This window comes from Castor canadensis, chromosome 9 (assembly GCF_047511655.1).
Source record: "Castor canadensis chromosome 9, mCasCan1.hap1v2, whole genome shotgun sequence".
NCBI classification, from domain to species: Eukaryota; Metazoa; Chordata; class Mammalia; order Rodentia; family Castoridae; genus Castor; species Castor canadensis.
In genome coordinates this window covers 35,830,904-36,407,619 of record NC_133394.1, presented here as the reverse complement: position 1 = coordinate 36,407,619, position 576,716 = coordinate 35,830,904, and the positions used below count along the sequence as shown (strand labels likewise).

Here is a 576,716-nt window from a genome sequence, read left to right as displayed (position 1 = left end):
CTTTCCTGTATCAACTTTAGAGTTTGTGGTCTGATATGAAGATCCTTGATCCATTTTGAGTTAATTTTTGTATAGGGTAATATACATGGATCTAGTTTCAGTTTTTTGCAGACTGCTATCCAGTTTTCACAGCAGTTTTTTTTGAAGAGGCTGCTATTTCTCCATCGTATATTTTTAGCTCCTTTGTCAAAGACAAGTTGGTTATAGTTGTGTGGCTTCATATCTGGGTCCTCTATTCTGTTCCACTGATCTTCATGTCTGTTTTTTTCCCAGTACCATGCTGTTTTTATTGTTATTGCTTTGTAATATAGTTTGAAGTCAGGTATTGTGATACCTCCTGCATTGTTCTTTTGACTGAGTATTGCCTTGGCTATTCGTGGCCTCTTGTGTTTCCATATAAATTTAACAGTAGATTTTTCGATCTCTTTAATGAATGTCATTGGAATTTTGATGTGAATTGCATTAAACATGTAGATTGCTTGTGGGAGTATCGACATTTTTACTATGTTGATTCTACCAATCCATGTGCATGGGAGATCTCTCCACTTTCTATAGTCTTCCTCATTCTCTTTCTTCAGAAGTGTATAGTTTTCCTTGTAGAGGTCTTTCACATCTTTTATTAGGTTTACACGTAGGTATTTGATTTTTTTTGAGGCTATTGTAAATGGAATTGTTTTCATACATTCTTTTTCCATTTGTTCATTGTTAGTGTGTAGAAATGCTAATGGTTTTCTATGTTGATTTTATATCCTGCTACCTTGCTATAGCTATTGATGATGTCTAGAAGCTTCTGAGTAGAGTTTTTTGGTTCTTTAAGGTATAGGATCATGTCATCTGCAAATAGGGATATTTTGACAGTTTCTTTACCTATTTGTATTCCTTTTATTCCTTCTTCTTGCCTAATTGCTCTGGCTAGGAATTCCAGTACTATGTTGAATAGGAGTGGTTATAGTGGGCATCCTTGTCTGGTTCCTGATTTTAGAGGGAATGGTTTCAGTTTTTCTCCATTAAGCATAAATGCTGGCTGTACATTTGTCATATATAGCTTTTATAATGTTGAGGAACTTTCCTTCTATTCCTAGTTTTCTTAGAGCTTTTATCATGAAATGATGTTGGATCTTATCAAAGGTTTTTTCTCCATCTATTGAGATGATCAAGTGGTTTTTGTCTTTGCTTCTGTTAATGTGGTTTATTACGTTTATTGATTTTCGTATGTTGAACCACCCTGCATCCCTGGGATGAAGCCTACTTGGTCGTGGTGAATAATCTTTTTGATGTGTTGTTGAATTCGGTCTGCCATTATTTTATTAAGGATTTTTGCGTCAATGTTCATTAAGGAGATTGGCCTATAGTTCTCCTTTTTGGAGGTGTCTTTGCCTGGTTTTAGGATAAGTGTAATACTGGCTTCATAAAATGTGTTTGGCAGTTTTCCTTTTCTTTCTATTTCGTGGAACAGTTTAAGGAGGGTTGATATCAGTTCTTCTTTAAAGGTCTGTTAGAATTCAGCAGAGAATCCATTAGGTCCTGGACTTTTCTTTTTGGGTAGACTCTTGATTGCTGCTTCAATTTCATTTTGTATTATAGATCTATTCAGGTGATTAATTTCCTCTTGGTTCAGTTTTGGATGAGCATATGTATCTAGAAATCTGTCCATTTCTTTTAGATTTTCAAATTTATTTGAAGATAGGTTCTCAAAGTAGTCTCTGATGATTTCCTTCACTTCCATGGTGTTTGTTGTTATCTCCCCTTTTGCATTCCTAATTCTACTAATTTGGGCTTTTTCTCTCCTCATTTTAGTCAGGTTTGCCAGGGATATGTCGATCTTGTTTATTTTTTCAAAGAACCAACTTTTTGTTTCATTAATTCTTTGTATGGTTTTTTTGGTTTCTATTTCGTTGATTTCAGCTCTTATTTTTAATATTTCTCTCTTTCTATTTGTTTTGGGATTTGCTTGTTCTTGTTTTTCTAGGAGTTTGAGATGTATCATTACGTCATTGATTTGGGATCTTTCAATCTTTTTAATATATGCACTATGGCTGTAAACTTTCCTCTCAGGACTGCCTTTGCTATGTCCCATAGGTTCCGGTAGGTTGTGTTTTCATTTTCATTGACTTCCAGGAACTTTTTAATTTCCTCTTTTATTTCATCGATGATCCGTTGTTCATTAAGTAATGAGTTATTTAGTTTCCAGCTGTTTGCATGTTTTTTGTCTTTACTTTTGTTGTTGAGTTCTACTTTTACTGCATTGTGATCAGATAGTATGCACGGTATAATTTCTATTTTGTTATATTTGCTGAGACTTGCTTTGTGCCCTAGGATATGATCTATTTTGGAGAAGGTTCCATGGGCTGCTGAGAAGAATGTATATTGTGTAGAGGTTGGATCAAATGTTCTGTAGACATCTACTAGGTCCACTTGATCTATTGCATATTTTAGCTCTTGGATTTCTTTATTGAGTTTTTGTTTGGATGACCTATCTATTGATGATAATGGAGTGTTAAAGTCTCCCACAACCACTGTGTTGGCGTTTATATATGCTTTTAGGTCTTTCAGGGTATGTTTGATGAAATTGGGTGCGTTGACATTGGGTGCGTACAGATTGATGATTATTATTTCCTTTTGGTCTATTTCCCCTTTTATTAGTATGGAATGTCCTTCTTTATCTCGTTTGATCAATGTAGGTTTGAAGTCTACTTTGTCAGAGATAAGTATCGCTACTCCTGCTTGTTTTCAGGGGCCATTGGCTTGGTAAATCTTCTTCCAGCCTTTCATCCTAAGCATATGCTTATTTCTGTCAGTGAGATGAGTCTCCTGTAAGCAACAAATTGTTGGATCTTCTTTTTTAATCCATTTTGTCAAACGGTGTCTTTTGATGGGTGAATTAAGTCCGTTAACATTAAGCGTTAGTACTGATAGGTAAGTGGTGATTCCTGCCATTTAGTTGTCTTAGTTGTTTGAAGGTTTGAGTGTGTGTACCTAAGTTGAGGTTACTCTCTACTGTTTTGCTTTTTCTTTTCCCATGGTTTAGTGCTGCCTGCCTTTTCATGGTTAAGTTGGGTGTCACTTTCTGTGTGCAGAATCCCTTAAAGAATCTTTTGTAATGGTGGCTTTGTGGTCACATATTGTTTTAGTTTTTGTTTATCATGGAAGACTTTTATTGCTCCATCTATTTTGAATGATAGCTTTGCTGGGTAGAGTATCCTGGGGTTGAAGTTATTTTCATTCAATGCCCGGAAGATCTCATCCCACGCTCTTCTTGCTTTTAATGTTTCTGTTGAGAAGTCTGCTGTGATTTTGATGGGTTTACCTTTGTATGTTACTTGTTTTTTCTCTCTTACAGCCTTCAATATTCCTTCCTTAGTTTCTGAACTTGTTCTTTTAATGATGATATGTCCTGGGGTAGTTCTATTTTGATCTGGTCTGTTTGGTGTCCTAAAGTCCTCTTGCATCTGTATGGGAATATCTTTCTCTAGATTTGGGAAATTTTCCATTATTATTTTGTTGAATATATTACACATTCCCTTCGCTTGCACCTCTTCTTCTTCGATGCCCATGATTCTCAAGTTTGGTCTTTTGATGGAGTCAGTGAGTTCTTGCATTTTCTTTTCACAGGTCTTGAGTTGTTTAATTAATAGTTCTTTGGTTTTTCCTTTAATTACCATTTCATCTTCAAGTTCTGAGATTCTGTCTTCTGTTTGTTCTATTCTGCTGGATTGGCCTTCCGTTTTGTATTGCAGTTCTGTTTCATTCTTTTTTCTGAGGTTTTCCATATCCTGGCAGTTTTCCTCTTTAATGTCTATTTTTGTCCTGAGTTCATTTATCCATTTATTCATTGTGTTCTCTCTTTCACTTTGGTGTTTATACAGTGCTTCTATGGTTTCCTTTATTTCTTCTTTTGCTTTTTCAAATTCTCTATTTTTATTGTCTTGGAATTTCTTGAGTGTCTCCTGTACATTTTGGTTGACCCTATCCAGTATCATCTCTATAAAATTCTCATTGAGTACTTGTAGTATGTCTTCTTTTAAATTATTCTTGTGGGCTTCATTGGGTCCTTTGGCATAGTTTATCTTCATTTTGTTGGAGTCTGGATCTGAGTTTCTGTTCTCTTCATTCCCCTCTGGTTCCTGTACTAATTTTTTGCTGGGGGGAAACTGGTTTCCCTGTTTTTTCTGTCTTCCCGTCATTGTGTTTGGTGTTGTTACTGTCCCTGTACTGTGTGCAATTAAGTATTTTCTAGCTTGTAATAATAACAATGGTAATATTTAGAATGGAAGGGTGAACTGAGATGGAAAGCAAGAAGTTAAAGAAAAGGGGAAAACAAATATACTGACAAAAGTGAGAAAGCAGAACAAGGTTTCAGATAAGAAAGTTTCAAAGGTATAAACAGGGAGTGTTAGTGTACTAATTGACAGTAAGCTGAACAGACATTAGAGAGACAGAGAGAGGATTGAAAATCAAAGATAAAAAAATAAGTAAATGAAAGAAATGTCTATATATAAAATTGAATTAAAATAAGATGAAAAATAGAAAATTAAAAAAAAAAACTTCCAAGTTTATATGCAATGCAGTTTCAGTCTTAATAATTTGGGTGTCCGTCTCAGTCTCCAGTCCTGGAGATGGTGCCTCAGATGTTGTTCTGTAGTTGTCTCATCAAAGGGGATGCATAAAGTAGAACAAAACTACACACACACACACAAAAAAAAAAGCCCCACCAAGCATCCCAAGTTCAAATGCAATACAGTTTCAGTAAGTTTTTCATCTTGCAGGTGTAATTCGGTTGTTCTCTCATCAAAGGTAGGGAGAAAAAGAAAAAAAAAAAGAGTCTGGAGACAGTTCTGAGAGTGCTATCTGCAACTGTGGCTTGCCTGCCTGCTGCTCTCAGCCTGCTGTAGCTGGCGGTGTTATTTATGCAGATCTCTGGGGTGAACTTAGCACTCACCTGGTCCCACAGGCTTTGTTTTTTCAGAGTTCTCCTGTGCGGGAGCCTCTGCTACAGGCTTTCCCCTTTCCAAGCACTGGGAAAGGTGACACTGCCCCCGCGTTGTCAGGCCTGCGTGTTTACTTACAGTTCATGTGGGAGGTGGGTCTTCCCCCCTCTCCTGTGCAGTTTTCCTCTCACTGCCACTTTCACAAGCTTTCCTGCTCCTGCTTACTGGGCGGTGCTGCTGCTCCTGCCGGCTGCCATGTTTATTTACAGTTCATGTGGGAAGTGGGTCTTCCCTCCTCTCCTGTGGAGTTTTCCTCCCTCTGCCACTCTCACAAGCTTTCCCCCTCCTGGTTGCTGGGTGCGCACCCCGCTCCCGCCAGAGGATCTCCTGCCCACCCAGCTTGTTTATTTACAGTCCCGGGAAGGATTCCCTTCCCCCAATCTTCAGTGTTTAGGGCACCCCACCCTCTTTCCAGCATGTCTTAATTGTTCTTATTGCTTATTACTCAGTTTCTCTTTTTTTCCCCAGGTGGAGGTCAGTCTGTCCAGGGGGCTATGCTGCTCTGGCCCAGGCTTGTCTGTGGGGGTACCACGAAGCTCACCTGGTCCGCACCTTCCCAAGCCGTCTGGGTGCTGGCCACTGGCGGCCCCGGGGGCCCTCCTCGTTTCTCCGTTTAACATGAGGTGGAGATTCTCTGTGCCGGCAGGAGATGTGGAGGGGTCAAAGTTATGCCTTTTCTCAGTGATTATGCCTGCAAAGTGTGTCTCCAGCGTCTCTCCAAGATTTCACTATAGGAGGCTCGCTTTCTGCTTCCTACCTCTAGCTGCCATCTTGCAATCTCCTCCTCTATGCTTTTGCCCTTTGTCTTAAAATATGTTTGTTTCCCATGGTTCTAGAAGTCTGAACTTTGAGTAATGCTCAGAGGTAACAGTTTGTCTTTGTTTCACAGGATGTTACATGACTCACTCATGAAGCTCTACCTGGAGGACTGGTGGAAGGTCACAGTGGCCTTGATCAAACGATGGGAACTTGCACTGGCTATGGACCATGCAGCCTTGGTGTTTTATGCACCTTCTCTCTCTTCTTTTCCCTTGTCTTCTTTTTCTCCTCCCCCTGCCCACCTCTCTCCCTCCTCCTCCTCCTCCTCCTTCTTTTTCTCTCTCTCTCTCTCTCTCTCTCTCTCTCTCTCTCCCTCTCTCTCTCTCTTTTCTCTCTCTCTTTTCTCATCCTTCAGAAACTCTCCTTCCAGGTGGCAATTACTTCCTACTCTTAATCATAATTCCACATATCAAAGGATTATCTATTTTTAATTTTTCATGCATTTAAAGTACTTGTTTTGTTTGTTCACTGTTGTTTTGGTCTTTCAAAAAGCTGGATTTGCTTGTGCATAAAATTAACCAATATAGGTAAATTGCAGACATATTTTACATTTAAATTGGTCCTGTATTACATTGGTTTGGGTTTTGTTTCTCTCTATCAGTATGCATAAATAATGCATACTTGAATCTAGACCCAGAAAATATATTTGTGAATGACATAATTGACTATACTACTTTACCTGATTCTTGGAATTTGGTTTGATAACTTAGTTCACCTTAGGTCAGCAATATAATACCGGCCACTCCTTTGCTCCTTACTCTCCCATTCCAAATACCACATGTCTTACATTCTCAGTAAAAGGCAAAGATAGAGAACCAGCTCACTTGGAAGGGAAATTCAACCTTGACTTCATTCCACTTGACTGACCCTGGTAATTTTTCTAAAACTAATAACTTCACCACAACACAGCAAGCACTATGTTAACATATTTCATATATCACTTCATTTTTTTCAACCTTCATTAATTCTTGGTTATACCTACTTGAAAGATAAAAAGCAATGACTAAAAGTTTAAATGATGTGCATCAGTTCAAGCAGCTAAGCAGCAGAGAAGAGACTTGTATCAGTCTGGGCCTAATGCCCACATACCTTTCACAAAGCAAAAATTCACCTAAGTTAAATAATTCTAGGAATGGAAGGAAATGAGAGCTTTGAAAAGGGAAATAACAAAGGTAGGGAAACCCATCATGCAGCATTTGGACGTGTCCAGGAAATTAAAATAAGAATGTGAACTAAGGCAAAGGTCTAGGGATAGGAAATAAAGGAATTGATAATTTAAAAGAATAAAGTTAAGTGGCTGAATGATGAGATTGAAGTCTATACATTTAATAAGGGTAAAAAAGTGTGTCTATTGTGGAAGGTTATTCTTACATACTTTCTTCCTATAGTAACTCCTATACATTGGCAATGTGACATACTTTGACTGATAGGACATTAACACACGCAATATAAGCAGAGGCCTTAAAAGAACTTTTCTGTCTCAGCTTAACCTATCCTACTGCTTCCTAGCTGCCTTTCTGCTTCTATGTGAACAGTCCAGGCTGATCTCTGACAATGAGACCTTGCCGAGGACAGGCTATCCCAGCTGTGACCAATCATCTCCCAGCTGCCCCAGCTACTGACTGCAGCCATATTAATAACCTGAAGTGAGACTAACAGAAGAATCATTCTCTTGTGCCCAGCCCCACAGCCCAAATTATTGATTCAAAACCATGGGCAAATAAAATGGCTGTTAAGTCCTGAGTTTTAGGATGATTGGCTATACTGTAGTAGTAAGCAGAGATCATTCAATGGTGTATGAATGATCTTGGGGCCTCAAGCTTGCTGGGCAAGCACTCTACCACTTCAGCCATGTCCTCAGCCCTTTTTGCTTTAGCTATTTTTCAAATAGGGTCTTACAGTTTTTTACCTTTGCCAGTCTGAATCACAATCCTCCTACTTAAGTCTTCTGTGTAGCTGGTGTTACAGCTATATACCACCATTCCCTGCTTATTTTTTGAGATGGGGTCTCAGTAGCTTTTGTCCAGGTGGGCCTCAAACTGTGATCCTTCCAATCTCAGCATCCCAAATAGTGGGGATTATGGGCATGGTCCACCACATCTGACCCACTTAATAGATATTTTAAGTGAAAAATTAAATTAGTAAATTGAAAATAAAGAGGTTTCTAGGGGTGTCTCCATAAAGGATGCCAACATAATGATAACCTAGATGTCAGCTGAGATTGACCATACTTACAAGATCTACAATAAGCCTTTTAGACTAGAAATAATATTTGCATCCTATAAAGATTCAAATATTACCTAAAATTGTATGTAAATTCCTGGAGTGAAAGTTCTCCTGTTTATGATTTTTCTGTCTTTAGTCCTCAAAGAGCTTAGCTAATTATGAACGTAAGACTTTACGGAGATTTTTACAAACACACATACACACACACACATACTATGTCCAGAAGTGTGTGTGCACACATATACCTATACAAGATGGAAAAATTAGCTCACAGAATCACATCCATGTATGAAATAGATTTTAGGAAAGATTTGGAGATCAGGGGGAGGTCTCATGGAATAAAACCCCTAAAACTGTCTATTAGATACTACTGTCATCCAAAAGTCATTTTTTCTAAATTTGTAGTCGATGTCATTTTTTGTTTATTAATATTGAAAGGTTAGTTAAGCACATACCTTCATACAATGTGTCTGGTATTATAAAATCAATGAGTTGCTGCTGTGAATGAGGCCGTGGCAATGGAATTAAAATTTTTATTGGATAATTTGCTGGTTTAAATTAAAGATTTTAATAATCTGAGCCTAATGTGTTCATCACTCTGCACATACATCAGGTGCTAATTGTAAAATATATAAATGAATAAACAAATGTCAGTGAGTTTAGAAAAGCCACTGTAATTAAGAAATATACAGCTTCTGCAGAGGAGAAATTTACAGGCATATTCTAAAGCATCTCCTGCAAGTCACCTGAAAACAAGAATCACCCAGGACCCTCATTAAAAATGGAATGTCCCCTAGAAAACCTGGTTTTGATAGACTGGTTGTGTTGGCTTCAGGATTCCATCTTTTTAACAAGTATCCCATGTGATTTATGGTCAAAGAAGATTTGGAAACACTTACAGCATATACTATATGTTTTCTTATGAATTTCTTAAATTGCTGATTTTCTATTTCTCTGTCTCTTCCTGTTGCTTACACTACCCTGTCTGCTAGACTGAACACCTAGCATCTTCACTTCAGCTTATGTCTGCAACACTTGACATTTTGAAACACTAAAATAACCTCCAGACTAATAATCCTTTCCCTAGGCCCTCATGCAGATGTCAAACTAATCTTCCAAAAACACTTCTGTAATTATGTTAATCCCTCATAAAGAAAATGCTGCAGAGCTCAGTTAGCAAGAGTGCAGGCTGTGGGGTGGGCTTCTAGGCTTTGAGTTATAGCCTCCCCACTGGCCTGCTAGCTCTATGAGCTTGGCAAGATTATTTTACTTCTCAGAGCTCTACTACCTTTACCTGTCAAATGCAGACAGTAATCATGCACACCTCTTAAAATTCTACTGATGCATATATGAGATAATCCACGAGCATTGACCCAGGTTTTGACATAGACTAACTGGTCCATAATTTTGACTATTACTATTATGTAGTGAAATAAGAGTGTGAAATATTACTCTTTCTATCTTATTTCCTATGTGTGATTTCCCAGTCAACTGGAGGCATCTACTTTGCCTTAATGAGATTAGATTGTAAAGAAATCAGAATTAAAAGAAACTGTCAGTGTTCAATTTTTGCTCTTTTGGCTCTTCAGCCCATTTCTAAACAAAAAATAGGTTTTTTAAATTGCAGAAGTCAAGATTGTTAAGGAAAGAAAAGATTTAAGAATCAGAAAGGAAGATCCAGAAAGAAAAAGAGCACAAAGTTCATGTTATTAATATAAAGTAAAAAAAAAAGGACAAGGGAAACTTCAGCTATCCTATTCAGGCAAGGTTAAACAAGAATTAGCTAGACAGGGGAGCAAGGAGGAGGTAATGGGATAAGGAATCTGTATATTATCTTTGAAACCTAGAATTAGATGCGGAGGACAAAACCTGAGAACTTCAGAAAGAAGTGCAGAATTGTATCTACAGCCTTCAATCACTATCAGGAACAGCAATGGGGTTAGGAGAGGAGGAGCCAAGGCAAGCCTACTGCCCACCCACAGGAGGAGTCCTGTAGAGTGTGCCTTTGCACCTGCCTGGTGGAGATTTTTCATTAACAACAGTCTGCATGTCTCCCCTGCAGAGGAACTAACAGCAGAAAGAACATCCTCCCACAGCTAGGAATATGCTGGGCTTTCTCTAAACTCTCCCATGAGGACTAACCTTTTTCAACACTCTGGAACATTCATAAGCTTTCCAAAACAAATTGTAGGGAAAGTCTCAGCAATTATGCTTATACTGATAATGGTATAAATCCTACCCCAATTACATTTTATAATTACAGTAATTCCTTGTTGTCTTTTATGCCATATCTAACCCCAGAGCGTCCATAAGTCTGGACTCCAGAGTCAAATTATTTCATATTACTTCCCCTCTCCTCTCCCAGTATAAGTCATCCAACCAAATCAGATCTCCTAATGTGTGAATACTACAATAATGTCAATTAATGTCTCTAATTGTGGTTATGCAGTTTCTGCTTTCTCTATTCAAAACCTACTTATCTTTCAATGTTCACCTTGGTTCCAACATCCTCCACAGATTTCCATAACCAAGCAACTCACTCATTTCTAAGCCACTATTATAATTAGAAACTGTACAGTTAAGTCCTTAAATATATACTGCCTTACATCAACCTCTTTTTGTATTTTGTGTATTTTGTTTTTCTGTCCAAATTACAAGCTTATTAGATACTATACACTATTTGTTTTTGCATGCCATACAATGCAATTCTAAATTCTGAGTTGAATAGGAATCAACTAAATCTGTTGATTAATTGAGCTGTTCTCAATATTATAGGTTTTAACCATGTAAGACCATATGAAATATCTGTTTACCTATATACTAGCAATTAATTTCAAAATTTATACAAAAAATTACATCAATATCCTTTTAATGAGAAGAAAGCACAAATACTAAGCTCTTTGAAGGAAAAATATCTGTAAATACAGCATATTTCTGTACTTTTTATCAAAATGTGTTACATATACTTTTTTATTTCTCTTTCCATAGGCACAAACAAATCCAGAAAAAAAGAGTGTGAAGATAGCTAAATATATTTTCTGACTTACAAAACTATCCACTAGCCATACCCCCACCCATTTGTCATACTGATCCATTCTTTGCTCTATACTTGGTAACACAGAGTCTTTAATATGCTAAAAATTTCATAAAATACTAAAAAATAAAAATCATTTAAAAATAGGGTTAATAAGTAATATATGATACTAATTTTTCTTCTAGGGCTGGTGTACCATTCTACTTACATGCTAGACATAGTTAGTGTGGGTAAGTCAATTATCAGGAAATAAAGATCATAACCCAGTTTTTATTTTTCTAGTTCTGAATAAAGATAAACCATCTTTTCCAGAATATTCTCTGCTACTTCCATTTCATTTTCTCTTCTCCATGTCTTTTATTCCAAACATGAAAAGGAAGATAAATGTAGAGCATACAACTGCACTCGCTCTGTGGTGTGGCATTTGACTCCAAGATACCTGTTCCCATTCCTCTCCTGGTTGTTCAAGTCTACCTTGTCCTGACAGTAAGAACTGATGCCACTGATCAGGGCTGAGGAATATTTCAGTAACATAAATCTCTATAAGGTAGACCAAATCAAGACAACTACAGGTAGTTTTTCCAAAGAAAACCATGCAAACTTATATGTATTTTTTGAGCTGTAATAATAGACTTTAAATAATACATCACTTTTTGTTCCAACTCTAATTTGATCACAATAGTTGTATTCACACACACACACACACACACACACTTTGACAGCCATAGAAATGTGCTACTCATATTTATCTTCCAGAAAGAACTTGCTGTTTAGCCTCAAGGAATGCAATTACTTACCACCTTCAAAATTGACCTCAGCTTTTGAGCACAGGACATACTTCCCCTATAGCTCTCAGTCAACCATTAAGTGTGACATACATGCTAGGGACCTAGTCATTTCTGCCTAACACCAGACTCTACTATAAATCTTTGATGCAGAGTCCAAGACTTAGTCACATCTGTATCAGTCTGGAGTTCTTACTGCCCAACCCTACTACCCTCCCACTTTTTTTTGCAGGTTTTAAATCTGCTTCCTCCTCCCTTTACCTTTCACTAGTTTTACCGGTAAGTTTCTTGGACTGCAAATTTCCAATCAATATCTTCTCTCCAGAGGACCTCAACTGAAGCACACACCAATATTTTATGTTTTGCTCCACAATATATGAGTTAAAATAGTATGTGCATAATGTATAACTGTTGGGGTCAAGTATGAACCCTGGACTGGGAAATAATGGAGCTTCCAGAGCCTCTCCACAGTAGGAGCTTGCAAAGCTTCTCCTACCATATTTTTCCCAGCACCTGGTGTCTTGACCTTTGTTCCTGCATCTCCTTGAAGAAAACAACCTGATGTGTCCACATATCAGCCCCCTGATGCAAAACTAGATAAAGTACCAGAACTGTTTGGAGACTCCCTGATGACAGATTAATCAATACCTTAGATATGGTGTCCTGTGTGCCTTGATGATTCCAGAACTGATGTGTTATAATTAAGCTTCTATAGCCTTAGGAAAATCAGCCCACTAGACCTCATTCCTTTTACCTTATATCTACGAATTATTGAAGCTTGATTTTTACCTGGGTCTTTTCCTTGTACTGACCTATAAAATAAACTCTCTGGCTCAGGTAGGCACTCAATTTTCCCACCAGGAATGTGTAGCCCTCCCGATCCCAGTTTTCTGTTTTATGTTTATGTCTGTATGTCTGTGTGTGTCTTTATTTCTCATTTCCTGTTGCTCCTAGTCAGATTCACACAGCATATCCACACAGGTGGTGGGCAAGTAGTGCTCAATGTTGGGGCCTGACTACAGGAGAACTCATTGGATAAGGTAAGGGAACACTCTCCAAAGGATACATCCACAAGAAAAATAAGGTAAGGGGAGAGCTCATATTGAATATAGTTGGAAGTAATAAATATGAGACAAATTAGATCTAAGAAAAGAGATCCCTATGTACACATGCTTAAAGCTATGCTTAAAACTAGAGGTAGTAAGGTTAAAGCTCACTAACTTGTACAGTCTTTAGATTTTGTTCAGGATACTTGCCCTTGGTTTCCAAAAGAAGGGACAGTTAATTTAGAAACCTGGCAAAAGGTAGGAGAGAGTTCAAGAAACTGCTACATGGCAAAAGAAGCCCAAGGGCATGCCAATTTTTACCTTTGGTATGTGGACTCAAATTCGAGACTGTTTAGACCCTACTCCAATTCATAAAATAAAATTTAGGTCCTCTGAATCTGAACCAGGAGGTTATAAAAAAGTCAGGAAATTGCAGTCATCACAGCTTTAACCAATTTCAGCCCCTATGGCTCCTCCAGCAGGACCCCCACCACCTTTTTTCAAACTTAAGCCACCCCCCACTGACACAGATTCTGAGAATGGGTCTGAGTCAGAAGACAGTGATAATGAGGAAGATTATCAGGATGCTCTGCCTCAACCTTTCAAAAAATCACTTTCAACTATATCCTTTAAAAAGACTCCATTACAACATATGTTGGCATGAAAGTCAGGGGAGGACAACTCTGGTTTTAATATACACCCAGTTTTTGAACAAATTGATGCAGCTGCAGGCAGCCTCAGAGGTATTATGAACCTATTCCATTTAAAACTTTAAAAGAACTCAAGGAAGCTTGTACTATGTACAGGGCTACAGCTCCATGAATGCTGGCTCTGCTTTCCCTCATGATGATTGGATGTCTATTGCTAAAGCTTGTCTTAGCCCTGGGGATTATTCATTATGGAAAACTAGCCATACTGAAATATGTAAAGAACAGGCCACCCACTGTACTGCTCATGGCATACTAATTACTGCTCTTAGGTCAAGATCTCAGTTCCTCTGCCCAATATGTATTAACTCCTGAGATGAGAACTCAGGCAATCCCTGCAGGAGCCTATGGGCCATTTCCAGAAGGGACAGTAGGATTAATTTTGGGAAAAAAATAGTTTGACTTTAAAGGGTCTACAAATACATCCTGGACTTATTGATCACGATTATATGGGAGAACTTAAAATTCTTGCTCAAGCTCCTCAGACTTTTGTGGCTATCACTTCCACAGAGAAGATTGCACAGTTGATAATCTTTCCCAATGTAAGGATAGGAAAAGTGCTCACAGAGACCCCCCAGGAATAAAAATGGTTTGGTCGTCCCGATCATGCTTACTGGGTACAAGTCACTTCTGATACCCTGAGATGAATCTATTTTTAAATGGCAAGCAGTTTATGGGATTGTGAGATACCAGAGCAGATGTTTCTGTAATTGCAGAGTAACATTGGCCATCCACATGGCCTTGTGTTGAGGCTACGACAGATTTAAAAGGTGTTGGCTCTGCTGCAGCTCCTTTACAAAGTGCTTGTGCCATCTCTTGGCATGATGAGGAAGGACATTCTGGCACCTTTTTACCACATGTGCTAAAAGATTTGCCAGTAAATTTATGGGGAAGAGAAGTTTTACAGGAAATGGGAGCTATTTTATATAGCCCCAGTGCTAAGTTTTCATATATGATGTTACAACAGGGTTTTGTTCTTTATAAGGGCCTAGGAAAGAGTCAACAGGGAATAAAGGAACCCATCTCTTCTATGCCCCATCCTCCTCTTATGGGATTTGGATATGAGACATCTCCAACACATTTTTAGAAGGGGCCTGATTAATAACCCCCAACATCGCACAGCTGCTAAAATCACTTGGCTCACTAATGAGCCAATATGAGTAGATCTGTGGCCCCAGCAGGGGAGAAATTAGCAGCAACACAGGCCTTAATTCAGGAACAATTACAAGCAGAACATATAGAAATATCTCATAGTCCATGGAATACACCCATTTTTGTTATTAAGAAAAAATCAGGCAAATGGCATTTGCTATAGGATCTAAGAGCTATCAATAAAGTTATGCAACCAATGGGATCTTTACAACCTGGGCTTCCCTCACCCACTGCCATTCCTCTACAAAATTATCTTTATATTATTGATTTAAAAGATTGCATTTTTACTATTCCATTATGTAAGGAAGACAGAGAAAAATTTGCCTCTTCTGTACCCATTCCTAATCATCAGGCTTCTTGTAAACATTATCAATGGAAGTTTTTGCTTCAGGGCATGGAAAACAACCCTACTATGTGTCAGGAGTCTGTTGCTTCATCTTTAGAGCCTTTAAGACAAAAATTTAATCAGGCTTATATTGTTCCTTATATGGATGATACTTTACTTAGCCACAATGATTTAGACATCCTCCTAAATCTATTAGCTCATGTACCTAAACAATTGCCAAAATGGGGCCTTACTGTAGCTCCAGATAAGATACAAAAACAATCTCCCTTTTCATATTTGGGACAGCTTATTGAGGGATGTGCTATCTGCCCCTGCAAAATAGAAATCCGTAAAGATATTTAAAAACTTTAAATAATTTTCAAAAATTATTAGGAGATATAAATTGGCTGCATCTTCCTTAAAACTTAACACCTGTGAACTATCTCCTCGCTTTAAAACTTTACAGGGAGATACTTAACCATCATCTCCTAGATATCTCACACTGGAGGGTTGTATGACCCTGGGTAAGGTTGAACAAGCTATGTATAACTCTCAGAGAACTTATGTTAATTATTTTCAAACAAAACAGCTTCTTATTTTATCTACTGCAAGTCTACCCACAGGGGTTCTTTGGCAGTCTCAGGGAGTACTAGAGTGGTTACATTTACATCACTCCCCTGCTAGAGTCATCACTCCTTACCATAATATGGTAGCAAAATTAATAGCCATAGGACATTTTCACACTGTACAACTGCTAGGACTAGAAGCATCCCTTATTATTGTCCCATTTACCAAGGAACAATAGGCTTGGTTATGGCACACTGACACCATGTGGCAAAATGCATTAGCAAATTTTACAGGACAGCTTGGAGAACATTTGTCTTCCTATAAACTTCTTAATTTTGCTTCTCAACATGCTTTTATATTTCCTCACAATAGCTGAGAGGATCCCATGCCTCAGGCTCTTGTGACTTTTACTGATGCTTCAGGTTCTGGAAATGCTGCTTACTTTTCCTCTCGAGGACAAAAGGTTGTACAAACTGGTTTTCCCACTGCTCAGTATGCTGAGCTTCAGGCAGTTATATTTGCTTGTCAGGACTTTGCTCATGACCCTTTCAATGTGTACACAGACAGTGCCTATGTATATGGTGTGGTCAAAAGTATTGGACACACCAATGATGAACAGCTTTTTTCATCTCTTCTGTGAGTTAAGGGCTTTATTACAACAACACCAACATCCCTATTTTGTGGGCCATCTCCAGTCTCATTCTGGCCTTCCTGGACCATTGGCAGAGGGCAATTGCCAGGCAGATGCCTTGATTTCTCCATTAATTTTACAGGTGGTACCTCATCACCAGTAAAACAGGCCATACAAAGTCATTCACAGTTCCACCAAAACTCCAGAGCTCTTTGTAAACATTTTCATATCACCTGAGAACAAGCTTGTCAAATTGTTAAATCATGTTCAAAATGTGCTCCTCGTTTGCCTGTGCCCACTAAGGGAGTTAACCCTCATGGTCTTCACCCTCTAACATTATGGCAGATAGATGTTACTCACATTCCATCTTTTCGACGACAGCATTATGTCCATGTTGTTATTGATACTTACTCTGGTTTTGTTTTTGCCTCTCAAAGATCAGGGGAAGCAACACACCATGTCATAGACCACTGTTTGGCTCCCTTTGCAGTGATAGGCAAGCCACTTCACATTAAAACTGATAATGGCCCAGACTATACAACTGCTGCCTTCAAGTACTTTTGTTCCTCCTACCAAATTCTTCATACCACAGATATACCCTGCAATCCACAAGGCTAAGCTATAGTGGAATGGGCTCACCAAACTTTAAAACTTCAATTACAAAGACAAGAAGGGGGAGATAGCTCCCCCACCACTCAAATTAACAAAGCTCTTTTACTTTAAATTTTTTTAATTGCTCTGAATATGGCCTTACTCCAGCTGAAAAACATTGGGAACATCATCATAAACAACATTTGCAACAGGTATTGTGGAGAGATGTAATGACGAGGGCCTGGCAAGGCCCCCGCCCAGTCTTGTTATGGGGCCGAGGCCATGCTGGTATTTTTTTTTTTTTAGTTTTTTTTTTAGTTTTTTTTTTTATTATTTATATGTGCATACAAGGCTTGGGTCATTTCTCCCCCCTGCACCCACCCCCTCCCTTACAACCCACTCTGCCCCCTCCCCTCCCCCCTAACCCCTCAATACCAGCAGAAACTATTTTGCCCTTATTTCTAATTTTGTTGTAGAGAGAGTATAAGCCATAACAGGAAGGAACAAGGGTTTTTGCTGGTTGAGATAAGGATAGCTACACAGGGAGTTGACTCACATTAATTCCCTGTGTGTGTGTATTACCTTCTAGGTTAATTCTTTTTGATCTCACCTTTTCTCTAGTTCCTGGTCCCTTTTCCTATTGGCCTCAGTTGCTTTTAAGGTATCTGCTTTAGTTTCTCTGTGTTAAGGGCAACAAATGCTAACTAAGTTTTTAGGTGTCTTACCTATACTCACCCCTCCCTTGTGTGCTCTCGCTTTTATCATGTGCTCAAAGTCCAATCCCATTGTTGTGTTTGCCTTTGATCCAATGTACACATATGAGGGAGAATATACGACTTTTGGTCTTTTGGGACAGGCTAACCTCACTCAGAATGATGTTCTCCAATTCCATCCATTTACCTGCGAATGATAATATTTCGTTCTCCTTCATGGCTGCATAAAATTCCATTGTGTATAGATACCACATTTTCTTAATCCACTCGTCAGTGGTGGGGCATCTTGCTGTTTCCATAACTTGGCTATTGTGAATAGTGCCGCAATAAACATGGGTGTGCAGGTGCCTCTGGAGTAACCTGTGTCACAGTCTTTTGGGTATATCCCCAAGAGTGGTATTACTGGATCAAATGGTAGATCAATGTCTAGCTTTTTAAGTAGCCTCCAAATTTTTTTCCAAAGTGGATGTACTAGTTTACATTCCCACCAACAGTGTAAGAGGGTTTCTTTTTCCCCCGCATCCTCACCAACACCTGTTGTTCGTGGTGTTGCTGATGATGGCTATTTTAACAGGGGTGAGGTGGAATCTTAGTGTGGTTTTAATTTGCATTTCCTTTATTGCTAGAGATGGTGAGCATTTTTTCATGTGTTTTTTGGCCATTTGAATTTCTTCTTTTGAGAAAGTTCTGTTTAGTTCACTTACCCATTTCTTTATTGGTTCATTAGTTTTGGGAGAATATAGTTTTTTAAGTTCCCTATATATTCTGGTTATCAGTCCTTTGTGTGATGTATAGCTGGCAAATATTTTCTCCCACTCTGTGGGCATTCTCTTCAGTTTAGAGACCATTTCTTTTGATGAACAGAAGCTTTTTAGTTTTATGAGGTCCCATTTATCTATGCTGTCTCTTAGTTGCTGTGCTGCTGGGGTTTCGTTGAGAAAGTTCTTACCTATACCTCCCAACTCCAGAGTATTTCCTACTCTTTCCTGTATCAGCTTTAGAGTTTGTTTTCTGATATTAAGATCCTTGATCCATTTTGAGTTAATATGGTATAAGGTTATATACATGGATCTAGTTTCAGTTTTTTGCAGACTGCTAACCAGTTTTCCCAGCACTTTTTGTTGAAGAGGCTGCTATTTCTCCATCGTATATTTTTAGCTCCTTTGTCAAAGACAAGTTGGTTATACTTGTGTGGCTTCATATCTGGGTCCTCTATTCTGTTCCACTGGTCTTCATGTCTGTTTTTTTCCCAGTACCATGCTGTTTTTATTGTTATTGCTTTGTAATATAGTTTGAAGTCAGGTATTGTGATACCTCCTGCATTATTCTTTTGACTGAGCATTGCCTTGGCTATTCATGGTTTCCTGTGTTTCCATATAAATTTCACGGTAGATTTTTTGATCTCTTTAATAAATGTCATTGGAATTTTGATGGGAATTGCATTAAACATGTAGATTACTTGTGGGAGTATCAACATTTTTACTATATTGATTCTACCAATCCATGAGCATGGGAGATCTCTCCACTTTCTATAGTCTTCCTCATTCTCTTTCTTCAGAAGTGTATAGTTTTCCTTGTAGAGGTCTTTCAGATCTTTTGTTAGGTTTACACGTAGGTATTTGATTTTTTTTGAGGCTATTGTAAATGGAATTCTTTTCATACATTCTTTTTCCATTTGTTCATTATTAGTGTGTAGAAATGCTAATGGTTTTTCTATGTTGATTTTATATCCTGCTACCTTGCTATAGCTATTGATGATGTCTAGAAGCTTCTGAGTAGAGTTTTTTGGGTCTTTAAGGTATAGGATCATGTCATCTGCAAATAGGGATATTTTGACAGTTTCTTTACCTATTTGTATTCCTTTTATTCCTTCTTCTTGCCTAATTGCTCTGGCTAGGAATTCCAGTACTATGTTGAATAGGAGTGGTCATAGTGGGCATCCTTGTCTGGTTCCTGATTTTAGAGGGAATGGTTTCAGTTTTTCTCCATTAGTTATAATGCTGGCTGTACATTTCTCATATATAGCTTTTATAATATTGAGGAACTTTCCTTCTATTCCTAGTTTTCTTAGAGCTTTTATCATGAAATGGTGTTGGATCTTATCAAAGGCTTTTTCTCCATCTATTGAGATGATCAAGTGGTTTTTGTCTTTGCTTCTGTTAATGTGGTTTATTACGTTTATTGATTTTCGTATGTTGAACCACCCTGCATCCCTGGGATGAAGCCTACTTGGTCGTGGTGAATAGTCTTTTTGATGTGTTGTTGAAATCGGTTTGACATTATTTTATTAAGGATTTTTGCGTCAATGTTCATTAAGGAGATTGGCCTATAGTTCTCCTTTTTGGAGGTGTCTTTGCCTGGTTTTAGAATAAGTGTAATACTGGCTTCATAAAATGTGTTTGGCAGTTTTCCTTTTCTTTCTATTTCGTGGAACAGTTTAAGGAGGGTTGATATCAGTTCTTCTTTAAAGGTCTGTTAGAATTCAGCAGAGAATCCATTAGGTCCTGGACTTTTCTTTTTGGGGAGACTCTTGATTGCTGCTTCAATTTCATTTTGTATTATAGATCTATTCAGGTGATTAATTTCCTCTTGGTTCAGTTTTGGATGAGCATATGTATCTAGAAATCTGTCCATTTCTTTTAGATTTTCAAATTTATTTGAAGATAGGTTCTCAAAGTAGTCTCTGATGATTTCCTTCACTTCCATGGTGTTTGTTGTCTCCCCTTTTGCATTCCTAATTCTACTAATTTGGGCTTTTTCTCTCCTCATTTTAGTCAGGTTTGCCAGGGATATGTTGATCTTGTTTATTTTTTCAAAGAACCAACTTTTTGTTTCATTAATTCTTTGTATGGTTTTTTTGGTTTCTATTTCGTTGATTTCAGCTCTTATTTTTATTATTTCTCTCCTTCTATTTGTTTTGGGATTTGCTTGTTCTTGTTTTTCTGGGAGTTTGAGATATATCATTAGGTCATTGGTTTGGGATCTTTCAATCTTTTTAATATATGCACTATGGCTATAAACTTTCCTCTCAGGACTGCCTTTGCTGTGTCCCATAGATTCCGGTAGGTTGTGTTTTCATTTTCATTGACTTCCAGGAACTTTTTAATTTCCTCTTTTATTTCATCGATGATCCATTGTTCATTAAGTAATGAGTTATTTAGTTTCCAGCTGTTTGCATGTTTTTTTGTCTTTACTTTTGTTGTTGAGTTCTACTTTTACTGCATTGTGATCACATAGTATGCACAGTATAATTTCTATTTTCTTATATTTGCTGAGACTTGCTTTGTGCCCTAGATATGATCTATTTTGGAGAAGGTTCCATGAGCTGCTTAGAAGAATGTATATTGTGTAGAAGTTGGATGAAATGTTCTGTAAACATCAAGTTGGTCCATTTGATCTATTGCATATTTTAGCTCTTGGATTTCTTTATTGATTTTTTGTTTGGATGACCTATCTATTGATGATAATGGGGTGTTAAAGTCTCCCACAACCACTGTGTTGGTGTTTATATATGCTTTTAGGTCTTTCAGGGTATGTTTGATGAAATTGGGTGAGTTGACATTGGGTGCATACAGGTTGATAATTACTATTTTCTTTTGGTCTATTTCCCCTTTTATTAGTATGGAATGTCCTTCTTTATCTCATTTGATCAATGTAGGTTTGAAGTCTACTTTGTCAGAGATAAGTATTGCTACTCCTGCCTGTTTTCGGTGGCCACTGGCTTGGTAAATCTTCTTCCAGCCTTTCATCCTTAGCCTATGCTTATTTCTGTCGGTGAGATGGGTCTCCTGTAAGCAACAAATTGTTGGATCTTCCTTTTTAATCCACTTTGTCAAGCAGTGCCTTTTGATGGGTGAATTAAGTCCATTAACATTAAGTGTTAGTACTGATAGGTATGTGGTGATTCCTGTCATTTAGTTGTCTTAGTTGTTTGAAGGTTTGAGTGTGTGTACCTAAGTTGAGGTTACTCTCTACTGTCTTGCTTTTTCTTTTCCTGTGGTTTGGTGCTGCCTGTCTTTTCATGGTTAGGTTGGGTTTCACTTTCTGTGTGCAGAATCCCTTGAAGAATCCTTTGTAGTGATGGCTTTGTGGTCACATATTGTTTTAGTTTCTGCTTATCATGGAAGACTTTTATTGCTCCATCTATTTTGAATGATAGTTTTTCTGGGTAGAGTATCCTGGGGTTGAAGTTATTTTCATTCAGTGCCCGGAAGATCTCACCCCATGCTCTTCTTGCTTTTAATGTTTCTGTTGAGAAGTCTGTTGTGATTTTGATGGGTTTACCTTTGTATGTTACTTGTTTTTTCTCTCTTACAGCCTTCAATATTCTTTCCCTAATATCTGAACTTGTGGTTTTAATGATGATATGTCCTGGGGTAGTTCTATTTCAATCTGGTCTGTTTGGTGTCCTGGAGGCCTCTTGCATCTGTATGGGAATATCTTTCTCTAGATTTGGGAAATTTTCCATTATTATTTTGTTGAGTATATTACGCATTCCCTTCACTTGCACCTCTTCTCCTTCTTTGATGCCCATGATTCTCAAGTTTGGTCTTTTGATGCAGTCAGTGAGTTCTTGCATTTTCTTTTCACAGGTCTTGAGTTGTTTAATTAACAGTTCTTCGGTTTTTCCTTTAATTAGCATTTCAACTTAAAGTTCTGATATTCTGTCTTCTGTTTGTTCTATTCTGCTGGATTGGCCTTCCATTTTGTTTTGCGTTTCTGTTTCATTCTTTTTTCTGAGGTTTTCCATATCCTGGCAGTTTTCCTCTTTAATGTTGTCTATTTTTGTCCTGAGTTCATTTATCTGTTTATTCATCGTGTTCTCTCTTTCAGTTTGGTGTTTATACAGTGCTTCTATGGTTTCCTTTATTTCTTCTTTTGCTTTTTCAAATTCTCCATTTTTTTTTCTTGGAATTTCTTGAGTGTCTCCTGTACATTTTGGTTGACCCTATCCAGTATCATCTCTATAAAGTTCTCATTGAGTACCTGTAGTATGTCTTCTTTTAAATTATTCTTGTGGGCTTCATTGGGTCCTTTGGCATAGTTTACCTTCATTTTGTTGGAGCCTGGATCTGAGTACCTGTTTTCTCCATTCCCCTCTGGTTCCTGTACTAATTTTTTGCTGTGGGGAAACTGGTTTCCCTGTTTTTTCTGTCTTCCCATCTTTGTCTTTGGTTTTGTTACTGTCCCTGTACTGTTGTGTGCAATTAATATTTTCTAGCTTGTAATAATAACAATGGTAATATTTAGAATGGAAGGGTGAGCTGAGATGGAAAGCAAGAAGTTAAAGAAAGGAGGAAAACAAATACACAGAACAGGAGGAGAAAACAGAACAAGGTATCAGACAAGAAATTTCAAAGGTATATTCAGCTTATATTGACAGTAAGCTGAACAGACATTAGGGAGACAGAGAGAGGATTGAAAATAAAAAATAAATAAATAAATAAAGATAAGAATAAAAATAAAAAATAAATAAATGAAAGAAATATCTATATATAAAAATGAATTAAAATAAGATGAAAAATAGAAAATTAAAAAAAAAAAACCAAAAAACCTCCAAGTTCAAATGCAATGAAGTTTCAGTCTTAAAAATTTGGGTGTCTGTCTCAGTCTCCAATCCTGGAGATGGTGCCTCAGATGTTGTTCTGTAGTTGTCTCATCAAAGGGGATGCATAAAGAAGAACAAAACTACACACACCCACTTACAAAAACCCCACCAAGTGTCCCAAGTTCAAATGCAAAACAGTTTCAGTAAGTTTTTCAGCATGCAGGTGTATTTGGTTGTTCTCTCATCAAAGGTAGGGAGAAAAAAAGAAAAAGAAAAAAAGAATCTGGAGACAGTTCTGAGAATGGTATCTGCAGCTGTGGCTTGCCTGCCCGCTGCTGTCAGCCTGCTGTTGCTGGCGGCATTATTTATGCAGATCTCTGGGGTGAGCTTAGCACTCACCTGGCCCTGCAGGCATTGTTTACTCAGAGTTTCCCTGTGAGCAGAATCCCACCTGATGGAGGATGAGAGGAGCCCAAGCCCACTGAAAACCAAACCGAGAGAGATCCTGTCACTGAAAGCAATAAGCAACCACCCTTACCAGTCCTACAAAGGGCAACATCATCACCTTGACAAATGTAGTAAAACAACCTGGAGATCTACTCCCCCATCTTGGGGTCAAATAAAATACTTGGTGGATATGACCAAGAATGCCATTAAGGGGTGGGGACAGGAAAAAACTCCCACTGTTCTTCTGCTAGCTATGATTACCATCATCAGTCAGCAGATAAATGCTACAGAAGCCCAGAACTTTGTACTTTGGGCTTTCGTGCCTCATCCACCTTCATGTGGTTACCTGAAAAAGTCCATCTATATCAGTTTTTACTAATGACTCTGAGCTGGTAGGAAGTCACTCCAATCAATGGACACCTGGTTCCTACTTTCACTGATTATAGTTTTATGGGACAAGCCGTTGCTTTACCCATATGTCTGGGAAATTTGCCTTATTGTCTCCCTCTCATGCCTATTTGGAAAAGTGTTCTATTGTGGAATGGTACTCAGGATCTTGACAAAAAAACTCGAATTTTTCAGCTTTAATGCCAGTGAGCCATATAATGCTACACATTGGCCTCACATTCCCCACTGTCATGACAAACACAAATCCCTGGCACCCCCATAAGGGAACCTCATGGGAACAATGCATACTTGCTTCTCCAATGGCTGTTACTATTACAGGTTACAAGCTTATGTATTGGTCTTATAATGACACTTTTGAAACTAATATTATGGGGTATTGGACCACCACTCTGGTGGGACCAGATAGAGGAACCATTCAATCAGATATATGGAAACTAGGAGCTGCTACTGCTAATATCAATCTAAGGACCCATTCAGGCAGCTCTGTTATTAAAGGATTGCAAAGCTTGTGTTCAACATACTTTTGCTTTAGTGGCTGGATAAATTAACATTTCTAAAACTAGAACTATTTTTGATATCTCTTGTTCTAATTGCAATTTAACTTTATGTGTGGACAATTACATAAATGGCAGCCTACTTATAGTAAAACAAAACCCCTATATCTTGCTACCTACAAATTTCACAGGACAATGGTATCATGATAGAGGACTACAGGTTGTCAAAGACATAAAATCATTATTAGTAAGAGACAAAAGGTGTGTGGGGCTCTTGATAGCAGGCATTGTGGCAGCCATCACTGCTATTGCCACCATGGCTACTGCTGCAGTAGCCCTCTCCCAAAGCATTGAAAATGCTCATTATGTTAACACCTTAACACAAAATGTCAGTTATTCTTTTCAACAGGTTGCTATAGATGAAAAAAATTGATATCTGCTTAAATTCTCTAGAAGCTGCTTTGCTAGCTATGGGAGATGAAGTTCAAATGCTGAAATTCCATCAAGATTTATTGTGACATGCAGGCTTCCACCATATTTGTGTCACTGCAGTGCCTACAATGCCACAGACTTTCCATGGAAACTCCTTAAAGCACACATCATGGGAGCCTGGGAAAATAACAATGACTCCCTTAACCTACAAGCCTTAAGACAGCAAATTTTAGCCATGCAGCAAGCACACAATCAGGTGATTGCTCCTGTGGATACAGCAAAGACTATCTTAGATGAATTACAAGGATTTAACCCTTTAAATACTCTGAAACATTCCTCTGGTGTTTCATTGGCATTGTATTATTAATGATTTGTTGTTTTTGCTTACTTTCAGTTGGAACTCAAAAGGGCAAAAGGCAACTCCTCGGATTAGACATAGAAATGCATTGGGAGCTTTTAAGGAATAGAGTAGGGGGAGATGTTGGGGACCAGGCATGAACCCTGGACTGGGAAATAATGGAGCTTCCAGAGCCTCTCCACAGTAGGAGCTTGCAAAGCTTCTCCTACCATATTTTTCCCAGCACCTGGTGTCTTGACCTTTGTTCCTGCATCTCCTTGAAGAAAACAACCTGATGTGTCCACATACCAGCCCCCTGATACAAAACTAGATAAAGTACCAGAACTGTTTGGAGACTCCCTGATGCCAGATTAATCAATACCTTAGATAAGGTATCCTGTGTGCCTTGATGATTTCAGAACAGATGTGCTGTAATTAAGCTTCTATAACCTTAGGATAATTAGCCCACCAAACCACATTCCTTTCACATTAAATCAAAGAATAGTTGAACCTTGATTTTTTTACCTGAGTCTTTTCCTTGGACTGACCTATTAAAATAAACTCTCTGGCTCAAGTAGGTGCTCAGGTTTCCCACCAGGAAGGTGTAGTCCTCCTGATCCCAGCTTTATGTTCATGCACCATACCTACACAGGTCGTGGGCATTCACCCATACACACAGAAATGCACACACATACACACACATTTACATTTAATTACCTCATACACAGCATGAAGCAAAATTAGTACCATCAGTGTTCAGGACTATCTAGCTCATCTTATACTTTATGTAAGTGGTTTCTAAATGTTTTACTTTTTAGTTAAGAGACAAATTATCACTTCAACAAAGACTAGATCACAATGTTCAGATGTGGAGAAAGAGAGCATAATGAGGAAATTCCCAGCATTGCACAGAAGAGAGTCTTCAGAGGACTATTTTTTGTAATCACTAGCAAGTTGTAAAATGTTTCTCTGTGTGTGTGTGTGTGTGTGTGTGTGTGTGTGTGTGTGTGAATGCCCTGCAGTACATTTTCATTAGGCTCCCAATAAAAAAAAACGACAACATTCATTCCACAGGTCCCTCTTGGGAAAATTGCACTTTTTGCTCTGAGCCATGCTCACTGTTATTAGAAGATGAATACATATATTAAGTCAGTTCTGTTCTCCATAAATGCAATTATTAAAAATGGCATATGGGAATCATTCACTGAACAAAGATCTTGATTTAAAAATGCCTATGCTAAATAAAGTGATTGAAGTAGGTATTTTAAATGTGATTATCAGCATAGGTGATCAGGAGAAATGCAGCCAAATGAAATGCTTTGTTCTTCAAAGCAATCATCTTGTAAAAGTATAATTTATTCTGATGAGGCTATTTTTGATCAGATAGTCTCATCCTTCACTTTTGGCATTATCTTAACATGCAGCTCATAAACTATTCAAGTAAACAATTCACATTACTATATTTTCCACACATTTTTTTAAATCTTCAGATATTTGCCTTATTCTACCACTCACTTCTACATAACTTTTAAGTATTTCAGAAAGTGAAATATACTTCCCAAGAATATAGATATGCAACATTCAAAGGTATGTTTAAAGTATATACTTCCCAGCTGGGCACTGGTGGCTTGCACTTGTAACCCTAGCTATACAAGGGGCAAAGATCAGTAAGATTGTGGTTCAGAAGCCTGGGTAAATAGTTCATGAGACCCTATCTTAAAAATACCCAACACACAGGCCTGGTGGAGTAGCTCAAGTGGTAGAGCACCTGTTATCAGTGTGAGGCCCTCAGTTCAAACCCCAGTACTCCCAAAAAAATAAAAAATAAAATAAAATATGTACTTCCCAAAGCAACTCTTAGACAATGAATTTCAGAAGTTTCAAACAATGGAAGAGTTACTTGAATGAACTAACAATTTGAGACTACTGAAACCATAAAAGAACATGCATTCTTTTTTCTGTTTGCTAATATCTACTTTTCTTACCTCTTAGTGATATGCCATTCATCCACAGACTCTGCTCAAAATATTTACATCCCAATTTTCTCAAAATAATGTTATTCAGATGCCTGAGCCCCTCAATTTATAAACAACAATCTATGAATTGTAGTAAGTTTGGTTCTTTCTTTTAAGTAGTATTTTTGAAGACTCCCTTCCTATTGTATTCACAGGATTAGATGGTCAAATCAAGCTAACATGAATCAGAGATTTTTAACCAGTATCACACTCTGCTACATAATTTTGATTGATTACAAGTATTGAACAGGCACAGAAAGAATTGTTACCTCAAGGGTTTAAGTCCTTCCTTGCTAGTTCAGGCACACTCTCCTCTGAGAAAGAATGAGATCTCTGAAGATTTCATGGTTTAGAAGGCATTTGCCAAAGATCCAAGCCCATAATCACACTTTTGTTTGCCATGGTAGTACTTAACCTAAATGTAAGGTTGAGGGCACTTTAGAAATATTTTCCTCCTACCAAATACCAAAAACCCTGAGGTTTGGTTGATGAGAAGATCCTTCCCCATAATCACTTAACACAATTTTAAGGGTAGGAAAGAGAAGAAAAATAACAGCTCTTGAAATCTAGTCTATCTTACCAGACCTTGAGGTATGGAGTGGTGAGAAACAGAAATGTTGATGTATACCACTTGACCAATAATGGTAGAAAGAAACTTTGTGACTCCCAGTAGTAAAGGAACTAAGACTCACTCTCTGAATAGATAAATCAATAATTTTCTCATAAAGGAATGTATTACAAATTGTGTTTCATTGATTAAAAAATGTCAATATAGGATTCCAAGATGGCGGCTAGAGGGAGGAAGCAGAAAGCAAGCCTCCTATGGTGAAATCTTGGAGAGATGCCAGAGACACACTTTGCAGGCATAATCACTGAGAAAAGGCATAACTTTGACCCCTCCACACTTCCAGCCAGTGCAGAGAATCTCCACTTCACGTTAAACAGAGAAACCAAGAGGGCCCCCGGGCTGCCAGTCGCCAGTGCACAGATGGCTTGGGAAGATGCGGAACAGGTGAGCTTCATGGTACCGTGGTACTCTCACAGACAAGCCTGGGCCAGAGCAGCATAGCCCCATGGACAGACTGAACTCCACCCGGGGAAAAAAAAGAAACTGAGTAATAAGCAATAAGAACAATAAAGACATGCGGGAAAGAGGGTGGGGCGCACTGATCGCTGAAGATTGGGGGAAGGGAATCCTTCCCGGGACTGTAAATAAACAAGCAGGGCAGGCTGGAGAGGCTCCGGTGGGAGTGGGGGCGCGCGCCCAGCAACCAGGAGCAGGAAAGCTTGTGAGAGTGGCGGAGGGAGGAAAACTCCACAGGAGAGGAGGGAAGACCACTTCCCACATGAGCTGTAAACAAACATGGCGGCTGGCAGGAGCAGCAGCATCACTCAGAAATCAGGAGCAGGAAAGCTTGTGAAAGCAGAGGTGGAAGGAGAACTGCACAGGAGAGGGGGGAAGACCCACCTCCCACATGAACTGTAAATAAACACACAGGCCTGACAACGCGGGTGCAGTGTCACCTTTCCCAGTGCTTGGAAAGGGGAAAGCTTGTAGCAGAGGCTCATGCGCAGGAGAACTCTGAACAAACAAAGCCTGCAGGGCCAGGTGAGTGCTAAGCTCACCCCAGAGATCTGCATAAATAACGCCTCCAGCAACAGCAGGCTGTCAGCAGCAGGTAGGCAAGCCACAGTTGCAGACACCATTCCCAGAACTGTCTTCAGACTCTTTTTTTTTTCTTTGTCTCCCTACTTTTGATGGGAGAACAAACAAATTACACCTGCAAGCTGAAAAACTTACTGAAACTGTATTGCATTTGAACTTGGGACACTTGGTGGGGTTTTTTTTTGTGCATGTGGGTGTAGTTTTGTTCTACTTTATGCCTCCCCTTTGATGAGACAACTACAGAACAACATCTGAGGCACCATCTCCAGGATTGGAAACTGAGACTTCACTGCATTTGAACTTGGAGGTTTTTTGGTTTTTTGGTTTTTTTAAATTATCTATTTTTTCATTTTATTTTAATACATTTTTATAAATAGATTTTTCTTTCATTTATTTATTTTTTATTTTTACCTTTTTTTTTTTAGTTTTGATTTTCAATCCTCTCTCTGTCTCTCTAATATCTGTTCGGCTTACTGTTGATTAGTACACAAAAGCTCCCTGTTTATACCTTTGAAACCTTCTTGTCTGATACCTTGTTCTGTTTTCTCACTCCAGTCTGTGTATCTGTTTTTCCCATTTCTTTAATTTCTTGCTTTCCATCTCAGCTCACCCTTCCATTCTAAATATTACCATTGTTATTATTACAAGCTAGAAAATACTTAATTGCACACAGTACAGGGACAGTAACAACACCAAGGAAAATGACGGGAAGACAGAAAAAACAGGGAAACTAGTTTCCCCCCAGCAAAAAAATTAGTACAGGAACCAGAGGGGAATGAAGAAAACAGATACTCAGATCCAGACTCCAACAAATGAAGATAAACTATGCCAAAGGACCCAATGAAGCCCACAAGAATAATTTAAAAGAAGACATACTACAAGTACTCAATGAGAATTTTAGAGATGATACTGGATAGGGTCAACCAAAATGTACAGGAGACACTCAAGAAATTCCAAGACAACAAAAATAGAGAATTTGAAAAAGCAAAAGAAGAAATAAAGGAAACCATAGAAGCACTGTATAAACACCAAAGTGAAAGAAAGAACACAATGAATAAATGGATAAATGAATTCAGGACAAAAATAGACAACATTAAAGAGAAAACCAGCCAGGATATGGAAAACCTCAGAAAAAAGAACAAAACAGAACCACAAAATAAAACAGAAGGCCAATCCAGCAGAATAGAACAAACAGAAGACAGAATATCAGAACTTTAAGTTGAAATGCTAATTAAAGGAAAAACCGAAGAACTGTTAATTAAACAACTCAAGACCTGTGAAAAGAAAATGCAAGAACTCACTGACTGCATCAAAAGACCAAACTTGAGAATCATGGGCATCAAAGAAGGAGAAGAGGTGCAAGTGAAGGGAATGCGTAATATACTCAACAAAATAATAATGGAAAATTTCCCAAATCTAGAGAAAGATATTCCCATACAGATGCAAGAGGCCTCCAGGACACCAAACAGACCAGATCAAAATAGAACTACCCCAGGACATATCATCATTAAAACCACAAGTTCAGATATTAGGGAAAGAATATTGAAGGCTGTAAGAGAGAAAAAACAAGTAACATACAAAGGTAAGCCCATCAAAATCACAGCAGACTTCTCATCAGAAACATTAAAAGCAAGAAGGACGTGGAGTGAGATCTTCCGGGCACTGAATGAAAATAACTTCAACCCCAGGATACTCTACTCAGCAAAACTATCATTCAAAATAGATGGAGCAATAAAAGTCTTCCATGATAAGCAGAAACTAAAACAATATGTGACCACAAAGCCACCACTACAAAGGATTCTTCAAGGGATTCTGCACACAGAAAGTGAAACCCACTTAACCATGAAAAGACAGGCAGAACCAAACCACAGAAAAAGAAAAAGCAAGCCAATAGAGAGCAACCTCAACTTAGGTACACACACTCAAACCTTCAAACAACTAAGACAACTAAATGACAGGAATTACCACATACCTATCAGTACTAACACTTAATGTTAATGGACTTAATTCACCCATCAAAAGGTACCGCTTGACAAAATGGATTAAAAAGGAAGATCCAACAATTTGTTGCTTACAGGAGACCCATCTCACCAACAGAAATAAGCATAGGCTAAGGATGAAAGGCTGGAAGAATATTTACCAAGCCAACTATACATCAGACAAAGGACTGAGAACCAGAATATATAGGGAACTTAAAAAACTAAATTCTCCCAAAACTAATGAACCAATAAAGAAATGGGCAAGTGAACTAAACACAACTTTCTCAAAAGAAGAAATTCAAATGGCCAAAAAACACATGAAAAAATGCTCACCAACTCTAGCAATAAAGGAAATGCAAATTAAAACCATGCTAAGATTCCACCTCACCCCTGTTAGAATAGCCATCATCAGCAACACCACCAACAACAGGTGTTGGCGAGAATTTGGGGAAAAAGGAACCCTCTTACACTGTTGGTGGGAATGTAAACTAGTACAACCACTCTGGAAAAAAATTTGGAGGCTACTTAAAAAACTAGACATTGATCTACCATTTGATCCAGCAATACCACTCTTGGGGATATACCCAAAAGAATGTGACACAGGTTACTCCAGAGGCACCTGCACACCCATGTTAATTGCGGCACTATTCACAATAGCCAAGTTATGGAAACAGCCAAGATGCCCCACCACTGACAAGTGGATTAAGAAAATGTGGTATCTATACACAATGGAATTTTATGCAGCCATGAAGAAGAATGAAATGTTATCATTCACTGGTAAATGGATGGAATTGGAGAACATCATTCTGAGTGAGGTTAGCCTGGCCCAAAAGACCAAAAATCATATGCTTTCCCTCATATGTGGACATTAGATCAAGGGCAAACACAACAATGGGATTGGACTATGAGCACATGATAAAAGCAAGAGCTCACAAGGGAGGGGTGAGGATAGGTAAGACACCTAAAAAACTAGCTAGCATTTATTGCCCTCAACACAGAGAAACAAAAGCAGATCCTTAAAAGCAACTGAGGCCAATAGGAAAAGGGGACCAGGAACTAGAGAAAAGGTTAGATCAAAAAGAATTAACCTAGAAGGTAACACACACACACAGGAAATCAATGTGAGTCAATGCCCTGTATAGCTATCCTTATCTCAACCAGCAAAATCCCTTGTTCCTTCCTATTATTGCTTATACTCTCTCTACAACAAAATTAGAGATAAGGGCAAAATAGTTTCTGCTGGGTATTGAGGGGGTAGGGGGGAGAGGGAGGGGGCGGAGTGGTTGTAAGGGAGGGGGTGGGGGCAGGGGGGTGAAATGACCCAAGCTTTGTATGCACATATGAATAATAGAAGAAAAAAAGTCAATATAATGTGTATGCATATCATACCTGCCAGTAAAGACTTTTATAGAGAAGTATGTACTTATTGCCAAGAAGTCAAGAAGGAATGCAGTTACTTAAGTCTTATTGTAATTTGTCAAATTTCTTCCAATAATTTTCAAGTTTCTATAATATCTAGTCACATAACACCCCAAAATGTGTTCTTTCTGACTTTTTTCACTCATTCTGCTCTGGGCAAACACACCTTAGGGTCCTTGCACTGCCTACTTCCTCCCTCTACATGCATTGCTCTTCTGATGTGTACATGGTTCTTCCCTCAGGATTTTCTCAGGTAGAATTTCCCCAATGGATCCATTCTCGTCATATTCTTTATTTTTTTAAATTATTTTTATTAGCATATGATAGTTATATAGGGGTTTTATCATGACATTTCCATATATACATACAATGTACCACAGTTTGGTTCATCCCCTTCATTATTCTCCCATTTCTGCTACTCCCCTTAAATGACTGGGACAGGTTTCAATGTTCCATATTTATACATATAGAGAAAGTACATAACCATATTCACCCAGACTTTTCTGCCAATTGTCCCAGTATGATTCCTTTCATGCTCAAAAATGTTGTACCCTGGAATACAAATTAGACTGTCACCTAAAAATGGGAGAGCAGCTCTTGCCATCTCACTTATATATCTAAGATATTTGTGCCCTGAACCACACCTTAGAAACCAAAAGCCCAGTGAAGTAAATCAAGATTTAGAAATAAAACTGTTTTACTTTCCTCCTACAGTTCCTTTTCTCTCTTTCCTCTTTCAGACTCCAGTCTATGGCTGAGCTTTTACATAGGTATTTCTTTCTTATTTCAGGAGACATACATGAGCTCATGAGTCCTCCAGTCTGGGTTGCTGGCACAATAATGAATAGACGAACTGTACTTAATTCCTTCTTAAAACAATAGGCTTGCAAAGTCTATACTGTTGTATAACCCTGCTGTTGCATGTGAGAAGCTGAACATTTGGCTTGTGCACCATGTTTTGCCAGAGCTTACTTTGCCTGTTGGACATACTGCAGGGACTAAAACCATAATATTAGTTTTTTCTTAATAACTTTTTCAATCTTACATTAATCCAACTGAGATCTCCTTCAAAGACATTAACTTCAATTACTTAAATACTAAATGCAATAAAGAGTTCTCTTTACATTATAAAGTGAATATATCTTAAGCAGAAGATGAAACCAGAGCTGAGCAGGTGTGAAACTATAAAGAAGATAGCAGTTTGCATGCAGCTCACATCCACACTTCTAGTCAGTATTCTTTTTCCTATTGGTGTATGTTTATCTCCAAGCATCCTTCTGACCATTGCCAAGATAATTATGCTCCTCCCTAACCCATGGTTTTGTTATTGAAAAAGTAATAGGATATTATTTTATTTTTTATTAATATTGGCTCCTCAAAAGTAAGCAATTGAGAATGTTCTAATGAAATAATGGAAAGTACACACTTCAACTTACTATGAGGTTACATCCCAATAAATACATCATACATTGAAAGCATCATAAATGGACAATGAATTTAATACACTACCTACCAAACATCATAGCTTCTCATGATGTTTATAATACACTGAAGAACATCAAAGTTTACCTGTGATCAAGTGTCTGATATAGAACTGCAGCTCCCTACCAGTGCCCACCATGCAAGAGCATATCTTACTGCATTACTGATAGCCCAGGGAAAGACCAAAATTCAAAATTTGAAGTACAGTTTCTTCTGAAGGTGTGTCAGTTCTCGACTTTTATAAAGTCAAAAAATTATAACTAAAACCACTAAGTTGGAGATCATCTGTATATTAAATGTCAGGAAAAAACAAAATTTTAATGAAAGACAATACAGGGATTTTTAGGTTTTTTAATATCATTATTAGAACATAATAGTTGTACAAGGGTTTTGTTATGACATTTCCATATATGCATGCAGTGTACCCTGGTTGGTTCATCCCCTCCATTATTCTACATTCTCCCCCTTCTTAAAATGGTTTCAATAGGTTTCAATGTTCCATATCCACATATTTGTAGGAAATACACAAACCATATTCACCCTCCTTTACTCCCTTATTTACTCTCCTGCTCCTGCTAGTACCTTCCCCTTGACATGACCTGCTGTACAGTCCTGTGCTTCAGTGTTTAAGTGTACGTTCGTTGTTCAGTGGGTTTTGCATTGGTATTTTACCTGTAAATACCAAGTCTAACTCTCACCATTATGCTTTCTTACCCTTTCCCCCTGCCCTGTATTGTCCAACAGTTTTCTGCGTATTTCGTTGTGTCTTGTTCCCATATAGATGTGATATATTTTAATATTATTCACTCTCTATCATTCTCTTCTTTCTCTCTTTCCCTAGTTTCCTCTAACAGTTCCACTTTTGGAAACATGTCATTCATACATTATGCATATATATGTGTATATGTATGTATATGCATCTATAAAATGCTTGTACTTGTATTTGGATCTTCTTCCACATATGAGAGAAAACATGCAACAGTTTTTTTTAAAAATGTATTTTTAGAATTTTTTTCAATTATAGTTCACTTCAGTAATTTTTCTGAGAGACTGAAATCTGGTACCTGGACATTTTCCTGAAAAGATTTTAGCTGCTTCCAACCTTCACAAACACACAAAAATAACAACACACATACACACACAAACCATAACATTAAAATGTATTATCTGTACACATAGAAAGGAGCTAGAAAGTTCTTAGTTGAGTTCCTTTTATGGGCCAAGTGTTCTTATTACATACCTTGGTAAGATCTAGACATGTCAAAATAATAACAAATAAGTAGCAATAACAATTAGCATCCTTCAAGCACTTAACATGCTTAGCATGGACCAAGACCTTCTATGGCATCATGTCACTTAACTGTTACAGCAGCTCTATAGGACACCTGATAAATGATATCATGAAGACTTTGAGAGGCTATCTCAGGATCACACCACTAGTAAGTAGGGCAGCTGGGACTTAAAATCTATGCTACCTTCTTTGAGAGTCTAAAGCCTACCACTAAACCATATTATCTCTCAGGAGAGAAGGAATAGGAAGCAGTCCACCCAGGAAATAAATATCATAGGCAGGGCCAAAATGAACATCAAGTAATATAGATAGAAGCAAGATTCTGAAAGAACTTCCAGGTCAGAAAGCCCAACCTCATAGTTTAATTGCCTGTTCAATAGCTAGGCTCCAACCTCTCTTGTTCTTAAAGAGTCCAGGCCTCAGGGCCACTGAGAGCGAGACAAAGCCATGGCACACACTGTCCTTTTGGCAAATTAAAAGTCTTTTCCCAACTGACCATTACAGTTCCCAATTTCCATTACAGTTCACGGTAGAATCCAGAACTTAGATATTCATCTTCCTAGCACACAAGTACAGGAAGTTACTTGACAGAGTTCTGGTCAAACAGCTATGAGTCAACAAGGGAATTCTAGAAGAGAGTTTCTCAGAAAGGTTTTTATTTGCTGATATTTTTTAAAAAAGGAACACAAGGTCATAAAAGTAAAAGAGGGAGCTGGGTGCTGGTGGCTAACGCCTATAATCCTAGCTACTCAGAGATCAGGAGGATGGCGGTTCAAAGCCAGCCTGGGAAAACAGTTCACACAACCCTATCTTGAAAAAACACATCACAAAAAAAAGGGCTGGTGTAGTGGCTCAAGGTGTAGACCCTGAGTTCAAACCCCAGCACTGCAACAACAAAAAAAGAACTATTAAGACTAAATAACAACAAAAAAAAGACTACTAAGGAGGTAGAAAGGGAAAGGAAAAGAGGGAGGGAGGAAGGAGGATAAAAGGAGTAATTGGGGAGTAACCATGATCAAAATACTTTATAGACATGTATGGAAATGTCATAATGAAACCCCTTACAATGTACAATTTAATATATGCTATTGAAAATATCCAAAAACAAATTTAAAAAGCAATAGAGAGTGCAACTTTCTCCCTCTTCTTCCTCTCTTGAATGTGGGCATAAAACCAGGATTTGCAGCAGCCACTCTGAGTCCATGTGATGATAAATCCAAAGTCAAAAACAATATGCTGAGGATAGTGGAGAGGACTTACAGAGAGAATTTGGATGCCAGGTAACACCCAAGAAAAGCTGACTCAACACCAGCCTTCATTACCTAAAGACTTGTTATATAAGAAAAATAAACCCTATTTGATTAAACCTCTGTTCGCAGCTGAATGTATTCCTAACTGGCATTAGGCCTTAACAAATGGGATCAATTTTTATTACATTTTATCAGAGTAGAATCAGAGGAGTTTCAGCCAAATGATTAATGGATTATTTATTACATCTGCTTCCTCCCTTTTCCACTGAGTAAAGCATTTTGTGAGATTAAAAATATGTCAGTGAGCATAGAAAAACTTTTGGTAGATTATGAATTCTCTTCCATAAGTCAATCTTACAAATACTTTAGGATCTATTTGTATTTCTTCTCCCATAAGACCTTTCAATGTCTTATTTGTCATCATTTTAAAGTTGTGAAAAAAACAATATGGTTTATGCCACATTTCAAAAACAAGTAAAAAAAAAATTGTCCTGGGGATGGGTATGTAGCTCAGTGATAGAGTACATGCTTAGCATGTACGAGACCCTAAGTTTAATGCCCAGCAACACCCTCCCTGAAAAGAAGTGGCTCCTTTCTTTGAAACCAAAAATAAAGATACTGCTTTAAAAAATTCAAATGTTTAGGTTACCATGGTGATTCAACTTTCCAATGCATAAGCTATCTAATTAATTATAAATGTTAAGCATCCACCATAGGTTCACCCATGGACTGAGCTATAGATATAATAAAATGATTTATAGTCATTAAAATGTTTTTATTCACTATTTTATGGCCTGTTCATGTATGTTGATTTGTTACTCGATAATATAGATGTCTGGTACAAAGGTCTTCAAACATAAGAATTGCCTCAAGCACTAAAGAAAGATGTGTATTGCTAGTCTCAAACTCCAAATTCTAATTCAGTGGATCTATGGTAAATTGAGAAATCTGCTTATTTAATAAAGCATGCTAGGAAACAGAGATGGAGTCACAACCAGTGATTTGAACTGAAGAGTTCTGCTGGGCAGGGATAATCTTCCTGTCCTCTGTGTCCAGGAAGAGCCCACTCACTGGATTTACAAGTTGCTATTGAAAAAGAATGTAAGATTTATACATATAGTCTTAAATAAATGAAATGACAATATATATAGTGAAAATGTACAGAGTCTTTGTTTGCTTTTGTTTTGAGGATATTTTCCAGTTTATATTATCATACTCTACTACCATCAAAAGATGTTCAGTATAATACAAGTTCTAACAGCATTTAGAAACATTACAACATGTTCTTTTACACTTATTGATATTTATAGTCCTCACTGATGTTTGTTTGTAATCCTAGTTGTATTAAATTGACATTACAAGCAGAATCTCAGTTTTAATTCTACCCATTCACTTAAAGTTATGATTTTCTTACTGTTGTGTCTGGACACATAAGGCAGATGAATGGGTATCTCATCCCCCATGGAGAGCAATATCATTCCTGCATCCTGAGGAGATGGAGGTCTGCATTCCTGCATCCTAAGGAAAAGATACAGAGTCTGATAGATCTGCCACAGGGCTGATAAGCTAAATGCTCTCAAGATTGTTCCCTTCCCCCAATAAAGGTGCTAACTATACCAGTTTACCTGAGAAAGCCCACGAATCCACTGCCAATGAGAAAAACCCACCTAACCCAGAGTTAGAACGTCCTTAAAAACCCCAGCCTTCACCTGAAAAGTGAGGTGTACTTTACTAATCGCCTAGGCATTTCTCAATACAATCAAGCTGATAGTCAAGATTAACCATCACAGTCACCTAACAAGAAATCTTTTTATTAAGCTTCTATCTTTTAATTAAAAAACAAAAATCACCAGTTAATGTAAGATAATTTGTCAACCCATGAAAAGCAGTAGAAACAAATATTGATTTTTAGAATATCTGACACACTATAATGTGTATGTTTAGTTTTTGAACCAGATTAACCTTTTAGACTACCAGCACCAAACACCTGGCTTTTCTCAGGAAGCTGTGTAGCAAGAAATCTTGATGATAAAATGGTTAATTAGGTATAGGATATATGTAAGAACAATGTAGATATATTAGAAGCATTCCAATATGTTCACAATTTTAAGTCTTTATACCAAATATATAAAAATAACCAAAATATTTATCAATAATAGATATTAAAGAAAGGCCACATTATAAAAATGGTGACAGAAAGGCTGAAACCATTACAAACTGATTGGGAAGACAGCTCAGGGCTGCAGAAACAAAGTTTTTTTTAACATAATCAGATATGTGAAAAGAATAAGGGAAGAATAATTCTGCTTTGAGAACAAATGGTATCCTGCTGATGAATGGCAGTGGGAAAGCAAAACATCTCAGTTTTATCCTTTTTCTGTGTCAATAAGAAAGGTTATGCACAAAGCTGAGGCTATAAAGCCTACTGGTATGTAGGAATCAAAGCCAAGAATAAAAATGCAAGAAAACATTTAGCTCCCTAAAATAAATGTCAGACTCCTGGTTGGGCAAATTATATTTCAGGACTTAGAGAACTTAACAATATCATGAAATCTTTCCCTGTCTTAGTACTTTGGCCACATAATCTACCTTATAGACAACTGAGGAGAAATAGGTTGCACATAGATTTACCATGATTGCCAAGACAAAAGGAAGCATAGGGTAAAATTTAGAATATAATAGTAAATCATTCACAGTTGTCAGATAAAATATATCTGACAGCTTTTCTCATTATTCTTGTGGTGAGACGGATTTCTAAAAAGAGGCAAGGTGCAGTAGCATTAGAGACTCCTTTCTAGACTTGATCAGAGATCATACAGAGAGAAACATCAGCTTTTGCTGGGAGGCAAGAACAGTGTTGAAATAGGGAAGGAAGAGTTGATTCCAACAAACCAAAGCTAGAAGGGGCTCATGCAACCACATGTTGATTCTTGACATTGAGATGCAGACATGAAACAACTTTAACTTTTTTTCAATTTATGATTACATATTCTTTGATGGATTTTTCCTAGTTTTAGACTATATATTTTTTTCATTTTTATTGGTATGTATTCATTGTATGGGGAGATTCATTGGGACAATTCCAAATAGATTCACATTGTACATTGATTAGATCTCTGCCCACCACCTCCCCCTTTGGCCCCTCCCTGCAATTGCAAGAGATTTCATTGTTCTATTTCATATATGCATATGAAATCATCAACCATATTCCTAACCTTCATCTACTCCATTTACCCTTCCCCTCCCACAAGTACCTCCCCCACATACACACTGTACCTATTTTACAGTACTATCTTTTTGTGCACCACATGAGCTTGTCCTATAAACCTTAACTGGAGGTGATGGGAGAGGCCAGAAAAGACAACAGACAGAAGACCAAACACACATAAAGCTGAGGCCAGGTAGGCTGGGCACTCAGATGGAGACACACCAGCCTCCTCAACCTCCAGTGTGTTTATTATATACAGTAGCAACACAAGGTGGAGAGGCAGTTCTCAGGGGAGGGGGCATGGCATTGTAATTCTCAGGAATAGGAGGAACCTGTGACAGCTTTGCTCTGAACATAAACATATTATACTGCATCTTGCCCACTTCTGTAGCTAAGGCTGTGCCTACTCAAGCATGCAATTTATTGGGCATAACTATGCTTGCTCCCTTCTGCATGCCAAATTCAGACGGGCAGCTTATTTGATACACCTGTTGGCTCCCCACACTATCGTTCATTATTAATTCCAAAGTGAATGTTCGAAGGAGTTTGTTGATGTAGATGTATACCCAATGTGAGTATATTTTACTTTGATCAATTCAACCCCTCCCCTCCGATCCCCATCCCCCATTATTCAACAGCTTTCAAAACATATCATTATACCCTTTACCTGCATAGATGTTATGTATTCAATATTGTTGACTATCATTCTTTTTTCCCTTCCCTCTTCCCCTGAGTTCCACAGAGTAGTTCCACTATTACAAACATGTTCTACGTACAAGTTTGTATATGATCATGTTTGGTTTCTTTAGGTGTCTTGGGGGCTGTATGAGAGAGAGAGATACAGGGTGCCTGATGCCAATTTTTAGTGACTTGAGGACATATTTTTCAGAATACAAGATACTCAGTGTCTCTTAGTCTCACTTTGGGCATTAGCACAATTTAAAAACAGAAATCCCTTTATTTTCCTGTTCATGTATCAGTAAGAGCGGCTTTAGAGATGCAATGGGTTTCAATACATCATTTCCTATCAATTTCATTCTTAGGACAAAGGTGATATTCCCCCATAAAAGAAGCTCAATGATTTACCCAGTTCACAGGTGAATGACAAAGCAAGACCTATCTTCTTTGCCATGTTCTTCCCTCTCTGTTATTTAGGATTCTAAATTGTCAGTTGACACCTCCAGTTTCAGTCATGGCACTCCCAAGATCCTTATCCTTAATAATCACCAGATTCAGGAAGAAATCTTCATATATTCACAAAATTCAACATCAAAATCCAAACCAGGTCTGTATCCTGGTCGGCAAAGCTCCCGAAGTGTTTTGCAGTGTCTCAGGCCAAAAACAATGTTGCTGGCTGACCTCTACTAAAACTTCCAAAGGGGAATCTCTCCAAGATGGTGGCTAGAGGGAGGAAGCAGAAAGCGAGCCTCCTATAGTGAAATGTTGGAGAGATGCTGGGGAAACACTTTGCAGGCAAAACCACTGAGAAGAGGCAAAACTTTGACCCCTCCACACCTCCAGCTGACACAGAGAATCTCCACTTCATGTTAAACAGAGAAATAAGGAGGGCCCCTGGGCCACCAGTCACCTGCAACCAGATGGCTTGGGAAGATGCGGACAAGGTGAGTTTTGCAGTATCGCGGTACCCCCACAGACAACCCTGGGCCAGATCAGCATAGCCCCCTGGACAGACTGACCTCCACCCAGGGAAAAAAGAGAAACTGACTAATAAGAAATAAGAACAATAAAGACATGCAGGAAAGAGGGTGGGGTGCACTGAGTGCCAAAGATTGGGGGAAGGGAGTCCTTCCTGGAACTGTAAATAAACAAGCCTGGCAGGCCTAAGAGGCTCCAGCAGGAGCAGGAGTGCATGCCCAGCAACCAGGAGCAGGAAAGCTTGTGACAGTGGCAGAGGGAGGAAAACACCACAGGAGAGAGGGGAAGACCCACTTCCCACATGAGCTGTAAACAAACATGGTGGCTGGCAGGAGCAGCAGCACCGCCCATTAATCAGGAGCAGGAAAGCTTGCAAAAGTGGCGGTGGGAGGAAAACTGCACAGGAGAGGGGAGAAGACCCACTTCCCACATGAACTGTAAATAAACACGCAGGCCTGAGAAAGCAGGTGCAGTGTCACCTTCCCCAGTGTGCTTGGAAAGGGGAAAGCTTGTAGCAGAGGCGCACAGGAAAACTCTGAGTAAACAAAGCCAGCAGGGCCAGGTCAGTGCTAAGCTCACCCATAATGCCTCCAGCAACAGTAGGCTGACAGCACCTAGCAGGCAAGCCACAGCCATAGATACCATTCACAGAACTGTCTCCAGACTTTTTTTTTTTCTTTTTCTCCCTACCTTTGATAAGAGAACAACCGAATTACACCTGCATGCTGAAAAACTTACTAAAACTGTACTACATTTGAACTTGGGACACTTGGTGGGGTTTTGTGTGTGTGTGTGTGTGTGTGTGTGTGTGTGTGTGTGTAGTTTTGTTGTACTTTATGCGTCCCCTTTGATGAGACAACTACAGAACAACATCCTGGGCACCATCTCCAGGATTAGAGACTGAGACGGACACCCAAATTATTAAGACTGAAATTTCATTGCATTTAAACTTGGAGGTTTTTTGGAGGTTTTTTGGGTTTTGGGGGGTTTTTTGTTTTTTTTTAATTTCTATTTTTCATTTTGTTTTATTTTATTTTTATATATGTATACATATTTCTTTCATTTATTTTTTATTTTTATTCTTATCTTTTTTTTTTATTTTTGATTTTCAATCAAGTCTCTGTCTCTCTAATGCCTGTTCAGCTTACTGTCAATTAGTACACTAATGCTCCCTGTTTATACCTTTGAAACTTTCTTGTCGGATTCCTTGTTTTGTTTTCTTCTTCTTGTCTGTTTATTTGTTTTTCCCTTTTCTTTAACTTCTTGCTTTCCATCTCCTCTCACACTTCCATTCTAAATATTACCATTGTTATTATTACAAGCTAGAAAATAATTGCACACAGTACAAGGACAGTAACAACACCAAAGACAATGACAGGAAGACAGAAAAAACAGAGAAACCAGTTTCCCCACAGCAAACAGGAACCAGAGAGGAATGAAGAAAACAGATACTCAGATCCAGACTCCAACAAAATGAAGATAAACTATGCCAAAGGACCCAATAGGCCACAAGAATAATTTAAAAGAAGAAATACTACAGGTACTCAATGAGAATTTTATAGAGATGATACTGGATAGGGTCAACCAAAATGTACAGGAGACACTCAAGAAATTCCAAGACAACAAAAATAGAGAATTTGAAAAAGCAAAAGAAGAAATAAGGAAACAATAGAAGCACTGTATAAACACCAAAGTGAAAGAGAGAACATGATGAATAAACAGATAAATGAACTCAGGACAAAAATAGACAACACTAAAGAGGAAAACAGCCTGGATATGGAAAACCTCAGAAAAAAGAATGAAACAGAACTGCAAAACAAAACGGAAGGCCAATCCAGCAGAATAGAACAAACAGAAGACAGAATCTCAGAACTTGAAGATGAAATGATAATTAAAGGAAAAACCGAAAAACTATTAATTAAACAACTCAAGACCTGTGAAAAGAAAATGCAAGAACTCACTGACTCCATCAAAAGACCAAACTTGAGAATCATGGGCATAGAAGAAGGAGAAGAGGTGCAAGCAAACTTTTTATTTGAAACTTTTTATTAGTGAATATTAATTGTACAAAATAATGGGTTTCATTGTAACATTTGCATACATGCAAATAATGTACTTTGATCATATTCATTCCCCATCACCCTCTCTTATATTCCTTCCTCCTTCCCACTCATCCTCTTCCACTTCCCTAATAGTCCTTCCACTTTCAGATATTTTTTTATCCTATGTATGAGAGAAAACATACAACACTTTTTCTAAGCCTGACTTCTTTTGCTCTATATGATCTCTACTTCTATCCATTTTCCCACAAATGACATGATTGCATTCCTCTTTATGGATGGATAATACTCCATTGTATGTGTATCACATTTTATTTATTAATTCATTCATTGATGAGTAATTTTGCTGATTCTATATCTTGGCTATTGTGAACAGTGCCACAATACATATGGTTTTGTACATTTATCTCTACTATATGCTGGCTTTGATTCCTTTGGTTATATACCCAGGAATGATGTAACAGGATCATGTGGTAGTTTTATTTTTAGTTTTTTGAGGAACCTCCATATTGATTTCAATAATGCTGAACTAATTTACATTCCCACCAATAGTGTATAAGGGTTACACACACACACACACACACACACACACAAACTTGCCAGTCTTTATTGTTTGTTTTCCTAATGACAACCATTTTGACTGGGGTGAGGTGGAATCTCAACTAGATGCAGAATGATTTGTATTTCCCTGCAGTCTAAAGATGTTGAACATTTTTCATGTATTTATTAGCTATTTGTAAGTTCTCACTTGATAAGTATCTGTTCAGTTCATTTGTCCATCTGTTGTTAGATTAGTCATTATTTGGTGTTTAATGATTTTTAGTTCTTTGTATATTCTGGATATTAATCCCCCATCAGATGACTATCTGGCAAATATCTTCTCCCATCTGTGTGTTAGCTGTCTCTTCCCTCTGGTAATTATTTCTTTTGCTGTGAAGAAGCTTTTTAATGTGATACAATCCCATTTGTCAACTCTGGCTATTATTTCTTGGGCTATTGGAGTCCTATTAAGAAAGCCATTGCCTATAACTGTATCTTTCAGTGTTCCCCCTAGCAGTTTCAAAGCTTCAAGTCTTACATTAAGGTCTTTGATCCATTTTGATTTTATTTTTTGTACAGGGTTAGAGATAGAGATGTAGTTGCAGTCTTCTACATGTGGATTTTAATATTTGAAACAAAAAGTTATATATATATGTATATATACCCACCATCCTGTACATTTTTCTATCATGTCTGAATTTCTTCCTATTCTATGTATCTGGATCTACTTTTCTGATTTGGAGCTTACAACAAGATCCAAGAATCCACTAGTCCCCCAAGTCAATGAGACAAATGCAGTCCTGTCAAAAGAATTGCAACAAGAAATTAGAGACATATTCTAAGTATACTTTTGAGGTATCTGGCTTCCTCCCCAATCCTACATGGAACAAAATAAATATATCAGATCATTTTCTGCTTCTGCTATACTCTCCCTATAATGAGGAATAAGTCACAAAGGACAAGGTCCACTCTGACCAATACTAAGAACAAAATGTACCCAGTACTTACCAAAGTGTGAATTGACTTCTAGTGTCACTGAGTGGGGCTACACATTTTTGTATTTTGACAGTAAAAACAAATTTTAAAAAAGAAAAAAAGAGAAGCCAACCAAAGAGGAAGTATCAAGGACACATTTCTTAAAATCTCAAAGCAAATGAATTCTTCCACACTTGCAACTTTTCACTTAAATGCTAATTTGTCCATTATGAGTCCTTACACTGGGTTCCTTTCTTTCTTTTATACATATATATAACATATAGTATATATATTATATATTTATTAGTGTATATTCTTTATACAGGGGTGATTAATAGTGATACTTTCAATTAGTCTTATATTATATATTACTTACATCGGGTGAAGTCCATCAACCATATTCCCTCACCTGAATCTCCTTCATTCACCTTCCCACCCTCCCACCAGTACCCCCACACATACAATGTACCTATTACAGTCCTGTCTTTTGTTATTAATATTTAAGTTGATGTTCAAAAGGGTTTCTCAATGTATCCCCACTGTGTGTCCATTAAACTCCTTCCATTCCTCTCCATTACCCCTTTATCTCCCACCCCCCAATTTTTTCAGCATCTATCAGTACACATCCTTATATCCTCTACCTCCACAGATGTTATGTTTTATGATATTACTGCTGCTCTAAAATTCTCTTTTCCCTTCCCTCTTTCCCTGAATTCCATAGAGTAGTTCCACTATTACAAACATGTTCTATGTCTGAGTTTGTATACGATCATGCTTGTTTTTCTACATATGGTTTTTGACCTATCATCCACATATAAGAGAAAACATGTGGACTTTGTCTTTCTGAGCCTGGCTTACTTTACTTAACATGATGTCCTTCAATTGCATCCATTTATCTTCAAACCACCTCTTTATTCCTTATGGCTAAGTAAAACTCCATTGTATATATATAGTTCATCACAAATAATGGTGTTTGTTTTGTATGACGCCTCAGAAGAGACATGTCATGAGCTTCTATATTAATCCTCAATGTGGTAAGAATGCAATGAATATTAAATATTTGTTAATTAAAAGTGCACTTTTTTGAGTCAAGTGTGAACTTCCTCTTTGGGAAGCACAGAAACAAAGGATTCAAGAATGTATCTGGCAGATAAGTAGTTAAACTTTACCTAATCTACAAAGGCAAAAAATGACAACAATAGGTATTAAAATTGTTACTGCTTCTGATATCATTTCTCAAAACTATCTATTAAAGCCTAAGACCAGAGGCCAGCATCTGTGGTACTGAAAAACTCTATGAACAGCTTTTTACATAAAGTATCCAAATACTCAAAAGTTTTTTTCCAGATTTACCTTTGTGGCCAGTGTAATATTTAATGCTTATTTCACTATTTTATTTCTGAGGCAGGTTACTCAACTGTAATTTTTTGCCTAAATACAAAAGTGGTATAATCTTTCCTTCAGTAATCTTAGGATAAGTGAAAAACGCAAAAAGAAAGACAATTAAAAATATAAGGAGGTTTCAGTTTTCTGAGATCTTTTGCCTAGAATGGTGATTATAGTTAATAATGATGTGATATATGGTTTAAAATTGCCAAGGTAGTAAAATGTAAAGTTGAATGTTAATCAATGAACAGACTGAAGACAGAGGCTAAAAAACAATGAGCCATGTATAGAGTGGACAATAATTACAGAGGAAAAAGGGGTTAGTATGTGTTGGTTTCTATTACACAAGAACTGCTGACTATTACAACAGACACAGGAGAGAATCTGGCAATTTGTCAGTGTTAGAAATATCATTGCACTGCCACAATCACAAATCAGACACGTGCTCAAAAATTTACTTCTGCAGAAGGGTGTGACTCCAACCATAGTCAGGCAAGCAAGCACACCAGGCTGAAGGACCACCTCAGTTTTTATCCCTAATTCAGAACTGCCTCTTGCTCTAAGGAAGGGAGCTCAGGTTCACAGTCATCACAACTGACTAAGGTTGAGGTTTAGGGGAGGACATAGGGGGAAAACAGACATAATTGCAGAGCATGGACACAAAACTTAATTTGGTTGGTGTACTCAAAGACAAAGAAGTGATCCATAAGGTAGGAATTCTAGGATTCTGGGGAAACTGAAGCTTGAAATGACTAACCTGAAATGACAGCAGCAAGTATATAATTAACCCATGGGCTGAGGGGACCTTGAAGCAGTGATTCCTTTGGACAATGATTTTCTTAAAACTAGCAGTTTCAGTTTTAGGACATCTGATGACAAACACTTCTATGCTTAAAAGCAGAAACTTTACAGTTAGGCAATGAGCCACCAGGCAAATAGGCAAGTAGAGAAATTAGCTAATATCCACACTATGACAGGCATATTCCACAGTGTGGTACTAGGTATGGGAGGGAAGGGATCAAACCCATGACCCTGAGATTAAGAGACTCATCCTCTACCAACTGAGCTAGCTCTTTGACAGAAAAGACCCAATTTAGTTGATTCACACAGTCAAGAAGCATGGGCCTTAAAGAACTAAAAAATCTAATCACTTCTAGAAACCAAAGAGTAAGACACAGTCAGAGGTCCAAACTCATTAAGATATAGATTTATGTAGAAGACAGAATAAAGATATTGATTTTTTATAAGACATTGAATTACCTTTATTAGAAAGAAACAAAGAATAAAATAGTGTTGGAGCTTATCAAAGACTTTTTCTGCATCAATTGAGATGATCAAGTGGTTTTTGTTTTTGCTTCTGTTAATGTGGTGTACATTTATTGATTTTCATATGCTGAACCACCCCTGCATTCCTGGGATGAAACCTACTTGGTTGTGGTGAATGATCTTTTTTGATGTGTTGTTGAATTCGGTTTGTCATTATTTTATTGAGGATTTTTGCATCAACGTTCATTAAGGAGATTGGCCTATAGTTCTCCTTTTTGGAGGTGTCTTTGCCTGGTTAAATGCAAATTAAAACCACACTAAGATTCCACCTCATCCCTGTTAGAATAGCCATCAATAGCAACACCACTAACAACAGGTGTTGGTGAGGATGTGGGGAAAAAGGAACCCTCTTACACTGCTGGTGGGAATGTAAACTAGTACAACCACTCTGGAAAAAAAAATTAGAGGCTACTTAAAAATCTAAACATAGATCTACCATTTGATCCAGCAATACCACTCTTGGGGATATACCCAAAAGAATGTGACTCAGGTTACTCCAGAGGCACCTGCACACCCATGTTTATTGCAGCATTATTCACAATAGCCTAGTTATGGAAACAGCCAAGATGCCCCACTACTGACGAATGGATTAAGAAAATGTGATATTTATACACAATGGAATTTTATGCAGCCATGAAGAAGAACGAAATGTTATCATTCGCAGGTAAATGGATGGAATTGGAGAACATCATTCCAGTGAGGTTAGCCTGACCCAAAAGACCAAAAATCATATGTTCTCCCTCATATGCGGACATTAGATGAAGGGCAAACACAACAAGGGCATTGGACTTTGATCACATGATAAACTGAGAGCACACAAGGGAGGTATGAGGATAGGTAAGACACCCAAAAAACTAGATAGCATTTGTTGCCCTCAATGCAGAGAAACTAAAGCAGATACTTTAAAGCAACTGAGGCCAATAGGAAAAGGGGACCAGGAACTGAGAAAAGCTTAGTTTGAGAAGAATCAATTTAGAATGTAACATGTAAGTTCAGGAAAGCAATGTGAGTCAACTCCCTATATAGCTATCCTTATCTCAACTAGTAAAAACCCTTGTTAGTTCCTATTATTGCTTATACTCTCTCTTCAACAAAATTAGAGATAAGGGCAGAATAGTTCCTGCCTGGTAGCAAGGGATAAGGGGGGAAGGGAGGGAGTTGGGGGTTAAGGGACAGTGCAGAGGGAAGGGGGGAGAAATGACCCAAACATTGTATGCACATATGAATAAAATAAAAACTAAAATAAATAAATAAATAAATGGATGGGACTGGAGAACATCATTTTGAGTGAGGTTAGCCTGGCCCAAAAGACCAAAAATCATATGTTCTCCCTCATATGTGGACATTAGATCAAGGATAAACAAAACAAGGGGATTGGACTTTGATCACATGATAAAGCGAGAGCACACAAGGGAGGTATGAGGATAGGTAAGACACCCAAAAAACTAGATAGCATTTGTTGCCCTCAATGCAGAGAAACTAATGCAGATACTTTAAAGTGACAGAAGCCAATAGGAGAAGGAGACCAGGAACTAGAGAAAAGGTTAGTTTGAGAAGAATTAATTTAGAAGGTAACACACATGTACAGGAAAGCAATGCGAATCAACTCCCTGTATAGCTATCCTTATCTCAACTAGCAAAAACCCTTGGTCCTTCCTATTATTGCTTATACTCTCTCTTCAACAAAATTAGAGATAAGGGCAAAATAGTTTTTGCCTGGTAGCGATGGGGTGAGGGGGAGAGGGAAGGGGCAGGATTGGTAAGGGAGGGGGCGGGGGGAAGGGGGGAGAAATGACCCAAACATTGCATGCACATATGAATAAAAGGAAAAAAAAATAGAAGAGAAGACTGTGGAGGAAATAATGCCATGTGTTTATCAAATGACTTTATTCTTCTTCTAAGCATATGGCTAAACCATATTTCAAGTTTCCTTGCATCAAAATGTAGCCTTTAAGAATTTCTCTTTAAAGAGGATGACAGAAGTATATGTCTCAAGCACTTTGAAGCCAATGTGTTTCTCTACACCTTTTTCTCCCTGATGACAGGATGATGCCACTGTAAATTCAAAGCCTATTTTGATTTTGAAGGAGCTTCATAATAAGGAGACCCTAGATTTCTGAATAACTTTGTGGAGTAGAGTTACTGCTCATTCCTTCTTAAACTCCTTACACACAAACTGATCCAAATTATATTGTGAAATGAGGGATAACATTATGTTATGCTTAGTAACCATGATGTTAAGATTATTGAGGTAGGCTAAGACAGGAAAAGTTCAGACTCTTAAAACATATATGACTTAATATTGTTTTTCAGGTAGAACCTTCTTCTCTTTCTCTTAGCCTTCTTTTCAATTGAAAATATGTGCAGATTATTCACACCCTGGCCCAGGGGCAACCTAAACCAACCCATACCCCTCTCCTCCACACTCATCAATTATTAGTGGTTGGGAATCACCAGGTTTCTCTCTTCCTGTAGTGTGAAGGGAACAAATAGTGAGAAGGAATAAACAACTGAAATGGCTCTGGGAATGTAAAGGAAACAAATGACACAAGTAACTTTGTCTTAGATAAAGGAGATGGGAAGGCATTCTTATAGACACACATCTAGAGATAAAACATTTTTTTAAAAACAACCCTTAAGGAAGATAGTGGGTAAAATATATATGGCAGGGTAGTCATAAAATGTATATGGCAGGTTTCAAGGACAGGATGGACTAACAAGGTCTTCTTGAAATGTCCACTCTGATAAGGCAAGATGCTCCTGAAATGTCCAGGCTGGTAAGGATGAAATCAACAAAAAAGTTAATTAGACAATCAATTATAGATCCAGCTTCAAAGTAGAGTAAGGGGAATTGAATATGTTATTGCTATATTATACCTCCTGACCGGGGACAGATAGATCACATCAACCTAGCTAACAACTAAGTCAGTTGCAACACAAAAATGAGATCAGGAAAAGAAATCAGGCAATCAAATCTGCCAACTAGCCAACCAAAAACATAGTTTCAAAGCACCAAGTGGAGCAATGGGAAGAAGAAGGGATGGAAACCACTCTCTTCAAAAAAATAATTCAGTACAGAATTCAGTGGGAAATGAAGAAAATGGACACCCAGTTCCTGATCTCAAGATAAATGTCACTAAGGAATCCAGTGATACCCACAAGAAAACCCTCAAAGCAGAAATCTCTGAGAAATTCATGAAGAAGATCCTAGACATGGTTAACCAGAATGTACAAGATACACTCAAGAAATTTCAAGACACCAAAAATAAAGACTATGAGATGGCACAAAAACAAATACAGGAATTCAGAGGGGAATTCAACAAATATCAAAGTGAAACAAAGTACACTATAAAAAGAGAGATACAGGAATTAAAGAGGACAACACAAATTATATAAGAGGAGTTGAACAAAGATACAGAAAACCTCAGAAGAAAGAATCAAACAGAAATCCTGGAAATAAAAAATCTCTATAGTCAAACAAAAAACACAGTAGAAGGTCACTCCAGCAGACTAGAACAAGTGGAAGACAAAATCTCAGAGCTCAAAGATAAAATAGAAATTAAAGAACAAACAGAAGAAATCTTAGTCAAACAACTCAAGAGCTATGAAACGAATATGCAACAATTCAGCAATTCTATAAAAAGACCAAGCCTGAGAATCATAGGCATTGAAGCAAGAGAAGATGTGCAAGCCAAAAGGATCTGTAACATATTCAATAACAATAACAGAAAATTTCCCAAATCTCAAGAATGTTTTGCCCATTCAGGTACAGGAAGACTCCAGGATACCAAACAGACTTGACCAAAATAGAACCTCCCCATGGCATATTACTAAAACAACAAGAACAAATAATATTGAAGGCTATAAGAGAGAAAAAACAAGTAACATACAAAGGCAAACCCATCAAAATAACAACAATTTCTCAAAGAAATCTTAAAAGCAAGAAGGTCATGGAGTGAGGTATATTGGACGCTGAATGAAAATAAGTTCAGCCATAGGATACTCTATCCAGCAAAACTTTCATTCAAAATTGAGGGAGCAATAAAAATCTTCCATAATAAACAGAATCTAAAACTGTATATGACCACCAAGCTACAACTACAGAAGATTCTACAAACAATTCTACACATAGAAGATGGAAGCAAACAAAACCACAAGAGGATGGGAAATATCAAACCACAGGAAAAGAAAAGACAAGTAATCAGAGAGTAGCATCAACTGGACTGCACACAATCAAACCCTTAAACAACAAAAACAACTAAATGGCAAGAATCACACCATAGCTATCAATATTAACACTGAATGTTAAACAACTCCCCCATCAAAGATACTGCTTGGCAAAATTGATTAAAAAGGAAGATAGGACAATCTGTTGTTTACAAGAGACCCATCTTATTGACAGAAATATCACTGGCTTAGGGTTAAAGGGTGGAAGAAGATTTACCAAGCCCATGGCCCCCCAAAACAGGCAGGAATTGCAATACTTACATCAGACAAAGTAGACTTCAAATTTACATTAGTCAAACAAGATAAAGAAGGACACTTCATACTAATAAAAGGCACAATACATCAAAAGGAAATACAATTATCAACTTATATACACCCAATGTCTGTGCCCCCAATTTTATCAAACATACACTAATGGACTTAAAAGCTCATATACACTCCAATACAGTGATAGTGGGAGACAAATCCCTCTATCACCAAAGAGAGCTCATCCAAATAAATAATCAACAAAGAAATCCTAGAACTAAATGACTCCATAAATCAAATGGATCTAAATGATAGCTACAGAATATTTCATCCAACAACAACACAATATACATTCTTCTCAGCACTCCATGGAACATTCTACAAAACAGATCATATCTTAGCACATGAAGCAAGCCTCAGCAAATATAAGAAAATAGAAATAACCCCTGCATTCTATCTGATCACAATGCATTAAAACTAGAACTCAACAACAATTAAAAAAAAACAACAGAAAACACAAAAATAATTGGGGGTTGAATAACACATATCTCAATGATCAGTGGATCAAAGCAAAAAAAAGAGTGGAAATCAAAAGAATCCTGGAAGTTAATGAAAATGAAAACACAACCTACAGAACCTATGGACACAGCAAAGGCAGTTCTAAGAGTAAAGACATGAGTGTACATATTAAAAACACTGAAAGAACTCAAAAAGACAACCTAAAACTACATCTCAAGCTCCTAGAAAAACAAGAACAAGCAAAACCCAAAACAAGCAGAAGAAGAAAAATAATAAAAATAATGACTGAAATTAATAGAATAGACACCAAAAAAACCATACAAGGAATCAATGAAACAAAAAGCTGGTACTTTGAAAAAATAAACAATATTGAGAAGCCATTTGCAAATCTGACTAAAATGATGAAGGAAAAGACCCAAATTAGTAAAATCAGAAATTAGTAAGAGGAAATAACAACAGACACCAAGGAAATCCAGGGAATCATCAGAGACTACTTTGAGAACATATATTCCAATAAATTGGAAAATCGTGAAGAAATGGACAAATTTCTAGATGCTTATAACCATCCAAAAGTGAACCAAGAGGATGTTAACCACCTAAACAGATCTATAACATGTAAGAAAATTGAAGCAGCAATATAGTATCTCCCAAAAAAGAAAAGTCCTGACAGATTCACCACTGACTTCTACCAGACCTTCAAAGAAGAACTAATACCAACACTCCTTAAACTTTTCCATGAAATAGAAAGGAAGGAATTGCCTAACTCATTCTACGAAGCCAGTATTACATTCACACCAGACAAAAAAGGAGAACTACAGGCCAATCACTTTGATGAACATTGATTCAGTAATCCTCAATAAAATAATGGCAAATCAAATCCAACAACATATCTGAAAGATCATTCACCATAACCAAGTCTGCTTCATCCCAGGGATACAGGGATAGTTCAATATATGCAAATCTATAAATGTAATCAAGCACATTAATAGAAGCAAAGACAAAAACCACTTGATAATCTCAATAGATGCAGAAAAAGCCTTTGACAAGATATACACCACTTCATTATAAAAGCTCTAAGAAAACAAGGAATAGAAGGAATGTACCTCAACATTATGAAGGCTATATGAAGGAGATATATATTATGAAGGCTGTAGCCAACATCATACTTAATGGGGAAAAACTGAAACCATTCCTCCTAAACTCAGGAACAAGACACTGGTGCCCACTATCCCCACTCCTATTCAACATAGTCCTTGAATTCCTAGCCAGAGCAATAAGGCAAGAAGAAGAAATAAAAAGGAATACAAATAGGTAAAGAAATCATCAAAATATCCCTATTTGCAGACAACATTATCCTATACCTCAAAGAACAAAAAAACTCCACCCAAAAACTTCTAGATACCATAAACAGTTTCAGAAATGTATCAGGATACAAAATCAACTTACAAGAATCAGTAGCCTTTCTATACATCAAAAATGAAAACAATTTCATTTACAATAGCCTCAAAAAAAATCAAATACCTAGGAGTAAACTAGAGAATGTAAATGACCTCTACAAAGAGAACTACAAACCATCAAAGAAAGAGATCAAGAAAGACTAAAGATGATGGAAAGACCGCCCATATCCATGGATTGGTAGAATCAACATAGTAAAAATGGCTATACCACCAAAAGCAATCTACATGTACAATGAAATTCCCATCAAAATCCCAATGACATTAATCAAAGAGATTGAAAAATCGACCCTAACATTCATTTGGAAACACAAAAGATGGCAAATAGCCAAGTCAATACTGAGCAAAAGCAGCAATGCTGGAGGTATCACAATACCCGACTTCAAACTCTACTACAGAGCCATAGCAATAAAAACAGCATGGTACTGGCACAAAAACAGATGTGAAGAACTATGGAACAGAATAGAGGACCCAGATATGAATCCACACAGCTATGCCCACCTTATTTTTGACAAAGGTGTCAAAAACATATGATGGAGATAAACCGCCTCTTCAACAAATGTTGCTGGGAAAAAGTGTTTATCTGCCTGCAGAAAATTGAAACTAGATCCATGCCTATCACCCTGCACTAGTATCAACTCAAAATGGATTAAAGACCTTAATATCAGACCCAAAATCTTGCAGATAGTAAATGAAAGAGCAGGGAATACCCTGGAAACAAACAGGATAGGCAAGGACTTCCTCAGTGGAACTCCAACAGCCCAGCAACTAAGAGAATGGGTGGACAAATGGGACTGTATGAAATTAAAAAGCTTCTGCACAACAAAAAAAATGCTCTCTAAATTGAAGAGACCACCCCTCTCCTAGAGTGGGTGAAAATATTTGCTAGCTATACATCAAAGGACCGATAACCAGAATATACAGGGAGCTTCAAAACTAAACTCCCCAAAAATCAATATACTAATAAAGAAATGGGCAACTTAGCTAAACAGAACTTTTTAAAGGAAGAAATCCAAATGGCCAAAAAACACATGGAAAAATGCTCAGTATTCCTGGCCATGAAGGAACTGCAAATCAAAACCACACTAAGATTCCACCTCACCCCTGTTATAATGGCTAGCATCAAGAACACCACCAATAACAAATGTTTAGAAGGATGCGGGTAAAAAGGAACCCTCATACACTGCTGGTGGGAATGTAAGCTAGTACAACCACTTTGTAAAACAATATGGAGGCTCTTTAAAAAAACTAAACATAGATCTTCCATATGATCCAGTAATAGCACTCCTAGGGATATACCCAAAGGAATGTGACTCGGGTTATTACCAAGGCACCTGCACACCCATGTTTATTGCAGTGCTATTCACAATAGCCAAGCTATGGAAACAGCCAAGATGCCCCACTACTGACGAATGGATCAGAAAATGTGGTATTTATACACAATGGAACTTTACTTAGCCACAAAGAAGAATGAAATGTTATCATTCGCAAGAAAATGGATGGAACTGGAAAACATCATCTTAAGTGAAGTTAGCCAGGCTCAGAAGGCCAAAAATCACATGTTCTCCCTCATATGTGGTTTATAGACCCAAAACAAATGTAATAATATTATGGGACATGGGTCACACACTAAGTGGAGAACATGCACGGGAAGAATGGGGAAAGGGAAGGAAACCTAAAACTTGAATGTGGTTGATATGCTCACTATAGAGGAGCAAATAAAGTAATCTTAAACTGGCAGAGGCCACTATGGGAAGGGGACCAGGAAGTAGCCAAGTGGCCTGGTATAGATGAAGCAATGTGGGTTGCAATTCACAAGTGCATGGAAGTAACGCTAGGAATCTGGCTGTATAGCTATCTTTATCTCAAACTACCAAAAATGATATGTCTTTCTTATTATCTCCTATGTTTTCTCTTCAACAAAATCAGAGAACAATAGGGTGGAACAGGTTCTGCCCAGAAGCTGGGGGATGGAGGAGAGGGAGTAGGGTTAGAGGAGGTAGCACAAACAATGTATACACATGTAAGTAAATGCAAAAATGATCAACTAAAAAAAATAAATAAATAAAATATTTTTAAAAAGCAATGTAAAGTAGGGGATGCCCAAGTCAGGCCTTATATTATCTCTTGGACTTTAGCTATTCTATGGCTTGGCTCTTTCAACTGAGTCTCACACATCAAGGTGCACTGCTATCCTTTCAATAAACTTTGTGTTTGCTTTAACTCTTTACTCTGGTCCATCATCAACTGTGCCAGGACACAAACTCAGGAGCAGTACTCCAGTATCAATAGGTTAGCATAGGTTTCAAAAACACCTGGAAATAGGAAGAGGGACCTGTTTTTTTTCTCTCTACTTTTGCCTCGTGAATGTTTGTAACTTTTTCAATAACTTTTAATAAACTCCATTACCTCCCTTACTACACCCATGTGTCCTGCCTGGATGCTTCCCATGTGGGACACAAGAAATTTAGGTATCTTCTGATCAGGGACTACACAAGTCTACAAAATTATGACAGGAGTTTGAATTACTTTCCTGACTAACACAAATGGATACATAGATCATGTTATACATACATAGCAAAACAGCAATGTAAATGGATTAGTTAATGAATTATAGGTGCATATAATATCAAGGGTGAATGTCAGGAACATAATGTTCCCTGGGGAAAAAAAGAGAGATGGGGGGAAAGGGTGGGAGGGAAGGAGAGAGAGAGGAAGGGAGGAAGGGAGGAATGGAGGAAGGAAGGAAGGAAGGAAGGAAGGAAGGAAGGAAGGAAGGAAGGAAGGAAGGAAGGAAGGAAGGAAGGAAGGAAGGAAGGAAGGAAGGAAGGAAGAAAAGAAAGAAAAAAAAGAAAGCTGAAGCAATTCAGTATGGTAGTTATACCAGGGGGCAAAGAAATTATCAAGATTGGGGAGGCAGATTGGTTTATGCTCAAAGATACTGATGATGTTTTATTTCTTAAGCTAGGTATTCTTTGTATTATGAAGTTTTTTAAAATATTACATGGTTTATAAAGAAATTATTTGCTATTCGATCAATAATTACCTTAAAAAACAGAAGATCAATAAAGTTAGTACTAACATTTTGAGATCACAAATATATACTGGTGGGTAAATAAACTGCCCTCATAATATGGAAATCTGTACTTAGCGCTTTAAAAAAATTATACAGGCTTCAAATAGTGCTGCATGTTAAATAAGCTAGCAATCACATTTATGTTCCTCTGGAAAACTGTTAGGCAACTCAAAAAGTGTCTCTAAAAATTAAACCAAAGAATCTGGATAAAACTTTGTTGTAAAATGTGAGGGAAAATATTTAAATTTATTCATTATATATATATGTGTGTGATTTTTACACTTTTTGTGCTGTTCAGTGCTACTTCAAGTTTCTTATAATGAGTATATGTATAATTTTTATAACACCATAATGTCACTGTCTAACAATTCAGAAAACACTGTACCACAATGAATGATCTGGAGCAACTTTAGCCACTTGAAGCTCTGTATCATTTTTGGTTACTGTAATACAACGAACCACCCCCAAACCTGTTAGTTTTAAGTAGGAATATTTTGTTATTTCTTCAGGAGTCTGTGGGTCAACTGGGAAGTTCTACTCATCTGAACATGTTTAGCTAACCATGATGTAACTTGTTCATGCTTGTTCATATGCTGGCAGATCATGGGGCTCGTCACAAATGGATGTCTCAGCCTAGCTCCACTGCCACGGGCTGGCCCTAGCTAATTCTTCTGATAGAGGAAAGTGTCTGCAAAGGCAGTGAAAGTGCAAAGTCTCTTGAGGCCAGGCTCAAGAATTACTTCCACTGAATTCTTTTGACCAAAGCAAGTCAACAGTGTGGTCCAGATTCAAGAGATAATAAAGGAGACTTATGTATGGAAGGGAGGTAATGCCAGCATCAGAACAGAATAATGGGTTGAAGAATTAGGGACATTTGGGGCAATTAGTTTGCCACAGTATTTTAATTTAGTGATTTACTTAAAACAATATTACTAAGCCCTACATTGTGTGTTAGGACTAAAATGTACAGATACCATAGTCAAAGAACTCTGAGAAATAGAAGATACAAACTCAAAAATAATCACACTTAGAAAATAATACGAGTGTATGATGATAAAAATACTTTAAAGGGAATTCTGGAAGTCCAGAATAACCCTAAAATGGCTAGGGAAAAGCAGAAAAAGAAAACAGCTCACAATTTTGTTTTCAGGAACTCCTACCTGACCTATTTCCAAGGTTGCAGACAATATGAAAACACGGAGCTAAAAATAGAGGTGGACTCAGGAGAGAGGAAAGTATAAGCAATTTAAAGTTGTTAGCATATAAAGGAAAGAGGAGATTAGGAAAGATAAGTCTTCAAGTTCATATTTTGGAAAGATTATTGACAGTATTACAGAGGACACAGTTGAGGAGCAAAAAGAGATAGAGAAAACTAGAAGATCAAGTTCATTATGTCCTTTCTCATCATTTTGTTTCATACTCTAAAATCTACTTATGATTATTACTAATTTTCTCTCACTCTCTACTAGAAAATTAACTGTACAAAGGCAAAATTTGTCTTATTTATCAATATATCCCAAACACTATGCAGTACATAATAGACAGCTTATAATAATATTCACAAATAATAATTTTCACTCAATAAATATTGGATGAATAAATCTTAACCTGAGTTCCCCAGAAAACAGACATTAGGCAAAGTAATCTATAAACTCTTTATTGGGTTAGTCAATTCCAGGACATTAAGAGTATGAAACAAGTGAGACAGTAAGCAGTGAAAAATAAACATGAGGTTCCAATTACTGAACTGGCCATAGCTTTAAAGAAAATGCAGGTTGGTTTTTTTTGTCATGAAGAACTTAAACAAGGCTGGCAGAATGACTCGAGTAGAGCATCTGCCTAGCAAGTGTGAGGCCCTGAATTCAAGCTCTAGTACCATCAAAAAAAAAATTTAAAAACTTGTACAAACAGTCTCCATAGAATTGTGCCTTGAAAAGGTTCACTAGGTAAATAACAATGTGATGATTAATTTCATGTGTCAAGTTGACTTAATGTCCATTCCTATTAAAAATACTCAAGAAAATTGAAAGATTGAATATATCCTTAAAATAATAAAATTCACATTTCACAGTCCTCCTGCCAGTATCTTATATAAAGTAAAAACACTTCAGGGAATCTTGTGAAAATCAGGAACAGGACAAGAATGCCTATTATATCCACTGTTATTCACTAAAACACTTGAGCCATCAATTAGAGACATAAAAGCTTTAAAAGAAGAAAATCCATGTTTATTGCCCAATAGCATGATGGTCTGCTTGGAAAACAGTAGAAAAATTAAAACAAAACTAACACAAAAGGACAAAAATAATTCTCCGAGATAGCAAAATATGAACTTAACATGCAAAAATCAATGATCTTTATAAACAAATAACAACAAGTTAAAAGATAAAATTAAATTAAAAGCATAACAAAAAAAGTTTAAATAATTAGAAATAAATTTTATAAGAATTTGCTAATGCCTATACAAAAAATCTTTAAAACCTTCAGAAAGACACAAAATGAAATGATAACAAATGAATATACACTTATTATTTCATATGACAAAACATTATCAAAATGTCAGTTTTCCCCAATTTGATTTTTAAATTTAATTAAATCTCAATAAGAAAAAAACAAAATGGAAGGATTGTAGCTAGAAATGTTGATCATAAAGTCCATGGGAAAAATGCACATATACGTGTAAAAATAGCTAGAAAAACCCAAACTTCAAAATCACTGTGATAGGGCATTAGCCCTCAAAAATGTTAAAACACATTACAAAGCCTTTATAATAAAATGACATAATACTAGAGAAACATATCATAATAAGATCCCAGCTTTTTATTTTTAAATACCACTTCCTACTAAAATAAAATAGGTCTCCTTGGAGAAATGACCAATTTTATGCCTGGGATGTAGAAAGTGTAAGGTTAGCCTAGAACATCTCATTGTGCCACAAAACAAGGATGGTTCATGAAGTAACCAGGGCATGTCACAAGGATGCAGAAACTAGCTTAAATGCCAAGTCATATGTAGCAATAATTAGTAAATAGTAGAGGTGGAATTCAAGCCAAGATAGAAGACTATAAAACTTCAGCTCTGTGTGTGTGTGTGTGTGTGTGTGTGTGTGTGTGTGTGTGTGTGTGTGTTGGAGGGAAGATGGAAGCAAAATCTTCATCTTCCTTGGAAAGAGTAATAACTAATGCCTAAAAATGAAAATGAAATGTTAAATAGTAGCCATTTAAGCATTTTACTAAAAATTTGAAGATTTGTTCCAAAATTGTCAGCTAAAGATGTTTAAAGCAGTTGACTTTAGATACTAGAAAACAGGATGGGGACCAGAACTGATTTTGTTTGTTTTGTTTTGGGCCAGAAGTCTTAAAAAACTATCCTACATTTTAAGATATATGAATTTATAACTAATAAAAGCAAATACAAAAAATTGTAATGATAATCTTTCCTTGGCTCAATCTGTATTTAACTATCCATGTTGCATTCTTACACAGATAAGACTTACTTTACACCTATAATCTATTGAGTTCAGTCTGTGTCCTTAAATTCACTTCTGTTACTTTTTCTGAAAAAAAAATTAGATTTTTAATTACTGATTATGTTAGTCACCTTTCCTTTATTATAATAAAGTACCTAAGATAGTCAGTGTAAAAAAATAGGAAGACTTAGTATGACTCACAGTTTTGCAGGTTTCAGTCCATGGTCTCTTTGTCCTGTTGTTTTGGGCCTATGGCAAGGCAACCATCATGATGGAGGATGCGTGATGGAGCAAACTGAGACTATCATGGTGAAGAGAGAGCAAAAGACCTGTGTCCCACAATTCCCTGTGAAGTTATCAACCTCATGACCATAAACCTCCCACTAGGCCACATCTCTTAAAGGTTCCACCACCTCCAATTAATGCAACATGCTGGGGACCAAGTCTTTTAACACATGGGCCTTCATGGACACTTATCAAAAATAGGAATGATCAAAATTAGGAAGAGATTGGAAGACCACAGTGTGTCATGACATTCCAGTTAGTGGGCACTGCTGTAAAGCAGATGATCTATTTGGTGCTTTCTACTCTCATTTCCTCTTATCCATGGGATGTTCCCTCTGCAACACACTTATCCCCACTTCCTCATGTGTATAACTATTAGCCACAGTTTGACTCTTAGCTTAGATATCACTCTCAGCTTATATATCATTTAGAAAGCTCTCCTACATACATCCTTTGATCCTTGAACACTTTAAAAATTCCTCCACTATGACAATTATTATATCATTACACTAAGCAGTAAATATTTTAGCATATAACTAAAATTTGGGTATGTTGAAAGCAGAATTTGACATGTTTACAGCAGTGTAAGTTGGTGCTTAGCATGACGCCTAACATATAACAAGTACTCCCTAAGTGTTTAATGAAATGAATATGAAAAGATAGATCCCAAAGTGTTTTCCACAGAGGTAATATTCCAGGGCATGTGTTACCACAAGATGTTAAAATTTTATAAAATCATTTGACTAAGGATAAACAACACATATAAAATAGATATGTGAAAATTTGACAGTAGTGATGATTTTCTAAATAAATCCTGAATAGTTGAAGATCAACATTAAGCACTTAGCCTCTCACAGAGGGAGTGGCAACTTCTACTGTCAATTGTTCAAATCCAGTCCAATGATAGTTTTGTAAATAAAGTTTTATTGGAATGAAGCACTTTAATTTACAGAATCTCTATGGCTGCTTTTATGTTACAATGACAGACTTGAGTAATTACAACAGAGACCATATGGCCTAAAAAGTGTAAAATATTTAATAGTTATCCTGTAATGGTTTCCATTTCCACTCCAGTAAAAGGGCCTTTATTGACAAAGACCAAATCTTGTTTGATCCTTTAGTTCCACACTATATTCCATATTTAATCTACTCTTGTCATTTTGTTCCTTGAGTTTTACTTTGTATTTTCACCAAAGAAAGATTGTTCAAGCTATTGAAAGGGGAATGGCATCATCAGAAACACCAACAACAGGTGTTGGTGAGCACGTGGGGAAAAAGGAACCCTCTTACACTGCTGGGGGGAATACAAACTAGTACAATCACTCTGGAAAAAATTTGGAGGCTTCTTAAAAATCTAAACATAGATCTGCCATATGATCCAGCAATACCACTCTTGGGGATATACCCAAAAGAATGTGACACAGGTTACTCCAGAGGCACCTGCACACCCATGTTTATTGCAGCACTACTCCCACAATAGCCCAGTTATGGAAACAGCCAAGATGCCCCACCACTGACGAATGGATTAAGAAAACGTGGTATTTATACACAATGGAGTTTTACACAGCCATGAAGAAGAATGAAATCTTATCATTCACAAGTAAATGGATGGAACTGGAGAACATCATCCTAAGCAAGGTTAGCCAGGCCCAGAAGACCAAAAATCGTATGTTCTCGCTCATATGCGGACTTTAGATCAAGGGCAAACACAACAAGGGGTCTGGACTTTGATCACATGATGAGGCGAGAGCACACAAAGGAGGTATGAGGATAGGTAAGAAACCCAAAAAACAAGAAAGCATTTGATGTCTTCAATGCAAAGGAACTAATGCAGAAACTTTAAAGCAACAGAGGCCAATAGGAGAAGGGGACCAGGAACTAGAGTAAAAGTTAGTTCGAGAAGAATCAATTTAGAATGTAACATGTATGTACAGGAAAGCAATGCGAGGAATCTCCCTGTATAGCTATCCTTATCTCAACTAGCAAAAATCCTTGGTCCTCCTTATTAATGTTTATACTCTCTCTTCAACAAAATTAGAGATAAGGGCAAAACAGTTTCTGCTTGGAAGTGAAGGGGTGTGGGGGGGGAGACGGAGGGGGCAGGGGGAAGGGAGGGAGCAGAGGAAAGGGAAGGGGTTAGGGAAAGGGGGAGAAATTACCCAAACATTGTATGCACATATGAATAAAAGAAATTAAAAAAAAGAAAGGGGAGTGGCAAACAATAATATTTTTTACTACAAATAGAACTAGGAAAAAGAATCTTAAAAAAACAAATGTTAAAATGCAAATTATATGCAATTTCAAGAATTTTAATGAAGTAATTCTGTTGTCAAAATAGAATTTAATTAAGTGCTGATAGATGACCTTAAAAAGCTTACATGCACATAATTAAGGTTTTAGAAAATTTTATTTCATTAGTAAATTCTCTCTCTTTCTTTCTTATATTCAGCAATCATAAACAGTAATGAACTCTAACATTTTTACATAGCTTTTTATCTGATTACAAAAGTAGTCTTTTATTATTTGTGTCTATCTCAGAATATTTGCTTTTACTGGAAAGGCTAGGGCTAATATTTTATTGTGAAACTTAGCAGTGTGGCTACAAATCAGACTCTGCTGATAAGAAAGTTGTGAGAAGACATCTAAATGTTCCAATACTTTCTTTAAGTCTAGATAACAAAGGACTATATGACAGCATATGATTTGATCATTTTATTTTTCTAAAAAATAGAACAATTTACTTAACAAAAACTATCAAATTATTAATATGTATTCACATATTTAAAGTAGAATAGAATTGAAAGAAACCAAACATCTACATATAAATAAACTTTAATAACTAATCACAATTTACAAAAACTGATAAAAATAGAAAAGAATGGTCACACCAGTAAAGAACATACATAATCAGATTGGACAACTATCACTAACCGGAAGTAATGGATGATTACTGTGTGGTTATGTTTCATGGAAACTGATATTGGGCCAATAGAATGGATAATCAATCCTCATGACATGCTCCAGTTGACAAAGCCATCATTGGCAGGTTGGTCTCATATCCTGATCATACAAAAGAAGGTACCTAGTGTCACGTTCATCCTCCTATACTCCATTAATGTGTAAAATATGACAAGTGGGAGACCAATGAGAATAATAAACTTCAATCTCAACATAATGACCATTCTGAAAAATCTTCCCACAGTATTGAATTATTGAACAGGATCTGACATGTGCATGCTGTACTCTTAATTCTCCCTCTAATCCATTCTTCCCACAGTGCTTTTCCATCACGGTCAATGGCAACTTTGTTCTTTAGGCTACTCAGGCCAAACACCTTTGAATCATCCTTGACTCCATTCTCCACCCCATAGCCAACCTCAGCCTGACTGTTTTCCCTGCAAAATATATCCAGGATCTGACCATCTCCATCCTTAGAACCCTAGCAGAAGACACTACTACCTCTGATAATTGTGAAAGGGTTTTCCCTAGTCTCATGACTTCCACCCTTCTGTGCTCATTTCTCCTCACCTAGAATGAATAGATTATTTAAAAGCAAAGGCAGGATTTTTTATAAATTCTTTTGTTGCCTGTCCATCTCACTTACAGTAAAATCAAAGTTATTTTCACTATCCTACCCTCTCTGCAACTCTCCTGTCCTTCTGTTCACTCTGCTCCAGGCACACTGGCCTACTCCCCACTGCATTGTTTCTCAACACATTATGCATGTTCCTTGTGCAAAGCCAGCCCCCTTGCTATCTTCTCCTAGGGATATTCTTCCATCAGATGGCTACATACATAATTGCTAAAGGAATGATATTGGTCAGGTGGAATAAGGCAGCTTTCCATCAACTGTTCAAAAGCAGATTCACTAAGGAAGATTGCAAACCAGAAAAGGCTGGGTCAAGAAGCCTGGGAAATGGGCACTGTCTCCCACAGACAACTTTTAGAGAGAACTAAGGAAAGAATTGCTAAGACTAAATCTATCTTATCAAAAAGAACAATTTTTATTATGACACAACATAACCAAGGGAACAGAAAGACAGCCATGATCTGCCTGCTCAGAGCCAGAGAAGAGAACCTGGAGCTTCCTCTTAATCTAACTTCCCTGTGTTACCTGATTCCTGCAGTATAGAGGGGCAGTCTGGGCAGAGCAGAGGGAAGGATGAGATCTCTAACATATCTAGTACAAAGCACAAGACAATGAACTCAATGTGCAAAACTCAATGAAATCTTTCTCCCAGTGTTCCCTATGCTGTCTGATACTGTTTCCCTGTTAAACATTCCGGAGAGCCTACCTTTGTATAATGGCTGCATCTATGACAAGTTTATAGCTTATTTAAGGCTTTGAGGCTATTTATGAAATATAAGCAATGTGGAAGAATAAGTATTCAGGTGCAGAGGGGAGATTAGAAATAATATATTTCTCCTAACCTAAGATGCACATATATCTGAAATATAGATAAACTTATCAGAATCTAAGGTTGGTACTGCTCACTGCTCTACCGAAAAACATGGAGGCAGAAATTAGTGGAAGGAATTAGACATATTCAAGGATAGCCCTTGAATATCAAATCTCCATCTATACCAAATCTCCATCTTTTCTATATCAAATCTCCATCTTTGGGGAGATAAGGGATACGATGGGCTTTATGTGATACAACTAAGGCAATAGGCAGGCAGTCCCTACACTGGGTGGAGTCGTCATCATCCAGAGATGAGTCTTCTTTCTTATTCTCTGGCAGGAACCACACAATGGACTTTGGTTAGCCAACCAGTACCTAAGAAAGGCCTCTCTTCCTCAAAAAGGATTAGGGAACGTTGCAACTATCAGTTTCAAATGAATTACTGTTATAATATTTCATAAGGTCTTGAGACACTGAAGTCTTAGCTCTCAGACATTAAATTATATACTATCTTAGAACCTCAATATCTTAGGTTCAAATGAAATAGGCTTTTATCAAATTTTGAAGGATCAGCCAGGATCATGAGATGAATTATGCTAATTGAAGCTTTTGTCAGATGCTCACTCACCCTAACCAGAGTGCCTGTTCTGAAGGGGAGCAGAGGCTACTTTCTCAAATCTATCTATTGAAAGGGCCACCTCCCTCAGCATGGAATGTAGGTCACATATCTCAAGTCATCTGTGTCCTGTGGCCTGAAACCAGAATGGGGTTCTAGTAGTAGGTTTGTTTTGACCAAGGCTTAATGCCTATCATAATAAATTCCAGACACCCCAAGTTTGTCAACAATAAACACTTAGGTTTTTGGCATATTGACATCATCTTGTTTCCTTCTCATTATTTAAACCCACACTTTGGAAAGATGATTTAATCATTATGTCATTAACATTTTAAATTGTGTTCCTGACCAGGGTCTTTTAAAGACTACAGAAATAAAACCAAGGATGCAAGCAAGACAGCAGAGTATGACTTTCCAGTGCTCATCCCCTTGCAGAAACATCAATTTGAACAACTATTCGCATGCAGAAATACCTTCACAAGAGCTAGGGAATACCAGGTGAGAGATTACAGCACCTGGTAGTAACACAGAAAAAAAAAAAATATATATATATATATACCAGGGAAGAAAATAATATTATCTTCCATACCTAGAATCTTCCATATTTATTTTCCATACTTCAAATATTCTGAGCTATAAATTTTAGTTTTCATTTACAGTCCTCTCAGGTTAGTTAGAAAGATACCATTATTAAAATTAATGGGCCTATTAAAGCAATTTTTGCTTTTAATAAGATGCTGAAAAAATATTTAACACATTCTAGTATCTGCTTTCAGAAAACATCATTCAATGAGGGAAAAAAAACTCATTTTATACTTATACCTCTCAGTATTTTCAGGACTGCTGTAAGCGGAGGCCTCACAGGGAAATCGCTGCAAAAGAAATAGTGCTGAGAGCACATAAGCCTGGGCAAGCTGAAGTAGAGTCTATGAAAAACTGTTTTCTCTCAGCCTAGTGCTGCCCTCCTGTATTTTGGCAAAGAACTCAGGCAGAGCAGCAATTACAAGATGATTCAGAAGATGGATGCAGCAGTTAAGTCCTGGGCACTAAACATAGGTACAGCTGCCACCACTACTGGGAATTCAGTTTACAATGCAGAAACAGAGGGTTCTACAGAATATTCAGAGGGCACTTGTACCCTGTCAATTTGCTCTTTGAAAAAAATGGTAGCTTCATCTCCTTAAAAAAATCCTTTAAATGTTAATAAAAATCATCATTGCAAATGAATCTTAGAATTATAACTTCTCTGAGTTGTCCAGTGTTGTTCAACTGATAAACAGTTAAAAAACATTTTTTTAATATTAAGTTCGTTAGTGCCATCACATCAGAGCCTCTAGAATGAAGCAAAGAAGCACCAAGGTTAACAGGAGGAAATGACTCATGAATAAACAAAAGTCTTCAAATTGAAGAATGTTCTCATTTGGTGGTTATTCTACAATGTTTTTTAAATAGTGCATCTACCACCATATACTGATTTGCTACATTTAAAAATGAATAAGGCTGGGTGTGGTGGTACATAACTGCAATCCCAGTACTCAGGATGTATAGAAGTATCAAGGTCCAAGGTCATCCAGAAAAAAATGAGAGACCCTATCTGAAAAATAACCTTAATCAAAAAGATCTAGAGCCATGACTCAAGTGGTAGAGTATCTGTCTAGCAATTACAGGACCCTAAGCACAAAACCCAAGTGCCACCAAATAAATAAACAAATATTGAAAAACAAAAATGAGGACCACCAATGTTTCTCTCTTTCTTATTACCTTTCCACAACCTGCCTGCCCTCTACAGAAGGACTAATATCTTGTATGGATTTCATTTAGTTTGACCATTTGCCCTTCATTTGATGACCTACTCCAGTTTCATTCCTTCTGAAATTGTTGTAAGAGAGCAATTCTTGTTTTTCACACAAGGAAATTAGTTTTGAATCAAAACAGTTCTTGAATCAAAATAGTGCTGAGGTTGGACAAAGCAACTCAGGTTCCTATCATAGCCTTTGAAGATAATGTCCACATAAGTCCGGCCAACTAATTTTTAGCTGACAATTTTTCAATGAAAATCATGCTTTCTGATTCACTAGTTAAAAGAAATTTTCCTTGAAGCTCAGAGATTCAGGAAAACCTATAGGACTTAATATGACACTTTTACTAACACAGTCATAGCAGTGCTGTTCCAAAAATATCCCATTTAGAAAAATAAGACTGCCTTCTCCTAAATAACTTCTCTCAGAGGCTTCAACAAGGCAAACCAATTAATAGTATTGCAGAATACTCCTACCAACACTCAAGTCTGACACTTCATTTTTCTTTCTATCTTCTCACCCATCCACTCCCATTTTCAAACTCACAAGTAGACTGTAGTCAAGTTAGGGATCTCAGCTTAATAGCATAAAGCATGGGCTTTGGCTCCCTAGAGATCATTCAGAAAGTTTAGCTATATGGCCACGTAAGGCAAATGTGCGTGTGGTTGTGTTTTCAACATAAAAATTATATTTGACCAGTCATAACTTAATTCTGTTCTGTAGAAAATAGAAATTAATAAGCATTTGTGTAAAGAATTATATATCACAAGATTTTCAAGGCACTAAAAATTTATTGTTTAAGCTGATTAAACCTGAAAAGAGTCAACTATAGACAATAGTAATTACATATCCTGTTTAGCAGTCACAACTTTGTTTATCATTAGATTAGTGGTTCACATGCCAAGAAAACCTTTTCAGAGACATATAAGTAGGCCAGGAGCTCTATGTAAGTAGACATTTTCACAAAACTTCAGCCCCTAGAGCTACTTATAATCGTCCATCTGTAAAAAATACAGCACTCAAGCAATGACATTGTTAAATTTCCAGCTAGTTCCTCACAGAGCTAAATAATGTCATCCCATTGCTGTAGCATTTTGTCAACAAGTTAGTTTCTAAAACCAAGCTGGGTTTTGAAAGGCATTTTTTAGGCGTTTGCATCTTTAAGCTCCTAAGCTCCTAATAGTTTTGAGTGCAATTGACTGCGGGTTGTACAGGCTCTTCAGACAAACAGTAGAAAATAATGCTACTGTCTTCAAGCACAGAAGATAATTCTAGCCTAAAGAAGCAATTCAGTATGAAATAAAAAACACAAACCAAAAATAACCCTAACAAATAAAACTTGGAATATTGCCTAGATGACTTTAATGGTTCTTTCCTCAATAGGTTTCAAAAGACTATTGATCAATACCCTATTTCACTTTGCTTGGCTAGATATAGCTATTTGTTAAAGAAAATTACCATAATCTTCCAGATTATAATTTTTTTTCCAGATTATAATTAAATGATGAGTTATCTTGCTAGAAGTCCACACATTTTCTATCCTTTATACATTCTCAAGTCTTCATTTTTGTAGTGCATGTCCTAGACTTTCTGAAAACTATGACTCACTATAAAACAAAACATTTAACTCTTGCAATTGTCTCTGAAAAAGGACATTAAGAAACAAAACTTCTGTCCATATTCCACCACCTGCAATCTGATTGAACTTAATAATTAGAACTTTTTTAGCTGGTGTACTCTGATTTGTAAGAGGGGGATAAATTTACTTTCCACACAGTTTTTGTAAGTATAGAATGAAATAGAAAACGATGTTCTTTGCAAAGAAGTTTGCAGTGCTATATCAATGTAAATTATTATTTTTCCTAAATATATATAATGAATAAATCACAAACTCTGCATATATATGCTTGTGTTATTCAAATCCAATGTCATAAAAAGCAAATGTCAAATTTTGCCACAGCCATTAGAGTGAAATAGATACTTTCTGGGTCTTCTACGTAAAATTTTGCTAGTCAAAGAAAAATAGGAACAGATTTAGACATATTACGACTATGTTTGTAAAGATATTTGTATTTTTTAAATAAAATCATGATAGGAATAAACATGAAGTTCTGTATGATTTATTTAAAATCAGTCAGATAATCGCAGATGAGTAGAAAGACCTCTTAGGAACCACAGGTCTGTGTCTTCCAAATAAGGAGCAAGGTCTTGAGTGCATTATCTTCAATCATCAGGTCCTCCTAAATATATCTTAAATATGTCTATCTCTCTTCATGCCTTTGAACACTGCTATTATCTGTATTCTTGTTGTTCAGTGTGCCATCATATAAATGATGCAGATACTCAATTCTTTTGAGTCAAGGAAATATGCATTTCCCAAACGTTGCTGTTGTTGGTGTGTCTATTCCAAAAGAATGTATTAAGAATCCCTAGGGCAAATACAGTAATGTGGTTTGACTTGGGTCACATGATAAAGGGAGAGCACACACGGGAAGTATGAGGATAGGTAAGAAACCCAAAACATGATAGTATTTGATGTCCCCACTGCATAGGAACTAATACAGAAACTCTAAAATGACAGAGGTCAATGTGAGAAGGGGATCAGGAACTACTGTAAAGGTCAGTTAGAGATGAATAACTTGGGATGTAACACATCTGTACATGGAAGCAATGCTACTAGGAATCTCCCTGTATAGCTATCCTTGTCTCAACTAGCAAAAACACTTTGTCTTCCTTATTATTGCTTATACCTTCTCTTCAACAAAATTAGAGACAAGGGCAGAACAGATTCTGCCTGGAAGCGAGGGGAGTTGGGGAGGAGAGGGAGGGGAGCAGGAGAAATGACCCAGACAATGCATGCACATATAAATAAATGAATAAAAAAAAGAATCTCTTAATTGCACAGTACTGTACTTCTTGACTCAATTAGGATTGTCTGTTTCAAATTATTCCTCTTCGGATAATCAAATCAATTCATTACCCATGCATAAACCTATACAGAGCTGTATGTCAAGATTACATACAGTATTAGGACTTAATATAGTATATTTAAAGACCAGCATAGTATTCATCTTTATTTGCAAAAAAAATGATATTGTAACATAACATTGGGTATTATTCTCAGGCTCAGTCTTATCATTTGTAAGCACCAGCTCAGCAAATTCTTATTAACCATCCAGGCTAAATATAGAGGAAAAATATGAGTTCTTCTCCAGGTCATCTCAGCCATTCTCTATTTCCATATTCCATATTTTGACCACACAGAAAATTTTTAAGTTTCTCAAATGTGTCATAGTCTCTCCTTGCAAGGTTTTTAGAAAAACTAATGCCTTTCCCTAGACACTCTTTGTCTAAAAGTCATCCTTCAGAGCAATTCACTTTAGTTTGCACATTGTTCATATTTCTTAAAGTCACTCCTCTCAGAAGCCTCACATGGCTATTGTAGAATACATAAGTGCCCTTACATGAGTTCACATTGTATCTTATTTCCTCCAACAGACTTTTCAGAACTACTGTAATACCTTGATTAATTTCTTCCTCCTTCTACTATAATATTCACAAAGTCATGAACCTAAGACAATTTCTGGAAACTATTAGCAGCTCATAGTATTTATTGAATTGAATTAAGACTACAGAGTCCAATATCTACCTCTTCTGTGGATCTTATCTTTTGAGTCTTTGTTATCTCTATCATATATCTTTGTTATCTCATTAATATATATAATAGTGATAACAAATATTGAAAATATTTGACCTTACTTTTGTTTTACTTATTAAGTTTATTGTAGTTTTAGTCTCATATCATTTATTTACAAGCAATAGGACACAATTCTCACTCTATTAATTATTTTCCATGTCTCACAAAATCTGCACAAGATACTGGCCATTAATTAAAGAGACTTTTCCACCAGGAAATGCCCAAATTTATGTCACTAAACGGGTCTCATGAAGATATCAAGGGTACCACTGATGGATGAAATACCTTACAAAGCTCCAGTAACCCCACAATGCTAGTCACTACACTCTCCTACTACACTTCTCATCACTGCTTCCTGTTGCCACTGCCTTACCTCCACCAGAATGTGTTCAAGTTCTTCCTCCTATATATGCCCTGAATTCAAACCCTACCACTACCAACAAAAGAGTTGGAATGAAGAGAACAAAAATGCTATTTTATTGTTTGGTGGTATCTCTCAAAGTGCCCAGAACAGTGTACTGCATACTGTGTAACATGAATGATTCATATTCCAATACAGTAACAGACTTTCAGGAAAAATAGCAAAAAACTCAACAACACAGAGAGAGACTCCAAAAATCCCAGTTGAAAACAGAGTCCAAATTTTATCACAATCCATGTGACCTTTTTATTTATGTCACACCATCTGTGATATTTAAAAAAGAAAAACTAGGCCAATTTAAATGTAGTGCAAAACATGTGAAGGAAAAAGTCTCCTTTCAGTAGCCAGCAGGTGATTGTCTGCTTAGTGGCATGGAATAACAAAATGATTAAAAGACTTCATAAAGAATATTGTAGACATACACAGTATTAGGAAGAAGACATCTGGTGCTCTGCAGATGCCAACCTCAAATCATAGGTCCTCAGACATCTGGTCACCAGTGCCACTCAAAGAAATGACTGGCAGACAGACGTTATAAAATTAGGCCCATTCATCTCTGAAATGTAAGCATTGTACCAAAGAAGTAATGACCAAGAAATTGAAGACAGATTGTATGTAGACATGCAGTCATTTAGTAATAAAACAGTTGTCTCTTTCTACAAGAGCAATTATTTGAATTACAGAATACTGAGTAGACTCTAAAACTTCATTTCACAAAGCAAGGATTAATAAAGAGGCACTGGAGTGGTGTTATTTATGTGAACAGAGGAGAAAGATTTTATTTTCTACCAGAAATATGGAAGTGCTCACATTTGAATGAGCTTCCTGCAGCAGGCTATATAACCTAGCCAGACAAAGAACAATTATATTACTGGCTTGCTTTTTACCTCTAAGCTTGGATATAAAATTTAATCTGTGCAGAATCGATTTCCAAAAAAGAAATACACATAAAAGAGATTACCATGGCTTTTCTTTTCGCACACAAATCTGTTCAATGAAATCTTAATATCTGGTGTCTGGTAATCATTTAGAAAGAAAACTTTAAAAAAGAAAAAATCTTCTCTATACACCAGTTTACGCCATGGTGACAGGGTTTCATGCACAGCTTTTATACAATGGTAGAACTGAGTAATGTTGTCTAAGGTCCTTGAGAAATCTGTCTGTCCCACTTCCCAAGTATTTTTGGAAAGCCATGTCCAAAAAGATAACTGCCAGACGTCTTCTTCAAACTATCTACAATAGAAAAATGCAGTGCCATTAAATAATAGTTTCTTTATTTGTGATCAAAACACTAAATTGAAAAAATTTAGGACATATATTAAATAAGTGAAAGGTATGACTGCCCACAACTTTCACTTTCCCAAAAAAGATTGCTTTAAACAAATGTAATACAAGTGAACATGTTCAAGATGACACCATTTGTACAAAAATTATAATATTGAATATATCTTTATGATTATGCATGGGAGAGACTACTTAGAAGTCCACTGACATCCATTTCTCTTACTTTCTTTATGACTTCTACAAGGCATTAATTTTTGCCTTGGCATATAGCTTTATATCAGAAAAAGAACATTTTTCAGGCTCCCTCACAGATGGGTATGGCCACATAATTATCAAACAACTTGAATAGAGGCAAGTTGTTATTAACAACTTAATAACAACAAGTTATTTAAGTGGCAGGCAGGGTGTGTCATTTTGGCCCCTTCTTAACTTTTTTTCTTCTTCATCTCCCTGCTCCACGGTATGGATGTGATAATCACAATCTTATACCATGGGGATGAGGTACATGCTCTAAGAATGAAAAGGAAGGAATTGTGGAAGGAACATGGTCCTTGTACTACCATGTCGAACTTTTGCAGAAGAAAAGTACATTTGTCTGTTGTTTAAACCAGTTATTATGGGTCTGTATTACTTACTGGCAAACCTAATTTTTTACATGCATGTCGACACCATGTATGTAGCAGCTGTAGCTAGTGGTATAATCTATATCACTGTTCCCCTGGTTTCTTAATAAAAGGAATCATAATTCTGTACTAGAAACAATTTCCTTATACTCAAGGAAATAAATCATTATTGATTAACTATATTCATGTTAATTCCATATCAAGCTGCCAGGTAACCATTTTCTCAACTTTCTTTGTACAAATGTAGCAAATGATACAGTTTTGACCAAGCAGAGGAGACCATGGATGCAGTTATTGTTCTCCCAGATGAAAGCAAGAGTCCTTTCTCAATTCAGCATGTTCCTCCTGCCTGTAGTGTGAGATGGGAAGTCTGCAGGAAGAACAGGCAACATGTAGGGAATAGCACCAGAAGGAGACAGTGTCCTACATGGCTGAGCCTTATCAATAATCCCCAAGATTGCTTGTCTTCCAGCTCCTTGATAATGTGAAATTACATTAAACTAAATGATTCAATCACTGTTGCACAGTATTCAGTTAGAGCAGAAAGCTTCCTTTACTGATATGCATTTTAGTACATTTGTAGAAAAAAATGTTAATAAAGCCATCTTTAGAAATTAGAATTATAGGTAGACTTACCCTTATACTCTTAGTAATGGTTGGATTTGTTTACAACAAATACAAATTACATTATAATAAAATAAATAAAATACTACCTTTATAAGAAAAGTAATAACGAAAAATAGCTGCAGCATCTCTTTAAATATTTGTATACATATTATTTATAGCATTTTGTTTGAAATACTTTGTTTCTATTATCTTTATGATTGAAAATAAGCATTTCCAATGTTTCTGACAGTACCCAGGACCTACCACTTGAACCATATCTCCCAGCCCTTTTTGCTTTAGTTTGTTTTTCAGGTAGCATCTCAGGCTTTTGACCCAGGGCTGGCATCAGACTGCAATCCTCCTCCTCTACCTCTTGTGTAATTGTGATTATAGGCCTGAACAACCATTCCCAGTTTCTTTTCTCAAATAGGATCTTTTAAATATTTTTGCCCAAACTGGCTTTGAACCATGATTCTCCCATCTCTGCCTCCGCCATAGCTGGGAATATATGTGTGCAACACCATGGCTTGCCCTTAAACAACTATTTTGACAGATAATATATCTTAATCTCACAATTATTTCACTAATCAATAAATATCCATTGAATAAATGAGTCATTTTATTTTATATTTTAACACTTATACATTTTGCAGGAAGGGTATGTTATCTGACTACTAAAAATACATCAGCAAAAGAAAAATCTGCAAGATTTAAGACATAGAAATAAGGAACAGAAATCTATCATCATGATTCAAAGACAGCAAGAAATTATCTAATATACTGTCTTCCTAGGACAAGGTATCAACCCTGCAAAAGTAAAAGTTGTGGCTGTCTCAGAGAACATGAATAAGGACAAGATCAGGACTTACCCAAGAGTGGAAGAGGGGGCAAAGAAGAATCCGTACTTGATTATAAGTACATATGATTTAAGCCAGAAGAAAGCAAGCTAATCGATAATTGATTAAAATATAGGAAATAATGTAAGCCAAAAACAGATTAAATTGTGTATCAGGATAAAGAAGAGAAACTGGACAAGTGCTCAGCAGCAGAAATAAGAAGGCTCCAGATGTGGCACAATCCAGTATAGTCTAAAGGCAGAATAGGAATGAGTTGCATAAACCTGGTCCATCTAATACTTCCTTCATATCTGTGCATCCTATCACACCCCAAGAAACTAGAAGCAATTGTTTTGGTAAACTCAATTGTATTCACTTGTATAGGTACATGGTACAAAATTCAAAATGTACAAAAGGGTACCGAGTAAAATGTAAGTCTTCTTCTCTACCTGTTCATAGCTAGCTGGCTTTTTTCCACAACAGCTGTTACCAATTTCTCATATGAATTAAGAAATAGTTGGAAAGACACAATTAGGGTTAAAAAAAAACTTAAATTTTAAAATTGGATTTGGAAGTGAGATTTAAAATGAATTTTCAAAATATCACTATTGTTCATGGATTAAAAGACTTAATATTAAGAGAAAATACTCCCAAGTTGATTTGCAAACTCAGTGCAATCTCTATAAAAACTCCACCTGCTATTTTTGGCAAGAACTGACAAGTCGATACTGATATGCATATGGATTTATAAGGGAAAACAGGATACTTGCAAATAAAAACAAAGTTAGAGACCCATGCTTCCTGACTTCACAGTCAAGCTACTATAATTAAAACTGTGTGGCACTAGACTGAGGATACATATACAAATCAATGAAATAGTATTGAGAGTGAAGGAATAAACCTTGACATTTACATTCAACTTATTTTCTACAGATGTGTAGACATTTTCACTTGCACTTCAATTCAAGGCCATTCATGGAGATATGCCAGGAGCCTGCCCAAGAGATCATCCGGAAGCTGATCCAGTTCCACCTATAGGATCTGAGAGTAGCCATAGTGGATTGCTTACCTTTCTAAGTGCAGCAAAAATATTATTAAAATTTTTATTTGTGGTCTCACTATTCTTGACAGAATGTACTGTGCTCTGGGAAGTTGTGCTGACTGCCCTCCTTTCCTCCCTCTGGCCTTAGCATTCCCATAGCATACAGCCAAGGGCAAAAGTGGTAGTAGTAGCAGTGGCCATGGATGCTCAGTGACTGGTACTTGAGGAAGTGATAAACCCAGACAAAATTCAGTGGAAGACACCATTCTAGAGACTCCCTGACAGATACTATATCCAGCGGGAAATCTCAAAAGGCATGTGAGAAGGCAGCTCTAAAAGATAGAGGGAGTGATTACAAACATGATATTCTCAAGGTATATAGAGGACCAAAAGAGAGTTACCATGTTGGTATTACTTCTTTTGAGAGTAGATATAAGCTTATAAGCTGCTAAATTTCAGACATTCAACTCTGACTCTTAATAATTATACTGCTATTGACAGAAACAAGTCTCATGTTTAAAAATTAAATAAGACAAAATGGACTGTGACTTTTCTGTACATAATCCAATCCTCAGAAACAACATATTGCAGCTAATTTCTAAATGGAAATGTGAAGCATGTGTGTTGGTGAGCACCTGTTCCAGAAGCAGCATGTTAACTGCTTGACCTCATTTAGTTCTGCGTATCAGCCTGAAATGCAACAGGAAGCCCAGAGTAAAGATAATCAGAAGGTTGAGCATGTGGTCTTGTTCTGCAGCTAGGGAATAAATAGCACAGGAGTCAAGAATCTCCTAAATTTCAGCCATTTTTCTCTTTCTAAACAGGAGAGGGAGCAATGTTATCAGAGACCAGATGGTAAAAATTCTAAAATAAAAGACATCATCAAAAGAGCCAAAACAATCTCAAGGAAGAAGCAAAACTGGGGGCACCACATTACCTGATTTCAAAATATAACACAAAGCTATAAGAATCAAAACAGCATGATTCTGGCATCAAAACAAATGCATAAACCAATGAAATAATGAAACACAGTAGGGAACCTGGAAATAAATCTGCATTCATGGTCAACTGTTTTTCACCAAAGATGCCAAGAGTATACAATAGAGGAAGAATAATCTCCTCAATAGATAATGTTGGGAAAAGTATACATCCACATACAAAAGAATAAAATTAGATCTGTATTTTACATTATATAAAAACCAATGTAATAAAAGTTAAATATTTAAACATATGACCTGAAACTGTGCCACTAATAGAACAGAGGGGAAAATCTCCATGACATTGGTTTGGAGAATATTTTTTTTAGATATGACACCAAAAGCACAATCAACAAAAGCAAAAACAGAGGAATAGAATCACATCAAATTAAAAATCTTCTGCACAGCACAGGAAATAGTCAACAAAGAGAAGAGACAACCTATGGAATGGTAAAAAATATTTGCAGACCATCCATCTGACATGGGGTTAATAGCCAAAACATATAAAGAGCTCACACAACTCAGTAGCAAAAATAAATAATCTGATTAAAAACAGGCAAAAACTTGAATAGACATTTCTCAGACAGAGACATACAAATGGCTAACGGGTGCCCAGCATCACTAATGGTCAGGGAAAGGAAAACATTGTGAGAGATCATCTCATACCTGCTGGAATAGCAGTTACGTGACAATAGGTAAACACAGGTGAGAAAGTGCATACTGTATTAACACAAGCATAAGTCAGTACAGCCATTATGGAAGACATTATAGAAAGTCCTTAAAAACTTAAAAATAGATCTACCATGTGATCCAGTAATCCTACTATAGAGTGGACAATCAAAGGAAATGAAATCAGTTTGTTGAAAAGATATCTGCACCTCTATGTTCATTATAGCATTATTCACAATAGCAAAATACTGAATCATCCTAAGTGTCTAGCTGTGGAGAGAGCGGATTACGAAAAGCCTATGAAAACTGGACATGAGCAAGGCAAGATGAGGTTTAATTGCTTTTACCTGTAGGCTGAGATAGGCACAGCCCCAGTCACGAAATAGAAAAAAAGCAGAACAGCTGAATCTCCTAAACTTGGGTTCAAAGAAGCAGAAATGCAGGTTTCTCCTGTTACAATGTCCCTCCCTAAGAGCCGCAGCTCCACCCTGTTTTCTGCTGTTCATGAAAGGTCCGCTGAAGGAGGGCTTGGGTTTTTACTTTTTCCCTTTGGCTTTTGCTTTGGGGAGTTTTTGGAGGCTTTGGCTTTTGCATTGGGCTTTTTGGTATGGGAAGTTTTTGGAAGGGAAAAGAATTACTGAAGGGAAAAGAATTGCAGGGAAATTGCCGAAGGGAAGAGAATGGCTAAAGAGGGATTGATAGAAAGCCTGCACCAAGAACTTTAACATAGGCCTTAGAAAAGAAAGCCAAAGAAAGAACTTTAACATAGGCTTTAGAAGGTAAAGGAAACCCAAAGAGAACATGGGACAGTGCAAGATAGAGGACCAAGACTTTGCAAGTCTGAGCAGCACCGAGGCTTTAAGAAAGCTAAAGAGAGAATGCTAAAGAAAAGCTGCAAGCCTGGGGGGCAAAAAGCAATTAGGCTAAAGATAAGCTAAGAGAAATCATGGGGCAGTGCGAGTCTCAGGAAAGAAGTTGTAAGCAAGGTTTTAAAGATGACTTTAGAAGCAAGGTTTTAAAGAACTGCAAGGAGTAAGACCTTAAAGGATAAAGATAGAGAAAAGAAGCAATTAGGGTTGCACGGCTCCACCCAAGAGCACAACACACCTGACCCCACTTTCTGTCTATCTTGTGTCTTTTCTGAACCTCCAGTCACCCCCAGTTAAGCCCAGTTAGGTTCAGTAATAACCAGGAGCGAGAGAGAAAGCTCACTCTAAGAAGAGAGGGAGCGAGAAACCAGCGCCCCCTCCATCTACCAAAGGATGAATGGATAAGAAAAATGTGGGAAAAGATAAGGAGATGTATGTGTATATATATATATATTTCATATATATATATTTCATATATATATATATATAAAAATACATAAGGGATGGAGGAGAATGATGGAGGGGTGAATTCAACTATGATATATTGTATGAACTTTTGTAAATGTCACAATGTACCCCCAGTACAACAGTAATAAAAATAAAATAATAAAATATATAAAAAAAGAAAATATATACCTCATCTCATATATAATATATATAATGGATATTTATAAAATGGAATACTAATCAATCATTGAAAAAAGAATAAAATACTCTCATTTGAGATATTATGGATGAACCTGGAAGACATTACATTAAGTGAAATAAGCCAAGTACAGAAAGACAACACACTTATACATAGTATCTTTAAAAGCTCAAATTAATAGAAACAGAGTAAAATGCTGTTTTCTAGAAATTGAGGTGGCAGTGGTGAGCATTAAGGAAACCTGGTCAAAGACACATTTCTGTTATACAGGGTATTTAGAGTAAGTTCAAAATAGCTAATGTACAACATAGTGACTACAAATTATAACACTGTATCATACACTTGAAATTTGCTAAGAGTAGATTTTAAGTGTTTTGCCACAAAAAGTGATAAATTTATGAGTATGCCTATGTTAATTAGCTAGATTTAGCCACTCCAAAATGTATACATATATCAAAACAGCAACTTGTACATCATAAATATATAAAATTTTTATTTTTCAGAAAAAGAAACAATGTAGCAAACATCTCCTACAAAGAAAAAAAGTTATAAATAATATTAAATATACCTGCCATTTAATGGATCTGAACATCATACATTTATGTGGCGATATAAGTTCTTTTAGCTTTGAAAAAAAAAGAAGTACATGTTATAAAAAAAAAATCTACAGCTAAATAACTTGAAAACATGGTAGTAAAAATAATGGGCAAATACTTACCTATCAAAGAAAGCCCAAGGGAAAGATGGGTATTGAGGAGAGAATGGGATGAATAATAGTATTCTGTAATGATAAAGGATATAGTCCACATCAGTGCATGAATAGATGATGGATAGATTCATGATGATGATAGAGAGATGATATATAGAGATAGATGAAATAATTATATTTCAAGTAAGTAACATAACTATACCAAAGGGTATGGGAAAGAAAAGTAACCTAAACAACTTTAAAACACATTCTTTTGATTCAATGTCATCAGACAAAAGTGAAAAATAACAACTACTGTATCCAAGTCAGTATATTTGTTACACACAGTAACATGAATCAGCAATTTCTAAACCAGTTTATGTTTGAAAAGGAAGGATTTTAGTGCCTGACCTGTAACCAATTTATCTGTCATTACCAGGAAAAACAAAAGGAAAGAAACGACCCAGACTAATCTCTTTGCAAACATGCTTCTATATAAACTTATGATTTATGTATGAAATTATCTTAGCAGGTAGTTCCTGGTTAAAATTGCTTATGGTAAACAAATCTATAAGCTATGAGTTTGTGAGGGAATGGCCCCTGGAAAATATGCAAGCTGTAAATATCTGAGTAAAACTGGCAATGTTTAGTAACCTGAAATATTCCCTACTGTGTATGTTAGGGGACTATTCAATGATTATCCTACTAAATTACACTTTTTTTCAATAATGGATATTAAACTGATATATGTATAAGGGAGAAGTTAGTGGATTCTCAGTGTAATTAAAACATGGGATCTTAAATAAGTTAACTAACCATGACCTATACCAAAACATGAGAAGCACAATTTTGCTGTTTTATTGCTAGTAATGTTAATATTTTATCTATTTCTGTTATTGAAGATTTTCTAAATAATATAGCTTTGATGTATATTTTAAAAACAAAAAAACCTCTGTAATTATAAAACTTTGAACCAAAAACGTATGGTATTTCAGATCTGAATTGCCAACTCACAGTCAGGCATTTCTAGAGAAGAACTAGAGGCTTAGATCACAAACCTGGAAACTACACTGACAACCAAGTTTTCAAATTATCTATTTCTACATTAAAACTTATTCTAACACGCAACTCCTTAAAAATAATAACCAATTTTGCAATTTTATAACTACAGAATTAAGGCAAGGCTCAGCTGAGTGATTATTCTGCTATAGTTTCCTGGCCTGGGCTAGGCTGGGCTACTGCTCAGGGCACCACTTCCCACATGCCTGGTGCCTTAGTGAGAACCTGTGGAAGGCTGTGTTCAGCAGGGCCCCTCCCTCAGCAGGTGTTTTCTGGCCTCTCCACAGCATTTCTCCAGCAGGTTAAACAGAGCTCTTAAATGAAGACTTAGGGTTTCAACAGCTAGTGTTTCATGAGTCCTGAAGGAAATGCCAGGCTTCCTATGACCTAGCCAGAGATGTCCTAGAAATCACTTTTCACATTCTTTGGATCAAACAAGTCATTAAGGTAGACCCAGATTCAAGGGGAGGAGAGTTAAACTTTATGTCACAAAAGGAGAAGTCGCAAAGCAATTGTAACATCTTTAATCTGTTACAGTAGGCCTCATCTGAAACCAATTAAATCAGAATCCCTTGGAATGACTTATGGTCTAAGTATTATTTCGAAGCTCCCTAAATGGTTCTAATGTGCACATATGGTTTAAATTACTGTACCAAAGTGAATGATACTGGTAATTCCCATGTCATTCATTCTGCCCTAGTCCATTTCTTGTTGTTAATAATTGTTTAGTTATAAGTAAAGGAGGTTTGCTTTTGTATTACAGTTCTGGTTCTAGGTTGAGGGGCTGCAACCAACAAGTGATGGTCTTCTTGCTGACATGATCTCAGGACGATGCAGGACATCACGTGGTGAGAGACAGGAAGCACAAGAGGAACCTGGCTGAATTAAATCTTGTGGCAAATCCATCTCAGGATAACTCATTAATCCATTAATCCACTAACTATGTGAATGGATTAATCCATTCATGAGAGCAGAACATTATCCCATCTCTTGATAATTCATAATGGGGACCAAATTTCCACATGAGTTTCAGAAGGGACAGAACATAGCACACTTCATTTGTTAATACTTGGTAAATTCACTTCAAAAAAACATTTTACTTCTTGTTTCTGCAAAACAACTATTCTAACTAAAGCAAACATTAATATGTGGAAAATCTGAGTGATGTTGATTTTAATATACACCAAGAAAACATTACAAATCTACCTTCGGGAGCCAAGGTTATTTAAGATGATTTTATAGAATTTATGAAAGATTTTGTGTTGATTTAGACTTTCTTTACTTTGCAGGTGTTTCTTATAAATGATTATACTCATTAGGCTTTCTGATCAGTTAAGATAATGCAAAAATAATAATCTGATCCCTGCCTCCCCTATTTGAAGACCATGATTAACCAACTTCTTATAGCCTTTCAAAAGCCATGCCAAGTACTGCTCCAGTTCCATTCTTCTCACTCTCCATCATGTACTTTTCACTACAACTACTGAAATCTACACTATCTCTTGTAAGGTTGAAGTGTCTTTGTGTGTACACTTTCCCAAAGTCTTGAATGTCTTCCACATGCAACTCCCATGACCCCTAACCACCTTCTGATAAGTACTTTACAAGACAACTCTAATACCCTCTTCTTTGTAAAGCCTCTCAAGTCCCCAGCACCCTCACAAACTGCCAGAAAGAGTTGCTTCTTTCTTTGTGTTCTCAAATGTATGCATGAAGAATCACTGTATTAGAATATTCATCTCATAATATTCCAATAATCTTTTTACATGCCTGCCTTTCTCCTAATGTAAACTCCAATTGAGAAGAATGGATCCATTCATTTCCATATGCATATTACTTAGCAAAGTGCCTAATAGATAATGGGTGTTCAATAAATCTCTTATTTCACAGAACTTTTTAAAATATATCAAAATGTTAAAGAATAATCTAGAATTACTGGGTAGTAAATGATTTAATCAGTAGTTACTATGAAGGAAAGGTGACTTTGGATATTTTACAGACCTGTATCTGTGGATGGGTTTCCCACAATCAATATTTACTTTATCCTGGTGTTTTCTATATCTTGACAAATGAAAATCCAAATATCTATGGGATTTTATATAATTCTTTACATCAACATAGCAATTAGACTTTATGGCAAGATCCTTGACTCATAATCCAAATAAGTTTGGAAACAATCCTTACTTCTCCACGGTGTAACAGTTTCTCATGGAGTAATACCTTCCAGGCATATGATCACATGAGTGGTCCAGGAAATAGTCAGGTTCACAACTCTTGCTAATACTTGGATTCCTTAAGTGTGTGATTCTCTTTCCTGCCACACCAGGACAATTAGATATACTCCAGATTTGTACCAGATATCCCAGCCTATTGGTTTTATCAATTCTGTCACACCATTTATACCTAAGGCAAGACTCTGCCTATGATCTAATTTGCCTAGATTTCAGGTAGAATTGCTGAAATGACTTGGCACTAATTAATACAAATACTTTCTGCCATGTACTCTCCCCTGTTGTAATGCTCTCCCAATCACATCCAACTCTCTCTACCTGTCTTACTCAGTGTAGCATCTCTAGGATCAACTACTTTCGCCAACTTCCTCTTCCTCAGTCCCATGCACTGACTTCTCTGCTCATGTTGCTTAGTCAGAGAGTAATTTTATACCCGATGGCACATTTAGAGCCCAACAATACACAAACCAAGCACTAGTCATATTTAGGGTATATAGCATACAACTTAATTCATCCATCAAAGCATGGATCCTTCATTTTTATATAGAGGAATATGTTACAGGAAGATGAAAACTGTGGCGAAGTGGAGTGGAATCCTATGATAGAAATAATAAGACAAGAGAACCATTTTATTTCTAGCCACTAACATGGCCTCGAGATCATCCCTCCATGCCCTACCCCTGGCTATAACAGATTCTAAATATTTTTGCACAGTACTTATATGTGACTTGAGAATTTAAACTATTAAGCCACAAGCCCTACATTCATTACTTCATGCTCATCTGACCTATTAATCATAAGTAGTCAGCAAAGTAATAAAGTATATAATTATTTGGTCTTTTCAATTTTTTGAAAGGAAATCCCTCTTACTATGTCAACGAATAAATCCCTGTCACTGCCCTTATATCTGTGCAATTTAGACAAAATGTCCAAGCAAGGAAAAGATATTATTTCTAACAATTGTCATAGCTAATATTGATTAAACACATATTAGGAAACAGGCATTATTCTATGTAATTCGCAAGTAGGAATACACTTATTTTTCATATGGCCATCTGAGGAAAGCACTGTTATTATCTGTATGTTACATATCAAGAAAGACATAGATGTCTTCATAGCCACACAACTAGAAAATGGCAAAAATGAGAAATAAATCAAGATATAATTGTCTATAATGCACAGTCTGTAGTCTTACTAATTTCAGAAAACATTTTTCCCAACCAGAGAGATTTCTACTTACTGAAAAATTAAATGAAGTGAATTTCCTATGCAAACAATGATGATTGTAACTTATTGAGTGGTTACTATATGACTGACATTGTACCAAGAAGTTTACTTGATATATCTCTTTTAATCCTTACAACACAATGAAGAGGTTATTTTATCTAAATTTTACATATGAGAACTCTGAGAACACATATAGTTCAGTGTCAGTATTATACAAGTCCCTAGACAATACTGTCATTTCAGGAGGGCATACAATTAAGTCATCTTCCTCTAAGCATGATCTATTGACAGTGACAATGGCCCTTACACTCCTAAACTCAGCCTCTTATTTTTTTTTTATTTTGTACAAATTAAACCTGGAACCTCTTAGTCCACCTCATTGCTTCCCTCTCATGTTCTCCCATTCCAAGTCCCTGACCTGATAAAACCCCAACTGCAATGCAAAAATAAAACAAAAAAGATTCACTTCCTTCCTCTGAAATCTTGTAAATTACCAAAGAACAAAAAGATAGATACAAGTGTGATGAGGCACACAAAGTAGTTCAATGTCCTAGGAAGAAACCAAATCGGTTTTTGAAGTCAGGGAACAATTGACTAAATAATTTTTTTCTAAGTAGTTGATATCTAAAGTGAGACAATTAGTTTACAAGCCATAGAAAAAGGGGGAAAGATGAGTTTGATATTAATATCTTATGATAAAAGTTTACTTCTCAGTTGCATAATCTAATCATAAGCAATCTGAGTCTGATCTGTTAGCTTCGCAGAATTGGGAACCTGGGCTTCATCCCTCTTGTTCCTCCTTATTCAACAAACACTTTTGTCCCATTGTCTCAGATGACTCTTCCAGCTCCCATGTCTAGATTTCATCCAAATGCAAAGAGGGGAGAAGTGGAGAGCATAGTCCTCCCCTTTTACTGGAACCACATGGAAATTGCATCACTTCTATTCACATCCTCTTGTCTAGAATCTAGCCACAAGGCCTTACTCAACTTTAAGGGAGGCTGGGGAATAATTTTCAAAGCATTAAACATTACTAAATACTGACCAGGTTCCCAATTAAACACTAATACTCCATTTAGTAAAGGAAGAAGCAAAGAGAAATGACCAACAGAATGTGCAAAACCCCTGACCTAAGAAAAAATGTAGTGAATCCTAGGAACTAAGAAAAGTCTACTAAGAGCTAAGTTGAATGATAAGAGTAGAGCAAGTAGAAAGGGGCTATGGGAAAGGTCTCATAGAACTGGTTCCAGCTCTCTGTTTCTAAATTCTAACTTCTCTGATTTGGAATTTCAATTATCTGCCAGTCTTAAAGTCTGAATTTGTGTCCCAAGTAGCTGTCTTCTCTATGATAAGGGTCTTCCTCAACCCCAACTTGGCAACTAACCTCCATTTGATTGTTAAAGTGCTAATTATAATCCAATTACTTAGACTTTGCTGTTTTTTATCTAGCCCCTCAACCCTACCTAACTCTCCTGGTTAGGAAATTTTCAGAGAAAATGTTGAGACTTGAAAGACACTCCAAAAGTTGTTATCTACATATTACTTCATGAGAGTTAGGCTGGTTATGTATAATTCAGGGCAATGGGTTTTCAGTTGTAAATAAACTATTATCATTTGCATTCTTTAATTTTTTCCACAGCTTAATATCTCATTATTCATGTAATGAGTGATTATGAGAATTCTCTCTCCATGTTCATGCCTCTTTCTTAAACACATGTTCTAGTTGCTGTTCAACTTTCAGAATTATATCTGGATAACTATAAAAAAGAATAGCTACAGAAATTTCCTACAGGTGACCCAGATTGAAAGAAGCAGAAATAACACTCAGGTTTGACAATATTAAAGAAAACTACCCAGGATTCTACATCATAGGAAAAAAATCCAGTATGTACTTTTATGAATACCTTTTTTACATAAGTAATATCATGCCTTATATAGATTTTTGCATGCTGATTTTTGTTGGGAAGGAAGGGGGTGCTGAGTATCAAACTCAGGACCTCGTGCATGCTAGGCAACTATTCAGCCATGGAGCCATATACCCAGTCCCTGTGTCTTGATTTTGCAAACATTTTCTTATCTTTTAGGGATAACTTTGAATTTTGTGTAATAACTTTTAATGTGCCATAATTTACTAATGTGTTTCTTTATTATTGGGCATCAGTGCAGTTTTTGTGTTCTATTGAAAATTCATAATCTAACAATCAATGGTCTTTGGATAGAAATCTGTACAAAAGTTCTTGATCATTTTCTTTGCTGGAATTGTTTGTTCTAATAAATAATACATTTCTTTTTTACAGGTTTTATTAGTTTGTACCTATACTAGCAGTATAAAAATGTTAATTTTTCACTATGCCTTTATCACCCTTACTTTCTAAATAGTTTCTAATTAGATGGGTGAAAACTAAAACCCCCTTGTCTTAATTTGCATATTTTATATTGTTAATGAAATTAGGCTTTTGGAAATGTTCATATATTTAAAAGATATGTGGATGCTTTTTCTACAAGTTGAATATTTGCTTCCCATCTTTTAGGCTGGGAGTGCAGGTTCTTTGTCTTAAGAGCTATTTATTTTGTCATCAATTGTGAATATTTTTCAGATTCTAATTTCAATTTTAATTGTGATTATAGGTCTCAGAATATTAAGAAATTGTTAAACTACTATATGATCAAGCTTATGAATTTTTAACTTTGTGATTTCTTCCATTACCTTAAGCAAATTCTTTTATATCTAGAAATGAGTATTTACTAATATTTTCTCTAGAGTTTTAAAAATTGTTCTCTTCTTAACATTTAGCTCTTTGATACATCTGCAATTTACTTTTGGTGAAGGTGGAACATGTTTTTTTTTTTCCCATTAACTCAATTTTCAATTTCAATTTTCCTTTTGGCTAATAAATATGCAAGAGTAGTGAGAAAATATTATTGCCTCCAAATCACAGAACTAGTAGGCTAGATTTTGAAAACAATAAGTTTTAAATGCAGGCCTGCAGGTCATTATGCTAAATGAAATAAGTCAGACCCAGAAAGACAAATGCTGCATGATCTCAATTATACGTGGAATCTAAGAAATATCAAATTCATAGAAGCAGAGAATAAAATGGTGGTTATCAAGAACAGGGCAAGGAGGAAGTGGGATAATGGCCAAAGAGTAGACAGTTCATTATAAAGGGTGAATACGTTCTAGAGATCTAACATTCAGCATGGTGACTATAATACTGTGTTATGTACTTGAAATTTGCTGAGAGTATAGATAGTATAAATCTTGATGGTTCTCAGCTCATACAAATGATAACTATGTGAGGAAGTGGATATGTTAATTAGCTTGACTGTACTAATCAATATATATATATATATATAAACACATATATATACATACCTATGCATATATCACATTACATACTGTAATTTATACAACTTTTTTCATTTTTAGAACATCAAATTTTAAAACAAATAATCCCAAACATTCCCCAAAGATCACAAAGCATTGAGCAGTTTTATATGGAAGCTACATGTTATATTAATTTGAGCTATTTCAGTACAGGAGAATGAACTATGTCACAACATTACTTCAGTTTTCTCACTCAGACTGTAGAGACACAGCCTCAGAACTGAACTGGAGGTACAGCCTAAGTAGTAGAGCACCTGCTTTGTAAGAGCAAAGCCCTGAGTTCAAGCCCTAGGACCACCAAAAAAAGAGAAAGAACAGTGCCTGTCTTCAAGATAGTTTATCCTAATAGCATATCAAGATGAAGCTAATATTTTGTTGTCATTCCTCCCAGGTATGGTTTCACAATAACAATAAAAGGAATAAAAATCAAAAAATAAATAAATTCTATCCTCGAGCCCTATAAAACTCAAAAGTGCTGCAAAATGGATATCTAAAATACATTCAGAAAAAAAACCACACAAGTGATTCTTAATTCAGAAAGAAAACTGTCAGTAAAAGTGAGTATTTCCTTATTATAAACCATGTTTTTTTTTATAATAACCTCAAATTTTGTTTTGTTTTTATTGGATTAAAAGAACAGCAAGTCTTAGGTTAAGGTTAGAAGCAGAGCCTCAAAAGGAGATTCTTATAAAAGTAATTTATTCATGGAGGTCAAAACAGTCTGAGGGGAACAGGCTACGGCAAAACAGGGAAGCTAAGAGAAGTGGCAGTCTTGGCTGCAGATCAACTTCTGTCTCGCGGCAGGGACCCGAGGAGCATGCATCTCACCACACAGCTGCTACCACCTTGAAACACAGCAGCCAATCCACTGTTCCACTTAGTTACAATCTATGGACCCGGTGGCAGCTTTGAACCCTTAATCAGTTGCTATATGCACAAGAGCCACAAAAGAGAGATTACTACAGCATCCCACTGACTCCACCACAAGCCAATCACTGTTCTCTGAGCCAAGAAAATCCTCCCTGACCAGACTCCAAGGTCATCGCTTAAAGGCATTCTTTTCCAACCTCCCACCCTCATCCCCAGTCCCTTACTCTGTGTGTATGGGATCACACTATCCTCTTTTCTCTATTGTGATACTTACCATATCATATTACAAGAATCTGGGTACATTTCTTTCATCCTGAGAATTTCTGAAAGAAAGCAATTATAACATTCATTTTATATGCTCAATCCTTGGCAGAGTACCTAATACATAAATGGCATTCAATAAATTCTGGTAATCCAAAATTCCTAAATATAAAACCAAAAGAGAAACTATGATGCTGCAAAACTGGGTACCCAGCAATAAAATTTAGGTAGTAGCAAAAGCATCAGAACTACATATGGGTGCCTGAGTATCTCTGGTGGTCAGACTCCAGTACTACCCTGCTCTTAGATCCATAACTCTTCATTAGATCCATAACTCAATTATCTGTGAGTTTTATCTACCCTCTCCTTAAACCAATGGAGCAGCTGCACTGCATTTCCAAGACCATATCTCTCATTGATAAACTACCAAATATTAAAACTAATGACTGCTGCTTTATACCCCATGACTCCATTGCCCCATCTTCTTTATATAAAAATATCATGAGAAATTCAGGATGCCAATTTATATCAGTTAGGCATTGCTGCAAAATAAATCATCTCAAAACTCTGGCTTCAAACAAAAACCATTCATTCTCATGGACACGTTTGCAGATGAGCTGTAGGTCATCATTAAATTTCCAATATATCTAGTCTTAGCTCCTTATTGTGAATTGAGCTCATTTTTCCTACTTGGGCTCTTCTTTGTTTACTTTGTAAATTGTCAGAAAACAAAACTTACAACTGTAAGGAGGTCTACATAGTAATAGTGGCCTAGAAAAAAAGCTCACCTAGCTTGGGGAGTCAGAGAGTACATTTCTAAGAAAACCAGTTTCCTAAACTTAAAATTGTTGACATGCTGAGTACAGTTTTTTGACCATAAACAAGTTAAATTAAAAATCAGCACAAAAGATACATAAATTTTTTCAAATACTTGGAAACAAATGCAGTAACTCATTGGTCAAGGGAGAAATTACAAGGAAATTAACACTTAAAACTAAATGAAAATTTTTAAAACATTTCAAAAGTTGTACAATATATCTATAGCAGTGATGAAAGTAAAATTAATAACTTCAAATGTCTGTAGTATTTCCCAGAACTCAGGAAGCTGAAGCAGGAGGGTCTTGAGTTCAAGGACACACAGATAGCAAGACCCCATCTCAGAGGAAAAAACACAAAATCCATATTAGAAAAGAGAAAAAAAAGGTTTAAAATCAATTATCTTAACTTTCTCCTTAAGAAACTAGAAAAAGATGGGCAAATTTAACTTACAGTGAGAGAAAGGAAATAACCATAGAGCAGAAATCAAGTAAGAGAAGACAAAGAAGAGAAAAAAGTACGAAAAGCAAATTTGGTTCTTTGAAAAAATTCAAAAAATTGCTACATCTGTAGCACAACTTATTTTCATTAGTATATATTGGTTGTCCAACAGGTTTCTTTGTGGTATTTCTGCAACATGCATGCAAATAACATATTTATTACAAAGGTTTTTCTGAATTTGTAACTGGGGTTTTTATTTGTTTCCAGTAAGTTATTGTTCAAATACTGCATACAAATCTGTGGCAAGGGTATAAGTGCATGAATCTTCACTTTTGTGCTTCCTCCCATATATTTTATCTTAGAAAGTCCTTTCCTATCTTAAGATGAACATTTATACCTGTTCTTCTAGTATTTTTATATCGTCTTTATATTTAACTCTTCAGTAGGTCTAGAATTTATTCTGGTGGATAATACAAAATAAAGCTGTAAGTTGATTTATTATCATATCAATTTTCTCTTTGATAGTTTTAAGTCTTAAATGTCCAACTGTTGTGAGAGTATATCATACTTAAAATTAATAAATTTAGATAAATTCAGGAAAGACTCGTGGCAGAATCCATAGACTAAAAACCTTCCAGAAAAGACTTTTCCATCCACTGGTTACTAATGAACAACTGGTTGGGGCAACATTCTAGAGAGTGTGACAGCCTTTTATTCTCTAAGGATCCCACAACACATACTGCAGCTTTAACTGGAAAATGTTATGCCTTGAAATATCTGGGAAAATCTTTTACCTCTAGTTTTTTAAATGATGCAGGTAAATACAGGACTTATAAAATATCATAACATAATTTAAATACCTATCCTATCATAACATTGTTGAAATTTTCTATTTCGCTCAGGCTTAAAGAAACAAACTCAAATAATTACCTAAGTTTTCAGTGGTTTATCTTATTTTGTCAAGCTAAGCTTCATTTTTATTGAAATTCCTATCACATATAATTTTATCATCAGCAAATGGCATATGTCACAAATAAATAAAAATTTTCTGTCCACCTACCCTATGAAAATCATGCTTGAACAGCCAAGAAAGAAAATCACATGAATCATTTTGTATCACTTTTGAGTGCTGTTTTAATAAGGGAGTAGTCCCTATGTGACCTGGATAAATTTGTATGAAGCTCATATCTTCAGCACTTCCTTCAATAGAGAAAAAAGAACACTTAGTATGACTTTTAATATATTAACAGGATACTTGGCAATATTTGTGCTCCTATTATCTTTTCCATTTAGCTAATCAATAGTGTATACCTTATATGGTTAAAAAAAATGTTCTATGTTGACTCATGATTTATTTCCCCTCCTAGTTCTATTTCTCTTCCCTGTCCTTGGAGCAGAGAATTGAATTCAAGAAGCATGACAGGAGGCAGAAGATACAAAAGTCCTGATTTTATCTCTGGCTTTTGTAAAATTTTTTTAAAATTTTTTGTAAAATCCTCAGCCCCAGAGAACCCAGAGGTTTTGAGTTGTGTTGCAGAAAAATTAGTGACCACCTAAGCATGCCCACATCCTAATCCTAGAAATCTATGCTATGTAAATTTATATGACAAAAGGGATTTTTCAAATGTGATCTCATCAAACATCTGGAGATGATAGATGATTCTGGATTATCTGTGTGGGCCCAATATACTCCCAAGAGTTATTATCAGTGAAAGAGAGAGACACGAGTCTATGAGTCAAAGAAGTAAGAAGGAAAACAGTATACTAGTATGGTACATACACTCACAAAAAAACAATTACTGTAGGTAACTCCTTAAAATATCAATTTTTTAAATAAAACCAACAATATAAATGAACAAAAAAAAAGAATTACCTTACAAAGAAAATCCCTAAATTGACTTTAGAATTATAGACTACCAATTTTACTTAAAGCAAGATGCAGCTGTGGAAGCAAGATAATTCCACTAATAAATCACTTTCCAATTCAAATTGCTTTTTCCAGACTCTCTCTGAATTCTACAGTTAACTTGCTATGAAACACAAAAGTGGATGTATTATTTTAAAAAGTGACTTAGTCTGTTTAAGCTGCTATAACAAAATACTTTAGGCTGCCATGGTGGCTCATGCCTATAATCCCAGCAGAGATCGGGGAAGATGGTGGTTCCAGGCCAACCCAAGCAAAAAGGTACTGAGACCCCATTTCCTTTTTTTGGTGACACTGGGGATTGAACCCAGGGCCTCACACTTGCTAGGCAGGCACTCTACCACTTGAACCACTCACCAGCCCCTGAAACTCCATTTCAACATAAAAACTGGGCATGGTGGCACATACCTGTCATCCTAACTGCATAAGAGGTTTAAGTAGGAGGATCTCAGTATAGACCAGCCCAGGCAAATAAACCACAAAACCTTACCTGAAAAATAACTAAAAGCAAACAGGACCGGGGCAGAGATCCTATGTAGCAAGTCCCTGAGTTCGAACCCCAGTACCACCAAAAAAAATATTTTTTCGTGGACTGTGTAATTTATAAACAACAGAATTAATTGCTCACAATTCTGGAGGCTGAAAAGTCCAAGACCAAAGGTGTAGTAAATTTGATATCTGATGTGGGCCTTTTCCTCACCGATGGCACCTCTTTTTCATTCTCACATCGCAGAAAAGATCCAACTAGCATACGGGCCTTTTTTTATTATTATTCATTTGTTCACATGTGTGTACATTGTTTGGGTCATTTCTTCCCCTCCCCCCACCTCCTATTAAGTATGTGCCCAGTAGAGTCACGTGTGTTGAAGGCTTGGTCCCCAGATATTGAAAGGTGATTGGATCATGAAGGTGCTAACTTCATTGACAGGGTAATCCATTGATGAGTTCATACTGAATGGTCTATTAAGAAGTAGTTTATTAGGAAATGGGGCCTGGTTTGAGGAAGTGGGTAAAAGGAAGTAGGTCACTGGAAATGTGTCCATGAAAAATACATCTTGTCCTGGGCCCCTTCCTGTTTCTCTCTCTGCTTCCTGTTTGTCATGAGATGAGCTGCTTTGCTCTATCCAGATGTTCTACCTCACCTCAGGCCCAAAGCAATGGTCTTAAGGGAGAATCATGGACTAAAACTTCTGAAAGCATGAAGCAAAATAAATCCTTCTTGCCTTGAGTTAGTTGTTTTCCCAATGTTTTGTCACAGTGATGAAAAAGTGTCTCTCTCTCTCTCTCTCTCTCTCTCTCTCTCTCTCTCTCTCTCTCTCTCTCTCTCTCTCTCTCCTCTCCCTCCCTCCATCTCCCCCCCACTTTCCTCCCTCCTTTTGATCTTACTTGGCTTCTAGAATTCCAAGTCCCTCTCCCACTTTCCTCCTACCAATGTAGGATGCCCAAGTCATTCATGATTCCTTCAACTAGCTTCATTGTACTCTTTTAGTAGCAGCAACCAGGCTGTATTCCATCATCAGTGATTTCAGCATCATCTCTTTTTGGGGTTTCTCTCTCCAAATCTACCTCTCCCTTTTTATTCTCCAAGTTCTATGAGTTGGCAGTGTTCATCTCTAGGGTATCCTGATGTTCACATTTTTCTCTTTTCTGTCTCTAACACTTGTGTTACTAGTTCCCCAACATAAATCTCTACTGTTGAAATACCATTTCTGTTTTTCTGACTGGTTCTTTACTTTAGTGATATTATCAAGTTTTAGATAGTATCTACACACTATCACTTCCAAATTTATTTCTCTAGATTTTTCATCTCTCCTGAGTTCTAGACTCATATATCCAACTGCCTACTTGAATGTGTATCATTTAATGTTTAACAACTCCCAAACATGACTTTGACTTACCTCCTAAAGCTTGCTTCTTCCTCAATCTTTCCAGCATCCTCTAATGATCCTAAAATTCACCCAGTCGCTCAGGGCAAAAACAAAAAGTCACCTTTGATTTTTCCTTTCACTTTAGAGTTTGCATCCTATTTGTGAACAAGACTTATGGGCCTACCAGCAAAATACGTGATGAGCCAAGATTCCCATCTAGTACAATATACCATCATGTTTTGCTGAAAATTACTTCAGTAGCCTCCTAACTAGCTATATTGCTTCCACTTTTGCTGACATCCGTTTGTTCTCTACAAAAGATTGAATAACTTTATAAAATATAAGTCACATCATATCATTCCCGTATACAGAACAATTCAATGTCTTCCCATAATTTGAGCCATATGTAAAATTCTTAATATTTCTTATATTCTCTATATCATCTGACCATTATTATGTCTCCAAATTTCTCTTCAACTACTTTCCGATTCTCCCTCTCCACTTAAGCTTCACTGCCCCTTGTTCCTTCACCAATAAAGCTGCACCCTCCCTCCCTACACCAAGGCTCTACTCAAAGATCAGCGGAAGAGAGATATTTGCTGATCATTTCAATCTTCTACATCAACACTGCTCTGTCCGATCAACCTATATTCTTTTGCCTTGCTTCATTGTTCTTCCTAGTATTTTTCTCACCAGGCTTTCTGTAACAGATTTGTGCCTTTTAATTTTTTGTTGCCCTCCCACACTGTAAGATTAGTGAGATCAAGGACTTATTTCTTTACTCTCAGCATTTGCAGAATTTATATTATTCCCTCTGTTACTTTCTAGGGGTATGTGTTCTTTTTCTCCACTGGATAAAGAATTAGGAGGCAGGAGAATTATGAGAGAGTTTAGCAAAGATTTATTGTGGAAACAGAAAGTGAAAGTAAAGCAGGAACTTCTCCAGTGAGAAGGGGACCCAGAAACCTAGTAGTCCACTGATGTCCTCCCAGATTTCCCCTTTTAAGATGTTCCCTTTCCTCTTCCCTAGTTGGCATGGGATAGGACCTCCATTTCAATTTGCTGGAGGTTCCAGGCTTCCATCACCCTCTTTCCACATGACTTTCCCTGTTCCTGATTGGATCCCCCGCCTGTGTGCACAAGGGGGAAGTGTCTTTAGGTTCCCTCATCTGTGTACATGAATGCTACACCAGTATCCCAGTGCTAGGGCATGTTGGGAGGAAGAAGCCCCTATGTCACCAGTGCCATGTGGAATCCACCATCTTTCTAACTACCCATATCCTACTTTCTGTCCCTCACCTTAATCTGAATTACTGACTCAGAAAAGGAAGAGAAAAAGGAAGGGAGGGAGGAGGGAGGGAATGCTATGAACATTCATTTAAAAGTCTTATTGTGCTTTCTTTTCTCTTTGTTTATTACCTAGGAATAGAATGGCTGGTTGATAAGTCTGACATTAACAAAGGACTGCCGAACTGTTTATCAAAGTTACTGTACCATTTTTCATTTCCAACAACAGTATTTGAGAGTTTCCTTTGCATATTTGTATTTATCTACATATTTATCATTTCAATTACTTTTCATTTCTTTATGAAAATCCAGTTACTTTTGGTAATTTTTTTCCTTCTGCCTGTGGAGCAGTATTATAACATTCCTTGCAGGTGTAAGTCTGATGCTGTCAAATTCTTTTATTTCTGTACATATGAAAAGTATTTTGGCTTTGCTTTTAAAAGATTTTTTGTTACATATATATACCTACATGGGCAGGGTTTTTTTATTCCTTTCCCTTCAGTACTTTAAAGATATCACTGCACTGTCTTCTACTTTGCATTATTTCTGAAGAAAAGACACTCTATCATTCTTCACTTCTCTATACATGAGTGCCTACTCCACTACTCTGCTGCTTTTACTATTCATCTTATCACTGCTTTTATGCATTTTGATAATGATATTAATGGATCAATTTTTTATGCTTCTTGTGCTTAGTGTTTGTTAATGTTTTTGATCAGTAGGTTAGCATTTATTGAATTTGATTTTTAAAAATTAGCCATTATTTCCACAAATATTTCTTGTGGCCTGATCTTTCACTCCTTTGTTTTGGGAATTCTAATTTTCCATGCATTAGACTACTTGAAGTTGTATTCCAGCTCAATGTAAAAAAAAGTGCCAGTCTTTTTCATCACTGTGTTTCATTTTGGATAGTTTCTCTTGCAGTGTCTTTAAGTCAATTATTCTTTTCTACATGTCTATCCTGCTGTTAATCCAAAGTATGCATCTCAGATCTTGTATTTGGTATCTATAGAAATTTTACTGTGTGGTTTTCTTCAACATCTATTTATTTCCTTAAAATGTTTCTTCCTTCTTCTACTTTCCTCAACATACAGAATACAGTCCTAATAGGATTTTAATGTCCTTGCCTACATCAGCTGTTTCATTTCTAAGTCTGTTTCAATTTATCAATTTTTCTCTCCATCATTGGTTATTCTTTTCTTCCTCTTTGTAAGCCAGACATTGTGAATTTTACTTTGTTGGATGGTAGGTATTTTTGTATTCTTTAAATATTATTGAGCTTTGTTCTGTGACATCAAGTTAGTTGAAAAGTTTGAAGCTTGCTTTCAGGCTTTTGCTTTTTTTTTTTTTTTTGTGGTACTGGGGGCTTGAACTCAGGGTCTTCACCTTGAGCCACTCCACCAGCCCTATTTTTGTGAAGAGTTTTTCGAGATAGAGTCTCTTGAACTATTTGCACAGGCTGGCTTCGAACTGCAATCCTCCTGATCTCTGCCTCCTGAATAGCTAGGATTACAGACGTGAGCCACCAGCTCTCTACTCCACTTTTAGGCAGAAACAGAACAGCTTTCCCTCCAGTGCTAGTTTTGTCCCACCATGGAGAGATTACCTTTCTGAGTTCTCCAATGGCCATGCATTTTTCTACTCTGCCTAGAAAAACATAGACTAATCCCATCTACCTACAACCACAAGGAATTATAACTCTACCTTCTCCCAGTGACTCCTTCCCAGTGTTGAACAATTTCCTCACACCTAAGTGCTGCTCAACACTGCCCTGAACACTCAAGTAGAACCACTGGCAGGTCTCTAGAATTGTATCTCTGTCTGGTGAATTCTACCTGCCCTGACATCCTGCAACTTCTCGACCCTGCTCTCTTCATTCAGAGACCTCTCCAGAATGTGAAAGTGTTTTCCTTGCATGTTCTACAGCATGTAAACTCTCTCCAGGCAACGAGCTAGAGAATCAAAGGCTTATCTCATAATTTCTTTCCCTAACAGATTAATCTTCTGTTGCCTGTGGTCCAGTGTGAAAATTGTTTTATGCTTTGTCCATATTTTAAATTGTTTTAGGCAGGAGGGTAAATCTTCATCATGACTGGAATCTGGAAGTAGGATTAGTAGTGCTTTATGCTAAGACATGGCTTTGAGATTGTATTAGAGAGGACTAGTTTTCCTTTGGAATCTTTGTCAGAAAATATAACAGGCCTAAAAGGGAGCTTGTGTTAGAAGCCTGAACCACCTGTATTTGTACACTACAGCACACACTGGCACTTTAATATACTTTCATTAGCACATCTCACTATATGTGTGTCCTGAAATCCTAAAAGTTAATCTGCTAAGTACCTTTTGTTGTAGCAATTGCTTCCACTCACAACACTTGTCAAACAAAGAATGTTGTCCATGATGCAAATAAAATATCTTAAGTAATATAGAAATATCTTACAAATTTTGAAATAAGCACTTTCTCCTACCTAATACAATTACTGACAAGGCAGAATTATCCACCGATTCAGTGAAACAGATGATTCTTGATTTTTAAGAAAAGCCATATTTATTTTTATTGTTGAAATTGATAGCCTTGGGTTTTTTTAATTAAAAATATATCTAGCACATAATGTAATATATATAATTACATGAGATTTATTTTATAGTCAGATTTCTAACAAGTGGCAATGGACATAACTTTACAAGATAAATAATTTTGCATGCTAATCTTAGAATAACTGGATTATATAAGTAGATTGACCTATAAGAATTTTTTTTGAAACTGGATTTTATGAACTTGTAAAGACTGTTTTTTATCAAAATGGCTATATAGTAACTACAAATCCTTTGTGGAAAAAGAGATGTATAAGTAAATATATAAATTACAAAGGAATTTTTTCTTGGTGTTTATATACATAAAAATCTGTTTATCACACTCAGACCACATATCTTACATATTACTTATTTTTAGAATTTTGATTACTCTTTAGTAAATGTATGTTACTGAAAAATTGAGGTCCCATACACAAGAATTCTAAAAGTCAAATTAGAAGTGGGGAATTGCCTGCCAGTTCTGAATTCACTTACACGCAGACTTGTAAACAAGCATTTTGCATTTTAAAAAGTTAGGAAGGGCAGTAATCATTCAATGAGCAGCAGTCATATTCTACACAACACACGTGGTGAACATGCTGAATATACTTCAGAGTTTGTTTTGAAAATGGCAGTTTGTTTAGTCTGCTTTCTTTTTAATGACATCTTTAATTAAATCCCCTCCCCTTCACTCTGAAATCCAAAACCATATACATTACAATGTGCATTTTCATATAGTTCTTTCAGAAAGCCAAGCATGTCTTCACCACATTGTCCTATCTGACCTTATACCTGCTTTGTAAGATGAATTCAATTTAATTTAAACAATTCTCTTGGGTGCCTATTTCTGCACTGGGTGCTCAGCAGAAATTAATATGATACACAATTTTCCCCTAGGTGATAATAATAGCAACATTTTCTTGAGCATAAAGTGTGCCATATACTGTCAAGTGCTTTGCTTACATTAATTCATTTCCTTCTCGTGACTACAGGTAAAAAATACTAAAGCCTTTAAAACTGTAAACAACTGATTGAAGTCATACAACTGGTGGGAGGTGTAACTGAGCCTTAAATACACTATGATTTGCTGCCCTCTCACCAATACAAATAGACCCATGTATACAAATAACTATACTATAAGGGACGTTTACTTTTCCAAAACACAATAAAAGAAAGTACCATGGAAGCATTAAGGACAGTGAAAAACATTCCTTCTAGGAAGACTGAGAATAACCTTGCCAGAGTGATAGCACTGAACTGAATCCCAAAAGGTAGGACAATCAGCAAACTGAAAGCAAAAGGCATTCCTGGTCAGAGGCTCCTCGAGGTAATTGCCATATCTGCCTTTTTTCTTTTTACACGCAATGCTTTATCTATTACCTATAGTTATATTTTTGCAAAGGATTATACATCCAATGATTTCACTAATGATGCAGTTTATGTCCTCCCATACTGACATAAAAACATGAACATTCCCTAAACACAAAGTTTATATTCACAAATAACTTTCTGTTTAAGATAAAATTTCAATTAATAATCACAATGATAATTTAGTTATTACATGCAAGTCCCATTATGCATCACACTTAAGATGCTTCCATCCATGAAGATTCATTGACATAACTTAAACACTCAGTTTAGTCTAAATGTGCATTTTAAATAAACCCTCAAAATTTTTCAAATGCAGGTGACTTTAGGACTATACTGAAAACAAAATCTAATTCATTTTCAGTCTCAGCATCTCTCTTCACACTTCTTCCTTCCTACAAACTCAAACTTCTCACCCCATGCAGGAAATTCTAAAACTGTAGCCAACCTCCAGCAGGTAGAACTTAAAGAATACCAATCCAATCCTCAGGATTCAGTATCTATCACATTCACTTCTGGCTCAGCCCTCATCTTGCCTTTGAAGTCAGATAACTAGGATATTCTCAGTTCCCATTTTTGTCCCTACAACTACTTCATACCAGTCTTTTCAATGATAATAGACACTGAAAACTCGCCTTTTTCAGAAGGTCTACAAATTAAGTGAACTGGAATCCTTGGTTCTATAAAATCCCTAATAACATCTCTAAAACCAGGAATACTAAATTCTGTATTCTTTCCAAGACCATACCTATGGATGAGCTTTCTATCCTGAGCTTTCTCTCTCTGGCCCAGAATCTAGAAGCCATGGTACAAAATGACATTTTGCATCAAATGTCTCCTTGCCCATACTTTCAAGTGTTTCCTGATTCCAGATTGCCAAACTGTGCTCCACCTCTAAACTGAAGTGCCACCATTCCTTCATTCATTCTGTGCATAGCTATAACCTCCAGCTGACTTTGTTCCCTGTCCTCTCCCCCAACCACCAGGAAATTGAATGTATACCTGTCAGCCAAGGGAAAAATGGCTGGTTTTACATTTTTTTACTTGAAAAGACAGTACTCAAAAATATAAGCATAATCCTAAACAGAAACAAAGGATTATATATCTTTTAGAATTTCCAATAAATCAGGCAATATTTGCTTCCCACAAGAAAAGCCTTTATTGTGCAAGAACAGTATACAATTATAAGTTTTGGTTGTCTTTCAGATGTTAAAATGACTCTTGGAAACATGATGCTCATATGCAAATCTTCTTAATTATAGTATAAATTTCAGGCAGCATTCAGAGGTTGAGCAAGTATCAAGAACCTACATAGCTATAAAAACAACTGATCCACTGACTGATTTTTAAACAAAAAAATGTAAAAATATGTTCTTTTTAAATAACATATTTTATTATAAAAGTAATGCACTCAGACAAAACTTAGAAAATAAATAAAAATTCAAAAGAAATACCCCTTCCACACCCTCACCACAGCTAGTGTTAATATTTTGAGACGTATCCTTCAGTTTTTGCAATATGTTTGCAAAGGCTGAATTTCACTTGAGACCAAACTGATTGATCTTGCCTACCAGAGGAAAAGCTAAACTCAGTTCTAAATGTATCAAAAAGAAAGAAGTATTGACTTCTTCCAATGCTCTTAGACTTCTCAACCATATCAGAAAATAAAATAAAAACCAAGTTTGAGAGGCAAAAGAGTGGGTCCCCAGAAATGAGGAGGTGAAGAATTCAACAAGTGCTCCACATAACGAGTCACACATCAATGATCTGCTACGCACAGTGAACCAAAGCCATTGATAGCACCAGTAAGTAGCACGAGTGAGAACTTCCTCTGCACTCCACTCCTTTCTCCCACCCACATGCACCAACTACAAAAGGACCACAAGTCGGGGCTGGCAAACTGCAGAGACCAAGAAAAGGACAAGGAAGTAAAGCCATCCATATTCCTAATCCCATACATACCAGGCTGCCCACCTGAAAACCACTCAAGCTGAAAGAAGGGAGATTTCATTTTAAATAAAGTTTAGAGCTTTGATTATGAAGACTTCATGTCATATTTTCTACAACAAGATTGTGTTTTGCAACTTAACCAGTTCATTCTTAAGTTTACATTTGGAGAGAAAATTTCCCCCATTAAATTATTTGTGAAATGAAATAAAATTTCATTGTGATTCCATTCCTACAAAATATATCAACTTACTGTGCATGTAAGTATTATATAGATGAACATATTATTTGATATATTTGGTTATTAGGCATATCTTAGAGAAATGGTATGACAATTTGAAACATTTTTCCCCTTATCAACAGATATGTTCTACAACCTTGCTGCTCCAATTGTACCTAGAATATCAGTAGCAACAGCCTGACCTAACAGCTTCTTAGATGTAGACGTCTTCAGACTTTATCATAACATAGTGAGTTTGAGTTTGCATTTAAACAAGATCATGAGTGGTTCACAATTCAGAGGTTTACAAGCATTGACTTGCATCTGAACTGAGCTAATCGCATCTCTTCCCAACCCTGCATTCAGTGGCAGGCTTATTTTGTGAGACCGAAATCAGCCATGGCAGGGTATTTATGTCATGGAAATGATTTAACAGTACAAATCAAACTTGTTTCAGAGCCAGTTGTTAAACGTTTATCAAGATACCACTGATTCACATGCACATCAAAATTTGAGAAGCACTGGTACACAAAATTATTTTTCATGATTGCATAGCAGTGTATTGAGAAAATGCCATAGAAAATTAATCTGTGCTTTTTTGTTGACCTCAGAGTATTTCCATTTTCTGCTATTATAACATGGAAACAGATAGATAGATAGTTATATCCACCCACTTCTCTTATCTCTTTAACATAATTATATTGTGATTGCTGGGTTTTTGTATTGACAATTGCCTTGGTGCGTATTAGCAAATTTCCCCTTGTTTTCATCTTTGCCATTAATCTTTAAGAACTCATTTCTTGGAAATCCCTGAGAAATTGTCTAACTATAAGCCATGGATAGCTACAAGTTGATAGCCCAAAGAACACTGTGTACATTAAGCTTTATTATTTTTGCTTTCTTTGTTTTCTGTTTATTTCATCAGTGATACCATTTTTCTTCAATCTTATGTTTACATCTTTCTCATCCTAGCTCCATCTATCCTTAATCTTACTTTAGATCTCTATAAATTATCAAAAATTATATTTTAAAAGTTGAGTGTGTTTATACTTACTCATTTTGCCTGAAGTCTGTGATTTTGCCATCTGCCCATAATGCTGTCACTCAGGCAATAAAATCTGTTTCAAAGGAAGAAATGTAACAGAGGCTAAAAAATTTCTTCCTGAATGCAGTAACTGAATCCCCACAATAGAAGTCAATTACAAGTTCTTATCTTTGCAATTGAGTCTATTATACTTTATTTTATAATCAAACATATGGTTATAGGCAAATGTCACCCAGTCATCTACATGGTCCCCTACCAAATCCTCTGTGCAAGTGGTCATTATTCCACTACAAAATATTTATCTAGATGTCTGTGATGGTGAAACTCTGCATATTTTTTAAAAATCTGACATGGTAGAACAAAAATATGTGGAATCAAAGAACTTTCAATAGACTATGTCTAGAGACTTTTAAGTAGGAATTTATTCACTCTGTCTGTAACAGTAGAATGTATTTTGTTCAAGTGCACTGTGGTTCATGTTTAATTTCCTTTCTTCCCTGGGAAAATATAAAATTTAGCAGATGTTGAAAGTTTAAAAGTCAGAGGAAATGAAATAGTGCATTTAGCAGTCAGCTCAGAGTATAAAAGAATTATTATCATGGAAGCAAATACACCCACAAAATACCAATGCCTTGGACTTTAGAAGAAAACAATGTAGTTTAATAAATAAAACATACAGGGGGATTTGAAATAGTATTCAAGCCTATCTAAAAGACTCTATGAAAGGACAGGACACAAACCAGATTCACCAATCATTAATGGCATTCAATTATTCCCACAACATCCAAACAATACAATTTAATGCTTCATAGTCAACCCAAGGATTGAAAGTGTACATCTGGGGGAAACAAATGGAGCCATGTATGCTATATTGATTATTCATACTTAAACTAAATAAATTGAAGTAACAAGCTTCAGCAGGTTCTCATCCTGCATTAAGATAAAACAAGATGTCTGACAAATAAAAGAAATAGCATTAAGCCCACAATTTGTTAGCAAATAACAAAATGTGCATTTTAATGGGATTCTAAGGTAATCTGCATACACACTGAAATTTGAGAAGTACAACTCTAAGGTTTACTGAAGGGGTACTTACATTTCTGAACTTCCCTGCAGAGCTGAGCCCCCAACTAAGAAGCAAGATCCACATGAAGAAAAGGTTCCAAATCTGGCACTGATTGGGCTATAACCCAAACTTACTATAAATGCTATTTTTTGACATCTCCCCTAAGGCAAACATTGAGCTACAGGAGCTGAGGGGAGCCTGCCTTCGAAACACAAACATTCTTGTTTATCAATTCACCCTGCAAACATTTGGTAGAAGCAGAAACTCATCCATCAATTTATCAAACGTTTATCAAATACTTACTTGAGTCAGACACAAGTATTACATACAATAAAACCAGTTGTCTAGATAAGCCAATGAGAAAGAAGACTTCATTTCAATTAGCATTTTCAAAAATCAAATTTGAAAAATTCTTAATCATCCAAATGGTTGCATAATTGACCCATAAAGAAATAAAAAGACCAAACCAAAAGAAGGAAAGAAAGAATAAAAAGTGCTTCCTTGCAGAGCTATTATATTTTACAGTGTATTGAGAAAATAAATTAATTTTGAAAAATGTTTTATAATGAAAGATGAAAATGTTAACTGCAAGTGTTTTATGAGCAACAATTTCTAAACAAAACATGCAAATTCTTTCATTTATTTGAATTAGAAAACAATAGCATTCATTATACTTTATAAAATATGAAGCATATATATATATTTGTACTCCAGAACTTTCTAACAATGGATACATTTAATAAACCAAAGAATACCAATTCTTGCTGAGATGAAACAACAAGGTATTAAATGATATAGAAAGTATGAACTATTTCCTCTAGGTCTTATGCTCTTTCCAGTATTAAATGTAAATATTTTTCAAAGCTAGTCGTTCCTTCAGACTGTCAGGAGTTTTATTTTTTTCATTTTGTGATTCCACATGAATCATCTTCACAGAGGCTTTGATTTGCTTCCACAGAGAAATTACACTCCTACCAATGAATACTCTGCTTCTGTAAATGTGAGTTATAGCTCCCAGTGACAGGGTAATTATGAGGAAAAAACATAAAAGGGGATTTTTATCAGTTTTTTAAGTGAGGTTTGGAAAGGAAGAAAGGAATATAAGGCAGTATCTTTGAAACATGCACACAAAACTATATTTAGACATAACTGAAGCAAGAGGTTACAGACTTATGTAAAGTTAATCTCAACCAGCAGAACAAATCAGGCAGGATGCTGACTTATGCTGGCTGCTATTATTCTGCATCCTCTCTCCACTCACTCTAAACACCAAAGCTGGAATGAAATGTTCTTTTTCATGTATAGCATTAAATGCAAGAGATTTTTATTTGTAACCCTTATATATTATATAGGAATTCTAGGAATACAGCACACATTTATTTATCAACATTCATTTATTAACTGTTAATGGAAAGGTTATCAGTGCTATCTACCTCAGTCCTTGTACCCAGCCAAAGAAAAACTTAGGCAAGATGTAAAAATGTAGTGAAAGTGTTAACAGCACTGGTCCAGTTTGTGATAAAAAACTTCCAAGTTGTTTGTTCCTCATGGAAGAATCCATAACAGGACACATGGGTGTAAATAGAGTTTATTAAAAGTTAGGGAAGGGAAATACAAAAGGAGAGCATGGTGGAGCCCAGATGATGGAATATGGAGGCTGAGACAGTGTGCTTCTCTCCCCCAAGTACTTTCAAAACTTATGTTAATCTATGGGAAGGGAGGAACCAGGTGATTCCCATCCAATGATCAATAAGTGGGGAGGGGCATGGGGTGATTCCCAGCCAGGTGAGGACAGTCCCTGACCAATAGTGTGGTCTATTTGAAATGTAATATTTTCCTATGAGTCCCAACTTTCCCTAATTTTAACCTGCCCCAAATTCCCCTTGAGAGACAAGATCCTGAAAAAATTTTTTTGAGGTTGCTGAGGGGCTGCAGTTCTCTTTTCTTCTGAATCTGCTTCTAGCTAACAAGAGGCAGCAGACCCTATGTACAAAGGGAAATTGTCTCTCCTATTTCTTTCCCATGGGACTCATTTTGACGCAAGGTATCTGAATTATTGTCCAGCACAGTCAAGTTGTCTCATGAAGATCTGGGTTGCTCATGGAGATCTCATTCATTTACAGGGATCAATAGCCCTGTTGCATCATGATTTGGGTTCTAAAGGCTTTTATTCAGGAAGAGATAAATCTGGCTTAGAAGGCATGACCCGAACTTGAACATTGACAGGAGCATCAGAAGAGGTCCTGCCAGGTGTAACAGGAAGGATAAAGAATCTAATACTTCATTTTGAAAAGTGACAGAGAGTCATATGGTTATTGTAGTTATTTTTAACTCAGAGGGCCCTCTGTTTGGACTGCCACTGTAATGGGCAGTGAAGGGCTGACTGTTTGGGATAATATCTACATTAGAGGCAAGATGTACCTGGAAAGATGCCAGTCCAATTAGAGGGTAAACATCAATGAGTCCGTTCTGTATAAAAAGAAGACTCACAGTGTTCCTAAGCAGAAGTTAAATACCATTGAAAGTAGAATACGAGAGAGTATAATTAACTCAATACTATTAGAAGGACATATCTGGAGCTAGTAGAAATGGTTATATTGTCTTTGCTTAAACAGAAGGCCTTGGTCAAAGACATAAGTTTGCCTTTTGCCAGAAACCTAGAAGTCTTAAATATTAGAGTATATGCATAAGAGCACCTTTTTAAAATCTCTTGGCTTTGGTTACTTTTAGAGGTCTGGTATAATTGACTCCATCTAGATCTGAGAAGTCTCCTCATTTGTGCAGTCTTTTGAACTGTCTCAGGTGGCTGAATGTCACTTATTCCTCTAAGAAGTTGGGGGATGCCGACCACTTAGGGGTCAGGTTATCTTAAACTTTCCTCTGAACAGTTGTCTCTCAAGATTCTAGCAATTTGGCACTTTTGTTCCCCAGAGCAGGAGTAGCTTCTCCTGGAAAGTCAGATTTTGTCCCATGGAAGAAGGGAGGTAACACGTCAAACAAACCAGACATCAGTGCCAATGAGACCTTTCTGGCCAAATTAAGCAACAAAAAGAATAATTTTTTTAAAATGGCTCTTAGGCTAGGTTTAATTAAATCTAATTACCTGTTCCATAGGGGATGTACTGACACCTTTAAATTGTTGTAAAGTGTCACCAGACAACAGTTGTAAAGCTTACAAGGAATATATAACATGACCCCAATACTTAAGAATTTCTGTCTTGATTGTCAGATAAGCACCTGTCAGAGTCATTTTCCATGGACTTGTCTATGTCCCAGTAGGATTAAAACAGTAATGACAAAACTTAAAGTAACAATTTAGCAATTAAAATAATAGTTTGATTTTAATATAGTTTATTAAACCCCTTACTACAATTTGGACAAGAGGCTAAGACATCCCCTTGGTATAGTGTCTTTTTATAACTCTATTTAGAGGGCTTATATACTTGAAGAACATCAGGAGAGGGGTACCACAGGTTAACATGGTGCACCCGAGAGCCTCAGGCTCCCACCCTCTTCCCCAGTGCCACAAGCCTCTCAGCCTCCAATCTGACACTCCCAGGCTGGCACTGATAGGCAGGACACAGGCTCAAGTCCCTAGTCCCTCTGATAATTAGTGGGTAGGTATAAGTGGCCATGAGAGAAAGACAGGAAAAAATAATTTTAATTTAACTTCCCAAGTCCACTAATTTCTTTTTAAGATCAGGTAGCCATATTCCAGCGGTATACAGGAAGTTCTAAAGTTAGCCATTACCTTAAAGCTTAATTCATTCTCTACTCAAGAGTAATTTACATCCTAAACAACTATGTCTGGAGCAGGGAGGTTTGCATAGATGAATTTAACAAAGCAAACACCCAAACCTAGGAGCTGGACAAAGCAAAGGTTAGGAATTTCAAACAGAAATTCTCCATCAATTAGAGCAAGAGGTAGTAGACTGTTCAATGTCTCTCTTAACAAGACAATGACTCATACTCAGAAAAATCACCCCAGGGGCCAAAAGGACCCACAGCTAAGAGTTTCTTTGTAAATATTTTAACATTAAAACCTGACCCCATTGCTCTCACTTTAGAGACAGCCTGCTTTCAGTCTGTTGAAAGCTTATTCCCTTCTGAACACTTTACCGTCACTTTCATTGAATCTTCTCCTACCAGAGGTAAGGACCGTCAAGAAACACCTGTAAAAACAGTTTTAAGGCCTGGGGTCAGTCAAGTGGGGTGTGCTTCTCACTTGCCCTCCAAGACTCTGCCTAGCAACCCATAGCATGGGACAGGTTAGAGGAATCCAGCCCGAGTGCCTGGGGAGACAACCACCATGACTGATGGCCTCCATGGCTATCATGCCTGCCTGAGCCTGGGGATCAGAGAGGTAGGAGCGAGAAGGGAGAAGAGGGTAGGGTAGGGAGGAGAAGAGAGAAGAGTGCAGACCCATGGCAGCCACAGGAAAGAGGGGTTCATCCTGACCACCCTCTCCACCTGGACCGGATGGCAAACTTGCACACTGTGGCACTGGTCATCCTTGTAGTTCTGCCCTCCCTGACTGTCTACCAGGACGCAGCCACACCAATGTCCTGTGGGTGTGTGTAGGCCCTGCATACCTCATACCATATGGGGGTGGGCCAATAAAGTTTATCCCAGTCATCTCCCAGCAACATGCTCTGGCTAAGAAGCTGATGCACTGCAAGAGGCCTATGCATCAGCAGAGGGTACCACAGGTTAATATGGTGCACCCCTAGTGCAGTGCTTGGTTCCAAAGTAGGAGGGGAGGGTCACAGGACCAAAGGACAGGGAGGGATGGGTTAGAAGAAAACAAATCAATAAACATAGCATCTTAAGATCTTACCCTTTACTCCTGGCTGGCTTCACCCCAAATGTTAACAGCACTGGTCCAGTATGTGACAAAAAGACTTCCAAGTTATTTGTCCCATGTGGAAGAATTCATGGCAGGACATGGTGTAAATGGAGTTTATTAAAAGTTAGGGAAAGGAAATACAAAAGGGGAGCCTGGTTGCCCCAAGTGGAGTCTGGAGGCCAAGAGAGTATGCTTCTCTCCCCCAGGTACATTTAAAATTTACACTAATCTAGGGGAAGGGAGAAAACAGGTGATCCCCATCCAATAATCAATGAGTAGGAGGGGCATGGATGGTTCCCCAACCAGGTGAGAGCAGTTCCCGAGCCAGAGCATGATCAATTTGAGTTTAAGGACTTCCCTTTGCCAGACATGACTTTCATTCCTTCTCTTTTTCTGCCCATTCAAGGAGCCTTGCAGCTTCTTAACATCTCAAAAAGGAAGACAGATACAGAGAGTAACTTCATGTCTCCCTATTCTTAAAATTTTAACAACTAAAAGGAGGCAAGAGGTAAATAGATGCACTGGCATTTTAGCTTTTACTTCCTCATTCCAATGTCTGAGTCTGGCCCTTTTAATATTTACTAACGATAATATAATTTCCCTATCTCCTCATCTATCTATCCTGCCTCACTAACTAGCATGACATCTTGGAAAGAAAAAAGAAAAAAAAATGAAGATTGAAAAAACAAAGTAAATTCCTTCATGATATTTTATTGTTACCTCCCATTCCTAAAAGTCTCAGGTTTTTCAACCATCACCTCTTTGAACTTTTGAAACATATATGTGGTAAAACAATGTTTATATTTAATTGGTGCATTTTTCAATCCTGACTATTCGTTTTGTCCCAAGTTCCTTCCTCTTCTTCAAACAGAATGCCCACTACTTCAAGAAAGGGATTACATCACAGAAGATAATTTTAAAAAAGAAAGTAGTTTATAACTTTGGGTTTTGAAATAACTTTACGAAAATTCTGGCGGAGAAAATACTTTTGAAACAAAAGGGTTTTAAGTTTCTAACACTGAAAGTTTGAAATAGCAAAATCTAAAACTGGATGTATTTGGGGCATAACATTCATGATATAAATAATAAACTTAGGAAAAAAACAGAGATAGTTAAACACTTCATGCCAAACTAGGCAAAAAGTCTTTGGATAGATGGAATAAGAAAGTCAAAGCTACCTAAAAAGTAATTTTTTAACTCTTTGTGTCCCTTACAAGACAGTGTTTTCCTTAGAAGAGTCCTGTACCATGATCCCACTTTCATTATTTGAAGAGAGTAATAGAAAACTGCTAAGTAGAATTAAAATTCTGAAAACAGGAAAAAAAACTATCCATTATCTTCCATGTGATTTGTAGTGTTACTGGATGCTGCTAAGGAGACTCAGGACAGAAGAATCTAGGCACTTGTGTCTTGTAAGAGAAGAATTCAGGCAAGACCCAAAAATGTAGTAAAGTTTATTGAAGATGAGGGAAAGGCACCTCAAAAGATAGCAATGGTGGGCCTAAGCCAGGTAACATAGAAGCTCTGGTCTTTGTTTCAAAGGACAAACAGCAGGAAAAATCTGAGTGGTCTTTGCAGCATAGGCCAGGGTGGTTGACAGGTTTGATTGACAAGGTCTTGTCATCCAATATGGGGCACTCTGTGCATGCACTTATGCTAACTCTTAGGAATTTTAATTACCTGTATGAGGAGTGATCAGTAGTCATGTTTTAAGCAAAGGGCTCAAAGCAGAGGGCGGAATTCCCCCCAAGGCTTCCTGTCTTTGGTGAAACTTACAACTGCAAAGGATTCACAATTAAAAAGAAATTTATAGCTTCAAAGAATGACATTGGGCTGAGATCAAGAGTTTAGCATGAATGCACTGAGAAAAAGTTTCATGGTGCCTGAAAGTCCCAAGGTTTCTTTCCCTATTTACTAACCTGCCTCAGTGTGAGAGGTGCTTAAACTGCTTTTGCTAAGAAGCATGGATTCCTTACTCAGGCCCATGAATTAACTAAAAGCAGGAAAGAAGCATGACATCTCTCCTGCATTTTTTATCTGTCTTTGCTCTAAGCTATTCCCTCTGCAGTCACCTGTAGCCACCTTGGAATCAGGGATGGGCAGGAATGATCCATAACATCTTCACAAAAAGGGACTAAAACTACTCCCAACAATAGGTGCTCCTTTGGATGGACCACCTGCCCAGCTCCAGGTAACAATACTGGATCCTCTTCCAGAACAGAGAGTGACACAATGGCCAACCAGACCACACCTATGACTGAACTGTATGCATACCTTTTGTCCCCTGCCCCCAATTCTTTGTCTATTTAAACCTATAACTCATGTTTATATTCCAAAGATGGATGAAAATGAGATGAGTGCTTACTGTGCCTCTTCAGCGTGTCCCAAGCCACATAATAATCCTCCTTTCTCTGCCTTCACCACACTTCTTTATTTGGCATTTAGGGGCAGGTGCTGGACTTGGCATATGGAATCTCAGGAGTTTGGGCCTTGGATTCAGAACTCCAGCTTCATCAGTAGTATCTGCTCTGTGAAATAAACAGGGCTGTAAAGCCTCAGATTAGGAATGGGTTATCTAGAAATTTAAGTTATGCAGCCTCACAGAACCTTTTAACCTGTGGTTTAGAATTTGTTTTCTGGTATTGATAGGTAGCAGTTAGACATAGCAATAGGCACAAGAGAAGACAGAGAAATTATATTATTTTAATAAATATTTAAAGGATCAGACTCTGACATTAGCAAAGATGGTCAAAATAGCCCCCTTCTATCTTCTGTTATATGCTAATTTATAGAAACAGGGAGACAAAGAGGAGCTACTTGCTTCTGCGTTCCTCTTTGAGATGTTAAGGTGCTGCAAGGATCTTTGGATGGGTAGAGAGTAATGAAAGGGAAGTTCTAAATCATATCTACTCACTCTGTGACTGGGTGTGATTTGGGAGGATGGTCCTCCCCTGCTTTTAACAGCCAGCTCAGCCACCCAGTTCCATTATTCTTGACCACGTGTATTCCCCCAGCTCTCCAGTATAAGACTTGGAGATGGGGACCACCATTTTGAGTTCTTGCTCCCATTTCCTGTGCAGGGGACAGGAAATGTCTCTCTGACTGTGTCCCCCCTGAGTCTGTTAAAAGCATAGTCCTTTCCTAACAAACTTTACTGTTACATTTACTGAATCTTTGAGTCTTGCTTGAATTCTTCTCTTGCTGGATGCAGGAACCAAGGTAATTTTCATGGCCATTTTTCTGGTAATGGTATGACTAAGAATAGTTTGAATATAGGATGAAAGAGGAAGCAGACCTCAGAGATGCAGCCATAGTCTGTGAGAACCAACAACTAGAGGGAGAAAATAACCTAAGAAAGAAACTGAGAATAGTGGAATAGAGGCCATGAAATGACTGAAATCAAGGAGATTTTTCTTCTAGAAAAATCTAATTTTAAACTTTCAGCTTAAATTTCTTGGGATAAAAAATATTCAATCAATAATATCAAAAGATTTGCCAAAGAAGGTTCACATATTGCATCTAGAAGTTGTTGGAATTAAAGACTCTCCAGTGCCAAAAACAGACACATGAGAGACAGAGAAAATCTTAACAAGGCAATTTCTTTTGATCAAAAGGGTGCAAGCATGTATTCACTCCAGCTGAGAGGACCCGTGACCACAAAATGGCCGACAATGGCTTCTTATATCTTTGACACAGTTATACCCGCCCCTTACTTGGGATTTGTACAGGCCAAAAGTTCAGAATCTTTCTCGATTGGCTAAAAGGCTTGGGGGATGGGTAAGGGCACACAATTTGGTGGGCAATTTTCACAGGCGATGGGGCTATACAAGAATCTGGAAGAAGAAACAGAAACCCTTTAAACAATGCAAGTCACCTAAGATGAGGACTTTTAAGTAATCTAAGAGGGTGACAAATACTTGATAGAAAAGATCATTTTGTTTACAAAGTGAGGAGGTTAACAACTCTGATCCCAAAAAAGTAATTATAAAACTAGACAAAAATGTCAAAAACAACCATTTCAACTCCCTTAAAATCAAGCAAAGCCATCTGACAAACTGAGGAGTGTTTATTCATGAAAACTCAGAATCTCAAAAGTAATATGCTAAGTGAAAAAATCCAGACACAAAAGAAAATCCAAATTTAAAGAGACAGAAATCAGATCAGTTGTCTGGGAATAAAAGGGGTAGAATTGGGATTAACTGCAAACGATATCTGAGAATACATGCGGAATGATTCAAAAGTTTTAAGATTAGATTATGGTAATGGATATACAGCTCTACAAACTTTTTAAACATGTCAGACTACACCCTGTCTTTTTCTTGCACTAAAGTAATTCATAGTGCACCCTTACAACATGCACTGACTAGTAATCCTGCCACTTCTCTATTAAACCTCCTTTTTTACTCAGGACAAAAGACTTCATAAGATGTGATGTTGTTACAGAGAAGTAATGACATTTGTTATGCTATTTACAATAAAGACAAGCCAAAAGCCATGAGATATAAGGTCAGGCATAAAGAAGTTATAAATCTGTAAGCTGCGGACCAAATATAGTCCTAGACTTCTTTTGTTTGGCTTATACCATATTTTATTTTTAATATTTTAATAGAATACAACATAAAGTCCATATTTATAATTTCTTTTTAATAGCCAGATTTGTCAGAATGGACTAACATTTTCACAGGACAATTGACATGCAGTTGACCCCAATTTCCAACATTTCCTTTTAGTCTTCTATGAACAACTTCTGTCCTGGCCCACTGCAACTGCCAAACCCAAGGCCAACTAACTGAGGCAGCCAGAAAGCAGGGAAATTTCTTCTCTACTTTTTAACTTCCAGTGATTGTTGACATAACAACAGAAATGACAAAAAAACAAGTTCTTAAGAACACATCAAAAAGTTTATTTAAAAAGCTTATTTTAGTAATAAGAAGGTAAAAAAGTAAGAGGAAACTCTGAGAATCTATGTGAGTTTTAGAATCTAGAAACTTAAGCTTATTTTAGTAATAAGAAGGTAAAAAAGTAAGAGGAAAGTCTGAGAATCTATGTGAGTTTTAGAATCTAGAAACTCTGAGAATCTATGCTAAGTTTTAGAAGAGAGAAACTCTAGTTGAAGAAATTGATAGTAACCATAAAAAGAGAAATAAATCAATTAATATTTCCAGAAAACCAATAAGGTGCAAACATTGGTATGAAATACTGAAAAAAGACCAAGCAAAAGCCTACATCTAAATAAAATTCATGGTCTTGTGCCAAGACTACTAAGTCATGAGCATCAAACCCTTGAGGTAAATCAAGCATTATCAATCAACTAACCCATATTAGTCATTAATAATTAATTAATTGAATCATAACTAACCAACAAAATTATCTTATACATACACACACATTCACAATTTTTAAGTATATGTGCTGATTTTGTGAAAAATAAAAGTCCTTTTTTTAGATGAAACAATGTCATTATATATTTTACCTAGTTACAATGACTTTAGATACAACTACGAAACACATGGAACTGTGAACTTCTTTGTATTACATTGAGTTATACTATAAGGCAGGAATATTCTAACACTGCCTGTAAAGCATTTTAGAGGGAAATTTAGAAGTATTTATTAAAGTTTTGATGTAATTAACTTTCAAAATTTTTACCTCTAGGAATTTATTCTTTATATATTTTTGAATTTTATATATAATATCTCGAACACATAGGTGTTCATTAAATACTGTTTATAATTATGTAATTCAACAAAAAGGTTGAATTCTACTACATGGCAAGGAAGGACAGTGAACTAGGGAATTTCTCCTAGACCCTCCAGAGTCTTCTGAATGTCATAATCAAGGATCTTAACCTTAAGCCAATACAGTAAATCCTGGATATTCCTCCCGACATCATTTGAACATGGTTATGGGCAATGACAACTGTGTATTTCCAATTCTTCCCTTTTCTATTTAATTTTATTATAATTATCTTGGGTGTTTTCTGCTACCAATATGAAGGGGATGCACAGAATGGGAGAAAGTCTTTGCTAGCTACACATCATTCAAGGGACTGATAACCAAATATACAGAGAACTCAAAACACTAAACTTACAAAAAAATCAATGACCTAATAAAGACATGGGAAAATGAACTGAACAGAACTTTTTCAAAGGAAGAAGTCCAAATGGCTAAAAAATACATGAAAAAATGCTCACCATCCCTGCCCATAAAGGAAATGCAAATCAAAACCACACTAAAATTCCACCTCACTTCTGTTAGAATAGCTACCATCAATCAAGAATACCACCAACAACAAATGTTGGGGACGATGTGGGGAAAAAGGAACCCTCACACACTGCTGGTAGGGATGTAAGTTAGTACAACCACTATGGAAAACAATATAGAGACTCTTAAAAAACTAAAACTAGATCTGCCATAAGACTCAGCAATATCACTCCTAGGGTTATACCTGAACAAATGTGAGTCGGGTTACAACAAAGCCATGTTTATTACAGCACTAGTCACAACAGCTAAGCTACGGAAACAGCCATGATGCCCCACTACTGACAAATGGATTAAGAAAATGTGGTGTTTATAAACAATAGAATTTTACTCACAAAGAAAAATGAAATTTTGCCATTTTCAGGTAAATGGATGGAACTGGAGAACATCATCTTAAGTGAAGTTAGCCAGGTTCAGAAGTCCAAAAGCTACATGTTCTCCCTCATATGCAGATTATAGACCTAAAACAAATGCAGCAATATTATGGGACATGGGTCACACTAAGGGGACGCTGCACATGGGAAGGATAGGACAAGGGAAGGAAACCAAAAACTTGAATTTGGTTTATTTGCTCATGATACAGGAATTAATATAGAAATCTTAAACTGGCCAGGGCCACCATGGGAAGGGGACTAGTGAGGAGTAAAGAGGACTGGTAGAGATGAACCAATTGGGGTTGTAATACATATATGCATGATAACAACACAAGAAAACTACCTGTACAGCTATCTTTACCTCAAACTAGTAAAAACACCATGTTTCTCTTTTTATCTTTTTTCTTCTACAAAATCAGAGAACAGAGGGCAGAACAGGCTCTGCCCAGGGAGAGGGATTGGCAATGCTGGGAGTGGGGAGGTGGTGGAGAAAAGGGTAGGAGTATGAATACAGTGCAAATACTGTATGCACTTGTATATAAATGCAAAAATGATAACTGTTGAAATTGTTCCAGGAATCTGGGGAGAGAAGGATGAAAGAGAGCAGTGGAGGGGGTAAATTCAAATATTATATATTTGATACATTGTAATAATCTTTAGAAACACTACAAAGTATCCCCACCCAACACAACAATAAAAAAAAAAAAAGAACCAAATCAATAGCTACCTTTATATTGGCATTCCCAGCCTCCAGAACTTGGAGGAAATAAATTTCTGTTTAGTCAATGGGATGGAAGGCTTGCTGGGGACTAATAACTTATCTTAAGACTACAGGAGCCTCCATATCATTATTCGATGGAAAAGACTTTTTATGAGAATCCTGGAATTTGAAGTAGATGAAATAGTTGAATGAGTCCCTGAAGTTGTCTTTCTTAAAGAGGATAAGCTCTTCAGGTATGACAGGAATACGTATAGAATATTAAGTGACCAAAACAGTCTAAACTACTTAAATTCTCTACTTTTTCATTATTAGCAAACACATTTTTGGAAAAATTGCATTATGTATGTACCCTTTCATTCATACCCTTGCAACTAGAAACCATGTACATTACTCTGGACATTGATATGTACATGTGTATACATATACGTATATGTATATGTAGAGAGATATGTATATATATACATATATGTACATGTAGAGAGAAAGATGTATATACATACATATATGTATATATATATAAAGAAAGAGGTGCAAACGTTTAGGATAGGACTTTGTAAGAGATCTTTAAAAGAAATGCAGATCAGAAGTCACATCAGCAAGACAGCAGAATAGAAAGCTACAAACTTTAATTCCCCCCAAATGACAAAGACTTAAAAGCAGTATACAACCCAAAATAATTTACAACCTTTATGAGAACTCTGTGAACCAGTTAAGAAGTTGGAGTGCTTCAGGCAAGTGCAAAGCCAAGAATACCTGTATTGATGGAGGTAGAAAAGCCTTGAAGCTCACCCACAATAGCACTTACCCCAAGATAGCAGAGCTCAGCTTAGTCAGGAGATATTGCCCAATTCATGGTTACTCCCTAAAGTGGGAAAGTGTGGAACAAACATCCAATGTTTCAGAGCTTTGTGGGACAACCTAAGTGAATATATTCTGTCTTTCCCAACTTGGGGCACCAACATGAAACCAGCATAAATTGGATAACTTGGCATCACTTAAAACAACAAAAAAAGTTAGGAGATTTCTTGCAGCACTGGAAAACTAGCAGTATTATTGACAAACACAAAAAGGACAAAGAAATTATAAGCTCCTAAAAAAGCAACTTAGAAACCCTTCAAAATGGAAAATGATATGTGTAAGCTCAAAGAAGACATATATTGAGAAAAGGTTGGAAAGGCCTCCAGAATCTCTAGCTAGACAACAAAGAGTAAGGCATCAAAGAACAACAACAAAGAAAGAAAAACATGGCCCAATTAAAAGAACAAAGTAAATTTTTAAAAAATGATCATTAGAGGGGTTCAATAAAAGATTTGAACAAGCAAAATAAAGATTCCAGTGAAGATGAAGACATAATTTGAAATTATCAAGTAGGAGAAATGAGAAAAATGAAGAAATCCTAACTTACAGAAAACCAAGTGAATAAATACATTAAATATTATAGTCCTGAAACAAGAGAAAGAATTAAGAGATTATTTTAAGACATAATGGCAGAAAACTTTCAATTTGAGGGAAGAAATGGACATCCAAATTTAAGAACCTCAAAAGATATTAACTGCAAGGAACGCTGACAAGCCAACACCAGATATCTTGTTACCAAACCATCCAAAGACCAAGAAACGTTTTTGAGAGCAGCAAAGGAGAAGCAAGTTGCCACATACCAGGTTAATTCTATAAATTCATTTCTCATCAGAAACTTGACAGGCCAGTAGTAAAAAGTTAAAGTACTGGGAGAAACTGCCAACAACAAATACTATATCCAGCAAAACTGTCTTTCAAATATGAAATAGAAATAAATACACTCTCAGAAACACAAAATCTGAGAGATTTTTAAGACATTAGTTTTGCCTTATAAGAAACACTAGAATGAGTCCTTTAAGATAAATGAAAGGACACTAGAGTGGAACATGAAGGCATAAGAAAATATAAATTTCTACAGTAATGGCAAATATACAGAATCCTATATTCTTTAGTAGTGGTATGTAAAACATTTTGAACTATGGTATAGAGTTTAAGGTATGAAAACATTTTTTTCAAAAATTATAAGCCTGTGTGTTAATCAGAATTCTCCAAAAATAAAACCAATAAGATTTTATTTATTTATTTATTTGTTTGTTTGTTGTAGGAATTGGGTCACATAGTTATAGGGTCTGAGAATACCACAACTGGTTCTCTATAGGCGGAAGAACAAAGAAGGCCATGATTTAATTCAGTTGAACACTTAAGAGACCCATGAAAGCTACTTTTCTGCTTCCATTTGAACCAGGAATGAGCAATCACCAAAGACTGAGTCTGGGCTTTCCAGTCTCCAAACACATGAGAAATAAATATCTGTTGTTTATAAGCCACTCAGTCTGTGTTATTTTGTTATAGCAACTCCAAAAGACTAGGACACCATATTAATAAATTTTTTAAAAGACGTAATTTGTGACATTGATTATACAAACTAGTGAGTGTAGGAAAAAATGATGTACCAATTGTGTACATAATCAAATGTAGTTGTTATTAACTTAAAGTAGATTGTTATAAGATGTTGTGTATAACACCTTAGTAACCACAAAGAAAACACCTATGGAAGAGGTATAAAGGAAAATGAGGGAAAAAAATCAATGCATGTCACTAAAAAAATTAATGAAACAAAGGAAAGCATCCAAAGAGGGGATAAAAGGTCAAAATAACTATAAGATATAAAAAAAAAACCACTAACAAAATGATCATATTAACTCCTTCTCTATCAGTAATTACTTTTTAAAGTTTTACTAGTATAAATTAATTCTACAAAGAGGGTTCATTCTGCCTATTTTCATCCACCTATATAATGTATTTCCATAATATTCAACCCCCCATTAATAACTCTCTCCTTTTCCTACACATTGTTTCCCCCCCACTAAGAAAAACAGTGTCCTTTTACAATCATGTCATATAATCATTTTATTTTAGGTCTACATTCTGCATATGAGCAAAAACATGCAATATTTGTCTTTCTAAACTTGGCTTATCTCACTTAATATAGTGATCTCTAGTTCCATCCATTTTTCTGTAAATGATATAATTTCTTTCTTGTTATGGCTGAATAATAGCCCATTGCATATATGTACTACATTTTCTTTATCCCGTTATCAGTTGTTGGAAACCTATGCTGGATCCATATCCTGACTATTGTAAATAGTGCTGCTATAAACATGGGTGTGAAAATATCTCACTTGTATGTTGATTTACATTCCTTTGGATAAATTCCCAAGAGTGGCATAGCAGGATTAGATGGTACTTCTGTTTTTTAATTTCTTGAGAAAACTTCATACTGATTTCCATGGTGGTTGCACTAATTTACATCCCCAACAACAATGCATAAGGATTCTTCTCCCCCCACATTCTTGTTTGTTTTCTTGATGAGAGCCATTCTGACTGGGGTGTGATTGAATTTCTGTATAGTTTTGATTTGTATCTCCTTTGTGACTAAGTATGTTCAACATTTCTTCATGTATTTATTAGCTATTTGTACTTCTTCTTTTGAGAACTGTCTGATTCATTTGCCCATTTTAATGGGATTATGAGTTCTCTGAGTGACAGTCCTTTGTCTGATGAATAGCTTGCAAATGTTGTTTTTCCCTATTCTGTGGGTTGTCCTTGATTCTGGAAATTGTTTCCTTTGGTGTGCAAAAGCTCTTTAATTTGAGGCGATACTGCTTATCAATTCATGCTCTTATATCCTGAGCAATTGGAGTCCTATTTAGAAAGTAATTGTCTATGCCAGTATTTTCCTGCAGGCATTTCAGATTTCTAGATCCTATATTTAAGTCTTTGAGCCACTGTGAATTGACTTGTATGGGGTAGAAATAGGGTCTAGTTTAAATCTTCTACATGAAAATATCGAATTTTTACAACACCAATTGTCTTTTCTCCAACATGTATTCAATACCTTTGTCAAAAATCAGATGGCTTGAGATATCAAAATGGTGGCTGAGGTGAGAATCAGGTCTCCTAAGTTCCATGACTCCAGAAACCAACTTGAGATGCTGGAGCCCCACTTGGGTAATTCCGATTGCTCCTTGCCAAAACAATAACCACCACCACACTAGGTGCAGATAAAATTCAAACACTGACCCTTAAATCAGCCTTTAATTGTACCTAACAGCCATGAAATTCCACCAGAAATGCATGTCTGTCTCTGGCCTTGAGAAAAAAGCCCCTGGCCACTTCTTTTTTATCTGTCTCTTTTTTCCTTCTCGTTTCTTTTCATTCTTCTCCCAACAAGCAGAAGACTGAGCTTCAATCCAAATCAAACTGTGACATCCTTGACCCTTAGCCCATGGAAAGCCTCCCTACACTGGGTGGAATGATGCCATTTCTCCCTGACAGCTGGCTGAAAAACTGAAAGCCCTAAACAGCAAGCTGTAACCTAACACCAACTTTGCGGGGGGGTCACTGAACATGGCCTGGAGAATGCGGGAGGGACAAAGAGTCAATCTCTCACTGCTGAACTGTCAGTGACATAGCAAGGAACTGAGCTCTCAGCACTGAACTCTCAGTGAAGCATCATAAAGCAGCAAAATCTGAAAGAGGAGGCAGGCTGAAAAGCCAACCACCTAGAGGAACTGCCAGCACCCAGCAGAGATCGGGGGAGTCATAAAGGCTAAGAGAGGGAAACTAACCTTCCAAAGCAGGGCCAGAGGTGGATCCCAGAGCCAAAATGGGGGACAGAGGGCAGTACTCAAAACTGAATTGCCCCACCTTGCTGGGGGGAGAAGCTGACCAATCAGACCTGCAGCTAAAGGATGCCCCAGCTGCAATGTGCTAAAAACAGCTCTGAGCACCCTGCATGAGGTGGCAATTGCACCTCACCTCACAACTCCAACCAACCTTGTGGACAGAAGGTCCAAATACCACTCACAGGCCAGATACCTGGTGAGACCACATCAGAGCTTTTGCTTGAAAACCAATATCAGGATTGAACACCTAAGGAATAACTCCAGGACTATTATTAATAGACTGAACTGAACCAGGTTCTTGAATCTGTTTTTGGTTTTTGGGGTTTTTTTTTTTGTTTTTTGGGGTTTTTTTTTTTTTTGTATATCTTTTTTCTTTCTTTTTCTTTTTTTATTCCTGTATTATTAACTCCACTATTCTCTTATTCCTATTCTAATCCTCTTCACTCTCCATCTTTCTCCTGTACTACAATCCATTATTCTCCCTCCCAATTACTCTTTCTGCCCCTTCTCATCCACTCCTTCCCCTGTCTTCACATTCCCTTCCCATCCTACCCCAGAATGCCACCACAGTACTCCTCCCTCCTACACACTTATGACCTGCTGACTAGCATACAGTACCAACTGTACACAACCACAGCCCCGTGGAATTCCTGACACAAATACCCTCCAATACAACAACAGAAATACACCCAAACACACACAAGGGTCACAAGACTCAGCAGCCTCCATAACTCTTAACCAACCCAAACACTCATTCCCCCCCCCTTTTTAGTGCTACCTTTACTAATTCCCCATAATCTATAACTAGCCTAATAACCATTACCCCCCCCCAACTTTGACTGTTTATACATATTATCATCAAGGGGTTTTCTATAGAATACATTATCAACTGTACTGTACTGGCACTGAACCTGTGAGCTTGTTAATGCTAAATTATACTCCCAGACCATGGTCAAATAGAGCACCTCAACCTAGCTAACAACCAAGTCAGCCATGACACAAATATTAAATCAGGGAAAGACATCAGGCAATCAAGTCCACCAACAAGCATACAAAAAATATAGTGGCACAGCAACAAGTGGAGCAATGGGAAGTAGAAGAAGGGATAGAAATCACACTCCTCAAAAAAATAATTCAATACAGAATTCAGTGGGAAATGAGGAAAATTGGTACCCAGTCCCTGACCTCAACAAAACAACAATAAATGTAACTAAGGAACTCAGCAATGCCCACAAAAACCCTCAAAGTAGAAATCTGGAAAGAAATCTCTGAGAAATTCATGGAGAAGATATTAGACATGTAAAACAGAATGTACAAGATACACTCAAGAAGGTTCAAGAAAAAAACAAAGAACATGAGAACACACAGAAACAAGTAAATGAACTCAGAAAGGACTTCAACAAATACCAAAAGTGAAACAAAGGACACTATAAAAAGAGAGAGATATGAATTAAAGATGACAACAAAAAAATAAAAGAGGAGTTGAACAAAGATATGGAAAACCTCAGAAGAAAGAATCTAACAGAAATCCTAGAAATAAAAAGTCCCTTTAGCCAAACAAAACACAGTGGAAGTCCACTCCAGCAGACTAGAACAAGTGGAAGACAGACTCTCAGAGCTCAAAGATAAAATAGAAATTAAAGAAAAAACAGAAGAAAACTTAGTCAAACAACTCAAGAGCTGTGAAAGGAATATGCAAGAACTCAGCAACTCCATCAAAACACCAAACTTGAGAATCATGGGCATTGAAGAAGGAGAAGACATGCAAGCCAAAGGCATACATAATATATTCAATAAAATAATAACAAAAAATTTCCTCAATCTTGAGAAAGTTTCTCTCATTCAAGTACAGGAAGCCTCCAGGACACCAAAAAGACTTGAAAAAAACAGAACCTCCCCACAGCATATTATCATCAAAACAACAAGCATAGAGAACAGAGAAAGAATAGTGAAGGCTAGAAGAGAAAAAACAAGTAACATATAAAGGCAAATCCATCAAAATAATAGCAGATTTCTCAACAGAAACCTTAAAAGCAAGAAGGGCATGGAATGAAGTATTTTAGGTACTGAATGAAAATAACTTCAACCCTAGGATACTCTACCCAGCAAAATTATCATTCAAAATTGACAGACCAGGAGGCTTGTCAGGATCCAAGATGGTGACCAGAACACAGCCACAGATCTTCTGACCTCCATGATCCAGGGACCTTGATAAGAAGCTGGAGACCTGATTGATTGAGGTAAAACACCACGGAGAGCTGAAACATCAGCACTCAGAATCCCTAGCTCATGGGAGGCCTCTCCACACCACCATATACTAAAAGAATAGCAGGTGTCGCACACTAAGCCCTGCCCCATAGGCCCACTGAGCCGCTGCTCCATATACCCTGGGATCTCTGATCCTCTGGCCCTGCTCCTTTGCCCCACCAGGGCTGTGCTACCCTAAACTCTTACCCCTCAGAACACCAGGATATCCATGGGATGAGCTCTTAAGGCCAGGGATCCACAGACATTTACAATCTCCACCAGGCCACGCAGACCCCCAGGCCTGCACAGACCTGCACAATCTCTGCCAGGCCGCATATCCAAGACCTGCACAGCCCTGCAGGAGCTCCATTTTGCTGGGCTGTGCCCCCCAGCCCTGCACATCTCTGCTTTTCCAGCCATGCCCCTGAGGCCTGAACAGCCCTGCAAGATCTCTGCTCTGCCGGTACATGCCCCCAAGGTCTGTTGTGCTGGAGATACAAACCTGCATGATCTCTGTTCTGCTGGACAGCACCCCACCCCAAGCCTGTCAAGCCAGGGATCCACAGACACACAGGATCTCCACTCCGCAGGCCTGCACCCTTCAGGCACAAGCCCACACTCCAAAGGCCTGCTACTTCACTTCAGCTAAAGGCCTCCACCCGAAGGCCCGTGGGACCCCACCCACCATCCACTTGCCACAGGAAGACTCCAAACCTACCTAAGAGACACACACAGACAGGTCTGGATGCTAAAGAACTAGCATCAGAACAACTAAGACTGCAATTCTACTGGCCCAGAACTGGTGATTTCTTTTTTTCTTCTTCTTCTTTTTTTTTAATTTTTATTTTTTCCCCTTCTTTAAGGGGATTTGCTGCCTGTTTTACTGTTTGACCATCCACGACCTCTACCCTTTTTTTTCTTTTCCTCACTACTCTATTCCTTTTATCTTTACATCTCTCTCTCTTTTTTTATCCTTCTTTATTGGTTTTGTTAGTATTAATACTGTTACCCAGCTAATACTAAGCTACACATAGTTTAGGGATAGAAATGTTACCTATTGGAAATATGGGAAGAAGAAGAAGGGAAGGAAACCATTCCCCCCACAAAAAATAAAGGACTACAGGATTTAGAGCAAAATGAAGAAAATGGATACCCAGACCCAGATTCCAACAAAACAAAGATAAAGTATACCAAGGAACCCAAAAAAGCCCATAAGAACACCCTGAAAGAAGAAATCCTACAAGTAATTAATGAGAATTTCATAGAGCTGCTACTAGACATGGTCAACCAAAACATACAGAAGGCACTCAAGAAATTCCAAGAGGACAAAAATAAAGAATCTGAGAAAACACAAAAACAAATAAATGAAGTAATAGAAGCCCTAAACAAATGCCAAACTGAAACTGAGACCACCACAAACAGAGAGATAAGCAAATTAAGATCAAAAATTGACAATATTAAAGAGGAAGTAACCCATGATATGGAAAACCTCAGAAAAAAGAATGAAACAGAACTACAAAACAAAATGGAAGGCCATTCCAGCAGAATAGAACAAACAGAAGACAGAATCTCAGAACTTCAATATGAAATGGCAATTAAAGGAAAAACTGAAGAACTATTAGGTAAACAACACAAGACCTGTGAAAAGAAAATGCAAGAACTCACTGACTCCATCAAAAGACCAAACCTGAGAATCATGGGCATTGAAGAAGGAGAAGAGGTGCAAGCAAAAGGAATGCATAATATATTGAACAAAATAATAACAGAAAACTTCCCAAATAAAGAAAACTATGCCCATTCAGGTACAGGAAGCCTCCAGAACACCAAACAGACCTGACCAAAATAGAACTACCACACGACATATTATCATTAAAACAACAAGTACAGAAACTAGAGAAAGAGTATTGAAGGCTGAAAGAGAGAAAAAACAAATAACATACAAAGGAAAACCCACCAAAATCATAGCAGACTTCTCAACAGAAACCTTAAAAGCAAGAAGAGCATGGAGTGAGGTCTTCCAAGCACTGAATGAAAATAACTTCAATCCTAGGATACTCTACCCAGCAAAACTATCATTCAAAATAGACGGAACAATAAAAGTCTTCCATGATAAGCAGAAACTAAAACAATATATGACCACCAAGCCACCACTACAAAAGATTCTCCAAGGAATTCTGCACACAGAAAATGAAAGGAAACAAAACCATGAAAGGGCAGGCAATACCAAACCACAGGAGAAGGAAAGGCAAGAAAGCAAAGGGTAATACTGATTCAGCTGCACACAATCAAACTCTTAATCAACAAAGACAACTACATGACAGGGATCACCACGTATTTATCAAAACTAACACTGAGTGTTAATGGACTAAATTCCCCCATCAAAAGACACCGATTGGCAAACTGGATTAAAAAGGAAGATCCAACAATCTTCTGCCTACAGGAGACCCACTTCATCGACAGAAATAAGCACTGGCTGAGAGTGAAAGGCTAGAAGAAGATTTACCAAGTCAGTGGTCCCCGAAAACAGGCAGGGGTAGCAATACTTACCTTGGACAAAGTAGGATTCAAACCTACTTTGATCAAATGAGATAAAGAAGGACACGCCATACTAATAAAAGGGGAAATACACCAAAAAGAAATAACAATTATCAACCCATATGCACCCAACATCAGTGCACCCAATTTCAATCAAACATACTCTGAAGGACCTAAAAACATATATAAACTCGAACACAGTGGTATTTGGAGACTTTAATACCCCCCAATCACCAATAGATAGGTCATCCAAACACAAAATCAATAAAGAAATCCTAGAACTAAATCACACCATTGATCAAATGGACCTAGCTGATGTCTACATAATATTTCATCCAACTTCTGCACAATATACATTCTTCTCAGCAGTCCATGGAACCTTTTCCAAAATTGATCATATCTTAGGGCACAAAGCAAGCCTCAGCAAATATAAGAAAATAGAAATAATCCCATGCATTCTGTCTGACCACAATGCATTAAAACTAAAAATCAACAACAAAAACAGCAGCAAAAAACATGCAAACAATTGGAAGCTGAAAACACATTACTCAACAATGAAGGGGTCACTGATGAAATAAAAAAGGAAATTAAAAGTTTCCTGAAAATTAATGAAAATGAAAACACAACCTACCAGAACCTATGGGACACAGCAAAGGCAGTCCTGAGAGGAAAGTTGATAGCCATGAGTGCATATATCAAAAGGACAGAAAGATCTCAAATCAATGACCTAATGTTACATCTCAAACTCCTAGAAAAACAAGAACAAACAAACCCCAAAACAAGCAGAAGGAAAGAAATAATTAAGATAAGGGCTGAAATCAATGAAATACAAACCAAAAAAACCATACAAAAAATCAACTAAACAAAAAGCTGGTTCTTTGAAAAAATAAACAAGATTGACAGACCCCTGGAAAACCTGACTAAAATGAGGAGAGAAAAAACCCAAATCAGTAAAATCAGAAATTCAAAAGGAGAGATAATAACAACCACAGAAATCCAGGAAATTTTGAAGAAATGGACAGATTTCTAGAAACTTACAACCACCCAAAACTGAACCAAGAGGCTATTAATCACCTGAATAGATCTATAACAGAAAAAGAAATGGAAGCTACCATCAAGAGCCTCCCAGAAAAGAAAAGTCCAGGACCTGACGGACTCACTGCTGAATTCTATCAGACATTTAAGGAAGAACTAATACCAACTCTTCTTAAACTGTTCCACAAAATAGAATGGGAAGGAACACTGCCTAACTCATTTTATGAAGCCAATATTACTCTCATCCCAAAACAAGGCAAAGACACCTCCAAAAAGGAGAACTATAGGTCAATCTCCTTAATGAACATTTATGCAAAAATCCTCAATAAAATAATGGCAAACTGAATCCAATAACACATCAGAAAGATCATTCACCACGACCAAGTTGGTTTCATCCCAGGGATGCAGGGGTGGTTCAATATACACAAATCTATAAATGTAATACAGCACATCAATAGAAGCAAAGACAAAAACCACGTGATCATCTCAATAGATGCAGAAAAAGCCTTCAACAAGATCCAACACCACTTCATGATAAAAGCTCTAAGAAGACTAGGAATAAAAGTAATGTACCTCAACATTGTAAAGGTTATATATGACAAACCTACAGCCAACATCATACTTAATGGTGAAAAACTGAAACCATTCCCCATAAAATCAGGAATGAGACAAGGGTGCCCACTATCTCCACTCCTATTCAACATAGTACTGGAATTTCCAGCCAGAGCAATTAGGCAAGAAGAGGAAATAAAAGGAATGCAAATAGGTAAAGAAACTGTCAAAATATCCTTATTTGCAGATGATATGACCCTATACCTTAAAGATCCAAAAAAGTCAAAACCTCTACCTCACAATAAAACTATTACAGTTACCTATGACCCAAAAAATAGGGGCTATTAAAAGAATGCCAAAGTCAGCATTTTTCCAGAGTTTCCCAATGTGATCCGTTTTAACCCTATTTTCTTTATCCCATTTGCTCACCAGTGCAGGATTTCATTCTAGTTCTTTTACCTAAATTTGTATAACCATATTGAACTTGTTTTATATCAATTTTCCTCTTTGGGTTTCATTGTGAAAACACCCTGAACTTTCTCTTGGCCCTTAGGTGAAATGTTTATACAGCGTTTGGTGATATCCTTTCATAAACTTATGTCTCTGAAAGGATCATGGATATGACACTTCAAGAGAAACTTATTTTGGACAATTAAAATATTTGTGCTTAAAAAATAAAACCCTCCTCTAGGACTGCATCTCATGACCATTTCCTACTCAGACACTATGACCAGGTGTCCCAAGACTCCCTGAGCTGTTGTCCCCAGCAAAGCTCAGTCTCTAACCCTGTTTGGCTGCAGATTTTCATAGCCTGCAGACAGCTCTTGTAAACTGAGCACTCTGCCAGTCCTGTGATATTTCTGAAATGGTCCTCCAACAATGAAACTTGCTCTCACCAGGTTAGGCAGGCTACCAACTGCTTCCTGAGTTCCTGAAAACTGCTTGAAACTTCACAGCTGATTCTCATCAAAAACTCTCTCTCTTTATGACCACCTCTCATAGCCAGCTCCCTTTCAGACACCATGACTAGTTGTCCCAAGACTCCCTGGGCTGTGACTGCTTCTTGTTTACAAGTTCCCTAAGTAATTTAGTCTCAAACATTAGGTCCTCAAGATGGTGCTTTTCCACAGCTCTCTAAGCTATAGGGAAAAATTGTCTTGTCTAATGTTAGCCTGTCATGCTGGGGAGTTTCTGTCCCACCAAATCACCACAATGAGTTTTAAGCTTGTGGGATATGTGGGTTTGTCCCACAGCTAGGCCTGCCAGGCTATCAAGAAGGCCACCTAACTTACTTTGTAATGGAGGCTTCAGCTTCCATCTGAGACAGAGGGCAATGCTGAAGCTGCAAACTGTTTCCTAATTTACCTTGTTGTATTTCTTTTTCCTCATACTTTTCAGCTGCCCTGTCCCTCTTTTGTGGTTCTCAGTGCTCTTCCTTTCTTTCTCTCTTCCAAATATAGTCTCTCCTTTGATACATGACTCATCTCATAACTTCACATCATATAAAAAAATTAACCCAAAATGAACTAAAGACATAAATTAGACTATTTTCCAAGTAGAGAAAGAATATTCGGAATCAAAAAAAGAGGAGACACCACAGCTAAATGAAGAAAAGAAGCCAATTCAAGACTTGGACAAGAAATTCAACAACTTAGATGAAAAAATTTAGCAACCTGGATGAAAAATTCAGCAATGAGATATTCTGAGAAAAAATAATAAGCCCAAAAATTCAAATAAAAACTCAATGAAAAGCATCACAGATAGACTAAACCAGACAGAAAAAAATGTATCAGGGACTGGAAACAGGTTGAGGAATTACTATATTCAGATAACAATAAAGAAGGAAAAGCAATCATGACCACAATATTCAAGACTTCTGGGACATGATTAAGACACCAAACTTATGAATCTGTAATATAAGAAACAGAACCACGATTCAGACTAAAGCCAAAGAACACTTAGTCAAATGAAATTATAGCAGAAAATTTTCTAAATCTAGGAAAAGAAATGAACATCCAAGTAAAGGAAGCACTTAGAATCCCAAATACACATGACCAAAAAAAGAACCTCTCCACATCACATTACAGTTAAAATGGCAAGACTACAGAAAAGAAGGAAGAATACTGAAAACTTCAAGAGAGAAGGATCAAGTTACTTATGAAGGCAAACCTCTAATAATAACAACAGGAACCCCAAACACCAAGAGAACATAGACTGATGTTTCAAGCACTCAAACAAAATAACTGCCAATCAACAGTACTTAAAGAATATCACCAAAGATATCTTTTAAAATTGATGGAAAACTAACGAGCTCCCATCATAATTATAAACTAAAGTAATCCATGACCTCTAAGGCAGCAAAGCAGAAGATACGTAAAAGAATACTACACAAAAAAGAGAAAGAAAGATACAAGCACAAGAGCTCACTAGAAGAGTAAACAAATGAGAATTTGGAAAGAATCAAACTTTATTCACTCAGTAAAACCGCTAAGATGATGAAGAACTTCCCTGATTTCCTTGAACCTGGAAATCATTTCCAACAACTTCCTACATCTGGACTCTGTTATGTAATAAAATTAAGTAAGTTTTTAATTAAAATCCTGATCTTACATAAGCCAATGTAGTTGAATTTTTTTCTATCAAAACCTGAATAAAATTCCTAACCAGTACAATTACTCTTTGGACACCATCCATCTCTTCCTTTCAGACATTATCCTATACAGCCTCTCTTTTCCATCTAGTTTGAGCTTTCCTATTTTCATGTCTTTCTCAACCTCTCGCTACATTCCCTTCTGCTTACACACTTAACTCCCATCTTATTAACTCCCTCCTAGGGAAAAATCTGGGTCTATTTTTAGTATCTACTTTTCTTAGATACCAACATAGAGATTTATACATAAACATAAAATAATTGATACCTTTTAGTTAATGCCTACTATGTTCCAAGAACTGTTCTAGTGTTTCAACCATTTTTCTAGGGGTTTTATTATATTTTCACATTAATCTTCACAACCCTGAATTTATCCCCATAACAAAGGAAAAGTAACTTGACAAAGGTTGTGCAGCTACTGGTTTTGGAGCAAATATTTGAAACCAGATAGTGTAGACATGATTTGTGTGTGTGTGTGTGTGTGTGTGTGTGAGAGAGTGAGTGTGTGTATGTGATGTATATAGGTTACTTAGATTCACAGAGAATTTCTTTCGAAGTATAGAGAAGTTACTCTTCTTCTCATTATAGCTTAACTATGAAGCTTTATACTCACAGATCACAAATGTAAAATAAAAGAGATACTTTCCAGAGAAGAAAACAAGTGGAAATCCCACCATTTCTAGGACAGGAATTGAAGGATTGAAATAAAAATGTCAGTTGCTTGGTCCCTAATCACAACTAACCTTTGGGCCAAATCTTAGAGTAGGAAGCATGCAAATATTTAAGTAGATAAGGGTGACCTTAAAAAACAGGCAGAATTAATAAACCAACTCTAAACTTAGCCTCAGAGATTAAGAACAATGTTTCTTTATTCTGGACGGACATCAAGAGGTTTTTAAAATACTGATGCCCTCCTCTATCTTCAGTGTCTGCCCAGCATAATTTGATCATTGATTCTAAATTACACAATTGTACTGGATATCCAGGACCATGCTGCTAGGAAAAGCCTAACAACTCATCCAAGTTCAGCAGTTCATCCAAGCATATGTCACTGGTGAATCAGGACCAGGACACAGGAAATGAGCCTAAATCAGTAGTCCAAATACACACTGGTATAACCATACCATTTGTGAGGAATCAGAAATTCCCATGTAGCCCTTAATGGCATGAAGAGAGAGCACAAAGAGCCTAATGAAACTGAAACACACACACACACACGTGTGCGCATACAGAGTGTGTGAACCACACTACCACAAATAAAAGCTGTTCTTGGGGTTTCCCCACATATATACCTCCATCCTGAAAGAGGGTCATGAAGAGTCATATTAAAATGAATATTTTTCAGAAAGGCACCAGTGGCTCACACCTATAATGCTAGCTACTTGGGAGGCTGAGATAAGAGGATGGCTGTTCCAGGCCAGCCTGGGCAAAAAGTTATCAGACCCCATCTCAATCAATAGCTGAGCATGATGATTTAGCCCAAGCTACATGTGAAGCTGAGATCAGGAGGGCTGTAGTTCCAGGCTGGTCACTGGCAAAAAAGTTTACAAGACACCATCTTAAATGGAAAAAACCTGGGCATGGTGGCATATGACTGTCATCCCAGTGAGGAAGATCACAGTCCAGTCTGGCCTAGATAAAAAGGAAGACCTTATCTCAAAAACAACAAGATCAAAATGGACTAGAGGTTCAAGTGGTAAATCCTAATAATCCCAAAGTCCTTAGTTCAAATATCAGTACTGTCAAAAAAACTTTTCATTTTCTTTGCATGTCTAAAGTACAGAGTGAAAATATCAATCCCACCAAAAAATGTCTACAATAATATATACCAAGTAGTTTACAGGAGTAAGGTTTTAGATAGTTGAGTTTGAGGACTTTTCTTATTACCATGCCTGCATCCTTACATCTGCCTCTTCTGTTAATATCTACCAAACATCAATGGTCCTTCCATCAGCAATCTTACCACTTGTTCACAAGATTGATCCCTTTGCATTTACCCAAACACATAAATTCCCCTCCTTTCTCCTAGATCAGTATTTTTTCTATCTACCCTGGACATTCTTATCATCATATAAACATGCTGCTATTTCATCTATTATAAAAGAAAGAAGCTCTTTTCCCTTAGCAACTATATGCTTTTCTACATTTCCTTACAGAAAATATCCTCAAAGTTGACTAAGCTCAATGTTTCCAGTTCATCTCCTCCTATGCTCTATGAAAAATCACTTTAATCAAGCTATTACACCAAAAGTGTCTTTGTTTCCACATCACTCCCCCATGCCTGCTTTTGTTAAGTTACAAGTGACCTCCACATCACTGTGTTGGTCAACGTTCAGTCCTCATGCACCTTGAAGAGTCTGCAGCATTTGTGTAGCATTTCTCCCCACCTCCCAACTCCTGAAAACATTTTTCATTTGAATTTGAAGACACTACCTATCTGGTGTTCCTTCTCCCTCTCTGACCAATTCTTCTCAGTCTCCTTGGCTTGTTTTTTCTCCTCAACCTCATTAATCCACTTGTAAAAACTGGAATTCCTAGGGCTCAGTCCTTGGTCTTATTCTCATTTCAGTCTATACTTATTCCCTAGATGACTTTAGCCAGTATCAAGGTTAAAAGTACAGAGTCAACTTTCTATCTCCAGCCTGGGGATATTCTGCCAACACCTACTTTCTTCACCTGGAGATCTGAATGGGCATTTCAAGATGAAATTCTTACTCTTCCCCCTAAAATCTGTTTGATTTGCATCTTCCCCATTTCAGTTATTGGCAGCTCCATTCTTCCAGTTGCACAGTCCAAAAGATAAGAATCGTGCTTGACACTTTCTGTCACATCCCACATCTAGTTTATCTGGAAATCCTGTTGGCCATCTCTTCAAAACACTGGTTTATTCAAAATCCAGATTCACTATAATAACCCTGGTCACCATCATCTTTCACCTTTTAACCATCTCACTGCTTCCACCCAGGCTTCCTACACTCTACTTTCAACTTAAATAACCAGAACTTCTTCTAAATACAAATCAGGACAATCACTTACTCAAACCCTCCAATGGGGCTATCATTCTCCCAGAGTACAATGTCTTAATCTTTATAAGAACCTTGAAGGCTGTATGCTACCTTCATCCCTCATCACTCTGTTCACTTCTCTACTCTTTTACCCATTCTTCCTTCCATTCAATCCTCTTGAGCTATATTGATCCCCTTACAATCCCTACTGCATTCCTGTCTCCTCAGGTCTTTTGCACTAGCTTTTATCTCTTTCCTTCTCCCTGATTATCACATGACACATCCTCAAATCTCCTTTAAACTTTTGCTCAAATGTCACTTCATCAATAGGGTGACATTTGACTACATAATTTAAATTGTCCTCTTCATACCTGCCTTTGTATCTAGATCCTTCCTAGTTTGTCCTATTTTTTCATATCATTTTTCACTCCTATAGCAATTTATTTATTTGTTATTTTATTGTTTATTATCTCTCTCTCTCCATTATAATGTAAGCCTCAAAAAGACAGGAACTTTTGTTGGTTATTCAGTGATGTATTTCCAGCATCAGAACACAACCTGGAATACAATAGGCACTCAACATATATTTGTTGGGTGAATGAATGTGAATACTTCAGATTTACATACAGGCTGATTTTTACAACATTTAATATTTTATAATGATATGTTATATGTGTTCTAACCAAAATAGTTAGAAGCAAATATCAGAATATAGGTAATATTCTAAGCACTGTACATACTTATAACCCCTAGAAAGTTACTTTAACTTCTCTTAGCCTAAATTCCCTATAAATGAAAATCATAATTCTTATGTACATTCTTCCAGCTAGAAAGAGCATAAGAAAAGAAGCACTTCTGGGTGGTATACACTAGAATGTTAGTCAAATGCTCTTGTGTTCTGACCTAAAAACAAGTTTACCATACGATGGATATATGAGTCAAACTTCTACTAAGTTTTGTGTGGTGAATCCTAAGGTATTCTTTGCTCACTTTTCCACACTCAGGTATTCTAAACCCATTCTAAAAATAACAACAAAAAGCATATCTTTCTCAGATTTCTGAATGGTGTTTCTTCCTGAAAAATAAATTTATTTTATACTCAATTAGAAAACAAACACTTACAGCATATTAATTCAACACCCCAAAATTCAAATCAGTTTCTCTAGTTCATTCCATTGTAACATCTAAGTGTATTCACCCAGTCTTGCCTTAAAAGTCTGTTCATTCTCAATCCCCCAAAGAGTGAGGTTTCTCCAGGCCACAGTTTCATCTTTTTATTTGATGACTGATATATTTAATTCTAACTTTTATATTACCTTCCCTATAAAGCTATTATTGTCAAAATGTTTTTAAAAATACCTTTTAAGTTACCATTCAAGGAAGCCTGATAAACAATTTCTTGAGTTGACCCTCAAAAGAAAATTCAACACTGTAAGCAAAAATCAGTCACTTAAAGCATAACAAAGCACAGATAAATAGATAGAGATAGAGTGACATAACCTTAGGTCCACTTACTGTGTTTTTAACCACATAATCAACACTGTAATCACAAGGAAATACCTTACTAAATAAAAGTATTACCCATTCTTTATGTCAAAGTGTTAGCTGAGGAAATGTGAATAAAATGTGATTTGTATTATATTTGCTTACATAAGTAAAGGGAAAACAGAAAAAGAACATAAAACAATATGACAAAAAAGAAACAGAATTGAATTGAATAAGTTTATTTTACCTCCACTGGGAGCATTAAATTCTGAAATAAACATATATTTCTTTATTACATAAATCTCTTTCCCAAAATGAAAATGACCTTAGTACATAATAACTTTATACATTTAAAGTAATAAATCTATTTATCAAATGTATTCATATTCAATGCATTCAATTCAGAACTATTCAACTACAATAACATAATTTTTCAGTACATTTAAAAATAAGTATCTCTGGGCTGGAGCTGTGGCTCAAGTAGTAGATTTCCTGCCTAGCAAACACTAAGCCCTGAGTTAAAGCCCCAATATCACAAATAAAATAAAATTAGATATTCCACTCATGGAACTTTAAATGCATCCTCCTTTTATACAGAACACATTAACTAATGCTAGTATTTCCAATAATGATATTATAAAGTGTATTTGGGAAAAAATAAAACTGTTGACTCAGAGTGTACTGGGAAAAATAAGACTTGGAAATTAAATTAAATGACTGATATAAGTAAAACACCGAGAACAATTGAATTTTAAGGGTATGAAGGGATTTTGGAAACTATTTTGTAGGAAACCACTTCATACTTTCAAAATAAGTTTAGAAACCTTTCAGAGTTCAATTTTATGTGCACAAAACCCTTATGCAACCAGATGGCAGATGAATTTATCTAATATTAATGAACTAAATTGAATTTAAAATGCCCCTGCTGCTACTCTTGAATGAAGTTCTTCCTCTTCTCCAGGGCCAGTGAAATCACTTTATCTGAAGTGTTGTGGCTTCCTTTGTTAACTTGTTTGAAAGTATTTGTGATAAATAGAAATTATACTTGAGATCAGAAAAAGTAAGAAATGTGGCAGCATGCAGCACACCCCTCAGATTGTCCTGCACAAGAGAGCTGCCACGAGGAGTGGATTCTGCTGGAGTTTCCAGTTGGATACCTTCAGGATTCTTTGCAGCATCTAAACTGAGGCCATGCTACCCCCAGCAGTTCCCACCCAATGTCAGTCATGGCAAGGGGAATGGGGCCTGGCCCTTCTGCCCAAGGAGACCCCTCTGTCAGTGCTCTGTGCTCTGGAGTTGCCCCTTGAGCTGACTAAGACGTTCTGGGAGCTCTTCCTGCCCTTTCCTCTTTTTTTCCTTCTCTCTCCTTGCTCCCAGAGCAGCAGCATTTTCTGCTGGTTTTCCCTGCCTGCTCCTGCCTGCACTGCCTTTTACCTTCCCCAGGATATACAGTCAATAAATCTCTCACATTTCTGTCTTAGCATCTGCTCCCTAGAAGACATTGCCTAACACAATTACAGTCCACAAATGCTGATGTTATGATTTATCAAAGATTATCTGATCCCAGACCAAACTCTTAGCATCGCTTTTCAAACTTGGAATAAACCAAAATGAAACAAATTGTTTTATTATGGTGTTGATGAGAACCACAAATCCAGTTTTCTTGCACTGCTTCTACTACTGGAAAAGGGAAATGAGAAATTTACAATTACCAGATCTAACCTTAATATGTAGGGAACTTGAGATAAAAATATAAATATTGGTCTACAAAATACATAATTGAATACTTAAAGATTATAAATGAAACTTATAAACCACTAAATAAAATGCATCCTATATAACCACCTTGACAAATATACCTTTACCAAAACCTGGAAGTATAGGTAAAATTCTGAATTCTTAGATTCCTTAAGAGTTCCATGTCAGATTATAGAGGCTCAGAGAACTCTGTCCTCTTTGCTGTCTTGATCCCACTCTTGCCCAACCTCATTTATTTTCCATCTCTAGTCCATTCTTGCCTAATAAAGAGTCTTGCACATCTGAGTGTGGACTCCATAGCTCATATGTCCAAGCTTTATCTGCATTCTTTCCCACAAAGCTATAGCCTCAGTATAGAAGTGCATCCACTGGTAGATATATCTATCAGAGGAAAAGACCCTGAAAGTGGACTTGAAATCATTTAATTAGAGAATTTCAGAATCAGAGCCCACATAGCTTGATTTAAAGGAGGCATATACACCAAATGGGCTCACCTCTCAAGTGGTTATGTCCACCTGGTCTTGCAGACCCTTAATTCCTTATGAGAACAAATGGCAGGAACAAGACCACAATGGGGCATGATTGCCATAACAAAACACCACAGACTAAGTACTTTAAACAACAGAAATCTATTTTCTCACAACTGAAAGTCCAATATCATGGTGTTGGTGTAGCTGTTTTCACCTGAGACCTCTCTTCTTGGCTCATAGATGGCTGCCTTCTCACTGTGTTCACACATGGTCATCTTTTAGTCTGTTTTTGGTATCCTAATCTCTTCTTATAAGGACACCTGTCATATTAGATTAGAACTTCCCCTAATGACCCCACTCATCCTTAAATACCTTTTTAAAGGTTCTATCCCCACATGCAGTCACATTCTAAGTTACATGGGGTTAGGGTTTCAGCACATGAATTTGGAAGGGACACAACTGAACCCATAGAAATACTCAAAGACAGAACTCCTCTTACTGGGTGTCAGGGTGATAATAGAGTGTACCATATGACCTGAAGAATTTGAGACAGTACCTGAAAAACATACATGAGCCTCATGTGAAGCCACCACAGATATCACACATGTAGTACTTTGATATGTCTACAAAACAAGGTGGGAGGAAGTTGGGAGTTTGACTATGCTAGAAGATCTCCAAATCATGTAACTGAGAATATGCATCTCAATCCTTAACCCCAAATGTCTGTATTTAGCAACATACAAATTGCATCCAACCCAAAAAAGCCTTCTGCATGTTTGATAGATTGAACCAAAGATACTCTGGTTTAATTTCTGGAAAATATGATTTTTGTAAAAAAGCAAAATTACAACCCAGTTGTTAAAAGGGTTATAAAATTATAATATGAGCCCAGATCTTAAAATACTGTTTACTATTGAATGTCTCTCCAATATTTCTCTTGGATTCCTAGAGAGACTTTAACCTACATTTCTTTCAATCTATCACATTGTGAAAGCCCATATGAGAATTACAGAATATGATTTATGCACCAGATATAATATTTCAATGACCCCATTTTTACCTTCTCTCCTCACTTCACTTCCTCAAAGGTAAACAGAATTTCCTTCTAATATTCAATTCTCATCATTAAGCAATTTTCCTCCAAATTTATTTCAATCCTTGTTCAGTTCAATATCAATTTTTTTGTCTTTTTTCAGCAAAAAAAAAGAAAAATACTATCCTCTGCATAGTTAAAATGTTATTAAATTTCTCCTCATTCTTCAGCTTAATAAGAAAAAATAGTTTCCAATAACTGTCATAACCATATATGCTGCAAGATGAAATCATTAAAGAGTACCAAGTAGTCCATCAACTGTGTTTCAGTATCTTTAGTGAAACCACAGATCTACTAGCTTATCATACCAAAGGAAGAGCCACAAAAATCAATCAGATCAAAGATCCAAATTTGGAGCGCACACACACACACACACAAAAACCCCACTAATTAAGGAGTTTCATATAACCTTCCTGAGCAGATGTTTTTGTGCTAAATATTCTAGATATTATAGTTGGAAAACTCTTTAAAAATGAGTTTGGAATTTTATTGTGTACGACCAGTAGGATTGAGTCAAATGGTAAGCGGTAAATAGTAAGTAGCTAGTTTTTGTTTGTTTGTTTGTTTTTGCAGTACTGGGGCTTGAACTCAGAGCCTTCACCTTGAGCCACTCCACCAGCCCTATTTTTGTGAAGTGTATTTTGAGATAAGGTGTCCGGCCTGGCTTTGAACTATGATCCTCCTGATCTCTGATTCCTGAGTAGCTAGGATTACAGGCGTAAGCCACCAGTGCCTGGCTTAAGTAACTAGTTTTATGATGAGTATATGGTGAGGTTAACAAATCAAGATGACACTGGGTAAACAGACTCAAGAGAACACCTCTCTGGTTGTGTTTACTATTATCTCTGCAGGTCCAGGTTCTCAAAACACTAACAATTTTATTCCTTATGCAAGAAAATATATTATTATTACACACTTAAAAGTCATCAAAAAAAAAAACCTTTACAAGCTGCAAAAACATAAAGGAATAGCATAAACCCTTCACTATAAGAATAGCTGAATCCCATGGGAACCCCTGACCTCAAGACAGAAGCAACCCTGCTTCGTGGTTTTCACTACCCAGTACCAGTTAATACCAGTTAAAGGAGGTTGTTTTCAGTGTGGTTTGGGTTTTTAATACTGATTTTGGCTTCATTTTGTCTGTTTGCATGCTTTTGAAGGGATACAATATAGTCAGAACAACAATAACAAAAAAACCAAAAAGCTCACTACTTGGATAGTCATTAACAGAAATGATAGAATGAGCTTTTCAAAACTAAATTTGAAACCCAAACTTTGTGACATGAGAACTGAAGAAATCCTATCAGATTAGTTAGGCATTTTTGTTTGAATTTCAAGTGAACCTAACCAGGATGAATTTTATCCCTTAATACTAAAAGGTTTCTTAAGTGCAGTGCAGGACAAATATCGTAGAAAAGACACTAGAGAATTCAAGAAATGGCAGAAGACTGAAGATTAGCAGGCAAAGTTCTGTCTTCCAAATACACATCCTGGAAACTTGCAGAGTTTTAAAGAATGCATTAACCATGGCAAAAATCTTTAGTAGGGTATGTGAACATTTGTAAATACTAATCATAAACCAGTCTGGCCTTATGAAGAGTAAATCATACAACTCAACTTAATATCATTTTCTGACAGCTAGATTGGCATAAAAGATATTTGGGTTGCAACAAGGCACTTGAAGTTTTTAATGATGTTTAAAAATTAGATGGAGAATTGTTGCCTCAATAATTTACAACTGAGCAAATTAATAACTAGATGAAAAGTGAGAACCAAAGAGTATTGGTTAATAGAACAAATTCAATCATAAGAAATTATCTATGTTACTGCTTTCACATGTGTTTTGAATGGGAAAATTTACTATGTTTTTCAAAGCTTAATAGATGAACAGAACTTGGAGAAATAATTAATATTCTTGGTAATATAATCAGGACCCAAAATATGCAAGGGCCCATACTAATAAATTTAGGGAGAAAAAAATTAAGGAAAAATTTAAATATCACTTACTGGTCCCAAGATTCAAATATACACTAGTGCAAAATTGGGAAACACACTTTACCTCAGCAGTTTCTTTTCCATTCTGGTAAGACCTTTGCCCACATCCTCTAATCCAAGGAGATAAAAATAAAGTGCTGCAGATACCTATAACAAGATGCGTGTGAAGGACCTAAAGCAAATTGGGCTGCTCATGCTGAGAGTCAGTAAGCAACTTTAGTTAACTAAACCAGAAGCCCAAGGTAAAAGGTAAGGAAGAAAAAAAGAGGTAGATTGGAGGAAAAAATAGATGATAATAGTCAGAATATCTGCTAATGCAGGAAACAAGAAGCAGTAAGATTCAGAACAAGGGGAGTAATCATCCTATATCACGTTTCAGTTTTATGATTCTTCTTTTTCAAAAGATAACGGATCTCCTTCAGTCTGAGCTTATTGAGAAAGCCTTGGAAAACATACATTTAGCAGTGCTGAATTTGGTAGCCTGCTATTTTCCTGAATATAAGACAGCTTATTATTTAAATAATAAGAATTAACTTGATCCCCCTCAGAAAATAAAAAATAGTGTAGTCACAGCTCAATTTCACCTATTTGCCCTCCAGACCTTCTTCTGTCCTTCCCTATTCTGATCCTTCCTGGGAGGTCAACTGTCATGGCCTGCAGCAGATTCCTCTGGCTTCCAGTCAGGTTCAATAAACATGAGGCACCAACAAGATAAGAGAAGGCGGGAGGAGAATGAGGTCAACCTTCCCCAACTTCGCCTCTACCAATTCATCCTGTTTGCTTTTGTGCTTTCTTCCCAAATCCAACATATCAGGATCAGGATCTACTCTTTTCCTTAACAGGTGCTTAAGTTGCTTTTGCTAAAAAAAACCACTGACTCCTTACTTCAGTCCATGAAGTAACTAAAAGCAGAATAAAAGCTTAGCATCTGTGCCTTCATTTTTATATCTGTGTCCTTTGCTCTGATCCATTCTCTCCTGCTGTCTCTGTGCAGCCATCATGGAATCCAGGAAGAACAGGACTGATGGATAAACATCTTGTGACAGGAGAAAAAGCTATCCCTACCAGGCTTTGGTGACTTTCATATTGTAACAAGGCTCCACAACAAGGCTGATCAACCCTGAATAATGAGCAACCAGCCCACCTGTCACCTGTGAACACCACCTATGACCACTGGAACACACTCGTGACTGAGACTGTATATATTGCTTCAGCCACCTTTCCCCTCTCCCCTTGTGTCCTATTCTCCCTCCTGTTCTCTGATTTTGTTGAAGAGAAAACATAAGAGAAAATAAGAAAGACATAGCGTTTTTGCAGTTTGAGATGAAGATAGCTGTACAGAGAGATTCCTAGCATTGCTTCCATGCACATATGTATTGCAACCCACTTTGGTTCATTTCTACCAGACCTCTTCACTGCTTCCTAATCCCCTTCCCATGGTGGCCTCTACTAGTTTAAGATTACTGTATTTGCTCCTTTACAGTGAGCACATCAACCACATTCAAGTTTTAGGTTTCCTTCCCTTCCCCTATTCCACCTGTGCATGTTCTCCCCTTAGTGTGTGACCCATGTCCAATAATATTACTGCATTTTTTTCAGGTCTATGATCTGCATATGAGGGAGAACGTGATTTTTGGCCTTCTGAGCCTGGCTAACTTCGGTTAAGATGATGTTTTCCAGTTCCATCCATTTACTTAAAATTGACAAAATTTCATTCTTCTTTGTGGCTGAATAAAATTCCATTGTGTATAAATACCACATTTTCTTAATCAATTTGTCAGTAATAGGACATCTTGGTTGTTTCTCTACCTTGTCTATTGTGAATAGTGCTGCAATAAACATGGGTGTGCAGGTGCCTTTGTAATAACCTGAGTTGCATTCATTCAGATATATCCCTAGGAGTATTATTGTTGGATCATATGGCAGATCGATGTTTAGTTTTCCATATTGTTTTCCAAAGTGGTTGTACTAGCTTACATTCCCACTAACAGTGTATGAGGTTCCTTTTTACCTGCATCCTCTCCAACATTTGTTGTTGGTGGTGTTCTTTTGATAGCTATTCTAACAGGAGTGAGGTGGCATTAGTGTGGTTTTGATTTCCATTCCTTTATGGCCAGGGATGGTGAGCATTTTTCCATGTGTTTTTGTTTGTTTGTTTGTTTGTTTTTTGGCCATTTGGATATCTTCCTTTGAAAAAGTTCTGTTTAATTCAGTTGCCCACTTTTTTACTGGTTCATTGGTTTTTGGGGAGTTTAGTTTTTGAAGCTCCCTGTATATTCTGGTTATCAGTTCCTTGTCTGATACATAGCTAGCATATTTTCTTCCATTCTGTGGGTGGTTTCTTCAATTTAGAGACCATTTCCTTTGTTGTGCACAAGCTTTTTAATTTCATGTTGTCCCATTTGTCCATCCTTTCTCTTAGTTGCTGGGCTGCTGGAGTTCTACTGAGGAAGTCCTTGCCCAGACCCACTGCTTCCAATGTATTCCCTGCTCTTTCCTGTACTAACTGCAAGATTTGGGGTCTGAGATTAAGGTCCTTAATCCACTTTGAGTTGATACTAGTACAGGGTGACAGGGAGGGATCTAGTTTCAGTTTTCTATAGGTAGATGGCCACTTTTCCCAGCAACATTTGTTAAAGAGGCTGGCCTTTCTCCATTGTGTATTTTTGGCGCCTTTGTAAAAAATAAGCTGGGTATAGGTGTGTGGAATTCATATCCAGGTCTTCTATTCTGTTCTGCTGGTCTTAATATCTGTCTTTGTGCTGGTACCATACTGTTTTTATTGCTATGACTCTGTAGTATAGTTTGAAGTCAGGTATTGTGATACCTCCAGCGTTGCTGTTTTTGCTCAGTATTGCCCTGGCTATTCGCAGTCTCTTGCGTTTCTAAACGAACTTTAGGGTAGATTTTTCAATTTCTGTGATGAATGTCATTGGGATTTTGATGGGAATTGCGTTGAAAATGTAGATTGCTTTTGGTGGTGTAGCCATTCATACTATGTTGATTCTGCCAATCCATGAGCATCCGAGATCTTTCCACCTTCTGTAGTCTTCTTTGATTCTTTCTTCAATGGTTTGTAGTTCTCCTTATAGCGGTTACTTACAACCTTTGTTAAATTTATTTCTAGGTATTTGATTTGTTTTTGAGGCTACTGTAAATGGAATTGTTTTCCTACATTCTTTCTCAATTTGTTCATTGTTGGTGAATAGGAAGGCTACTTATTTTTGTAAGTTGATTTTATATCCTGCTACATTGCTGAAGCTGTTTAAAGTTTCTAGGAGTTTTAGAGTGGAGTTTTTTGAGTCTTTGAAGTATAGCATCATGTCATCTGTAAGTAGGGATATTTTGACTATTTCTTTACTTATTTGTATTCCTTTTATTTCTTCTTGCCTTATTGCTCTGGCTAGGAATTCAAGGACTATGTTGAAATAGGAGTGGGGAGAGTGGGCACCCGTGTCTTGCTCCTGAGTTTAGGAGGAATTGTCTCAGTTTTTCCCCATAAAGTATGATGTTGGCTATAGATTTGTCATATATAGCTTTCATAATGTTAAGGTACATTCCTTCTAGTCATAGTTTTCTTAGAGCTTTTATCATGAAATGTTGGTGAATCTTATCAAAGGCTTTTCCTGCATCTATTGAGATAATCAAGTGGTTTTTGTCTTTGCTTCTGTTAATGTGCTGTTTACATTGATTGATTTGCAGAAGTTGAACCACCCCTGCATCCCTGAGATGAAGCTGACTTGGTCATGGTGATTGATCCTTCTGATAAGTTGTTGTATTCAGTCTGCCATTATTTTATTGAGGATATTTTGCATCAATGTTCACTAAGGGGATTGACCTATAGTTCTCCTTTTTGGATGTGTCCTTGTCCAGTTTTGTGATGAGTGTAATACTGGCTTCATAGAATGAGTTAGCAGTGTTTCCTTCCTTTCTATTTTGTGGTAAAGTTTAAGGAGTGTTGGCATTAGTTCTCCTTTGAAGGTCTGCTGGAATTCAGCAGAGAATTCATCAAGTCCTAGAGTTTTCCTTTTTGGGAAATTCTTTATCACTGCTTCAATTTCATGATGCATTATACATCTGTTTAGGTGGTTAATATGCTCTTGGTTCAATTTTGGATAGTCATAAGTATGTAGACCATTTCTTCAAGATTTGCCAATTTATTGGAATATAGGTTCTCAAAGTAGTCTTTGATGAATCTCTGGATTTCCTTGGTGTTTGTTGTTATTTCCCCTTTTTCACTTCTGATTTTACTAATTTGGGTCTTTTCCCTCCTCACTTTAGTCAGATTTGCCAAGGGCTTCTCAATATTGTTTATTTTTTTCAAAGAACCAACTTTTTGTTTTGTTGATTCTTTGTTTAGCTTTTTTTGTCTCTATTTCATTAATTTCATCGCTTAATTTTATTATTTCTCTCCTTCTGCTTGTGTTAGGTTTTGCTTCTTGTTTTTCTAGGAGTTTGAGATATAACATTAGGTCATTTATTTGAGATCTTTTAGTCCTTTTAATATATGCATTCATGGCTATAACCTTTCCTCTTAGAACTGCCTTTCCTATGTATGTTTGATGAAATTGGATGCACTGACAGTAGGTGCACATAGGTTGATAATTGTTACTTCCTTTTGATGTATTATACCTTTTATTAGTATAAATTGTCTTTCGAAGTCTCTTTTGTCTGACATAAGTATTGCTATGCCTGCTTGTTTTCAGAGTCCATTGTCTTGGTACATCTTCTTCCAGCCTTTCACCCTAAGCCAGTGTTTATTTCTGCCAATAAGATGGGTCTCTTATTAACAACAGATTGTCAGATCATCCTTTTTAATCCATTTTGCCAAATGGTGTCTTTTGATGGGGGAGTTGAGTCCATTGACATTCAGTGTTAACATTTATAGGTACGTGGTGCTTCCTGCCATTTAGTTGTTTTTGTTGTTAAAGGATTTGATTGTGTGCAGCCTAATCAGTGCTACTCTCTGATTACTTGTCTTTTCTTCTCCTGTGATTTGGTACTGCCTGTCCTCTCATGGTTTTGTTTGCTTTCATCATCTACGTGAAGAATTCCTTGTAGAATCTTCTTTAGTGATGGCTTGGTGGTCATGTATTGTTTTAGTTTCTGCTCAGTCAATTTTGAATGATAGTTTCACTGGTTAGAGTATCCTAGGGTTGAAGTTATTCTCGTTCAGTGCCTGAGATACCTCACTCTATGCCCTTCTTGCTTTTAAGTTGTCCATTGAGAAATCTGCTGTTATTTTGATGGGTTTGCCTTTATACGTTAGTTGTTTTTTCTCTTATAGCTTTCAGTATTTTTAATCTGTTCTCTGTGCTTGATTTAATGATAACATGCTGTGGCAAGGTTCTAGCTGGTCAAGTCTGATTGGTGTTCTGAAGGCCTCCTGTACCTGAATGGGCAAAACTTTCTTAAGATTGGGGAAGTTTTCTGTTATTATTTTATTGAATATATTACATATACCTTTGGCTTGTACCTCTTCTCCTTCTTCATTGCCTGTGATTCTCAGGTTTGGTGTTTTGATGGAGTTGCTGAGTTCTTGCATATTCCTTTCACAGCTCTTGAGTTGTTTTACTAAGTTCTCTTCTGTTTTTTCTTTAATTTCTATTTTATCTTAGAGCTCTGAGATTCTGTCTTCTACTTGTTCTAGTCTGCTGAAGTGGACTTCTACTGTGTTTTGTTTGACTAAAGGGACTTTTTATTTCCAGGATTTCTCTTTGATTCTTTTTTCTGAGGTTTTCCATATCTTTGTTCAACTCCTGTTTTATATTTTGTGTTGTCTTCTTTAATTCATATATCTCTCTTTTTATAGTATCCTTTGTTTCACTTTGGTACTTTTTGAAGTCCTCTCTAAGTGTATTTGTTTCCATGTCTTAATTTCTTGAGTGCATCTTGTACATTCTGGTTAACCCTGTCTAGTATCTTCTCCATGAATTTCTCAGTGATTCCTTCCAAGATTTCCTCTGTGAGGGTTTTTTGCGGGTGTCACTGAGTTCCTTAGCTACATTTTTCATTGTTTTGTTGAGATCAAGAATTAGTGTCCATTTTCTTCATTTTCCACTGAATCCTGTATTGAATTTTTTTTTTTTTGAGAAGAGTGACTTCCATCCCTTCTTCTACTTCTCATCATTCCAGTTGGTGCTGTATAACTATGTTCTTGATAGGCTAGTTGGTGGTTTCGATTGCCTGTTTTCTTTCCCTGATATAATTTTTGGTTTTGATTGACTTGGTTGTTAGCTATGTTGAGGTACTCTTTCTGTCCCTAGCCTAGATGGGTAATTTAGCAATAACAAATTCACAGGTTCAATGCCAGGTCAGTTGCCCCTTGGTGATAATATCTATAAACAGTAGGAGTTGGGGGAGTAAAGGTTATTAGGCTAAATATAGAAATTTGGGATATTTTGAAGGTGGCACTAAAGGGGGGGGTGGGAAGTGGGGTCGGTGAGTGGGGGGGAAAAGAAAAGGGAGCTGCTGGGTTTTGTGGCCTTTGTGCATGTTTAGGTGTATTTCTATTGTTGTAGTATAAGGTGCTTTATGTCAGGGATTGCAGGGCCTGGGGTTGTTAACAGTTGGTACAGTAGGCTAGTCAGCAGGTGGTGAGTGTGTAGGAGGTGGGGTAGTACAGTGACAGGTTGGGGGAGGATAATAGAGGGAGGTGAAGACAGGGGGAGAGAGTGGATGAGAAAGGGCAGCAAGAGTAGCTGGGAGGGAGAATGATGGATTGTAGCACAGGAAAAGGAGAGAAATTAAGGGGGTATGAATAGGGATAAGAAAATAGTGGTGCTGAAGTTAATAATACAGACAAAAAAAACCCACCAGGTACTGGAACAACAAAAAGTTCAGTCTTTTGTTAAAAGTTCTGGAGTTATTCTTTAGGTGTCCAATCCCGATATTGGCATACAAGCAGGAGCTATGATGTTGTCTCACCAAGGTGACTGGCTTGTGAGTAATATTTTGTTCCTCTGTCCACAGGGTTAGTTACAATTGGGAGATGAGGTAAGTCTGCCAGTTCATCCAGAGTGGTCAGAGCTATTGTTATTTTCACTAGGCAGCAGCTGCATTGCCTTTCAGCTGCAACTCTGTTTGATCAGCTCCTCCCCCAGCAAGGTGGGGCAATTTAGTTTTGAATACTGCCCTCTGTCCTGCAAGATCAGCTCCAGGATCCACCATCTGCCCCACTTTGGGAGTTTGGCTTGTTGCCCCACCCCCACTCTCAGTTGATTTACCCTTTGTTCATTCTGAAGAGTTCAGCACTGAGAGTTAGGCTCCTTGCCTCACTCCCTTCTCTAGGGCAGGTTCAACATTCCACCCCTCACCTCCACTGTTGCTGTTAGATTGCAGCTCACTGTTTATGCTTTTCAGTTTTGTTGGGTGAGTTCAGTCTGCCCAGGGGCTGTGCTGGATTATGTTCCCAGGAAGTGGGTATGGTGCATGATGCTCACCTGTTTGTTCTGCAGATTCACACAAGAAACTTTGAAACTGGCTTATGGGGAGAAATGGCACAGCATAGGGAGGCTTTCCATGGATTAGGGGTTCAGGAAGTCACAGAGTTTGATTTTGATTGATGCTCTGTCTTCTCTTGTTGGGAGAAAAAGAAAAAAAAAAGCTGAAGATTCTTAACAAGCCTTACAGTATGTCTTTCCCTAGGCAGAATGAGATATTAGATGAAAGTTGAAGACCCAGTCTGGCTATATTAGGTCTCCCAGGAAGGAGAGAGATTAGGTATGGGCAGAAACATGCACATCAGTTGCCATTCCAGATTTTGCCCTTTCCTGCATCATGATTAGTAACTTTGTGTTCACATATTCAAAGTGAGAAGGGCATATGTGTAATGTACTCTCTCAATAAGATAAACAGTGCCTAACTTTGCACTAGCTTTGCCCTACTGGACCAGCTAAAGTCAATAGATTCCTTCATTAGCCAGAGTATGGAGAAACTAGGACTCCTGTCTCATCTCTGCACATATTTGACCCAATGCCCCTGTTATTTCTGCTGCCCCATGTTCTAATGATTCCTGCTGCTCACTGTCCCAGAAGAAGCCTCCAACGACCAAGTAAAAGTTTATGCCCTAGGTAGTACAAATGAAATTAAAGTGGCTTCTAAATTGAGGGCAATCCACTACTGGCCTTGTAAGATGTTACAAAGGCAGCCTCAACACTATTGAAAATACTGTTCTTTAAGTTATGTAGGTTCATGTGTTTACTGTCTTACTGTATTCCTCTCCCTTTTTCCACTACATCTGGCTTCTGTCCCTTTGTTTCTCAGCAACCAAAGACTGAAAACTGTACCTGCAGGAGACTCTGCTGGAATTTGGAGAGCGCAGATGAGGCACTGCACTGCACTGCCAATAATTTACAATTAAGGACTCCAGGGCCCTTCTAATATTTCCACCTCAGAGGCATTTTCATGCTGTGTCTTCCCAGACTCCAACTGCACATCTAACAGCAGGGTCTCTACCTCCCTATGCCCCTTTCCTTTATTTATCTCTCATTTCTGGATTACTCACCTCCAATTCTACCCCCCCCAAAAATTATTTCTCAGACCAAGAAGTTTAGCCATCTGTGTCTGACTGCAGGCCAGTGGACCTCATCCTGGTAATCAAATGCATTTATTAAGGAGGCTTCCCTCCTGTGGTGAGGACTTTTATATTTAAACTTAAGAAATACAAATCCTAAACAATGGGGGCAATGTATAATACGTCTAATTGGAATAGTCACTATGAATCCCCTCCCAGATAATGAGTATATTCTAATAAAAATTTATAACATAACAAATCATACCTCCACACTTCTGCTTCTTTTCATAGCACAATGTAGATACCAGGGTTGTTGTACAAGACAACGTGACCCTGGCTTACTGGCCCAATCAATAACATAGACTTTGGATCTCTTAGTACAGCATTCTGCACACAGTGGGCGGTCCATAAATATTGCTGACTGATTGATTCTGGCTTCGGTGATCCAGAGAGCTCACACAGAAGTAAATAGTTTGAGAAGAAAAAAAAACTGTGTTTGGGTTTCAGGCTAATAAGAACTATACCAGCATATCTGACTAGGGAAAAACTTGTTTTAGGCCGGGCGCGGTGGCGCGCGCCTGTAGTCCTAGCTACTCGGGAGGCTGAGGCAGGAGGATCGCTTGAGTCCAGGAGTTCTGGGCTGCAGTGCGCTATGCCGATCGGGTGTCCGCACTAAGTTCGGCATCAATATGGTGACCTCCCGGGAGCGGGGGACCACCAGGTTGCCTAAGGAGGGGTGAACCGGCCCAGGTCGGAAAAACTTGTTTTAGAATGAATTGAATGCAGTTTCACTTTTTGATTTTTAATCTTCAAACTAGTGTTCTCTTTGGGGCTGAATTGTGTCTCACACACACACATACAAATTCATGTGTTCCCCCCACACACACACATACAAATTCATGTGTTCCCCCACAATACCTCAGAAGGAGACTACATTTGAGACAGAATCTTTAAAGAAGTAATTAAGTGAGGGTCTAAGGATGGACCCTGATCCAACAGGATTAGCATTCCTTTAAGAATTCATGCACAGCTATTCACAGAGGAAAGACCATGTGAGGACATCTGCAGAGAGCAGATAGCCATCAATAGGCCAAGAAAAAGAAACCAACATACCAACACCTTGGTCTCCGAATTTTACTCTCTGGAATTGTGAGACAATAAAATTGTGCTGCTTAAGCCAATCAGTCTGTAATATTTCTCACAGCAGCACTGCTAAACTAATACATTGTCTCAACTTTCTAGAACACAGGGTTCTTAATAGGAAGGGAATTTTAAACTTTATAAAAACCTGATGAGTCTCTAGGATCTCTTCCCCTATAATCATCTTATAAGTACAAGACTAAATATTCACACTAACTCTCTGGGACCCTTTGGATCCCAGATCCACGGTTAAGATTCCTTGTGTTCAGGATCACCCAAGGGATATGCATGAAAATTTTGCTGAACACACACTGAAAGATCCATTCACGGTTCACTTAAATCTCAGGTAATTATCATAAAAAGTGCTATCATCACTTTTGCAATAGATAATAAATAATATACAGTTGTCCCTCAATATCTGTAGAGGATTGATTCTAGGATTCCCTATGGATAGCAAAATCTGCAGACAGTAAAATTTCTTGTATAAAATGCTTTATAACCTATACATATCTTTCCATATACTTAAAAGTAGCTCTGGATTATTTAAAATACTTAGCACAAAGTAAATATTTATTGTATTATATTGTTTAGGGAATAATGAGAAGAAAAATCTGTGCATGTTTATTATAGATATAATTTTTTCAAACATTTTTGATCAATGGTTGGTTGAATCTGAGGATACAAAACTCACAGATATGGAACACACAGATACTAAGGCCAACTGTATTCCTTAAATGATTTAATTATATAAGATATCATAAAGGAAAGTAAGAGACATGAAAATAAAATGTGAATATGTTCCAGTAAAGTAGGTTCAGCTGAATAAAGATGGGAGTGGAAGGGTCTATCTAAACAACATGTTATGAGGCAAGGCCTGTCATGGAAACTAGATGATGAGTCGTCTGGGGTGTGAGAGAATAACTTCTAGTAGTAGACAGGAAGCTGAACTATTTGGGCTCTAACATTCACTCTTCAATAGTAGAGTAAATGATATATGCAAAATAAATGCAACTGCATCATTAAGGAACAAACCGATAGGGGAACTCAAAGAAAAGTCTACTTTTAGTGTATGAATGTCTAACTCTGAGTTCCTTGAGCACCTTGCCTTTGTTATCTAGCTGATCACAGAGGTGAAAAGGCAGCATAACCAGTGAAAGGTTAAATCTCAGCAAGCTAAAAGGTGAACTACAGTCAGAAAACAAACTTGCATCTTTGTAGCACAAGCCAACCAGGAAAGAAACCAAAGCTCACATCAATGCTAGTGAGCAAAAAAGGAAGCAATGATCCCTGTGACTTGGCCAGTCGTCTAGGGACTTTCATCTCCACAGCAAGAGACAGCTTGTTCCTGGCTTTTTCCATTTTATGTGAGACGTTTATTGCAGGTTTTTAGTTTTAAACTTAATTTTGAAAAATACCTTGGTCCAGAGTATTTTAACTTGTATGCCATAAGCCATTAATAAATAGAAAGCATCTCCCTTAAGAACAAATGGGAAAAAAATACCATAAAAGTCCAGATGGCTATAATACTTTAAATATTTTTAAACCAAAAATTTTAATTTCCACCGATCAGATAAATTCCCACATTGAAAAAGCAGTTATTTTACTTAAAACAGCAAATTTAGAAATAAATACTATGTGTCAGTGCTTACTAAATTCCACAGATTTTTTTCTTGTTTTCTGAAAGGGAAGACATTTCTTAGGAGGCCAGTTAATATGTTAATATGTGCTAACATTTATCAAAACAGAAGATGTGCTAAACACATTGCTGGTATTTTCTTATGTATTCTTCACAATAAGTCTATGAAATACACATAATAAGAAACTCCAGTTTTTAGAGGAAATAAAGTAAGCACAAAGCAATTAAGCAATTTGCCCAGGATTGCACACAAAACTAAGTTGTAAACCTAGAATTCCCTCCCAAAACATCTAGTTCCAAATAAAACATGATTTATGATGTTCTCTTTAATTCTCCCAGTTCTTGGGGGTATTTTGTTTGATTTGGTTTTCAGGAAATGAGGACCCAGATTTCCTTCAGAAAATTTAAATAATCCTGAGAACAGATGTGAAGGGTAGAAAGTAATTATAAATAAGCAACATGCAAGGCTGGGAATGTAGCTCATTGGTAGAATGTTTGCCTAGCAAGTGCAACGCCCTGATATATAGAGACTAGAAGAAGGTGGGGATGATTTTGTAGCATGAGATTTCCATCATTTTAGGATAAACCATATCATCTTTTCAGCTTTCCTCGAGTAGTGTTCCCTGAGCTATAGTGAGCTCCTCAAAGTTTGCCACCCAGGCATCTCCATTCACTATGCTCCAGAAACTGCTCTGCCCATCAGTCACTGATGTGTTCTGGTGATTCCATCACAAAGTTAAAAGCTCCTCTAACTGCTCATTGGATGCCAGGAAATTTGTCAGTGCCCTCCTCACTGGCCACCATTTAGCCACATTGAGCTATTCCCACTATGGCTAATTTTACTTCAAGATCATGAATCTTCACAGTGCCTTCCCAGAATTACTTATTTTGATCTTATTTCATTCATCCATTGAAATTGTTACTTATGTTTCTTTGTTGAAATTCTGCTTTCTACCCAATTCTCAATGGTCCTGGGGACCAATTTAAAAATCTACTCCAATACTGTGTCTACCTATGCATTTTTATGGTCTTGATAAATAATTAAGTTTAACTTAGTTGCTTGTAATTATCTCTGAGGATTATTGTTTTTCTCTTGCTCTCCTGGAACCACATTCATATTTCTTCTCTCATTGTGTCCTAAATCAAAGTCTCATAATATATTACAGAACTTATGAGACTGTTGTACTTGTGTTTTCCCAACATAGATTTTTCTGGTAGAATTAATCCATGTAAACAAGCATGTACTACATGGAAGGCCAAGATCAGGAAAACTAGGGTTCCAGGCAAGCCAGGCAAATAATTCCCAAGACCCTATCTCAACAGAAAAAAAGCTGGGTGTGATGGCACGTTTGTCATCCCAACAATGGCAGGAAGCATAAAATAAGAGGATTGGGGTCCAGGCTGACCTTGGCAAAAAGTGGGACCCTATTTCCAAAATACCACAGCAAAAAGGGCTGGAGGAAAGGCTCAAGCAGTAGAGTACCTGCCTAGCAAGCACAAAGCCCTGAATTTGAACCCCTTGACTGCCAAAACAACAACTACAAAGCATATTTAAAAAACAACAAACTGGTGTGCAAATTCAAATAAAAATTTCCAAAATACTCAGAGTGTGCCCTGGAGAAACCCTAAAACACCATTCAAAGAAAACAGCTAAAGTTCTCCCAAGTAACAAATTGATACTCTCATTCACCCTAGGTAGTAATGTACAAATTACATTTTATTGGACACGTTGAAAAATGACATGTGCTAGTTTTTATAAAATCAAGACGTCAGCCTTCCTCTTTTGGCCTGAAGGTATATTTTAAAGCAAGAAAATTTTTGATAACCTAACTTAGCCTTAGAGGTTGAATTAGGCAAGAAGATGGCATTTGAACACAAAAAGCACAGAAAGAATTATGGGACCGGTTAAGCAGTCACATAAAGTTTTTCACACCATGATATAAAACCCAATTATAAAATGACAGGCATTTAAATCATCCTGCCTTCAGTGTTTTGGGTTGCACTTATAATATACAAATTCATGTTCTGTCACTGGTATGGAGCAAAAGCTAGCAGTCACCCTTTATAAATTACAAAGCATGCCAGGTAGGAAAAGTAAATAAATTTATCAAGTCAACAAAATTAAGCAAGGGGCAGCGATAAACATATGCTAAGGCTCACTGAGCACAAAAACATATTCCCCAACACATAGGAAGGTTTCAATCATGTATCTTGTCTAATTTAGTGCTATGTTCTTCCAATTGCTCATATCAAAAATTTTACATTTAAATATTTTTTTTGGTGATACTGGGGGTTGAATTCAGGGCACAAGCCCTCCATCATGTCCCCAACCATTTTTGCTTTAGTTATTTTTCAGATAGAGTCTTGCACTTTTTGACCAAGCCAGACTTGAAATGTGATCCTCTGGCACAGCTGTGATTACAGACTTGTACCACTATGCCCAGCTTTTTCTTTAAGGTAGAGTCCTGCTAATTTTTTGCATTGCTGGCCTCAAACTTTGATCTTCCTACCTCTGCCTCTCAAGTAGCTGAGAATATAAGTGTGAGAAAATCTTTTTCTTTATCTCTTTTTTTCTTACCCTCTGCATCCATTGTAGCAATAAATCCTGTGATCACTACTGATAAGATGAATCTTCTTTCTGCTGGCACCACTACTCACCTCACCCATTTTGACACACTTCCATCTCTCATGCAGATTTTTACAATAATATCTATCTTAAATAGTCGCTCTGCTTCCACTCTTACACACTACAGTCGTTCTCAGCAGAGCCAACAATACAATCCTTTTAAGACATAATGAAGATAATATCACTCTTTGCTCATAACTTTCAAGGACTTCCCATCTCATTCATAGTAAACGCTAAAAGATTCACCAAAGCCTGCAGTGTCCAACATTGTCTACCCACCCTCTGCTCCACCATCCACTTCTCTGATCACTTCCTTTATTATTCCACTCAAACCACATTTGCCTCCTTACTGCTCCCCAACATATGTAACTCCTTCCCCTCTGAGAGCATTTGCAAAGTTGTCTTTACTTGGCAGTCTCCGCCCCACACCCACCCCAGATATCTCCATGGCCCTCTCTCTCAATTCCTTTAAATCTAAGTTCAAAAACAAGCAATCAGAGAGGTCTTCATTGCGTATCCTATATAAAATGGAAAGCAGCCCCCTATACTCCATTCTTGCTATCTCGTTCATTGTGATTTGTATTTCTCTATGGACCAATCAGTATATGCATATTTTATATATTTTTTCTTCCTGCCTCGATACAATATAAGCTCCATGAAAGTAGAGACTTGCTTTAATCTAGATCTTCTAACATTTATCCTAAAACACAGCAACATTTCAATAAATACTGTTGAATTAATGAATAAATTCATTCACTTATAAAGGGTAGAGTTTTAATCATTTATGATAACATCCCTGTGGGATTTCAACTAGCATTATTTCCATTTGTGAATAAGAGATGCAATGAACAGAGGAGTTCTAATATCTCTTACAGATTCTCCTTTCAATTTTTTGGGGTACCCAGAATGGGATTTTTGGATCATATGATTGCTCTATTTTTAATTTTTTAGAGAAACCCAATACTATTTTCCATGATGCAGGCACCATTTTACATTGCCACCAACAGTGTAACAGTGTATAAAGGTCCCAATTTCTCCACATTCTTACCAAAACATCTTTGCTTGTCAATCTCTTCATAGACTTACTTGTCATTTGTATATCCTCTTCACTGAAATGTCTCTCCATGTCTTTTTCCTACTTACTTTTATTTTCATGAGGCTATATATATCCCAGGCTGGCCTTGAACTCAGCATGTAGCCCATGCTGACCTGGACCAACCTGTCTCAGCCTCCCAAATGCTGGGATTACAGATGTGTGCCACCATGTCGCTTGATTGTTTCTTAATGTGATATTTTCAGTTTCTTTTATTGTAAAAATGAGTCTTTGGCAAATTTGTCAGGTTTGCAAATGTTTTCTCCCCAAAATCTCCCAAAACTTTGTCCCCAAATTCTTAGAATTTTCTACGTAGACCATCATATAATATGCAAATGATGACATTTTTATTTCCTTTCTGATCTGGATGACTTCTGTTTCCTTTCCTTGCTTATTTCAGAGGAGAAAATCAAAGCTAATGAGTAAATGAAGAGATCTGAATCCCTAGGCTCTAGCTCAGTGCTGAATATATGGTGATAGTAATAATCATCTGTGGATTAGTGAGTAACCAAATGAACATGTTTAAAGATCATATACTCACTGTTCCCCTTCACAGCTTTGACTCCAATGTCCATTTTCACAGTCACTGTCTTAATTATACAAAGTTATCTTGATTCCAAGTCTAGCTAATTCTAACACTATTTGCCACATTTTCCCCTGCACCAAATTTAAGAAAGCAACCCTTGACATGTTTATCACTCTCTCCTTGAAAGTTCTTTGGGCTTGACTTCTAACACGCATTCTCTGGATTTTTCCTCCTACTTCACTGGTCACTCAGAATCTGTTCTTTTGGTTGTCTTCCTCTTATCCATCTTTACATGTTGGTGTGTCTGGGTTTCAGTCCTTATAACCCTTCTGTTTTTCATCTATACTTATTGTCTTGCTAATTTTACTCATCCTTACCCATGTAACACAAATCTTACTGTGACATTTCTGTGCTCAAAATTCAACTATGGCAGAGCAAATTTATACTGTATAGTCACCTTCAAGGCCACGTGATCTGCAACTGCCCTCCACACACACACACACACACACACACACACACACACACACACCCCTCATCTAATCTTTCTTTCTTACTTTACCCACAAAAATCTATATGATATTCTAATATAGCAGTATTTTCTACCTTTGGAGCTACTAATTAGCTTTGAATTCTTTTTCTGTAAGAATAAAATGATACTCACCTTGAATGGATAACATAAAGGCCAAAGAGTAGTACACATAAATTACTTAGAACATAATATGGGTATTCCTTATAATCATGAAAATAAAAAATAAGAAGAGTTCAAAGGCGTGGCTATCCTGCCTGGAAAGCTCTTCACCTACACCTCCTCATTTCTTATAAATCCTTCATTATAATCCCTTTAGGAGTAAGGTTGATGATTGCATTTAAATTTGTAAATTCTATCTCCACTCTATCCAGCAGTCCTTATCACAATTCTCTATTTTTCCCATAGCATTTCTTTCCATCTAATAGTCAATATATTTTCCTCATTTACTTATTTGTTGACATAGTACAATACAAGTCGCATGAATACAAGATTTTTTTTCTCAGTGCTGGGAATCATATTGAAAGCCTTGCACATGGTAGTTGCTAGGCAAGCACTTTACCTCTAAGCTACATCCCCCAGCCCTTGGCATTTTTTTTTTTAAACAAGGTCTTCCTATGTAACCCAGGCTGGCCACAAACTCATAATCCCCCTGCCTCAGCCTCCCAAGTGCTAGGTTTACAAACCTGTGCCACTGTACCTAGCTCAGGGGTTTTTAAAATATGTTTATTGCAATAGTTCTAGTACTTACAATAGAGCCTGGAACATAGTATGTGTTTCTTTCAGTTTCTTTTATTCTAAAAATGAGTCTTTGGCAAATTTTCAGGTTTGCAAATGTTTTCTCCCAAAATCTCCCAAAACTTTGTCCCCAAATTCTTAGAATTTTCTACATAGACCATCATATAATATGCAATGGTGAGAAATATTTATTGAATGAATAAATATATTTTTTAAGATTCCTATTTTTACTGCATTGAAATAATATGAGATCATTTTCCATAAATATTTTCAACGAGTTTATTTGAGTCACTGGAAATTATATGAGAAAAACATGATAAAGAGAAATGTCACAGTCAGGTGCCAGTGGCTCACACCTGTAATCCTAGCTACTCAAGAGGCAGAAATCAGGAGGATTGTGATTCAAAGCCAGCCTGGACAAATAGTTTACAATACTCTATCTTAAAATCACCTAACACACACACAAAAAAAAGAGTGCTAGTGGAGTGGCTCAAGGTGTAGGCCCTGAGTTCAAGCCTCAGGACTGCAAAAAAAAAAAAAAACAAAGGAAATGTCAGTATTCTTAGTCACAGCAAGATTCAGGAAATCAAAAAACAATGTCAGGGACAAATATTAAATAGCAAAGCATAACTAATGTAAAAGCTGCAACTACAATTCATAATCTAATTTTCCAGTCACATATCATTTCAATTTTATATTATAGGAAAGAGACGCTCAGAAAATTCATAATAGAGAAACTGTAGCATAATACCTTTTCTGTCTTTTATTTTATTATGTGAAAAGCATATATAACTAAGAGAATGGAAAATTTTTTTTCCCCAAATCTGTAACTTTTCACCATGGCATAATTCTGGGAATAGAAATAAATGTAGAGACAGACACCCCTTCATTCTGGTGAGGGTTGTTACATCAGTCTGATTTACTGAAAAGAGCATGAGTTTTAGAAGCAGATACATCTGTGTCTGAATCCCAATTCTCTCACTTAGGAGTTTCTAGACAAGCCAGAGAACCTCTCAAATCTTTGGCATCCTCATTTATAAAAACAAGATATGAAATTTGCCTGAGTATTGTCAGGATTAAAGGTACCATATGGAAGTCTCCGGCTCAGACTCAGAGACTCAGTACTCAGTAAGGGTCTCTTTTATTACGGTGAAGATTAAATTCCACAAGAACAGCGCTAAAGGGTGACCTTTGTTATATAAAATTTCTATTACACTAAATACAGCTGACTTCCATTTGTCAATTTCTATACTATGATACTGAAATGGGTCCACATATAAGCATTTTTCTGATCACTTTCTGACAAAATATCTGAAAAAATATCTACCTCAAGGATTTCCTAGCTACCATATTTCTAAAAAGATTTTACTGTGTTCTTTTTAATAGTAGGATTTACTACACTATTATAGTAAATAAGAGTGTGAATACTAAGCCAACGTAGCCAAAATGAACAAACCTTTGAGTGAGCCTGGACAACCCACTTATACACTCTGAATCAGTTTCTTGTTCATAAATGCAGATATTTCCAAGTATTGTTGAGATGGTTAAATGAGAAGATATATGCAGACAGCCTAGAACAAATCCTGGAAGGGATTAAACATTTAATAAATGTTAGCTATTAACACTCTCAAAACATTAACTTTGAAATAACTTTAAAATTTCAAACTTATAATGACCCTTCTATCACCTATTTATTTATGTCATATGTAGGTTGATTCCTAACTCAAAAACTAAAAATTCACAAAACAGTTTCTTATAAATATTATATACAGATCTGTCACCCTTATAAGAATTTTATTCCTAGGGTTAAGGGAAGCAAAATTTTGCACAACAATATGCATAAGGCTAACAATAGTGTAGTATACACTTCAAGAGGCTAGATTGTGTGTGTTATATTTTTACCACAATAAAATAATAAGCAAGGTAAAAAATCCAGGCTTTAACGAAATCTACATATAATTTCTATATTCTCTGTATCAGGTTCTTAAATTCCACCTTATTTTATTTGAAATAATGTGTTTTGGGAAAGTGTTAAAGCTTAATGCCAATTCCCAACAAAATTTAAAACTAAATTATCCACCATATGTTCACCAGGCTAGTCTTATTTATTTCCATTTCCTTCTGAAATGGAAACAGAAGAATCTTAACATTGTGGTTTTGTATTCTTAAAAAGACTTCTGGCAAAATATTTCAAACGATTTTTATGGCTAAAATAGGTAAATGTGACTTACATGAAACTTCTACTTAATTTGCAATAATAGAAAAATGACATCCAAAGCAATGCCACTGCCTATAGCATGCCATGCAGTCTATGAGAGTGCACTCCAGGATTTGTGCACCACACAACCTGTACAACCTAATCAAGAAGCACTGGGATGTGACTTTCTTCACCTTTAAACTTCAAGGGATTTTACCTTGATCACAGGTTTGATGTTAGTCAGTTGCTAATGAGATACAGCAGATTTCAACCCTGGGCTCTTTTCTGTTTAACTTTTTTAAATCAATTACTTGGATGAAAACATACCACACATTCTTAAAAACTTTTCAGCACAAGCACTAGAAAATAGCTAATACGTCAAAAGATAACAAAAATTCAAAAAGATCTGAATAAACAGGATCATTGGTAGATAGAAATTAAAGTGAAATTTAATAGCATGTTTGACATTTTCTACCCTAGGGTGTTTTTAATCAATTGTACTAGTGTTTTAAGGAGTAAACTCAGCTTGGCAGCAGTTTTTATGAAAAACATCTGAGGATCTTAGTTGACTTCAAGTCCAATATGAAACAAAAAGTACAATGGGCTTTGCAAAACAGCTAATGCATTTTAGATGATATTCATGGAATCACATTGTGCAGGAGTGGTATGTTGACAGAACCTGCATATTCTTCATTGGTCAGACTCCTCATGAAACATTGTGTCCTGTTCTGGGAAACAGACAAGAAGATCTAATTAAGAGGGAAAACACAAAACCAGGGTAAAGCTAAATTGCAGACCACTGTATCTTCACAGTTTGTGATTAGACTAACCCAAGTATTTATTTCTTTAATTTTTATCTTTGAGTCAACTAAATTAATTTTTAACTTCAATATATTTTGTTATTTTTATTTTACTTTTTATTATCATATTATTGTTGTACTGGGGATACATTGTGACATTTGCAAAAGTTCTTACAATTTATCATAGTTGACTTCACCCTCAATACATTTTAAATGGAAACCATGTCGCTGACTGATGTAGTTTGAGTGTTTCTTCAAACATTCATGTATTGGAAGCTTACTCCCAAATGTGGTGGTGTTTGAAGGTGGTAGAAACTTTAAGAGGTAGAGCTAGTGAGAGGTAATGAGGTCAGTAGAGACACTTGCTGTTGGAAGGAATTAACATAGTCCTCTTGGGAACCCAGCTAGTTTCTGCAACAGAAGATTGTTATGATAGAACAATCGTGGTCTCTCCCAACTCTCTCAGCTCTTCTGTCACCATGTGATCTCCTCTTGCATGTGTTCTCATCATTATGTCATCCATCATGAGACCCTTAACAAAAAGGCCTGGGTAATCTTGGACTTTTGTCTTTAAAATTGTAAGTGAAATTAACCTCTTTTCTTTATACTTTACTCAGACTCAGGTAGTATGGTCTATCAGTAAAGAAAATGGACTTTTATGCTTTCATAAAAAGAAAGACAGCATCATTTCCCCAAACCAGAAGGTCACCATTGAAAAAGGAATAAAAATGTTGTTGGTATCACTAAGATGGTAGAATAGGCCTCTGGGGGATACTTATCAAAGCCTATATCTGACAATGGTTAAGAGCTAATATTCAAAATATTTGAGAAACTCATACAAATCCATAGCAAAAAAAAACCCATCTGATTAAAAGGTAGACAAAGAGCTGAATAGACATTTTACCAAAGAGAAATTACGAATGCCTAACAAGTACATAAAAAGATGCTCAATATCATTAAGAATGAGGGAAGGGTAAACCAAAACCACAATGAGACATCACTCAGTATCTTTTAGGATGTTAGGATGGCTATTTTCAAAGAGGAAAAAAAGATAAGTATTCACGAGGATGTGCATAGGAGGGAATCCATTTGTACTGTTGGTGGAAATATAAATTGGTAGAATCATTATGGAAAACTGTATGGAATTTCCTTTTAAAATTAAAAATAAGACTCTCATATGAACTATCAATTCTACTTGGTATATATCCAGTGGAAACAAAATCAGCATATTGAAAAGAAAACTTAACTTAAACATTCACTGCAGTGATACTCACAAAGCTAAGACATGAAAACAACCCAAGTGTTCATCAACAGATAACTGGATTTTCAGAAGATGTTTTATACATAGCCACACAGAGATAAATACACACACAAAAAAACATGCACATACTGGGGCATTAGTTAGCCATAAAAAGAAGATAATCTTGCCATTATACATTACATTATGAGATGATAAATGTCAAATATGTAATTTCATCAAACTTGGTGTCTTTACTAATCAGAGAAATTATAAACATTGAAAAATCTTTGATGTGAAGTTATTTAAGACCACATCCATCAGATGCATCATCTAAAATTATCTCCTTTACAAATACTATTGCCTTCACTTTGAGAAACTAAATTTAAACTAAATACACTATTGGACCATTATCATCTGAAGACTGTAATCTGGAGAAAACTAGAAACACTAGTGCAATTTACTAAATGTCAAGGTCCACCCTCCAATTTATTTGTTGAAATCCTAACCTACAATGTGACAGTATTAGAAGGTGAAACCTTCGGGAGAAAATTAGATCATAAAAACAGAGCCCTCTTAAATGGGATTAGGATTCTTACAAGAGTCCAGAGAGTGTTACCGTGTAAGTACACAATGTGAAGTCGGCAGTCTGCAAACCAAAAGAGAACCTTTATTAGAACCTCACATGCAGGAATCTTTACCTTAAACTTCCTACCTCCACAATTATGAGAAAGGAATTTCTACTATCTTTAAGTCACCCAGCCAATGGTAATTTATTATATCAGCGTGGACTGACTAGGACAATAAAAAGGTATTTACAAAGAAATATCTCCTCTGGATGAGTAGAAAAATGGATGTTTGGCAATGGTACTGTCACCTACTGTGATATCTTTGTCCACAGCAACATCTATCATTGAGACATAACACATGGAACAGGATAACTGAGCTGGGATAAAAGAGTAGGGGAAATAGAGTGTTAGGTAATAGGAAGAAGTAAGAATGTCAAAGAAGAAGGCTCATGACTTCTAATCTCTGGTGAGCTTCATCCCTTGACACCACCACCACCCGCTTTCAATCACTCTCTTTATTGTCAATGTAAGTGTTTTTGAAGATTCTAATACACCAATGGAATTTGTTGCCCTCAAATGCCTCAAAACAGCTACTTTTCCAATCCAACATAATATATTGAACCTACCACAGACTAAATAAAGGAAATATAAATTTCTACAGGAGAAAAAATGTCCTAATTTTAAATAACCCTAATGTCTAGTTGTCAGTAGACAAATCAGAGATCTAAGATATGTGAAAACAATCCACAATGATCTAAGGACAGATTTCTTTTTCACAGCAAAGACTCAGCACACCACATCACACACACAATAAAGTGATCAAAATGAATTATCAATTCACTTCAGTACCATGCAAAGAACAACAATGGCTTAATAAAAAACAAGAAATGGTATAAATCAGAAAACAAAGAAAATGGCATTTATTCAATATCTGTTCTACAACAAGGGCTCTTCCATAATTCTCCAACATCCATTAAAGAGTACTATAATTTTTTTAAGCTCTCAATTTACAGAGATTAAGTAATTTGTTCAAGGTCATAGACCTACCTAATAAATGGCAATGTCAGAATTCAACCTAATTGTTTCTGATTTCATCCCACATTCTTTCTATTTATTATATTCAAATATTATGTGCCCTAGAGTTGAAAGTCATAAATTTTAAATTAAGTTTTAATTATAAAAGAGTTCACATATGCAAAAAATATGGAGACTAATTAAGTACATAACCAATGTCACAAACTACATTTAGCAAATATCAAAACTATATCCATTTCACAGGGTGCAGTGGCTCAAACCTGTAATTCTAGCTACTCCAGAGGCTGAGATAAGGAGAAGATTCATGAGGCCAGCCAGGACAAAAAAAAAAATTCCTGAGACTCTATCTCAACCAAAAGCTAGGAGTAGTAGTACCTGTCATCCCAGCTGTGATGGGAAGGTAGAGTAGAAGGATTGCAGTCCAGACCAGCCCAAGCCCGGATCTATTTCAAAATAGACCAAATGAATAAATAAATTTAAAAGGATTAAGTCCATTCCTGACAGGCTGATTTTAGAAAGGAGGAACTTTCACTGATTGGTTGGCTTACAGAAGATTTTTGTTGAGATAAGTTTTCATTCATTGATTAAATGGATTTAAATCCAGTTCTGGTGATTCCATAGCTAATTATTTATACAATGAGCACATTTCAAGTGCAAAGTAGGTCAACAAGTTAGGAACATAGTAAAGAGTGGATACAGCATTCCAAGATCAAAGGCAAAGGCAGAATTCCTTCTTTCTAACAAGGTCAGTCTTTGTTCTCTAAGGCCTTCACATACTTGTGTGAGGCCCATTCACATTATAGACAGCACTCTGTTTTGCTCCGAGTACTAATTTCAATGTTAATCTCATCTAAAATGTACATTCACAGCAACATCTAGACCAGTATTTGGCCAAATATCTGAGTGCCATGGCCTAACCAAATTGACACATGAAATTTACCATAACAAGCAGTAAGCAGGAGCCAGAGCTATAGTTACTATTATGGAAATATACCAGCATTATTAACCATCTCTCTGCTGATGAACTTTAGGTTATTTCACAATTTCTTGATTATAAGTAATGATGCAGTAGCATGCTTGTCCATGTTTGTGTATAAAACTTTCTCTGAAGTATGCATCTGGAAATCAAATTGCTGAATCATAAGAATTACGCATCTTCAATTTTGTAGTAATTACCTTATTGCTCTCCAAATTCATTATGCCAATTTATGCTTCTATTAAACAAGCTTCCCACTTTTTAGTATCTGCCCATCTGAATTCATGATTTCCCCATTACTAATGAGAATAATTTGCATATGATTGGTGGCCATTTCTGCTTGCTCATGTTCAGTCTGCTCATTTTTAAGCTAATTTTATATGAAGACATTCAATAGTTTATAGGCAAAATGTCAAGACCTGAACTAGCAAAGCCTGGTAAGAGTAATCTAATCACAACTCAAAGAAAATTTCATTTCACCAATGCCATTTAGAAAAAAGACATTTATTTCCTCTACCACCACATACATATATCTCTATGAACCCATGCAACAATTTTATATATAAACAGATCTGTAAATCCTGGGCAGCTGACCTTATCTAGCATTTATACTGACACATGTAGTAGATGACCTTTTTTAATATGGCTTCAAATGAGAACTCAAGTCATAACTAATGGTGACCTGAATTTTGAATATCTGAAAGGAGAATTACATGAGGCCAAATTTTAGTTATTTGTGTACAGAGTCCCCAAATTACAATGGTCAATTTATTTTGCAGTATACTGTGATGCTAAGCTACTATATTCAGTAGGCTAGGTATATTTAATGCAGTTTTGACACATGATATTTTTAGCTTATACTAGGTTGTACTGGGACATAACCCCAATGTAAATCAAGCACCGTCTTTGATAATATTTGCCCAAGAGGCATACAAATTGTGGCAGTTAGATGACAGATATTTTTTTAAATGACAGATTGGAGTTGTTCAATAGGTTCTAAGTTACAGTTAGATAGAAAAATAAGCTTTAGTGTTCTATTGCACAGTAGAGTAACTATAGACAACAAAAACCTATATTTTTAAAATATCAGAAAAGATTATGAATATTTCCACTGCAAAGACATGATAAGTGCTTGAGGAGACTGACATATTCACCCCGATTTGAACATTCCACACATGAGACAGCACATGGCACCCAAAAAATATGCACAATGTGTATATGTCAATTTAAATAACAGGAAAAAAATTAGATGCCAGATTGGAAATCAAAGACTTAATCATACTTTGTGATGGCAAAAAATTGTCTCCCAATACCATTCTCTTACCTGTGGCTTTCTTTTTAGGGAGTTGGAGCTATCATCATCTAATTATAAGTTAATCAAACCCCCTATTTTATCTTACCCTATTGTACAAATATCTAAAGGATTGTCTTCCCAGCACCCTTTTTCTAAGAACTCTCTCCCCATATTCATAGTTGATTTTAGAGCCATTACCTTTGCACTACGCAAACCCACCTTCTACATGTAGATAATTGATTTCCATACAGAGGCCTCATCCAGAGAATCCATAACAGATTAGTCCAGAGTAAGAATTTTGCTCTATAGTATACAATGAATCCTTAATCTACAATTTTTTACCTTAGTATTGAGCTTAATTCATTCATCAAGTGCAGACATAAGATGTAAAGAAATCAATAGATAACCGTACTGAAAATAGCCAAGTTTTAGAAAGAAAGGATAGGGAGAAAGAAACAGAAACAGTTGATGCAGGTTCTAGAGCGGCTACACAGCATTCAAATCTCCCATTCTGGCTGCCCCAAGGCTAGTTGCTTTCTAGCCTTGAGTTCCATGGGAATCACTGTATCATTTTACTAAATTTTCCTATTGATTTAAGATAACTTGGCAGTTTTCTTTCTCTTCTAATCAATAGCTTTAACTATACTCCTTAAAGACAGCCACTTTGTGTTATACAGTATGATAGACTATAAGATGTGTATGAAGCACTTGCTGAAAAGTACTTTCTTCTTTTTGCAACACTCATGAATAAAGTTTTACTGGCATACTGCCACACCAACTTGCTTACACAATGTCTTTAATTAGTTACAAACTTCAAATGTGAAGTTGAATAGTGTAGCTGAGACCTGATGACCCGAAAAGTCTAAAATACTTATTATCTGATCCTTGACAAAGAAAGATTTTTTTTAACCCTTATGCCAAAGCAGTGACCAATATGACCAAGAGAAAGAAATGGTAATGACTGGAAAATTTTAAAAATAAGCACATTACTCTTGCCAGGCAAGTTTGCCTTTTTTCTTCCTTATTTTTTTTTTTTTTTAGCTCTCAGCTAAAAATTTCTTCTCTTAACACTTCTTGGGAACTCTCTTGCCAAAGTGTTGAAAAGAGTAGAAGCAACTCTAAGCATCATCCTTTCTACAACAATGTCCAAAAAATGCGCACAAGGCAAGGGTTTTCCTCTCATCCCAACTTTCTTTTTGTCAAGGAGGAAAATCCTTCCCCAAACACCCCTGCCAATTTCACTGTATGTTTTATTAGTCAAACTGGATCATGAATTTATTACTAATCCCATTTCAAGCCGGTAGGAATAAGGCAACTGTGTCAGTAATTAATTTCTTAGCACTAAGCTCCAAATCTAGCCTTCTTGCCCTGCTTTCTCTTATTGGGGCTGGTCCCTGTAGACATCTCTGTTATGTCAAGGAATGTGTCATTTAGCTCAGAGTGAGGTTTCTAGAAGGACACCAGAGCAGACACATTCTTCTAGAGGGTTGTTTTTCAGGCTTTGGCCAGTCTTCACATAAAGAGGCCAGTAAATGTTCCCCTTTTGGCCCTCACCTGCATCCTCTAACAAGTTTCTCTAGCCTCACAGAACCAGCCCTTGAGTTCTAGGGCATCCTGTGGTCAAGATGCCCTAGTATGTTCCTCTGCCACTCCAAAACTAGAGAAGTCAGCTGTAGCTAGCTCTCTGTCAAGTTTCTTAACCACCAGCAGGCAGCATGCTCCTGGCATAACCACTATTTGCTTCAAAGTTCTGAATTACAGGCTTGAAAGGGGAGCCTTTTCTAAGTTCCTTCCTTGTTCAGCTCTCAGTTCAAAGTAATCCTCCTGCAGTTACCACTTTGCTGCTACTTAAAGTCCTCTTTTACACTTTTTAGTTAAAAAACCTTTCTTTATATTACTCCCTCTATAAATTACTGGTACGGCAACTGTCTCCGGCTATATCCTGACTAATTAATTAGCAATTTAGCTTAGTGGAATTAGTTTATTCTCTAAAGCCAGACATGTATTTAACTGAACAAAATCAGAGTACTGTAAGCAAGGAAGGAAGGAGAACAGAGGTTGGCTAAATCTACAGTATTGAGCAAAACATAGAGGTGCACACTTGTAAGCCCAACACTCAGAAGGCAGACACAGGAGGATCATACACCTGAGACCAGCCTCAGCTACAGAGTGAGACCCTGTCTCCAAAAACTAACAAACATGTAGAAAGAAATCTACAGTATTTATCCTCTTTTACCAAATCTAAAATTAAGCCATTGGCGTCCTGTGTTATGTAAGAGCTTCTTTACAGCATGATTATTAGTGGATAAACATTGCCATCCAAGTATTTTTTTATGTTGATGTGTGTGCTTTCTCATCAGAACAGTTTCTTATAAGAATTGTGATGATAAAGTTCAATATAGACTGTGCAATCAAAATCTAATATCTTCCTTAACTTAGCTTTGAATAGATTGAAAAATAATACCAAAAAAGTGAGACACAAAGCAGATCACTAATAAATCTTATGTCAGAGAATGTTACTTATATCTGTATACAAAAGAACTTCTTAAAGCTTATTCTCATATTAAATGAAGTTGACAGTCACAAGTAGCGCTGAACCACTGCAGGCTTCCCTAAATTAGAGCCTGTGCCAGTGATGAAAGATGGGACATGAGAAAACTAAATAGAACACATGCTTCCTACAAGTAGCTGACCTCAAAGACAATGTGAGAAGAAAGCACTAAGTTACACAGACAGTTTTTATCCATGCTCACCAATTAGATAAGTCACTACCTCCCTAGGAAATGAATGAGGTGATGGTGAGTATATTACTCCAAAAGATGTCCAATGGGAAGGAAATGTTGAATTAGTATTTCAAGTTCATATCCTTTGTTTCTCACTGGAAAATAACTTTTATTGAGATTCCACCAGGTGCACAATGTGCTTCTGACATCAAACTCCTTCCTTTGCAATTTTGTCTGATCCAAATACTCAAATGAAAGCTTTCTTCTCCATAGTCTAGAAGTAGCCATGGCCACCCTTGGAGATAGAGTCAATGAAATTAAGATTAATCAGAGCCCATTTGTTGGTCTGTACCAGTAAGGAACTGTGACGTGTTAGCATCCATTATTTACCAATGAGGAAACTGCAGCCAAAAGAATACAAAATAAGAGCACTGTGTATGAAATGAGACAAAGACCATCAACCAATAGTTTACATTCATTTTAGATATGATGGTATAAGTTCACCTTCATTTTTAAAGATATGTAGAAACACACACACACACACACACACACACATACATGCCTATATGGTACCTGGCTAAGGACCTGAGGTTTTATCCAGAGCAGAGAAAAAACAATATATAAGAATTAAACCTTATTGCTAGGCACCAACCAACTCTTGGCATACACAGTGAAGACGGTGCTTGGTAGGAGATCATGTAACCCCTTCCAGACAGGTAGAGAGAGATAAAAAGCCAACACTTACCCCCATACACAATCCAACAAAGCTCTTTATATGTATCTATACATCCTGTCTCATACATGTTCATACACTTCACCTATTTGACAAACAAATTTGAACCAAGTGCACACCTATACTATACATACAGAACAGAGGAAAATTAAAAAATTTTAAATATTTTACTACAAAAGCAGAAGGAACCACAAAAGTAAAAGAATAATGGACTCTGAGTTTCCTTGAGGATAACCGCCTAAAAAAATACCTATTTAGTGCCAATTTCTAAAGGGAAATAAAAATAAGTCCCTTCTTTTAGATAAAGTTCCTGTGATCATAACACTTTGGCGATTTTCTTCCATCCCTGACAGTCTAATTACTTAATCTCAACATATAATTCTATGTATTTTTAGTTCAAGTGGATTTTTTATTTTCCACTATATGAAGGAGTTAATTAATTAAGGACACATTTTACAAATAGTTGATATGTATTCATCTATGCATTCTCACTACTTAATAAACTTGTCATGTTTTAACAAATTTTCTCTCAATGTCCTTCTCAGACTTCAGCTCCCCCCAAACCCAACCTTTGGGGTTACTTCCATCATTTATTCATTCCTTCTTTTAAGCAATATATGCTAAGAACATAGTAGGTGATGAACAAAATGAGAGTATTTAAGAAAGGTTAGAGATTTACCCATCTCTCCTAATTGCCCCACTGCCTTAGAAAGAGTTCTATATGGCATTCTCACAGTACCTGGAGAAATGGTGTCTGGATTCAGGACTGCCAACATTTGGATGAAATTATTCTTCCACTTAACCTAATATCCCCTCAAACTCTGCCCACAGGAAGTCTTTATGATGTAGACTGTGCTGTCCTTATTAAGACAAGCTAAATGAACCACTTCTCATGATCAGAGTGCAAGCTAAGGCATGTTTCCTTTTGTTTTACAACTCAGGTTAAAACCCATCAGGCCCATCTATCTATATGACTTCCCTGGGCTTACATGCATCTCAGTGCAACTATCCTTCCAGGTGCCAGCTATCTTGAATGTGCGGCATTTCCCCCAGAATGTCCAGGACCACTATGACCCTTTTGTCCCATTGATATCCTTCCTAGGAGCCAAGCAGTTTCTCCTTTTCAAACTTTTAAATTTTTAAAAATAATAATTACATACCCTTTCTAAATAGTAGAGTTTTCTACCTGATACCTCCACTTCTATCAAAGATATCATCCATAGCTCCAGAGAAAATGTTCTTACAATGCATATTCTACAAATATAACTTCAAAGCATAATTTTAAGGAGGTATAAAAGTTAGGGGAAAATAAGAGTTAATCTGAATATTTTAGACAAAAACAGAAACAAATGATGTTTTTAAAGACATTTATTATCTTGCATACCAAGAATCTAAACAAAGGAAGCTCTGAACTTTGTAATTAGGTCATCAAGGACTCAGGTCATTTTCATAATACTGAAATTTATTTGCAGTGTGATAATTTTGTATGTCAAACTGATTGGATCATGAGAAGCCAATATATACGATTTCACATTGTTTCTGAGTATCTCTGTGAGTGTGTACCCAGAAGACATAGACATTTGGATTTGGAGACTAAGTAATGCCCTTCCCAAACTGAGTAGGTGCCATCCAATCAACTAAGGGCATGATAAGACAAAAAAGTAAAGGAATGAAAGTTTCACTTGCTCACTCTCTCATGCTTTCTGAATTACACCATCATCTTCTCTCCATGTTTCTGGTTCTCAGGCCTTGAGATGCTGAAATGAATCATCATGGACTCTGACTCTCAGGCCTTCAAACTGCATGTACCACCAAGCCTTCCTGTGGTTGTCAGCTTTCAGAGAATAGATTATGGGACTTCCTGGCCTCCACACTCCACAGTCATATGAACAAACACCTTATAGTACATATATATGTATATACATACATATTCATATTATATGTATATGTAATGTGATGTATATGGCATGTATGATATATTTTCCTATATATAAATTGTATATGTATATCCTATTGCTTTTGTTTCTCTGTAGAAACCTGACTAATACAGATTCCAGTGCCAGGAATGGTTCTAGTGGAGGACAAAATTTTAAACATGTGTTTTATGAATTGGTTCTGTGGTTTTTAGAATTTGCTTTCTAGTCTAATTTGATTTAAAGATTAATGATTCTATTTCCAATAGTAAAAAGAGCTTTGATAAATCATGGCATAACCTGGGAATAAAGATATGCAAAATATCTACATTCAATATCCTTTCTTTTTCTGTTTTTTTCTCCTTTCTTCCTTTCTTCCTTCCTTCCTTCCGTCCTTCCTTCCTTCTTCCTTCCTTCCTTCTTTTCTTTCTTCATTTCTGTAGTTCTGTGGATCAAACCCAGGGCCTCAGGCATGAACTCAACTCTATTCTGAGCTACATCCTCAGCCCCTGAATTGGATAATCTAAATCAACCATTTCTAAGAAGCAAAGAGCTGTGTAACAGGGCATATAATTCTTCTGAGCATGTTTTAAAACCATGATAGTTAGTCATGGTTGTCATCTTTACTTGATTGAGGCATGCCTGGAAAATTGATAAAGCAAAATTCTGGATGTGTCCATGGGTGCATTTCCACAGGCAACTGGCATGAGGAGATATGACCACCGTAAGGGTGGGTGACACCATTCAAAGGCTGGTGGCCTGAATGGAACAAAAGGCAGAAGAAAGGGAAAACTCACATGTGTATACAAGTTTGCCTTTTCTTGGCCCAGTGCATATTTTTTTGCCATCATTATCCATAGACATCAGATTCCAGATTCATCAACCTTTAAGCATGGACTCGCACCAGCAATTTTTCAGAGGGCTTCTAGTCTTTCAGCCTTTGACTTGAGCTGCATCATTGGGTGCTCTTGTTCTGCCAGCCTCTTGGACTGAGCAGCTGCTGCTGTTCCTAGTCCTCCACCCTGCGGGTGGTCATTATGGGGCTAGCCCCAGTTTGTGTAAGCCAATCTAATAAATCCCCTCTTGTAGTTGTGTATACATTCTATTTGCTCTGTTTCTTTGGAGAACTCTAATACATAACTAACTAGTAAAGTAAGGTTAGCTAGTTCCTCCTGATGTTGCGAGATGAAATGGTGAAAGAAAAGGCTGAGCTCAGGGATTCAAATCCCATCTTAAATGCTTTATAAATTACCTGAAATTTGTAAGTTATAAATTTCCTTGTACCTTACAGCTGCAGGGATGAACTTGCTGAAAGTGAAATGCAGCTCTTCTACTGTGACTGATTGAATTCTAACTCAAATTGAACTTGCAGCTTTTCAGAGTGTCCTGAAAGGGACCTATAGGCCTTCATGAGGGTAATGGGGCACTAGGAGAAAGGAAATAAAAGGACTTTTCAGGGATTACTAAAAACTGGCACTGAGATGACATGTTGCAGGAGACCCAACACATCAACATGGCTCTCCAGTCAGAGTAAGGATGATAATGCAGTTTGAGCCCAGGTCTATTTCACAAGGGCCCAGAGGGTTCTTCGAGCCATCCTGTAGTTTGTTCCCCAGTTCTGAGTGCATTATTGGAATAGATACACTCAGCAGCTGGAAGAATCTCCATACTGATTCCTTGAGCTGTGGAGGCTTTTAAAGTAGGAAAGGCCAAGTGGAAGCCACTAGAACTGCCTCTAAGAAAATAGTAAACCAAAGGCAACACTGCATTACTAAAGGGATTGCAGAGATTAGTGCAGCCAATCAGGATTTGAAAGATACCGGGTAGTGATTCACACCACATCCTCATTAAGCTCTCCTATTTGGCCTGTGTAGAACACAGATGGATCTGAAACAATGACCATGGCTTATGTAAGATTAATCAGATTAGTGACTCCCATTGCAGCTGCTATACCAGATGTGGTTTCATTGCTTGAGAAAATTAATGTTTGCCTTGTTATCTGGTATGCAGCTACTGATCTGACAGACTTCTTTTCTTGAAACTTGTTAGTAAAGATCACCATAAGTACTTTACTTTCACATCTCAGGATGCATATCAACCCTCCAGCACTATATCATAATTTAATTCACAGGGATCTTGACTGCCTACCTTTCCCATAGGACCTTGTGAGTAGCAACTACTCTAGACTTAAAGGTAAGACATATCTACATCAAAGGATGGTAAATAAACCTGATCAGAACTCATGGGATCTCTTCCTCAGTTTAATTTCTAAGAGGTCCAATAGTGTGAGACCTATTGAGATTTCCTTTCTGAAATGAAGGATACATTGTTGTATCTGGCCTCTCCTGCAGCCAAGAAAGAGAAACAATGTCTGTGAGCTTCTTTTGATTTTGGAAGCAACACTGAGTGCCCTATTTGGCAGCAGCAGACACTGCAAATGAGTCCTTGATGTAGCGCAATTTCCCAAGGTCCAGCTACCTGGTGGCATCATGATTACATTGGACCGCTTTCATCATGGAAGGGAAATGTTTTGTGCTTACTAAATTTGACACTTTTTCTGAATCTGTATTTGCCTTCCTTGCATAGGAAGTTGTGTCTTCCACTGGGGGAGACAATGGTGATTCCATTGAACTAGAAGTTATGATTGTTGCCTAGCCACATATAGTCCTCATGCCTTTGAATCAACAGGAAAAGGATGGCAGCCAGGCATGGTGGCAGATGCCTGTTTTCCCAGTAGGAGGTATAGGCAGGAGGATTATCAGTTTAAGACCAGCCTGAGCCACATAGGGAGAGTGTGTCTCACAAAACTAAATAAATTAATTAATAAAATACAGGCAAAATCATTAGCAACACCACCAACAACAGGTGTTGGCGAGGATGCGGGGAAAAAGGAACCCTCTTACACTGTTGGTGGGACGTAAACTAGTACAACCACTCTGGAAAAAAATTTGGAGGCTACTTAGAAAGCTAAACATTGATCTACAATTTGATCCAGCAATGCAACTCTTGGAGATATACGCAAAAGACTGTGACACAGGTTATTCCAGAGGCACCTGCACACCCATGTTTATTGCGGCACTATTCACAATAGCCAAATTATGGAAACAGCCAAGATGCCCCACCATTGGCGAATGGATTAAGAAAATGTGATATATGCACACAATGGAATTTTATGCAGCCATGAAGAAGAACGAAATGTTATCATTCACTGGTAAATGGATGGAATTGGAGAACATCATTCTGAGTGAGGTTAGCCTGGTCCAAAAGACCAAAAGTCATATGTTCTCCCTCATATGCAGACATTAGATCAAGGGCAAACACAAAAAGGGGATTGGACTTTGAGCACATGATAAAAATGGGAGCACACAAGGGAGGGGTGAGGATAGGTAAGACACCTAAAAAATTAGCTAGCATTTGTTGCCCTTAACGCAGAGAAACTAAAGCAGATACATTAAAAGCAACTGAGGCCAATAGAAAAAGGGGACCAGGAACTAGAGAAAAGGTGAGATCAAAAAGAATTAACCTAGAAGGTAACACACACGCACAGGAAATTAATGTGAGTCAACTCCCTGTATAGCTATCCTTAGCTCAACTAGCAAAAACACTTGTTCCTTCCTATTATTGCTTATACTCTGTCTTCAACAAAATTAGAGATAAGGGCAAAATAGTTTCTGCCGGGTATTGAGGGGGTGGTGGGGGAGAGAGGAGGTGGAGTGGGTGGTAAGGGAGGGAGGGGCAGGGGGGAGAAATGACCCAAGTATTGTTTGCACATATGAATAATAAAGCAATAAAAAATAAATAAGTAAATAAATAAAATACAGGCAAAGAATAAAGTTACCATCTTGACTGGAGTGATTGATGCTGAAAATTAGGGGAAAATTCAGAATACTACTGCACAACACAGAGAAGGAAGAGTAGGTCTGGAAAACAGGAGATCTCTTAAGGCATCTCTGACTATTCCTATTCCCTGTGAATAAGATCAATGGAAAACTATAACAAGTACAATTCAGGTTGGACAACTAATGACCTAGAGCCTTCAGAAAAAAAGATTTGGGTCATTCTACCAGGCATATGGCCCTGAGCGGCTGGGGTGCTTGCTAAAGGCAAGGTGTATACAGAATAGGTGGTAGAAGAAAATAGTGACATATACCACCTACAACCACATGACCATTTATAGAAATAAAAGAGTATTCTTTTCCTTCCTCTATGTTTCTTTTATCATATAACAAGATTTACTTCAGATCACAGTATTTTAAGTATAGTCATGCACTATATAAGAACGTGCCAAATAAGAACATACACTATGTAAGAACACATAGTAAGAACACTATGTAAGAACATTTTGGTCAACAATGGGCTACATATATAATGGTGGTCCCAAAAAATTACAATGGAGCTGAAAATTTCCTATAACCTAGTGACATCATAGCCATTGTGATGTCATAGAGCAATGCATTACTTACATATTAATGGTAATGCTGCTATCAATGGACCTATTGCTCTGTCAGTCATATGATAGTATAGCACACACAAGGAAAAGTACATAACACTTAATAAAATTAATAAAAGACTGCGTTACCAGTTCATGTATTTTCTGTAACATGCTTTTTATTTTAAAGTGTACTCCTTCTACTTATTTTAAAAAGTGGACTGTAAAACAATATGCCATGTTGTGCCAGCAGCAGTCTTATACATGTCATGACTCACATATCTCTTGATTAAATCAAGAGGGGACATTCACCTGGGCATGGTGGCACTTTCCTGTAATCTCAGCACTTGGGAGGCTAGCATGGGCTGCATAGCAAGACACTGCCTCAAAAAAAAAGAGGTCAACAGTGGTTGACCATGATGGATCTATACCATCTAGTTTTGTGTAAGTAAATTCTATGATGTTTGGTCAATGATGAAATAATCTAATGACACACTTCTCAGAACATATCCCCATTGTTAAGGAATCATGACTACATTGTTAATGTTACATCATAGTATTTAAGGTATAGGATGTCAAGAATAAGCAACACTCAAATAATTTACCTAATTATAGTGCAAGCACTAGAGTGTAAGGACACTGTATCTGAATATTAGTGCTCCCCTCCAAGTTCATATCCTGGAAACTAATACTCAATGTGGAAAATTATGAGGGCTCTATACTCATGGATGAGATTAATATCTGATTCATTTCCTTTTGAAAGAGATCCCTGTGAGTTCCCTTGCCTTTTTCTACTATGTGAAGACAGCATTCATCCCTTCTGCCATGTGGAGGCACATCAAGAAGGTACTATCCTTCTCCTTTTTTTTTTTTTAGGAACCAATAATAGCACAAGGGAGTTCCACTGTGAAAATTTCATAGATGTATGTACTATACTTTGAACAAGTTGACCCCCTCCATTGTATTCCATTCAACTCCCTTTTTATCCCTGCTTTTTAAAGTGTTTGGTGGGTTTCATTATACTACTTTCATATGTATACATGCAATGTGAAGTTCTTCACCTCCCTGTACCCACTTTTATCCCCCTCCCCACTGATTCCACCACTACCTTTGTAGTCCCCCTTTTAATTCATGTCCCATTTTCATTATTATTATCATTATCATTTTAGACCTAGATTCCATGTATGAGCAGAAACACATGATATTTGGATTTTTGAGCTTGGCTTATTTCACTCTAAATGATGCTCTCAAGTTCCATCCATTTTCCTACTAACAACATAATTTCATTTTTCTTTATAAGTGAATAATACTCCATTGTTTATATATACCACATTTTCTTTACTCATTCATTGTTTGTTGGGCATCTAATCTGATTCCACATCTTGGCTATTGTGTATAGTGCTGAAGCAAATATGGTTGTACAGGTATGTCTCTTGTATATTGATATCCACTAAGAAAGCCAGCATCTCTGAAGCAGAGAGTGGGCCCTTGCCCAACATTAAATTTGCTGGTGTTTTTATCTTGGACCCCTTGTCTCCAGAACTATCAGCAATAAATTGCTACTGTTTATAAATTGCTTAGTCAGGGGGTTATGGCACCCTGAGCAGACTAAGAACAGTTATTGCATTTTCAGTTGTACACATTTTCTTTGTGTTAAGCAAATTATGACCTTGTTATTAGGGTTGTTAGAGAGTAAACATAACATAAGAAAATGCATATGAGCGCCATTCTGACAAACACTAGGGATGATTAATTTTATTTGTTACCTTGACTATATCATGGATGCCCAGACATTTGGTTAAACATTACTTTTTGGTGTATTTGTAAGGGTGTATATAGAAAAGATTAGCATTAGAATAAATAGAGTTAATAAATAGGATCACCCCCCCCCAACTAGGGGGAGTGTCACATCTAAATAGAATGTAAAAGAATGGAGGACTTGTACATTCTCTCTTTTTCTCTCTCTCTCTAACTTTTAGTGTTTTCATAACAATGCTGAAGCAAGTAAAAAGAACATAGAGTTGATAAATGTCATATGCTTTATTGTATTTGCAAGTTTCTTGACTAACACACCACAAGCCACACATAATATTTAATCTTTCAAATATTTCACAGAACTAGAAGCTACATTTGGGCAAACAATTTGATAAATGGAAAATTAAGTAGAATTCAAGTTGGATAAAGTATAAATTTTCTTAAAAATAGTTTTTTCATTTAGATAATAGAAATCACACATTCTCATCAGCAATAGGGTTCTAACAAGAAATAAATAACATTTTATTGTATACTAAAAGATTTCATCTTTGCATGTTATAAAGAAAAGTATACATGTTTTCTGCATGGAATGACATTTTTACATAAATATTAAAATTTTCAAAATAATTTCCAGACTTATACTTTCAGGACTTCATTATTTTGAGTATGTGGCTTATAAAATATTTTGATGAGTCACCAATGGCAGCAAAAACTTTATTTATTGGGGGAGGAAGGGGAGGGTAGGGGGCAGAAATGGCCTAAACAACGTATGCACGTGAGTAAATAAATCAAAAAAATAAGTTGTTTACCAATGCCAAAAAAAAATTTGTTTTTTATTTTTATTTTTATTTTTGCATCCATAAATAAGTTAGATGAGATATTATATACTGTCTCTAAATCTGTCAAGTCAGCAGTATAGAAAGTCAATAACAATATTCATTGCAGTGTGCCGAACAGATTCACAGAAAAAAGAAAGAATAAACAAAAGACATCAAAAACACACTGTGGCTTCAGCTGTGAACAGACAGAAAATTATTTTTTAAAACACATAGGGTTTTGGAGAGTGAAGAAGGGAGAATAAAAGCTTCAGCCAGTAGCAGACTATTGGCAGAAACAGCATGATCCTCTGGACATACTCTGGAGGGAAGGGAGAGAAAAGGAAAGGAAAGAAAGAAAAAAGAGAGAGAGGAGAGAGGAGAGGGAGGGAGGGAGGGAGGGAGGGAGAGCAAGAGAGAAAGAAAGAAAGAAAGAAAGAGAGAGAGAGAGAGAGAGAGAGAGAGAGAGAGAGAAAGAAAGAAAGAAAGAAAGAAAGAAAGAAAGAAAGAAAGAAAGAAAGAAAGAAAGAAAGGAAAAAGAAAGAGAGAAAGAAAGAAAGAAAGAAAGAAGAAAAGAAAAGAAATACAATTAATACTAGATTCATTTCCAAGCAGGTTTGCATTCTAACCAGTCAGAGGTCCTGGAGTCTGCACATTGCATAAACACTGGGAAAGTTCTCTCTTCTTCCCAACAAGGCACATTTGTGAGAACCCATTGTATAAAAACCCTGAAGCAGTAGCTTCAGGGGTCAGAAGTCCCTATGTTGTCCAGTCTCTGGGAACACACAGCAAGGATCTGATGGATATTTGTTCACTGAGTGAAGGCCAAGAGAGCTGATTTACCTAGAGGAAAGTCTGAATCAGAAATGTGGAGAGCTCCATGTGGTGGAGAACTGGTCAGAGTCACAAAGGGTACTGGAAGTCACTTCCCAGCCATCTGGGAAGAGCTCCTGGAAGAGAACTAGAGGATAGATACTGCTATGGGGTATGCTCTCCCTCTCCACACAGCACAGCCTCATTTACTAGGTAGACACAAAAGAAAACAGAGGAAGGCAAAATGACCAAAAAAAAAAAAGAAAGAAAGAAAATTGCCCTCATTAGGGAAACAAAACCCAGTCAGCACTGTCTAGAGCTTACATCACAGCCCACAAGATTGCATCCTTAAAGGACTGAAGCCTAAGAGGCCTATCCTCTTTTATCTTATTATTCATTATTTTCCTTGTTTTTCTTATTTTGTTGCTCACATTTCTAGAGAATTTTTAAAGCAGAGTGATGGCTTTAAATAGTCACATATAAATTTTTATATTATTTTATTTGTTTTTGTTGTTCATGTATTCACATGTGCATACATTGTTTGGGTCATTTCTGCACCCCGCCCCCCTTCCCCACCCTTCCCTGCTCAGTTCCAGGCAGGTCCCATTCTGCCCTTATCACTGATTTTGTTGAAGAAAAGACATATGCCTAATAAGAAAGACGATGCATTTTTGCTAGTTGAGTTAAGGATAGCTATACAGAGAGATTCCTACTATTGCTTTCATGTACCCATGTGTTACAACCCAAGTTGATTCATCTCTAACTGATCTTTACACTGGTTCCTGATCCCCTGCTCATGATAACCTGTCATTTTTATATGATTTCTTTTATCCCTCTTCTTTGCTTTAATACGTCCCTTACCTGACTTCTCCATGTAATACCTAATTTCTTTATCCTGACTCCCTGCTCTGCTTTTTTTTTTGTTTTGTTATTGTTTTTTTTTTCTTTTTGGTGGGGGGAGAGTTGTTATTCTTATTGTTTTGGGGAGTGGTTGTCTTGTTTTGTTTTGTTGTACTTTGGGGTTTTTTCATTGTTCTATCTTGAAACAGATTCCCTACATAGGGCCCAGGCTGGCATGGGGCTTGTGGTCTCCTGCCTCTGCCTGTCAAGTGCTGGAACTGTAGATGTGAGCCACCACCCAGCTTTCAATTATTTAATTTTCAATCCTCTGTTCTTCCTAGCTATTTTTTCTCTCCCCCTCCATTTTTATTCTCTTTACTTTAATTATTTCCATTTTTTTTCCTCCCTCTTTCTCTATTACTGTTTCTAAAATTCTTCATTATTGTCAGAGTTTGGGGTTGGTTATTTGCTATATATCATATAGGAATGGAAAGTCACAAGCTTTAAATTTTTATAGGAGACAACTCAATAAGACTTAATTATATATAAAATAAAAGAGATGAGCACCAGATTTCTGAGGGGCAAGTTGCCACATCATAAGAGAACACAAGAGGATATTTGTATGAGAAAATGACTACAGTTTTTAAAAACATGTGTTAAAGAACTGGTAAAAATCAAAGAGAACTATCTACTACATAGGTAGATGCATGGTTCAGGAGCAATTCTAACAGAAGAAATCTATATTACTTTATCCTTTTTTTCTTTAACCCTCACAACAATTTCACAAACCAGTACTAACACCCTAACTTTACAAATGAGGAGGCAATCACTACATTATGTAACAACCAACAAAAAAAATCATGGTTCATAAAGATCTGTCTCAGCCTGCCTCTCAGGTAGAAGTAGGACTGAGAATGTAAACTCCTAATGAAGGTAGTGCCTAATTCTACATAGATGGAAGCAAGAGAAAAAGAGTAATATAATTTTTTAAATAACTATAGATTCGAGGGCTGATATATTAATAAAATAGCACAAATGTGGTACACATCTACATAAAATGTGTGCCAACTGCTTCTGCATGTATCATTTCATTAGATATTTACAAAAGATAACATCATTTCTACCTTACAACAGTAGAGAAGTTAAGTCACACTATTGATAAATTCTAGAGCCACGTTCAGCATTTATTTTTACATCCACTTTTCCTGTTCATTTTACTAAAATAGGCTATCTCTTCATAACAGTACACAAAGTAACCACCATTAAAATCATAGTGAGGATTACAATAATATTTTCTTGGCTCTGAATTGAATCAGGCAAAATGTATAAGCCATATTGGATGTTGACTCATTTCCATTAATTCACTATGAAAAACATCATAGTCGGAATGGAGTTGAAATTAACTTGAGCAACCTTGAAGACCTACTTAGGAAACTTAGAGGGTTTGGGGACACAGGTGGTGCTTTTCCTTCTGCTTCTATTGAAGACCATGATTCTGAAAATGAACACTCAACAGCGGCTGCATAGATTCATAGGAATAGGATTTACTGATTTATAAGTCCTACTGTGCCAGTCTGACGGAGAACATTTAAAAGGGAAATAATGATGTGATCACAGTGTCCCACACATCCCTGACACAGGTGACAAATTCAAACCAATGCCAAGAGATAGCAGTAATGGGGAGTTTCAATTAGCTGAGTGCCTACTAAAAGTCAAATCCTATTTTAAAAAAAAAACTCTGCTTCATATAAATTATAGTCTCTCTCCCTTTTTTGTTTTCTGTTTTGTTATTTTCTTTTGTGGGTTTTGTTTGTTTGGGTTTTTTTATTTTGTTTTGTTTTTGGTTATATCATTCCTTTCTGATAATATCTTCATGTACAAAATTAAATATTTAAGCTGCTATTTCAGTATGCTATTTTGGACTAGTTTGTAATATAAATGTGATACAAATTTAGGTAGGAAATTACCTCATTTCAGAATAAACAAAGAAATACTTGACATATTCAAATGTAGTCAATCACAGATTTAAAATGTGTTGAGAAAAATACCATTATTTAAATTTTTTAAACACAAACATTCAGGAGTGACTAGCTCTAGAAAGACTTAAACTCAGAATGTGCTGAAATTGTGGAAAACCTAAAAAACAAGTGGGAAGGTTTTAATTTAATTTCAAGGAAGTAATAAGTAAGGGATATCCATTTTCCCTGCTAGAGGTAGAAAATAGAAAGTTAATGGATGATAACGGAAAGGTGAAATGGTCCACTAAGTAAATTTTATTTTCATTTTCTCCAAAAAGTACAAACTTTATGAATGTGCTAGCTCTAAAGATTGTCTAGGCTATTTAGGTACCACCTGCAAATTCTGAACAGTTCTGGAGGGCAACAGAAAAACCTACTCTCCAAAGGAAGCAACTCCCATGCTTAAGGATACATGTCCAAAAGAAAAAACATTCCTTTCATTTGAAAAACTAAGCCATTAAGAGCTAATAATTTGATATTATCAACTATCTAGTCAGTATTCAAATATCTCCAATTGTTTTATTTGTGTATTTTTTAGGGTTGGTTTGTCTCCATCAGGAACCAAGCTAGGTACACATATTGCAATTAACAAGTTTCCCAGAATCTCTCTCTTTTTTTGCACTTTATTATAAATAATATATTACATTTTATCACTATATTGATTATCTTTTATTTCCTTCTTTTTTTGACTTGTTTGGAATTTTTTTATTAGGATATATTCATCATACAGCAGGGGTTCACTGTGACAATTCCAAATAGGCTTATATTGTACATTGATTAGATGTCCCCACCATCTCTTCCTCTTAACATCCTCCCCACCCCACTTCAAGAGATTTCATTGTCCTATTTCATATGGGTTATATGAAGTCCACCAACCATGTTCCCTCACCTTAATTTCTTTCATACACAAGTACTCCCACAAGTACTCCCCAATTTTACAGTCCTTTCATTATTTCTAAGTCAGTGCTCAAAGGGGTTTCTTGATATATCCCAGCTGTGATTATTCTGTGATTTTCATTCTATGGTTGTTTCTTTATTAGCTAGAACACTTCGATGAAGAAAGATATCTCTTTGCTGCCCATATAGTCACCCTAAGGGCCCTCTCATAGAAAAGACAAAATGAATTTATTTACCAGGATTTAGAAAACTGAGTTGGGGGCTGGGGTTGCAGGTCAATGGTAGAGCACTTAATCGGAATACTGAGTTTGCTATGTAATATTTTCCAAAGGTAATCAATGAGATTTTTTTTTTAATATGAGCATGAAATGTAACGTTTGATGCCATTATGTCCTTCCCATCATACCTATAATAGCACTTGATAATTTCCTTGTTTTCTGGTATGATAAAAATCTTTCAGGTTTCTTTTGTCCATTTTCTGTGCCATACCTAAAAATACTCATTTCTTTAAGAAGTTCTATTTTATTTTCATAGGACAAAAAATTTTTAGAGACCACAGCTCGAAGTCTCAAGACCTTTTCAGCAGAAAGAGCTAGGAAACACTTGTTTTAATAGCAATCTATCAAGAATTAATATTAACTTTTCCAACCCAATTTAGAATGAACTGTTTTTACTTAGTTTTTTTGTTTTACTTTTACACACCTTTTCTCTTGTACTAAAAAACATTGGTTCCTAACAGCATTAACATAATTACTTATTTGCTTTAGTTTCTTAAAAATAGTATTAAGCTAGGCGCCTGTGGCTCATACCTGTAATCCTGGCCATTCAGGAGGCAGAGAGCAGGAGAATCACAGTTCAAAGCCAGCCCAGGCAAATAGTTCACAAAACTCTATCTCAAAAAAAAAAAAATCACAAAAAAAGGAGCTGGTGGAGTGGCTCCAAGTGTAGACCCTGAGTTCAAGCCCCAGTACCAAAGAGAAAAAAAAAAGAAAATCAATATTATTACTAATAATACCGACTACTGAAAAAAACATTAGTATGTCTTCACAATTCTTTCCTACTTAGGGTATATTCATTAAGGATGTACAGTCAAATTTTTATGACTAAAGTCACTTGCAATATCCATTCTCTGTGTGGTTATCTCACCAACTTAATTAGTTTCACTTTGCTTGCAATTTTTAGAAACTGCTTAGGGGGATTAATTTATTACATAATATATAAAATATTCACTTGGTTCCAAGACCAATCTATAAAATAATAATAATAACTGACATGCCTAGAATTCTGACTTCCATCTCTATTCTTCCATTCTCTATGCATAGTTTTCCAAGAAGAATAATTGTGCCTCCCACAGGACATTAGGCAATGTCGGTTTGTCTCAACACATACTACCAGCAAGTGTACATGGAGGCCAGGGATGCTGACAACCATCCTACCATGCACAACACAGACGTAAAGAATTATGCAGTACCACCTGTTGAGAAACCCTGCTGAACAAGTAACACTTTTTCTTCTCATTTGGAGTTAGTTTTCACTTTTCTAATACAAGCCTTAGATAAAAAGTAAGCATAATGTACAGTTTTCTCCTTGGCTTAGTTTACTTAATAATACATCCTAAAGTGCCCTTCAAAGCAGAATATGGATATATTCTTTAATCCTTTGACAGGAGCACAGTACTATACTATGTGAATGTATCATAGTTTATTCTACTATTTGTCATTCATCAATATTTGGCTATTTTGAGTCTTTTCCTATTGAAAATAGCCCTATAATGAAAAGTTTTCTGTATACATCTTTTTGTATGTCTGCAATGTCTGTATATTTGACAAAGTACGATTGTGAGGTTAAAGAGAACATGCAAGTATAACTTTGACATTTTGTTTTGTTTTATTTTTTATTTATTATACATTAATAATACAAGGGGATTTCACTGTGACAATTCAATACATGTATACAGTGTACCTTGATCAAGTTCACTCTTCCTGTTATATTTCCATTTTCCCTCTTGCTCTTTGCAAATATAACTTTGCTATAAATCACTTAGAACTTCCTGCATTCTGACTACCAATAGAGTATATTATAAAATTTTTGGATTATTGCTTTTCTGATGGTTGAAAAACTGGATGCCCACATAATTTTAATTTTATTTCTCTTACCTGTGAGATTGAATGTCTTTTGGTAAAATTAGGGGCAATAAAATTTCATTATTTCTTTTATTAGCTAACTTCTGACCATTTCTATAGGATTACTGATATTTTCCTAGTGTACTTTCAGAAGCTTTTTGTATATTAGAGACATTAATCCTTTGTGATGTATTTTGCAATGTATTCTCAGTTTATGCTTTTTATTTTAATTTTCTTCTAGTCTTTTCATTAAAAATTTCTTTTGTATGTGCATATTTATGTTATTTCCCTATTTCTTCCAGATTTTTAAAATCTCTTTCAGAAAACTGATCCTGACAAATGATGAAAGTATTCCCCTATATTTTTAGGAAGTATCATGACTTCAGTTTTTAACTTTAACTCTCTGATCCCTTTGGAATAATATCTTCAAGACTAGCACACCAATCATTTCTGTCTTTTCTGGAGTTTTCCTGGAATTCTTGCCTGTCATTCTTCCAAATAAAAATTTTAATCAAGTAATACATCTTAGAAAAAAACTGACCTTAACTTTATTTGGACAGCATTAAATTTAAAATTAGGGAAGGATGTCATTCTTATGCTATCCAATATTTCTTGTCAAAAATATAGCATGCCTTTCCATTTGTCCAAGTGTGATTTTATGCACACTGAGGTGTCTCAATATAGGTTTTCCTCATATAGATTTTGAATATTTCTTACTAAGTTAATCCCTGGTTATTCTACTTCAATTCATTGGTTTTTCCTGTCATAAATAGGATCTTTTGCTCCTATTGTGTCTTCTAACAGGATGTTATATGTAAATATAAATTCTAATGATTTTTGTCCTTAATTATATAACCTACCATTTAACTAAATGTTAGATAAATTTGAGATCAACTAGCATTCACTTATAATGACTGGAAAATGTACAGAGAAACATTGCTTTATTAAGTTTGGGGGTTTTTTATGTTTATCTTAGGTTGATATGGCCTAGGGAAACACAGATTATTATGAATGAGAAGAGCAAAGCAAATGTCATTAAAAAGAAATTAGTCCTAGCCAAAAAAGAGATGGTAAAAAAAAATACCTAGAGGAATCAATCTACTACAAAGATGATAATGCTCTGTCTTGATAGGTTTATGTTTGTCAGTAACATGCATTTGTCAAGACTCATAGAACTGTACACTTAAAATTTTTGCCTTTCACTGCATATAAATTTTACTTCAATAACTGCAAAAAAGAGGGCCTTGTTTCTTCCTTATTTTTATTCTAAACAAATAAATCTATGCTAACATTTATTATTATTTATTGCAATAAATGTATCACTGAAATACATCAAATCAACAGATATATACAGTTAAAATTTTGTACTTCCCCAAGCCTACTTATCTGATGCCAATATTCTGAGATTTTCCTCTCTCTCTCCCTCCCTCCCTCTCTCTCCCTCCCCATCAGAGATTTTTAAAGGAACAAAATGTATCAAAAACTAATACAAAGTTCTTTTCTTTCCCCAACACAATGAATGAGATACCAAGTACACAACTATACAACTACACAACAGTATTTTTTTAACTCTCCATTTTTATTCCATAAATGTTCAATACAAAGAAGCTTCATGCCAACTTTTGCAGAAAACCCTCTGAAAAAATCTCTTTCCTCATTCTTTCTCTTTTATTTCATCATTTCTCCTACTTCTATATCACTAACTCAAGGAATATTTACCTGACTACTTATACCCCTGGAAGAGTATTAGGGAAAATGAAAACTCTGAGAGAAGCAAAAGTAACTAAGGGATAAAGAGAAAGCTAAAAACAACATAGGTCATAATAAAATTATATTATAAGTCCATTATGCAAATATAGTCTGCAATATGATTTCAATTTACTTAACTGTAAATTCAAAATACATAACTGTACCATGGACAGGTAGATACTGATACTTTGAATTCTTTCAACTCACTAGACATCTCAAAATTCTGAATAAGATGAGGCAGACATTATCATAGAATGACTCTCTGTGCTGAAAGTAGTGGATAGACAAATATCTCAATAATTTTAAATTTTATTCTGAGGATTATTAACAATATGTAATGAATATAAATGGTAAGAATCTTGAACATATTTATAAATGGATCATTTGGAGCATTGAGAAAAGAAAATACTACTAGTTGACTTTGATAAGGAACTTAGGAAATTCTTAGTTATTCATATGTTAAGATTTAGAGGTATGAACTGGATAAAATAGCTAGATAGTGTTATTGTTTATTGAAAATAAAAACTAGACTTTTGACTAATAGATTTCAGCCTGATTAATAAACTTCTAGTTTGCTAGACAATTTGCTATACAGTTCTACCCTGGGCTTTGCCCTGTTTGACTTTTTGTTGATAATTTGAATAAAAACATGAAACTCATACTTCTCAAAACTGAGTTTGATGTAAGTATGAAAGAAATTGCTACTTTAATGGGTGATGTTATCTGAATTCAAACTTTTCTTCATAAATTGAAACAAGTTAAAAATCAACAAGGTAAAATTTAAAAGTTAATTTAAAAAATCTGAAACATAAGAACAAAACATAAGTATCTAAGGTACAAAATGAAAAGATATGGACTAACAACACTTCCAGTAAAAAAAAAAAAAGACCAAAGAAACTTTACATGACTAAAGGTAAATTATTAAGTAATAATAACTCGAGATATCTTTTAAAAGTTAATATGCTTCTTCTTTTGCATTAACATGAAGTTAATATCCAGATCAAACACGGTCATAGTACCCAACATTCACTATAACCTAACAATGACCTGCCACAGTAATTGGTTCAATTTTGGATACCAGACCTACAGAAGGACATTAACCAACAATAGTGTGTTGAAAAGACATCAACAAGGACAGTAAAATATGCGGAAACCTTTATCCAAAGTGCTACTTAATGTGAGCTTAATAAGTAAAGTGATTTACCTGGAGAAGCCACAACTTAATATCCAAGGGCTCACATGCAAGAACAAATAAAATATGAGTCATCCAGAAAGAAAGAACAGAATAAATATACTGAAGTTAGTTAAAAGCTGTGCTTATTAGAAATGATTATATGCAACCTTTTAGTATGACACCTTCAGGTCATAAAGAGAGAAGAAAGAAACTGTACTTTAATTTTAGAGATAACACGTTTTGTCGTTCTGTTTAATATGTATCTTTTGATTTATTCATCTGAAGGATGAAAGAAGCATTTGTATCTTTACTTGTATGACCAAGATGTTTTTTTTTGTTGAAACTCCAGTTATATATAAGTCAGCAAGCAAACAGCCTGGTAAAGTCCAGTGTAAGACTGGTAACATAGAAGAACTGTATTATTTAAACCAGTGTTTCTGGACCACAGACAGTAGTACCATATCCCTAGGAGGTATTTGGAGGAACATGAAGATATTTTGATTGTCACAGTAGCTGGGGGATACTGATACTATTTCACAGATGGCACTAGAGATAATACACATCCCGAAAAGCAAGTGAAGCTATTTCTACAACAAAATATTATCCTGCCTAATGCCCCAGTAAGGCACATGTTGAGAAACACTGATATAGACAATGATTGTGTTTGTGGCACACTTTGAATTCTAGAATATTTCACTGCACAAAGGAATGCAATCCTAGCTATACTGGAATTCCCTTGTGCAACCTTTAGCATTAATTTGCTGTTTGAGTAAAAGTGTGAACTTCTACCCATAAATTCACCATACCAAATTCTTATGTGTTCTAGTAAATACAAGTACTTCCCTAATGCCAAATTAATGATATATGCCACTTCTCACGTGCTCTTGTGACAAGTCATGTCACACTCTTCATTGCATCTTTTTTTTTCCAGCTTTATAGAGGTATGATTGACTTCACCACATCTGATGACATGGTGACTGTGGGTCATTGCCAAAATAGTTTCTTTTCCCAGTTGAGCCAAATCTGTTACCATGTTTCTCAGAATTTACAGCATGCATTCCCTGGGAAGCCAACTGATAATTAATAACATATATACCATGTTGTTTGTATTTCACAAACTCACAGACAACTTTCCCAGCTCTTTCTTTTCACATCTCATGCCTTCCTTTAATTTTCTGTTTTACCAAAACAAACATACAAGTTTACAAGTAGGATAATTTATCAGGAATTTTTTTAATTACTACATCTTTTGTTATCTGCATGTTTTTCTAAAGGAAGTATTCACTCATCAGCAGTGATATATATCATTGGTTAGCTCTGCCTTGGACTCCTTCTATCATTTAGTACACACCCAGCTAAAATGGCCTAGGTTAGAATACTAACCAAACTCTTTTTTCATTAGCAGATGGTTTGACAGCTGTTAACATTTGAGGAATCCATTTATTCTTATCCCAGAACATATTGTTTATTGTTATTAAATGCAAAAGGAGGAAATGAAAGAAAATACAGGAGAGAACCAGTGAGCAACATTGTTCTTCAAAGAACTTTCTAGCTTAAACTAAAGAAAGGATTGACAAATGGGACTGTATGAAATTTAAAAGCTTCTGCACAACAAAAGAAATGGTCTCTAAACTGAAGAGGCCACCCACAGAATGGGAGAAAATCTTTTCCAGCTACACATCAGACAAGGGACTGATAAATAGAATATATAAGGAGCTCAAAATAGTACTCCCAAAAAATCAATGACCCAATGAAGAAATTGGCAAAAGAACTGAACAGAGCCTTTTCAAAGGAGGAAGTCCAAATGGCTAAAAAACATATGAAAAAAATGCTCACTATCCCTGGCCATAAAGGAAATGCAAATCAAAACCACACTAAGATTCCACTTCACTCCTGTTAGAATAGCTACCATCAAGAACACCACCAACAACAAATGTTGGCGAGGATGTGGGGGAAAAGGAGCCCTCATACACTGCTAGTGGGAATGTAAGCTAGTACAACCACTATGGAAAACAGTACAGAGGCTCCTCAAAAAACTTAAAAAAGATCTACCATATGATCCAGCAATGCCACTCCTAGGGATATACCTGAAGGAATGTGAGTCAGCTTACAACAAAGGCACCATGTTTATTGCTGCACTATTCAAAATAGCTAAGCTATGGAAATAGCAAAGATGCCCCACTGATGAATGGATTAAGAAAATGTGATATTTACATACAACAGAATTTTCAGCCACAAAGAAGAATGAATTTTTTTCATTTGCAGGTAAATGGATGGAACTGGAGAACATCATCTTAAGTGTAGCTAGTCAGTCTCACAAGGCCAAAAGCTGCATGTTCTCTCTCATATGTGGAATACAGACCTAATACAAATGCAGTAATGTTATGAAATACTGGTCACACTAATGGGAGATCACACACGGGAGGGAGGGGTAGGGTAAAAGAAGGAAACTAAGAGCTTGAGTATGCCTGATGTATTCTCTATACAAGAATGAACATAGAAATCTTTTTTTTTTTCCATTTTTCTTTTATTATTCATATGTGCATACAAGGCTTGGTTTATTTCTCCCCCCTGCCACCCACTCCCTTACCACCCACTCCACCCCCTCCCGCTCCCCCCCTCAATACCCAGCAGAAACTATTTTGCCCTTATCTCTAATTTTGTTGTAGAGAGAGTATAAGCAATAATAGGAAGGAACAAGGGGTTTTGCTGGTTGAGATAAGGATAGCTATACAGGGCATTGACTCACATTGATTTCCTGTGCGTGGGTGTTACCTTCTAGGTTAATTCTTTTTAATCTAACCTTTTCTCTAGTTCCTGGTCCCCTTTTCCTATTGGCCTCAGTTGCTTTAAGGTATCTGCTTTAGTTTCTCTGCATTAAGGGCAACAAATGCTAGCTAGTTTTTTAGGTGTCTTACCTATCCTCACCCCTCCCTTGTGTGCTCTCGCTTTTATCATGTGCTCATAGTCCAATCCCCTTGTTGTGTTTGCCCTTGATCTAATGTCCACATATGAGGGAGAACATACGATTTTTGGTCTTTTGAGCCAGGCTAACCTCACTCAGAATGATGTTCTCCAATTCCATCCATTTACCAGCGAATGATAACATTTCGTTCTTCTTCATGGCTGCATAAAATTCCATTGTGTATAGATACCACATTTTCTTAATCCATTCGTCAGTGCTGGGGCATCTTGGCTGTTTCCATAACTTAGCTATTGTGAATAGTGCCGCAATAAACATGGATGTGCAGGTGCCTCTGGAGTAACAGTCTTTTGGGTATATCCCCAAGAGTGGTATTGCTGGATCAAATGGTAGATCGATGTCCAGCTTTTTAAGTAGCCTCCAAATTTTTTTCCAGAGTGGTTGTACTAGTCTACATTCCCACCAACAGTGTAAGAGGGTTCCTTTTTCCCCCGCATCCTCGCCAACACCTGTTGTTGGTGGTGTTGCTGATGATGGCTGTTCTAACAGGGGTGAGGTGGAATCTTAGTGTGGTTTTAATTTGCATTTCCTTTATTGCTAGAGATGGTGAGCATTTTTTCATGTGTTTTCTGGCCATTTGAATTTCTTCTTTTGAGAAAGTTCTGTTTAGTTCACCTGCCCATTTCTTTATTGGTTCATTAGTTTTGGGAGAATTTAGTTTTTTAAGTTCCCTGTATATTCTGGTTATCAGTCCTTTGTCTGATGTATACTTGGCAAATATTTTCTCCCACTCTGTGGGTGTTCTCTTCAGTTTAGAGACCATTTCTTTTGATGAACAGAAGCTTTTTAGTTTTATGAGGTCCCATTTATCTATGCTATCTCTTAGTTGCTGTGCTGCTGGGGTTTCATTGAGAAAGTTCTTACCTATACCTACTAACTCCAGAGTATTTCCTACTCTTTCTTGTATCAACTTAAGAGTTTGGGGTCTGATATTAAGATCCTTGATCCATTTTGAGTTAATCTTGGTATAGGGTGATATACATGGATCTAGTTTCAGTTTTTTGCAGACTGCTAACCAGTTTTCCCAGCAGTTTTTGTTGAAGAGGCTGCTATTTCTCCATCGTATATTTTTAGCTCCTTTGTCAAAGATAAGTTGCTTATAGTTGTGTGGCTTCATATCTGGATCCTCTATTCTGTTCCACTGGTCTTCATGTCTGTTTTTGTGCCAGTACCATGCTGTTTTTATTATTATTGCTTTGTAATATAGTTTGAAGTCAGGTATTGTGATACCTCCTGCATTGTTCTTTTGACTGAGTATTGGCTTGGCTATTCGTGGCCTCTTGTGTTTCCATATAAATTTAACAGTAGATTTTTCAATCTCTTTGATGAATGTCATTGGAATTTTGATGGGAATTGCATTAAACATGTAGACTACTTTGGGGAGTATCGACATTTTTACTATGTTGATTCTACCAATCCATGAGCATGGGAGATCTCTCCACTTTCTATAGTCTTCCTCAATCTCTTTCTTCAGAAGTGTATAGTTTTCCTTGTAGAGGTCTTTCACATCTTTTGTTAGGTTTACACCTAGGTATTTGATTTTGTTTGAGGCTATTGTAAATGGAATTGTTTTCATACATTCTTTTTCCGTTTGCTCATTGTTAGTGTATAGAAATGCTAATGATTTTTCTATGTTGATTTTATATCCTGCTACCTTGCTATAGCTATTGATGATGTCTAGAAGCTTCTGAGTAGAGTTTTTTGGGTCTTTAAGGTATAGGATCATGTCGTCTGCAAATAGGGATATTTTGACAGTTTCTTTACCTATTTGTATTCCTTTTATTCCTTCTTCTTGCCTAATTGTTCTGGCTAGGAATTCCAGTACTATGTTGAATAGGAGTGGAGATAGTGGGCATCCTTGTCTGGTTCCTGATTTTAGAGGGAATGGTTTTAATTTTTCTCCGTTAAGTATAATGCTGGCTGTAGGTTTGTCATATATAGCTTTTATAATGTTGAGGAACTTTCCTTCTATTCCTAGTTTTCTTAGAGCTTTTATCATGAAATGATGTTGGATCTTATCAAAGTCTTTTTCTGCATCTATTGAGATGATCAAGTGGTTTTTGTCTTTGCTTCTGTTAATGTGGTTTATTACGTTTATTGATTTTCGTATGTTGAACCACCCCTGCATCCCTGGGATGAAGCCTACCTGGTCGTGGTGAATAATCTTTTTGATGTGTTGCTGAATTCGATTTGCCATTATTTTGTTGAGGATTTTTGCATCAATGTTCATTAAGGAGATTGGCCTATAGTTCTCCTTTTTGGAGGTGTCTTTGCCTGGTTTTGGGATAAGTGTAATAGTGGCTTCATAAAATGTGTTTGGCAGTTTTCCTTCCCTTTCTATTTCATGGAACAGTTTAAGGAGGGTTGGTATCAGTTCTTCTTTAACGTTCTGATAGAATTCAGCAGAGAATCCATCAGGTCCTGGACTTTTCTTTTTGGGGAGACTCTTGATTGCTGCTTCAATTTCATTTTGTGTTATAGGTCTATTCAGGTGATTAATTTCCTCTTGGTTCAGTTTTGGATGATCATATGTATCTAGAAATCTGTCCATTTCTTTTAGATTTTCAAATTTATTTGAATATAGGTTCTCAAAGTAGTCTCTGATGATTTCCTGGACTTCCACGGTGTTTGTTGTTATCTCCCCTTTTGCATTCCTGATTCTACTAATTTGGGTTTTTTCTCTCCTCATTTTAGTCAGGTTTGCCAGGGGTCTATCGATCTTGTTTATTTTTTCAAAGAACCAACTTTTTGTTTCATTAATTCTTTGTATGGTTTTTTTGGTTTCTATTTCGTTGATTTCAGCTCTTATTTTTATTATTTCTCTCCTTCTATTTGTTTTGGGATTTGCTTGTTCTTGTTTTTCTAGGAGTTTGAGATGTATCATTAGGTCATTGATTTGGGATCTTTCAATCTTTTTAATATATGCACTCATGGCTATAAACTTTCCTCTCAAGACTGCCTTAGCTGTGTCCCATAGGTTCTGGTAGGTTGTGTTTTCATTTTCATTGACTTCTAGGAACTTTTTAATTTCCTCTTTTATTGCATCGATGATCCATTCTTCATTAAGTAATGAGTTATTTAGTTTCCAGCTGTTTGCATGGTTTTTGTCTTTACTTTTGTTGTTGAGTTCTACTTTTACTGCATTGTGGTCAGATAGTATGCATGGTATTATTTCTATTTTCTTATATTTGCTGAGGCTTGCTTTGTGCCCTAGGATATGATCTATTTTGGAGAAGGTTCCATGGGCTGCTGAGAAGAATGTATATTGTGTAGAGGTTGGATGAAATGTTCTGTAGACATCTACTAGGTCCACTTGATCTATTGCATATTTTAGATCTTGGATTTCTTTATTGAGTTTTTGTTTGGATGACCTATCTATTGATGATAATGGAGTGTTAAAGTCTCCCACGACCACTGTGTTGGCGTTTATATATGCTTTTAGGTCTTTCAGGGTATGTTTGATGAAATTGGGTGCGTTGACATTGGGTGCGTACAGATTGATGATTATTATTTCCTTTTGGTCTATTTCCCCTTTTATTAGTATGGAATGTCCTTCTTTATCTCGTTTGATCAATGTAGGTTTGAAGTCTACTTTGTCAGAGATAAGTATTGCTACTCCTGCTTGTTTTCGGGGGCCATTGGCTTGGTAAATCTTCTTCCAGCCTTTCATCCTAAGCATATGCTTATTTCTGTCAGTGAGATGAGTCTCCTGTAAGCAACAAATTGTTGGATCTTCTTTTTTAATCCATTTTGTCAAACGGTGTCTTTTGATGGGTGAATTAAGTCCATTAACATTAAGTGTTAGTACTGATAGGTATGTGGTGATTCCTGCCATTTAGTTATCTTAGTTGTTTGAAGGTTTGATTGTGTGTACCTAACTTGATGTTACTCTCTACTGTCTTGCTTTTTCTTATCCTGTGGTTTGGTGCTGCCTGCCTTTTCATGGTTAAGTTGGGTGTCACTTTCTGTGTGCAGGATCCCTTGCAGAATCTTTTGTAATGGTGGCTTTGTGGTCACATATTGTTTTAGTTTCTGCTTATCATGGAAGACTTTTATTGCTCCATCTATTTTGAATGATAGCTTTGCTGGGTAGAGTATCCTGGGGTTGAAGTTATTTTCATTCAGTGCCCGGAAGATCTCACCCCACGCTCTTCTTGCTTTTAATGTTTCTGTTGAGAAGTCTGCTGTGATTTTGATGGGTTTACCTTTGTATGTTACTTGTTTTTTCTCTCTTGCAGCCTTCAATATTCTTTCCTTAGTTTCTGAACTTGTTGTTTTAATGATGATATGTCATGGAGTAGTTCTATTTTGATCTGGTCTGTTTGGTGTCCTGGAGGCCTCTTGCATTTGTATGGGAATATCTTTCTCTAGATTTGGGAAATTTTCCGTTATTATTTTGTTGAATATATTACGCATTCCCTTCGCTTGCACCTCTTCTCCTTCTTCGATGCCCATGATTCTCAAGTTTGGTCTTTTGATGGAGTCAGTGAGTTCTTGCATTTTCTTTTCACAGGTCTTGAGTTGTTTAATTAGTAGTTCTTCAGTTTTTCCTTTAATTACCATTTCATCTTCAAGTTCTGAGATTCTGTCTTCTGTTTGTTCTATTCTGCTGGATTGGCCTTCCGTTTTGTTTTGCAGTTCTGTTTCGTTCTTTTTTCTGAGGTTTTCCATATCCTGGCTGTTTTCTTCTTTATTGTGGTCTATTTTTGTCCTGAGTTCATTTATCCATTTATTCATTGTGTTCTCTCTTTCACTTTGGTGTTTATACAGTGCTTCTATGGTTTCCTTTATTTCTTCTTTTGCTTTTTCAAATTCTCTATTTTTATTGTCTTGGAATTTCTTGAGTGTCTCCTGTACATTTTGGTTGACCCTATCCAGTATCATCTCTATAAAATTCTCATTGAGTACTTGTAGTATGTCTTCTTTTAAATTATTCTTGTAGGCTTCATTGGGTCCTTTGGCATAGTTTATCTTCATTTTGTTGGAGTCTGGCTCTGAGTTTCTGTTCTCTTCATTCCCCTCTGGTTCCTGTACTAATTTTTTGCTGTGGGGAAACTCGTTTCCTTGTTTTTTCTGTCTTCCCGTCATTGTCCTTGGTGTTGTTACTGTCCCTGTACTGTGTGTAATTAAGTATTTTCTAGCTTGTAATAATAACAATGGTAATATTGAGAATGGAAGAGTGAGCTGAGATGGAAAGCAAGAAGTTAAAGAAAAGGGGAAAACAAATATACAGACAAGAGGGAGAAAGCAGAACAAGGTATCAGACAAGAGAGTTTCAAAGGTATAAACAGGGAGTGTTAGTGTACTAATTGACAGTAAGCTGAACAGACAATAGAGTGACAGAGAGAGGATTGAAAATCAAAGATAAAAAAAATAAAAAATAAGTATATGAAAGTAATATCTATTTATAAAAATGAATTAAAATAAAATGGAAAATAGAAAATTAAAAAAAACAAAAAAAACCCAAAAAACCAAAAAACTTCCAAGTTTATATGCAATGCAATTTCAGTCTTAATAATTTGGATGTCCGTCTCAATCTCCAGTCCTGGAGTTGGTGCCTCAGATGTTGTTCTGTAGTTGTCTCATCAAAGGGGATGCATAAAGTAGAACAAAACTACACTCACACACACACAGAAGAAAAAAAAAAAAGCCCCACCAAGTGTCCCCAGTTCAAATGCAATACAGTTTCAGTAAGTTTTTCGACTTGCAGGTGTAATTCGGTTGTTCTCTCATCAAAGGTAGGGAGAAAAAGAAAAAAAAAGCATCTGGAGGCAGTTCTGAGAGTGGTATCTGCAACTGTGGCTTGCCTGCCTGCTGCTCTCAGCCTGTAGCTGGCGGCGTTATTTATGCAGATCTCTGGGGTGAGCTTAGCACTCACCTGGTCCCACAGGCTTTGTTTGCTCAGAGTTCTCCTGTGCGGGGGAGGGGGGCCTCTGCTACAGGCTTTTCCCTTTCCAAGCACTGGGAAAGGCGACACTGCCCCGCGTTGTCAGGCCTGCGTGTTTATTTACAGTTCACGTGGGAAGTGGGTCTTCCCTCCTCTCACAAGCGTCCCCGCTCCTGGTTGCTGGCGCGCCCCGCTCCCGCCAGAGCCTGTCCGGCCCGCCCGGCTCGTTTATTTACAGTCCCAGGAAGGATTCCCTTCCCCCAATCTTCAGCGCTCAGGGCGCCCCACCCTCTTTCCAGCGTGTCTTAACTGTTCTTATTGCTTAGTACTCAGTTTCTCTTTTTTTCCCGGGTGGAGGTCAGTCTGTCCAGGGGGCTATGCTGCTCTGGCCCAGGCTTGTCTGTGGGGGAACCGCGGTACCGCGAAGCTCACCTGGTCCGCGTCTTCCCAAGCCGTATGGGTGCCGGCCACTGGCGGCCCGGGGGCCTCCTCGGTTCTCCGTTTAACGTGAAGTGGAGATTCTCTGCGCCGGCTGGAGATGTGGAGGAGTCAAAGTTATGCCTTTTCTCGGTGATTATGCCTGTAAAGTGTGTCTCCAGCGTCTCTCCAAGATTTCACTATAGGAGGGTCGCTTTCTGCTTCCTACCTCTAGCCGCCATCTTGGAATCTTGAACATAGAAATCTTAAACCAGTTGAAACCACCATTAAAAAGGGACTAAGGTAGAATGAAGAAAATTAGAGGAGATAAACCAATTGGGGTTATAATGCACATATACACGGAAATAACAGAAGGAAACTCCCTGTGTAGCTACCGGTATCTCAAATAAGCAAAAAATACCTTGTTTGTCATGTTTTTCTTTTTATCTTTTCTCTTTTTTCATCTACAAAATCAGAGACCAGGAGAGCAGAATAGGTCCTGCAGGGGTTAAGAGGGTGGCAAGGAAAGGGAGCAGGAGGGTGAATACAGTGCAAAAACTGTGTACACATGTGTGTAAATGCAAAAATGATAACTGTTGAAACTATTCCAGGAATCGGGGGAGGGGAGGTAAAGGAGAATGGTGGAAGGGTGAACTCAAGTATGATTTATTTGATACATTGTAAGAACCTCTGTAAATGTCACAATGTACCCCCACCCAGCGCAACAATAAAGGGGGGAAAAAAAAGAACTTTCTAGCTTAAACTATAAGCCATGAAGCCAGTGGAGAGTTAATGAGCTAAAAATTTTGCAATATGGAAGTGGGATGGAGCTGCTCCCTTGCCTACGTATATATGGAGAGACATAAATTATTGACATAAATTGCAGCTGATGCCAACACTGCAAATAGATCTCAGTTGGCAAACTGAGGCCTGTTGACCATGTCCAGACTGCCACCTATTTTCATATGGCCCAGGAACTAAAAATGGTTTTTACATTGTTTAATAATTGAAAAGAAAACAAATGAATAATAAATATTATGTAAATATTAAATGAAATTCATGATTTCATTCTCTATAAATAAATTTTATTGAGACATCATCACACCTATTTATTTATGCATTGTCTTTGCCCACTTCTATACTCAATAGCAGAACTGACTAGTTGCAACTGGGTCTAAATTATGCCAGGTGTGCTGCTGTGTCTGTAATCTCAGCACTCAGGAATCAAAAGCAAGAAAATCATGAGTTCAAGGCCAGCCTGGATTTCACAGTGACACCTGTCTCAAAAACAAAATTTTAAAAAGATTAAAACTTTTTAAAAGTCTAAAGTATCTACTATATGACTTTTTAAAGAAAAAGTAAATGTAAAGAGTATCAGAAGTTTTGTCATGTAAATGGATGCTAAGTGAACCCTTTTTTGAAAGCAGAAGCCGTGGTACAGAAGGCTAGACCTGTGTTCTATTGCTAATCCAATGGCAAATAACCTTCTAAGCTTAGTTTGCTCAACTATGAAACAGAATGAGAACATTTAACTCATCTTTTAAAAAATAAACTATATAACTGAAGTATATTATACACGATATACAAACTGCAAGAGTTACAGCTCAACTAACCTTCACAAAGTGAGCCTACTGTTGCAATCTCCAACAATATCAAGGAATAAAATATTAGCAGCCTCTTCCAAAAATCCCTCAAGCCCCTTTCCAATTTCAGTGATCTTCCCCCAAAGAAAACACTGCCCAAATTTCTGATATTACTGATTTGTTTCTGAACTTTATTAAAATAAATCAAACCATATGCATTTTGGGGTGTCTGGCTTATGCTTAACATTATATTTGGGAGATTTATTCATGTCACGACTGTAGCATTAGTTCTGCTGTATTTCCATGAAAACATCATTTATACATTCTACTATTGATAAGTATTTCATTGGTTCCATTTTTTTGGCCATTGCAAATACTGCTGCCATGAATATCTATCTATCTATCTATCTATCTATCTATCTATCTATCTATATATCTATATATATGTATGTGCATATATGTGTGTGTGTATATGTATATATATTTTATATATATATGTATATATAATACATATATTTGTATATATATACCTAATTGTATATATATATATATATATATATATGTAGAATATGGAGGGTAATGAAAGGGAAGAGTGAAACTCAGAACTCATTCAGCTGACTATCAAAATCAGCAGGCAGAGGTGACTCAGGAGAAGTATTGGCCCATATGACAAGGATGTTCCAGAGGTAGATCAGACATGACTGTATCCAGGACTCCCACTGATAACAGCTTTTATGACTATACTACAATACTGAAATTTGGAAAATTACATTGCCACAAGCTACAGCATTTATTCAGGTTTTACTAAAGTTATGTGTGCTGTGTGTGTATGTGTGTGTGTGTGGTATTCATTACGGAATAAATCTGTCTGACCCCCTCCACCATGAAGATACAGAGCTGTTCCATCACCACAAGGCTTCCTCCCTAACTCTTTCTAAAAACACCCACTACCCCCACCTCCCATCCTTAATATCTGGTAACCATTAATCTTTTCCAGTCTATAATTTTATTTCAAGAATGTTTTATAATTTACATCAGATGGTATTGATTTTTTGCAACTGATTTTTTTCATTCAGCACAATTACCATAAGAACCATCCAAGTTACTGCACGTGACAACAGTTCATTTATATTACTGAATAGTTTTGAATGGCATGTTTATATCACAATTATTTAACTGTGAAGATATTTGTATTCTTTCCAGTTTGGGGCTATTACAGGTAAAGATGCTAAAAACATCCATGAACAGGATTTCATCAAAACTAAGTTTTCATTTCCCTGAAACAAATGCCTAATAATATAATTAAGGGGCTGTATGGTACATTTTCCAGAGTGGCTCTGATGGTTAATTTTGACTGTCAATTTGATTGACTTGGGAAACATCTAAGAAATCAGTAAAGCACACTTCTGGGTATGCCTGTGAGGACATTTCCAGATGGGACTAGATCCAGATGGGAAAGATCCACACTGAATATGGATGGCTCCAATACCAAAGGCTGAGGGCTATGATGTGAGCCTCTCTTCTCTGTCATGTTTTCCCTGCCATGATGGACTGAAACCTCTGAATCCTTGAACCAAAATAAGTCTTCCCTCCCTTACGCTGTTTATGTCAGATATTTGGTCACAATGGCTATACAATTTCACACTCCCACTCTGAAATTGAGCCAATTTCTCTGCATTCTCACCAACATTTAGCAGTACCATCATTTTTAATTATTTGCCACTCTGATAAGTGCAGATATTTTTTGTTGTAGATAGGATCTTGAAAGATACCTCTCATTAATTCTGAAAACTAAACCATTAACAATGATAGAATACTTTTAAAGAAACTGTCAAAATATCCCTATTTGCAGACGACATGATCCTATACCTTAAAGACCCAAAAAACTCTACTCAGAAGCTTCTAGACATCATCAATAGCTATAGCAAAGTAGCAGGATATAAAATCAACATAGAAAAATCATTAGCATTTCTATACACTAACAATGAGCAAACGGAAAAAGAATGTATGAAAACAATTCCATTTACAATAGCCTCAAACAAAATCAAATACCTAGGTGTAAACCTAACAAAAGATGTGAAAGACCTCTACAAGGAAAACTATACACTTCTGAAGAAAGAGATTGAGGAAGACTATAGAAAGTGGAGAGATCTCCCATGCTCATGGATTGGTAGAATCAACATAGTAAAAATGTCTATACTCCCAAAAGTAATCTACATGTTTAATGCAATTCCCATCAAAATTCCAATGACATTCATCAAAGAGATTGAAAAATCTACTGTTAAATTTATATGGAAAAACAAGAGGCCACGAATAGCCAAGGCAATACTCAGTCAAAAGAACAATGCAGGAGGTATCACAATACCTGACTTCAAACTATATTACAAAGCAATAACAATAAAAACAGCATGGTACTGGCACAAAAACAGACATGAAGACCAGTGGAACAGAATAGAGGATCCAGATATGAAGCCACACAACTATGAGCAACTTATCTTTGACAAAGGAGCTAAAAATATACGATGGAGAAATAGCAGCCTCTTCAACAAAAACTGCTGGGAAAACTGGTTAGCAGTCTGCAAAAAACTGAAACTAGATCCATGTATATCACCCTATACCAAGATTAACTCAAAATGGATCAAGGATCTTAATATCAGACCCCAAACTCTTAAGTTGATACAAGAAAGAGTAGGAAATACTCTGGAGTTAGTAGGTATAGGTAAGAACTTTCTCAATGAAACCCCAGCAGCACAGCAACTAAGAGATAGCATAGATAAATGGGACCTCATAAAACTAAAAAGCTTCTGTTCATCAAAAGAAATGGTCTCTAAACTGAAGAGAACACCCACAGAGTGGGAGAAAATATTTGCCAATTATACATCAGACAAAGGACTGATAACCAGAATATACAGGGAACTTAAAAAACTAAATTCTACCAAAACTAATGAACCAATAAAGAAATGGGCATGTGAACTAAACAGAACTTTCTCAAAAGAAGAAATTCAAATGGCCAGAAAACACATGAAAAAATGCTCACCATCTCTAGCAATAAAGGAAATGCAAATTAAAACCACACTAAGATTCCACCTCACCCCTGTTAGAACAGCCATCATCAGCAACACCACCAACAACAGGTGTTGGCGAGGATGCGGGAAAAAGGAACCCTCTTACACTGTTGGTGGGAATGTAGACTAGTACAACCACTCTGGAAAAAAATTTGGAGGCTACTTAAAAAGATGGACATCGATCTACCATTTGATCCAGCAATACCACTCTTGGGGATATACCCAAAAGACTGTTACTCCAGAGGCACCTGCACATCCATGTTTATTGCGGCACTATTCACAATAGCCAAGTTATGGAAACAGCCAAGATGCCCCACCACTGACGAATGGATTAAGAAAATGTGGTATCTATACACAATGGAATTTTATGCAGCCATGAAGAAGAACGAAATGTTATCATTCGCTGGTAAATGGATGGAATTGGAGAACATCATTCTGAGTGAGGTTAGCCTGGCTCAAAAGACCAAAAATCGTATGTTCTCCCTCATATGTGGACATTAGATCAAGGGCAAACACAACAAGGGGATTGGACTATGAGCACATGATAAAAGCGAGAGCACACAAGGGAGGGGTGAGGATAGGTAAGACACCTAAAAAACTAGCTAGCATTTGTTGCCCTTAATGCAGAGAAACTAAAGCAGATACCTTAAAGCAACTGAGGCCAATAGGAAAAGGGGACCAGGTACTAGAGAAAAGGTTAGATCAAAAAGAATTAACCTAGAAGGTAACACCCACGCACAGGAAATCAATGTGAGTCAATGCCCTGTATAGCTATCTTTATCTCAACCAGCAAAACCCCTTGTTCCTTCCTATTATTGCTTATACTCTCTCTACAACAAAATTAGAGATAAGGGCAAAATAGTTTCTGCTGGGTATTGAGGGGGGGAGCGGGAGGGGGTGGAGTGGGTGGTAAGGGAGGGGGTGGGGGCAGGGGGGAGAAATAAACCAAGCCTTGTATGCACATATGAATAATAAAAGAAAAATGAAAAAAAAAAAAAACAATGATAGAATACTTTTAATCTAAAATAAAATGCTTTGTCAGTAGTAATTTTCTTATTTTCTCAATTAACATGTGTGTTCAAAATATGGTCCTTTTTTTAAATGAAAAAGTGTCTATTAGGCATATGCCTTATCTACAGTAAGTGCTAAATTGATGTAAGCTACTAGGGCTAACAGTAGTACAGTATTACAAGTTTTCCATGCTGTAGAGGTACTGTAGGATAAAAATAAGCAATTTCTTACAAACATAATACGTTTCTCAAAATAAATATGTATAATAAACCAAGCTTATTAATTGTGTTGCTTAACTCATATAACCTTCTCAATATTTTTATGCTTGTGAATTTGTCCATTTCTCACTCAAAATTCTCTCAGTGCTTACTTTATATTTCAAGGCTGTATTTCCAGCACATACAAATGATTATTTGTACTGTTCTTTTAGGATCATAGATAGGTTTTTTTATTCCTACTAATATATATTGCCTTAAATTCTATTTTGATGGATATTAATCCTGTCTCACCATTCACTATTGGTTATTGTTAACCTGGTATATATTTTCCCATCCTTTACTCTCAGCCTTCTGCAGGGAGGGTTGTTTTAGATTAGTTTTATGAGCCATATTTCGTTGTTTTATATTTGTATGCAAAGTGATCTCTCTGTTTTCACAAGTGAATTTTTAAAATAATATTTTATATGTCAGGACTTGTTTCTACATTTATTTGATATTTACTTTCTCAGTTTTTCCCTTTCATTCCTTCTTTATGTATGAAAATGGAAAAACAAGACCTGTTGAAACTATCCCAAGAATGCAGAGAAAGAGAATAAATGAGAATGGTAGAGGGGATGAATTCAACTATGATACATTGTAAGAACTTTTGCAAATGTTTCAATGTGCCCCCAGTACAACAATAATATGATGATAAAAAAATAAACAAATAAATCAGCTTTAAAAAAGACAATAACTTAGATTTCTTTGTTAATAAAGAAGAAAATGAGAGAAACTTCCAGACAGATGGAGAGTGACACAAGAATAAGGACAGTTTCTCATATTATGGAAAAGATCTCGTCTTTGTAAACTGAAGGGATAGAGCAATGAGAATTTTTAAAAAAAAAAAAACAAAAAATCTTTGGAAGAATTAAACTTGTAAATGTTAGAAAAAAAATCACAAAAAGTAAAAAAGAAAAGTAATATAATATTTTTAGAACCTCAAAGTGGAGAAAGACTTCCTAAATGTACAAAAATAAAGAAGTCACACATGTAGATACTTTAACAGATAAATGAATGACTGACCAGATGGTAGTATTTGCTAGAAAAGTAGTCCATAATATGTGAGGAATCCCAATACATCAGAAAGAAAAGATAAACAATGCTCATGAAAAAAGTGAGCAAAAGATCAATGGGCCATCCCATCCAAATGGATAATTCAAAAAATAAGATGTAAATAATATCAATAAACAATGAAGGAGGCTCAATCCTACTAGTAGTCAGGGAATTATAAATTAAAGAAATATCTTTTCTATAAAATTGAAGAATAGATGCTTACCAGGGACAAAGGAGGAAAAGTACACCTGTGAAGTTTTTATTATCTAGGCTTAGAAGTGGCTCCCTCACCAAAAGACAGGATGATGGCAATATTGTCCTGCTTTCTGGACAGAAAGAGAAGAATGGATTTTATTGGACCTCCATCAGCCTCTGCCACACTGTAACTACCTGAGATTTTCATTATTTTAAATGACTACATATGTATTTGTGATATACAGTATGATATTTTCAAAAATACACGCACACCGTAGAATGGTTATAGCAAGCTAATTAGTGCATGTATTACATCTTAAACATTTTTTGTGGTAAAAAACAAAGTCTACTTTCTTGTAATTCAAGCTTTTTTGTAAATGAAGACTTCATAGACTTATTGCAGCTGGAAAAAAAACCTTAGAAATACTCTCATCTATGATGACTCACAGAGACAAATAATTTTTCAGTGTGCATAGCTTATAAATGGTGGACTTGGACTGACCCAGGTCAGAATAGTTTTCATGATGTCACTCAAGTCCTCTTCAAAACCATGATTGAAAGGGGAAAAAATATGCCTGTAGTTATTACAAATAGATATCTTCAAACTAAAAATAAGAATTGTACCTTAGAAATTAAGTATTATATCTATCAGACAAAAATGACTCCTATTGAGGGTGACAGCAGGTTACAGATACAGGTTGCAGTTAATTTTATATAAATGTATGAAATAAGTGAGAACTGATAAGTAATTTGAATTGATGTGTGCTTTTAATACCAGGAGCTTCTCCAAACCCTAAAGTATACACCACATTCAGTATCTTCAAGACATTGTCCAAAGTTAGGCCATTACAGTGCCCTCTGCAGTTTGAGCACAAATAACATAGTTTGGAGGGAAAAAATAATAATTAAAACATCAATTAACACACCTCAGAAATTCACTTTCCTTTTTTGAACTGAATTAAAAATTCATAAAAATCACACTTTAAGCAAAGCACACTATGTCATCCTTAGCAGGTACCTGTTTATGTAAAAAAAAAAAAAAGACACACAATATAGCAAAAGATACAAATACATGTGCATATCTATAGATTATTTGGATGAACACTTCAGGAAAAAGGCACAGTTGCCTACAAAGATGCAAACTGGTAATAAGGCTCAATTCTACTATTTGAATTTTTACCACATACATCTATTAACCTCTGTGCCAGTCAGCAGTTCCCTACTAAATACAGAAGTACCCAACTGGCCACTCAATACTGGTGGTCTGCATCTCCCAGTGCCCAGGCCACCGGGTGGGTAGGAACAACCACCGAGTGGTCTTAAGCTATTCTGTACATGCTTAGGCAAAATAGAAAGAAGTTTAACAGAAAATAAATCCCAGTTGAGGGAGAGAACACACTCACATAACTTTTATTATAGAATATTGCTATAATTGCTCTTTTATTAGTTATTGTTAATCTCTTACTATGACTGACTTATAAATTAAAATTTATAATAGTTAATCAGTGAAAAAGTTAACAACCTTCTAAGAAATGGCATTCATCAAAATTTTAAGCCTAGCTTTCTTTCTACAAGTTCCATAACTTCACCCAAGGCATTTAATCTTTGTGCCTTCCCTAATCATTCAATTTAAACTAAAGCATACCTTCTATCATGTTTTTACAAACAGCCCAGCATCTTCACTGTTTAATCATGAAAAAGTAGTCCATACAAGTTGACAGATGGACAAGCTAAACAAATCTTGAATGAACAGACTTTGTTTTAGATACTATTTTTAATCTATAGCTAATGCTATAACTTGAGAGAAATTAGTGTTCACATGGTTAAAATAGCAATACTTATGAAAGAGTATACAATGTAAAGTAAATCTATTTTCCAACTCAGTCCACTCTCTCCAAAAGAAGCTAAGTGTATTCCATATATCTTTTCAAAAATTATGCCAGTGAATATTTATTGAGTGATTGAGTATGCAATTTTTATAACTGAACATTTATGCCAAGCATCTTTCTAAGAATATGGGATAAGGGATAAAAAGTTACATTGCTCACCTCAGAGTTCATATTCTAGTGGGAGGAGACAGATATTATATTCATAAATTAGTTCATATATGTTATTTCTAAAAGTTATAAGTAAAAATTGAAAAGAAGAATAAAGAAACAGAGGCAACAGACAAGGGGATGATATTTTACACAAAGTGGGTGACATTTGAGCAGATATTAGAATCACAGGAAAAGAGGAAAACATGGATAGCTGAGTAAAGCCTACCCACTGGGAAGAACATCCAGTGCAAAGACTATAAGCAGGAGCCTGTGTAGAATTCAACAGGATGTCAAGGGGCCACTGTGACTGGAGTGGAGAAAGCAAAGGGGATAGTGGTAAGAAGCAATGCCATAAGGGCAACAGGGGACAAGACTGGGGACTGGGAGCATAGCTCACTGGCAGAGTGAATGTTAACATATATAAGGCCTTGGGTTTAATGCTAACACCACACAAAATAAAGAAAAGAAAAAAAGAAAAGGATAAGATCTTGTGAAACAACTGAAAGACTTTGAGTTTTATTGTGAGAGAAATCAGGGAGTGGAGGAGAGAGGTGACACTGGGTATCATGACAGAGGAGTGATGTGACCTGACTTACATTTTTAAAGGATCACTCAAATCATTGCATCAAGAATAAATAGACTGGCAGTGAGGGTGGTACAGGAAGACCACCCTCAATGAGTTGAGTTCAATGAGAAATAATATTTTGGACCAGGCAGGCAATACAGAATAAACTCCAGCAGAAGTTGAAATAAATGGTCATATTCTTGAATATTCTCAAGGCAGTCTGAGAGAATTTTTTAGAGACTTGGAATGCAGACTTTGAGAGAAAAGGAAAGGCTGAGCAGCATGGCAGCAGTCTGCAGCATGGCAGCAGTCTGCAGCCTACTTAACCAAAAGGAAGGCTTACCATCAGCTGAGAGGCTGAAAACTGCTGCTGAAGGTTTTTAGGGGAAGGTCATGAACTTGGTATTAGATATTTTAAGTTTACTGTATCTACTAGATACCCAAGACAGATTAAGAAAAGCTAGGCATATGTTTGCTGATGAGACTGCTTTTTTAGAGTGGAGATGATGGGAGACAGAGGGAGCGGCAAGTCGGGAACAGGATCTCCGCACACATGGAGAGATTTTCATAGAGAATAGACGGTTGTTCATCTAGTTACAACCAAAGTCCCTCGGGTTGTGGCTCCACCTCCTCTCTCCATTGCTCCAAATGCCCAAGCCAAAAGGCCTTCCTTCTGTGCCTCAGGACAAAATGAACTCACATAAACCTTGGATTCTTTGACTTGTTTGTCCCTTTATCTGTAAGCTGTGTCCCTTTACCCTCTCAATCTTGGCTAATTTTTATCATATAGGTTTCGCCCTTAGGCTATCTCTAACATCTCTTTTTAACTGGTCCCTCCTCCCATCATAAGATATTTTACTTATTTAGTTTATATAATTATTCTGTATTGCTTATTTCTTTCCATAAAAATATGCTCCATAAGAAACTAGCACTCCTACCTTCACCTTCTCTCTGACTTTTTTTCTCAATACTCATGCCACATGATATGTGTGTGAGTGTGTGTGTGTGTGTGTGTGTGTGTGTGTGTAAAGAGAGAGACAGAGACAGAGAGGCAGAGAGAGAAGTGGAGAGACCAAGACCAAGAGACAGAGAAGAGATATTTTGTGCATTATCCATCTTCCCTAAGAGAATAATTGCTCTGACAGCAGGTAGCAGGTGGTTTGTTTATTCCGTTCACTCTTGTGCCTTCTGAGCCTAGAACCGTATCCGACACAAAGTTGCACAATAGTTCCTGATGCACAAATTTAATGACTCAAATGAAAACATGGATATAGAATCTTCGTTGTTACCTGTATGATGATGATAACAAGGACAGCCATGGCAACAATCATAAGCACAGCTGTGAAAGGCTAATGCCCTTCTCTGCTCTTGAACAAATGCCCTTTTGTCTCATCATAGACTTTCATTAATTACCTGTCCCTTCTTCTGCCTCCTAAGCTCCTTCCCTTCAGCTAAATATATACAATATTTACCCACAATTTCTTTAAAAAATATAAATGAAACACACCTCCCTCAACTCTGTATTATCTTATATATTAGTCATATGTACCAAAGGGAGCAGAGTCAACATTTTTTTTCATTTTTCTTTTATTATTCATATGTGCATACAAGGCTTGGTTCATTTCTCCCCCCTGCCCCCACCCCCTCCCTTACCACGCACTCCACCCCCTCCCGCTCCCCCCCTCAATACCCAGCAGAAACTATTTTGCCCTTATCTCTAATTTTGTTGTAGAGAGAGTATAAGCAATAATAGGAAGGAACAAGGGTTTTTGCTGGTTGAGATAAGGATAGCTATACAGGGAGTTGACTCACATTGATTTCCTGTGCGTGGGTGTTACCTTCTAGGTTAATTCTTTTTGATCTAACCTTTTCTCTAGTTCCTGGTCCCCTTTTCCTATTGGCCTCAGTTGCTTTAAGGTATCTGCTTTAGTTTCTCTGCATTAAGGGCAACAAATGCTAGCTAGTTTTTTAGGTGTCTTACCTATCCTCACCCCTCCCTTGTGTGCTCTCGCTTTTATCATGTGCTCATAGTCCAATCCCCTTGTTGTGTTTGCCCTTGATCTAATGTCCACATATGAGGGAGAACATACGATTTTTGGTCTTTTGAGCCAGGCTAACCTCACTCAGAATGATGTTCTCCAATTCCATCCAGAGTCAACATTTTATTACTGTAACAAATATCTGAGATAAATCAATTTATAAAGAGGGAAGGTTTCTTTGGGCTCATAGTTTTGGAGGTTTCAGTCCACTGTCAGTTGGCCCATTGCTTTGGGACTGTGGTGTAGCAGTACATCATGGTGGGAGTGCATGCCAGAGGAAGCCATCACTTCATGATGGGAGGGGCATGTCCTCAGTGACTTACCTTCCTCTCACTAGGCCCCCACCTCTTAAAGGTTCTACCACCTACCAATAGCACCACAGACTGGGAACCAAGCCTATAACTTATTGGCTATTGGGGGATACTTATCCAAACTACAGCATTTTATTAAATACAGCTAAGTAGCTTCACAGTTTGGCAACAGTAAAAAATAGTCAATATTAGCACATAGGTGGTTAACCAAGACAAATCTTTTTTTTCCAAAATAAATGTTGAATGAGTGCACTTATGTACTAACTAGTTTTTAAATCGAAACTACTTAATATTTATATACTTAAAATATTGTTAATTATAAAATATTATGCAACAAAAGATAGCTATTATCTAACTCTGCAAGAAAATTAAGTATATTCTACATATCTTTCCAGAGACTCTGCATAAACATCTAGATAAATAAATATCTTTTTAAAATGTCAAATTGGTCCATTTTGTGCAAATAATTCTGTACTTTGCATTTCTTCCAGTTTATGAAACATATTGCATAGCTTTCTATAGTACACATGGAGAACTAGATTGTTCCTTTTACTAGCTACGTAGTGAGTCACTGGATATGGATATAATGCCATTGGCATTTAATGTGTTTCTAGTCATTTGTTTTTGTAAACAATGCTGAAATGAATAGGCTTGTAGGTGCATATGTGCTTGTGGGACTGTGTGTATATGCACACTTCTTCAAATATATCTGTATGTAAATTCTTAAAAGTAGAATTGCTGCAATAAAGAACAATTCCTGTTCTCAATAATACCACCAAATGACCTTCCAAAATATTTTTATCAAATAAGTAGTTTTCAACTTCTCCAAGTAATGAACAATTATGAACTGCAAGTCATATTTTGGTAAGGGAAAGTAAATAATTCTTGAGGTGCCCCTAAATCAACCAAGAAAAGGACTAAAAGTTCTCGTAAGGAGGGTGTTAGTACTTTTGTATGACGCATATCTAAATTAACCTTTTTATTTTTGTTTTTGCAGAATTGGGGATGGAACCCAGGGCTTGTGCACGTGAGGCAGGAACTCCACCTATGAACTACATCCCCGGCCCTTGACACATGTCTAAGACAGAGGAAAACTAAACGCTATTTTTGGGAAAAGATTAGAAACACTTTCCGCACTTCCTCAGCTAATAGAAGCTAAACGAGTTTTTCCAGTCTTCGGTAATTCTTTTCTCTACATTCTCACTGCCAATGGTAAACAGAAGTTAAAGAAAAAGAAAAAACCTAAACCCAGAGTTTCTAAAAAGTGCAACGAGCTTCTTATGTTTCCGGACTGGGCAGTGAGTTTGCACTCTTGACCTTTGAGGTTTTTTTCAAAAACTGTTAGAAAAAAAAAAAAACTGTTAGGAGTTTTTTTCAAAAGATTTTAATTCTCTCTTGTTAGTGAAAAAAAATCTATCTCTGCCCAGATTGCTCTACAGAAAGAACGGGGGGACGGTTGTTGAGGATGACTTTTAGGAGGTAATAGTAATTCCATCTACTTGCGCGACAACAGCTCTCCTCCAGCTCCAGGGACAGGGTCGCTGAGGTCTCCCGCTCAACTCTGCAACACGAATCCTTTAAATCCCCCCTGTGCTCTAGAGTTGTGGGCGCGCCTCCGGTCTTCCTCCCCCCACCTCGTGCCGCGGATGGAATGGCCCGTGACGTCACGAGCCCGCGGCTCAATCAGCGGCGGCGTTTGGGAAATTTTAAACTTAAAGGCGGGGCGGCCCCCGCGGTCCTGCTCGGTGGAGGGTTTGCCGCATTTTCCTGGGACACAGCCTGGCGTGATGGCCGAGGAAGCTGCAGTGGCCGTGTGCGTGCGGGTCCGGCCGCTCAATAGCAGGTAGGAGGGCGGGACGGTGGCGGGGTTCCCAGTACGGCTTCCCACCGACGCGGCCTGGCGGGAGGCTGGGTCCCCGACGTTTCCTGGAGCCCCGGCTCCGCTGTCCAGTACCGCGGCGGCTTCCCGGAGTCACTGGGATGTAGTTCAGGGTCACGGTGGTAATGACCCTCCCCTGCCCTGCACTGCCTGCTCCGCATCTGCATGGCCTGGGAAGTCCTGTAGCGTTGGCGTTTCACACCCGACTGGCCAAACACCGGACAGCAAGGACTTGCATTGCATGCAGTAGACACCAGGCTTCGCCCGTCTACTAATTCATCCAATATTTATCAATATTGGGTTTGTTTGTTTGTTTTAAATTGCATTATGATGCACTAAACAAACGCTGCTACATTGTCTTGAGGGAGGAGACAAAAAGCAAAGTAAAAAACAGAATGTTAAGTAGTAATAGGAGCAATAAATGTTATACAGCAGGAAGGGTAATAAGTTTATGGGCTTTGGTGGCCTCCGGCCTTAAAACTCACTTTTTGTGTTTGAAGAAAAAGTGGAAATTTCCTACTAAGAAGCTTATTCTCTAATTTGGGAAAACATTTACATAGAGACCATTACAATACAGTGTGACAAGTGTTAGGTTGAGCAAGTAAAGAGTGTTTGCTAGGGGAGTCTCCCAGAGATGACAGTTTGGGTGGGATAGGATGGTGTTAGGAAAGTCCTGACACTTTTTAATGAATGGAAGAATGGGTAGGTTGCTTAATGGAAGGGAAGTATTCATGCACAGAGAGATTAAATCTGTTGTTTGGAGAAGATTGGTTGATTTAATGTGATTATTAGGGTGTGGGGGGGGAAGTTTAGAGGAAGATCAGGGTTAAGAGAGAAATGACAAGATCTAGGTATATGGTTTCATCTTAAGCACTTCACAATTTTCCAGAAGTTTTTAAGCAATAGGGGCATAATCAGAGTTGCATTTCGAATCTATTCCTCCAGCTCCTGGTACTGGGGAACAAGGAGGGATTGAAGAGCTCTGGAGGAAGCTCTTAAGAGAGGGCAGGTCACTAAACCCCCTTTTAAGAGAGTTGGTCCTTAAATCTTCCAAGATAGCCTTTCCATCTTCCTCTTAAATAAAATTTATCACCATTTTTAAAAGTACTCTTCAGAACATTAAATCTTTTAAATTATCCTTCCTATAACATGACTTCTATGATTAGTTGTACTGTGTTGAAATGCAGTGTTTTTATTCTTTTAGAGAAGAAGAACTTGGCGAAGCTACCCAAGTTTACTGGAAAACGGACAGTAATGTTATTTATCAGGCTGATGGGAGTAAATCCTTCAATTTTGGTAAGCTTATAATAGCGTCAAAAGTTAGCTTGTGCCAGGCCTGGTGGTCTATAATCTTAGCTCTCCGGAGGCTAAGGCAGGAGAATCAAGAGGACAAGGCTAGTGGGCTACATTGCAAGACTCTGTCTCAAAAAAATAAACATAAATAATTTTAAGTCAGCTTGTTACCCTTTTACTATTAAAAATAAAAAAGGCATATCAATAATATTAGATTTGTCATTAACGATCTTTCAGCTCACTGGAAACAAAAAAATTAAATTATCCATCATGTGTGTTAAGTAAGATAATAAACTGATGTTTCAACACAGTTGTAACCATAGTACATTAATGGCTGAAACTAACATGTTCTCTTATTGATTAGTTTATGACCGGAAACTCCAGAAACCCAAAATGTCAAGTCATCTTAAAGAGCTCTCAATTTAGTATACTCTTGACAATTCTTTTATCTTCTTTCTTACTTTTTATTTATTAGTTCATATTGATTGTACAAAGGGTTTTCATTGTGATATTTCCATGTATGTGTATAATGGACTTTGATCAAATTCATCCTGTTACTATTCTTTCATATGCTTCCACTACACCCTTTATTTTTCTTATTTTTTAAACAGTTTTTAATGGGTTCCCTTATTGTATTTTCATACATGCATATAATGTACTTTTTTTTTTGGTGGGACTGGGGCTAAATTCAGGGCTTTGTGCTTGCAAAGCAGACACTGTACAGCTTGAACCATACTTCCAGTTCATTTTGCCCTGGTTATTTTGGAGAGGGGGGACTTCGGAACTATTTGCTTAGACTGGCCTCAAACTATGATCTTCCCATATCTCAGCCTCGCAAGTAGCTAGGATTACAGGTGTGAGCCACTGGCACCCAGTTCCCAGTTATTTTTCACTCCTGATTATTTTAGATCAAACTCTTTAAATAATAAATGGCACAGATATTTCTTTGTCTGCTAACATATAGTAGGATCTCTCCTCAGCTTTTGTGGAGCTTACCATGTGGTAGACATCTTGTGAAGAGATAAACTTTTCAGGAGTTTATAGTGAGGGCTCTCACTTAGTCCAAGTATCCACAAAGGTGCTGCTTCACTAAGACCTGAAGGATTTCTATCCCAAAGGATTTAGAAGCCTAAAAAGTTTTGACTTCATATGTATAGTGTACTGATCACGTGCCAAACACTGGCCTAAGCACTTCATGTATAGTAACTCATTTGATCTTCCTAACAAGTCTGTTGCCTTCCCCATTTTAATGAGGAACTAAAACAAAGAAGGCTGGAATCACATAGTCATGAAATAGAAGAATCTGGCTCCAATCTCTGTTCTAGCCACAGCACTATAATTGCTGCCAAGGTAGCACAAAGCAACAAAGGTCCACTCAACAACCTTCGGAATGAGTGATTAGGTATTACAAAACCAGGGAGTCAACAAATAATATTTTGGTACAGAAAAGTCTAGGAGATAAAATGATTCTCATTAATGACATTAACATAATTTTTTAAAAAGTAAAACAATGTATGTCAGAGATTATAAAAACCAAGTTGCATATGGGGCTGTAGAATCTGACTGGATGCCATCCTGGTTCTACTCTTTATAAGCTCTGTGACTTTGAGAGATTCTTAAGCATTCAGATTCTGGTACTATAAGTGTTTGGTGGATTTGGACTCATCCACCTCCCTGAGATAAATGGCATTAAAGTTTTAATCAACTACCATCTTCCCTCGCTCTGAAATCATAACCCCCCTAAGCAGCCTTTAGATGATGCTTGGGTCTCCCATATGCTTCCATCCTCATGATACAAACAGTATGATCACTGAATTTCTTATATTTTAAGTCCCTCCTCATTTACAAATCTGTTTCCTATGAGCTTTTTCAAATGAGGCCACCACTGAAAGAGCAGCCCATTTTTAGCACACCACACAGACCCTAGAATGATAAATTCACCAGTGCAAGTGCTACCCTAGATTCTGACAACTGGTCATTTCCTATAATACTTTAATTTTTTCAGTGCTTTTCTTTCATATGTCCATATTTCTTGATTTATCTTGAGATATTTACAAAACTTTAAATTTTTCAAATTACGATAATAGTTCACATTTTCCAAGTATCAACCATATGCTTACAGTAATTCTGTAAGAATGATAATATATACCCATTTTATAGATCAGAGGCAGAAACATGCAGACAACCACCCTGGTCAAGGTCACACAGCTTATAAAGGGTAAAACTAGGATTAGCATGCAGACAGTCAAATTCTAGAGCGTCGTATGTAACCAGTATGCCCTTCTGCTTTTTGAAAATATAGGATAGTTGACTTTTGTGTTTTTTATTTGCAAGGACCAACACATTTTACTTTGGGGAAGGATATTTTCAAAAGATAAAGTTGAAAGTACTGTTCTAAAAATGTTTTAATTCAACATCCTGACATTTCTGAGTTATTACTAATTCAGTGAAAACAGTTAATTTGTTTGATTCAGCTTCTGTGTTCTTGTCTTTTCAGATCGTGTCTTTCAAAGTATTGAAACTACTAAAAATGTATATGAAGAAATAGCAGTGCCAATCATCGATTCTGCTATACAAGGCTACAATGGTTTGTATTCCCTTCATGCTGCAAAAGCATTTTAGTCTTGAGTATCTATTCAACAAGTATTAATAGTTTTACTCACTTAGGTTGATATTTAATTTTGTATGTGTGCGTTTTGTATTTACAGGCACTATATTTGCCTATGGGCAGACTGCTTCAGGAAAAACACATACTATGATGGGTTCAGAAGACTGTTTAGGAGTTATACCCAGGGCAATTCATGACATTTTCCAAAAAATTAAGAAGGTAAAATCTTAACTGACCTCCTAGTACATATAGGTAAAAGTTGTGATAATTGGATAGCAGTCTTCGTATTTTCCTCTTATAAAGATGAGAGGAAGTAAATGTATGCTTATCTCTTTGTTTCTCTGGTAAAAGGATAAAGGCATAGCATAGATTCAGTTTTGTCTCCACGAACTTTATAGAGCTTGAAGTTCTTGAGTTCTGCAACAGTTATTCTCCCAACAAAAAGTAGGCTGAATATCTTATCAGAATGGTTAGTTCCACGTTGCCTGTGTAAAAAGTAAACGTAGGTAAAAGAAGGAAAGCAGAAAGAAGTAAAGATATCTGTTATTAGGTTTTATTTTAGTTGGATTATGTAATTCTTCATGACAGCATACTTTTTATTATTTCTGGAACAATTTTTTTTTATCTTTGTATTTATTGTCAGCATAATGCCATGGGTTTTGTTTGCTTGTTTAACAAAGATAACTTTCTTTACCTCTTTAATATTAGCAGATAAACATTCAGTATTAGGTTTTTATTACTGAGTGCTTTATACATTTTTTCTTCCAGTTTCCTGACAGAGAATTTCTCTTACGTGTGTCTTACATGGAGATATACAATGAAACCATTACAGATTTACTCTGCAACACTGAAAAAATGAAACCTTTGATAATTCGGGAAGACATCAATGTGAGTAACAGAATTAAGGTGTCTTTATAACAGACTCACTTAATGGGATTGTTGTGATTATTTGTAAAGTGTGTCCTGTTTATATTCTATGTTTTCGTTTTCTGTCTGGTGTTTTTTTTGTTTTGTTTTGTTTTTTTTAAGTGTTTATAGAGATCCATCTTTTAAGCATGTGCGTAGTTTTAAAATACTGGCAGCCTACAAATAGCAAAATGGAAAGGTCAGGGTAGAATTTGGTTTGCTTTGATGTGTGCAGTAAATTGTGACAATACATAGATGTGCTTGCTACTTTTCTATATAATAGTGGTTCTATTTTTTAACTTCCACAAAAGAATTCTGCAGTAGTTTGCACCTTCTTTTTTCAAAGCATAGTTTGACTGTCTCTCTCTAATCTTTCCATAATTAAAATGGTTTCAGAGAAATGTGTATGTTGCTGATCTCACAGAAGAAGTGGTTTATACATCAGAAATGGCTTTGAAGTGGATCACAAAGGGAGAAAGTAAGGCTATGCTGTGTTTCCTGAAAACATTTATAAAAGCTTTCTTAATCAAAGCAACTTCTTAATTGTTAAGCTAAAATAAAATAGATTTGGGATCATACTTATTATTATTAGGCTAAAATTAAAATTTTATGCTTTCCTTAGACTTTAACATGTGTAATTGAAATGTAACTCATTTTTACAGAGAACAGACACTATGGAATAACAAAAATGAATCAAAGAAGCAGTCGTTCTCATACCATTTTTAGGATGGTGGGTAATTATCTTTCTACCTATATTTGGTCTTTCCAAGAATGCACTCATTTTTTACATGTTGCTTTTTCTGCCTAGATTTTAGAAAGTAGAGAGAAAGGTGAATCTTCTAATTGTGATGGATCTATCAAGGTGTCTCATTTGGTGAGTATTACTAAACCATAATGATGTACCATATGGACCAAGACATGATTTAATTTAGCTGCTGGATACTTAGCTTAATAAGAACTCTTAGCTAAATATGAAAAATACATGTAAATTAGCAGTTTACCTGGTCTCGTCAATAGCATTCAATTCCTAGCTGAAATATTATAGGAAGAACTTAGAAGAAATTTCTTCCTGATATGTCCTAAAATTTAGATGTGAGATCTACATGAATTGAGGCTTTTTCCTAACCACGAATGAGTTTTTTTCTACACATATCTGAGAGTTTAAGTGATTGTAGAATTTGGATTTTTTTGTCTTACTACTGGGGTTTGAACTCAGGGCTTCACACTTGTTAGGCAGGCGCTCTACTGCTTGAGCCTTTCCACCAGTCCTGGATGTTTTTGTTTTGTTTTTCCCAGCCAATATTATTTAGACTTGTGTGGTCAACAAAAAAATAGGTTAGAAGAGTTAAAATGTAATCACATTGTTCAAGTTTTTTCTTAGGAACAGTAGGAAATATGTTTTATATAATAAATAGTGAGGGGGAGGTTGTTTTTGTGCTTTGTTTTGCTGTGGGTATCTAAATCAGGGCATGTGAGTGCTAGGGAATGCCTAAATAGTGGGATAGGAGATAAGGATACAGATGGAACATTTCAGTACGCCATGTTTTTAAGACATTCCTTCAGTAGTTTGGATTTTATTATGTCTAATTACCCTTTCTAAAAGTATATTTTCATCTGTTTCAAGTTACCTGTCCTAAAGGCTTATTTTCATCTATCCTACAGAATTTGGTTGATCTTGCAGGCAGTGAAAGAGCTGCTCAAACAGGAGCTGAAGGTAATAGGAACTTGTCTTAACATCTTCCTATTGTTCTATGAGATAAAAAATGCAATAGGCATCTTTAGAAACAGATAAAGTAACAATTTTCTGATTAAAGTCTTTAACATATAATTCAGTAACTGTATCTAGCTAATTTACTTTGAGCTGTATAGCATCAATTAAAAAACTAAAATTGTACAGTTGACAGGGTTGTATAAATGGAAAGCTCACAAGAATACCATTAAAAACCATCTCAACTTTCTTAATTAGTGAGGAAATTAAGAACGATAGTGGGAGTCATCCTTCCAGTACTAACATTCTGATTCCAGGATTCTCAGATTACATATTTTTTGTTGGCATGTTTGCCCTTTCAAATTTACATAGACAGATGTCAACTAAAGAACATGGTTAGCCCTGAGAAGAAAAAGAACATTTAACAAAATCACTCCAAGAATTACCATTTTCTAGTATTTGAAAAATAGTACTGCATATCATCCAAATGCATCTATATGTTAAGAATTCAACATTGGTATCAAACTTAGGTAAATGGAATCTAATTTGTCATGACAAGATTGGGCATTTAATTTGTCCAGTTCTTCTTATATAGGTAATAAAACACAAGAAAAGCCAAAAAAGATGAGGAGTACAAAATTAATAGATCTTAAAAAGAAAACTTTAAATTAAACCTGAAGGATATAAAGACATGCTTGAAAAAAATGGGAAAGCACACTTGTGTGGGAAGATTCAAGATCACAAAGATGCCAAGCCTATGTGTGCAATTTCTAGATTTAACATAAAAACAATAAAATACGTGCTTTTTGTGCTTTTTAAGCTAAACATGTCTTGTTTCTCTTGTAACTCCCTGAAACATAAGCTTGTCACCTGGTTGGTTCAGGAGGTCAATTTTCATATTTGTTTAATAAAATTAGGTATGCGGTTCAAGGAAGGCTGCAATATAAATCGAAGCTTATTTATCTTGGGACAAGTGATCAAGAAACTTAGTGATGGACAAATTGGGTGAGTTTGTCCCATTGTACTCTTTACTTATTGCTTGTGTTTTTATTAGGTTGAAATTAATAATACTTCAATAACAACCAAGTATATTGCTTTCTTTGACATATTCAAAAGCTTTTGGAATTCTGTGAGCACAGCTTCTTATATAAACGATTCTAGCATACTGAATTTGTTTTCTATTTAAATATTGCTTAGTTAGTAGTTTTGATCTGCCTCATGTAATTTATAAAGAACTAATTTTAGTATTTTGTGTTAAAAACCAACCACTTTTATTTCTGTAAGAATTCTCAATATTTTTCCTCCCAAACTCATTTCTTCTTAAGTGGTTTCATAAATTATCGAGATAGCAAATTGACACGAATTCTTCAGAATTCCTTGGGAGGAAATGCAAAAACACGTATTATCTGCACAGTTACTCCAGTGTCTTTTGAAGAAACACTTACTACTCTCCAGGTAAGTTTGATTTTTATTTTTTCAACTTAAAATGGGGAGAGATCAACTTTGAGAAGAAAAAATTACCTACTAAAATTCAGTGTAGTTTTCATTAATTAATATAATGCCTGTTATAAAATTGCTGTGTTATCTACTGAGTAGGTATTTCTGAATTTAATTTTCCCACACCTCACTAAAAATTGTATCTCACTATCTAACAGTATTTTAACTGAAATTGACTTGATTTTTTTTTTAAACAACTCACTTTTTATACATAATTTACTTCAAAAGCAAACTTTGTCAGTCCCATAAATGGAAAAACTAGTATTCTTTGCCAAAAATAGGAAGTAACCCAAAGAATAGATACTCGTGTGGGTATATGTACATGTATGTATGCGTCTGTCTGTATGTATGTATATATAATGTGCATAACAAAATAATTCTTAACTTTTGGCTATTGTCTGCCTTGCTTAGAGCCACAGGCTTGCATTTTCTATTAAAAAAGAAAGGAAAGAGAGCTGGCGGAGTAACTCAAGCTATAGAGTGCCTGCGTAGCAAGCATGAGGTCTTGAGTTCAAACCCCAGTGCCACCAAAAAAGAAAGGAAAGGAAAGAAGAAATGCAAAAAATTAATAGAACAGCTATCTCAATGAAGGATTCTGTGTTGTTTAATGGTCACCGTCACGTACCCACTTGAAGTTTCTTCTAGAACTCATACTATGAGAACATTGCTTTAAATACTGTTGAGCACTGGGTCAAGGTGTTGCCCGCAGTACAAAGGTAGAAAATAAAAATTCCTAGTTTCAAGGATTTATAGAGTAGATAAGACTTGCTTTCCAACATGATTGCCTTGGATTAATAGTTAAGTGGCTAATAATTTGGATAGAGTTCAACAGAAAGGGAAAAATTTCTGGCTGGAAGTGGAGCTTCAGGATAGAGCAAGTACCCTAGAGGGTGGATGGAATTCCAGTAAGCCAGTATTTGTAGGGTCTCTTGACAGGTATCTTCAAAATATTCCTTCAGCTTCCCTGAAGAGTATAGGCCAGAATAAGTTAAGAAGCATTGTTAGGAGGACATAGAATGTCCCCTATATTAAAAAGTATTAAGCCAACTAAGAAGAGTTTGTTTTGTTTTTGTTTTTGTTTTTTTAAAGAAATGTGATTACAAAGAACCCAAACATTAGTTTGAGAATTGGTTTAATACTGAAAATTTTATACTTCTGTATTTTTTCCCTAGTTTGCCAGCACTGCTAAATACATGAAGAATACTCCTTATGTCAATGAGGTATCAAGTGATGAAGCTCTTCTGAAAAGATATAGAAAAGAAATAGTGGATCTTAAAAAACAGTTAGAGGAGGTATGTATGAATCATCTATTTCAATAATGAATATGGAACAAAAGAGAATAATGGAGATCCACCCAAAAGACGTCAATTCATGAACATCAGAGTTGCTACAGCAAATGATTTTTAACTAATAACAATTTAACTGAATGGTAGGGTACTTGCTTAGCATATGCAATCTCTAAACACACAAAACACAATTCAACTTTAATTCACTATAAACTGAAAGATTTAGTTTCTTGAAATTGATTTAGGTTTCTATTTTTTATTTCCAAAGGGCAAGATTTGAGATGATTTTTTTTTTAATCAAGTAAAAATACTTTTTACAACTTTTAACAAGTACATACTGAATTAGGTTAAAAACAGAGACCATGAGGGTTGGGTTCCAGTAGTTCACACCTGTAATCCTGGCTACTCAGGAGGCAGAGATGAGGAGGATCTCGGTTGGAAGCCAACCCAAGACAAATAGTTCATGAGACCCTATCTCAAAAATACCCAACACAAAAAAGGGCTGGTAGAGTGGCTTAAAGTGTAAGCCCTGAGTTCAAACCTAAAGACTGCAAAAAAAAAAAAAATCAGAGACCATATATACTTATGTATTAACTGTACAAAATAATGGGTTTTATTATAGTATGTTCATGTATGTATATGATGTACTTGGGTCATTTTCAGCCCCCATTACCCTTTCTTTCCTCCAAACCCCTCTTCCCGGTAACCTTCCTCTTTCCAAAATAGTAACCTTTCTACTGTCTTTTTTTTATTTAAATCTAGATTACATAAGTGAGAGAAAATGGGGAATATTTGTCTTTCTGGGTCTGGCTTACTTCATTTAACATGATGATCTCAGGTTCTATCCATTTTCCTGCATGTAACATAATTTGTTTTCTCTATGGCTGAGTAATACTCCATTCTGTACATAAACCACATTTTCTTGATCCATTTATCTGTTGATGGGTACCTAGGCTGATTGCATAGCTTGCCTATTGTGAAATAGTGCTACATTAAAAATGGGTGTGCAGATAACTGTTGTATGCTAACTTTGATTCCTTTGGGTATATACCCAAGAATGGTATGGCTGGATCATAATGATAGTTCTTTTTTTTTTTTTTTAAGAATCTTTCATACTAATTTCCATTTTGGCTAAGCTAATTTACATTCCTAGCAGCACTGTATAAGTTTCTCCCCAAGACCCCCTCACCCCCCATTCTCACCAGTGTTGTTTGTTTTCTTGGTGATTCTGACTGGAGTGAGATGGAAGGAACCTCAGTGTAGTTTTCATTTGCATTTCCCTGATAGCTAAGGAACTTGGAATTTTTTGCATGTATTGATTGACCATTTATACTATTTTTTAAGAATTATTTATTCAGGTCTTTGCTCATTTCATTACTACATTATTCTTTTGGTGTTTAATTTTTTGAGTTCTTTATGTATTCTGGATATTAATTCCTTGTCAGATAAATAACTGGCAAAGATTTTTCTCCCATTCTGTGGGCTATCCTTGTACTCTGGTAATTGTTACCTTTACTGTGCAGTAGCTTTTTAATTTAATATAGTTCCCTTTGTCTATTATTGCTAGTATCTGCTGAGTTATTGGAATCTTACTAGTGTTTTTCTCTTGAGCTTTCAATAATTTTTTCTTTGTTCTATAACTCTTGGCATTTTAATTATAATGCGATGTAGAGAGTTTCTTTTGTAGTCATGTCTATTTGATGTTCTAAATGTCCTGTATTGAATGTCTGTTTCTTTCCCTAGATATGCGGAAATTTATGCTATAATTTAATTGAATATGTCTTCTATGCCTTTAGTTTCTATCTCAGGTCCTTCTGCCCCATAGATTTTTAAGTTTGGTCCCACAGTTCTTGAAAGTTCTGGAATTTGGGGGATTTTTTTTTCCTTATTACTGTCTGAATGTATATTTCCTTGACCTTGTCTTTAATCTGATCTAATCTGTTGGTGACACTTTCTACTGTTTTGTATTTGATTTATTGAGTTTTTTCATTTCTGATAGTTCTGTTAGCTTTTTGTTTTCTTTTCACAGTCACAATTTCCTTGCTGAATTTCTCATCCATGTTGCTGACTTTCTTTTCCCAGTATTGAATTGATTTCCTTACTTCATCTGTTTGAATCCTCTCTGAGGTCATTGATCATTTTTAAAACTAGATTTTGATTTCTTTGTCCTGCTTTTAGGTCCTTGCAGTATATTTGGATTTGGTTATCAAGGAGTAATGAGTTTTGGAGGACTCATTGCCTTGCTTTTTCATGTTTCTTGTGTTTCTGTGTTACAGTTGACACATCTGTTGAGATGAATATCTCAGGGTTTTTTGTTTTATTTTTCCTTTTCATGGAGGTCTCTTAGTGTGCAGCCTTTTCTTGGGGTCATAAGCCCCACTACCACTCAGAAGAGAGCAGACAGCAGTAACAAAAATAAACCAGATATTAAAGTTAGTAAGATCAATTGGAAACATCAACTATAATCCCAGTAAGAAAAGAAAGGAATTAGGACACTTATAGGTAAACTAGATATTGATAATTGAGTAATAAAAAGAAAGAATGGAGAAAGGAAGCAAGATAGGAAACAGGAAAAGTATATGGGATAAAGGTATAAGAAGGAATAGTGAGGGTGAACACAATAAAATAAAAGAAAGACAAAACAATTAAAAAAGAAAAAGAAACAAAACCACCAGTCAATATTTCTTCCTTGTTGAGAAGAGAGTGGTTCCCACCCCCCATATTCCAAATTTGTCTTTTGTGATGTGGTGGGGTAGGGCACAGCCATTTTTCTCTCTGAAGTCCAAACAAAATAGACCATGTTGACCTCCTGTCATTGTCTTTCCTTATGCAGCCCTGCTGATGTGGGAGTGCTGGAGCTCCCTCAAATTTCTCTTACCAGCCAAGCTTGAGGATCCCCAGTTTGTATGTCTCCTTGCACCAGAGGCTCTATGTGGGTTTGGCATGGGAGATTCCTGAGCAGTGGCTGTTTCCCTCCAACTCTTCTCTGGCCCTGTGAGAATGTACAAAGCAGTCTGCACTGGCTGGGGAAGGCATGAGGCTCTGAATGATCCTGTGTACCCTGGCCTGCAGTTCTTGGTCCTAGCACCCCTGCTTGTACTCAAACACAGCTGCTGTCTCTTCTTATCTGAGTTCGGCTGCAGTTCCCCCGATAAGTTTCCCCTGTGGCATGGCTCACACTTCCCATCAAAGTAGAACTGGACTCTTGAGTCCAAGGCAAACAGTTTCCAGAGTCTGTGCTGATTCTAGGGTAGTTACTCTCTTAGCCAGTAGAGAGAAGGAGGCCTTTGGGTTTGGAGATTAAACAAATGTGTCTTCTCTCCCTGACCAAAAGGTTTGACTGCAAGACCTCTCCTAAAATGATTCCCCTCCACAACACCTATGAGCAAGCTAGACACACAGTACAGCGGCTCCGTGTCAAGCATCTCCTTTCTGTAAGGGACTCCTGTCTTAAACTTTATTTTTTCCAGAGTACAGCTTGTGTTCCTGTGGAGGCCCGCACAACTTTCCTTATTTCTTTTGTTTGCAGGCCTGTTGTAAGGCTTTGTAATCTAAAGCTCAGTATTTCTGGATTTCATGTGATATCTGTCTACTGTTGTCCTCCCATGCCATCCACTTCTCCCCATAGCCACACACCTGATTTTGTTTCAGCTTCTTGGAGATGCAGAAAAGTACCAGGTGTCTTTAATCTGCCACCTTCCACGTATAGTTACTTAAAACTACCTTCTGTATTTTCATTCTCCTGAATTATTCTTCTAACCCTAAGATAGCACTCCAGTAATACAGCATAAGCAACCTGTCATTCGAATTAGTTTGTTTTTGTCATGCTTTGTAAAAATGTTTCATTTTAATGATGTTTTAAAAAGTGAACTAAAATATCAAATGGTAGTAATATAATATTATGAGAAAATCTCTACCTTTACTGTCAGTATTTAAATCTCAGTTTTTATAACTTCTCTATTATTCGTATATCCATAGGCAGTTAATAGAATTGTTTTAACAGCATTGTTACCATTTACATAGTGCATAGAATCAGTGACATGAAAAAGAATGTGTATTTTACATTCTCATAAATTTGAGAAATTGTTGATTATGGTTGTATATTTTATATGGTTGTATAATTGTTGTATATTGAAGTTCTGCACAGAGGTTACATTTGATTGCACTCAAATCATAATTCTCATAGATCATATACAAATTTAATATTCTGGTTTTTTAAGCTACTTTCAAGGCTTAAAAATCTGTCTACACTTATTATTAACATAATCTAATGTTATTCTATAGGTAAATATAAAGACTAGGGCCCAGGAAATGGAAAAAGACCAATTGGCCCAACTTTTGGATGAAAAAGATTTGCTTCAAAAAGTACAAGATGAGAAAATTCAGAACTTAACACGGATGCTGGTGACCTCCTCCTCTCACACGTCACAGCAGGAACTAAAGGTGAAATTTAAAATATGGCAGCTTAAGCTATATAAATAGAGAATAGAATGGAAATTTTTATGTTTATTGTACTGTTACATACTTCTTATCTTTTGATATAGTACATTGAAGAAATCCAGAACATTTTGTATATTTGACTATACATCAGCACTGTCTAAGACGTTCATCAAAAATACATCTCCCTAATTCTCAAATGTAGACATTCTAATTCACAAAGTCTAGGATTTAGCTAAAGAAACTATTGACAATATGCTTCTTAATAAAATTTTTTTTTTTTGCTGGTGGTACTGGGATTTGAACTCAGGACTTTGTGCTTGCGAAGCAGGTATTCTACCACTTGAGCCATGCCTCCAGCCCTTTTTTGCTCTGGCTGCTTTGAAGATAAGGTTTCATTTTTTTCCCAGTCTGGCTTGGACCATGATCCTTCTGTTTTATGCTTCTCACCATTACTGGGATGAGAGGTATGTACCACCTCCCCCAGCTTTTTTTCCTTGAGATAGGGTCCTGCAAACTTTTTTGCCCAGGCTGACCTGGAACCACACATGATCCTTTTGATCTCAGCCTTCCAAGTAGTTTGGTATGACAGGTGCACACCACCTCACCCAGCTATTGGTTGGGATGAAGTCTCATAAAATTTTTGCCTGGGTTGGTCTCAAACTGTGATCTTCCAGATCTCAGCCTCCCAAGTAGCTCGAATGGCAGGCATGAGCCACTGGTACCTGGCTTTCTCTTAATTAATTCTAATGAAACTGACTAGGTGATGAGAACCATAGGTCACTAGAGTATGGAGGAATATTTATTTAAAGAAGTAAAAATACTAGTCTCAGGAAAATTGATCTAATGCTGGATGTGGTGCTACACACCTATAATCTCAGCACTTGGGAAGTAGAGGCAGGGGCTACATAATGAGAACCTAATCTGCCCCCCCCACCCCAAAAAGAAAAGGATTAGAAAACAAAAACTGATCTGGAATATAAATACATGTACTTTCCACACAGCAAATCCTCAGCAATCGTAAGGTATTAATAGGCATATGTACAAGTTACCATAATAGGGACATAGAACTTTCATGAATGAAACCAGCTGCACTAGCTCATGCCTCTAATCCTAGCTCCTTGGGAGGCAGAAATAGGGAAGATCATGGTTCAAGGCTAGCCCACGCAAAAAGTGCACAAGACCCCCCTCCCATTTTAACCAATAAAAGCTGAGTGTGGTGGTGCATGCATGGCCATCCCAGATAGTTAGGAAATGTAAACTGTCATGGTCCAGGCTTAATTGCAAGACCCTATTCAAAAACATCTAAAGTAAACAGGACTGGGGGCATGGCTCAAGTGGTAGATCCATCTGCCTGGCAAGCACAGATTGTGCATATCAGATTAGTTGAGTTTTTATGAGAATTGTGGCTCTGAAGAGGTACCAAGTTGGATAAATTGGGGAAATATTTGGGAGATAAGACACAACAGGACTTTGGGGAGCAGTGAAAGGTAGAAGCAGGTATTCAAAATGACTTGCATATATTGCTTTGCTTGCTGGTAACAAAATTTGTTGTGGTTAGCACAAAAAAAAAGCAGTAGAGGTGCTTGAAACATCTTCATCTTCATTTTGAGGTGTCAGGGAGTTGATAACACAAATATATGAAAATGGTAGAAATTATGAGATGTGAATAACAATTTGGGCATTTACTATCCCAGATCCATGTCAGAATCATGAAAATAGACTAATTTGTTCTGGGGGGGGTGCATTTTGAGAATGGAAAGCACAGGAGACCAAGTACAACTCCCCAAGAACAAGTTTTTAGGTAAAGGCAAGAAAAGAATCCATAAATGAGTCCACATTCTGTTCTAGCATTGAAAAGGAAACAAGGTGAATGTGACAGCTGAGCAGAGAAGATTTCAGGGAGATAGTAATCAGTGGTATCACATTCTGCTAAGAAGTGAAAAAAGATAAGCATAGACAAATGTTCTTTGCATTTAGGAATAAGGAACTCATTGGCGAGAGCCATTTGAGTTATGTGATGAGAGTAAAATCTGCCTTAGATGGACTTTTGAATATGATAGAAGGACCTGGTCTTTGGTTGGAAGAGAGAGATACCTTGGATTGCAGTAAACACAGGGGAAAGGATAGGCATAACTGCAAGCAGTACTTTTGTAAGTTTGGGTTTGTATTTTCTTTGTGGAACACATTTAATTTTTCTGCTGTAGTGATAGATTGTGATAGTCACAAGTCTGAAGATATTCCAAGTGCTTGAAATGGTCTAGCCCTTGTAGGGAATGGAAAAGAAAGCTGACAAGGAAGAGAAGAGTCCTGCCAGGCAGCATTAAGGACTTGATTGATGTTGGCAGCCACTTATCTGGCTGTGTGGCTCTGGCAGTGATCAGGAGGCTGATTAAGGTTCCAAAGGTAGTGTAAATCAAATGAGTGTACATCATGTGGGCTGAGTATGAGGAATAGAGAATGGGCCGAATAATTTGAGGATATTGACTGCAAATATGAATATGATTGAAGTGATGATCTATGGAGTCTAAGATGATGGGATTAGAAGCAAGAGAAGGCTGGCAGGAGGGAAGTGGTACCACAAGGCAAGAGTCTCAGTTCAGCTGTTGTGAGATTAACTGAGTAAATGATTTAGAAGGATGGCAAATGTGGTAAGAGTAGGAGTTCAAGGTTTCAAATAATGACATGGTCCAGGTGTGGCTTTGGGAACAAATGTAGTTAAGATGAAGACTGTTAAAAACAGGATTTATATATGACTAGGCTTTTGCAATGCATGCAGCGAGCCATGAAAGCATGCAACATATTCTGGGACAACAGATAATCATAAAGCAATATGGTGGCATGGTTGCATGGATAGGCTCTGAAATTATAGACATCAGCTATCAGTTGTCTGAAAAATTTTATACACTTCCCCAAATCTGTAGATCATCCAGCTCATATTAAAATGATATAGTGATAGATCATAACTCATTGGCGTGATGAGAGGATCAAATTTGATTATATGATTATTGTACCTAGGGATGGGACAAAAAGGAATGTTGGCTATGAAACCTGGAAAAACACAGACACTTAAGAGACAGGTAAAGGAGAAGAAACCAGCAAAATCCTAAGGACTAAAGATTGGGTAGGATAAGAACTAGGAGACAGAAGGATCCCTGAAGAGATGAGGAAGGAATGCATAGAAGATGACAAGGACAAAGTAGGAGCAAAAAAAGAAGGCAGTAGTTAGAGCTAAATAAGATGTTGACTTTTTGGTGGTTTGTTTTGTTTAAGCAAAAGCAAGCAAAGAGGCTTGAGTATTTGTGAAGCGAGGAGATAAAAGACCAGGTCTAAAAGACCAGGATCTTTAGAGGAAAAGGAAATAAGATTGTGAGCATTGAGGGAGGTATTCACTTTACCAGGCAAATTGGAAGAGAATTGGAATTGTGAAGGCCCTGTGAAAGATTTATTTACTAAAAGAAAATCAAATGGGCTGCTTGTGGTATTACTTCCTGCCTGATTCTTTCTAGTTAGAACTAGGTACCCAAAGGTGTAGCTATGGGTAACTATGTTGATAACAGCAGCATTTGTCTCTTCTGTGTAATACATTTTCTAAAGGGTTGTGAGTCAATATGTTCCTTTCAGATAAGCCCCAGAAAAGCTTGTAAGTTTAAAAAGTGAAATTTAGAGACTGGGGATATAGCTCAATGATAGGAGCATGTGTGTGCTTAATAGGCACAAGGCCTTGGGTTTAAACCATAGCACCCAAAGAAGGAAGGAAGGAAGGGAAAAGAAAGAAATGTTTTATCAAATTTATTCTGAGATTAAATATTGATTTATAAAATTTTTTCTTATCTCAGAATGTCTACTTCCCTGATTTTATTATGTCTGAGCCTAGATCTATGTGAAGAAATTTTTTATTTCTTTTTCTTTAGGCTAAAAGAAAACGAAGAGTTACTTGGTGTTTTGGCAAAATTAACAAAATGAAGGATTCTAACCATGTAAATGAATTTAATATACCAGCAAATATAACAACAAGAGCACACACAACTTCTCTCAGTGTATTAGGAGAAAGTGATGAATGTGAGTGCCTTTTAAGTAGAACTATAATTTTAAAAGCATCACTCTAAAGAGAAATATAACTCAGTTGATAAACATGTTTTAATAAAATGTGGGTATTTTATATATGATTACAGTGGGAATTACGATAACGATAAGTAACTAAGAAATAAATATTCATGAAATTTTCTGTTAATTCCAAACCTCTCAAGAATGATGCACTATAGTTGAAAACACGAGTGAATCAGGTGTTTTGGTTTGTGTTTGTTCTAATTATTCAATTAAATTGGTCCAATATTCATATAATATCTGCCTTAAATTTGGCCAGTCTTCAAAAGGTGGCATTTGTATAGGTATGTGTTTTAAAATTATGTCTCCATCATTATAATCTATTTTAGGGGCATTTTTAAATCCAGTGAAACTGATCAAATCTCAAATCCAGAATTTGCCCTTTTTTATCTATACTGTATTAAGATCCTATATTTTATCACTAATTCTAATCAGCTATCTTATTTCACACAATAATATAAATAATCATATCTGCTGTCTTAGCATTCATACTCTGAGCAGAATAGCTAATTTGAGCTTTTTACCTCTGGTCAAAATTTGACTTAGGGAATTTTATACATATGTATATGGACTAATTTCTTTTCCTCTCATTACAGCTCTTTGTTTCGAGTCTGATGTCTTCAGTAATACTCTTGACCCATTAGCTGAGGTAGAATGGCATTCGGCAACAAAACTGCTAAGTCAGGTACCTTCATGTGTTTTATAGAACATGATCTGTTTACTCTTTTGTAAATTGAATTTTATTGCCTTAGCACATTATTAGCTCTGGCTTAGTATCAGAGACAGTTTGGCCTCTAAAGAAGATTTCCCTCATTTCTATGCATCTAATTGACAACTAGGAGCTCTCTAGAGGAATGGTAGATGTTTCATCAGGCACATGTATGCTAACAGGGTAAGCATTTGGTTCCAGCTCTTTACCAGCAAATCTCAGTATCTATGATATTTTTAAAGTTACTGTTTTGATTTGGGAAATTCCATCAGGGTAATACTGATTTTGTAGTGTTGAAAATCTCAGGTATATAGTAGAATGATATGTCAGAGAGGGATAATTTTGCCAGATAATACTGAAAAATAAGTTAAATGTACTATATGGTTATCCCTCTCCATTCTCAGGGTATATGTCCATGGATTCCAACATACATAGATTCTCAAACCCCTTGTATAAAAAAGACTACATACAACCTACCCTATTAGCTTGTCCTCCTACGTACTTTAAATCATCTCTTGATTATTTGTAATAGCTAATAAAGTATAAGTACTACGCAAATAGTTGTTGTACTGGATTGCTTAGGGACTAATGACATGGAAAAAAGTCTACAGTGACACACTGTTATAGGCCTCACTACATTTTCATTTGATCTATGGGGAACCCAGAGATGTGAAAGACTGACATTATATAGTTTTATCAAAACTAAGAAATAAGGAATACTGTGGTGAATAGTTCAGTAAGCCAGGTTTATTTTATAGACTGCTCATGTTCAAAGACATGTAGTATAGTTGTGTAAACATACTTGTTAAAGATAGTTTTATTATAATTTTGGAATACAATTGCTGTGCTTATGGGTAATTATTATTTCCATTAGTTGATGACTATCAAATATTATGGGCAGTGTTTTTGTGTCCCTAAGACATACACATTGTTTTAAAAAAAAGAATCAGTGACTTAGGCTTTTTTTTTGAAGACCATAGTTTATTTCTTTCTTATAATGGTATGAAAATAGGCTTCCTTATATATGGTATGATAAAACATGGCCACCATTAGAGATTTAGGTCAATCAATAATATCTTTCCCTTCCCCAATTTGGAGCCATATGACAAATAGGGGTCAGATGAGCGTTTAAACTGAGGAGTTAAGGATCTGTGGTCAAAATGGCTTCCCAATATTTATTCTGCCTTCCCAATTGGACTTTCCCTACACAGGCAGATTTGTGATTTATTTATATGATATCAATTTATTCTGCTTTCAAAATAAACTTTTAGTTGAAGTTACCTAGTTTACCAAATGTAGACTATTAGAAAGACAGTAAAACGGAGAATGGCCAAAAACACTGAGTGGTTGTTCCACATTAAATTAATTATTCAAATAACCTTAATTTTAGTTAAGGAAGTAAAGAATGTGTGGTTTGAATTGCCTCTGATTAGAAATTTTGGTTTTGTTTACAATAGGAAAACTTAGAAAGTGAGTTGAGCTCACTGCGTGCTAAATATGACAATCTGGTGTTAGACTATGAACACCTAAGAAGAGAAAATGAAGATCTGGGATTGAAATTAAAAGAAAAAAGTGATTTGGATGAATTCGAGGCTCTAGAAAGAACAACTAAAAAAGATCAAGAGGTAAGAGATAGAAATGTGAAACTGAAAAAGAATCACACTTTTTTAAAAAGCACATTCTCTTAAAGATGATCATTTCTGAGATTGAAATGTCAAGGATTAACCATTTATATTTATATATAATTCAGAAAATGTAAGAAATATTTAATTTATGTGTTCTAAAAATAGTTAAATCATATTTGTTTCCATCATGCTTACCTAGGTAGGAGAAGGAGGGATAAAAATATCTTGGGTAGTTGGTGTGGTTAGTGGATTTTCCTGTTGATGGATTTGTCTATAGTAAATAGTTTCCTTGTATTTTGTATATTATCAATATTAACTTATTGAGAGTACTTTAAATACTACCTAGATTGTGCCCATTTCCTACTGGACCAATGTGAATTTTAATTTCTAGTTCACTGTTTTTTGTGTGAATTCATATTAGTGGATTTCTTTTTTCTTAGAAAGTATATTCCTGAGTTGTTAAAAATATAATATCTGGAAAAGCTGATTCATGGAATTTTTAGAAATAAACCAAGTCTGTTAAATTTTCTAAGTATGATCCTATACTACATGTTAAGAGTATGATCCTATACTACATGTTAAGAGAAACTAATCCAGAAGCCATTACAATCTAGATACTTAAAAATTGTCCTAAAATTTCAGAGACTTTCTTTAGTACAGAATGTCTTTAACCTAGATTCCACATACACTATAAAATTATTTTGCAGATTTTTTTTTTTTTTTTTGGCATTGAGGTTTGAACTCAGGCTCTCATGCCTGCTAAGTATATGCTCTTACTGCTTGAGCCATTCCACTAGCTCTTTTTTGTGATGGGCTTTTTTGAGATAGGGTCTCGTGAACTGTTTGTCCAGTGGTAGCTTCAAACCTCAATCCTCCTGATTTCTGCCTCCACAGTAGCTAGGATTATAGGTGGGAGCCACCGGTGCCCAGCTATTTTGCAGAATTTTTGAATGCATACTCATTTTTCTGGAACAAGAACCCATAGCTGTTATCAGATATATGAAGCAACATATGAACCTCCCAAAACAAAGAGCCAGTGTCTTAATGTAGTTGAAATATGAGCTAATTTGCAACTTCCTTTCAGTTTTTCTACATGGGTAGCCCAAAGGGACCTAATTCTTAGTATTATTTAGTTTTTAAACTTCTTCCTTTTTAAAGAAGAATTCTGTGCCAAAGCTACTATTTCCATTCTCCCTAGAAACTAAAGTTGTTCCTATATTTCATAGGTATTAAATGCAGTCTACAAGTTCTCCACTGACTTTCATTTAGCTTATGTAGGCATATGAGACAAAGTATAAAATGTCATCAAAAGTACAGTGGACTTCAGTCAAGAAGATGGGGTTTTATTGAAAGAGAGGTAATCTAATGTCATGGTAAGAGCATCATCTCTAGAGTACAGTTACCAAGATTTAAGCTCCAATTTTGGAGCTTAAAGCCTACATTTTAGGAAAAGTCAAAATATAACCTTGGAACAGGTGGTCTTTTCCCTGGCTTTACTAAGAATTTTGTCAAAAATCACCAAAGCCATAGATTACTTTCAAGTGGGAATACAGTAATATAGGATGCTTAAATGGTAAATTTTAGAGGGGCGAATAAAAAAGGTTAGGTGTCATCATGCTCGACGTATATTTAACAAGTTTTATAACTTGGAGATCTTTGTCTCCTGAAGATTAACGTTTCACCTGCTGAAAATTACAGGTGAAATTTTAAATTCTTTCATCACGATGGATGAAATCGTCAAATCATAGTCAAATCATGTGTATAAATCATATTTACTTTTCACACACTTTCTCTTTCATTCAGTATTCTGAATGATATGTCAATTGGACAATTCATTTATCTTTAGCAAAGTTCATCTTTTTCTATTTATGAAAGCCAAAATATAAAATGAAGTGCTATTTCAAATGAGAAATAGAAAGGAATATCTTCTAAAGTTAAGATTGATTGCTTTGTTCTTTCTTATTGTGATTTTCTTACACAAAAGTTAGAAATAGGAAGGGAAGAGAAATAAAAGATGGATCCAGTTTAAAGTATAATCAATATAAATGTCTAAGACTATGCTTTACAACTGGGTAGCCACTAACCTTATGTGACAACTGAGCACCTAAAATGGGCCCACTCTTTTTGGTTTTTTTGTTTGTTTGTTTTTAATCATACAATAATAATATTGTGTGGTTTCATTATGGTAATTCCATATATTTGGCCCAGTCCTGATAGATGGGTAGAAAGGCAATAATAACACAGAGGAGCCAGGGGAGAGGTGCAGCACCATATCCATATACATATCCATGTACATTTTGCCAAACATCTTGCTCCACCGTTGTACTAGAGTAACTGTTGATCACTTTAGGGGCTACTTCTTAATACAATGGCCAGTGGTCACCAGCTGTGACCCCAAAAGGGGCTTTCCCATCTCTACAATTGGGCAGAGGCCTCATTTACATCTCATGATTGTTGTGGTTTCACACACACACCTCCCCTCAAATCATCATCTTGGTTCTGAGGTCACCTTCTAAGGCAAACCACTCCCCATTCTCCAATTCTTAGAAATGCCCTTTCATTTCTTGGAAAACTCCTCAATTATATACATATCCTTAGCATGATCATTAAACCTCATCCATCAAAGTACCTAAGATCTGAGGGCTTGGGGCACTTGACTCTTTGGTCAAGCTGCCCACCCTCAGTTTCCTTTGGGGGTGCTCAATTGCTTTAATCACTTCTGCTTTAATCAAACATAGCTTTGGCTTAAATAAGCCTGCTATGTTGAAGACTCCTCTGTGTGTCTGCCCCTGAATTCTTTCTCCAGCAACACCAAGAACTTGACCATCCATCTTCCCTGACAGATAGCACTGACCTAAACGAGGAATGTCAACTCTAGCACTGGTCTGAAATCTAAAACTAGTCAGGACTGAATTTGAATTAAGCATCCAAAAATATTACTTAAATAAGATAACCATTTTTGTTAAATCCCTTACATTCCATTAAAATTTCCTTTTATTCTTTAATGTTTTTCTGATTAAGAAGATAGATAATAAAAAATATATCCCTTTCATCACTTGTGGATTATTTCAGCACAAAACTTTACAGTACTCAAAAATTAAATGCCACACATATTTCAATAGGAAGGAGACCTTTATATTTTTAGGTAGTTGAACAATACAAACAAAGTCATCCTCTTTCCAATATTTCCTATAAAATAAGTCAACAAGGTAGTAGTTGATAATCCTGAACCTAAGTAGCTTGATCAAAAAGTATTAATATTATAAAGGAACTACATAATTAACCCTAATCCAAATCTAAATTCCAAATCATAACTCATTAAAAAGTATGTCAGTATAGAGCCAAATGGGTAATTTATGGGAAGGAAAAAAAAATCTTACAGGACTTTTCCCCAAAACAAAAATCTTATTAAAAGTATAATTTTTAAATTTTGATTATCACTTGACTGTCTCTTCTAATTGGTGCTTGCTACTTTGCTAATGACATTATTGTAGCTTTATTAATAGATAACATAATTATTATTGGGGTCATGTTGAGATTTTTTTTCTTATTTTGTGGGTTTGGGTTAAATAATGTGGTACTCTGTTGCAGTAGCTTGAGCAGTTGATCTTTCAGTCATTTCTAACTATGTTGGGTGATTCTGAAGCAGTGAATGAATGCTTCCTTTTCTTTAATTTCTTTTCCTTTCCTTTATTAACTATTGGTTTGCTCTGTTGCCTGTTCACATGCTCTTACAGATGCAACTAATTTATGAAATTTCCAAGTTAAAGAATTTAGTTAAGCATGCAGAAGTATATAATCAAGATCTTGAGGTGAGCGTTCATCTTGATGTTTCTATTGATTTAACTAAAACTATAAAATGCATATCATACATAATTAAACATGATTACATAAAATAGAGGAATTATATTTAAAATATTAATAAATTTGAATTTTGATATCAATTTAAGCTCATTTCTTTTTTAATATTTTTGAATAAAAGTCGAATACTAAATTCTATTTTACTCTTCTTTATTTTAGAATGAACTAAGTTCAAAAGTAGAGTTACTTAGAGAAAAAGAAGACCAGATTAAGAATCTACAGAAATACATAAACTCCCAGAAGTCAGAAAATGTGAAAATGGACCTGTCATATTCATCGGTAAAAATCCATTATTTTGTTGTGTAATTGTTTTGATGTTTCTAGTATATCAACATAATCAATCATCATAGAAAATGCTTGCATTGAGCTAACTGTGTACTGGACATGGTTGCAATCAATTTACATACATTCCAATGTATATATATAATGATACTTAGTCATTGTGCTAAATATCATTACTATTTTACAGATAAACATTTGTAGAGAGTTGAGCATATCATTCTTGAATAATGCAAAGAAGATAGGGACCAGCTTCCATTAAAAATCATTAAGGCTGAGCACATTGATTCACATCTATAATCCCAGCTACACGGATGCCAGCCTCGGGCAAAAGCACAAGACCCTATCTGAAAAATAATTGAAGCAAAAAATAACTGGAGACATGGCTCAAGAAGTGGGGCACCCACTGTCTCCACTCCTATTCAACATAGTACTGGAATTCCTAGCCAGAGCAATTAGGCAAGAAGAAGGAATAAAAGGAATACAAATAGGTAAAGAAACTGTCAAAATATCCCTATTTGCAGACGACATGATCCTATACCTTAAAGACCCAAAAAACTCTACTCAGAAGCTTCTAGACATCATCAATAGCTATAGCAAGGTAGCAGGATATAAAATCAACATAGAAAAATCATTAGCATTTCTATACACTAACAATGAGCAAACTGAAAAAGAATGTATGAAAACAATTCCATTTACAATAGCCTCAAAAAAAATCAAATACCTAGGTGTAAACCTAACAAAAGATGTAAAAGACCTCTACAAGGAAAACTATACACTTCTGAAGAAAGAGATTGAGGAAGACTATAGAAAGTGGTATCACAATACCTGACTTCAAACTATATTACAAAGCAATAACAATAAAAACAGCATGGTACTGGCACAAAAACAGACATGAAGACCAGTGGAACAGAATAGAGGACCCAGATATGAAGCCACACAACTATAACCAACTTGTCTTTGACAAAGGAGCTAAAAATATACAATGGAGAAATACCAGCCTCTTCAACAAAAACTGCTGGGAAAACTGGTTAGCAGTCTGCAAAAAACTGAAACTAGATCCATGTATATCACCCTATACCAAGATTAACTCAAAATGGATCAAGGATCTTAATATCAGACCACAAACTCTAAAGTTGATACAGGAAAGAGTAGAAAATACTCTTGAGTTAGTAAGAACTTTCTCAATGAAACCCCAGCAGCACAGCAACTAAGAGATAGCATACATAAAGCTAAAAAGCTTCTAGTCATCAAAAGAAATGGTCTCTAAACTGAAGAGAACACCCACAGAGTGGGAGAAAATATTTGCCAGCTATACATCAGACAAAGGACTGATAACCAGAATATATAGGGAACTTAAAAAACTAAATTCTCCCAAAACTAATGAACCAATAAAGAAATGGGCAAGTGAACTAAACAGAGCTTTCTCAAAAGAAGAAATTCAAATGGCCAAAAAACACATGAAAAAATGCTCACCATCTCTAGCAATAAAGGAAATGCAAATTAAAACCACACTAAGATTCCACCTCACCCCTGTTAGAATAGCCATTATTAGCAACACCACCAACAACAGGTGTTGGCGAGGTGCGGGGTAAAAGGAACCCTCTTACACTGTTGGTGGGAATGTAAACTAGTACAACCACTCTGGAAAAAAATTTGGAGGCTACTTAAAAAGCTAGACATTGATCTACCATTTGATCCAGCAATACCACTCTTGGGGATATACCCAAAAGACTGTGACACAGGTTACTCCAGAGGCACCTGCACACCCATGTTTATTGTGGCACTATTCACAATAGCCAAGTTATGGAAACAGCCAAGATGCCCCACCACTGACAAGTGGATTAAGAAAATGTGGTATCTATACACAATGGAATTTTATGCAGCCATTGAAGAAAAACGAAATGTTACCATTTGCTGTTAAATGGATGGAATTGGAGAACATCATTCTGAGTGAGGTTAGCCTGGCCCAAAAGACCAAAAATCGTATGTTCTCCCTCATATGTGGACATTAGATCAAGGGCAAACACAACAAGGGGATTGGACTTTGAGCACATGATAAAAAGCGAGAGCACACAAGGGAGGGGTGAGGATAGGTAAGACACCTAAAAACTTAGTTAGCATTTGTTGCCCTTAACACAGAGAAACTAAAGCAGATACCTTAAAAGCAACTGAGGCCAATAGGAAAAGGGGACCAGGAACTAGAGAAAAGGTGAGATCAAAAAGAATTAACCTAGAAGGTAACACACACGCACAGGAAATTAATGTGAGTCAACTCCCTGTATAGCTATCATTATCTCAACCAGCAAAAACCCTTGTTCCTTCCTATTATGGAACGAACAACAAAATTAGAAATAAGGGCAAAATAGTTTCTGCTGTGTACTGAGGGGGTAGGGGGAGAGGGAGGGGGTGGAGTGGGTGGTAAGGGAGGGGGTGGGGGCAGGGGAGAGAAATGACCCAAGCCTTGTATGCACATATGAATAATAAAAAATTTAAAAACTTAAAAAAAAAAAAAAAAAAAAGGTGGGGTACCTACCTAGCAAGTATGAAGCCCTGGGTTCAAAAAAATCAATGAATAAAAAAATTTAAATTGTTTTCAATCCTTTTGCACAAATGCATGTAGAACTATGTAGTCAAGATCTTAAGATAGCACTTACCTTGGGATTGGTAAGTAGCCATAGAATTTATAGTTGGGCATGACTTCCTAAATTTCATTTCATTAGCAGATGTAACTGTATTCTCATAAGAAGAGCATAACATTAATTCTCATTAAGTTAGTTTTCATTAAGTAACTTTTAATAGTTTATTAAATAGTTTGTTAAGCCTTCTAATAAGCAGTAATAGATTTCTTAAATTGTACTTTATGATGTACAAAAGTATGTCCAAATCTTTTTTAAATGTTTTCATTATGCAAAATATAATTTCTTTTCATTTATTTGAATAATAGCATGTTTTTTCACTTTTTGATTAGTTAGGAATAACATCTATACACATACTCTTTGAAGTATTTTCCAAATCTACCAGAATTGGACCTCAATGAATTTCTTTTGCCATGTTTTTAGGAAAACACTGAAGACCTAAAACAAATGAAACAGACTCTCTTTGATGCTGAAACTGTAGCCCTTGATGCCAAGAGAGAATCAGCCTTTCTTAGAAGTGAAAACATAGAGCTTAAAGAAAAAATGGTAAGTAATTTTTTTTTAATTATAATAAAACACATAATGATGAGTACATTTTTATAAATTTTCAGTGTATCTCCAATAGAAAGAACTTACAAATATGTGCAAGCAAATGGAAGATGACATTCAGCAATATCAAAACCAATTGGAGGCAAAAAAGAAAATTCAAGTTGACCTGGATAAAGAATTACAATCTGCTTTTAATGAAATAACAAAACTCACCTCCCTGGTAGATGGCAAAGTTCCAAGAGGTATTTTATAATTTCAGATGTCTCTTTGCAAACTGACTTTCTCTTGAAATGTTTGTCAACGATTTGACAACTATGTTGCAATCATTAAAATTCCACTAAACACTGATATTTTAAGTAACTTAATATTCAGTTTTAATATATGCATCAGTATTTATAAGGATTTCCATGGGTTCAAATCATAAGAGTTTAAAAATTATTTTCAAATACATAAGACCTGATCTTGAGAAATGCTGTTCAAAAACTATTAAAAATTAGACTACCTGATTGTCAACATTTGCTAATTTATCAAAAACTTCCTAGATTTGGTAGGTAATTTGGAATTAGAAAGAAGGATTACTGATCTCCAGAAAGAACTCAGTAAGGAAACTGAAGAAAATGAAGCTTTGCGGAAAGAAGTTAGCTTGCTCTCAGGATTAAAATCTTTACCCTCTGAGATAGAAACATTGAAAAAAGAGGTAAGCGGATTTTTAGGCAATTAGCCCTGGTTCTGAAATAAAAGCTTTTGTAATACTACCTTAAATATTTCAATACAGTTTATTTTTAAGTAGTAGACAAGAGACATTATAAACGTTTCATTGAACTTGTTACCAGTGGAAATGAATATAGTTTATCTTCTAATTTGTTCTTATGCTACTAAATAGAAAAGTATATAGCCAGGTGCAGTGCCTCATGCCTGTAAATCCTAACTAATCAGGAGGCAGAGATCAGGAGGATGGTTGTTTGAAGCCAGTCCGGGCAAATAGTTAGCAAGACCCTACCTAGAAAAAAAACCATCACAAAAAGGGCTAGTGGAGTGGCTCAAGGTATAATAGGCCCTGAGTTCAAGCCCAAATACCACCAAAAAAAAAAAAGACAAAAATACATATTTTCAAAGTGTGTTTAGCAGCATACTACCCAGCAATACTAATCATATCGTGATTAAAAGGAAAGGACGAGGTAAAGAATGAGCCTTGATAAAGTTTTTAGAGCCAGTGTAAATCTTTCAGACTAACGAATGACTCTATAAATCCATAGTCTACAAGCTTTTCCTTTCTCACTAACTTTCTAAATGAAATTAAAATTTCAAGAATTTGAATGCTAACTATCTGACAAACATCTTAGCAAAAAATTTTAGAAGTATTCTTTAGCTATCCTATAAATTTTTTTTTTTCATTTTTCTTTTATTATTCATATGTGCATACAAGGATTGGTTCATTTCTCCCCACTGCCCCCACCTCCTCCCTTACCACCCACTCCGCCCCCTCCCTCTCCCCCCCCAATACCCAGCAGAAACTATGTTGCCCTTATTTCTAATCTTGTTGTAGAGAGAGTATAAGCAATAATAGGAAGGAACAAGAGTTTTTGCTGGTTGAGATAAGGATAGCTATACAGGGCATTGACTCACATTGATTTCCTGTGCGTGGGTGTTACCTTCTAGGTTAATTCTTTTTGATCTAACCTTTTCTCTAGTACGTGTTCCCTTTTTCCTATTGGCCTCAGTTGCTTTGAGGTATCTGCTTTAGTTTCTCTGCGTTAAGGGCAACAAATGCTAGCTAGTTTTTTAGGTGTCTTACCTATCCTCATCCCTCCCTTGTGTGCTCTCGCTTTTATCGTGCTCATAGTCCAATCCCCTTGTTGTGTTTGCCCTTGATCTAATGTCCACATATGAGGGAGAACATACGATTTTTGGTTTTTTGAGCCAGGCTAACCTCACTCAGAATGATGTTCTCCAATTCCATCCATTTACCAGCAAATGGTAACATTTCGTTCTTCTTCATGGCTGCATAAAATTCCATTGTGTATAGATACCACATTTTCTTAATCCATTCATCAGTGGTGGGGCATCTTGGCTGTTTCCATAACTTGGCTATTGTGAATAGTGCCGCAATAAACATGGATGTGCAGGTGCCTCTGGAGTAACAGTCTTTTGGGTATATCCCCAAGAGTGGTATTGCTGGATCAAATGGTAGATCAATGTCTAGCTTTTTAAGTAGCCTCCAAATTGTTTTTCCAGAGTGGTTGTACTAGTCTACATTCCCACCAACAGTGTAAGAGGGTTCCTTTTTCCCCGCATCCTCGCCAACACCTGTTGTTGGTGGTGTTGCTGATGATGGCTATTCTAACAGGGGTGAGGTGGAATCTTAGCGTGGTTTGAATTTGCATTTCCTTTATTGCTAGAGATGGTGAGCATTTTTTCATGTGTTTTCTGGCCATTTGAATTTCTTCTTTTGAGAAAGTTCGATTAGTTCACATGCCCATTTCTTTATTGGTTCATTAGTTTTGGGAGAATTTAGTTTTTTAAGTTCCCTGTATATTCTGGTTATCAGTCCTTTGTCTGATGTATAGTTGGCAAATATTTTCTCCCACTCTGTGGGTGTTCTCTTCAGTTTAGAGACCATTTCTTTTGATGAACAGAAGCTTTTTAGTTTTATGAGGTCCCATTTATCTATGCTATCTCTTAGTTGCTGTGCTGCTGGGGTTTCATTGAGAAAGTTCTTACCTATACCTACTAACTCAGAGTATTTCCTACTCTTTCTTGTATCAACTTAAGAGTTTGGGGTCTGATATTAAGATCCTTGATCCATTTTGAGTTAATCTTGGTATAGGGTAATATACATGGATCTAGTTTCAGTTTTTTGCAGACTGCTAACCAGTTTTCCCAGCAGTTTTTGTTGAAGAGGCTGCTCTTTCTCCATCGTATATTTTGAGCTCCTTTGTCAAAGATAAGTTGCTTATAGTTGTGTGGCTTCATATCTGGATCTTCTATTCTGTTCCACTGGTCTTCATGTCTGTTTTTGTGCCAGTACCATGCGGTTTTTATTGTTATTGCTTTGTAATATAGTTTGAAGTCAGGTATTGTGATACCTCCTGCATAGTTCTTTTGACTGAGTATTGTCTTGGCTATTCGTGGCCTCTTGTGTTTCCATATAAATTTAACAGTAGATTTTTCAATCACTTTAATGAATGTCATTGGAATTTTGATGGGAATTGCATTAAACATGTAGATTACTTTGGGGAGTATCGACATTTTTACTATGTTGATTCTACCAATCCATGAGCATGGGAGATCTCTCCACTTTCTATAGTCTTCCTCAATCTCTTTCTTCAGAAGTGTATAGTTTTCCTTGTAGAGGTCTTTCACATCTTTTGTTAGGTTTACACCTAGGTATTTGATTTTTTTTTGAGGCTATTGTAAATGGAATTGTTTTCATACATTCTTTTTCAGTTTGTTCATTATTAGTGTATAGAAATGCTAATGATTTTTCTATGTTGATTTTATATCCTGCTACCTTGCTATAGCTATTGATGATGTCTAGAAGCTTCTGAGTAGAGTTTTTTGGGTCTTTAAGGTATAGGATCATGTCGTCTGCAAATAGGGATATTTTGACAGTTTCTTTACCTATTTGTATTCCTTTTATTCTTTCTTCTTGCCTAATTGCTCTGGCTAGGAATTCCAGTACTATGTTGAATAGGAGTGGAGATAGTGGGCATCCTTGTCTGGTTCCTGATTTTAGAGGGAATGGTTTCAGTTTTTCTCTGTTAAGTATAATGCTGGCTGTAGGTTTGTCATATATAGCTTTTAAAATGTTGAGGAACTTTCCTTCTATTCTTAGTTTTCTTAGAGCTTTTATCATGAAATGGTGTTGGATCTTATCAAAGGCTTTTTCTGCATCTATTGAGATGATCAAGTGGTTTTTGTCTTTGCTTCTGTTAATGTGGTTTATTACGTTTATTGATTTTCGTATGTTGAACCACCCCTGCATCCCTGGGATGAAGCCTACTTGGTCGTGGTGAATAATCTTTTTGATGTGTTGCTGAATTCGGTTTGCCATTATTTTGTTGAGGATTTTTGCGTCAATGTTCATTAAGGAGATTGGCCTATAGTTCTCCTTTTTGGAGGTGTCTTTGCCTGGTTTTGGGATAAGTGTAATACTGGCTTCATAAAATGTGTTTGGCAGTTTTCCTTCCCTTTCTATTTCATGGAACAGTTTAAGGAGGGTTGGTATCAGTTCTTCTTTAAAGGTCTGATAGAATTCAGCAGAGAATCCATCAGGTCCTGGACTTTTCTTTTTGGGGAGACTCTTGATTGCTGCTTCAATTTCATTTTGTGTTATAGGTCTATTCAGGTGATTAATTTCCTCTTGGTTCAGTTTTGGATGGTCATATGTATCTAGAAATCTGTCCATTTCTTTAAGATTTTCAAATTTATTTGAATATAGGTTCTCAAAGTAGTCTCTGATGATTTCCTGGACTTCCATGGTTTTTGTTGTTATCTCTCCTTTTGCATTCCTAATTCTACTAATTTGGGTTTTTTCTCTCCTCATTTTAGTCAGGTTTGCCAGGGGTCTATCGATCTTGTTTATTTTTTCAAAGAACCAACTTTTTGTTTCATTAATTCTTTGTATGGTTTTTTTGGTTTCTATTTCGTTGATTTCAGCTCTTATTTTTATTATTTCTCTCCTTCTATTTGTTTTGGCATTTGCTTGTTCTTGTTTTTCTAGGAGTTTGAGATGTATCATTAGGTCACTGATTTGGGATCTTTCAGTCTTTTTAATATATGCACTCATGGCTATAAACTTTCCTCTCAAGACTGCCTTAGCTGTGTCCCATAGGTTCCGGTAGGTTGTGTTTTCATTTTCATTGACTTCCAGGAACTTTTTAATTTCCTCTTTTATTGCATCGATGATCCATTCTTCATTAAGTAATGAGTTATTTAGTTTCCAGCTGTTTGCATGTTTTTTGTCTTTACTTTTGTTGTTGAGTTCTACTTTTACTGCATTGTGGTCAGATAGTATGCACGGTATTATTTCTATTTTCTTATATTTGCTAAGGCTTGCTTTGTGCCCTAGGATATGATCTATTTTGGAGAAGGTTCCATGGGCTGCTGAGAAGAATGTATATAGTGTAGAGGTTGAATGAAATGTTCTGTAGACATCTACTAGGTCCACTTGATCTATTGCATATTTTAGATCTTGGATTTCTTTATTGAGTTTTTGTTTGGATGACCTATCTATTGATGATAATGGAGTGTTAAAGTCTCCCACGACCACTGTGTTGGCGTTTATATATGCTTTTAGGTCTTTCAGGGTATGTTTGATGAAATTGGGTGCGTTGACATTGGGTGCGTACAGATTGATGATTATTATTTCCTTTTGGTCTATTTCCCCTTTTATTAGTATGGAATGTCCTTCTTTATCTCGTTTGATTAATGTAGGTTTGAAGTCTACTTTGTCAGAGATAAGTATTGCTACTCCTGCTTGTTTTCGGGGGCCATTGGCTTGGTAAATCTTCTTCCAGCCTTTCATCCTAAGCATATGCTTATTTCTGTCGGTGAAATGGGTCTCCTGTAAGAAACAAATCGTTTGATCTTCCTTTTTAATCCAGTTCATCAAATGGTGTCTTTTGATGGGTGAATTAAGTCCATTAACATTAAGTGTTAGTACTGATAGGTATGTGGTGATTCCTGCCATTTAGTTGTCTTAGTTATTTGAAGGTTTGATTGTGTGTACCTAACTTGATGTTACTCTCTACTGTCTTGCTTTTTCTTATCCTGTGGTTTGGTGCTGCCTCCCTTTTCATGGTTAAGTTGGGTGTCACTTTCTGTGTGCAGGATCCCTTGCAGAATCTTTTGTAATGGTGGCTTTGTGGTCACATATTGTTTTAGTTTCTGCTTATCATGGAAGACTTTTATTGCTCCATCTATTTTGAATGATAGCTTTGCTGGGTAGAGTATCCTGGGGTTGAAGTTATTTTCATTCAGTGCCCGGAAGATCTCACCCCATGCTCTTCTTGCTTTTAATGTTTCTGTTGAGAAGTCTGCTGTGATTTTGATGGGTTTACCTTTGTATGTTACTTGTTTTTTCTCTCTTACAGCCTTCAATATTCTTTCCTTAGTTTCTGAACTTGTTGTTTTAATGATGATATGTCGTGGAGTAGTTCTATTTTGATCTGGTCTGTTTGGTGTCCTGGAGGCCTCTTGCATTTGTATGGGAATATCTTTCTCTAGATTTGGGAAATTTTCAGTTATTATTTTGTGGAGTATATTACGCATTCCCTTCGCTTGCACCTCTTCTCCTTCTTCGATGCCCATGATTCTCAAGTTTGGTCTTTTGATGGAGTCAGTGAGTTCTTCCATTTTCTTTTCACAGGTCTTGAGTTGTTTAATTAATAGTTCTTCTGTTTTTCCTTTAATTACCATTTCATCTTTGAGTTCTGAGATTCTGTCTTCTGTTTGTTCTATTCTGCTGGATTGGCCTTCCATTTTGTTTTGCAGTTCTGTTTCGTTCTTTTTTCTGAGGTTTTCCATATCCTGGCAGTTTTCTTCTTTATTGTGGTCTATTTTTGTCCTGAGTTCATTTATCCATTTATTCATTGTGTTCTCTCTTTCACTTTGGTGTTTATACAGTGCTTGTATGGTTTCCTTTATTTCTTCTTTTGCTTTTTCAAATTCTCTATTTTTATTGTCTTGGAATTTCTTGAGTGTCTCCTGTACATTTTGGTTGACCCTATCCAGTATCATCTCTATAAAATTCTCATTGAGTACTTGTAGTATGTCTTCTTTTAAATTATTCTTGTGGGCTTCATTGGGTCCTTTGGCATAGTTTATCTTCATTTTGTTGGAGTCTGGCTCTGAGTTTCTGTTTTCTTCATTCCCCTCTGGTTCCTGTACTAATTTTTTGCTGTGGGGAAACTCGTTTCCTTGTTTTTTCTGTCTTCCCGTCATTGTCCTTGGTGTTGTTACTGTCCCTGTACTGTGTGTAATTAAGTATTTTCTAGCTTGTAATAATAACAATGGTAATATTGAGAATGGAAGAGTGAGCTGAGATGGAAAGCAAGAAGTTAAAGAAAAGGGGAAAACAAATATACAGACAAGAGGGAGAAAGCAGAACAAGGTATCAGACAAGAGAGTTTCAAAGGTATAAATAGGGAGTGTTAGTATACTAATCGACAGTAAGCTGAACAGACATTAGAGAGACAGAGAGAGGATTGAAAATCAAAGATAAAAAAAATAAAAAATAAGTAAATGAAAGTAATATCTATATATAAAAATGAATTAAAATAAAATGGAAAATAGAAAATTAAAAAAAAAAAAAACTCAAAAAACTTCCAAGTTTATATGCAATGCAGTTTCAGTCTTAATAATTTGGGTGTCTGTCTCAATCTCCAGTCCTGGAGTTGGTGCCTTAGATGTTGTTCTGTAGTTGTCTCATCAAAGGGGATGCATAAAGTAGAACAAAACTACACTCACACACACACACACACACACACACTCTCTCTCTCACAAAAAAAAAAAAAAGCCCCACCAAGTGTCCCCAGTTCAAATGCAATACAGTTTCAGTAAGTTTTTTGGCTTGCAGGTGTAATTCGGTTGTTCTCTCATCAAAGGTAGGGAGAAAAAGAGGCAGTTCTGAGAGTGGTATCTGCAACTGTGGCTCGCCTGCCTGCTGCTCTCAGCCTGTAGCTGGCGGTGTTATTTATGCAGATCTCTGGGGTGAACTTAGCACTCACCTGGTCCCACAGGCTTTGTTTGCTCAGAGTTCTCCTGTGCGGGAGCCTCTGCTACAGGCTTTCCGGTTTCCAAGCACTGGGAAAGGTGACACTGCCCCCACGTTGTCAGGCCTGCGTGTTTATTTACAGTTCATGTGGGAGGTGGGTCTTCCCCCCTCTCCTCTGAAGTTTTCCTCCCACTGCCACTTTCAGCAGTTTTCCTGCTCCTGCTTACTGGGCGGTGCTGCTGCTCCTGCCGGCCGCCATGTTTGTTTACAGTTCACGTGGGAAGTGGGTCTTTCCTCCTCCACTCTCACAAGCTTCCCCGCTCCTGGTTGCTGGGCGCGGGCCCCGCTCCCACCAGAGCCTCTCTGGCCCGCCCGGCTTGTTTATTTACAGTCCCGGGAAGGATTCCCTTCCCCCAATCTTCAGCGCTCAGGGTGCCCCACCCTCTTTCCAGCGTGTCTTAACTGTTCTTAGTGCTTAGTACTCAGTTTCTCTTTTTTCCCGGGTGGAGGTCAGTCTGTCCAGGGGGCTATGCTGCTCTGGCCCAGGCTTGTCTGTGGGGCTACCGCGGTACCGCGAAGCTCACCTGGTCCGCGTCTTCCCAAGCCGTCTGGGTGCCGGCCACTGGCAGCCCCGGGGGCCCTCCTCGTTTCTCCGTTTAACGTGAGGTAGAGATTCTCTGCACTGGCTGGAGATGTGGAGGGGTCAAAGTTATGCCTTTTCTCAGTGATTATGCCTGCAAAGTGTGTCTCCAGCGTCTCTCCAAGATTTCACTATAGGAGGCTCGCTTTCTGCTTCCTACCTCTAGCCGCCGTCTTGGAATCCTCTCCTATAAATTTTTTAAAAGCAAGTCCTTTGACTTTTCAACCTCTGGGCTAAGATCACGTATGAAAGTAGGTGGTATTTTTTTTTTTGCCCCAAAAGATAATTATCTAGTTGGCAGCTGAGCCACAGAGAACCTCCTGCAAAGCTCATGAGTATAACCTCTATGTATATTACCCTTCTTCCCTCTGTCTCTTCTTTAGGTCTTCTCTCTCTTATCTTCCTCTGTCCTTGTCTTTCACAAGGATTAAACTATCCATAAACTGGATATGGGTTATTTAAGTCGTGCTTTTTAAATAATAATTTTAAGCAAGCATTGTTTAAGTTATTCATCAATTAAAGTTTTTGGAAATTTGAGCAGTAGTCAAAGACTTTAAAAAAAAAAAAAAGTAAGTCAAATTCTGAGAAAAACCATAAAGTGACTAACACACAATAAAGTTAGAAAAACACTTTAGAGTGATGGCTAAGGAAATGAAAACACATCCCAGTTGTTTCTTCTGACTCTCTCCATTTACTCCTTACTAGAACCCGGAGATGAGAAAAGAAAACATCAAAGACAAAGTTAAACAAGCTAAATTAGAGAACTGCGAACATAAGAAAATTGCCTCAGGCTGGGATGTAGCTCAGTGGTTGAGGGCTTCCCTAGTGTGCACAATGCCCTGGGTTCCATCACCAACACTGCAAAAATATAAATAAATACTACCGTATTGTATGAAATTCCCAGTATACATAAAGGAAACATCTTGTGTCCAAATTAGGATGGCAATGATAATCCAAAGACTGCTCCATACAAATCAGCCTGATGAGTAAATGAGCTTATTAGGGTTGACTTAAGAAGCGAGTGAGTTAGGGAACCACTGAGTTCCCTGAAGTTGCCACACACCCACAGCCCTTCTAGGCTCCTGTTTTGTGTGACTCTAAGTCTACAGAGAAATTGATGCAAACGTGAACTTAGAGTACCACTTGTCTTCAAACAACAGAAGTAAATGCAGGCTCAGATAACATAAGACACAGACAAAACCAGACTGGCAAAGTTAGATGTTTATGTGCACGCCATCCTTACCCTTATTGGGAATTTTATTGGTCTTAGCAAATATTGTCAGGGGGATGGATTCGTTTTTCTGCAGTCTGGCACATAGCTCAGTGTGCAGAATTCTGCAAAATGGAGTTGCTCTGGGCAGGTAGGGCTAACAGGACTAGTCTCCCTACAATAATAGCCTGTCGTCAGCCAATTTTCTGCTTGAGATGACTTTTTTCCTTAAAAATTGCTTCATAGTGTTGCATATTGCTACCATTCCTAACTCTTACTTCTTTCTCATAGATACATGAGAAATCTGAAGAGCTCTATATAATTACATCAGAGAAAGACAAATTGTTCTCTGAAATAACTCACAAGGAGAGTAGAATTCAAGGTTTACTTGAAGAAATTGGGAAAATTAAAGATGACCTAGCAACTTCACAGCTGAATTATAAAAACACTGATAAAGAATTTCAAGATTTCAAAACCCTTCATGCAGAATTTGAGCAAAAATATAAAATGGTCCTTGAGGAGAATGAAAGCATGAATCAGAAAATAGGAAATCTATCTAAAGAAGCAGAATACTTTGGTTTAAGTTTGGATGCTTTGAAGAATGAGGTTGGTACAAAAAGCTATCCAGTGAAATGATTTTGTCTTCTTGGTTTAGGATATATATGCATGCCATAGATTGCTCTGCTTTTACTGTACAGCATTTACTTTTTCTTATTTTAAAGCTTTCTCACAAGACTCAAGAGCTTGAGCAGAAAACAACTGAAGGTCAAGAAAAGTTAAATGAAATAGAATACCTGAAAGAACAATTAGAAAGCAGAGATTCTAGGCTACAAACTGTAGAAAAAGAGAGAGCACTGATTACCGAGAAGCTTCAGCAAACCTTGGAAGAAGTAAAGACCTTATCTAGGGAAAAAGACAACCTAAAACAACTCCAAGAGAGCCTGCAAATGGAAAGAGACCAACTCAAAAGTGATATTCAGGACACTGTAAATATGGTAAGGTTTTGACTGGTTAAATGTTGAAAAGTCAGAGCTTCTTTAAATACCTTGCGGGAGCCATCATTTGTTGTTTATGATTGAGTAATAACTGTAAAATGTTTCCTTCACATTCTAATGGAGATCATTTCATATTTCCTTGGCAAAGAACATAGACACTCAAGAACAGTTACGAAATGCTCTTGAGTCCTTGAAACAGCACCAAGAAACAGTTAGCACACTGAAAATGAAAATTGCTGAAGAAGCTTCTAGAAATTTGCATATAGGGAAGAACAAGGGAGAAACTAAAGATGAATTTCAGCAAAAGGTAAAAGGTGTTTACTTTTAATTTTTCCATATGCTTCTATATAAACTTTGTTTTCTACTCCAACACTTAATAAGTAATGGCCATCTGAATTTTGTTTGTTATTCATTATGGTAATAACTTAACAATTTTGCATGCTTAACTTCAGCTGAAATAACTTTGGATAAAACTGTTTACAATCAATTTGAAAAGGAAAAGATATTATTCAGACTTCAAAGAGCTGCTGCTTTGTAAGACTACCTTTGAAAATCCTTCTGGATTGGGCATAGTGGAGTATACCTGTAATCCCTTGAGACAGGCCAGCCTAAGCTACGTAGCAAGACCTGTCTCAGAAATCAAATGATGCCTGATGCAGTGGCTCACACCTGTAATACCGGCCACTCAGTAGATGGAGAATGGGAGGATCACCAGCCTGGAAAAATGGCAGCCAGACCCCCATCTCAACAAAACAAGCCAGGCATAGTGGTGCGTACCTGTGATTCCAGCTCTGAGGGAAGCATAGATAGGAGGATCATAGTGCAAGACCATCCTGGTCAAAAAGCAATACCCTATCTGAAACATAACCTAAAAGCAAAAATGGAGGTCTGGAGGCATGGCTAAAAGTAATAGAGTGCTTGCTTGGCAAGTGCAAAGCTCTAAATTAAAACCCTGGTACCACCCAAAAAATAAATAGATAAGTAGATTTTTTAGAGCCTTTCCAAATGCTGACATTATCAACAGAATTTTTTTTAAATAATAGCTTTTATTTTATTATAGTTTATACCATTTAATCCAGAATATTAACTACTATAATCTTCATGTTTTTCAATAGGAGTTTGGTGAAATAATCTATCATTCATCCATAGCTTGAAAAGATTACAGTACATTTTTAAATTCATTGTAAAATATACATAACATAAAATGTATCACTGTACGATGTTTAAGTGTATAGTTGAGAAGGGTTAAGTTCTACCACATTACTGTCCCACTGGTCTTCAGAACTCTCTTCATCTTGAAAAACTAAAACTATACCTATTAGACCATCAGTGTCTTATTTCCCTCTCTTCGTAGGCCCTAACAACCACCACTCTGCTTTCTGACTCCCAGCTGAACTATAATGGGGACTTCATATATGCATACAGTCATGCAAGTTTTGTCTTTTTTGCGACTCCCTTTTTTTTTTTAAATTGTCGTAATGTCCTCAAATTTCATCCATGTAGCATGTGTTAGAATTTCCTTTTTGTGGTTGAATTATATTTCATGGTTGGTAATACTTAACCTCTTTTTCTGTCATGGACACATGGGCTGCTTCTACTTAAAGTTTTTGAGGGAACACCATAATATTTACAATAGTGACTGCATCATTTTAATATTGCCAGCAGCATTGCACACGAGTTCTAATTTCTGAGCTGGGGTGTAACTCAGTGGTAGAATACTTGCCCAGCACTGCAAAAGGAAAAAGTAAGGTTTGGTTTCCAACTTCTCTACCTCTGTGCTGACATGTTATTTTCTGTTTTGTTTTTAAAGTAGCCATCCAAAAGGGTGTGAGGCAATATCTCAGCATGGTTTTGATTTGCATTTTTCTGATTATTTGTGATGTTGAGCAACTTTTTGTATGCTTGTTGGCCATTTTTATATCTTTGCAGAAAGTCCGTTGCTTATATTGGACTGTTTGGTTTTTGTTGTATTGTATTCTGAATACTAATCCTTTTTTTGGTACTAGAATTAGCTAATGTTTTCTCCATTGCACAGGTTACCCTTATAGTTTGATGATTATGTATTCTTTTTTCAATGGCAGGAGTTGAACCTAAGGCCTTTCATATGGTAGGCAAGTACTTTACCACTGAGCTTCATCCCCAGTCCAGTTATATCTTTTAATACACACGTTTTAAGTTTTCTTTTGTTTTTACCCCGTCTTTTCATTTTATGTATATTTCTATTTTTAATTGACATATATTGTACATTTTTATGAGGTACAGTGTGACATTCAATACAGGTATACAATATGTAATGCTCAGATTAGGGTAATGGCATGTCTATCACTTCAGACATATAAATCCTTTCTTTGCGTGGGAATATCCAAAATCCTTTCTAATGGCTACTTTGAAATATTCAATTAATTGTAGTCCTATTGTGCTATAGAACACTGAATGTTATTCCTCCTATCTTCCTTCCCATGTACCCATTAACCATTATCTATCTCTCTACCTTCCCCCACCCCCATACCCTTCCCAGGCTCTGGTAACCTCTATTCTGTTCTTTAAATTATTTATTTTTATGTTTGTTTCCTGAGCTTTGTGGTAAAGTATTCATTTTGTAACTGACCATGTAAATAAATGGATAGGGAGTCTCAGAGTTCTCTCTGTTCATCTGGGGACCACAGGGCTGCATTAGTGGGTCTATCACAAATCCTCCTGGAGTGCTCACTAAACTCTGTAGTTAGGAAGCTCAGTCTCAAAGAGCAACATTTTTTTCTTTAATAATTACATCTATCAGGTTATACTTTATAACTATGCTAGGGGAAATACTTTCTAGGCTGAGTTCAGATTTGAAATGTACCTTGCATATTGTTATAGAAGACTTTCAGTCTGTGTTATATTCGTGCATTCTATTGTTTTAGTAGGAAAGATGCAAGATTCTGAATTTTAACACCTGACAGGCCAGTCCCAAGGACTAAATAGTACCTCATATAGCTAGTCTGTGCTCACCTTTGTCAGAAGCTCATGCATCTTGCAGGCAATAAGGGAGTAGCTAAGTGAACTATCATTTATCTGTATGCACGAGAGAATCAAGCTGCTACTAAAAGATTATAACTTGAAGATTGCATACCAGCATGGGGAAAAGATCTAAAGGAAGAAAAGCTAAAACTCATATGTATATAAGCTGAGCACAGTAACAGTTCTTTTAATGGAAAAAAACCTTTGTAAGGAAATATGTCAGAATTCTAATAGTGGTTTTGTGAAGTTGGTGACATTGGATGGTTTTCTTCTTTTTTCTGGTATGATTACTAATTCTTATGAAACTTTTCAAAGTATGTATGCCCAGTATGGAGCTGAGTGGTACCCTAATTTCATGCCAATATATCTAACGTCAGTCTCAGTTTCCCTTTACCAAAGAGTTCATCTATTGGGCTACCTTTGCTTATGACTTACTTATGGATTTAATGAATTATTTTAGCATGCTTTTCTTTTTACGTGGTACTGGTAAATAAACCCAAGGCTTCATGCATGATAGGCAGGCACTCTACCACCTGAGCCATGCCAAGCCCTTTTGTTTTTATTTTGCTTTTGAGACAGCATTTCACTGACTTTGCCCCTACTGGTCTCAAACTCGTGATCCTCCTGTCTCCACTTCCCAAGTAGCTACCATTACAGAAATACACCACCATGCTCGGCTATCACATGGTTTTCTTAAGCAGTAGGTAAATTTTTTTTTAAAGATAAACTATGCTATTATAAAATGAAATAGAGCTCTACCAGAATTATTTTGTTTTCTACATAGAATAAAAGTCCAGGTTTTTTGTGGGTTAAACCAGTCTGAAAATGAAGATTTATTGCAAATAAACTAGTAAGAGTTCAAGGCTGTTCCTTCTTTAGTAGTGTAAAACAAAATACTAGCAAGGCACAGTGATTCACACCTGTAACCCTAGCTGCTCAGGAGGCAGAGATCAGCAGGCATGTTGTTCGAGGCCAGCCCAAATATAAAAAGTTGTCAAGACCCCATCTCAATGAAAAGCTGGGCGTGGTGTCACACACCTGTCACTCAGCTACTGCAGGAAGTGTAAATAGGAAGACCACAGTCCAGGCCACCAAAGCATAAATGTAAGACCCTATTGGAAAAATAACTAAAGCAAAAAGGGCTGGGGATGGCTCAAGCGGTAGAGTACCTACCTAGCAAGTACAAGGCCCTACGTTTAAACCCCAAACTTATGAAACTTAGAAAATAATTTTAGAAGATTTGTAGAAAGGAAGAGCATGAATCTTTTAATGATGTGATTGGTTTGAAGTAAGTGAACACACATAAAGTCAGGTTAACCTAACATGCATGAAGATAATTACTAGTATTTTTAGCTGTCCAGGTAGCTCTTATCAGTGAACAGGGCATAATATCTGGAACCAGACCACATGAGACCAACACCTGACAATACCTGTCTCTGAGTGACCTTCAGAAAGTGACTTTCCCTCTCGTGAATTCAATTTCCTTATCTATAAATGGGAACAATAATAGGTGTTATTACTACTGATAATAATAATAAAAATAAGGTTGTAGTGAGATTAAATGTGTTACGATAAGAGACTATTACCAGATACATTTTTATTAATGTTAGCGTAGTCATTACTAATTACTTAAATTCTTGCTTAATGTATTTCTGTTTTAGATGGCTGGCATAGATAAAGATCAGAATTTGAGAACCAAAAACATCCAAACACAGATTGCTGATGTTAATGATGATGAGATAAATGAGCAGCAGAAGAAGATATGTTCTTTAACACAGGAGAGAAATGAACTCCAACAAATGTTAGAAAGGATTACGGTAGAAAAGGAACAGTTGAAGACAGATCTAAAGGAAAACATTGAAATGGTAGGAGTTAGCACTGTACACTTGGCAGTGCGTTTTTGTCTTTGTTTATTTTAAGTTTGTGTCAACTTTATTGAGGTGTAAAGTATAAGCAATAAATACATCTCATGGAAATGTACGGCCTGATGAGTTTTGACAAGTGTCTCTACATATGTGTTCAGCTAAATGGAACTGCTGTGTTTAGGAAGGTGTGTGTTTAACTTGTTTAACTTGAGAATGTGCTAGACCAATTTCCAAATACTTTTTACCACTTTACATTCCCATTAGCAAGTTAAGAGAATTCTGGTGGTTCCACATTCTGTATCATAAACTTTTCATATTTGTTGATGCTTTTAATTTAGCTTTTTTGGTTTTGGGGAGTTTTTTTGTTTGTTTGTGTTTTGTTGATGGTTACTGGGGTTGAGCTTAGGACTTTGCATTTGCTAGATAGGCATTCTGCTGTTTGACCCACACCTCTGTGTACCTTGTTTTAATTTGCCTTTCCACAATGACAGAGAATATTGAACACTTTTTCATATGTTTATTGGCGATTATAAGTCTTCTAATAGTTTCTCCACAGTATATTATAGATTTTCAGTGTGGTAGGCCTTTTACATATTTTGTTAAATTTGTTACTAAGTGTTTTCTCTTTTACTGTTGAATTTTTTTGCTTTGTTTTGTTTTTCATTGGTGTTTGCCAATATACCCACACCTGGTTTAGTTTTTGTGTCTATGTTTAGAGGCAACATAATCAATATAGGCTGAAATTAATAATCTAATGAATCACAGTAGAGCCTGACCGTTTTTGTCATTTTTCTATAATTCTTGGAATTGTCTACTTTATAAAAAGAACTGAATGTAAATATGTACACAAACAAAAGTTATGTCCTTGTGATTTTGATAAATGAGAATATCACTGTGTGAGCTTAATCATGAACTAGTCCATATCATGCCTGCAACAGGTGCGTGCCACTTGAGCTCACTAGTGATCAGTGCTCAAAATCAAAGCCATCCCAGCATATGAAAAATCCGTAACTTAGTCTCACTTTTAATCGAGGAAAACATTGAAACAGTCTCTTTAGGGGCAAAAATGAGCTAAGGTCTCATGATTTAATGGTAAATCAAATTCTGCTTTTTGTAGGAATATAAATTAAACAATAAGGAAACAGTGTAAAAAGCAGATTCTTAGCAGGATTCTGATGACTAATGCCTGTAATGCTAGCTACTGGGAAGTCTAAGATCAGGAGCATCACAGTTCTAGGCCAGCACAGGCAAAAAGTTTGCAAGACCCCCCATTTCAACCAATAGCTGGGTGCAAGTGGTACACACCAGTCTTTCCAGCAATGGTGGGATGCTTAAAATAGGATCACAACCCATGCCACTCTGGACAAAAAGCAAGACCTCTCCAAAATAACCAGAGCAAAAAAGGACTGAAGGCAAAGGTCAAGCCATTGAACACCTGCCTTATAAATAAGTGGAAAGTCCTGAATTGAATAGGTTCAAACCCCAATGCTGCAAAAAAAGAAAAACACGTTCTTGGCATCTATATGATTAAATAAAAGATTCACTTTCTTTAAAAATAGCCTTTTCCTATGTGATTGGCCTGGATTTCTTCATTTGTAGGCTAAGGTTAATGCCTCCTGATTTTATAACTGTAAGCTAATATTATTTATTTTGTTTATTTAATCTAAACTTTTTCTTTTGGTTCTAGACCATTGAAAACCAGGAAGAATTAAGAATTCTTAGAGATGAACTTAAAAAACAACGAGAGATAGTTGTACAAGAAAAGAACCATGCCATAAAGAAAGACGAAGAACTTTGTAGGACCTGTAAGAGATTGGCAGAAGTTGAAGAAAAGCTGGAGGACAAGGTGAATTTTCAAAGTTATCTTTGATATTCTAAGGGGGGCTTTGTTTCTTCTAAACTAATCGTATAATAATGTAGTCATCCATTGAACATTTATTTAGCACTTCCATGGACTAGGCACTGTCCTGCACATTTGAGGTACAATAGTTAACCAAACAAAGGGCCTGTCCATATGGAGATGTATTGGAGAGTCTTTAAAATGTAGGCCTGGTCACTATCACCATCTCAGATGTTTGCAATTTCAGAATCATTTCTTTTATGGTTTAAGGTGCTGTTGTAAAACATGTATAAAACCTAAGACTACTATTAACTGTACTGTCCAAGTGATTCTAAAAGGTACCCATAGAGATATTTTTATTTAAACTGAGAACCACTTGCATTGTGGGTAATATATTGTGGTTTCTGTTGTTCTGTGTAGGACTTTTTTTTTTTTTTCCAAATCTGTTTTACTTTTACCTGTGATCCTTTTCACCATCTCACATAATTGAATGTACTAAAACCTGTTTTTCATAATCCTCCTAAACAAATGAAGTCAATAGCCTATGCATTTGTTTGAACCACCCCTTAGGTGTCTTTTGAAAAGTTTATGACACGATGAGGGATCGTAGCTATTTGGTAGCTATATTTGTATATTTAATTAGTCTATTGGCGTCTTAGGGGTTTTTTATTTTGATTTTTTCATTTTTACCTTACTACCTTGATCAAACTATATCAGTTTCCTAGGTAATATCAAAATTGCCATAAACTGGGTGGCTTACAACAACAGAAATGTATTCTGTCACTGTTCTGTAAACCCAAAATTGAAGTGTCCTCAGTACCACATTCCCTCTGAAGTCTTAGGAAAGAATCCATCCTTCTCTCTTCCTATCTCAGGTATCTCCCTGCTATCTGTAACATACTTCACTTGTAACTGCACCATTCCAGTCTCTATTTTCAACTTCACATTGACCTTTTCTAGATCTCTCCGTATCTTTTTCCGTCTCTTATATCCTCTTTCTTGTTGGTTTGAGGGCCCACTCTAATCCAGTAGAATCTGTTCTCAATCCTTACCTAATTAGAGCTCTGCAAAGGCCCTGTTTCCAAACGTGCTCACGTTCTGAGGTTTAAGATAAGCCTGAATTTTAGCTTAATATACCTATAAACACTGTGCCGACATAATTAATTTACTTTTAATGCTGTCTGTTTTTATTGGGGATTTAGATAGTGCTGAGTTTATAGTCTTAGATAAAAATGTGAGAAAATATAGATAAAATGATAATTTTAAAAATTTTACATCTTAAGAGCCTTCAACTCCAAGAAAAACAGCAACAACTTCTTACTGTCCAAGAAGAGATGACTGAGATGCAGAAAAAGATGGATGAAATGGAGAATTTAAAGAATACATTAAAGAACCGAGAATTAATATTGGAACATATGGAAATGGAGAAACAAGAGTTGGCTCAGAAACTTCATGAAAATTATGAGGAAATGAAATCCATAATCAAAGAAAGAAATGACCTAAAGGAATTGCAAGAGTCATTTGAAATAGAAAGAAACCAACTTCAAGAATGTATAAGAGAAATTGAAGCTGCAGTAAGCTGTATACTTTTTCCTCCTCTGTTAAATGTTTCTTTAAAAACTGAACTAATTAAATAGGGGAGGCAATGTTGGAATAATGTTGTTATAATATTCTTTAATTTTAACTTATTAAATAAGGGCCTACAAACAAAAGAAGAATTAAACCTTGCTCATATGCATTTAAAAGAACACAAAGAAACTATTGATGGGCTGAGAAGAAGCATTTCTGAGAAAGAAGCTCAAATAATAAATATTTGGGAGGACTCAGGAAAATCCAACACCAAATTACAAGAAAAGGTATGTCTTTTCTTCCTTCTGTTCTTTGTCACTTCTCCCTTCCTTTCTCCTTTGAAGGAAATATAAGCAATAAACAGTGACTGAGTTATGGTTCATTCATTTACTGGGTAAGTATTGGTTGACAGTCTGTCATGGCAGGCACTGTCTGGGTTATAGGAATACAATGGGAAGGAAGTGGACAAATTACCTGAAGTTCTTATCCATTTGTATAAAAGGAAACAGCAGATGAATAAGCAATCAGTGAACAAGATAGTGTCAGATAATAGTAACTGCTGTGAAGAAAATGAAAGATTGGGATAACTGAACCAACCCCATGTTAAAAATCTACTTTGTGCCAAGCATTCAGACTATGGGTATAAATAAAGCATTCACTTTCCCCTTGCAATCATATTTTTTTTAAATCCCTCAGTTCTAGTGTAGAACATGCAGAAATATGGTATGCAAAGTTAGATGGTTCCACTAATGATCAGGTCACAAAGGGAATCAGTATCACTCATAGAAAAATTGAGAGGTGGCATTGAAACCCATATGAATGTGCATTATGGTTTTTGTCTCTTGTAACATTTGGAAAATAGCAATTAAAAAAAAAAGATAAGACAGATGTAGTTGACTGAATTAACAGTTTGTTGGTAAAAAATAAGGATTGGTTTGCTATGGATCTAAGCTGGAAAGAAAGTTAGGACAGACTGTGACTAGCAGAAAAGTCATGAATAGTGTCAGTGGGAATCAGGAAAATGAGTAAGTAGGGGTTTGTGGTTCAAGGTAGGCCCTGAAGGTTCAGGGTTTTAATGCTGTGGAGAGTGTCCTGACCGTTTTCTTTTAAAAAAAATTAAAATAATCTCTAAATAGTAACCTTGGTACTTTATGAATGTCATAAGATCCCAGGGCTTCATAAGAAACAAGAGCCACTTCCTAATATGAAAGAAGTCAGTAGGATTCAGGAAACAGTGAATGAACTGAACCTCCTGGAAGAACAATCCAAAACCGTGGATTCAACAATACCAGGAAGTATAGAAATGGAAAGCCTCAGACTGATTGAGAAAGTTCAAGAAAGTCAAGAAGAGAGAAAATCTCTAACTAAGGATGACCAAAAAGAAGCACTTCAAATTGAATGTGACCAGTTGAAAGAAGACATTAGAGAAACTTTGTCTAATGTGAGTTTCATTTCTCCCATTTAATTAGTATTTTATAAAAAATCAAGACTTTAAAAAAAGGGTATTGTGTTAGAGTTAAAATGTTATTACCAGTTTTCTTTAATTGTCACTTAATGATGAAGTGATTGCAAACAATAATTTTAAAATGATTATGAATGCTAAGAAACTATTGAAACTGAGAGACAATGTTTCAGAGAAGACAGTTGTTTTCTTTCAGAATTAATTTAGAAGAAGCAATGCTGAATTATTGAAATAGAAAAGGCTAAAGTGAGTTATTTTCTTTCCTTCTTTTAATCTCTTCTTCCATGCCAGGCATGGTGACACATGTCTGTTATCCTAGTGTTTGGGAGGCTGAATCAAGAGAATGGTGAGTTTTCAAGGCTAGTTGGGGCTACATAGTGAGGCCCTGTCGTGAATTTTAAAAAAGAAAAAAAACTGTTCCTCACTGTTGTTTTCATTGTCCTCAGTCAGAAGACTGGAAATCATCTCTATTCCATCCTCCCCACTCATTCCACAACTCGTTGTCTAAATTTGGTGTTACAACATATGTGCATATATTAAAATCTTCCCACTTTTCCCACCACACTGCCACACCCTAATCCATGGTAATCATTATTTCTTTGTAGCTTTCTGAATAGAATGTTCATCCTTACATTTCTCTAACCTATTCCCTATTCTGAGCCCAAGTGATCTTTTCTTCTTAAATTCCTTTAATATCTTATTGTTATTCTTGAAATAAGACAGGAAACCTACACAAGGCCTATTGGACCATAGACACCATTCCTTAGTGGTCTCTAGCCTGGCTCCAGCTCACTGCTGCCCTCTTTGCTGCAGCAACACTTTGCACTTCTCATCTCAGTGCTTTCAGATGCCCTGATCTCTCGGCCTATAGAACTTCCATAACCTCTGTTGTGTAACGAATGCTTTTATTCTTCAGATTTTAGGATTGGGAAGCCCTTCCTAATCACTCATAATAGGTAGGCATGCCACAAAGGGCCTGGGGGAATCCAGCACCTGTTTGCAAGTTTTGGCATATCTCTCATTCCCCCTAAAGTGTAAGTCTCAAAAAGCAGAAATATACAAGTATTAACTACTTTATCTCTGACCTCTAGTAGGAAGCTAACACTCAGTGTTAAATGTTCCAATAATTGAAAAGTGGACAAGTGGAAAGATTACTCTGTAAATGAACTATCCATTTCTGCCTCAATGTTGCATAAAATATCCTGAATTATTTTCCTCTAAAATTAAATATCTCTGGGTATCTACTGTATTATTTTATGACTTTCTTAAGATCCAAGAGGCTCAAGACAAAAGAGAACAGTCCTTTAATATAGAAGAAAAAGCCAATGAGACTACTAAAATAATGAGTGAGATGGAGCAATTGAAGGAGCAGTTCAAAGCCAAAGAGTCAGTGCTACAAAGAGTAGAAACAGAAAAGCTCAAGTTGTCCAAGAGACTTCAAGAAAGTCACGATGAAATGATGTTATTAGTTCAGGAGAGAGATGACCTGCAGGGGCTACACAAAGTTCTTCAATCAGAACACGACCAACTCACGGAACACATGAGAGAAATCACAGCTAAAGTAGGTTTCATCTTTTCACCATGTGTTTTTTGTTTTGTTTTGTTTTGTTTTAGTATTTTTTTAAGTGAACATTGTCATAAGAAACTAAACCTTTGCAAAAATGAGCTACTTATACTGTAATGGTTATAATGTGTCTATAAATTTCTTGGAATTTTCTTGAATAATTAAGCACCTGGAAACTGAGGAGGAACTTAAAGTTGCTTGTTGTACCCTGAAAGAACAAGAGGAAGCTATTGATGCACTGAAAGTGAAGCTCTCTGAGAGGGAGACTGAAATAGCAAGCATTCGAAAAGAACTAGAGGCAACCAGTGGCGAATTACAGAAAAAGGTAACTTTGGGGTGAGGAACAGTGAAAGGAAATTGAAGGAGGTAGCTAACTGGAAGACTGCTGTTTACATATTAAATTAGTTTGGAAAGTGACTCATTTTTACCTTTCTTTAAAATAAATATGTGTGTATGTATATTTTTGTCTATTATTTATTATTTTTTAAGATTCAAGAGCTTTATGAGAAACAACAAATTATCAGTGTAAAAGCAATTAATGAGACTCAGGAGAAAACAACTGACCTAGAACAATTCAAGGAGCTTCTTGAAGCCAAAGATTCAGCACTGCAAAGTATAGAAAATGATAGACTCCAGCTAAGTAAGAGACTGGAAGAAAGTCAAGAAGAAATAAAAGTTGTAATTAAGGAAAGAGATGAATTAAAAAGAGTACAGGAGGCCCTTCTGGTGGAGAGAGACCAACTAAAAGAAAATATTAAAGAAACTGTAGCTAAAGTAAGTCTCCCTCTTCTAATATTTTGTGGAAACAAAATTAGTGAAGGAGATCATGATGATACTATTAACTGTTAAGGTTTATTAATTTTTCTCTAATTAGAAAGGAAACAAAAGGAACTACAAGCTGCTTGTATTCATTAAGAAACTTAGGTCACAGAATATTTTAGGGAAGACAGATAAAGCAGCAAATGCTCAGAGGAATTTACAAAATTCAAGTGCTGAATTATAGGAAAAAGTGGGTCTTATATTTTTAAGTTGGAAAGTAGCATCTCCATGTCCTAACTTAATTTTATTTTCTCAGGAAAAAGAACATCAGTGTCTTAAGATGAAAGCTGTTGATGAGGCTCAGGAAAAAATATGTGAAATGGAACGCTTGAAAGAGCAATTTGAGGCACAGAAGTCAACTCTGGAAAATATAGAAAAGGAGAATGTAAAGTTGACTCAGAAACTCCATGAAAATCTTGAAGAAATGAAATCTGTAACAAAGGAGAGAGATGACCTTAGGAATATGGAGAAGACTCTCAAGGAAGAGAGAGAGCAGCTCGAGGAAAACCTTAAAGATACCATAACTAGAGTGAGTTACATTTCCTCTACCTAGTAACCACAACCTTGTCTCCTAAAAGTACAATGGGTCACAGGGTGGGTGGAGATATAAAGTTGGTCCCAAAGAGTCTAATTGCAGCTGTTTATCCTGCACACATTTGCACAATTGTACAAAGATATTTGTAGAAGGATATTTATTGCAACAAGTTGTAATAATAAAATGAAGCGAACAAAAAATTAGGGGAAACTCTGACTCACTATTAGTAGGGGACTATTTAAATAAGTACAGCATATTCAGACCATACAATACTGCACCATGGATAAAGAATAAAGTAGAACTATAGTGCTGCAGTGGTAAGCGTCCTGTTAAGAAAAGGGGTAAGTTTCAGAGTAGTATATCTAGAATATATGACAAATACAAAAGTAGCTTAGAGAAGACTGGGAAGCCTCAGCGGGGCAAAGGAGACTTTTACTTTCCACGCTGTTTGACTTGGCATTACTCTCCATGTATTATTTTTCTTTCTTGAACAATAAGGACCTGGAAAAACAAGAGGAACTAAGAACTACTCATGTGCATTTGAAAGAGCACCAAGAAACTATCAACAGACTCAGAGGGATTATTTCTGAGAAGACAGATGAAATATCACATATACAACAGGACTTAGACAATGCAAATGGTACCTTAAAAGCACAGGTATATATATATATATATTTTTTTTTTTTTTTCATTTGTTACCTGAGTAACAGAGTTTGAATCAGGTCTTCTGTGTAATGAAATGGGAAGTGAATGAGTCTAAAACTGAAAACAAGTGCTATTAATTAATTGCTTAATTAATTGAATAGACATTCAATTTGGGAACTACTATTTGGCTTTTTATGTATATGTTCAATATCCTAACTTACTGTGTGGTTATCTCAAGATATTAGAACTTCAGGAGAAAGAATATCAATTTCTTAAAGTAAAAAATGATCTCAAGGAAACTGTCTATCAAATGGAGCAACTGAAGAAGCAGCTAGAAGCCCAGAATTCAACTCTGGAATGTATAGAAACAGAGAAGTTAAAATTGACTCAGAAACTTCATGAAAATCTTGAAGAAATAAAATGTGCTACTGAGGAAAAAGATGGCCTCAGAATTGTGAAGGAAACCCTCAAAACAGAGCGAGACCAACTGAGGAAAAGCCTTAGAGAAACAGAAGCAAAAGTAAGTTACACTCATTCCTCTGGCCAGCAAGTCAGTGTGGTGTTTCATTACTGCACTGAACCGTTTGAGAGTTAATGTTGGCAGAGTGAAATGATAATTTTGGCATTTGGTAAAATAATTTGATAGGTTTGAAAATTTTGAATTGTGTAACCATCATTTTCTTTATGGAATTTATCCTGCGTATATATTGACTCAATCATTAAGGACATGTATATATTTATATTTGTATACATATATACACATACATAAATATGCATACCTACATATACCACAAAGTTGTTTACTGTAGTAATTTGTATTAAAATGGGAAATAATGTAAATGTTTCTTAGAAGGAAACTCGAATAAATCGGAGCAATATATAAATCCATATGCAAGCTTTCAAGAATAAATTGAATGTCCTACTAGGAAGCCCAAGATAATTCTGAAGAGCAAGCATGCTGTTCAGTAGTGTATGTACAGTGTGTCTGCTTCTGGAAGGAAGAGAAGAGTGTGGGGAGAAGAGGATGGAAACAGACAACCTGTAACTTTTAACAACAGAGATGTAGAGTAAGAAGTAAAAGCAGACAGGGGATTTAGCTTAGCAGTAGAGCACTGGCTTAGCATGCACAAGGCCATGGGTTCAGTCCCCAGTACCACAACAAAAAAGAAAAGAAAAACTTCATGTGGAAAAATACTAGTTCATATTAACACATGTCACTGTTCCTGAAAGGAGCTGAAAAAGCAAGAGGAACTAAGAATTGCTCACATGGATCTGAAAGAACACCAAGAAACTATTGATAGACTCAGAGAGATTGTTTCTGAGAAGACAGAGGAAATATCAACTATGAAAATGGATTTAGAAAATTCAAATGCTAAATTACAGGAAAAGGTATTTTTGGTGGGGAAAGGTGACTCTGATTAGATTTATCTCATTTGTTCATGCATAAAACTACTGGGGATGTAAAGTGCTTCAGCCACATTGGGAACCTGCCTGGCTATTGGTATTTATTAATGCTAAACATATTCCTGCCTTAAGGACCAGCATGTCCACCCATGGGGTGTACCTAAGAGAACAGAGTGCATACATCTACAGAAAAACTATATAAGAATGTTCACAGCAGCTTTACCTAAAATAGTGAAAAACTGAAAATAATTCAAATACCTCTCTGCAAGTGAATGAATAAATATGTTGTATGTAGGCTCAAAAGCAAACAAAACTGACCCAGGTAATAAGGGGCAGAATAGTGGTCCTCTAGTGAAAGGCACACAGGAACTTTATGGAGGGCTAGAGATGGTCTCAGTTTTTTATAGATGTACCATATATCAAGGATAATTGGGCTATAAACTAAAATTTTGTGTATATTATATATGTTAGACTTCAAATAATTCCTTATGGATTTATGCAGGATATTAATGAGAATATCACGAGAAGAGTACTGTCTTAATCTATTTAGAAACTGTTCTTTACTGTTCCCGTAAAAAGCCTGCACACTAACATATTACTTTATGATTATCTTAAGATTCAAGAACTTAAAGCAAATGAACATCAACTTTTTAAGTTAAAAGAAGATGTCAGAGAAACACAGAAACAACTCAAGAACCAAAGTTTGATTCTGGATAAAATGGAAATGGAGAACTTAAATTTGGTTCAGAAACTCCATGAAAACCTTGAAGAAATGAAATCCGTAATGAAAGAAAGAGATAGTATAAGGAGAGAAGAGGAAATGCTCAAGCTGGAGAGAGATCAACTGAAGGAAAACCTGCAGAAAACCCTGGCCACCGTGAGTTGTGTACTTCCTTCCTACCCAGCAAGCATTCTGTTTCCATTTGCATATTTTAATTGTACCAAGGATTTCTCTGTGCTATTTCCATACATGTATATAATGTACTTTGATCACATTCATCCCCTCTATAACTTTTATGTATCCCCTTCACCCCTTTTTTTAACAATTTTTAACAGATTCATCTTTCTATTTTCACACATGCATATAAAGTACTTCAGTCATATTCACCTCCCTATCACTTCTCCGTTTCACCCTCCCACTGGTTTCCCACTCCCAAAAGTCCCCATTTTATACTCGTCATTCTTTTAAAAAAAAAAAAAGGTGTGGATTTCCACATGTGAGATAGAACATAATATTTGTGTTTCTGAGTTGAGTTTATTTTCCTACAGGCAACATAATTTCACTCTTCTTTATGGCTGAGTAATATTCTATAGTGTATACATACCACATTTTCTTTATCCATTCATGCATTGATGGGCACCTAGGCTGATTCCATAATTTGGCTGTTGTGAATAGTGCTGTTATAAACACGGTGTATAGGTGCCTATATTGTGTGCTGAATTACATTTCTTTGAAGATATGCCCAAGAGTTACGTGGTAGGAACACATGTAATACTACTTCTTAATTTTTCAGGAGCATCCGTACTGATTTCCATAGTGGTTGTACTAACTTACATTCCCACCAATAGTGTATAAGGAAATAAATACCAGAGTAATAAGACAGCCTACAGAATGGGAGCTGTTCATCTGACAGAAGATATAATATTCAGACTATATAGTATCCAGAATATATAAAGAACTAAAAATTAAGCATCAAAGGAACAAAAGGGCTCGTGGAGTGGCTTGAGTGGTAAAGCACCTGCCTAGCAAGTACAAGACCCCAAGTGCAACCCCCAGCACCAAAGCACAGGAATCACAACAGTAATCCAATCGGACTGAACAAACAGTTCTCAAAAGAAGTACTGATGGCCAATAAACCCGTGAAGAAATGTTCTATATCTGTAGCCACAAAGGAAAAGTAAATCAAAATGACACTGAGATTCCATCTTACCCCAGTCAGAGTGGCCATCATGAAAAAAGAACAAATGCTGGCAAGGATGTGGGGAGAAGAAACACCCATACACCATTGACAGGAATATAAATGAGTGCAACCACCATGGAAACCAGGACAGACATTCCTCAAAAACTAAAAATATAGCTACCTTAGGACTGGCAGAGTGGCTTTAGTTGTAGAGCACCTGCCTAGCAAGTGCACAGTCCTGAGTTCAATCCCCAGTACCACGAGAAAAACAAAAAGAAAATGATGGTAAAAATAGAACTAGCATATGATTATGCCATGCTACTCCTGTACATATATCCAAAGGAATGTAAGTCAGCACACAATAGCGATACCTATACACTCAAGTTTATAGCAGCACTAGTCACAACAGCTAAACTGTGGAATCAGCCTAGGTGCCCATCAGCAGAGGAATAGATAAAGAAAATGAGGTGTATATACACAGTGGAGTATTATTCAGCTGTAAAGAAGAATGAAATTATGTTGACCATAGGAAAATGGATGGAATTGGAGATCATCATATTAAGAGAAATAAGCCAGACTTAGAAAGACAAATTTCCTGTGTTTTCTGGAATCTACGTTTTTAAAAAAAAGACATGAAAGTATATAGATTATTTGGAGATAGGTTAAGGACCAATGGGAGAGGGACAAGGAGGGGTATTGTGAGGTGACTATGACCAAAGTGCATCATATACATGTGTGGAAATGTCATAACAAAGGACCTAGAAACACAACAGAACTAAAAATTGCTTATATGTGTCTGAAAGAAGAAACTATTGAATGCAGAGAAAAGGTTTCAGAAAAGACAACTCAAATTTTAAATATTCAGAAAGATTTAGATAAATCAAAAGTTGAATTACAGAATAAGGTATATGTTGTTTTGTTCTTTGGGGAGCAACTATGTCCAAGTTTATTTGTAGAATCAGAACAGATGAACATATAAATAACATTCCTAATCCAAAAATTCAAACTCTGAAATGATCTGAAATCCAAAAACTTTTGAACACCAACCTGAGGTCCAAAAACTTTCAGATTTTCAGATTGGGATTCTCAGCCAGTAAATTCTGCACAAATATTCCAAACTCTGAAACACCTCTGGTTTCAAGTATTTTGGATAAGGGATTCCTAACTTGTGGATGTATACAGGTGTAACAAACAGACTCTGTTTTCCTCCATTGGAGGAATTCTGTTTGCATTCTAGCTTATTTTATAATTCTATCAAGATGCAAAAACGTCAGAAGAAAGAGCTTGAACTCCTTAAAATGACAGAAGATGTCAATAAAAATGATTTTAAAAGTGAATGAACTGGAACAATTGAAGAAGCAATTTGGGACCCAAAATTTATCTGTAAAAAGTGGGAGTGTAGATAACTTGCACTTGCCTGAGAAACTTTGAGAAAAACTTGAAGAAATAACAATGGTAGCTAAGGAAAGCAGTGAGCCAAGGATACAAGAGTCTCTCAAAATGGAAAGAGACCAATTCAGAACAGCCATAAAAAAAAAAAATGATAACTATAGTGTATTCAGATTCTTCACCTATCTAGGAACTACTTATAAGAATCAAGCTTTTTTCAAAATGGTGCCAATGTGGGGGAGGGCTTTTTTTGTTTGTTTCTGGAAATTTCTAAGAACAGTAAAGATTGTTGGGAAAACTTACTATCATTTTCACACAAACAGGAAACATGGTTTTTAAAGAGGCCAAGTGTTTCAAAATTTTTCACTTACTTCATTTTTAAAACAGATCTGTTAAATAAAGCAGACTGTTTTCCTCAATATAGTTTCTAGTTCTTTTTTTAAACAAGAAACAGCATTATTCTAAATGTAAAAATATTTGAAGGGCTAGATTTGTAAATGATTAAGTACTACATTTCTATACCTCTGTTGATGAAGTCTAGAAGTGGACTCATCACTGTAGTTAAAAAGGAAAAGGCAAAATAGTAAGAAAGAAGTTTTTCTTACATAACTGTTTATATTCAGAATAATGTACCGTAAAAAGCCTAATTGAATCTTCTAAAGTGTAGTAAAGTTCAAACAAACAGTTGTATGAAATAAATCAGTAAAAAATGTCTGAAGAATAAAGTAGAAAATATAAAACAATTAGGTAAAAATGTTTTTGTTTTATTTTGTTTTGTTCTTTTCAATTCAAATTCAAAGTGCAGAATGAAAGCAAAATATGAATTTTCTGTTCCAGAGTATTTGGAAAAGCTTGTAAATAGGGTGGTACTGTTACTCATTTTTAAGTTATAAGTGCAACACTTCATTCTATCTATTATTGAAACCTGATATAAAAAGTATAGGATTGAGCCAGATTGGTGGCATGTGTCTTTAATTCCAGCACTGGGAAGGCAGAAAGATCACAAGCTTGGGATCAATCTGCACTACATAGTGAGAGCCTCCCTCAAGAAAAAAAAAAAAATTAAATAAGAACATAATTAAACATATACAAATGTGGTTATGATTATTTGGGTTTTTTTTTTTTTAACTAGGATCATCAAACCCACAAAGAAGTAGTGAAATTTAAAAGGTTACTATGTGATGGAGAACAACACCTTACAAAAAGCCTGAAAGAAAAGTGCTTCAGGATAAAAGTAAGTATCCCCAGGGAGAACTGCATGTACACATGGGTACCTTTCCAAAGGCATCCTGAAGCCAAGATGGAATCAGAGGAAGCAATGTGGGGTGAATCACAAGTCCTTGATATTTTTCAGTGTTAGAATCTAGTCCAGTATAGGTGTGTGCGAATAATACATATACAAGCAAAACAATGAAGGTTATGGTTTTTAAGGCTGCACTGGAAAGGTAATATTGGGGCAAATAACTGAAAAAGGTAAAGAGTTCAGCCAACCAGGTACTGGAGGAAGATCAGTCCAGATGGGGGAACAAGTAAGGACAAAGCACCTGAGACAGCGCACTGCCTTGTAGGCTTGAGGAACATCAAGAAGGGAGAGAGCTATTAAGAAGTAAAGTCAGAATTAACGAGTAGAGGCAGACTGTGAGACCTTACAAGGGCTTTGTTGTTTATTTTTGTTTGTTTGGTAGTGCTGGGGTCCTCATGCTTCTAGGCAGGTACTCTACCACTTGAGCCACTCTTATCAGCCCTTTTTGCTTTTGTTCTTTTTCACATAGGGTCTTGCATTTATGCCCAGGCTGGTCTGGACCACAATCCTATTTACATTTCCCACATAATTGGGATGACAGGCACATGCCACCGTACCAAGGTTTTATTAGCTGACATGGGGTCTTGTGACCTTTTTGCCTGAGCTGGCCTCTAACCTTGGTCCTCCGGATCTCAGACTCCCCAGTAGCTAGGATTACAGGTGTGAGCGACTGCACCTGGCAGGACTTTGAGTTTTACTCTTGAGTGAAATAGAGATTCACTGGAAAGTTTTAACCACATGAGAGACTGACCTGACTCACTTTAAAGGGAAAATCCTGATTTGTTTATTGAAAATTAAATGGAAACAGACTAATTTCAATAACCCAGGCAAAGATACTGGTGTCTTGGCCCAGAGAGGTAGAAGTGGAAGTAGTAAGAAGTAGTTTAGATTTTGAATATATACTGAAGGTAACAGAATTTACCATCACCCTATCAGAATACAAGATCCGTAAGGCCTTTTTTGTGTTTTTGACTATATCATTAGAATATTCTTGAAGTCAGACTTCAGTGTGCTGCTTTATTACCATAATGTGATTCGTGCTAAAACAAAGGTGGGAATCCCCTCTGCAGCCTCCCACATTAATGAGTTATAATTTATTCTTATTAAAAACAGAAGACTCGTTATTGTGAGAAGCCTCCTGTTCTTTTTTTTTTTTTCCACCACTCCCCTGTTGTGTTTTTTAGCACTCTGAACTAAACATGTTACTTACTGCATGATTAAACTTAACACAATTTCCACCTGTGCTATGCCAGTGTGTCATCTGCCTGGCATCCAGTCACATGAGCACATGGGCTCAAGTTTGTTGCACATCCCCCATATGCCAGGTTCTGTGTTGGATGGTTCACCTCATGATATGGGTTTTATTGCTCCATTCATTAAAAGGAAACAAAGGCTTAGACAGGAAGTTTAGTGGTTGCCTAAGATTGCACAGCTACTAAACTGATAAAATCAGAATTTGATTCTACCAAGTTTAAAACTTGGGTATAAAACATTTTTACATGGAGTGCTCTCATTTGCCACCAACAACTGTACTTACTTGGCTAGTTCTGTCAATGGTATAACCTCTTCTCCCATTTATGTCTCTCCTTATGTTTTTTCTTAGGCTTGCTTTTGTTTGTAATGGAGAACCATCAGAGAATTCTAAATCTAGAGAAATAAAATCCAGCTAAAAAAGAAACATTTTAATGAATTTTATTTCTCCAAACTATAATGTCTATATCTGTCTTATATGTGCATATATACTTTACACACATATGTATATTTCATATATCTCGATCCCTTAGAAAACTTTGTGGCAATTATTATAGTATTCATATTGCAGTTGGGAAAATGGCCCAGTGACTCCCCCATCAAAAAGTTATAGAGCTAGGACCTGGACTCTCGCTCTAACAAAACATTGGAAAACAGATATTTGGCAAATCATAGAAATGTTTGAAGTGATTAAACCACAGTGGTAGTTTGAGTCTTAGTCACTTGTTTTATATGCTCACTGTCACCTCCTACTGTAAACATAAGCTAGCATTCAGCCTTGAGCTACAATACATACTAATTGAATTCATTCAAATTTCTCTTCACACTTTGCCAGTGCTCATTCAAGTCATGCATGTTCAAAAAACTAAAAGAAAATGCATCAAAATGATAAAAATGGTGATTATATTTGCCTACATTTTTAATTTCCACAATTATATATTATTTTTACAATCCAAAATCAATAATAGTGACCTTTTGTCTTTTAAACACAATGATATTAATTTATTTCTTTCCTACAGAAAATGTTAAAAGTGTGTAAGTTTTCTTATAGTTGCATCAATACTACTTAGTGCTCAACTGAATGAATTCTGACTTCTTTTAGGAGCTTCTGAAGAGATATGCGGAGATGAGTAATGATTATGAGTGTTTGGATAGATTGTCTCTTGACTTGGAGAAGGAAACTGAAACCCAAAAGGAGCTTTCAATTAGAGTAAAGGCAACCCTGTCACGTATATATCCACAAACCAAAGACATTCAAAAGCTTCTTACTGCAAACCAGAGATGTTCCATGGAACTCCAAAGAGTCATGAAGAAACTTAAGGTACCACCTTTTGTAGCAATATCCTTATGCATTTTCAGTGTATTTAAATCCTGCCTGGGAGTTGACAGAGTACTGTTTAATATGCTTACTCCCAAATTAAAGATGGTGTGGGTCTAAAAACCGTATGGGTATCATTCTTCATGCACTAGTACCTACACATTCAACAAAGCCTGAGCTCTATTTTTGGGCCTAGACACTGTGTCAGGGTGCTCAGGAGGTAGATACAAGTCATATCCAAAGATCTCATAATCTGGTTAATGAAACTGACATAAACAGATAATACGTACAATGATAGAGATAGGTACTGGTTGTATGACGTACTGTATATAAGAAGTTGCAAAAATTAGACTATAGTGAAAGAAGTTTGGATGCCATCCTAGAGTTTGTGCTTAGTCGGGCTTGTGGATAGTTGTACCATTAACTAAGATAAAGGAAAAAGGAAGAGAAGCAATGTGGGTGAGGCAAGAGAGATCAGTTGTTTAGTTTGAGATGCTTTGAGGTTGAAATTCTCATGATGAAACATTCAAGAAGAGAAACTAATAGACATTTAGTTGTGAGATGAGGTTTTACAGGAGAAAAGTCAGGACTAAGATTTGGGATCCATCAGTATGTAGGTGACAGATGATACAGCATACATGTATGTATCATCTAGAAAGCATAATAGAGTAAGTGTACTCTGGAAAAGATAAATGTCTAAGATATACAGAAACAGAAAATGAAGCAACACAAGGGCTCAAGGATTAAAAAAAAATCTAAGAAACAGAAGAGAACCAAGCAAAAGTGTTATCTCTGAGGTCCATATAGGAGACCACTTCAAACATGAAATGGCCTAGAGTGGCAAAAACTTGAGAGAGCTAGAACATGAAGCAAAGATGTCCCCTCGGTTTGGTTATAATGGTCTCATTATATTATATATTATAGACCAATTTTAGTTGAGTGGTTAGGAAAGAGGTCAGATTATCAGAGATTAAGGAATAGTAGAAGTTGAGTAGTTAAAAATCAGGTACCTGCCTGACTTCGGCTTAAAGCCAGACATCTAAGTATGCTTGATGGAAATCTTGATGCATCTAACACTTTGCTGGCTATTCAATCAGGTGAGCAGGACAGGATATGGAAAATGAATCTCAAATGTCTAACTGGAAAACCTAGGTGATTGGCAATTAAACTTAACCAAAAATGGGACAGTAGCAAGAAGAGAGTTTATACAAAAAGGGATTGTGTAACATCGCAAACATAATGAATTGAGGTACTTAACACATCCATGAGATAAATCCATGGATTTAGCCATAGAAAGTCAGAAGTGTGGAAAAAGCAATCTGGCATCTCCATGATGAGGAGGGAAAAATCTGGTGATAAATTGGAGCTGCTTCGTTCTTCCTCACTTACAGAAGCTATAAATAATAAACAAGTGATACTGCCCCGCCTCGGTCTTCTAAAGTTAAAATTCACTCTAAATATGATAAAAGCTTATTTTAAAATTTACTTTTTTCTGCAAGTATGTGTTAAACCATGTTGCAAAGACAAAGGAAGAACAACATGATTCCATCAATAAATTTGAAGTGGCTTTTATTGATGAAGTGGAAAAGCAAAATGAATTGCAAATTAAAATACAGGACCTGCAACAGGGTTATGATGTACCATGCAAAGAATTGAAAGACCTAACATGTAACCTGAATGTGGATCTACATATTGAGGTATAATTTATTTCAAATTGATTTAATGCAGTTTGAGCATTCTTATCAAATAGAAAAGTACTTCTCCATGTGTTCATTTACCAGAAATTAAGAATAGATAGCAGAGTAACAACTGGCCAGCCATGAAGACTGCCAAACAATGGATTAGCCACCTTCCACACCTCCACAGACACAGGAAGCCTTAATATTAACACTTAGGACTACATTGAACCCCAGAATAAGTTTTCAAATGCTTTCTAAAACTTCTTGCATCTGTGCAAGAATCTGCAGGAATCTTCCAGTCCATCTGTGACTGGAAGTCAGAAACCTTTCTATTGCAGCAACTCCACATGGAGGGCCTTGTTATCACCAACAGTGTGGGACTGGTGTCCAGTCCCAAAATACATGGAAGGCCTGCTGTGTGCACAGAAAGGCAACGTCTAGATAGTTGAGAAAGAAACACTTCATGTACTGTGCTAATTAGTCACAGATTTTTCATCCTGACAGATTTTAATCAGGTAGAATTTGTAGATTTCACAAAGTATTTTCAAATGTACACATAGCAGAATTTTATTATGTAAATACTAGAATAAAGATTTGATTTTGAATTATATTTCTTAATTTACTTTAAAACATTAAAAATGGGAGTCCAGTAGTATTTCCCCTCTGTGTGATATTTCATGAGATTTTTACAATTTTATAGATATTTGGATAAAAACTCCCCTAATACTCAGGCAATTTGATACTTGTTCTTCTTACAGGAACTACTCAAAGATTTCTCAGAAAATGATTTCACCAGCATAAATACTGAATTGCAACAAGTACTAAGTAACAGGAAAGAAATGACTCAGTTTTTGAAAGAGTGGTTGAGTACTCCTTTTGATATAGAAAAGCTTAAAAATGGCATCCAAAAAGAAAACAATAGCATTTGTCAAGTAAATAAATTCTACAACAACAAGATAAATGTAAGTACTAATTTTTATTATGCAACCTTATTCTTTCTGTTGTGCTTCTAGCTCATTCTTAAAAATGTTAAAAACAAGTTTTAAGTATATTTTTATGGGAAAAAAACTTTTTTTTTTTAAACTTATTTTTCCTCAAAAATTATACTTCCTTAATAATTAAATATATCCATTATACTTACACAGGTAACAAACTGTATGTGTGTTGTCAGTGTCCACTTGACTCCATTATATTTTCCCCTTTCCGTTCTTCTCACCACTTATACGAATTGAACCTTTTTCCCCAACTAGCCTTAGACAAGGTGAGAGCTGAGTCTCTGGGCAGCCACTGTGGTAAAGGCATAGAAAAGTCTGGCCAGTTACATTAGCAAGGCCTAGGATGCATTCTCCTCAGTCTCACTGTTGTGTGTACTGATCCTGAACTCTGAGGTTCAAAATTATGTGAGGGGAGTGTTTTCTGTTAATAAAATTTATTTTTTGCTGGAGACAGTGGTGCAAGCCTTAATCCCTGTACTCAAGAGGCTGAAGCAGGAAGATCACAAGTTTTGAGCCCAGCGTAGGCCACATAGTGCATTCCAGGCTGTAGATAGGCAGATAGATAGATAGACAGACAGACAGTGTGTGGTGGTACACTCCCATAATTCCAGCTACTCTAGAGGTGGAAGCAGGAGGATTACAAATTTGAAGCCATCCCAAGAAAAGTTAGAGACCTTATCTCTAAAACAAAATAAAAATAAAGGACTGGAGCTATGGCTCAAGTGGTAGAGCTCTTGACTAACGTGCACAAGTCCTGGGTCTAATACCCAACACTGCAAAGAAAAAAATAGAATTTTTAGAATGTTTTTAGTTTCACAGCAAAATTGAGAAGAAAGTATAGAGAATTCTTATTCTCTATACACAAACACACAGTCCCATCTCCACAAACACACAGTCCTCCCCCATTGTCAATATCCTGCTCACCTTTGACAGTCGTTAAATCTGCAGTAACACATCACTGTCACTCAAAGTTCATATTTACATTAGTGTTCACAATTAGTGTTGTATGTTCTGTGTGTTTTATAATGTACTCCAGTATCATGCACAATAGTTTTACTGCCTAAAAAAATCCCATGCTCACCCTGTTCATCCCTCCTTCCCCACTCATTTCTTTTTTTTTTTTTATTGTTTTATTATTCATATGTGCATACAAGGCTTGGGTCATTTCTCCCCCCTGCCCCCACCCACTCCCTTACCACCCACTCCACCCCCTCCCTCGTCCCCCGACCCCCTCAATACCCAGCATAAACTATTTTGCCCTTATCTCTAATTTTGTTGAAGAGAGAGTATAAGCAATAATAGGAAGGAACAAGGGTTTTTGCTGGTTGAGATAAGGATAGCTATACAGGGAGTTGACTCACATTAATTTCCTGTACGTGTGTGTTGCCTTCTAGGTTAATTCTTTTTGATCTAACCTTTTCTCTAGTTCCTGGTCCCCTTCTCCTATTGGCCTCAGTTGCTTTTAAGGTATCTGCTTTAGTTTCTCTGCATTGAGGGCAACAAATGCTAGCTAATTTTTTAGGTGTCTTACCTATCCTCATCCCTCCCTTGTGTGCTCTCACTTTTATCATGTGCTCAAAGTCCAATCCCATTGTTGTGTTTGCCCTTGATCTAATGTCCACATATGAGGGAGAACATATGATTTTTGGTCTTTTGGGCCAGGCTAACCTCACTCAGAATGATGTTCTCCAATTCCATCCATTTACCAGCGAATGATAACATTTCATTCTTCTTCATGGCTGCATAAAATTCCATTGTGTATAGATACCACATTTTCTTAATCCACTCATCAGTGGTGGGGCATCTTGGCTGTTTCCATAACTTGGCTATTGTGAATAGTGCCGCAATAAAGATGGGTGTGCAGGTGCCTCTGGAGTAACCTGTGTCACAGTCTTTTGGGTATATCCCCAAGAGTGGTATTGCTGGATCAAATGGTAGATCAATGTCTAGCTTTTTAAGTAGTCTCCAAATTTTTTTCCAGAGTGGTTGTACTAGTTTACATTCCCACCAACAGTGTAAGAGGGTTCCTTTTTCCCCGCATCCTCGCCAACACCTGTTGTTGGTGGTGTTGCTAATGATGGCTATTCTAACAGGGGTGAGGTGGAATCTTAGTGTGGTTTTAATTTGCATTTCCTTTATTGCTAGAGATGGTGAGCATTTTTTCATGTGTATTTTGGCCATTTGAATTTCTTCTTTTGAGAAAGTTCTGTTTAGTTCACTTGCCCATTTCTTTATTGGTTCAGTAGTTTTGGGAGAATTTAGTTTTTTAAGTTCCCTATATATTCTGGTTATCAGTCCTTTGTATGATGTATAGCTGGCAAATATTTTCTCCCACTCTGTGGGTGTTCTCTTCAGTTTAGAGACCATTTCTTTTGATGAACAGAAGCTTTTTAGCTTTATGTATGCTATCTCTTAGTTGCTGTGCTGCTGGGGTTTCGTTGAGAAAGTTCTTACCTATACCTACTAACTCCAGAGTATTTCCTACTCTTTCCTGTATCAACTTTAGAGTTTGGGGTCTGATATTAAGATCCTTGATCCATTTTGAGTTAATATTGGTATAGGGTGATATACATGGATTTTTTTTCAGTTTTTTGCAGACTGCTAACCAGTTTTCCCAGCAGTTTTTGTTGAAGAAGCTGCTATTTCTCCATCGTATAATTTTAGCTCCTTTGTCAAAGACAAGTTGGTTATAGTTGTGTGGCTTCATATCTGGGTCCTCTATTCTGTTCCACTGGTCTTCATGTCTGTTTTTGTGCCAGTACCATGCTGTTTTTATTGTTGTTGCTTTGTAATATAGTTTGAAGTCAGGTATCGTGATACCTCCAGCATTGCTCTTTTGACTGAGTATTGTCTTGGCTATTTGGGGCCTCTTGTGTTTCCATATAAATTTAACAGTAGATTTTTTTAATCTCTTTAATGAATGTCATTGGAAATTTGAAGGGAATTGCATTAAACATATAGATTACTTTTGGGAGTATAGACATTTTTACTATGTTGATTCTACCAATCCATGAGCATGGGAGATCTCTCCACTTTCTATAGTCTTCCTCAATCTCTTTCTTCAGAAGTGTATAGTTTTCCTTGTAGAGGTCATTCACATCTTTTGTTAGGTTTACACCTAGGTATTTGATTTTTTTGAGGCTATTGTAAATGGAATTGTTTTCATACATTCTTTTTCAGTTTGTTCATTGTTAGTGTATAGAAATGCTAATGATTTTTCTATGTTGATTTTATATCCTGCTACCTTGCTGTAGCTATTGATGATGTCTAGGAGCTTCTGAGTTGAGTTTTTTGGGTCTTTATGGTATAGGATCATGTCGTCTGCAAATAGGGATATTTTGACAGTTTCTTTACCTATTTGAATTCCTTTTATTCCTTCTTCTTGCCTAATTGCTCTGGCTAGGAATTCCAGTACTACGTTGAATAGGAGTGGAGATAGTGGGCATCCTTGTCTGGTTCCTGATTTTAGAGGGAATGGTTTCAGTTTTTCTCTGTTAAGTATAATGCTGGCTGTAGGTTTGTCATATATAGCTTTTAAAATGTTGAGGAACTTTCCTTCTATTCTTAGTTTTCTTAGAGCTTTTATCATGAAATGGTGTTGGATCTTATCAAAGGCTTTTTCTGCATCTATTGAGATGATCAAGTGGTTTTTGTCTTTGCTTCTGTTAATGTTCCCCACTCATTTCTGACGAATGCTAGACTTTTTATTGTTTTATAATATTACCTTTTCCAGAAAGTCCTATGTTGTGATCATACAACATGCAGCTTTTTCAGATTGTTTTCGCTCATTTAGTAATTTAAATTTCTCCATGTCTTTTCATGATTTGATAGCTCATTTCTTTTCAAAGCTGAATAATATTACATTGTCTGGATGAACTAGTTTATCTGTTCACATACTGAAGGACATCTTAGTTAATACTAAGTTTTAACAATTGTGAACACAGTTGCTGTACATATGCAGCTTTTTGTATGAGCAAACTTTTCAATGCATTTGCTTAAAAAATCAATGAATGCAATGACTGAATCATCTACTAAAAGCATGTATTTCTGTAAGAAGCTGCCAGGCTGTCTACTGTAGGAGCTATACCATTTTGCATTCCCACCAGCAATGAATGAGAGTTCACATGGTTCCTCATACTTGCCAGTGTTGGGTATTATTGTCAGTGTTTTGGAGTTTGGCCAATGTAGGATATAGTGGTATCTTGTCATTTAATTTGAAATTTCCTAATAGCACATGGTGTTGAACATACTTCATCTGCTTATTTGCCATCTGTATACCTTTGGTGAAATATCTGCTCAAGTCTTCTGCCCATGTTTTTAGTGAGGTGATTTTCTTATTGTTGAGGTGTAAGAATTCTTTGTATATTTTTTGTAGTAGTTCTTTTTCAAATAAGTCTTTTGCAAATATTTTTTCCTAACTTAAGGCTTGTCTTCCTTTTTTCTTGATATTGCCCTTCACACTACAGATTTCTTTTTCTTTTTTCTTTTTTTTTTTTTTTTGCAGTACTGGGGTTTGAACTCATGCTTACTAGTCAGGCACTCTACCACTTAAGCCACTCTGCCAGCCCCACAGTATAGATTCTTAATGTTAAAAAATCAGCTTGTCTTAATCTTTGATAGTCAACATAAAAAAATTAGTAAAATAAAAGAATAAAATTTCTTCCATGGATCATGCCCAAAGGTTTTATCTTAAAAGTTGTCACCAAGCCCAAGATCCTCTTGGTCTCATCCTGTGTTGTATTCTAGTTTTCTAGGCTTGCATTTTGTATTTAAGTATGTGATCTATTTTAAGTTATTCTTCATGTAGGACATAAGGTCTGTGTCTAGAATCATTATTTTTGCACTTGGATGTGCAATTGTTCCAGCACCATTTGTCAAAAAGACTTACCTTTTCTGTACTTACTGCCTTTGCTCCTGTGAAAAAGATCGGTGGACAGTGACCTATTTCTGTGACCTAACTTTCCTGATGATTTTTCAGTTTGTTCTGTTCTTTACTTGATTGGGTGGAGTGGTAACTTCTAAGCTCTTAATGTGTTGGACTGGAAACTGCAAATTTGGGGGTTTTGTCATTGTTCACAAGGTGTTTGGCCTTAGTGTACTGATTCATAAGAAACAACATTGCTTAAGACCATTTGGTTAATTTGTTTTACTTTTCAGTGATCAGTATATTATATGCATAAGTTTCCATGGATAGTTCATTCCATATGTAATCAGAACTAGCAAAACAATTGTTTTGCTAATCGTCTGTTTCAATCAAATAACCCAAAATCAACAAAGAAAGGGACAAAACCAATGTTTGGATAAGATAATCTCTATCTAAGGAAGGTTTCTCTTCTAATACTGAAGACCCAGTTGTGATTAGATTAAAGTAGAGAGTTCTATCATGTGAGTCAGAATGGAGGGATGTATGGCTTCTTCCAGCACCCTAAGAATAGGAACCAATAACCTTGTACCGTATGAGATCAGAAGACCAGAGCCAAAGAGAGTCCCATCTCAGCAGGCATCTTTCAGAATTAGTAGCCTGTGATGTGAAAGAGTATTGATTACTATTCTCTGCACAGAAATACAAGGTTTCCAGATTAATTCCAAAGTCAGTGAGTGATTTCTTCTATAAGCATTGAGGTTTGGAATGAAGCAGGAAAATAATTGTTAAGTTTACTAAGTATACTCTTCTGTTAGATTTCAGTTAATGTTTCATTATTAGCCATAGCATATCTAATAATTTTAATCCATACAATTCTTTAATTCTTCTTTGTATGTTAGCACAAATCTAATAAAGTGAGATTTTCATCTTGCAAATCCATGTGAATCTTCCCCAGCCCTTTTTATTCTTTTCTACTTTTTATTTTATTACCATTACCAACATCTGAAATTTCACACAAGAGTGCTAACATTCTCTTATAGCACTATTCTAGGATATTGTAAATAATGAATTTAAGCATATACATGGTCCTAGAATCCTAGTGTTCTTCTTTGAGTTTTTAATGTGTTAGATCTGTAATGGTATTTTACTGTTTAATAGGCCATGATAAATGAATTAACAGAGTTTGAAGAAAGAAGTTCTACCAAATCCAAAGAATGGGAACATGACCTGAAATCAATGAGAGAGAAAAATAAAAAACTATTTAACGACTACCAAACTTTGACAATATTCCTGACATCTCGTGCCCCTGTTAATACTACTATACAAGTCAGTCAGAATCCTCGTGTTGCATCAAGGATTGTACGGCTAACCACAGAGGTATATAATGTATCATAAGATAGTCTTCAGTTTCTAGCATCATCATGGAGTTCAGAACAAAATTATAGTATTGTATGTATTCATTAAGAAATGTGAACACACTACTTTGTGTGTGATGAGCTAGATTTTTTACATGTAGTTCTTCTGTGGCTATCACTCAAATAATTATAAGGCTAAAAATCATGTAACATCTTCTCTGTGGATTATAAAACAGAAGTAAATCATAGGTTAATTTGAATAGTAGCTTCATACAATGTGGTTTATTATAACTTTTAAGGTATTATTGCCAGACAATGTAAACTTCCTAAATCATATGGCGTTCTGTCAAACTAAACTATATGCAGAAGAAACGCTTGAAAAAAAAATAGCAATTTAGCTTCTCTGTAATTCTTATCACTATTTAATATTGGTTAATGTTATTATCACAATGGAAATGTAAGAAGCTAACAGTATAGCAGTTGTTATACAGGTTAACTTGTGTCTAACAATCAGCACATTGTTTGAAAAATCCTATTCTAACTCCTTACTTGGGATTGGTAAAATGAGCAAAGATGGTACCTTATTCTGTAAACCTGAATGATTATACTAAAACACCACCCACTGGTTTAATAATTACCAGTGGAAGCTAGAAGATCACTTTTTGATTTGCTGATCATCATGGAACTCATTCAGCTGATAGAGATAAAATAGAGCAAAACTGAAACCCAGTTACCAAAGCAATAATTTAAAGAAGCCATAGGAAATTCTATCTTCAATGACCCATAAAATACTCTAACAAATAATGAAACCTGTACTACTACAGCCATGTTAGTTTGACAATGACACAAAAGTAAACAAGCAGAGCGGTAGAACAGAGCAGAGTTCAGAAGCCATAGAGAATTTAGCATATGATTCAATGCAATGGAGAAAAGATGGTTTACTGTTCTAAATTAAATAAATAAGTAAGACTAACTCCTGTCTCACTCATTAGACAAAAAATAAATTCTAGATGGACCAAAAAAGAGAGTCATTTCACAGAAAAAAAACTTTTAAGTGCATACACATAAGAATAATCTTATGAACATGAAAATAAATTGACTGTTTAAGTTCATCCTAAGATAAGTTATATTTGTGAAAAACTGAAAATAACCTAAATGTTCATTTGTAAGTAACTAGTTAATTAATTTATGATACTTCCTTGAAATGCAATGTTATGAAAACAAAAAAAAGTGAGAAACATAATGTAACAAAGATCTGAAAATATATTGTCAATATTTTTAATGAGCAAAACTGTATGGCTGATCATTTTTATAAACTGTATGTTCATATATGCTTAGATACTCAAAATTTCTAGCAGGGTACACTTGAAAATCATTGTTTCAGTGTCAGTTGAGGATCTGAGATGAGGAGTCTTGCTTTTCATTACATGCCCTTGAATTTTTTCCACATATTTAACATTTTTCAGTTTCAAAACTAATTAGTAAAAACAATTAGTAAATTCATAAAAATTATAGCATACATTCCCAGTGGTGCATGCCTGTAATCCCAGCTCTCGGGAAACACAAATGGGAGAATCATGATTCAAGGCCAGCCCAGTCCAAAAGTTAGCAAGACCCTATTTCAAAAACAAGCTGGATGGGGTAGTGTACGTCTATAATCCCAGATATAGCAGATGTGGAAGTAGGAAGATCACAGTCCAAAACCATCCTGTGTAAAAGCAACAGACCCTATCTGAAAAACAAACTGAAAGCAAAAGGACTGCAGACACCTCTGAAGGAGCACAATACTTGCCTAGCAAGCGTGAGGCCCTGAGCTCAATCCCCAGTTCTGTAGCTACATGCATATGTACATACATACATTAAAGGAAAAGATATGTTGCATGTATTACTTGAGAAAGCTAAATGCACTTTTTTTAAATAGTGTTAATTTAAGATTGCCTATTTAATATGCTTAGCACTGTCTAACCAAAGTAACATAACCACTGTACTGTTTTCATCTTGCATGTTTTATGAATTTGCTGACTGATTATAATGTAAATTTTTGGCATTTTTTTAATCTAAAAATCATCATCTTATAAATGAAAGAGTAGCATGGCCTCTCTTCTGTCCTTTGTAATGTAATCTGTAAAAAAAACTAACAATACCTAAATATGGTCATCTTTGTTGCACATTTATACGTTGTGATTTTGTCTTTACAGTAAGCCTTATGAATGTGTGCTTTCTCTAACAGAAAATTCAGGAGCTGGAAACTTCCCTACAGGAAGCTAAAGAGAGTGCTACACATAAGGAAGGCCAGATTATAAAGATGCAGAAAGAATTAGAAATGACTAATGATGTAATAGCAAAACTTCAAGCCAAAGTTAATGAGTCAAACAAATGCCTTCAAAAAACAAAAGAAATGATCCAAACACTTGAGGTAAGGTAAACTCATTTTGTGGTTGTAAGGGTTTTTTATTTGGGGTTTTGCTGTTTATGGTACTGGGGTTTGAACTTAGGGCCTTGTGCTTGCTAGGAAGGTGCTCTGTCTCTTGAGCCACACTCCCAGCCCAAAGTTGTTTTTTTATCAGTAAATTTGACAAATGATTTGGTTCTGTTCTTTCTTCTCACCTATTACCTATGTATAACTGAACTTCATTACTCAAGCTTTAAAAAAAAAAGTGACTTGGATGAAATACAGAAGTAGATTTTCATGCAAAATATTAGTTGTTTTTAAGCTAGAAAAAGAATTTTTAAAAGACATAAATATTGTTCTTTATGTTCTTTATACTTAATAGTTATTTTTTTCATTTTTCAAAAAAATCCTTCTTATCTAAATATATAAAACTGTAATTAGATTACAGTTCTTTTTCTTTTAAAATTCTTTCTCTTAAAATTCTTTCTCTTTCTTTTTTGTCTACTTAGTCCCCCTATTACCTTGTCCTATGGACTGAGTCTGATCTGTTTTCTTCAGAAATAATGGTAGCTTAATGGTTTTTGAACTTGAATTCCACCAGACAAGTTAGCACTCCCTTTTGTTTCAGTTCTAACCACTTCTTACAATTCTGCCACTTGAGTCTGACTCTAATATCATTTAAGTGCTCTTCCTGCTTCATTTTCTCTTTACTTCAGTTAAAATTAGGATCAAACCACAAATACCTGCTTTTTTCATTGTTTAGCAATGTTCTTAAAATTCTGGTCCGTTCAAGGAGACATGAGCAGACAGACCATAAAAATAATACTCATTTGTATCATAAAGTCAACTCAAAACAGATCAAGCCAGGAATGGTGATGCATACCTATAGTCCCAGCTACTCAGGAGGCTGAGGTGGGAGGATCATTTGTGCCTAGGATTGTGAGACCAGCCTAGTCAAAATAGACCCCATCTCAAAAATAAAACAGATCATGGACATAAAATGTAAAACAGAAAACTAGAAAATAGCACAGGAGAAAATTTAAGTGACTGTGGTTTTGGTGATAACTTTTTAGATACAAAACCAAAAGAAAGAACTGATAAATTGAACTTCATTAGATTTCAGAATTTGTGCTCTACATAGAATCTGATCAAAAAAATAAAAAGAAAGGCCACAGACTGAGAATATATACATATATATCTATTTTTAGATAGATATATATATCCAGTCAAGGACTGTTATCTAATATACAGAGGAACTCTTAAAACTCAGCAGTAAGGAAACCAAGTAAGATGTACAGGTGACACATAAGATGCTCTACATAATATGTCACCAGAGAATTGCAAAGTAATCCGAGATACCACTACACACTTACTTCCTAGAATGGCCAAAATCCAGAACACTGAGAAACACCAAATTCTGGCCAGGATGTGAAACTTAGAACTCTTTACTCATTGCTGGTGAGGATACAAAATTGTACTGTCATTTTGAGATGCATTTAGACCATTTCTTAGCAAACTGAACTAATGACTGAGCCATTATGTTCCTTGGTGTTTATTCAGATGAATTGAAAAATATGTCCACACAAAAAGCTATAATTGCCAAAACTTAGAAACAACCATGATGTCTTTCAGTAGGTGAATGGATAAACTGTGGTACATCTATATAGTGGAATATTATCCAGCAATTAAAAAGAAATAAGCTATCAAGTCATGAAAAAACATGGGAAAACCTTAAATGCAGCTAAGTAAAAAAAAGCAAAACTGGGAAAACAGTAAAAAAGATTAGCATTTGCCAGGGATCAGGGAAAGGAGAGACACACAGACACACAGAGAGAGGTAAGCATAGGAGATCTAAGAAACCCTGATATGGACTATGGACTTTGGTTACCATTAAGATAGCAACATTAGTTTATCATTTATAACAAATATTCTAATGTATGATGTTAATAATAGGAAAAAAGGGGATGGATGGATGTGGCAGTTCTCAGTATTTTCCATTAAATTTTTCTGTTAACCTGAAACTTGTTAAAAATATCTTAATTATTTATAAACATGGACACACATACATAAGTATATATGTGTTCTCTGAGTTAAATCAAATACATTTATATCACTGCTTAAACCACTTTTTAGTTCAAAGTATTTCCAGATAAGCTTCGTGGTTTGGACCCACATTGGTACCCACATTGCTCCATTTTGTTCCCTTTCCTGACTTATCTTTGCCCACTCATGTCATTATCTTCAGCCTTTCAGTTTCATTTTATAAGTTAAATCACTTTTTTCATCGGAAAAAATACTTACTTGTTTTAAGAAGTAAAAATCATATGTCTGCACATATTAGCTTGAAATATACTTCACATCAAAGATCTATTAACTACTCAATTAAAATTAATACCTTGTCTTTCATGTATTTGTAATTGTTGACTGTTTTTAAACATTCTTAACAGAGCAAGGTGGTAAAATTGAAACTAATCATTATTTTGCTTTACTTTCTCTATAAAAATAAGGACAAAGTTGCTTTAGGAGCTAAGCCTTATAAAGAAGAGATTGAGGATCTCAAAACGAAGCTGGTAGAAATTGACCTAGAGAAGATGAAGAATGCCAAGGAGTTTGAGAAGGAGTACGTCTTTGCCATCACTGAACATGGCTTTACTTTTTTCGTAAACTACTTAAATATCTTTGCATTGGTCAGCTTTTTAGAAAGTAATTTATGAAATACTGCTTTAAAAAAAAAACATAAACACCTGCAGATTTTTAATTTATTAACTGCTGATTACAAATGCAAAGCTTTGAAAATTAAGCACAGTTCTGATCAGGTAGCACACTGTCTTTAAATGATTTCTTCTCAGTCATATAAGAAACTTAAAAATGCCCTTTCATGCCTAAAAGTGAACATTAAAGATGTTTGTGTGTTGAATGTGTGTGTGTGTGTGCACCTGTACGTGCATGCAAAGTGTATGTGTCTTTAACAGTTTGACGAACGTTTCTGGTCTTGTAATTTCATTTTTTTCTTCCTGTTGTGCTTTTGTATAAAGATTGTTTTCTTGATGAGTGTGGTGATACACAACTGTAATCCCAGTACTCATGAGACTGGGTCAGGAAGATCACCAGTTTGAGGTCAGCTTGGGCTACATAGCAAGACCCTGTTTCCAAAACAAAAACATAAAAATGAAGAGGAACATGATGCTTTATTTTATAGGTACCTAGGGCCCTGGAGCATAACCTCTTTTTATTGACTGATCTGTATGTGCTGTTACACATAATAGCATGCATAACATTATTTATGATACAACATAATGAAAAGAGCATTAAACAGAGTCAGGAAAACAATTAGAAATATGTGCTCACTTCTTAATGCATCACCTTAAACAAGCTATTAAATCTGTCTGGTCTTTGCATTTGTAGTCAATAAAAAAGAGAATTTCTTCAGATGTCTTCTGGCTTCTTGCATTTTTCATTCTTCCTAATCTTAAATAAATACGTAATGATGATGTCTAATTCTGCCCAGAGTCAAAAGAGACTGTGAGTCTTCATGCTTTCTGACCACGCTTCCACCTGATAAGAGCTTATGGTTTCATTGAAACTTGTGCTATTGGATTTCTAATTATAAATGACATTTTTACTTATAAAATGGAGCCTGTGGAGTCTGTTTTTAATTAAAATAGAAAATTGCATAATTTATCATTGCTGACGAATGCCTAAATCAACATAAAATGTCATAAAATGTCTCTACTGGCGAACAGTGATCAGAATTTAACATTTATTTCACCTTTGACCACAGCTGCAGTCAGGGTTTGCTTTCCTAACAATATAGAAATGAAATGACTTTTTTTTCCAAATGCTCCAGTGATTGTACCTAAAAAGATGTTTTTATGTCCTCATGGTAATAGCCCACTTCTTTGTTTTATAGTGCCTCTAAATATAGTTTTGTTCAATACCTAACTAATAGCTACTGGGCTTCCAGAATTGGTTTCTTTTTTTTTTTTTTAAACATTTATCATAAGTTTAATAAATGCTAGTCATAAGTTACTGTTCACATTATTGTCTCAATTCTTTTGTTTGAAACATTTGTCAGGACCCTAATATATGCTGGGTATTGAGAATATAAAAGTAAATTATCTCCTGTTATGTCTACTTTGTCTTACTATCATTAATGGAATAAGTTTCTGTTTATAGTGCTTTCAGCATCACCAAGTAAGATTAAACCAAATAAAGAATTGGTTTCTTAAAATTATAGAAACTGGACTGTTTGCATAACTGAACAGAATACTTCCTCCAATCTGGTGGTGTTGTAGCCATAAAAAGGCAAGGTACCAAAGAGGGGCTGATCTACTACTCATGGGATTATGTTAACACAATGTATTAGAAAATTGACAGCAGTTCTGTTTATTCTTCCATATAAAGTTAGTTGCTGGGCTCTTACATATTTTTATTATTGTTCTTGTTAGACTTCATTCTACAAAAGCCACTGTAGATCATCAAAGAGAAGTTATAAGGCTATTGAGAGAAAATCTCAGAAGAAATCAACAGGCCCAAGACGCCTCAAGTAAGTAGAAAGCTTGTATCGTATACATGACATTCAAGACTAAACCTCAGTTGACCACTAATCAATATTTTAATTCATTGTGATATTTATCTTACAACATGTCTTAGTTTACTTTAATTGTTCATCCACTATAGATTCTTTAAAAAATGAATTTTACTTTTACATTATTATATCTTTATACATTTCTGAAGATACCTTCACTACTATAAGAGAATGACTTAACTATTGAGGTAGAACTACCTTTCCCAGTAAAAATCTAACACGTCTTAATAGATTTTAGCAATATGCAACTGATAAATGGTAATCAGTGTGAAAAATGAGTGAATACTATCCTACTTGCTCTTAAAACTGAAAATAGCACATTGATAATTACTTGGAAAAGTCTTCAGAATTTATCTTACATAGTTTTAAGATCTAATGGTTAAATTAATGCATACACATTCTTCAAAGTGCCTTTTTCCTATTTCTGACTCTCCTGTTTCATATGAGAGAAATGCTGACTGGCATTTGGTGCAACTTTGTCTAATAGAACAAGCACTGAGCTACAAATCTTGGGCAGGTCTCTAGACTGACTGCTGTCATTTAATGGCCACGTGAAATTATAGGTACACCTGACCTTCTGACTCACATACATATGTATATTTACTTGCTTACTATGAGGTTCAAACCAAAAGTTGTATGAAAGCACATTGAAAATTCTAAATGCCAGGCAAATATAAAATATTTGCAAAATATAAGATAATATTGTCTACTCATTTTAAAAAGAAAGTAGAGGTAGGCATAACAACTTTGCCTAGTGCCTACTTTAGTTTGAACTTCCCGAGTGTGTTGAAGGATGATCTCAGCTCCTGTCTGGAAAACTTCAAGAGACAGCAATAGAAATGACTGTTCTTTGTTACAGAAGGATCAGGGTGATTGCTCTTGATTTGTAGGTTACTTTAAAGTCTGTATGGTAAATACATACTTATCAGAAATGCTTGGTACCACAGTTGTTTGCATTTTGGATTTTTTCAGATTTTTGGAATATTTGCATATACATAATGAAATATCTTGGGGATGTGACCCAAGTATAAACACAGAATTGATTTGTGTTTTATATACACAGCTTGAAGATAATTTTGTATATGAAACAAAGTTTATACAGTGAGCCTTCAGAAAGCAAAGGTGTCACAACCTCCACCATGTGGATAATCTCAATTTTCCACTTGTGGTGTCATCTCAGTGCTCAAAAAGTTTTGGACATTGGAGCATTGCACATTTCAGTTTTTGGATTAGGGATGCTCAATCTACATTGTACCTGAATTTGAAAAAAAGTGGACCTTGAGAATCTCTTCCTCATGTCCATCCTACCCCTTCTTTGTGGAATGCTAGTGACCTAGTGGTTATTCCACCAACATATCTCTCACATTTTTATGCAATTTTGCCTACAATTTGTAGAACACAGTCTCTTACATTGCTTTTACATACATAGTGTAGAATACTTACTAACATGCTTTAATATCATTTTAAGGTGTATTTCAATACAAGTATATGTTGAGTACTTAAAATGCACCGAGTGACTGGGGTTGAACCCCACACATACTGTGTGGAAATAACCCCTTCAGGTGAGCACAACTGTAGGGCATAGATCAACCAAGGACAGCTGTACATTGGGTTGCTGTTATTGCAGTCAGGTTCGAAGATCTTTGTGAGCCAGTAATGGAATTGGTTGGGGTGGAGTCTGGAGACATTTAGAACTGAGGATCAAATTGGCAGAGGAAGTGAGAGAGAAAAAAGTCAAAGATAATTTCCCAAGCATAGTAATTGAGGCATTCTGGTTTTCATAGTGACTTGTTGCTCTTAGTAATATTTCTTTTATTTTGAGCTTTGGAGGTAATTAAAATTATCATGTGTGTTTGTGTATTTGCCTCCCACAGTGTTATCAGAACGTTCTGATTCTCAGCCCTCAAGTAAACCATTAACCTGTGGAGGTGGCAGCGGTATTGTACAAAGCACAAAAGCTCTTATTTTGAAAAGTGAATATAAAAGGCTAGAAAAGGAAATTTCTAAGTTAAAGCAACAAAATGAACAGTTAACAAAGCAAAACAGTGAGTTGTTAAGGTAAGATCTGCTTATACAGATACTATGCTTATGGCTGTACTTATCTTGGGAAGTGTATGTACATATTTTGTGCAGTCAGCAGCCTTCATATATTATGGGGGAAGGAATTTTTAGGATTTATGTAATAAGTATCTTTTTAAAAAGGAATAAAAATAAATGACACCATTCCAGATGTTTGTTATTCATTAACCTATTTTTAACTAAGCCAAAAACCAGGAAACAGAGACCTTTGAAGCAACAACTGAGATGTACCATAGGTCCAAATGCATTAGTCAACAGAGAAACTCTTAGGTCCATTGTTGTACCCTACTTACTTCATAAATGAATATAACAAAGTTAATTATGTGGTTTTTACCACTGTGGAAGATTACAATAATCTTCCAAATGCTCTGCTAACAATACATTAGAAGAAAACTAGGCATTAATAATTTTACAAATAAATAGTTCTTTACAATGAGTGCTGTTAAACAAAAGCAAAAAGCCAAATAGACATGGTGGTACACACCTGTAATCTCAGCATTTGGGCAGCAGAGACAGGAAGATCACAAGTTTGAGTCTAGCATGGCTGCATAGCTAGACACTGTCTTGGGGCTCTGGGGGATTTACTTAAAGACATTATGAAACAGGAATCTGACCTTATCTAGGTATAGGTGAGAGGGTAGTAACCAAAAATCTAAAATATAGACCTGGAAAGAAGTAGGAATTAGGCAAGATAAAAGGAACATGATATTTTTTACAAAGGTCCATAAAAGACTCATCTATCCAGAAGACCAATTTATCAATTTGTTGCATCAAAGTATCAATATATAAACCACTCTGAATAATAACAGTTCACTTGAAAACCTAATGTTGTACTTTTAATTTTTTTCAGACTCCTAACCACAAAGTCTCAATTTATATAGGCCCATTTTACTTTCCACGCTATGGAAATAATCCAAACAGAAAACATTATATTGAAATGCAAATGTAAATGTGATAAAATGGAAATTTTCATGTTATATATATTTTAGTAGAGCTTTTTTTTTTTAATTTTTTTCCATGTGACTACTACATTTTAGGAATTGAGGAGTCTAATAATCTCCCTTATTTTTTCCCCTTCACTTAGCAATAATCACCATCTTTCCAATGAAGTCAAAACTTGGAAGGACAGGACCATTAAAAGAGAGACTCACCAAGAAGTAACTTGTGAGGATTCCCCAAAGTCTCCTAAAGTGATTAAAACAGACTCTAAAAAGAGACAGAACATGCCTTCCCATTGCAAGGAGCGGAATTTACAAGATCCTGTGTCAAAGGAATCGCCAAAATCTTGGTTTTTTGATACCCGGTCAAAGTCTTTACCAGTACCTCAGCCGGTTCGCTATTTTGATAACTCAGGTTTAGGCCTTTCCCCAGGTAGGTAAATGAACTGGTTACATGGGAATATGGGGATAACAACTGGAACTTATCTTTACTATTTGGTCCCAAAGGTCCAGTTTTGACAGGAAAAGATGGCAGAGCAGCCAGTGCCCAGGCTTCATTCACTGAGTCTGTATGAGAAAGTCAATATCTCCCAGACTTAGCACTGAAGTGCATTCACTTTTTTACCCCATGTGAAATCCTTACTCTGCCTTTTAAATTTTCAACTGTCATAAACTCTTGCTTCTGTTTGTTAGTTACTTTCCAAGATTTATAGCTCATTATCTTCCATCGCCATTGTTTAAAATCTTTCAAAGGCATCCTCCTTCTGCTGTCAGGATAAGGAAAAACTCATTTACAGAGTTTTAAAAAGTCTCATACATCTGATTCTTTACCCACACACATCTGTACTTAGCTCAAAAAAGATTTTTTTAATGATAACTAAGTATTCTCTAAAGTACCTATTGTAATAGTAGTCCACCCTTACCTGCAGGGATTCATTCTGACCTATGTGGGATGCCTAAAATCCTGGATAGTAGAGAATCTTATATGTACTCATTTTCCCCCTATATATACAGTACTTGTAATAAGCTTTTACTTTTTCACTTCAAAGATGCATTTTATGGAGCCTCTTTGGTATATCCAAATTGCCGCCTTCACTGCTGTTAAGACTTCAGCACTATTATCGTTAAGTGAAATAAGGGTGGCTGCAGCAGTCCATCTGACAACTGAAATGACCACTGATGGCCACATAGCACTCAGTGTGGATGCACTGAACCAAAGGATGAGTCATGTCCCGGTTGGGATGAAGTGAAACAGATTCCGTCACTACTGAGTGTGGCATTCAATTTTAAATCTCTGATCTGAACTGTTTATTTCTGTAGTTTTCCATTTAATATGTTTAGGCTGCAGTTGTCCACAGGTAACTGAAACCATGGAAAGGAACGCTGGATAAGAGGGAACTGCTATGTTTGTTTAGCACATCATTTTAATAAAAGATAAGACAAAAGGGAATCAAACTGAATTCATGTTTGATTTGCTTTGAATCTCTAATTCATTCTAACTAAAACTTTAGCACTTCTTAATTTTATGTATAATAGAGTTTTCTTAACAGCTCATCTTATGACAAAGTGGGAAATAAACTTCTCTGATGAGGTGAAATGTACCTTTTTAATTACCAAACACAATGAGCCACATTGTTACTTTTCCTTCTATCTTTTTTTTTTTTTTGAGGCACTGGGGTTTGAATTCAAGGCCTTGCACTTGCTAGGCAAGCACTCTATCACTTGAGCCATTCCACTAGCCCCTTTTCCTTATATCTTTTCTAACATACTTTCTGTTTCCAATTGTGCTTGGTTTCAATGTGTATTTTAATAGGATTAATTTGGGGTTTTACTTTCTTTTTTCAGAGGAGCAAACTGAAGGAACAGAGAATATGGATCCCAAGCCTGGTCTTTGGCATGCCTCCTCAGGAAAAGATATGCCAGAATGCAAAACCCAGTAGGCAACCCTCTGTTGCTCTGTTACTTTTCTGATGTCCCATCATTCCTTATGTTTGTGTGTCTACCTGGACAAATATGTCACAGTCCAGTTTTCAGTTTGATTTTCACATTGTCTCTAGAATTGGAAGATGAAGGAACAAGAAATTAACTTATTTCTAGCAGTTTAGAATGGTGATAGTAATACCTTCTTTTTGTTAATACTTTTAAATTTTGAACTGTTCTATTTATTTATATATATATATATATATATATATGTGTACAATAAAGTTATTGAATGACATTTCCAGTCATGTAGTCATAAAATATATATTTTATTAAAGTTATGCACATATGACTTAGGTAATTCTAAAACATAGTACATAAGTTAATATCTGATACTTATTGAAAAAATTCCAAGCTACTTTTTTAGTACCATTCAATGAATTGTTAAATTAGTAGCTCAGAGTCACAATTCCATGTACTATTAATGGTTTCTTGGTGCGATACTCATCTCTCCTCTTGTTGACTTTCAGGATTTTGCTATTAAAAATGTACACATATTTTCTAGACTTAAATTCTGTTTTGGGAAGTTGTCTAGTTTTGTTTTTTGGAGGTTTGGTGTTTTTATTTGGGGGGAAGGATATTCTTTTTTTGAGAGACAGAGTCTCACTATATATTCCAGGCTGACCTTGAGCTCATGCTCATTCTCCCAAGTACTGGGATTACAGGTGTGCACTTTCCAAAAGAGCCAGCATGCTAGACACACATTCCACTCTTTCCTGCCTAAGAAGAAGCCATTAGGTAGGTACTGAGCTATGGTGTCTTGGCAGGAAGGGCAATCTCTGGTAGAGCGAAACCTCTCTTCTTTCCCATTTCGGTACAGCTCTTCTCAATTTTGCATTCACTTGAGGTACTGTAACTTCTTAACTAATTTCTGAAGTTTTTATAAGGGCATTTTGGTCTGTACGTTGTTGTAAAGTCAACGTATCTTGTCCAGAATGAGGACTGGGGCTTCCTCTTCCACCATCTTGATGCCTTCCTCCTAATGTTGCTTAATTCTTGTGATCTGAGTTTCAATATCATGAATAATTGTGAATGAACAATGACAAAAACCAGTCATGAAAACCACAAGAGTGATAAAAAGCAGTTAGACAACACTAAGATGGTCTGAAAAGTAAAATCAGACCAGAGAAGAAAAAAGATGCTGTTACTCATAAGAATCATTGTATTAATCAGGTTCTCCAGAGACGGGATTTATGGGGAAACTGGCTCTCATATTACAGAGGCTGAGAACCCTTGTACAACCTCCATCCCTTTCATGTGTCCACTGTGCCCATGAGTCTGTTTGGTGATGATGACCAGCTAGGAAGAAGGTCACTGACTAGTATCGACAGAATGGGTGATCCTATCCAATTAATTATTAAAGTCCTCCTCTGTCGAGGTCACTCTTTGATGAACATTCACATAGGGCATGAATATCTTCATTCAGGGGACTATTGGTAAAGATGGGAGGAAAACCAAAGCACTTTTCCTGTTCTTTATTCCCAATACAACAACACAGAACATTTCTATGACCTCTGGTGACCAAAATGTAGGGACAGAGGTTTTCACCCCACCAACAAACAGTGAAGTGCTTCTCCTGGGGCCACCAACTGGGCACTTCTAAATCAACTCAATTCTGACTTGACTTACCTAGAGATAGTATCAGATCCCAAAAACTCAGTCCCACAAGTCTTCACACACATAAGCTCTAGGTCCCAATTGCAAACTAAGGTTGTGGCCTGTGCTTCTGACCAACCAGGTATAAATTTGGGTTTCCACAACCTCTCTTCTTGGCTCCAGTTAACTTGTTAGGCTCACAAAACTCAGGGAAACACTTACATATGGTTTGTTATAAATGCCTGTTACAAAGGATATGGTTAAAGAGCCAGATGGAAGAGGTGCATAAGGAAAGATATATGGAAAGGAACACAGAGCTTCCATGTCCTCTCTGGGCAAGCTACCCTCCAGGAACTTCAACCTGTTCAGTCATCTGGAAACCCTCCAAACAGTTCTTTCAGTCATTTACAGAGGCTTAACTATAAGCATGATTGATTACATCACTGGACAAAATCCTAAACACCTATGCTGCAATTCACTGATAGGGGCCTGCCAAAGGCTCTAAATAGATACCCTACCTATCACTGACATCTCAAGTACCATTGGATCTGCTGAATGATAAGACCAAGACTCAGAGCCTTCTTTCATTCTGGGCCCAACTCAAAGGTAGCAGCTTTTTGTTTCACTCAGTAAATGGGCTGGAGTATTACACCCAAATGAAGAATATGTTGTTTCCAAAATTCAGAGGTGCCCCCTAGGCATTCTGCCTCTTTCTCCAGGATCCATGTACCTTCTGCAAAGGCAAAGTAGGTAAGTTGAATGGGGATATGGTTGGAATCAGCACTCCTACCTCTTAGAAGTCCTGAATGGTGACACTAATCTCTAAAACCCATCCAATAATATGGGTTTATTAGTGGATATAAGTCATATCCAGTAATATGATACTGATTTGATTTGCCATTTTCCTAGGTAGAAGTAGCTCCAAATGGCTTTCATTTGGGCTTTACCACTATAATATCTTTTATTCCATAGGTTTAGAGAACTAATAATGTATGGATTCTGCCAGCTACTAAGTATGTCCAATCCAATTGTGCATTTGGAACTGGGGAAAAAAAACAGGATGGGTTTAGGGACCCACTGAGAGTCAGACCTGAACTAAAACTCAAAATCAACCATAGGCCCCTACTCTGACTACAGGGCCACAGTGATGTTTTAGACCTCCTGGAATTAGTGTCAGTTCAGAGCCAGTTCCTAGTAGTTCCTAAAGGATCTGATAATCTTTTCCCGATGCACTATTAACCTGATAAAAGGCCATAAGTCTCTTGGAAAAGGCTGGAAAGAAAAAGATGAATTTTTCATAGGGTACTGGGACCTTCCTCAAGCAGACCAGCCTCCTCTTCATACAAAGGGTTCTGGATGTATAAACTGGTCCAAGTTGTGAAACTGATTAGGAGGCTGTGATTCTGTTTTTATTATTTGAATTAAACTTTTGTTCACTTCACCTGGAAGTTTTTGACTTATACAATTCAAGTTACAATTTAGTTGGGTTCCTATCACTTTCACTTCTAGACACCATGATCAACTAGCCAGTTCCATAAGTCTACACAAGTTGGACTATTCTGATTGCTATTTTGAATGCTGTCCATTACAGTTACTAAGCCCTCCTTGCCTTTGATGACTAAGTGCTGTCACTTGGCCCCTATTACCCCAGAATTTAGTTATTCCATTTCATTGAAGTTTTCCACTTGAGTGACTACAGTTCCCACTGTAAGATCCAGCACACAGATAAAAGCAATCATGGAGCTCTTGAGGGATGCTGGAGCTCCCGTCACTAATCTTTCTCAAAATATTGGGGAAATGTTTGTCTTTTGGACCCTTCTAGTGTGAGGGAATAGATTTTAAGTTGACAAATCTATTATAGCATCACAATCTCCCTATGCATTTGAATATCTTGATGTTTCAGGGAGATACCCTCTACTGAATGGGCCTATATCAATAAATTTAGCATGATCCAACTTTATGCTCCTTCCATCATCATCCCACACCCTTAACGTTCCCACAGTCTTCTCTGGATGTCTTCTGGCATAAATTAGAAAATTCAAGTAGTTCTTTTGGAGTGTAGCACACCTCTTGAATCATACTTTGTATCTCATCTTTAGGTACCTACGGGAACATGAGTCTAACAAACCATTCAATCTTTCCCCTTTATCTCTCTCTCACAAGAAAGAAAAAACCTCTGTCAAACAAGATATAAATCTTCAGAGATGGTGTGCTAGTAAACCAGGAGATAAGAAAAACCAAAGCCACCATCTGGTCCTGGGGCATGCCCTCCATCATGTACCCTGGAGCCGAGTTCCTAAGCAGTCCCTTAAAAGCTGGGCATTTTCTCTCGAGCAGAATGACAGGTTTTCACACTGGAGTCACTACCCTCCTCATTTGCCTAGTGAATAAACCTTAATCTTCTCAAAACCCTGCATTCATTATTTGTAAATCACCAATTTGAGTCCAGGGACTGAACTTTTGGTTACAATATTGGCAACACTGATATGGGACCTGCCAGGGGTCCTCACTCCTTTGAAGCCCCGGTTCAAACTCCAGTTCAATTCCTAGCAAGTGCACAAGTGCAAGGCCCCCTGATTTTAAACCCCAGTATCACCAAAAAAGAAAAAAAGTCAAAATGGCCAGAGAATAAATCGATGGTACAGAGAAAAACAAGCCTTCTGATGAGGATAGCTAAGCCCCAGAAGAAAAAGTTGAGGAAGACAGTTAACTTGAATGTAATGAATCCATTTAATCCTGGTGGTTTCAGGGCTGCCTGGGCTCAGCCATCCATTACAGACCAATTCCCTCCCTCTGTTACATATGCCCAGCACTCTACCATCAATGCCCATAGCCTCTGGACGCTGCTCTCCACTGGTAATGTCTCCTTCATCTGGAGGGGTTGGCAGGGAACAAAGGAAGGCCCGGTATCCCCTATCCAGGACCCACTAGGTATGAGTTTAGGGACGAAGATGGTCTAAGACCCAGTGGTTGGCTCAGCAACCACTCTGGGCAGAGAGGGGCAATTCCTGTTGAGACAGTTCCAGTCAGAGTGAACGCCCAAGAGTAGCCAGCTGGGTGTTATTGAACCTCAAATTTTCTAAATTGGAAAAACCAAAACACGATATACAAGGATGATCCTCAGAAAAGGACTGAATCGTTTATCACAATTTTCACTACTCACTGCCCTATTTGGGCCCATGTACAACTTCTATTGAATATCGTGCTCTCAGTCAGTCAGTTCCAACTATTGGTAGGCAAGACAAAAACAAGGCACAGTGCCTCTGTGATGAAAATCCTAACCAGATCTCTGTGCCTGATGATGCCATGCCAATGATAGAACCAAATTCAGACCTAAAGCTGATATGGTCAGTGCTATGGTAAGTCATTATTATAGGTGCATTCTTGCAGGATACCAAAAGGGGGTACCTAAACAAGGAAGCTTAAAGAAAATACATGATTTGCAACAAAAGGGCAATGAAAACCCTTCTAAGTTTTTAGAATGGATCTATCATCAGACCTATGGAAAATACAGCCTCAGATCCAGAGGCCCTCGAGAACCTACATATGGTAAACATGACTTTTATCCTGATTCCAGAAGGAAATTACAGTGGGAGGAAATTCATTGGCATGAATCCTTCACAACTGAATGAAATTACTTACAGGTTTTTAACACCAGGGAAAAACAGAAATCAAAACTAATCGATGTCCTTTCTGCAATCCCAACAAAAGAAGGACCCTAACAAGCAAAAGAAAAGGATGGCAAGGGCCATACAAAGTTAGGAAACTATCAATGTGCCTGTTGCAAGGAAAGGAACATTGGGAAAAAAAAATGTCCAAAGAAACTGTTGAAGGAGCCTGAGAACAAATGGCCTTCAAATAGTCTGATCACCTCTCTGCCCCAAGACTCGATGAAGAATGGCAGAGCCTGGGGCTTCAAACCATACAGGTGGCTCCCCATTTAGAAAGCCCCACAGGAGCCTGGGAAAAATTGACAGATAGAATTGAGTTGTTTAGTTCTAAATTTGAAAACAGCATCAAGTAACACCACTGTTGCTATGTTGGGTGTAATAGGACAGACCCAACAATGATCCATGCTCCAGCCTCTCTAGTACAAACTGGAGAGCAGAAGCTGAGCATGTAATAGATTTCTGGAAATGCCAGATTGTGTCATTGCCCTCCTGTGAAAATAAAACACTCAGCCCTTTCATCTGAGAAACAGCAGCTGTAAGTGGCTACAGATACCTCCTGAGAATGCATTCTGCCTCTAATTTCTACTTTCAGCCCAAGAAACTAAGATAGTTTTGATTCCTCTTGAAGTCTATGAAAAAGCAAGTAAAGCTGTGTGTGCTGATAGGGTGCCTAGCTGGGCCATTTCAGTGGTCCCTATTAAAGTAATATTATAAGAAGGGGCAACTTCTCCTAAAAGGAAAAAATACCACTTAAAGAAAGAGGACTGAAAGAATTCAGACAACTCTAAATAGATTTTTATTCAGCCTCGCTGGTCACCAATGTTATGAGTCAAAAGGCCCCACACTGATAAAGACAGATTTGAACAGGATTTGAGGGACATAAAAGATACAGTTCAATATATTCACTTGATGGTGCCTAACCTATATACCCTTTTAACTACTGTGCCAGAGACTTTGGATGGCTTTCAGTGTGAAATTTAAAGGATGTAACAATAGCTACAGCAAGGTAGCAGGATATAAAATCAACATAGAAAAACCATTAGCATTTCTATACACTAATAATGAACAAACTGACAAAGAATATATGAAAACAATTCCATTTACAATAGCCTTAAAAAGAATCAAATACCTAGGTGTAACCCTAACAAAAGATGTGAATGACCTCTACAAGGAAAACTATAAACTTCTGAAAAAAGAGATTGAGGAAGACTATAGAAAGTGGAGAGATCTCCCATGCTCATGGATTGGTAGAATCAACATAGTAAAAATGTCGATACTCCCAAAATTAATCTACATGTTTAATGCAATTCCCATCAAAATTCCAATGACATTCATTAAAGAGATTGAAAAAATCTACTGTTAAATTTATATGGAAACACAAGAGGTACGAATAGCCAAGGCAATACTCAGTCAAAAGAACAATGCTGGAGGTATCACAATACCTGATTTCAAACTATATTACAAAGCAATAACAATAAAAACAGCATGGTACGGTACTGGCATAAAAACAGACATGAAGACCAGTGGAACAGAATAGAGGACCCAGATATGAAGCCACACAACTATAACCAATTTGTCTTTGACAAAGGAGCTAAAAATATATGAAGGAGAAATAGCAGCCTCTTCAACAAAAAATGCTGGGAAAACTGGTTAGCAGTCTGCAAAAAAGTGAAACTAGATCCATGTATATCACCCTATACCAATATTAACTCAAAATGGATCAAGGATCTTAATATCAGACCTCAAACTCTAAAGTTGATGCAGGAAAGAGTAGGAAATACTCTGGAGTTAGTAGGTATAGGTAAGAACTTTCTCAATGGAACCCCAGCAGCACAGCAACTAAGAGATAGCAGAGATAAATGGGACTTCATAAAACTAAAAAGCTTCTGCTCAACAAAAGAAATGGTCTCTAAACTGAAGAGAACACCCACAGAGTGGGAGAAAATATTTGCCAGCTACACATCAGACAAAGGACTGATAACCAGAATATATAGGGAACTTAAAAAACTAAATTCTCCCAAAACTAATGAATCAATAAAGAAATGGGCAAGTGAACTAAACAGAACTTTCTCAAAAGAAGAAATTCAAATGGCCAAAAAACACATGAAAAAATGCTCACCATCTCTAGCAATAAAGGAAATGCAAATTAAAACCACACTAAGATTCCACCTCACCCCTGTTAGAATAGCCATCATTAGCAACACCACCAACAACAGGTGTTGGCAAGGATGCAGGGAAAAAGGAACCCTCTTACACTGTTGGTGGGAATGTAGACTAGTACAATCACTCTGGAAAAAAATTTGGAGACTACTTAAAAAGCTAGACATTGATCTACCATTTGACCTAGCAATACCACTCTTGGGGATATACCCAAAAGACTGTGACACAGGTTACTCCAGAGGCACCTGCACACCCATGTTTATTGCAGCACTATTCACAATAGCCAAATTATGGAAACAGCCAGGATGCCCCACTACTGACAAATGGATCAAGAAAATGTGGTATCTAGGACTGGGGGGTGTGGCTCAAGTGGTAGAGCATCTGCTTTGCAAGTGTGGAGCCCTGAGTTCAAACCCTAGTCCCACTAAAAAGAAAAAAAAAATACTACATACTAAGAAAATGTGGTATCTATACACAATGGAATTTTATGCAGCCATGAAGAAGAACGAAATGTTATCATTCGCTGGTAAATGGATGGAATTGGAGAACATTATTCTGAGTGAGGTTAGCCTGGCCCAAAAGACCAAAAATTGTATGTTCTCCCTCATATGCGGACATTAGATCAAGGGCAAACACAACAAGGGGATTGGACTTTGAGCACATGATAAAAGTGAGAGCACACAAGGGAGGGGTGAGGATAGGTAAGACACCTAAAAAATTAGCTAGCATTTGTTGCCCTCAATGCAGAGAAACTAAAGCAGATACCTTAAAAGCAACTGAGGCCAATAGGAAAAGGGGACCAGGAACTAGAGAAAAGGTTAGATCAAAAAGAATTAACCTAGAAGGTAACACACACGCACAGGAAATTAATGTGAGTCAACTCCCTGTATAGCTATCCTTATCTCAACCAGCAAAAACCCTTGTTCCTTCCTATTATTGCTTCTACTCTCCAACAAAATTAGAGATAAGGGCAAAACAGTTTCTGTAGGTTATCGAGGGGATGGCGGGGAGAAGAAGGGGGCAGAATGGGTGGTAATGGAGGGGGTGGGGGCAGGGGGGAGAAATGACCCAAGCATTGCGTGCACATATGAATAATAAAAAAAAATTTTTTTAATTTAAAGGATGCATCCTTTTGCATCCCTCTGAAGGAAAAATCTCAATTACTGTTTGCATTTGAATGGCTAGACTCCAATACTTAAGTTATCACCCAATATTGTTGGTCTTACCACAGGAATTTTAAAAACTCACCTACCCTATTTAATGAAAGTCTAGTAAGAGACTTGCTGTATTTGCAATTAGAGCAACACCATTATGGTGTTGAATCATCTTGCCCAATATGGTTACAGGGTATCACCAAAAAAGGCCTAGATTTGCAGTCAACAAGTTATCTATCTAGGTACCGATCTACAACAAGTTACCTATCTAGGTTTTCAAGTAAACTAAAGAACCCACAACCTTATGACAGACCAGAGACAGGTCATTTTTAACTTACATAACCTCCAAAAAACAGGGGAAAACTGCATGGATTCCTAAGAATGTCCACTTTTGAGCACATTTGGATTCCAAACTTTGGGCTAATAGCAAAGCCTTTGTATGAAGCCCTCAAAGGAACCAACACTTAACCACTGGTTTGGACAGATAAGCGCTAGAAGGCTTTCAAAACAAAGACTCTAAAATAAAGCCTCATGATGCCCCAGTCCTGGGACTGCCTGATTATAGAAAATTTAAATTGTATATACATGAAAAGCAAGCTTTGGCCATTGGGATCCTTTTACAGATGTTGGGGTATGCTAGATTAGGGAAAGTTAGGGACTCATGTTCAGGTTGCCCGACATGACCCAGACCACCGGCACCTTGCCAGGCACTGCCCGTGCCCCTCCCCACTCATTGATTATTGGATGGGAATCTCTTTATTCTCCCCTTCTCATTGATTATCATAGGTTTTAAAAGCACCTGAACAGAAGAAACATACTCTTGGCTTCTGGCTTCCTCCTGGGCCCACCATGCTCCCCTTTGTATTTCTCTTCCCTAACTTGTAATAAATTCCATTTACACCCACGTGTCGTGGCATGGATTCTTCCACATGGGACAAAGAATTCAGAAGTCTTCTTAACACAGACTGAACCAGCACCATTAACACCACGACCTGTCACTTAACTCACAAAACAACTTGACAGCACCATAAGAGGCTAGCCCCCTATTTATGGGCTGTGCTGCCACCTGTAGCATACTCTAAGAGGCTAAAAAAAAAAACTTACATTGGGGCAACCTGTTGTGGTATATGTGCCATATCAGGCTTTGATCCTGCTAGAACAGAAGACATGACTCAAAATATGCCTTTATGGGTCCACACTCATGTACAGAACATATGGGGTTTAGAGTTGGGGAGTTCTACACCTGGGACCCACTTAAATTCTTTAAGGAAGAAATGGTTTTCTGTGCCCCTCCATGATTTTGTTGTCAAATTACTAGACACCCACAGGCAATGGACTGTCTAAGAAACATGTCCACTCTTACCCAATGTCTGATGAGTACTCAAGTTACTCCATTCTTCATTCATTCTTCAGACAGATCAGCTTACTGGGAAAACTCTTTGAAACTCTTTTCTAAAGTGACTCATGAATTACCAGAAATAATACCAGACAGGCTCAGGTACTATTTTGGCTATCCTCTTTTCCCTTGGTGGTGTAGCTTCCCATCAAGGAGTGCTCCAAAACATCCTCAACCCTGATTATCATAGCTAACAAAACTGCTTTATCTCTTTCCAATCTGAAGTATTCCTTGGACTCCCTTGAAAAAGTGGTGTTGGGTAAGTGAATGGCTCTGGATTGTGTGTTGGCGGAGCAAGGGAGTATATAAGCAATCGTTAATGTGCCTGTTGTGCTTATCTCAATACCTCCTCTCAAGTAGCAACTAGTATAGAAAAGAGAAGACAATGACTTGGCTGAAACAAACAAGGGACCATCATATGTCCATTCTAGAGGGTCCAGTGGCTGGGCTGACATGTGGGTTTCCTAGGCTGTTTTCCTAGATCCCAAATGGTTTACTCTGTTTGGCATCCTCCATGTTGGTTTAATCATAGTGGTAATTATATATATATTCTTTTTTGTATAATACACCGTTGAATACCCTGTCTATGTAAAATCACTGCTGGATCTTTTTAGACCCACAGGGATGACTGGCAGACATTGTTTCATGTCTTCCACTAGAAATATCCCCAATATTGTCCAACTCATCAGGAAGCAGCTACACAATTGCAATGCCCCTTTTCCATAGAAATGGAAGGAACAAATTGACAGGAGAGAAAATGTAATTGAGACTACCAAAAAAGCTTTCTGTTATAGCCAGCTTACATTACTGGCCAGTTTGCTGTGTTGCTGAACAGTATTTTTCTCCTTTTCTCTCTTTTTCCTATACTGGGAGCTCAAGATTAATACTCTCTCAACCAAGTCAGACAATCTCTCCCCAAAACCCATACACCTTATCTCTCTCAGACCACAAGAAGGAATAAGCCTCTGTTAAACAAGGTATATAATTTCAGAGATGTGGCACCAGTAAACCAGGAGATAAGAAAAACCAAGGCCACCATATGATCTTGGGGCATGCCCTCCATTGCATACTCTGGAGCCAAGTTCCCTTAAAAACCTGACATTTTCTCTCAGGAGCAATGTGCCCACATTGTGAAAGTTACTCTGTATTGATTCCAGTGCCAATCTCTTCTGGAAACACACATCCTGTACATACCCAGAAATAGTGCCTTGTCTGATATTTGGGTATTCCTTAATCCAACCAAGTAGACACCCATCCCACACATTTTCTTGAAAGCCTTGAACAATTATATTCAGGGAGCTATTGAGATCTTACCATTTACTCAGCAAATATATAGTGAGCACTTACTTTGTGCCAATCACTGCTTTAGGCAGCAAAAAGCACTGCCAATGTGTAACACATTATTGTAGATTGGAAAACAAGCAAATAACTAATATAATTTTCATATGAGCTAATCACAACATAAGAGTGTAAAACACATGGCCTCTTCCCTTGAATACTTTTAGACTGCTAACAATGCCAATGGGTAACAAGTATTTCCAATACGGTGTGACTTGGTATTGTTGAAGATGACTAGATAAAGGGAGACTGAAAAAGATGCAACAAGGAGTATTGGAGCTAGTTTTAGTTAGAGAACATTCAGTTTAAAAAAAAAAAACAAACTCCAGGCGTAGTGTACACATCTATAACCCCAGTGCCACATGAAATCCCAGCACCAGGGAGACTGAAGCAAATGGATTACCAGGTTCTATGTAGTGAAGCTCTGACAGCCTCAGAAGTCAAAGCAAGGACATTCTTATTAAAGCAGGAGCACAGCTGGTTGTGAGTACAGCTCATCAGACCCAATGTTAGAAGCTGCAGTGGAAGGAGAATAATTTTAGTGAAGACCTTACATGGACATATGCAAAATCTAAGTCACTTTAAAAAAAAAAAAACCAAGAGGTTTTTTGATGGCAATTTTTGCCATCAATCATAATTGAATTCCTCTGGCAATGTCCCCCATAATAATAATCGCTAACATTTTAAGCATGTGTGGCCATTGCTGGGCTAATAGACTCACGTACCAAGTCCTCCATCTTCACCATAGCCCTAAGGTACTTGCTATGTTATCTTCATTTTACAGATAGAAAACTGAGAGGTTTATGGATTTAAGTGACTTTCTCACTTGCACTAGTCTTTCTGATTCCATTTTTTTATTCTCTTTTTTTCTTTTTCTGTCTTTTTTGGTGGCATTACTGGGGTTTGAACTTAGGGCCTCACACTTGCTAGGCAGGCACTCTACCACTTGAGCCACCCTACCAGTCCTGTTTTGTGCTGGGTATTTTCAAGATAGGGTTTCACGCCCAAATTAGTAGAATTAGGAATGCAAAAGGGGAGATAACAACAAACACCATGGAAGTCCAGGAAATCATCAGAGACTACTTTGAGAACCCATATTCAAATAAATTTGAAAATCTAAAAGAAATGGACAGATTTCTAGATACATATGATCATCCAAAACTGAACCAAGAGGAAATTAATCACCTGAATAGACCTATAACACAAAATGAAATTGAAGCAGCAATCAAGAGTCTCCCCAAAAAGAAAAGTCCAGGACCTGATGGATTCTCTGCTGAATTCTATCAAAACGTTAAAGAAGAACTGATACCAACCCTCCTTAAACTGTTCCATGAAATAGAAAGGGAAGGAAAACTGCCAAACACATTTTATGAAGCCAGTATTACACTTATCCCAAAACCAGGCAAAGACACCTCCAAAAAGGAGAACTATAGGCCAATCTCCTTAATGAACATTGATGCAAAAATCCTCAACAAAATAATGGCAAACCGAATTCAGCAACACATCAAAAAGATTATTCACCACGACCAAGTAGGCTTCATCCCAGGGATGCAGGGGTGGTTCAACATACGAAAATTAATAAATGTAATAAACCACATTAACAGAAGCAAAGACAAAAACCACTTGATTATCTCAATAGATGCAGAAAAAGCCTTTGATAACATCCAACACCATTTCATAATAAAAGCTCTAAGAAAACTAGGAATAGAAGGAAAGTTCCTCAACATTATAAAAGCTATATATGACAAACCTACAGCCAGCATTATGCTTAACGGAGAAAAACTGAAACCATTCCCTCTAAAATCAGGAACCAGACAAGGATGCCCACTATCTCCACTCCTATTCAACATAGTACTGGAATTCCTAGCCAGAGCAATTAGGCAAGAAGAAGGAATAAAAGGAATACAAATAGGTAAAGAAACTGTCAAATATCCCTATTTGCAGATGACATGATCCTATACCTTAAAGAACCAAAAAACTCTACTCAGAAGCTTCTAGACATCATCAATAGCTATAGCAAGGTAGCAGGATATAAAATCAACATAGAAAAATCATTAGCATTTCTATACACTAACAATGAGCAAACTGAAAAAGAATGTATGAAAACAATTCCATTTACAATAGCCTCAAACAAAATCAAATACCTAGGTGTAAACCTAACAAAAGATGTGAATGACCTCTACAAGGAAAACTATACACTTCTGAAGAAAGAGATTGAGGAAGACTATAGAAAGTGGAGAGATCTCCCATGCTCATGGATTGGTAGAATCAACATAGTAAAAATGTCGATACTCCCAAAATTAATCTACATGTTTAATGCAATTCCCATCAAAATTCCAATGACATTCATTAAAGAGATTGAAAAATCTACTGTTAAATTTATATGGAAACACAAGAGGCCACGAATAGCCAAGACAATACTCAGTCAAAAGAACAATGCTGGAGGTATCACGATACCTGACTTCAAACTATATTACAAAGCCATAACAATAAAAACAGCATGGTACTGGCACAAAAACAGGCATGAAGACCAGTGGAACAGAATAGAGGACCCAGATATGAAGCCATACAACTATAACCAACTTGTCTTTGACAAAGGAGCTAAAAATATATGATGGAGAAATAGCAGCCTCTTCAACAAAAAATGCTGGGAAAACTGGTTAGCAGTCTGCAAAAAAGTGAAAAAAATCCATGTATATCACCCTATACCAAGATTAACTCAAAATGGATCAAGGATCTTAATATCAGACCCCAAACTCCAAAGTTGATACAGGAAAGAGTAGGAAATACTCTGGAGTTAGTAGGTATAGGTAAGAACTTTCTCAATGGAACCCCAGCAGCACAGCAACTAAGAGATAGCATAGATAAATGGGACCTCATAAAGCTAAAAAGCTTCTGTTCATCAAAAGAAATGGTCTCTAAACTGAAGAGAACACCCACAGAGTGGGAGAAAATATTTGCCAACTATACATCAGACAAAGGACTGATAACCAGAATATATAGGGAACTTAAAAAACTAAATTCTCCCAAAACTAATGAATCAATAAAGAAATGGGCAAGTGAACTAAACAGAACTTTCTCAAAAGAAGAAATTCAAATGGCCAGAAAACACATGAAAAAATGCTCACCATCTCTAGCAATAAAGGAAATGCAAATTAAAACCACACTAAGATTCCACCTCACCCCTGTTAGAATAGCCATCATCAGCAACACCACCAACAACAGGTGTTGGCGAGGTGCGGGGAAAAAGGAACCCTCTTACACTGTTGGTGGGAATGTAGACTAGTACAACCACTCTGGAAAAAAATTTGGAAGCTACTTAAAAAGCTAGACATCGATCTACCATTTGATCCAGCAATACCACTCTTGGGGATATACCCAAAAGACTGTGACACAGGTTACTCCAGAGGCACCTGCACACCCATGTTTATTGCAGCACTATTCACAATAGCCAAGTTATGGAAACAGCCAGGATGCCCCACCACTGACAAATGGATTAAGAAAATGTGGTATCTATACACAATGGAATTTTATGCAGCCATGAAGAAGAACGAAATGTTATCATTCGCTGGTAAATGGATGGAATTGGAGAACATTATTCTGAGTGAGGTTAGCCTGGCCCAAAAGACCAAAAATCGTATGTTCTCCCTCATATGTGGACATTAGATCAAGGGCAAACACAACAATGGGATTGGACTTTGAGCACATGATAAAAGTGAGAACACACAAGGGAGGGGTGAGGATAGGTAAGACACCTAAAAAATTAGCTAGCATTTGTTGCCCTTAACGCAGAGAAACTAAAGCAGATACCTTAAAAGCAACTGAGCCCAATAGGAAAAGGGGACCAGGAACTAGAGAAAAGGTTAGATCAAAAAGAATTAACCTATAGCTAACAACACTGTGTAGGCATATATTGATCTGGATGGTAGTGGAGAAGTTAGTACCTAAATAAAGGGCAGGGGAGACATGTATCACTCTTCACCTCCTTGAAATTTAAAATTCACCTGTAATCTGTATTATAAAGGTTTAAAATAGTGATAGAATTTTTCAGAAAAAAAAACATATATATGACTTCCTGGAAAAAAAAAAATTAACCTAGAAGGTAAAACCCATGCACAGGAAATCAATGTGAGTTAATGCCCTGTATAGCTATCCTTATCTCAACCAGCAAAAACCATTGTTCCTTCCTATTATTGCTTATACTCTCTCTACAACAAAATTAGAAATAAGGGCAAAATAGTTTCTGCTGGGTATTGTGGGGGGGGAGGGGGAGGGGGTGGAGTGGATGGTAAGGGAGGGGGTGGGGGCAGGGGGGAGAAATGACCCAAGCTTTGTATGCACATATGAATAATAAAAGAAAAAAAAAAAAAGATAGGGTTTCACAAACTATTTGCCCAGGCTGGCTTTGAAACGATCCTGCTGATCTCTGCCTCTCAAGTAGTTGGGATTATAGGTATGAGTCACTGGTGCCTGGCAATTTTTTATTCTTAACATTGTACTATTAAGAGTCACTTACTCCAAGTGTCAGAAAAACTGAAATACGCTGGTCAGAAGAAGTTTATTTACTTTCCAGAAGTTCAGAGGAGTTATTCCAGGGCTGTGTTCAAGGATCCATAGTCCTTCTCTTGCTCTGTTCTGTTGCCAACATGTGTTCTGACCCCATACCAACACATAATGTGCTGCTGTGGCCCAAAGCAGCACATTCTACCCCAGGAAAAAAGAAGACGCAAAAGCCTTTCACAGAGGCCTCAGCTTTCTATTCAAGTGGAAGCCTCCCTGAGAATATTCAATCTGCATTTCAGTGGCCAGATCTGTGCAGCCTGACCACCCACAGCAGCAAATAAGGCTAGGAATTTGATAGTTTTATTTCCTAGCCTTTATAGTGTAGGTAGGGAGCAAGTGAGTTGAATGGATGTTGAGTAAACCAATTCACGTGGTACATGTACAAATAGCCTACACAACCACTCTGCTTAATTACACCAATCAGATAAAGTAAGTAAAGTTGCTAGCCTAGCCTCGCCTAGAGGGCTCACAAGATCTAACCCTTTTTTCGTGTCCTAATATCGCTGTGTTCTTCCACATTTAATTCTTTGCTGTTTCTCCATATATTCTGCTCCCCACTTCCATTCCAGATGGTCTCAGTGTCACCAGGCTGCCTTTATTATGTCACAAAATTTGTATCAATGTCGGAATAAACTATGAACGACAAATTGACAACCAAAACAGTACCTTATTCATAGGGGAATTTTTCTTTTCCTCCCTCAAAACAATCTAGGTTAAGAGCTAGGACTGCTCCAGAGTCTTCAATGACTTGGTCTCCCACCATTTTGTTGCTCTTCTATTACCCACCTGCAGTTTCCTGCTCATTTTATCTTGACTACCCTAGAGAAGAAAAAAACAGGCACAAAGGACAGAAACTTAGAGGGGCTAAAGGAAAGAAAATGATTTCCACATCTTAGTTAGCTGTGAGATGTTCTCCCATTTTTCAGTTTCTACTGTGTCAGCAGAGATGAATTAAAAATTAAACCTCGTGTTCTTACTCTTAGGAAAGAAAGAATACAGGAGAAACTCACAGAGCCAAGATGGAATTTTTGAGGGAAGGAACAGGCATGAAACCATGTAGATTAGGCCTCTGGCTAAAATCCCTGATTGTGGACTTCTGGCTGCTCTACCAAGAAATAGCCTCAACCACAGTCAGGTGTTACTCTGCCACAATGATGAAGCAGACTGGGGAAAATGTACCCAGATTCCCTAGCTCCTTTGTGTTATGGTTCCATTTCTGTCACTTCTACCTGAGAGCCACTAGATGGCAGCACGTACATATATAAAGTGTGTGGCTGATTCGAATGGGTTTTTAAAAACTGAAAATTAAAAAAAAAAAAAAGCTGAACAAGGAAGTACTGTAGCAGGAACCTGAACTACAAATCCCAGCATGCGTTGTTGAGCACCTGACTTGCTTCTGCACAAAGATCTCAAGTCTGTTCTCCTGCCGGGATCCATCTGGAGGACAGCATTTACTTGCTACTCTAAAGTAAGATCTTCTGATTGTTTTAAAACAAAACTTTGGACTAGTGAAAGGGGAAATTTAATTTTTAAGACATTGCTTTGTTCTTCACATTGCCTATTTCAAGACTAATATTAGCAGTTAGATAAGGATGTGACGGGTTTACTTTTTTTCAAAGTAGCCAAAGAAAAAGAGTGCTTTCTAGTATCTGCCCTAAGTAAACATTTTTCTTTCTGGCTCATGAAAATACTTGGCGTTCCTGAAAAATACTCTGTTTATGTTTCTGCTAATCAAAAATTAACATTTTTATTCCAATATTTAGAGTAAGACAACCAACGTGTTCAGTTTCTATATTGGATTTTTTTAAAGAGTTTTACCATTTCTGACCAGGTTTGCACTACTTTTCTTAAAGAAATCTGTTTTGGTGTGAGAGAATACAGCATATGTAATTTTAGGACTTTGGCCCCAAAATCTAGTCCCAGGACAGCAGGAAGGCCAACTAGAAGGAGGTTTTCAAAGTAAGCAAAAAGGCTGCTTTGTGCTCCAGCAGGTTTTTTGTAAATGTTTCTCGGGGTGTCCAAGATTCTTAAGTGACATGTACCTTCCCAGGCCATGTGCCCTGTATCACCAATGACTTAAAAGTAACAGCTCCTTAATATGCTATGCTCAGAACTGGGGGAGCATAAAGAACTTGGGGTCTAAAGTATAAGTTGAATTTCTCTCTTAACTCTTACCAGGTTTAAAATGAAATTTTATCTTTTGTGTAAGACAAAAGAGAAAAGCAGTGCAAATTCTTTGTATCAGAGTAGGTCAGGCTCCCTAGAATCTGGTGGTAGGCAAGTGCTCTACTATATGAGCCACACCCCCAATCCTTTTTGCTTTCATTTTTCAGATAGGGTCTCTCCTTTATTGCTCAGTCTGGCCTTGGACTGTGATCCTCCCATTTCCACATCCACATAGTGGGACTGCAGCGTGCCACACCTGGCTTTTCATACCCAGTTCTTACTTAAGAGTTAGTCTGTTAGTCTGTCCTCAGAGAAGCGGTCTCCAAGTTAGACTTACACAGACATGGATTTTATTGGAGGAAATTCTGGTTGAGAGAAAATGCAGAGGGAGCTAGGTAAGGCTGGGAGAGTCATCAGACCAGGTGCAAGGAAGGAAGAGAGATCAGGCTGGATGGAAGCATTCTGATCATTCTGCAGTCTCTACGACCTTCAGCAGGGCAATGGAAAATACCTGCAAAGTCACCCATTAAGGAGCTCTGGAACTCCAGGAAATGAGTCTGCCTTAGTCTCAGAATTGTCCTGGGAGGGTGGACTCAGCAGAGACTCCTCATGGTCAGTTACCTCCTGTAATCTGTGGTGTGTGGCTTGCAGGCTTCCAGCACAGCATCGGGAGTGTGTGTGGGAGCATCGTGTGGCACCCTATGAGCCAGGAGTCCTCTCGAACCTGCAACCAGAATGCCTAGATTTGAAATTATAGCTCTGAAACCCAAAGAAACTTAGCCTCCCAGTGACCCGTCTCTTACCTGTGAAAACTTTCTCATCCACTGATCTCGCCTTCCCTGCCATTTCACCGACATCTCTCTAGACAACTGCAGCAACCTCCTAATTGCCCCTGTGCCCCATGCAGGGATCTTTCTAAAATACACATCTGATCATATCATGGCATTTCCGTAAGTCTCTCGATCCTGGTTTCCTAAAGGAGTGATCACTGCTTCACATGTGGAACTCAGACCAAGTTGTGGAGGATTGGGAAGGAAGGGTACCTTGGGCATAGCAGAAAGAAAAAAGGGGGTGGGGGGAGAAGGAGGAGGAGAGAGAGAGAGAAAGAGCGAGAGAGAGAGAGAGAGAGAGAGAGAGAGAGAGAGAGAAGGAGGGGGAAGTTTGGCTATTTGGCTGGTTGAAGAGAACAGAGATAAAGTTAAAAAAAAAAAAAGACTAGCTAATAGGAGCCTCAAGGCAAGGCTGGACCCCTCTTTTTTATCACACAGCATTTACTGGAGTGAATGTCAAAGTTATTGTACTACTGGGAGTTTCATTCAACACCCATCCAACTCATTTTCCTCCTGTTTTCCGTTGCATAATGGGTAGGAAACAAGATTCTCACATTGCTCACCTCCTTTGTGGCCGCAGAAAGACAAGGCCTCTGGAGAGGCGTTGGATTTTGCTCCTCCCTTTCTTTTTTTCTGGAATGAGAGCATGATGCCTTGGGCCAGAGCAGCCACTTCTTCGTGAGTTGGTATGAGGTCAGAGGTACAAGAAGGGCAGAGCAGAGCAGCAGAAGGGGCCTATCTGATCGTCACTTGACTCTTCTCCATCCCTGGCTCATCGCTCCTCTCACCCTGTAATGTGCAGTCCAAGCCTTGGCCAAATAACTCCTACTTTGAATTTCCCGGATGTCAGAGTTTCTGAGTCTTCCCTTTTAGAAAATGGTGATTATGTTTGTTAAAGTATTGTTACCATGTGCTTAAACTTTTAAAGAGTATCAGCAGCATTATAGGGTAGACTGTATTCATAGCAAAAGAGCCAGGACTCCTAAGTTTACCTCCGACTCTGATGCTGACCGGCTCTATGACCTTGGGCAGCAACAGTTTCCTTATCTGTAAAATGGGGATATTGGAAATGATTTGATTTTCCAGGCCTTTTGTTCAGTGAATCTCTGAGGTCAACTAGGAAATCTTTTCAAGGGATGAGGAAAAACCATAGCAATTGAGAATGCAAATTTAACAAAAGTTTACCAAAGAGAAACCAAGAAGCAGTCTTCTGTAAAGACACAAACAGTACAGTGATGTGTGTAGGGGCAGCAAGGAAGGCAGGGTGGTGAGGACTCTGCACTTGCTTATCTCAGCATCAGAGGCTGAGACTGGAACTGGAAGGTGGGTTAATGTCCATCACTAGTCACTTCAATGGGTTATGCCAAATGTTTTTGATACAAAAGCCAAGTGTCTAGAGTAAGTGCTCCCAGACAATTCAGTGGTGGGACTGTCTGTACAGAGGCACTCTCTTCTCATTCTAAAAGAAGCACATTGACCTATTTGTTCCACATGTTACCGCTGGTACATGACCATAGGCTATGGTGTAAGCCATTAAATGCACATGTCTTTAGATTAACTTGCAGATTCCCTAATGGGTCGTCTTGATGGGAAAGTCATCATCCTAACTGCTGCTGCTCAGGGGATCGGCAGGGCGGCTGCCTTAGTAAGTTGATACCTCTTGTAGTTTACTTACTCATTTTTGAAGTGTTGGATTATGTGGATTCATACCATGGGTGTTTAATTCTGCTCTACATTTTTTTGTGTGTGTGCTAGCAATTGAATGCAGAGTCTCCAACATACTAAGCATGCACTCTTACCTCTGAGCTAAACAACCAGACTTTTTCTCTCTTTTTTTTTTTAATTAATTTTATGCTTCTGTTGTCTTAAGTTACAAAAGAAAAAAGTCACTTTCCTGATGCAGATGAAGGAATGAATACCTCACATGTTTGTTATGTGAGAAGATCACTGATGTCCTTTGACTCTGAGAAATGTGTTTTTCTGACCCAGTTTCTCTGCACCATAATAAATATACTGCAGGGGCCCTACAGGCTGCGTGGCTTTCTAAAATTATGTCAGTTCAGAATTGTGGCTCCAGAGTTATTCACCTCAACCTCTTCCACATGACACCCTCTCCTGAGTTACTAATACGCCTTCAGTATAATGGCAGACATAGTTTGGCATTTATGGACGTAAATACTCCCAGGAGGAAAATTTATCCATTTTTCTCTTAATATTTGCAGTTAGTCACCAGCAATAACTGTCATTACAGAATAGCAACATTTGAGAGGTGTTAAAAATGGAATTAGAATTTTAAAGACCACTAGTTTTCTTGATTGATATTAAAGCAACAAAGATGACAAGCACAATGTACATCATGTTGTTTTAATCAATGATAAAAAATAAGTTAAAACAATAATTACTGGGGAGGGGAGACAATGAGACTAAATAGTTTGAAATTCCACCTATTTTATAGGGAAAACAAGAACAAAAATAAGATAAAAGGAAAAAGACCCTTTTTAATCAAGTAAACAAAGGACTTATTTGTACTTTGTGTCTGCCAGGCTTTTGCAAAAGAAGGAGCTAAAGTCATAGCTACAGATATCAATGAGCCCAAACTTCAGGAACTGGAAAAGTACCCAGGTAAGCAATTTAGCAGCTTGACTTTGGGGTTCAGAGATTGCTGGGTCTTGTAAAGCAATGATATTCATGTGTTGAAAGAAAATTCCTTAGCTGCTCAGAAACACAAGACTGTTTTTAAAATTTTGGCTCTTTGACATCGAAGCTATGATTCTATGAACCTACAAACAAAAATCTGTGCATCTAAAATCTGTATGAGAATTCTGAAGATATATGCTTAAAATTTTGTGCTACACAAATGTTGAGGGATTTAGTTATTGATTACAAAGTTATTTGTGAAAATCAACAGTTATTGTGTTAACAGTTAATGACAACTCTTCACTTCCGTCATTGTTGTTTCTTCCTTTCTCCTCTAGGGCAGCATGGTTCAATAGTGACATGATTGAGCCACACATATGTTTATAAATTTTCTAGTAGCCACATTAAATTATAAAAAAACTGCTATAAATTAATTTTACCAAACTACTATATAAGCCAATATATATAACATATTATCTCAACATTTATTCAATATTTAAAATTATTAGTGGACTATTTTCCCTTTTTTTGAGACAGGATCTTGCTGTGTGGCTTAAGCTGGCTTCAAATTCTCAATTCTCCTGAGTGCTGGGATTACAGGTGTTTACTGCCACTCCTAGCACTCACAAAATGATGTTTTGGTTTTGGGTTTTTCTTTGTTTGTTTATTTGAGCCCTGGAAATTGAACCCAAGACTTCCTTAAAGTTAGGTAAGGACTCCAACATAATTACCATAGTCAAGCTAATTAGCAAATCCATCACCTCATGTAGTTACTTCTCTCTCTCTGTATGCATGTGTTAAGAATACTTAAAAATCTAAATTTAGCTAATTCCAAGTGTACAATACATTTTTATTGACTATAGGCACTGTGTTGTACAATAGGCCTTCAGAACTTATTCATAATTGCAAAATTGTACCCTTTGACCAACATCTCAACATTTTCATACTAAATCTTTGAAATTCAAATATATTTTACATTTATACACATTTCAGCCCAGACTACCTATATTTCAAGTGCTCACTAGCCACATGTGGCTAAATCACACACCATGATGGGAAACTATTTGTATCACACAGAACCTAACTGCAGCATTGGAAAATTAACTGTTCCAGCAAAATAGAACAGGTCATAATCACACATTAGTCCCTTGAGTTACAAAATGAAATCAGAATATGTTGCATTATAATTCCAACAAATCAAAGTAAAGCTGCTGATACTCAGAAAGCACAAAAGAAGTCTTTCTGAGATGAAATTTCAGTCCTCCTTTTCTTGGTTCACTAATCTTATAATTTTATATCCAGGTAATTGTTTTTTTGGGTTTTTTTTTTTTTGTGTGGCACTGGGGTTTGAATTCAGGGCCTCACACTTGCTAGGCAGGCACTGTATCACTTGAGCCACTCCACCAGACTTGTAATTTTATATCCAAAATAATAATTAAACTGTCTTAAAGGACATAAATGCTGCCTTTGTTAGAGAACTTCTTTTAGTAAGTAGTGCAGTGTGCATCTCTCAGACCCATGCTGGATCCCATATGCACAGCCTTTTACAGGTGATATCCTTAACTAACAGTCACTGGTAATAAGTAATGAAAATGCTACAAAGGTGAAGCTTGTAGCAGAATGTGTTTTTATCCCACAGGCACTGTCCTTCCTTCATGGCTCACTCCAACAGAATTGAGCATTACTGTACCAGCAACACAATCTCTGGGAAAAGAATGGGCCAGAATAAGCCCACTATCAGTTCTTACTGCTGACTTATGAGGCAAGACTACGGTAGATCAATCATACTTCACTGTGAAGTCATTACGAGGAAAAGACTCTCTTGAATTTACAAAATGGAGAAAGAGAGGGAGAGGAATGGTTGTGTTATTGGGGGGATCAGGATGGGACTTAAGACTTTTACATCTCTCTTTTTACTTATTTATTTTTTTGGTGGTACTGGGATTTGAACTCAGGGCTTCATGCTTTCTAGGCAGATGCTCTACCACTTGAACCACTCCACCAGCCCAAGACTTTCACATTTTAATGAGATTCTTAAAGATTGTGAAGGCGGACGGGGTGGCTCAAGTGGTACAGCACCTGCTTAGCAAGCATGAGCCCTGAGTTCAAAATCCCAGCACTGCCAGAAAAAAAGAAAGGCACTTAAAGATTGTGAAGACCCTAGTGATAGTCAACAATCCTACTCAGCCTCGCTAGATAAATGTTGCATACCTCACACTTCACAGCTCAAAACAGCTAAATCTTCTAAGTTAGACATGTGTTTATGGTTATAGGTAAATAGTGTCTTTTAATTTTTAGGTATTCAAACTCGTGTCCTTGATGTCACAAAGAAGAAACAAATTGATCAGTTTGCCAATGAAGTTGAAAGAGTTGATGTTCTCTTTAACGTTGCTGGGTAATTTGTAACTTTTAATTTCCCTTTCCTCTCAGAAAGTTTTCTCTGACTTTATTAAAAGGGCTTTGGTAATATGGCAAAGTTACTCGATGTGGACCATGATATATTTCTTGGGAAGTGTGGCTAGATTTCAGACAGCATTTTCATTACATGTAAGATTCATCGAGTAAGACATCCGTAGAGTAAGATTCATCGAGTAAGACATGGACTTGGGGCTTCAAGGCAGTTAATGGAACAGAAGACACCGCAAAGCTGTGTCGTGTGTCACAGTGTATGGAAATTTTAAAAAAGCAATGATTTCTGATTACCTGTTTTATAAATAATCTGATTCTTCTCATGTAAGAATATGCTTAGAGGTATGACAGAAGCAGAAAAGTTAGCTTTTTAGCATCTATTAAATTTTCAGCAGTGTAGGAGATAGAGAAATATAGCATGCCATTGTTGCTGGCAGGAAGCTGACATTCTGGTTGAACTGGAAGTACTGAAGTTCATGAGGACCAAACCAATAAAGATTCCATGTTTAGGAAGCTTCCTTCAGGAAGTGTGACTTGAAAAGAAGGGTTATTTTAAGGATTTTCTTTTGTTCTGCCTTTTTTATTCTGTCTTAAAAGTAGACATTATCAGTATTATTTTGCTTCCCTGAGATACTGAGACACTTCTTCTTGCAATTTTGATTTAGTATTCTTTGCCACCTGAGGGCAGTGTTACTCTTGAAATAGCAGTCAAATAGGGCAGATGTCCATCTCATTTGTGCTTTGATTTAAATGGCATTGACGTTTCCAGTGTTATCTGGTGTAGATCTCCTTTCATTTGGTGACCCCAACTCATTCCTTCTTCTTTCAAAAGAAGGATGTTGTGTTCAGGTAGCAAATGGGCTAGCTAAAGTTATTGGGATTCTTAGCAACGCAATGTGCTAAGTGATACTGTTTTTGAATTGTATTAGTCTTGGTAAATGAAGAAGACAATGTTCTATGCCAAAGAGTGACATAGAAATAATGAGAATTGAATTTTAAAACATTTTAATGGCAATTTTTTGGAAGTGATACTGGGAATTGAAACCCAGAGTCTCACGTATGCTAGGCAATCACTTTACCACTGAGTCATATCACAAGTTCTTTAATGCCAGGTTTTCCTTCCTCTTTAATCACTCTTTCAGTTTTGTCCATCATGGAACCATCTTGGACTGTGAGGAAAAAGACTGGGACTTCTCAATGAATCTCAATGTGCGCAGCATGTACCTGATGATCAAGGCATTCCTTCCTAAAGTAAGGCCACCACCACCTCCACCACCAGAATAAGTACCACATTAGGTCTCTCACTGGGCACTCAGACAGGATGCTCACATGCTGGAGAGTGATGATAGCTAAAAGGATGACTAACATTCCTTGAACATTTATGCCAAAGCATTTCATATCAATTAATTTCTTTATACTTCCAGCTCTTACAGTCAAAGCATATGTATTAAGCACTCTCTGTGTGTTAGGCTCCATTTCTGGCACAGAAGACTAATTGGTAAATGTAACAAAGTCCCTTCTGTAAGAGAGTTCCCATTATTGAGAGTGAGACCAGATATCAAGTAATCAAACAGACATATCACATTTAGGATGGTTAATAAATACAAAGAAGTTGACAACAAAGAAGTTAAGATATCAATGATGCCCTCTGGACATCAAAAGGTGGGATTTTCATAGAGGTCCAAATGAAGGAGCAAACCGTATGTGGGCAGAGGGTTCCAGGCAGAGTAACCACCAAGAAGGCGCACAAGAGTGGAGCAGTAGTGTAGGTGGGTACTAGTTTATCAAAGTCACTTATTATAGTAAGCTAAGAGGTTAGGTAACTTGCCCAAGATCACACAACTAGCCAGTAGTGAGAACAAAAATTTGTTCCACACCACACCACACCACACCACACCACACCACACCACACCACACTACACTACACCACATTACACCACACCATACCACACCACACTGCACTACACCGCAAAGCACTGTACCACACCATTGCACTGCACTTCCCATTGCTTTTCTCTACCTTGAAGATTCTCCTATTGCTCCTGTTTTCTGCTGAGCCACCAAGGGTCTGAAGATGTAAAAAATTGATGGGACCTCCTGGGTCAGCCTTCCTTGAATTCTTCAGCCTTCACACAGTTCAACAATATTTTAAATTTCATTTGACAGATAAGCCTTACACAGCTTTTGGCTTAAAAAAGCTGTGGGCAAGAAGGATGTGTATATGGGAACCAAATAGCTCTGACTGTGAATAGCTTATATGCCAGTATTATCAGACAATGAATGGAATTGACTGAGTATGGAACCAGCAACTCAAGGTTGTAAACTGAACCCGAAGCAAAATACAGAAGAGCTATTTGTCCTTTTCGCCCTGCTGGATCGCATGTCTGACTCATGGTTCTGAATGCTGTCCAACCCAGAACAGGGAAGGAGATTTGTTAATGGCACAGCAAAGCTGATATTTTGTTCTGAATAGTGAACCAAATATCAAGGCTTTTCCAGGTGACCATTAACAGAAAAATTAGAGATATTGGCTTGGTTATGAAGGACTTTTTGACAGTACTTGTTTAGTGACTAGAAGGAATCTTTGGGTAGTCCCACAGAGTGTTGAACTAACAATACTTTTTAAAATATGTTACTTGCCTGCTTAAAGTTCATAAGAATCTATGTTAATTTGGAACTTGGATGTAAGTTTTGAAGACAGGTAGTTTGCATAGGATTTGGGGGTAGAGCAGAGGCCATGGTAAGAGGGAAAAGTCAGGTGACAGAGGCTAAGACTGCTGCACATGTGTGGAACTCATTTGCAAAAACAGCCTACTACAGGTCTGAAGGCATCACAAGTACTTGTTCATATAGGTGTGGAGCACAGTGGAGCTGAAATTTAAACTTTTTTTTTTTTGCAGTACTGGGGCTTGAACTCAGGTCCTTCACCTTGAGCCACTCCACCAGCCCTATTTTTGTGAAAAGTTTTTTGAGATAGGGTCACGCGAACTTTTTTTGCCTGTGCTGGCTTCAAACCACCATCCTCCTGATTTGTCTTCTGAGTAGCTAGAATTACAGATGTGAGCCACCAGCACCTGGCTGGAATTTAAACTTCTAAGTGCTAACTTTTCCAACAAAACAATGCCAACTTGTGAATTAGTGGGTTTGCCTGGTTTAAAATGTCCTAACAATGGTCTGTATGAGCCAATAACATACATTTATTTTTAAAATCCCAATAAATATTAATGACTGCAATGTGGAATCAGAATCACTCAGTGCCACTTATTTAAGTGACCCTGAGCAGGGTTTGGTGGTACATGGCTATAATTCCAGCATTCAGGAAGCTGAGGCAAGAGGATCACAAATTCAAGGCCAGGCTGGGCTACGTAGGGTGACTCTGTCTCAGGGGGCAAAAAGGGCGTGGGGGAGGCCTAAGCAGCTCAACTTCTGATTGGGTACACTGGCATCAGAAGTCTGCAGGCACAGCCTGATCTCTGCCCCATGTGCCTGAAGAAATGATACTTGCATCCTTTCAGTGTCTGTTTGTTCCATCTGAAAATGAGGGTGAGACAATCATTTCCAGCACTAACTATCTAAGATCTTTTGAATCATTAATGGTGACACACACATACAAGATTAAGATTTTCCAGGGGAAACCAGGATATGGAGCCTACACATCTCTGAAAGATCAGGTGAGCAAAACATAGGAACACTTGCAGAAAATTTTTGTTCATGGGTGGATATATGGAAAACAACTCCAAAATTGGAATATCAGTCAAAAGGCACAGAGCAAGTAGAAAATACCATAAAAGATCAGTGCAGAATCCAAGGTTCACTAGAAAAGAAGATCTATTAGGGAAAAGATTTGGTGATGTCTTTGTTATTTGGATTTTTTGCTCGCTTTTTCCCTTACTGTACCTGAGCAGGGTCACTAGCACATAGAGGTGTTCAACAAACATTTGTTGAATGAAAAAATGAATCAAGGTTGTCAATCCAGATGAAGATCGAGCATTGAACCTAGAGACTAAGAGGCCAAGATCCACCAAGATTAGGAGCTGAGCTCTGGGCAATGGGGACAGAAGGGCTGAATCAGAGAAGGCTAGCTAGATAACAGCTGGACAGACTTTTCCTTATAGCCTCCACTTGAGTTTCTGATAGGTCAGCCACACTGTTGTATAGCAGGTACTTCACTTTACAGTCACACCTGCCAGAGGAAGCTGTTGCGCAGGGTGCTGGAGGAGCATTACACTGTGACAGTAGGTTCTGAGCTGGTGCTGGGAAGGGAAGACAGCCTGGAAGTGGGCAATGACTCCGGGCTCTAGAATCAGCAGGCTGACCTGGCTCGAATAGATTGTTACAATGGTTGGAGCAGCACTAGCTTCTCTAAGGTGACTATATGCTAAGGTTTTGCTCGGGGAATTACTGCTTTTCAGGTGATTGGAGATTGAGCCCATGTAATAGCCAATCTTCAGATATTAAGCTGAGTTATGTGTATTTCTATGTATTAAAAGTAGGTTAGGAGCCAGACCCTGGTGGCTCATGCCTATAATCCTAGCAACTTAGAAGGCAGAGATCAGCAAGATCCTGGTTCAAAGCCAGCCAGGACAAATAGTTCACAAGACCCTATCTCGAAAAACCCTTCACAAAAAACAACAAAAAAAAATAGGGCTGGTAGAGTGGCTCAAGGTGAAGGCCCTGAGTTCAAGCCCCAGTATTGCAAAAAAAAAAAAAAAAAAAGTAGGTTATATTAGTTGCTAAATTGAATGAGAAAGAACAATTTTAAGGCTTTGTTTTCAATGGCATTATACATTACTAACATTCCTAGTCTTTTTATGAAGACCCCATTTCATTATGATCCCCTTTATCACGGAGAAAAGCCGTTGGGGTTAAATGTTACTTTTCCTGTGCTGTGTCCCTTGACATGGCTGGGTTATCTCAGCCTCTCCGTATATTTGTTTAGTCCATGCACCACAATGCATTGGTGTTATTTTAGTCTCTGCTCTTAGGTACAATTAGTAGCTGAGTGTTAAAATGAAAAGTAAGAGAAATACCATAAATAAATACCATAAAGAAGCATATCATCTTAGCCACCCTAGCCATGGATCCATCAACCACAGACTCTCCCCTTTCCTACACCTCTTTTTCTGAAAACTGAAGAAATTCACCCCGGCAGAAGAGAGTTTTTTTCTCTAGATCCTTTACACTGCCTAGTAATACCCCTTCATTTTTGAAACCCTGTCTTTGATTCTCATGATGTGACAAACATTTGGCAGGTTTCTTTCTGTTGTCTAATTTGCGTTCTGCTTCCTCCAGCAGTTAGTTTAATTCTATGCCTCTCTTGTATCTTGTATTCCACCACCTCCTCCTTGTTCTCTATGGCTTTCTGCCTTGCCAATGATTTCAGTCTGAGAATTTAGTGCCTGAGAGTCAGGGATTATCTCAACTCTGGCTTCTTCTCCCAAAATATCCGTGGGTGCCCATGCCCTTGTGCATCTATTATCTTGAAGACATATATTTTTTGTTACTGTCAATAAAGTATGAGTTCATTTGAATTTTAAAATTCATAGCAGCTTTATTCATTATAGATTCCAATGTTCATTTAAAGTAGCACCTCAGGAGATTCTGATTCATCAAAATTTGTTGACTGCGCAAGACTCTCCTCTTGATAAATTCACACTTTAGTGGGAGAATTCTGGTGTTCTTCAGGTGGGCTCACTCTCTCCACAGTAAGTACTTCTGAAGTCCTGCCCCTCCCACCTCAGTGCTCTCCTCATGTTTCCCAGATGGCCTCTCCATGGCACCAGAGTAACCTTTGTCTTTCCAAATCTGAATATGTCACTCCTCCTCTATCTTTTTAATTGTAGGACAGGGTTCATTGTGATGTTTCCACACATGCATATAATGCACTTTGATCCAATGTACCCCCTCCATTGCTCTTTCTTATCTTCACTCACCTCCCACCCTTATAACATTTTGAATGTGTTTCATTATTCTATTTGCATTCATGCATAAAAGGTACTTTGATCATATTCACCCCCCCATCACCTTCACCTTTTGCTTCCCTGCTTCCAGTTGGTCCCCACCCCAAAATAGTACCCCTTTTACAATTACTTCTTTGTTTTGTTAGGTCTAGATTCTGCTTATGAGAGAAAACATGTGATATTTATCTTTCTGAGCTTGGCTTATTTCACTTAACATCTCTAGTTCTCTAGTTCTGTCCATTTTCCAGCAAACAACATAATTTTGTTCTTCTTTATGGCTGAATAATATTCCATTGTGTATATCTTTATACACAATACTACATTTCTTTATCCATTCATTGGTTGATGAGCACCTAGGCTGATTCCATAGCTTAGTGATAGTTAGTGCTACTATAAACATGGTTGTGCAGGTGTGTCTATTGTATGCTGACTTACATTCCTTTAGATATATGCCCGGAAATAGTTTCACAGGGTTATATGATAGTTCTATTTTTAGTTTTTTGGGAAACCTCCATTCTGATTTCCATAGTGGCTGTACTAATTCACATTCCCACCAACAGAATATAAATGTTCCTCCTTGTCCTCCCTCATCCATCCAGCCCCCTCTTACTTCAAGGTCTGCATTGCCTTCAAGGTAAAACCCAGGTTCTTCAGTTCAGCCCCTCATGCAATCTTATGCCTCATTCCTCCTACACCCAGCATTCCCGCCAGACCCTTACCTTTCTCCCAGTTTTCTCCTAGAATCTTTGTAATTTGTGTTAGGTTATTTCTCCATAATCTTCCCCTGAAACACCATTTAAAAATTTTTTTTTCTAAGTAGCACTCTAGCTTTCAAAATTCAGCCCTCATACCTCCTCATCAGGTGCTCCCCTCTACCTGCCTCCAGCCTGAATGGGTTCTTCCTGCCTCTCCCATAGATCTCTGGAGGGTGACACTGTGGCTAGAGAGTGTTATGTCATCTCTCCAATCAGGCTGGCTCCTCCCTATAGGCAGGGACTGTGTCATTTATCTTTGATTCTCATGGACCTTGCACAATACCTGACCAGAGTAGGTATTCAATACATATGAATACAGTTTATACATATGTGATGAATAGAGTAATAGTCTCCCAACATCAGGAACACACAGTGACAATTGATATTCATTTCTGTTCCATATAGATCCATATTCATTCTTGGTCTTGCTGATGCTTTTGTGCCCCAGGAAGGTGGCAATGCTCTTCAGAAATGCCAGGGAGTTATTTACACTGCCACTAGCTCCCAGCAACATGTAGGCGAGGGGTTCACTGGTAAAACTGCTCAATAGAGCTGATCATTAATAAGATGCTCAAATTGGTTCTGCAAATCATAAGGAAATGCAGATATTCCAAAGGAGTATTATTTTCAGTCTGCATGGTGGGATTGTTATATTTGTCTTGTTTTCACAGATGCTTGCTCAGAAATGTGGCAACATTGTCAACATGTCCTCCGTGGCCTCCAGCATCAAGGGTAGGGAGCCTCCTCTGGGGTTTGTGATGCTCACACACACATCTTCATAACCTATGGATTAGGAAAAATTAGCCTAGATGAGATCATAAAACATATAAAATTTCAGAACTCTTTTTAAAAAATTAATATTAAGTTCCTTAACCATCAGACTAGTTGCCATAGATATAAGCCAGTCATAAAGTTAAATGAAAATCTGTTTTCCTTGCCTTCCCTTTTGTTACTTCTAATGTATATGGAAAAGAATATTGAGCTGGGGAAGGAAACACTTTATCATTTAATTAATCCAAAATGATGTATCAAGCACATACATGCCATTGCCCTGCTCCCCAAAAGAATTCATAGTCCAAAAGGCAGAGAGAGGTGGGCAAATTCCATCTTCTACTGTGTAATAGTGTAGTGGAGATTTGCAGAAAGTGCCACCACAATACAGGGAGGGTGTTCTGCCTGTGGGTTTGAAGAATGCTCCACAAAGACAGTTGATCTGGTTCCTGAATGAGAAGTCAAGTCCAAGGGCGAGGATGACAGTGCAGAATGGAAATAATGTCACGGCCTGGTACCAGTGGATTTTTGAGTTTCAAATGAAATAGCTGCTGCTGAGATAACCTTCCTTCTCTTCGCAAGGAAACACACATGAAACAAACACAAGAGAGGAGTGTAAAGTGCCTAGGCCTCTTGTTTTATCATTTAGGCAGAGTCCCAAAGATAATATTACTGTCCTTAGGATTGTTTTAGAATCTGCCTAATGGCTGTACCAACTAATGGTGAAAAGCAGACTACTGCTGATAACTAAGTGCAGCCTCTCAACACCACTGACAGCTCAGTTAAGTTGGCCCTATACTGGTATTATTTCCCTAGATTCAAAAACTGGCACTCTTAAGGAAGAAAACCTGATGTCAAAAATTTTTTTCAAGAAGAGGGTGGGAGAAAGCATAAAAATGTCAACTAGACAAACTAGCCTGTGTCCCCTTTCTAAAATTTAGATTTAGTTGTCAATTCCTTCAATTGTTGACTCTTGCTGTCACCCCCAGGAGTGGTGAACAGGTGTGTGTACAGCACAACCAAGGCTGCTGTGATCGGCCTCACAAAGTCCATTGCTGCAGACTTCATCCAGCAGGGTATCAGGTGCAACTGTGTGTGCCCAGGTGAGTCAGGCTCTGGACTTGTCCTTTCTGACATCCTGTTTGCCATTGTGAGTAACATCTATATACAAGCTTGTTTTCTACATGTTAAATTATATTCTGTCATCAATGAAAGGGCCTGGCCTTTCTGAGAGAACAGTCCTGGAGTAAGTTAGAAAGTAGATTGAAGATATCAGCAGTGAGTCACAAGTGCAAAGGGTTTAAAATTCACCTGTGTGGAGGACAGTTCAGAATCAAATGACTAAGACATAAAACTTTCCAGAGCCCAGTGTTTGAGAAGCAGACCAAGGTGACCTCGTCAGGGGAAAGATGAAAAGGAGACCATGCTTCCAAGCATAGTGATGCATTCCTGTAATCCCATTCCAGTACTCAGGAGGCTATGGCAGGAGGATCTCGAATTTGAGGCCAACCTGGGCTATATATAGCAAGATCCTATTGAAAGTAAAGAAGAGAGAGAAGGAAGGAGGAAGAAAGAAAGGGAAAGGGGGGAGAGTAAAGAAAATAAAAGAAATAAGACCATGCCTACAGGCAGCAAGGAGAAAGTAAGGGAAATCTCTCAGAACACAGGGATCTGCTAGAGTCAAACAAGATATCTAGGGTGGCTCATCCATCAAAGGAGGCTTAACTTTTCCTTATGCTGTAAAAAGGGGGCCGGCAAACTGACCTGTAAGCCAAATCTGGCTTACCACACATTTTACTGAGACACACCCACACTGGATTTTCTTATACATTGACTAGGGCTGTTTTCATGCTACAAAGGCAGAGTTGAGTGGTTGCTGCAAATCAAATGGAGCTCAAAACCAAAAATGTTTGCTGTCTTGCTCTTTATCAAAAAAGTGTGCTGACCCCTCAAATAAAGGAAAGAAGGCAAGCAGAACTTTTTTCTTAATAACTGTGGGTGTGCTCCATTTTCTCAGTGACCCTGAATGTATCTGTTAGATAGGTAGCCCTTTTACCTGGTTCCACCAACACAAAATGAATGCAAGTGCCTATCAGGATTACTAATGTCCTCTGCAAAAAAATATTGCATATCCAAGATTAAGGTCTTCAGTACTTCACAACTGGTACTGGGGCAGTTCTGAAAAACTCTTTTAAAATTACCTGCAAGACATGCCAGAATTTAAGGAAGAAGTTAGTGCGGAGAACTATGTGTCATTTGGAAAATCCCACAGGAGACTGCCTGAATCTCAGGTTGAAAACCACTGACTACACAAGGGAAACTATTACAGATTCTTCAAGCCACAGAATTTCAATTATTGAGATATTCTGCTTTATTTCTCTGGGAGTAGAAATGTAGACATAGGTAACAAAAAAAAAAAGAGAAGAGAGGGGAAATAATTCCACCTTTTTTTTTTTTGGTGATACTGAGGTTGGAGCTCAGGACATTGAGCTTGGTAGGCAGGCACTCTACCACTTGAGCCACACCCTAAATCCTTTTTGCTTTAGTTATTTTGGGGCTAGGGTCTTGCTTTTTGCCCAGGCTGGCCTGAACTACCACCCTCCCACTTCTGCTTCCTACAGGTATGCATCACCACACCCAACTAATTGGTTGAGATGGGTTCTCATAAACTGTTTACACAGGCTGGCCTTGAACTGTGATCCTCCCGATCTCCAGTTCCTGAGTAGCTAGAATTACAGGCATGAGCCACAGAGACTACCTTTCTGTGGGTTTTGATGTAAACACTTACTTGAGTCTAGCTATTCTTGGTGACATTTTACCATTTGGAGTAAATGGCAAAACAATTTGGAAAATGTGGTTGTTCCCGCGGCTAGATTTTTCATAAGATTGGAAAATACATTATCAAATTGTTTGAGACAAGGAACTAGCTGTGAGTCACTGAGCCCATCACAGAAGAAACCTAAGAAGAAATGAGTGTGTCTATGATGGTGCTGATAGTTGTGAGTCACGAATCTCTCATCAGACAAATGCAGACAATGGCCCAATTTGTCAGTCTGTGTTGTGGACACAGCAGAAGCAGTGACAATGAAATTAATCTATAGCTACAGTTTTCACTTGATAGCTGTTAGAAGCAGCTGTGTGTAAGATACAAGCTCATTTACTTCAGCCGGAGGAGGCACTTACAGCTGTAAGGATTTTGAAGACAGTGTCAGTGAAAGCGTAAGGTGCACACTGTTGGTAATATTTTGAACACTGAGGAGGTTACTGACAAGAGAAGTAAGGACAATATTAGAAACTGGATAAAAATGAGACCTTTGTTCCTACAGTAATGTGAAGATAGAAAATGTTCCCAATGAAGGAGGTGATCTAGCTGAGGTGATTTCCACCCAGAAAGCTGATCATGCTGCCTGCTCATGGTAAAATGTGACAAGAGCGATAAACCAAACAAAAGGCTCCAAATAGGAGTCAGGATTTCTGACACTGATGAATCTTAGCTTCTCCAGAAAAATGTCAAATGATGCTGAAATTAAGAAATGGCTTCTTCTACATCTTTTTTAGGGGGGCAGTACTGGGATTTGAACCCAGGGCCTTGTGCTTGCTATGCAGGTCACCACTTGAGCTACATCCCTTTCTGTGTTTTAGTTATTTTTCACATAGGGTCTCACTAACTGTTTGCTCAGGCTGGCCTGGAACCAAAATACTCCCCATATCTGCTGGGACTATAGGTATGAGTGAGCCTCTGCACCTAGCCCAAGAAATGGTTTGTATGGCATTCTCAGGAGCATGGTCTAGAGATGAAGCTGGGGGTATTACGGTAAAGTCAATTTTTATGACCTCAGGAAGATCACAGTATCCCCCAGAGAAAGATCACATGGTTCCATCTGAAAAAAATGGTCCTCTACAGAGAATTCACAGATTGTATGTATGATTCAAGAAAAAAATAGTCTACTGACGAATGGATTAAGAAAATGTGGTATCTATACACAATGGAATTTTATGCGGCCATGAAGAAGAACGAAATGTTATCATTCACTGGTAAATGGATGGAATTGGAGAACATCATTCTGAGTGAGGTTAGCCTGGCTCAAAAAACCAAAAATCGTATGTTCTCCCTCATATGTGGACATTAGATCAAGGGCAAACACAACAAGGGGATTGGACTTTGAGCACATGATAAAAGCGAGAGCACACAAGGGAGGGGTGAGGATAGGTAAGACACCTAAAAAATTAGCTAGCATTTGTTGCCCTTAACGCAGAGAAACTAAAGCAGATACCTTAAAGCAACTGAGGCCAATAGGAAAAGGGGAACAGGTACTAGAGAAAAGGTTAGATCAAAAAGAATTAACCTAGAATGTAACACCCACACACGGGAAATCAATGTGAGTCAATGCCCTGTATAGCTATCCTTATCTCAACCAGCAAAAACCCTTGTTCCTTCCTATTATTGCTTATACTCTCTCTACAACAAAATTAGAAATAAGGGCCAAATAGTTTCTGCTGGGTATTGAGCGGGGGGGGGGGGGGGGGGGAGAGGGAAGGGGTGGAGTGGGTGGTAAGGGAGGGGGTGGGGGCAGGGGGGAGAAATGAACCAAGCCTTGTATGCACATATGAATAATAAAAGAAAAAAAAATAAAAGAAAAGAAGAAAAAAATAGTCTAGAGAAGCTGCTATAGAGGTCTGTGAGCTAAATGGGATTTTAACTTTTTAGTATCATTCTTATTTTTCTTTTTTAAAACAAAAATGTTAAATTATATTTTTATGAGAACTTAAAGCAGGGGTTTTTTAAAAACGAATTTGAAACCAATGAAAATAGGCTAGACAATGAGGAAAACTCAGAGTCATCTGAATTACCAAGGATTATGGCAGCCATGGAATTGTCCAAGAATCTGCATGGTGAACTTGACATCAGAAGATGGTTTTGAGATCACTGAGGCAAACTAGGTCCTTGAACTGGTGAAGGGTTTATGAGGTTTTTATCTGCATCTCAGGGTTTTCGTGAGGATTAGCTGATAAAATGCATGTAAAAGTACTTGAAATCCATAAATCATCCTATAAAGATGATGTGACTAAAATAAATGTCCTTGAGGATGCTAGGAAATTCACCCAGAGTCCCTGCCTAGTGTCACAAAGAATCACAGTCTGTTTTAAAGATCATAAGTAATATTATTAATGAAGTTACAAGCCTATTAAATAAGAGGTCAGGTAGGCAAACATAAAATTGTCATTTTAAGTCAAAGGAGAAGGATTTAGCCAGTTGTTATATCATACAACAAAAGGAAGTCTAAAATTTTAATTATTAATTTCTTTTTCGGTTTAAGTAACCAAGCTGAATGTCTCCTGTTTGGTTTAGGAACAGTTGATACTCCATCTTTGCAAGAAAGGATACAAGCCAGAGAAAATCCTGAAGAGGTACATCTAGTAGTTTAAATGTTTTTCAACCCCTTCAGCAAAAAAAAAAAAATGCCCTCTTCCTTGCCTAGAGAGACCTTGTGTGGGGTGGGGGGAGTGGGGAGGAGAATGGCCAGTTATTTGCTTAATGGGTGTAGATTTTCATTTTTGCAGATGAGAAGAGTTGTGGTGATGGTGGCACACAATGTAAATGTATTTAACACTATCAAACTGTACGCTTAAAATGGTTAAGATTGTAAATTTTAAGCTATGCATGTTTTATTACAATTTTTTTGGTTGTTGTTTTTGAGACAAGGTCTCACTATGTAGTCCTGGCTGGCCTCAGACTTTCGGTCCTTCTACTTCAACCCCCCAAGTGCTGAGATTACAGACGTGCACTACCACTTACAATTGAAAAAAAAGAAAAGAAAAACAATCTTGTTTCATATCAGCTTTCTAATCTATCCCACTATCTGTGGGTCTTAGTGTATCACAACTCACTTGAGTAGCTTAGGTGAACAAGTCGCTGTAACCCTGATTGGTGATTCAAGGCAATAAGTCCCTGTGTAGATTCTTCTTGCCTTTAACCCTTGAGGAAGTTACAGAGAAGCACATATGTCAGCTCTCATCACTGATGTCAAGAATGGTTTCTGGTCACAGGCACTAAATGATTTCCTGAAGAGACAGAAGACAGGAAGGTTTGCAACAGCAGAAGAAGTAGCCCAGCTCTGTGTGTATTTGGCTTCTGATGAGGTAAGCACTGTTCTCCCCAGAGTTCCTTATGCTCAGCCATGTTGGAAGGCTGTTTGCTCATCAACATAACTTAAGAGAGTCTGTGTGGTAAGATGTCGCATTTACAAGATAGGGGTAAGTTCCAATTTAATTAACTCAAAGACCACTTGTATCTGAGCTACCACCTCGTCTTCATTCAGCTTTACATGTCTCAAAATCTTACAGCAAACAAAATGGGGAATTGAAAAAAATTAAAGTGTTTAGTTTTCTGAGGGACAGTTACTTTCAAACTTTAAAATAGGGGAAATCCTGATTAAATGTAAGTCAAACAACCAAACCACTAGGATTGTGAGAGTTTCAGTTGAAGTAATAAGAGGGTGAACCAGATTGAATTGTGTTTAGTTTTCTGGTGACTTGTCTTGGGAGAATCCCACTGGCTGTTTTTTTCCTATTCTTACTTGTTCATCCTCATGTGTGGAAATTCCTACTTCTGTTTTCCAATTTGCATTTCTTTATTAACTAGATTCTTCCTAAATGGCTATTGTATATTTTAAAATGACAAGCAGTTGAGAAAGTAAAAACAGTGATACAAGGTGTAGATGGCAAGAACATCGTCTTATGTCTTGGAATGTCATGTGCGTTACAGAAACAGGGAACGTGATGTTTGGGAGGAGAGAAGAAAAGTGGAGAGATGGGAGTGAGGAGGGGCATGCTACTTGTCATTTCATTGTTTTTACAATAACTTGGTGCAGACTAGTTTGGTAAACATGACAAATAGAAGGGTTTCAGTAACAGGCCAGTCATCACTTCTCAGAACTATCTGCAACAGTTAAGAGTTGGGGAAATTGCAAAGCAAATTATCAGTGAAATAAGCACATTAGCCTTTATAATTACTCTGATTCCATATCTTCAAAAGAGCTCATTTGATTTGGAGATACTGCTGATAACCTAAATTACCCTTAAATTGACAAATATTTGCAAATGTTTTGGCTCCCAATGTGAAACAAAAGGACTTTTGGGCTTTCAGAGGCACCAGGAACATTTGATATGCATAACAGAGAGCTTGGTTTTTTTTGAAAGAACTAGGAGAACTTGGGGGTCATTTCTTTGGTAAAGTGACTAACGCCCCTGCCTTGTTTTATAATTTATATTATTAGTTTTCATATATTGAACTTTAAGTTTTTCTGTACTCATACTATAATGCCTTTCCTTCTGCCTCTTCCATTGTCTCAAGCTTTAGATCAATTTAAAACCAAGAACATAAATTTAAGACTTTATTATCCATTTTACTTTTAAAGATTTTTAAGCTTTTCCTTCAGTGATCACTTCAGTTTTAGTTCTTCAGGAAATGGAAGCTTTTGTGAGCATAAACCAGTGATTATTTCTTCAAATCCTTTAGTTTTATACAGCTTTGGATATCTAAAACTTGTATAGAATATTATTTCATAGTATAATAGGTTATAATAATTATTACTCATGGAAAATTTAAAAATAGTGCACTTCAGTATATTGATCAACTAAATAAACACTGTTTTTAAAAACTGCTTGGTCATTTACATGGCCAGTTAATTACTGACACTTAGGTTGAAAAGTGTATCAGTGCTCTAAAACTCGGCAACTGTTTAGTTCAGAGCTTCAAAATGAAATGTTCTATTTTAGCCTACACTTTACCCTCATTTGGGGAATGACTATATATCACCCCTCCTTCATTCTGTGAAACCAAATACCTAATTGGCCCTGCTTAGAAAGTAACAGGTACTGGCATGCTAGCAGAAACCATGTAGCTCCCTATCACGAGAATCAGCCAAATTTTAATTTGGATTTTCCCAAATTCAATTTGTAAATGAGGTTACCTGTCAGTGTAAGAGTCAATTGTTCAGTTATCCCAATCATGGAAAAAAATTTTTAGAAACACAGCCCGTGTCCTACTTGATTAATTGTTTGTCTCTTTGTGCTTGTCACTGCAGTCGGCCTATGTCACAGGCAACCCTGTCATCATTGATGGAGGCTGGAGCCTGTGACTACAGAGTCTTCACATCCACAGGGAACCTGGCTCTCAAGAAATTCACCGGTCGTCTCTCTCCTCATGAAAACTTGCTTTTTAATGATTGTTTCAAAGAATCAGGTTCTTTAAATGTATTGCCTTTCTAATCTCTTTTGATATGATTGTAAGCAAATCAAATTAAAATATTAAACTTCTTGAAAAGAGTAGTTTTTAAAATAAACTAAAATTTGTAAGCCTCTGTTTTAGTTCAGGCTAAGAGTGTGTGACTTAAAGAACAAACATTTATTTCTTATAGTCTAGAGGCTGGGAAATGCCTGATCAAGGTGCCAGCAGGTCCTGTGTCTGGAGAGGGTCCAAGTCCAGGTAATGCAGGTGGTCACCTTCCTGGTCCTCACTTAGCAGAGGCTAAGCCCTTTTGTGTCTTTTTATAAGGACACTCATCCCAGTCCTGGGGTGATCCTTCCATGTGGCTTATTCCCTTCCCAACCCCTACCTCTGGCTACCATCACAAGGCAGTTAGTGCTTCAACATACGCATTTTGAGAGAGCACATTTAGTCCATTGCAACATATAAAAGTAAAACATGACTATGAAGAAAAAGTGAAGTTTTTTTTAGCGGAAAACAACGTTAATTTCTATTTGATTCTATTTTCCAGTATTTTAATGTTTTGTGACTGGCTAAGTGGTTCAAGTGGTAGAGCATCTGCCTAGCAAGTATGAGGAACTGAGTTCAAACCCCACTGCTACCAAAAAAAAAAAAAAAAGGAATTCTTAAGTGTTTTGTGCAATTCTATATTGTTCTGTAGGTAGATGCTAATTTAGAAGTTTTACATATTTATAAATGTACACCACCAATAGGAAGGAGTTTGGCTTTAATAACATTAACTTATTGGTAGAACACTTACCATAGTGATACATACCTATAATCCCAGCACTTAGGAGGCTGAGTTTGAAACCAGTGTGGGCTACATAGCAAACCCTGTCTAAAGAAACAAAACAGTATTTTTATTCTGTTGTGTAAAAGAAAACCAACTTACATTTATTTTTAAGGGCTATTATCACTTGTTAAGAAATATTTTCTTAGTCTAACTAAACAACCTTTCTTAGAATGAGCAATTATATTTAACATGAGCCTAAGAAATATATAGCCAATTAACTGGCAATGTGGTCACTTTGAGAGGTTCTTCTTTAGATTAAATATAGATTTTTTTTGCAAGAAATTACATAACCAACAAAAGGACATGAAATTTGGAAATATTCTCTATGCAAGTAAATATTTTAAAAAGCCATTAACAAGAAGCAAGCAAAAAAAATAAAATTTTGAAGAAAAAGTTTAAGTGAATTTATGGATGAGAATTCTGTAACAATGTTAGAAATTTTTTCTTCTTATTTTAGTTGTAGGGTTTTAGGCTTGCTACTTGTTGCCACCACATGTGGTACAATGCACATATAGCAAGATTTTCAAGGAAAATCTTGAAACGAGTAACAAAAGGATAACATTTTCTGTTGATGAAGGGGAGTTAAAATTCACATCAGAGAATTTTGTGACTAGCATTACTGATGAGTCTTACTGATGACAAGGTTGGGGCCCTGGGTCAGGTGTTGGTTTGTGACATAAACCAGGCTGCTCAGTTTACCTTGGATTTTAGTTTTCTAGCTTATTAAACTTGGGAGTTGGGTTAAATGACTTGGTTTCTTTTGGCATATCATGATCAAAATGCTTCTAATCTTACGATTTAGTGGAACACTGAAACTTTAAGAATATCATGAAGTAACTTTATTCAGTGAGAAATTGGTCCAAGAGACAAGGAGTGCATAGCAAAGCAGCAAGGTTTATTAAAGAGAAAGTAGTGCCATTAAGGGAGAAAGAGTGGCTAGGTAGCTTAGGTCAGGCTGGTGGGAACAACTATTGTCTTTGCAGATGGGGCTAGGATGATTAGAGATTATTGAAAGTCAGATGTTATTTAACTTATTTCTGACTGCCCATCCCTCTGCCCATAATTCACTCTGTTACTGTATACATGAGATACAGGTAATATTCATGACGTCTTAAGTAGGAAAAATACCTACAAGGTTACTAAAGGTGACAGGTGGGCTACACTGCACAGGCTTTCAGAACTGGTTATCACTCCTCTCCTCTTTGCAGGATGCAAGAGACCCCAAAAGCTGCAATGTTAGCCTACAAAGGGGACGTTTCTGGGCGGTCTGGGGAAGGTTCAGATCTCATCTCCCCTGTTAGTCTTCACATTCACCCTGTATGTTCTAGACCCATATATCAACTTTCCCCTGAGAGACAAGATCCCTGAAAATCTTTTTGGGGTTCCTGAGGGAGAGGAGGCCTCTTTTCTCTGTAACTTCTTCAATTTTTATCAGGAGTGGTTGACTTGCCTACAGGGTATCCTTGTCCTACTATCTGTCTAAATTTGGAACCAGAGTATATGGGTGACTGATGCATTCACCAATCAGATCCCGTTCAATGGGCTGGAGAGCCTAGGCTAGCATCTGAAAGCTCACGGCTTGCTACCTTGATGAGATGAGTCTACAAAGGCAGTTAACCAGACAAAGGCTGAGGAGCAAAATCAGCAGGATTACAAACAAGGGTCCAAGAAAGAGAGACAACCATGAGATAGGAAGGACCAAGTTCCTTCCCAAGAAAGCCATCCTTTTGTGGCTCTTTCCCTGATGTCTCTGGCCTTTTCCAGTATTTGGTTTATGTTGTTCTTATTTCCCCATAAAAGCAAGCGTTCTAGCATGGTACGAGTCCTTCCCTGGGAGGCAGTAGTGATTTCCAGTGCACACCTGTTTTGCAGTCCCATGCCAGCTAGGGAATCAACCTGCATTTTGAGGTCCAGAAGAGTGGAGATTATCTTATTTAGGTTTTCTATATTTTCTGGACAGGTTTTTGTATATTCAAATTGCGGTGATAATCCCTCCAATACCTGCCGTGACTTCCAGTGTGACCCCAGTTCCTAGCAGCAAAGGAACTAATGTCATGGCCCCTTGTTCACAGTCTTATCTGAACCTTGGTTTGGGGTTTGAGAACTTTTCTGGGCTCCAGATGAACAGCAGGGGAAACACAAGCCAAGGTGCATGTTCCTGTGCATTTGGTAGGTCGGCATAGATATGTCTGTCTCCCACATAGAAGTACATCCCTGTGGAAGATGTCACTGAATTAGAAGGGAGATAAACCCGAATGTACCAAGCCCCTACTGCTGCCATAGTCTCTCCTGGTGTACAGTATTCTATCCTATAGTGGCCAATCAGGGTCATAGAGGTTAGGGGCCCCAGGCAAGGAAACTCTGGTTGAATAGTACTATGAGTCTTGTTTTCCCAAAAGACTGAATATCCTCTGAGGTCACCAAACCCCAGGCTTTGGGTCCCAACTTGCCTGTACCATGTGCCAACTTACTACATCCTAGAGGCCGATAGGGTTCAAACCAGTGACTCCCTGGGCATTCCTTTCTTGAGTATTTGGGACAAAACTGTTGTCTAGAGTTCCATCAGGAAGAGTAATGTTTGGTATTCCAGTTCTCTTGGTCCCCATCTAGTACCTGTGGGTTCCTCTCCCCTCTTCCCTGCAATTATCCCTGGGATGAAGGTTCCTAAAACCATAATGGTCAGATTGCATTGGAAGGGCTTCAGGTGTCCTAGTAGAGTATCCTTTGCCCAGTTGGCTTGTAGGCAAATGGGAGCCTGGCTCTGCAGATCTACATTTTCAAGGTGGCCCTTTCTTTTTGTAGTGCTCGAGAACAGGAATGGAATTGACCATGGATATCAAAGAAGGTTTGCCCATTCATTAAAGCTAATTGGATAGGCTGTCCCCATTCTACCTCAGGAGGAGTCCACACATACCCAACAGTTTGTATGAGAGGTTGAATTGGTTTTCCTTAGTAGGTTGAGGGCCAAGGAAACCACCTTCCTGTAAGGATGCCAGGTAGGAGCCATGGCTGTGTTTGATGGTTAAGTGGAGTACTTAGTGGAGGCATTTGAGCACTATACAGCATAGTTCCATCCTTGGAGTAAGACCCTGTTTTTACTGCAGCTGTCCAAAATCACAAGGAAGATCCACGCTACAAGTACCCAGAAGAGGGGGGTGTTTCAAAGCAGATAAGCTTAGCATTGCTTAACTGTTTGCTGAAGCTCCAGCCTTTTTCTTTGACGTCTTGTATCCCCTTTTAGCTAAGAAATTGAGGACTTGGATGGTGTTAGTACTAGGGGCCTTCTGGGTGGCCTCAGGAGGTCATCCATATACTGGAGAATCCCGCCTGCTTTCGGTTGAAGGTCCCTCAAGTCCAGGCTAAGAGCCAAGCAAACAAATGAGAATTATCTTTAACTCCTCGGGATAGGACTGTCCAGGTGTGTTGTTGCCTTTTTCCTTCCTTAGGATCCTCCCACTAAAAAACAAAGAGGAATTGGGAATCCAGGTGCAAGAGAAGAACGTGTTTTTTATGTCCAAGACAGAGAACCAATTTGTACCCATGGTATCTGGGCAAGGAGAGTGTATGGATCTTCCACCAGTGAATTGATGGGGACTACAGACTCATTAGCCAGCCTCAAGTCTTATGCCATCCTGTATTCCCCAGTGGGAATTGTTTCCTGTTGGGAAAATGGGCAGGGTCGGTAAGGAAGATCCAGATGGGAGCCATTATTTTGTGTGGCTTGGAGTCCCATCACACCAAGTCAAAGGGCTCACTTGTGACTCCACCTCAGCAGTAATTTCTGGCTGACTTCCCATTGAGAATATGTTGTAGGCTGAGTGGACTGTTAGAGCCATATCTAGTTTGAACATTATGTCTCTTTCCAAAAGGGAGTAGGGCATTCAGGGATGATAAGGAATTGGTGAGCAAATATTAGTTCCCAAAAGCTGCAAGGGACTTTGGGAGTGAATCTTTGGGCCTTAGGATTTCCATCCACTTCCACAACATTTGTGCTTCTGGAGGAGAGTTTCACTCTAAAGAAGGGTAGGCAGGAAAAATTTGCCTCCATATCCAATAGGAACGCAGTGGACTTACCCAGGATGTCCAGAATCAATCGAGGTTCTTCAGGAGAAATTTCAATTCACTGCAGGGACAGCAGAGGATATCGCAGGCCTCCTTAATCTGACTCAGATTCCTGCTTGGCCATCAGTCTTGGCTGTGTGCCTTCTCTTTGGGAGTACCGACAGTCAAAGGGCTCCTTGCCCTTTCTCAGAGAAGACTTGGCAAGGACTGGGAGGGGATGCAATACATTCCTTCCCGAATTGCCCCATTTTCCTCCAGCAGTGGCAGGTTAGCTTGCCAGATTTCTCTCTCTTTTAGGTCTGGGATGTCTGGGTTCTATGGATGGCTTCCCCAACCATGGCAGCCATAACCTTGGCTTGCATTTTTCGGTAGGCTGAAGGCCCAACTGCAACTTTTGGAATTTTCTCCGTATGTTAGGAGCTGACTGAATAATAAAATGTTGCCCCAGTAACACCATATCTTCCCTGGAGTCAGGGTCAATGTTGGTATATTTCCAAAAGGCTTCCTCCAAATAGTTAAAAAAAAGCCATGGGATTCTCATTGGGTCCTTGGGTTGTGCCTCGCACCCAATCAATCAATAGTTCACAGGTTTGGTTATGCCAGCTCTCATCCAGGCTAGCTGGTCCTCTGTCATTCTCTCAGAGTCCTTGCAGGGGTGTTATAGTCCCAAGGGGGTTCTACCTCATGGATTCAAGGATGGCATTCCCTCCTCCCCACCCAGCCCCCAGCCTTGTATGATCAGGGTCCTCTCAGAAGCATTTGTCTGCTTCTGACAAATGAATGGCACGAATGGCAGAAATGTTCTTCTATTCTTTTTTATGGATGTATAACAGAAGAGAGAAAAAAAGTCAGAACTTGAAGAGCAGTGGCAAACCTATCAGGATCCTCTGAATAGCTTCCCAGGCACTCTTGGAACTCTTATGTGAGTGATTGAGAAGGGAACTTCTCATCAGGACTCTCTCAGGCCCCACTGCCTCGCATAAGGGGGCTAGTAGTGAGGCCTTGAGAGTATGGAGTCCCACTTTGGGAATGGGAGGGGCTTACCATGGAAGAGGGTGCTTGAGGCTCAGGAGTGGGTGCAGGTAGAGGCAGAGCAGGGGGAAGATGACGTGGTGGGGGGTGTCCTTCCCCCTGAGAGATGGATGGTGTCCTCACAGGTGGGTCATCTAGGAGAGCTGGGGCTTCCTCTGAAAATTTCCTGTTGCTTTCTCAGGGCACACATCCTTGCACAGGGAGAGGTTCTGGTCAAGGGCCATAAAACTGGACCTTGGGCCATTTTCTAAACCTCCAGTAGAAAAGCCTAGCTGAAAAATGTGTTATAATTCAGGGACCCATTTTCTGGAAAGTTTTCATGGTCCCCCAAGATATATTGGGGCCATGTTTTTCAAATTAGTGGAATCAAAACATTCTCAGTATCTCAAGATGCAGCCTAATGGAGATTTGATCAGAATGGAACTGGTTCTCCCATCCTCCCTATGGGACAAAAAGGATGGGAACACCTGTGAGAACTCTCTTAGCCTCTTGTGCAGACCCAGATGTAAGAGGTCTAGACAGGCATCCCCAAAAAGAGACCCTGTCCAGGGAGACTGGATTGAGAGTCCAGACCCTCTGATCCTGGCTGGATTTCTCCAACCTGGAATGGATTGGCACCACTTCTTAGACCAAGGCCTCCAGAGGCTATGTCCAACTGCAAGATGGGAAAGTCCTGGGTGAAGGCCCCAACCATGGGCATCCTGCTGATAGCAGTTCTCTGGAAGGAGGTTAAAGAGCTATTCCTCAACCATCTGTTTTATGAATTAACAGGAAGCCCATTGTTTTAGGGTAGAGGGAGCTGAACTTCTGATCTCGGGGATCTAACTATGGGAGCCCTGGTCTAACACATAGAGAGGCGGCTCTGAGTTGCCATCCCCAGGGACTGGGCAAGGGCAAAATAAGAAGTAGGTGAGCACGCTGTTCCAGTTGTGGGAGTTATCAAAGAAAGAATGGAGTGAGCATTCATGAAGGCAAGAGAAGGGGTGGCACAAGAACAGTCTTGAATAGCTAAACGAGCTGCAAGCATGTGGAAGGCACCCGTGAGGACTGAGAGTTTGTCCCCCCCCTAAAAAGTTTGCAGAGGCATGGAGAAAGGGAAATCCCATGGAAGCATTCCTTACCTCTTGGCTTGCTCCCTAAAATGCATGGAGTGGGGAAAAGATCACATAAGATTACCATGGGGCGGATATTAAAGAACTGACCTCAGAGACAAGGAGTGTATATAGCAAAGCAGCAAGGTTTATTGAAAGCAAAATTTAACACCACTAAGGGAGAAATGGTGGACTCAGTAGCTCAAGAGCCTGGGGTCTATCTGGATTTTATGTGGTTAGGGTCAGGCTGGCTGGCAAAACCTTGGGGCCTATGTTAAGGTGACTGGAAGGTTTGATTGACAGCCAAATGTTATATAACTTATTTCTGACTGCATATCCCTACTCATAATTGCAAGTACTACTTTTTCTTTTCTCTCTCTTTTTTTTTTTTGGAGGCATGAGGATTTTTAACTCAGGGCCTCTCACTTGCTAGGCAGGCTTTCTACATTTGAGTCACTCCGAAAGCCCTTTGTGTGTGTATGTTTTTTTTGTTTGTTTGTTTGTTTGTTTTTCTGAGACAGGGTCTCTCAAACTATATGCTGTTTTGGAAATAGATGGCTGGCTTGGAACTGCCATCCTCATTTCTGCTTCCTGAGAAGCTAGAATTACAAGCGTGAGCTACCTGTGCCCAGCACAAGTACTATTTATTAAACCTTAAGTAGGCAAAAACACCTAAAAGGTTAGTAAAAGTGACAGGTGGGCTACACTACTCAGGCCTTCAGAACTGGTTGGAACCGGTTATCTCCCCATGCCCTCTTTGGAGGAGGCAAAGTGTTAACTACCGTGTTAATTGCCATCTAGCCTTTCTGGCATCTGGGGGTGGGGGTGGGGGTTCAGATCTTAACTACCCTGCTAGTCTTCACATTCACTTTATCAAAATCAGATGATGTGTTAATGAAAACCATATGACTGAAGGCAAAGGAAAAATATATTTCAATCCTTTGGTAAGAGGAAGTTTGAGAGATTTTTGCAAGCTTTAGAGGAAGAGTTCAGTTTAGGAAAATAATCATTTTAGATGCTCTGAGAAGGATTACTGGGTAGATCCTAGGTTCATCACAAGGGAGAACCTGAGAGAAGATGAGTGATTTCTGTCTGGTGGAGAATTTCCTTGAGGATAAACCTCTGGACTGAAAAGCAAGATTAAAATTGGCCCTTCCTTAAAGGAGTGCAAAGCAGGTAAGGGGTGCGCGCGCAGATACACACACACACACACACTCACTCATAACACATGGGGGCACTATGAAGGAAAGGAAGACACAAAAATGGAAGTGACAATTAAATGAAAAAGAATCGAAGTGCTGATGGAAGGGTCTGAAACAATATAGCAATAAGGGCACGTGTTATAAGGAAGAGACGGAAGGCACTACAAGACCATTTGTCACCAGAAGGGAAAAATTCTTGTCTCCGCAGCACACACTTCTAAACCGTACAACAAAAGGTGGGATAAAAATGCAGAGTCGAGCAGTGGGTTTAGCGGACAACAGATCAAGCAAGCGGCCTCGGCTCTAGCCCTCCCTCCCTCCCGGCTGCTAACGCGCGGGCGCTGCGCACGCGGGGCTCGCGGTCTCCGGGGAGCCGGGCGCGCTCGCTGGCGACGCTTCCCGGGAGCTTCCCGCGGACGCGCGCGGCCGGGCACCGGTCGGCGGGACGTCGCGGTGCACCCTGACCTGCTGCCACCTGCCCCGAGAAAGCCACGCGCCCGGCACGGCACCCACGTCGCGGGACCCCAAGTCCACGCTGCGGCCGCAACGCCAGACCCGCCCAGGCTTGCTCCCCAGAGGCAGTGCGGAAGAGGCGGAGACGCCCAGAGTCCTCACCGCGCCCCGTTATCTTTGTCCCCACGCGGGGGGCGATGCGTCCACCGGGAACCCCGGCGCGGGTGGCTAGAGCAGGCACCGCCGCGCCCGCAGATTTGCAGCTCATTTCCTAATCCGCCGAATTAAACAGGATCGCCTGCCCTAGACACCGCCTGGTGAGAAGCCCCTGGGACGCCCAGGGTAAACAAACCGCCCGCCAGGGAGCCTTGTAGGCCTTGCAGTGGCTGTGCGAGGGCTCAGTTGTCCCTCTCTCTCCCCATCTCCCCTTTTCTCCCTCTCGTCCTTTCCTCTCTCCTCCTCTCCTCCTCTACTACTGTTAAATGCTGGTGGAGTGGGATTTTCCTTTTCTTTTTTTGTTTTACTTCAGCACACTGGAGGTGCTAAATAGCATCAGATCCTGTGGAGAATATTATGCCTGCTTGTTGAAGCTGTGGCTTTTTTATTTACCAAGTATCAGCTTGGTATCTCACCCTTGTTACCTTACTCCAGACTGGTGTGATTTTGTGTGTGTGTGTGTGTGTGTGTGTGTGTGTGTGTAGGTGCAAATGGGATTTGAACTCACGGTCTCAGGCTTCCTAGACAGGTATTCTACTACTTGAGCCACTACAGCCCTAGACTGGATTTGTTGCACCAAAAGATTAATGGCAGGGAGTTGCCCCTTTTAGCTTCTCAGCGTCAAGAAATCAACACCATTGGGGCTGGAGGAGTGGCTCAAGTGGTAGAGTACCTGCCTGGCCAGGGAGGAAACCCCAAATTCAAACGCCTGTACAGCCAAAAAAAAAAAAAGAGAGAGAGAGAGAAAGAAATCACCAAATAGAGTCAGAGAAGGTGCCTTAGACAGGTCGTCTCTGTTTTCACTGAAAGACTAAAACCAGTTTTGTCCACTCCTCCTGTAATGGAGGCCCCCACTTGACAGTTATTGCTGCTACGCAGTACTCTTATGGAATTCTGGTTTACTGTTTTTCACAAGGTCAGGAATGAAATATTTCAATTCAACAAATACCTGCATGTACCTGTGCCAAGGAGTTAGGTAGTTATAATTCATGCTATGCTAGAGATATTAATTCATATCACGCCTGTAATCCTAGCTACTTGGGAGGCTGAGCCTAGGCACATAGTTTGCGAGACCCCCCCATCTCCAAAATAACCACAGCAAAATGGACTGGAGGTGTGGCTCAAGTGGTAGAGCACTTGCTTTGCAAGCACGATGTCCTGAGTTCAAACCCCAGTCCCATCAAAAAAGAAAGACTACATTTTCATCATTTTGGGGGCTTTCATAGTGGCATGATAGAATAAGTTGAATTAGTGGCTTAGGTGTCAGTTCTGGGACCTCTATTCAAGCGAGCTGTGTGGTTGTGGAAGTTGGCATTCATCATCTCCTACTTGTGTGTTTTCTTGTGCAGCAGAAGCTAGAACACTGAAAACATTCCTCAGACTTTCTTCCATTTGAGTTCTGGATGTAGAGCTAGGGTCTGGCAAGTTGATGCCTTGCCTGAGGTTTCAAAGGCAGGGGTGAAGCAGTGGCCATCGTCCTGCTATTTTTAGCTGCTTTCTGCTGGCAAGGAGGGTCCAGTCTCCAGACTGGGTGTTGGAGGCCCTTACAGCAGCTGACACATCCAGACTCATCTTGCCATGTTGAAGCACAAGCCCTGTGGCCGTAAGAGGTGGTAAGGGGGGTCAGGCTTGGTAACACAACCTGAAATCCCAGCTCTGAGGAGGCTCAGGCAGGAAGATGCAAGTTTGAGGCCAGCCTGGGCTACACAGCTAGAATCCCCCTCCAAAAACAAACAAACAAAAAAGTCAGTTGAAGGAGGTGATGAACATATTCTGTGCTCACTATCTGGATGGTTTCAAGATTCCAGATTTGCTGGGTTACAGCTATAGTGGTGGTCTCGAACCTCACAGGCTCTGTGGAGCCTCTTTTTTTTTTAATCCCCTTGGAGATAGGGTCTCACTATGTAGTGGCTTGGAACTAGTGGTCCTCTTGCCTCAGCCTCCCAAGTGGTATGCACTACCATGCCTGCTTATAAGCCATTGATTGTGGCAGAAATACTACATTTGTGGATGACTTAGTTACTAGTGTTTTTAAAATCATTCTTGGGGACACAGCCTAGACCTCCACCTTTAACACTTCAATAATCTTATGAACACCTAATTCCTTTTTATAGAATCTCCTGTCTGCTTAAAATACTTGCAGTGTTTTGTTTTCTGCTTTTTTTAAAAACTTTGGTTAGTATGCTTGCTATATAGCCTCTAAGAGGCCTAATGTCTGCAACTGATTAGCTGGGAAGTGAAACCACAGGATTAGAGCCAAGGGCCTGCAGTGGTTTGAATGACTTCAGTGGGACTAGACCATCTCCACTTGTCCACATTACCTATGACCGCGTGGCCTTGGAAGGCATTCGTGACCCATAGACTAGATCTCTGAGGTTTCTTGCTCTATAAGAACAGTGTGCAACATTTCTTCATTTGAAAACATTTACAGAATACTTTCTACAAGAGATTGTTGAATATCTGGAACATGACCAACTACTAGACTTACTGATAATTTGGATATTGCTGATTTTTGGTCAGTGTACAAATCCTAGTGACAGAACAGATAGATGGTTTATTCTGAGGGAAAAAGACTTACATCTTTTTCACATAAAGCCTGACAATGTAGTATGTGCAGAGGTGGAGATGCCTGTGTAAGCACTTGTGTAAAAAAGGGATGTTCTCAGTATTTTGCATGATGTGTTAAGTAAACTGTAATTATGATATAATTATGATAAGTTCTACAGTGTTTTGAAAATCCTTGCAAAGTTCTTAAGTATAACTTGGCAACATAATAAAAGCTCTTTGTCTTTTAAAACATCAATTCTTTTATTTGTTTTTCTGTGACTTCTATGAAGTCTGAATTTACCAATGTCTCTTATCTGTGCTCTTTAGTGTAGCATGTACATGGCTTCCTTCTCAAAGAATATCTCATTAAAAAAAAGATAAAGGAGTAAGAAAGTCTATATTGCTACTCTATGATGTATTTAACACTGTTTTAGGATTTGGGGGACATAGGCATTACCACTATGTTAAATAGCTTTTTTGTTGCTGTGAGAAAAAAACCTGAGAAAATCAACTTAAAAGAGGAAAGATATATCATGACTCATGACTTCAGTTCATGGTCAGTTGGTTCCCAAGGTAGAACCATTATGGTGGAAGGGCATGGCAGAGGAAAGCTGCTCACCTTATGGCAGCCAGGAAACAGAGAGACAGACTGAAAAGCAGAGTCCAGGGACAAGGTATCCCACTGAAAGGTATGCCCCTTTTAATGAGGTGTGCCAGATGCCTCTATAATTATATTAAGATGACAGCAGAACCTGGAAAAGCTGTTGCTGCTATTGTATAATATATTGCTATTATTGGCATATATACATATTTATGTGTATACATAATTTGAAGTTATGGAAACTTTACCTGTCCTGTCAACTTTGTTTTTTTTTTTTTTTATTCATACGTGCATACAAGGCTTGGGTAATTTCTCCCTCCTGCCCCCACCCCCTCCCTTACCACCCACTCCACCCCCTCCCTCTCCCCCCACCTCCTCAATACCCAGCAGAAACTATTTTGCCCCTTATCTCTAATTTTGTTGAAGAGAGAGTATAAGCAATAATAGGAAGGAACAAGTGTTCCTGGTTGAGATAAGGATAGCTATACAGGGAGTTGTCCTGTCAACTTTGGCAAAAGTATCCCAGTTTAGTGTGTCGAGTTGGCATTGTACAAGAATTAGCAACTATATTAGTCTAGAAATTATCAAATTTTTCCCATTTGCACATGGAGAAAAGCACTGTATTAAATATTAAGGCCTTAACTATGGTGGTTAATTATAGTTAATTCTATAGTTGATTATAGAAACCAATAAAGTATTCCCTATTGAAAAAAAAGCAAGTACCCCACCTCTCCCCCCGACCTACTTCCTCTAACTAGGGCTCTCCTCTTAATGTCTCATTTGGCTATGGAACTTATCAATGGATAATCTGTTGATGAAGTTGGCACCCTATGATCCAATCACGCCACCAGCTGGGGACCAAACCTTCACAGATAAGGCTTTTTGGGGTCACATGAAGAAATATATCCAGCCTGATTAAGCAACTTGCTCAAGATGTCTTGGCTAGGGCTATCTCTGACATTTTGTTTTAGTTAATACAGACAAGCATAGAATTCCCTACATATACCTTCTTTTTCACACTGTCCTTTGCTCATACAGTTTCTTTGTCTGGAATGGTCTTCTTTAGTTTCTTTACAAAACTAGGTCCTCTTTCAAGGCTTGATTCCAGCTTCTTCTGACCTCCCAGCAAGGGTGCTGATCATTCATCCTCTGTGAAGACTTGGCAATGTCTCAAGAAGCTAGTGAGACATAAGCTTCTCAGAGCTGGTTTTGTATCAAAGTTACCTGCTGCTTTGGTTAAGCTGCTTTGGCTTAGTAAAAACATTTGGCCAAAAGTCTCCTCAAAAGTACAAATTTACTTTTCTCACACAACAAGATGGCTGAAGGTAGGTGGACCCAAAGTTTGTGTAGTGGCCCAGTGATGTCAGGGCTCTCAGTTGCTTTCTGTGATTAGCTTACCTGGACTTTTTCTTCACAGATGAATGCTGGCTGCTAGAGTTCTGAGAAACACATTTCCCCTTCGATAGCCATGACTTCCCACCTCCCACAACACGTGTAGACATTTGAGGACCCTCTTTCCACTCTTTATTAGAAAGTCTTACCCACTAGCCCCTGATAGCTTTGCCTATAAATTCTACTGGTATAAAAATTAATCCTGCTCTGCCCTAAACCAAGAACTGGCAAAAAAGGAAGGAATGGTGTTACAAAGATTGATTTTGACCAAGTCTGATTTTATCACTAGAGCCAAGGAAGGAGCCTACTGTCACACCTGAACTTTTAGGTAGGCAGTAAGTCATGTTTGCCACACTCGGGGAGGGTCAACCCTTGGAGATTCTGATTTCAGTAGACCTAAAAATGAGTTGTTAAACTTCTGATTAGCACATTTGCCCTTGTGGACAGACAGAATAGAGAAGAAAGAAGCAAGTATTGTGTCCCTCCTTACCTTGGAATAATTACCTTGATTCATATCTCATTATATAGTGTTTTAATTCATGTGGAGTCAACTAAATCACTAGGTTAATTAACCAAATGGCATAGCAGTTGTTTTGCTTTGGTAACTTGACCCAGTGTGGTCGACACACATAATACTTTCAGATAAGGTCATGCTCATTTAGGAAAACATTCTTAGTCATTTCAGTAATTAATTGTCAAAGGCAGTTTTAGCCCTTCTCTTCAGCCTGATCTAAATTCCTCACTGCTGGGTAAGGCTTCTTTTGAGAAATGAGCATTAGATTAGAGTTGGTAAACAGAATCTAGAAACTGGAATGTTTGTTCTACATAGAAATACTATATATAGGAGCCTGAAAACCTATTCTTCCAACACATGAAAGGGTGAACACCAAATGTAGAAGGTGTTAATTACTTTAATCACTATAGAATATTTAATGAACAATCATGCTCTTTTAAATACATGAATATAGTACCTAGAATATTCAAGCAATTGTCTTAGTCCATTCCTGCTGCTATAACAAAATACCACAAGCTGGATAATTTATAAATATAGATATTTATTTCTCACAGTCTGAAGCTGAGAATTCCAAGATTATGGTGCTTGCAGATTCAGTGTCTGGTAAGGGCTTGCTCTCTGCATAATGGTACTTCATGTGGAGGAAGGAAGGAACACTGTGTCCTCTATGGCAGAAGGGTTAGAGCAAAAGAAACTAGACTGCCCCTTGCAAACTCTTTTATAAGAGCACTAATTCCATTTATGGGCGTGGAACACTCATTACTTACTTTCTTCTCAAAAGTTCCCACTTCTTAATCCTAATCCTATGAGTTGAGTGTCAACATCAGTTTTGGAGGAACATCTACACTGAAATGATAGTTAGCAATATATGCACATTTACCATAAGATTCCTGTATTAAATGTTTCACTATTCATATCACAGACAAGCATGAGGGCTAATCTTGATTATCAGTTTCATTAGATTGAGAATGTCTAGATTAATAAAGTACACCTCTGGGAGTGACTGTGAGGGCATTCCCAGAGATGATCAGATCATAAGAGCTCTGATCTAATGAATGGATTAATCTCTTGATGAATTCACAATACGATGGCATTATTGGGAGGTAGGGAAAAGTAGGTCACTGGGGACATGGCCTTGGGGGCTATATCTTGCCGTTCCCATTCTTCTATTCCCTCCCTAAGCTTCCTCTTACCATAATGTGAACTACTGTGCTCTACCAACCTTCCGGACACGATGGGCTGACGCTTCTGAAAACTAAAATAAATCCTTCCTCCTTTAAGTTGTTTATGTCACTGTTTTTGGCCCAGTTAGAAAAGTAATTAAAACAAGTAACCTAAGTAACCATGCATGATCTAATTGAATGGGGATAGCAGTAAGTATACTTTGGTTGACCTAAAGCCTTCTTGAAGGCAAATTGTTAACAGACTTGTTTTTGTTAGTTTGTTTGCTTGCTTACACAAATATGCACACACACACACATATAAAACTTTTCTTATTCTTGACCAGAGTGCAGTTTTCTCTCAGGTATGAAGGAAAAATAAAGAGACTGTTACTTTCAAGTTGCAGCTCTCTAATTTTGGTGGCACATGTCTCTGACACTAGAAAATGAAGTTCAAATTGACTAAGACAGTTTTTAAGGATGTGTGTCCATCTTGTGGGAAACTCTCAATGTTAGGTATCTAATGACAGTCGTGAATGGCCAATAGCCTTTGTACATCTTTTTAGAAAATACTTGACCTAGCAACCTACAAGCAAGTGTACAGTCACAGTAGACTTAACAACCAAATCTCTTGGATTAGGTAAGACCTCATTTTTCTCCTGAACTCGATATTTGAGCCAAAGAACTTTGATTAAATTCATGTCATTTCCTGAACTTATGAGATTTATAACATTTTTCCATTTGAAGCGGAATAAATTTTTTCTAATAATTTGTAGGTGGTATATCAGTCTAAATAATGTGATATCTTGACTGAAGGGCAGAAAAAAATCTGTTGCTTCCATGTAAAGGTACTTTTAGTGTTTATCTAAAAGAGACTTGGCCTTTAGTTCTCCTATGTAATTTACTAACATACAAAAACCTCTCAAACATCTCAATCTAACTAGAATTTTTAAAAAAGAAAGGTTCCTAAATTCTTAGAATCTTAAGGCATACCTGAATACCAAGTTACCATTTAGTCAGTTAAATAATTCAGAGAATATAAGCAATATTTGTCATACAACAAGTTATTGCATTTATTTTGCTGTCAATATTGTACAACCTAAGTGAATTAATGATGTGTTGTTTATAATAAACTCTATAACATTCTTCTGTGGTTTGCATAAGTGCCCCAAGAGGCCATTGTGTTAAAGGATTGGCTGCCAGTCTGTGGTGCTGTTGGGAGGTGGTAGAACCTTTGAGACACGGGGACTGGAGGAAGGAAGTTCATTTACGGAGGCCATGGCCTTTAAGGAGATACTGGAATTCCAAACCCTCCTTCCTTCCTCTCTCTCTTTTTTTTTGGCTTCCGGCCACCATGAGGTAAACAGGACTCCTTCATTACACAGTCCCTCCATTATGCACTATGTCCCCATAGACCCAAAGCTACAACCCAGTGACCATACACTGAAGCCTCTGAAACCACACAAAATAAACCTTTCCTTCTTTCAAGTTGATTATGCCAGGAATTTTATCATATAATGGAAAGCTGACTGATACACATTTGTAACAATGGGGAAGAGTAAAGCTGAAGATAATACAAAGTAGAAGGCAGAAATGTTGATATTTGCTTTTGGGCTATATTTTCAAGCTTACAATTAATATAGTATGTATAAGTGGGATTTTAAGAAAAATATTATAGCTGAAACTATAAAAATATAATGCAGTGATTTTGCAGAAATTACATAAAGTCAAATATATAGATTAAAAGGGATAAGGATATAGCTCAGTAGTAGAGTACTTGCCTAGTGTGCACAAGGCTCTGGAGTCAATCCCCAGCACTGCAAACAAACAAAAAACAACTCAGATATAAAGAACCATCTCATTTCACAGATTTTTATACAATTTTAGCGTCAGGCTTGGCTGATATTGTCTATGTTACTATTTAACTTCTGTAGGCCTTCGTGGTCTCATTTGTGTATTAAAGAAGTCGGACTTGATAGTTTCTAAAGGTGTTCCCAACTTTTATTATTCCATTAATCTGTGATCCTTTTTACTTGGAAACCAACTAGTTCCTCTGTATTTCCCCCCACTTTTAAATTTTTCTATCTCAGACATCCAGCATCTCAGATTATTTTTAATGGCTCCCTTGAATCTCCTCTGGAACCGAGGAAATAGTTTAGTATAAGGATTTTAAAAGATTTCCATGAACACAAGAAAAAATAATTAAGGCGTTTAACTAGCACTACCGAAAAAGAATGCATTTCACTTAAATTGATTTTGTGAATAATTGACACCTATTTTGTTGAATACCTTATTTTTGTTTGTGTAACATTCCCTTTAATGAGAATCTCTAAATTGTACTATATGTTTTCCTTTTTTAAAACTTTTTATTGGAAGGGCAGTACTGAAATTTGAACTCAAGGCTTTGCACTTGCTAGGCTGGAGCTCTACCACTTGAGCCTCTCCACCAGCTTCTCTCTCTCTCTCTCTCTCTCTCTCTCTCTCTCTCTCTCTCTATATATATATATATATATATATATATATATATATATATATATATATTCTTTTTTCTTTTTTGTGGTACTGGGGTTTGAACTCAGGGCCTACACCTTAAGCCACTCCACCAGCCTTTTTTGTGATGGGTTTTATCCAATATAGGGTCTCGCTGTTTGCCTGGGTTAACTTTGAACTGTTATCCTCCTGATCTCTGCCTCCTGAGTAGTTAGGATTATAGGCATGAGCCACCAGCGGTGTCTGAAGTGGTAGAGTATCTACTTAGCAAGCGTGAGGTCCTGAGTTCAAACCCCTGCCCCTCAAAAAGAAAAAGTTTCAGTTTAGTTGGTGGAATGGTTCAAATGGTAGAGTGCCTACCTAGCAAGCAGGAGAGAGGCCCTGAGTTCAAACCCCAGCACCATAAATAAGTAAATAAATAAATAATCTTTATATTTTAGTGCCTTTTAAAATGGCAAAATTTCCAACCCTCTTTTCTTTTCATTTTCTTGAAGATGAACAATCACCTTTCTAAACATCTGTAATTATACAGAAGATCTTTCATGTCTAATTCAAATGTGAGGTTTCTTACTGAAGATTTACTTGGTGGATAATGATGGAAACCCAACTTAAAGTGGCTTTATAAAAAGAGTTAATGGCTCATCTAATAGAAGAATAGTTGCTTCAGATATTCCAACAGGGTGGTTATTAATTTGTAGCTTTCTCATTCTCTCTTTTCCATATTGAGAATCTTCTGTCTTTGCCCAATAGTTTCAGTATATACCCTGAGCTCACTCACAGGTCAGGTGTGAGTCCTGTGCTCCTGTCTGAAACCATTAAAATGGCTGGGGGTCAGAGCTCACTCACTGATCAGGGCTGTTCTCATCTCTGGAGCTCTGGAGAGCATGGGAGCTAGAGAGGTAAGGATAAGTCTCATAGGAACCATATGATGGTTCCAGAGGATACGAGGATTCCAGAAAAGAAAGTAGCATTACCAAAATGGGGGTAAGGTATGCTTGGCAGGCCCAAACTACAGATGTTCCCTGTGGGAAGATATTCTTCATCCTTCAGAAGAAAGATTTGTCTTGGATGTCACAAGGTATTTATTCTCACATTCTCTGCTCTCAGACCATGATCTTTTCCATCTGTTCCTCTGTCATCTGTCAATCACGCTGCTCTGTTTACCTTTATCACAACAATCTTTTCCTGCACTTTAATTTATAGCATCTTATCTTGTAAGGGTTTGAAAACCAGATGAGTAAAGTCATTAAGAGCTTTAGAGAGGCCTTAAGATTATCTCTATTAGTATGGATTGTAAACATTCTACTAAGAATGTAATGGCATTTTTTATGGCCCTTCAAAGGTCACTTTTGTGCATTTGCTTTATTTTTTTCCTCAATTATCATTATAATTATCATTATAATTTCAAGATCCAATGACTATGAATAGTACATAGGATGAACACAATTACCTTCAGTAAAGCTCTCATATTTGTGATCTTTTCTAAATTTAAGTGGGTTTCTAAAGTGAGACAGATGGCTTAAATACTGTTGTAGAAATAGTAACACAGTAGAGAATAAACAGAACTGACCAGTTGTATGGGGTTTTTTGGACTTATTGCAGAGAGAAAAGGTAAAATAAAATACCAATCTTTTAATATATTCCTGATCTCCAATAAGTACTCTGACATCCATAATGATTAAGGGTGGATAGGAAACTTTTTGTAACAAAATATATATATATATAAAATGACCCAAGCATTGTATGCACATATGAATAATAAAACAATAAAAATTTAAAAAATATATATATATAAATTCCCACAGATAGTGTATGTTGCACAATGTGCCAAGTTTTTATTATGTTTCAAAGGACCAAGATAACATTAAGAAAGTACATTTTCAAAAGTTTCATTTTAACCAATAGTTTATGACTACTGCAAATAATCATTTGTACTTGATTACTATTTTAAAATGTTCTTAGAGGTTGCAGAGTTGGATGATTTTGAGAGTTTGATAAAAGTTGATTCTTTGATGCTGTGTAAGAATTTCTATGAATTCTATTTATGAGAAAGGTGAAGAAATGACAGTAGAAACTGTTACATCCACCTGATCAAGAAGGTGGCCTTGTAATCCTAGCACTAAGAGGCTGAGGCAGAAAGATCGTCAGTTCAAGGCAAGCCTGGGCTACATAGGAAGACCCTGTTATAGAACAAAACAAAACAGAAGTTGGCCTAGAAAGAAGGAGGCTAAAAAGTATGACCAAATGAATACAATGGAATTAAGTAGTAACTTCTTTAAGATGTGGGCGATCTTGTCATGCGTATTAGAAAAAGCAAAAAGATTCTTAGAGATCTACAATAATCAAGGAGGAAGAATACAAATGACAAACAATAACCAACACTATTGAATGCTTACCATGTGCACAGCTGGAACTATTACTCATAAAGAGGCTAAGTAATTTAGTATATGATGTAGTTGGATTCAGGTCCATCCAAGTGTGTTCAACTCTAGAACCAGCATATCTCATTACTTATTATGATACTAGGGGGTCATTCTATTCATGGTGAGGCCAAATGCCCTGGTTTGGGATATGATAATCTAATTCTATAACCTTACCTCTCTTTACTTTCAACCTCCCAATACAGACTCCAGCTGTTTTCCTCATCTCCCTGGCTTTCAAGTCTACACACTTTTAGGACCAGTGTTCTCTGAGCCCAACCTTTTCCTATCAAATGACTTTCTTTCTTTGCAGCCTAAATTCTGGAGTAAGTTTTTTGTTATTTATTTATTTATTTATTTAGAGATAATATCTCATTATGGTAGCCCAAGCTGGCCTCAAACTCTCCATCTTCCTGCCTCAGCCCCCCATCCCCTGTGCTGGGAGTACAAGACTGTACCACCACATGGAGTAAGTTTTTAAATTTAAACAATTATATGCACACACAGATATCATTATGCACACATATATTTCATATAGAATAAAAATCGAAGTGAAGATTTTAGAGATGCCACTCTGATTAACATTGTGCTTTTTTAAGGAAGCAAAATTGTGGTGGTGGTGATATAAGAGGATGAGGTTCTTTGAGATTTCAAATGCAAACATCATGGCACATTGTTAAACTGAGAAAATGGTTCCCTGAGGCAGGGGTCATATCTAATTCATCCTTATCTTTGTGGCCTAGCATGGTGCCTGGCACACATCAGGATCAGGTACTCCAATATGTGTTGAATCAGATTTTCCTTTCTCTCACATAATTTTCCCTTTGGTTCTGCCAAAGTTTGTAATTTATATCTCTATTATAATACTCATTATACTTCTTACATAAGGAAAAAAGAAAAGGCATAGAAAATAGGTATTTCTGTTTTCTAGGAATAGGTACAGAAGAAAGAAAAGTTGAATATTAGTGACTTAAACAATTATCTCAAATCTTGGTAGTCCAAGACTGATGCTGCAGATGTCCTCAGGGAACCAAGTTCTCCTGTTGTAATGATCCATTATCCTATTGATCTTTCAATACCATGGTTGACAGATGGCTGCTGTTCCTCTAGACATTGTATCTATATTCTAGGAAGGAGAAAGGGAAATGTTAGAGGACAAAGAGTACAACAAAATATGAGCTTCTCAAGGCCTCTCCAGGGACTCCCATCCCTGCATCATATGCAGAACTATGACACATAGCCATAGCAAGCTGCAAGTGGGTAGGAACTGGAATATTTGACTTCTTGTCCCCTACAGCATAGGAAACCAAGGGATAAGAGGTTGAAGTGGATGAGTATTGAATCAGCCTATAGTCTGCATTGCAAGTTTTTTAGTTTCTCAGTATAAATTTATTTTTCCTGGTGTATTGTAAGCCTATGGAGAATAAGGAAGGTGTTTCGTTAATCTGTAAATTGCCCACAATGACTAGCAAGAGACTACCAGGCACTTGTCACAGTGCATAAGATACTCTGGCTACTTGATCAATAGTGGTGCATTTTTAAACTTTAATTTAGAAATAAGAAACAGACTAGAATTCGTGACTCTTGGTTCTCTGAAAATGATGGAATGCAGAGATTTCCTTTTGGTGACTGATTCTTCATATCAACACAGAGCTTTCCTGCTTCACTGACCTGACCTAAGAGAGAGAACAATTCAGTAGTGATATTGCTCTGAATGTTTTGAAATGTAACTTAAAAAACAATGTGGGGAAAAATGAAAATGATTGGTCAACCAGAGCTTTTTTCAAGATCAGTGAAAAGGTTGATAAGAATGAAGATACTATATGGGAATCAAAGAAAAAAAATCAATTGAAAGTTAAGAATAATCTAATTTAAATGATTTAGCCAGTGAGAGTTCTCAGGGAAGAAATAAGGACAATGTACTCATTTGTTTACAAAGATTTTCACATTATTGCTATGTGTCTGTACTGTTTCTCTTTCAAAGCAGGTTTTCTTCCTCTTCCCTGTATCATCATCTTTGTAATTATAAATCATGGAGGATGAAGATAAAACAATTGAACATCAACATCCAAAACCCTCCACAGGGAAGAATCATACAACTTCTATGCAGCAAAAAACACAGGTAAAATCTCCATTCATATGCAGAAAATCCCAGACATATCTTAAAGAAACAGATTATGTATTTCCAAGTGAAACAGAATTGTGTTCTCCTACTTCTCTACTACTCAATTGACAATTCTCCCAGATGGACATGATCATGCATGCCTGTAATCCCAGCACTCAGAAGGCTGAAGCAGGAAGAACATGAGTTTCAGGGCTGCCTGGGCTACATAACAGGACCCTGTCTCAAACAAAACAAAAACAATAACAACAACAAAAAAAACCCCTCCATTTCTCCCCATTCTTAATCCCTGCAGTCATTTAGTCCAGGGTAGTTGTAACTATCAGTTTTCCTAACTCAGGTCATTATCAGCTGTCCCTACCTGAGGCTGGCAAAATGGAGAACCTCAGAGATGCTTTGTGTTCCTGGCTTAATCCCTGATATGAATTTGGTTTCTTCCCTCTTTTTATTTCTTAAGTTCAAGTACATTAATGAATGTGAATTGGTTTTCATCACAGATAGTTAACTTTTCCTGAACCACTTTACTATTTGTAACAACTTTTGCCCTAAATTATATCTTAATTATGCCAGTTTTTGAACCCAGTATTGCAGAACACAATGTATATTTTATGTAACTCGAGCATTTATAATTCTAAAAATTGTAATTTGGTGCCAAGTACTCTTAACATAGTTCTTGTTCTAAGCACAGTTGATTTGTTAGTAATAAAGTTGTATGTTTTCCTTATAAAATATTATCCTTGATTCCAGGAATAGCAATTTAATTTGTAATGTGATGAATCAGTAACTATAAAGATATGTAGAACATGTACAGTTTTAAGAATTTTTAAAAACTGTTTTAAATGCAGGAAGAGACAGTTATGAACCTCAAAGGTATAGATGGAAACGAACCAACAGAAGGAAGTAACCTGTTAAATAGCAGTGAAAAAAAGCTACAGGAAACACCAACAGAATCAAGTTGTTTGCAAAGACTGACACAAATCCTGGCTTGCCCTCCGCATGGTTTACTGGACAGAGTAATAACAAATGGTATGTATGTGGCAAGGATGTATATGGCAAGAAGATAAAAGATGAAGTTATAATTTCAAAATCATATGGTTTAAAAGATAAAAAGTTTACGTCTCTCTTACGTAAAAACTCCGAGGTGAATTCACAATGGCAGGTGGCTCCTTCTTCAACCCAAGGCTTCCAAAATTAAAGTGGTCACCACCAATCAAGTCAGCAAGAAGGGGAAAACAACAAAGATCAAGGAACTCTTCCTTTTCTTATCTAAATAACTTCATAGAATTCTTTAGCACTCCAATGAGAAAAATGTTTCCAAAATCTCTTGTAAACAGAAAAGCACGACATACCTGTTAGTTGTATTATTTTAAAGTAATGCAATTAACATCTGAGCAAATACAGGTCAATTTTTACTTCCAAATGAATCCCTTTGTTTTTATGAGTAAAGATCTTGGTTTATAATTCAACTTATTTCAGTACGGCTGCCATTAACTTTGTTGATTTTTTTTGGATGCTGGGGAATTTATCTCAGACTATTTTGAATATGTTACAGTTGGGATATACTTGACTTTTAGGAATGGATTTGATGTTTGGAGGCAGCCAAATATTATTATGCTATAAATTTGATGAATAAATTGATGTTCAGGTTTACTGATGCCATTTTTGTACATAAAGGAAGAATATGTGTATGTACATGTTAAGGAGTATACAATATAGTAGGAAAAAGAGAAGAGGTTTGAAAATTGTCTACAAAAGCAAATTTAAAGACAATTTCAAAATTCTTGTTGAAAAATGACATCATTATTATGGGATATACATTTACTGAAAAATGAGGTCTAACTTTTTTTTCAGATGGAGCCTCATTATATAGTCCAGAATGGCCTTGAATTTGAAATCCTCTTGCCTCAGCTTCCCAATCTTGGAATTACAGACATGTATCACCATGCTCAAACTTGGGGGTCAAATCTTGATGGCTGTATTTCAGTTGGGAGCGCTGAAAGACGTTTTCATTATTTTCATTTGAGACAATGAGAGCCAAGTACAGTATGTTATAGTTAGGCTCTGGTAATGTTTTTAATGAAATCAAGTAAGGTTTTGTACTAGTATGGAAGAAAATCTCAAACTTTATTTAGAACATGTAGAGAAAATCAGGTTCCAAAATAAGCACTAGTTGATGAGGCTACAGATCACTTAATACCTGTTTTGTTCTTTTTAATATTTTTTTTAACATTGACCATTCAAAATATGGCATATTTCTAGTCTAACAATTTATAATGAGACAGATACAGATTGCATAAGAAAAGGGTGGAAACGAATGATGTGATTTGAGAACCCCTTTTTTAAAAACTTTGTAATCATTGTTCTTAAAGCTGCCTGAAAAATGGGGCTTCCAGTAGATGAACACCTCATCCCTTGTTTTCCTGTACTACTTCTGAGGTTTATAGGAGTATGTTGTTCTATATTCCTTCCTGTGCCTATTTACTATTTATAAGCCTCTTCTTAAGAAGTAAATGTTGCATTCAAAAATATGATTTTCCAAAATCTTAAATGAGAAGTAAGTTATTAACTGATTTAAACATGGTTTAAAGAAACCATATAAATCTACGCTTGCCATGTATTTACAACTGTATTTTGGGTATGGGAAAGGAAAGGAGAGTTAAGATTTTTTTTAAAGTGATTTTAAAGTAGAAAAGTGAAAACTCTTAATTTTACCTTGCTAAATTTAGTACAAAGTTGAGTTTATGCTATAATAAGGTAGAATTCAGTAGCTGAAAAAACGTACTTACCCGTTGTTCCCCCAATAGTCTAGAAATTTCTGCCTGTGTACTTGATCGGAAAACACTGAAGGCCCCTTAGTTATTTTATTGCAATAACATCTTAAGCCTAGAAAATCTGGAACAATTGTGTGAGAGTGTAGAAGCAGGGAAATTGAATTTGGCCTCTAAAGTAAAAAAAAAAAAAAAAAAAATCACAACTCGTACAAGATTCTATGAACAAATCTATCACTTAAACCAATGAAAACATCCAAAAGAAATTCTTTAAGTCTTTTTCATGTACTTTGATCTACTGAAAAAAAAAAAAAAAACAGGTAATCATCAGACACCAAAAACAAAATATAAGTAGGAGTGGTAAATAAGCGGCTTTCTCCCTAGAGGTTTCTACCAAACACAAGTGAAATTGAGAATGATTTTGAGAATCCTGAGAACACAGGAAGCCAAGTGAGAGCTTGCCCAGGTTGGGTGACATGTAATAACAAGACATGATTCTGCTTCTCCCACATAAAACTACAAGCCAATTTGAGGGTGAATTTGAGGTAAAATTGGCCTGAAGATAAGGCCTGCAACTAAACTTGTTATTCTAAATATTGGTTGTAGACTGGCAAGAGGAGGTGTTTGCCTCTAAAAATGTATAAATTCATCCTAATTTGAGAGCCAGATTCACAGGAAAAAAAAAAAAACACCTCAATCTGAATGTGTATATAAGAGTGATCCTGCATTGTAAATTTGTAAGCACATGGTAGAAGCAAATTCAGATTCTATGTGGGAGAACTCACGTTAACCTAAGGCTCCCACAAACTGAACTCAAGGAAGAGCTTGGTGTTGCAAAAACAGAACTAATAAAAATCACAACAGGCCAAGGAAACCAAAAGTAGGTATTTCAAAAACGTGCATTACCAGGAAGTAGAATATAAAACATTTTATATATGTTATTTATTCAGAAATTAAAGAACAAAAAACAAATATGAGAACAAAATAAGTAGCTATTTTAATAATGAACAGACTTGAAAAAAGAATCAACTTGAACTCTGAGAAATTTAAAAATATAGTCCAGGAATTAAAATTAAAAACTCAATGGATAGATTAGGTAGCAGATAAAGTGAAAAGAAAATTGGTGAACTGACTATAAGAGATTACCTAAAATGTAGGACCCATGAAGATGGAAAATACAAAAACTAGGTTTAGCAACATGGAAACAGTGTGACTGTCTAATCTCAGTACAGAAAAAGAATATAGGGAGACTAGGAAAATATTTGAAAAAATAAAGAAAATTTTCCAGAATAGATTTAAAACAGTGTAAGTCCTAAGAAACAAAAAGCCACACCTAAACATTGTCTTCAAATTGCAGAAAACCAAAATAGAAGATTAAAGACAGCCAAAGGAAAAGAATTTGTTAAAAGAGCCAAAATTAGTGTTAAAAAAAAATGAAAGCCAGATATCTAAGGAACAATATTTTCAAGGAACTGAGGGAGAGCAAAAAAATAAACAAACAAGCAAACAAAAAAACCTCTCAACCTAGAGTCTGAAGTAAACCTGAGGTATGCCTAGACAAACTATCTTTTAAGAATAAGAATAAAGATAATTTCAGGTAATAAAATTAATAATTTAGTACTAAATAAATTCATGAGAAATGCTGCATGTTCTGATACAGGGTGTATGAAGTGGTACATAGAGAATTGTATCAATGTAATGTGGAATTTGCATTTTCGTGCATAATTTTGCTGTCATGTTGCTATTTTTCATGTCAAATAATATCAAGAGAAGGCAAAATGGATAGAAAACAAGGAAAAGAGCAAGTATACGCTTTCTTTTTTTTTTCATTTTTCTTTTATTATTCATATGTACATACAAGGCTTGGTTCATTTCTCCCCCCTGCCCCCACCCCCTCCCTTACCACCCACTCCACCCCCTCCCTCTCTCCCCCCCCAATACCCAGCAGAAACTATTTTGCCCTTATTTCTAATTTTGTTGTAAAGAGAGTATAAGCAATAATAGGAAGGAACAAGGGTTTTTGCTGGTTGAGATAAGGATAGCTATACAGGGCATTGACTCACATTGATTTCCTGTGCGTGGGTGTTACCTTCTAGGTTAATTCTTTTTGATCTCACCTTTTCTCTAGTACCTGTTCCCCTTTTCCTATTGGCCTCAGTTGATTTAAGGTATCTGCTTTAGTTTCTCTGCGTTAAGGGCAACAAATGCTAGCTAGTTTTTTAGGTGTCTTACCTATCCTCACCCCTCCCTTGTGTGCTCTCGCTTTTATCATGTGCTCAAAGTCCAATCCCCTTGTTGTGTTTGCCCTCGATCTAATGTCCACATATGAGGGAGAACATACAATTTTTGGTCTTTTGGGCCAGGCTAACCTCACTCAGAATGATGTTCTCCAATTCCATCCATTTACCAGCGAATGATAACATTTCGTTCTTCTTCATGGCTGCATAAAATTCCATTGTGAGTATACGCTTTCTTAACATTAATGATCAAGGCTTTCCTCACACCAGGATCCTTTAGAAGCTGAGCTTCCTGTTGAGTTGCCCTTCTTTTCAAGCAGTAAGTAGCTGGTGTAGGGACCTCAAGAATTCATAAACATTCCACATTAGGCTTCTAATGAAACTACTGCAGGTAGACAAAACAGCTGAAATTATACAGGTGAAGGAGCTGCCAACACTTTTCCCTCAGTTAAAAAAAATGTTTTTGATTGATGAAGAGGACTACCAATATGGATCAGATTTTAATGGAACTGCCCGTTAACAAAACCCATGCCTTTGAGAATCTACACCTTGAGTTAGGAAATGTGGCTTCAAGTTTAAGTTTGCAAAGAACATACTACCCATGTGGGATAATAATGTCAGTGTAGGTTTAACTATGCTAATACTTTTGTTAGGATTGTTTGTTGGGGTAGGGGGTTGAACTTAAGGCTTCAATGCTTGCTAGGCAAGTGTTCTACTACCTGAGATATGCCTCCAGCCCAAGTCTTGAGTTTGTAGTGGTCTGTCCCAATTTTGTTTTTCCTATGAGCCTTTGTATTTTTAGCATACAGTTTTGTAAAACACAGGTTTCAAACTGGAAACCCATTTCACCCTAATAGCAATGTGTTTACTAAACACAGTGAGATAATTGTCCCAGATAAAAATCTGAGATGCAGTAATGAATGGTGATTTTAAAGAAAGGTAAGCAGGCAGGTGCTGGTGGCTCATGCCTATAATCCTACCTACTCAGGAGGCAGAGATCAGGAGGATTGTGGTTCAAAGCCAGCCAGGACAAATAGTTCTTGAGACCCTATCTAGAAAACTCTTCACACAAAAGGGTTGGGGGAGTGCCTCAAGGTGTAGGCCCTGAATTCAAACCTCAGCACAGCAAAAAAAAAAGGTAAACATACGAGTAATTCTTAACAAACATTAACTGTAGAAAAGAATTAATGATTATGCTTAATTCAAGGTAGAACTAAATACTGGAGCATGATTAAAGTTCAAGTGTTCTCATATGCCTACGAAGACAGTAAAGACATCAATTGTTCCTCTTTATAATATTAACTGCTGATATATTTGTGATAAAATTATAAAGATAAATAAGGGAATGGTAAAAAGAAGTAGTGCCTCCTTCTATCAGCGTGGAAGAAGACGGGGACTGGGATTGGGGAAGGCCACATAGGTGGATTGAAAGGTGCTGGTAACATCCTGTTTCTTAAAATGGTTGGTAATTGCCCAGATTTCCATTACTGGTAGTCTTTATCAGTTACGCATGGTTACAAATGTTTGCATATGCGTTCAATGTTTACATTGAAAATTACTGTAGATTATATAAAAATTTGCATATGACAAATTCAAAAACTAGAAACTAGTTTTCATGGTTTATTTCAGTTACCATGGTTGTTCTTCTGTGGGCTGTGGTTTGGTCAATTACTGGCAGTGAATGTCTTCCTGGAGGAAACCTATTTGGAATTATACTGCTGTTCTATTTGGCTGTCACTGGAGGTAAACTTTTCGGCCTCATTAAGTTGCCAACATTGCCTCCACTGCCTCCTCTTCTTGGTAAGTACTGAATGCTTCCTGTTTTCTTCAAAATATATCATATTTTTAAAATAGTAGTTTGGAAAGCTTTGGGAAATAAAGAAATAAAATATTTATGTATTTGCTGTTCTAGAGCCAAAAGCCAATTGTTAAATTTTCAGTTTTATGAATCAGTTGTTAAGTGTAGTGACTTTGAAAAATTGAACTATATGAACTTACAACTAGATAGCTTAATTAAAGAATAGATGCAAGCCAAATTGATCACTTCCTTCACCAAAAAAGTCCTAGATACCATAAACAGCTTCAGCAAAGTAGCAGGATACAAAGTCAATCTACCAAAATCAGTAGTCTTTCTATACACCAACAATGAACAGACTGAGAAAAAATATAGGAAAATAATTCTATTTACAATAGCCTCAAAAAAATAAAATAAAGAATAAACTTAACAAAGGACGTGAAGGACCTCTGTAAGGAAAACTATAAACCATGGAAGAAAGAAATCAACGACAACTACAGAAGGTAGAAAAATCTCCCATGCTCATAGATTGGTAGAATCAATATTGTGAAAATGGCTATATTAACAAAAGCAATCTACATGTTCAATACAGCCCTCATCAAAATTCCAATGACACTCATCACAGAGATTGAAAAATTACAGTTCATCTAGAAGCAAGAGCACCGCAAATATCTAAGGCAATAGTGGGCAAAAAAGAGCAACACTGGAGTTATCACAATACCCAACTTCAAACTATACTACAGTACAGCCATAGCAATAAAAACAGCATGGTACTGCTACAAAAACAGATATGAAAACCAGTAGAACAGAATAGAAGACCCAGATATGAATCCATGCAGCAATACCTGCCTGACTTTTGACAAAGGTGCTAAAAACATCCAATGGAGAAAAGACAGCTTTTTCAACAAATGTTGCTGGAAAAATTGGATATTTGTATGCAGAAAACTGAAACTAGATCCATGTCTTTCACCTTGTACAAGTATCAAGTCAAAATAGATTAAATACCTTAGTATAAGACCTGAAACTTTGAAGCTAGTTCAGGAAAGAGTAAGGAGTACATTGAAATTAATAGACATAGGCAATGACTTCCTAAATAGAACTCAATTGACTCAGCAACAAAGAGAAAGGATTGACAAATGAGATTACATGAAATTAAAAAGCTTCCGTACAACAAGAGGAATGGTCTCTAAATCCAAGAGGCTGCCCACAGAATGAGAGAAAATCTTTGCCAGCTATATATCAGACAAGGAATTGATAACCAGATTATACAAGGAGCTCAAAAATCTAACTCCCAAAAAACTAATGACCCAATGAAGAAATGAGCAAATGAACTGAACAAAGCTTTTTCACTGAAAGAAATCCAAATAGCTAAAAAAAACACTTGAAGAAATGCTGAACATCCCTGGCCATAAGGAAATGCAAATCAAAACCACACTAAGATTCTACCTCCCTCCTGTTAGAATGGCTACTATCAAGAAGATGTGGGGGAAAAGGAGCCCTCATACACTGCTGGTGGAAATGTAAATTAGTACAAGCACTATGGAAAAACACTGTGGAGCCACCTCAAAAATCTAAAAATAGAACTGCCATATGATCCAGCAATTCCACTGCTAGAGATATACCTGAAGGAATGTAAGTCAGGTTACAATAAAGGCACGTGCACACCCATGTGTTTTGCAGTACTAGTCACAATAGCTAAGCTATGGAAACAGCCTAGCTGCCCTACTACTGTTAAATGGATTTAAAAAATGTGGTATTTATTTACAATCAAATTTTATTCAGCCACAAAGTATGAAATTTTATTGCTTGCGGGTAAATAGATGGAACTGCAGAACATCATCTTAAATGAAGTTAGCCAGGTTCAGAAGGCCAAAAGTCACATGTTCTTTCTCATATGTGGACTATATTCCTAATACAAATACAGTAATATTATGAAAAACTGGTCACACTAAGAGGAGGTCACATATGAGAGGAGGAGGGTAAAAGAAGAAGTTAAGAAGGTGAATATGGTTGGTGTACTCTCTATACAAGAATGAATATAGAAATTTTAAATATGTTGAATCCACCATAAAAAGGGGACTAAAATAGAAAGAAGAAAAATAGAGGAGATGAATCAGTTGGGGTTGTAATACATATATACATGGAAATGTCACAATGAAACTCCCTGTGTAGCTATCTTAAACAAACAAAAATGTCATTTTTTTTTTCATTTACAAAATTGAGAACAGGAGGGCAGAACAGGTTCTGCCTGGGGAGGTTGGTACCAGTGGAAGGGGGAAGGATGTGGGGAAAGGGCATGGGAGGGTGAATATAGTGCAAATACTGTGTACACAAGGATGTAAATGGAAAAATGATACCTATTGAAACTACTCCAGGAATGGGGGAGGGGGAATAAAAGAGAATAATGAAGGGAGTGAATTCAAGTATATTTGATGTATTATAAGAACATTTATAAATGCCACAATGTACCTACACCCAGTACGACAATAAAAAACTTGATCACTTTCTAATTGTTTCACCATGTTTCCACTTATCCGTGCTCCTGAGATTATTGAAATGCCCTGGTATTACTGTAATATTCCCTATCTCTTCTCGACTCCACACATAGTGACCTCATGTTGATAGCATAAAATTGGCTGTGGTGGAAGTTATCAATAAATGCTACAAATCAGGGCTCGTTATATTGTAAGTCATCACATCATTGACAGTAAGTGACATTTTGATGTATATTTTCATTGTTACATTTTCATCTTAATCTCATTAACATAAATAAAAATATCAACCAACATTTATGATGACCTGTACATCAGTGATGTGAGGATGTGAGTGACTGCTGAATCAGGTAATAGCAGCATTTACATTTAGTCTGATTTTTGTCAAATTTTGGTTGAACTATAATCATTTTTAATTATGATCACAGGAGCTTGGATTGGGGAATGAAGATAGAGGGTTACAGTTGGGGGTATGGCATGTGCTTGTCACTTTGCATTTGTTCATAATGTTTTAATTTTACCATGTGCATATTTACTCTTACCATTATTTCTTTTAAAAATGGGCACTGAAGACCTGTTCATACTATTAATTATTTAACATTCTAGAAAGATCATAACTGCAGAATTCAGAGTTTAGAGTACCTTCTAGCTTAAATATCAATGAGAGATGCTGGTGTCTGTAGCAAGTCATAAAAAGTTGTACTTGTAATTTATCTCTACTCAAGTAAACTATGCTAGTTTTAGTAAATGTATTTAGTCATGTGAGGTGGTTCTTATGAGGACATGTATGCTGGACATGAATGGAGGAGAGAAGTTTTGCTGTCTTTATGAAGAAATCTTTCCCCTTTGTGTAGGCAAATGGCAGGAATGGAGGCAGAATTTCCTTACAAACCTCTTAATTTCAGTTATACTCAACTACTTGTAGTTCCAAGAACATGTCGTCATTTCTTATACCTTTGAATTAACTATGATTTCTTCAAAGATTTTAAACTCCTCTAGTCCCTTCTTCATTCCCTTTCCCCTTCTCTGGACTCCCTTGCTCACCCTTCTCATATGACACTCCCTCATGCTTTTATACAATTGGGATTATTAACTTTTCTTTCTCCCTTTAACTATGAAAACTTGTTGAGGTATAGTTCGTGGAATTTTTTTGTTCTGTCCCTACTATCCATTCAAGTGTCTAAAATACTAAAAGCATTCCATAAGTTCTGAACAAGTGAATAAAGGAAGAGGCACTAGCTGACATGATAGGGAGTGTTCATTTCATCATAAATCTCTCCTAAAGTCTTCACAAAGTGAGTGATGTGTTTCTTACTAAATTATCTAGTATGAAGGTAAAATAGAATCCTTGTAAGCACTTTCAGGTAATCTGACATTGCAAATCATTTTAAGTGCTATTTGCACACAGAGAGATGACTGAACTGACATTGTATTAAAACATTTTATATTAGGATTTGATCATTCTCTCCAAATGCTGCATGCTTTTTCTCCCTTTTATGTTCAGTTAATTGGGGAATATTAGTTATTCTATTCTTTTAATGTATGTATAAAAGTCTTTCTTTGCCCCTTATTTTATGATATTATTTTAATTTTTTAAATGAAAAGTTAATTTTATCCCTAGGACTACACAGAGGAAGATTATATAGTAGTCTCTTTCACATGTACAATAGTGGAAAATATTTTCTATATTTGGAAACCAACTAGTCTTGTTTGACTTCTCCATTCAAGGCATGCTGCTTGCTGGGTTTCTAATCAGAAACATCCCAGTCATCAGTGATAATGTACAGATCAAGCACAAGTGGTCTTCCTCTTTAAGAAGCATAGCCCTTTCTGTCATACTGGTTCGTGCTGGCCTTGGTCTGGATTCAAAGGTATAAAGTATAAATTTTTAATTATTGGATGAGAATTTTGTCTCTCCAATATTCCAAGCATTTAGAATCATTGAACTTCAGGAAATGGGCGTGGATACTTTGTATGACATTCTCAAGAAGAGAATAGAATCTATGTCATGCAGGGCTGTCTTGCAGGTAGGGTACAGATAGGTTCTTGAGCTTCACAGAAGCCCAGATATTCCCATACTAACTTGTCTGTGGAAGAAACACAAAAATAAAGCCCCCCTTTCTCTGACTCTGATCTGTTCCATAGTTATAAATGATGTTTGTGGGTGAAAAACTATTTTTAGTATGCAAATCCTTGTACAAGTGCATAGGGCTAACTATACTGGCTCTGGAAATTGCCTAGCATATGGAATGAGTCTCAAGTATGTTTTAAAAATGCTTTTTATCATGTTTATATTTGAATGCAGGAATGAATGCTCTTCAGTGTGAGACTCTTAGCCCGGGCCTCATTCTGTGGCCACAGACTATAAGTAAAACTGATACTGAGAGGGTTAAGGTCAGCTGATGTGTGAATTATCTCTGGAAGCAGTCTGCCTAGGTGCCAACCTGACCATACTACTCACCCATTTCATGACCAGTTATTTTAACTTGTGCCTTTTTAGATGATGACATCTAAAAAACACAGATAATACTATTAGCTACCTCATAGGGTTACCGTGAGAACTATACAAACTGTCTCTAAAATACTTAAAATGCTGAAGTGTTTGCTATGTAAAACTATTTACCTGAAAAATTTATGATGACTCAGACATGGTCTGGATACTGAAGAGAAAGTGTTTAAGGTTATGTTCTCTGCATGTCTCCAGAGGATTATATTGCTATATCTACTTTTGTATTCCAGGCTCTAAGGAAGTTGAAGGGTGTTTGTGTGCGACTCTCCATGGGCCCCTGTCTTGTGGAGGCATGTGCATCTGCTCTTCTTGCCCACTTCCTAATGGGCTTACCATGGCAGTGGGGATTTATACTGGGGTAATGATTTTTTTGTCATGCAAAACATATGCAGGGACATTTATGACTTTCTGTAATTCCGCCCAAGAGCTGGTATCTTAATGACACCAGAATATGAAACATAGATGTACCAACATCATCTACATATTCTGGTTTTTTTGGGGGGGTGGTACTAGAGTTTGAATTCAGGGCTTCATGCTTGCTGGGCAGGCACTCTACTACCTGAGGCACACCTCCAGCCCAATATATTATATATATATATATAGAGAGAGAGAGAGAGAAAGAGAGAGAGACAAAGAGAGAGAGAGACAGACAGAGAGAGAGAAGCTTCAAAATATATAGTAGCTTCAATATATATATATATAGTAGCTTCAAAATATAGTGTATGTCTCTGTAGGTGCTAACTTTTACAATGATTACAATAATTCAAACTATTGAAGAAGTCATAGTCTTTTGTCTACAACTAATTCCATACTTGCAAGAAGATGCTGATCTCACCCCAGAGCCTACAAAAGGTATAATACACACATACTAGTGACCAATGCCTGCCATTCTTTATTTTCTACTAGGAGACCATTGTGACTCATGGTTCTCCTAGCTCTTCCTTCCATGGTCAGTTAAGAGCCATAAGAAGTAGGGCCAGATGCGGTGGCTCACTCCTGTAATCACAGCTATTCAGAAAGAGGCAGTGGAAAGATCCCTGTCTGAGGCCAGCCCAACCAGAAAGCATAAGACCCTATTTAAAGAACAAACAAAAAGCAAAAGGTCTGAGGGCATGCATGGCTCAAGTGGTAGAGCACTTGCCTAGGAAGTATGAGGTCCTGAGTTCAAACTCCAGTACTGCCAAAAAAAGCAAAAAGAGCCATGAGAAGCAAATAAATAAAAAGGCATATAGTCAGAATTTAGTGCTAATAAGTAGGCAAGAAGTAAGAAATTCTTACTTCTCATGGTTAAAACTCTGGAGCCTATATTCCAACCCCATTGCTATGATTTTTCCAGGACATGTTCTTTGACAAGTTCTTTAGTCTCTGTACCTTGATTTCTTCCTTTGTAAAATGAAGGAAGATTGTATTTATCTCATAGGATTGTTGTAAGGATTAAATTAGTTAATATATAAAGTATTCACAATGGTGTTTGACACATAGAAAGCATATAAAATGCTTTCCAGTATGGCAACAGCTGCTATTATTAGGATCACCACCAGTGTTGTTATGGCCTTCTCCTTTGAAGCTATTGCCTATTTTACAAACCAAAACTTTGAAGGCCAAGGATCACTGGGTTCCAGTTCAGAGGATCCATAACAGTTATGAGTAGGGGGAAAAACAAAGGTTATTATAATTTTTTTTAAATCATAATAATGAATAAGATACTATCACACATGTCTAAAGTGCTGTGTGCTTAGTTTTGTCTTAGGTGCTGTATCCCCAGCTGTCGTGGTACCTTCCATGCTCCTTTTGCAGGGAGGAGGCTATGGTGTTGAAAAGGGTGTCCCCACATTACTCATGGCTGCTGGCAGTTTCGATGACATTCTGGCCATCACTGGTTTCAACACGTGCTTGGGCATGGCCTTTTCCACAGGTAACAAAAGAACAATATAATCTCTTATTCTTTAGAGGCATAGGTTAAAATGTTATAACCATGACATATTTGCTTTAGGCAAATTAAAAATAGGAAAAACAATGGCAGGAGAGTACCTAAGGAGAGACAGAAGCTACTTGTCTTTACTCTCTCCCTCCAGGTAAAAGACTGCTCAGGGAACATGGAACATTTACAGGGATGGGGGATACAAAGGTTTGAAGGAGAACAATTTCTGCTTGGAGGGCTCCAGGAAATTTTCCTCTTTCTGTACTCTTAGGTGCTATGTTGATAATTGTAGATTATGTATTTAGAGTTCTGTCTGAAGTTTTTCTTTTCATGTGTTTTTCAGGCTCCACAGTTTTTAATGTTCTCAGAGGTATTTTGGAGGTGGTAATTGGTGTGGCAACTGGATCTCTTCTTGGATTTTTTATTCAGTACTTTCCAAGCAGTGACCAGGTGAAACAAGTAATTTGGGAAAGTTATGCAGTACAATGTCTTTGGAAAACACTGTAGGACACTTCCCTCAGAGCCAGAGATACAGAACATTGAGAAAATGGTCCCCTGTGAGATTTATGAAGACAGCTAACTATATGAGGCATTAATGCTGCCCTGGAATTTTAAAAATCTAATTCCTATTATGATGTTTCAAATTCCACTGTAAAACAAATAACATCCATTCTAAAATAATAGGATATGCAAGTTTTTTGAAGTTTCATAATGCTCAAGTCAGTCAAGATATTTGACTTTTTTGGCCCCCATTTTTTAGTATCAAAATACTTTAGGTTATAATACTATCAAATAGATAAGACTTTTATACCATCTCATTACAATAGAGTAAAAGATCACATTTCTTCACTGTACAAAATGATCTCTCTCTCTCTCTCTCTCTCTCTCTCTCTCTCTCTCTCTCTCCCTCCCTCCCTCCCTCCCTCTCCAGTCTGGCTATGTAGCCCAAGTTGACCTCAAACCCTCAACCTTCTTACCTTAGCCTCCTGAGTGCTGGGGTTACAGATATGCAACACCAGGTCCAACTCCACAATGATCTCTTAAGGAGAAACAAAGTGTCTTTTTTTCTTTCTTTTTTAAAAATGTCTTTCACCCTCCTAAGTCTCTTAGGTAGATAATTATATGGAAATGTTATCTTTCTCTAAAGTTGGCATTATTTTGAAAGGAATCAGAAGCTTAACTAAAGAAGAACTTTAAGAAAATTAATATTTCTGGTATCAGAAGCACATTTTTATTGTGCTTCAAAAACCTCCAAGTATCTGTGAAAGATTTTATGAATACACAAGAGAAAATTACAGGATTATTCTAATTACATACTGAAAGAAAAGGAAAATGATACTTAGTAAATTAAGTCATCATTGAAGCTTCTCTGCTCAGCATGGCAGCCCCTAGTAGACTGAACCAGATGCAGAGCCCTTCCACAAATAGCAGATATAGAACATTTCCACCATCAGTGAGCATTGTACAGGAAGGCAATGATGTGGTGTGGACCACACAATAATCTGTAAAGAGAGTACTGTCAACCTGACCACTTAACTGACAAGGAAATAGAGGCATCAGCAAATTAAGTGACTCAAATAAGGCCATACTAGAGAGCACTAAAGCCAGGTGAGAACTCAGGTTATCCACCTCTAGAGCTTGCTTGCCTCCAGGCCAATCACTTGGAAGACCTGCTTTTTAAAGTGTTCAAGAAACTTAAAAGGGAAAGGAATAGGAGAAAAGTACATAGTCCTTAGACTTTAAAACAATAACCAACAACTACCCTCAGTCTATCACCTCTTAAGATTTCTTGTCTTCAAGAATTTAGAAAAAAAACCCAAGGGATCATCAAGTTAAAGAGTAAACATAGACTAAAAATTACAGAGATATATCTTTAATCTTCACAAAACCCTATGATGTAAGTGCTTTCAGAGATGAAAACAGAGCTAAAGGGATTACACCCATGACATAAAAAATGTAGACTTTTAGCCCTAGTCTATCTGGCTCTAAAACCCATGTGCTTTTTTCCTACTGCTCCTTTATGTCCTGTGAAATTCTGCATTGATAACTGCAGAGAAAGAGATTTGGTGTTCCTAACAGAGGAACCTACATTTGTGCATGCTTTGTTAAGGAAGAGAAAGTAAATATTGCTGTACACTGAAACACATTTTTATTTTCCTCTAAATCTTGGGTATGGAAAAATCAATCATCCAAAAAATCAGTTATTTGAAATAAATGAACTAATCAACTTTTTTCTCTTCAAGGTGAACCTTGTGTGGAAAAGAACATTCCTTGTTTTGGGGTTCTCTGTGCTAGCTGTGTTCAGCAGTGTGCATTTTGGTTTCCCTGGATCAGGAGGACTGTGCACATTGGTCATGGCTTTCCTTGCAGGCATGAGATGGAGTGACAAAAAGGTGAATTTCATTTTAAGTTCTTCTGCTCAGGACTATTTTGATTAGAATGATCAAAGCAACAAATCAATAAAATTTTAATCCTAAAAGCTATTTCCTATACACATACAAATATACACATTTGGATCCCAGTGTACACATGTGGATCTTTTTTCCTCTTACATCCCAGTCTATGACTTGATGTCTTTACTTAAAACATGCCATGGTCATACCATCATGAGGCCTTCCTTAATTGTTTTAACAGCTGCAGAGTATTGTACTGGATAAGTGTACTATAATTTATTTAGCCAATCTCCTGCAAATATTTAGGTTGTTCTAGTTTTATGCCAAGACAAACAGTGCTTCAATAAAATATTCTGCACACACCATATTTCAGAAACTTTACAACATTGTCAATTCTAATAATTTGTTTCATTTCTTTTCTTTTTCTTTTTTTTTTTTGGCTATACTGGAGGTTGAACTCAGTACACACTTGCTAGGTAGGTGTTCTACCACTTGAGCCATGCCTCCAGCCCAAAACATAATTATTTTATATGCTACCAAGAAAGAAAAAATAGTGCCAAACTATGGCACAACATTCCTAACTTCAGACATGTTAAAATGTAAATAAATTCTTAAAAATCAACAAAATACCATGTATCTTTGGGCTCCTTTGTGGGATAAATTTGTAGAAATAGAATTGCTGGAGGAAAGCATATGCTAAGTTATACTTTTATAGTATCAGTTTGCCCATATAAAAGACTGTGCCAATTTTCCTTCCTAACAATAGTTTGTGAGAGGAACTCTTTTTCTGTTTTATTTAACTTTCTTTAGATATTTTGCCAATCTGTTAGGTGAAAACTATGTCTTGTAACTGATTTAATTTGTATTTTTTATGAGGGAAGCCAATCATCTTTTTATTTATTACTAACCAGTTTGAAAGCCTTTGCCCATTTTTATAAAGTTACTTTTGTTTTTCTTACCAATTTTCATGAATATTAAGAATATCCATTTTTCAATGTACATTATGGAAATTAACTGGTTGATATTTATTCATTTTAATTTTCAAGTGCATTTTTGTAGATTTGAAATTGACAGGATCATATGCTATTTTACTTAATGAAGAGGATAAATATTGATGATCTGAACTAAATGTGGCTAGATCCTTTGGAATAATCTTATAAAACTTGAAGACAAGTGTTCAAAATATTGAAGCTTAGATAATTAAATAAATAATTTAAAAATACAATCTGGAAAATATGTAATGGTTTTAAATCTTGATATTAAATATATAATTATTATCCAATTAGGTAGATCTCTGTGGGAATCTATGAAAAACAGAATTTCATTGTGGGTAACTAGCATTTAAATAGGAGGCTATTAACTTTGTAAGGGTGTGATTATAAAGTTGGGACAACTATAATTATGAATTACCTCTCTTTAGAGGAGGGAGGGATTATAAACTGCCTGGAACTTTGTGTTCACAGGGCACTGAGGCCACAGTGAAATGGATTAAGGCTTGAGGATGGAAGGAGTTCTTTCCAGCCATGTTCTAGGCACTAGAGATGGGCACCTTGGTTGGCTCCCTTGTCAGAAGGCTAGGTTATAAGGCTTATTTTAAGTCTTTTTTCCCCTTTTTAAGAAAACCTTTGTTGTTAAATGCTACTGTTTGATTTCAAATAACTTAATGTCTGACAAGAACAAAGCTAAAAGAGACATTTCGGTACTCTTATCATCCCTTGTTATGGTTTAGTGTCCCTCAGAAGCTCCTGTGTTGAAAGCTTGGTCCCCAGTGCAGCAATCTTCAAAGGTAGGACCTTTGGTAGGTGATTAGATCATGAGAGCTCTGGCCTCATAAGTGGATTAATCCATTTATGGATTCATAACTTAATAGTCTATTTGGAGGTTGTAGAAACTTTAAGAGGTGGGACCTAATTGGAGGAAGTAGTCAACATATCTTTAAGGGTATGATTTGAAAGGTATATCTTGTCCCCAGCCTTTCCTCTCTCTCATTCTCTTTGCTTCCTGGTTGCTATGAGGTGAATAGCTTTGCTCTACTACATGACTTTTTGTTTTGCATGAACCCAAAGAGGTGGGGCCAAGTGATCATGGAAAAAACCTGTAAAGCTATGAGCCAAAATACATCCTTCTTCCTTCTAAGTTGTTTTTCTTAGGTATTTGTCAGTGACAGAAAGCTGACTAACACATCCTTTATCTCTAATAAACATTTGCCCTAATCAAAGCATTTGTTTTCCATTACTTCACTTTCTTGTGGACTGAGGCAAGGTTGTAACACATCACTGGTCAGGCCCCATGACAGAGAGGTGTGCCTCCCTTGCTTCTCTCTGAAAAGTGAATGTTCTCATTTTCACACACACGAAAAACAATTTTTGAAAAGAATACTTTTCCTTTATATAAGATTTAGATATCTCCAAGGAACAGAATTAGGAAGTGGAGCTGAGATGCAAGGTCAGGTTTTTCTGACTTCAAAAGTGACTTGTGCTACCCTGCAAGAAAATGGTAGCATATTATGCAGGACACATTTTCATTTTTGACATCTATTTCAGTGACACATACCAAGTTTTTTAAAAAAAAAAAGTTAAAATAATTTTTAACCTTGAAATTTAAAATTGAGCATCTAAATTTATAAATGATATATAAAAGAACAAACAACAAGAAATCATATCTCTTGAAATATAGCATGATAGAGTAATCTGAGCAACAAGGAAGTCAAGGGGAGGCTGAAGCCTGCAAAGTGGGCATTGAGTAAGGGCATAGAAGGAAAAGGAGGGAGGCGAAGCTCCATCACTTCCAATTACACAATTGTACAGGAAAACTATCATGTGGGTATGTAGAAAAGATTCTTATAAACCAAGTCATCCTTCTCCTTGTCTGGATCTGCTGTGACTTTGCCTGAATTGCCTGCAGCCCAGCTGATGACAAAGGTTATCAATGTTATACCACAACCCAGAATGACAACTATTAACTTTTTTTCCTTTTTGCATTACTGTTAATTGAACCTGGAACCTCATGCATACTAGGCAAGCCCTCTTACCCTTTAAGCCACATGGTTTATTAAACCATTCCTTTATAACTATATGTTTAGATATATTCAGTCTCAGGTATATAAATTGCTAAAATACAATTTCTTTTTCTTTCTTTTTGACAGGAGTAAGATTTGAATCCAGGGCCTCACACATGGTTGGCAAGCAGTCTACCACTGAGCTACAATGCTGTTTCATTTTATTTTGAGACAGAATATTGCTATCATGTCCAGACTAGTCTTGAATTTGCCATCCTCCTGTCTCTGCTATAGCTGCACCCCTGTGCCCAGCTCATATGTACATTTTGAGGGTTTTACACATATTATTAAATTGTTTTCTAGAGTTATATCTATTTACTTTTCTACCAGAGATATATTAGAAACCTATCTCACATCAATTTAGAATAGTGCTCCCCAAACTTTAGAATATCAGAATTACCTGGAAGTCTTGTTAGATTAAATTTGCTGGAACCTACATCCAATTTTCTGATGTAGGTGGACTTTGGTAGGGCTCAAGAGTTTGCACGTCTAACAAACTTCCAAGTGATGCTGCTGCTGATTGGTCTGGGAACCACACACAACTACTGGCTTATAATGTTACTGTTCTTGATCTTTAGCCACACTGATAGGTAAAAAACAGTGTCTTTAAACTGGGTGTGGTAGCTCACATCTATAATCCCAGCTACTCTGGATGCAGACATTGGAAGATTACAGTTTGAGGCCTGCCTGGGCAGTTAGTGTGAGGCGCTATGTAGAAAACAAACTAAAAAACCTAAAGGGGTAGCAACATGGCTCAAACAGTAGAGTGCTTGCCTAGCAAATGCAACACCCTGAAACAAATTCATTTTAGTCTTAAGATTTTGAAAGAACAAGAAGATGTCACTCTTCTTCCATTTTTAAGTTTTACAATATGTACGCTCATGTTCAGTGTTCAACTAAAGTGTCATAGTCAAAAGCCAAATTGTGTTTTTTGTCTACAGTTTAGAAATGAAAATAATTTGATAGGGAATCCTTGGCCCTTTACTTTCATTTTCTAAGTATATGAAATATACTCAGAAAAATGAGGAACTAAGAGACAGGTGGTTTACAGTTAATAAATGGTAGATTTAAGCCCAAATCATTATGTGATTCCTTATTATGTAAAAAATAACTTTTTGCATGCTATAAGAACCATTATATATTAGCCAACCACTAACATGTGTTGTCTTTCAACCTTTGTTAGTATATTAATCAGACTTTTCAACACTATGGCAAAATACATGGATAAACAACTTAAAGGAGGAGTGATTTATTTGGATCACGGTCTCAGAGATTTCGGTCCATGGCTGGCTGGCTTCACTGCTTTGGGCTTGAGGCAAGGTGGGACATGATGGCAGTGGAAACGTGGTGGAGGAGACTGCTTATCTTGTGGTGGTGGCCATGAAATAGAGAATGACAGAAGGGGCCAGGGCCAAGATACACTCTTCAAAGGCACACCCCAGCAGCTCACTTCCTCCAGTGAGGCCTCATCTTCCACAGTTCTGCCACCTCCCAATAGTCTATTCAAGTTTAGAATCCATCAAGGGATCAATCCATTCAGAAGGTCAGAGTGCTCATGATCTAATTGTCTCTGGAAGTATATCATTTAAATTAGGGTTTCTCTCTAATAACTAAGTTTAGCATCCTAAGTTTTTGGCCACTTTCTTCTGTGTTAGAAATGTCTTTATGCAATTGTTTTGCTACTCTAAATAATCTCTTATAGATGTCACAGAACTAAAGCCTATCTCAGATCAAATGACTCAGATCTCAAATTAGTAAAATTCTTGGAATTTGCAACTTCATATAACAAAAATGTCTCTGTGTGTTTTGTTTTTCTTTTAGTCAGAAGTTGAAAAGATAATTGCAGTTGTCTGGGATGTTTTTCAGCCTCTTCTTTTTGGACTAATTGGAGCAGAGGTATCTATTGCCTCTCTCAGACCAGATACTGTTGGTAAGAATTTCAAAATAGTTCTTGTACTAAAATAAAATCCCTTAAAGTCAGTTGAAATATCTTCAGTAGGTATGTGTTCAGTAGTTCCCATTGTCACGATTCTATGAAAAATTAATTGTAACCTAAGTTTTTTAGAGAGGTTGGCTAGCAAATAATGCTTATTAATTGAAAAATCATGAAATACAGGCATTAAATTTTTCCAAGGATAAAATTGTTCATCTAGCCTTGTTCTGATCAAACACCAGAATTTTAAAGATAACTAGTTAGTTTTATAATATGTACCCATAGAATAGAAATGTTCGTTTTGTTTATTCTTTTATTCATGCATACATTCAAAAACCATCACATTAAAACTATCTTGATGCACAATGCTGAACTTTAAAAGATTAATTTGTATATATACACTCATTCTGTCTCCCTTTCCGTGCATCACAATACTCTTCCATCTATACCAGGAATCCCATCCTTTGCTGTCTCTTCTGAATTGCAAATATAGATTCTTCCCTCATTGTCATGCATACTTTAATATCTTTCTTACATTTTTTTTGGTAGTGCTAGGGTTTGAATTCAGGGCTTTGCACTTTCAAGGCAGGTATTACACTGCTTGAGCAACACCTCCAGCACTCTTACTAGTTTTTTCCTCTTAAGAATTTACATAGTTTGTAATCTCTATTACCTTAAAAAGATATCTATCCATTCTGACAAATACTACTACATGGAACAACCTTGAAAATATTATGCTAAGTGAAATAAGCCAGTCAGCATCCAGAGTTGTCAAAGTCATAAAGACAGAAAGTAGAATTGTGGTTGCCAGGGACTGGGAGTAGGGTCAAATAGGTAGTTGTTGCTTAATGAGTATAGCATTTAAGTTTTGCAAGGTGAAAATATTCTAAAGATTTATTATACAACAGTATGAATGTATTGAATACTACCAAACTATATACTTAAATGGTTAAGATGATAAATATTGTGTTATTTTATCACTATTTAGCCTATATTAAAATAAAAACTCATTGAAGATTAAATAGATTGATTAGTGTACTCTCCCTCATTTTGCTTGCCCCACACCAACCTTTTGAACTTTTCAAAAGAGATTAACTGCATTTCCCTTTTCCATTTAAACTTCTATTGTCTTCCTCAATATATTTTCATTCCATCTTCCCTATCATACAACCAACAGTGCTCTCACCAAGATTATATTTCTAAATCCAGTGTTTTACTTGAGTTCTCAGTAGCATTTGGTGCTATTGCTTTTTTTAACCACTCTTACTTTCAATTCTTCTATTTTCCAGAACCTTTTGAATCCTCCTTTACACCAAGTGTAGCTTAAATACTGCTTTCCATCAAACTTTTTCCAAGACTGTTCATGCCTATCACTTTATATCACTTCTCTGACTTTGCCCACACCAGTGACATCAATTATAAAACTCTCATTCCATAATCAACTCAATTATATTTTGTGTTTCAGACAACAGATGCTTTGGACTGTCAATCTGAGAGAGATGTTCTACAAAGAGCCACAAAACTGTTTCATAATGAAACTGTATTACAGATTCACAGCATATCTTCCTACAGTGTCTGCCCTTTGAACTTGAGAAAATTATATATCCTTTCTGAACTTCAGAATGACCTTGCAAGAGAGTCTTTTGTAAATCTGCAATACAGCTTGTTTATGTAAGGATTCTGTGGCTCTTTGTTAAAGACACTAGCTCTGGATGATTGGATCATTCTCTCCATATTGATTAATAAATATTTTGAATACCACTTCTAGTCTAACAATCTGCAAAGAATTCCCAACTGCTTTGGTGAAAATACAGTTTTTCCCTCCTCTTCTATGCCTGTTACTAGTTTGTTTATACTTCACTTGCCACAATAAATATGAATTTGATATTTATGTTTTTGTTTGCTTTAACTTTGAGGCTTATAGAAGCAAAGTCAGAAGATTATACATTTTTGTATACCCCCATGCTGATTTAAAGCTTGGCATGGACAATATCACTTCATTAAATTCTTGTTAGCTGAACACATGGAAGAAAGCATGAATCTTGTTATAAAGAGTATGAGATACAAGATATTGGGTACAAAAAAATGTATAATGTACAGACTTTGCCTCTATGAACCTCAAAGCTACAAGAAGCCAGAAGCATAAACCTCTAATTTGAATTTTCTTTGGAAAATTAAAATATGTATAATTAAATTCTGGTTTTAATCTAGGAGAAACATTTTAAGCAAATGGTCTGGTTGATCCTTAATACTGATTTTTGATAATTTTGTCTGACCATGTTTGTATTTAATTTTTAAAATTTTTACAGATTATTCCTACTTACAGTATTTTTAATCAGTAACTGTATATGAGATGTAATTTCCCCATTTGTATTTAATTATTTCTAAAAACGGAGTATTTCTTACAGGCCTTTGCGTTGCCACCCTGGGCATTGCAGTATTGATACGAATTTTGACTACATTTCTGATGGTGTGTTTTGCTGGATTTAATATAAAGGAAAAGATATTTATTTCTTTTGCATGGCTCCCAAAGGCCACAGTCCAGGTAATGATGAGCATTTAAACTGTTATTTCTGTATGGTAACCTTGAAATATTGAATAAGAAGGCTTATTTAAATTGGGTGAAAATAAATAATTGAAGTTGGATTTTTGAAGAGTTTACACTAATTTACTCTTTAAAAGTTTTATTTCTGTGTATTCTTTAAATTTGATAGCTCATTTAAATTTCTTTAGATCATCAGGACAGGGTACAACTAAAAATTCAGCAAATCCCTACAGTAGTAGAAAACAGTAATGGCAGAAGACAAGGGCTTGGATTTTTATCAGTCAGAGCTCTCTAAGTCACCTGAGTCTTTAACTCTTTATTTCAAGACCTTCCAGGAGAGTACAATAGAAAGATCATGACTCATCTTAATGTTTGCAATTAGTTCAATGTCAATATGATGATAATCAATCACACTTGTCCAGAGTCCCTCTTTATATGTAATGAAGAAAAGATGTATTGAAAAAGAATTCAGAAAATGCTTTACAGTGGTCCCCTTTTATCCATGGTTTCCCTTTCTATGGTTTTTTTGTTATCAGCACTAACCACAGTCCAAAAATATTATGGGGAAAATTCCAGAAATAAACAATTTGTAAGTTTTAAATTATAAGCTGTTTTGAGAAGTATGATGAAAGGTCACATTGCCTCACTCTGTCCTGCTTTGTCCTGCCTGGGGATATAAGTCATCCCTTCATCCAGAGTACATGTGCTGCATACACTGTTAATCATTTAGTAACTGTGCTTATGTTCAAGTGATCCTTGCTTTCTCAGTAATGGCCCCAAAGCATAAGAGAAGTGATGTTCATGATTTGGATATGCCAAAGAGAAGCCACTAAGTGCCTCCTTTAGATTAAATGTGAAAGTTCTTGACAATAAGGAAAAAACACAGTATATAGAAAGCTTGGTTCTATCTGCGATTTCATAGATCCCCTGAGGATCTTGGAATATATCCCCAAAGGATAAAAGGAAGCTCTCCTCAATTATTCATTAATATTAATTATTCTCAGCTAGCTAAATCTCCTGACAAATGTTTCAATCACTTGACCCAAAATTTGTGCAGTTTAGTGAATAAGTGATACAGAAAGCACGTGCAGATTGGAGTTGAAATTGTTTGCCATGCATTTGTTAAAATATCTCTGGTTTCTAATTAAATTAGAGCTGTATAGAGCATGATTTCTTGCAAATGTAATATAACCCTGCTTGTATTAGATGTTTTTGCACTGGTAACATCAACCAAGACTTAGTTATTCTATTTCTGATTATTTTGCAATTATTATAATGTGCAAACTTTTATTTTCCTACAATAAAAATCAGATTTTCTTAAGTTAGGACTCTTTGGAGACTGTGAATGCTCTGTAATTACACTCCAGATTTTGTTTGGATGTGACCTTGTGCATTATTCCAAAATTTTGTTGTTTTTTCCTATTAGACTTTCAAAATTGTCTAAAACAAAATGGCAAGAATACTATGAGAATAGTGTAGTATAATACATAGAATAATTTCTCCCTTACAGTATCTCCAGATTCTATTCTACTTCTTGTAACATCAGTAGGTAAATATCAAAATATGACTACTATCATAGGTATGAAAGATTTGTTTCTAAATACTAAAATTTGAAAGGTGGCACTCTCCTACCATGAAAGCAATTTTTAAAATAAGGAGATATTATCTAGAATATTATGAGTAATGTATGTCAGTCAAAAGAAATGTAAGTCACAATTCTGTATACATATAAGTTCCCAAATGTACATATGCATGCACACAATAGAGAACTAAAAGAGAAATATATATTTTAATGTAATGTATAAAGTTCTTGCCAAGAATCACAAAATATTTAATTAGTTATGGCACAGGGTAACTCACAATAACAAAGAGCCTCTAGGTATAGGGACTAAATGAGATAGATTTTTTTTCTCTCTTGCCAATCATCCAGCATAGCTATTCCAGAGCTGGCAGGGTGACCATCAATCTCAGCATGTGCCTTTCACCAGTGGGTCCAACTTTTACCATTTTTATCCAGTAATAAAGGAGAGAACAATAAAGTACATTGTCCATTCCTTTTCAGTGAATAATCTACAAGCAGGATTTATTTATCACTTCCACTGACCCCTTAGTGGCCAAAATTTAGATAGGGAGCTACAAATGAGCCTGAAAAATGTAAGTTCTGTTTGATCAGTAATGTAATAAGCTAACATTCATTATGGAAGGGAGAAGAGGCATTCAGATATTTGTAGGAAGCTAATAGTCTCTGCTGTTGTGTTTCATGCACATTTTCTCTCCTGTTTCATGATCTTAGAAGCAAAAGTTATTCTACTTTGTGGGAAAAGAGGATAACCTGATTGGTTATCCATCTTTCCCCATGTGACTCATAATATTGCTTTTTGCTTCTAAAAGAAAATGTGAATTTTTGTGATACTTCCTAATAGATACACTTTAAATATTTCATCAACTCCTGAGGCAAATAATTAACCAAATACTCAATAAAGATCAGTGTCAAGTTTTAAAAGTTCTATCACTTTCATGTTTTATACTGTTTGACCAATAAATAGCTTGGATTCTAAGATAATACACATTCATTTAAAACGTCACCATGGCCAGCATTATACTTAACAGAGAAAAACTGAAACCATTCCCTCTAAAATCAGGAACCAGACAAGGATGCCCACTATCTCTACTCCTATTCAACATAGTACTGGAATTCCTAGCCAGAGCAATTAGGCAAGAAGAAGGAATAAAAGGAATACAAATAGGTAAAGAAACTGTCAAAATATCCCTATTTGCAGACAACATGATCCTATACCTTAAAGAACCAAAAAACTCTACTCAGAAGCTTGTAGACATCATCAATAGCTCTAGCAAGGTAGCAGGATATAAAATCAACATAGAAAAATCATTAGCATTTCTATACACTAACAATGAGCAAACTGAAAAAGAATGTATGAAAACAATTCCATTTACAATAGCCTCAAAAAAAATCAAATACCTAGGTGTAAACCTAACAAAAGATGTGAAAGACCTCTACAATGAAAACTATACGCTTCTGAAGAAAGAGATTGAGGAAGACTATAGAAAGTGGAGAGATCTCCCATGCTCATGGATTGGTAGAATCAACATAGTAAAAATGTCAATACTCCCAAAAGTAATCTACATGTTTAATGCAATTCCCATCAAAATTCCAATGGCATTCATTAAAGAGATTGAAAAATCTACTGTTAAATTTATATGGAAACACAAGAGGCCACAAATAGCCAAGGCAATACTCAGTCAAAAGAACAATGCAGGAGTTATCACAATACCTGACTTCAAACTATATTACAAAGCAATAACAATAAAAACAGCATGGTACTGGCACAAAAACAGACATGAAGACCAGTGGAACAGAATAGAGGACCCAGATATGAAGCCACACAACTATAACTGACTTGTCTTTGACAAAGGAGCTAAAAATATACGATGGAGAAATAGCAGCCTCTTCAACAAAAACTGCTGGGAAAACTGGTTAGCAGTCTGCAAAAAAGTGAAAAAAATCCATGTATATCACCCTATACCAAGATTAACTCAAAATGGATCAAGGATCTTAATATCAGACCTCAAACTCTAAAGTTGATACAGGAAAGAGTAGGAAATACACTGGAGTTATTAGGTATAGGTAAGAACTTTCTCAACGAAACCCCAGCAGCACAGCAACTAAGAGATAGCATAGATAAATGGGACCTCATAAAACTAAAAAGCTTCTGTTCATCAAAAGAAATGGTCTCTAAACTGAAGAGAACACCCACAGAGTGGGAGAAAATATTTGCCAACTATACATCAGACAAAGGACTGATAACCAGAATATACAGGGAACTTAAAAAACTAAATTCTCCCAAAACTAATGAACCAATAAAGAAATGGGCACGTGAACTAAACAGAACTTTCTCAAAAGAAGAAATTCAAATGGCCAAAAAACACATGAAAAAATGCTCACCATCCCTAGCAATAAAGGAAATGCAAATTAAAACCACGCTAAGATTCCACCTCACCCCTGTTAGAATAGCCATCATCAGCAACACCACCAGCAACAGGTGTTGGTGAGGATGTGGGGAAAAAGGAACCCTCATACACTGTTGGTGGGAATGTAAACTAGTACAACCACTCTGGAAAAAAATTTGGAGGCTACTTAAAAAGCTAGACATTGATCTACCATTTGATCCAGCAATACCACTCTTGGGGATATACCCAAAAGACTGTGACACAGGTTACTCCAGAGGCACCCGCACACCCATGTTTATTGCAGCACTATTCACAATAGCCAAGTTATGGAAACAGCCAAGATGCCCCACCACTGATGAGTGGATTAAGAAAATGTGGTATCTATACACAATGGAATTTTATGCAGCCATGAAGAAGAATGAAATGTTATCATTCGCTGGTAAATGGATGGAATTGGAGAACATCATTCTGAGTGAGGTTAGCCTGGCCCAAAAGACCAAAAATTGTATGTTCTCCCTCATATGTGGACATTAGATCAAGGGCAAACACAACAATGGGATTGGACTTTGAGCACATGATAAAAGCGAGAGCACACAAGGGAGGGGTGAGGTTAGGTAAGACACCTAAAAAACTAGCTAGCATTTGTTGCCCTTAACGCAGAGAAACTAAAGCAGATACCTTAAAAGCAACTGAGGCCAATAGGAAAAGGGGACCAGGAACTAGAGAAAAGGTGAGATCAAAAAGAATTAACCTAGAAGGTAACACACACGCACAGGAAATCAATGTGAGTCAATGCCCTGTATAGCTATCCTTATCTCAACCAGCAAAAACCCTTTTTCCTTCTTATTATTGCTTATACTCTCTCTACAACAAAATTAGAGATAAGGGCAAAATAGTTTCTGCTGGGTATTGAGGGGGTAGGGGGGAGAGGGAGGGGGCGGAGTGGGTGGTAAGGGAGGGGGTGGGGGCATGGGGGAGAAATGACCCAAGCCTTGTATGCACATATGAATAATAAAAGGAATAAGCAGTAAAAAGAAAAAAAAATGTCTCCATGTTCCAATAAATATTACTGCATAACTTTATCTTTTTCATCTTAATTCCTAATTCCTAAAGATTAAAAAAAAAAAGAAACATCCAGTAACTTTCCTCTTTACTCAAGAAAATTGATATATGGAACTATATTTCCTTTGCATTTTGAAGTGTATATGCCTGCTACATGTGTGACTCATATATATCTATTTACATAAGATAGGGTTACTCTCCACTCAGGGACAGGGAGAGTTTTTAGATAAAGCTAACTGCAATGCACTTTGGAAGAAGACTGATACAACTTTCTTTATTAAGCAAAAGAACAAGCAAATTGTTTTCAAATGATAAAATAAACTGCTTTTTAAAACTATGTGGCTATCTTAATCATGTTTCCAATGTTATCCTTTTATAGGCTGCAATAGGATCTGTGGCCTTGGATACAGCAAGATCACATGGAGACAAACAGTTAGAAGAATATGGAATGGATGTGTTGACAGTGGCATTTTTGGCCATCCTCATCACAGCTCCAATTGGAAGTCTACTTATTGGTTTACTGGGCCCCAGGCTTCTCCAGAAATCTGAACATCAAAATGAAGATGAAGCTCAAGGAGAGACTTCTGTGCACATTTAGAGGTGAAGAGAGAAAAAATGTTGAACGTAATTATTAGAAAGCTGTTACCAGAGGCTACTTTTATCAAGATAGATCGTGAAATATGTAGCATTGAAGTTTAAAATGTAATAGAACCAAAAAGTGTGGCTGTTCCTTTAAGTATTTTTTAGCCCTTGCCCATAGACATTGAAAAATAGTGTAATTGCTATTATGCAGAAACTACAGGTGCTAGGGAGCTGGTAGCAGGAGCATCAGTCAATCCAGAGGTTCAGTTTAGGTATAGTTGCCCAGAAAAAAAGGACCTTAACTGAGAGATGTTAGAACTTAGCCTGCAAAAGGAATGTGGGACAAAAGGATAATGCTATTAGTTGTCTGCCATGTCATTAGCAGCATTTTAAACAAGTAACATGCTTTAAATACCTATTAACTTACATAAAATACAGTTCAACTAAATAATTGAAAATGACCATAGCCCCAAAGAAGAGTTAGAATGGAAGTCAATAGAATATAGTCATGATTGAAGAGTTCATTAAGCCACTGCCAGTAAATAGTCTATTCCATTTTGCAAGGGCATGCAGAAAATTCTTTCCTCCTTTTCCTCACTGGACAGCCACCATCTAAATTAGGACTGTTGAATATGGAATTTTGACTTCCTCCATTGCATCTTCAAAATTTGTGCCAGTTACTGGAGACTCTTCATGGGAATTTATTGACTGCTAGACTATGTTGCTAGATAGGTAGTAAAGATGATGAGGTCAGAGTGAAAAAGGCTGACCACTCCACAGGGCTCACCAGGTGAAACCTCAGGTTTTTCACCATAGAAAGCCACTATTTTTGAGTGTTTTTGGGTTTTTTTTTTTTTTTTTTGCCTTTGGGGCTGGGGATCAAACCCAGGTTCTTACACATGCTAAGCAAGGATTCCATCACTGAACTACACAGCCCCATCCCAAAGGCTGCAACTCTTGAATCAGAATTAACTTGACCAAGTATTGATCAACCAAACTTACCCCACCACAGCCACAAATAGGAACAAATATTCTAATCTTTGAGTCTCTGTATATATATATTTCAGAACACATATAACTCTTTTTTTGGTTTGTTTACGTGTTTTTATCCTATTAATCGGATGCTTAGAGGTAGATTCCCTGTCTTGGTCATCTTTAAATTATCAGCATTTTGCACAGGAGATGAAACAGTAAGAATTTAATACACATTTACTGAATCATAGAGGGGATCCTTTTCTAGTAGCAGATAACTATTTGCCTCACAGCAGTTCAGATCCTAATTTGCTCAGACTATCTTAGCTTGGGTCTTTCTAACAAAATGCCATAAATCGACTGCCTTAAACAATGGAAACTTACTTCTGTTAGAGACTGGAAGTCCAAGATCAGAATGCCAGCCAAGTCAGACTCTAGTGAAGTCTCTTTTCTGGCTTGCCAATGATGACCACCTTCTCTTGAGTCCTTCCATGGCACAGAGAGCATCTAGTGTCTCTTCTTAAAGGGCACTTTAATAGCCCTACCCTCATGATTTTATTTAAACCTATTTACCTTCCCAAGTTCCATCACATATAAATTGGGGAATTCAACTTAATTCAGTTCATCACAAGTGTCATATTTCTAAGGACAGGGCTAAACAAACATTGTAAATTCTTATTCTTAAAATACATTTTTTCCTAGAGTTGGTGCTATTTATTCAACTCCCTTCTGAGAAGGATTTTTTTTCCTCCAAACAGACTGATTAGGTTTCAGCTTTTTATGTAATTGTCACATTCCACTATTTTTCTCTCTAATATTAACTCCAAATAACCTTAACCTTGATTGACCTTGGGCGTTCTCCATATTTCCTCAGCCATACATTTACAAATGATCTCATCCATTACATTATTTTTAAAAATACCATCGATTATTTTTGTCTGATTATGAATTATACACTTTCATTGCAGTAAATCGAGAACACAGAAAAGTACAAGAAAGAAAATTAAAATTACTCTAAGCATAAACACCCATTTAATTTTGATCCTTTTAAATTTTACTTCTGTAGTTTGGGGGTTTCTTATTTTCAGAACAATATTTTATCATCTACCAAATTAGCTGAGTAAATGTATTGGATTTTTGTGAAGATATATAAACAATTTTTGTTATATTTAATGAATGCTGAGACTTCAAAAATCACTTATTCAAATATTCATCTTAAGGAATATTTGTCTTAACAAATCCTTGACTTTGTAACATGTATGTTTTAAAATCCATTCATACCCTCAGTCACAATATGCTTACTTCATACATACCATGTGCCAGGCATTGGAGTAGGTATTATGGACTACAATGATGAACCACATATCCAGTGGCTCTATTTTTAGTGGAACTTGAATTCTGAAGAGAGATTGACACCGTGGCAACACAAATATTAACAAGACATGTTTCTTGCCTTCAAGAACCTGATAAGGAAATATAACATATATACAAATAGCTATAATAGAAATGAATAACTCAAAACTTGTTCTAAGTGGGAAAATTGAGGAGAATGTCTTCAAGAAAATAATATTCAAACTGGACCCTCTAGAGTGGAGAGGATTTGGATAAGTGGGAGTAAGGGATGGGAACAACAAGATGGGCAGCTAGCATATTAGCAAAGTTTGAAAATAGTAAAGCCTGGAGAACAGTGATTGGTATTTGGACTGACAGAAAATTAATGAGATATGTAACTATAAAAGTAAGTTGGCCCTGAACTCATACTAAATAAGTGGCCAAGTTTTTATTAAAATGTATTCAGAGGTTCTACTAATGTAGAAGATATTTTTAAAACCATTATAAAGCCAGGTATGGTGGTACACACCTGTAATGCCAACACTCAGGAGGCTGAGCAAGAGGATCATGAGTTTGAGGCTGTACAGCAAAACCCTGTCAAGAAAACAAAAACAAAACACAATCCTATTTTTATGTCAAATACGGTGGAGGAAAAACATCATGAGTAGGGTTCTCCATGTTCCTTGAAAGTTTTTGCCCTCTTTGGCATTGCAGCAAATTTAATTGATTTAATTGTTTTAAATTACATTATATACAAGAAAAGGTATCCTATGTATAAAATTTTTAAACCATTGTTAAATTTTCATTATGTTATCTTTTAAAACATGAAGGACATTGTTTTTCAAGTATTGTTGAACATTGTATTTCCATATAAATCATTTATGTAGTTCTCTGTATAAGTGGGAATTGCTTCATGACATTTGCAAACAAGAAATAGTCACATTTTTAAACACATTTGACTAACTTAAATCTAATCTGAGTCCTCTGGCCTAGTGAGTATTCCAAACTCCATTTGTTGATGTGCCCTTTGTCTTCTGTATACAGACCTTAACGTGTTTAAATCTCCAGGAGTCCATTGCTCTAGAAAACAGCTGTGCTCTGAAGACCATCAGACTCTTAGCTAAGGTCCACCTTTTCCAGCTCCTACCCAGGGGTAGTTTGGTTCTCCTCCCAGTATCCTTTGCAATCTGCTTTTCCCATGAAGGCAAGATATTTCCTTAAATCTATTATGAAGATCCTGTCTATTCTCCTAAAACAAGGGACAAAATAACTTTCAACCTTTGATGAAATATCCACATCATACTGAAGGTCGGAAACCATTACAATAAATAGATAAGCTTTAATTGTTACTCAAGAAAGCGTTGCAATTTGAATCAGACCCTGTATTAGTCATACTAATTAGTCAGACTAATTAGTGATACTGTGAAAAATACCTGAGACAATCAATTTGTAAGGAGGAAAGATTTATTTAGGCTCATGGTTTCAGACTTTTCAGTTCATGATCAGTTGGCTGCATTGCTTTGGGGCCTATGATAAGGTAGAACAACATGGTAGGGAGCATGTGGTACAGCAAAGCTGCTCACCTCATGGCCAAGAATCAAAAAAGAGAAAAGGAGGCTAGCTCCCACATCCCTCCCAATGACCTTTCCTCCACTAGGCCTCATCTCCTAAGGGTTCCACTAGTTCCCAATAGCACCACAGGCTGGAGACTAAACCTTTAGTATATAGGCCTTTGGGGAAAGTTTAAGGTCCAAACCATAACATCTTAAATGATGATTAAGAGAAAGAACACTTTTGGTAAACAAAATGGCTTTAGAAAATACACTGAGGCAAAATGGGATCTACTGTTCAGTAGGAAAAGTCAGAAGTAAAGCTAGATGAAAAAGGGTGGTTTGTCTTTCTAAAAATTTGGGCTTTCCCCAATGACAGCTGTTTTTGTTTGTTTTTAATCTATTTTAGGAAGCCTGGGGATTCCATTAGAAGAACTTGATGGACCTTCCTTGGGACCCAAAACCTAAAGCTTCTAGGTCCACCAAAATCAGAGCAGTTCTGCTTTCATTTGTTTCATGTAAAAATTTCCACATAAGATTTCATAAGTAAAAAATAAAGGTTTTATACCGGTAACAGTATATCAGTTGTTTCCTTTGTACCAAGATCTGTCCCAGACACTTGCCATGTCTCATTTACTGTCACACCATCATCACCACATCCTTTAAAGCATGCATTTACCTAGATTCAGTAGCTAGAAAGTCACAGCGCTGGACCTGAACCCAGGTGGTCTTGACTTCCACAGCCTCTCTCCCCTCTCCCCTCTCCTCTTTCTGTTTTAACCCATTGGAGTATGTTTAAGCTGATTTCAGGGAAAACATAATCAGAGTTTTGACAAGTTATTTCTGGCACCTACAGCTCCTGGCTCTGCTTCTTGGCTAAAATTCCTAATGATGTCAACTTTGTCCCTGGACTTTTACAACCGATAGATCACCGTTCAGAGATGTCGAAAAGAAGGGGTTGAATAAACACAAATCACACCAGCGAGAACCGTGGACCGCAGATGTTTCACCTTTGCAATAGACGCAACCATGACGTCACTCAGAGGCGCTGCGGTCCTGCCCCACCACTGGCGGCCCCGCCCATCTACCGCCAGAGGCCCCGCCCATCTCCCCCCCCCCCGAGGTCCCTTCTACCGCCAGAGGCCCCGCCCATCTCCCCCCGGAGGTCCCACCCCACCGTCGTAGGCCCCGCCCCTTTGCGGCTTGGCCCCAGTTTCCGGCGCAGAGGTGGCTCACTGGTGGCCCTGCCTCCTGGAGCTTGGCGCGCGGCTTAAGTGACGGTTGCTGGGCGCCCGGGCCAGCGAGAATTGCTAAGGAAATTGTAGGTATGCCCATTTTTCTCGACGGTACCTTCCCAGACTCTTGGACCCTGTGTCCTGCGGTTATTTCCCTTTCTGTAACCTCAGGAACGCCTTTCGCCGCCACTGCAGTTGCAGAGTTCCTTTCCCAGACGCTGGGGAACGGTCACAGACCTTTTCCGTTCTCTCCCTTTCTTTACTCTCTCCACGCACATCTCTGTTTTTTCCTTTCCTCCTCTGTTTCTTTCTCTCATCTTACAGGCACTTTCAAAAGAAGAGGTCAAGATTGACTGGAAAATTATCCTTCTTAGGCACAAGCTGTTACACAAATGTTCAGTCTCTACAAGTGAAACACACACACACACGCACACGTCTATTCCTGCTGTGCGTGTAGCACAGCACTGTAGACATGCACTGAAGATCCATGCTTTTGCTAGGCAGGCGCTCTACCACTGAGCCACTCCATCCCAATGATCCATGCTTTTGAAGGATTAAGGACAGTTGTACATGATTCAAGAGGCCCCTGACAGTGCTCTGTGAGTGTATAGACCCTATGAAAGATCAGATTGGGCAATTAGCCCTGCTTGCACCTAGGGAGGCCACAACCCACAGTCCTGATTGCCATAGGGGTAAGCAGAATTGTTATTTATGCAACAAAAATTTGGAAAATTTACTCATTACTTTCGCACGTGGGAAATTCACCATTTTTGTCGCTATGTGCCTATGAAAAGGACATTCTGTATTGCCTTCTGTGATTACCAGAATTTATACTGTCGTTTTTCAGTTGATTCTTGTTATAAGCACTACCAGACAAAAAAAAAAGACAGGTGCAGTAAGAGTAATAGATGAAGGAACTTCTCCTTTTGTGTATTATTTTCATGCTCATTCTGTGTATATGCTTCTGTGAGATAGCTTGCAAAACCCTATTTTACTGGGATTGAACAGTACCTGGAGCATAATATAATATACATTCAGTAAATATTTCTTGATGAAATGCATTCCCTTAACCACGCTAAGTCTGGCAGTAGTAAGTCCACAAATATGAGTCAAATAGAGAAATCTATTTGCTTAGGAATGGTACATCTATCAAATGTTTTTACAGAATCTGACTTTTCCAGGCATTGTTTGAGGCATTGCAAATACAATCTAAGAAGGACTAGCAAAGTATATGGAGCTTATATTCTAGTAAAGGAAGATGGGAAATAAGTAAACTATATGTGAACAAGGAGCTTTGGATAGTGTTTAAGTGTGGTGAAGAAGTAAAACTGTGTGAAGTGAAAGAGACTGGGTAGGAGTTTCTTTAGATTGCTTGGTCAGGAGAATCCTTTCAGAAGAGTTGGAATTTGTGCCAAACCTCAGTGATACTAAAAAAAGCAGCCATAGAAATATTTAGGACCAGAGTATTACAGTTGCAAAAGCCCTACAGTAGGAAAGATCTTAACCTTTGTAGAGGCCATAATAAAAACCGCTATACCTGGTATATAGAAAAAGTGGTACAAGATGAGCTTGGAGAGATAGGTAGGGGCCAAGTCATGTAGGAGTTTGAATAAGCTATTTACCCGTGGAATAAGTTGGAATTTATTTAAACTATGTTGAGAAACCAGTAGTGAGTTTTGTGAGAGGGAGTAATATGATCTGCTTTACATTGTACAAAGGTTTGTTCTGCAGTGAATAGATCATAAGGTATGGGGAGCAAGATTTGAAGAAGACGATTGCACAAATCCAAAAAGCAGTGACAGAAATTTGGGATAAACTGGCAAGATGTATTTTGCAGGCAGAGTCTAGAGATTTTTTGATGTTTTGAATATTGGGAGAAGAAATAAGAAAAGTCACTCCTAGCTATTAGATTTTTGTCTTGGGCTTGAATAGGTGGTTGTGCTGTTTACCAAATTTGGGAAAAACAAAAACCTAGGGAAGAAAAGTTTTATTTTGCTTACCTTAATTTTTATATGCTTATTAGAAATCTAAGAAGTGCTGAGTCTTGAGTTCTATACAGAGGACAAGGGATCAAAGATTCAGAATTAGGAGTCACAAATATGTAGAAAAAAACTACCTAGGACAAGTGTCCCTCTAGAGAACATTCCAATGATTAGAGGAAAAGGAGTGAGCAAAGCAGATGAGTCAATAGGCACTGAAGCAGGAAGAAAACATGAAATGTGATGACATAAAAATTTGAGTGGGATTTTGTTGTTTGTATTTTTAAAATTTTTTTGGCAGTACTGGAGGATTGAACTTGAGGCTTTGTACTGCATGCACTTGCTAGGCAGGTGCTCTACCATTTGAGCCACTCCACCGGCTGAAAAGTTTAAACAACAAAACATGGTCAATGGTAAAGTAAAATAAAGATATCTTTCTTTTTTCAGTGCTGGAGACTAAGCTCAGGGCTTTGTACTTGCTAGGTAAGTGCTTTTCCACTGAGCTAAATCCCTGACTATAAAATAAAGAGATCTTTATTGGAATTTTGAAATATATAGCAGCTATGTGCTTTGACAAGTACAAAGAAAAGACGATGTGTGAAAATATATGTGTATGCCAGGCGTGGTGGCACTTGTCTGTAGTTTCAACACTTGGGAGGCTAAGGAAAGAGGATCATGAGTTCAAGGCCAGCCTGGACTATATAATGAGACCCTGTCTTTAAAAAAATAGTGGACATAGCACTATAGACATCTCAAGATATTTTACTGTGGAGAACTGAGAAGTGGAGATAGTAGAAGGGTTCTTAAAGATTGGGATCTTGTTTCTACTTCCTATGTAGCTGGGATGCCAGTCACATACCACCATGCTCAGCTGTTAGTAGAGATGGGGTCTCAGTAACTTTTTTCCCAGGCTGGCCTTAAATGGTGAACCTCAAGTGGTAGAGCACCTGCCTAGCAAACATGAGGCCCTGAGTTCAAACCCCAGTACTGCTCTTCCCACAAAAATTGGTGGCCTGTTTTTTAAAACTTGATCCATACTTACAGAGTTTAGACTTTCATAGGCTTATGCTTCCGTCTTGTCAGTTTAGTACTTTAATATGTACTTGTAATTTTTTGCTTGTTTTTCTTTGTGTTTTTAACTATTTTCTATTAATATGTATCTATTAAAATACAAAAGTCTACTCCTCAAATGATGAAGGGAAAATGAAAGATAAAATCTAGAGATCTTGTTGCCTTACAGAGTTAGGATGACCAGTAGTAGGAATCTATATTCACTCTGATAACAACAACAATAATAATAATAGCATTTTGGATAGCCCTTTATTTTTTTCTGCTATACTTTTATTTCATCTCATTTGATTTGTAACTGCTTTTTTCAGATAAGGAAGTTGAGGCTCAGAGAGGTTAAGGGGCTTGACGAAGGACATATACCTAGTAAGTGGCAAAATTATTAGCCACCGTGTTCTGACTCCTGAGTCCCATGCTTTTCACTGTAGTAGTTTGCCTCTGCTTTTAAATGGATAGAATGGATATACCAAAATGATATCAAAGAAAAATTCTGCTTAGTATAAAGTAACTGCTGGTTATAGGCCTCTGACAATGTAAAAAATATTTTGTATATTCTTAAAATCCAACAGTTAGGGATGGAGGGAGAATGGCTCAGTAGTAGAGCCCTTGCATAGCATTCATAAGGCCCTGGATTTGATCCCCAGCACAGAAAAGGTTTTTCTATAGTGAACAAGACTAAATATTTATCCACTATCTGTGTTAGGTAATTCAAAGAACTCAGACTGATTATGAAATCAGCTGGGGGTTAATTTGGTAGAGAAATAGATAGGAACATGAGTCACAATGAAGCATTTCTTAGACCTTTTACGTATGCCAGATGAGCTTCTACAGTACTCTGGTGTACATTATATAGTGGGTTCTCAATGAACATTTGTCATATAGAAGAATGATGATATTTAAGCAATTACAATGGACTGGATGTTATAAAGGGTGGGTGCTATGATAAGGAGACTTATGAAGGAAGTGTCAGAAAAAACTAGAAGAAATAACTTCAAGACTGATGGAGACTTAGCTGGGCAAAAAGCAGGTTATTAGTATAGGAAGACAGTATACAGAATGTGTAAAGTTTTAGAGATGTGAATCATAGCAAATGTGAAGAGTTGAAATTTAGTAAAGAATGAGAAGGAAGCTAGGGACAAGTTTAGGACATTGGAGTTTAAGGTGAGTTGAAGGAGTCTGAGATTTTTCTTCTATAGCAAACCATTGAATATTAATCAGGGAGTTGTCATAGTCAACCATTTAAGCAGATTATTCTTGTGGAAATTACATTGAGGGAAAATAATACTGGATGTGGGAAGAACAGTTGGAGTACCATTGCATTATTTAAGAAAAAAATGGTGTGACCTGACCCCCAGCAGTGGCAGTCTTATCTAGGAAAGTGGACATTTAAAAATGTTTAGTAGCTTATATTAACATGATTTAGTAGTTAGCTAAAAATTGGTAGGGAAGAAGGGGGTAGAAAGAATGACTTTTCAGTTTCTAATTTGGGCAACTAGGTAGATGCTGCCTTCTTTCTCTGAGGAAGGAATAGATTTGGTGGGGAAAAATCTTGAGTTCAGTTGTGCATATTCTGAGCTTAGAAAGATTGTAAGATAAGTAGTGATATAGTAGTTAGAATCTCAAGAAATCCCTAGACAAACACATCAACATATGAGTTATAATTGGAGCCACAGGAGTAGAATTGCTTCAAGAATTATAGAGAGAGCAAGAAGAGTATGGTATAGGGAAGAATTCTGAGGAACCCCAATATTTAAGGGATGAATAGAGTAAAGAAGCCAGTAATGAACGCCAAGAAAGGGTAACCACAGAGGTAGGAAAAGGGTAGAACAAGTGACATCAAGTGAGAGAGTTTAGAAGGGGAAGTTGACCTCCAGTTTTGTGGGGAGGTATACAGAAAGCTTTATTTAGCACGACTCTCAACCAATGGGTATCATTTACAAAGAAGAGAGGTAGTGGGAAGGTTTTGTATTCCAACCAAATAAAGGAGAACAAATAAACACATGGCAAGTCTCATTTATAGTTGCTACTGAACTTTGTATGCCCAGCCTAGAACCTTTAATTATTTTTTTATTCTTCTATTTTTTATTTAATTAATTTATTTTGGTTTTCTATATAGCCTAGGCTGGCTACACCATCTTGCTCTTCCCAGAGGACTGGGATGACAGATGTGCACCACCCCCCTGCCTGAAACTTCAGTTCCTATGTATCTAATTATTAATGATACTACGAAATGTAATTGGCATTTCTTAAATATACAGAAAGAAGAAATGAAGAATAAAGTATTTAGTTAAGCCACAAGGTAAATCATCTGTATTTAGAAGACTTGAGTCGATCATGAATTTCTGCTGAATGATCTGTATAGTCACTAGGTGTCACTATTGTACAACATTGCTCTAAAAGGATAAACCCATAGCAAAACAAACACACCAAAGACAAATTGTTTATATTAAGTGATGTGCATTTATACAAACGTGGTATTTGTTTATGAAGTGAAGTTCTCAAGCAGCATGTATTCAGATATTCTCACCTTGTTTCTTAGGTCCTTTGGAGAATAGAATCATAAACTGATAAAGTCCTTAAATCATCTAAGATTCTCCCCACCCCGTTTTATAGGTTTGGAACTGAGCTGCCAAGAGGTCAAGTGACAAGAAATTTAGTCACTACAATGTAGCAAATGAAAAGTGGAGAGTTTAGATTGCCCAATTATTTTCTCTATGTCCATTATTAGTATATATAACCAAACAAACATTCTAATAAAACAAAGTGAAAACAGAACTTCTTAACCCATCAAATTTCTCACTTCTTTAAAAGCAGAGAATGATGATAAACTGTATATACTTAAAAAATTTTGAATAACACAGCTTTTGCTTTAAGTTGTGTGCACAAACATCTCAATCTCCACGATAGCAAGATATGTACACATGTATGTACAATCCAAAAAGGGATTTCAAGAAACTTACTGAAATAAATATAGCAAAAAATAAAACAAAAAAGCAAAGTGGTCATAAATGTAAGATACTAGAATATAAACCAGTGTGAAGTGTTATTTTTGAACAGAAAGCATACTGTGATTATCCAATAAACTTATATTTGTCCTTTCAAATTTAACTCTTTCTTAGCTGTTATTGTGAAGCACAAAAAATAGATAAGTAGATGGTGTAATGCCCATTAAAGGGTGATGGGAAATTGTAGTGTAAGATCATACACTACAATTCTGATTTCAAAGCCCTCATTCTTTTCCTTAAGCCAGCTGTCCAGATATCTAATGAGAGGACTCCTAACAAGATGCAGTCATTGTAACCCTTGGACACCTGGATCACCACACTTACTTCTCAGTTTTACAGGTAGGCTGTGATAGCATCAGAATTTTTTATTGGAAATATACTGGAGGGGGTGAACTTGTTCAAGATACACTCTGTGCATTTCATCACAATGAAATTCCCCTCATTTTTAATGTGTAATTACTCAAAAATAAATTTTTAAAAAATTAAAAAGTCAAATAATTACACAGATGTTAGCAGGATATTTTTCCCTGAAGAATTTTACTCCCAAAGCACAACTATTAAAAGATAAAATTAGGACTGACTCTTCAGTGGCTCAAGTGGTAAGCACCTGCCTAGCAAGTGTGAGTCCCTAAGTTGAAACCCCAATACTGCCAAAAAAGAGATAAAATTAATGTTCAGTTTACCTACATTTTAAATTATAAAAATTTATATTAAGGAAATAGCCATTTTAAAAATTGATCAGATAAAAAAGAAATGCCCAGGGGAAGGATAAGTTCAAGGAAGGATACATAAGGAAATATCTAGAACAAAGAAGGGGATAGATATAGTATTTAAAACATGGGTCCAGAACTAAGGCCAATATATTCTACCTACCCTGCTTTTCACTCTTATATTACTCAGATAATTGGTTTGTCCTCCAATAGGCTTCCTCCATCTAAGCCTATGCCTCAAATATATGTTAGAGTCCTAGTTCTTCAAAATTCCACTTTTTTTGGCTTTTGTTTTATAGAGGCAGACCTTTTTTTTTGTTTTCTAAATTGTCTCAATGATTTCTTACCTGCCTTTGCAGCATAATTTTTAAGAATCAATCTTATTTGATAATTTGCTTCTTTTTTTCTTAATATACTTGAAAAATCTCTCTCTCTCTCTCTCTCTCTCTCTCTCAGTAGAGAGAGAGGTCATAGTTTTGGAGGTTTCAGACCATGGTTGTTTGGACTGTTACTTTTGGGTTGAGGTGAGGCAGCACATTGTGGTGGGAAGTGCATGGTGGAGGAACCCTCACCTCATGGCAGATCCCAGTGTCTCCATTAGGGGCATGTCCCCAAAGATCCAAGACCTACTACTAGGCCCTACCTCATAAAAGTTTCTACTACCCTCTAATGATGCCACAGGCTGAGACCAAGTCTTTAACCTTCCCCTGGGCCTTTGAGGGATAAAGACCAAGTCTTTATCCTTCCCCTGGGACTTTGAGGGACAAACCAGATAGAATTCTGCCCCGAATCCAAAAGGCTCATGTCCATCTTACAGTGCAAAAGGTATTTAGTCCATCTCCAAGAGCCACTGAAGTCTTAACTTTGTCAGCATTGCTGAAAATTCCAAGTCCAAAGTCTACTCTGAGACTCAAGGCAGACTCAGCTGTGAGCCTCTGTAGAAATAAAGAAAGGACAAAGTGTAAATATTCCTATTCCAAAAGAGAGGAACAGGAGCAAAGAAGGAAGGATCAGACTAAAGCAAGACCAAACCCAGCAGAGCAAACATTAAACCCCGGGTCTCCCTGTCTGGTATTCCGAGCACACTGTGGCCCAATGTGGATTCCTTAGCATTTGGGCAGCCCCACCTCTATGGCTTTGTTGATTATAGTACATGTAGCCACTCTATAGGGCTTGCTCCGTTTACTACCTGCCTCAGTCAGCTTTGGCTTCATTCTCATAGCCTCACTATGTATTGACTGTCAGAGGCAGCCTCCAGGGAATCTGACCCTGCCACCTACTACCTGGTATTCCAGGCCTTCCTTTGAAATTGTGATGGATGCTTCCATAACCCCATAGCTGTCATTTTCTGCAAGCCTGCAAAACCAACATTACATGGACACCGAGATCTGCTGCCATCAAGAGTGGTACATAACCACAGCTTCAATGGCCTCTGAGTGCCTTGACAGCCAAACATGGAAAAATGAATCAGTTTGGGAATCTTTTACACTTCTACCTAACAGACCTTTCTTGTTAACTATGTAGAAATTATTTTGTTTTTATTTTGTGTGTAGGACATTTTAAAATTCTCAGTTCATTCAGTATTTATTCCATAAATATTAACTGAACGCCTACCACGTGCCATGCACTATATAGAACAAGTATAAAACTGAATGTGGTCCCTTCTTGCATGGATCCCATGTGTCTATTCCATCTTGGAATAGGCCCTCTACAGCCTATCTTTTCTGCAGCTTACAACCAAAAACTGAATAATATGCAAAGAATATCTACCTTAGGACTTGGAAAAATTAATCAAAGCAGGTGGATTGTAAAAGGGAGTCAAAGTACAAGGATCTTTCTTGCTCTTATGCCTTGGACTTGAAGGTAGATCCTAATCGTGCATTTGTGCAAGGGTAGAATAGGAGACCAAAGCTACAATAGAAAAATCTGTTTTTATGGCCTGAAGATCTGGGGGATGGAGCAAAGAGAGTGTGAGGAAGACTTGTTAGTGTGGGTTTTGTTTTTTTCTATAACTAGAAATTTCAGATGAAAATTACAGAATATAATAATTATAATATAATATATATTTTATAATTATAATAATTCAGATGAATTATTACAGAATTTTCAGATGAAAGGATGTTTAATTTAATTAATTTAGTTTTAGGGTACTGGGGATTGAACCCAAGGCCTCACACACACAAGGCAAGTGCTCTACCACTTGAGCCATGCCCCCAGCTCAGAATATTGAATTTTATTGAATCCTTTTCTGCATCCGTTGACATGATCATATGGATTTTGTCTTTTGCTGTGGTTTAAGATCTTTTGGATGTGCTGCTGAATTTGATTTTCTAGCATTTTATTGAGGATTTCTGTATTTCTGTTTACAGAAGATTGGTCTGTGCTTTTTTTCTTTTTTCACTTTTTTTTTTATTGTTGCGCAGAGTGAAGGTACACTGTGGTATTTACAAAAGTTCTTATAATATATCAAACATATCATACTTGAATTCACCCTCTCTCAGAAAATATTCTCCTTTATCCCTCCCATTCCTGGAATAGTTTCAACAGGTCTCATTTTTCCATTTACATACATGTGTATACAGTATTTGCACTATATTCTCTCTCCCATACCCTTTTCCCACCTCCTCCCCTCTCCCACTGGTACCAGCCTCCCTGGGCAGGACCTGTTCTGTCCTCCTGTTCTCTGATTTTGTGCAAGAAAAAAAAAAATGACATTTTTGCTTGTTTTAGATAGCTTCTTGGGGAGTTTCTCTGTGGCACTTCCATGTATATATGTATTATAGCCCAAATTGGTTCATCTCCTCTATTTTTCTTCATTCTTAGTCCCTTTCTTTTTTTAATTGTTCAAATAAGTCAACTTTTTTAATTACAAAGATTCTTAAAATACATTCTCAGTAGATCAGAACAATACATACTGCTATATATGGGCCATATTTCCCTCTTAAAGGTTTAAGCAATTTAGAATGCACATAAAAACCATTTCTTACTGTCATTAATATTTAATTTAATTTCCTTTGGCAAAAAAAAAAAAAACCAAAAAAACAGAGTGGGACAAGACCTGCCTGGAGGGGGTTGGTTCCAGTGGAGAAAGGGCATGGAAGAGTGAATATAGTGCAAATACTGTGTATACATATATGTAAATGAAAAAATGAGACCTGTTGAAACTATTCCAGGAATGGGGGCAGGGGGAATAAAAGAGAATTATGGAGGGGGTGAATTAAAGTATGATATATTTAATATATTGTAAGAACTCTTTTAAAGGCCATAATGTATGCCTAACCATTTTATTTTATAAAAATAAAAGCAGAGGTGATTACTCTAATGGGAAAATAAGGGACCTCCAACCCTCTTACAGCATTAACATTGATGGGCATTTGAGAGATCATTCATCTTCCTTCCTTCTTTTTTTATGGCTAGACTTTTATGTCTTGTTTAAGAAATCCTTGATGCCCAAAGAAATTAATGAGATAGTTCTACATTTTCTTAAATTTTTATATTTTTGCCTCTCCTTTTTGTCTGTTGTTCTGTTGGATTTTGTTTTCCTTAGTCCCTCTCTTAATGGTGGTTTCAGCTGGTTTAAAAATTGTATATTCATGCCTGGCACCAGTGGCTCACACCTATAATCCTACCTACTCTAAGGCAGAGATCAGGAGAATTGCAGTTTGAAGCCAGCCCAGGCAAATAGTTCATGAGACCCTATCTTGAAAAACTATCCACAAAAAATAGGACTGGTGGAGTGGCTCAAGGTGAAGGCCCTGAGTTCAAAGCCCAATACAAAAAAAATAAAAAATATATATTCTATATTCATTCTTCTATAGAGAGTATACCTCAGGCATATTTACTTTCTTCTTTCATCTTCCCCACTCGTGTGTTACCTCCCCTTAGCATGACCTGTTTTTCATAATATAGCTATATTTGTATTAGGTCTATATTCTACATATGAGAGAGAACATGTGGCTTTTGGCCTTCTGAACTTGGCTAACTTCACTGATGATGTTCTCCAGTTCCAGCCATTTACCTGCAAATGACAAAATTTCATTCTTCTTTGTGGCAGAATAAAATTCCATTGTGTATAAATACCACATTTTTTTAATCCATTCATTAGTAGTGGGGCATCTTGGCTATTTCCATAGCTTAGCTATTGTGAATAATGCTGCAATAAACATGGGTGTGCAGGTGCCTTGCTTGTAACCTGACTCACATTCCTTTGGGTATATCTCTAGGAGTGGTATTGCTGGATCATATGGCAGTTCTATTTTTAGTTTTTTGAGAAGCCTCCATACTGTTTTCCAGAGTGGTTATACTAATTCACATTCCCACGAACAGTGTATGAGGGTTCCTTTTTCCCCACATCTTTGCCAACATTTGTTGCTGTTTGTGGTTTTTTTTTTTTTTTTAGTTTTATTTTATCATTTTTACATGTACTTACATATGTATACGTTGTTTGGGTCACCTTCCCTGCCCTGGGCCACCATCCCCCCCCCCCCCCCGCTTCCCCTGTATAGCCCTCTTATTCTCCAATTTTGTTGAAGAAAAAAAAAAAGATAATAAGAAAACATGGCCTTTTTGCTAGTTTGAGATAAGGATATATGGGGAGAGTCTTTGTATTATTTTCATGCATATGTGTATTACAACCCAGACTGGTTCATCTCTACCAGACCTCTTCACTACTTCCTAGTCCCTTTCCCATAGTGGCCTCTGCCAATTTAAGGTTGCTATAATCACTACTATACAGTGAGCACATCAACCACATTCAAGTTTCCCTATCCCTTCTGTGTGCGGTCTGCCCTTAGTGTATGACCCCTGCTCAATAATATTACTAATATTGCAAATATTACATTTGTTTTAGTCTATAATCCACATGGTCTGTGATTTTTGTATTATGTTTTCTGTTGTGTCTTTGTTTTTGTCAGAGTAATGCTGACCTCACAAAATGAGACTGGAAACCTTCCCTCCCTTTCAGTTTTTTGGAATAGCTTGAGAATTATTGGTAGGCCTTTAAAAGTTTGGAAGATCCCTAGCACCAGAAAAATAATAATAACTTTTAAAGTGTTTTGTAGTAAGGCCATCTAGTCCTAGGTTTTCTCTATTGGGACCTTTTCATTACTAATTCAATCTCATTTTGTGTTATTAGACTGTTCAGGTTTTCTGTGTCTTCATGGTTCAGTTTTAGTAGATGTCCAGAAATTTATCTATTTCCTCTAGGTTTTCCAATTTGATGGGCTGTAATTATTCATAAAAGTCCTTTGTATCTCGTGGTATCAGTTGTGATGTCTCTTTATCTCTGATTTCATTTGCTAGGATCTGCTCTTTTTTTCTTGGTTAGCATAACTGTTTGTTGATTTTTATATTTTCAAAAAAATCAACTACTTTGATCTTTTGTATGATTTGTTTAGTCTTTATTTCATATATTCCTGCTCTGATCTTTGTTATTTCTTTCCTTCTACTAATTTTGTGTTTTTTCTTGCCTTTGTAGTTCCTTGAATTGCATCATTGAGTTGCTTTTTGAAGTATTTATATTTTTTAATATAGGCTCTTACTGCTAAAAAAATTCTGCTTTATCACTGTTTTTTCCATATCTCATAGCTTTTATTATGTTGTGTTTCCATTTTCCTTTGTTTAAAAAAATTGTTAATTTCCCTTTGAAATTTTCATTGGCTTCCAGTGCATGTCATACAGTTTGCATGTATTTGTATAATTTCTTATTATTTATTTATTTATTTATTTATTTATTTATTTATTTATTTTGGTGGGACTGGGGTTTGAACTCTGGGTTTTGTGCTTACAAAACTATATGTATAATTTCTAAAGCTCCTCTTGTTGTTTTCTAGTTTTAGTTCATTGTGAAGGTACCTGTTTTGATTTCTTTTTCTGAGTTTGCCAAGACTTGTTTTGTGGCCTAACATACAGTCTATCCTGGAGAATATTCCATGTGCTGATGAGAGAAATGATTATTCCTCAGCTGTTGTGTGAACAGTTCTGTAAATGTCTGTTAGGTCCATTTGGTCTATAATTTAGCTTAACTTTGAGGCTACTTTGTTGAGTTTCTGTCATGATCCACTGTCTATTGATGTAAGTGGGGTGTTGTATTCCCCAACTATTCCTTTATTGGATCCTTTATGTAACTTGAGTGAATGTATATTTACAATTGTTACATTTGCTTTTTGAGTGATCTCTTAATATTATATACTTTTTTTATCTCTTGCAATTTTTTTACTTAATGTCTATTTTTATCTGACATTAATATAGCTACTCCTGCTTGTTGTTGATTTCCATTTCAATGGAATATCTTTTCCTGTCCCTTCACTTTCAGTTTGTGTCTTCACTGGTCTCTTATAGGCAGAATATCATTGGGCCATTGGATCTTGTTTTCTTAATCCATTCAGCCAGCCTAAAAATGCTAATCCAGAAATTACATACATTTACATTCAAGATTGTTATTGATATGCAAAGATTTACTCCTGTCATTTTGTTAAATTTTTCTAGTTATTTTGTATATCCATTGTTCCTTTCTTTTTCACATTGTTAATCTTTCTTATTTTATACTGATAAAGTTTTGATTATTTTCTCTTTCATATATCCACTCTACTAGTAGGTTTTTATGCTTTGTGTGTTTTCATGGTAGATATAGGACTCCCTTCAGCATTTTTTTTTGTGGGGGAGGTAGTGATAAATTTTTCAGTTTTTGCTTGTCTTGGAAAGACTATTTTTGAAAGACAATTTCACTGGGTATAACATTCTGAGTTGCTTTTTTTTTTGAGACAAGTCTCATTATGTAGCCCAGGCCGTCCTTGAATTCATGATCCTCCTGCCTCAGTACCCAAAGTCCTAGAATTATAGCTATGTGCCACCTCTCTCAGTTTGGCATTATTTTTTCTTTCAGGGCTTTGAATATCTCATTGCACTCTCAATTAACCTGTAAGCTTTCTACTGAGAAATCTGCTGTACATCTGTTAGGGCTTTTTTAATATGTAACTCAGGACTTTTACCTTGCTGTTTTAGAATTCTTTCTTTGACTTTTGACAGTTTGACTATAGTATGCCTCAGAGAAGACTTTTGACCAAATCTGTTTGGAGTCCTTTGAGCTTCCTCGATCTGGATGTCTACATCTTTTTCAAAATTTTTATTTCAACTATATTTCATTGAATAGTTCTTCTATACCCTTTCCCTTCTTTCCTTCTTCTGAAACATTCATTATGCAATATTTGTTTATTTAGTGGAGAGTTTTTTTTGTCTTTTCTTTCTATTTTTTGTTTGTTTTTTGTCCAACCAGGATACTTAAAGTGCTTTGTCAAGTTCAGAAATTCTTCTGCTGACCTATTCTCTTATTGAGGCTCTCAACTCTATTTTTTATTTCACTTATTGAGTTCTTCAGTGCCAAGATTTCTGTTTGGTTCTTTTTATGATCCCTTTCTATTAACTGAATTTCTCATTCAGATTATGAATTGTTTTCCAGAGTTTTGTTGAACCATTGGTCTGTATTCTTTTGTATCTCTCTGAGTTCCTTTTTGAATTCTTTTTTAGGCATCTCATCAATTTCCTTTTTGTTAGGCCTGTTACTAGAAAATTATGTTCACTTATAATTATGGTGACTTATGTTCACTTGCTTTTTCATATTTCTGTGTCTTTATGCTGATATTTGCACATCAGACATCTGATGAATCTGTTGTTTCTGCCACTTTTATAGTAACTTTGATAGTAAAATAAAAGTCTTCTCTTGAAGATAAAGGGTTGGTTGGTTTTGTTACAGGTGGATGTAATAGTAATTTCTTTATATGGTTTCTTGAGGTATAATCAATGGTGGTGGTGCCTATAGTGGCAAGTTTGCTAATGGTTCTGGGTGTGGCTCATGCAACTGCAAGTGTGGAGTGCCCATCAGTTTCCACAGGCTGTGTGGGGACAGGATTACTCTTACAGGCCCAGACAAGCAAGGCATGCAATATCAGATACATAGCACACATCAGATTTTGTGAATGTTTGAGGGAAGGCTACTGTAGCAAGCACATACAGGCATAGTACACATGCACAACAGCAGAAGTGGATTCTCTTAACTCTCCCAGGCAATGTGGGAGTAGAACTGCTCCAGAGGCCTGAGTGTGACATGCAACTGACTGCAGGTGTTTGTTCTCAACCTGGCATTGTGCAACAATTCCCTGGTTGGGGGAAAGTATAACATGGATTGAGTTCTTTCTCTGGAGCCGTACAATGGTGTACACTCCCCAACAACCCTCCAAACCAAGTACAGAGTCTATGAGGACTGCAGAATTCCCCAGTAGCAAAAATTTTAGATGTTTATGGCATGAAGGGGGGTTGTTGGGAGCCTCACATATACCTTTTTCTTGTCATGGGAAGACTCCTATATTCAAGATGATCCAGACTGAGGTGATGGGTCAGTTAATGTAAGGTACCTTGTTCCCTTCTTTTAAAGGTTATTCTGAGGCTCTATGTTCCATGGTTTCTTATCCACACTGCACCACAGCACTCTCTCCCAAGTACTGTAGCTGAATAGAAACTTTTTTATCCTTCGGTTTTGGTCCTTCTTTGTAGGAAGGAAGCACGCCCAGCTCCTCTAGTCAGCCATCTTCCATGTTTTATTTTAGATTTTCTTGGCGTCTCATGCAAGATTGTGACTGAAGATAAAAAAATGATGTTGGAAATTATCTCAAACATACTAATTCAGTGCATGAAATAACTGAATTTTTTCATACATACTTTTAGTTCAGAGCCCATTATTATATACTAGTGAGAGGCTTTTAAAACTTAGCCACATAGCTTTGATTAATAACTTTAAAAATGAAGGTTTACCTTTTTTTTTTTTTTTACTATAAAGACATCTGGCTTGACTATGAGACAACTTTATGACTTTAAAAATCATTAAAAATTAATGTCACTTAACCATTTTGTTTTCATGGGGATTTATAGTCCTGTTTTCTTTCCTTTTAAATTATAGCATGCATACCACAGAAAATGAACATTTGGAGAATAAAAATTTACAACCATCTACAACTGCTCAGGTAAAACTTGAAACTATCTCATAAAATATGATATAAAAATCAAATCCAGGCATGGTGACCCAGGCCTGTAATGCCAGCACTAAGGAGGCTGAGGCAGGAGGCTTGGAAGTTTAAGGCCAGCCTAGGCCACATAGTGAGACTTAAAATGTATTTCTAAAGTTTGCTATTAGTTAGATTTCTGTAAGTCTGGGTAAAAAAATGAAAAACAATCATTTGGAAATAGCTAGTTTTAATCGTTCCTAGGAAATGAACAGAAAGAGTGAAACAGGTGGAAAGGGGTTAGTACAAAGTATTTTAGAGCTATATAAGGTGGATTTCAGAAGTAAGGAAAACAAAGCATATTATTTCTTGCCATGTCTGGGAAAATTTAAACTGATGGAGATAAATGTTTGTTTATGCTGTGTATTTTAAAGAGACCCAGGACTTTTATTTTGTAAATAAATAAAGTCATTAGGCCTATGTATACACTCCAGCCTTTGGTATATTTCATGAAACAAGGTCATGTTCTCCTCACTACACTCAAAATACTAGCAGTACATTCAAAGTGTTGCTGTGTATGCACACAAGTACATGCATCATGGCAACAATAGAGCAGACACAGAGTAGAGATCTCTGTCAAGAGCTAACACTGCTCTGCCTTTATTGTATTGCTGTTATTGTAATTGTTCATGTTTGGTTTTTTACACTGGGAGAAGCTTCTCAGTATTGTCACAAACTAGTTTCTTTTTCAAAATCTGCAGTTTCATACTTAGACTATCACTCAAAGTCTGGGAAGACTGTGGTATATCCATGAACTGTTTGAATGTGTTATCTATAAATATTAGTGGAAACATGCTTGACTTTCTAAAGACAACCTAGACTTTTCTCATTTTTCCTTCAGTCATACAATTTTTCAAGAGTCCAAAAATTATAGTTATATATCACTTCCCAATTTAGTTGTATTTTCATTTCATGAACATTTTGATGAGTAATCTGTGGGAGGTAAAGAGAGGGTAGACACTTTTAATTATTATGCCCACTTATAGACTTACTTGTTCAGTATGTATAAATGGTGGGTAGAAATGGTGGGGACTCAAGTGTAAATCAGTGTTTTATAAAATGCACTGCTGTGATATCCCCAAATGCCTATTGTTATAGAGCATGAATGTGTATGTTGACAGTAGTAATACGAATTTAATTAGGACTTGTGGTACTTTATTACATTCATAAAATCATATGGGAAGTACAGTTTTTTAAAAATTTCTTTGTTTTACTTCAGATCCTCAATGATCCTAGTAGTAGTGTACCTGGAGAAACTAAGGAAACAGAGGAAACGATACAACAGGTGAAAATGAGAACACATATTTTTTGTCCTCCACAAGGAATATTGAATAAAATAATTACAGATGGTATGTGAAATAAGAAATATAAATGGGGAGAAAATGAGGAATATATGTGATGAATAATAAACACAAGACAACAAAACCGCTGCTTCATCTGTAAACTTCAGATGATCAGCTTTATTACAAGCAATGCACAAAAAGAAAATATTTCCTTGAATTTTTCAAAATCAAACCAAACTATTACTTAAGAAATTTATATTTCAGTCTTTTTCATGCATTCTTATGTTAAATTTTTGGAATTAGAAGCAGCATTAATTAAAGATTTTTATTTAAAACCTACTTTTGACATTTAGTCTCAAGTTAGCGAGAAATAACATTGCGCTCCTCACAATATTAAGGCTCTTAAAATTACACCCCAAATTTTAACACAGCTGCAACCTGTAAAGCGTTGTGTAAATCTTGCTTTTCCACTAAAATTTTAAAGCATCTTATTGTTACTAAATACTTAAAAGGAGTGTTCTTATTGCTTTCTAAATATTTTATATGATTAAACTTGAGAGAGATTTTGACCTCCAGGTATATATTGTCTATAGAGAACAAAAATTAGACTAAAATATGATAAAGTATAAGTGATTAAAGTTTTAATTTTTTGTTATCTTATTTTTCTTGCTAACTTTTGAAAGCAAATTTTATTCATCATTAGTAAAAGTTGCTTTTTAATTATCATCATGTTTTGGAGTCCCTGAATTAAGCTTTTTTCTGAACTTGAAAAGTCCTCATTTCCAGCATAAATATTGGACTCTTTTGTAAATATACTTTGTACAAATAGATCTTGTATGTATGTTCCCATGATCCCATCTATTTAGTGGACAGTTTTTATAGACAGGGATATGTTCACCAAATGTTATCCACTGCATATGTGTACTATAGGCTTCTCTAGGACACCAGCATTGAAACTTCAAACTTAGATTTGTAACCATCTTCCTCATTTGTTTTCTTTCATTTTTGACTTTTCAGTTTTAGAGACATTTATAGCAAAAGGAGATTTAGAGTTTACATATTGTTGTACTCTTTTTCAAAGCCTCTCTCTCTCTCTCTTTCTCTCCTTTTTCTCTCTTTTACACAACATACATACATACACCCTTAGGTTCACATTGGCTCCTTAATACACAAGTGTAGAATCTTATCACAGTCTCTGGATATGCTTAGAACATGGCACTGTCAAAAATCCTACTCTGTCCCATCATGGAATAAGTGATATAAATCATATATAGGTAGAATTAAACCAAAGAAACCCTAAAGTAGCATATTCTCTGAATAGTGAAAGGAAGTAGCACCGCAATTTCTATACAAATGATATTTAGTTCATCAACCCCAGAATATATACATTCTTTATGTAGGAGTGTTAAATTTGTAAAAGAAATCTTATACAGTCACACATAGAAATCAGTCTGATCACATTTCATTGCCTTGCTTGGGAGGTGGCTTTAGTAGCAACAAGGAAATGGATGGTCTAGGGTGGGAGGTTTAGATTTTAGGCTATTAATTCCTTTTGTTTCTTTTTTAATCTACTTTCAATCAAAGTAATAACATATTTTCATGTAGTTGTTTTTCCTTTAAATAAATTAAAGGCTTTGCTACCCAACCATGATTTTTCAAATAATCTCAGGACTGAATTTCTCCATTAAAATCTTGTCAGTTTCATGAAGATAGCAGTCTTGGAAGCTTATTAAAAAATAATGTTCCCAAATCTTCCTGCTTCTGGCTTCCTATGTAAGGAACTTAGAAGTCATTACTGTCCTAATAACAAATAAAAAGCTCAACAAGGAGAAAACAGCTTGCCTTAGATCCATAAAAGAAGTGAGTCACAGGGCAGCTGCTTCCAAAAATAGGTGAAGACAGACAGGTGGATACAGAGGATCACAACCTACAGTAGAAATCTCAGTGGGTAGGAAAACCTGAACTGTAATTAACAAATTGGCTGAAGCACTGTGTGGACAAGTCTGAGAGTAAAAAGCTCAAGTTAGGGCCCAGTCATGGAATAGGAAAGGCCCACACTTTTGGAACTTTTAACTTCTGGAGCCAATCAGCAGCAGGAGAAAGTAGTCATTGTGAAATATATCACAGCATTCTGTTCTTACCAGAGCCTGCTTTCAAGAGAAGCTATTTTTATAAGAGCCTAAACCAATAGGAGTTTTATCACAGCCTAACCATGGTAGGAGAAGGGAAATATCCAACTCTAGCACCCTCTAACCATCCTGTAACCAACCAAGGAGGTTTAAAAGAAAAAGAAAACAAAAAACAACTGAGGTGCACTTGTGAAATTCATAGCCATGGGCGCAAGCTCACTAAGAGACAGCAATGACACTTCATCCCCACCTTGGACCTTACTACCACATTACTAAAGAGGTTTGTTTTTAAACTACTAGTCATGTTCACCTTTCAACTAAAAAAAAAATTTTTTTTACCAGAATTAGAACTGAATATAGCAGGCATGTTGGAATTATCACACTACAGGTTTGAAACAACTATTGTTAATGAACTAATGTTTTCTGATGAAAAGAAATGCAAATAACATGTAGGAACATTTAGATATTGTAAGCAAAAAAGATAGAAACTATAAGAAAGAATAAGAAAGACATGCCAAAATAAAAAATACTTGAAATGAAAAAAACTTTCATGGGCTCATTAGTCGAGTGAACATACGTGAGAAAGTCTCTGAACTTTTGAAGGTATTTCAACATAAACAGAAAAGCAAGAGAAAAAAGCAGAAAAACTGGGCAAAATATTTAAGAACTATGGAACAATTATAAGGAGTATAGCATATGCAAATTGGGAATATCAGAAAGAGAAGAAAAACAAAAAGGGACAGGAAACATACTTGAAACAGTAATGACAGCCAATTTCCCTAAATTTATGTTAGATGCAAATCATAGATTCAGAAATATCAGAGAACACAAAACAGGAGAAATATATTTTAAAAAGAAAATGAGAAAGAAAAACCAAACCCAGGACTGGAGGTGCAACTCAAGTGGTAGAGAGCCTGCTTTGCAAGCTCAGAGCCCTGAGTTCAAGCCCCTCCCATACCCCTCCAGCCTCCCAACTACCGGCATCTCAGAATGTCGCATTCAAACTTCACAAACCAAAGATAAAGAAAAAAATCTTGAAAGAAGTCAGAGGACAATCCATACCTCTACAGGACCACAGGTAAAAATTATATCCAATTTCTCCTCAGAAGTGATGGAAGCAAAAACAGAGTGGACTGAAACATTTAAAATGGTGAGGTGAAAAAGACAGATCAGCCTTTGTCTATATGCTATGAAATTAACCTTCAAGAATGAAGGAGAAATACGTGCAAATATCATGCATTGATCTTGTCCATTCACCCTTCTTCTGCTCTCTTCTCTCTCTTCTCTCTTCTTCCTTCTGTAGTTCCTTGTACTTCTTCTACTTTCAGGTCTTCCCCCCAACAGTATTGAGATTTGAACTCAGGGCATTGCGCTTGCTGCAAGTGCTCTACCACTTGAGCCACACCTCCAGCCTTTTTTTGCTGTAGCTATTTTTTAAGTAGGGTCTTATATTCTTGCCCAAGACCAGCCTCAGGCTGCAATCCTCCTACCTAGAGCCTCTTGAGTAGGTGGGGCCATAGGTGTGAGCAACCATGTCTGGCTTATTGCTTGAGATGGGGGTCTCACTTACTTTTTGCCTGGACTGGCCTTGAACTGACGTCCTCCCAATCTCTATTTCCTGAGTAGGTGGGATTACAGTCGTGAGCCATCATGACAGCTGAAGCCTTCTGAGCGACTGATCTATACCATCAAGGTTTGCATAAATATATTCTATATGCTCACACAATGATGAGGTCACCTAACAATGAATTTCTCAGAAAATGGCCTTGTCCTTAAGCAGTGCACGACTGTGTAGGGTACTTTCTGTATACATGAAGTGATATAGTATTCTTGAAAGTAGATTTGGATTAGTTGTAAATGTATATTGCAAACTCTAGGATAACCTTTGTTTTTTAAAGTAAAAAAGAAGTATAATTGATATGCTAAGAGAAAATGAAAAATATAAAGTCCTCAGAACCACAAAAGGAAGAAAAATCATTGAAGACAAAAATAAGAGCAATGGTAGTGAATAGCAAACAGAAACAAACGTGGTAGATATTAATTCAACTACATCAACAATCATTTTAATCCTCAGTAATTTAAATGTGCTAGGTAACATACATACAGAAATTGTCAGGAGGGATTAAAAATAAGATTCATGTATATGAAGATTCACTGAAAACTGGAGTAACTTTTTTTGTTGTTTTTGGTAGTGCTGGGGCTTGAACTCAAGGCCTCACACTTGCTAGGCAAGCACACTGCCACTTAAACCACTCTGTCAGCCCCAGAATACCTTTTTAACACTCACAGTGCTCACAAACATGTAGAAAATGTTTTTCTTTTTTATCTTCCTGAAGGAATATTACATGATACATATTGATTAAGTAAGGGAATGGAGAAATATATACTGTGTTTTAAAAATATTTTTATTGTTTATTCATTTATTCATATGTGCATACATTGTTTGGGCCATCTCTGCTCCCTGCCCCCTACCCCCTCCCCTTCTCCTCTCACCCCCCTCGCTTGCAGGCAGAACCTGTTCTGCCCTCTTCTTCAATTTTGTTGAAGAGAAAACAAGAGGTAATAAGAAAGACATAGCATTTTTCCTAGTTTGAGATGAAGTTAGCTATACAGAGAGATTCCTAGCATTGCTTCCATGCACATGTATATTACAACCTGAATTGGTTCATCTCTACCAGACCACTTCACTACTTTCTGGTTCCCTTCCCATAGTGCCCTCTGTCAGTTTAAGATTACTTTATTTGCTCCTCTGCAGTGAGAACATCAAACACTTTCAAGTTTTAGATTTCTTTCCCCTGCCCTATTCCTCCTGTACACATGCTCCCCTTAGTGTGTGACCCATATCCAATAATATTACTGCAATTGTTTTACATCTATAATCCACATATGAGGGAGAACATATGAATTTTGGCCTTCTGAGCCTGGCTAATTTCACTTAAGATGATGTTCTCCAGTTTCATCCATTTACTTGCAAATAGCAAAATTTCATTCTTCTTTGTGGCTGAGTAAAATTCCATTGTGTATAACTACCACATTTTCTTAATCCATTCATCAGTAGTGGGGCATCTTGGCTGTTTCCATAGCTTGGCTATTGTGAATAGTGCCACAATAAACATTGGTGTGCAGGTGCCTTTGGAATAACCACAGTCGCATTCCTTTGGGTTTATCCCTAGGAATGATATTGCTGGATCATATGGCAGATCTATGTTTAGTTTCTTAAGAAGCCTCCATATTATTTCCCAAAGTGTTTATAATAGCTTACATTCCCACCTGCCAGTGTGTGAGGGTACCTTTTCCCCTGCATCCTCGCCAACATTTGTTGTTGGTGGTGTTTTTGATGATAGCTATTCTAACAGGAGTGAGGTGGAATCTCAGTGTGGTTTTTGATTTGCATTTCCTTTATGGCCAGGGATGGTGAGCATTTTTTCATTTGTTTTTTGGCCATTTGGACTTGTTCCTTTGAAAAAGTTGTTTACTTCAGTTGCCCACTTCTTTATTGGTTCATTGGTTTTTGGGGGAGTTTGGTTTTTTGAGCTCCCTATATATTCCGGTTATCAGTCCTTTGTCTGATGTATAGCCAGCGAATATTTTCTTCTACTCTGTGGGTGGTCTCTGCAGTTTAGAGAGCAGTTCTTTTGTTGTGCAGAAGCTTTTAAATTTCATGTTCCATTTGTCCATCCTTTCTCTTAGTTGCTGGGCTGCTGGAGTTCTACTGAGGAAGTCCTTGCTTATACCTATTGCTTCCAGAGTATTCCCTGATCTTTTCTATACTAACTTCAGAGTTTTAGGTCCTTAATCCACTTTGAGTTTATACTAGTACAGGGTGACAGGCATGGATCTAGTTTCAGTTTTCTGCAGGCAGATAACCACTTTTCCCAGCAACATTTGTTGAAGAGGTTGTCTATTCTCCATCATATGTTTTTGGCACCTTTGTCAAAAATAAGGTGGCCATAGCTGTGTGGATTCATATCCTGGTCCTCTATTCTGTTCCACTGTTCTTCATATCTGTTTTTGTACCAGTACCATGCTGTTTTTATTGCTATGTCTCTGTAATATAGTTTGAAGTCTGGTATTGTGATACCTCCATCATTGTTTTTTTTTGCTGAGTATTCGCGGTCTCTTGTGTTTCCAAATGAACTTTAGGATGATGAATGTCATTGGGATTTTGATGGGAATTGTGTGGAACAAGTAGATTGTTTTTGGTAGGATAGCCATTTTTATTATGTTGATTCTACCAATCCATGAGCACAGGAGATCTTTCCACCTTCTGTAGTCTTCCTTGATCTCTTTCTTCAGAGGTTTGTAGTTCTCCTTGTAGAGGTCATTCACATCCTTTATTAAGTTTACTCCTAGGTATTTGATTTTTTTAAAGGCTATTGTAAATGGAATTGTTTTCCTGTATTCTTTCTCAATTTGTTCATTGTTGGTGTATAGAAAGGCTACTTTTTTGTAAGTTGGTTTTATATCCTGCTGCATTGTGAATTGCTTATGATGCATAAGAGTTTTTGAGTAGAGTTTTTTGGATCTTTGAGGTACAGGATCATATCATCTGCACATAGGGATACTTTGACAGTTTCTACACCTATTTGTATCCCTTTTATTACTTCTTCTTGCCTTATTTCTCTGGCTAGGAATTCCAAGACTATATTGAATATGAGTGGGGAGAGTAGGCACCCTTGTCTAATTCCTGATTTTAGAGGAAATGGTTTCAGTTTTTCTCCATTAAGTACGATATTGGCTATAGGTTTGTCATATATAGCCTTTATAGTGTTAAGGTACATTCCTTCTATTCCTAGTTTTCTTAGAGCTTTTATCATGAAATGGTGTTGAATCTTGTCAAAGCCTTTTTTTTTCTGAGTTTATTGAGATGATCAAGTGGTTTTTGTCTTTGCTTCTATTAATGTGCTAGATTACATTGATTGAATTGTGTATGTTGAACCACCCCTGTATCCCTGGGATGAAGCCAACTTGGTCATGGTGAATGATCTTTCTGATATGTTGTTGGATTTTGTTTGCCATTATTTTATTGAAGATTTTTGCATCGATGTTCATTAAGGAGATTGGCCTATAGTTCTCCTTTTTGGAGGTGTCTTTGTCTGGTTTTGGGATAAGTGTAATACTGGCTTCATAAAATGAGTCAGGCAGTATTCCTTCCCTTTCTATTTCATGGAAAAGTTTAAGGATAGTTGGTATTAGTTCTTCTTTAAAGGTCTGATAGAATTCAGCAGAGAATCCATCAGGTCCTGGATTTTTCTTTTTTGGGAGACTCTTGATTGCTGCTTCAATTTCATTTTGTGTTATAGATCTATTCATGTAATTAAAATCCTCTTGATTCAGTTTTGGATGATCGTATGTATCTAGAAATCTGTCCAATTCTTTAAGATTTTCAAATTTATTTGAACATAGGTTCTCGAAGTAGTCTCTGATGATTTCCTGGACTTCCATGGTGTTTGTTATCTCCCCTTTTGCATTCCTGATTCTACTAATTTGGGTTTTTTCTCTCCTCATTTTAGTCAGGTTTGCCAGGGGTCTGTCGATCTTGTTTATTTTTTCAAAGAACCAACTTTTTGTTTCATTAATTCTTTGTATGGTTTTTTTTTTGTTTCTATTTTGTTGATTTCAGCTCTTATTTTTATTATTTCTCTCCTTCTATTTGTTTTGGGATTTGCTTGTTCTTGTTTTTCTAGGAGTTTAAGATGTATCATTAGGTCATTGATTTGGGATCTTTCAGTCTTTTTAATATATGCACTCATGGCTATAAACTTTCCTCTCAGGACTGCCTTTGCTGTGTCCCATAGGTTCTGGTAGGTTGTGTTTTCATTTTCATTGACTTCCAGGAACTTTTTAATTTCCTCTTTTATTTCATCAATGACCCGTTGTTCATTAAGCAATGAGTTATTCAGTTTCCAGCTGTTTGCATGCTTTTTGTCTTTACTTTTGTTGTTGAGTTCTAGTTTTATTGCATTGTGATCAGACAGAATGAATGGTATAATTTCTATTTTCTTATATTTGCTGAGGCTTGCTTTGTGCCCCAGGATATGATCTATTTTGGAGAAGGTTCCATGGGCTGCTGAGAAGAATGTATATTGTGTAGAAGTTGGATGAAATGTTCTGAAGACATCAAGTAGGTCCATTTGATCTATTGTATATTTTAGATCTAGGATTTCTTTATTGGTTTTTTGTTTGGATGACCTATCTATTGATGATAATGGGGTGTTAAAAGTCTCCCACAACCACTGTGTTGGAGTTAATATGTACTTTTAGGTCCTTCAGGGTATGTTTAATGAAATTGGGTGCATTGACATTGGATGCATATAGGTTGATAATTGTTATTTCCCTTTGGTCTATTTCCCCTTTTATTAGTATGGAATGTCCTTCTTTATCTCGTCTGATCAATGTAGGTTTGAAGTCTACTTTGTCAGAGATAAGTATTGCTACTCCTGCCTGTTTTCAGGGGCCATTGGCTTGGTAAATCTTCTTCTAGCCTTTCATCCTAAGCCTATGCTTATTTCTGTTGGTGAGATGGGTCTCCTGTAAGCAACAAATTGTTGGATCTTCCTTTTTAATCCATTTCGTCAAGCGGTACCTTTTGATGGGTGAATTAAGTCCGTTAACATTAAATGTTAGGACTGATTGGTATGTGGTGATTCCTGTCATTTAGTTGTCTTAGTTGTTTGAAGGTTTGAGTGTGTGTACCTAAGTTGAGGTTACTCTCTATTGTCTTGCTTTTTCTTTTCCTGTGGTTTGGTGCTGCCTGTCTTTTCATGGTTAAGTTGGGTTTCACTTTCTGTGTGCAGAATCCCTTGAAGAATCCTTTGTAGTGGTGGCTTTGTGGTCACATATTGTTTTAGTTTCTGCTTATCATGAAAGACTTTTATTGCTCCATCTATTTTGAATGATAGTTTTGCTGGGTAGAATATCCTGTGGTTGAAGTTATTTTCATTCAGTGCCCGGAAGATCTCACCCACGCTCTTCTTGCTTTTAATGTTTCTGTTGAGAAGTCTGCTGTGATTTTGATGGGTTTACTTTTGTATGTTATTTGTTTTTTCTCTCTTACAGCCTTCAGTATTCTTTCTTGGGTCTCTGTATTTGTTGTTTTAATGATAATATGCCGTGGGGTAGATCTATTTTGGTCTGGTCTGTTTGGTGTTCTGGGGGCCTCTTGTATCTGTATGGGAATAGATTTCTCTAGACTTGGGAAGTTTTCTTCCCAAAAATATATTTTGTTGAATATATTATGCATTCCCTTTGCTTGCACCTCTTCTCCTTCTTCAATGCCCATGATTCTCAGGTTTGGTCTTTTGGTGGAGTCGGTGAGTTCTTGCATGTTCTTTTCACAGGTCTTGAGTTGTTTAAGTAATAGTTCTTTGGTTTTTCCTTTAATTACCATTTCATCTTTGAGTTCTGATGTTCTGTCTTCTGTTTGTTCTATTCTGCTGGATTGGCCTTCCATTTTGTTTTGCAGTTCTCTTTCATTCTTTTTTCTGAGGTTTTTCATATCCTGGGTGGTTTCCTCTTTAATGTTGTCTATTTTTGTCCTGAGTTCATTTATCTTTTTATTAATCGTGTTCTTTGTTTCACTTTGGTGTTTATACAGTGCTTGTATGGTTTCCTTTATTTCTTCTTTTGCTTTTTCAAATTCTCTATTTTTGTTGTCTTGGAATTTCTTGAGTGTCTCCTGTACATTTTAGTTGACCATATCCAGAATCATCTCTATAAAATTCTCATTGATTACCTGTAGTATTTCTTCTTTTAGATTATTCTTGTGGGCTTCATTGGGTTCTTGGCATAGTTTATTTTCATTTTGTTGGAGTCTGGATTTGTGTATCTGTTTTCTTCATTTCCCTCTGGTTCCTGTACTAATATTTTGCTGTGAGGAAACTGGTTTCCCTGTTTTTTCTGTCTTCCTGTCATTGACCTTGGTGTTGTTATTGTCCCTGTACTGTGTGTAATTAAGTATTTTCTAGCTTATAATAATAACACTGATGATATTTAGAATGGAAGGATGAGAGGAGATGGAAAGCAAAGAAGTCAAAGAAAAAGGGAAAAACAAACAAGTAGAGAAAAACAAAACAAGAAACAAAAAAGTTTCAAAGATATAAACAGGGAGAGATAGTGTACTAATCAACAGTAAGCTGATCAGGCATTAGAGAGACAGAGAGAGGATTGTACAAAATAAATAAAAATAGAAAATAAAAAATAAAAAATGAATAAAAAAATTTAAAAAAAGAAAGAAAAATCTCCAAGTTCAGATGCAATAAAGTTTCAGTCTTAATGATTTTGGTGTTCGTCCCTCAGCCTCCAATCTTGGAGATGGTGTCTCAGAAGTAGTTCTGTCGTCTCATCAAAGGGAGAAAAAACCAAACCAAGCAAAACAAAACAACACAAAACAAAAAAAACACCATAAAGTGTCCCAAGTTCAAATGCAATACAGTTTCAGTAAGTTTTTCAGCATATAGGTATAGTTCGCTTGTTGTCTCATCAAAGGAAGGGAGAGTGGCTTGCCTACCCACTACTGTCAGCCTGCTGTTGTTGGAGGCTTTATTTATGCAGATGTCAGGAGTGAGCTTAACACTCACCTGGCCCTGCAGGCTTTGTTTACTTAGAGTTCTCCTATGTGCAACCTCCACTGTTACAGCTTTCCCCTTTCCAAGCACACTGGGGGAGGTGACGCTACACTGCTTTCTCAGGCCAGCGTGTTTACTTACAGTTCACGTGGGTGGTGGGCCTTCCCCCCTCTCCTGTGGAGTTTTCCTCCCACCGCCACTTTTACAAGCTTTCCCACTCCTGGTTGCTGGGCATGTGCCACTGCTCCTGCCTTCTCCAGCCAGCTTCTTTATTTAGAGTTCTGGGAGGGATTTCCCCTCCCCCCACTTTGGCGCTCAGGGCACCCCGCCCTCTTTGCTACGTGTCTTTTTTGTTGTTATTGCTTACTATTCAGGGTTTTTTTCTTTTTTCCCTGGGTGGGGGTCAGTCTGTCCAGGGGGCTATGCTGATCTGACCCAGGATTGTCTGTGGAGTACCGTGTGCCGCTTATCTCACCTTGTGGTCTGCCATCTTCCCAAGCGGTCTGGGAGCTGGCGTCTGGCAGCCCGGGGGCCCTCCTGGTTTCTCTGTTTAACGTGAAGTGGAGATGCTATGCGCAGGCTGGAGGTGTGGAGGAGTCAAAGTTTTGCCTCTTCTTGGTGATTTTTCCTGTAAGGTGTATCTCCAGTGTCTCTCCAAGATTTTACTTTAGTAGGCACGCTTTCTGCTTCCTCCCTCTAGCTGCCATCTTGGAATCCTCACCCTGTATTATTTTTTTGAGGAGAATGGTTTCCATCCCTTACTTCTTCCCATTGCTCCACTTGGTACTGTGCAACTATGTTTTTGATAGGCTAGTTGGTTTTAGTTGCCTGTTTTCTTTCCCTTGATTTAATTTTTGAGTTGCGGCTGTCTTGGTTGTTAGCTAGGTTGGTGTGCTATTTCTGTCCCTGGTTTGGAGATGTAATTTAGCAACAACTAATTCACAGGCTCAATACCCGACCAGATGTTTATATATTATGCAGAAGACCCCTTGATAGTAATATCTATAAACAGTGGGAGTTGGAGGTTGGAGGGGTTAACATTTGTTAGGCTAGCTACAGAAATTTGGAGAATTGGTTAGAGTGGTACTAAAAGGGGAGGCAGGAAGTGGGGTGGGTGAGTGAGGGAAGCAGTGTGGAGGCATCTGGGTTTTGTGGCCCTTGTGCATGTTTGGGTGTATTTCGGTTGTAGTGTAGGGTGCTTGTGTCAGAGATTGCAGGGGGTTGGATATATGTAAAGTTGGCATGGTAGGTTGGTCAGCAGGTGGTGAGTGTGTAGGAAGGAGGGGTAGTCTGGTGACAGGTTGGAGGAGAATGGGGATGAAGGTGAAGATGGGGGAGAGAGTGGATGAGAAGGGGCAGAAAGAGTAGTTCAGAAGGAGAGCAGTGGATTTTTGCACAGGAGAAGGAGGGAGAGTGAAGGGGGTGAGAGTAGGGATGAGAAGATAGTGATGATAAAGTTAATAGTACAGAAAGAAAAAAAGAAAATAAGAATAAAAATAAAAGACCCACAATAATATAACAAACAAACAAACAAAAAACAGGGAGAAAAACAATTTTAAAAAACCTACCAGGTTCAGGAACAGTAGAATTTCAGTCTTAGTTTAAGTTCTGGAGTTACTCCTCCAGCATCCAGTTCTAGTATTGGCATACAAGCAGAAGCTCTGATGTCGTTTTATCAGATGATTGGCTTGTGAGTAGTGTTTTGTTCTTTTGTCTAGCAGTTTAATTGAAAATTTGAGGTACAGTAGGTTTGCCAGATTATGCAGGGTGGTCAGAGCTATTGTTTTCCCCAGCTGACAGCTGTGTTATCCTTCAACAGCAGCTGTTTGGTCAGGTCCTCCCCCAGTGAGGTGGGACAGTTCAATTTTGAATGCTGTCTTCTGGTTCAGGAGATCAGCTCTGAGATCCACTACCTGTCCTGCTTTGAAGATGGCTTATCGCTGTTTGTTTACTGAGAGTTCAGCACTGGGAGTTTAGTTCTTTGCCCCACCCCCCTTCTGTTTGGCAGTTTCAACATGCCACCCACCCCCACTGTTATCTGTGCTAGATTACAGTTCACTGTTTGTTTTTCACTGTTGTTGGAGGGGGACAATCAGTCTGCCCAGGGGCTGTGCTGGTTTATGTTCCCAGGGGTGAATAGGGGATTCCTGCATGGTGTGCAGTGCTCACCTGTTTGTTCTGTCAACTGATGCACAGGCAGGATTGGAGCCAGCAGTGGTGGCAGTGGCAGTAGTGATGAGAAATGGAACCAGATTTTCTCAGTGTAGTGTGGCATAGGGAGGCTTTCCACAGTCTTGGGGTTCAGGATGTTGAAAGCTTGATTCTGGTTGATGCTTTATTTCCACTTGATGGAGGAAGGAGAAAAGAAAGAAGGAAAAAAGAAAAAAAAATTGCTGTGGGAGAGGAGGGTTTCCCCAGGGCTGGACCCGCCTTGCTTGCTGTGTCATGGGTCACAGCTGTTAGGTGTAATTAATGGCTGGTTTGAGGGTCGGTCTTTAAATTTTTTCCTGTACCTAATGTGATGGCAGTTATTATTTTGGCTAGAAGCTGTCAGAATTACCCAAATGTGGCTCCAACATCTCAGGAAAGTTTTTGGAGTCATGGAGCTTAGGCTTTCTGCTTCCATACCCTAGTCACCACCTTGGATCCCCTAAATATATACTATCTTAAAACTAATAAAAAGAAAGAAGTATCTATATTAACTTAAGACAGAGCATACTTATGAATGATGGAAATTGTCAGGGATAAGGAAGAGCATTGTATAATGTATTATAAGAGAATGTCAAAATACCTGAGTAAAAAAATGATAAAACTTTGAGAAATAGATTAATCCACTTTTCTAGGTGAACACTTCAACATCCCCCTATTGGAGGGAGAAATTCAGGAAAGTTAAACTCAACATCACCATCAATCAACTGTATGTGACTAATATCTACAGACAATTCAGTCTAACATCAGAATACACATTGTGCTCAAGTTCATATGCCACATTTAGTGAGACAGGCCATATTCTACATCATAAAAGCTACACTGACAAATTTAAAAGAATAAAAATTATAAATGTGTGTTTCAGACTACAATGGATTTTACCAGAAATCAGTAACAGAAAGGAGTTGGAAATTCCCAAAATACTTGAAGATTAGGCAACACATCCAAAAATAATACTTGATCAAGAAGAAGTCCCAAGAAAAATTTAAAAGCACTTTGAACTAAATGAAATGAAAATACAGTTTATCAAAATATGTAGGATACAGCAAAGGTAATGCATAGAGGGAAATTTATAGCACAAGTCATGTATTAGGAAAAAAATCTAAAATTATTAAACTAAGCTTCCAACTTAGAAGTCAGAAGACCCAACCAATTTAAATGCAAGATAAGCAGAAGAAAATGAATAATAAAAAATAAAGCAGAAATCAGTGAAATTAAAAGCAGGATAGCCAGGCATAGTGGTGTACATCTGTAATCCCAGCTACTTGGAGGCAAAGGTAGGAAGATTTCAAATTCAAGGCAAGCTGAGGCAGCATAGCAAGACCCCATTTCAAATAAAAAAAAATCAAGATGTATCTAGGGCTGGGGATGTAGCTCAGTGGTAGAGTAATTGCTTAACATGCTCAAAGCCCCAGCACTGCTAAAATAAGCAAACAAAATACCATTTATTTTGGCACCACAAAAAAATGAAGTTCTTTCATATAAATCTAACAAATTATGTGCAATATCTATAAGAGGAAAGCTACAAAATACTGATGAAAGAAATAAAAAAACTAAATAAGTAGAGATACTCCATGTTTGTGAAAGATGCAGTATTGTCAGATCTCAGTTCTTTATATCTTGATTACATGCAACTGCAATTAAAACTCCAGCAGTTTATTTTGTGAATGTTAACAACCTGCTTCTAAAGTTTATATAAGTAGGCAAAAGACCTAATATATTCAATTCACATTGAAAGAGAAATAATAAAGTCATAGAACTGACATTACTGATTTCAATACTTACTATGAAGCTACATAATCAATACAGTGTGATTTGGTGAAAAACTGAACAAATGGATCACTACAGCAGAATATACATAGGTCCATGTATGTATAGTCAATTGATCTTTGACAGAAGACTTAAGGCAATACAATAGAGCAAAGATAGTCTTTTCTGCAAATGTTGCTGGAAGAAGTGGATGTCCACATGCAAAAAAACCCAAACAATCTAAACATAGACTTTTCACAAATACAAAACTGAAAATGGAGCTTAGATAAGTTTTATAGTTTTGTGTAATTTACGAAACTGTAAAACACACAGAAGGTCACAAGGGAGAAAGTCTAATTGACACTGGGTGTACATTGTTAGACTTCTTAAATTTTTTATTTTTTTACAGATGCTCCTACTTGATATAGCAGTGACTTTTTAAATCCAACATCAAAAGTTGGATCAAAAGTTTTTCTATGAAAAAAAGTAACTTATAAGGTGGACTTTAGCATTAAAAATTGCTATGAAAAAAGTAACTTATAAGGTGGACTTTAGCATTAAAAATTTTTGCTCTGTAGGATACACTTTTAAGAGAATGAAAAGACAAGCCACAGACTGGGAGAAAAATATTTCCAAAAGACATGTCTGATAAAACTTAATTCTCACCAATAAGAAGACAAACAACCCAAAGATAAAACCCTGAAACAGGCACCTCACAAAATAAAAGATACAGGTGAAAAGTGAGCATGTGGAAAGATGCTTAACATCAAATGCCTTTAGGGTATTACAAATTTAAACAGTAATGAAAGACCACCATACACCTTCTAGAATAGATGAATCCTAAAACACTGGCACCAAATGTTGATGAGGATGTGGAGTAACAGGAACTCTCATTTATGACTGATGGGAGTGCAAAATGGTACAGTTCCTATAGAAGACAGTTTGGCTGTTTCTTACAAAAATAAACATACCCTCATCATACAATCATCATATTTACCTAAATGAGCCAAAAACTTATTCATACAAAAACCTGCAAGCAGTTGTTTATAGCAGCCTTATTCATAATTGCCAAAACTTAGACTCTATCAAAATGTTCTTCATTAGGTGAGTGGATAAATAAATGATGGTACATCAAGACAGTGAAATATGTTCAACACAAAAAACAAATAAACTTCCAAGCCTCGAAATGACATGAAGAAAACATAAATGCATATTGCCAAGTGAAAGAAACTAATCTGCAATGGCTACATTGTTTGTGATTCCAACTATATGATATTCTGAGAAGAGCACAACTATGGACATGGTAAAAACTTCAGGGATTGGGTGCTGGAGACACATAGAGCACAGAGGACTTTTAGGGCTGTAAGACTACTTTGTATGATAGTATAATAGTGGATGCCTATCATTGTACATTGGTTGAAACCAACAGACTATACAAAACCAACAGTAAGCCTTATGGACTATAGGTGATAATGAAGCATCAGTTGTGTCAGATTGTGTCCGATGACCATTCTGACCCAGATATTGATAGTAGTAGAGATGGACATGCATGGGAGCAGGGATATATGGGATCTCTTTCTGCTCAAATTTGCTGTGAACCTAAAGCAATCTAAAATATAAAGTTTATTTTAAAAATAATATTTTAATATCCCCATTCGTTCTGGGTTTTAGTTAGTAAAGAAGAGGAACCAAATGGGGATAAACAAAGTTTTATTAGTTGAACTTTTGCTCTGCCACGTGTTCTATCGACCCTCCATTCTTATCTGGCACACCCATCAGAGGCCTAAAACAAATGAGTTTATCTGATCATGGACTAGAATTTCTAAAACTACGAGCCAAAACAAACCCTTTTTCTTTATAAATGGATTAACTCAAATTTTTGTTATAGTATAATAGAAAACTTATTAACACAGCCTTTAGTTGTATACTATCTCAAAGCCCAGAGAGTCTTTTGATTTCCATTTTCAGAGGGATTTGTTTTGTAGCTCCCTTCCTCACCTGTTTTCATCTTTCAACCTAATCCTATCTGCTTTCACCTTTCAGATCAGTATGATATCCACTCTCTCCTATTCAATTTTCCTCATGATATGTTTATTCCTTTTTGCATTTCTATCATTTTTTTAGTGAGTCATGTGTGTCCTGTCTGCCATCTGGAGATATTACTTGAAGTACTATTATTATTCTGTTATTTCCCCTTCACCCTTCTCATCTTTTTTATCTAATCAAAGTTCATTGATTTAAAGGCAATGCTTGTTTATTCAAATAAATATCTAACTAGTAAAATTCCATGAAATATGATTAAATAGGAGAAATATGTACGGCATAAAAATGTTTTATAGCATTGTTAGCAGAAAGATGTTAGGAAGACTATAAACCAGGGGATTTTCACAGGGCCTCAGGAATTTTCTACCAAAGTAGCTTCCTCTTCACTTATATTGTGGTTAATTGTCTATTTGGACAATGGGAGAATGGGAGCTAGAAAACTATAACTTGTGGATCAGTCCCAACCTTTAGCCTGTTGTGAAAAGTTTTATTGTGTTATAATAATTAAGTTGAGTACTTAGAGACCACATGGCTCACAATGCCAAAAAATATCTACTATAGCAACCTTTACTGAAAAAAAAAATTCACCAACCTTTTCCTTAGAAAATCATTCCTACATTATGCCCTTTCTTCTTTCTCTTCTCTGTAATTTCTTAGGTATCCTTTGGGTCCACTTTTCCTATTGCCCCAAATAAAGCCTAAGTGGAGCCCATCAAATCAGAGAATCTTTGGATCATTAAGAAAACTCTTGAAATCTATCTTTTTCTACTACCTTACCCAAGAATGTAGTAACTAAACTTGTTCCATATACTCCCATTTTTAAAAATAGCAAACAAGGCTTATTATAGAACATTTTAAGCATTTTTCTTTTTATAATGTAAAAATATTCTATATTTTCAAATGTAATGAAATATTTTTATTTTCCTTGATGGAATAGGTTTTTGGTAGATCACTGTAAAGCAATACTACTCTGTAAGTAAATAATTATTTTTAAAAGAATAGAAAATACAGGAACAAATTGTATTTTTTGGTACAGGATCTCCCTCTGTTGGCAGGCTTTTCTTAAATCAAGAGATGAAGTAAGAAAATATTTTTATTTAGCATAATTATTAAAATACTTGGATGTATGTCTAACAGTGAAATTGTTGCTCTACACAATAGAAGTTTTAAAGTACTATATACTCTTTATTTTTAATGAGCTATTTTAAGTAAAAAATATATAGAATAACATAATAAGAATACATACATACATCTAGACTTTACTAAAAAATATTTTGTTTTACTATCTATGATGACCTATAATCATTATAGATATTCATAAAGTCTCCTGTGTACTCTTGCCCAATTCCATTTCCCTTCTCTTCCTGGAGGTACCTGCTATAAAGATAAAACAAAAATTAATGAGCAGTTTTCACATGTAGGTATCAGTATAATATGTAGGTCATAACTTTAAACCTACAAAAGTTGGAAAACTGGCTTCAGCTTCAGAAAAATGAAATCAGTAATGTTAAAAATTATCCAAACATGGAATGGCTATTTGCTTGACTTCTCAAAAAGGCAGTTTTTGTTTTATTGATTTTCTGTAATGTTTTCCTTTTTTTGTAGTTGATTGTTTTCTGCTATGATCTTTACATCTTTTCATTTGGTTTATTCATCTTTTCCTACTTTCTTTTTTTTTTATTATTATTCATATGTGCATACAAGGCTTGGGTCATTTCTCCCCCCTGCCCCCACCCCCTCCCTTACCACCCACTCCACCCCTTCCCTCTCCCCCCAACCCCTCAATACCCATCAGAAACTATTTTGCCCTTATTTCTAATTTCGTTGCAGAGAGACTATAAGCTATAATAGGAAGGAACAAGGGTTTTTGCTGGTTGAGATAAGGATAGCTATACAGGGCTATCACATTGATTTCCTGTGCATGTGTGTTACCTTCTAGGTTAATTCTTTTTGATCTCACCTTTTCTCTAGTTCCTGGTCCCCTTTTCCTATTGGCCTCAGTTGCTTTTAAGGTATCTGCTTTAGTTTCTCTGTGTTAAGGGCAACAAATGCTAGCTAATTTTTTAGGTGTCTTACCTAACCTCACCCCTCCCTTGTGTGCTCTCGCTTTTATCATGTGCTCAAAGTCCAATCCCATTGTTGTGTTTGCCCTTGATCTAATGTCCACATATGAGGGAAAACATACGATTTTTGGTCTTTTGGGCCAGGCTAACCTCACTCAGAATGATGTTCTCCAATTCCATCCATTTACCAGCGAATGATAGCATTTCATTCTTCTTCATGGTTGCATAAAATTCCATTGTGTATAGATACCACATTTTCTTAATCCATTCATCAGTGGTGGGGCATCTTGGCTGTTTCCATAACTTGGCTATTGTGAAAAGTGCTGCAATAAACATGGATGTGCAGGTGCCTCTGGAGTAACCTGTGTCACAGTCTTTTGGGTATATTCCCAAGAGTGGTATTGCTGGATCAAATGGTAGATCAATGTCTAGCTTTTTAAGTAGCCTCCAAATTTTTTTCCAGAGTGGTTGTACTAGTTTACATTACCACCAACAGTGTAAGAGGGTTCCTTTTTCCCCACATCCTCGCCAACACCTGTTGTTGGTGGTGTTGCTGATGATGGCTATTCTAACAGTGGTGAGGTGGAATCTTAGCGTGGTTTTAATTTGCATTTCCTTTATTGCTAGAGATGGTGAGCATTTTTTCATGTGTTTTCTGGCCATTTGAATTTCTTCTTTTGAGAAAGTTCTGTTTAGTTCACTTACCCATTTCTTTATTGATTCATTAGTTTTGGGAGAATTTAGTTTTTTAAGTTCCCTATATATTCTGGTTATCAGTCCTTTGTCTGATGTATAGTTGGCAAATATTTTCTCCCACTCTGTGGGCGTTCTCTTCAGTTTAGAGACCATTTCTTTTGATGAACAGAAGCTTTTTAGCTTTATGAGGTCCCATTTATCTATGCTATCTCTTAGTTGCTGTGCTGCTGGGGTTCCATTGAGAAAGTTCTTACCTATACCTACTAACTCCAGAGTATTTCCTACTCTTTCCTGTATCAACTTTGGAGTTTGGGGTCTGATATTAAGATCCTTGATCCATTTTGAGTTAATCTTGGTATAGGGTGATATACATGGATCTAGTTTCAGTTTTTTGCAGACTGCTAACCAGTTATCCCAGCAGTTTTTGTTGAAGAGGCTGCTATTTCTCCATCGTATATTTTTAGCTCCTTTGTCAAAGACAAGTTGATTATAGTTGTGTGGCTTCATATCTGGGTCCTCTATTCTGTTCCACTGGTCTTCATGTCTGTTTTTGTGCCAGTACCATGCTGTTTTTATTGCTACTGCTTTGTAGTATAGTTTGAAGTCAGGTATTGTGATACCTCCTGCATTGTTCTTTTGACTGAGTATTGCCTTGGCTATTCCTGGCTTCCTGTGTTTCCATATAAATTTCACGGTAGATTTTTCGATCTCTTTAATGAATGTCATTGGAATTTTGATGGAAATTGCATTAAACATGTAGATTACTTTTGGGAGTATCGACATTTTTACTATGTTGATCCTACCAATCCATGAGCATGGGAGATCTCTCCACTTTCTATAGTCTTCCTCAATCTCTTTCTTCAGAAGTGTATAGTTTTCATTGTAGAGGTCTTTCACATCTTTTGTTAGGTTTACACCTAGGTATTTGATTTTGTTTGAGGCTATTGTAAATGGAATTGTTTTCATACATTCTTTTTCCGTTTGCTCATTGTTAGTGTATAGAAATGCTAATGATTTTTCTATGTTGATTTTATATCCTGCTACCTTGCTATAGCTATTGATGATGTCTACAAGCTTCTGAGTAAAGTTTTTTGGGTCTTTAAGGTATAGGATCATGTCGTCTGCAAATAGGGATATTTTGACAGTTTCTTTACCTATTTGTATTCCTTTTATTCCTTCTTCTTGCCTAATTGCTCTGGCTAGGAATTCCAGTACTATATTGAATAGGAGTAGAGATAGTGGGCATCCTTGTCTGGTTCCTGATTTTAGAGGGAATGGTTTCAGTTTTTCTCCATTAAGTATAATGCTGGCTGTAGATTTGTCATATATAGCTTTTATAATGTTGAGATACTTTCCTTCTATTCCTAGTTTTCTTAGAGCTTTTATCATGAAATAGTGTTGGATCTTATCAAAGGCTTTTTCTTGCATCTATTGAGATAATCAAGTGGTTTTTGTCTTTGCTTCTGTTAATGTGGTTTATTACGTTTATTGATTTTCGTATGTTGAACCACCCCTGCATCCCTGGGATGAAGCCTACTTGGTTGTGGTGAATAATCTTTTTAATGTGTTGTTGAATTCGGTTTGCCATTATTTTGTTGAGGATTTTGCGTCAATGTTCATTAAAGAGATTGGCCTATAGTTCTCCTTTTTGGAGGTGTCTTTGCCTGGTTTTGGGATAAGTGTAATACTGGCTTCATAAAATGTGTTTGGCAGTTTTCCTTCCCTTTCTATTTCATGGAACAGTTTAAGGAGGGTTGGTATCAGTTCTTCTTTAAAGGTCTGATAGAATTCAGCAGAGAATCCATCAGGTCCTGGACTTTTCTTTTTGGGGAGACTCTTGATTGCTGCTTCAATTTCATTTTGTGTTATAGATCTATTCAGGTGATTAATTTCCTCTTGGTTCAGTTTTGGATGGTCATATGTATCTAGAAATCTGTCCATTTCTTTAAGATTTTCAAATTTATTTGAATACAGGTTCTCAAAGTAGTCTCTGATGATTTCCTGGACTTCCGTGGAGTTTGTTGTTATCTCCCCTTTTGCATTCCTGATTCTACTAATTTGGGTTTTTTCTCTCCTCATTTTAGTCAGGTTTGCCAGGGGTCTGTCAATCTTGTTTATTTTTTCAAAGAACCAACTTTTTGTTTCATTAATTCTTTGTATGGTTTTTTTGGTTTCTAGTTTGTTGATTTCAGCTCTTATTTTTATTATTTCTCTCCTTCTATTTGTTTTGGGATTTGCTTGTTCTTGTTTTTCTAGGAGTTTGAGATGTATCATTAGGTCATTGATTTGGGATCTTTCAGTCTTTTTAATATATGCACTCATGGCTATAAACTTTCCTCTCAGGACTGCCTTAGCTGTGTCCCATGGGTTCTGGTAGGTTGTGTTTTCATTTTCATTGACCTCCAGGAACTTTTTAATTTCCTCTTTTATTGCATTGATGATCCATTCTTCATTAAGTAATGAGTTATTTAGTTTCCAGCTGTTTGCATGTTTTTTGTCTTTACTTTTGTTGTTGAGTTCTACTTTTACTGCATTGTGGTCAGATAGTATGCACGGTATTATTTCTATTTTCTTATATTTGCTGAGGCTTGCTTTGTGCCCTAGGATATGATCTATTTTGGAGAAGGTTCCATGGGCTGCTGAGAAGAATGTATATTGTGTAGAAGTTGGATGAAATGTTCTGTAGACATCAACTAGGTCCATTTGATCTATTGCATATTTTAGATCTTGGATTTCTTTATTGAGTTTTTGTTTGGATGACCTATCTATTGATGATAATGGAGTGTTAAAGTCTCCCACAACCACTGTGTTGGCATTTATATATGCTTTTAGGTCTTTCAGGGTGTGTTTTCAGGGTATGTTTGATGAAATTGGGTGCATTGACATTGGGTGCATACAGGTTGATGATTATTACTTCCTTTTGTTCTATTTCCCCTTTTACTAGTATGGAATGTCCTTCTTTATCTCGTTTGATCAATGTAGGTTTGAAGACTACTTTGTCAGACTATAAGTATTTGTCAGAGATAAGTATTGCTACTCCTGCCTGTTTTCGAGGGGCCATTAGCTTGGTAAATCTTCTTCCAGCTTTTCATCCTTAGCCTATGCTTATTTCTGTTGGTGAGATGGTTCTCCTGTAAGCAACAAATTGTTGGATCTTCCTTTTTAATCCATTTCGTCAAGCGGGTCCTTTTGATGGGTGAGTTAAGTCCGTTAACATTAAGCGTTAGTACTGATAGGTATGTGGTGATTCCTGTCATTTGGTTGTCTTAGTTGTTTGAAGGTTTGATTGTGTGTACCTAAGTTGAGGTTACCCTCTACTGTCTTGCTTTTTCTTTTCCTGTGGTTTGGTGCTGCCTATCTTTTCATGGTTAAGTTGGGTTTCACTTTCTGTGTGCAGAATCCCTTGAAGAATCCTTTGTAGTGGTGGCTTTGTGGTCACATATTGTTTTAGTTTCTGCTTATCATGGAAGACTTTTATTGCTCCATCAATTTTGAATGACAGTTTTGCTGGGTAGAGTATCCTGTGGTTGAAGTTATTTTCATTCAGTGCCCGGAAGATCTCACCCCACGATCTTCTTGTTTTTAATGTTTCTGTTGAGAAGTCTGCTGTGATTTTGATGGGTTTACCTTTGTATGTTACTTGTTTTTTCTCTCTTACAGCCTTCAATATTCTTTCCTTAGTCTCTGAACTTGTTGTTTTAGTGCTGATATGTCGTGGGATAGTTCTATTTTGATCTGGTCTGTTTGGTGTCCTGGAGGCCTGTTGCCTCTGTATGGGTATATCTTTCTCTAGATTTGAGAAATTTTCCGTTATTATTTTGTTAAATATATTACGCATTCCCTTTGCTTGCACCTCTTCTCCTTCTTCAATGCCCATGATTCTCAAGTTTGGTCTTTTGATGGAGTCAGTGAGTTCTTGCATTTTCTTTTCACAGGTCTTGAGTTGTTTAATTAATAGTTCTTCGGTTTTTCCTTTAATTACCATTTCATCTTTGAGTTCTGAGATTCTGTCTTTTGTTTGTTCTATTCTGCTGGATCGGCCTTCTGTTTTGTTTTGCAGTTCTGTTTCGTTCTTTTTTCTGAGGTTTTCCATATCCTGGCTGTTTTCCTCTTTAATGTTGTCTATTTTTGTCCTGAGTTCATTTATCTGTTTATTCATCATGTTCTCTCTTTCACTTTGGTGTTAATACAGTGTTTCTATGGTTTCCTTTATTTCTTCTTTTGTTTTTTCAAATTCTCTATTTTTATTGTCTTGGAATTTCTTGAGTGTCTCCTGTACATTTTGGTTGACCCTATCCAGTATCATCTCTATAAAATTCTCATTAAGTACCTGTAGTATGTCTTCTTTTAAATTATTCTTGTGGGCTTCATTGGGTCCTTTGGCATAGTTTATCTTCATTTTGTTGGAGTCTGGATCTGGGTACCTGTTTTCTTCATTCCCCTCTGGTTCCTGTATTAATTTTTTGCTGTGGGGAAACTGGTTTCCCTGTTTTTTCTGTCTTCCCATCATTGTCTTTGGTGTTGTTACTGTCCTTGTACTGTGTGCAATTAAGTATTTTCTATCTTATAATAATAACAATGGTAATATTTAGAATGGAAGGGTGTTGGGGGAGAAATGAACCAAGGCTTGTATGCACATATGAATAATAAAAGAAAAATGAAAAAAGAAAAAATAGAATGGAAGGGTGAGCTGAGATGGAAAGCAATAAGTTAAGGAAATGGGAAAAACAAATACACAGACTGGAGGGAGAAAACAGAACAAGGTATCAGACAAGAAGATTTCAAAGGTATAAACAGGGAGCTTTAGTGTACTAATCGACAGTAAGCTAAACAGACATTAGAGAGACAGAGAGTGGATTGAAAATCAAAAATAAAAAAATAAAGGTAAGAATAAAAATAAAAAATAAGTAAATGAAAGAAAAATCTATTTATAAAAATGTATTAAAATAAAATGAAAAAATAGAAAATTTTAAAAAACCAAAAAACCTCCAAGTTCAAATGCAGTGAAGTCTCAGTCTCCAGTCCTGGAGATGGTGCCTCAGATGTTCTGTAGTTGTCTCATCAAAGGGGACACCTAAAGAAGAACAAAACTATACACACACGCACAAGAAAAACCCCACCAAGTGTCCCAAGTTCAAATGCAATACAGTTTCAGTAAGTTTTTCAGCTTGCAGGTGTAATTCGGTTGTTCTCTCATCAAAGGTAGGGAGAAATAGAAAAAAAAAAAGAGTCTGGAGACAGCTCTGAGAATGGTTTCTGCAACTGTGGCTTGCCTGCCTGCTGCTGTCAGCATGCTGTTGCTGGAGGCGTTATTTATGCAGATCTCTGGGGTGAGCTTAGCACTCACCTGGCCCTGCAGGCTTTGTTTGCTCAGATTTCTCCTGTGCGTGAGCCTCTGCTACAAGCTTTCCCCTTTCTAAGCACTGGGAAAGGTGACACTGCACCCGCGTTGTCAGGCCTGCGTGTTTATTTACAGTTCATGTGGGAGGTGGGTCTTCCCCCCTCTCCTGTGCAGTTCTCCTCCCACCTCCACTTTCACAAGCTTTTCTGCTCCTGATTACTGGTCAGTGCTGCTGCTCCTGCCAGCCGCCATATTTGTTTACAGTTCACATGGGAAGTGGGTCTTCCCTCCTCTCCTGTGGAGTTTTCCTCCCTCTGCCACTCTCACAAGCTTTCCCGCTCCTGGTTGCTGGGCGTGCACCCCTGCTCCCGCCAGAGGCTCTCTGGCCCGCCCGACTTGTTTATTTAGTCCTGGGAAGGATTCCCTTTCCCCAATCTTCAGCGCTCAGGGCCCCCCACCCTCTTTCCAGCGTGTCTTTATTGCTCTTATTGCTTATTACTCAGTTTCTCTTTTTTTTTCCGGGTGGAGGTCAGTCTGTCCAGGGGGCTATGCTGCTCTGGCCCAGGCTTGTCTGTGGGGGTACCGCGGTACCGTGAAGCTCACCTGGTCCACGTCTTCCCAAGCCGTATGGGCGCCGGCCACTGGCGGCCCCGGGGGCCCTCTTCGTTTCTCCGTTTAATGTGAGGTAGAGATTCTCTGCGCAGGCTGGAGATGTGGAGGGGTCAAAGTTATGCCTTTTCTCAGTGATTATGCCTGCAAAGTGTGTCTCTAGTGTCTCTCCAAGATTTCACTATAGGAGGGTCGCTTTCTGCTTCCTACCTCTAGCCTCCATCTTGGAATCTGCTCTCCTACTTTCTTAAGGTGGAAGTTTTGATTGTCAATTTTAGGCTATTTTTTATTTCTAGTATATTTTAAGTTTATATATTTCCCTCTGTATACTGCTTTAACTGCACCCTAGTAATTATATGTTGTGTTTTCATTTTTATTCAGTTTAAGATACCTTGAGCTGCCTGAGTGGCTCAAGTGGTAGAGTACCTGCCCCGCAAGCCTGAGGCCTTGGGTTCAAACTCCAATATCACCACCACCACCATAAAAAAAGATATCTTATAATTACCCTTGTGCTTTTTCTTTGATCCACAGTTACCATTTGCATGATATATCTTTTCCATCTTTTTATAATCAACCTGTTTGTTTTATCTAAAGTGTGTTGCTTGTAGGTACCACATACTTAGATCTTGGTTTTTTAAATATCCATTCTCATTTAAATAACTATTGATATAGTTGTATATATGTCTACCATTTTGTTATTTGTTTTCTATATTTTATCATGTGTTTCTGTTCTTACTTCATTGTTTATTTTGTGTTAACCAAACTTTTTAGTGCATTATTTCAATTTTTCTGTTGATTTTTTAACCATACAAGTTTTTGTTTAAGTGATTTCTCTGGGGAATATAATAATCATTGTTAACTTTTCATAATCTACTTCAATTTAATATTGACTTATTGCCAGTATTATATGTCAGCTATGAGCCAGTATATTTCTATATGTATACATTCAAAATTATTACAGTGTTTTAGTTACTGGCCTTTCTCTCTCTCTCTCTATATATATATGTCAAATAAATGTATATATATATATATATATATATATATATATATATATATATATATATATATATATATATGTATATATTCCCGAACCTTTTTTGTAGTACTGGGATTTGACTCAGGGCCTCATGCTTACTAGGCAGGCACTCTACCACTTGAGCCACATCCCAGCTCTTGTTTTGATTTAGTTATATTTTTTCAGTAGAGTCTCATGTTTGTGCTTGGGGCCAGCTTCATACTGTGTTCCTCCTATCTGGGGTCACAGGCACATGCCACCATGCCTAGCTTATTGGCTGAGATGTGGGATCTTGCTTTTTGCCCAGGCTGGCCTCAAACCATGATACTCCAAATCTCTGTCTCCTCAGTAAGTGGGATTACAGACATGAGCCACTGGGCCCAGCCTGTCCAGAAATTTTTTTTTTAATTAAGAAATGAAGTAAGAGAAGTCTTTTATACTTACACATTTATTTTCCATTTCCAGTGCTCTTTATTTCTTCTTATAAATGTAAATTACAATCTAATATCATTTCCTTCCAGCTACAAGCATTTTCTTTAGTGTTTCTTTAGCTCTTCATTTTATTTAGGATAAGACGGTAGTTTTATTGAATATAGAATTCATGATTAACAGTTAACTTTTTTCTCCACTTAGGAAATGTCTCCTGGCTTTCTGATGATATGGTGTTAATTATATTATTGTTCCACTGTTTATTCTGTCATATCTCTTGCTACTTTGATGATTTTCCCATTGTCTTTGGTTTTCATCAGTTTGATAATGAAGTCTCTAGGTGTGGATCTCTTTCTATTTATCTTACTTGGGATTTGTTCAGCTTCTTATATCTGTAGGTTAATGTTTTTCATTATATTTTGTTAAGTTTTTAGGCATTATGTTTTCCAATATGTTTTCTGCCCTTTATCTCTCTCTTCTCCTTCTTGTATTCCCAGAATGCTTATATTATTACAATTGATGATATCCTGTAAGCTTCTGGTGATCTATTAATTTTTATCCATTCTTTTTTTTCATCAGATTGTTTAACTTCTATTGACCTGGCTTCAAGTTCACCAATTCTTTAATGAGCTCAAGTATTTGTTTAGCCTCACCAATTAACTTTTCACTTTAATTTTTATACTTTTCAATTCCATACTCCTATTTTAAAATATGCCTCCTTAGTCATATTTTCTATTAGATGGTAGAGTGCTGTCATATTTTTCTTTAATTATTTGAACATATTTATGATAGATACTTTGAAAACTTTGTCTCCAAATCTCATACCTGGACTCTCTCAGTCAATTTCTATTAACTGATTTCTTCCCCACACATGGGCCACATTTTCCTGTTTCTTTACATGTATGGTAATTTTTGGTTGAAAACTAAATATTTTAATTCACATTATGGCTTTATAGCTACTCTGAATTTGGTTTTATTTTTAGAAGCTTATTTTTTTGTTATTGTTTTGATAATCTGCCTATACTTAAACTGTGAAATCTTTGTGCCCCATGGTTTTCAGTAACTAATTTCTTTTATAAGGGCTTTTTGTGGCTATTGTTTTGTTCATCTTCCTATGCATTACCTGTACACCTCTTGCATAGCTTAGCAGTCAGTAATGATTTGGAGGAGACATGCATTCAATCCAGTAAGCTCGAACTCTGCCAAGTCTTCTCTGAGTGAGTTGGTGAGTATGTTAAAAGTTGCAGCTAATACTCAAGAATTCTTTTTTTTTAATTAACTCCTTTGAGTCTTCCCTGAATTTGCATATTTTCCCAATTAGTCATGGAAGCTTGGAGAATTTATCTCACATTTTCTATGACTCTTATTTCCAGTTAAATTTTTGTCTGTTCTGCCACTTGCCCCATCTGAAACTATAACCTGAGAATATCAAAGCTGTAAGTCTCTAAACTGGTTTAACACTTTTAGCTGCCAAAGTTATGTTGTTGTTATTGGTTTTCTTCCCAACCATTTATATCTAATCCACTCCGCCTCTGCCATGAAAGCTGCTGCTTTTTATATCCAGTTGCATGCTAGTACAACCACAGATTTTTGGTTTTTCAACTGACTTTAGGGGACAAATGATTGAGAAGAGGAATGAGAACAAGCAGGAAGCTTGATACTTACCCAAGTCCCTAGTACTTTTTTCAACAATAAATGCTTCTTGATTTGGAAACTAACTTCTTGATCCAGAAAACTAACAGTTTTCTAGATTCTAAATTGGTTGTTTTTGACAATTTTGTGCAGTTTTGCATGTGTTTTTTTCTTTTTAGTTTATTAGTGTATAAATTGCCAACCTATTTATGTCACCATTGTTGGAAATCTCTCCACCTTATTTTTTCATTAGTAATATGTTATATAATTAATACCTGTTTAGACTAATTTACATGTCTATAAGTTTTTTATATATCATTCCTCCCTTTTTTATTCTATGTCCTATTACGAAAGCATATCTTTCAATACGTTTTCCCCTTGTAAAATTAGCAGCTGTTTGACAATATTTTCAATTGTCCTTTACTTAAAGGACAGTTTACCTAACTCCAGAATTCATCACTGGATATTTTATCTTATCTTTCTACTTTGAAGACTTTATTTCATTATCTTCTACTTTCTTATATTTGGGGGAGGGGTGACACTGGAGTTTGAACTCAGGGCCTTGCTCTTGCTAGGCAGACACTGTACCACTTGAGCCATGTCCCCAGTCCCTTTTGCTTTAGCTATTTTTCCAATAGGGTCCTAAATTTTTGCCTGGGCCAGCCTGGATCATGATCTTCCTATTTGTGCCTACCACATAGCTGGAATGACAGGTATGCACCACTGTGCCCAATTTTATTAGTTGAAATTAAACGTCTTGCTGACTTTTTTGCCTGTGCTAGCCTGGAACCATGATCAACTAGATCCCTGCCTCATGAGTAGCTGGGATTACAGGTAGGAGCCACTGTGCCTGGCTCATTATTTTCCACTTTTTATTGGCTGTTTTTGAGAACTAAGAATCTGTTCTAATGTTTATTTATAGATAATCTTTCTATAGATTCTTTAAGATCTTACTTTTGTCTTTAGTACTCTGCTGTTTCTCTCAACATTGTATCTATTTTTATTTAATCCTGATCAGAACTCCTTTTTTTTTGCTACATTGAGGTTTGAACTTGGGGCTTCTTGCTAGGCAAGCACTCTTACCACTTGAGCCCCTCTGCCAGCCCCATTTCTTACACTTTTTTTTTTTTTTCGGCAGCACTGGTGTTTGAACTCAGGGCTTCATTGCTTGCTAGGCAGGCACTCTTACCACTTGGGCCACTCTACCAGCTCTGATAAGAACTAATTTTGCCTCCTGTGTCCAAAGCAATACAGAATTGATAATGGTTTTAATCAGTTCTCAAAAATTAGAAGCCAATTTTCTTCTCAGATATTATCACTCCTTCATTCTTTCTACTCTGTTTCTGGAACTACTATTGGATATAATTTAGACCTTTCCTGTAATTGAAATCTCTCATTTTTTCCATCCTGTTTTTCTTTTTTAGGCTGCATTCTAGATAATTTCCTCTTATCTACCAGTTTGTTGTGTTTCCCTCTTCAGTTGTGTGTAACTTACATTCAGGGCGCTTAGTGGTTTTTAATTTCAGTATTATTTTAGTTTATTTCTAGATGCTCTATTTGATTCATTTGCAATACTTTTGAGTAATATTTCTCATGGCTCCAATTTTTAAAATTTCCTTTAGACTCTAAAAATACATATTTTATAGTACCTATTAGCTAGTCTTATTAGTTGAGGTTTGGGGGTATTTAATCCCCTTCTTTGTTATATCTGTTAATTTTTGTTCTAATTTTAAGTTCATATTTATTGGGGCTTTACTTTTAAGACTTTATGTGCTCTGGAATCAGGAGTGTCTATTAAAAATGTTTTGAACTATTATCTACTAAGTAGGAATAGTTCCATGGGAGAACACATTATAGTAGACTTAGGGCTTTGGGCTTCTCATGAAAATCATGTAAATTTGAGCCTTAACTATAAATTAGAGGAGGGAGGCATACTTTATACATGAATTTGCAGAGGAGATTTTGCCTAGTCTTTTGTCAATAGAATTTTTTTTTCTAGTTCATTTTTTCAGTAAGATTTTACCCCTTTAAGTAAACTGGGAGAAGGATCTTAGTTTTTAACTTTTTGCTTTGAGGGAGTCAAAATCCTTTTTTACATTAAAAGTTCTATACAGCTCAAAAGGCATCACAGCTGAAAACTGTACTTAAGATGTTCTAAGAACCCAAAAAGCATTAGCAATTATGGTTCATGGTAAATGAAGGTAGCCATTTAATTGGTAGATGGAAATTCACAGTGTAACTATCTGTCCTCTGCAGAAACTCTGGATTTTCCTGTAAGCAGGAATTTCCCTTACTATATTGTTTCTAAAAACAAGATGTGTACTACCTGGTTCTTACCCTGTCCACCAATACTTCCTGCACATAAGGAACTTCTTACCACAAAGTCTAGACTCAGTTTTCCAGCCCTTATCCTCTCTGATACATTTATATCAAATATTAACTTAGTTATCCTCTTAATAGAAAGATTTTTTCTGTTCATGTTAAAAAAAAAATTAGCACCCTGCTACCGTGCTCTTCACTTCAGTTCAGAATTTGTATCACAGCCAATCATTTTCTTATTTTTGATCGAAAGCTATTTTAAAACATAAAATAAATAAAATCTCATTATTGCCATGACATTTTCTTAAATGTCATATATTAGCATACTCTAGTCCCATGTACCAGGAAGCTGAGGTAGGAAGATCGCCTGAGCCCAGAAGTTTGAGGCAAGCCAGGGAAACAAAGCCAAACCCTGTCACAAAATTTAAAAAAAGGGCTGGAGGAGTGGCTCAAATGGTAGAGCGCCTGCCTTACCAGCGTGAGGCCTTGAATTCAAACCCCAATACTGCCAAGAAAAGGGTTGGGGTGGGCGAGGGAGCTGACACCTGTAATCCTATCTACACAAGAAGTAGCGATCACGAGTGTGGTTCTAGGCCAGCCCAGACAAGAAGCTAGCGAGACTCCCATCTGGATGAATAAGCTGGAATTGTGGCCTGTGCCTGTCATCCCAGCTATATAGGAGGCATGAGAAGGTGGATTGTGGTCCAGGCTGGCCCGGGCAAAAATGCAATACCCTACTGGAAAAGTAAGTAAAGCAGAAAAGGCTGGGGAAGTGTGTTAAGTGGCAGACTACCTTCTTAGCAAGTGCAAGGCCCTAAGTTCAAACCCAGTACCACCACCAAGAAGAAGAAGACACATATTGTAAGAAATGTTTACTATCTTAAAGAATTCACATAGTTTTAGAGTATTTTTAAATAAAAATTCTTTGTTTAAAATTTGTCCCATAAATTGGAATAAATCTTAAAAGCTATTTCTTCAACCACACTATTAAAGCAAAAATGGTCTATATTATTCGTAACTATGTAAGATTAGCTATTAGCATATTTAATAAAATTAAATTCACCTTTTGTATATGTCTATATAGATACATAGATTTGTGTTTTTTATATTTTAGGAGCTATATTCCTTATGTTATGGGGTATAATGTGTACACTGTCAGGCCATGAAGTTCTCCCTGGTGGAAATTTATTTGGACTGTTAATTATTTTTATAAGTGCATTTCTTGGGGGGAAACTTTTGGAGCTCATTAGAATACCTACAGTGCCTCCACTTCCACCTCTTCTTGGTAAGTATATAATTAACTCTCTTTTCTTTGTTGTCGACTATTTGTAAATTTTGAACATTTTCTATTTGGACTAGATATAATTCAGAATATTACATTAAATGTGATCTGTACAGCTTCTTTTTATATGCATTATGTATATATATCTCCTTTACAGATTTTTTTATTCTTTCTATAAACACACATATTTTGGTTGCTTTGTCATTTAATAAGATTTTTTAATTAATTTAAAATGTACTATAGAAAGAAAAATTTAGAAAAGACTGAATTTTTATGTAGATTATGTAGCTTGAACATAATTATAAGCTCCAAATATTATAGTAAATAGGACCCAAAAATATCCCATGATATTTGAGTGAACTGCTGTGCATCTTCACTGCTGTGCATCTTCACTGCTGTATTTATTGATGCATCACCTGCCACACCTGTATTACACACTGTTTCTTTATTACCATAGTTAGATAATTCTCCTGGAAGAATTTTTATCACATTACACTGCCAGAAGAGATGGCCTCTACAACTTATTTCAAATACCCTTTCTATATCCATAATACCCTTGCAGCACCTTCTGAATATTCATTGAATTTTTTACCCCTTCTATTTTTGCTAAAGCTTAAACTGTTTCCAGCTTTTGCATGGGCTATGACAGAGCCTTCTTACTGATCTCCATCTGCAATTTTATCCTTATCTAATTCACTAAAACTATCACATAGAAAATGTAAGATGTGTTATATCACTTTCTTCCCCTGGTAGTTGACTCTGTCAAAGGGGAGGGGAACTTTCCATAATCTCCAGCTCATACTCTCCACCCCATCCTTTCCCTTTATGTTCCAACAACACTGTATTACTTACTGCATTTAGATTGTACCCATTTTTTTGTCTTCATTCTTTTATTCATGGTACTTCCTCTACTTGTATGTAATCTGCCCTTGTTTTTCTCTCTTGAAAAAGTAAACTAAACCAGACATGCTTTATTTTCTATCTTCTTTCTTTCCCCTTCCTTCTTTCCTTCCTTCCCACCCTCCCTTCCTTCTTTCCTTTCTTTTTAGGGATGTTACTGGCTGGCTTTACCATCAGGAATGTTCCATTCATCAGTCACTATGTCCAGGTTCACACCACATGGTCATCAACTTTAAGAAACACTGCTCTTACCATTATCCTAATAAGAGCTGGGCTTGGACTTGATCCAAAGGTAGATTTCCAATTATATTTTGATAAAGTTCTTTCATATATTAGATACTGGTGGGAAAGAAAAAAAAGGCAGAATATTTTATAGCTGTTACAAGTGGAGTCTATAGGGCAAAACTAATTTTAAAAAAGACTTTGCAGAAATACTGGCACCTCAGTTTCTATTCCAAACCATCATTATTACTTGTATGAAGATAAATCAACGTGGTGTAAGTCTCTATTTGTAATCATCTTTAATTATTTGCATAAAGATGGATGTCCTTTATGCAGTACCTATCTTATTTGGGAGGCTTTTCTATGAAAAACTATTTACTTTTCAGTTACAAAGGACAAGGTCACTCTATAAAAGGCATTTCTTTCTTATTTTTAAGGGAGATTAAGGATTTCAATACCATATTTGTTTCATGACTTCTCCTCAGAAGTATGTTCCTAATTATCTTTATATCATTATAAAAGCTCATTTAAAAATATTTCTTAAAATATATGATCTGGGGACCACAAATATATTTGAGTTTTAAGAAGATGAATATAATAGCTACTCAAATGTGGCAAATGTATGGGTTTAATGGAAATAACTATTCCAAGAGGGTCAATGATTATAGCAGTGATAATGAATATTCTCTGGTAGAAAATTTGAACCATTGAGAAAATTGAAAAGGTCTCCATTTTTTTTAATTAATTACATAATTTTTAGTTATTTTCTTTTTTGGCATATTAGTGTTATCTATTTATAACTTTAATCAAATAATTCATCACTAAAAGCTAGTTTATGGGGGAAAACAGGATATTATCATTATTTTATGCATTAGGAAAACTAAAGAATGTAGAAATAATGACAGATAATCTATTATTAAGACTTTAAAATCAGGATAACAATATTTTATAAAGTATGAAATTATTTGTAATCTAATCTGTGATGACATATAAAATGAGGTCTACTTGAGTTTCAAACCCAGTAGGACAATCTGGTCAAATGAGATGAAATTTAATAAAAACTTATTACTCAAAAAAGACTCCACATTTAAATGTTTGCTTAAATAATTTTCTTGTCAGCCTTTGTAAGTTTCTCTAAATATGAGCTTTTTTATTTCAGGCTTTGAAGCAGTTGAAGGGCGTTTGTTTAAGATTGTCTTTTGGTCCATGCATCATGGAGGCATGCTCAGCAGCTGTTTTTTCCCACTTCATTATGAACTTTCCTTGGCAATGGGGATTTCTATTAGGGTAATTTTTTCTCTCCCCTTCCCCATGAGGATTCTTGGTTTTGAAATAGTCAGAATATTATCTGGACAAGCTCTTCATTAAAATTATTCTCACAGTGGTAGGGAACCTTGGAAATCAGTTGATAAAAGCAGAGCCATGTCCCAAATCTATCTTATCCAGCTGAACGTGATGGTGTACATCTGTAATCCCAGGATTTGGGAGGCTGAGACAGGAAGATGGGGAGTTTGAGGTCAGGCTAGTTTACATAGTGAAACCTTATCTCCAAACAAAGAAGAAAAAAAATATCATATCCTTGGCAAACATTCACAAGTTCTTAAATGTGTAGTGCCAGTATTGTCCACTTCCATTATTTATTCCTTCTTTTCTGTATTATATCCGTATATTTTATCTTATCATATGGCCTCTTCCTTTTATACTAGTTGTGTATATATGTGTGTATATATATATATATATATATGTATGAATATGATAGAGATTTTATAGTTATGTAAATAAATACTCCAATCTCAAAAAACAAGCAAAAAAAAAAACTATTTCCCTAAGTCAGTGCTCCAACTCTTATTCAAATTCCTTAAATCTGTAATCTCTAGATCCTAACTCGTTTTCATTTTTCAGTTCATTAACTTTCGCTTCCATTTACCTGTTCCAATGAAATTTGTAGACAATTCACCTACTGCATACCTACTTCCAAATCCAATAGATTTTTAAACTCACTTTTATTGTAAAATATCCAAATTCATTCATCTTTTTTTAAATTTTCAGTCTGGGGGATTGAACCCAGGGCATTGTGTATGTGAGGCAAACACTACCATGGGCTATGTCAACAGTCCTGCATTTGTCTTTTGAAAAGTTAGAACTTTACAGATAAAAATGCTGTACCATTTGATTTTGCTTTCAGTATACAAAATCATAGGGCATTCATATACTCATCAGTGGTACTATCTATTTAGTTTTAGCATATTTTAGAAAATGTAGAATGGTATCCTATTGTGGATTTAGCATACACTTATCTGAGAATTGTGACATTGAGCATCTTTTCTTGTGTTAGAACTATTTGTGTATCTTCTTTGATGAAGTGTCAATTCAAATATTTTGTCAGTCTTAAAAATTCAGTTCTTCATCTTCCTACTGAGTTTTAAATTATTTTTCTATTTTGCACATAAATCTTTTGTACAATATATGCATTATGCTTTTTTTTTCCTTCAGGTATGTGACTTGCTGTTTTTTTTAATTTAGTGGTTAAAGCAACAGAAAATTTATTTCTCATATTTGTGGCAAGGTGCTGGCAGGCTTGGTTTCTTCTAAGATTTGTAGATGACCATCTTTTTGCTATATCCTCACACAACCTTTCCTCTGTTAATAGGCATCATTGGTATCTCTTTCTATTCCTATAGGGACACAAGCCCTTTCTGATTAGGGAATCAGCCTTATGGCTTCATTTAGTTCTCTAAAAGCTCTGTCTCTAAATATAGTCCCATTGATCTTTAGTTTCATCATAATAATTTATAAGGATGCGTATGCAGTTCATTCCATAACAGTCTCCAACCCAGGAAACTTATGCCTATCTTCTGTAACAATTCTGCTTTTCTTTCTTTAATCCCTTAGATACAGAAAAAATTTTAGGTCCTAGTATTGAGTTCCCCCTCCTGTTTTTGCATTCTGACCCCAGCTCTTTCCTTATGTTCTTGTGATTTCAAATTGTCTTTAAGCCATTGATTTTCAAATACATAATTCAAGTCCAATATATTCCTTTAAACATAAGAGAATGATTGGAGTAACAAGTACTCCAAGTGGAGAATCATATCTTTGGAAGCAAAGGTGGATGTCTCAAAAATAAAAACTGCTCATCTGAAATATTGTTAGTGTTTTATTTTATATGAAGTATTTATTATGTGACAAGCACTCTTCTATGAGCTTTTTGTTACTTCATCTTTGTAATCCTTATGATGATTTTATTCTCACATTATTCCAGTTTTACAGATTAGAAAACTTAGTCATAAGATGGTTAAATAAATTTCTTAGGGTCACACAGCTTGTAAGTGACTATAATTACCTTGCAGTTAGACTCCAGGGCTCACATGTGCTAAGACTATATGTATATAACTTTTATAAGAAAGGTGACATATTAAGTCAGGATAAGGAAGTTTTAGTCAAAAAGTATGCTAGGATAACTACAATATTGTTTGAGAAAAATTTTAAGGTATCATTAAGGTTTTCATCATAGTACATGTTCAAATGAACTAAAGACTTGCACATAAAATACATATTCAGAAAAAGTAGAAATCATATCATTTTAAGAATGCTTCCAGTGGTAGAGAGGCTTTACCTCTTTTTTTGCAAGACTTGTTTGTCTATTCTAAATTGACAGGTAAAATTCTCTGTATTTATCATGTACAGCATGATGTTTTGAAGTTTATATACATTATGAAATGGTTAAATTTAATTAAAATATGCATTACCTCACATAGTTACCATTTTTGTTAGGAAAAGATGTAGCATCTGTTAAGATTACTCAAAAATACAGTATATTATTATTAACTCCTATCACCATACTATAAAATAGATCTTGAATTAATTCCTCTTAACCATATTTTTTATCATTCAACCAGTATCTCTCTGAGTCTGCCCATTTATTTTTAATGGTGCTCAAAGAGATTTAAATTTTGATTTCAATTTTATCTTTACATTTATAAGTTTTTCTTTTACGGTTTGTACTATTTGTGTAGTATCAGAGATTTTTGCTACCTTACACAAAACTCATGTTAATATTCTGTACTTCCTTCTAAAACTTTTATAATGCCAGCTTTTAAACCTAGGTGTACAGTAGCCATTTGGTATCTGCAGGTATGTGAGTCTGATAAGACCACATTGAGGAAAACCCACAAATGCTCAGGATACATAGAGTTCAATACTGTACCATGGATAGTTGATTCATTTTTTTCCATGACACCACCCAGATTCCACTAAAGACATCAGTGGAATCATTTCAACTTCTGTAAATTTAAAATTTTCACTTTATCTCTTAAATTAAATAAACTTCTTAACCTTGTTTCATTTCCTTTCAAGGAGGCATATTTTCACAAAACCAAAGGCAGGGAAACAGTAGTTCATACAATTTAAACAACTGACAATGCAAGACTGACTGAAAGCTTCTCTACATCAATGGAGCTGCATAATGTCTGCTCAGGAATTTAAAATTTTTGCTTTTGAAATCTCTTTTGATTTATTTATTATTTTTCTGACCACACTTGGCCAAAACCACATGAAATAATTCCACAAATAAGGCAAGCTTTCTGAATTATTCCTTTTTCAGTCAGTTTTTGTTGTATGCTATGAGGTAAGAACCAAGGTCCACTTTTTCTTCTATAAGGCTTTGTAGTTGTTCCTTTGCCTCTTATTGAGCAGACATTCCACATTATATTATTGCAACACCTCTGGTGAAAAATAAATCAGTATGTATGGGAGGTTATTTGTAAACAATGTATTTTTATTGTATTGCTCTCAATATCTTTCTTTATACCTGTACTACATTTTCTTGGTTATTGTACCTTTACAGTAAATCTTTTTTAAACATTTTTATTAGTACATAATAATTGTACAGGGGGTGTCATTATGACATTTCCATATTTGTACCCCAGTTTGGTTCATCCCCTTCATTGTTCTCCCTATTCCCCCTCCCCCTTCTTAAATAACTTTGACAGGCTTCAATGCTCCATATTCATAAATCTATAGAAAATATATTCACCATTTTCACCCTCCTTCACCCTCTTCATTTAGCTCCCCCTTCCACTAGTACCTCCTCTTAATATGACCTGTTTTACATTCCTGTCCTTCATTGTTTAGGTGTCCGTTCATTGTTCAGTGTGGTTTTGCCTTGGTATTTTACCCGCAAATAAATCGTACTTTAATCTTGAAATAAGGTAATTTAACTTCTCCAAATTTATTAGCTTTTACTAGCGCTATCATTTTACTATTTGTTATCTATTTGCCCATCTTTTATTTGTTCTTTTTTTCTCTTTTCTACAACCCTTTCAATCAATTGGCATTTTTCATGATTCATTTTTGTCTATTAGATTATTAGTTGTGTATTTTGGGTCTGAGTTGTTTTGAGGCTTTATAAAACACAAATGCTGTTTTGTTTTAGAAAGTAGAGATATTTCACATTAACTCATGGGGAAATGGCATTTTATAGAAGAAATTTAAACTATAAATTGCAAAGTGAGAGAACTGCTTTGAAGAGATAATACAGAAGACAAGTAAGGAAATTATATACAGAATATTAAAAGTTGTTAAGTGCTATGGAAAGGGCTTGTTGGATAATCCAAGTAAAAGAAAGGGAAAAAGCCAACACAGGTTCTATCATTTTTGTGGCGAGATGCCAATTTAAATAGTCCACTGTTTAAATTTTTAGTTGTTGTCTTATGGTTTATAACATGCATATTTAATTGTGGTCTACCCTTATATAACATTGTACTACTTCATGTGGAATGTTACAAAGTATGGTTCAATTTTTCCCATCTTTTATGCTGTTATCATACATTTTACCCTGTGTATGATAAATGCTATAATTTGTTATTTTTTTATTCCTGTTTTAAACAATTATCTTGTAAAAGAATGTAAAAATGAGAAAAATGCTTATCTATCCACAATATATCATTTATGGAATTTTTTCTGTAGATTTAAGTTTTTATCTAGTATCATTTTTCTCTTGCTTATAGGACTTCCTTTAACATTTCTTATAGTGTATGTCTCAGCTTTTGTTTGTCAAAAATCTTTTATTCTCCTTTTTTGAAAAAGATATTTCTACTGGCTGTAGAATGCTAGGCATACATAGATTATTTTCTTTCAGTATTTTCAAAATGCTTTCCATTGACTTCTGGTGTGCATAGTTTCTATTAAGAAGACCATGGAAACTATCTGTTTCTGTTTGTATAATGTATAATGCTTCTTTCTTCTCTGGAATCCTTAAGATTATCTCCTTATTAATGCTTCTCAGTCATTTGATTATATGCCACATTGTCGTTATCATTATGTTCATCCTTCTTGGTCTTTATTGGCTTCATGCTTCTGTGGTTTTATAGTTTTTCATCAAATTTGGAAATTGTCAGCCATTACTAATTTTTATTAGCATATATAAATTGTGATATTTCCATACAAGCATATAATGTACTTTGATCATGTTCACTCCCTCTTTTACTGTCTTATCCCCACTCCTTCACCACTGCCACCCCCCTTTTTTTTTACAGTTTTAATGGATTTCATTATGCTATTTTCATGCATCCATATATTCTACTTCAATCATATTAGCTGACCCCATTACCTTCTCCTTTTATGTCTGAACTCTACAAATCAGAGAAAATATTGATATTTGTCTTTCTGGGTCTTAACCCATAAATAGATACACCATTTATCCAGTCATCACTTGATGGGCACCTGAGCTGTTTCCATTGTGACAATAGTCACAGATAGGCAGGTAGCACTACTGTATGCTGACTTACATTCCTTTGGATATATGCTCAGGAGTGGTATAGCAGGATCATACGGTAATTCAATTTTCAGGTCTTTCAAGAAATCTCCATAATGATTATTTTATACTTTCAGCTATTATTTCTTTTTTTGCTCTCCTTCTCTTTCTCCTTCTGGAACTACAATTGAAAATGTGTTAGTTTATTTGATATTCCAGAGGTCCCTGAATTCAAATCCCATTACTACCAGGAAAAAAAAAAAAAGAAATACAAAACAAAATGAGATTTTTACCACACACATTAGAAAAGCCAATATATATGTATAAAATTTCAGGTGTTGGCAAGGATGTGGAGAATTTGGAGCCCTTATGCACAAGCTTGTGAGAATGTAAAATGGTGTAGCCACTGTGGAAAACAGTTTGGAGGTCCCTCAAAAACTAAAGTAGAATTATCATATGGTCCTGCAATCCTGCTTCTCGGTACATCTCAAAAAGAATTACAAGCAAGATCTTGAAGAGATATTTTTACAGTTTGTTTAAAAAGTTAATAGATTTGTTGTGAGGTTTGCAGTGTTTTAAGCTGGTTTTCAAAGCCTTTCTTTCAGTTTTGTGTTAGGTGCTGTGTCTCCTGCCGTTGTCGTCCCCTCCATGCTGCTTTTGCAGGAAGAAGGATATGGGGTTGAGAAAGGCATCCCAACCTTACTAATAGCTGCCAGCAGCCTGGACGACATTGTGGCTATCACTGGATTCAACACATTCTTGAGTGTAGTGTTCTCCACAGGTGAGCAAGACGAAGACAGTAACTGCCACATCATTCATGTCCTTTTGCACAGTTGTTTAATTAAGCAGGGCTTCTTCACTTATAATAAGGACTTTTCAATTTAACATCTTTTTTATTCTTTGTGGAAAGCTCATTGTAGACCAGGGAAGACATTTTGATAGGCTAAAAAAATACTTCACAAAATGGTTTCATTTTAAGAAATAAACTGGTCAGTTAATTTGTTGATCAACTGGCATCACTATTTACCTGCCTGTGGGGTTTCAGAAGTTCCCACAGCTTTCACTACAAAAATTTTATTGCTACTGATATTTTGGTAGATATTTTTGAACTGTACTTTTTGACCATCCTAATAAATAACTGATTGCTCTATATTAAGACAATTTAAACACATAAAGTGGGAACAACCATGTGCCTTTTTGGTAGTGGGGTGACAAGATTCTATTTATACCAATTCTGACTCCAAAGATGATTTCTTATCTTGGAATTTGGCAGAAGTGGTGAAGCAAGTATTTCCACATTTAGACATGCTTTGACTATCTTCAGTGTTCGAAATTCACTCTTCTAAATTATAGATGCACTAAAATATTTTTAAGTTTAAAAATTGTAATAAGAGGGTCAGATGTAGTAGTATATACCTGTAATCTCAGCTACTTGGGAGGCAGAGGCAGGAGGATTGCAATTTGAAGCCAACCCAACGAAAAACACAATTATTTGAAAGATAACTAAAGCATAATACGGACTAGGGGTGTGGCTCAAGCAAGTGCAAGACCTTAAGGTTTAATGCCCCGTACCTTTGTGGCTTGGACTATAGGCATGAACCATCACACTCAGTATTTCTATGCCATTTTTAAAAATGGTTGCATAGTATTCAATGGCCTACATCAGAATTACTTAACCTGTTCAAAACTGACATTGAGATGGGCACTAGTGGCTCACACTTGTAAGCCTAGCTACTTGGGAGGCTAAGATAGGGAAGATTGCTGTTTGAAGTCTGCCTGGGCAAATAGTTCACAAGACCCCATCTCCACCAATAGCTGGGCACAGTGGCTCACACTTGCCATCCCAAGTACATGAGAGGCTGAGATCAAGAGGATCATGGATCCAGACCAGCTGGGCAAAAATGTTTATAAGATCATATCCCAATGGAAAAAAGGCGGGTGTAATAGTGCCTGTCATCCCAACCACAGCAGGAAATGTAAAATAGGAGGATCACAGTCCAGGCCAGCCTTGGCAAAAAGTGAGACCCTATCTCCAAAATAAGAGCAAAAAGGGCTAGAAGTGTGGCTCAGGCAGTAGAGCTCCTGCCTAGCAAGTGTGAAACCTCTGTACCACCAAAAAAGAAACTCAAGGTGACTCCAGTATCTACTGGAGCAAATCAAACATACTTCAGTGTTTGATTGGGCATCCTATAGAGAAATATTTGCATCTCATCTTCATGTTTTCTTATCTTAAAAGTGAGATTGTAGTCTAATAGATATATACAGTTATAGGCTTTTTGAAACATACTGTCAAATATGTACTAACAGGGTAGGTAAGCTTGCCATTTTCTCCTCGTACTCTTCAAAACTGAGTATTAGAGCCAGGTAGCATGTAACCTGTAGTCCCAGCTACTACACAGAGATGGAGGAGCACTTTAGCCAGGAGTTCAAGGTCAGTCTGGCAACATAACAAGACATCATCTAAAATGAATAAATAAAACCCAGTAGGCATTACTAGTCTTTTTCAACTTTGCTAGCTTGATAGATAAAAGTAGGATCTCTTTCAATGTACAAGTACAAAGTGGTGTTAAAAATGTTCATATTTATTGGCCATCAGAATTTGGAATGTTTTGTGACTTGTTTGCCTTGAAAGCTTTTTCGCCTGTTTCTTAGAGATGTGGTCATCTTTTGTTCAAGATTCTGCATAAAATTAAGAATAACAGCCCTTTGCTTTATATATTATAGTTTTTCCTATTTGTAATTTGCCTTTTAATTTTATATCTATTTTTGCTACTCAGAAATTTTTATTCTGGAAAATCTTTTTCATGATTGGTATCAGTCATTCCTTCAAAAAACATTTTTTGTGCTCCACTTCCATTATGCCAGCTCCTGTGCCACACACTGAGGATAAACAGTAAGCAACGATTTTAGCTTCTATTGAGTACTTGCTTGGTACTTGCTCTAAGCTCCATACATGTTTCCACTCATTTCCGGGTAAGGAAACCAAAGAACTAAAGAATAGAGGTTAAGTAACTTGCTCAAGGTCACAGATCCAATAAGTAGATTAAACCTGTAAATCAGGTAGTCTGACCCCAGTCATTTAATTATTCTGTACTGCCTCCCATTACAGCAGATAGGCAGGACCAAGTAGCCCATGCTTTCAAAGGAGCTTATATTAAACAAATATATTTTGTAGTATAGGGTGCTATGGCAACATGTTACAGGAGATCGAACCTAATTTGTGGAGAAAGAAGAAAGTGAAAATCAAGAAAGTATGTGTTTTGAAAATCCTTCCTACCTCATGTCTGTATAAACTGCTACTTAAAACCTTGGGGATTTAAAAGTTGTATTTTGTGCATTAGATCTTCAATACACTTATGTTTTGGAATATTGCACATCTTGTGGCCTAACTTCATTTATAACCAATTATTAGACAGTAGTTCCAACTTTGTTGTTGAATATCACATCTCTCTCAACTTAAGGAAATATCACCTTTATCATACTGAAATGTCTAAAATTATTAAGTTGCATTGTTTCTATTTTCACAATTCCATTTTTATTGTTATAAAAATACACAATTTTTTTTAACATTTTAAGTGTACAGTTCAGTAGTGCTAAACCATGATCACACTGTTGTATAATGTATCTCTAGAAATTTTTCATCTTGTAAAACTAGAAATCTGTATCCATCAAACAGCTCCCTTTCCCTTCTCTCCAGTCCCTGGAAAATACCATTCTACTTTCTGTTACCATGATTCTGACTGCTCAGGGCAGTTAATGTAAGTGTATCATTACAGTTTTTGACTCTTCTTACTACAATCATCATAACACCTTAAGGTTCATCTACGTTGCAGCACGTCATGGGATTTCTTCTTTCTTATGGCTGATATTCCCTGGTATGTCTACTCTATGTTTTCTTTATCCATCAATAACATTAGGGGTATTTTCATCCCTTGACTTTTGTGAGTAATGCTGCCCTGAACACAAGTATGCAAATATCTCTTCAAGATCTTGCTTTTAATTCTTTTGGAGGTATACCCAGAAAACGGGATTTCTGGATCAGATGGTAATTTTACTTTTAGATTTTGAGGAACCTCCAAACTGTTTTCCATAGTAGCCACCCATTTTACATTCTCACCAGCTGTGCATAAAGACTTCAGTTTCTCCACATCCTTCCAACACTTGTTATTTTTTAATATTAGCTGCCCTAGTGTGTGTGCAGTAAAATCTCGTTTTTCTAATGATTTGCATTTTTCTAATGATTATAAGTATTTAGCATTTTTTCATATACTTTTTTGGCCATTTATACATTTCTTTCAAGCCCGTTCCAGCTCCTCTAATAAAATACCTTACACTAAGTAACTTATAACAAGAAACTTACTTCTCATAGTTCTGGAGACCATGATGTCCAAGGTCAGGGCACTTACGGCCTTCAGAACACTGTCACATTGGATATTAAGGCCTAGTGTAGGATTTTGGAAGGAAGCATAAATGTTCAGACCATTGCAAGTGCCTTTGCCCACTTTTACTTTGGGGTGTTTATTTTTTGGTGGTGTTCTGAGCTATAAGAGTTCTTCATATATTCCAGGTATTAACCCTATACGAGATACTATGTGGTTTCCAATTATTTTCTCCCATCTCAAAGATTGCCTTTCCACTCTTTTTTTTTTTTTATTGTTGTGTTGTGGCATTTACAAAGGTTCTTCCAATATATCGAATATATCATACCTTTCACTCTTGTTTCCTTTGCTGCACAGAAGTTTTTAAGTTTGATGTCGTCCCTTTTGCCTATATTTGCCTTTGTTGCCTGCAATTTTGGTGTAACATCCAAGAAATCATTGCCAAATTCAATATCATGAAATTTTTTCCTAATTCATTCTTTCACATGCAGATATCCAGTTTTCCCCCAACTATTTGCAGAAGAAACTTTTTTTCCACTGTGTGGTTTTGGTACCTTGTCAAAGATCATTTGACCATATATGTGAGGGTGTTTTCCTGGGCTTTCTATTGTGTTCCATTAGTATATATGTGTCTTTATGCCAGTACTACACTGTTTTGGTTACTGCAGCTGTGTAATATGGTTTAAAATCACAAAGTATGAAGCCTGCAGGCACACACACACACACACACACACACACTCCTTGTTCTGGCTAGTTGAGGTCCTTTAGGATTCTATATGAATTCTAGGATTTTTTTTCCATTTCTAACTAAAAAGTCCCAGTAGGATTTTGATAGCAATTGCATTGAGTCTGTAGATTACTTTGGCTAGTGTGAGCATGCCAACAATGTTAAACCTTCCAATCATGCACACAAGACATATTTCCATTTATTTGTGTCTAATTCCTTTCAACAATGTTTTGGATTACTACAGATTTTTATTTGGCTTATATAGTTCCATAAAAGCTTTTGGACCATAAATTGTTCAGTCAGTGTCTCTGGGGAATCAAGATTCCTCTTCCATTATCTTTCTAACCTCATTCCACATCTAGTATTTTATTTTTGCTTTTTTTGTGGTACTGGGGTTTGAACTCAGGGCTTTGTGTTTGCTAGGCAGGCGCTCTACCACTTGAGTCATGCCTGCAGCCCAAGTTTCCATTATTTTCAATGGAAACATTTCTAAAATATATAATTACATACTTGAGCTACTCTACTACTCATAGCAAAAACTGAACTTCATAATTGGAGATCAGGGTTTTTGTCTACTTATTTTTTTACTTGCTACTATGACTATAGATATGGACATAAATGCTATGCATTTAAAATATGTTGAAAAGTCAGTAGACCTCTGTCTCTTTCTAGGATTTTCTCTGTAATAAAATTGTTTTTTGTTGTTAAGCTATTCATTTTACATTTAAGTAGTATAATAGAACATCAGAGAATAATTATTAATATAGCCCTTCCTAGACATATGCTAAGTGCCACAGAAGCTACCCTGTTATGCTCTCTCCATTCTTTTATTCACCTGGTTTTATAGATTGGGTGTGTATAGGCAGCACATTGTAGCTTGTTACTTCTTTGTTTTCTAGCTGACTTATACAATGGAAATTTCTGAGTAGTATTTATATATTATATTATTTGAAAAACATTTCTTTCAAATTGATCTAAATATGTTGCACATGTGTCACTATTAAAGGTCCAATTTTGTATATTTTGTAAATTGTAGCCTTTCTTTATGAACTACCTAGATCCCACTTTCTAACGTGTAGTGTATGTGAAACTATTTCTCTGTGAAAAGTTTCTCTTGTTGTGTGCTCTTACAGGTAGTATACTTAGTAATGTCCTAGCATCCTTGCTGGAAATATTTATTGGTGTGCTGGTAGGAATTATTTTGGGACTTTTTGCTCGATATTTTCCAAGTGAAGATCAGGTAAATAAAACATTAATCTGTCTTATAAAATTATAGTATGTAAGTCAACTTCCATCACTATGTTGAACTACTTGGGACAATTAACTTATAAAAGAAAAGGTCATGTTGACTCACAGTGCAGAAGTTCAAGCCCATGATCAATTGGCCCCATCACTGTGGCAAGGTCAAGGCGGTGAACCAAGGCCAAACTGAACTGGCACATCATGAGCCCTGACACAAAAGAAAGGGAGAGAGGAACCTAAGGATCTTCCAAAGGCCCCATATCCCAAAGATTCCACCAATAACTCCACCCTGGGTACCAAACCTCTAACACAGGGGTTTTAGAGAACATCCAGCATACAAACAATAACATGTAGTATTAGACTTTTCTAAGATTTGAACTTTTGAAATAGTTATGAAATATTAAATTTCATACTTAATTCTCTTTCCCCAAAAGTAGTCTCCAGTGTCCACCCTGTGCTTAAAAATGAGCGCAATAGTGAACTTACCAATAACAATTATTGTGATTAATAAATACACATTTATTTTTAAGGATTCATTGTGGAACTGAAGGTTATATGGGTCTTTCTTCTTCACTTTCAGTTGAAGTATTATAACCACTTTACTGATAACAGTATCAGAAATGTATCAATGGATGAAAGTTTAATATTTGCAAAATTTGTTACCTGGTACCAAGTCTGCTGAAATTTTTGGTGAAGAAAATCAATATTTTAAACACTATTCAATATGACATTTAGAGATATGATAGCAAAGAGCCAGAAATGATGAACAGATAATACCAAATCTTATATATTTAATATAATCCAATTTCTAAATATCTATTTCTAGGAAAAACTTGCAAAGAAGAGAGCATTCCTTGTTTTGAGTATGTGTATTTTTGCTGTCTTAGGCAGCCAACATATTGGTTTACATGGATCTGGAGGATTAAGCACACTAATGCTGACTTTTGTGGCAGGGAGAGCTTGGACCCAAGAGAAGGTGAATGTTTTCAATATATCATGTTTTTAAGCAGATGAAATAACTGGATGTTTTAAGTATAATGAGCATTTAAGAATGCTCAGGGAAATGTGTGAATCAATCAAGGAAACAACATATTTAAGAAAAGTACCAGGAAGCCAGGCATCAAGGGCTCATGCCTGTTCCTAGTTACTTAAAAGGCTGAGATCAGGAGTATCATATAGTTCAAGGCTAACCTGGGCAAAGAGTGAGACCCTATCTCAACCAGTAGCTAAGGGAAGCATAAAATAGGAAGGTCACAGTCCACATCAGCCTGAGCAAAAAAGAGACCCTATCTCAAAAGTAATCAGAGCAAAAAAGGGCTGGAGGCATGACTCAAGTGGTAGAGTGCTTTTCTTGCAAATGCAAAAAGCACAGGCCAGTACTGCCAAAAAAAAGAAAGAAAAGCACCTGGAAATACACATCAGGCTTCTCTTTTTTCCAGGGTTTATATAATAATATAATAATTTATATAATAATATAACTATATATATATTACTTTTGTTAATTTATTTTATTCATTAGTTTTATATAATTCATAAAACACATTTGTAAAGATTAAAATATGTAGAATAAATACAAAAGATTCCTTCATTCCCATTACCCCTAAATATCCAAACTTCCTTCCCAAAAGAAATCATTTCTCCTAACGAATCCTCTATTATATTTTCTATTTTTAAAAAATGATGCTGTCATAAACAGTCTTATAAAAATAGTTTCCTAGAAATGGAATTTGGGGTTTAAGAAATAGTCTGTTTTTATTTTAATGGACACTGCCAAATTATCACTTTAAAAGATCTTCATTATTTATATGCTTGCCAACAGTATAGGGGAGGTACTAATATCTTAACTACTTCTATTTTGTAACAGATGGGTAAGAAACTGTATGACATTGTTATAGTTTATTTGCATTTCTCCAATTAGTAGGGGACTAATTTTCTCTTCATATGTTCTATTTAAACTATGTATTTGATAGCCTTTACTTTTTTTTTCTTTTTGTAATACTGGAATACTGAGGATTGAACCCAACGCCTTGTACTTGCTAGGCAAGAGCTCTACCACTTGAGCTATACCCTTTAACCCTTTTGGTTTGTTTGGGTATTTTTTGGTCTTTTTTCTTTATTTGAACTCGGGGCCACACTTGGTAGGCAGGCACTGTATCATTTGAGCCACTCCCCCAGCCCTTATTTTTTGAGGCATGGTCTCCATAACTTTGTTTGAGCTGGGCTTGAACTCATGATCCTCCTGCTGCCTCCACCTACCAGATATTAATCACCATGCCCGGCCTGGGTTATTTTGCCATTTTTTTTTCTAATTTATAGTTCTTCTAAATGTTAGGGTTTCTGACCCTTTGTTTCATATATACATAGAATGTAATTTTTGCTTATCTTCAATTTTGCTTGTGTCTTTGTTATGGAAGCAAAGCTTTCTATAACCTAGTGTATCAGTTTTTCGGTTTTGGATCCTATGTCTTCTTTCAAAAGAATTTCCTTATCCAAGATTATAAGATTGTAAATATTACAAAGATACACTATTTTCTATATTACAATCTAATACTTTGGTAATTTTTGTTTATTTTATTCTGGAGTTTAGTCCTTTAATCCATCTTGAATTTATCTTTGTGAATATTAAGAAGTAAGGATATATGTCCATATATGTGTGTGTCTATGAATACATTGACACACATATATACTTACATATGTATTCATAGATACACAAATACATATTCTTACATATAATATATGTGTATATACATATAAACTGGGTGTAGTCAGTTTTCACCAAGTTATTTACTAATCCATAAATTATTATTTTGAAATGCCTCTGTTGACATAAAGTAAATTTTATAATACATATAATATTCTGGAATCTATTTAATCCTACTTATCTATCTGTTTCATCTCTATGCCAATACCACTCTCTTATGTTTATTTGTTTAGTTTTTTATTTTTTTTTTATTTTATTATTATTATCAGAACTCAGGGCTTTATGCTTGCTAGGCAGATGTTTTACCATGTGAGCCACACCTCCAGCCTGTTGTGTTCTTTTGCTATTTGGAGATAGGGTCTCACTTTTTCCCAGACTCCTATTTCAGATTTTGGGCTGTTCCTGGGATGACAGGCACACACCCCACCACACCCAGCTTTTTTCAGTTGACATTGACTCTTGCAACCTTTTTTGCCTGAGCTGTCCTTCTAACTGTGATCCTCCCAATCCCAGCTTCCCATGTAGCTTGGGATGACAGGCGTGAACCACAGCACCCAGTTAATACCACTCTATTTTAAATCAATAGTTTTACCTCTCAAAATCTAACACAGAAGTTACCCCCTCATTGTACTTCTTTTAAATGTATTGCTTGGCTGCTCTTTACCATATTCTTACTTAGATTAATTTTATAATCAGCATGAGAATTTCCCTACCCAAAAAACATACTGACATTTTGTGTAGTTTTCTAATATAATTACAATTATAAAAGTAATGAAGTGATTAATAAAGAATGAAAGAGAGCAGTGGAGGGGATGAATTCAAGTATGATATATTTGATACATTGTAAGAACTTTTATAAGTGCTACAATGTACCCCTCCAGCAAAATTTAAAAAAAACACAAAAAACTACAGAATTATTTTTATGTAGTAAAAGAAGTAACCAAGAATAAATAGAATTTTTAAAAAATTAAGAGTACCAAATAGGATAATATGCTATAAAGAAGCATATTACTGATACTTTTTTTTGTAGTACCAGGGCTCGAACTCAGGGCCTACACGTTGAGCCACTCCACCAGCCCTTTTTTGTGAAAGATTTTTTTGAGATAATGTCTCACAGAACTATTTGCCTGGGCTGACTTCTAACTGTGAACTTCCTGATCTCTGCCTCCTGAGTACCTAGGATTATAGGCATGAACCACTGGCACCCAGCTTGTAAATGGCAATCAGAAACCCCAGTCATACCAAATATATACCCCAAACAAGGGACATCAAGGTTATTATGTATCTTCTGTTAAGAAAGACAAGCCCAAGCCCAAGCCCGTGACTCACGTCTGTAATCCTAGCTACTCAGGAGGCAGACATCAGGAAGTATCCTCTCGAAACTAGCCCACGCAAATAGTTGGTGAGACTGGCTTATAAAGGACTGGTGGATTAGCTCGAGGTGAAAGCCCTGAGTTCAAGCTCCAGTACCACAAAAAAAAAAAAGACAAGCCTAGAATGAGACTAAAAATCTCTTCATCCAAATTCCTAGAATGAAGGTGTTTCCTGTATTCTAGTTTTACGTGGAAAATGACACCGGAAGGGTTCCCTGCCCAGATATGGGAGCTGGCTTAAAGCCAGAGTAGGACCACATATATGATTTTGGTTTGCTTGTAAGGTAAAAATAATTTTAAAGTGAGCAAGGAGTCTTTTTAGAAGCAGGCCTAACACACTACCAGAAATTTTTTTCCTAGTAGTTTATAATGTGTCAGGATTCACTTTCATGGGATTGGCTTCCAGGGTAATTGTCAGCAGAGTCTTTCTGTCTCCCTTCCTTGAGGTCAGGTTTCATGAGCTGTGTCTGTTCCCTTGGCAAGATATGGTTCTATCTCTGTTCAACTGCCTTACAAACAAAAGCTACAACACTTACTGAGTATTTCTGTAATTTCGAAATACTCACTTACTCTGTGACACAATGACCAAATAATGTTATTTATCATATAGCTTTGTAGATGTCTTTTAATCAGATTCTACCTGTGTTTGAATAAGAGAAGTAACCTACTCAATTTATTAAGAATTTAAGAAGGTCTTTCATAACATTTACCTAAAAATAAAATATTATCAGTTGATTAAATGTTAAGAATGACTTCAAATTTCTAAAATGCAATTATCTTTGTATGCCACAATAACTAAAAATGTATTTCTCCTTTCCATAGATTGGAGTCCAAAAAATTATTGCAAATGTATGGAATATTTTTCAACCTCTTCTTTTTGGCTTAGTTGGATCAGAAGTGTCTGTTTTATCTCTTGCATCAAATACTATTGGTAAGAGTAATTAGAGCACAAAAGATGTAAAATTCAAATATACTTAAGAAAACTGTGAGTACTTGAAAAAAACTTTATTTAAAACATATCTTTAAGTGGCTACAAGGACTTTCTTCAAAAACTCATGTTAGTACACTAAATTTGCTCTTACTCTAACTTGTGTTTTTGTCTGTTTTTAACCACATCCAAAGAAATAGAGACTAAAATTTCTTTTCTGAGGAGAAGTACTATATATCATTAGATGATTTTGATTGCTTTCATTTAAAAGTAGTCTCAAAACAGTCTATTCAGAATTGAACAAATTCCATTCAAAATCTATTACTTCAGAATTGAGTAAATGTCATCTCTCCTATTTTTAATACTACCATCAGATAATCTTTGACTTTTTAGATAGAAACCTAATCACATTCTTTATAACTATTATTTTTACTTAAAAATAGACATAAAGAGGCAACAGCCTTACCATGCTTCCAAAAGTTTTAGAAATTCTATCTCTAAGCATAAAAAACCACTTCTTCCCAAATATTTTGTTGTTTACACTTGTTTTTTATCTATTATAGGCCTTTGTGTTGCTACTCTGAGTTTGGCATTATGTTTTCGAATTTTAGCTGCATTTTTATTGATGTCTTTTGCTGGTTTCAATTTGAAGGAGAAAATGTTTGTTGCTTTAGCATGGATGCCGAAAGCTACAGTCCAGGCAAGAACATATTAAGTCATTGCAATAATTTTAGTTTTGATGATTTTTTTAAAATTCTAAATGAAAAATATTACTCCAGTCACAAATTATGGACTAATTAACCTTTCTTTTTAATATGTTTGATCTTAACTATCTAATAAAATTTAACATAACTGTTTTTTTATTCATTTATTCATATGTGCATACAATGTTTGGGTCATTCCTCCCCCCTATGCCCCTCCCCCTCCCTTACCATCCAACCTTCCCCCTCCCTCTCCTCCCCACCCCCTCAATACCCAGCAGAAACTATTTTGCCCTTCTCTCTAATTTTGTTGAAGAGAGAGTATAAGCAATAATAGGAAGGAACAAGGGTTTTTACTAGTTGAGATAAGGATAGCTAGGGAGTTGACTCGCATTGATTTCCTGTGCATGTGTGTTACCTTCTAGGTTAATTCTTTTTGATCTAACCTTTTCTCTAGTTCCTAGTCCCCTTCTCCTATTGGCCTCAGTTGCTTTTAAGGTATCTGCTTTAGTTTCTCTGTGTTGAGGGCAACAAATGCTATCTAATTTTTTAGGTGTCTTACCTATCCTCATATCTCCCTTGTGTGCTCTCGCTTTTATCATGTGCTCAAAGTCCAATCACCTTGTTGTGTTTGCCCTTGATCTAATGTCCACATATGAGGGAGAACATACAATTTTTGGTCTTTTGGGCCAGGCTAACCTCACTCAGAATGATGTTCTCCAATTCCATCCATTTACCAGCGAATGATAACATTTCATTCTTCTTCATGGCTGCATAAAATTCCATTGTGTATAGATATCACATTTTCTTGATCCATTCATCAGTAGTGGGGCATCTTGGCTGGTTTCCATAATTTGGCTATTGTGAATAGTGCTGCAATAAACATGGGTGTGCAGGTGCCTCTGGAGTAACCTGTGTCACATTAGGTATATCCCCAAGAGTGTAAATACCACATTTTCTTAATCCATTCATCAATAGTGGGGATCTTGGCTGTTTCCATAACTTGGCTATTGTGAATAGTGCTGCAGTAAACATGGGTGTGCAGGTGCCTCTGGAGTAACCTGTGTTGCATTCCTTTGGGTATATCCCCAGGAGTGGGATTGCTGGATCATATGGCAGATCTATGTTTAGATTTTTAAGAAGCCTCCAAATTTTTTTCCAGAGTGATTGTTTGCATTCCCACCAGCAGTGTACAAGGGTTCCTTTTTCCCCACATCCTCACCAACACCTGTTGTTGGTGGTGTTTCTAATGATGGTTATTCTAACAGGGTTGAGGTAGAATCTTAGTGTGGTTTTGATTTGCATTTCGTTTATGACATAACTTTTTTAAAACCTCAATTTTAAAGGCAATTATTCTTAAATTTAAAAGCATACTTTTAATGACCAGTAATTCCTAAATTTTATGCAAATACTTTTCTATTTTCCTAAAATAAAATGTAATTTTTATATTTTACTGACTAGTGTAGAGGTGAATATTTTAATGGCATTAATTTAAGTATATCTTCTTAATTATATATTTATTTTTGTGATTATTTGATTAATGACTGAATCTCTACCCTTCCAATATATTATATGGGAAAGACAGAGACAGTATCTGATTTTTGATAATTTGGTTTTTATTTTTTGGGTTTTAGGATTTGTTTGTTTTTTCATTATTTTTCCATAGCACATAACACAGTGCCTGGCAAGCAGGAGGCAAATATGTACTTCATGCCTGCAAAAATGAATGAATGAAAGAATGCAAAGGGAGACCTTATAGTTTTACCATCTTTTTTAATGATATTTTCCTGCTACTAAAAAGGTACTGCTACTCACTTAGACTTTATTATGTTTGCAGCATACCTTAATTCCCTGTAATTCCTTTCTCCATTGTTATTACGGACCAGAAATTTCCATGAAATGAAATTCTTTATTGTCATGGTTAGAAAAGCAAGTCTACGGGCTAGATTGTGCTCAATACCATGTTACTTGTCTATAACCTTGGGCAAGTTACTTCTTAATCTCTCAGTGCTATGATTTCCTCATTTTTTAATGAGATCTATGATTGTACCTATGGTACAGTGGTGTTGTGACAATTAAATGAAATAATCCAGATACACCCAAAAGACTGTTACTCCAGAGGCACCTGCACATCCATGTTTATTGCGGCACTATTCACAATAGCCAAGTTATGGAAACAGCCAAGATGCCCCAGCACTAACGAATGGATTAAGAAAATATGGTATCTATACAGAATGGAATTTTATGCAGCCATGAAGAAGAACAAAATGTTACCATTCGCGGTAAATGGATGGAATTGGAGAACATCATTCTGAGTGAGGTTAGCCTGGCCCAAAAGACCAAAAATTGTATGTTCTCCCTCATATGCAGACATTAGATCAAGGGCAAACACAACAAGGGGATTGGACTATGAGCACATGATAAAAGCGAGAGCACACAAGGGAGGGGTGAGGATAGGTAAGACACCTAAAAAAACTAGCTAGCATTTGTTGTCCTTAACGCAGAGAAACTAAAGCAGATACCTTAAAGCAACTGAGGCCAATAGGAAAAGGGGAACAGGTACTAGAGAAAAGGTTAGATCAAAAAGAATTAACCTAGAAGGTAACACCCACGCACAGGAAATCAATGTGAGTCAATGCCCTGTATAGCTATCCTTATCTCAACCAGCAAAAACCCTTGTTCCTTCCTATTATTGCTTATACTCTCTCTACAACAAAATTAGAAATAAGGGCAAAATAGTTTCTGCTGGGTATTGGGGGGGGAGAGGGAGGGGGCAGAGTGGGTGGTAAGGGAGGGGGTGGGGGCAGGGGGGAGAAATGAACCAAGTCTTGTATGCACATATGAATAATAAAAGAAAAAAAAATAATCCATATAACCTGTTTAGCACAATTTCTGGCACATTGTATGTGCAGTTAACAATGTTGTCATTACTTTATTTTGCCTTCCACTAATATAAATAATAACAACTTTTGTTTTTAACCTCTGCTGTGGGGAATAATAAATCTACAAAAGAAACCTCTATCTATCTATCTGTTCTCCCTCCTTCCAACAATTTATTGTTCTCAGTTTCCAGAACAGGGAGAAAAGATAAGCAGGTATGAGGAAAGAGATCACCTTTCAAGTCCTTCTGTGTCATTCTGCTTCTGTCTGACCTTTTCTATGGGGTCCAAGTGAAGCTGTCTTCTACATAAAGAATACCAAGGGGCTTCCAGTAACTAGAAAGACAGAATTGTTTTCAGTGCTGGGAATCAAACTCAGGGCGTTGGGTATGTTAGGCAAGTACTCTACCACTAAACTATACCCCCATCAAAAGTAATTACTTATTCAAGGAGAGCCACCACAGCAATAAAGAAATGATGATAATGTCCCATATATGAGTTGGCTCAACAATTTTTTCTATTTTTAAATTTGTTAAATTTTCATTTATATTTTGGCAACACTGGTGTTTGACCTCAGGGCCTTGTATCGACAAATATTTTTAATTTACAATTTAACATTTTTTCACCTACATCCATTTCCTCCATTCTCTGATGCTGAAATAGAATTGGCTAAGCTTCAGTACTTTTTCTTACACCTTGGCTTAGAGATACTAATGAAAATTAAAGTGGGAAATGAAAGATATTATGAGGTTAAGTAAAAACTTGAGTTCACAAATGTAAGATCAGTTTGCTAATTGGATTTCCTAAAGAAATAATACTAAATCTCAGTCATTAAGTAGGAATCATTTATCATCTAATAGTTTCCCCATAAAAACATTAAATGAGTTAATAAAAGGAAAGCTTTAAGAATGAGGGCATGTTTCATTGGTTTGTGCCTATCAAGACCCTGTCTCAAAGAACAAGGCTGGAATTATGGCTTATGTCCGTAATCCCAGTTACATGTGAGGCATATGTAGGACAATCGTAGCCCAAGGCAAGCCCAGGCAAAAAGTACAAGACCCTATCTGAAAAATAACTAAAATCAAAGAGAGCTGGAGGTATGGCTCAAGTGCCAGAGCACTTTCCTAGCAAGCACAATGTCCTGAGTTCGAAAAACAAGGTCCTGCCAAAAAAGAAAAAGAATGGTACCTATCATAGGACAAGTGCTACAGAACTGCATAAATATCATTCTTGCTATTAATTAGTGTCATCACTACTACTATCATCATCTCTAAACAGTAATGGGTTTTTTGAGAGTTCTATTATGTTCAAAACCTCTTCTAAAGACTTTAAACAATCTTCTAAAGATTCTTTAGAGCTCATTTTCTACCTGATTTATCTTTTCTCCCTAGTATCTAGCATATTTGGTTATCCTATTTAAAAAAAAAAACTTTGATCATTGATTGGGAAAATGGAGACTGATTCTTAAACTGAGGGGTTCTTTTGCCATCATATCCCATATCAAACATAACATTTCTAACATTTGTTCTGATTTTGCAAATCCATAGACAATATGCATTTATATTTAGTCCCTGGAAACTTTAAGGCAATTTATTGCTTAGACTAGTAAATATAAAGCAAGAGGGTTAGCAAGAAATTTGTGTGATGTCATTAAAAACACATAATACAAGAAATCTGGGGAAATTTTTATGATTCAGTCGGGACATTTTAAAACAAAAAATTTAAAAGAATTCATCCCCTGGCAGGGGTTGAGAAGTAAGTGGTGAGAAAAAGACAAAATTACCTGAATACCTTCTGTGTGCCAGGTGCTCTTTGTATTCTCATATTTAATTCTCCCAACCATCCAGTGAGGTAACTGTTGTTGATTTTACAAGTGATTAGGTTAGAGGACTGGTGAAGTAGCTCAAGTGATAGAGCACTTGCCTAACAAAGCATGAGGCCCTGAGTTCAAACCTCAGAACCGCAAAAAAAAAAAAAAAAAAATGTAGGTTGGAGAATGAGTCTCTTTTAAGAGCCCACTTACTTGGGTGCAGCAACAACAATTCAAGTCTGTTTACCAAATTCTAATCCTCTTGGCAGTTCTGCTATATCACTTGGCCTCCCAGGTAGGAAAAACAATGAGAAGAGAGAAAAATCCTAGAGAACCCTAAGAAACTGAGAATTTTTACATTGTCTCAATGCAACCAAGATCCTACTAATACATAATAAAGGCAACTAAGCAGAGTTCAGTTAAAACTCCTGAGGTTCTGGAGCCATCTGCCCACACAAAAGAGATATTTAAACAGAAGAAACCTGAGGGACAAGAACACAAAACCAGTCTCAAAATGTCTGCCTGCCATCTTGTCACCATGGCTCTGGAACATTTGCTAAACAGAACACGACATTGCTGAGTAACTTAGGAAAATTACTCAACACTTTTTGACTTGTCCTTTTTTTTCCCCGATAGTTTGTTACCAGGTTTTGTTTATTTTTTACAGAACTTTTATTTTTATTACATTGCTAACTGATTCACATTTTCCTTTATGTCCCATTTTCCCCCACTTGCAGGCTGTATTAGGTCCCTTGGCTCTAGAAACAGCAAAGCTAACGGCACCCCACTTGGAATCGTATTCGAAGGATGTGATGACAATAGCCTTTTTAGCCATCTTGATCACAGCTCCAAATGGAGCTCTACTTATTGGCATACTGGGACCCAAAGTACTTACACGCCATGATGATCCAAACAGAATAAAACTGCAGTTGTCAGATTTGCAACTTCATTAAAAAGTTTATTTGCTTTCATCCACTTGCTTCTTTGAATGAATTACCTCACAGAACAGAAAAATTTTAAAGTGTAAATATGTGGAGACTGCACATAGAACCCAGGATCTGGTAAACATGTGATTTCTTCACATGGCTCTCCTCTGATTTTTGCTTCCAAAGTAATAGTAGTAAATGGTATGCTCTCTTGTATTTACATATTTCACGAACAAAGTTTATCTCTAAATATACGAAAAAAAGTTAAAATAATCCATAAGGCTGAATTTGATGTCATAATACAAACACACTATAATAAAAATTAAATGAACCTAGTGAAATTAAACAACTTTGAATACTGACCTTGATAAGACAGCATAAGTTTCCAAATAGAAGTCCAATGCTTCACCAGTTCAGTAGTTCAGTTAAAAAGTTGGGCAGAAAAAAGAAAAAAAATGACAACAATAAAGCACACCAACTTTAAGTGGGCCAACTAAATATTTAGGTTTTAAATCTAGTTCTAGTGACTACCTGAATAAACTATATTAAGTAAAAGAACCCACATTAGTCTTGTATTACTTCTGATACCCTTAAAATGAAAGTGTGGTTTAGCAGTTTTTAGATGACACACTATCTGTAGTTTTTATTACAGAAATAAAATTAAGTCAAAAATAGAAATAAACTGGATATTTTCAATTAGTATTTTAAAATCTAGGCATTAAAAGCAGCCTTCAGAAAGGAGAGATTAATATAATACTGTCTTTTAGAGAGGTTTTTTTTCCCCTTGGTAACATAGAATTACTTTTCAGTTTTGACTGATGAAATCTACTGTGCTAATATAAAATTTGCCACAAGTAAAGTACAACTCAGTTGATTTCAAGATTCTTTATTTTAAAGTTACAATAGTCATATTAAAGCTTCTCATATGGTCTTTTTGAATAGCCTCTTAAAATTTGTTCAGTCTTCTTTGGAAAAGTCCAGTGCAAGGAATGAACAATACTTGGGTTCCTCTTTTCTTCTTCTATGCAAGCAAGGTTTTAAATAGCTCAGAATATGAAATTTGCACATTAATTTGCCAGTAAAGCAACTAAAACTTAAGGCATGTAAAACTATGTATCATTCCTATTAAGATTGAGGCCTCTTATAGAATATATCACCAAAACTGACAGAGATTATAACATACCCCAATAACTCTGGGAAAAGAAAAATTTGCTACACTTCTAATGGCATTTTCTTACCTACTTTTACAAAACAGCACAAACTTTGTGCCTCATTTTCACCTATTTTAATTCTAGTGCAGTACTCAAATGTACACATTTAAACTACAGGAGTATTTTTAACTAATATTTAAATCATGAGTTTATATCATTGTCTCTAATAATAAAAACATCCAGGCATAGATGTGCATACCTGTAATCCCAGCACTCAGGAGCCTGAGGCAGGAGGATGGAGAGAGTTCCAAAACCAGCCTGGGCTTTATTGTAGAGAAACTCCGTCTCGAAATAAATAAATCAATCAATCTCATATTTACATTCACAAGATAGTATTTTATATTCACAAGATAATTAGATTTTAAAGTAGCTAATCTTAATAGACATAGAAGCACAACAAATGACTTTCAGAATGAGGAACTGTTTAGGCTTTTTTTTTTTTTTTTTTTTTTTTTGGTGGTGGTGGTGGTCCTGGGGTTTAAATTCAGGGCCTCACACTTGCTAGGCAAGTGCTTTACCACTTGAGCCACTCCACCAACTCTTTTTGTGTTTGGTATTTTTGAGATAGGTTCTTGGCAAATTTTTTCTCCAGGCTGGTATCGAACAGTGATCCTCCTGATCTGCCCCTTGAGTAGCTAGGATTATAGGCATGGTGCCCTGCAGGAATTATGTATTTAATTAGGAGGAAAATCATCATACCTATTCTTTTTGTTTCATTTATACACTTTTCTCTACATTTTAAATGTAATATTTTGTATGTACATTATCCTTAAATATTCTCCTTTGAAAGGTAGTGTTTCACTGGCACTTACAGCATAGGAAACGACTTCTTAAGTAGAACTCAAAAGGCTCAGCATCTAAGAGAAAGAATGGACAAATGGGATCACATCCAACTGAAGAGCTTCTGCACAGCAAAAGAAACATTCATTACACTCAAGAGACAGCACACAGAATGGGAGAAAATCTTTCTGATAGGGGACTAATATCCAGAATCTACAGGGTACTCAAAAAACTCAACCCCTAAAGAATCAACATCCAAATGAAGAAATGGGCACATGAATTAAACAGGGAATTCTCAAAAGAAAAGATACAAATGACCAGTAAATACATGAAAAAGTGTTCAACTTCCCTGGTGATAAAAGTGATGCAAATCAAAACAGCACTTTCATCTCACCCCAGTTAGAATGACCACATTCAAGGGCAAAAACAACAAATCCTGGTGAGGATGCAGTGAAACTGGAACCCTAATACACTGTTGGTGGGAATGCAAATTAGTATAACCACTGTGGAAAGCAGTATGGAGATGTCTCAAAAACCTAAAGATAGAAATGCCATATGATCCAATGATACCACTCCTATACATCTACCCAAAGGAACGTAAGACAGGATACAGTAGAGACACATGTATACCATTGTTCATCATCACACTATTCACAATAGCCAAGCTTTGGAAACAACCCAGGTGCCCTACAACTCATTAATGGATCAAGAAATTGATCCAATGGAGTTTTACTCAGCCTTAAGGAATAATGACATGTGACTCAAAGGTAAATGGATGCAATTATCATGTTAAGTGAAGTAAGCCAGGCTCAGAAAGACAAAGGACACGTGTTTTCTCATACATGGAAGATAGATCTAAAGATAAACATATACACAAAAACAAGCATGATCATATACAACTTACATGTAGAACACGTTTGTAATAGTGGAACTACTCTAAGGAACTTGAGGAAAGAGGGAAAGGAAAAGAGAGAGCATCAGTAATATTGTAAAACATAATGTTTGTGAATGTAGGGAATATAAAGATGTGTATTGAAAGCTGTTAAAAAATGGGGGTGGGAGGTAAAAGAGTGAGGGAGAGTAATGGAAGGAGTTGAATGGACCAAAATAAAGTACACCCACAGTGGGTTAACAGTGAGACACCCCTTTGAACATCAACTTAAATACTAATAATGAAAGACAGGACTGTAAAATAGGTATAGTGGGGGGGGAGGGGTACTAGGGGAAAGGGGAGGGAGAATGGAAAATTAAGGTGAGGGTATATGGCAGATGGGCTTCATATACCTATGTGAAATAGGACAAAGAAACTTCTTGCAATTGCTTTAAGGGGCAGGGAGGGGGTTGAGGGGGAGAGACGATGGGGCAATGTAACTAATGTACAATACAAGTCTAGTTGGAATTGTCACTATGAATCCCCCCCCAAATGAATATGACCTAATTTAAAAAAAAAAACTATTCAGGACTATTAAGAACAAAAATAAAGATAGTGTTACAGATATCAGAACTTAATTTAAATTGTAAGTTCACTATGTAAAACTTTTTATAAGATTAACATTTAATGTCATTTAAAAATTGCACCCAGTTACCCATGTGTACAATGTTTATGTTTTTATAGTATTTAAACAAATAAATACAAGAATATAGTTCTTTATAAATTTATCATGAACGTTTTTATTTAGTCCTTTTTTTTACTGTTTAAAGAATTTTTATTAAAGCAAGAATTTTATAATCTAAATTACATTTTCCTACTCAGTTATCAATTTGATAACTGAGCTATTCCACAGTAAAGAATTATAAAATTAAGGGAAGGAACGCCATACATTTTTCTGCTTTGGTTGGCGAAATTTTCTTCTGAGTCTGTAAAATATTAATATGATTTACATTTTACTATGAGGGAAGTCTTTGTGTTCCAAAATCAACAAGTAATCTAGGAAGCATTATGTTTGGTAGACATTTGCTTGGCACATAAGGTTCAAATTTTTCTTTCCTTTGTCAATTTATTTTATACTTTGTGATTTTTCCCATAATATTTAAAGTTTTTGATGTTTGCATACTTTCCTTCAGTGAAGTCCAAGTTTCTTCCATGGTTCCTGAACAGTTTTGGACAGTTGGTTACTAGTGACGCTATAAACTGCATCCCAGACAGCCTCTTTAGTTGCTAGACTTTTGGTGAAGTTACAGCTCCATCACCTCAGTACAGACACCCTGGAGACTCAACTACATGAAGAAGCTGTGAATTATTAAGCTCCCACAGTAAGACAGGTGTTTTACCAGCAAGAGTAAGGGTGCGTGACTTGATAAGAGGAAACAGTCATTCAAGCAACATTTTCATGTTTTTAGGGTTTTGGGGGTGTTGGTAGGGTTTGCCCAGGCTGGACTCAAACTGGCAATCCTCTCTTGAGTACTGGGATTATAGGTGTGCACAACCACCAACATTTGTTTTTACTATTCAGAAGAGGAAGATACCAACATAAAATCAGTCAACATTTCATGACCTTGTAAGTGAACAGTAGGCTGCTACATGGTAATCTGTGGCTGTGCATTAAGGTGTTGAGGGTTTGAACTCCCAGTGAATAAAGCTGTGCATTTGTTTCTCTTGTACTAGTACAGATCTTTCTCCTAGCCTCACTAACACTGTGTTGGGGAGCATTTGTTGCATAAGTAATATATTATACATTAAAAACTTCACCTGACAATGTTTTCATTCTTGCTTCCAACATTTGTTACGTATTTTTTTTACAGAAGGAAAAAATAGTAAGTTATTTTTACTCAGAAACCTAAGGTTTCTGTTACTTTTCCTACATTTCTCAAATTGCATGTTTTTCTCCATCAGCTTAAAGAATTTCTTTCATATTTTTTATAGAGTAGGCTGCTTGGTTAGAAACTCTTAGTTTTCCTTTATGCCAGGCACAGTGGCTCTGGCCTGTAATCCTAGCTACTCTGGAGCTAGAGATCCAGAAGATGTTGGTTTGAGACCAGGAGACCCCCATCTCAACTAATGAAAAAGCTGACATGGCGGCACATGCCTGTCATACCGTCTGCCTGGGGAAGTATAAATAGGAGCATTAAGGTATAGATTAGACCCCATCTCAAAAAAGAAAAAAAAATCCAAAAAATAAAAAGAGCTGAGGAACACAGCTCTTTAGAGCACCTGCCTAGCAAATGTGAGGCCCTGAGCTTAAACCTCAATACTGCCAAAAAAAAAGGTAAGAATAATATGTATTAGATCATCATTCTTGGAGGATATTCTGAATGACAGTTCTTCTAGCAATTTAAGTGTCATGATGAAGCATCTGAGTTACTAACTATAATGTCTGAGAAATAGATACTAGTTAGCCATTTTTTTTGTGCATCTTTTTTAAATTTTATTTAATTTTAATTTTTATTTTATTCATATGTGCATACAATGTTTGGGTCATTTCTCCCCCCTTCCCCCACCCCTTCCCTTACCCCTCTACTCCCTCCCTCTCCCCCGCACCCCCTCCCTACCCAGCAGAAACTATTTTGCCCTTATTTCTAATTTTGTTGAAGAGATAATATAAGCAATAATAGGAAAGACCAAGGGTTTTTGCCAGTTAAGATAAGGATAGCTATACAGGGAGTTGACTTGCATTGATTTCCTGTGCATGTATGTTACTTTCTAAGTTAATTCTTCTTGAACTAACCTTTTCTCTAGTTCCTGGTCCCCTTCTCCTATTGGCCTCAGTTGCCCCAAAGTATCTGCTTTAGTTTCTCTGCGTTGAGAGCAACAAATGCCTAGTTTCTAGTTTCTTAGGTGTCTTACCTATCCTCATATCTCCCTTGTGTGCTCTTGCCTCATCATGTGATCAAAGTCCAATCCCCTTGTTGTGTTTGCCCTTGATCTAATGTCTGCATATGAGGGAGAACATACGATTTTTGGTCTTTTGGGCCAGGCTAACCTCACTCAGAATGATGTTCTCCAATTCCATCCATTTACCTGCGAATGATAACATTTCATTCTTCTTCATGGCTGCATAAAATTCCATTGTGTATAAATACCACATTTTCTTGATCCACTCGTCAGTAGTGGGGCATCTTGGCTATTTCCATAACTTGGCTATTGTGAATAGTGCTGCAGTAAACATGGGTGTGCAGGTGCCTCTGGAGTAACATTCTTTTGGGTGTATCCCTTTATATTTTGCTGAAAATGACCAGGCACTATACAAGTTTGTAATAATATTACATTCACTTATACCTGAAAATTTTTTCCAATTGATGCTCAACTCTCAGGGAAAATCCTTCTTCATAATCTTATTTATTTATTTGTTTGTTTGTGTGTTTGCTTATTTTTTGTGCTAGGTATTAAACCCAGCATGCCCTACATGCTATGTGGGCACTCTATTGCTTGAGCTATGCCCACATAAGTTTTTTTGTTGTTGTTGAGACTGTTTGCATTACCTTGGAATCAATTAAGCCTTTTTTTAGGGAAAAAAAAGAAGAAGGAAAGGAAGTGAGGGAGAGAGAGAAAAAGAAGAAAGAACAGAGAGAGAAGACAGGGAGAAGAGAGGGAGAGAGAAGGGAGGAGGAGAAGGAGGAAGGGAAGAGGAGGAAAGAAGAAGAAAGGAAGGAAGGAGAAAGAGAAAAAGTCCATCTAGGAATATAATCTTTACAATCATCTTGTGGGATAGACATGTCCCTAACTTTACAGATAAGCAAATGGCAGCTCAGAAAGCTTGCACAAGGTCACATACCAGACAGATGGTGGCACAAGCACAATTCAAACCCTATTTGCTTGATTCTGGAACAGAATAGAGGACCCAGATATGAATCCACACAGCTATGGCCACCTTATTTTTGACAAAGTCACCTGAAACATACCATGGAGAAAAGACAGCCTCTTCAACAAATGTTGCTGGGAAAAGTGGTTATACACCTGCAGAAAACTGAAACTAGATCCATGCCTGTCACCCTATACTAGTATCAACTCAAAGTGGATAAAGGACATTAATATCAGACCCAAAACCTTGAGGTTAATACAGGAAAGAGCAGGGAATACACTGGAAGCACAAGATATACGCAAGGACTTCCTCAATAGAACTCAAGCAGCTCAGCAACTAAGAAAAAAGATTGAGAAATGAGACTACATGAAATTAAAAGCTTCTGTACAACAAAAGAAATGGTCTCTCAATTGAAGAGAACATCTACAGAATGGGAGAAAATCTTTGCTAGCTATACATCAAAAAGTGACTGATAACCAGAATATACAGAGCACTCAAAAAACTAAACTCATATAGACAAATGGGACTTCATAAAACTAAAAAGCTTCTGCTCAACAAAAGAAATGGACTCTAAACTGAAGAGACCACCCACAGAGTGGGACAAAATATTTGCCAGCTACACATCAGACAAAGGACTAACAACCAGAATATACAGGGAACTCCAAAAACTAAACTCTCCCAAAATTAATGAACCAATAAAGAAATGGGCAAGTGAACTAAACAGAATTTTCTCAAAAGAAGAAATTCAAATGGCCAAAAAACACATGAAAAAATGCTCACCATCTCTAGCCATAAAGGAAATGCAAATCAAAACCACACTAAGATTCCACCTCACCCCTGTTAGAATAGCCATCATTAGAAACACCAACAACAGGTGTTGGGAAGGATGTGGGGGAAGAGGAACCCTTGTACACTGCTGGCGGGAATGCAAGGTGGTGCAACCACTCTGGGAAAAAATATGGAGACTTCTTAAACATCTAAACATAGAACTGCCATATGATCCAGCAATCCCACTCCTGGGGATATACCCAAAGGAATGCGACACAGGTTACTCCAGAGGCACTTGCACAACCCATGTTTATTGTAGCATTATTCACAATAGCCAGGCTATGGAAACAGCTAAGATGCCCCACTGCTGATGAATGGATTAAGAAAATGTGGTGTTTATACACAATGGAATTTTATTCAGCCACAAAGAAGAATGAAATTTTGTCATTCACAAGCAAATGGATGGAACTGGAGAACATCATCTTATGTGAACTTAGGCACAGAAGGCGTGTTCTCCCTCATATGCAGATTATAGTCCTCAAACAAATGCAAAAATATTATTGGACATGGATCATACACTAAGGGGAAACCATGCACGGGAGGAATAGGGAAAGGGAAGGAAACCTAAAACTTGGCTATGGTTGATGTGCTCACGTATAGAAGTGAATGTAGTAATCTTAGACCGGCAGAGGTCATTATGGGAAATGGACCAGGAAGTAGTGAAGAGGTCTGGCAGGATGAAGCAATATGGGTTATAATACACATATGCATGGTAACAACACTAGAAATCTCTCTGCATAGCTATCTTTATCTCAAACTAGCAAAAACACTGTTTTCTCATTATCTCTTATGTTTTCCCTTCAAGAAAGTTAGAGAACAAGGTTGCAGAACAACAGATTCTGCCCAGAACCGGGGGGAGGAGGAGGTGGGTGGCACAAATAATGAATATACCACAGGTAAGTAAATTAAAAATGATGAAAAAGTCCATGAGAGGATTAAAAAAAATAAAAATCAAGTAGCTCTCCTAGGTTATATCTTGGAGTAAGCCCTTTCAAGATATAGAATCATGTCTTCTTTTAATTCTCTAAAATTTTCTTGTATTATGATTTTAATTATTTGTTCTATCCTATCATTTTATTAACGTGTTCAGCTTGCTCTGCCTGCCTCACATTCAACCATTTCTTTTGTGACCCTTCTAATTTTTTTCTATATATCATTTTCATTCTTTTGATCATTTTCCTACTTATCTTCAATGCTCTTTATTGCTTCTTTTCATTTTTCCTCCATCTGACATGTTATGATTTAATGGGGTTTTTTCTGATTTTGTTGTTTCTTTTCCTCTGCTCCTTTCCTGAGCAAACAATCCTTTCATTTCTTCCAATTTTTGTCCACTTCTGATCTTAATTTTTGTATTTCTGATTCAAGATGTTTCCCCATGTTTTTTATATCACCAAATATTTGTTTTAGGACATTTACCTTTGGAGTGTGTTATGTTAACAGTTTCTTTACCTTGGTGTTTGCTTTTCAGTAGGGTGCTTAGGGGGTGATTAGACTTTTCAAAAGAATTTTCCAATTTTTTTTGCATTAGTTTCTGTTGTTCTTTGTTTTGTTTCTTTTTATGCCAGGGCCTGGTACATGTTAGGCAAGTGTTCTTTCACTGAGCTACATCCCTAGCCCTTAGCAGTCATATTGAATGAAGTTGTCTGTGTTTTTTAAATTACCCTTATTCATTTCATAATTAGGGTTCCTGATTTGAGAGTACCCTTTTCTGTAAGCGCTAGTCTTTTCTGTTTACTTTATGGCTGATGTTGGTATCAATGCAGGGAAAGAATGATAATCCTACTTTCCTCTTCTTTCCCTTCACTGCCTAAGCCTTCCTTCATTGCCTAACTTACAAGGGTAACTCAAAAATACTGCTGCAAATTCTGGTCCTGTGTATTTTCAAGCATCTTCCTCCTCATCAAAAACTCTAAACTACCAAATTTCAATATGTGCTCAATGTGTTGGCATTTTGTTGCAATTTATCTTTGTGGGAGTGATTATTGTGTGCTTCCTATATACTTCAAGTCTCCATTACCCCAGACTGTGTACCGTGTGTTTATGGGGATTGGAAGGCAATAGGAGCCTTGAATATTTTTCTTTCTCTAATTTCACGTGCTTAAGGCTGGACTGTAGCTTAGTGGAAGAACACTTTCCTAGTATGAGCAAGGCCCTGGGTTGGATTCCCAGCACCACAAGAAAACAAAATCATCTTCTCATGTAATTGGAAGGTCATGTGTTCTCCACCTTCTCTCAGGGATGCAAAAAGTGCGGGCCCAGTGAGGTTTTATTTGTTCTACTCATTGATTGGGGTGGAGGATAGAGGGTTAGAGAGAAGATTCAAAATCAGGCTTCCAACTTTGTTTTCCAAACCTGCTGTGCCCAGTAGTTTTTGAAAAGAACTATTAACGAGGTCCTAGATATTCCTCCAAGGAGTATTCATTTTGTTCTAGAAAACAATTCAATTAAAGGCAGACCATCTTAAACCTGTTGTAGTGTGGTTTTAAGTTTTGTTAGTGCAAATCTAATTCAGTTATTCTACATTCCTGGAAAACAACCTTTTTCCCAAGAGTATGATTGTTATTCCTAGGACACGACCACCCTAAAGTCTCAGTTGAATGCCTGGGGTTATTCACCATGGTACATGCAAACTGCAGCACTGAGCAAGCTTCATGGTCTTCATGCAAATTTCAGTGTCTTTCTCTACCAGGCCCCCAAAGTCTTGTTCACATAGCCCAGAAGTCAGCCAAAGACCAAAGTAAAATTTCCTACAGACCTCTAGAGTTTCCCTCCATTGCTCCTTTCTCTTCAAATGTTTTATACACAAACCACAAATGCCTGAGCACCCCAAAACTCTGCTTTCTCCCTCTCATACCCAGCATCTGGCTTAGGTTCGCCCTGTATCACAGCCCTGAAAATGTCCCTTAGAGAAAGCCTGGAAATGTGACACTCCATGAATGTGTCTCCCCTTTCTCAAGTATTCCACTCTGCATTGGTTGTGTCCCCAAACTACAAATAGTTGTTTTGTACATTATGTACAGGTTTTAAAGTTGTTTGTGGCTGGACATTAAGTTTGATAACTGCCACTGTGAGGTGGCACCAGAGCCAAAAGACCCCAAAATTCTTATAATGCCAATTCATGATTTTTAAATATGCACTGTTTCAACTCATGAATATCAATTTTCTAATTCCCATATAAGATCATGGGTCCCCGTTATGATTATCTCACTATTCTTTGGATCTGATGTCTGTGTTTAAATGCTTTCTTCTTTTCAGGCACAACAAACTATCCCAGGCTTCTACCACATTTCCCCTGCTCCGGACCTACCTGTAATCAGTCCTCTACAAAAGGCACTGTTATCTTTCCATCAGAATAGGTATTTTGAAATCAAGATATGAATGATAGGATTGTGCAATTTTATTGGTATGTCATTGTTTCTAGAACTTTCAATAAACATTGTTAAGAAAACACATCTAAAAAAATCATGAGTTTAGTGTGAACTGTGTGATGTTATTAAAAAGACTCCTACACACAAAAAAAGGAAGATAGGCCAGGTGTTAGTGGCTCACACCTATAATCTTAACTACATGGGACGCCATGATCATGAGGATCACTGTTTAAAGCCAGCTGAGACAAATAATTCTCTAGACACAATCTGGAAAATACCCAACACAAAAAACAAACAAACAAACAAACAGGGCTGGCAGAGTGTCTTAAGTGGTATAGTACCTGCCTAGCAAACATGAGGTCCTGAGTTCAAACTCCAGTACCATCAAAAAAGGGTGGGAAGGAAGATAAATGCAATCAGGAAAATACTAGAGAGAGTAAATCCCACCAGACAGGTATATTAGCAAACGAGGATTAGGAAGGAAACATCACAAAAACAACAAAATAACAGGAAACACCATATACCCTTCTTTTTTCTTTTTTTTTTTTTTTGGTGTGATTGGGGCTTGAACTCAGGGCTTTGCACTCACAAAGCAGGCATTCTACTGCTTGAGCCATGCCTCTAGTCCACTTTGCTCTGGTTATTTTGAGGATAGGATCTCATGAACTATATCCCCTGTCTGGTCTTGAACCACAATCCTCCCAATCTCAGCCTCCCAAATAGTAGGATAATAGACTTGAGCCACCAGCACCTGACACCACATACCTTCCAATATTAACACTGAATGTTAATGGTTTTGATTCTCCAATCAAAAGACATAGATTGGTGGGCTGGATTTATTTTTTTATTTTTTTTTTTTTTCATTTTTCTTTTATTATTCATATGTGCATACAAGGCTTGGTTCATTTCTCCCCCCTGTGGGCTGGATTTAAAAGCAAGACCCAACCATTTGTTGCCTACAAGAAATGTGTCTCATGGGCAAAGACAAACATTGGCTTAAGGTGAAAGAATGGAAAAATGGATCCTGAAAGCAGGAAGTAGTAAATCTATGCTCAGATCTGATTAAGTAGACTTCAAACCAAAATTACTAAGAACAGACAAAGAAGGTCACTACATATTAATAAAAGGGAGATATCAATTATTAATATATATGCACCATGCAGTGGTATATTCAGTTTCGCTCAATAAACACTACTGGACTTATAGAAAAATCTCAACACAATAACAGTAAGAAACCTCAATACCCCTCTCACTATTAGGCATCAGAAAGTGTTGTTTTAATATTATTGAGTTACAGAATATAATTCATAGCTCTGATTATATTTAGTCAAAATTTCTTTAGTACTAATTAATGAGGAGAAAAAGTTAATATTATATAAAATTGCAATTATAGGAGATAGGTTCTATAAGATAACTAGATAGCTTATAAATGTTTCCTAAGTTATAATAATTGGTTTTTAAATAACTAAAAAGTAAAACTATAAAAACATAAGGTCAACTTCATATTTCATATTCAAATATAACACAATAGAGCTTTTACCTAACTTTTATCTTTTTTTTCTTACACTGAATATCTTGAATACTTATTTTATAAAATTTGAAATTCTCAAAACAACAATATCAGTATTATTACTTAAGTAAAACTACTATGACAGGTTTAAGATATTCCACAGTTCTTTTTTGCCCTTGGAATATATGTCACAAAAAATGTTCACTAATAGTACTAAATTATAATGTTGCTTGCTGTCTTTGTGTAATTACTATGCATACATGGTACTTTGATATATAGATTTATTTATCTCCATTTGTTTTCAGTTCCAAGGCTTGTTTTTAGACAAGGTTTAGGAGCAATTTTTCTGTATATATGAGTTTTATATGATTTAAACATCAAACTGTATAAAAATGTGTTTCGGAGTACTTTTGCCCCTTTTCTTGCTCCTTAACATTTGACACCACCTTCTTTTTTTTTTTTCTCTCTCTCTTTTTTTTTTTCTTTTATTATTTATATGTGCATACAAAGCTTGGGTCATTTCTCCCCCCTGCCCCCACCCCTTCCCTTACCACCCACTCCACCCCCTCCCTCTCCCCCCCACCCCCTCAATACCCAGCAGAAACTATTTTGCCCTTATTTCTAATTTTGTTGTAGAGAGAGTATAAGCTATAATAGGAAGGAACAAGGGTTTTTGCTGGTTGAGATAAGGATAGCTATTCTTATCTCACATTGATTTCCTGTGCGAGTGTGTTACCTTCTAGGTTAATTCTTTTTGATCTCACCTTTTCTCCAGTTCCTGGTCCCCTTCTCCTATCGGCCTCAGTTGCTTTTAAGGTATCTGCTTTAGTTTCTCTGAGTTAAGGGCAACAAATGCTAGCTAATTTTTTAGGTGTTTTACTTATCCTCACCCCTCCCTTGTGTGCTCTCGCTTTTATCATGTGCTCAAAGTCCAATATCATTGTTGTGTTTGCCCTTGATCTAATGTCCACATATGAGGGAGAACATATGATTTTTGGTCTTTTGGGCCAGGCTAACCTCACTCAGAATGATGTTCTCCAATTCCATCAATTTACCAGCGAATGATAACACTTCGTTCTTCTTCATGGCTGCATAAAATTCCATTGTGTATAGATACCACATTTTCTTAATCCATTCGTCAGTAGTGGGGCATCTTGGCTGTTTCCATAACTTGGCTATTGTGAATAGTGCCGCAATAAACATGGGTGTGCAGGTGCCTCTGGAGTAACCTGTGTCACAGTCTTTTGGGTATATCCCCAAGAGTGGTATTGCTGGATCAAATGGTTGATCAATGTCTATCTTTTTAAGAAGCCTCCACATTTTTTTCCAGAGTGGTTGTACTAGTTTACATTCCCACCAACAGTGTATGATGGTTCCTTTTTCCCCCCGCATCCTCGCCAACACCTGTTGTTGGTGGTGTTGCTAATGATGGCTATTCTAACACGGGTGAGGTGGAATCTTAGTGTGATTTTAATTTGCATTTGCTTTATTGCTAGAGATGGTGAGCATTTTTTCATGTGTTTTTTTGCCATTTGAATTTCTTCTTTGGAGAAAGTTCTCTTTAGTTAACTTGCCCATTTCTTTATTGGTTCATTAGTTTTGGGAGAATTTAGTTTTTTAAGTTCCCTATATATTCTGGTTATCAGTCCTTTGTCTGATGTATAGCTGGCAAATATTTTTTCCCACTCTGTGACCCCACCTTCTTTATTTAGTTTTTGGTTTATCCTTCTGGTGTTTTTCAGCAAATTTTAACAAATAAGTATTTCTTGTTGAAAATTATCCCTCTTAGTTACACAAATGGTAGTGTACACTTTTCCATTGAATTCATTGCATTTATCCAGCACAGTTATGTATTGTGGCTATGTCATAGTTTGTTTAAGCAGTGTTATACTGGTGAAAGTTGTTTCCTTTTTTTTTTTCCTGTGTCCATTCTTTTATATATGCATTTTTAGGGCAGTCTCTTCTGGGACCATACCAATAGGACATGCTATTTAACTTTTGATTTTTGCCAATCTGATAGATAAAAGATAATATTTCAATTAACATTAAGTTGCACTTCTCTTATCACAATTTAAGGTGGGCATCATTTCATAGGTTTAAATGCCACTTGATTTTTTTTTTCTTCTGAAAACTGTTCATGTCCTTTGTGCAGTAATCAGATTTTTGGTATTTCTTTTTCTAATTTTAATAAGATGTTCACATAAGAGAAAAATAGCCAAATATCTGTGATATGAATTCAAATACTTTTCATAGTTCATCTTTTGTCTTTGCTAATGATGTGTCTTTTGTTAAACAAAAGCGTTTTCTTTTTATACAACTGAATATATAAATCTTTTCCTTTATGCTTCTAAATTGTGATTCATAGTTATAAAATTCACTTATAAATTTCTTTGTTTAGTTTGATTTTTTTGCTTTTACTTACTCTCTAATGCATTTTGAATTTTATCTTGATATGTGATGCAAGATTTAGATTCAATGCTGTCTTTTCCTAGGTGGTTATCCAGATATCTGATATTGCAGTGTACTGAATGTTTATTGTCTTAGTTCCTTTATGTATCACTGTGACAAAGTACCTGACAGAAACAACCTGAGGTTCAAAGGATTTATTTGGCTCATGATTTCAGAGATTTTGGTCCTTGGCTCTATTGATTCCTGGGCCCATGGTAAAGCAAAGCATCATGGGGGTGGGAGCATGTGGAGGAGGAGGCGTTTCACATCATGGCAGAGAGTAGGGAATCGAGGACCAGGTATAAAGGCACACCCCCAGTAGCCTACTTCCTCAGCTAGGCCCCAGGTCCTAAAGTTTCCTCCAAAATACACTACCAGCTGGGGACCAAACATTCAATACATGAACCTGTGGGGGACATTCATATTCAAACCATAACACTTATGTTCCTCCCAAAATTCATATGTTGAAAACCTGAGCCAAAGTGATGTTATTAGAAAGTGGAGAATTTGGGGATAATTAGGTCATGAGAGGGAAGACCTTAAGAATTAGGGTAGTATCTTTATAAAAGAAATCCCAGTGAGTTAGCTGTCCACTTCTTTATTTATGAAGACACAGTCTAAGAGGAAGCAAGCCCTCACCACATACTGAATCTGCTTCCAGCCTCCAGAACTATGAGAAATAAATTGTTATTTATAAGCTATCTAGTTGATGCTAATACATATATCTTAGTTTCATAGGACTGTCATAACAAGTACCACAAATTGAATGGCTTAAAACAACCCTCTCACATTTTTGGAAGCTAGGAGTCTAAAATTAATATGTAAGTAGAGCTATGCTCTCTACAAAACCTCTAAGGGCACATTTTTTCCTTGCCCCTTCCAAGAGGTCCCTTGGCCTATAGTTTGTATTACTCTAGTCTCTACCTTTGTCTTCTCATGATGCTTTCCCTGAATGTCTCTACATCCCCTTGCTTTATGTGTATCTATCTCTGAATCCAAATTTCCCCTTCTTGTAAGGAAACCAGTCATATTGTCCATATTGTTAGCGGCATGGTGGAATCTGTGATCAGAAGACTTACAAATTCTTTGTGTCCCACCAGGAAGAATCCATGGCAGAACACATAGGTATAAATGGAGCTTATTAAAAGTTAGGGAAGAGAAATACAAAGGGGAGCATGGTGGGCCCAGGTGGAATCTGGAGACAGAGAGCTGCTTCTCTCCTCCAGGTGCTTTAAAAACCTACACTAACCTATGGGAAGGGAAGAACCAGGTGATTCCCATCCAATAATCAATAAGTGGGGAGGGGCATGGGCATCTCAGGCCAGGTAATGGCATGTCATTCATTACCTGGTTGCCTTGACCTTTGAGCCAGGGGAGGAGCTGGGTGGACTCCTGTATACGCCTATGTTAATTCTCAGGTGCCCCACCATGAGGGAGGAAGTTCCCATTCTTTCTAACTTACTGCAATTAAAATGGAGCTTTTGAGTTATTCAGGGAGGGATCTCAGTCTCAAACTTTCCCTAATTCTAACCTGGCTCAATATTGAATTAGGTGTTGCCTTACTTCATTGTGATTATACCCTAACTGATTTTATTTGTAAAAACCCTATTTCTAAGTAAGGTCACATTCTGCAGCAGTAGAGGTTAGGGATTCAACACAATTCAATCTGTTTTGGGTATCATTTATTTAAACACCTCTGTATTGTCTCTGTTATTTAAAATGTCTTCGTTATCATATATTGAATTTCTTTGTAAATACTTGAGCATATTTGTAGAGTATTCTATTCCACTGATCTAATCATGTACAAATACTTAAATATTTAAATTTTATATGTTCTATTTTCCTTTCACTGACAACATATTACTTAAAATTCTGTTAGCAACAGTTAATATGTATTAAAATTCAGTAGTCCTTGGATGTATGTTGCTCCCTAAGAGTAGGAGCAATTTAGCCTGCATAGTTCCTTTTGTCTTGAAGGCAATTCATAGAGGGGCTTAATTGTGAACTTTCAACAAACAGCAGAAATGAGTCAGTCCTGATGGGAGAATCTGAGCTACTCACCAGACAAAATATTAAGGCCCTGCCTTATGTCATTTGGATCCATGGCTTCAAAAAATTTCACTCCATCTAGGAAAAACTCCTTCAGGATTCTAGTTAATTGTTTTTGCTGGGAAAACATAAAAATAACATTCATGGAATAAAATATAGTCTCTTGGCTATGCAGCTGGTCTTGTGTCCTCAACTGATTATCTCTTTTCTCTGTTACCTGTGTACTATCTGCTTTACATTCTCCTTACCCTCAGCTAGCACACCCACTGGGCTAGTTCACTTACCTTGAATAGTCTGAGCCCTGGAATGCCATTTCTTCTCTAATGAATGTTGAATGCCATACTCACTACATGGCTGCTATGCTTTTTCATTTAAATTGAGCAATCAAAATTGAGTAAGAGAATATCTAGAGAACACTTGGTGCCAAACACATTCCATTGTGTAAGAGCTTTGAATTGCAGAGATAAGGGAAATTTTCACAACAAACCCATTGAAAGCAGTAGTAAATGGTACCACTCCTGCAAACCTTAATCCTCTGTCTGTGGGAGACATGGAACTATGTACTGATCTAGGCTGTAAGCTACTGTCCCATTCTTTCAGCTTCAAACAGCTACTAGAGGCTGTACTATCAGTCTATCAGTTTGATGACCTCTGGTTGTTGTGATTTGTAATAGGATCACTGAATCACATTTTCATGTGCCCAACACTGCAACTACAATACAGTACAGTGCAATGAAATGTAGGATTGCATATTGGTGGACCAAGCATTCTAGTAGCTCTTGGATAGTGGTGCTGGTTGAGCCATGTGAGAAGAAAAAACACTCCCATACTTAGAATAAGCATCAGTTCCAGTCAAGATGAATTACTCTCCTTCCTGGAAAGAAAGGATCCGAAATATTCAACTTCCCATTATGTGCTTGGTTACTGTCCATTGTTGGAAATGTAGGCCCCAAAAGTGACCACGTGGAGAGGAGTGATCTGGCCAAGAGATTCTTTATTGCTGGGTGGGAGAGGAAGACAGCTGAGAGAGAGCGGAGAGAGAAGCAGGAAGGGCAGGGGCTTAAATACCCCTCAGTGGGACTCAGCATGATCTGATTGGTTAGGATCTTATGGTTCATGCTGATTGGAGGTTGGGGCAGAAGGAGGATTCAAGCTAGACTTGAGGCAGGACCCTGACCCTGGAAAACAGAAGCTTAAGGGTGCAGTAAGAACTGAAACCTATCAGCGCCATTATTGCCAACATTCCTCCCATTTTTGTTGTTAAGGAAGGGGGGGCGTTGAGTTCGCTCAGGCTCCTTTGAGCTGGCAAGGGGTGGTGTAGGGGAAGGGAGGGTTAGTTAGCAAATAATGTTGGGGTGGCGAGCCTCATGATGGCGTACACCCAGGCTCCGAAAATGAAGATTTCCTCTTCCCTGAAGTTGCTGAAGGTCCCTTGTAGCCATAGGTCATAAAGAGCCAATCCTCCGACCTTCTCATGGTGGGTATCAGCCAACTATCCTCACGTTTTGGAGAGGTTGGTTCCCTGGAGGTACAAACTGGTTAAATTTTTGATTAGCAATAACAGAAATGCAGTGTGATACAAGGGAGGAAGCTTAAGAATAGAAGAGTGAGAACATAGGCATTAGGACGGGCATTGGCCAGGAGAACCACTGTGAGATGTTGTTCCCTAGACAATTTCAAGAGTCCTCCAACTACAGAGAGAGAAATGGTTGGCCATACATTATCTAAGACCCAAATAGGAATATTAGGAGGAGCATAAAAAGGTGTCTGTTCAGGGACTACATACCTAGGGATCTAAATTCTGCAAAATCCTATAACTGCCAGGAAAGCTGTAAGCTGACTTATGGTATGGGGGTTGGGAAACGGAAGATTGGGTTGCTGCATTTATGACTCAGGGAGTGATTCTGTCCCTTTAAGGCCACACCTAGGTAGGTGACCTGTGGGAGGCAGGGGCTGTCAGGATTTAAATGTAACACTCTTGGATAAAAGAGAGCTTTAGCTCATTATTTTATATAAATTGACACTTTTAACTTTTTAAATGTTTGTACCATATTTAGGTAAAGTATAACATAACACTGTTAAAAGGTGGTCATTTAAGACACATAAGCAAATATGTAAATGAGCTCTGATTTAGTAGTACTTAAAACTTGACAAGATCAGAAAACACGAATAATTTCTTTGATAAAATCTTTCTCTGTAATGGTTTTTTGTAGACGTTACTCAGAGCAGAACAATATTAAGATAACCTTGTTATTTTATAGACATAGAGAATTTTATTTTAGTTTGACATGACCCTAATAATCTTTTAGGCAACTCTTAGATTACATTCAACTTTAATTTTATCACACACTGAAGCTTTTATTATACACTTTTCAAACTTACTCAGACCTTCATACAACATACTAAACCCCTCCATGGTTTGTCCTTATCCTTCCTATTTGAAACAATCTTTAGGACAAATCCTTCTTTACAAAATCCCTTCTCATCCAAAAAACCTTTCCTTTTTCCTTTAACTTCTCAAAAAATACATTTATTAACTATCTATATCCTTTCCAGTTGTTTACTTTGTAACTTCTATTTTAAAATTAACTTTTGTAAGAATTTTAAATTTATTATAGGGGCTGGAGCAACTAATTAGTAGCCCTTGTTGTTTTAAGGAATTTATGATAGGCATAAGGCCTCATCATTCCTCAGGCTTGAGGGGATAGTTTTAGGTGTGGAAACTGTGAGGGATTTTTGAGTTTTATTCACCCTACACTCATCTCATCAGTCCACACTGTGGAATCTATTTGTTCCTGAAGGAGGGGGCAGCAGAGATAGCTGCCTGGGGGAGGAGAATTTGAGCTTTTAATTGAGATAGTAAATCCCGTCCCAGCAGGGACACTGGAGTTTCAGGTACTATGAGGAAAGAGTGACAGAAGAGGAGGTCTCCCCAAGAGCAGGCCAGAGACCAGGTAAACTAGTGCTCTAGGGGCTAGCCAGATTTGCCCAGAATGATAACTTTTGTCATTGGACCGGGGACCAGGAGAAAAAGGTAAAACAGAGAAATGGGCTCCACTGTCTAGGAGGAAAATGGCCTTTTGTTTTTCTGTCATTATGGCTCCTCAGCATTGATGCCAAGAAGTGTGGACAGGAGGCTGGGACCCGTCAATACATAAGAGGTGGTACCTCACCTTCCATCTGGTGACAGGGGCACTTAGACCTCCAGTGGTTACCTTTGCATAGGGCAGGGTCCTGGTTGGGGGTGGGGCTGTCTCCCGGGCTGTCCTCCCTTAAGCATTCTCTGCAGAAGTGTTCCTCCTGTTCATCATGGTAGCAAGTTCAGGATACAGGCTCCAGTCGGGTTGGGCCCTCTCTGAGAGCAGCAATGAGGCCATGGTGTCTCTTATCTTTTTCTCTCCTGTTAGTAAGGTCCCGGACATACAGACATAGCTATAAATACAGACATGGCTGCTGCGTTACTTGGTTCAATGACTTTTCCCTTCAGCCACAGTCTGAGTTTTTAAGAATATCTGGGACTGACTGTTAGAAATTTATCTTTGAGGAGAACCTCTCTCACCTGTGACTCTGAGTCCACCGTGGTATGCTTTCTGATAGGTTGTTGCTGTAAAGTAAAGTTGTTATTTTACATTGACACCTGGCACTCTAGAGAGCAGGTCTCTGAACTGTTCTGGGCCTCAGTTTCCTCACTTGAAGAATGAGGGATCTGGTCTAGGTTAAACTATGTTTTTCCACTATGAGATGGCTGAAGTGACATTAATGCCACTTATCTTCTTTACCATTTTTAATTTTTTTAGTAATACTGGGGAACTGAACCCAGGGCTTTGCACATGCTGGGCAGACATTCTCCTATTGAGCTACTTTCTCAGCCCCAATTATTATTATTATTATTTTTTACTTTGGCTGTACTGGGCTTGAACTCAGGACTTTATGCTTGTAAAGTGGCACTCTACTGCTTGAGCCATATAATCATTTCCAACCTGAGTGGCCTGGGCCAGAACCCATTGCTTTTTTAATGAGATAAGAGTCTGGTCTAGTAGAAGCATAATATCCTTTCATGTCAGTTGAAAGGTTTGGATCACAGAGGTAAAGGCTTGAATGTATTTGTCTGGGCATCAGTACAGCTGTTTAGATGTTTTTAAATTTCCCTTAGGTCTGATAACTGGAAGGGGACATAAGACTTGCCCTCTTCCTACCATTGCCTATTGAAGAGGGAAGCACTCGTTAAGAGGTTCTGAGTGCTGGAGTGACTTAGAAGGTAGAAATTTGTATAGTGGACCTCAGTTTACTTTTACTTTTATAGAAAAGGTCCTATTGGCGTATGGTATTGTAATTTAAGGAACCCTGTGAAGGCCACTTCTCTTGGTCACCCAAGGCATACTGAGGCCGACCTCAGTACAAAGCTTCCAACATCTACCAGCCAGAAGACTGGAAGATGCAGGTCCCATCTAGAAAGAACAAAACATTAGGATCCTGTCTTTTAGCTAACAGCAGACAACCTCTTTAATAAAGGCTACCTTTTTAACAAAGAAACAATTCATTTGTAAAGTTAGAGAAGGGCATTCAGAGGGCATTTCAGGCCAATAACAGTGCCATACGGGACAACTAGTGTTAATATTTGGAGGGAAAAATTTATGCTGAGGCCAAAGGTATAGAAAATTCTAAATGAGAAGTTTGGAGAGCACAGTAATGTCCATTTTGCTATTTCTGGAACTATAACCTTGAGCTAACAATTGGCTTACAAGGGCTGGGTCTGATGCCCTGAGGTGTGAGGTGGGGCTAGGAGCAAGACTTGTGCAAGGTGCCACTCCCTCCACACACACCTGGGACAAATGACCCTGACTGCCTAGGCCTGATCCTGCAGCCTGTCGTCCCCCCCCCTCCTTCCTGTGTACTCTGCACACGTTTATTCTAGGGGAAGTGGCGGCAGGCCACAGCCATCGCCACGTGTGGCTGGCAGCCCAGGATTTGCTGGGTCCTCTCTATGGATTTTCTCAGCTACGGCAGGCATTTTGCTGTGTCCAGAAGCCGGCATCCTGTGAACAGGTGCACCTGTTTGTCTTCCCTCCTCCCCTTGTCGGGGCAGAGTTACAGTGTGAGCATGGCAGCTGCAGTTTTTTGTAAGTGCTTTTGTAAGGCAGCTGATTTAAAGTTACTTTAGACTGAGAGGCCTGGCAAACTAGTTGGAATAACTTAAGTCATAAGGTACCATGCTACAGGTTTTTCATGGGAGGCAGGGTCCCAGTAAGCCCAGGGAGGGGAAGGCAGACAGAGACGAAGGACATGTGGTGAGACCATGGAGGAGGCAGAAAAGGTGAGCTGACATCTTAGGTAAGGGAGGGGAAGGCAGAGCCTGGAGGCATGACACACGTTTAAGGGATTAGCTATCACCTGTGTCTGTAGGTTGCCCCCACTGATTGGTATTGGCAGGCTTTCAGGAAACGAAACCTCCACTCTCTGGTCACCAAATAAATCTGAGGCTTGGTCTCAGTCCACAGGAAGGGAGCATAAGCTCTCCCAGAGCTGGAACTGCCTTGAGGTCAGAATTGGCAAGGAGTGGCTTGCTTAACTCCATGACAGGGAAAGTTTTTCAGGAAGATAGGAGGAGATAGGTATGGTAAGCAGTGAAAGAAGTCTGCTTACATGGGGAAGGAGGTTTGGGAGAGGAATTGGCTGATTTAGAAACTGGTTTACAGGCTGATAGAATCTGTGCAGGGGAACAGAAAGTACAGAGGGAGGGTTCAAGGTCAGAGAGGCAGATTTAGATGGAAGTATGAAAAGGCTTGGACAAAATGGAATCTCTCCCCATTGTCCTGATCGCTCACAGTAGTTATATGTCCTGTAAAAGGTTGGGATCTAAAGACCTGAAAAGGGGCCAGTGATTTTGGTTGTCTAAAGGATAAGTGGGCCAGAATTGAGTGTAAAAGTAGATTAAATTTTTGGTTTTATATCTGGGGTCAAACCCAAGGTGTCTAAATTATTGAGGAGGCATCTCAGTGGGGAGTCAGATGGCAAAGAGGAGGTGGCCCCCATAGTGGGAGCCGGTTGGAAGGATATATGGAATCATGGAGTGTCCCCACGTGGCTTGAATATCCTAAGAACGGTACAAGGCGCATGAGAAACAGTTGTCACTACATTCAAGTGGCTTGTAGGGCCCCCGGGGCCTGGAGGCTGTGGGTCACCCAGTGCCAGGCTTTGCAGATGGGCAGTCTCTGAGACCGACAACAAAAATAGACCCAAGCCAAACAGAGGGAAGGGAACCCCCCTCTACCATCTGAGTCCCAGAGATATCCAAAAATGGGGGGTGTTTAAACCCCAGAGACACCAAAGGGAGAGACCGCAAAGGGAGCCCAATAAGGGTATGTGGACTCACCAAAGAATGTCCAGTATTGGATGCAAGCAGGGCGATCAGGAGGATGAGTCCTGACCAGTCACGTCCTCAGGGTGGTCGTGGGGTAAGTTGGAATGGGGGTCCCACCAGGATTAGTGGGGAGCCCCCATCCAAGTCATGGCCCCAAAATGTTGGAAATGTAGGTCCCAAAAATGACCACGTGGAGAGGAGTGATCTGGCCAAGAGATTCTTTACTGCTGGGTGGGAGAGGGAGACAGCCTAGAGAGAGCCAAGAGAGAGAAGCAGGAAGGGCAGGGGCTTAAATACCCCTCAATGGGACTCGGCATGATCTGATTGGTTAGGATCTTATGGTTCATGCTGATTGGAGGTTGGGGCAGAAGGAGGATTCAAGCTAGACTTGAGGCAGGACCGTGACCCTGGAAAACAGAAGCTTAAGGGTGCAGTAAGAACTGAAACCTATCGGCGCCATTATTGCCAACATCCATCATGCCATATTGAAGGCTCATTGTTGCTCTTTGTTGCTGGCAGTTTCAACAATTAGCAGCCACAGTAGCTAAATAAGACTTGGTCAGTGGAAACTTTTGATATTTGGGATTCTGCATAGCCTCCAACCCTGCCACTACATTTATACACCAATTGTGTCAGTACTGAAGGTGGCTGATGGAAGAGGTTGATTGACATCAATTGAATGAATCATTTTGTCTACTTGGTGGTAGACATAGATATTTTCTGTAAGAGTTAACATGTGAAACAAAGATCTTTATACTTTGTGTTTATTTCCATTGGTCCACCCATAGGCCTCTTTCTAAGATGTCTTTTTCTTCAATCTTCCAAACTTTCTCCTTCCCGACCCCTGACCTACCAGTTAGGTCATTTAACCATGAGTCATTTTTTACCTCAAGTCTTTTATTTTCCATACAAAGTGAATGACGAGGTGCCTAGTTCAAAGTTCTACCCCCTGGAGGAAATTTTTAACAAAAATAGATAAAAATTGTATGTATTTATGATGCACAGCATGATGTTTTGAAACATGTGTACATTGGGAATGACTAAATCAAGCTAATTAACAAATGCATTACCTCACATTTTTTGTAGTGAGAACACTAGTCTCCTATTGATTTTTAAGTATACAAAAACTTATTAACTCTAGTAATGATGTTGTTCTGTAGCTCTTTTAAACATATTCTTCTTGTCTACCTGAATTCTGATGAAGAGCTCCCCAGTCCCTACTGCCCCTGCCAGTCCCCAGTAACCCCTGATGCTAAAAGTTCAATTGTTTTAGATTCCACACACACCTGAGATCATGTGGTATTTGTCTTTCTGTGCCTGGCTTTTTTCAGTTAGCACAATAGCTTCCAAGATTTCACAAATAACAGGACTTCATTCTAAGGCAGAATAGTATTCCATTACGTATAGATACCACATTTTCTTTATCCATTCATTTGTTCACAGACACAAGTTGGTTCCATATCTTTGCTATGGCAAATAGTGCTTCACAGAAGATGGGTGTGCAGATGTCTCTTTGAGATACTGATTTCATTTTCTTTGAATCTAAAGCTAGTAGCAGTATTTTTGAATCATATGATAGTTCTATGCTTAGTCTTTTGAAAAATCTCCATATTGGTCTTGATAATGGCTGCACTAACTTACATTCTCATCAGCTGTGTATTAGGTTTCTTCACATCTTTGGCTACAGTTGTTATTTTTTGTCTTTTTTGTAAAAGCCATTCCAACAAGAACGAGGTAATATTTCACTGTGGTTTTAATTGGCATCTCCTTGATGATTAGTGATGTGAGCATTTTTCATATGCTTCTTAGTCATTTTTGTGTTTCATTTTGAGCAATGTCTACTCAAGACCTTTGTTGATTTTTAGTTGGGTTAATTTTTTCTTGTTATCCAGTTGAGATCTTGCATATTTTTTAGATTAATCTCATATCGGATTTGCAAATACTTTCTCTGATTCTACAGATTTCCTTTCACTTTGTTGATTGTTCCTTTTGTATGCTAAAGATTTTTAGCTTGATGTAATCCTATTTGTCTATTTTTACTTTTGTTGCCTGCACTTTGGTTGTCATATCCACAAAACCATTTCTCAGATCAATGTCATGAAACATTTTATACTTTCATGTAGTAGGTTTTTTTCTTGTAGTAGTCGTAGTAGTTTTACAGTTTCAGGTTTTACATTTTCAAGTCTTTTTTTGAATTCTTGAGGTTTTGTTTGTTTGTTTGTTTTTTATTTCTTTTTTTTTTTTTGCCTTCTTAAATATGGCATGAGATAAGGGCCTAATTTCATTTTTCTGCATGTGAATATCCAATTCTTCTAATACCATTCATTGAAGGAACTGTTTTTCCCCCATCTTTGTTGAAAATCAGTTCATTATGTGGATTTATTTCTGAGATCTCTGTTTTGTCCCATTGATCTAAGTGTCTGTTCTCATGCCAGTACCATGCTATTTTGGTAACTATACCTTTGTTGTATATTTTGAAATTCAGTAGTGTGATAACTTCAGTTTTGTTCTTTTAGCTCAAGATTTACTTTTGGGGCTGTCTTTTGGTTCAATTCAAATTTTAGAATTTTTTTAATTACTCTAAAATAACATTAGAGTTAGGCATAGTGGTACATACCTATAATCCCAGTACTCAGGAGGTTGAGGTAGGAAGATCATAAGTTCAAGGCCAACCTGGGCTACATAGCAAGGCCCTGAGTTCAAGAAAAACAAAGATATTAGAATTACAGAGAGATTGCACTGGACCTGCAGATTGCTTTGGGTACTGTGAATATTTTTATCAATATTAATTCTTTCAATCCATGAACATGGGACATTGTTCCATGTATTTGTGTCTTCTTCAGTTTCTTTCATCAGTGATTTATGGTGTCTGATTTACAGGTCTTTCACCTTCTTAATTAAATATATTCCTCAGTATTTTAATTGGGGGAAGGCTATTTTAAATGAAGGTGTTTACTTGATTTCTTTTTCAAACAATTTGTTGTTAGTGTAAAGAAACACCAGTCATTTTTCATATGTTGATTTTCTGTCCTAGAACTTCTACTGGGCTTATTAGTTCTAATTGTTTTCTGGTGGAATATTTAGGGTTTTCTATATAAGATGTCATCTGTAAACAGGGACAATGTCACATCTTCCTCTCTGATTTGAATATCTTATATTTCTTTCTCTTGTTTAATTGATCTGGCTAGAACTTTTGGAACTATTTCAAGTAGAAGAGATGGCAGGGCATGCTTGTTTATTCCTATCTTAAAGGAAAAGTTTTCAAATTTTCTTGATTAAGTATACTGCTAGCAGATGGGCATGGTGGCACACACCTGTAATCTTAATACTTGGGAGTCTGAGGCAGGAGGATAGTAAACTCAAGGCTAGCCTGGACTACATAGTGAGATTATTTCTAAAAAAAAAAAAAAAGGTAATACAGTGTTAGCTATGGGCCTGTCATGTATGATCTTTATTGTGTTGCAGTAAAGATACCTAATTTGTTTAGCATTTTTGCCATGAAAGGAGTTAAGTTTTGTCCAATGCTTTTATGCATCTGTGGAGATGTTCATATGGTTTTTGCTCTTCATGCTATTAATGTGGAATACCACATTTATTAATTTTAATGTGTTGAGCCATCCTAGGAAGGATTTAATCCCTTGCTGTCATTCCAGAGCTGAAGTAGGTAGCTGTCTTTTTGGCTTGCATCCACATCGTGAGCTGACCTCTCAATGAACCAAGCTTAGTTATCCTCCTTCAGCAATGTAGGAAACCCCACACAGTTGTAGCTGCAAGCTGAAGGAATGAATCTAGTGCTACAGTTTTTGATGACTTGGAAACCTGGACTTCTTGCTCATCCTGCCCACTTGTGCCTGCTAGTCCCTTTCATGCCAGGTCCTTTATGTACTACTTCCATTTATTGTGGATTGCTGCTCAGCCACCCTGTCCTTACCAAGGGGCAGATATAACAAGAGCAAATATCAGCCTTCTGTGTTAACCAGCACATGGGTCAGAACAGTGGCCCTAAACATGTTAATAAACTGCCTCTAAAACCCTAAGAGGCCTGTGAAACTCTTTGCTTACTTCTTCATATTGAGAATGTGAGGCACAAGAATTTGTCTCTCAGATTACATATACCCCAGACTACTGGACATCCTAAAGTCTTTACTGATGGGGCAGGTCCCTTAAACTTCAGAGGGTTTTCTCTCTCTTCTGGTTGCAGGTGTCTCACCAGGATATCCAACATACTTGCCACTTTTTACTCACTCAGCCTATTTTAATTGATAAATCCAATAGACAAATAAGATGTTCTGCAGAATGTCTAAACAGTCCCCAGGTCTCTGGACCAGATTCTGATAAAGGGCAGAAGAGTTGATATAGCTCTCAAACAAAATTCTAAATATATGCTGTTGTTCTTTTGGTTAATTGTCTCTGGTAAGTTTCCCTCTAAGTACTGATTCAGTTATTTCATGTTTATTATAAAATATTTATTTAAAGTATTTATTTATTGTTTTTATTTCTATCTTCAATCTTTTTATTTTCACTCAAATTTAATTATTTTCTAATGTCTATTATAATTTCTTCTTGGTTCCATGAGTTATTTGGAAAGATGTTTTAATTTCTATTTGTGGACTTATTTTGAATAACTATATATTTTTTATTTTTTTATTTTTATTTTATTCTTATGTGCATACAATGTTTGGGTCATTTCTCCCCACTTCTCCCCTTCCCTCCTTCCCCTCCCTTAACCTCCTCCCACTCCCTCCCTAATCCCCCCTTACCCCTCGTTACCCAGCAGAAACTATTCTGCCTTATCTCTAATTTTGTTGAAGAGAGAGTATAAGTAATAATAGGAAGGACCAAGGGTTTCTGCTAGTTGAGATAAGGATAGCTATACAGGGAGTTGACTAGCATTGCTTTCCTGTACATGTGTGTTACCTTCTAAGTTAATTCTTCTCAAACTAACCTTTTCTCTAGTTCCTGGTCCCCTTCTCCTTTTGGCCTCAGTTGCTTTAAAGTATCTGCTTTAGTTTCTCTGCGTTGAGGGCAACAAATGCTATCTAGTTTTTTGGGTGTCTTACCTATCCTCATACTTTCCTTGTGTGCTCTTGCTTTATCATGTGATCAAAGCCCAATCCCCTTGTTATGTTTGCCCTTGATCTAATGTCCACATATGAGGGAGAACATATGATTTTTGGTCTTTTGGGCCAGGCTAACCTCACTCAGAATGATGTTCTCCAATTCCATCCATTTACCAGCGAATGATAACATTTCTTTCTTCTTCATGGCTGCATAAAATTCCATTGTGTATAGATACCACTTTTTCTTAATCCACTTGTCAGTAGTGGGGCATCTTTTCTGTTTCCATAACTTGGCTATTGTGAATAGTGCTGCAATAAACATGGGTGTGCAGGTGCCTCTGGAGTAACCTGTGTCACAGTCTTTTGGGTATATCCACAAGAGTGGTATTGCTGGGTCATATGGTAGATCAATGTTTAGATTTTTAAGTAGCCTCCAAATTTTTTTCCAGAGTGGTTGTACTAGTTTACATTCCCACCAGCAGTGTAAGAGGGTTCCTTTTGCCCCACATCCTCACCAACACCTGTTGTTAGTGGTGTTGGATAACTATATTATTGATTTCAACTACTGTTTTGTATGCTACCTACCAATGTAAAATTTTTATCCTTATCCTTTGGTCTAATACATAGCTCATTAGTTTTTATAAATTTTTTGCAAATGTGCTTGGAAACAACATGAGTTTGTTTTTGAGACAAGATATTGCTATGTAACCCAGGCTGGCTTGATATCCTCCTGCCTCAACTTCACAAGTGTTGGAATTATAAATATGTGCCACTATGTCCAGCAAGCATAGAAATTTTTAAATTATTGACTAATGATTGGTACATCATTAGTAGAATCTTACTAATTTTATGAGCCTTTTACTAATGTAATTACTTAGAATGTTAAAAAAATCTTTCACTGTATTAGTAAATTTGTCAATTACTCTTCAAAATTGTACTAATTTTGGATTTTTTTTATACTCAGGTTATCTTATTAAGTATCTATCATCTTAGAACTGGCATATCTTCCTGGTGAGTTTTTCGAGCATTATTATGTAGTAGTGTAAGGATTGTGTAAGGAGTTTGAGGATTTCCGCACTCCTCAAGGAAAGATCTGATCACAAGGTGGCAGTAGCACACACGAGCTACACGTGGGTGATCCACTGACAGGTTTGCACCCTAGGGAAAGCTCTCACACCAAGAGGTCAACCCTACCATGCCAAAGGAGAGAAGGGCAACAGAACTCTCCTGGGGTGGGGAGAAGGGGAAGAAGAACCAGATAGCTGGCATAGGTGTCATAGGGGCCTCAGTGATGTCAGGCAACAGCAGTCAAGGATCCAAAGGACAGAAGTGGCTGGGGTGTTTGGTTTTATTTTAGTCTATTTGTAAGCAGATTTTGGACAGTCTCACAGGATATGTAAAGTAGGCAGGCTCTAAATGAATAAAAGTATGCTGTTTGCACCATTTAAAACAATGGATATGTAAAATTAGAGTTTGGTGTTGGCAGACTTTTTAAAATGTACCTTTAAAATTTTTCAATTGTCCATATCTACAATACACAATGTAATAATTCCATACATGTGTACATCAGATTAGGGTTGTTAGCATTTCCATATCCTTAAACATTTTAAAACAAATTTTGATCAACATGTAATAATTTTACATACTTATGGGGTACAGTGTGATTGATCAAATCAGGGTAATTGACATTTTCATTCCTTTATCAATACTTTGCGGCCTTTCAGCTCCTCTCTTCCAGTTAAATATATAGATATATATTATAAGATATATATATAAATATATAATAGGTCACTGTGAACCATAGTGGTTCCACTGTGCTAAGAACATTAGAACTTACTCATTCTATCTGTGTTTTGGTACTTGCTATCCACCTCCCTTTACCTCCCTCTCTTGCTTTCTCAGTCGAAGTAATTCAAAGTCACAATGAGATATTATCTCTCCCCAGTCAGAAGAACAGCAATTATTTTTAAAAAAATAACAAATGAGGAGGAGGATGTGGAGAAAGGGGTACGTTTATACACTGTTGGTGGAAATGTAAATTAGTAAAGTCACTAAGGAGAATAGTTCTTCAAAAAGCTAAGAATAGATCTACCATATGATGCAGCTGTCCTACTTATGGGTTTATGTCCCAAGGGAATGAAATCAACCTGTCAAAGAGATACCTGGTGCTCCCATGTTTATTGCAGCACTATTCATAATAGCTAAGATATGGAATCAGTGTAGATGCCCACCAGTGGATGAATGGATACAGAAAATATATACAATATATTATTCAGTCACTTAAAAATGAAATCCTGTCAAATGGATGGAACTGGAGGACATTATGTTAAGTGAAATAAGCCACATACAGAGAGACAAATACTGCATCTTTTCATCTATGGAAGCTAAAAGAGTTGACTGAATATAGAATGATTGGTGGGGGGCTTTTGAGCTAATGTCATCAGCCTGCTGTGAAGAAATAAGTAACATTGGGCCAGTACACACAGGTCATCCTCATCATTGCTACATAAGGAGCAGTAACTCTTGACATTCTTTTGCTCAACATTGTTCATTACATTTTACTGATTTTTAGGTTTGTTTATTTTTACTGGTATAATTTGGTAATTAAGACTTCAGTTTACAATAATCTGCTGTCTTATAATATTTTCATCATTCAAATTGCTCCAATAGGAATCTTTCTAAGTTCATTGCCCCCATTTAACCAAAACCACTCTGGGTAAGGTTGTCAGTAAGCTTCAAGTTATCAAATCCAATTTGTGCTTTTTTGTTGATTATGCGTTTAATTTACATAATCTCCTAATGGGATATCACACATGGAATTTAGCATTTTTATTTCCTTTTGTTACCCCACACCATGATTTCCCCCACATTTATTACACATTACTCATATTTGGATTATCTTGTCACCTAAGTGTAATTTTTGCCACATAGGCTTCTGTTTTCAATCTCCTATTATCTCTCCCACTCCCTTCTTTCTCCTCTTTCCATGTATATATTTAAATCATTTAAAACTCATTTTATGTCATATCAAAGTCATGAGTATCAGTTGAGCATCCAATTTTGTTTTCTCTTTAAATTAAAACAGTACATGTATCATATATTTTCACCTAAGTCTAGATTCTTAATTCATTTTTACCATTCTTGCTTACTATTTATTTTTTCTTTTTGAGACAGGTTTTATGATGTTGTCCAGGCAGGTCTCAATCTTCTGAACTCAAGTGACCCTCTGGCCTCAGCGGAGCAGAAGGGACTACAGGCATGCAATATTGTGCCTGGCCTCCATTCTCGCCTGTTCCTAATGCAATTACTTTCTTATATTAACTGGCTTGATTCCAATATAGTTTGTGTTGATAGCTGGTGAGAAAAACCTTTTAACTTTCCTTAATTTTCTTTCTTCCCTTAGTTTTCTGACTTCTATTATATAAACTTAATAATAACTTAAACAACCAGGCGCCTGTGGGTCATGCCTATAATCCTAGTTACTTGAGAGGCTGAGATGGAGAGAATGTCAGTTCAAGGCCAGCCCGGGCAAATACTTCATGAGACCCCATTTCCAAAACAACCAGAGCAAAATGGGTGGAGGAGAGACTCAAGTGATAGGTGCCTGCTTTGCAAGCATGAAGCCCTGAGTTCAAATCCCAGTCCCACCAAAAAAAAATTAATCAAAAAGTTAAATGATCTTGTGATTCTAATGTGATTTGTACTTGATTTATAATTTTATAAGATTTATATTTTTTTACAGTAATAAATGTTTTTTTATATCTTGCTCAATTGTTTCGGTAACATCTTTATAATAGGTCTTGTACCTTTTCTATGTAAATTCATTTTATTACTTTTGTTAGTATGAATAAAATTTTCTCCATTAATTAACGTTTTAAAGTGCTTATTGCCAAAAACTTTTGTATTATCACCTCATTTCCAAGTACCTTCCCCAAATCCCACTAAATTCTTTTTTTCTTAATCACTACGATTTTATAGGTGTACAATGTTATCAACAAAGTTTTCTATTTTCCTATTTGTACTAATTATTTCATTTTAAAATCTTGTTAGATCCTCCAAGATAGTCTATAAAAAGTGACTGTAACCATTTGTGGTAGTTTCTGATATTAATTGAAATGTTTTATTACTTAAAATTCTTATTGTAGCCAGGTGCTGGTGTTCACATCTATAATCCTCGCTACTTGGGATGCTGAGATCTGGAGGATTGTAGTTAGAGGCCAGCCTGGGCAAATAGTTTGAGACCTCATCTCCAAAATAACTATACAAAATTTACTGGAAATATGGCCAAAGAGGTAGATCGCCTGCATGGTGAGAGCCTGCTTTGCAAACACGAAGTCCTGAGTTCAAACCCCAGCTCCACCCAAAACATGAAAATGCTCATGTAGAATTTTCATAATTTAAATAATTTCCTTTTCTATTTTACACAAGAATCTTCATTAGGAATAAACTAGTAATCTTCTCAGCATCTATTGATGTGTTGTTAATTCTTTTACCTAATTGTGTTATATATTAGTTGGTATCAAAACACCCTTGAATTCTTGAGATACAAGGTTCTCTGCCAAAGTATACTCCTTTTTATTTAGAATTTTCATCCACAAGTATAAATGACTAATCTATAGGCTTTTTGTCTTATGTTCATCAGGTTTGCTTTTTTCTAGCAGTACTTGAGTTTGAATTCAGCACCTTGTGCTTCCCAGGCAAGTGCTCTACCAATTGCGCCATCCCTCCAGCCCAGGTTTTCATACTACTACTACTGCCTATATGAAATAAATAGGGGAGTTTTTCCTTTGAAAGTTTTGGGATAACTTAAACATTGAAATAATCCTTTTTGCAACCTTTATATTTCTAAAATTATGAATTTTATAAACCATTCTCTACTTTGTAACTGGGCCAGGTTTGGTCATCTGTTTTTCTAAAAAATAACAATTTCCTCAAAATTTTCCAGGGCGTTGCTACCTAGTTGCATGCAGCATTTTAAAGTGAACATCTTTCATTTCACCTTGTTTCTTGGCAGCATTCCACAGAGCTGAAGACTCTTCATTTCAAAGTTTTGATGTTCTTAAATTTGTGACTGATTTACAGCTTTAGCGTGACCATACAGAGAAATACATAATGATATTAATGAAAAACTACAGGAAATTTGAAATTTTAGTGAATTGATTTTGATATTCCTATTTTCTGACTTGTACAAGGTCCATCTCTGCCTTTATCCAACTTATTACCCTTTTCTGAATTACAGCCTCATATTAGAGATGGAGAACTGTAACATCTCACTGATCTACCTGACCATAGTGTTCTAAGAAAAAAGTCACTAATACACTTTCTCACAACAATTACTTAAAACAGGTTTTTTTTTTTCCATTTTTCTTTTATTATTCATATGTGCATACAAGGCTTGGTTCATTTCTCCCTCCTGCCCCCACCCCCTCCCTTACCACCCACTCCGCCCCCTCCCTCTCCCCCCCCAATACCCAGCAGAAACTATTTTGCCCTTATTTCTAATTTTGTTGTAGAGAGAGTATAAGCAATAATAGGAAGGAACAAGGGTTTTTGCTGGTTGAGATAAGGATAGCTATACAGGGCATTGACTCACATTGATTTCCTGTGCGTGGGTGTTACCTTCTAGGTTAATTCTTTTTGATCTAACCTTTTCTCTAGTACCTGTTCCCCTTTTCCTATTGGCCTCAGTTGCTTTAAGGTATCTGCTTTAGTTTCTCTGCGTTAAGGGCAACAAGTGCTAGCTAATTTTTTAGGTGTCTTACCTATCCTCACCCCTCCCTTGTGTGCTCTCGCTTTTATCATGTGCTCATAGTCCAATCCCCTTGTTGTGTTTGCCCTTGATCTAATGTCCACATATGAGGGAGAACATACGATTTTTGGTTTTTTGAGCCAGGCTAACCTCACTCAGAATGATGTTAAAACAGGTTTTTAAAATAAGCAATGAATCAAGCATTTAAACCAAGGGAAAGATGAAGAGATGCCATTTTCGGCTGAAAGGTAGTTATGTCTTTCTGAACAAACTAAAATTGTACAATTGCTAATAATTACATGGACTGTCTAGTTTGCTTGCTACATGGCATTACTAAACTGATTTCTGCAAAAGATAAATCTAGTGTACTTGCTGAATACAATCAAATAAAGATAGCTGCCAGTAAAAGCTTATTTATGACAAAGTAAAGCACAGCCTCAGATACAGCAGTTAAAAAAAACAAAAAAAGAACCCAAAATAGCAGCTGATGTGATGTGCACACCTGCAATCCCAGCCACTAGCATGTGTGAAGCCCAGCATTCAATCTCTCATACCAAAAAAAAAAAAAAAAAAGGTATAGGTGTCTTCTATAATCCAACCTGGTGGGGAAAGGCATTGAGACAGTCACAGAACTGCTGTTCACATGGTTTTAAATGTGATTTTTAAATCTTCTTTAAAGAGGAAGGTCATCTCAGTTGCTTTAATTTTTCCCATATTTTAACAAATTAAATTATGTAGTAAATTATAGTCATTAAGTTTGAAAAATATTTCAACTAAATGGAAAAATTTCCTGTGATAAAGCCTCCATATATGGAAGAATGAGTCAGAGTATAGTCAGCACAAATTTTCCACCTGGAAAAGATAAAGTATTAAGCTTTTAATTAAGGTGGTCATTGGTATCACTGAATGCAATGCATATCCTGCCTTCTTAAAACCACACACTACTTGATTCAGATTCATCACTGAACACTTGTATAATTTGATCACAGTGACGTCCTCAGGGGCTGTGGTATGCATGATACTCTATTAAACTGTCTATGGCTGCTATGCTTTTAATCTTTATTTTTTGGTCATCTCTCCTGCTGTGATCTATTATAGTTTATTGTTTATCTACCTCTAGCAAAATCCTTTTGATACTCGTGATCTGTTCAGGATAACCAAAACTGTTGGGAATGGGTGTGAAGGTTCTGAAGGAGGGTTCTGAAGTGCTCTCAAGCACTTACTTTGGAATAAAGTATGAGCATTGCTAACGTGTTCCCCGGGCTTCTCTGGTGACACTTCCTTAAATAAATTGTAAATGAGTGAAGTGCAATTAGTTAGATATTTCTGGTAGGTTTAAAAAATGCCCACCTTAATTTCTTAAAAACCCTGCTAAACAGTGGAGTTTAAAATTTTCTTTGTATAGAAAGAGTCTTGACAACACATTTCTGATGGAAGACTGTGGGATCACAGCGGGGAAGAATTATGTAGATCAGCAGCTAGCTTAATTGGCTTCCCATAAACTTGTTAACAAATTAGGTTACAAAATACAAAAGCACTTCAATGAATCATCATATGAGGCACCAAACTCAAGGCTGAATTGTAATGTGATTTTCAAAATACAACTTGCTTAATTATCCACATGAATGAATCATTAATACCTCAAGCTTGCTAACACTTTTGGATACCTGGTATTTGTGCAATGATGGTGCTCATTTGCTGAGTAAGGCATGAGTAGTTCTCTAGGTAAGCAGGAGAGGCAGTCCTCAAAACAATCATCGTGAGTAACAACAGTGTTCTTTCGTGAACGTTCTAGAAACCTCAGACATGTATTTCAAGAGCTAAGTTGTATAAATTAATGTGCATTTGGTTATAATGTTTATATTTTAAGGTACACATAATAGAATTCAGTGAATTTCATTTAATGGTAATTGAGGATAATGCTTACATAAAGGAGTGATTAAAATTACATTTTGGCTACATAGGTGGGAAGTATTTGGGATATCGCTTTAACATATTTTAACAATGGGAGGTATAGAGAAGGAACCCTTTATTCTGAGAGCAAAACCATGTTGCTTTTTGTGCACTATAATTACTTTTTATGAGATTCACTTTCAATTTTTAAGTGTTCTTATTTCACAAAATTTAGTTGACAATTAAGACTACACATTTTTAGTACATTTATCTCCTATGAAATCTAAGTATGGAAATCACTAGAACATGTTTAAGAATATTTTGCTGTGAGTTGCAGTAAATGATTCATGACCATGGACAAGTATATCCAAACTTTTGAATGAGGACTTCCCCTACAGTCTTTCGACAAACTGGGGTGGGGTGGCTGGATAATTTGACAGTGAAGCCCCTTAAGAGTGTGGAATGAAAGGTCTCAAACAAAAAATACCCACAGCCATAGAAGTGACAATGTTATATTTCTCCCCATTGACAGTTGGGAATAGCAATAATTTTGGACATACACATTCTTGAAAACCACAGGCTACATTTCTACCTCTAACTTTAAAATTCTTGCTGTTGATCATGAGAAAGTTAGGGTCGCATAGAACTTACTGACATTACATGTAATAAATTCAAAATCCAAGAACCATGCTTATTAGAGCAGTGTCTGATACTATAGATGCTCAATTACTATTAGCTTTCTTATTTGAAGAAGGATTAAATGTTTGCCTCCTATACTTTCTTCATATAAAAAAAAAACAGTGAATTGAATGGTGTGTACCTTTAATAGATAGACAAGGATAATTACTAATATGAGAATTATAATGTAAAATAAAACTGAAGAGACTTAATTATAGACTAAAAATTACAATGTTTTAAGGATTCTCCAGTAAATTTACTTGGAATTTTATTTTAATGGCTTATACTATTAAAAAGAAAAAAGACAAATTTTTAATTTTTTTGGTACTACTGGGCTTTGAACTCAGGGATTTGCACTTGCTCTACTACTTGAGCCATGCCTCCAGCCCAGAGAAAAGACAGATTTGATCACTAACCTATTTATCATTTTTATCTGAATTCAGAATATGCTGTATTTCAAACTGACCTTCAAATTGAGGCAGCCATAAATTTAGGTTGTTGCCACCCCAGCTGTCACTGAGTTAAAGACCTCACACACACACACACACACACACACATACACACAGTTACTCACTGGAACTTTTTATATCCAGTTCCCTGAAATCGGGATGTTCATATTAATGAGACAAGAACCTCTATAAAGCAGAGTTTATCTCTGTAACCTCAAGTAATTCTTCATGGCAATATTTTCCTTAGTTCAACTAAAAAGAACGGAGTGTAGAAAATCAAAAGGAGTTGAAAGCATTCCAATGGTCAAAACAAAATATGAAAAACAGTATTATAAATGTAGGGAAATTTTAAAAAGTATATATTCTCCTGAAATTAAAATCTGTTAATATATTCTGTTGAGTTAATATTCAGAGACACAGCTTTGGACCCATTGCCAAAGTTTAGATCCCCAATTAATTAAAACAATTATTGATTTTATTGCTGGAAAATACATTAATTCTCTGAAGTCAGAATGAGGCTTGACAATTTCTCTATAAATGACTGAATATACAAAGTATCAAATATAAGCAGTAGTGTAGCAAGAAAATAAATTGGCAGAAATAATTCAACCAGTAGTAATAATTAAGACTAACGTTTCAAAGATTTTCTATACATAAACAATGAGAAAATATTGTAAGATTTTACAGCACACAATTGAATCAACCCTAAGTTATACTATTATACTTCTTTCTTCTTCAGTATGAGTGGACCCACATTATCTCCTGTCAATTCATTATGCTTGTTATGGGAACCATCACAGGCAGGAAACTAAAAGGAAAAAAGATTTACAAGTGTTATTTGAAAAACAGGATTAAGTAGAAATTTGTGAAATACTCTCATAAAAAAGCACATGACTTGCTAAAAAATCCATCAGATAAGTTTTCCTGAGTAATAAATACGTCCTCCACATTATGATACCCCAGCAAACTGAGCAGTCTACATAATGCATTATTTGGTTTAGATTTTAAATTAACATCTTTTGGACTATTCCAGGAGTGGTGAAATAGGTTTAAGCCCTTGGTCTCAATGGAGCTCTAAATTTGAGCTCATTTCTTATTCAAGTTTTAAAAAAATGGAATGTAAATTTTATAACATTTTCTTAGTACAAAACTCATTCATACTATAAAATGTAAAGATTTTAAGTGTATTTTTTAAACGTTCATTCAAATCATCTAGATATAGGTATAAATAAAATTTTATATTTTGTTCTCTGCATTTATTGTATTAAGACAAAGATAAAATTGGAACCATACTGTAATGTTTTTCTTTATTAAATTATCATCTCACATCATTAAATTTCTTTAGAACATGATCTGTAATGTCTTCCTAACATCGCTTGTATTATATTATACTTTTAACTGCATTCCTATTTTCGGATATTTAGTTTTTAAAACTTTGCTATTACAAAGGATGCTGTGATGAACAATATTGTACTTAACATCTCAAATAACCCTATCAAAGTAATACAAAAACAGATCTCATCACTATTTACAACTCATTACCCAAAACTACTCCTTTGGTGCTTAAAACTCAACTATAATTTTAGCTACCATTTTCCAGTTTATACTATGCAAGGCATTTTACATACATTATTTCATTAAATCCTAAAACAAAACCTTTACTAATACAGATTTTTTAAAACCTGAAAATAACATATTAAAAATTAAGTAACTGTCTCAGCCCAAGTTGGCAACTTGCCTAACTTGCACAAGTGATAGGCATGTGATTTGAACATGGTTCTGAAAACTCCAAAGCTTAAGCTCTTTTCCACTAAATTCTCTCTCATAAAGTGACTATACTTTAAAATATATTACTCTAGACAAATGCTGAGCGATGGGAAAGCATTCGATTCCTATACTCCTTTGCATGCTCTAACTTTTCTGGTGAAGATAGTATTAATCACAAAAAGCACACTTTAATTTGGGAATATGAACTTTCAAAACTGAATACTGTGAGATCTCTCATCTCACAAAACCTCGAAACTGGGGATTTAAGAAGCAAAACAATTCTAATTCCAAAATTTTATTATACATGTAAATAGACATCTCACCGTCTTAGAACGCCAACACCTACAATAAGCTGCTTTAGTAAGGCACAAATCTTCAATGTTTATTTCATTCACCACTTTGGGATTTTCCTTTTGTATTTTAAGATTAATCAAGCTATCTTTCTGTTGTTTTTTCTTCTGGAGGAATGGACGAACTGCAAGGTAGCCAAGAAGAGCGAGTACACCAAGGAAAGGCAATAACCGAAGCCATTCTGAAACTAAATGAGTACGTATTTGTCAGAATATGCAGTGTTTTTGCAAAACAGCATTTCTAGTTTAATCCTTGAACTTATTCTTTATCTGTTACCTTTCACGTTCATTTAACTTACCTGTAAAACTGTGAAGAAATCATACAGTACACCCAGCTCTACCAGCTAGACCACCTTATTTTGAGGACTATCCTGAGATTTGTGAAAATGAAGATGTAAATTTTCAGAAGTATCCTATCTCACTGTATCCATTAGGTGTGCTGTCTTTATCAGGAATTATAACTACCATAATTATAAACAAAATTCAATGTGTGATATATTTTATAACCTTAGAAAACATTCTCACTCATTTTTCCTTAATACCATCTCTAATACTATACAACAGGATATCCTTAAAATTTTTACTACTGACTTGTAATTTCAGACAGAACATGTCTTCAGAAGCTTCAATTTGCCAAACACTGGTGGTAGCTCACAGCTATAACCCTAGCTATTCAGGAAGCAGAGATCAGTAGGATCACAGTTCGAAGCCAGCCTGGGCAAATAGTTCAAGAGACCCTATCTTGAAAAACCCTTCACAAAAATGGACTGGTGGAGTAGCTCAAGTTATAGGACCCGAGTTCAAGCCCTAGTACCATAAATAAATATAAAAGCTTCAATTTACTTGTTTTGGGAAATGATCCCAAAGAATACCTAAATGCGTATAAAATCTATTTTAATGAAATGAAACTTTTACATATTGGAGATTCTCATTTTAAAATACTTATTTCAAAAGTGTTCATTAAATACCTTTTGGAGTGCCCTGTCTTAACAAGATAGGAAATGTAAGTGATATAAATGAAATGGTTCCCTATGTCTGTGGAGACAAACAAATAAGAAAGCCATGGCAAACATCTGAGCACAAGGTTATCAAAAGTATGCTAGTTCTCTATGGGACTCCTTTCCATTCTTAAGCGTTACCATTAATTGCCTTTACTGACCTGACACCCTGCTGAGCACTATAGCCTAGCTTAGAGGAAAACAGGAGATGATGTGCCTAGGTAAACTAATAAATATTGATAAATGAGCATACTATACTAAGAGTGCAACTATATTAACTCATTTACCACCATGTTACCTTAAACTGCATTACTGTAATATTATTCTCATTTTACATGTGACTAAACTGCAGCTTAAGCAGGCTTGGTCCAGGGCAGTCTAAACCCAAAACCCATTGTAAATCACCATGAACCAACAGGTCTAAAATTAAATCTCTTCCTTTTGGTGAAATTACTCTGAAGAGATAATTCTTAAGTATTTAACTAATGAAGAAAAAAAACACTGGCTAAATACTCTTCCAAAACAAAATTAGTTTTGATTCACTAACAGGCCAGAGATCTAAATGAAACAAACTGTTTATATGCCTTATGTACAGCATGTATAGAGAAGATATACAATAAATGGTAGCTTAAATTAAGAGATTATAGAGCCAGGCATGGTTGCACATGCCTGCAATCCTAGCACTCAGGAGGCAGAAGCAGGAAAATTATTAGTTTGAGGCAAGCCTAGGCTACACAGGAGAGTGCATGACCAATTTGGGCTACATAACATCCTGTCTCAAAAACAAAAACAAACAAGAGATTATAGAGATTGCAAAGAAAAAATATTTTGGCCAAATCAACTTGGCAGTGCTGTGTGATAGAACTCTTTGGAGATGTGATCTTTTGGTCAGTCAGCAGAATGAAGCTCTATAAAGGACCTTGTTTCTCATGTTGGTTGTTACCTATCCATAATCAAAATGTAGATATTCCATGAAGATTCTTTGAAGGAGCTAAATTCTGTAGGTGAAACAGAATTTTTTTTTTTTTTAGATAGGGGGAGATTCCTATGTATAGCTATGTGCTTTCCAATATGAAAACCACTAACTATATTATTTTGATTTATACCCAAGACTTTTTAAAATTTGTAGAATAAAAGACACACAGACAGCTGCATTGAAAGAAGATTTTATTACAGTTCCCAAGAGATAGTTCCAAGAGGGAAGTAATAGGTTAGTCAGCAGGAAGAGGTGGGAGAAAAACACAGGCACAGGTCTTTATTGTGGCTTCCATGAAAAAGACAAAGCAGGGCAAGGCAAACAGTTTGGATTGGTTAGCTTGAAAAATTTCAGTGGACTTGGGTAACAGGGGTAGGAACTGTGTAGTACTGTCCCCAGGGTAATTTAGGGAAGGGAAATTATTAATGTATAAGAATTAGATAAAGGAAGGAGTTGGAGATACAAGCTTTGGGTTGGTTGGTTTGCAGTTTTAAAGTTTATGGTGGGACTGGAGGTATGGCCTAAGCGATAGCATACCTGCTCTGCAAGTGCAAAGCCCTAAATTCAAACCCTAGTCCCACCAAAAAAAGGAAAAAGTTTATAGTGATGAAAATTTTCTCTGTGATACTGAATACTGTAATCACTGACCACATGTGGCTATTCATCCCCTAAAGGTGACCAGTGTGTCTTAGAAACTGAATTTAGAATTTTGGTTCTTAAATTTCGAGATGAGCCAGGCATGGTGATATATACCTGAAATCACAGTACTTGGGAGACTGAGGCAGGAGGATAGTGAGTTTGAGGACAACCTGGACTATGTAGCAAGACCCTGTCTCAAAAAAAAAAAAAAAAAGAAAAAAGAAAAGAAAAGAGAAAGAAAAAAGTGTCTATTCTATAAGCTTATGGAAGAAAGGAGGTGTGGTTCTGTTATTTTTGGCCCAAGGTAGATGCTAAAAATGTTAAATGAGTGACTTACTGAATGAATAAAGGGAGGACACAATGTTAGTCTCCTCACTATATTGTTCCATAATCTTTATTTACACTTACCTTCTGTATTAGATAGTAAATGTCTTAGCTTACAACTGACCCCAGCATCCAGACATATGGTGAAATAACAGTAATACAGTAACTGTTTGTTGAATATAGAATAACATCAAGTACTATTTTACATAACAACATAAAAAAGTCACTAGAGGTTAAAATGTCAAAAAGCAAATGAATGAGGATATAAAGATAAAACCTTAACTTTAGGTCTGGAGGTGTGGCTCAGGTGATAAAGTGCCCACCTAGCAAGCACAAAGCTCTGAGTTCAAACCTCAGTACTAACAAAAAAGTCAAAAACAAACAAAAAATTAACTTTAGACTCTTAAAGTAGCATTTCTTATTTTAACTCACAAATTTCAGGGACAAATGGCATTAATACTGTTTTAAAATATACTTCAGAAAATGTTCTTTTGAACACTTAATTCTTTGGTAAAACAGTATTCTAAATAATATGATAATGAGAGCTACTGTTGTCCCTTATAACAAGTAATAGCTTCTAAAAACTTTGTAAAATAAAAACCATATAGAGTACAGAGGTCAATTCAAATCATTTTAAACATATATATTAAGGATGATTTTTAGTGAGGAAGTGTAAAATATAGAAGAATCAAATAAGAAATTAAAACTTTTAAGACAGGCTATTTTCTCTGAAGTTATTTGATGTATAACTGAGCTAACAGCTATTTTGGAGGTAAAAATATTGCCTACTAATTATAACTATAGTATGAAGTAAAGTGATTTAAAATAACATGTATTGTACAATGTATTTTTATCTTTATTATTTTAGAATTATAAAAAAATAACACATCATACAAAAGCTGGAAAATTCAGAAAAGCATAAAAGTTACTTATTTCCCTACCAGCAAGAATTAGTTAGGGCTAAAGGTGTGGCTCAAGTGGTAGCCTGTATGCTTAAACCCCACTACCAACACACACACACACACACACAGACACACACACACACAAAAGAATTGGTTATATTTTGATATATTTCTATGGGTTTTTTTGGTATGTAAACATATATGCTATAAATGCTTTTCAAAAGTGAGGCATTACATATATATAGTATATAACCTACTTTTTTCATTTAATGTTTCAGATTATTACATTATTTTTCCAATTTCTTAATGACATTTGGAAACATGAATTTTAATAGTTGATTCCACCTATCATGTCCCCCAATCACAATTAAGATCAACAAGAGCAGGGAGACTTTATTTGTATGGATTACCACTGTATCCTTAGTGCCTAAACAATGCCTTGCTCAGCTTAATTAATTTACTTTTTATTGTCACATACATAATTTATAGTTCAGTGTGCTGAGCTGTGTGTTAAGTGTTCAGTTTGGTGAGTTTTGAAACTATATAGATCTGTAAATACCACTTAAAACAAAATGTAAATTATTTATAAATGTAAATTATATATATATATAATTTACACCATTCCAGAAAGCCCCCTTCTGATTATTATCATCAATTTAAGTGCATAATAAACATTCTCTGAATAAACAAATCTGGTAAATTTCCTATTATTAAATAATTTGCTAACTAAGTACCCACTAACTAAGTTCCACAGAGTGGAACCCCTGTGCAGTGCAAATGCAGTAGCTGTATTCCTGTTTCTATGTACTCAATTTTTAGGGCGGTGCCTGGCACAGAGCAGGATTTCAGTAAGCAACTAAAGTCCAGATTTTCATATACTTGGAGCCAGGTTTCTTTCATCTGTAAAACAGTAATAACAATCACTCATTTGTTTGTCCAACAATATTTACTAAGTATCCTACATTCCAGTTAACTGCATTAAGAGATGCTGATGCAGGCTGATAGATAAGGTCCCTGCTCTCATGGCAAGAGGGGACAGACAATAAACAAGCAAATGAATAAACAAGATAATCATACACTGTACTAACAACTGTGAAGAACATAAACAGGATGATATAAAAGAAAAAAGACTAACCTAGGGGCAGAGTAGTAGGTTGAGTGCAACTTTAAGTAAGGGGTCAGAGGTTTCTGTAGAAAGAACTTCAAACAGATACCTAAAAGATGAGTAGAAGGCAAAGGGTTCAAAGACTCAAGTAGAAATTTCAAGGCAGAAAACAGCAAAAAAACCAAACTTCCAACTTCATAGAATTTTCAGAGAAACATATGAATAAAGTAGGAAACCACTCAATTAAAAAAAAAAAACTATAGAACACGATTCAAAAGAAAGCTACCAAAACATTCTGTCTTAAAGCAACAAGTATGTACACATCTGTCTCCTCTTCCATTAAACAAAGAGATTCCTAACTCTCTACTCTTTAACAGACTTATATAAACCAAGACTTCTATAAATTTTAGCTGAACTGCGTTTGTACTTCATTGAACTGGCATTTGAGATCATTCCTATTAGGTCTGTGCTTATTTACCTTTCTTCATGGCTTATGAATGGTAACAGTGTAAATTAAACTACAGAAGATTTTTAAATGTTAAGAAAAAACTTTCAATCTCTTCTAAAACTCTAAAACTTCATTAACATGTTAGGTGATATGACAGGTACTGATATACCATAATTGTACACATAGTCCGTACCACAAAGGAGCTTTCTCCATTTGTATGGAATGGAGCTATAAAAAAGGATTAAAATACTGCATGATAAGGGCAATCATATACAAGCTATGCAAAGGAAGAAGTGATTAACTCATTGCTGAGATGAACAAAAACTTCACTGATTTTGAAACCTAAATGAGTTTTTGAAGGATGAGTAAGAATATAGGAGGAGTTCATAGGCAAATCAAAGGAGGAGCTGCATTCCATGCAGAGGAAACAGCACAGGCAAAGGAACAGAAATTGCATTCATGAAAGGCTTGGGAAACTAAGTGGCATGGTATTGCTGGCATATAATGGAAGATGAGAGAGGATTATAGATGTAAGTAGGAAGCTATATGATGAAAAGGTCTGATATGTAACAGGTAGGTAGGAGTCTACCCTGTGCATAATAGGAAACCCTTGAAATATTTAAATGTTAACCTAAACACTTCATTTACAAAATCACCTGGTATCTGATGAGATGGGTTAGAAGAGGGCCATAAGGAAGAGCAAAGAGGGATGGTGGCAGGAGAACAAGAGTCAAGACAACCTATTGGAAATATAGTGAAATAGTCCAGAAGAAAATAATTTCAGCTGAAACCAAGGCAGTGGTCATTAAGGCAAACAGAGGACAAACATGAGAAATAGCCTCTATTGAGATTCCCTAAAACTTCCTAGAATATGTGAGTGCATTTTCTGAGGATAGTTCATAGCTTCTGCTAGAATGTCAGAACTGCTCTGTGATCAACTCTTAACCTCTTGAATTTTTTTGTTTTTTTCTTTTTTTTGAGACAGGGTCTTGCTGGCTTGGAACTTGCTATATACCAAGACCAATCTTGAACTCATAATTCTTCTGCCTCAGCCTTCTGAGTACGAGGATTATAGGTGTGCATCACCACACAGGACTCATTCCTTGGAAATTTAAGACCATTACCTCAAGTAGTTGTTAAATCAATAGGCTTTGGTGGTTAATTAGTTATGGAACATGAGATAAAGTGAAGTTCCTTCATGATTCTAGACTTCTTTCATTTTATGGATGGATGGAGGTCTCTGTCCATAAAAACAAAACAAAACTTCTTTCCCAAAAATATATAAGAAGGGAGACTGTAAGCAGGAAAAGACAACACAAAAGAAAAAGGGGAGAGGGGAATATAAGAGATGTCAACATAGTTAAAAAGTGTAGGGGAGAAACTAAAGGTGCACAGGTAACAGCAAAAAGTAAGGGGGGGAGGGTGAATAATATTTACTGATGGGTAGCAGAGGCTTTAAAGGGAGGCAGAGGTTTCTTGGAAGGGGTGAAACAGTTTCTGCATGGAAAGAGCTGTGTAGAGCCAGAAAAATGCCAACTCTCTCTGCTCCCTCAATTCCAGAAAGACCAGAAGGGATAAAAAGGTACTACACTGAGAGAGATACATGGAAAGTGGTTTCCTCAGGGTGAGCTTTGTTTCACTTATGGCAAAGAAACTGATCTATGAAAAATATCAAGGGTTTTAGATGATGAGTTAGAATCAGAAAACGAAAGTTTAAGAGAGAAGATTAGAAGCTGCAAAGAAATGCATTTGGGACTATAATTAAGTCATATACATGTAACTGGCTCAATATTTAATCCATTAAAAATCCATCCAGTTAGGAAACATTTTGTTTACTCACTTCACTGTTAACAGTCTGAATTTTCTTAAAGTTTTTCCTTAATTACAAATTTTTCACTTCTAATACTTTGTCTTTGTGAAGATTTCATTTTAAATGAAAACAACTCGCCTCTTTCTAATTTGTAAAAAATAAGACCATATTTATACCAGGAATACTGGACAGGCTTCTATTATTTATATTGACTTCTATATACCATTATTAAGATAAAGAGTAAGACTAAGAAAGCAGAAGAAAAAAAACCAGCACTATCAGAAAAACAAAACCAAGACAGAAAAGAACATTTCAAAACAACCTCAGTAACAAGCAATTTCAACATATACTTTCTGAAAGTTTAGACACTGTTAAAGTATCTTCTTAGAGAAAAAGAATTAGGTTTAAGAAGGGGCATATAGTGACACAGTGACACAGGCTAGCTATGACACCCTATTCCTGATCAAGATATAAAAACTAATAGTTTTTTGGGGGGTGCTGGAGATTAAACCCAAAACCTCATGAATGCTAAGCACACGTTTGACCACTGAGCTACATTTCCAGACACTTTTATTATAAAAATAATATAAAGTACACTAGACACATATAGATCTCAATGATGAGTAATAAATTAGAGCATATTTTTTTCCTTTTCAAATTTACAAAAGGTTAATATAACAATACCATAAAAATAATATTGAAAACTTGGTTGCTGTTAATTTTATAATGTATTTTCTTATGCATCATTTATAACTAAGATGTAGAAATGATACTTCTCAATTGAAGAAAAGATGAAAATAAAATACTTTTGTCATTGTTGTTTTTGAGATAGAATCTATGTACTCCAAGCTTGCTGGAACTTGCTTTGTAGCCCAGCTTGGTCTTGAACTCCCATCTTCCTTCCTCAGTCTCCCAAGTACTGGGAGAAAGTAAAATATTATCATTGAAAGACTTTACTATTCCCACTTAAAACTTAATATAAGTCTGGAGATATGGCTCAAGCGGTAGCGTGCAAGTGTCAGGCTCTAAGTTCAAATCCCAGTACCACCAAAAACAAACAACAAACTTAACAAAAACTGTGGATTAAAAGGCCAATAAAAATTAATGATCAATATTTAAATCATTTTACAATCTATTTTGAATAGAACCTTGCCTGGCCCGTCATAGGTGCTCAATAAATGCTTGATGACTTGAAAAATTTTAAATTGCAAAATAGTTATATAGTAGATAATGTTTAAATGAGAGCCAAACTGTTCTTCACAAAGGCAGCATAATCTTTAATAACACTGACTTTTAAATAGTTGGGCCAACTAGAAAGAAAGGAAAAAATACTTTTATAACTTAACAGTAACTATGCAAATATTTTCCTAAATTGTCAAGAATTTTTTTTTGTAAAATTCCTGTCTTTCAAAAATTTATGTTAATAAAGGCAACTTTTTGTCTGAACTTATTTTTATGTTTCCATATTGAGAAACCTCACCTTTTGTTCCATTCTTTTAAAAAATATTGAGGTATAATTTACATATAGTAAAATAAACAGATCTTAAGTGGTTAGGTCTATGTTATGACAAGTAAATACACCCTTTGTAGCTTCCAGCAAAAATGTGTAGAGATAAACACATGAAAGTATCTAAAATATTCCATTCTCTCAGAAAGTATTCTCCTGTACCACTATTTCCCGCCTGTTTCTATAACCATAGGTCTTTCACTGAACATAAGGTTGCTGAAATTCAGCAAATGGTTCAGTATTGCTGAATTAGAATATTGCTAAGCAGTATTCTGCTTTGTGAATATATCAAAACTGAGCTATCTACTTTCCTGTTGCTTCCAGCTTAGGAGCTGTTATACACAAGGCTGTAGGAACACACTTGTACAGTCTTTCTGTGAGTGTATCTCTGTTTCACTGCTAAATTTCTGTTTCAAAAATGGCCCCTCTGGAGAAATAACAGTAAAGAATTTAGTTGCCGACTCTGACATGTTTCTGTTACCTTGGGAAATATATTAGTAAAGTCTCACACTGGTTTGTCTTTAAGATTAAAACCTGTAAGTTTCAAAAGGCAAAGTGGACAAACTTTTCCTGGCTAGCTTTAAATCTTGAAGTAAATTGTTTTCTGACTTTTGAATGGGAATATTTTTGTTGTTGCAGTATTATTTTTAAAATATTTATGATAGGAAAAGGTTTTTTGAAAGTCAAAGTATTAGACTATAATAATATACTTCTAAAGAGTTACCTGAAAATGTAACACAAAAGTAGTTTCTGATAAAAAAGAATTATCTGTATTTAAATCCTGTATGGCAATTAAGGATGTTCATGTGCTTTCTAAGAGTGCAGAGTCATCATGAGAGAGCAAATTGCTTTAAAAACAAAACAAAACAAAACCCTGCTAGATGTAAAAGGGAAGGAAATACAGGCAAAAATAGTGACTTATAACTTTTCTGACTGATCTTCAGAGAAGAAAATGGGAATATTTTTTGGCATTTATTACAAGTATTTTCATGTTTTCTAAACAAATAAACAATATAATGAGAACTAAATTGTAGACACACTATAATGGGACTTGAAGTATCTGCTATGTTTATCAGAATTTTTAAGAAACAGTCTTCACATTAAATATTTAACCTTTTTTTTTTTTTGTGATAAGGGGGTTTGAACTCAGGGCCTACACCTTGAGCCACTTCACCAGCCCTTTTTTTTGTGGTAAGTATTTTTGAGATAGGGTTTTGCAAACCATTTGCCTGGGCTGGCTTTGACCCTTGATTCTTCTGATCTCTACCTCCTGAATAGCAAGGATTACAGGAGTAAGCCACCAGCACCCAACATATTTAACAATTTTAAAGTGGAAGTTACTATATATTATTGACTCTGAAAGGGAAAAGTTTGGGTTGATTTTCCTCAGTGCCTTAATAGGCATTTGTTGACAATATGGATCTTCAAGAAAACACTCTTCTAAAATCTTCCAGTCACTAACCCCAGTGGCACACTTTGTAATCTCTTCAATTACACTCCAATTACAGAAAACTGAAACTAAAATAAATGCAGTCAGCATCACAATCAACACATGTAATTCAGGTTGCCCTGGACTGGGGTGAGAGTATGGAGCAGGTTCCCTTTCTTGGCTGTTAAAAAGTTAATTTATTCAAATTGTTAAGGTAAATGGCAAAAGAGAACAAATGTCACAAAATGATCATACCCTTTCCACTGTGTATTACCAATTTAGTGAATACATTCAATTCAGTGAGTATGTTTGAGTATATAATTCAAAGGGGGGATGACAAGTGGTATATGGCTACTTATCATAAATATAAATTTTTAAAAAAAGAAACATTCCAAATTTCCAGCTATAGGAGAATAAGTCCTATTGTGACGGTAAAGTAAGATAAGGTTATATAGTTGTTAGAACAAGAGGATGACTACATTAAAATATATAAAGTGCCTAAGTAAAAGAAATGATAAAGAGGGGAGTCAAATTTTTACAACTGCTATAATTCTCTAAGAATAAAAGAGATCAAAGATTTTTATGTTTATAGTTATCTGGGGATTTGAAACAGTATTTTCACAGTTAACTCTTATGTTGCTTCTGATGTTTACATATTTGTTTTTAGTGTTTATTATTCAATTACCATGTTTTCTACTCATGTATTTTCTATTAAACCCCTTAAAGTCTAAAAATGTTTATATCTCACAATCCATGTTAACAAAGCAGTTGTCACCGATCATAAAAAGTTATTGTTCATCTAGTTTATCTCATCCAAATCCATCCACCAGAACTGTCTGTTTTTGTTTTTAATCTCTGAGAGGTACATTTGTTTGAGGAAAACATTCTTTAATTTAAACAAACAAACAAAAGTTCCTTGGAGTGGAACTGATATCCACCTCCAAATACAAATTTGGTACCAATTCTGTCTTTAATATACACAGAACAAATCTTATTTTTATTTCCACCAATCTTCTAACTTTTGATCCAACTACTACAGACATTTAGAATGCTCCAGGCTAAGCCACCACTCTATCTCAGAATACCCTAAGTCATGTTTATACATTTTCTCACCATAGTATTCAGTCCGGGGATGGGGGGGTGGGGGTGGGGGTGCTTTGTAAATCTGTTACAATGCAATGCTCAGAATCCAACGAAAATCAAATATTGACTACATTCTGGAGATTTTCATTCTTAAAATGTGAAATCCTGAGTTGTGGGTTCATTTTTGTACAGGAGGGATCTTAAATACACAACGCTTTGTTTTTTCATTAAATTTTAAATTTATTTTCTAAGATTGGACCCCGCATACCGGCATTCGAATGCGTACTGGACCTTCCCTGCAATGCAAGTTTGCCTGCACTGCTCCCGGGACTGTCGTAGAAGAGGTGATCTCACATGCTGTTGTTATAGGTCAACTCTACCCTTTCGGAAGGGAGGTTACTTTCTAATTTCCTAACTATTAAAATAGCCACATACGTTATACGTGTACGTATGTACTTCTCTCCCACTCCCTCAGTCCCACACACGCTCCGGGACAGGTGAGACTGCCTGTCACACAACGCCTTAGATAACGGTGACAACCTGCATTAAGATAAACAAGCACAGGGCAAGAAATTAAAGAGATCGGCTCGCTCCTCACTCAGCACCTTGACTGCAAAATCCTGGTCTCCCGCTACGAAAAGACACCCGAGACACTCGCGGGGGGGCCAAGCATTCGCGCCATCAAGCTCTTTAGAGGCTGCTTTACAGACGCTCCGGACGCGACTGCGCCGGCGCACGCAGGTCACGTGCCGCTCGCTACACTCGGCCCCGCCCATTAGCCCGAAAGCTTCTACATCTCCCTTCTGGTGGGGCGTGCAAGGAGAGGGTCCGGCGGGTGGGGAGGGTTACCTGTGAGTCGGGCGAAGCCGGTAATGCTCTCTGGGACTGGGAGCTGCTTCAGATAAGCCGGGAGCTGTACCTTCACGATGCGAGCCACGCTCTCCAGCACCATCGTGGCCGGCGGCGTCAGCTCCTCTCCAGAGCCCCCACAGATCTCCAGCCGAGCTGCCGCGCCTGCGCGAGAGCGGAAACGGCCGGCGGGCGCTCGCGACCTCGGCCCGGCGCGGGAGGGGCTGCGGGCTGGCGGGGAGCGGGGGCGGGGAGGAGGAGGAGGAGGAGGAGGTGACCCGCTAGGCGCCGATTGGTAAGGGGCGAGTGACGTGCGTGCGGGGCGGCTGCCAGGCGGCGGGAGCGCGTGGGTGGCTGGCCCTCACCCGGGAGCTTTTCGGGGACGGTCGGCAGAGAGCGAGCTGTGAACTTTGAGACAGCGTGTTTCGTGCTTTCCCGAGTGAATTTCTCCTTGCCGCCCTTCTTCCTGCGGCAGGGTGCCGCGGTCCGGGCGTGTGTTCTAGCTCTGCTGCGCCGCCCTACAAGCCAGGGTTTCCATAAAAACAAGGAAAGCGCACTCTGCCTGAATCACGGACCGCTCACTGCTCTGCTCGTCGGCGGCAGGTCCCGATCCCGCGCCGGTGTCCTGAAGGTCTTGCCACGCCAAGACCTAGAACAGCCTTCCTTAGATACTTTCCGTTCCTTTGGCAGGGGATTAACTGAAGCCCTTCGAGAAAGTGGTCAACAAATATGAAGTCTTAGCATTGTATTTTGCAAAGTTTCCTGCTAAAATCTAAAGTACTCGTTAAGGTCTTTAAATTCCACTTATTTTTGTATCTAAAAAGGATTTGAAAGGGGAAAAAGGACTGCTTCAGTCCACAGACGTCTTTGCCAGTACTTTTTTTTTCATGCTGTGGCTGAAGTCACGGTGCCCGCCGTGATTCCCTCTTGGGGACTTGCTTCTGGTTTTAGGGAAGAAAGAATCTGGCGCTTCTTCGTTCTGAAAATGATGGAACTCAAATATCCATGCCTCCTGGGCCATTCATTGACTTAACATTATCCTTAACCTCTGCTGATCAAATAGAGCATCTTTAGGCTGAAGTATAGGGATAGGTTGGAAGTGGGGTACATTGGGAAGAAAAGCTTGTAAAAGACCCATAAACATTTTTTCCTTCTCATAATTACAGGCTTTAATCTTGATAAGGGCAAAACATTGCTAAGTGAATGAAGTTCTTAAGACCTCCAGCAGTTTTTCTTTAAGTATTAAAAAAAAAAAAGAAAAAAAAAGGTATCCTCAGTTTAGAGATACAGGAAAATGCTCCAGTGTCAAATATACAATTTGATGTAACCACCACCCATATGAATATATAGAATGTGTCCAACAGCCCAGAGGTGGTGTTCCCCTTGTGTTTCCTTGTGCCCTTTATAACCATGTCATTACTACAACCACCACAGCAGTTTTGCTTTGCTTTTTTTTTTTTTGGCGGTACTGAGGTTTGAACTTAGGGCCTTGTGCTTGCTAGGCAGGCACTGTACCACTTGAGCCCTGCATGTTTTTAAACTGCATATAAAAGGAGTTATATGAAGTTTTTTGTGACTGGCTTTCCCTTAGTAGTATGTGTAGATAGCTGTTTTGATATTTTCAGTTAGAAATGTAGCAAATGAAAGTCTGTGTGGATAAAACCTGTTTCTTGCCTTAAAATTTGAAAGTATGTGTCATGTATTAGCTAATCCTGTTGCATGTCGTGGTCTAGCTAAAAGGAGATAGTTCCTGATCCCACCAATTTTTTAAGAAAAATTCTTACTGTGTATTTATAGGGGATTTTTTAGATTCTCTTTAAAATTTAAACCGTTTCTGTCATATCTTTGTTTTTTCATTTCCACAATCTTGCCTTCTTAGCTGTATACTAAACAGCCTGAAAATATTATTCTGAATAGAAATGACAGACTTATCTACCTTATGACACAGTGTTCAACAAATTCTGGTTTTATTAGTGTTTTCTTTAAATTCCATCTCTAAGACATCAGGAACCTTTTTTTTTTCATATGTACATACAATGTTTGGGTCATTTCTCTCCCTTTCCCCCCACCCCCTCCCTTAATCACCCCATGTCCTCCTCCCCTCCTACCCCCTTGCTTCCAGGCAGAAACTATTTTGCGCTTATCTCTAATTTTGTTGAAGAGAGAGTATAAGCAATAATAGGAAGGACCAAGGGTTTTTGCCAGTTGGGATAAGGACAGCTATACAGGGAGTTGACTCGCATTGCTTTCCCGTACATGTGTGTTACCTTCTAAATTAATTCTTCTCAAACTAACCTTTCCTCTAGTTCCTGGTCCCCTTCTATTAGCCTCTGCTGCTTTAAAGTATCTGCATTAGTTTCTCTGTGTTGAGGGGAACAAATGCTATCTAGTTTTTTGGGTGTCTTACCTATCCTCACCCCTCCCTTGTGTGTTCTCACTTTATCATGTGATCAAAGTCCAATCCCCTTGTTGTGTTTGCCCTTGATCTAATGTCCACATATGGAGAACATACGATTTTTGGTCTTTTGGGCCAGGCTAACCTCACTCAGAATAATGTTCTCCAGTTCCATCCATTTACCTGCAAATGATAACATTTCATTCTTCTTCATGGCTGCATAAAATTCCATTGTGTATAAATACCACATTTTCTTAATCCATTCGTCAGTGCTGGAGCATCTTGGCTGTTCCCATAACTTGGCTATTGTGAATAGTGCTTTTTTTTGTTTGTTTTTTTTAAAACAGTGGCTGATGTAGGGCTGCATGGTCAATGTGATGGTGTAATATGTCAATAGTAATCTCGTGTGGCTATTAAGTATCTATTTAAGATTATGAAAAGTATAAAATGCTTAAGAGATCCTGATACAGATTCTTTTTACTGTGTATCTTCCTTATTCCTTTTATTCTACCCTACAAGATGAAAAGTAGATCACACAAGTTTGTAGAGAAAGGGAAAAACAAAACAAAACACATTTCATATGATTCATACAAAAAGGAATATGTTGGATTTCCCAGTAGGAGTTCTAGTAGTTATAGGATAATTGGCCAAATATACTTCAAAATTTTGATAAAAATTACTTGTAATTTAGAATCCTATACTGAGTCAAATTATTAACCAGGTATGAGACTAGAATAAAATTATTTTCAAACCTAAAAAGTCTCTACAAACACACATCCCATGTATTCCTTTCCAGAAACTAATGGAAGACATGTTCCACCTAAATGAGGTATAAACAGAAAAAGTAGGATTAGGTCAAGGAGGTGAGAAACCCAAAATAAAAGGGGTAAGGGAGTCACAAATTAATATTTTGGAACACTGGATGAAATTAATGGAACACTTAATATGTTTCAAAAATTTGAGAGGTGAGAAAAAAAAATTGAGAGATGATTTACCCTGAGTTATAGTTTGGGGTCAAAATAATGACTACTACATGAGAAACTAAACAAATGAAAAAGTAGTAATTCGTCAAATTTTTATTCGTTTCTAAGGGATAAACATTAACAAAACTATTTTGATTAGTGTTTCTCGTCCTTACATAATACTTCCCCCTTTTGTTTGTGAGACACTTCCAGTTTTAACAGAAGTACAGTGAGCTGTAAATAAAAGCAAAAGTACAGAAACTGGTGAATACATGATAAAACCATTTAAAAGTTATTTTCAATAATACTTTGTGGTGCTAAAAGCAAGCACTATGCAGGACTCCCTATACAAAATTCTTAAGAGTCATATGCTAAAATAAGCTTTCTATCCTGTAAATCTATGAGAGAATACTGATGCTTCCTTTTGCAGTCTTTGACTAGAAAGGTTGTTAGCTGGTAAGCAGCTAACATCAAGCAGCTGCATGATGGTGCAGGCCTGTAATCCCAGTACTTGGGAGACTGAGGCAGGAGAATTGTGAGTTCCAGGCCAGCCTGGGTCACATGGTGAAACCATGTCTCAAAAAAGAAATCAGGAATCTGTCTAATACTTTGGGATGTTACTGTTGTGCATAGAATAAATATTAGAGTAAGTAATATTGCCTTATATTAAACTTTTTTGTTTAATATTTTGCCTTTGACTAAGTAAACTCAAAGATAGTAGCTTTTTATGTAGAATAATGCTATTCATATTAAAGGCACCATGACTGAGATCTGCAGGATGATGAAGTAGAAGATCCTAGCACTAACAGAATCACCAGTTTAAACACCTTTATGGGAACTCTAGAGTCCAACTCAGTAGTTTCTAGTACTCTGATGGGGGGTGGAAGTGGGGAGGAAATCCAAGAATAGATTCACTGAAGAGGGTGAGAGCAGCTTCATTTTACCCACTTCACCCTCTCATAAGACAGCCCAGCTTAGTGCCAAGAGAGGCCCCTTTGCTCCATGAGTTTTCCCAGAAGGGAAAGTGAGAGTAAAGTCGGTGGCCTTTCTTGATGCTGCCCAAGAACATTTTTGCCTCACCCAGAACAATACATGGCTGTAGTCTGGTGATAACTAGGAGCAGGGAAAACAGGTAGAGGCCCCCAGCAGCTGGCGCAATAGCAGGTCACACGTCCTGCTAACTGGCTTTCAGATCATGGACCAGAAGCCTTGTCACCATCTCTCAGGATGTCTCACTTGCAGATCTCAACTTGCCAACAAGCACCCTCAACAACTGTTCCCACCCCATAGCCACCACTGTCCACCTCAGATGGCAGATAAAGGCCCCTGTAGATAGCACACGGATACCAGCAACTGACTTGATTGCCGGATTGGAAGAAGGCGCACAACTTTGAACACTTCAGGGCACTACCTATACGAAAATAAACTGGGGGATCTTAACACCTGGCCTAGCTTTGTGGGGTGGAGAGAAAGCACATAATCCTAAAATTTACTGCCCAAAAGGCAACAAGAGGAGTGGAGCAGGCACATGAAAAGGTCTTAGAGACCCTTAGAATCTCTACTAAGCTTTATGGTGAAGAAGGTCTTTCTGGAAGCTAATCCCCAAAGCCAAAGACCAGGGAGAAGCCAGTCTTAATCCTTTATAACAACCCTCAGGAACTAACCAGAGTACCTGGAGAACTTCCTAGGCAATGCTTCCAATAACCAGTCACCTCTCATTAGGTCACACATCTTAAAAGATCCCACCAGCTCCAAACATTGCCACATTGACGGCCAACAATTGAATCCTTGGGGGACACACATTGAAACTGTAGCACCCAGTAATAGTATGGGATGGAGTGAAGTTAGGAAGAATGTATCACGATAGCAAAAATAGTAGGTAACAAAGATTGTGGACCACCTGGCTGTTCTTATGTTGCTAGAGCGATAAAGCATGTAAAAAAGGGAGAAAAGTATTAAAACTGAGTATGCAATTAATGCATGTGGAGAATCAGAACTCCCTACAGCTTTGTAGAAGTCTCCAGTAATCGCTGGGTAGATGTGGTAGATTAGATTAGCACAGGTTAGATGTTCAGTTCTTCCATTTTCTTACTCTGAGTAGAGCACTGATGGGGAAGGAATGGGGTTCTAAGGCATAATTTGGGCAGACAAGAATAAAGGTCTTAAGGTATTGAAACTTCATTAGAAGGTAGAGTGCTGATGTATAGAATGAAGTATATACCTAGAACTAGTAATCAGTATATGTTGCCATATTCCCCAAAAGTATGCAAAGATACATGAAGCCTCTGGCAAGTTCTAATAGGGAATAGCAATTAGACACCTAGGGTTTTGGAGAAAGGCTATATTTTCCTCAGCTAACATTATGGTTTTTTTTTGTTTGTTTGAAAACAGCTCCTGATTACTTACTGGAACCTGGAAAAGATGGAACACCTGACCATGGGACATCAAGTGGCTATGTGAATCACATTGTCCATTATGAACTGGTATTATCTGATCCACTGAACTATATAACTGGATGTGCACAGCAGTAGTCTACGACCTATGAGATTGGGACCATGACCACAAGTAAATTGAAGGAACAAGTCAGTCAGACTCCTATAGTTGCTCTCCCTACTCCTTCAGCACTTTTCCCTCAACCCACATAAATTGGCCTTATAATGAGTTCCCTCTGATCAGCTAATGAAAAAGATTCTGGGTCTTGGTGGTTCATGAAATGATCTGCAGGAAACTGGCAATAGCTGGACGTGAATAGTTACTAATGCACTACAGTATCACTCAATACTGAAACAACAGCAAAGGAAATCCTTCCATTGGGAAGAACTTTAGGAGATGTGACCTGAGCTAAGGGTACACATTGATTTATTGTCAGTGGCTTACGAATTAATGGGCTAGATAGGAAGTTAGAGGTAACAAACTTAGAAAATTGGTTCAGTTCAGGGAACCATCTGGGAGATAATAATCTGCTAATTTGGAGTAGTGATCAATAGAATATATGCCTAGAACCAGTAATCACTATATAGTGCCATCTGCCACAGAAGGTATGTAGTGTATAAATGAGAATGATCCCTTTAATTTTTATTGACTATCTTTTTTTTTTAAGAAAATACTGGTATTTTCCAGTTCAGGTGAAAAGCAGAAACTTACAGATCCACAGAGCTCAACAAACCACAATAAGAAAAATTATAAAGGAAATCACATATGCACATTACACTCAAGATAAAATGAAGATAAACATCTTAAAAGATAGCCAGAGAAATTACACATCACACATGCACACAAAGCATATGCTCTACCACTGAGCTAATCCCCAGTACTTATATGAAAAATTTTAATCTTTCTAATAGAAGCCTGACAAACAATAGAATAGTGTACAAATATAATTGTTATGCCCAATGACTTACCACAAAGAAAATAACTGTAACTAGCACCCACATCAATAACTACATTTCTGTGCCCTTTGTCATTACTCCTTTCTTCCCAAAGATAGTCACCACCTTGAATTCTAACACCAAAGATTGGGTTTACCAATAGTTAATCTTAATGTAAATTGAATTACATATAATGCATTCTTTTGTGTCTGGCTTCATTTAATATTGCTTGTGAGATTAATCCATGTTGATACCTGTAGCAGTTGTACATTCATTTTCATTGCTACATATATTATTTTGCTTTATCAGCATACTATAATTTGTCCATTTTGAAATTGATGGATATTGGAGAAGTTTCCATTTTTGGCTATTATAAGGAATATTTTTGTATATGTCTTTTGGTGTACATATATGTGCACTTTTGTTGGTTGTTCTCTTATACCTAGTAACTCACTTGAAGAATTTTTTGTTTCCTAAAACTTCAGTGATTTTGGAGGTCCAGGTATGCAACAGAAGAATGCTTCACCAGAAACATGGTTTCAATGAATTAGAAATAGACACTGCTCACTGGCAAATTTGGGGTTCTTATGACACTAAACAAGAAGATAGAGATAGGGATCACTCTACTGGCAGGGATAAGGTATCTCATTTAACGGGGAAATTGGATTGATGCTACACAATGGCATGAGCAGTCTGCAGAATGTAGGGTATTCACTGAAATGCCTCTTAATACTCTCTTGACCAGCAGCCCAATAAATGAAAACAAAACAAACCAGGAGTGACGCCATAAGGACCTCCACTAGAGACTCAGATCTTATGGGATTATATGTTTCAACCACCCTACCAAGTAAAGAATTCCATTCAATTAGCTGTTAGCAAAAAAAGCGAGAGAATCCTGGAATATGTGGTAAAAGTCCATGCTTATTAATCTAGGCTGCATGACCAGCTAAAAAGCACATTCAATGAAACTGTGATTGTTTTGTTTTTTCTTCCCACCATGTGAGAAGAATTCTGTGGTAGCTTATGTTTTTGGAGTGAGTGTATGACTAAATTGACATCACTCCATGATGATTTTGTAGCTGACAGGAGGAGACTGCAGGTGGAAAAGTGAGGTGAAGATATTTATTCTCCCTGATGCTGTTCACTGGAGGTTAGGTTACCTTGTAACTGGATGTGTACTTTGAAAAAAGGTCATTACCTCTGTAAGTGAAATCTTCACAATTCTCTTTCCTTTCTAGATCCTGTAAATCCTCTTTCCTCCTTCTTTGAGTCTAAAGATGAGATAGTTCCCCGGGAGCTAACATTATTCCCTGTAATTCCATTGTGCCCTGCACACACATTGGTAATTAGTCCCATTTTGATTTAAGTACTTCTTAACTGGTCCTCACTTGAATGTTTGTTTCCACTCAGTACTCTTAGACATTAATGTTTTATCTTTTGTATTGCTTTTTTTTCTAAAAAATGATTTGGATATTAATATAGCCACATCATTTTTCTGTCTTTGCAGGATATACTTTTTCCATTTTTTTCTTTTTCTTTATTCTAGTATTTCAGATTTGTCTGTTAAAAACAGGGTTAATTTTCTATCTTTATAATTCCAAGGTGACAGCCTTTCTTTTAATTTGGATAATTATTTTACACTTGATGTAATTACTGGTATATGGGGCTTGAAAGCTACCATCCTCTTTTTTTGTCCTACCTGATCTACAGTCCTTTTTTTCTCTTCTCTCTTTGGGATTTATCAAGTACTTTTTATTCCATCTTTTCTCTTTGTTTAATTTTAATTGTATGCTCTTTTAATATTCTTTTGATTACTTTAGAAATTACACTGCATTCTTGACTTCTAAGAGTCTGGAATACATACTACTTTTTTAAAATCAGTTCCTGGACATTGTAAACACTGTAGACCATACCTTCTCCTCTCAATTTCTGTTATTTTAAAACTGTGTTTTAACACAATGCTTTGGCATTGTTTTGTAAATTTAGTATTCATTTAGATTTACCCAGAGTATTTTCTCTTTTTATTGCTATTTCTTCCAGAATGATAGCCTCCCTCTGAGATAATTTCTGTCTGCCCAAATTCCTGTTGAATTCTGTTTGAGAATTTACTTTGCCTTAACTTTTTTTAGTTGCATTATTTGAATAAGGAATTTTAGGTTAGCAATATTTTCCTTCAGTATTTTGGAGAGCGAGCATCATTTGAGTTGTAAGGCAGCTGTCTTTTAAAACTGTCATTCACTTAATTTTTCTCCTGGATGCTTACATTTGTATTTTCTGGGTTTTAGCAGTTTTACTGTGACTAGGAGTGATTTTGCCTTTTTCTTGTGTAAGGTTTGTAGTATGTGTTGAGCTTGTGGCACCTATTCTAGTATTATTTTGTTCTATTTTCTTATTCTTCTCCTTGTCAGTCATTAGTTATACCTATATTAGGCCTTTTTTGTTTTTACATTTTCACAGATGTCTCCTTTGCTTTTCTATTTTTCTGTCTTCTTGCTTCTCTGTAAATCTTTGCATATTTTTATCTAAACTCTTCCAATTCCCTAATTCTGCCTTTAGCTCTGTGTAACTGAATACTAAATCTATCCAATGAATGTTATTTCAGTTATAACATTTCTATTTGGTTTTTGTGTTTTCTGCCTCTGCAAACATTCTTACTTATATTCTAAGTTCATGAACATTTTAATAATTGTTATTTTAAAGTCTTTACCTCATAAGTCCCTATGGGTCCTGTTTTTGTGGTCTGTTGATTCTCTACTTTTCATGTACCTGATTGTTTGTGCTGGACATTTTAATTTTTAATTTTTAATTATTTTTGTGGTACTGGGGTTTGAACTCAGGGCCTACACCTTGAGCCACTCCACCAGCCCTTTTTTGTGGTAATTTTTTTTGAGAGAGGGTCTTGTGAACTATTTGCCCGAGCTGGCTTCAAACTGCAATCCTCCTGATCTCTGATTCATGAGTAGCTAGGATTATAGGGATGAGCAACTGGATGCCCAGTATGCTGGACATTTTATATAGAACGTTGTAGAAGTGCTATGAGGCTCTGGCTAACATTACTTTCCTCTACAGAAGATTGCTTTTGCTTATGGTGAGGCAGTTAGACTAGTGCTAATGCATACTAAGTTCACCAGAATCTAGTTAGGACCTTTAGATGGATGATTCAGTTCCTACAAGTTTTGATCTATTTTCAGTTCACTTGATTCTAGGTTACAGTGCATCTGGACCTTACCTGAAAGTCTGAGGTATTTATATCTTTAAACTTCAGGTTTTTTTTTTTTTTTCCTTCCCACTCTTACCCAGTCCTGTGAACTTACAAAACTGTTCATTTTTTAAGTTGCTTTTGGAAAAGCATGATGCCTAGGGATGGGAAAATCCTAAATGCTGGAAGCACATCTCTGATCCTTCTTTATTCTAGCATTACTTTAGTTCTGAAATCCTCACTGATTTGGTAGCTTTCCAATGCCTTCAACTAGAGGTATTTGTTTTGGTCCACCTTTTGTAGTTGTTTGCAGTATGAGCAAAACCACCTAGCTCATTACCAGAAGTGGAATTCTAGAGGTCTCTTGTCTTTCTTGGTATTGGGGATCAAACCAACTACCTCACACATGGTAAGCACATGCTCTCCACTGAGCTACACTCCCAGCACAACAACTGTTTTGGGGTACTGGGTTTGAACTTAGGGCCTCAATTTGCTAGGGAGACATTCTACTACTTGAGCCATGCCTGTGGTCATTTTTTGCTTTAACTTATTTTTCAGGTAGTGTCTTTTATTTTTGCCTAGATCCAGTATTGGACCGCAGTCCTCCTAACGATGCCTCCCAGTGCCGTGCCATGCCTGGCTGAGTGATTGAGATGGCCTCTGGACAGCTTTTTGCCCAGGCTGGCCTTGGACCTCAATCCTCTTGATCTTCACCTCTTGAGTAGGTAAGATTTGCAGGTGTGCTCCACTACACAAAGCCCCAACAAATCTTTTTTAGTATCAGAAATTTTACTATATACTCCCTCCCACTCTTTCTCTTTAAATAGAGGCATTTGTTTGTTTTGTTTTAGGTCAAAACATACAAGGTAATTGTACATCAGTGTAGTCTATCGATAATGCTTGGTATATTAAGTGTTCAGTTCCACTGCAATAACCATTACTCAAGAATTTGTAACTAAAAGGTTAATAATGGTAAAAGCAAAAGCATACTCTCAGAAAAAGTATGTTTGTCTAACTTGATTAGATATTTCATGTATAAAAAAGAGACAAAGTTCTGATTTTTGTCTTTTTAAAAATTTTTTGGTGATAATGGAGTTTGAACTAAGAGCCTTGTGCTTGCTAGGTAGACACTCTTATCACTTGATCCACGCTCACCCCTCCACCCCCTTGCCCCAGCCCTTTTTGCTTTGGTTATTTTTGAGATAGGGTCTCACTTTATTCCTAGCCAGTGTGGATCACAATCCTTCTATTTATCTTTTCTATGTAGCTGGATGACGGGGTGTGCACAAGCACAGTTTTTATTGGTTGAGATGGGGTCTCAAGAACTATTTACCAGTGCTGGCCTTTAACCATGATCTTCCCCACCTTTACCTCCAGGTAGCTAGGATTATAGGCTTGGGCCAATGTGCCCAGCATGATTTCTGTCTTCTATACAATTAGAAACTATTGAAAACCTCATTGAGATACCTTAAATACTTTTATCTGATGGTGATATGCAAGATAGACTTGAGAAGAGTAGCAGCAGAGAAACCCAAAAGGCATCTACAGTAATTAACCAAGTATGAGTTGATGAGAGGCATCACAGAGTAATGAAAAGAATGTTGATGTTAGGATCACAGGACTGGGAATAATTACTGTCACCTTGGTAAGTCATTTAGCCTGTTTGATGCTGCTTCCTTATTTACATGGTACTCACCTTGTAGGTCCTTGAATAAATATTTCGATGAAATGTTAATGACTTCTGCCTACTTCATAGAGTGGTTATACAAATATAATGATGAAAACAATTTTACTTTTAAAATCTTTTACGGCTACTATAGATATTTTATCTGTATTGCCTATAAGTAAATACTGACAAAAGGAATCTAGTATTCAATGAGCACAAAAATATGGACAAAAAACTTATGTGGGCTGTGGAGCTCGAGGCATGGCACAGCTGTAGAGCACCTGCCTAGCAAACATGAGGCCCTGAGGTTTCTCAGTACTGAAAAAAAAAAAAAGTGATATGTGGATGGCAAAGAAACACATGAAAAGATGCTCAGTATCATTAGCCATTAGGGAAATGCAAACTAAATGACAGTGAGCTACCTCTACACACCTATTAGAATGGCTAAAATTGAGAGATAAATCCTAGTAAGAGGAATTGTAACCCACATACAAAGCCAGTAGGAATGTAAAAGAATACAACCACTTACGAAAACAAAGTGGCAGTTTCTATTCTTTCAGGATAAAACTGTATGTAGGTTTTTTGGGCACCTGTAAGCACATTGCTGCTTACACAGATGTCAAGCAATTGAAATTCTCATGATTTTATTACATTTCTGCTGTTGAGCCAGATTCTTATCTGAGTACCTGTTTTACATTTATTATTTACATTCACATTATATGATTTTTATACATAACTAGTAGTCTTATAATTAGGCTTACTCATTAAAAATTAAAATTGTATTCACATTCATTGTGCTGTTGGTTTTGCAGACTGTGTTGAGCAAACACTACTGGTACCCACAGAGCTATCTGGGGTATCTTGAGTGAGATGGGGATTGGAGATAGAAGGGAAGGGAAAAAGAATGAGTGGGCAAGGCTTCAGCCTCCAATCCTGAGAACTTCTTAGTTTTATTACATGACTAATGACTTCCAGGGGGAAAAAAAACAGAGCATGAAAATCATCAGTTTTGCATATAATACAAAACTCAGAACCTGAAATATAGTAGGCATTCAATAAATATATGCATATAAGAATCTTAACTTTTAAGTGCCTCCCTCAACCTCTCATCTTTTCCTGTACTACTCCTTTCTCAATTAGCATGTAACCTTTTTTTCTGTTGAGTTTCTTGAGATGGGAACACAAATTTTGTAGAAAAGGTATTAATTTTACACTAACAGAAGTACCCAAACTGGCATGGTGCTACATGCTTGTAATTCCAGCACTTGAGAGGTGACAGGTGAATGATGAGGTTGAGGCCAGACTAGACTACATAGTTTAGGAATTACAGCACTTGTAAAACAAACAAACAAAAAAAAGTACTATTTTTAAAGCACTAATTTACAACCATATTCATATATTAACAATGCAAATATCTATTAATAATCCTGATAACCTGTTGATCTCTATTAATAATCTCTATTAATATAACCATACACATTTAAGGACTCTAAATGCTAAAGAAGAAAATATCATATATGCACAAGGAAATGTTCCTATAAATCCATGATCTTCTACCTTATACAGTCAACAAGACCTTTTTCTTTTCTTGGGTTAGCTCTTTCATTTCCCCTTCCAGTGGTTCTAAACTTCCCTATTTTTCCTGACTCAGAGACATGACACAGCCCTCTTTCCTATTTTACTAAGAAAGTTGAAAATATCAGCCTTCTGCTTTTTTCCACCTCAAATTTATCTCCAGTTTACCTATTTAGTCTTCTTTAGTCTCTGATGGACTTTCCCCTTGTTTAAAAGTCAAGTATTCAGGCCAGGTGCCGGTGTCTCATGCCTGTAATCCTAGCAACTCAGGAGACAGAGATCAGGAGGATTGAGGTTCGAAGCTAGCCTGGGCAAACAGTTCGTGAGACCCTATCTCGAAAACACCCATCACAAACAAAGGGGCTGGTGGAGTGGCTCAAGGTATAGGCCCTGAGTTCAAGCCCCAGTACTGCAAAAGTCTCATATTTTTTAGGTAGAGCCACACATCTCCTGAAGAGGTTGGCTCAGTCCTTTAATTTTTCTGTCCTGTATCTCATCTCTTTCTTGACACTAGACTATAAACTTACTTAACTCTTTCCCATTCTTAAAAATGTATCCTCAATTGATCCTGAGTTCCTTTGAGCAAATACTCATGCTTCTAGTCTCTTACGGCCAAGCTCTTAATTTTCTGCCTTTTATTCACACCCAAACCCACTTAAATTTAAAATATGTCAATACAAGTTGAGCATTCCTAATTGGAAAATTGAAATCCAAAATACTGCGAAACTTTAGCAACCAACATGATGCCACATGTGGAAATTCTACACTTGACCTCATATGACAGATCACAGTCGAAACCAAGATACACTAAAAATGTTTAAAATTATCTTCAGGCTGTGTGCATAAAATGTATACATTTTATGAGTGAAACATGAATTTATGTTTAGACTTGGGTCCAATCCCCAAGATATTACATATATGTAAATATTTTAAAATCTGAAATCCAATGCACTGGTCCCAAGCATTTCAGTGTGACTGGGGTTTGATTTCAGGACTCTGTGCTTGCAAAGCAGGCTCTCTACTGCTTGAGCTATGCCTCCAGTCCCCTCAAGCATTTTGGATGAGAGATCATATACTACCTCACTGGAACTCTAGCAATTAGTAAAAATTTAGTTGACCAGACAAAGACTTATTTCTAATCCTTAGTGCATTTGAACTTTCTGTGCCATTTGATATTGAGTAGGTGGTCAAATTTTAATTAATAAAGCAACAATGTGATAGAAGGGAAAAAGGTGTTCTTAAACTCAAGAAAACCCAATGAATTACAAATAGCTGCAGAAGCAAGAATAATGCCTCCTTGCCAATTCCACAGTGCTTCATCCAGTCCCTCAAATCTGAATTTATGTTACATGGAAATGGGAATAAAGACTGACCTGGGGAGATTGTCCTGAATTATCTAGGTGGGCCCAGAGTAATCCACAGGGTCCAAAAAGAGCATGCAGAATAGTATATCAGAATGATGCCTGTCTTTGAAAACTGAAAGGGTTTACAAGGCAAGGAATGAGAAACTTAGGAAAAGAAACTACAAGAAAAGGGTGAAACAGATTCTGTCCTAAAACATGCAGGAATGCAGGTCTGCTGAAAACTTGATTTTAGCCTGATGAGACCAGTTTCAGACTTCTGGCCTCAAGATTCTAATTTTCCTTTAAAATATATAGTCATGCATTGCTTAACAGTGGGGATATGTTCTGAGAAATGCATCATTAGGTAATTTCCTTTTTGTTGTGGACATCAGTGTACTTACTCAAACCTAGATGAAATTGGTCCTTCACTCAATGTAGCTTTTCTTGATGAATTCAAGAGATGTGGTAAGGCAGATCTGTTGGTAGAGGCCTCTAATCCTACCACTCATGAGGCTGAGGCAGGAGGATCATGAGTTCAAGGTCAGTCTGGGATACATAGCCAGTCTCAAAAACAACAAAAATCCACAAAACAAAAAAAGATGGGGAGACACAAGATGTATGAGGCTAATGCTAATGTAACATGACATACTGTTTTACGGTAAACTTCTAAATGTTAAAAATGATAAAAATACATAAACTAGTAAGTTATCATTCTCAAGTACTATGTACTGTGCATAAGTGTGTTGTACATTTTTTTTTCAGTACTAGGGAATAGCTCATGCTAGACACGCACTCTACTACTGAGCTACACCCCCAGCCCTGTGCTGTACTTCTGTACCTGGTAGTACAGCAGGTTTATTTACACCAGCATCACCACAAACATGTAATGAGTTACAGTGTTAGCTACTAGATTACTAGGCAGTAAGAATTTTTCAGCCCAATTATAATCTTATGGAACCACTATCGTGTGTGGTTCACTACTGATGGATATGTCTTGTATAGCACATGGCTGTAGATGAATCTTGTGACTTTTTCTGCTGGGTCTAATTTGTTGGGGAGCATGGTGGTTTAGAGGCAGTGGTAGGAAGGAAACCAAAATCAAAGGAGTTCTTTGGCTCTTTTCTTACTATCTCACTGGCGGCTGCTTACAGTCATATATATGCTAAAGTCCTAATGTACCATAAACACTCATGAAAACTTAACAAGGTACATACTTGTTTTAGAAGCAAAAGTATAAAAAAAAAAAAAAAGAATAATCTTGTGAAATTGTCCTTTCCCATGAACAGGGTAGAAAAGCTTGTTGGTTCTTGATAGGAAGCAATTAACAATAGCAGTGGAGAGGTATGTGGATGAGCCAATCTGGCACTAAAAAATGAAAGGGATTCCAGAGCAAACCCCAAACATAGTTGACACTTCAGAATGTACAGAGATTCCTTGGCTACCAGTCTCCAGCTTTCTAAAGCTTTCATCCAATCATTCAACAAGATTTTATCCTCAGTTTTCCCAACTGTGCTTGAGTACTTGCTGTAAGTACTTGCTCCTGTTGTAAAAGCTAGAATTTCTGCTAACAGACTACAAAGGTATCAGGCCTTGTTCTGATGGTCAGAGGGGTAGATGCATCCTTCTGAATCAGTTTGGAATTGTATGGAGCATTTTCTCTTAAGAATGTAATACATTTAGAGGGGGTGGATTTAGGGGAAAGTTCTGTGGGTTGAACTGCAGACATTGCTTCTATTAAGAAATTAAGTCCTGAGTTTCAGAGTAGAAATGAACCTTAAAATGCATATGAACACTTTAAAAGCTTCCTCTTTTTACTTTCATGCTAGAATCAAGTTTATTAATTTATCTGTCATTCTTGCCTAGTATTTCTTGACTACTCAAGAGTCACAAGGTAAAATTTCACTTTAGGTATATGAAAGGATTTTTGTAACCTCTACTATAAAAAAAAAACAAAAAAACCCTCTATATCCGTGTCTCTCAAACTAGATTCTTTGAACTTACTACAGGATTTTCCACTTTGTAGACTTATATCAGTAACCTATAATAATTCATGTTAAGCATAGTCTCAATCACTTATAATTAAGTACAACTATGTGATTTCAGAGCCTATGTTGTACTTTAGGCTTATGATCTTGTTGGCAGTGCTCTGCCTTAAGCAAATGTGAACAGAAATAGTTAACAAATTCTTCTTCCTGTATATGTAAAAGCCAAGTATCATCAAAGAGTGAAAACAGTCTACCTAAGGTTTTAGTAGAGAAGAGGGGGAAGTAAGTCATATTTGGACATAACAATTAGTATAAACATGCCAAATTTAAAAGAAAGTAAAGTAAGGCTGTTAGTACTATATTTGTTTCAACAGGCAATTTAACTCACAAAAAATAAAAATCACAAAGTACATAAGCATTTTGTTTACATTTTTCTACATTTCATATATAAAACTTTAGTTTCACAGTTCCTTAAAAGCTAAGAGCACATGCTATTTATTCTAAGTATTAGTTATATTTTAATGTTTTACATATAATTTTTATTATAATACAAGTAACTGGAGCATCTTAACTGTTCTTGATTCTGGTTTATCACACTTGATATATCCTCCAAGATACTATCACAAATTATCTTGTTAGGTGTTATCTGGTTCTTCCATATATACATCTTCAGCACCTGGAATGTGCCTAGCACATAATTAAGTTTCTTAAAATAAGTATTTAGGAAAGTAGAAGTGATCCTATCAACAGATCTCTATCACATTAACATTCTTTGGCCTGGACCTGGAAGACCCCCATGTGACCTATTCAGACCTAAACATCACTGAAAGCTAATATGAACAACAGTCTCTTTATTCTGTTTCACCCTACATCAGAAACATTCCAGGATTATAAATGGATTTGTTTTTTAAAACTGTTTATAAATAAACATGATTTTTGAAAGGCAAGATGCTTTCCAGAAATATGAACAATGTTATAGTGATTACACCTCAAATTAGGAAATACAAAAAATGCTAAGTTATGTGAAATTAAACCACAATTATATGTCAGCTCGAATTCTTTCTTCTAGTGCTTGAGCTAAGAGGAGTAAAATAAGGGTTTTTCAGAGAAGTAGAAATTTTGTGGCCACCATCATGGAGGTCACAAAATCCCACAATCTACTGTCTGCAAAATGGAGAATCAGGAAAGCCAATGGTGTAATTCAGTTCAAGTCCAAAAACCTCAGGGAAGAGGACACTACTGTTATAGTTGGAATCCAATGGTCAGAAACCAGAAACACTGATATCCATCTGAGAACAAGATGGCTATCCCAGGTCAAACAAGAAGCAAAATTACCCTTCCTCTGCCATTCTGTTTTATTAAAGCCTCAATGAATTGGAATTATCAGTGCTTACTTGCACTGTTATTCTCAGTCCACTGACTCAAAGGATAATCTCTTCAGAAACACCCTTAGGAATATACCTAGAAACAATGTTTGCCAGCCATCTGGGTATCCCTTAGCCCAGTCAAGTTGACACATGAAGTTAACCATCACAGCTGGGTGTGGTGGTGAATGCCTGTAATCCCAGCACAGAGGCAGGAGGATTGTGAGTTTGAGGGTAGCCTGGTTACATAGCAAGGTCTTCTCTCAACCCTACCCCCCTTCTCCCCCAAAAGAGTAACTATCACAAATTCATCCCATGGAACTTACTACGCATATGAATCTCCTCAAACCATACAAAGACAACAAGGTTATAATTCTGCCTAACATGATACAACTATCTTTTGTACAACTGAAAACACTAGTCCCTTCCCCAGAAGAGGATGTAAAGTCTTTGAATATTTACTTTTCTCCTATATAACTTAAAATACTGTAATATAAAATTAATACTTATTGAAATAAAGTCAGTACGTTATGTTACATAAGAGAATGAGAAGAGATATTTGCTTAATGTGTATATGTGGTCATACATGTGTATATATACATAGATACATACACATAAATTATTTATAACAGAAAAGGAAATGCTCATGAAATGTTCATTCTCAGTTCACCAGGCTTACCTCAGTTTATCTTTAACATCGTTTCTTTGCCTGTTGTCCATAATTATAGCCCTGATCAAGCCAGGGGTTGGTATTTAGCCCTACTTTTAACATCTTTAGAGTAATCTTCCCTATCTCTGCATTAGTGCATCAGAACAGAAAGAAAAAACAGGAAAAGCTAAATTTACACAAATCTATGAGTATCTAAAAACCTTTGGGGTTTTTTTGTCAATACTTTCTTGAATCATTGAATTTCAAACATTGTAAGGCCCAGGGCTCTTTCTGCATGGATGGGAAGTCTTGCTGGATAAGATGGTTCATGCCTGTTATCCGAGCTGCTAGGGAGGTAGAAGTAACAGAATCACTGTCCAAGGCCAGCCCAGCAAAAGCCCAAGATCCTTTCTAAAAACTAAAACAAAAAGGGATGGTGGTGTGGCTCAAGTGATAGAGGGCTTGCCTACTTTGAATTCAGACCTCAATACTAAGTACTGGGGCTTGAACTCAGGTCCTATACTTTTTAAATCGATTTTACAATTACATGTGCATACATTGTCTGGGCACACCCCCCTCAGGGCCTACACCTTGAGCCACACCACAAGCCCTTGTTTGTGAAGGGTGTTTTCAAGATAGGGTCTGTTGAACTATTTGCCCAGGTTGGCTTTGAACATTGATCCTCCTGATCTCTGCTTCCTGTGTAGCTAGGATTACAGGCGTGAGACACCAACAACTGACCTGCAAAAAAAAAAAAAACTTAAGTGGTGGGAGGGAATCTGTGTCATTCCATTCTTATACAGGTACGTGAGAAAGCCCCCAATCTCATTATTACTTAATCATTACATTTGAAATTTTGTATGCTTTGATGATGGAATATTTCTGAAATTGTTAGATTTCACCACCCAAGTAAGCCAAGTTCTTGGAGTAAGCACTTTTTAGATCTAGTGGAATGCTTCTCAGCAAGTCTTATTTTTTCTCTTAATGCCATGTGTTAAATTACCGCTTATGTACAATGAAAAAAATCTTTAATAGGGGCTAGACAGTACAGCCATCTCTCTGCATCCACAGATTCAGCAAACTACAGGATCAAAAATATTTTTTAAAACCTTGCATCATGTATAGATTTTTCCACTAATCCCTAATCAACATAACTACTTATGGCATTTGCATTGCTTTAGACCACGGATAGATTAAATCTAAGTATACCACCATTTTATGAGGGACTTGAGCATCCATGGCTTTTGATATTTGTGGGAGGTCCTGGAACTAATTCAGCTATATGTGTTAAAAACTAAAAACAAGGCGTAGAGCCATGGCTCAAGCAATAGAGCACCTGTCTACCAAGCACTTAGCCCTGAATTCAAACCCTAGTACCACCACCAAACCCTGCCCCCAAACCCTGACATAAGCGATTCAATTAAGCCACCTACATACCATGTAGTTCTGGTCTTTTAGAACCAGTATGTACAGCACTGCCATAACCACTTATTTTTGTGGTACAGGGGCTTGAACTCAGGGTCTACACCTTGAGCCACCCTACCAGTCATTTTTTGTGCTGTGTTTTCTCGATCCTCCTGATCTGTACCTCCCAAGTAGCTAGCCTGAGCCACTGGTGTCCGGCTTCCACTTATAATTTAAAGAAGAAAATTTAGATTCATCATCACTATCTTTATTAAAGAATTCTCATGGATATCTAAATAACATCCGATATTGGTAAAACATCACTTACTCTATATCACAAATTCTATAAATGTTCAGATTTTTTTGGTATCATTGAAGCATGAAAGAACTATGATTTAGAAGTTATTATAATTTTACTTCCTTATTTTTAGTTAAATACCTAACCCCCCCCAAAATCTTTAGATGATTTTCCTCTTAATGCTTAACCTAACTTCATTTGAAAGTTTAAGGAATGATTTTTGTACTTAACAGTATGCCAAAGTCAAATATATTCTTTTTCTGATCATATGTCTGAACACTCATATTCAATAAAATGCAGTATTATTTAAAAGTTAATTTTAGTCATTTTACTAGGCAAATAATACTGATGAAAATACTTCCAAATTTAAGACTGATGGCAAATGCTTATTAAATTACCTTATATATACTGAAGGAAAAAAACTGCTCAATAATTATTAATTTCTCACATTTCCAGTGTTACAAGGATATTATATATCATTTATTAGTAATCTGAAAAGTATTATGAGAATAAAATATCTACTAGTAGTTTTCTAGATCAATTTCATATTTTGGCTAAAATTATTTTTTAAGTATCTATACTGAGATAATTTGTTTATATAAAATTAACTTTTAAAATATACAATTCAGTGTTTTAGTATCAATACAGAACTGTGAAACCATCACCATTGTCTAATTTTAGAATATTTCATCACCTTGACCAAAATAACCCCAATACTCATTACCACTCATTCCCCATCCCTCCACCCGTAATTCCTGACAATGAGATACCTACCTTCTGTCCCTGTGGGTTTTATCATTTCATAAATGGAATCAAATGTGTCCTTTTGTGTTTGGCTGCTTTTACTTAACAGAACTTTCTCAAGCTTCAAGATAATGTAGTATGTCTGTATTTTGTTCCTTATTAATACTGTTCTAGCCTGTGGATATATATCTGTTCATCAGCTGATAAGCATTTGGTTTGTTTCTGCTTTTTAGATATTGTGACTAGTATCACTCTGAAGGTTTGGGTATATAAATTTTGGTGTAGAAAATGTCAATTTATTTTCATTCCAAAGATTTGTACATTTCATTACATGTCCAAATAATCCCATGATTGATGTGCTTAGCATGAGTACAATTTGTCTTCTTTTTGAGACAGGGTCTATGTAGCCCAGGCTGGCCTTTAACTTGGCCTCAGCCTCCCAAGTACTGGGATTATAGACATGCATCACCATGCATGGCTAAAAATAGTATTCTTAAACCATTTTAATTCAACCTTATAAAAATGATATTCTGAATGGGTAAATATAAAAATTAACTTGATTTTCATGCAAATGATATAAAGTAATAATATTTGACTTGGGCTCCCAAATTACCTATTCCAAGCTGACTGTGTAAACATGCAATATAAATGTAAAATCTTGACCTTAACATTTACAATTTTATTATTTTTTTGGCAGTATTGGGGTTGATGTCAGGGTCTTGCACTTGCTAGGCAGGTGCTCTACCATTTGAGCCATGTCCCAGCCCTTTTTGTGTTGGTTATTTTTGAGATAGGGTTTCGATCTATGCCTGGGTTGGCATGGACTGTGATTCTCCTACTTGTTCTTCTCCAGGTAGCTGGGAATGATAGGCATGTACCACCATACTCAGCCATTAGTTGACATGAGATTTTGCAACCTTTTTGCCTGCGTTAGCCTTGAACGAAAATCCTCCTGATTGCTTCCCAATCAGCTAGGATTACAGACCTGAGCCACCACATGGCCAGCATTTACAATTTAGTTAAATTGATAAGGGTAGGGATGTATCTCAGTAGAACTGCTGCCTAGACTGTGCAAAGTCCTAGGCTCAATCATAAGTATGACAAGGAAAAACAAAACCCAAAAACCTTTTAAACTGATAAACTTGTCCTTGGCAAGCTATAAAATTCTATGACAAATTTACAAAGATGTAGAAAACATAGATACAGCACTAAGTATATATGTAATACTAATTTCCATTAATTATATTTATTTACAAGTACATTTTAATTAACCACAGTACTCAAGTTACTGTAACAATGTGGCTTCATTGAAGAACTTACATAGTACCTTGGCAGACCTTGGTTATTAGTTACTTGCCAATTTCAGAGTAAATTTTTTTGTGTGGGGGGTACTGGGGCTTGAACTCAGGCCTACAGCTTGAGCCACTCCACCAGCTTTTTTTGTGAAGGGTTTTTCTAGATAGGGTCTCTTGGAAACCTGGAGATCAGGTTTCTGATCTCTGACTCCTAAGTAGCTAGGATTACAAGCGTTAGCCACAGCTGCCCAGCCAGAGTAATTTTCTTAATATTTTCTATTTTTCTCATGTTTTATGCCAATTTGTGTAAGAAAATCTGATCTATAATTAGAAAGTTTTTGAAACTTCAGTGTAATATTCATAAAGAGACTGTTTTTAGCTGAATATCTTTCCAATATCTTTTTTTTTTTTTTTTGTGGTACTAGGGTTTGAACTCAGGGCCTACACCTTGAGCCATTACCACCAGCCCTTTTTTTGTAACAGGTAATTTTTGAGATAGGATCTCTCAAACTATTTGCCTGGACTGGCTTCAAACCACAGTCATCCTGATCTATGCCTCCTGAGAAGCAGAGAGCTTCTCAGGAGCCATTAGTGCCCAACCTTTTCAATTTTCTTGGTCTCAGAATTTAACTGTTTTTCCATCTTCAAAACTGAGATTTTCTTTTATCATACACCAAACTGCAAGATTTAAAAAAAAAAAAAAAAAAGATTAAAATTTTTTTTTTCTCTTTTCAGATGGAGACACATACCTATCATTATAATTCAAGTAAGTAAAAAGTTAATTACACCAGGCTATAGTAAGTAATGAAAAAATTTTAACTTAATTTGCAACTGTATAGTGGGCTGTCTGTAACTCTACATATGTGAAAACTTTGAGCTAATCCTAACCTGTTTTATCAAAGGCTGTAGGCCATTTTTTAATTTTAACCTTAGCAAACAAGGCAGAAATGTGAGTCTACTAATGCATATGCAACCAAGTAAGCAGAAAGCCTGAGTGACCAACAAATTCACTGCCTAACAGTATCAGACAAAAATAAATGTGAGATTATGCCACTGCTTGCCTCAATAAACATGGATAATCCAGGAATACGTGTTTTGGGACTTATTCTTTAAATGAATGTTTCTTTTCCTTTTCCTTGTTTTCTTAAATTTAAGAGACTGGGTCTCAACATGTTGTCCAGGATGGCCCTGAACTCCTGGGTTCAAGTGATCCTTCTTTCTCAGCTTCCCAAGAAGGTGGGACCATAGGTATGCATCACCATGCCCTGCTCTCTATATAAATTTGATACGAATATAAAAAATATAGTGACACTATATAAAAAATATAGTGACACTATTATAAAACAAAAGTTTAAATTTCAAATATGAAAGTAGTTTTGAGGGGCAGGAAAAGGAATGCATGTTTTGTCTTTCGAGCAAAATTTCATTCCTACAAAATTATCTATAAGACAAAAAGGATTTTCTAACCTCAGCTGGTAGCCCACTTATTTAAAGGTAGCATTTGACATAATAATAAAGACTTTGGAAAATCCCTTTTAGTCTTTGAGAAGAGTTTTGCTTGAAATACTAAGGAGTACACAAAGATTTTCATGTAGCAAATATGTATGTGTTGCACTAATGGGAAAATTATTAGCTCTTTATCAAAGGGCTAAAAATAAATAGCTAAGTTAGGAGTGTGGGCTCATGGTCTGACTGCCTAGGTTTAAATCTTGGCTTTAGCACTTCTTAGCTGTATAACCTCAAATATTTTTGTCTGTACAACAGGGACATAGTGACTTAAAGTAGTCAGTACATAATAAGTACTTCAACTAGTTATTAAAATGTATTTACACAATATTTAAATTTCTTTCACTCTTGATTATTTTCATTTAGTAATTCTCCAATGCATCTTATTTATAAAGGCATGAAATAAATGAATTTGATAAAATAAACCCTAATTAACTTATAATACTTGGAAAATGAATCAATCTGATCATTCTAGATAGTTCAGTTTTCCACAAGTATCTTCAGTTACTCAAAAAAGAAAAAGCAAAATCAACAAATGGGATAAAACTGTTGTTTAAACTTATTACACACTTCCTACCTTTTTAAAGGAAAGTCTACTGGGCTTTACCAGACTGCCAAATTGGTTCGAAGTACAAAAAAATTAAGAACTCGTACCTCAGATTTGCTCTGTGCTCTATTAATGTATAGCAGTAATGTTCCATTGTATTTTTACACTGAAGCTTGTTTCCATTAGGGTAACACAGATTGGTTTTCTTGAAGCTTTTCTTCATGGACTTCCCTGGATAGAGTTCCCTTGAGAGAGGTTTCTTACAATCATTGAATCATTGTACCCTGGCTTCTGAAAACACAAAACAAATAGAGGAAGAAATAAGTCAAATAAATTAGATTCAGATGGCATTTAAAGATAAAACAGCTTATTCTATGAAATGCCATTCAACAAGTAACTCTGAAGTTAACTAACTCTAAGAGTTCAAATTCCACTTCTGCCACTAACTAGGTGTGTTACCTTGTGATAGCAACAATATGTGTCTTGGTTTCTTTTGCAAAAGGGAGCTAATAAGCACAAAACCTGGTACATGATAAGCTCCATAAATATTACCTGTACGTATTATTGCTGTACATTATTTCACACTATAGACAGTTAATGTCTGACTGGTTCCTTTAATAACTTCAGTGTCCTTTCACAGCATTATGACATTTACATCACATTAACTCTGTGAGAAAAGACAGCTATTATTACATCTAGTTTAGTGAAGAAACAAACTCAGAAGGTGGGTAAACAGACCAATATCACAAAAGAGAAGCAATAAGCAAGAACTCAAATCTGGGTTTCTTCCTCCACCCTCATGCCTAATTCTGTGTGCCTGCTTTAACTGAGTAGCTAGAAGAGAGAACAATGAATTGTTCAGGGAGGAGGAAGGGGGCAGAGGAGTCCACTAAGCCATGAGGTGAGCACTGCATGATTTGTTATGGTTCATCTGGTCAGAAAAAAAAAATCGTTATCAGCTGGGCGCTTGCTAGAAAGGCAGAATCTCAGGCTCCTACCCTGGCCTACTAAATCAAAATCCGCATTTTGATCAAAACTTCAGGTGATTCCTACAGACCGAATTTGAGACGCATCTTTTACTAACTGCTCTGGTGACACCATATAGTCACTTGAATAGTATACATTAGACCAATTTATTAGGTAATATTTTCTGCAAGTTTTTTATTAAGTATATTTTAAAACTAGAGGTTTTTTTTTTTTTTTAAAAGCCTGAAAGATTTCCACTTGGTAAGGAGTGTTAGAAAACATTAAGCAGACTAGTGCTTAACCGCCTTCAAATTCCTTAAAAAAAAAAAAATCAAGATCTTTTCCTTGAACGACTCACTATAGAACAAAATCGCCATTTCTATTACACCCGGCAGAACAGGTCAATCCTATATATCCTATTGTCACCCCCTCCCCCAATATTTTAGTAGTGAGTTTTCTGATCCCAAACTACCTGATTTCTTGATGAAGTTTCGCCACTTTCTGACTCAAGAACTCAAAACACAGCAACAGGAGGAAAAAGGTAATAAACCTTGCCGGATGGTGGCGGTGGTAGTAGAAACAAACAGTCCACCCCAAACCCTCTCCTCCCCAACTCATAATTAGATTTGATTCCGAGGTTGTTCTGACTCTGGGAACCCGTCTAGGGGCCTGCTGTCGTCAGGTCAGAAACGCGCTAGATTTCTGCACGTGGGCGCACTATCAGCGGTCGGCCTGGGTCTATTTGCAATTACTGTTCCTAGTTTGAGGGGGTCGGCTCCCGCTGGTTAACCTGCAGGGGGCACGGAAGTAAATACCGTTCACCTGTTCCACCGGAAACCTCAAAACCCTGCTCAACCTTGACTATAAAGGCATCTGGTGATTAACCCGTGGTACCTCCCACCGCGCATTTCTGATTGGATGCGGGAGAGAGCGGTGTGTCGGCACGCGCTCCGACCTGCCGGAGGAATTCAATTTCCGCTCCCTCCCACCAGCAAAAGCATTCAGGGGCGGTGCTTACTCGGCAGAGACCCGCCCAGTGAGAGCTGAGTGTCCCAGACAATCTCGCGAGAGCTTGTGGACCTGGGGGCGGACCTCAGCCAGGAAGAGCACACAAAACTGCCCTTAAGCCATTGCAGAGCTACAGCTCCGGTTAGCCGGCTACGAGGTTCTCGCGAGATTCTCCTCCTCAACACCAAGTGAGGAAATTCGGGGATGCTGTTGGGAGGGGCGTGGGGCTCCACCGCGCAGTTGCCGCTTCCATTACCTTCCTGCCCATAGTCTCCTTCCGGTTCTCGATGCTTCTCTGAGTCTAAGGGTTTCCGCCACTCGTCTACCCTCCCCCTCAGCCCATGTCCCGCCTCCGTCCCCCGCCCTCCCAGTCCAACCTCTGATCTGTTTAGTAAGAAGGTGCTGTTTCGAAAAGGAGAAGGAAAGGGGGGTAGCACACATTCCCTCGGTCCTGGACGTGGGAAGTAAACCGTACCCCTTGAACCTCAGGCTGGTTCTTCGCTCGCGACAGCGGCGTTGGCGGACTGATCCGCGGCGGTGAAGAGGCAGGAGGAGGGGGAGGGGCGGAGCGTGGCAGCTGGCAGTAGTTCCGTCAGAGCGGACATCTTGTGGCTGTGTCGTGCGCGTGAGCCCCGTAGGGCCGGGGAGGCACCAGCTGCCGCGCGGGGAGGAGGCCGAGGCCGCTGCTTGAGGGAGGCCCCGGCCCCTCTGTACGCGTGGGTGTGGACAGCTAGGGGAAGGGAAGGGAGGCCGGCCCACTGGCCGGCTGGGTAAGAGGGGAAATACGGGCCGTGGGTACCTTGAGTGGCCAGGCTGGTGTTGGGTGGGGTAGGGTGGGAAGGCTGCAGAAGCCAGAGCCTCTTGCTTGAGAGGGAGGGGGACTGGGCGCGTCCTCGCGCCTGAGCCGGAGCTTTGGGGGCAGCTCGGGCTCGTGACGGTGGTGGTGGTGCTAGTGGTGGCTGGGCGGGCGCGCGCGGGAGCGCGCTGGAAGGCGGAGTGTACGGTGGCGTCAGGGGCGACAGAATAGCCCTGGCTGCGGGGACAGCCGTACACGTTCAGGCTCTCTTTATTTTCTTCCTCCTCCCGACCAAACCCTGGGGCAGAAACCGAAAGCAGCCCGGCGTCAATTGGGAGACTCCTGGGCCCCCTCCCCCCTTGCCTTTCTTTGCCCTAGTGACGCCGGCATAGCGCCGACTAGGCCCCGGCTCCTCCTCTGCCGGCCCGGGCCCCGCACCCACCCCTTTCTCCTACGCTCTTCCTTTCCCACCCGGGTCTCTCCCTTTCGAGAGCCCGGGAAGTTAAACTTGTAGCCACCGTCCGCTCTTCCCGTCACTTCGGGCGACGCACGGCCTAGAGGTTGGTGGCGGTGCCACCCCACCCACCCCGGACCGCGACCCTTTTGAGGGACTTGGACTCGGCAGGGTCTCTCCGGGGCCTCTGCGAGTGGTTGATCTGCTCCGTTTTTGCAAAAGGCGCCTGTCTGGCAGAGACGGTGTGAGACGAAGAGACAATCCTTCCCCGCCGCCCGGATAATCAAAAGAGCATTGGCCGGACATTTGAGCACACCGAGATAGAGAGGAGCCAGGCGGAAAGCACAGACTATGGCGCTGAAACGGATTAATAAGGTAAAGTGTTGAGACGGAAGGGAAGTGGGTCGAGGGAGGAAAGCGTGGGGACGGGAAGGAAGTCCAATTCTGGAAATACTTCTCTCTGGGTCACTTCTTCCTTTGGGAGATGGAGAAGGCAGATATGCTTCATGACATGAAGTTAAGGCTGGGGAATAATATTCGTGGCTAGGGAGGTGTTAGATGTGTTTCCATGGAATGGGTGTAAAGCATCGGTGAGAGCGAATTAAGGCGCCTGAGTTTTCTGCTGAAACAAGAGTTAATCTGGTTTGGGGGGAGGAATTGCGGAGAGACGCTCTGGCAGTTATGGTGCTTCTTACTCGTGGTTCTTCATAACTTATTTTAGTGCAAGATCAAGACTGGGTTTTCTAAAGGGAAAAAGTATGAAATTCAGAACAAAAATCAAAGAAATCTGGCGGGTCACAAACTGTACTGAAGGTCAGGGTCGAGACCTCTGGCCCTCTCAAGGGTAGTCAGAACCTTCATCCGCTTTGGGCAGGTTACCCTAGAGTAAGTGGGCTTGGGAGAAGGTGGACTGACACAGTGTTGCCACTAACTCTGTTTCCTGTAGCTTTTCCCCGAAGCTGTTTGTCTTGTCGAAGGCACCGGGAACTGATGTATAAATGCCTTCTGGAAGTTCCCTGCTCATTTTGGCTCTGAAAGAGGGGTGTATAGGGTAGGATGGCAGTAAGGGAAGACTAGGTGTTCTATTTTTGCCTCGGCCCATTTAATAACACCTTCAAAGACCATTGTTTAGGTGCTTAAAATGTGATTTGATAGTAAATTATCGATCTAAGTTGAAAAAAGCTAGAGTTTTTCGAAGCTCTGGGGGTGAGCGGAACCTCCACCTCCGGTGGTTTAGTCTCATTTTCTTGATGTAACTTCTATCCCGCATTTTAAGATGGCGGCTGCTTTAACTGGTTCAGCTCTTCCCGGCATCTCTTTTTCTAATAACATGAAGTAAGACCTTTAAATGTTAACTTTTATTTCAGGATGTACGTATCTCTTAACATCTCTGCTTAAAACTTAACCTAAACTCAAACTCTCAAAATGTTATTTCCCGTTTTTGTAACTTGTGTATGTGTGGTGTATTTGTATTTGGTTCTTGCACAATCAAGAAGGGTGGAGTATTTACTGCTAACTTGAAAAAAACGTCATGAAATAATTTCAGCCTTACTGGAAATGAGGAGACAGGGTTATAAGTTGTAAACTTCGGTTGTGGTAGGATAGTTTTCTAAATGAGTTCTGTGGAAGGAATGGCAAGGACCTGGGTTTGCTAAAACCTAATGCTATGTAATTTAAAGTTATTTAATTATGATTTGTTATGTTTAATTGGCAAAACTGGTGTTATTTGAAAGATGAAGGTTTAAATCTGCACGTTTAATATAGGTGCTGAACTCTTATTCTTTTAGGATACATTTTAATGTCCTTGTTTTTATGCATAATAGTTTATACCTTTGTGTTTTTGAGATTATAGGAAGGGAAACTTTAGTATTTGAGGTTTAAATTAAAAGGTTTTTTTAAACTGACTTTCTGTGACTTTGGGCATCACTTTGGAAGGTATTAGCATAGCTGATACAAAGAATGTAACATTCAATGCAAATCAAAACCTCTTACCTATGGGAATTAGTTCAGGCCACTGTAATGTGGAATAAGCTCAGATTTGTAGCTTTTTATACATGTAGAACAACACTTTAAAGGAAGGTCTCACTGATTTTTTTTCTTTTACAGGTGATACCCAGCTGCTGTGACACCACTTAATTTAAAAGCTTTAGAGGGGCAATAATGGTTAAGGGTGTGAACATTAGAGCAGAAAATGGTTCAGTTAGAATTCTAGTTCTTAGCAAGTTTACTTCTATAAGATGTATATTTGTTACTATATATGAACAACCTATGTGTACCTAACATGCCAGACACTGTTCCTACACAGTGGGATGGCAGCAATGAAACAAACCCTAAAAAATTCCATGTTTTTGAGGATTAAATGGGTTAGTGTGTAGCTTTGAACAGACTCCTCGCCATGACACTTCTAATACTGCTTTTTTTAGTATTATAATGTATAAGCTTCAAAAATTATTTCCCCCCCTTCCTACTTTTGTAGTCTTAATACCAGGTTTTTTCCTGTTCTGAATATTTTTAAAAGTTACAGAATACTGATACTAGATGTTAAAACTTCACAAATTGGAAAACAGTGCTTACAGGGATGTGGTTGATTCAACCTGTAGAAAATTTTGGTATGTGTATGTCATTTGGTTTTTCCAGCTGTCACTTAAAAGGAAGGGCACTTTTAAAAAGTACACCCCAGATCCAAACAGAATTTGAGTAATGGGACAGTTCAGAATTGGGGGTGCTTTTTTTTACTTTTCTCTTAAAAACAAAGTCAGTGGTGTCAGTGTGGTTTTTTGTTTGTCATTACCTATTTTATTTATCTAACACTCCCTCTAAAAAACAAATCCTAAGTTGTTTCTATATTCCATGCTAATGTTTTATTGGAATGCTTGTTATTAGATACTTACATCCTTTAGTATATAATTGATCAAGTCCATTTTATAATCTTCATTTTTTTATACTTGATATCTTCAGTGTATTTTCTATTCTGTATACCAAATAACCTTTGTCTTTTGTAGTATTTGGGCTGATTTGTGGTATGGTCTTTAAGGGTATTATGGGTTGGAGGTGTGTGGCTCAAGTGGTACAGTGTTTGCCTAGTGAGTGCAAGGCCCAAGTTCAAACCCTAATACTGCCAAAAAAAAAAAAAATAGGGCTATTAAAGCAGAATTCCAAATTGATTGGTGTTTGGGAGCCATACAGTTCTGACAGTCTTGATTAATCAGAATGACTATGGATGTATGTTTTGGAGATGTGTTGAGGAGAACTTTGTATTACGCAAAATCTAACATGAACCAAGCCTAAAAAGAATGTTTTGTTTACAATGTGTTATAACTATTTGAAATAATAATTTTATTAACTAATCTTACAAGAAATGTAAGTAGTAGGTACAATTATATCTCCATCTTGAAATAAGAAAACTAAAGCACAGAAGTTGGGGGGGATTGGCTTATATTGTGACAGAGTTGGGGTTAGAATCCAGGCCATCTGGTTCTAAAGTGTGCCTTCATAACCACATCATTTTCATAACATCCTTTAGTGTTTTGTGACTTAAGAAGATTTCCTTTTGTAAAAATAACTTGATATGGATAATGGGTAAGCTATAGCCTAACCTCTATCTACTAGAAGCCCTTTGAGTATTAACTGACTTAATACTCAAGACAACCTTCTGAGATACTCCATTTTTATAGGTGAGATAACAGGCACAGAGATTGCTTACTAAGTCATACAGCCAGTAACTGAGATTCTAATCAGATAGCCCACTCAAAGTCAAGCTGTCTTTTGGACCATTTCATTCCTCATTGGTGAATTTGGTTTTTTCAATTATCTAACATAATCTTCTCTACCACTTCATATTTAAATGTGATTTAGCTTTAGTCTCAGGTTATAGATAACTTGTGAAATAAGAACATACTGGAAAGGAGTAAATTTAATTCTTCTTGGCTAGTCTCTTTTTAAGGCCTAGTGGTCTCTTTTAAGGCCTAGAAACAGCCATGTACCAGACAAGTGCTAGGGTATCTTAAAGGGATATCAAAGTTTACAAGCAATCTGTAGGTTGGATTGAAACTTTTGAGTGTGGATTTGGGTTTTTTTAAAGGTCCTCTAGGCTTGTTTATAGTTAATTTACTGTGCATGATAGTTGTATGACAGAGATGCTGGTCATAGAATGACCTCAATGTTTAATTTGATAAAGTATGGCTGTGACACTACACTTCCTTTAGTTGAGCTCATCTGCTATGATTTAGTTTTTAATCATAAAAATGTAAAGTTGAATACTCCACCTAGCACTGAGAAAAAGTTGTGTAACTCCATTGTTCTTTCAAGCTTTATGTTAATTCTTAGATTCAGGTGTCCCTTGTTATCCAAGATAAGTCAATTCTTAGGAGTCTCCAAAGCATAATGCTTCCTTTTTATTAAGGAAAAAACTAGGTTCCTAACAAGATAAAAATGTTTCAGATTTAATTTCTCAAAATCTAGATTGGTTTTTGCACTTGGTTTTTTCTATTAGTGTAAGAGCAGACTGTATGTTATATATGTGGGCTTTGACATGAGTTAAATTTGTTTATTGAATGTTCAGTTTTTAACGAATATAGCTACATAGGAATCTAAGACTTAATTTTCTCTGCAAAAAGGATTTTGAAATGTTGTCTAGGTGATCCTGAAACCTCTTTGGTTAAGAACCCCTTGGTTGCGGGGGGGAGGCAGTCCGTACTTAACTGTGATCATAAGCAGTGTCTTAGTCTTAGAGGATTTTAGTTTTTTGAAAAAATGTCATTACCCATGAGCTCTGCTTAAGTGGAGAAAAGCATATAGATACGTGGCATGAATAGTTGTCACTTTGTACAACTTTCTGTATCACAAGTGTGTTAGGAGTATTTAGAAGAAATTGGAGGGAATCCTGGCATGCACATGTTTTTCCATTGCCAAATAAAACCAATATTTTGAAATTAGCAAAGTTATTTTCATTCTTTAACTGGGAATTTTGTGGTCTTGCTACCATAGCAGGATCTTGTTTCAATAATTGAACAGTGTAATTAGTTGGCGCGTTTAATTTCTTACTAGCCATTTTACCTTATTAGATAAGAATTCTCAGAGCTTCATCCTCAGCCAAGTAGCACGCCACACACCTGAAATCCCAGTATTTGGAAGGCCAAGGCAGGAGAACAGTGATTTTTGAGGCTATATAGGATTCCCCCCCACCCCCAAAATCTGTCAGTTTCTCTACACAGACACATTAAACTGTATCCTCAGCTAGACGCTGGTGGCTAATGCCTGTAATCCTAGCAGTTTACTAGTCGGAGATCAGGAGAACTGAGGTTCAAAGCCATCCTGGGTAAAATAGTTCACGAGACCCTATCTTGGGGGAAAAAACCATCATGAAAAAGGGCTGGTGGAGTGGCTCAAGGTGTAGGCCCTGAGTTTAAGCCCCGGTACTGCCATTAAATAAACTGTATCCTCAGCCTTGTGTGTGAAGGGGAAATGTTCATTGAAGTATTTTTATACCTACTTCAAACACCCAGTTTTATTTCCTTTGAATTTTTCTTGTTTGGTATTATTCAAACCAACTTTTCATAGCTGAATTTGTCCTTTTTAACTTGTGAGGTCTCTTGGTTATGATTTGCTATTTCTTGACTAGTACACGATTGAATATTTTCTACCACTAGACTGCTGTTAATTTTTGCTTCTCATGTTCCTGAAATGTCTTAATTTGCTTTCATGGATCAAAGCTAAACCTAAATTAGACTTTCTGTCTTGACACGTTCCAGGTAATTCTTACTCCTAAAACTTTGATTTTTTTTTTTTTTTTTTTTTCCCTTTTGAGTAGGGGTAGTTGTCACTGTTACCAGGCTGCCTTGAGTGAGACTCCTGGACTCAAGAGATCCTCCTGCCTCACAAATGCACACCACTATTCCCAACTTGAATAATCTTGCTAGTCATTTGTCTTCAAGGGTGATCTAAGGAAAGAAAATTGTAGTATTCATTCAGGCCATTCTTAGTACCTTGCCTAAAACGAGCATATTTGTGTCACATATAATTAGAACTAAACAGGAAGTTAATGCTTTGTCAGTGATGTACAGAACCTACCTGTTAAATCCTTAGGATAAAAGAAATTTTCAGAGTTTCTTATAAGAAATCACAATCAGTGTTAAAAGAATGATTCCTTGTGATTATTAAGTCTAGCGTTCTGTGAAATTGTTTAAATTGTAGTTTTTGCTAAGTATCTTAAAATAACTGGTAGTAATCATACATTACTGAGAAGTTTGTTTCCTTAATATTTCCTCTACATATACTATATACAAAATTAAACTCGATAAAACTTAGACCAAATCTGATCCTTATGTAAACAATAGCAGTTACTGTCTGCCTGATGACCAGCTGGGGTGATTCTTAATCTCAATCTCTTTATAAAAACAATTACCACTGTCTGAAGGTCAGATGTATTCATCTCATCATCCAGCCCCTAAGGTAGTGATGTTCAGAACGTTTTAAGGCAAGAGCTGTCTTTATAATACTGATTCAGTTATAAGCAGTGGTGGGTTTTTGTTTTTTTGTTTGGGGGCTTTTTCGTGGTGCTAGGATTTGAACTCAGCGACACACTTGTTAAGTAAGTACTGTACCACTTAAGCCACCCTCCCAGCCCTAACAGATCTTTTAAGTCACATCAAAATTTAGTTCTGAAAGAAGTGAACTGAGTTATGGAGTTAGACTTTGTAGCAGGATTGATAGTAGGAATTTTGTATTCAGAAATACTGCCTTTTTAGTTATGTTGATCTAATAAATAGCGTTTGGTCAATGAAAGAGTTCATAGCATTGGGGAAATTCTTTTTTTGGTGGGACTGGGGTTTGAACTCAGGGTTTAGCACTTGAAAAATAAGCCCTTTACTGTTTGAGCCACACCTCCCGTCCGTTTTTCTTGGGTTATTTTGGATATGGGTTTTGCAAATCATTTGACCTAGTTGGCCTTGAACCTTGGTCTTCTTGACGCCTCCCAAGTAGCTAGGATTAGACGTGAGCCCCTGGTGCCCAGTAACATCTTTTAGATCTTTAAAGGGAAAAAATATTCATAGGAGAATATGAATTCTCATATCTAAATGAGCAGAAAGGTTCTGAAGAAATAGTTCAGAGGAAGATACCCATAAAAGGAGGAAATTACTTCAAAAGAGAGCAGTATTGGGGGAGAAGGGGTAACTTTATAGATGGTATAGTTTCTTGAAGAATTATACCTGAATTGTATGTCTTAATCCATTGTAGTGTCCCTTCAAGGTGAGTGGCAACTAACAACTCTCAAGAACCCACCTGAATAATGCTGATTCTCCCTTGGGGGGAAGGTGTCAATAGTATGAAATTTTACTGGTTGCCATGTGTGAGCTGTTCTTTCCACTGTCTGTACTGAAAGCAGTGAGCTGACCATTTCAGTTCTTCAGATAATTTTATGTTTTTATCCATAAGTCTGTGGAACTTTAGGGTCTAAAGTCATTTTGTAATATGAAGATGATAGGCAAAACTACTTTTGAAAATTCCTTCGAGTAGTTGCTTCATTGGAAACTGTAAGTTTCCTCTTTAACAGTGAAACAGTATAGTTGTTTTCTCAGTTAGCTTTCATTTGAAGGCCATATAATTTGAAACACACTCAATCTCAGTATATTGAGGTAACAGATTTAACAGTCAATGGTTATAGGGGAACTGATCTTAAGAAAAATGTTAGTTTTCTGTGTCTTCAGTTTGAGGCATTTATTCATGGAGTAATAGAGTTGGGTTGGTGACATTTTTTCCTCCGGTTTGCCAAAATACAAATAACAGTATTCTTTAAAATTTGTATACATGTGTAGAGAAAGGAGCCTTGAGAAATTCATCCCTAGTCCTGTTTTTAAGTTGTCTGGCATATATTCCACATTGTTGTTCTACATATCCTGAAGCTCTGTATCCTGCAATTGTATTCGGAATCATTTCTTTGCTGCCTTAAGGGAACTGTAAAACATGAGCTTTAGTTCTCTAAGGTGGTTGTGAGAGTGAAATGGTTGGTGTTTTAAGGTCTTTTTCTGAGTGGAGGCATGCATAAGACCTTGGGTTTAGTTCTCAGTACTGCAAAACAAAAAAATCTTTCATTCCAGTGACTTAGTTCATGTTCTTTCACCTAAGTTACTGCTGTAACTTCCTAAAGTATTTCTATACTCATCTGTCCTCTCTATAGTAGGGATTTCTACAATGTAAAGTTAGGAGGATCTGTCATACCCCACAAGATAACATTTTGTGTGAGCAAAATTAGACAGTCAGTAGTTCACCAGATTCTTAACAATCTTTATTACAGTTGTTGGAGCCAGTATCCTGAATGGTGTTTAAATGACTTTATATCATTCAAGATTTGAAAATCTGCAAAACAGTGCTAGATGTTCGGAAGCAATACATACGTGATACTGTAGAAATTACATATTTGGGATAATTGTTGCCTGTTGAAAAGGGTGATGGTAATCTGCTACCTGAGACTTTTATTTCTCACATTTCTTTTTTGATTATTTATTTATTTTGGCCTGGGAGATTGAACCAGGCCTCACACATGTTAAACAAGCACTATCCACTATCCCTCTGTCACTTATTTTATTTTTAAATGGGGGTCTCACTGTGTAGCTGAGACTGGCCTCAAACCTCAGCTTCCTGAGGATACATCATTGTGCCAGGCTGTCATATTTTGACACTAAAAATGTTAATGTTAGAGTGAAGTTGATATATAGGTGCTTTTAGGATATAACTTAATTTAAAAGTTCAAGAATCACTTGTGGTGCATTACTGCTAGTAGGCTTAAAAGTCAAAATCTGGTTTGTCTTACTCCTGCTTAAAAACTCAATTACTTCTTCCCGTTGTGTTATGGATTACATTCAAGGCTCATAAAAAGATCAAGTCCTAATCAACTTTTCTAGCTTCTTTACTGGATCCTACATTTGGTATATCAGGCTAAAGTACTTGTTCTTCAAGCAAATTTTTAGAACCTGTGTTTTTTTTTTTTTTTTTTTTGGTGCTGGGGACCGAACTCAGGACCTTGCACTTGCCAGGCAAGCGCTCTTCCACTGAGCTAAATCCCCAGCCCCTAGAACCTGTGTTCTTTTATGAACCCCTTACTTGAGTTTTTCTGCTTCATGCTGCTTTGTGAATGCCTTGTTTGTTTTGCTTTCATTAAGGCCCATCTCAAGGACACCATTTTAAACCCCAGTGTTACTATTACCTACCTTTTCAGGATTTACAAAGCTTTTGAATGCCTTTTAAGGTCATATGTTGCTCAAAATGAATGGGATTTTATTTTTATGCACATGTTCAACTTTATTTTTTGTCTTGTGTACTATTTGTTAGCTCAGTCTTCATGAGATTTAACATGCTCGACATCAAAAAGACAGTGCTAATATGAATGAGTAAAAGATTAGATGGTGAACTTTTAGCTAATAACTTCTACGCTTTTTGTTTTAGAAATGAAATTAAGTTAACCTAGTGTCTTTAGTAGATTGGAAAATTAACTGTTTACTGGATAGGGTGCATGACTTGTTCCTCCTAACATTTAGACTTTGCTTCCTTCATGTTTTCTAGCAAGGCTAAGGCATTACATTTAGTGTGACAAAATCTACATACTTTTGTTAGCACTTTTCTTAGAATGAGTCTCTCCTTATTCTGTTTTCCTCCCTTTCTTGATATAATCCAGATTAAATAAGAAATTTATGAGAAGGTAACTAGCATGACTAATAAAGGAATAGCTGTAGATAGGTACCATTCCCTAGAAACTCTGGGACCATAGTTGCCTATCAAATGCTGTCATATCACTTGTCTCTGCTGCAGATCTGCTCTTTTTCTTTGGTTTCTGGCTTCATCATGCAATTCCAGGGCACATGCCTGCCAACAACCTGGGGTGACATCCTTGTAGCTCCTGATTATAGAAGAAAGTATCCTTTCCAGCTTTCCTTTGGACAATGTTGGGCAGTTATGGGTGGTGGACTGATAAAGTCATGTCTGGCTTAGATTACTTTTCAACACTTTAAGATAATCACTGAGGTCGGAGGAATAAAATTCTGTGGTTTCCTTCGTCCAAATTGGTTACTTGTGACTGACAGTCAGTCTAAGGCAACAATAACATACTTGAAGTAAGGGAAAAGCAGTTCCATGGTAAGATGGTTTACGTAGTAGAAGTGTCTGCTACAGAGAGCAGTATCTCAAGGACTGGTACCTCACATTTTTTCTCATTCTCTGGGCATAATAGTATGAAAACTATTTGAAATCTCAAAGGTAAGTGCAGTTACATTTTTAGGTACAATTTTTAAAAAGCTAGGAAGATGCCAGGTACAAGTGGCTCATGTCTGTAATCCCAGCTACTTAGGAGGATGGAGGTTCAAGGTCAGTCCGGTCAGTTAGCTAGACCCCCATCGCAACAAAAATGCTGAGCATGGTGATGCACAATTGCAATCCCAGCTATGGGGAAGCATAGGTATGAGGATCTCTGTCCAATGCTAGCCCAACTGAAAAAAGCAAAAAGGGCTAGAGGAGGGATTCAAGTGGTAAAGTGCCTGCTAGCAAGTGTGAGGCCCTGAGTTCAAACCCAGTACCACCAAAAATAAAGGTAAGAAAAGTGAAATCTGAATAGCATTTTTATCTTTCAAATAGACTTTTGGTTCTTAAAATATTCTACTGAGGCCATTTTTCTATTGAGTTTAAAGTAGATTTAATAAGTTTATTGGCCTAGTTTTAGATCTTTGATTATTATTTCAGAATGGTAATGGAGAATTTGGAAAGTAAGGCACATAGAACTGATTTGAGAGTAATAAGAACCTGAAGTTATGGGAATAACAACTGAAAATCAGTTAACTATCTGAAATTATACCTTTACTGTAAAAAGGAATGATGATAGTGGCAGTTAAAGGCCATTTATTCATAAATAACCAGTGTGCAGAAAAAAACTTCATAAGAAATATAGTCTATATTCTTCACGGTTCAAGTCTACAACTTTTCAGGTATTATTTTGACATATTCTAAGACAACTTCATAGGTTTTTTATCTTTAGTATTTATATATTAACTACTTCCAGTATCATTAGTGAGTGTTTGTTTAGTCCAGCAGTCAGTGTTTTTATTTTTTAAAGTTTGGTATTTTTTCCCTTTGACATTTTAAATCTTTTTAAAGTGTGAGTCGGGAGAGTTTGACATAGAAAAGTGTAAAAGTGGTAGAGTAGAATCCCTAGAGTTCAGGGAGGTGGATCCTAAGAGAAGATGCACTGACATTTTAAATCTTTATTAGATTTAAAACATTGTGTTTGTTAAGCAGGTAATTTGTGGTAGATAAGTACAGTAAAGTTGGATAGTGCTGTCAACTCTTTAAAATATTTTTCTCAGTAACAGCTGAATTTAGATGCTTATCAGATATTTTAGACTGCTAAGCATAAAGATTTATCATAGCCCAAGGATTCAAATGAGCTAGGGCTGTTATGTGTGGCCTGTTTATGAAACAGTTTTGCTTTCGTTTGATGAACAAAGATTACCCAGGGAATCTTGCTTTCGAGATGGGTGCTTAAGTATCTAGTATGTTATGTGCCAGGTTGTGTCACGAGTGCTTTTTGTGTCATTCATATTCTCAAAGATTAAGTAAAACTATTCCCATTTCAGACATGAGGAAATCAGAAATAGTGGGTCATAGTATAAAAGTGAAACTGATACTGTCTTGGGGGAAGCACATACTTAGGGTCCTTGTTAATGTTATGTTTGAACATTGCATTGCATTTGAATTTCAATTTCAATAACATGTTTGAAAATTAGGGTCTTTGTCCTTGATGTTTTATGTGTAAAGTGTATAGGGAAGTTGAGGCAGGTTTTTAAAGTGGACTTTTTTCCTTATGGTCCTTAAGAAATGAGGGAATTAGACTGCCTGAGTGTGTTAGTCCACTTAAGACAATTTAGGAGATTTGTCCTAAGATTTTGTCCTTAATCAGACTATGCTTGATTTTTACCTGCAATAAAATGTGTGACTTTAGATGGTATTAATTAATTAATCTAGTGTATTACTACACTAGTTTGGATGATCATGGTATTGACCAGTGACTGCTATAGGAGACTTGATCTGGACTGTAAGTCATTTGCTTAGTCAGTACTGAATAGTTGATTAATTCAAGTTGCCAAAAGGGCTGGTGGAGTGCTGTAAGAGCACCTTCCTAGCAAGTGTGAGGTCCTGTGTTCAAACCCCAGCGGCCAAAATATTGAAGATTGAGTGTTTGATTTTTGAAGTGCTTCAAAATCAAAATCTAAAACTGGGGACATCACCATGATACCAACAGGTGGAAAGTTGCACACCCAATCTCATGATAGGTTGCACTAAAAATGTTATATAAAATTACTTTTAGGCTAGCTTATGCGTGAGGTATATATGAAACATAAGTGAATTTCAAGTTTAGGCTTGGGACCTAATATGTATAGGTATATACCTATACATACTATGCAGATATTTCAAAAATTCAAAAACTAGAGTCTGAAACATTTCTGGTCTAGGACATTTCCTAAAAGACATACTCAATCTCTATTAATTTGGCCCAGAGACATTTAATGCTTTGTCTTTTCTGTTTAGTATGTAAAGTATTGGGGATGAATTTCCTCTCACCCTTGAATATGTTGAATATGTGTAGGTATAGCTACATAAAAAGCATAAGGAGTCATCTGATCTTGGACCATAAAATTGTAAATCTTGGGATATCTTGGTATTTTGCAACTTTATAAGCGGTCTTGTGATGTTTCACAACCAAATTGACAGTATATGTGGACAGTTATTCTTGCTTTACTGCTGTGTTTTCTTTGGAGTTGATTTAGACAGATCAGTCCTGAACAATTGCCTGTTCACAGAACTATGTTTTCAGCATACAAGATAGAGGCAGATACATAGTATGTGCTATGTTCTTTCTATAGTATTATTTATTGTAGCCAAATTTTACTTAGTTATCTATTAGCATTAGTAGATGCACTTGATTACTTTTTCTTTAAGTTCTCTTTTTCTTTGAGGGTACTAGTCCCCTTCTTAATGAATTAGTTCAGGATTCACCTCAAAACTTGCTTCATTATCACAGAGTATCTTCATCAGTTCTGATGGCTGTAATTATTTGTGTACAGATGAAAACTTGATACTTTTCTCAGCCTGTCTTGAACCTAGGTGTGTACTAGGTTTGTCTCTACTTTAGATGGTATCTCCATCTGTCCACAAGCTTCACCTACAAGTTAATCATTTTACTTAATGCTGATTTCATGCTTTGCTTAGATCAAAAATACTAGCATCATCCTTTGTTCTTTTTGCATTTAGTCATTCAACAAAAACTTGAGTTTTATCATTTCTTAAAAATACATTTACCAATCAACAAATGGAAGAGTTTTGTGGGGGCAGTTTTGTTTGTTTTTATTTTACTGTTTTTAGTGGGCTTAAAGCCTAAGTTTTAGATGAGTCTGCACACTCAGGAGGATGAGCTGGATCACTTAAGCACATGAGTTCCTGGCCAACCTAGGCAACACAGACACCTAATTTAAAAAAAAAAAAATACTGGCTGTTTCAACTGTTTTTGCTGAAAGCTTAGTCTTATTTTGATGTTACTGTAAATAGCACTTTTTGATGTGTTAACAAAGCTTAAATTCTACCCTCACTCAATTGACTAGTTTATGTAACTTTTTTTCTCAAATTCAGAATTTCTTAGGAAAGGGTGGTACTGGGGTTTTGTTCAGGGCCTTGCACTTGGGCTGATACCGCCTCATCTCCCAGCCCCAGATTACTTTTCTTTAGGAATATTTTTTGTAAGTAGTCTATTCACTGTTGACTAAGTTTGTTAACATTGTGAGCCATCTCACTTTTATTCCATACTGGCACAGAATACAAATTCACAACAATTAAAATACGAACTCTTGCCAAAAAAGTTTTCCCATAAATTGAAATATTTTAAAGTACAGTTACTGGTTTGTCTACTATTGGGTCTTATATAAAGATTTTCAACAGATTTTGAGCAAAATGTAAACAAGATTTAGAGGACTTCTCCCCAAAATCAGTGCCAGAAAATTCCACTTTTTTTTCGTATGAGTTACTCGGTGTGAAGAGGGTTTTCACAACCACAGATTTTTTTTTTTTTTTTTTTTTTTTTTTTGGGTGGAACTGGAGTTTGCACTTGGCCTCAACACTTGCAGAGCAGGTGCCCTACACTTGAGCCACAACTCCAGTCCCACACAGATCTACTTATCTTTTGGTATGTACCATAGCCAATCCAAGAATGTTTCTTACTATTATTACAACATTGTGTTAACCACAGACTTGTAACAAAAATTTATTTTTGTTCAAATTTGCTTTATCATACAGAATAAAATCTGGTATTTTGTGTTGGACATAATGATCTTTCAAAAGCTTTAATTCCTTGTGAGTAAAAATCAAAACCAAGTATGGTGGCACATGCCTGGAATCCCAGCACTGCGGGGAGAATAAGGCAGGAGGATTTTGACTTCAAGCCAGCCTGGGGTGCATGGCGAGACCCTGTCTGTTAATAATCTATTTGAAGCATATGAATCTGATATAAAACTGGTATTAAATTGTAAAGTGCTTGATTTACTAATGCATTTGACATATGAGCCATTAATTTTTTTCTGTAATCAAAAATCTTAATTAAAAAATGGAACTGTAGTAGTACTAAAAAATGAAATGTTACGCCAGGCAAGAACTTTACATCTGAAGGCAGGACTGTTAAGCCTCTATATTCTTTTTTTTTTTTTTTTTTTTTTCCTGTTTACTCATTAGCTCTACCAATGCTTTGTTCTGAGGCCACAACCATAACACACCTGGTTGATACGCACCAAGTAGCCAGCAAAAATATAGCAGTGTCATGCTTCTGTTCACGGAAGGTTGGAGGAGTTGGTTGATAAAGTAGGCTCACATTTGAGGACCTTTATCAGTGAGTTTGGTGTGCTGTCCTTAAAAAGGAAGAGATACTTACCTTTTGTCTGCAAAACGGAAAAAGAAGTTTGCTAATCTTTCAGATTTGATCATGAGTTAGAGAAAAATTTTTGCTGCACATACCTCTTAGTAGATGAAGTGAAGGCAGCATCTTCAAGTTACACATACTGAAAGTCCACTGGACCCATTCTGGCTTATTTTAATGTAATTTAATACCATAATGAAGAATCTGAGGCATAAAGTAAACCTGAATGGCATGCCAGGATAATGGGTGAACCCATGAGTGTGCTTGGGAAACAAACTCCTTTGGTCGTTTAAGAATACCTTTAAGTACATTGAAATTTTGATGTAGGGGTTATTTTTTGTTTTTTTCCTTTTTTGCAGTAAAATCAACTTTAAAGCTATATATTTTCAACTTTAATACTCTGGTTTTGATAAAGCATTCATCACGTGATAAAATCTACACTCAAGGACCAGTAACCCTCTTAGTTTTTGTACATCAGATACATGGTTTTTCGATAAATACACAGCTGGATGTGTAAAAGTTCTATTCTGCAGATTATATAGATTTAAAACAATTTAGTCAATAGTATCCACGTACTGAAAGGTACCTGAATTTCTAGCACAATAAGAGTAAAGAGGGTATATGTATATTAACATGATAAAAAGTTATTCTGGGATTTAAATTGAGAATCCCTCTTCTATTCTGTACTCTTCTGGAAGTGTCTTAATCTCAGTAGTGTACATTTTATATTAAACTTTACAACGAAAAGCAGAAATAAGAGTTGAGGAAAGAAAATGAACACAACCAGTTTGGAAGTTCATTTCCATGTAGTTGTTGTTGAAGTTCTGTCCATAATGTGATTAAGTTGTCCTAGTAGATTCCACTGAAGGAAGCATTAATGTTTTAGCTATAATATTGATACCGTTGGAGGTGCCACCTTTTGGCAGTTTGGGGGTTTGAACTCGGCCTTGCACTTGCTACGCAGTCAATCTTACCAGCTTTTGAGCCATGTCTTTAGCCCAAATGTTGATTGTATTCTTTTTAAGTTAGACATAGAGTGAGGCATGAACTCTGCCTGAGCTAATTTAGGAGACTGAGGCAGGAGGATTGAAAGTTGGAGGCCAACCTGTGCAACAAAGAGGGACCCGTTAACAAAAAAATTGCTATTTTTTGTTTGTGTTTTTGTTTAGACAATACTAGGGATTGAACTCAGGGCATAAAGCTAGCCAGGCAGGTGCTCTACCACTTGAGGTACTCCACCAGCAACAAAATTCCTTTGGACTGGTGGTGTATCCCCAGTGCTTTTCTGTCCTACCTCCCCCCCTAAAAAAATATTTCATTTTTCTGCTTTTTCTGTACTTGGTGTTTTATGTATGATGTTCTTCAGCTCTACTAGTATGTTTAGTTGTTCATAGTCATTATCCTTGATGATTAATTCATGTTTAGACAAAAAGACTGAGAGCTATACCTGGACTTGGGTGGAGGGGGTGGCTTTTACTGACATGTGATAAGACTGAGTTTCAGATAAACTGTCAAATTAAAAATGTTGAAGAAAGCAGTGGATTGACACTGATTTTGTTTATCTTAGTTTTAATTTTTGATGCTAAATCATTGGGTCCATCATTGTTAATACAGAGTTATATCATCTTTAATTGTTGAGAAAACCTAAACTGACTTCATACTAGGTTTATCATCTGTTTGTCATGCACAAATCACAGAAGAGTTAAGTACACACAGGTGTTCATTGGAGATAAATTGCATGTTTTGGTCAAGTGTCACGCTTGTAATCATAGCTGCTTCAGGGACTTAAGAACGGGAGGATAAAGGTTCAAGGCCAGCATAGGCAAATAGTTTGGGAGAGCAGAGCAAAATGGGACTGGGTGCTTGGCTCAAGCCGTAAATCACCTGCTTTATAAGCATGAAGCCCTGAGTTCAAACCCCAATCCCACCAAAAAAAAAGCATGTTTTGCAAAGAGTGAACATTCTCCCTAGAGGAGTAGGTTAGAATTTTAAGAATTGTTAAAAACTGAGTTAAAGAAAAGATTGAGGGGCTGACAGAGTGGCTCAAGCAGTTTGCCACCTACCTAGCAAGCTTGAGGCCCTGAGTTCAAACTCATGTGCCACCCAAAAGGAAAAAGAAAAGGTTGGGTTGAGGTAAGATTAAATATAAAAGTGTACTTAGCCCCAGGGGAGGTTTTTCACATGCAAAATGAGGTCAGTGAATTTTTATGTAGAAATACGGTTTGGAAACAACAAAGGATTTAAGACAGATAGAGGGCCTCTAAGATAGTGTAGAAGGTGAGGAAGTGAAATGTGGAGCTCTGCCTTTCCTAAGTTCTTAAAAGAGATCTGATTACTACCATTTCAGTTTGTTAAGAAATCAGGTTTTGTTCATGTAGTAAGTCTTAGTATCAATATATACCTTTATGAACTCTAACCAAGATTACTGTTTCAACATGTGTATGTTTACAAAAATATGGGCTTATATTGGAACTGGACTTCGGGTTTCTGTCTCATAATGGAATGTATTACTTGTGAATTATGATTGCATGTACCTTAGAGAATGGAATACAAGTAACTGGTAATAATGACTTTGTTTTCTTGGTTGTGTTTTCTTATATTAAGACCACATGATCTATTTTTTTGTCTTGGTGTAGGAACTTAGTGATTTGGCCCGTGACCCTCCAGCACAATGTTCTGCAGGTCCAGTTGGGGATGATAGTAAGTAACTTCTAAGTTGGTTGGTTGATGGTTGGTTTTTTTAATGGTTAACTTCAGAAAACATGCATTTTGAGATGACGATAAGAGGACTTTTTTTTTTCTCCTCTTCTAGTGTTTCACTGGCAAGCTACAATTATGGGACCTGTAAGTATTAAGAATTTTAAATTTTTATTTTTAATTGAAAATCTAGCATTGATCTGATTTTAGTTTTTAAGTCCATAGCTTTGTTTTATTATGTGGTTACTCTGCTTTGGATATGCCATATTTGTACTGCTTTTAAAAGAAACAATGAACTAAGTCACTTGTTGCATGTACTTTATTGTGTCTGTCCCTGTGTTCAGGTTCTGGAGTACAGAATCTATTAAAGATCTTACCTATTCCTGTAGCTGCTGAAAATTTAGTTTAATAATATTTTGATATTCTTTACAGATCTTTAGTTTCATAAAAATTTTAATGTAGGCAGAAAGCAATTATTTTGAATATACCAAAATTCTTTTATATCCTGGGTAGATAAGCAACTATGTGCTGGATAATTGAGTATTCAGAATTATGCATATATTCTAAGAATTTCAAAGAATTAGAGTGCACTAAAACATCCTGGGGTAAGATTGTTATCTTGCACAAATAACTTTTTGTTTTTGTTTTAATATAAAGGATACTTTCACATTTTTATTCTAAGTTACATGTATATCTTACAGAAAACTTTTCTCCCTTTTTGGCAGTTTTATTTGGTGGCAATAATGTACTGAGAAAATGATTGTTAAGTAGGCAGCTACTTAAAATTCTAAAGGAGAAAATGCCTTCCAAGTATTTATTGAGCAGGTTCTGATTTTTAATAACATTAGTCATTTTCTATCTACAAATCTGAGCACCTGAAGTATGCTCAGCAATAAGGAAATGAGTGAACAGAGTGGATAAGATTGCTGCCAATCTTTAGTGAAATTAAAATCTGGGAAGATAGACATTAAGATGAGGAAGATGTAATATGTTAATTGAAATGCTGAGTAGGAGAAATTTACAGTAATTCATGACAGATCGAGTTAGAATGACTGAATGTTTCAATTAAAAGTGACTGAAACAGTTTAAGACCCATCAGAGCAGCAGGTAGATACTAAGTTTGATAATTGAAATAATACTGGATTATTGTAACTACAAAGCTAGGATTGTGCATTTTTGTCATCTCAGCGGCATTGTGCAGTTTAAAAATTTTGCCTTTAAAGTGCTGCTTCTTGTCTTACTTAGTAATAGTTGTATATTCTTATCACACAGTTAAACATTAACTTACTCAGTTTGACCCAGTTTATTAGGCCCTTATTTCACAAGCAACAGCGGCTTGGGATGGATTAGTAGCCACTCCCCTTTTGGATGGGTTACATATTTGCTTTAGTTCATACCATGTCCACTTCATGTTTTTTTAATCTAGATTTTACTACAGGCAGGTTGCTTTTGCAACTTCTTCGGATTTTACCATTATAGATTGTCAATATTCAGAGCAGAGAATTCAGTAAGATGCCTTAACATGTTTTGTACCAAATACAACTCATTTTGATTCAGAGGGTATGCTAGGGTAGTCTCATAAAAATTTACTTGGTAAATACTAACAGAGCACTTGAATCCAATCAAGACTTCTAATTGAATGGTGCATAGAGCAAATCAACTCTTCCAAGACTTAGTGTGTTTTTGGTTTTTTTTTATCACTTTTGAGATTGCACTGTTTTGAACAATACTTTCTAAAGCTAATGCTTAAATCTACAGTAAATCAAGGTGAAGTATGAAGAGTATATGCTAATACGATACACTGTCTAGAAGGTTGTTCATCCTGGTAATATTTTTTAGTGCTTTACTTAGTCTGCTTTAATTTTCTGGAAGACATTTATTTTTCATTTATTACATAATATATTTCAGACTGTGTTACTAATTGTTTTTCAGCAAAAGTTACCTCAGTGTTGATAATTTCAGGAAGGAGATAGTTATAAAAATACAGAAAGTATCAATTTTATTATATTCTTTATAGACACATAAATTTAGGTGCCAGTTTTAAATAGTGAACTGCATGCTTACTCTGGAGTGCATTAACGAAACAACTCAGGTTGTTTTGGTGTCTGGATGTGTCTTCATGAAAGCATGCCATCCTGAGCCAGAACATCAGGAGCAGTAGTACCATCAGAATCCACAAGTTGCACATTTATTGGGAGAACTCATAATCAGAAGAAACTAATTTTTTTACTGCTTCTGATATTTACATGCTTAATTTTTCTTTAATTGGAAATGTTAGTTGTCAGAAAGATCAGTTTGAAGTTATTTGGAGAACCACCTAATCTATGACATTGCTGTTGAAGAGAGCGCTGTAGATGTGAAAAACAGTTTTAACTGTAATTAACTGCAAAAACGTGAAGTAAAATAACTGGTCCATAGGTATTATTTTACTGATTAAGGTTGCTGTTTAAATCCTACTTTAAGTGTGTTATGTCACTTTCTACGGTAGTTACGATTCATGAAAACTTTTTTCCCTCTTTACCTTACTCTAAGGAGCTGGTTTGTAACACTCTGTAGAAGAGAGAAGTATTATCAATATAGTGGGTAATGGTAGCTAGTACATGAAGAGGTATGATATGGTGGAATTTTAGTGTCACATTAATAGAACATTGAAATACTTAACCCCTTACGTTTTGGGTTTTTCTGGTTTTTTTTTCTTAAGTGAAACGAAATTTGGCTTTACCTCAGTTTCATTTGTGTATGTCCTTATTCAGAAGCAGTAAGACATAATTTGTGGGAAGCTAGGAATGACAAACATCTGGAATTGGGTTTTAAAAGCTTTAATGTTTGGAATTACCCTTATACATCTATTCCCATTACTTACGTTAGGAACTTGGTCCACATTCTGAGTGCCTTATCTTTTTTCCTGTATTTCTCAGGTGCTGTTTTGCACTCACAATTTTTTTGTTACTGATAAAACTCAGTAGCACTGAGTTTAAATAGTTAAATAGTTAATCTGACTCTTCATTAATAGACTTTTCTCCTTATGTCTGTAACACATTGTACTCACTTGATGGGTCTTTGTACCAGATTTAAGCCCATCTGGATTTAAAGGAAAAAAAAAATTGTTCCCAGGGTCCCTTTCACTAGCATGTAGTAGAGATTTACATTAACTGAAAGAATGTTACAGAGAGGTAGGAATTAATGAGCTGTGTTAAAGTGTCAGACCTGTAAGTTGCTACGGAAAGGCTTGTAATTTCGTAACAGGAAAGGTAAAGTGGATAGGTTCGTAATTTCATAACAATATACATATGTATTATCCAGAGTGAAATGGATATTGGTAATTACCTAATTATTGCACTTTAAAGTGTCTTCAAGTTAGCTGTTAGGCATTTTCATATTTTTAAGTTAAAGTACTTGACTAAGTCACTTATCTTTTGTCATCACTTTTTTGTGTTTTGTTTTTGCAAGTACTGGGGTTTGAACTCAGGGTCTCATGCTTGTTAAGCAGGCACCCTACCACTTGAACCATGTCCAGCTCTTGTCATCACTTCTTAGTTTTATCTTTTAAGTTGTCGTCAGACTTTTATATGAATTTTGGTTCTGTCACTTATATATTGGTACACTATACTAGGCTATGTCTTTTAGTCCCATTTATAAAATAGAAGCAATATGTTTCCTGGTATTTGTTAAATTCACATGAAAAACTTAACCACAAATGGTTTCTCTTCTTAGCTTGGAATAACATTGTCAAATAAAAGACCAACTTTCTTTGTTTTGCCCACCTCTTGAACATAGTTGTGTGTTACCTGAATAGCTAACTTTTTGGGGTGCTAGTTAATAGAACAGCCTTTGAGTTACAGAGCCATTTGTGTACATGTAACTTTATTAGAAGAAATACTCCACATACAATAGTTTGCTTTTGAATTATAGTTTGATTCACTGTACTATATGTAAACTTTACTAATGTGTATTTTTTCATTTATGAGAGTTTGGATCTAGAGCACTTAAATGGTTCTGGGTGTTTTTGGTCCCCCCCCCCCCAAAACATCTGGTAGCTTATATAATTAGATCCAAATGATAGGATTCATTACTTCAGCAAATTATGTGTTTTTCCATTAGAATGAACTGAATTTTCCTGGCATAGTTTAGATTCTTCATTGCAATGTAAATAGTAGGTGGTTTTGGTTTCTTGATAGAGAAATGCTTAGAAAATGTTAAGATAATACTAAGGTGAAGCATATTTGTGTCTTCACAGAATGACAGCCCATATCAAGGCGGTGTATTCTTTTTGACAATTCATTTTCCTACAGACTACCCCTTCAAACCACCTAAGGTAAGTACTTTCCCTCAAAATCTGTTTCTAGATTTATGTGTTTGTTTCAGAGGAATAGAGCATTCTTAAGAAATTAGGGTTCTATGTATTTGTTGCAAAGTTTTTATGTATACTGAATAACAGAAGCATAGAATTGAGTAACTGGTACATAGATACTGACCCTTCCCCCTACACCCACTTTTGGAGATAGCATCTCGTTGTGTAACCCAGGCTGGCCTGAAATGCTCCATCTTCTTTCCTTGGCCTTCCATGTGCTGGGTTTGCACCACCACACCAGGCTAATACTGATTCTTTTCATCCTTTACTAAAAGAACAAGACCTGAGATGGGAGTGTTTGCTGGAAGAATGGGTCAAGCCGTAGAGCCACTGCCTTCCTAACAAGTACAAAGCCCTGAGTTCACACCCCAGTACCAGTGTAAAAAAAAAAAAGCTAGACATGGATTTGACCTTTGTAAATGAGGAAAAGATTTACCTTGTTTTAAAGTTGCAAGACTCATATACACCATGTGTAGAAACTCTACTCCCCCTTTGTTACTGTTACGCAGATTGGGATTATTGATCCTATTTTCTTGAAATAGGAGACGTCAGATGTTCAATTTGAGAATATATTGCCCATGGTGCTGCAACTTACTGTACTAACTTGGTAAATTATTTTGGTTGCATACATAATTATAAATTTATCAAAACTTAGAGTTGTTTAGTGTACTGAGGTGACTTGACTGTTTTATAAGTAATAGAAGTGTATGGTCCCAGGCACGGTGACACTGTCTGTAATCCCAGCACTCATAGCTCGGGCAGGAAGACTGAGATTGAGGCTAGCTTGGGCAATATAGCAGCATCACCCTGGCCTGCATAGTGAGACTCTGTCTCAAAAAAAGGATATGGCTCTTCACTTTCTCTGTATGAATAAGGAGAAGATAACAAGCAATAGTGGTAACCTCACTATAACCGTAAATAGTCATGTTAAAGGTACAATGTGACAATTCCTTAAGATAAAATACTTCTGTGGTATTCAATTTTATATTTGAATATTACCTGTATAACTTATTAAACTTTTAAATGGACTGGTCTATAAACTTTAGTTATATCTAAAAGTTTGTATTTTAATGAATGTTAACGAGTGTGCTTTTTTACTTATAGCGCCAAAGTTAATCTTTGGAACTGTCTACCATATTATCAATAATGAGAATTTAAGTTGTGACTTAATAGTTTAAGCATTTCTTTTAAGACTTCTACTTAAATTTACATTGTTTATTTTAGGTTGCATTTACAACAAGAATTTATCATCCAAATATTAACAGTAATGGCAGCATTTGTCTCGATATTCTAAGATCACAGTGGTCTCCTGCTTTAACTATTTCTAAAGGTAAAATACTTTTAGTGGAATAGTCTTGAGCTGTTCTGATTTTTATCTTGAGTTTTAACCTTGAATCTATGTAACTGAGTATTTTAATTATGCCACCCATTCTTCCCAAGTAAGAATGGGGAAGGAATAAGAAGTTGTTATTCTTGGCTTCTTCAGCAGTAAATTTCACTGAAAGGAGATTTTGTGGGAGAAGTTAAAATATGGGATTATTGGAGTTTCCTTCACCTGATAACACAAATTTTTATCTACTTTTTTTTCTCCTTTTTATTATTTTTGCATTTACTTACATGTGTATACATTGTATCACCTCCCCCTCCACCCCCAGTCTACTTTAAATATAAATCCATTAAGTAACTTCTCTTAATAGTTTGTATTATCTCTATAGGAATATCCAAGATAGAGATAATTCCTCCTTCAGTTTTTTTCTTTTTGATTGTTAACTATGTCACTTGCATTCTACAGATAAAATCACCTACACAGAAAACTACTTTATGAGAAAAAAGTCTGTTCAGTAATTTTCTGGTTTTGATACTGGTTTAAGGTTCCTTGGGTACTCAGAATTAAGTTCTTAATTTTACTAATTATGACAGTGGTATTTGAGGATAGCACCTTTCTAAGTATTGTACATTCTTATATCTAGGCCAGTACTTAAGCACAACATTTTGGAATGATTCATGAGTTTGATAAATACAATTAAAACTGCCTTCTTTGTGTTTAGTGACAGGGCATCATATAAAGATTTTCATATGGTCATATATATGCATTTGAACCTCTAGGGGCAATGTGTATTTCAATTTTTATTTAACTAGAATCACTTTAGGGAGACTAAAAATGAGTAGATGCTGCCACAGTTCTTTGAAATGTCTTACATTTTATTTATTTTTTAGTAATTCTGTCTTGCTTCACAGTTGCTAGGCAGGTAGTCCACTGCTTGAGCTATGCCTCTGGCCCGTTTTTTCCTCTTTTTTTTTTTTTTTTTTTTTTGAGATAGGGTCTTGTTTTTTTCCCTGGGCTGGCCTGGACCTGTGATCCTTCTGTTTATGCTTCCTGCCATAGCTGGAATAGAAGACATATGCCCCATGCCTATCCTTTTCTGTTCAGATGGGATCTTGGGAACGTTTTTTGCCCGGGCTTGCCTGAAAGCATGTTTTCCCAGTTTCAGCCTCTGATTAGCTACAATTACATTTTTGGTTTAAACCACTGTACCTAGCAAGTGTTTTAGACCAGTTTTTTAATTCTAATTTCTTTTTAACTCATGCTGTCATAACATACATGCCAGATTCCAAGCTGCTGCTTATTGTTGGGATGTACTATTATACAGCCTGTTACCATAAATACAGGTTGAATTGGTGGTGTGTTGTTTTGTTTGTAAAGTAACTTGCTTTTTTTGGCGGTTATATTTTGCTTACTTTTAAAGCTAGCAGCCATAAAAGCTTTTCTTTTTTCCTTTGTGTAGGTAAGTTGTATACATGTGTGTTACTCTGTTTTGAACTCAGGGTCCTGAACCATGCCCCCAGCCTGGTCTCCTTTTATTAATTTTATGTGTCCATTTCCATACCTCACACAGTACATTTGTGTTCTGGTTTTTGTTGTTGGGTTTGGTTTTTTTGCTGTACTGGGGTTTGAGCTCAGGGCCTCATGCTGGCTAGGCAGGCGCTTTTACCAGTTGAGCCACTCTACCAGCCCAGGTTGTGTTTTATGCTTTTGGTGGTTTTATTTTTTTCTTCATTCAACGCTTGTCACAACCACTTAGAGCATTTATATTTTACAGTCTTAATGCCAGTACCTGCATGGTGACTGGAATATTACCTGATACTCAAATGAATGGAGACATCTGTTCTAAGGTGCTTGGCATCTTCTAAGTTGATACGTTGAATAGGCCAGAATGTAAGAACTACAGCTGTGGATGCCCACTTACCTTAGACAGATCTTGTCATTGTTTTTGTGAAACCAGGATTCCACCTTGCAGATTAGAGAAGAAAATACATTTAGCAGAACAGTTCATTTTCGCCAAGCCTTACAGCTTCAAGTAACATGGCATGGATGTTACTTACATACTCTCAGTTTTTTTCCCCCTTGCAAATTGCCAGGAAACTCCTTAATTTCTATTAACCATGGTATTTCTTTAAAAGAAACTAATATGGCATCATTTGACTACTATCTTAGAAACTTTTGATTTTGGCAATATTTGTAAAGCTAGTCAGTACTGTTGTTAATGCCAACCAAGTTCTTATTTTTAGCACTCCTTATTTACTTGGAGCTTGTCTTCTGTGAAGCAGTGTCTCTAACGTTCTTATTGGGATTAAAATAAAAAATAGTAAACTCTTTGAAGAATGAGGTTTATAATACATTTTTAAGTTCTCGTGACACCTGTTCATCCAAACTCCTGATGTTAGGTAACAGCCATTTGTTTTCTTGCAGTTCTTTTATCCATTTGTTCACTGCTATGTGATCCAAACCCAGATGACCCCCTAGTGCCAGAGATTGCACGGATCTATAAAACAGACAGAGATAAGTAAGTATGTAATACTTGAAGGAAATAAACTCTCTTAAGTGGTTTTACTTAATGAGTTGGGTTTCTGTTCTACTGTAAGTTATAGCAATGCCAGGAAGACTTCATGTGATGCTCATTTCTGGTAAGCTAGTTATTAAAATGTTTTTTGGGTTTTTGTTTTAAAATTCCTAGGGGGTTTGGTATGGTGGTCATACCTGTAATCCCAGCACTCAAGAGGCTTGAGGCTGGAGGATTGCAAGTTTTAGGCCAGCTTAAGCTACATAAGGAGACCCTGTCTCAGAAAGAAAATAATTACTAGGTTTTAGCATATATGACAGTGAATAGCCCTTTGGAAATGTTTTTTGTTGTTCCTAATGTATTTGAATACTGTCACATTAGTCTCAGTTTTGGGAAGAAGGAAGCACTTTCTCACCCCAGATATATTTTTGAAAAACCTAGTACTTCAAAAGATTTGCATTTAAATTTCTCAAATATTGGAATTATCCTTATGTTCAACTTAACCATTATAACTTTTGTATGTTATCATTAATATTAAGTGTACTTGTTCAATTAGGTACAATAGGTTAGCAAGAGAGTGGACAGAGAAATACGCTATGTTGTAGGGTAAGAGGATCTGCACTCCATGGTGCGCTTACTGCCAGCACTTGAGTGCTGCATGCTTTAAGGCACTGTATTAACTAACAAGAGGTAACAACATACATGGCAGTTTTCTGAAAACTGTACATTTAACTGCTTGATCTGTTTAGTGTGAAAGTATACCCAGTAGTCATTACTGCTCGAAAAGTATTCTTGCATGGCAAAACAGTTATATAGCACTAGTAAGAAGTAGAAATTTAAGAGTACTTTTATTCTTTATCAAACTACCATGTGTTTAAACTTCAGCTTGAAATTTTGTGCCAATACTATACGGAATGTGATGGTTTTGTTTAGATTCTGCCAGGAGGTAGTATTGTAAGGGAAAAACACTTTAAAGCATCTAAACTAAATGTTCATTACTGACAAGCATGCATCACTGTTAGCTATATTTTGTGGCTCCCTGTATGCTAAATAAAGTGCTGGCTCTTTGAAGAGGGTAACCTTTAACTCTGAATTGGATAAATACAACTTTTTGTATGTTAAAAGATAAGAAAAATAGTTGATTCATATTTAGTTACCAAATGAAGCTAGTGATATTTCTTACAGTTTATATAAGTCCAGAAGTTCTCCTATGCCCTTCAGCGTATATTCATTTCTTTGTTATCTGTGGTTTCGTTGGCTTGAGTGTACTATAGGAAGAAATTGATAATATTTGTCAATACTAGTTAGTGATCTTCCTTAGTAATAACCTGGCTCAAGGGCAAGCTACCTATTGATCTTTTAACAAAGGTATATCCTGTTTGCACTCCTAGGGATTCACATTCAGCAAATCTCAGTGGGGCTTATTAGCACCGATCAGCCATGCTCTTTAATAGTAACATGGTTCTGAGTTCTGATTAACCAATCACAGCTACCCCCTTTGGAAGATTACTGTTATCACACTTCCCAATCAATGTCTTACTCAGCTGCCTAAGTCTCAAAGGCATTTTCTTTTCTGGTAATATTTAGAGCCAAATAACTTCTCAAAGTCTAGGATTCAGATTCAACTTTTTTGTAACTGTATGTTTGTTCCAGCATTGATGGCAATTTCTGTTGATGTATGGAATATGTATACTGTTCTGAAAACATCCATGGTGAATTGTGAGATTTTTTAGTGTAAAGTTTCTCAGAATGGATGACCACTTTCAGGGTTTCTAATACAAATACCTCAGTGATGGTGGAGCAAAAAGATCTTTGATGTTTAGCCTCCCAATCTGAGTACTACCTTGTTATATTAAAATAATACTGGTTTCAAAGCACAAGGGTCTACATTGCTTTGAGTTCCTCTGCTATTTCTCCCTTACTGGCTTTTATTCTACTCAAAGCCAGGTGGCTTCAAGATGACTCTGGAAATAAAACAGAAATCTTTTCCTTACCTTTAAAATATTAATAATTGTTTTAACTTTATTTTTTAAATGACTTATTTACAGGTACAACAGAATATCTCGGGAATGGACTCAGAAGTATGCCATGTGATGCTACCTTAAAGTCAGAATAACCTGCATTATAGCTGGAATAAACTTTAAATTACTGTTCCTTTTTTTGATTTTCTTATCCGGCTGCTCCCCTATCAGACCTCATCTTTTTTAATTTTATTTTTTGTTTACCTCCCTCCATTCATTCACATGCTCATCTGAGAAGAATTAAGTTCTTCCAGCTTTGGACAATAACTGCTTTTAGAAACTGTAAAGTAGTTACAAGAGAACAGTTGCCCAAGATTCAGAAATTTTTTAAAAAATGGAGCATGTGTATTATGTGGCCAATGTCTTCACTATTAACTTGGTTATGAGACTAAACCATTCCTCACTGCTCTAACACGCTGAAGAAATCATCTGAGGGGGAGGGAGATGGATGCTCAGTTGTCACATCAAAGGAAGCAGCGTTATTTTAGCAGCATCCCTTCTTGTTTAGGCCTTCCACTGTTAGAGTGTTGAGGTAATATGAAATACTTTATGCTCATAACTGATGTGGCTGGAGAATTGGTATTGAATTTATAGCATCAGCAGAACAGAAAATGTGATGTATTTTATGCATGTCAATAAAGGAATGACCTGTTCTTGTTCTACAGAGAATGGAAATTGGAAGTCAAAACACCCTTTGTATTCCAAAATAGGGTCTCAAAACATTTTGTAATTTTCATTTAAATTGTTAGGAGGCTTGGAGCTATTAGTTAATCTATCTTCCAATACACTGTTTAATATAGCACTGAATAAATGATGCAAGTTGTCAACGGATGAGTGATCAACTAATAGCTCTGCTAGTAATTGATTTATTTTTCTTCAATAAAGTTGCATAAACCAATGAGTTAGCTGCCTGGATTAATCAGTATGGGAAACAACCTTTTGTAAATGCAAAGCAGTTTTTGTATATACTGTTGGGATTTGCTTCATTGTTTGACATCAAATGATGATGTAAAGTTCAAAAGAGTGAATATTTTGCCATGTTCAGTTAACGTGCATAGTCTGTTAACAGGTTGACACATTGCTTGACCTGATTTATACAGAATTAATAAGCTATTCAAATAGTGTAGCTTTAATGTGCTGCACATGATACTGGCAGCCCTAGAGTTCATAAATGGACTTTGGGACCCAGCAGTTCTAAAACATGTATATGGAGTTAAGAAATTTATTTTCCAGGTGCATCCCAGTCTAAAATTTTTCTTCACCTTGTACACTTGACAACTGAAAATTAACATGAGAGTAATAATGGGTTACAATTTACAAAATAAAGTACTGTTTTGGTGTGGGAGTTGTCATGAGGCTGTGTTGAAGTGACTTAACTGTGGGATATTGAGTATCCATTGAAATGGATTTGTTCAGCCATTTACATTAATGAGCATTTAAATGCAACAGATACTATTTCAGGTGACGTAACATGAATGAATAAAAGTCAATGCTATTGGATTGTTTTTATTTTTATTTTTTATTTTTTGTTGTTTGATAAGTGCTATCTGTGCCACTAAACTTCTGCAGTAACATGGGCATTACCATTCTTCATCCTTCCTAATTCTGATCCTGTGGTTTTACTTTTTTCCCAGTTTTGATTCACCCATTGCTTTATTTCTTAGTCTTGTATTCGATTTCTAGCACACGTCTCCACTTGCACATTTTTGCACTGCTTACACTTAATGTGCGATCTTATTCCTTGTGTGCACACAGATGTGGAAAGCTAGAAATGTTAAAGCTTAATTTTTATAAACATTTTAATATGTAGTTTGGACATGATTTATTGACTTAAGGTTTTTCTCTAAACTGGAAGTGAAATGCATGCCTTCTAAAGATGTTCTGACTTAATTCTGTAATAAGCATTTCAATTCAGTGTACAGTTTTCATTTTATCTTTTTTCTTTAAAAAGTTATGGGTTCTTCAGGGTAGATGCTGTTAAATTTTTTTTGGATTCAAATTATGAATGAGATTAGTAACAGTACTCCACAAGGTAAGAAATACTCTTCTTTGGCTCTTTTCAAAGTAATTATTTGAGATTCATACTCTCAAAATAACAGCTTTAGTAGGCATATTTCTTGAAAGCCAAACATGAATAAAATGCACTTTTATAAAACAGTGGATCCCTAATTGGCTTTCAGATTGACAATTTTTTAGCCTTAGACAACTTAGGTATTTAAAAAGATGACTCCCTTAAACCATTGATTGTCATAATAGTTAGTGGGTATGTATGTCCAGTTCTCTTTTACCTTTGACTTGATGCTTTATATAATTTTCATATGTTGCATCTAAGGGAATAAGCCATAAGAGGCTTCTCCAGGTTTAGAAGAACAGTAATTTTAAAGTACCTGGAAAACCAACATTTTTGAATGTATGAACACTGGACTTGGAATCATCTGCAATAAAATTTCCAAAAGAATTGTGAATTTTCCCTTTCCCCAACCCATTCAGTAATTTGAAATCACTAGTGCTTATGTGTATGCCTAAAGGTGGGTATTAGATTAAGCACTGATTTGGACTAGTTTGTATTAATGAACTTTAAAGTTTGAATTTCACTTAGGAGTCCAGTTGGTCTGTTAATGGTAAATTTACGTTTTCAGTGACTGTTTCCTCACTTGCCCTGCCCCCCCAGACTTGGCAGTGTGATAATCAGATTTTTTTTAACTGATTAGTTTGCTTTCTTGTGGGTGTACTCACGTTTAAAAGTATGAACCACAGTTAACTAGTGGTCTCAGGGGTAGTGAAACACTCACTTTAAAAATAAAATTTTAATGGCTTAGGTGAAGTATTCTTATCATTGCTGTTAGTGACTTTTTGAGGGGGGCGGTGCCTCAGATTAGCCATGTTTTGTGTTGACATAACAAAGCTGTTAAATATGATTGTTTACACTTTTAAGTGAAATTGTCTTCTATTTTATGAGGAACCCAATGCAAGTCACTAAATGTTGTCTAATAGTGACATTTGCATAAGACTTGTAATAGCTAAACTTAATTGAGCTTAAAGGAATTGTTACCATTAAAGTCTTGTGTTTAAACACACTTGGTCTTACTCAGTAATTCCAGTTAACATGAAGTCCACACTTAATATACTGTGTGTAAGCTCAATTTTGAACATTAAACTGCAGTTATAAACTGGTCTTTGATGAAGTATGATTTCAAAGTGATTAAGAACCAATAGCAGTATCATTTGGGAAATCCTGGAGATACAAATTAGCAGGTCCTGCCCCAGTTCTACTGATAAGAACTATGAGGTGGATCTTGTACTATAAAGTTTTCCATGTAGTTCTATGCATGATGGCAAATTGCTTCTCAAGTCAGTTCCTAGCATTCCCTTCTAACAGACTATTCAAAACTAGTAGTTTTAAAACAGTAAGAGGACATGCCTTGTTATGCCTACATACTAAACTTGCATTACCTGATGGTACTTCAAATTGTTAGACTTGGTTGCTTTTCCCATTTGACACTTGGAATGTGAAGACACTAAGCAAAATATATTTCTATATATAATTTTAACCAATATAGTTATTAGAGTAATAGAGTTCAGAGATGAACCTGCTGAGTGTGTTAGATAGTTGAATAAAGATTTTTACCCAGATGTTATCCTATGTCTATATTAGTCACTTCCCAGTGGAAGGTGAGATATGTGAAGGGTTTTTGCAGTGTTTGAATTTAACAACATGCACACTAAGGTAGATGTTTTTAACCTTTTTGTTCTTTCTCAGTATAATAGAAAAATAAGTGGTGAATGTATTAGGAACAGAGTTTCAAGACATGACCACAAAAATTTGTTACAGAAGATTAATGTGAAAGATCTAGAAAGTCTAGTAGTTTGTTTTTTTGAAACAAGGTCTTGCCATATAGCCTAGGCTGGCCTCCAATTTGAGATACTCCTGCTTCAGCCTAGTGAGTTCTAGGATTGCTGGTGTGCCCCTCTGCACCGTTTTGTTTTAGTGTTACTGAGTTTTGAGCTCAGGGTCTTACTGCTTGAGCCACTCCACCAGCCCAACCTTATTATTTGCCCAGGGTTGGCTTCAAAAACCACCATCCTCTTACTCTGCCTCCTAAGTAGCTAGGTTTACAGGTGTGAGCCTCCGTGCACATTAAATTTTGAGAATTCTCTTTGTAATGTAGAAAGTGGTTTTCTGAAATTTTAGTTTTTACAGGCTATTGGCAGCCTCTACGTACTTGATTCCTTGCTTGCCATATCACATTTGAGTAGTGTCACATAAGGGCGGAGTATTTTCATGGCCTAGGAGTGGCTAGTCATAATTTACTGACCTTCCATCACTTCTGAGCTACATAGCTTCCTATTCACTATGCACCTGGCTATCTGAAGATCTTTTCTAGTGGGAGGGTTTGAATTCAAAGCCTCATGCTTGCTAGGCATTTCCACTTGATCCACACCCCAGCTTTTGAGGGCGTTTCTAAAATGTCTGCAACTGACTGGGTTTCTCCAAAAAAAAAAAAAACACCCTTACCTGTAAATAGTTGCACTGGTCCAGCACCTAGGCATCTTCTCTCCTAAACCAATTCTCTTGGTTTTACCTTTAAAAATGTGTTCAGAATCAGCAGATGGAGCAGACTGTTGCCAACATGGTCTAAAGCCTTATCTCTAGATTGAAATGGCCTCCTGAGTGGTTTTCCTCCAAACCTTAGTTTCCCTCTAATTCAGATTGAAAGCCAAATACTAAAAGGCATCTATATTACTACAAACTTTACCCCACCTCTTGTACCTCTACATCCTAATCACTCGTTTGCCCCACCACTATCTCAGCTCTCCCAGAAGTCACTAGGCTGCTGAGAGTTATGGTAGGCTTCCTCCATGTGAAGATGTCTGCCTTTGTTCTTCCTTTTGCCTAGAATGATCTTACATCACATACCATATGGCTTCCTGTAGATCTCTGCCCAAATATCGCCAAATCAAGAGGTTTCTTAATGTATATGACTTTTTTTTTTGGATCCTTCTACATAACACATTAACACATCACTACTACAGAGTTCACTATCATTTACCTTGCATGCATGTAATAAATTTATAGTATATTACACCAACAATACTGATTGGTTGCTTTTCAGCTCCACCTTAGAACTAAAGCTCTTTTAAGAACAGGATTTTTTTCTTTTTTGTTGTGTGTGACTAAATGACTTGGCAGTTTGTAAGTGGTAAGATGTTTTACAACTATGAGTTAATTGGTTACCTTACCAAAGTAAATTTTCAAGTTCTAAGTATAAGACAAAATTAGTCTCCTTTACTCCCTTGACTTCTCTGAGTAAAATGATCATAGTGAATAGTTGATTTTCTGTCAGTATGGATGACTATCCTGAACAGTTTTGTGCAACTTAATGGGAAGACTTGGATATATTGTACAAATTCTGGGGTTTTGTTGTGCTATTTCCATAGGTGCATATAAGATGCTTTCAATACTCTTACATCCCTCTGTTTTCTCTCCCATCTCCCCTGTAGTCTGTTTTGCTTTCATGACTTTGTTCCCCTGCCTGCCCCTCAGTTTTCACAAATGAGAGAAATACTTGGCTTTGTGGGACTGGCTTAACATCTCTAACTCCATCAGTTTTTCAGCAAACATTATTTCATTTTTTAATGAGAGTAACCTCATTGTGTTACATACACCACATTTTCTTTATCCATTGGTTGGGCACCTAGTCTGATTCCATAATTGGGATATTATGGAAATTGTGCTGCAACAAATATGGGTATAGAGAGAGGTATGTATGTAGTATGCTAACGACAATTATTTTCAGGGGATATACCCAAAACTGGTAGGGGTGGACCATGTAGTTTTTTTAAGGAACGTAACCGATTTTCATAGTGGTTACGCTAGTTTGCTTTTGTACCAGCAGTAAATAAGTTCCTTTTGCTCCACATCCTCACCAGTACTTACCTGTTTTCTTGAAGATAGCTGTTCCATGAGGTGGAATCTCAGAGTAGTTTTGTGTTTCCCAGATGGCTAAACTCTGATGTTGAACACTTAATGATCTATCAGGAAGGATCTAGGTGTGGTACACACCTGAAATCCTGGAAGTCAAGAGGCTGAGGCAGGAGGATTAAGAAGTGGAGGCCTGGGTTAGATATGGTGGCTCACATCTATAAATCACAGCTACTTGGGAGTCGGAGATCAGGAGGATCGCGTTTTGAGGCCAGCCCAGGAAAAAAATTTAGAAAGACCTTCCCCTCCAGCCCTCCCCCGCCACCCCGCAGTCTTAACCAACAAGCCAGCTGTAGTGGCATGAGCCTGTGGTCCCAGCTACACAGGAGGCATAGACAGGACTGCAGAGCAAGGCTACCGCAGGGAAAAAGTGGGAGAAATTCTCTGAAAAAAACCACAAGAGCTGTGGGTGTGGCTCAAATGGTAGAGTGCCTGCCTAGCAAGTGTGAGATCCTGAGCTCAAACTCCAGTACCACCAAAAAAAAAAAAAAAAAAAACAAAAACGTTGGAGACCCTGTATTAAAAAAATACGGAGTACAGGCTAGAGAAAAACTGAAACAAGGAAACCAAAGAGGAGACAACATAAGCAGAAGCCAGCTTTCATCTTGAAAACTCAAGTGTAAAGCGAACATGAGAATTTCCATGGTCCTAACAAAAAGCCCAGATGCACTCAGAGAGTGGTATTAAGTAGGAGAAACACACCCCTAAGAAGCAGGAATCTGGTTACTTTGAACCTTGGTGTTCTGTGACAGGAGAATATTATAAAAATTTGAAATAATAGTGTGTGAAGATTTCTGATTCCAGAAAACTCAAAGGATATCATTCTTAAAATGAATTAAAATCAGAGCAGCCAAAGCAAAATATTCAGGAACTCAATAGCCAAAGGTTTAAACTTTAATAATTTTTATTTTTTGCGGTACTGGGATTTGAACTTGGCTTCATGCTTGTTAGGCACTCTACCATTTGAACTACTCCCTCAGCCCTAGCACACAGTTTAAAAACAGAAAAAGTGTAAAGGAACATGGAACTATGGGAGCTAGCCAATCTTCAAAATTTTCAAACATTAGCTCATTCAATTTGAAGAGGAAAAAGTTAAACTATATTCCCTGATGACTTAATCGTGTATATAGAAAATCCTAAAGGATTCACAAAAAGCTAATTCAAGTTTATGAAATACAAAATAATAGAAAAATCTAAAATTTAAAAATTCCATTTACAACAGCATAAAAAATAATGGGAATAAATTTATGGGAGTGGAAAATTTGTACCTTAAACTATAAAGCATTTCTGAAAGAAATTAGAGAAGTCCTAAATAAATGGAAACATGCTGTATTAATTAGATTTAATATTGAGATAATGTGTTTCTCAAAGCAATCTACAGAGTCATTGTAATCCGTATCAAAATCTAAATGAGTGTTTCCCAGATATAGAAAAGAATTAAAAATTCATATGTAACTGTAAAGAGTCAAGCAATCTTAAAAAAAAGAACAAAGGTAAAAGACTCATACTTATTCCTGAATTTCCTACAAGGCTACAGTGATCAAAACAGTGGTACTAGAATAAGGATAAACATAATTCAGGAAATAGAATTGAGAAATCCCTACATTTATGGTAAATTGGTATTTAACAAGGGTGACAAGGCCACTCTGGAGCAAGTCTCCTAAATGATGTTGGGGCAACTATATAGTATACGCAAAAGAGTAAGTTGAATTTGGCAATACTCAAATCTGATACCAAAGCACAAGCAACTAAAATGACTTTCATTAAAATTACAAACTTGTGTGTCAAAGGGCACAAGACATTACAGAATGAGAAAAATATTTGCAAATTACATATCTGTTAAGGGCCTAGCATCCAGAATATAGTTTATAAAAGTCAAGAAGAAAAGTAACCCTAATAAAAAATAACCAAAAAGATAATGAGCAGCCATTTCTCCAAAGATATACAAATGGCCAGCAAGCAGAGGAAAAGATGCTCAATATCCTTAGTTGGAGAAATGCAAATCAAAAACGATACATTACAGCCATTAAGATGGCTGTAATATTTTTAATTAAAAATAAGTTAGGATTTGTAGAAACTAGAACCTTTCAACATTGCTGGTAGGAGCATAAGATGGCACAACTTCTATGAAACACAGTTTGGAAGCTCCTCAAAAAGTTAAAACGAAGCCAGGCACAGGTGGCTTGTGCTTGTAATCCTAGCTACTCAGTAGGCAGGGATCAGGAAGATCGAGGTTGTAAGCCAACCCAGGCAAACACCCTATCTTGAAAAAACCCATCACAAAAAAGGGCTGGTGGAGTGGCTCAAGCTGTAGATCCTGAGATCAAACTCCAGTACTGAAAAAAAATTACTATATGACTCAGTGTACACCCAAAAGAATTGAAAACAGGGATTCAAACACACTTGCAAGTGAATGTTTGCTATTGAAATTACCAAAAGGTGGAAACAAGGAAGGAAAGAGGGAGGGTGACAGGGAAGAAGTAATGAATAAATAAATTCTGGTATTTCCATATAATGATATGTTATTCAGCCATAAAAAGGAATGTCACACTGATACATGCTTCAATATGCTTGGATCTTGAAATCATTATGGGAAGGGAACAAAGCCAAACATAAAAGGTACTACTTGTATGATTCTACTTATATCCAGAATAGTTAAATCTACAGAGACAGCACCCTGGTATGTGCCAGGGACAGGGAAGAAGGGAGACTAGGGAATGACATCTCAGTGGGCACAGAGTCTCCTTTGTGGGTGATGAAAATGTCTTGGAACTAAATAGAGGTAGTGGTCACGTAGCACTGTTAATACACAAAAAGACACTAAACTCTACATTTGTTGGACTGGGGTTCATTGTGACATTTACTGAAGTGCTTACAATATATCTTAGTTAAATTCACCCCCTCCATCATTCTCCTTTCTCTCCCTTCCTCCCATTCTTAGAATAGTTTC

General features: G+C 36.8%; 7 protein-coding genes and 2 long non-coding RNA genes across 26 annotated transcripts; 5 read left to right on the top strand and 4 right to left on the bottom strand.

The window, feature by feature from the left end:
- Positions 1–209,285: 209,285 nt before the first annotated feature.
- Positions 209,286–290,775, top strand: Cenpe (centromere protein E). 2 transcript variants are annotated; one of them, XM_074041466.1, is made up of 48 exons: positions 209,286–209,418; positions 210,659–210,750; positions 213,245–213,334; positions 213,456–213,574; positions 214,124–214,243; positions 214,658–214,739; positions 214,924–214,991; positions 215,070–215,135; positions 215,924–215,975; positions 216,887–216,974; positions 217,295–217,424; positions 218,639–218,758; positions 223,037–223,195; positions 227,104–227,251; positions 227,893–227,981; positions 229,463–229,630; positions 233,368–233,442; positions 233,651–233,770; positions 236,833–236,955; positions 237,035–237,200; positions 237,501–237,655; positions 246,817–247,131; positions 247,248–247,520; positions 247,669–247,827; positions 252,182–252,385; positions 254,073–254,231; positions 255,509–255,799; positions 255,923–256,081; positions 256,960–257,235; positions 258,527–258,817; positions 258,987–259,145; positions 259,310–259,594; positions 259,896–260,168; positions 260,673–260,831; positions 261,058–261,339; positions 262,050–262,208; positions 262,840–263,100; positions 266,646–266,747; positions 269,170–269,388; positions 270,885–271,082; positions 271,823–272,026; positions 278,082–278,300; positions 280,509–280,694; positions 283,178–283,290; positions 285,119–285,216; positions 287,133–287,316; positions 288,422–288,708; positions 290,121–290,775. In XM_074041466.1, exons 1-48 carry the CDS (start codon positions 209,363–209,365, stop codon positions 290,213–290,215), a joined length of 7,896 nt encoding a protein of 2,631 aa, XP_073897567.1. In that variant the 5' UTR covers positions 209,286–209,362; the 3' UTR covers positions 290,216–290,775. The 2 variants fall into 2 exon arrangements, with proteins under 2 accessions (XP_073897567.1, XP_073897568.1); XM_074041467.1 differs by lacking the exon at positions 233,368–233,442.
- A 16,708-nt stretch (positions 290,776–307,483) lies between these two features.
- Positions 307,484–330,031, top strand: Bdh2 (3-hydroxybutyrate dehydrogenase 2). The gene is made up of 10 exons (XM_074041465.1): positions 307,484–307,601; positions 310,683–310,774; positions 311,673–311,751; positions 314,065–314,161; positions 315,318–315,426; positions 321,562–321,622; positions 322,651–322,764; positions 327,012–327,070; positions 327,710–327,802; positions 329,749–330,031. The coding sequence occupies exons 2-10, from the start codon at positions 310,703–310,705 to the stop codon at positions 329,800–329,802; spliced, it is 738 nt and encodes a 245-aa protein (XP_073897566.1). The 5' UTR covers positions 307,484–307,601; positions 310,683–310,702; the 3' UTR covers positions 329,803–330,031.
- An 8,488-nt stretch (positions 330,032–338,519) lies between these two features.
- Positions 338,520–385,708, top strand: LOC109697671 (sodium/hydrogen exchanger 9B2). 2 transcript variants are annotated; one of them, XM_074041463.1, is made up of 13 exons: positions 338,520–338,880; positions 351,891–352,025; positions 352,871–353,051; positions 358,660–358,830; positions 363,046–363,188; positions 364,057–364,184; positions 365,566–365,741; positions 366,091–366,197; positions 367,991–368,140; positions 373,020–373,128; positions 375,540–375,676; positions 381,087–381,307; positions 385,553–385,708. In XM_074041463.1, the coding sequence occupies exons 2-12, from the start codon at positions 351,936–351,938 to the stop codon at positions 381,303–381,305; spliced, it is 1,611 nt and encodes a 536-aa protein (XP_073897564.1). In that variant the 5' UTR covers positions 338,520–338,880; positions 351,891–351,935; the 3' UTR covers positions 381,306–381,307; positions 385,553–385,708. The 2 variants fall into 2 exon arrangements, with proteins under 2 accessions (XP_073897564.1, XP_073897565.1); XM_074041464.1 differs by having other exon boundaries at positions 351,888–352,025.
- Positions 385,709–386,350: 642 nt separating this feature from the next.
- On the top strand, positions 386,351–461,774 carry Slc9b1 (solute carrier family 9 member B1). Of its 3 annotated transcripts, none has more exons than XM_074041450.1 (13): positions 386,358–386,464; positions 392,672–392,769; positions 402,091–402,154; positions 403,413–403,542; positions 435,391–435,561; positions 436,608–436,750; positions 437,840–437,967; positions 444,037–444,212; positions 449,671–449,777; positions 450,606–450,755; positions 454,676–454,784; positions 455,345–455,481; positions 460,909–461,774. In XM_074041450.1, the coding sequence occupies exons 3-13, from the start codon at positions 402,092–402,094 to the stop codon at positions 461,122–461,124; spliced, it is 1,530 nt and encodes a 509-aa protein (XP_073897551.1). In that variant the 5' UTR covers positions 386,358–386,464; positions 392,672–392,769; position 402,091; the 3' UTR covers positions 461,125–461,774. The 3 variants fall into 3 exon arrangements, with proteins under 3 accessions (XP_073897552.1, XP_073897551.1, XP_073897550.1); XM_074041449.1 differs by having other exon boundaries at positions 386,358–386,468; XM_074041451.1 differs by lacking the exons at positions 402,091–402,154; positions 403,413–403,542 and having other exon boundaries at positions 386,351–386,464.
- On the bottom strand, positions 415,600–450,463 carry LOC141410854 (uncharacterized). The gene is made up of 3 exons (XR_012435626.1): positions 449,892–450,463; positions 416,342–416,516; positions 415,600–415,886 (listed from the first exon to the last, which is right to left on the bottom strand). It is a non-coding gene; the product is annotated as an uncharacterized lncRNA (long non-coding RNA).
- On the bottom strand, positions 461,069–463,165 carry LOC141410856 (uncharacterized). The gene is made up of 3 exons (XR_012435628.1): positions 463,121–463,165; positions 461,461–461,500; positions 461,069–461,168 (listed from the first exon to the last, which is right to left on the bottom strand). It is a non-coding gene; the product is annotated as an uncharacterized lncRNA (long non-coding RNA).
- Positions 463,166–497,589: 34,424 nt separating this feature from the next.
- On the bottom strand, positions 497,590–512,627 carry Cisd2 (CDGSH iron sulfur domain 2). Its single transcript, XM_020158577.2, has 3 exons — positions 512,408–512,627; positions 500,311–500,525; positions 497,590–499,028 (listed from the first exon to the last, which is right to left on the bottom strand). Exons 1-3 carry the CDS (start codon positions 512,508–512,510, stop codon positions 498,939–498,941), a joined length of 408 nt encoding a protein of 135 aa, XP_020014166.1. The 5' UTR covers positions 512,511–512,627; the 3' UTR covers positions 497,590–498,938.
- Positions 512,628–536,815: 24,188 nt separating this feature from the next.
- LOC109682966 (uncharacterized) lies at positions 536,816–540,237 on the bottom strand. The gene is made up of 3 exons (XM_074041110.1): positions 539,986–540,237; positions 538,938–539,851; positions 536,816–536,998 (listed from the first exon to the last, which is right to left on the bottom strand). Exons 1-3 carry the CDS (start codon positions 540,235–540,237, stop codon positions 536,974–536,976), a joined length of 1,191 nt encoding a protein of 396 aa, XP_073897211.1. The 3' UTR covers positions 536,816–536,973.
- Positions 538,718–569,283, top strand: Ube2d3 (ubiquitin conjugating enzyme E2 D3). 14 transcript variants are annotated; one of them, XM_020158583.2, is made up of 9 exons: positions 538,718–538,869; positions 540,154–540,306; positions 557,509–557,572; positions 557,685–557,716; positions 561,807–561,884; positions 563,145–563,250; positions 565,672–565,765; positions 566,319–566,368; positions 567,811–569,283. In XM_020158583.2, the coding sequence occupies exons 2-8, from the start codon at positions 540,283–540,285 to the stop codon at positions 566,365–566,367; spliced, it is 447 nt and encodes a 148-aa protein (XP_020014172.1). In that variant the 5' UTR covers positions 538,718–538,869; positions 540,154–540,282; the 3' UTR covers position 566,368; positions 567,811–569,283. The 14 variants fall into 14 exon arrangements, with proteins under 14 accessions (XP_020014172.1, XP_073897556.1, XP_073897554.1 ...); XM_074041455.1 differs by lacking the exon at positions 538,718–538,869 and adding an exon at positions 538,900–539,080; XM_074041453.1 differs by lacking the exon at positions 538,718–538,869 and adding an exon at positions 539,088–539,226.
- Positions 569,284–576,716: the final 7,433 nt, after the last annotated feature.

What these genes read in the sequence shown, in the direction of transcription:
- Ube2d3 (XM_074041452.1), top strand. Translation starts at nt 541,208, where the DNA reads ATGGCGGCTGCTTTAACTGGTTCAGCTCTTCCCGGCATCTCTTTTTCT. An exon ending in TCTTTTTCTAATAACATGAA is followed by an intron (nt 541,267 to 557,508) that starts GTAAGACCTTTA and finishes GTCTTGGTGTAG; the next exon opens with GAACTTAGTGATTTGGCCCG. An exon ending in ACCCCTTCAAACCACCTAAG is followed by an intron (nt 561,885 to 563,144) that starts GTAAGTACTTTC and finishes TGTTTATTTTAG; the next exon opens with GTTGCATTTACAACAAGAAT.
- Slc9b1 (XM_074041450.1), top strand. Translation starts at nt 402,092, where the DNA reads ATGCATACCACAGAAAATGAACATTTGGAGAATAAAAATTTACAACCA. An exon ending in GAGTGTAGTGTTCTCCACAG is followed by an intron (nt 444,213 to 449,670) that starts GTGAGCAAGACG and finishes GTGCTCTTACAG; the next exon opens with GTAGTATACTTAGTAATGTC. An exon ending in ATTTTCCAAGTGAAGATCAG is followed by an intron (nt 449,778 to 450,605) that starts GTAAATAAAACA and finishes ATCTATTTCTAG; the next exon opens with GAAAAACTTGCAAAGAAGAG.
- Cisd2 (XM_020158577.2), bottom strand. Translation starts at nt 512,510, where the DNA reads ATGGTGCTGGAGAGCGTGGCTCGCATCGTGAAGGTACAGCTCCCGGCT. An exon ending in CGGCTTCGCCCGACTCACAG is followed by an intron (nt 500,526 to 512,407) that starts GTAACCCTCCCC and finishes GTACTCATTTAG; the next exon opens with TTTCAGAATGGCTTCGGTTA. An exon ending in GGTGTTGGCGTTCTAAGACG is followed by an intron (nt 499,029 to 500,310) that starts GTGAGATGTCTA and finishes TTTTCCTTTTAG; the next exon opens with TTTCCTGCCTGTGATGGTTC.
- Cenpe (XM_074041466.1), top strand. Translation starts at nt 209,363, where the DNA reads ATGGCCGAGGAAGCTGCAGTGGCCGTGTGCGTGCGGGTCCGGCCGCTC. An exon ending in TTCAGGACACTGTAAATATG is followed by an intron (nt 247,521 to 247,668) that starts GTAAGGTTTTGA and finishes TCCTTGGCAAAG; the next exon opens with AACATAGACACTCAAGAACA. An exon ending in ACAGGCCCAAGACGCCTCAA is followed by an intron (nt 285,217 to 287,132) that starts GTAAGTAGAAAG and finishes TGCCTCCCACAG; the next exon opens with TGTTATCAGAACGTTCTGAT.
- LOC109682966 (XM_074041110.1), bottom strand. Translation starts at nt 540,237, where the DNA reads ATGTCCGGCCAATGCTCTTTTGATTATCCGGGCGGCGGGGAAGGATTG. An exon ending in AGAGCGGACGGTGGCTACAA is followed by an intron (nt 539,852 to 539,985) that starts GTTTAACTTCCC and finishes CGGCGTCACTAG; the next exon opens with GGCAAAGAAAGGCAAGGGGG. An exon ending in AGGAGACTATGGGCAGGAAG is followed by an intron (nt 536,999 to 538,937) that starts GTAATGGAAGCG and finishes TTGTGTTTTCAG; the next exon opens with AAGCCAGGGTACAATGATTC.
- LOC109697671 (XM_074041463.1), top strand. Translation starts at nt 351,936, where the DNA reads ATGGAGGATGAAGATAAAACAATTGAACATCAACATCCAAAACCCTCC. An exon ending in GGGCATGGCCTTTTCCACAG is followed by an intron (nt 365,742 to 366,090) that starts GTAACAAAAGAA and finishes TGTGTTTTTCAG; the next exon opens with GCTCCACAGTTTTTAATGTT. An exon ending in TGAGATGGAGTGACAAAAAG is followed by an intron (nt 368,141 to 373,019) that starts GTGAATTTCATT and finishes TTTTTCTTTTAG; the next exon opens with TCAGAAGTTGAAAAGATAAT.
- Bdh2 (XM_074041465.1), top strand. Translation starts at nt 310,703, where the DNA reads ATGGGTCGTCTTGATGGGAAAGTCATCATCCTAACTGCTGCTGCTCAG. An exon ending in TCGGCAGGGCGGCTGCCTTA is followed by an intron (nt 310,775 to 311,672) that starts GTAAGTTGATAC and finishes TGTGTCTGCCAG; the next exon opens with GCTTTTGCAAAAGAAGGAGC. An exon ending in GTTCTCTTTAACGTTGCTGG is followed by an intron (nt 314,162 to 315,317) that starts GTAATTTGTAAC and finishes TCACTCTTTCAG; the next exon opens with TTTTGTCCATCATGGAACCA.